The 471,094-nt window shown below is 38.4% G+C and overlaps 2 protein-coding genes across 2 annotated transcripts; both read right to left on the minus strand.

Annotated features, from left to right (window-relative positions):
* Window positions 1–75,492: 75,492 nt before the first annotated feature.
* LOC126863702 (UPF0602 protein C4orf47-like) lies at window positions 75,493–80,240 on the minus strand. The gene is made up of 4 exons (XM_050614115.1): window positions 80,171–80,240; window positions 79,911–80,101; window positions 79,060–79,333; window positions 75,493–78,033 (listed from the first exon to the last, which is right to left on the minus strand). The coding sequence occupies exons 1-4, from the start codon at window positions 80,238–80,240 to the stop codon at window positions 77,648–77,650; spliced, it is 921 nt and encodes a 306-aa protein (XP_050470072.1). The 3' UTR covers window positions 75,493–77,647.
* A 19,526-nt stretch (window positions 80,241–99,766) lies between these two features.
* LOC126864130 (peroxidasin-like) lies at window positions 99,767–452,496 on the minus strand. The gene is made up of 9 exons (XM_050615123.1): window positions 451,818–452,496; window positions 446,298–446,714; window positions 355,407–355,552; window positions 345,436–345,509; window positions 344,423–344,572; window positions 324,368–324,581; window positions 228,601–228,778; window positions 131,811–131,950; window positions 99,767–109,212 (listed from the first exon to the last, which is right to left on the minus strand). Exons 3-9 carry the CDS (start codon window positions 355,483–355,485, stop codon window positions 109,109–109,111), a joined length of 939 nt encoding a protein of 312 aa, XP_050471080.1. The 5' UTR covers window positions 355,486–355,552; window positions 446,298–446,714; window positions 451,818–452,496; the 3' UTR covers window positions 99,767–109,108.
* Between the last annotated feature and the right edge of the window lie 18,598 nt (window positions 452,497–471,094).

The following is a 471,094-nucleotide window of genomic DNA, read 5'->3' on the forward strand; positions in this document are numbered from 1 at the left end:
TCCACTTACTTTGTGAAAATGTACAAACGATCAACAGATATTAAGTAAACTCTTGCAATTATTTTTCCTACAACCACGATGTTCTATAACGTAGATTCGCTGAAAGATAATCGTACATAAAATATCAAGTTGACGAGTCTAAAGATAATTATTTAGTACTGTAGTAACGTAAACTGTTACGATTAATTTACAATGAATGGATTGTACAGACGTTGATTAAACAGGAAACGATGGTTGTTTAACGTGAACTAAATACAATAACGTACTATAATTTAGACAGCTCAACAGTTAATTTGCAACTCTCGTCACCACGGATCCAACCCTCTCTCTCTCTCACGCGGACCACACTTTCTCGACAACGCTAACAACACTATCTCGACAACGTAACTCGCATTTTCTGACTTCTCGATTCACACTCCGCGACTTCTCAACTTACACTGCGTCCTCTCAACTAACATTTTGGCCGTTCTAGCATCCCCTTTGTCTTTTCCTAGGCCCACCACACGCGTGTTCCGCAGACGCTCGTGGCCAGGGTCACGTAGACCTTTTCTACGAAACTATACACTTGAAAAGACCGACGACACATCGATGGACGCGACGGCGTCTCGGCTCTCGCGACATTGTTCATGGTTAACTCGATGTTTCTTAGACCCTTTTACACCTGTTTGGACCTGAAGTGTAATAGTAGTCGTCGCGATAGTGCTGCTTGCTGATGTAGACGTCGCTATAAAAGCTACTGCTGCTTTCTTCTCATTTACGTGCCATGGAAGAAAAATCGGACTACGGGCGCCGGGATTCGAACCCGAGTCTCGAAACGTTCGTAACCTAAAACGCTAACCACTGCGCTACCGTCGTCCGGTAGAAGTTAGTGTCGAGTGGCGGTATTTGTTGTCGAGTGCCGCCACAAATATCACGGGCAACAACTACACTTACGCCTCGGATTCAGCTAGAATCAAACATACTATAAACTCTTTATAATTCAAGTTACAGTATCACGCCAAAATAATTTACTTATAATTCTCAATGAGAATTGATTGTGAAAAGTCTACGAAATAACAAAAAATGTTCTAATTCTAAGAATTTCGTTCGAATACTGCTTTCCATTTGGTTTCTGGTATCTCTAATCTACATAATGCATAAAGATATCGCAACGTTATAACTAAACGCATCCGACCCTCGAACGACGAACTTTCGTCTCGAATCGTCTTTATACTGTTTGCAGACACGTTACGTTCGCGTATCTCGCGCATACGTTCGCGTTCCTGCCTCTATCAATGCTATATTCTCGTTGATTTTCGGAAAGGCATCGCGATGCAGTATTCCGCTTGAATCGTTCTACCACTGCAACGTTATCGCGCTGATATTATATCGTTGCTGCGATAAAACGATGTTGCTACGGCCGTTATTGCACTGTATACGGGATACGTTTATGTAAAATCCTCGTTACGCAAATATTACAGACTTTCGTTCGAGTGGATTATTTGCAGTTATCTTTGACGAATGCTTTATAAGGAGTGGTTAACGGAAAGATAAAATTCTTTATCACAGGCGAACTTAGGCGGAGACTTAAAAATCTTGTGAGGAATATTTTATAAGCTGCCCTTCTGGATTATGTCAACAGAACATACCTAGTATCTCTCGCGTTTACATACTTTTGCTGCGACTCGAGAAGCTGAGAGTAAACGAGGGAAATGTCTTGACTTTTACCTCGATATCTAAACGTTTCCTTTATTTTCATTAACCCGTAAGCAATGAAACGAAATAATTCGCAAACTCGTATAAACGTGGCATCGTTGCAAAATATAACTTTTCGTTACAACGAAGATTAAACAGCGGCGACATTAACATCGAAATGGTTTCTCGATAATAACGTAGCATTTGTCGCCAGTGGAAAATTATTTCTTAGTATTAACCTGCACTGTAATCGTAATTAAATATAATTTATATTAAATGTTTCTAACATTAAAAACATAACGTTATAATTTTAGAAAATTTCAATGTCTTAACCCTTTGCACTGCGAATTTTATTTCAATTTCGTTACCAGTAGCTGCCAACGCTTTTAAGCGTTTTATTTGAAATTTACTTCAACTAAAAAACAGGACAATTTAAATGAATAAAGGAAGAAAGAAATTCACTTAAATATCAGTTTTATTCACACTATTGTTGTATTTTGTAATTTTTAAGCGTATGATATATCTTGAAACAACTTCCAGGATGCAATCCTGCTTTTATTTTGCACGTTCCAAAAAAAAAAAAAAAAAAAAAAGGCGAGACTGAAAGAATGTCGAGTGAGACTCGACAAAGGAAGGAGATCCTCAGATAAAAACTAATGTCGAGTCACACTCGACATAGGAGTGCAAAGGGTTAATAATCGAACTATTTTTTCCTGCCATAGCCTGGTCTTGTCTAATTTTGCAACGACATACGCGATAATATCACGTTCGAAAGCTGTTATTTCAGGAGAAAAACGATTGAGACTTATTTCGGTGGAGCCAGTTGTATGTCCTCAGGCAGCGAAGAATTTGCGGTGTTTTTAACAAAATCAATGGGTCTGAGAATCTCGGAAGGCTGGACAACAGCCAGGTTCGGGTGTCGTCTGAGAGAGGACACTGAACTGTCGTTTCGATCTCTCACTCTGCAAATTTACCAGGCCTTTTACACGCCCGTGGATAAAAAGCGCTGGGACTCGAGCCAAACAGATCGGTAACGATTCGGGAATAGAGAAACAATGGTACAAAGGGAAGGCACACGACACGACCAAACCCGTACTTTGAATTTTTATCGACGCATTGGTTGGCAAGCGGCTTGGTTTTTACACCTCGTCGAACGTGACTACACCTTGCACCGTGATTACACCGTGATTACACCCTCCTACTCAAATGAATCTAGCTGTTGGAGGTTTGATTTCAAAGTACCTCTGTTCTGTCAAGTTTTTTTTTCTAATCTGTGATAGCTTTGGATATTTTCTATGCTCGAAGCTATTTACACATATAAGGTTCAATTCTAGGATAATTCAGGGATCGATTCTGAAAATCGAGTTTATTGTGAAATTACTTAAATGAAATACAGGAGTAAACGACAATTAATAATTAACAACAATTAATGACAGTAATAATTAAATAAACAACAACCAATTAATAACAGTAAACGATAAATAGCAAGTTCTGTGCAATGTCTACCTGAAAATCGAGAATCGATTTTCAACGTCCTGAGCTACCTATCTTTCTCCGTCGATCTTCAATGTTTTAAATAATTGCTCTTTCTTCCGTGATTTTGTCTATCTCCGATGTTGATCTCTGTCCGTCCGTTTGGGAAATGCGTGTCTCTCAAAATGGCTCTGTTGGAATGCAACGATATCAGTCGCATGCGGATAGAGTGTTTGATCGTACAGATTCTTCCATTCGTTGCCCAGCGCCATCCCCACCAGCGTGCGTTCGTGAGATGCACCACGGCAGTTAGCACGTGCATGCTTTTTCAAAAGACGCCGGAAGAAGCGTGAGGATATGGATGGATTCTAGATGGGCACGTCGAGAAGCTACTAGAAGGTTCTGTGCCACATGTGACGCCACACAGACACCCACACAGGTCACACTCATTACCGCATAGAGAGTGGGGCTCTAAACCTTTTCAAGGGCCATGGGTCACTAAGCAAGTCTGTGAATAACTAGCCAACTGTCTACATTCCAGAACGCACATTTATAACTCTCGAAATAATTGTTTAATAAATATCACATTGTATTATTTCAACATAAACATTGTGTCTTCCACAGAATATTAATTCTAATTCCAAGATTAAATTCTAACAGGCTCAAATGGCAAAATGGCTGTCTGAAACAAAAGAAGTCGTGCTGTCCGTAAAACAGAGAAAGTCCCCTTGTTTATCCGCATTTGAACTCTTAAAGAGTTTACACACATATTCTATGCTATAGTTTCTATAAGAAATACGGGCTGATTGTCATTGTTCGGGATTTGGAGTGGCCGTCCGTTTATGATTTGGACGATACGCGTGCCTTTTTTGGGGCAAATCCGAATTGTCTACCTGCCCAAGCTGTAAACCTTGCGACGCGGGTATCGTTAACCCCTTGACGAACAAATAAAATGAAATCTATTTAATTTGGCTCAACCGTTATGTGCAAGTTTAGAAACAGAACGTTTTATTTCGAAATTTACATTGTTGTATAATATTTAATCAGGTTGATATACAGGGTGGTTGGTAACTGGTGGTACAAGCGGAAAGGGGGCGATTCTACGCGAAAAAAGAAGTCGAAAATATAGAATGAAAATTTTTCGTTCGAGGCTTTGTTTTCGAGAAAATCGACTTTGAATTTTCGCTCGGTACGCGTTGCACTTTATCGCGTCTCGTTATAACGGATCTCACTGTAGATCGTTGTCTCGATGGATATTATCGCAGTTTAATGGACGGTAATTAAGTCACATTATAAAATAATAAATTAATAATTGCATAACGTATGATACATTTAAAAACATTTTGAAATATACAGAGGGACGAGATTTTTTTACACTGTCAAGTTGTTTGTTGCAAGGATATCGATTCACGTGACGATCGATGTTACTATTTAGAAGATCTTTAGAGGATCTACGATCCTTCTAAGAATTCTTATAAAAATCATCTCGTCGCCAAGTTGTAACGCTATGAATGGAAATGAAGAAAGAAAGGAAGTGGCGAGGAAAATCAAACCTCGGAGGCGAGATATTCTCAGGCTTAAAATACCAACTGCTATTGGACGGCCGCTGTTTGAATCGACGATGAAATGTAACGCCCGTTATAAGACGCCTGGTTAAAGGGGGGCAAGAAATTGCAGAAGATGGAAGATCTGCTTGCACGTGAAAACGGCCTCGATATAATAAGAAACCCGGGGCTGAATAATAGCGGGTTATATTTCCGGAGGCTGCGGCACTCTCTAAATTCATTCGTAGGTCTGCATAGCGTCTCTCGCGTCGAATTTTCTCGGTCTCTTACGAACAAGAATCGCGATTGTTCGAGTAAATCGTCACTGTTTCGTTTTAACGTGCTGCAATCGAATGTCTTCGTTCGATCGGGCGAGTCTTCTCACCCTGGCACACTGTCCACGTTGTTGTTTCGATAGCCTGCGGGATGTTCGTTAGGTCTCCCTGGTTTTTTTATTGCTAATTTATAGCTTTGTGACAACCGCGTGAATCGTTGCTTGGTTCTGGAAAACTAATTAGCAAACGAAGTAAAAAAGTAAAAAACGTTCGTAAAATGTATATTTGCATTGGGTATTTAATCGCAGAATTATAAATTTTCAACAGGTTTATTAAAATTCCGAAGAAGAAAGTTTGAAGTTTGAAGAAAGCTTCGTTATTTTTACAACTAACTCCGTCGAAACTGACATGCGATAGATACGGATGCGTACAGACGTATGAACAATAAAATGATAATATATATTTGATCGAAATGTACGATGATTGCATACCACCAGAACAAATAGAACTTTTACATTGCACTGAAAGCGAATAGTCAGTCATCGAGCGGAAATTTACCTCTGCCCCGATTGGATTTGGTGTCAAACGTTTGACCGATCGAAATTTCGTATTATTCATAGTTCAGCACAGTTGAGTCCCTCGTGTTAACGTCAATAGAAAACAACGGTCGAATACGGCTGTCTAATCATCGAAACGTTTAGATTCGACACAGGCGACGTGCAAATAAACAATTACTAACGCTGTTCGTACTCTTCTTATCTGTACGTTGCGCTTTTCCATATTTGCTATCGAAACAATGGTCTGTAGATCTGAGCGAGTTACGACACGTTGCAAACCATTGCAGAAATATCGAATTGATCTCAGCTGCCGTTAGGACAGAATTTTATTTTATAATTCAAAGTGCCTTATTATCGATCATCGATCAAGTACACATATACTCGACGAGTTTCGCAGCTTGATCTTTTCGAAGATACAGCTTTCAAAGCAAGTTCGTTAATCTCCACTTATTTTCCACTTATCTTTTTTATTCTCGTCTTATTTGGGTCACAGAATCTGTCTGTGGCGGCACTCGGTAACAATGTATATCGCCACCTAATGAGTCATCGATATCCCAATGGTTCCTCCGCCGAATGTTCGAGAAGAAGACGTGCGTGCAACGGTCGCGGACGCCTAACAAACGCGTGGATAGCGGGGATATTAAGGGGCGACAAAAAGAAAAGAATCGAATCCGATCGACAGTTAAGTTTGAACCAGGAAGCGATAAAGTCGAGTTGTAACCGCGCAGCGAGATTGACTGGCGAAATCGAGAGCGATACGCGAAGCGATCAAAAGAAGACACTTGTTTATAAATATATCGTTGGCCTAAACACCGAGTGATTATTTAACGCACTACACCCAGTACCATCTCGTGTCTGACCAATTTCCTTTGTATCGCGAATTTAGGCCCTCGCTCTATATTTTCGTATATTACACGTATTCCGTGCATTTCTGCATCTTTAAACATCGCTTAAACGTAGCAGAATCCGTAGTCTGCCGATGATAATGAAGTCGTTATCGCGTTACAAGACTTTCTATCAACCACACAATCACTTTAGCTGCAAAACAGAATACAGGGGAGGCGGTCGTTATCGGTCAGCGACATATCGAGAACCGGATGACCACAGAAATCTAATCATCTCGTTCGATCCCATTTTCCAATCGAGGACAAAGAGCATATATATATATATATATATAACGATATCGAGGAACGCTCGTTCTCTTTTCCTAGCGACAATCGTGTTGGTAGCTGGAATCGTGATCCGTGGGTCCCACGACGATTCGGCGACGAAGAAACAAAGAAGAAAGCACGGGCGAAACGAGAACACGGGAAAAAAAGAATTGATAGAACGATAGCAGATACGGAACGATACGTGGAGAAAGAAAGGAAGAGACAAACAAAGAGAGGCTGTATTACTATTAGAGCATGATATCGGCTGCGAGATATCTACGGGTTGTTGCTCGTAGACCTTTTGAACCTCGGACCGATGTACAGCGATATCGACGCAACCTCGGTGGTTCTCGGAGGAGGCCAGCGTGGCTAATGGGTATGTCATTTGGTGAATCTACGAGCACGTAAAACCGAGAACTCTTTCGGTTGTATTCCAATTCCCGCTATGTGCCATTTGATCCGGCAGCCTTGTAAAACGAGCTGCTTTAGACCTATCTTAGAAATCCGAGTTTTCGTAATCGGACGAAGTTTCTTCGGTATTGCGACTCCACGTAGTTTGCACAGCTTTGAGATTGTGTTTCGCAGTTTCCCTCCATGGCGTTATTTTCTGTTATACTCATAGCTCGAAGGAAGCTCTGCGAGTTTGCTCGCGGGGAAAAATCGAAGCCGGCGTATTGGAAACAGTTTAAGACATAGAAATAGCAATCGAAGTTGATTAGAATTCTTAATGCTCGTACTGATCGACTGAGACACGGTCGATCTTTCGTACCAATTGTAATCAAATTTTAAGATACGTCACCGAATAATTACTTCGAGAGAAACTCTACATCTTTACTTTTGTATATCCGTGACCTGGAGACCGCTGTTACCAAGAGAATAGAATTTAGTGGAACAAAAAATTCGAAATAAACAGAGGTCCGTATTATCGTGGCCTTGAATGTAAATTATGTTTTGGGTTACAATGACTAGGAACAAAAGAGCTATAAGTAGATTTCCATTGCTGTTTCTTGTAGCTTTCAGCCAGAGTTACGAGGTTAACTTTTTGGTAATGTCCTTTGCTGTAAATATACGAACCCGTGTTCCCCATTGCTTCTTCTATTGTATTGCAACACTATAAGACTGAGGATTTGGATCAGCATACACTATACCTATACTTATATTTATACTTGTCGGAGATGAAAGAACATCGGCATTTCCCGTCCGGAATGTTGGGAAAAACTCCAATACCCTGGTTCAGACTTTTACTATGGCTACACTTAAGTAATAAAAATAAAAAATAGTTCTAATGTTCCAATCCGGCTTTATGACGATAGGTTCGGGTTCAAGGTGACATAGCGGGTCACTAGACGTAGCCACGGTCACGCGAGCGACGTGTACCTGACAGAGGTATGGAATGATTATATGGCTCTCCTTAAAAATAAAAATTGACCCGAGAAGTGGGGACAGGAATATATAAGGGCAGTTTCATTCGGATTACGAGTTAGTTAGTTAATTAGTCGTTGGACGAATTGCTGATTGAGTTATCGAGAGAGTTACCCGAATCGTGTATTACGTTTGTACTCGTCATCCCGTGGACCGTGGATTCGTTATCGAACCTGAATTCGTTGTCACCATCATCTTGACCATCCTATCGCCTCTATTACTCATAGCCTCTTGCAGTATCCACATTTGTACCGATAAACATTAGCTACATCCGCGACGGTAAAGTAAGTAAAGGTTCATCGAACGTCCCAAAATTCCAATCTGACTCCGACATACTTATACCTTTATTTGTTTCAATATATTTTTCTACTACAAATTCATCCACTCGTTATTCCATCAGTCAGCCTCAACACTTTCGAACAGTTTGGTCGGACAATATTGTAGTATCGTAAATATAATAATTAGTTTATTAATAATAAATGGATTAAACAGAAAACAATGGTTAAACAAATTAATTAACAACTCTCGTCGACACAGATTCAACTCTCTCTCAACAACGCTAACAATACTGTTTCGACAACGCGATCCGCACTCTCTGGCTTTTCAACTGATACTGCCCTTAATTCGTTCATGTCCCTTAGCAACGCTTTGTCCTTTGTCTTATATCTTTTGTTTAAGCCCCATCATGCACATGCTCAGCAACCGCTTGTTTATAATTCGCACGACACCCCCTTCCCCAGGCCCCTCGACCACGATACTACAATATCGTACGATGATGAGTTAAGAACAACGACGTACAAAATTGTCCAAAACTATGTTTGGACGTGGTGAAGCGATGAAAGACGCTCGATCAGGTACGACCACCAAAGATCGTTATTCCAGGTGTAAAATGGAAGCATCCAGCGTTGACCTTCTTCCTGTGGCTAAACACAGTATCGTCGGACGTGGGTCATTAAGGTCTCACGGGACGCAGTTTCTCAAGCGAGAAGCAGCTTCGACGATTACAGCATGGAACGCGAAACCATCGAACATTCTTTTAAGTTTAAAGGACACGTCCCTTGACTCTTGTCGCGCTACGTCGCTCGAATCTCAGGCCCTTCTAACCCTTTCGTTTCCGTCATTTCTTCGGAATTGAAACACTCTTCGTGTTTCCGAGGTTTCCGGCGTAGACCGCGGAACGGAGGGTCGAGCTGTAATTCAACCAAAGTTCCCTAATTAATCAGACTCCCAATTAGTTGAAGTAACGAAGGTCCGATGGTTATAACATGGAGGCAAGAGAAAGAGAAAGACCGATAGGGAGAAAAAGGATGAAAGGGAAGGAATAGTTGGAAAGGAGAAGAAAAGGAGCGAAGGGTGAAAGAGGAAGGTAGGAAATTGGAGAGTGGCACGTCGGTGAGTCACGTCGGAGTCGATCGACGAACGGGTTGCCCGATTTCCTTTAAAATTACGTTTTTCGTTCTAATTCGACGCGCAGTGGAGCGAAAGAGGCCAAACTGCGAGAAAAAGCCGCGGATACGAACGATCCGCGTTAATACCTTCCCTTTAAACCGCCAAAAACGTGGAAAATGTAGCGCGGTTCGTCAGTCTTCTCGGATAGATTTCCCGTATTTATTTATATCTGCGTGTTTCCTGATCGGATAGACTTTTGACAACTTCAGAAAATATAGATAAATCTGTTGAGAATTGTGGATCTTAGTCTCTGAAATAAACGTACAGAAACATTCACATTACATGTAGAAATGATATTAAAATAGTTTCATATTTATTTAATATGTGATTTACAAGATATTCGTAGATACACGTTGCACGCGTCTCGGCACTCTTTTCGACTCACCATCTTCTTTATCACCATGCGTACGGAACAGTTGTATTCTTTTGTTTTGGCACATACTGCCCCACACAATCATACTCGTATTATATGTGTATCACTACTACACGGCTAATCCAATGTAGCACACAAAATTACATATATGTCAATAAAATCATTGGAAAATCAAATCTCTTTTCCATGCATGTTATCGCGTAACGATGGTGTTTCACGTATTAATAACTTTCTCGGTAAAAGTTGGATATTTGTCGTTTTTGTGGAAAAATCAAGCGATACTGATATTTCTGCTATCATTTTTACCGTTTCTTTGATCGTGGTGCTTTCATTCTACTTGTCACGCGTTATATGGATCTCTCGCTGCTACCATGGAATATTCAATAATAATGCGGATGTGATTTACAGACGTTGGAAGAGACAAAAAATGCTTATCGTTCCTATGGAGATTGTGGGATTTATGACGTCCCTTAACGAACAATGCGAAGATTTATTAAGTGGTATTTAGATCTCTGATCGTGAATGGCGACTTTGAACCGTTGCCGTTACAAAGAATCGTGACGCTGTAAAGGGGAAAAGATTCAACAATACCTTGAAAACATAAAAATGTGAATTCTGTATAGAGCACAATAAAATTTATGCTTGATTAACGTTCAATTTTTATTTTCCACGTAACGCCAGCGAATAATTGTTTCCTGTACGAAAAAGGAACCAATTCCCAATTGTACGTACGCGACAGAATTTTTGCAATATTTTTATTTGTTTTTCAGTTAATGTACGAGGGGGAAAAAATGTTCGTAAAATTCGCGAGTAATTTAGTTTTTCGCGTTTGTTGTCTCACCTTCGAAATTGCTATATCAAATACGAAAGAAGGAAAACGTACGTTTACGCGCCTGTTCTTGTCTCGAGAAATAAAACGATAAAAAAGAAGGTAAAATTAATTTAAAACACGTAGCGCCTATAAGAAATATACGTTCTCTTACGTTGTTTCCAAAGTTAAAGAATCTGGTGGGAAAATCACGAAGTTTGTTCTTTGTCTCATTTTCGTTAAATTTTTCTTCGTTTCTTTACGGCTGCATTATATTTGCTTCGAATTCTATGTGGACAATTCCATGACAAATAGAAATAGCAATAGTAATAGACGTCGCCCCTGTTTGTCTACGATGTTTAAACGACCGGTTTAACTCAGGCAACTTTAGAATACTAGCGTCTTGGAAAATGCTCGCGTGGATTGTCCTGTTTCCTCCGACGATTCGAATAAACATGCTGCGCATATGTACCAGTCCGATACGATTGCGTCTCATAATCGAATCTATTCTATTGCTTATAAAATGTCTCGTATATTCGCTTGAAATTTCAGTCGCCTCTAATAAGTTGCCGCTAAAAAGGAAAACGATGTACGAAAATAAGCGCTAACAGATATCAAAGTTGAATTAATATTTTTAGGTATTGTGTTGGCAACTAAGTGATTGCGGATTTTATCATTAGGTGGTATTGACAAAATCCGCAATCACTTAGTTGCCAACCCAATAGAACACTTTATCCGGTGCGTATCCGATAGACGAGAGTAAATAAACGAAATTAGTATTTTTATTGCACCTAAAATCTGTTACATAAAATTTATTATATAAAATATATTATATCTAAATTAGTATTTTTATTTAAAACATCTATCGATTCTAACGAACAAATGCGTAAATCGATAGTAATCTGCATTTACGGCAGTCAAGTCCAATTGTCCTATACAGTATGTATAATAAATGTGTATCGTAACTAGCCGTATTGAATGTTTCACCCTCGGTTCAAGAACCGTATTAGCATTTTCCTCTTTTCTCTTCCTCTTCCGATAAATCCAAATACGAAATAATTTTTTCGACCAAATTTCCTGGTACAGCAGGGTGAAATTATTTTCCGTTTTGCGGCTCGGTGAATGGACGACGGCAAACGAGCTATCGCTGCAGCTTCCTGTTTCTCAATGCTTATCGACGTTCATCTTTATTACGTTGCGGATTATCTGTTTCTTCGCGAGCTGCCGTGAGCCACATACGAAATTATTTCTCGTTCCGCGACGTCGGGAGAAAAATATTCGTCAGAGTCCCGAAAGACCGAACACTGCTTTTCCATCGTTTCAGCAAATTTTTTCGGATACTGCAAGTCGAGGATCGATGATCTTACGAGGCTCGACCGAAGATAAAACGCCTCAGACTTTCTTACGTGTAACTTCGTAAATCCGCAGACTTACCAAGTATGTGAATTTTTGGCGATGAGTGTGAAACGTTAAAGGGATGCAATTTGCACGGCGAGATGTTAGGAACTTTAGTTGTAGAACTTGCAAAGTTAATCGTAGATGTGCAATGGAATTAAAACTCGTCGAAATTTCTTTGCTAGTCTGATCTATGCGAGCCAATTTCCCTTAGGATTGCAAAGTGCTCTCTTCGGTGTTTAATAAAGAAACTGCAAGGTTTCTAAGGTCTGTTCAGTGCACAGTATCACATTACAAGTGTTTAGATTTTGAAATGTTTCCCAGAATTCGAACTATATAATCGCAGCGACGTTATACCAAGCTAAATTCTTCATCGGAATTCATCGTACGAAAATTGTCTGGTTCAATTAACGTAGTTACAAAGTTTCGTCTATTTAATTTCTATAGAAGCGTATAACATTCGTATTCGCATTCTATCGCGTACGCTAATTCGAGTATACTAAGTGTTTTAAAAGTAATACCTTGTAATTAATTAAATCGCTAATCCGGTTATTAATTTTGTTTTAACAAAGTCTCGCGCGTCTTGAACCAATTTCTCGTTTAATCTCTTTATCGTCGCGTTTATTCGTAGGCGAATAATCTTTGCGACAAAGCGGCTTCTTTTAAAATGGAAATTCACAGCCTTCAATTATGTTAATAGCATTTACGGAGAGTGACATTTTTTAAACCAAACTATCCCCAAGTATAACCGTAACGATTCATTATCGTGGCGCTTTGAAGGTTCTATTTCTTGTAGATAGACGGAACAACTTTCTACGGAGCTAAAGCTTTTCTTTAAGAATCTATTACCGAGCTATCAAAAGTTTTTCACCCGTTTAAGCTGTTCGGAGCACAAAACGTCGATTCCCGCCGTTGGTATAGCAAGAACGTAACAAGTCGATAATTGGAGAAGCTTACCGAATGTCGAGATTTTTGTTAAGACGAATTCTTTCCCGATCCCGCCGGTTCTATCGACCAACTTTTCCGGCCACGCTGATTATTTCAGTTTCCCGTGTTATTCTAAAAGCAATTGCGCAAACGACCGCCAACAATTATCCCGGGGTTTCTGGCTGAAATTAAAGCGAGGCTTACGCTTTTGTTAAATGCCGGTGCATTAAACATTTTTAAATGTACAAAATTCCGAAAAATCTCTTCGTTATGAGTTTATTCGTTCGTGCTGTAAAAAATTGTTGGGCATTTTTCTCATTTCTGTAATCACCGTGTATTACCTTGTTACGTTTATTTCGTACTTTTCTAACGTTTCCGTTTCGTTTAATTTTTTAGAGAATTGATAAATACCGTAGTTTTGCGTCGATAAGTCTTTCAAACGATTGTATTAATCTCGTTTTATTTTGAATGCAATTTAATCAGATAATTTAAGAACTATATTACGTTTAACTTACTTTTTCCGATTACAATTGCCATATCGAATTGTATTCGTCAATATTTTTACGAACAATCAACGAACTTGCAATTGTATCACTTCAAATTTACCATTCTATCTTTTATAAGCAAAAATACGTAATTATTAAATAGATACAGTAGTTTAGAAACACCGATGATCGCGTTATACACAAATAAAAGTACTAAGAATATAATTTGAAAAAGAACGTGAGAATTTGTGACGAGACTTATTTAAATTCAAATTAGATTCAGGCGATTAATTTCTCAAATTTTCCACTTTACCTTCAACGGCATTATAAGCCAGGTGACAGCTTATCGCTAGGCGCGCGTGGTCCTCTTAATTACCGTCAATTTTAATCGAATTTTAGGACCTCGAATCGAAAACTGATAATGAACTTTTTGCCTCGACGATAATAACTCCGGTCCTGTTCATCGTATTCGATGAAAGCGCGAGCTATAGAATTTTCTCGTTCCCATAACGAAATTTTCAATGTAATTATACCTTCATGAACGTATGAAAATGGCTGGAGAGAGCGTCCGCATATCGTTTATTTTTTAATCATTCGTCAAGCAATTGTTGCTTTCAGTCGCTATTATAGTTAATATTCCCAGTGCAACAAATCCATTGTTCCGTTTCAATCCATTGACTTTTTATTAAACCGTCGTCTGGGTTTCATTGAAGAATAATCACACAGATGCAATTTTAAAAATATCGATGTGGCTACTTTTTGTAAAGGTGATGTTTCTTTTTAATTCTTTTTACGATAAATGTAGCGTTTCCTATTTGGTTTACAGATACTTTTAAATTCCAGATGGAAGGCAGGTAGAATTTTAAGATTCTGGTTCTAATAGATTTCGAATAAAAAGAGAGGTTCGTCTTTAATATCTTTCCTCACAGGGAAAGGAACTGCTTTCAATTTATTAAAGCAGAACTCGTTTGAATTTATTTAAATTTATTTGATTAATTTATTTAAAATCCCTATTCTCGAATATTTAACATTTAAAAGTTACATACAAGTAGAATCTACGATAATTCTCGCAACTTTTACTTTTAAACGATTCCACGTTCTTCGAGTCTTACATATCCAAACGATTTAATAAACACCTACGATATACAGGGTGGTTGGTAACTGGTGGTACAAGCGGAAAGGGGTGATTCTACGCGAAAAAAGAAGTCGAAAATATAGAATAAAAATTTTTTTTTTTAATTTTTCCATCGAGACAACGATCTACAGTGAGATCCGTTATAACGAGACGCGATAAAGCGCACGCGTGCCGAGCGACAATTCAAAGTCGATTTTCTCGAAAACAAAGCCTCGAACGAAAAATTGTTATTCTATATTTTCGACTTCTTTTTTCGCGTAGAATCACCCCTTTCCGCTTGCACCACCAGTTACCAACCACTCTGTATATTAAGTTGTCGGAAAAGTGTCTTTCTTTTGCAGACACGTCTTTTACAACGACGCATCTTTATACAAACGTGAAACCTAATCAGTCGAACGTTGTGATCTTTATTTTGATAGAACAAAATGGATCATACGTAATTCGATAAAATAATATTATTGAGATATGTATAATTTTATGTGCTAGACTAGGTGCGTAGTAGAAGTACTTGTATGTGAAAACAAATGAATTTAAACTATTCAGTTGGTTATAATCGGGTATGGAAGAAAATGCTGAGACGCGTGCAAGTGTGTATCGATAAATATCTTAGAAATCGCTCGTCAAATAAATATATAATTATTCTAATATTAATTCCAAGTGTAAATTTAGTGTTCCTATACCATTATTTATTTCGGCTATTAAGATCCAAAATTCTCAACAAATATAAAATGCAAAATATTGTGCGTCCATTATTTCCTTATAAAACGAAAGAAACTTTTATAACCTGATATAAAGCCTAAAATGTCCAAAAAATGACATTTAAACGCTTCCTGCTTGCAAAACTCTTACGAATCCTATCTGCTTTAATGCTCCGTTACTTGAAGCACAGAATCTTCGGAGATGCTTATTGTTAGAGGGAACCTTTGTTAAAAATTTCACGGTAATCCTGCGACGCCTGGCTCTTCCTATTTCCTTTTAAATCCCGCAATACCCGACGAAGAAGATCGTGTTAAAGCGACAACTGGTCGATTCGGTAGCGACGGTGTTTCAGTAATGCGCGATTTAAAAATCAGGCTCGGCTACGATGCAAATTCGTATAGGTGTAGCTTGTCGGTAAACCAGCGATCCTCTTTTGTAGTAACAATCCCAAGGCGTCTCCTCATCCCTTATTCACCTGCGGTCGAGCCATAGCTTTCCAGAGTCACGAGGGTTGGTCTTTCGAAAATCCCAGCCGCTGGTCCGCCAGCAGAAACGCGCGCTTATTACGTGCGCTGCAAATAAACAAACCAGCGTTATTTCAAACTTCCGCCTCACGATTTCAGCCGGAACAATACCGGGAAAATCTGATGCAGCCACGAATTCAAAGAGCTTCGATACACTGTCTCAGAATTGTTTTACTTTTCGATTCGAAACGCGGACGCGAGAAATTTGCTTTTGCAGATTTGCATTTCGGGCTGAAAGCTTCTTGAAAGAATTTACATATTTTCTGGTTTGTAGGATATTAAGGGTTTACGTAGAAATTTTTATCTAATTTTTTATTCAGGCGGAAAGGAAAAAGAAACGAGATGGAGGTTCAGAAGTTGAAACGTTCGAACGCCAATTGATTTTCAGTTCGATTTCCAAATGATTTGCAATATCTGCGCGACTTTTACGAATCGTTAGCTAGAAAATAGAGCAGAGAATAGTTTCATTTGTAGATTTTGCTTTGCCAGTTAAATAGACTCGTATCATCTCGTCGCAATGTCAAATTACGAAATTTTCGAAAGTTTCGTATTATACGCAAAATATACACAAAAGATTCCGTGGTAAAAGTTCGAATATTCTCGTGGATAAAAAAATCATATTCTGCGTCTCTAATTTATCTTTGTAGACGGAATTACATTCTGCCTGCTTCGGTCGTACCCTGTGAAAGATAGACGGCTTAGATAAAGTTTTCATTTTTATATTTCCCCTTCTATCTTGCTTGCAAGCTTCGGTCCGCGTAAGAATGCAAAGTATTTGGTTCGCTCGTAAAGAACGCGGATCTTCGTTTTTACGTTGGTAATTCGCGAACAGAATAAAACATAGATAACACGAAACTGAAGGATTACAGGGGCAAAGAAATAAAATTATCGCACCCATGGTCAGAAACAGCGATGACAGATTAAACAAAGCGACATGCACACACGTATTTATACGTCCAGGAATTTAATAACACGAAATTTGCGTCAACGTTCGATAATTTAAATTCGGTAGGACGCCTCAATGGATCCGTCCTATTATTATCTTCTTTTGAAATTTCAATTAATACGGTGAATCTCCTATAATTTGATTTGAAAATCAATTGTAAACTTGTGTGTGAACTTTGGATAAAATAAATGTAAATAATACGCGACAATTAACAGATAATAATAATAATAATATACGTAAGTTTCGATAGACAAACGTTGGTTACGAAAATTCCAACGATTTATTCTCCATCGCAGCACGTAACCTTTTTCCCATATCGATGTTTATCTTCCGAGGATGATTGAGAAATTATTTTCAACATCATTTATCAGAATGTTTTGTGGATGATTTCTATTTGCATCTATTTGCATCTATCAATGTATCTATTTGCAATGTAACTCTTCCTGTGCACAGGTCTACGCAGTGAAAGCATATGTTGAATATATTTTAATTCTTCAGCCACTCGAACAATATATCATGAACCTCTCGTCACAATGTGTCATCGAATCGTGCATTTTCGTTTGAAATTACGAATTGCAACACAAACGATATAATACTGTTGTTACGTCGCGTAACACTCTACCTAGACCAGGCCACGCACCGCGGGTAAGATGGCAACCAGATATCTTCGGATACTTACTGCGTACCCTCCATAAATCTCAGGAATTTCCTAGTCGAGGTCCTTCAAACCGAACAAACATCTGTTTTCCGACTCATTTTTAAAGACCATTGTCTACTACGGCTTGACAAGGGAAAGTTAGTTTTTCTAACGTACGATGCAACTTTCCTCCTACTAACCACTTTCTATCGAGGGCGGCTAAGACCCTTCCTAGTCCACCAACCTTCGTTTAACCAATTAACAACGGAGCCTATTTCCCTCACTCTCTTAGTCAAAATCGTCAGCAACAAATCCGATGGTTCCGTGCGCTAGACACACCCATCCTTAGCTTTCCTCCGCCACAGCATCGTCTCCGAACATCACTGATTTTCTATCCTTCGAACAGTCAACATCCTTCGACCGGGTTTACACCCGAAGATCAGTCACTCGCTTATCTTATACACACGCATCAGCGTAACTATCTTCTTTACAAGTTGTTAGAATAAACGGTGATTTATACTTACTATACAGTGTTACATTCATTTTGTGTTACACCGAAGTTGTTGGATTGTGAAAACATATAATAACCTGTTAGTAGCAGCGTTATCTTCAATTTAACTACCCTTATTATCCCAAAAGAAATAAGGGATCGAACGATTCGCGGCGTCGATTAGCAAATCGTAACGGGAATTCACGACTCCTGTTGGCGCGCTTCTTCGAGATCGTGTCTCCCCGCGAACATGCGAAAACAACTGTAGAAATTCAGCAATATCGCGTTAAAAAATGTATCAACTCGTATATCTTGTATAAGTACCCTTCGTCGTATAATAACATGCAATTGTGCCACCCTTCTGTTGTTAATAAAATAACGTAATGGAATATGAATTACTTAGGAAACCGAGTAATTCATTTCGTGTTTAATAAATAAAATATTCAAGGTGAGTCTAAAGAGTGGTAAAGCTCCATAAATATTCTACTGAGAGTCTTTTTCGACGTTTTATTGGGAACAAATTTCACCTTCGAATAATACATTAAAAATATTCTATAAATAACATTTACATTCAATCGATCGTACCGTTTCGTGTGTTTGACGAGAAGTACGAGCATATTCTAATTATACGTCCTTAAAGATTCTAGAATTAGGAAACGGATTTGACAGAATGGAAAACGCCGAATTCGAAATCGGATCACGTCCGTAACGAGGACAGTCCACGCAAATCCGCCGTATCTCTACTTCAATTTCAACAAAAACTATTCTTATTACACTCTGTCATCCTGATTATTCTCTTCCCTCTTCTCATTTTAAATATCGTAGCTTATAGCAATTTGTGCTACGGCAAATGCCACTAATTTCACTTTTTATTTTTCTCGCTGAGAGAAGAACTTGCTTCGAGGATAGTGTCGCCTAACTAATGTGGAAAAAACTTCTTTCGGGTAAGATCGTTAATCGTATGTGCAAGAAGTGCAATCTAGTTTGCTCCATTTTAACGTGCAACCATTACGACCAACTGTTTAAAACACGAATTTTAACGCCGTTTGCACCGTAAACGAGAGCTAAGGAGTCGAACACTGTGCGTTTAATTATGCAAAGGCATTAACGTTTTCAACTTTTGCTCTCCTTTTTGGTTAAGAATCGCCGAACTTGTACGTTGTATCGTGCGAGGTTTTAATTCTACTCGCGTCACCATGTTAAAGATTCTTTGCGTATGCTGGTTATGATATGTCAAATAAATTGTAGATACAATTTCTCACACGCGAGACTTAATCGAACTTAATATCGCGCTAATTGCCACTCGCATCAAGTCACGTTGAAAATATTGACGTTTTCCCCGATAGCGATCGCTGGACCACGGATTTTTCTGTAATTTCATATTTTGATCGAGACGGGACGTATTAGGTTGTCCGAAAAGTTTCTTTCGTTTCATAAGGCGATAACAGACGAACAACAATTTCTGTTTTATATTATTTTATCGAATTAGGTGTGTTCCACTTCGTTCTATTTCCATTATTACGTTTGTGCATAATTCAATAAACTAATATAAAACAAAAAGCATCGTGCGTCTATTATTTCCTTATAAAACGAAAGAAACTTTTCGGACAACCTAATACATTAAATGTTATAACAAGTACGACGCTTCGAATATTTCTATATTTTCGAATCTCTTAATTTTTCTGTACAAAAGTCCGCGATCTATCGTTTACTGAACGTTGAATGCACATGGTCGAAGCATGATCCAAAGCGTATGTTTCGCGTTACCAACCAACAATATCAATTATCCAGTATAAAACGAGTACATGCCCATGAAACGAACGGATCCAGCCCCGACAAGATTTATAGCATCGATATCATCCATAATACGTTAACTGTCCTTAGTCTTATCGAAGGTATCGACACGACAGGTTCACCATTGGGTGGCCTACGTACGGAGTTTATACATTTGGCTGTTAGCGAGAAGAAGAAGAAGAAGAAGAGGATATGATAGAAGGAGAAACAGAGAGTCAGAGGGGAACAGGTGAAACAAGGAAAAAGAAAGAGCGAAAGAGAATGAGAGAGTGGCACGTTATCCAGCTGCAGCCTGAGAAAAATGGCCCGTCTCGTAGTTTCTCCCTCTCGTACCGAAAAATCCGTGCCGACCGATAAATCAGATCGCGTCGCGTCTAGAACCGATGGTGCAACTTTTGTCCAATAACGTGATACGTAAACGTCCGTATACACGAGCCGGTTAAACCCGCTACGACTCGATATATTTGCTCGATATTTGGAAATCTGTATTCCGTTTCTCTTCCGTGTTTTACGCATTACAGCGTTCGTTTCCGGCTTGTTACTTCGTAGCCTGCTTTCAGCACGTAATAGTCGTCTTTTGTGCAGTGATCCTTCGAACAAAGTTCGAAACATGCAATCAATGCTTAACACTTTGTTTGTTCGCTGTTCCATGCAGAAAGTAAGGCGTGTCGTCGAGTGAAGAATTTATCGTCAAAGAATACGAGAATTTTGGTTGTAGGTTTGTAGATCACGGTGGAAATCATCGACTGTCTACATCTTTCACAAAATGTATTTACAGTCACGCATTCTCATTTCCTCTGTTTTATAATCTTTACCACTCACATTGGACGAACTGCTTTCGACAAACGACCTTCAAGACATATTCGATCACGTTTACTCGGCTGGACGTATCACTTTCTTCTTTCGCATGCCAATTTCAAGTCGTTGATCCTCTATCACTCCTCTGCTATTGGAAACTCACTATAAACGTTACTTATATCGTCTTCTTGCGATAAATAAATTTATGAAAGTATCGGATTGGTCGATAAGTTCGTGCACGTAGCCGAATCTTTCGCTAGATATAAAGAAAAACCAAGATATAGAATACAGAAATGGAACGAATGTGACGATACTCGATTAGGTAGATTTTATATGAAACAGCCGATGTACTCTTTTACACTAAAAACGAATAATTATTTAATCTCGTAAATAAGTGAAATTGGAATATATTTAGAAAAAGCAGAATTGATGAGACTTAGACTTCCGAGAGACTTACGTATATGCAACTAGAGCACAAAGTTGATAATCCCAATGCGGTGGGCTCGGTACAGAATCAGCTCTGAAACGTTGTCCGCCAAATTCCTAACGCTAGTGAGGTGGAAGTCGCCTAGAGCATCTCCAATGTCGTGGTAAATCGAACTTCACGACACAGAAATCGTTGGAATAGTCACAGATAACTCTATGGTCTTAGAACTTTGATCTTAGGCTAGCCAGTGTTGCTGAGAATCACTACCAAGGTCATTGAACTACATAACTTTGCGTTCGTAGGATTCGAGGAGATCACTTTCGCGTCATGGAGATCCAGGTCTCGCCAATTTCCACTGTATTCGGATTAGGTCACGATATTAGTTCAACCAGGAACGAAAACGTTCCCTGCGCAACAATTTAGGACGAGCGTTTTGCAAATTTATACTTATTTTCACATTGACTGTTGCTGAATCCATATATATATACGTCGGGTTAGCGTTAGGTTTATGGGCGTGTAACGAATCTTCATTCGGACTAGCCATCGTTGTTGTACAATAGAGGTTATATTTACTGGTATAAATATTGATTTGTACAAAGTTTGTGTTAGAATTTAATCTCGGAATTAAGATTAATAATCTGTGGAAGACACAATGTTTGTGTTGAAATAATATTATGTGATATTTATTAAACAATTATTACAATGAATATAAGCGAGTGTCGTGGAATGTAGACAGTTGGCTAGTTATTCTCAGACTGACTGACTTAGAGACCCATGGCCCTTGGAAAGGTTTTGAACCCCACTCTCTATGCAGTAATGAGTGTGACCTGTGTAGATATCTGTGTGGCGTCACATATGCCACAGAACCTTCTAGTAGCTTCTCGACGTGCCCAATGTTCCATCCATATCCTTATGCTTCTTCCGCCGAATTCTCGAAAGAGCATGCTAGCCGCCATGGTACATCTCACAAACACACGCTAGTGTGGATAACGCTGGGCAACGAAGAGAAGAATCCGTTCTATCAATCACCTCATCTGTATGCGATTAATATCGTTGTAGTCCAACAGTTTGACAAATTACCGTGGTGATTAAACACTCGAGACGTTAGTGATAATGTTCTTAGGTTCAATAACGAATCCACGGTCAACGGAGTAACTCTTTGTTAAACGTAGAATATATTTTGAAGCACAAAGTAACGTTTGCTTTGACGCTCGGTATAATACTACGCGTAAAGACGATGCGCAAACTCTCCAAGGTGATCGCAAGAATAAAAGACTGATGGAAATTTTCCTCTCCTTACGATCGCGTTTGTTCGCATATTGGCTGGGAATACCAACAAAATTCCAGCCGCCGTTGCTGGGCAGACCCGCGTAGAGCTGACATTGCTCCTGCCCGGGGTTTGATTGTTAATACAACGTGTGTCCCACGATATTGGCACTTCTCTGTTAGGTAAAAACGTTCATCCCGTGACCGTGGCTACGTTCGGCGACCAGTCGTGTCACCTCGAGCCCAAGCCCAGTGTCACGAATCTCGGGCAAACATAATAGGATTGAATCATAACAACTATCTCTAAGTTTTATTATTTAAGTACAGCTGTAATAAATACTCTAGACTAAAGTATTGGGTATCTTCCCAAAAATTGCAAAAGAAAGGCCCCGATGTCTCCTCATCTCCGACATATATATATATATATATATACATAATACATAATACAAAAGATTTGTTCAGTAAAACTCAGTTTATATAAACCAATTAGAAGATAATCAGTTTATATAGTACAAGTTCATCGGTTCATTCCACTACATACGATTTTTCCTTATACGACAGGAATTTTCGTTTAAATAAATGGATATGATGGGTAAAAGTTGATTCGATCAATAAACAATGATTACATCTAAAAATCATAGCTCTCGCTAGATCAGAATCCTACTGCGGTCTTCGAGTTTCTTTCGAACTATTTCCTTATCGTTACGAAGTATAAGAATTATCTTTTATGTGCAAAATTTCACATTTGTATTCTATGTATGAAGATCTGTTTTATAACATCAAAAATCTTCTAATTGGTCGAAACGAAAATAAAGTTGAGAAATAAAATTTCTAAAGGCACAGGGAAGTTAAAGAATATTGCGTTCAGGTTACAGGACTTTTTGATACTAAAAAGTGCTTTAAATCTCCTAGATAACGAATTATAACGATCTCAAGATAGTCGACGTCGAACTACTGGATCGATATCATACGCGTCAGCAAGATAGGCTTGTTCCAAAATCGTATCCAATGACACCGATATAATATGCGGTTTTCCTCGATCTTGGAATAGCGTTGGATCAGTACTATGAAACCATGGACGTGGAATTCGTTATACGGCGACTGTGAGGTTACCAAGATCGCTCCCCTTATTCTCATGGTTGGAGTGCTCAGCCCTTACGCTTTTGTGGTTCTGTGACACTGATTTCACGTTCGTGGCAAGTATTCTATCCTTAGTGGATTATCCGTTGACGCTCGATAAATATACTAAAACGTATCTTATTTCTTTTTGTTGGCAACTGGAGTTGTCATTACGTTTCAACCATCCTCTTTGTTATATTTATTATTTCACGTTTTCTTCTGAAATTCAACAGGCCCGAGATCATAAGATGGTTAGCATAATTTTTTAACATTTGTAAGAATATTTGGACTAAACAGAGTGCAACGATTGTTCGTGTTACCAATCCTTGATTTTGTATATGAGATCTGATAAAACAAAATTGCGATAATTGACTGTCTTATTGATCGATGAAGCGAATGCATTCGTGTTAGTCAATTATGTTTGATGTTTTTTATACTGCGGATCTTACGTATGTTTTCTTATCTGTATATATGCACGTGTTTCTCATGTTTCGGTAGAAAATTTAGGTCTGTCGTTACATAGTTTTCACGGATCTCATTTCTAATTTATTTCTTGTTTATGTAACTATCGCGAATGTTTTATCGTCTCTCATAAGATATTCCGTGTCGTAATGTGAAGTTATCGCAGGTATGTAAGAGAAGAGAGGAAGAAGTTGATAATAAAGGTTAAGAGTAAAAAATTGTGCTGGTTGGATCCCAGTGAGACCGACTGCAATGAGGGAATACGTATAATGCGAGACGAGGTGGAATTTTTTCTTCCACGTGCTAGGTCATATGACGTTTTGGACGGGAAAATGATATAGGTTAAAAATACGTGAGCAAAATCCTTCAAGAGGCCAAGGGACAACCGGAAATACGGAGTCGACCCGCGTCCCCGAACGATTTCGTGTGATTTCACCTGCCAGATGAAAGGACCAATTCACCAGACGTATTCGAGAAAGTATTATTCTCTGAAGAAATACGATTACAAATATCGAACGGGTATCCGTCAAATATGAAAAGAGCGCTTTTCCTTCTTTGCTGAAACGAAATATCATTCCAAATTTTCATTTTCATACAAACGAATCTTCGTCGAATCGTTTAAACGATACTTGAATATCGAATGTCGCGTTAACTTTTCGTGACGTCAGAATTTTGCGTTGTGCAAGATTTTCGAGGTGAGTGCGTCTTTTGCGAACGAAATCGTGTTACATTAACTTCAATGCGAATAAAATGATCGAAGTTGACAGGCATTTATCGATATCGATTAATATCTTTTTCGCAAGAACAGGATTCAAATGCGCAATTTCTGATAGGAAAGAGGAATTTAGGAAATAATTTTGGATAGAACTATAATGACTTTGAAGTAGCTCAAATTTCTGTCTGATTTTGACGTTAACCTAACAGTAATTAACAAAACACAAATAGTCCTGTTGTAGCAAAAAGATTTCTTTGAGAAATTAAAAAATACACAGTTTACGCGGATACTTATCGAATCAAAGATGTTCCACGCTCGCTTAAAAAATCCTCGAACTTTCTTTGTCCCATTCTCTTGACGATTTCCATGCAAACCATGTCCATTTTCATCCAACTGCCCACGGATCTTCTGGCAATCTGCAAGCATACGATAAAAACAAAGCTGTTACCGTTTTACTGGTTGGAATTACACGCCACGCTGGTTATACTCCGGCAGCGCGTTATCTACTTCGCGAGACGTTTAATATTTCGTTGTGAAACGAACGGAAGAGGCTGAAATTACATAAAAACCAACAAACTTGATCAACATATCAAAAAAAAAAAAAAATACGGAACCGTGTACGTAGACTTTCGTTTCTCGCAATCAGATTTCTCTTTCGTCGATTCGCTTCGATGCAAGAACGAAGGGGAAAAGGCGAAATCGTAACAGAACCGGAAAGAAAACGGAAGAAAGTATAAAAACGTGTGCCGTACTTTTACGAGTCTTCTCTACTTTCGCGAGTAATGTCCCAGGCATATGGTGACGGCTGTTACTCCTTTACGACGCCAGGCCACCCTTTCCTGACTCTCCACCCTCCGGTATTCCCGCCACGCGTTCCAAAATCACCAGCTGCTAAAAACGTGCATACGAGACGAGAACGTCCCCCCCCCCCCCCCAACCCAAACCGATTTATCGACGATTTCAGCTCTATCCTCCGTCTTTTCAGCCGGTTGGATTAAACACGTGTTCGATCGCTATCGGCGATTTCCTCGTGCGATATCGCTCGCTTTGCGTATCGAACAATAAACACGAACACGTTCGATGATATTGTAACGCGACGAGGACCAATTAGCATAGCTCGATACGAAAATCACGTGATATGAGTTTCGGCGAATATCACTGGTGCACGGTGATTCATTTTAATGCGTGGCAAGCTGCTCGTTTCTGGAAGTGCTATTAGCTTTAATGGAACGAGCCACGGATAAATAGGAGGAGCTGATCGAAAATTCTTGCGTGTTGCTCTGATACGTGCGTCGGACACTTGGAAACTTGAAAACCAAGTTTCTTCGCTGCTCCTTCTGTTTCCGCTGCTCGCGTTTCGATTACGAATGAGCAAGCTCCGTGAAAATCAAGAACTCGTTTCCTCGGTTGGTTGTGTCAGGTTCTCGTACGTTAAAAGCAGAGGCAAACTGAAACGTTCTTTAATTCCATTGCATAAATGTCATTTACATTAATTTTTCTTTTATACGTACGAACGTCACATCTAAAAACCGTAATAACTCTTTTATAGAAGAACAGTTTTTTAATTCAATAGTTATAATTTCAATCGTTAAATAGGAAGATCAGAAAAAATTAAATAATTCGATGGAAATTCTGTATTATTCTATGATCAATTCAGAAGCATCCGTTGTCTTCTATTTAGCGAGCACAAACCAACATTTCTTCTTTTTTCAACTCGTTGCTGTTACTTTTTTCGCGCTGGGACAATCGTATTCGGTTAATTTCCAGCAGAAGTTGTTTATACCGCAGTTCCGCGCAATTTTACTCCGGTTACTGAACTTTCGTAAGGGTAATCTCGGCTCGACAATCTTTCGACTAAATTTATTTAATAGCGAGGAACATTCTGTTGGAAGCAGCGTCGATCAAGAAATTTTTAACATTTAACATTCGCTGATTTCGTCGAAAGATCCGCCAACCGATATATTTAAGGCATTATCTATACAATTTATCACCCAAAGGAAACACGTGCCAGTAATATTCTGGAAATATGGTAGAATGAATTTTTCCTTCATGCAACGTTTGTACCATTCGAGTTCTTCCTTCTCCAGAGCTTTGTGTCCGAGTAATTCGTCGAATATCATCGATTTTCGTCGGGTCTCTGCTTTTTCTATCCTCCATTGCCTTTGCAGGCCGATCTTGTACGTTTCCACGTCGATCGTTTTTTTGATACCCAACGATAGAACGTGCAGGCTGTCTTCCAAATAATCGTACACTGTGTCCAACTTTTTTTGCACGAGGTTCTTCTCTTGATCCATCGAGGAACGTGGTTGGAAAATGCCACGAACCAACTGGGTACACGATTTTGAAAAATTACGGTTAGAGAAAGGTAAATGATTTCTAGATTTAATATACTACATTGTATTATGTGTTTATGGAATATGCATACAGCATGTAGTATAGAGTGATTTTGATAAATTCAAACTTCAGACTATCGTCCTCTGGAATACGAACAATCGCATTTACTAAAATTCGATTATTCCAAATGTAAGTTTTCAAGCTTCCTTAAAATTATCATTCGTATCTTTCGCTCACCGATTATCGCATCCACTGTTATAATTTGTTTCGTTGTTCTATTAGTACGTACACAGAGAGCAGAGGAAGAAAGAAGATTAGAAGTATATTTCTGTCGATTTCTCGATTTCAGAAACTTACTCGAGACAAATCATTTAGTCTATTTATCTGTATTTACATTAACAATTAATTTTGTGAAATTTGGATCAATTAAATTTACTCGAAAGCCAAGCATTTTGGTGGTGGAATGCGGCTGGCTGGTCGATCGAGTAAATTTAATTGGAACATCTGGCAATAGGTTGATAAAAAGGACATTAATTCACTAACGGACATCCAATAGCGCCCGAGTGCTCTTTGGAGATCGATCACTGCATTTCCACCTGGTTCCTTGAATCCACGCAGAATACGAATACTCAATAATTCGGGCAAAGCTTCGACGTCGCCCATTAATGGCAGGTCATGGGTATTTTTCCAAATACCATTAGCGTTCCTTCCAAATGGGAATAGCCAATCGTACGGAATCGAATAAGTACTGCGCAATATGTCCCTCCTATCGAAATTCGTTGGCTTCACCTGATAATCCTGGTGGCGGTGAAATAAAAATACGAACAAGCTATTTCCTTTAGAAAATAGATTTACACAATTTCACGATCAAAGCGAATATAAAAATTGTAGTTGCGTGTGTTCCTTTTTCGTGATTTCAATTCTGAAGCTTTCAATTGCCCGTTCAACAAAGTTGCAAGATTCTGTCGTTACTCTTTTGGAAACATTTTTAAGAAAATAAAAGTTCTCGCGTTTGAAAACAAACTTTTACTTGTCTCGGTAAAGCTTGTTAAAGGCACTTGAAAGTTCTTTACCGTTTTCTCTTATCTATTATACAGTTACTCATAACAGCATGGAAAATTAACCTTTCCTCCCACAAACATTTAAACTAAACGGTAAAGACTATTTGATACGATTTAATCGAATGCCGAAACTAATATAATTCAAAGCGCGGAATACAAAAGAAAATTCAGCTTTTAGGAGATGAAAACAAACAGTGAAAGCATCCAAACGATCCTTAATTATTTCCTATTGCTATGATAAATTAAAATCGCCTCAATGAGGCGAGAACTAGAGAACGTAACGATTCAAAGATCTTGTTGTATTCTATGAATTGCTCTCTCGTTTTGTCTCGTTGCTCAAATTAAGCGAAGTACAGACTCTACGACTCTACGCAATTATCTCTCTTGTACATTTCCTCTTATTTCTTCTACGAATAAAAGTATGAAAATTAATCAATCTAACCGGGAACGATAGTGCGTTTTTCAGTCGAGATTCAGTTGCCACAGGTTCACACGCGATGAGGCGATGAAGTGTCGGTCGATTGGGGCTCGGATATAAAATGATGCTCGTTTCCTTATCGAAGATCGCTGTCAGCTCCGTTTGATTCCTGGTAAATCTATGAACGTACTCGTAAGCCGTGAGATCTCGATTTATAGCAAATATTCTACAATTAGTTCTGTTGCTCTTGAAACAGAGCGTTTCATGACTGCAGGAAGGTTCAAGGTCTTCTTCGAACTTTTCGTCGTGATATTCTTTTTCCTTCGAGTCGACGGTGTTGGCGTCCGCTTTCTCACGTTTTAGCGTTTCGGCGTTCGGTTTGTAACGCGTTTTGCCATCGCTTGTTACTTCGAATACGTTGCCAAAGACGTCAGTGGTGGTGAATATGACGGCTGATGACTCGGAAGGGAAGAAATTGTACGTGGAAGTAGATTGGTTGCCGCAATTGGTGCACGTATTGCCTTTGAACGACAGATCGTCTTCGTTGATCTAGTAAAAATGTATTTTCTTGTAAAATAATACAAGTAGCGGCGTGTGAATTTTAGCACATTCGTCTGAAGTTTGAAGGTGTCAAAATACACGAGAATAATAATTTATAGCAACGTATTAACATAGGGAAATATATTAAACGTTGAAAATATAATCACTAAAATAATTTCCTGCCTAGATTCTATCTTTCCAATTATCTTCGTAAAAGTGCCTGCAGGCGAGTAAATTTTCTATCGCTGGTTAAAGAGATCGAAGTATAGACACTTTCGTTTTGTAGGAATTATCGGGAAAATGTTATCATCGGCAGCCTGCTAGTCGGCAAATTAAAAAATTACGAAAACCAAACTATTTATTCAGTTGATATGGAATCTTAGAATTACCAGATAGTAAAATTGTAGAATTGTAAAATCGTGAAACTTTCCTTACCGAATATACCCATGAAAAGTTGGATCAGAAAAAACTACACGAGACTCGCCATTCTAAGGAACCTTTTATCGACTCTAAAATACGATTTTAATCGCAATTTCTCGCAAAGACCGGAGAGTACCGGAAGTGCTATTAGAGTCACACGGTTGGTAGATATCCGTTTTCCAACGAATCTCATCTAGCAGGTTTTGATTACCTTTAGATTAACTCCGTCCGCCATCGAAACTTCGTAATGACCTCTTCTCGATATGCTGACTCGAAGATCGTCCGGCATCGATAAAGTGCAGTTAACTGCTGACTGATCGTAGAACACGGTGGCATAGTTCTTGTGTTCCATGCGACACGTCAACAGGACGGAGACGAAACTGTCCCTGATCAATAGCTCGTTTATTTTCTCCTCGTAATCCGCGTTCACTTTCGGCGAAGAAGCTTCATCGACGTATTTCAGATTCGATAACGACGGATCGATGCAGTGCTGCTGCTCGTCTTCTTTTATTCCATCAGAAACGAAGTATAGTAGAATTTCTTCCTCGGTCCAGTCACACATCACTGGCTCCTTTTCTATAGTGTAGCCAATCGTGATACGCGTACCGTCTAGAACCGAGCTTTGAATTATACCGGACCTTTACGCCATAGGAATCTTTCTATAAAACTTTCAAAACCGTTCCACCATGCGATAATCGTTTTTGTTATTTCCTTTCTCGACGTAATATTATCGGTTTTGTACGCGATAAAATTGTCAATTGAAAGCAGAAAAATACCTCGCCTTCGCGCTGATAATCAGGCGATATGTTCCCAAAGCTTTCTTAACGAAATATAGTAAAGGTAAAAAATGCATTAGTATCATGAGAGAGAGAGGGAGATTTTTTGTTTCGATAATAAAATGGATCGTTAGAAAAATTACTGCAGGCTAGTAAACAAAATTGGCAATTCATTAAATTGCATAAAAGTCATTTTCTCTGGGAAAAATTATGCGAATGGCAATAAAAGAACGTGGATCTACCAAGTCAGAGTTGGTGCTTCAAGAATTTCAATTTCGTAATTATTTGTTCTAATAAGAGTACGTGTGTGGAACTTTGAACGTGTCTTACATATTAGTTCAATTCGGATTCGATGTTACAATTTTAAAATATTCTGACTCTCTTCGGTGTATCAGCTGATCTAATGACACTTTCTGATCACTTCGGTTTCTGTTTTATTAGAAACAGCTGAGAATGTGATCTTATTAGTTGAAATTCGCATTTGCTAGACACACGTTATGTGTGTCAAGAGCCAAGGACCAGAAAGAAAACGTTCGTTTTAATTCTATCCACGCAGAAATGAAGTAACATTCCTTTCGACATTGCGTGTTTCGTTTTTCACTCTACCCAGAACAAATATATATACGTTACAAGTACCTAAATAACAAATTCGCGAGCAATCGCAGCCAATTTAAGAAATAATGAATTTCAAAGTACTTGAGGCTATCACGGTTATGTTAAGATCGATGTTGTTGCGGAGCGAACTTTCTGGAAACTCGTTCCACGAAAGAATTTGCTTTATCTAACTGACAACGCAGCCGAAAAACTTTCATAATCAGATTACAATCTTTATGATACGATATTAATTTGTTAATAATGTTATTGATCATTAATCGAGAAAAAAATTCAATCACTGATGAAATAAATATAAAAATGAGAAAAGAGTACAGTATAATGTGTGTGTGTGTGTGTGTAGAAGAGTAACGATCACGTTATAAAGATATAGTTGAAAAATTCGAGCGTTTCTATTCATAAAGCTATGAAAGTCAAGGAACGTTCGATACAGGAGTCGATACGTTCGAGTCACGTTCGCTTGGAACCAGTTTCCCAGCGGTGAAATTTTTTATTTCATTCTATGGCTTCCCACGAGCCATTTATAAATAAAACAAAATGAGTCACCTGGCTCTCGAACGTACATACTAATACTTTCGATACAGAAAAGTGTGTGTATCGAGTTTAGACGGATTAAAAAAGAACGATCGATAACGAGGTTCGTTACGAGTTTCTTTGCCTCTGATGAAAAAAGAATTAAAGGGTAGTAGAATCATTACGTTAAAGTGCTATCGACGCGCTTTACTTTTCATAGTAGTTGGTCAAACGTTTGTAGGAACTGCATTCAACCGAGCAAATAAAATACAGGCGGAGATGAGGAAAGTTTGGACGAAAGTTTATGAACTTGACTTTCGCATAGGTTACGAAAATGTTTTGTACAACACAGCCGTGAATCGTAGCATGATTTTCCAGCGTTGCACAAGATAAATATTTGTCGTTTGATAACGTTAAATCATAAGGCAGAGTGTTTAACAAAATTATAAAGTACACAGCAACGCGGATCGGTATCGGACTGTTGAAATCATTCTGTTTGTCATCGAAGATAAAAGAGCAATCAAATGCTTAACAACGCTGAGTTTTTGGATTACAGAGAGCTAGTTTGCCATTTACTTTTTGCTCGAAATTCATCGATTCTGTGGTGTCATTCTCAGTTTATTTTTCAACTCGCTGAAAGTTTAGATAGGTATTTTACAAACATGGATTCTTTTGACTTTAGACGTTTGTTAACACGATAGAAATATACTATAGAACGAGATGTCGTATACAAGTGACACTTTATCGCGAGGATGTTTTTTACTGTGAATTTTGATGGAACCGTATCTTTTGGATTAATTGAGATATTAATGTGAACATTTCAGAATATAATTTAAAGAGATTTTGATTATTGTATCTACGTTATTCAAATTAGATATCGTCGCTCTAGTTCTTAACTGTTCTACCTCCGCTAGTTTGTAAACTGAGAAAACTGAGTTCAAAGTTTATGAAGTGTGTCATTGTGTGTGTGAACTTAGGATTGAATATTTAATTAATAAAATTAATTTATAAAAGAACCGAATATTTATACCAAGTAGAATGTTCATAATATCAGCATGAATTTGTATTCTTTATATCTATCAGATATACGTGGATCGGTTGATTACATTCTTTTATTTTAAATAGAGTTCGAACGGTTAAGAACTAGGGCGACGATATGTAGGTCACAGGTAAAAATCACGATAAGTCATATTTTCTATCTTTTATCGATGTTCTATATTCCATAGAATTCTATAGAAGAGGAATTTTTAAACGCGATATATCGTCAACCATTTCCACATCAAAACTATCTTTTAATTAATCAGTTTCTCTTAATTAAGCCAAGCTTTCCTGCAAAACATTTCGAACTGATCGTTTTTGTTCAAAAAGTTTGTATCTTCGACTGTATCAGATTCTTCCTTTCTTCGATTATTTTACGTCGAAAGCAATGCAAAAGTAAAAAGGTCGGTTAAAATAGACTCGTCATACTTTTCCCGTGTCACCTTTATATTACTCGCAATACTTGCGATGTAATTATTTCACGATAGACCAATTAGCGTGTCTCGTCGTTGAAGAGTTAATATTCGACGACAGAACAAATTGATAAATTCGTAGTAAGAAGAGGAAAGTTGCAGAATGAAAGATGACGACAGGTATAGACTTAACTGTTACGTTTATTATGAAGCGCTTACGTAACTTCTCGAATATTTTATCCGATTTAGATGTATCGATCTCATTGAACGAAATATAATGGCGAGCAGAAATCAGAATCCGCCCTACAAAGTGGCAGGTACGCTGAAAGTCGCAGGTACCTGGGTATCTGACGATCAATTCTCCATCGGAATTCAGCAACATGTTGGTACCGTCGGCGCGACGGGTGAATTTCTCGTCGACCTCGTAGTCTGACGCCATTCTCACGAGTAATCGATGCTGTTCACTTACGATCAAGTCGTCTAGCACCTCGTACAGCCCACCGTCGTCATTCAACACTATGTACCGTGACACTTTGACCGTGTTGTCCATCGTTGACAGAACGTCGTCACGATCCTGAAGGCAAGTCATGTTCCGATCAACGAAGACCAAGACATGTTTGAATGCTAGCAATCGCGTTACGATTTCACGTGTAATACGGGAAATTGTTGTTGTTGTCTAGCAAATAATTCAAGCTTGGGAAACGAAGTACAATTCGATGAATAGGAAAGGAACTATCGAAAGAGGAACATTTTATTTGTTATCGTTTAATTACGTTTCCTTGCATTTGTTTGTGATTTTTGCTTTCTAGGAGCACATCATGGAATAGCTTTAATTATCAGGGATTTTATTTGAAAAGGAAGACGAAGAATATTGGTTTTCCTTGTTTTTCATAATCTTTGAAAGAAATTTTTATTGATCGTAGATTCATCCTTGCGAATGTCCAACTATTAAAATATCTTTGTCCATTGAGTAGGTATTGATGGATTTTAAAGTAATCGACTAACTTTTTTAAACATTACGTTTATATATTTCGTATTAAATAATAGGAGAAATTGTGTATTTTATTTTCTCACTGATTGTGCAATTAGTTTATGCATTCCAACATAAACGACCAAGCGTCGATGCTTTAAACGTTTCCCTCGAGTTGAATTCTTGTCGTATTAGATCAGATCGGACTCGTTCGTGGGTTAAAACGAAATTTAACGGGTACTTGACTCACCATCGTTAAATTCTGCTGTGCAGACACAGAATCTACCTCGTCCGCTTCGAGCAACGCAGACTTGAAGCCAGTCATTGGCTTTCTCTTGATTTTAGATAGAACCTTCGGCTCTTTCGGTCTGTCGCCTTTAAAAGTGGAATACGGATACATTTTCAAGGCTCGTCTCAATTCACAAAGCTTAAAACAATATTCAGAATACGCGTTAAAACAGATAACAGTCAACGGTAATCCTGAAATAGAATGCATAAATTTGTAAATTACAGTAGAACGCCGATTATCCGAACTAATTGGCAGACAAATCCGTCCGCATAAGAGGTTTTTCGGATGATCGGTTCGAAAGAACCGTGGACGTGTCATAATTCAACTAGAAAATAAACTTTGGGAGATAAATTTTCCAAATATGAATGTTTATTACGCGAAAGAATACACACTCGGTAAGAGAAATGCGATACAAAGAGTAAGTTAAACGCTTTTAAATCCCGCCAAGTTGCGGAATCCCTCTGACACGAACATTTGTACAGTATCCGTTTCTTTTCGACGTTTTGCCCATTACAATGCGATATTCAACGCGTTTTCAGCTCCGCTGTGTGTTAGAATACTGCGCCGGTTAATACCACATTCCGTCATACCTTCTTTTGTATAAACATTACTGGATAAAATAATATCGTCGTGAGTCGTACTTTTATATCCTGGATTATTTTTAATTATATTTAACCACTTCTGTATATCGTCGTTATTACAATCTTTGAATCCGTATCTATATATTGCGTGCCAAACTTTTCAATTCACCATTGGTTCCAATTTGTCTAACATTAGCATATGCAGCATTGCACGATCTGTTCCATGCTCGTTTAAGCGTAGCCGCGTGTGTTATTATGTTACGCGTTAACTTTTCCCATGCTTTGTTCAACACATAAATGCGATCTTTTAAATCAAGCTTCTTACAAAATTGTAACACAACTCGCGTTGTTGTCGTCAACGATTAACAAACATCGCAATAAATTCTTTTGGCAATATCTCTCGAAAGATGCAATAATTAATTGATCCATAGGACGAAGCCCTGATGTTACGATACATCGGGAGATAACGAAAGATGTTTACCATTTCGCTTTCAAATTGTAGAAGTTGCGCGGAAAATTGCCGGTCTCGTCACAGTTATAAATACGATCTTAATCTTAATCCTTTTCTTGCGCGAGAATTATTAAAAACTTGAAGAAATTCTTTAGCCGTGGAACTGTCAGCGGATAATTTTCCTTCCGCAAGGTCGAGTTTACGTGTTCCATATCTTAATTCAAATCGTTTTAGCCAACCAGTAGGTGCTTTAAAACTTCTATTATTGCCTAACTTCGTATTCAATTCAAAAGCTTCCTCTTGAATTAATGGACCCGAAGATGCTGTACCAGTGCTTCGTTTTTGTAAAATCCGTTTGTATACAACCCGATCTAATTTATCATCCTTTGATATTTTCAAATTTCTACGGAGACGCAAGTTACTTTCATATAAGTTCTTCCGAAGTTGAAATAATTTTGATTCGTTATCTTTGATGTCGCTAGTTACAGATTTTCCAGCATCGTATTCTGTGATTAAATTACACGCACTTCCATCCTTTTTTAAACGTTAAATAATATTTGATTTATCTTGTACTGACAACACCATTCTTTTTTTCTTTTTATACTCATGGTACGTGTAAAATTTGTACGTACGCGTTACATTCAGACGATACATTAAGACATTACAACGAGAGATTTGAAGCAGCAAGAACGCGTGTAAAACTGCAAGCATTGTTTAAACATCGTCAGATATTTAGTTTAAACGTGTACTTTGTACATATGTAGGTGCGCAAATGATTCATCCTGTATTCGGATAATCGGCGTTCTACTATATCATAAACGACACATTTTATTTTTGCTTTGATATTTTTCAAAAAGCATTGCAAATACCTGAACCATTTTTTGGCACGTTAACCTGCTCATCGTGATTTTCGTGTCGTTCGACTCGAAGCTCCTCGAAGGCTATACAATTGACGATTACTCCGTTAGGCCGAAGAACTGTTACTCTGCCATCGTCCAGATATTTTAGAACGGTGCCATTTCTCAGAAACCTTCTGCAAATTTCACGATCACCTTGGGGGTTAGTGTATCCCTTTGGTATGTAGGACTGTTTAATGTAATATGGATTATCCGGACCGTCACCGATGATTGGTTCTATCAGTAATCCCGTCGGCCACGAGATTCTTTGCTCGACGTTCGTGTCTTGCCAGGTATGAAAACGATTCTTTGACGCATCTAAAGCAAATTTACCAAATAATTAATTACGGGAGATGACGACAAAAATATCGCTAAAAATATCGCAAAAGTATTGGGTTGGCAACTAAATCAGGTTACGAAGCGCAAAAAAAGGACGTTTTCGATATCATAATATTTCTATTGTATATGAAAATTGCAATATTTATTTTTAAACGAAATAATAAAATACAGCAAAGAAATATTTAATTTTGGAAAATTTGATCGTTTAGTGAAACTATTCTTAAAGTTAATAAATAGAAGTTGCACGTGAATCATTCTTTTGTAAATTAACTGTACTAGAAATTGTTATAGAATATGAGATGGAACAATTCGTGTAAGCGCACGATGAAATCTGGTACGCTTACATGGTTGCAAAGTTTGTTGCGTAGCAGCATACAAGCTGCATGTTAATCAAAACTTGATTCAAACGTCACTTCCATAGTGTCTTTTGCAGCTACTCCTACGATATTAATTTATCTCGCAAAAGGTACGTACGTCACGGTGCATAGGATGAAATTTAACAAGGAATATATTCACCGAGTCAGTGTGATCGACATTGTCTCTCGTCGGTAACTTTTTAAGATTTTCATTTTAATTAATTGAATTAATTCGTTTCGATTGATTCGTCACATACAAGCGTTGAATCTTTTGATCCTATTATGCGCTTGATGCTCGTTATCGGACTGTGGATATTTATGCGAATTCACATTTTTATGAAGATAATTCAAAAACCGGAGTCTAGCAACAAGTTTGTTTCATTTTCTAAATATTGTAACTAGTACTGTATATTTGATATATTTGATAATTTTGTGCTTTTAAATTTAAACAAATGCATGAAACTTCACATTCCGTATACTTTTAAAATAACCAAATAATATCGTCGATTCATCGGTTTAAAAAGGAAGAGGAAATTTCTAAAATATCTGACTCTTACGTGACGACGCCAGTTTCTTCTGGAAAGCAAGAATAATGCCGATTCTACTCGTTACGTGCAATATCTCGTTCGTTTCAGGACCATCGATTCTATGAAACAATCGTAAACTGTATCCATGCAGAGTAACCGTGATTCGTAAGTTCTTGGTTTTGTAAAGCCAATCGTCTATTTCCACTTGTACCAAAGTGTCATCGGCCGAGTAAAACGTTTTCTTGCGATTTGTCACTTGTACACGTATTCTCTCAAGATCATAACCTACGAAATCATAAACTGGTTCCCTCTCGGTATCGGGTGGAGCCAGTGACACTTTTCCAGTAATCAATGGAGAGATTTCATCGGCGATTGACTTCTTCGAACTGATCCTTCGACTGGACGATTTGTCGTTCCTCTTTTTCCCTTCCTTAGGGCTCTTCTTTCTCTTTTTTCCGGCGTTCGTCATTTCTTCTATGGGAGTAAGGGGCGATACATCTACGAAAGAAGATTCTATTGGCGTCACAGATTTCATTACTATCGTATTTCTCATACTGGAACCGTAAGACCGTCGAAAATAAATATCTTTAGAAATTATTATATCCAATACCGAGATAGTTTGATCAAGCGAATATTGAATTTGAAACGAAAGAATACTAAACAGCTGCTAATATCAGAATTCTTAAAATCACGCAGTTTCCTTAATCGAAAGAACAGGATCGCGTCATTGGCACACATACTACATATACGTCCTTGTATATGATATAAAATATGCAAAGTGTATGGTCGATGGACAGTTTAAAGAAGACCTGGAGATCGAGTCGAAAGGATAGAACGTCTTCTTACCGACATCCAAACTACTTTTTTGCCTATCAAGATCCCTGCTGGCTTGCGAATCTTTTGCTTTTAGTGTCCCAGGGAGAATGAAGTCCTCGTCACGGAACAGCATCGTCTCCTCGTATATCTCGGCGCTCTTTCTCATCAATCTTTCCATGGACTTGGCCGTCTGCAATCTGTACAGCTCCTCCTCCCGGCGTAGCCAATCCTTCTCCTCGGGCACTACGTATTTGCAGAAATCACGAAGTCGGACCGGCGTCCGAATACTAGACATTCTTTCTTCGGTGCTTACTCCATTGATTTTCCACTTGTTACAGAAACACAGCAACAGAGAGTCGGTAGGTTCGAAGTATCGCAGACCGACGTGATCGAACGCAAGGAGACACTCGTAAAGAAACTGTAGAAAAATTGCCTCCGATAATAGTTCGACGTCGCTGAAATCTTCGAGACGAGCTCTATCCAATACTCTTGTCTTGAACACGTTCTCTTCCAAATAACCCGGGACTAATAATTCACGAGGGTCTATCAGGTCGAACAGCGGCGAACACTCGACGATATCTGGAACGATTTTCCCGTAATCGATGTTACCATCGCTGAGAAAATGGAGTTCCGGCGTCAATTTCGAGGTTAGGCTCGGCAAAGACTTGCTACGTTTCGGTGAAAGCGCGAACGCTTCGTTTCGCATCGTCTCGTTCGAATCTTCTTTCGTTTTTATACCTTTTATACTCTCTAGCGTTTCGGAATCTTTGGTTTTACGCTCCAACGATCGAAATATCATTCTGTCGAACATTAAAACGTGCAAATAATGTCGAACCTCTTCGTCGCTTATCTCCACGTCGAAATAACGTCGAATGTTATCGATGTGACGGGCGTATTCGTTCAATTTTTTCTCTGAGATTTCGTCCTTTCGACGAAAACTCGCGACCATTGGATGCCGGAAAATGGGCAAAATGTTGTCGATCAAATCTGTCAGGTTTCGGATCACTGGAATCGCGCAGTCATCGAGAAGACGAATGGCTTCCAGCAGACTATCTCCGTGAAGGATTAGTTCAATGTCAGCCGGGGTTTGTCCACCATCGATGTTGTATTCCACGTCATCGAGGTCGTATTTAATATTCAGAATCTTCACTTTTTCTTCGACGAACGAGACGAGAGACTGACTTGTCATTTCCGCTTTCGTTTTCGTCTCTACGTTGTGCTACGCGTAATTATAAAACGTTACTTTTTCACTATCAATTTGGTAAAACTTTCTTCTTCGCTCAGATCAAATCATTTATCTCGTAATCTGCATATTCCGCGATACAAAATATTCCATAATACAACATTCGTACGATGGAATTTACAGAAAATTAAATTTTTTCTATCGTTTAATTTCGGAATTAATATATTTCAGTTAACTGTGGTCCGCGAATGCAGTTTGCATATTTAATCTTTTACGCGAGCCGTACAAATAATTAGAAAAAAAGGTATGAAACTTATCAGCTTACTTGTTGACCTATCTTCGCATCCCCTTTCTCGTCGATGCAATTTTCCATCGTAATTCTTTCCTCATTCGCTTCAACTTGCGTCAATATTGCAAACAATATCAGCGGAACTGAAACGCACTCTGGAGGAAACGCATCCAGCAAGGTCTCATAAACTTCCGCATTCGCTTTCTTCGTACTTTCACCGGCGATACCCTTCTCCACTTTCATGCTTTTCAAATAGTTACCATGCTGTCTATAAAGATCGTAAAAATCGTATACGATATACGACACTCTGTCGTACATGTCCTTCTTCAGAGCTTCATACTGCTCCTTATTTGAAGTTTCTGGCAGCAGCGGTGGACAAAATATGAGAAAACCGATATCACAATATTCTTGGTACGCTACAGGATCCATCAATCGTTTCTTCACTTTCGTCCAAAAGTTAAACAATCTAATCTTACTGACACTATACTCTTCTAGAAAATATAGTTTTCTACTTTCTGTGGATTCCTCTTCGATATCTTCGTACTGCACGTGATCCAATTGTTCGTTCGGTCGTTTGATCTGCATCATGCAACTTAATGGCACGCCAACGTTTATCAAATGTTGTGGTAGATCCGGATCGTGGAAGCCCGTGAGAATTATGTAAAGATTTGGTCCATTCACGGGGGCATCGTCAACGTAAACAGCGTCTCGCCATTCTTCGCCGCGCTTTCGCAGTTTCGTGTTCGCCTTTCCGTCGAATATTTCCGGATCCAATTTCTTCGTGGCTGGCTGCGCTCCTGTCGAGACGATCGTTTCAATTTCGACAATTTACAGAAGTCGATCGATCCCATTCCCCTTGCCATCGAAGACCACACGAAGAACAACACGACAAGTTCATTTTTCTTAATTTCTTGACTTCGATGGCACTCGTTACGCTCGCGAATATGACTTTCCTGAAAACAGGTGACGAATCCAATGAAATTTTATAAACGATCAAGCGAAGAATTTGAAGAAACTGATTGCTGCATTTTGAAAATCGCTTATCATGTTTTTCGCCCTGTGATCTTCGATTGCTTTCGTTCCATCCACGTCGTTTTAGAAAAATTGTAAGAGAATTTAACCCATTTGCATCCAAACGCGGATTAATCAGCTGCGACTGCTTTTTATTTCAGTCGCCAAGTATTCTTGAGATGTGAGAGTTCACGTTTGACCCGTTTGTCAGCATCTCGCCTATATCAGTTTATTGTATCGACCATTTCAAAGAATTCCACGAGAAATAATATGATTTAATTTTTTATTTCTTATTTTTTTAAAATAAATAATTTTTTCTTTTTTCCTCTGTTATAAAGAACGTAAGATGCGATGTTTGCGAAGTAACATTGTCTGCCAATCGTTTCGAACAGTAAATTTCGGATAAACCCCATGAAGAATGTCATTTACTGCGTCTACGACCGACCGCGTGCGGTGATAGGGGCCAGTCCTCTTAAGTAGAGCTATGATGCAAATGGATAAAATTGTAGCGGCACATGAGTTAGAGGACAATTCAACTCATGTTGTTATTTTGCCTCGGGACATTCACACCGCCTTCACGCACGCAACGTAACGATAAATAAACTCCGGGCAAAACAATGTAGCCGCTACGTGCAACCGTCGATCAAAGACGAATTTGAATTTTCCGACTCTCCCCCGACCAGTATAAATAAACGCACGCGATCGCGAGCGAATCAGTTGTTAACGGAGTTACAGTCAGTTGTCGATCAGTTATCAACCAGTTATCAACGAATTATCGATCTAATTAACGAGTCATTAGCGATCCTATTTTACGACTTATACACTGTACGAGCATCTCAGCGAATATAGTTTGTATACTAATTTATTATTTTAAATATATTCGACGGTTTCAACAACGAGCAATCTCGTCCAATAAATCTCACGGTCAAACCTTCCTTAAATGTTACAACAAGTACTTCACTTTGAATATTATTTATATTTCGGCATCTTACGCGCAATTTTTACATCGCCGCATCTTTAAATTTTCCATAAATAATCAATTTTACTCTATTAAGAAAACACGAATGATCCTATTACCGAATCTAACCCTTAATTCTACTCAAATTACTTTATACCAGAATTTTATCGTCATAATTAGAATGACAACGCACCTATCGTCTGGTCAGTTGCTAATAACGTTCCCCATAGACGTTAGGGGCGTGATTTTGCACGCGAGCTACTAAAGCCGAATCGCCTACCCCAGTCTGCGACTGTCTGTATAATCCAATACTCCTCGTCTATCTCTCGCTCCAGGTCAGCTAGCCTTTCCACTATACCGATGCTCTCCTCCCTGGCACGATATATTAAGTACTTGATGATCCGTGCCATCAGCCAGCTTGGTAGCGCGTCGTTCTCCTCGTTCAAAACCTTGTTCGCGTAATGACAAACGCCCTGAATCGTTGGACATTTATCTAGGCTCTGCTTCGACAACGTTCTCACGCTGGCCAGCGTTTTCTGACAGCACAGAGAGTAAATGGCTTTCCGCCTACCCTCTTCAGCGGCCACGTTGAAAAGCGACACGCACCTCGAGTGCTCGGTAATCGTCTCAACCATCATGGTCACGATGCACCACCACTTCTCGTCGTTGATCGAAATCGCTTCCAAAGGCTTCCGCCACGCGTCCTCGTCGATCTGCTTCCTTCCTTTGCTCGAAGCTTCGGAATTTGGCGATTTCTTGCTCCTTCGCATCCTTCGTCAATTTTTATACGTTAACCTAGATTTTATTTTCTGTCAACTTTTCACACGGTTACATATATTTCATCGGTTATCGAACAATCGATACTTTATTCATAGGAAGAGCGAAACAAGGAGCATGAAGTTCGTTGATATAATACAATACGTGTATTTTTACGCAAAGAAAATATAGGTAAATTTAATAAATAAATCGTAGGTGAAATAATTTTCTTGCACATAGAGTCGCGGACGAGATTCAACGAAGAGATAGGGCGAATAAGCAGCGGTGAGGTTTCGTTATTTATGGCCTATTTACGTGAAAATGAAAATATTAATTTCAACTAATTATTAAATAATCCATATACTATAAGAATATTTCACGAATGACACTTAACCCTTTGCACTCCTGTGTCAACCGTGTCTCGATGTCAATTTTTATCTCGGTCCCTTTGTCCAGTCTCACTTGACATTCTTTCATGTCCATTTTTTTTTCTGAAACGTGCGAAAGAAAAGCAGGATTGCATCCTGGAAATCGTTTCAAGATATATCACACACTTAAAAATTACAAAATGCAACAATAGTGTGAATAAAACTGGTATTTAAGTGAATTTCCTTCTTCCTTTATTCATTTAAATTCTCTTATTTTTTAGTTAAAGTAAATTTCAAATAAAACACTTGAAAGCGTTGGCAGCTGCTGGTAACGAAATTGAAATAAAATTCGCAGTGCAAAGGGTTGAGCTAGTTCTACTTAACTTTATCGATATCTACTTGTATTTGTTTTTGTGTCCAAGCGATATGTGTCTATTAACGACAACGACGAAGATGAAAAGTATCGTAAGAATAAAAAATTGTATGTTTCATGAGATAAACTATAAGAAAAATACGGGATTGTATACTTTTAGAATGATACATGCGTTAGTGGCAGGTGGTCCGATGCTGAGCAGTGTGAACATGACGGCTTCTGGTTTCGGACAGTTCGGGTTTCATTTTCGGTCTCTTCTCGTCCACGTCAGGTTGATTTAAAGCTGATTTACACAGCACGTCAACCTGTAAACGGCGCGATGCAAGAGTGACAAAACGTTGTCTAAACTGCGCTAAAATCGACTACAGTCGTACCGTCGACAAATCTGCACCGTTTGGAATCGATACGAGGAATTTACGTAGCGATATTTTTTTAAACTGTGAAACGCTCCAATGATTTATTTCCGCTAGAAAATGGAAAATTCTTACGAATAATTTCTTATAAATTAGAACACGTTCGTGGTATTTCACGTGTAAGTCAAACATTTTGCTATTAAGAAACGATACATATTGCTATAAAATGTAGAAATTATATTATATTACATTTTATCGATTTATTTTGATATTCAGTGGTGTGCGCTATGAACGCGAATCACAATGAACATCACGAACAGTAACGTGATAAACAATTTAAAAATTCGATAATCGATTCCATGTTATCAAGGTTGTTGTTTTAATTCGTTATGGAATTCAGTACGCATTTTTGCATCTTGTTCCGCGTTTCAAAAGTGATTGTTCGTTCGATCGTTTACAAAGTTTCATGGATTTATCGACTGTTGCCTATTTTCAGAAAATTTATGTTTAGGAATCGCCATGTCCTTTTTGCATACTCTTCGATTAACAATCGCGGATCTGTGGAAAATACGATAATACAAATGTTGGTTTATTTCAATTTGCAATAACAAGCATTTAGTCGTCGTACCTGTCCGTATGCTAATTGGATTGCGTTACACAAACTATGCGAGGGCCGATAAAAAACTTTATGACAGAATAAGGAATAAAATAAAGTAGGAACGATATAGTGCGGCAAATAAAAATGTAAAATAATATTTTATATTTCACCGTGTGAAAGCTACCGGTGTACGAGCATATTAATCCACACGTCCAGCTACAGATTAAACACGTGCAAGCTACTTATACTACAGCTCGTGGATGTATGGATACTTACTTAGATTTGTGGTAGTACGTAGTATGTAAATTTTGCCAAAATATGAATTTTACGAATTAGTGAGTACGATTCGATAAAAAAATGTCACAACTCGGTGTAATTGAGTCTTACGTTAAAAGAACATCGAAACGATGAAGCACAGATTTCAAAGACTAAAAGTGACAAATTGCAAAAATAATATTCGATCTTTTAAAAAATAACTCTTTCGAGAACTACAAAATAGCTTTCCGCTTTTCCTAAAAACTTGTTTCGATCTTCGGTTCTAGATGTGCACGATTGTCGATGAAAGATGTGCGCTGAATATTTATGAATCTGCTTTACGAAAAGTAACATGGAGATGCTTGTCAGTCGTTTGATACCAAATATCAGACACCATCTTGAATCGTAATTGATATCCTTCGCTCGACGGGCAGCGTTCGTTAATTAACAAAGTTAATGTCACGGAATGGCGTACACGTAACGAGGACTTAACGAGGTAAATCCGAAATTGGTAGAACAAAGAGAAAGGGTGCGCGAGCCATCGTTCGGTTGTTAATATTCGGAGAGATGGCAGAGCGACAGGACACGTACTGCTCGTGATTCTAACGATTTTTCACTTGAAACGGTGATTTCGTGACGCGGACTCGCGCGTAACTCGTTACGTTTGATATCTATCTACACGAGCCGTGTAGCTGACAGGAAAATTACACTAACTCACCAAAGTATTTCAACGTTTATTACGTTTTACGAAAGTGTTTCCTAGGGCCCACACAATCCATTTGTAACACCTTCCCACGTACAATTTGTATAACTAGTATAATATACATGTTGTACACGTAAATATATCGTAATGAATATGCAAAATTGTCCTACGGAATATTTAGGCTCTGAATATTTTCTACCTTTCGCGTACATTTTCAGATTTCTTGCAAAATCCGTCAAAATGATCGTGATAGGTGTCGTAATAACGTTAATGAAATTTGAAAATGTTTCCTAGAATGCACATCATATATTCACATGTATCGATCATACGCATCGTAAAATCTATGTACAAGCGTTCCAATACTTGGGTGAGCTGACGCGCCAGTTGCGACTGGGTCAAGACTCCGCGGGCCCGCCATAAAATACTGCGTTCATTAATTAATTCGTCGGTGAAATATCGCGGCGATACGTCACGCGACAAGTTGGCCCGAATCTCGCGACAGTTTTGTTAATGGACAACGTTCTCTGCCGTAGCTGTCGTGTTCGCAGATCCATTAAACAGGTCGCGAGAGCGCGCGGGAATTCAATGAAAAGAACGCCGGATCGTTGTCTTTTCCCTGTGGACCGAACGACACGCGGAAACAGCAAAAACGAAGAGAGACAGAGAGCCGATGCGCTCGTAACGATTATGAAAACGACCGGCAGTCGCGGAATCAACTGCGAATCTCGTCCCAGAGGAAGAAAAAAAGGAATGGATCCGCTGTGAAAACTGCCGCTGATGATGATGACTACGGTGACGATGATGATGATCCCAGTGATTAGGAAATTGAAGATGAGGAACTTTGTACGACCGTGTGTTTCACTTGTCGGGTTTTTCAATTTTCGTGGAACGGTCGCGTGCAGAAATTTCGCGCTGGATCTACCCGCTGAATGGCGACCTGTTTCGCCAACATGTCGTGTTTTCTACGTTCATCTTTTGCTAGACACTAAACGTGGATCCGTGGAATGAGAAAAATTACGCGTTAAAACCGAGACTGATAAAACAAAATAAAATTGGATATCGAATTGGATTTAAAGAAAACCCAGGCGATGAACTCGATTATTCTTGTTACTCGGTGTAATAATACATGTGCGTAATTCGTGTTCTTGAATGTAAATTAACATAGATCAATCTCCCGCCAGGTAAATTCACACGAATCAAGTTTGCCTAAGTAGAGACCGAATGGAACCATTTCGAGCAAGTACCTTTCGCATGTTTTAAATTCTTTGAACGAAAAACTAATAATTTACGACTTATGCGAATGACGATGCTTAAATATCGAGATACCTTTCGCCGTAGTACGAGAACGATATTAACAACGGAAGATATTTCTGAAGATTCTGTTCGGGATTTGGAGTGGCCGCTTGGTAATTACCGCGACGCTTTATGTGAACCAGATGCGATCTTCGGGCACGACGACTGTCAAGGATCTACGCTACCCTAGTACGGACCCATCAGAAACAATGGGCCTATTGTACAGTCAAGGTACTTTAGGACCCCACGGAGAAACCTCTTTATTTTATGCTACATCTCAGGAAGACCGGACACGCGGGTTGCCCCAAGTGTAAGGTCACCCGCGCGCGAACCTTCACGAAGGCAGTCAGCCCATCCTCGAACATACGTCTTTACCCAATGATCAGTTAGGAACAGACTTGAGACACACCCACCACGAACCTTCCTCTACGACAGCAACATCACCAAGAGACACTCTTGCACCAGTATTCTAAGAGTCAACATATAATAGTATTCAGTCAGTGACCATTATATTTAACAGGATAGTCAGTGAACTAAAGACAGTTGTATTCAGAGTATTAAGTGGAACCCAGTGAACTTAAAGACAGTTGTATTCGGAGTATCGAGTGGAATAAATAAGGTGAACTGAACCTCGCTCTGGGCATTTATTATAATCCTCCACCTCGGACGCTAATAACGTTCAAGGCTCGCGATACCAACCGATCAGTTGTGCTTGACTGGTCGCTAGTTAGTTGAGTGTCGCAACAGATTCTTTAGACGAAACGACGTATCAAATGATTTTTTGATATTCGGGTACGAAGAGAATCACCGAAAGAATACCGTTGTTTAAGGAATTTCGAAAACTTTTATCTCTGTCTGGAATTTAAGAGCGCAAGCATAAAGTAATATTAATTCTGGAAACTTTATTCCACGTGAGTTTCGGTCGTGCCTAATCCGCAAAAACTCTCGTTTGCGCAAACTTGTTGAAACCAGCTTCGTAAAATGCGAGGCACGAGGACGATTTTAGGTGTGTGCAGAATCTGCCAGCTCTCCGGGCGCGTTAAGGAAAACTTACAAAAGATACGTAACACGGAGCACGTGAAACAGGCTGCATAAAGTGGGATAAAAAGTATAGGAAGACGAGCCAGCAGCGAAGAAAGGGTGTTCGGAATATTTTCGTTGCCTGTGAATCGCATCAAGGATAAGATTATACACGTCGAATAGGATCAATTATTAAACAAAGGTTAGACAGAGGAATATTCATGCGAAGAATTTTCATGTAAATTGCCAAATGAAAATTATCACGTTGAATCTAAAGATGATTCGAACTTTCGCGTATTTTCCAAGCATATTCTTGTTTCCTTTGCTAAGTTCACTTCTCTGTTCTTCCGGAACATTTCATAATCTTCTCTCTTTTTGAGAGAAAATTAAATTCGATGTTTAATGGTTTTTAATAGCCTAATCACCGCGAAGAACTTCCAATTTCTTATAGTTTTCTTTTTAAATATTTATGACGATAATCGCGATTGCTTTAACGGGTTGTCTTACCTTTTGTTTTTAAAAATAGTTTTGTTAGTAAATGCCATTTGCATTCTATTTCTGTAGTTTCAAATTTCTTTGAATTTTCGAGTTGCAAAACTTCCCTTTTGATTAAAATGATTCTCCTCTCACGGTACAAAAATGATAAAGAAGTTGCCGGGTGTACTTTCCAACGAACTGCAGATAAAATCTCATTTTATAGGAGCCGAGGTCAAAATCATAACGCAGTTTACTCGTTATCGCGTTAAGGAGAAATGTCACGTAAACGTGACTTGACAAATTAATTTCCAGATTCAGCTTTCCGTAGGAAGTTACGGCGTTTCAAAGTTTCGCGTTAGAGAAAATGTTGAAAGGCGCTTTCCCGAACACGAAGAAGAAGCTTTGTGCATCTCCTTTGTACAGCATACTTATTCTCTTAATGGTTCGAATACCTCGCACAGCTTGGTCGAGAACTCTGGCATTCTGGCTTTTCCCGAGTAGCTAACTTTCATGGAAAATAAACCGGCTGTTTAGAAGATAAACTCGGTACATCATCGATCAAGACGCACTGCTGGCGTGCGTATCGGTATTCGCGTTGAAATATTTAAGCGGATGCATCGATGGCGAGCCAAACGGTTTCGTAAATCTCAAAATATCCGGCCCGACTGTTCTAACATTTGCTCGTGTATCTTTAAACTGCGATCTCGTGCAGGGATTTCTTCGGAGCTCGCCAAACATTCGCGACTCCCTATTGAAATTCACCGTTTATCCCGACTCGATTTACCTTGGCGGGGATCGTCAAACGCGTCGCGTCAACACGCCAAAGAGAACGGAGGAAAGAAACTTTGCCATTTATTCCGCCCATCGAAATATCTCGTCGAAACGTCTGAGAAAGTTCCATCGAGCGCCCGACACGCTCCGAGTAGCGTCGCGCGCCTAACATCCGAGAGGCGAAGCGACGCTCCGTGGAATCGCGCGGTCGACTCTCATTTCGAGTCGAACGATGCTACGAGTGAAGGGGAAAGAGAAACAGGGCAAAGTTTGGAGAACGATAGCCGGCCGTTTCAGGGAAAAAAGATACAACGAGGCTGGCATTTATCCTACGGAGAGTGCGAAACTCTCAGCCAGAGTAAACAGACCGGGTCACGGTCGAGCCCGTGGGTGGAGGTTGGTTTTGTCTGGCCTTTTCTGTTTGCCTCTGCCGGTACGCATCCCTACACACGGGATATTTCTGTATAACTGGCCACCTCGTCAAGCACTCTTGTTCCGACATTGCCTCCAAGTAATTTTCGTTGGTCCGTTTTCTTGCTCTATCGAAACGGTTCGTAAAAAAGTTCGACGCGTCGTTCGAATTGAATGCGAGTGGCAGAGGGGAAAGGAAAGATTACTAGTACAACGTAAGATTAAACTTGAATATCACAGACGGACAAGTATGTTTTGAATCGACCGAGAGATGCAAATATTTCTGCCACTCTTTCGTTAAGAGTGTTCTTTGTTGTAATGATTTTGTGAAGCAGACAGAAACAGATAGAAACAGTATTAAAAAGATGGATAGAGGGAATAAAAGAGGAGATGTCGGTTCGCTGTCAAGAGAAACGGTGAACGTCTTGACGTATACGATGAATCGGACGTAAGATGTATCGTAGTGGTAAAACGGCGTTTGTTCCCCTCGTTTCCTCGTGTCACTAATGCTTCTTTAACGTGTCAAGCTTTCTTGTACAGATCAAGCGGTAATCGAATCGGATTTAATCAGATCACACGTTATTTCAAATAACTCGTATCTTGTTCTCTTTAAAAACTGCAAGTTTCTTTCAATTTTACGTTTTCCGGTATTCTATTAGGTTGCCCGGAAAGTGTCTTTCTTTCGCAAAAGTGTTTTTTACAACAATGCAGCTTCGTACAAACGTGAAACCAAGTCTGTAAAATGTCACGGTGTTTATCTCACAGAATAAAATTGATCGTACGTAATTCGACGAAATAATATAAAACAAAAGACGTTGTATTATTTCCTCGTAAAACGAAAGAAACTTTTCGGACAACCTAATATTTGATTCCATATTTCTCATTCCTTAGAAAAAAAATAAAAATGAAAAGGAATATTCAGCTAGAATATTCGATGAAAAAGTCGGCTTATTTTATTCATAAATAAGAAAATTTAGTTGAGGGTAGAAGGCAGCTGCGTATTAATTTTTTTTTTTTTTTTTTGGAACAAAGTAGTTTCGAAAGTTTTTATTACAAAAGCAAAGTTTCATAAAGAACAAGGAACAAAAATAGAATAACAGCGAGTTTCGTTAATCGAAGCCTAAAGAACGTGTCATTTTCAATTAATTAGCTTCTATCAAAATCTGAAATTTCAACAGAACAAGTAACGCCATTCATCGGTGGAACATGTCATTTTCAATTAATTAGCTTCTATCAAAATCTGAAATTTCAACGGAACAAGTAACGCCATTCATCGGTGGCACTTAAATCACTCTGTCTGCGTAACGAACAAAAGAACGGAATCTCGCATTCGAAGAGAGCTTAAGTATGCATCTGAGAAAGAGCGGAGCGGTAAATTATTTAAAATGGATTAGGAAGTTTCGTGGAGCGAAGAGAGCGAAGGCGAGAACGTATGCAAGACGATACAGTGTAACGAAGAAGAAGAAGCAAGCCGCGTAAGAGTGATAAATTATTAAATCGGACCGCTTTAATTCCCGGGCGATGTTGAACGATGAGAGGCTGTAGAGCAAATTAAATCAAACAGAAGTAGAGGAGAGGCAGAGTAAAGGGTGGAATAAAGGAAAGATCTCGGTGTTTAGAGGCGGACACCGTAAGAGATGCTAGAAGCATATTATTTCGGGCCAGACGTCACACCGTTTGATGCATTACGGTAATATAAATTACACAGTTGCACGGGTTTGAATTAAAGAGAGATACTTGCGCGCGTAGTTAGAATTTTATTCCACAGAATGGAACGAAAACAGGGAGAAACTCGAGAAAAAAAAAAAAAAAGACTAAACGCTCTGCTTTGGACCGTAGTTCGATTCAGTCGATCAATATCCATTTACTTCGAACTACTTCAAATATTTTTAATGTCTCGTCTGCTCGAAAGAGCCAGATCTTCGTCGGATCGGTAACTGCATAATTTTACATGGTTATTTAACGCGATGGGAAAACGCGATATAGGTAAAACTTCGTACGAGCCACGATACAACTCACTGAGAAATAATTTCTCTGTAAATATCCATATCCCCTCGTTTATTGCAACGATACAGCTTGTTTTTCTCTAATTACTCGTAACGCGTTACCTCTATATTCATTTTATGCACGATATTACTGGTTTCGCGTAAAACTTCACTTGCGTGTGTGTACCGGTATGAGGTATACGCTTGGGTTTGAAATTTGTTTGACAACTTGTTTCATATTAATTGATTACTTTATTACGACTGTAGGGTACATTTAAAGTAAACGCGTTGCGAAGCTATCAGACGGCGAATTGATAGAAACATTAACCCGTTAACCGAACACAACGAATTAACTCGTTGATCAAATTCACCTACTCTGCACGTTGCGTTATTATCATATTCTGGCGGAAGTAAATTACGTCGTATTTATTTCACTCGATCGGCAGACAATATCGATGCACGAGGATAGCTTCTATTTTCGTAAAATCCAGGCAAATCGAATACGTGGCGTCGATGTGTCTTGCTAGATCTTTGATCCGGGGCTTTGGACGTACGCAATTCCTCTTCCGTGAAGATTACAGTCGTGGGACGTGAACGCGCACGTGGCAAAGAGGCTGAAAGTGTGCAAGTACGTGCGACTTCCGGCTGAGAGCGTCGTAGCTTCCGGAAGTTTTGCCACTTTGCAGATCTTCTGGAAATTAAGCACTCTGAACGAGCTTGTAACGGCAAATACACGCGTCACAGTTGGCTTCATCCTCTCGATTCGCTCTCCGTACTCGCTTCTGGTCTTCGATTTAACTAGGAATTTCCACGCGGCATGTCAATTCGCTTGTTTACAAATTTACTTCGGCATGCGATGGTTTTCAAAAGCGTAGATAACTGCGGTGCGTGTCGCGTCACGCGAATTAAAAGGATTCCGGGAATTTAGTGAGTCGTTATTTCTGTGGCGATTAAAGGATCACGCAACGCAACTTAAGAGATAGAATTTGTCCAATCTGGTTCTCGCAGTAGAATAGGCCGTTCAGCCACGTAAAACCAAACACGCAGTAGAATCGAACACACGATAATATACGACACGCAATAGAATCAGACATAGTAGTAGAAGACACGAGAAGCTGATTTTCAGAAACAGTAGACGTAGAGGGAAAGAAGATATATTTCTCACCATGACAGGTAATTCTTTACATGAAATAAATATAGATAAAAATAAATCAAACATGTTGGATAAGACTTTGTATACGTTTCACGATTATTTTTTACTGTACTCTAAATAATTAAATATTAAATTATTTTCTATTCGATCATAGTCTATTGGACACGTAACAAAAATAAAGTAAAGAAAGGTTCGATGTTGTATTTGGAAGTAATATTTTATTTACGTTATAGGGAAACTAAAAGCGTAGGTATTTTTGTCTCAAGCATTTCGTTTACTATGTTCCACTTAAGTAGAAATTTATTTAATCCGTTAAATATTATAACAAATACTGAATATTTCACATATTTTTTCACATTATGTGCATTCTGTGCATTCTTAAAATTTTATATTTCCTCGAAATATTACGTTCCAAGTAATATTTAAAGGTGTATGATTAAATTATTAGGTTAAAGACATTCGTGTCCCATCTATCTAATTATTTCAATTGCAAAGATAAATTATCAAAGAAAGTACACTTTATACAAATTAAATTGTCAAACCCGAGGCAATTCTGCGAAATGTACACGGTGTATCTTTACGTGTACTTTGGAAAAGCTGGTTTCCAGAAACTTGCGATGTAGGACGAACGTTGAAACTAACCTGTTGAAAACGACAAGAGTTAGAATGAGCGAGAAGGGGTGAAATGTCCTACTGACGCGTGTTTCGACGTCCTATTTGTTTAACTTATCGGTACCTGGTATTTTACGTAGAGTGTGAGGCATTTGCAGGACGGAACGAGTCCTTTCCAACGTCTTTTCCCGAGGTTTCAACAACGCGACTGCTTTTTCCTCGCCTTCGACGAAAATTACTGTTTTCAGGTTTCCTGAGTTTCGTCGTTAAGTACAGCCTGCACATCCGTGTTATAATGTCGGCCGTCTGTGTCCCTGCTGACAGAACTTACAGCTGCAGTAATACGTTTTCCATTACTACTGGTCGAGACTCGTGAAATGCTCGATTTAACTTCAGCCCAGTGCAACTGGAACGGCAACAAACAAAAAACAATCAAAAGTACAAGCCAACGAATGTTTGCCGCACCTTCCTCGAAAGAGAGGCCATGTGATTTTTTAATTACCTGCGATGCAATTGCACGTTTAAGTGCCTCGGTAACCACCCTTTTATTTGTTCTTTATGGCCTGGTTTCGAGGTTGCTTTTATGTTCCAGAGAAAGACATTGAGAAAGTGGAGTATCGAAATTGAACGATTTATCGAACAAAGATGTTTTTAATGTTTGTAATATTTGGAAATTTTGGTAGAAATTGACGTTTTTCCTAGTCGACTCGTGGTTACGCAAACTCTCGCGCTTTCTCTTTGCCACGCCCGAAATGTATCGTTTGTTTTTCCAAGTTCCGTTAGTTTTTCGTCGCTCAGTCGTTGGTATAGTCGTGCCGCTATGCTCTGGCGACGAAACTGGCGCAACATCGAGTCAACAAATTTAATTAATTCTGATAATTGAGAAGTTTATCAAGTCGGGATCGGTCGGGTGGATCGCGGTCTATGGTTTGGCCTCGAGAGACAGAGATTCGCTAATTTGTCGACAGTTTTGCGAACGTTTCGGCCAGCTATAGAAACGAAAACGAAGCTGACGTTCCAACGTTCGTGCACACCGACCCCCGTCAAGGGGCTTTGCTTTTAATTAAATCATAATGTAGTTTGCAGCTCGTGTATCTGTGCACACACTTCGAAACGCCGCAAGCTTCCACACGCCTAGCTGTCTCTTTCTTTTGCTTGTAGGTTTTCCTGTATGGCGTTCTCTCTGTTCGAATATCTCGTGTGTTGCTTTTGCCAATTTCGTCTAAAGGGGATCGCGAACAAGAGGAGAGAGCACGTCGTTATTCGACTTTAGTTCGAATCTACTGTTCCCGCGGAGACGTCGGTTGTCGTCACGACAATCCCTCGGCATTTCGCTATTGGCATTCTTCCTGACTTTCCTCGTGTTAATAATTAAATCGTCACTCTACTGCGTCGTTTTAATAAATCAAACTGAGCTATGTATTTCCGAGCTGTGAGGTGGTTATTACTTCAAAGTAGTTTCTTTTCCTCCGTCCGTAACCGCTTCATCTCTCGAGTGGTTTAGCGACGAGTTCATTCTCAAAAGAGCACACAAATGTCGTTTCTACTTTCGTATAAAATCTTTCTGTGCATGATCAATCGGTAGTTTCAATTCTCCAGAAATATATGAGGTGTATAGGTGTGATAGGTGCGGAAGCCTAGTGCTGGTGTGTGGAGGCCGAGACAGAAGTTCTGCTGCGGGTGTAGAAGATGTCGCTGATGGGATACTGCTGTTTTTCCTACATTTTTGATGCCTGGAAGAAAAATCGGACTCCGGTCGCCGGGATTCGAACCCGGGTCCCGAACGTTCGTAACCTAAGGCGCTAACCACTGCGCTGCCGCCGTTTTTTAAATAATGTTTATTACACCAAGATACAATTTTAAATACATTTTGGTATTCACAATAAACTATGAATTTTGGTAATGGTGTGTTAGGCAAAGGTACCGATACGCGACGGTACGACGTAGCCATACTATATTATGTGTCGGCGCTTTACATTTTTTGTGTTTAATACAATCTTTGTGTTTAAGCCGCTGGGGAGCGGAGCTTTTATATGATTTTGTTTTACTTTGATTTTTTCTGTCCTGAAAACTTGGTCGCAAAACAGGACTGCGCTGCCGCCGTCCGACAGTAGTTAGTGTCGAGTGGTGGTATTCGCTGTTGAGTGCCGCCACATATATATCCTTCGTTAAAAAATTTAGAAACACGTACACCATGTGTACACATACGTATAGGTTCTATAGAACACATACATATATGCAACAATGAAAGGCGAACAAACTTTATTACAGAAAGCCAATAATTGAGATTCGAAAACATTGAACTTTTGTGCTTGGAACAATCGTGGAACACGTATACCTGATATCAGCTATCGACGTTGTATGACCGTACAATGTAACCATAGAGTAGCAACGAACCAATTTAAAGCAAGAGATCAGCAAGCGAACTGACCTTTTCGAAATAATTCCGACGAGAAACAATGACGCTGAACGCTTAACCATCGTAACACGTTGAAAAGAGGCGGTCGGTTTGCCGAAAAGTCACTTACCGACGATGGGGCACTCGATTCGAGTTAAACGGTCGTTCATGGCCGACGAGACAGCGGATTAGCGGCTAGGTAATTGCGAAGCGACACGAATGGACGTACGGACGGAAGCGAGCCAGTTTTCGAGCGGTATCTGGGACCTGGATATCGCAGGTAGAAACGATGATAGGTAAGCCAGCGTAATGCGTCGGCCCATTTAGACCAGCAAGTATAATGACAACGTGATGCAGGAGGAGGAAGGAACTAGCTAAGAGGGAGATAGCTTCAACGATGTTCGAAAGCAGGAAAGACGAAGAGAACTGAGAAAAGAGTAAGACAGAAGTGGCAAGGTATCGAGGGAGAATGAGGCATTAGACGGAGAAAGTAAATGAAATGAAACGAAGCGAAACGAAATTGTGTGTGTAGTGTTGTTACATGAATGGGGTTGCATCGTAATTGCGTGAAACGAGGAAGAAAAGCAAAATCGTGGAGAAAGGTCAATGGGAAACTAAAGAACTGGCGAAAGAAGAGAGTCCATCGAGTTTATCGAGAAAGCGATTACCAGGTAGAAGATACGTAGAAAGCGAGAGAAGAATTAGAAGATAGAAACGGACAACGGAAAGGTGAATAAAATAGAACGAAAAGAGGATGAAAGAGGAAATTGACAGAAGTACGGTGTTGAGCGCGCGATCGATTTAGATGGACGATAGTTTGTTTGAGTAAGGCGATGATCCTGTCACGCGATCCTGTAATGTTTCAGCATGTGAATCCGACAAGGATCATTTATTTTCCAGGACGAACCCTGGCCGAGTTCCGTTTCGTATTCAGAGAGTGGCGTTCCATAACTACGAGTTACAGTTACGAGTTCAAAGCGCGACCACCTACTTTGTATCAAATCTAAAAAGCGTACATTTTCACCAGCTATTATTCCTACGATATACGACGCTCAACAGATCTGGATACAAAACTGGATAGCTTTTTTGAGAATTAAAAATCGCGTAATTGTTTTGTACGTGTTGAGGTTTCATCTTGGAATAGAGAACGGAAATACGTGGATCAATGTATAATAGAAATATATTTAACACTAGAACTAGCCCACCAGTTAAATAGACTGGTTTTACAATTTTATTTTTAAATTCCTACTTCGTGTTATATTTTTTTCAGCAATGATATGATATGAGTTGGTGTTGAGGTTATTTGATGTATAAACAGAGAAACTCGTGGATAAATTGTAGCAAATATATTTTAATACAGAAGTGTAATTATAAGTAAGAATACAATTTAAGCTGATCCAGATCCGCACGCTAGCAGTGTTACCCTATAACTGAAAACCCCGAAGCCAACGTCGCCTGTCTACTGTCTGTACGCTGTCGATGGCTTCAGTGGTTGAGAAAATTAAAAAGACCAGATGTAGAGTATTCTTAGAAGTGGTGACCACTTCAACAGTTGGTATAAAATACTTATTACATACATGGTATACTTAATTTAGTACCACGTGTGAGAAACTCTTTTATCTTGTTCTGTGTATTCAGAATATGTATTCAAAATTACTCGGTTTAATTATATGGTCACTTATTTTATTTAGTACTTTATTGGTATTAGTGAATATTTCATTCATTTGGGAACGTAAATATTATTTTCATTAAAAGATCCGACTTTCTGCAAATGATATATTATGCGACTAATATGGAGTATGCACTGCATAACTAAGATATATTAATGCGGAGTTTGTAATTCACGTTGCTGACTTTCTACGAAAATCTTCGTTCGACTATGTTTTTGCTCGTCACTCAAATTAGTTATTCAGCTTAACAAGTGATCCAGTTTTTCCGCCAATTATTTAATTCCGGGTCAGAAATATATTAGACCATATTTCGAAACAATAGCCACGAATTTAACACGAGGATTCCGCTTCGTGGCTAATTGACATATAGGTCGTACTTGACTGGGAGAATCGATATTTCGACGCGTATGGTAAAATGATCGCGTAATATCATCGTTCCCTTCTGTGTACAGAAACCGCTAGTAACCGAATAGAAATGCCGAGAAATCAAAATTCAGATTCAAATTTCAGAAAAATCATGAAGGATATAACCTAACAAACACGAAGATGGTACCCCGCTGGGGGTAGCCACCCACATGACAATCAAACAGCTAAAAACTTCTACCAAATGTCCAAATTGGACAAATTGTGAATGTGAAATATTAAATAAAAAAAAAATTTCAGAAAAATATTTGCACACATTTTTATTATAGAACCAGTTGTATTCTCAGTAATTCTGGTTACGAAAAGTATGTGTTAGGTGTAAAAGTAGGCATTTAAAGCTGCTCGAAGACGATAGACTTTTGGAAACAAATTTTTATCCGGGAAAGATAAGACATTTGCACTTAAATCCCAAATGAGTCTGTCGAATTGTCATTTTTATCTTCTACAATCGGAAAATTTTAGTTTTCGTATCATACGTATAACCTGACATTAGAAGTAGATGGCGGATATTTTTGCGCTTCTGGGAAATTTAAAAATGTAAAAATATACATGACATGGTAGGATATGTAAAGTGTCAAAGTGGGACGCTCGTGATAATGTTTAGTAGTGGGAACGAATATGCATATAAATTTCATTTCTTAGTTATATCCATAAAAAAGATATGAAATTGCATAAATCACGCGCGATCTAAACACGAATCACGATAGTACGAAATAATCGTGTATTTTTAGCCATCTTCCATTTTTATCAAAAAGTTCTCTTTCGCAATTCCAATCGAATCATCAATAAGCAAATCCTTTTTTAACCGTATCGATGTATTAAAAGAATTATTTTTAAAAAACTATCTATAAACGATCCTTCTTTCTCTTTATAGTTGAACCGCTCTTGAAAATGTTGAACAGGATTGCGGGAATCAATCAGAATCGCGTGAATGACATCGACTCGTGTAATATTTCTATCTTTATCCGTAATAGATGGAAATATCGGTCTGAATATCGTTACGCTCGAGCAGATCCGTTATAAAGGTAGGAACATGTATTCGCGCTCCCATTGAAACATTCTGCGTAGTCCGAGCATGGTAAACACCGAATGACTGCGTTTTAATTAAATCTCTATCGATCGTGTTTGCCGGGTCGATTCACGCATTGATGAGTTTTAATTTTAGCATTTGATCTTTGCCGTTGAAACGCAAATACCTTTCTTCAATTCACCATGATCCCTCGAAAGAATTTCGCATCTCTGAATATTCTCATCCTTTTTTACAATTTCCAATTCATTCTAGCTGAGCAATCGTTGCTTGTATAGTCGAGTGAAAAAAAGATTAAACAGCTGTTTCTTTGATAAAAGACTACATTTAATTTTCCTTCCTGATATCTAACGACTACATAGATCGAGGAGTCGATGGTCGGACGAATTCTGTTAACGAGTTTGGAAGGTAATAGACATTTTTATTTAGATAATCAATTCTTAATTTTGCGACTCAAGAGAACAGAAAGACGAAAGAGGAAAGATAAAGCGGAAAATCGTAGAAGATTGGAATATTTTCCCTTTCGTTTGATTATTTACGATCAACCGCTAAACCGTCTTAATAGTTGTGACTCGGTTGAAACGACAGATAGAATTTTATCATCTTTACGCAAGCTTGCTCTGTTTTAAAAATGTTTGCCAATCGTAATATTAGATGAACATTTTCTCAAGCATCTGTTAACATTAAATCTATTATTTCTCGATACTTCCAACAAAATAGTGAATATTTGTACAGTGATCACAAAAACGATACCTTCTTTTTCACAAACGAAACAGATACCGAGAGAAGGAGGAAATAGAAACGTAGAGATAGAGGAAGGATAGAAGCTATAGGAGCATCACGGGAGAATGATATAGCAGACAGGAAACATCCGTGCCAGATAGAGTGAATCGGTCCGTTTCAAGGGATTAGTATGTGTAGCAGAACGGTGGCATATTGCGTTATGTACCTCTGGAGTATCAGAATGCTCGATCGGCAGTAGGCTTACCCTACATCGCTTAATTCATGATCAGGTATGTCGGCCAATCCCCGGATGTTCTAACGGTTGTTCTACCAAAAATCACGCACACAGAACTGTCCCGGCAATTCGTTTTGAGCTATCGCTCGTATCTACGTGATCTAGTACTCTTACATACAGATAAACGTAGCCCGAAACATCCTCGTCGATACCATTTTGTGTGTGCTATATCTGTTCGGTGAGTCACTAGATGAACGACGCTGTAAATATTTAGTTAACCCTTTAACAGTATGAAAAAATGTAGAAGAATTTGGAGTGATCGGATACAGAAAGATCTATTTACAATTATATTACGTTCGAGGATATTTAACACTTTGCACTTTTATGTCGAGTGTGACTCGACGTCAGCTTTTATCTGAGGAGCTCCTTTGTCGAGTCCCACTCGACATTCTTTCAGTCCCACCTTTTTTTTATGAAACGTGTTATCGTTAACGTGAGTCGGTTATCGAACAATCGATACTTTATTCATAGGAAGAGCGGAACAAGGAGCATGAAGTTCATTGATATAATACAATACGTGTATTTTTACGCAAAGAAAATATAGGTAAATTTAATAAATAAATCGTAGGTGAAATAATTTTCTTGCACATAGAGTCGCGGACGAGATTCAACGAAGAGATAGGGCGAATAAGCAGCGGTGAGGTTTCGTTATTTATGGCCTATTTACGTGAAAATGAAAATATTAATTTCAACTAATTATTAAATAATCCATATACTATAAGAATATTTCACGAATGACACTTAACCATTTGCACTCCTGTGTCAACCGTGTCTCGATATCAATTTTTATCTCAGTCCCTTTGTCGAGTCTCACTCGACATTCTTTCATGTCCACCTTTTTTTCTGAAACGTGCGAAAGAAAAGCAGGATTGCATTCTGGAAATCGTTTCAAGATATATCACACACTTAAAAATTACAAAATGCAACAATAGTGTGAATAAAACTGGTATTTAAGTGAATTTCCTTTTTCCTTTATTCATTTAAATTCTCTTATTTTTTAGTTAGAGTAAATTTCAAATAAAACACTTGAAAGCGTTGGCAGCTGCTGCCAACGAAATTGAAATAAAATTCGCAGTGCAAAGGGTTAAGATGTGTCGTTTGAAATTTTTCAGTCGAGTAGACTGCGGTTATTCATGCAATTTCATATTTTTATAAATACAACTAAAAGAGTAGAATCTAGTCAAGGAATTGTTTCACCTATCTAATGTTATAACAAGTACTACGATTGAAATATTAATCAGTGTGGTTTCTGAAAGACTTATATATTTATTGGACATTTAAACGCGCAGAGGTGCAGAACTTTGTGACATCAGATTTAATACGAAAATGTAATATGAACGAAGTATAGGCGATCGGATATATTAATGAAAATTTCATCTGATCGAGCGACTGGGACTATTACATACATTATGAGAGGAAATGATAATATTGAACGAATTAAAGCGGGTAATAATCGATCGGTGTTACTTGTATGATATAACTTTCGATAGCGCAATTAATATAATTACTGTCTGAGTTATCCGATCTATATAATGCGAAGCAGGTTGCTACTCGTCGTACTTCTGACTTTGATAATGGCTTTATCTATGTAAAAGCTTCCGAGCTTATTTCACGAGAGTTATGCTTTGGCTCACGCGAGAAATAAATTTAATAGGAGAAGCGTATAATGAGAAACGATTGTGCGATTAAAAACGAAAGTCCATCCGAAAATAATAAGTGGCGTCGTTTCTAATTATTCTGAGAGCTTCGCTTTTTCATGATGCAGTCAAATGTGCAGGATTCTATCAATTCTAAGTGAATTCCATCATGAGATAATTTTGTCTAAAAAAGTAAGAGCAAATTTGGAAAGAATTAACCAAATGCAAGGATTCTATCAAAGTAGATAATTGTTCTAAATTTTAATGAAATAGTATTTTTATATACTTTCAAATGTGCAGAATTCTATCAACTCTCAGCAAATTCCATTGAGATAATTTTGTCTAAAAAAAGTAAGAGCAAATTTGGAAAGAATTAACCAAATGCAAGGATTCTATCAAAGTAGATAATTGTTCTAAATTTTAATGAAATAGTACTTTCATATACTTTCAAATGTGCAGAATTCTATCAATTCTGAGCGAATTCCATTGAGATAATTTTGTCTAAAAAAAGTAAGAGCAAATTTGGAAAGAATTAGCCAAATGCAAGGATTCTATCAAAGTAGATAATTGTTCTAAATTTTAATGAAACAGTACTTTCATGTTTTTTCTTTTCTAAATCTTCTGTCGCAATTGCATAATTTTAAAATATGAAAAGCACTGTGATTAAAGTTCTTTGGTGTGCAGCTTGATCAATCTAAGAGAATTTAATAACTCGTAGTCTACATATTCAATGAACTTTTGATAAGATGTAGTCAAGCACGTTTCAAGAAAGTATTACAAAGTGTTAAGAGGAAATCTATTAAGGGTATGTTCTTTCGCTATAGCAGTTCATAACTCTTGATAAATGGAACTACTAATCTTCCCCTGCTTAACTTTCATATTTACCTTTTAATTCAAAGTTCCAATTTTTTATTTTCTAAATGACCATGTATTTTCCGTGTTTAGTGTAACAACTTCGACCCTTAAGTTTGCCAATAATTCGTTTTTACATAGTAACATAAAAGCCGCATAATATGCAGATTCCACTAATTAGCGAATCGTTAGGATAAAAGCATCGTTAAGATGTTTCTTGCCTATAAAATTTAGTTGCCACTCGTACCAACCCTCGCTCTTTAAATTCCCCTTTTCTCGCTACATTGCTCGTTCGACTGTTCTTCTTTTCGACCGATAACGCGTAAATCAGCGAGTCGATGAAACAGAAACCAGTAAAAAAGTTGTCTTATACAGACCGTCTTTCCTTCCATCTATGTACGTGGCTTGATCGTAAGATTATCGCAGGAATTCAATTCGCTAGCTGGTTCGGTGGCCATCAGCTTGAAATCTCTCTTCATAGAGTAACCGTTGCTGTCATTTTTCTTCCATCGATGCTCGCTACATTTATTGACATTTAATGGCTTTAGCTATTTATTCCTATCGTGAAAAATAATGCATCGTCATCGGGTTTTCGCGAAACGAATCTGCGTGCTTGAAATTTGAAAGGTGCTCTCGTTTTAGAGGTTTCAGGACAACATTCGTATCTTCTTTTTGCGATGATCAATCGTAAAATGGGTTATAGAATAATTTTAAAATAAAAAATACCGGCGAAAAGAATTAAAGCGCCGTGGATTTTACGCTCGATGTTTGGTATTTGAAACGTCTCGATTCCACCTTCGAAGTTTCCAAGATAAAATTCATCTTTCCTTTCTCCAACAGCCTGTTATTGATGAATTGCCGTGGAGCGACCATAAAATAAATAATACCAGCGAGAGTTGCAAAGTTAAGGTATCTGAAGCGAAGAATACGAAAAGAATTACAGCAGTGCGAGCTGTATACGTGACACCTAAAATTTCCAACGTTTCTCGCATCAAACTTGCCAAGAATTTCCTTCGCTCTTTCATTTCCTTTCTTCGATAACAATAAATTCCTCGTAAATGATGTAAAACGTACCGTTATACAAAATTTATCTCCAAGCAAAGAAACCAGACACCCACAATGGTTTAACTTGCCACACAACTGCAGATCCTTGGATGCATGAACTGCGATTTAAAGTAGAATCAACGCGCGCAATAACGAGCAGTGAAAACGTACGATCAAGGTGGACATTTTATTGGACGAGTCCGTTGGGGTGGTTCATGTTCGACGCTCGATGCAGGAAACTCGAAATGGCTAGAAACGAAAATCGAAACGGATTTGGCGGTTGAAATGCGAGAGCCATGGTAGCGACGTCGTAAAATCGAGAGTTAGCGACCGTACACCCTGTGTAGGAGGTTCCGCAGGGTGAAGTTGTGCGGTGGAAAGGGGAGGGAAAAAATAGGAGCCGCAGCCACGCAAAGATGGCAGATTGCCCCGCAGGGATAGAAGTCGGAGTAACAGTGGCTGGTGATTCAATAAACCAGATAACATGTAGAGAACAAGGTTGTGGAAACCGGTTTGCCCAGCTGACTGTTGGAACTTTTCCAGGAAATCTCCAGGAAACAGGCTGCCTTAAGTCATTTTCTGGTACGCAGTGCAAGTAACTTGCTGTAGATAATGTTGCTAGACAGTCGCAACACTGAAATAAGATTCGAAACTGGGAAAACTTTTGGCAGGGAGTATTTTGTCAACGCGACGTATCAAATTGACGATGCAGATATTCACAGGCGAATAACTTGCCTATTTTAAGTTTAATCGAGTCCCTGAAATCTTGAGACGCGTCGTAGAGAATCTCGATCGATTACGATACGTCGAATAAAACAGATCTTTTGTCGTTAAAACGAGTACATCTTGAATTGAATTGAAGGATCGCCAAATTTTGATTTTTTCTGAAGCATCGCACAACAGTCCACCTGGGCTTATTTTAAAGAGTGAAATCTCTGTTTTCATACCTTCCAACTCCATTTTTTAAGAGATAAAAGAAAAGTTGCAAAACGGAATAGGAAGCTGAGGCTGCTTCCTTCTTTTCAAGTTTTACAAATTCAAACGACTCTACGGGGTTTATACATTTTTTAACAATGTAATAAAAATTTCAGAAATATGAAAAGTAATCGTAAATGAGATGCATTTCTTTCAATCACTGTTTTCTTCACCTTTCTCTCTCTCTTTCTCTTTGGTTCTTCTTTATGCGTACTATACCGATAAAGAGGAATAAAATGAAATTGTTAACGTAAATACAAGCCCACTTTTATCGTCTCGAAGTGCTAAGGATGTTAAAATGTAAACGCAATGAATGCCAAATTGCTGCAATAGTTGCAATCTTTGAGAGATAATAGAAAACTCTTAGAACGCAACTCGTCACTGCTAAATTCTCAGCATTGTGTCGTTGGCTCTGGAGGAAGTGGTCTTCTCGGAAATAAACTCTCGACGTATTATCGTAAAATACTGCAACGAAAGTTTACATCTATGATGCAACGAATAGCACTTGTTTGTTGTCGCAAAACAAAACGAAACGAGAACGAGGAATTAATTATTATTTCGTATAAACTCGCGTATCTTGATATCATTTTTTCAGAGTTTGAAATGGATAAAATATTAACTCGATGCCAGAGATATCGATTCCTCTGCCAGCAATTTATAAAATATTTAATACTTCTAACGCGAAACACGACTGCCTGCCAGTTTGTAAGCGACTAAACGAAAAATGAAATAAGAGAACGAAAAAGAGCGAAATGTAAGTACAGAGCTATGGAGAACCAAAACTCGCTAAGTAATTACTGTTGGATGACTTCCCGCGAGAATTCTTGACCTAGACGAAGAATGGTGCACGAAACCTTTTATCTATATAACTTTCCGATTATTAATTTTCTCTAACAGTTCGATTTGGGAAAGATATGCAAATTTGAACGAATAATGATCATACCGTTTTTGAAATGGTTCAATTTATACAACATTTTAATACGGTTCGATATTGTTATTTCTCTTCACCAATACTCAGAGTATCAGATTTTATTTCAATTATTTGTATTTATTAATTAAATGTATCTTTATCAATGTTGAGGATATTAGACTCCTCTTCAATTATTTGTATTTCTTAATTAAATGATCAAACTATTGAGTGTCAATATTATTCGACAAAGAACTTTTACTGAATTTCCAGTTTTCACATCTTTATTACATTTGTATATTTTTCACACGTTTAACTGAAACTTCTTTCTATACGCAGATTACCTTACGCTAACAAAGTTTTCCCTTAACGAATATAAATTTCTCAACTAATTCATAAATTTTTAACTCTTGATTATTTTTTAATTGCTGTTCAATGAACTATAAACGACGTTTGCGACGAAAAACATTTGGCAGAAAGTTAGTTTGCAATTGTAGAAGAAAAGCACAAACGTATAAATGTTCACGAAAATGTAATTGTACCGATCTATATGGATTTCCTTTGATCCTCATTAAGTGGACAAACCGATATTACGATTATCGAAATTATTGTCGCAGCAGTCTACACCTCTGATAGAAAGTGAACATATTTGCGTACGTATTTGCAAGCTATTGGAACAGACCACAGCCTGGGTTTGCCATTGCATCCGCAAGGCAAACGGAACAAGCTGCCGAAGGAAACTTGAAAGAGTAAACCAAACAAACCGCGTAGAATCACGTTGCTTTTAAATTGCAAATAGAATTCGTATCGTAAAGAAAATTTACTCACATATATAAATAATAGTCTTTACTTCATCAATAACGTTTTATATCATCATATCATAATGAAAATACGTGGTTTGTTGCACGATAGGTGAGAGGAATTTTCGCGTTAAAAATAACAATATTAGTAATATTGGTTAAGGTATTATATTCGAGTGTATAAATTCTATTATGTAAATTGAATTTCTCTAACGAATGTGAATTGAGAGTGAAATAAAAGCAAGGCTGTTGGACGATCTATAAGCCAACTTATGGAAAATCTGATATCGACAAGCGGCTCTTTCTGTTTAAAATATCGACTTTTATGAATCCATTTAGATTTAATGTTTTTCGTTCAGACGAAGCTGATAAAGAAAGTAATATTTTGCATTTCTTTTCGCAAATATTTTTTTTTTTTTTTAGAAAATGAGAAAGAAGGCGAGATATATATTTGCTTATGATGGTATTACATGCAACAAATTTTATAGCCATTCTATTTATAAATTTAATAGTAACGGTTAATTGAAAATTTCATTCAGTGTCCGCTTTCAATATATCTGCCGTGTAAAACATTAAATCATTTACAGAAAGAGGTATAAATTGATATCTTACATAACGTCTTTGAGGTGTTAACTGCTAATGTAAAAGCAAGTGACATTTTTCTTGAATTGAAAACGTTCTTTAAGACGATTAAATATCAAGGAACTCTGATGAAAAAACGAATGCAAATGCAAACCCTGGAGCACGCACTGATTCCTTTCGAACGAAAAATTGAAAATTGCATCGAATAAACGAGAAATTATACTGAATAGAAGAATGAACACGAAATACCATCTTGAACATCGAAGTTCGTAGTTTTACCACTATTCCAACTGTAAACTCTGTCAGATTAAATGAAAATAATATTTGTTAAGTTACTGCACCGTAAAAAGAAATCCAATGCAGCTTCTCGTTTAATGACATATATCTTTTTAGATTTTTTACGATCGGTGCCCTTACTCAAATGTTGCAGCTGCTGAAACTTTCTATTAAACTGTATTAATGAAGCAAAACTCGAAACTTCTCTCAAAGATCAGTAGTATTTTGTAATAAGAAGTAAAACTGATTTAAATATTAATTTAAGACACTTTTTTTCTTTTAAATAAAGTTATTGAACGAGGAAACGTAGATAGTGTCTTGGTATTTACCTAAGCAATATTGAGAGAAGCGAGACACCCGGTTTATCACTGTCAGCTTGAAGGTACAGCAGACGGAAGAAGAAGAGAGGAGAAGCGAGTGGGCGGACAAGTGGAGTAAATCTACGGCTCGTTTAAGACGGAAACATTCTCAAGACAATTGAATTCATTGTCTCCTGAAGAACATTCCGGCAACAGAAGGGCGTAAGCATTTCTTCCAGATACTCGTAATTATCACCTTGTAATTGATTCGACAAATATCGACATTTATCTTTTGTACAGACAGACGCAACAAATAAAAAAACCTTCAAAAATATTTTAAGAAATCCTCCAGTTTCGCTTAGCACAGTTTAAGCAAAATTCTTTTACGAACCAGACCGTTGGATAAACGCAATTCCCACAGCTATAAACACATTCTTTTCACGGGAGAAACCCGCATAACGAGAAAATAACGTGGCAAAAAACAAGTAAAATCGTCGGTATAAATGTTTCCTTTTATCCAATCGGTGTACACAATTGTTTGCTGCTGTGTAAAACGAATGCAGAACTGAAAATCGTATAACGCATTGATTGCGTTCTTTTGAGTCTCTGTACGCTGCGCTAGTCTGATTACACCGATTAAAACTCGTCGATGCTCCTGATTCTTCCATTTACCATCCTGTTTTCATTGCTGACGAAATATTATCTAGAACAACCAGAGAATTATTTGTATTCATTATGCTGATCATTATACACAACGTTTCAGCGCCTCTGTAAGCCTGAAAATGTATCGTATCAAATGGACAACGATTGAACACAATACCTTGGACTACCTTGGGCCACATTAGGCAAACTTTAGTAACCGTTTCCATTATTTCCTTTAATCTTTCGTTATTTCCACTATTGGTAATTCTTACAGGTACTCGTTCTACTATTCGCTTTTGCATATACAGGGTGGTTGGTAACTGGTGGTACAAGCGGAAAGGGGGTGATTTTACGCGAAAAAAGAAGTCGAAAATATGGAATAAAAATTTTTCGTTCGAGGCTTTGTTTTCGAGAAAATCGACTTTGAATTTTGGCTCGGTACGCGTGCACTTTATCGCTTCTCGTTATAACGTTGTCTCGATGGAAAAATTAAAAAAAAAATTATTATTCTATATTTTCGACTTCTTTTTTCGCGTAGAACCACCCCCTTTCCGCTTGTACCACCAGTTACCAACCACCCTGTATAATTTTCGACCTGGTCTTCAGTACCTAAATTGACAGGCCGCTATCCTAATAGAAGAATCTACTAATTCGATAGACCTGATTAACTGTAGAGTGCTTTATTCCATTAGCAGACCCCAAACGAAACATTTTCTTCAATTCGTTCCCCTTTTTTTTTTCATTCTTTGCAACGTATCGCCAATCAGCATGATCGAAGAGTTACGAGTATCCCCATGCACCTTGACGCTTCGACTGGACTTTCATGATTTCAGGAATACACGTGTCAAAGAGCTAATACTCTGGGGTGCTTTAGTACTATGTCCTGCAGCTTCCGTGGCAGTGCAAGGCATCTCGCATGACCCTCTGGTTTCTGATGCATATTTCACGCTTCTGGATATGTCTGAAGCTTCTTCTGCGGGTTCTAGGTGGTTGAAGTCGTATCTTGCGGTTTTCGGTTGGTCTTGGCTGACCCGCAGTCCCTGCGGTAGGTTGAGCATTGTTTCACGTTTCCGGTGCCCTACTGTTTGTCGTTGCATATGCATGTTCTGTATGTTTTACATATGCATTGTGAATGTCTGCTTGTCTCTTATTGTTCTTATGCTATGAAAAATGTATGAGGAATCTTTTAGCTCTCCGTAATGCTAGTCATCGTGGTATTCGTCTGTTGGTGTACTTCATATCTATTTCAAAGTTGCTGATTCAACGATATTATATTATATTATAATTTATATGTTATAATGATATTTTAATTTATGGTTTTACCGATGGACTGAGTCTCCAGATTGACACATATTGTCTATAATTATTGGAAATTTCGGATTTGATCGACACGATGGTCGTAAAGGGCATAATTTAACAGGACGCAGGAAAATTACACGGTTTACGGCATGGCATGCGATATTAGAATTATTCAAATCGCAAGAGAATTAAAAGTTGCGTATTAATAAAATTCTATGTTAATATTGCCTGCTGTTTCTATTTCCATCGAGTCTTCGATATTTTCAAGAATCTCCTCAGATATAGCAAGCTTTTTTCTCCGGCTCTTTAAAGTTCCGGATAATCGAACGTAATATTTCCCAGAAAACGACAGTTTGATATGACAGCAGTTGTCTCGGAAACATTGTCTCCTCTAAGCCGTAACGATAAATTGATTTGAAAGGAATAAGAGAAAAAATACACGATACCATCAATTTGTTCCTTTGGTATTGCACAAAGTATACCTATCATTCTTTATTTGCCTTGCACAGTATTCTCTTCGCAGTGACGTATTTTACTAAATAAATGTACCGACCATTATAAAACTTTTATTGAAGATATTTCAATTTTTACATTCAGCTGAATTGGTTACGCTTTTTCAACACATTTTCACGCGAATTTTTATACGCTTATAACGAATCTAAATGAATAAATAAATACAGAGTATTCTGCTTCTAATATTTAAGTAACGAAACAAATTAATTTCCATTTAGAGTCCGAGCTTCGTAGTTGTATTTATAGAAAAATTCGTTTACCCGTAGTTCACTGACCATAAATTATTCGAAGTTCATAACGCATCGTTCGAGAATAATTTCTCTTCTCTTCTCCGCTTCGTTTAATCGCAACGGACAAGATTTTTAATAATTCTCAGTAGTCGTGATGGTAAAAATTGTTCGGTATCGCTTGACTCCTCGTTAGAATTCATAATTTCAGTTTATCCTCTCGACTACGGCAAACTCTTTTACCGTACCGCAGTTTCTTAGTACCAATTTTTCCTCGGAAATTCTCCATTAAATTTCTCTATACCATCCGTAAAAACTCCGTACCGATCTCCTCGTTTATCTCCATTTCTCTCTCTCCACAATTTGCGTAAAAGAACGGCTGGAATGCAATTTATAGCGCATGGAGCAGCTTCGACGAATGGGGAAAAAATGTTTCGAACGGTTTTTCAATGGACTCACGTTCAGTGGCCAGTCATTTGGAGCGGTTTTCTCGGACATTATTTTATATAAACCATTCTAGCATAGTCCGATAAAATGATCGGATAACTGTCGAGGGGACAATAACTACGCACGGTGTGCTGTACGATATGCATCCGGAAATTGTATCCCGCAACTCCTGGCTCTCTTTCGTGTAGTTATATCCGCGAATGTAAATTTGTTTTAAGCTGCTATTTCCGTTTCGCAGAGGGCGCAATTATGCTCTTAACACACGAGTTATCAACGTCGATCAACGAACAATTTTTCTATAATGTACGTATTTTCAATAACACATAACGTTACTTTTCTTTGGACATCAAATGGTAAATTTTACATTCATTCCAGATATCATTGCAGTCGCCTTCGAGCTAAATTTTGAACTAAAAAAATGTTGAAATAAATCGAAGAATAATAATTTGCGTGAACTCGATTTATAGAAATTTCACCGAGAAGCTAATAAAATTAAAAATATCGAAGCATCGATGAAAAATTGACGAAGGCTTTGCCGAAAATTAGTTTTTCATATTAAAACGAGGCATCCTTTATTGAACTAAAGCGATTGAAATTGTTAAAAGCGGATATCACTTCCGGTTGATTGAATTTGCTGGTAAATAATTAACGAGAGGAAAAGAAGCATCGACAATATTCCTATATTACTACGAGGAACTTGATATTTTTTTGTGAAAGAAATATACTCCGTCAGAACCCTTTTAAAAATGATAGTTGCTTAAAATAACACGTTCCAGCCGATATGTGGATCAACGGCCCTATTTTTCAGAACGATGTTGTTACACAATTATCCATATGAGAATGAATAAAATTGAAATATACCGCGTTGCCACACTTTTAACGAGATTAGTATCAGACATTAATACCATAAATATATATATAAAGAGAGACATTCGATTTTTCCACCTATAGTTACTTTCAAAATTAATCTCGTTATACGCTACGTAAGGTAAATTGTTTTAATTTAGCTTAAAAAATTATTTTATCGTACGCTTCTCTCGTAATTCATTCATTGGTGATTATTATGCGTTGCAAAATGAAGTTTGTAAATCTTGCCTTATGGGAGGTTTCCAGATACACTCATGCCCTTTTTCGAGTAATTTTTACCTTCCTACCATCGTTATTTTATGATTATTATAGTCCAGGCTGTCTTGATCGTCTTTTCGGTAAAATCGCCGAATGGAAAGAGACGTTTAACATTTATGAAGGAATTACTTCACGGCAAGTGCTTTTTGAGCTAATCGACAGGCGAGCCGCGCCACATGAATCGATGAATCGCGTCTCGTTTTCATTTTACCTGATAATAAGCAGGATCTTTCGCGGATATTCGATACTCTTGCAAGCTCCAGCTGATCCTCATTCAACCCATTCTTACGATATGTATGTTGGTTTTAGCCCGTGGAGATTGATATTCCTAACATTCGTTGAAACGGCTGGCTTTACGGCAGCTTTCCTGTTGAAACGTGCCCTCTTCTTTCGTTTCAAACTCTCCGAACCCCCCATCTCCATTCTCTCTTTCGATCCCTTTCTACGTTTCTTCGACCTCATTTTTTTCTCTCTTCAACTCTCTTTTATCACTCGCGCGTAACTCCGTGTGCGATTATTTTCTTCAAAGATTATTTACAACGCTTTAAAAGAATTCATTAGATCGCGATGTTAAATCGTGAAATTAAATCTTTTCGTTATATTTCGATAAAGATCTTTCTTGTCTTACGTCACATTTTGTTTGTACCGCGCTTTCTTTCTTCTTTAATGGCTTTCTTTCCATTAAATTACGAATATTCTCGATTGTCCCCCCCGCTCGTTATCTTCCACCTTTTATTTGCTGGACCTTCGCGGTTCTTTGTCCATTGTCTTATCCTCGTACGGATACCACGCGTTGATTATCTTCCTCATTTCTTAGTCTAATTATTTCCTCAACTTTGTCGCTCCTTTGCAACTCTTCTCCATCTCTATCGTTTACTTTTCAATTACGTACAGTACGTATTATTTTTCTTACCTTATTTACTGAAATGTCACCCACCATTCGCTTTTTATACGAATACATTTGATACTTTTAATTATCCAGCTCCATAATTTTATTTATTGAAAGAAAATAACAAGCGTAAACATGTCAACGCGTTTTTACGTTGTTCCACGTATACGATATACGTATCGCCAATTTATTTTTACAACAACAAAACTACGCATTGCCCAAAGATCTTAATTAATTTGTTAATTATACTAGAATCTCGTTTGTTTCGTTTGCAAACAATTAGCCAAAACTATTACTTGGTCACGTAAGATAATTCGTTCGTATCGTGGCACGTACCGTTACGACTTGCAAATTTCCTTGTTATTCGTTACATTAGTCGAAGATATCGCGAAAGTAGCAAGGATGCCAGAAATGATCTGCCTAGCATTGCACTCTGGAAATGCCGTGTTTCCAATAAACCATGTCGGAACACGATCGATCACGTGAAATTCAAGCATGCCCGCCATTTTCTAAGAGCTTCCGAGCGTTTCCACGAACGAACAATGCGACCGCGGAACTGAAAGTAAATCCCTGCTCAAAGAGGGGTCACGAGCGTTCGATTTCCAAAAAGAAAAGAGAAAAAAGAGAAACAAAAATAACTGGTCGATGAAGAGAAACACGTTCTAAGACGGGCAGGGTTATTCCTGGCCTCGTTCCATATTCGCTTTCGTGCGTTTCCTTATTTTTCATCGTTCGGCCGGAACATGGAAGCGAGACAATTTAGCAGAGAGGAGAATGTCACTTTAATCTCGTTGGCCTTAATTATAAGACCGACGGTACGCGCTTCGAAGCGATGAATAATATCGTTAGTCGATAATAACCGGTAGACGGGCCCCGTGAGGGGAAAACGAGCAGGAGGATGTTTAATAATTTGCAGTTCGGCCTCGCTGAGCTGGAAAAATGGCCGTGCGTGGAATTATTATATCCCTGGCGGTCTTCTACGTTTGCTCGCTGCGGCGAGCTGCCTTTACAATTTACGGGAAATGGAATTTTCTGCTGAACGATCCCGCGGGATTCCTGATCGGGAAGCCTTGCTAAAAAGGATATCGTTTATCACGATGATCCCCTTAGCGTTGTTTTGCGATCGTATGCCCCGCGAAAAATTTACTTCGCCTCGTTCTTCTGACGAATGAACCTGTCTCGATGGCAACTCTCTGCCTTCGCTCAGGTTTTATTCAGTTTTATTAACACGACGCTGATCCGCTACCTTCACAACGCTACAGAACGTTTTCTTGATTTAAATAAATTCGATAACTTTCATTCGCGTGTAATTTAGTTACAGAAACTTAAATAAAGAAATTTCTTATACTTCTCACGCATATATGTAATATCAAAGAAAAGGGGTATACGCTTGGACTGTCATATAATTAAATTCGAGTTTTCTCGGGATAGTACAAGTTGTAAATTTAAGGTATAAACTAAGAATCGTCAGAGTGCTGGGGAAGAGAGAAAGAGAGAGAGAGAGAGAGAGAGAGTGTAGGGAAGAGTGTATGCCTTGGTGATGTCAAAGTTAAATGAGTAAATGAGTGTGAGAAGGGTGCGAGGCTTGAGGGTCAGCATTTTCTGACTTGGGAAGACAGAAGTTGTGTGCCTAGTGTGAAAATAACACGTACGAATATATTGTAGTCAGTCTTTACATTGAGTATTGCTCGTTAAAATAAAAGTAAACTTCATTTCAAATAGAACATCCTTTCTTGTCCTTACTCTAGACTATTTAAGATACTACATATATGTATCAATAGGTAACTTATATCAAGTATCGTAGTATTTTGTTTAACGTTATGTGTATCTGTATTTCAATGTCAGTCATTTCCTGCGTATTTATTTCATCGTCGATCAACCTACGCTTTGAAATCTTCGTCTCATTTTTTACAATTCCGGACCATAGGAAATAGAATAAAAGAATAAAGCAAGCAAAACATGTAGCAAACATTAACAGTCTCGGGGTAAAACCCGAAATATCGTCGTAAAGATGTCGACGTTTAGAGAGCGGCATATGTGCTTCCGCAAAGCATCTCCTCGGTTTACTGGGATAGAGCTTTGCCGGCTGAGCAAGACTACTGCGAGAGATTTCACTGGATTCGTCGAACTCGCATATTTTTCGATCTTCTTTGCTTTTGCCTCGCGATGCTCCTATTCTTGGCGAGTTCCTCTTACTAACCCGAGAAGAAACTCAGGCGCATCCACAGTCGTTGCGTTTGTACTTCCATATATAGGGTGTATAAAAATAAGTGATCGATATTTATGCACCTCGTTCGTATCAGGCCATTTTTTATCGTAAGACGCGATAATTCGTTTGGATGGTTAGACGCGCGAGATAACTAGGAGAAACTTTGTATAAAATGTATTCGTACGAGTCAGGAGAGTCATTTTACCGCTTGATCTGATTGGCAAAACGTCGTACGAATTGGAGATATTTTCGTAAAGTCTCGATTGAAATTTGGAATTACAAGGGAAAATTGAATAACGCGCGTGGCAGGATTGATTAAAAAGTAACGATCGCGAGCCGTGGTAGATGTAAAAATTAAAGGAGCAATTCAACGTTATTACAATACGCGAGTACGAGATTTTTATCGTAACGTTGATACATATTCGTATGAATTCTTCATTCGTTTTATATTCTCTGACCTTTGTTTAAATTAAAATTTAAACCAAACAATAATCGTTATAGGCTTTAACGATTTCCGCTTGTGACGTTAAGCTCGCTTTTCGTCAGTGTCCTAATCATTAGAGTTATGAGAGGCACGAGGTGTGAGTAAAATAGAAAGAAACGTCTGTCGGCTGATTCATCGACTCGTACTACTTCCATTGTAATTCTATCGTAATATTAGGTCGTCCGAGAAGTTTCTTTCGTTTTATAAGGAAGCAATGGATGCACAACATTTTCCGTTTTATATTATTTTATCGAATTACCTATTATCCATTTTGTTCTATCAAAATAAAGATCACAACGTTCGACAGATTAGGTTTCGTGTTTGTACAAAGATGCGTCGCTGTAAAAGACGTGTCCGTAAAAGAAAGACACATTTCCGACAACCTAGTACGATTGACTTGTTCACAACTTGAAAAATCAGCTTCTCAATCATTTTTATACCTCGATTTTTCTCGTTGTCTCGGTGTCTAGAATCGCGTGTTATAAATACCACCCTCCATTTTTAACGCCCTATACGCGCGTATAAATACGTGTAAGTACATAGATGATCGCGTGGATGTGCGTGGTGTTGGTCGAACGTTATATACGCATCGTGTAGGGTGTGTATCGAGGTTGAGAAGACGGAGGATAGTAGTAGTGGTGGAAGGTATCGCAATGCTTGGAATGTTTAATACCGGCGCAACGACACGGCACGGAGAAATGGCCGACTTCAGCCACGGAATAAATCTCGTGGAATCATACCTACCTGACGCCATTTTTTGCCTGCCAGCAAACGCCCACTTGAAAATTTTTCAGGCTGCCGCCCGAGCGAAAACGCTTATTGCAGCCCGATGCAAGAATATTCTCTACCCTCTGTTCTCTCGCTCTTCGTCCTCCTTTCGCGCGTTTTAAGAGTCTGTGATTGCTCGATTGCTTCGGCTCTGTCGGATTCCATTATATTGCACGTCAACCTAAAGTGTGTACTGAATTAATCGCGGAGAGAAATAATTCGTTTAACTATAGATCACTGACTAGGGTCGATTTATTTCGTTATACTCAACCGAAAGATATTCATTTGCGAAGGAAAGAAAAACATTTATATCGAAGATTTCCGATTGAATATCGTAGCGTTTTACTATTATTTATTTAAAATGCATTAATCAGGAAACGATGGTTATTTAACGCAAACTAAATACAGTAATGTGCTATAACTAAGATAATTAAATAGTTAATTCAACAGTTTCAATAGTTAATTAAATAGTTAATACAACTCTCGTCACCACGATTCCAACGCTTTCTTTCCACACTCTCACAACGCTGACCACATTCTCTGACTTCTCAACTCACGACTGACTGTTAATTCGTCTTTCTCCCTTAACGCGTTGACTGCCTCGCGTGTTTTCACTGAAATCTTCGTCAGGCCACACGTGCCGCAGTACCAAGCGTTCTCTGCTGGGTACTCCCATCGATATTTTAGTAATACGAGTAAATAATTTTTTAATAAACCATTTTCGTATTACTTTTATAACAATTCAATAGTTTTATTATTTCCTCTGGAATATCTTTTCAAATACCTACGACGATTCTTCGCAAGTACACACCTGTCACCAGGATACGGGTGTCGTGGCAGTCAACGTGTTAAGCATTCCTTTGTCTTTTCTCATAATTCCACCACGTACGTGTTGCGCAACCGCCCGTAGCCATGGTCAGGTAGACCTTTTTTCCGCGTAATTATTTGACCGAAGAACCAACGACACATTGACGAGCCTGTCAGCACTTAGGTCATCTCGCGACATTGTTTATGGTTCACCCGATATTTCTTAGGCCATTTGTCCGCGATACTACAATATGTATAGTTGTGTTAACTTTTATTACTTATAATACGCCGCATTGCATGTTCTTCCATAACATCACGTCGAATGCTGTACACTTATTGGGACTTATTTATTAGCAGCTGTTCCCGTCATTACAATTTCCTCACACGTAGTTCAAAATTTGCTAATGAAAGTTTCAGATTACGTTGCTCGTATCTTCTCGTACCTGTAGCGGAATTAATCTCCCGATACAACGAAGGCGAAATGTTTTATGTATCTCTTTCTATCTTCTCGTCGAAATAAAGATAAAAATAGAGAAGAACCAAGAGGAACAAAAGTTGGAAAACACGGGTCCATCGGTATTCATAATGCGATTTCGCGTACGTGGCTGGAAGGATCAACGGAAATTTGTTTCGCTCTTGTTTCGCTAGCGTCGTGGACTCGTCGTCTCGTCGTATCATCGATGCTTCGCGAGATTTCGTCGTTCGTCGCTTAATTTTCCGTCAATTATCCGCTATGCCTATTTCTCGTACTTTCCTGAGAGACAACATTATAACAAATTCGACTGTCATTTGAAAATAAAATTAACTAAGCTTCGATATCGCAAAAGAATAACGTTACAATATAAAATATTTATTTACCTGAAAAAGCCAGTATTCCCTCCGAAATTGTAATATGCTGGACACTTAGAAGCAAAAGTGTAATTCGTTACGAATATTTTAGCTTTCGGGTCGTTTTATTCGCGGGAATAACAACAGTTGATGAAAGCGTTAGTTTAGCCACAGACAATCACAGACAGTGAAACACATGATCTTAGCAACGTGTTAGCGAGCGTTTAAGTGACGCAACGAGGCTGTCGTGCTGGTACGCGATGTTTGCCAAGAACGTTTAATTGAGACTGCCGCAAGTGGACTCCGCGGCATGGCAAGTTCGTTAGAATTTCATTAGTAAGTTCAGACGTGGTGGAGTGATTCGCTTTGGAAGGGCCGTCTCCTGTACGTAGACACGTAGCCCAGTCTTCGTATTTACCACGTGTCCACCGTTTTCAACTGTCCCGCCATTTGCATGCGTGTAAGCTGTTAAACGCGTATACTAACGAAGACAGGGAGCGAAAGAGAGAGAGAGAGAGAGAGAGAGAGAGAAAGAAAAGAAAGGACAGAACCGGGAGTAACCGTGTTACACGTGTTCTTAGTGGTCTCGCGGTAATTGTTCCCTTTGCACTGCTGCTTCAGCTGAAAAGCACGCGAGTGTTGCGAGCAGTCGAGTGAAGTGGCGAGCAATATAATTGCTCTCGTTGGTCTATTAAGGATGTAAATGTGTGTATTAGAGGAAGAACGTAGGGTAGGTAATAATCGTTCGTCTTAAGAACTTTTTCGTTAGCGTTTCAATGGTTTAAAAGGAGAGGGTGGAGCAAGTAAGCGGTGAATGAAAGTACAGTTGAATGAATCGAAGAGGACAAAATATGACAAGTCGTAGCTTTCGTCTTTCGCAGAAAAGCGATGTTTTAAATTCGATACACCGCCTACTGGATAATTCATACCACTGTTTTATTAAAAAGTGTACAAATTATAGAAAAGTATACGCGCGTTATAAAATATTGTTTCCCAATGAAATCCCTTGAAAATAATAAATGACGAAGTGAGAATTCTTATTTGTTCAAGGGATAAACTTGTGGCTTATAATCCATATAATTCGTCGCGTTACAAGACGTTCTGGTAACTTGATCAATTATGCTAGCAGTATACTTGGTTCGCCGCGATGGCCCGCCACTGACAAACATACTAACAGGCTTACGCGTTTCCTTGATAGCTTTGTCGTATGGCTCGCTAGAATACGATGGGAATTTGTGGAAGCAACCAGAGTGATTTCCACCGGGTTTCTTTGGGAATGGAACGTAAAGAATACCAGGGCCTATTATTTTAGGCGCGTGATCAACCGGTCGTACGTAAGTAGATCCAAACTCCTTGTCCTGGTAAGGATTCGGCGGAAAATGATCCAGTGGCGCGCTGGCGTTCAGAAATCGTCCCGGTTGCACTGTTGCGTTTGAGAGTAATTAGTGTAGGAAGGAAAATTAATCAATATAAAGTAATAAATCATTTTTTTTTCTTTTTGAACGCGCGTGGAACACGATGTAGTATTTTTAGAAAGCATCTTTACTCAGCGTGACTCACCACAGAGCGACCGGTACATAATTAATCTACCAGGCTAATAATAATTAAGCGAGCGAAAATCACCGGTTTAGTTAACTCTGCGTGTTTGAAGACCTCTTTCTTTTCCTTTTAAATTAGTCTCGACAGAAGTTTGGAAGCTCGCATAGAGCACGGTAAAAGAGCGAGGAGAAAGAAAGCAGCCGTCTAAGCGTAGCTAGGTTTCATTTTCTTTCCTCTCTTACGACAAAAATGTAATTAGTTGCACCAGCTTGGGAAACAAAATGTTACCAAAAAGAGAAAAAAAAAAGCGAAAACGAGGGTGAACGCCGGTCTCCAATCTTCTTCCGCGTTAGAAGCCTTCTGTATATTACCTCGATAATATTGTCTGTCTTGTCTACCGCTGCCAGGGACGAGTAACGAACAAAAAATAAGAAATAAGAAGCTAGACCGACGTAGCAAATACAAAAATTAGAAGATATTTGACGCTGTAGCATATGCTCGTTCACCAACGTATTTGAACGCTTGCTCGAAAGTATCTGTTGTACGAAATTTTGAAATTTCATTTGCACCGTAATAAGCAGAGTGTGGATATTTATGCAAATTCGTAATTTTATGAATGCAATTTAAATAATGAAACCTAGATGGAAGTTTGTTTTACCCACTGAACGTCATAACCCGTGTTACACTTTGGATATTTCATACGTTTCTGCGAATCGAGTTCGTTTTATGCATTTTGCAACTTCCAAGTGTCTTATAAAACATCCATAAAATTCGCAATGTGGTAATAAAATACAACCATATTTTTTTTTCACATTTGTGTCAAACTGTACCAGTGCAATCATGGCGCAGATGTTTCGTTACAGTGTTCATGAATTTTCAAAATAGTCCATTACAAAATAAAATCCATTACCTACGCGTTCTTGCGGCGGGTCATAAGGATCGTAGGAATACGATGGAAAGGGATTCAAACAAATGTTGGCGTATCCTGGACCACCGAGAGGATTGGGTTTAATCTTCACGTTCGGCAGTTCGGGTCTCCGTCCTCCCTTTTTACGTTCTTCTGGCACAGTTCTGAAGTAAGTTACTTTCTCGAAACATCCATGATAATCGCCAGGCGTGGAATGTTTCTTGGCAGGAGAGGGTGGCAATAGAATTCCCCCGATTTTTGCCTTATCACGTTCCAACTGCGAAACGGTGTATGTATCAAGTTGGCTTCTTTAGCATTGTCGCTAGAACTGCAAAAGTAAGACTCCTCAAACTTCTATATTTGACGCGTGTCTTAATAGCTCTTAAGTTTTAGTACAACTTTAAATTCCAACCGATAGAAAATTAACTTTGTGATTTTAGATTCTTCAATTTCGAATTTAAACGATATCTCGTTGCACTTTGTAATATTCCTCAATAATTTTAATATATTAGATCGTCCGGAAAGTTTCTTTCGTTTTATAAGAAAATAACGAATGCACAACATTTTCCGTTTTGTATTATTTTATCGAATTACCTACGATTCATTTTGTTCTATCAAAATAAAGATCACAATGTTCGACAGATTAGGTTTCGTACTCGTATAAAGATGAGTCGTTGTAAAGAAAGACACTTCCGACAACCTAATAGTTTCAAATCTCGATTTACGACTCGGAGAATTGCGTAAGAAATTTTCGATTTTTCAATTTCGAAATGTGACTACAGATGCCAAACACACGGAGAAAGACAACGCTGCCAGCGATGAATGAATTCGACCCAATTACATCGTGCGATTACCTGTTCTTTCGCTTCGATGCGCCACGGCTCGTGCAATGCCTCTCCATCAAAAATTCGCACGAATTTCTCCTCAAATAGATCAATCGGTGGCCCCGCCAGCATTTGAGGTCCTTTTTCAATACCTTCGCGAAATTTCACAGGAATTCCCTGATGCTTGTCGAAGGGTGCCGGGGATGGATCGTGGAAATACCCTTCGGAAAATAAAACAGAAGTATCAGCGAGTAAAGGAAGTTCTCATCCATCGACGAAGTATACTTTACCTATTCTATCGAGATCCGTTTTTCCAAATCGTTTGCCCAAAGGTTCCAATATGTATCTCCTTTTCCCCATTGTTGTATCCGACTTGATACTTTAACTTATTTTATTTCGTATCTGAAATACGAATAACCTGAAATTTTATCTGATCTTCGTATGATCCTGAGCGTCAATTGTCCGAACAAACAACAAATTCGTTGATAATTCAATTTTCAACATCGGAAGATCTTTCTATGGGAGAGTTTTTCAAGAAAATGTCTTTTTTACCAGCATCGTTTTTAAATCATATTTCGCTTAGGCACTTACGAAGTTGTTCTTCAAATATTTTGAAAAAGAAATCTTTCAACGTGATCTTAAAATCTTTAGGGTCCTTCGGACGTTGTTTCGTCGATTTTTCGGAAAATTGAAGCAAAACACGTTTTTCGGTATCTATGTTTGGTATATTCGGCACTTTTTCTCGCAGTCAATATTTTATTCATCGCGAAATACTAGATTTATGGAGCTATTGGCCCTAGAAGGATTCAAAGTTCAGCTTGTTTAAAACTGTTATCCTCTTTACCGACATATCGATCAATACAAAAAAGAAACGAAACCAGAGATCGTTCTATAAAACGTGACTATACCTTTGAATCAAACAAACAGAACTACTGACGATATACATAGCAAGTACATAAAATTGAAAGGTAAAATCTAAGACGAGTAGCAATGTGTTGCAAGTGAAATAAGTACAAATATAATTGAATTTTTTTAATTCGTTTCCTACGTACAAAGAACGCAAACACGGTCAGAGACGCGATCAAAGATATTATCGACACTTGTTTGTCTACTTTGTAGTATCAATAATCAAAGTATAACAAATTTGTCACGATAACGAAAAAATATTGAATCCAATATACAGGGTGGTTGGTAACTGGTGGTACAAGTGGAAAGGGGGTGATTCTACGCGAAAAAAGAAGTCGAAAATATAGAATACAAATTTTTCGTTCGAGGCTTTGTTTTGGAGAAAATCGACTTTGAATTTTGGCTCGGTACGCGTGCACTTTATCGCGTCTCGTTATAACGGATCTCACTGTAGATTTCTAAAAAAATTTAAACAAAAAAATTTTTATTCTATATTTTCGACTTCTTTTTTCGCGTATCTTCACCCCCTTTCCGCTTGTACCACCAGTTACCAACCACCCTGTACATCGTGTACAATGGCTCGACAAATTATTCTAACGCGCGCTACTAACACCCTAAGCGATAAAAATCGCAAACAAATTTTTCCAAGCCATCTTCCATCGATAAAGTATGATTTATTAAGTCTGTGAAACCGAAAAACTTTCGAATCTAGGATAAAACTTGGCTCGTATCGACTCGATTCTCGCTTGCTGACGTTCGACACATTTCGCGTGAATGAAAATCCTTTCGACGAACACCGATGTAATTGCAAATCCTCGCAATCCTTGGAAAATCTTCGCTCTGGTTTACAAGCAGTCACGGAATCGATGCTACTTCGTGACAGACATTCGTCGTTCTTGAGATTCCTCGGCTTCGGATAACTGAATAGGCAAGAAAACGTTTTCGCCACTGATGAAACGTTCCTAACCGGTCTCTTCACGGTAATGAGTTGTTCTTAATGAGTTGATGTTGCCAGACGAGATGTTACTATTCGCAATGGTAATGGTGGAAACATTTCATTACCGCGTTGTTTGTGAACACCGTTTATCTGCTTGCGCATGATTTATATACATAGACCAGACAGAGTGTACTTTCCAACCTACGATTCGCATAATTATTCGGGACAAGAGTTTTCGTTCATGGAAATGGAATAATACTTCCACCAAGAACAAGCTGAATCGGTGGAATAAGTTTTGTTACCGTAAATCTTCTACCATTATCGACAACGTTAACTTTCAACTTCAAAATCGAAGTTTACGTTCGCGGATATTCACTTTTAGAAAAATCCCCATTAAATTGAAATTGGACATCGTGAAACGGAAACATTACATTCTTTCGACCTACAAATAACGACGACAATTTCCATTCGGTTGTTTAATCTTAAAATTAGCTCTTCTATAAAACTTTCTATTAGGTTGCCCGCGAAGTGTCTTTCTTTCGCAAACGTGTTTTTTACAACAGTGCGAACGTAAAACCAAGTCTGTGAAATGTCGCGGTGCTTATCTCGACAGAACGAAATGGATCGTACGTAATTCGGCAAAATACTATAAAACCAAAAACGTGCGTCTATTGTTTTCTCATAAAACGAAAGAAACTTCTCGGTCAACCTAATATATTCAAAGGCTAAACATTGTCTGCAAAATTCGGATTGATTATATTTAGCATATTTTTCTCCTGTGACCTAAATAGCAATTTAAATGTAGCTTTACTTCGTGTTTGACTATCGCGCTATTGCAAATTCGCTGGCGGTAGTCGGTAGCAGACTGTACACAGACATTCGGCAAAAAGACGCTGTCTCGTCCCATGTTCCCCGACGATTTACAGTCCACTCGGTCTGGCCGCGTTCTCGCGCACGTGTACACGCTCTCAGACGTAACTAAGGTTACTGCGCTAAGTTGCAGGCAAACAGATGTAATGGCGAAGCTATGCCGGATAAAGCGGACGTGTGTTTACACGCGAGCCTGAAACATACGGACGTGCATTCGGATGTAGCGAAAATTAGCGCATTAAGCGCGAAATGGAGCACACCGAGTAAAATTCCGCGCACGGAATTTACAACCGAGCCAAAACACGCGCACGGTTGTTGCTTTAAGTTTCGCGGACGAATTATCCGTTAACGAATATTCTAAAAAGCAGTGCCAGCCGAGGTTGCGTTATGAATCCGTAGAAACGTAAACTTTCCGCGTATAACGTCTCGCTTAAGTTCTTCTCAATCCACTTTCAAATTGTTGAAGCGGAGTCGAAGCGTTCATTCGTAAATTGCTGTTACGTAGAGCGAATGGTCCAATTTTATTGCCACGTTTCGTTGATCGTACAGCGACACGTGTGTTGCGTACACGCAGTTTTCCGATTTAGGATGTTTGCGTAGTGTTGCAGACAAAAAGAAAGTAGTTTTTCAAATTAGGATATTTCCAAAGAAATACCTTACATATTTCCCTAACCTTCTCCGAAACGACAATTTCATCGATCGCGCAAACGTTCGCAACGTTCGAGATTTCGTCGAATCGTTAATCAAATATTCAATAGAAAATCTCACTGCAATTAGCTGCGATCATGAAAATATAAATTTACGCAAACACTCGCAGTCTACTGATCTCTAGTCTTATAATACAAACTTCGTCGTATTTGTTAGAAGTGTTGGTTTATTACAGAGACGGATGATAAAATTGTAATAGTCAGTGCATATTAAAATCGCTTTAAATACAAGTACAGAGATAGTATACGCCGGTCGTTATCATCGCTCGCTCAATGCTAATGTTCGACTTTGCGCTCGCTATTCCACTGTATGACTCGCTATCATGATTATTCTAGAGAGCACGTTCGTCTATTTGTATCGACCGGTGGTATTACAAAGCAAATGTCAAACTGTGACGAAATATTCTTAAAAATTGGAACATGGCGAAACCGCAGAACCCAGCCGAATCCAACCGAAACGAAACGAAATCCCTTGAAACGTCGTTAACTGTAAAGCGCATCACGATGCCGTGGCCGTAGGTTCGTGATAAAGTTCGCGGAAGCGGGGAACTCCATTATCCAGAGAGGCGACAATACAACTTTCCTTTTCAACGTAGCTGCAGATCGTTCCCGGAGCGAATCTCTCGGAGGATCGGTCGCTCCACCGCGGAATCGGGTACGCGTCGTACCGGCAATTTCCTGCACCCTATCTGCCGCCATATTTTCATGGGATCCGGCTGCAGTCGGCTCGCGGAACCGGAGCGACAACGGCTGCGATAATAACTAAACTTTCGATTGCCGGGGCGAACCATTAAGATAAGACGAGGCAAAAGGGAACGACGCCCAGCTTTAAGGAGACCAACGGAAGATGAACAGAGTGTGGGAGAGAAAGCGAGATAGAGAGAAAAAGAGAGAGAGAGAGAGAGAGAGCTCGACTCTCGAGTTGGAAATCGGTGGATGGCGGAAGATGAGAGGAGAGTCGGGTGAGATCGGAAAAGAAGGTGTCGGAAAAAGGAAGCGGAATGGAGACGGTCTCTCCTGAAAGGAAGCCGAGTTACCGGAGAAGGAGGAAAAGGAGAAAAGGACACGGATATATATCTGCCTTTCGAGAGATCGATTAAGATTAAACGCCTAGTTGCCGGGCTTAAGTCCCGGATACAATAGGGAAGCTGAGATTGGGTTTCACGGATTGAAATCAAGGACGTGGTCGTTTAATTTGCAAATGGAAAGGATCGCGGCCACTCTGTCGTTTCTTTTAAGGTGGTTCTCAGAGGGATAAGGTCTGACAGGTGACGCTCCGGTCAAGGAATATTCCCGCGTTGCTGCGGTCCAACTTGCTCCACCTTGGAAGACGGAAAGAGTTCCAGGCAACTATAGTACTTCGTACGAACTCGAAAGAGTCGGTTTCCGATTGATGTCGAGATGTCCGAAGCGGACGAGTGTGTTTTGTATATTGATTCGAAGGTTCAAAGACGGTAATTAGAAGTTTGAGAAAATATATTCGGCAGAAAATGTAAAGTATGTGTCCATAAGTAGAGGAAAGAAACATTACAAACGTTATTTTTTAAATTGACTTTGTTATTTATTGTTATACGTGTCACTTGCTCAGCATAAATGGATATACATCGTCTGCTTGTTATTATTAGTTAGAAAGTAATAATAAAGAATTAATAGCCTTGGCATTAGAAAATAAAACGATTATTTGAGTAATCCCGATCATACAGCATCCGAGCAACGATCGGCATCCCAGCTGCGAGGATTACGGCGAAAATCGCGAGATAAATGCGTCAAATGTAGGTTACACCTTGACTGCGGATTTTTCTGCATTTATAGAAAGTTGGAAGATGTAAAGATACGTAGAATGCCTCAAGTACAGTGCTTGTTATAATATTTGGTAAATAATATGATTTTCTACCCGGGTTCCATATTTTTAAATATACCTGGTATCTTGTCGACTTTTTCGTAAAAGCGCCGTAAAATCATTTGGGCGACTTTGTGAAAAAAGAATTATTAGGTGTCTGGACTTGCACGAACGCGATTAGGAGGCAATTAGTTTGCTCGGGTGCAGTGGAATCGTCAAGCGGAGGCGGGGGCTGAAAATCATTTTCTGTGCCGTGAATCCGTGTGAGTCGTGCAAAAAATGACTAGAAACGCGAGGATCCAGAAAAGATTAATGCGTTAACGAGAGTTTCGGGTCATCCTCTTTATCTGGAGGCCGGCTACACCGGAAGATAGGTAATTTAAAAGTCCCAAATGCGTAGATACTGTTTGCCCTTCCCCATTCTCGATATTCAGCCCATTTTTTATTCGTTTCTTTCTCGCTGCCCCTCCTACTCTCTTCTTCTTTTTTATTTTTTTTTTTTTTTTTTGTACTTATTACAATGTCAGACGAATAATCTCTTCCGTGACCCGATTCTTGCCACGAGCGTGATCGAAGAAATCAAGCTTCGAATTAAGAAATTTTTACATTTCATTAACGATAACGACAAGCACCTAAGCCGTTATTGTAATTATTTCACCATATTTGTAATTATTTTAGAATGAAGAGTAACGGGGAGACAAATATCGCGAAACTTGTAATAATTAACACTTTCGCGCCTTAAAAGAAAACCAGAGATCGTTCGTTGTGGCTAGATAATATTCATCTTGACAAACGTAAAAATAACTATAAAAAGGCTAAGGATGATTAGAATGAAAAATGACTTGAACGTATTAGTACGATAATAAGAATTACACACTTGCGAAGAGGTAGAATTCTTTATTCGGATTTTTCCTCCAATGGCAAATTATTTCGAAAACGATCGATGACGCACCGTGTGCGTCATTAGACGCAAAAGTATCAATATCGATGTGATCTGTTAACGATGATCCGACAATGTGCTCGAAGTTAGAGGAAACGAGTCTTTGTCGGCATTTACAATTCTAATTACAATATTTCTCTGATTTCATTTCGCGTCTATGATGGAACTCGAGCAGAACCGTGCAGCCAATACGAAAAACGATCGATGCGATTAGATTTGTGTCGCGTATCGAGCTTTCCAAATGGTCGTTAATTCCGCGTTAGTTCCCTGTTTTTCGCGACCGTGTGCCATTCGTTTCACCCCATGGCGAGTGCACCCGTGGATAATCAGGAAGTTTATCACGAACGCGACCTCTTTGATATATGCGTTCATCGCAGGATAACGAAATTAAGGAAGCGCAGTTCGATCCTTGCTATCGGTCTCTGGGAACATACCTTGGCCTGATTCGATCTCATTAGTCCGAAAGGAAGAACGTCGCGGAGAAGGAGGAGGATTCCCTGGAGAATACCGAAACGCTGCTTCCAACACGACCTGACAAAAAATGAACGGAGGTTGTCTCTGTTTTTCGAGTCGGAAGAGATTTCTCGACGCCGATCCGATTTTCCTTCGTGTTCGTTTGACAACTCATTTCTTTTGTATCTAATTTCGTTGTACTTCGATGTGACGCAGAAATTTAGCGACTGTTTATGGAACCGAGGATTTTTAACGAATACTGTTATTTATTATTCGGTTCCGGATTTTCATACATATACATATTTCTATAAATACAAGCAAAGAAATATACCAAATATCGCTGAAATATTTCGAATTTGAAATATACCGAAATTTCTTTCGCTCGTTAGAAATTACAGGGAATATTCTACGTTAAATATCTTTGCGCATTGTAAGCATTCTGTGCATTTTTGTACTTTTATGGTTCGCATAAAACTATCAGGTATACGTATTTGTCGATGGAGAGAAAGAAATCGAAGGAAAGCAAAATGTTAAAGACAATTAGAGTTAGATTATTGTTAAGTCATTTAAAATTATTTACAATGAAATAATCGTCACATAACGTCGAATTTTTAATCGTGATTTCCAGAAACAATGTGCAAGGTATTCCAAGATATAAGATTTTAGCTAATTGATCTGAATCTTCGTATACGTATAATTCTATTTATTTTAAAAGAATCCTGCTGAAGACTGGTATTTGGAATTAACTCGGTGGCAAATTCTGTCTGCATTAGAAGGCTGAGTATACCAGCAAAGAATTTTCTTTAGTTACTTAAGCAACTTTGCCGGGTTTCTCGTGTAACGGTTTTCCCTAAGAACAGTTTCCCAAGGAAGCTTAAAGTTTCGTTGAGCATCGTGAGTTTAACCGGAACAAAAACATTTCTGTTCGTTGGTAAAACCACCCGGACCACCCTTAAACGGTCGAAACGACTTCAATCATAATACGGTATCGCGACCCGCAATAAAAAATTTCATTAGCAAAGTAATTAATTAAACGAATGTCAAACGCGGCGATACTACCGATCATAACTTGCTCCTTTACCGGATTTTGCGGGACAACGCCGAATGTTATATCCCCGACCATGAAAATTTAATTCACAAATACGCCATTATCTGCAGTTTTCTTTCGCGTCGATCCTGTACGATCATTTACGATATAATCAATATATTATTGAAAAGATGCGAGCGTGTATGAATAGAACAAGATGGGATATAATATAGAATAATATACAGGGTGGTAGGTAACTGGTGGTACAAGCGGAAAGGGGGTGATTCTCCTCAAAAAAAAAGTCGAAAATATAGAATAACAATTTTTCGTTCGAGTCTTCGTTTTCGAGAAAATCGACTTTGAATTTTCGCTCGGTACGCGTGCACTTTATCGCGTCTCGTTATAACGGATCTCACTGTAGATCGTTGTCTCGATGGATATTATCGCAGTTTAAGTTTGTTTTTGCCGTAACGGAAAATTAGGAATACATAATGAAATAATATGAAGTAATCATAAAGTTTATTATTACAGAAATTGCTGAAAATGTTGCCCATTCTGCCGAACACACACTTCTGCTCTTCTAATTAAATTTCTATGAACACTTTCTAACGTATTCGATTGTTTTAAAGTATGAAAGGCTACAATAATCATTTCTTTCAATTGCTCGCAACTTGCGATTTCTTCAGAATAGACAATTGATTTAATATGGCTCCATAAATAAAAGTCAAGCGGAGTTAAGTCAGGAGAGCGTGGTGGCCAAGCTATTGTTCCACCACGACCAATCCAGCCTTGGTAATGTTGGTTTAAAAAATCTCTCACATGACGACTAAAATGTGGCGGTGCACCGTCTTGTTGAAAAATTAAACTTCCTCTAGTTCTCAGCGGTACATCTTCTAGTAATTCCGGTAGTTTGTTTTGTAAGAAATCGAAATATGCTGCTGACGTTACATTCAATCGAGACAACGATCTACGGTGAGATCCGTTATAACGAGACGCGATAAAGTGCACGCGTACCGAGCCAAAATTCAAAGTCGATTTTCTCGAAAACAAAGCCTCGAACGAAAAATTTTTATTCTATATTTTCTACTTCTTTTTTCGCGTAGAATCACCTCCTTTCCGCTTGTACCACCAGTTACCAACCACCCTGTATAAATAAATATAAACTAATAGATAAAGATGAACAATAAGAACTATAGTATATATTCCCTGTGAAAAATATATTTTTTTTTATTTGGTAGACTCTTTACAATCAATTCTCATTGAGAATTATAAGTAAATTATTTTGGCGTGGTACTGTAACTTGGATTAGAAGAGTTTATAGTGTGTTTGATTCTAATTGAATCTAATGCTTAAATCTAAAGGGTCATTTTAGTCTACGGATCTGATCCGTCGTGTCAAGTAATATGAAAAATAATAATTCCTGAAAAAATTGTGGTCATATTTTTGAATTTAAACATGGAATTTTAGCGCATCGAACGGTCAGTGTTGATTCGATTAAGCTTTTCATTGGCGAAAGTTCTCGCTGTAATTACTTCGAAAGGAATTTAATAACTGTAGTTCATTGTGATGTTAATGTTCAATGAGTATCGGTGTAGTTGCCGGAAAACAATTCCTGCAAGTTTGGTCGAATTTCAGATTATAATTATATTTGTTCGTTATAACGCTTGTTCGAGAAAATCCGATGGTATCGAACAGGGTCCGAAATCGATAAATAGGTACGTAATTAATTTGTTTCTGAAAAATGCGAGCTAACTGGACGACGTAAGGAAACTATTTATGTTGTTTCGTTACTGGAAACTATTTTCCTGGTGTATCGGAGTTATACTTATGTAATCAGAGTTTTATTTATTTAACGTTAATCCAAATTTTATCAGTTTCATTTGCGTCGTTCAAACGAGCCTCTTAGAAGCCAAACTGATCCTTTTATCAATTTCTTAATTTCATTATTTGACTATACGATTAAAAAGTTTAAAAAAACAGATGATTTATTTCCTCAAGTTCATTCATCGCAAGAACACAGCGTAAATAATTGTAAATTCTGACGTGAATTTAAAAAGACAATATTTGTAATATCATCGTTGTTCCTTATTTTTCGATTCATAAAGTTGATCAATGTGGCTGGCTGTAACTCACTTTGATATTCCTTTCGTGTTTTACCCGACAGAATATAATTTGAAATATCAGTGTTATTTACTTTGAAAAATTATGGAGAAGTTTTAATCTGAGACGAAATTAATGCTCTATTCCTATTTCATTTGTTCCGTTTGCACAGAATGCGCAGCAGCTAGTAATCGTTTGCGTTAAAATCATCGTCCACTCTACATTGAGAATTTCATTACAGAAGAGATATATACGTCATTGTGCTTCATGAGTGGTTGGAATAATTTACATTTCGGTACCTTCATAAATTATTCTAGCACAAATATCGCATGACTTGATGCGTTCTACATAATTTGTACATTTAGTAGTTAGAATATAAATATTTTGAATAAATCTACTTATAGCTTGTGTTAATACGCATAATCGATATTATATCTATGAATTACGCGTAGCGGTGCATTTGCTAAAAAAGAAATTCAATGGTAAAATAATCGAATTGAAAGTTTCACGCTATTTTTTCAAATTCTACGACCAGACCGTCGCCTATGCATCGAATGTTTACGATCCACTTGGTGCATTGAACATCGCCTGCTCGTTTATTTTCCTTTCAAAGAAAAATGCTCGAGTGCGGTCCCTCTTTTGTTCCGACGATAAAGATCGTTTGTTCGTGCACTCATAAACCAAGAGAACAATAATTTTATCAAGGCGCACAGTTATGTTTCTTACCGTGAAGGGTTTGATCCGTAAAATTGTCGCGTTATTGCTCGTAAACGCTACGAACTGACCGTGAAATAAAATATTCTCGCGTGCTCTGTAATCAAAAGTTTCATGCGTCGGCTTCGTTATAAAAATTTGACGACCTGTCCACTCCGAAAGCCGCGTAACAATTGGATAAAAGGTAACGTCCATTAGATTTTCACTGTTTAATTCCAGGATAAAAATCATCGATTCAAGTTCCTTGAAACTTTTTAATCTTCGAAATGTTCCATTTCTGATTCACGGCAGAAGTGTAATTTTTTATTCTCCAAGTTCTGAAAGCTTTGGAGAAGTTTTAATTAGATAAATTATATATTTTTAACTCAAACAACACTTTTAGAGGGAACAACTCAATTAGTACACTATCCGGGAATAATTAATTCCCCCCAGGTTATTCTTTTGTACACTACGCGATGATAATGAATTTTGTTCCTTCGTTCTTTTCCTACGCTGTACTAGATTAATAAACCTCGTGGAGGAAAGTAATTGAAAAATTATTAATTGCGGTAAACTCTAGGGGGGGGGGCGAAGACAGTGTTTCCAACAAATTAACCTGTAACGTCTAAATTTCAAAATGTTTTACATAACGTGCATAATACGCTGTTACGTATCAAAGTTTTCTATGTTGAATGTCCAAATATTTCCACTGTACTCGTTCAAACAACGCGAATAGTTTTATGACAAAGAACATTGACACGATGGCAATGAACGGGTTGAACGACCAGGGCAAGACATTTCTGCTTCGTTAATTCGAAACTGGCAGAAGTCAGCTCGACGACGACGTAAAGCCGATCGATCTTTGCCAGCAGCTTCCTTGAAGAGGATGTTGTTCGATGGTCGAAGCAACCGCACAAACAGATCGCCAGAAAGGCGATGGTTAAGCATCAGACGAGATACGTAGCCCGGTTGCCCATGTCGTAGGAGCGGCACGCGTCCCAGGACCAATGGGAGAAGCCACAGAACTGCAGAATTATCGATGCCGCGGTGGCATTGCGGCGCCGTGTCCATTAATTCGACGTTAGCCTAAGGGGCTTTAAATAATTAATCCCGCGGCCCACCTGCCGCGATTAAACGATGCAATTAAACCGACCCGTGGGTTTACTTAACCGAAGATTGCCGACCTTCCGGCCGCTGACTTCCTACGCCCTAAAACATCTGGTCGGTGGTATGAAAATGGGAAAAGACCATTAAAAGAACTGCGAACACCGCGTCGAAGCGAAGACGATGGACGAAGGAAGATATATTGGTAAGAGAAAATTTACTTTGAGATTATTTCGCGAACGAGTGAGTTTTAGCAAGACGATAAGAAGAAGGTTGGATTATACGCGAATGACGAGGCTGCATTTAGTCGTGGAATAGTTTTAGAACGTAGGCATGATCATGAAGTTTCATAGAATTAACGAAAGCTGAAAATACTCGTCCGTATTCATTTTTACATTTTTACAAACGTAACTAAAGGAATTTGTTTCGTTCGTTAAATATCTCCACTGTTGTTTTACATGCTCTTCTATAATATATTGTACGAACTCTGTAAATTTGTACAGGTTTAAATTTCCTAAAAATGTATAAACGTTCGCGTTCTACGCACGCGGAATCGTGATTCGTCTGATAAATCAATTCTATCAAGTTTAACATAGTATTAGGAAAGTGTTTTTCTTTCGCAAGCGTGTTTTTACAACAGTGCACGTTCATACAAACGTGAAACCAAGTCTGTGAAATATCGCTGTGTTTATTTCAACAGAAGAAAATGGATCGTACGTAATGCGACAAAATAACATAAAACAAAACATGCGTTGTGCGTCTATTATTTCCTCGTAAAATACTAATACTAACGTTCGTCCTCTGTTGTCTAGACAAAGTTATCGCACACCTACAATTTTATCGAACCTATAATCTGTCAAACATTCCGAGTACGCTTCATCAAAAGTCGAATTATCCAAGTATTTCGCAATAAATCAGACCACTTTGACAAGCAAATGACTAGAAAATCGCTCGAAATTGCTCCATAAATACAAATCTCTATCAGAAGCTAATAAGAGTGGCGTAATCATCGATAATGACGTAAGTAGTTAAGGAGAGGAGAAGTCAGCCATAAGGAGAGCAGAATGTACAACTGGCTGAGGCAATATAGTCGGTGGAAGGTGTCCCATTTGGGATGGTCCAAGTGTCAAGCCGTTTATATACACGGTCCAGTGTAGCTATTGTTGGCAAATTGGCGGTGGACGGATCCGTCGACGATGACCGGGGTTTGATGAAGTAATGGACGTTCTCTGTCGACGTGTTGACCCGTACCGATTATATACACTGTAATAGTACATACACAGCAGACTACAGGCAACATAGTGACTACCGATACGTGTACACACGGCTTTGTACGTGCATCCTTTACGTGCACGCTGTTACCTGTATATGCATGTAGACGAGCAAACGCGAGATCGTCTACTCTTGCTTCAGTCCTGTTTCGAATTCCGATGAAACCCTATCAAGTGCATTCCTTGGTCTCTTATCGAGCCGAGACTGGCGTTCGATAAATGATCCGACCATCCTGCAATTTTAAGCCTATTACATCTTCTACGTTTCATCCTGGTTTATGCCGCGTGTTCCACTAATTCTCTGATAGATTTTATTTTGAAACGCTCCTTTGAATAATATTCGTAGTTCTTGTCAATCGAACCGTTCAGCCTGTAATTTCGATGTGTCCGAGCGATAGGTACAGTTAATAGATGTTCGTGGATTATATCGTTGTCAGTATTTGACGGTCGAGTGTATATCGTCAAATCGAAAAGGGAAATCAAGGAAACGATCGGTGCTCGATCGATGTCTGGGTTATCGATTAAATACAAAACGGTCGAGACACGTGTATTCTGAATCGCGTCTCGCTATTCTGTAGATTGTAAAAAGTAAACTGCGATTATTATAAGTAAACAGTAATTGTCATTGGAGGAAGGTCATCAGCGATCGTGCAATAATATTAATATTTTTCAATTTCTTATGTTTACAATTAGCAATTGTTTCGTAAGATTTATCGTTATCTATTAAGTAATCGATCTGATTTTATACGTATTATGGATCAAAACATTGTCAATATTTCTTTGCTGTATGGTTGTCTTCCAATTTTGACTAAATTTTGCCAGCTCAAAAGTCTCGGGACAGATATTAGATGCGTTCGCTTTGAAATTGGGAAAAATTCTAGATAAATGATGTTTTCATATGAAATTTAACGCGATATTTTATACGATAACGAAAGCATATGCCACTAGTAGATTAACGATTTTATTAAAAGATGCGCACAATTTAAAATTCGTAATCCACGTGGAAGGTAAAAATTTTTATCAAATATAGAAGGTGTGGTAAAACTTTCGAGCAGGAGATGAATTTCTCTGATTTTTGATTCATGGGCTTTCTATTCGACGTTATTATTACGGTTACTATGGCAAACAAATATTACGTAATGCTCGTAACCGTGTATTGATTACAGTATACAGCTAATGTACGGAGAGATATTAATGAAGGATTCAGTTTGACAGAGGTATTAATTTATCCGGAGTATGTAGTAGCTTTGATTATTACATTCTCTATTTCCATTTTAATTAAATAGCTACAGAATATTGTTTCATCCCTGGAATAGTAGAAGTTATTTTTCATCGTCCCTTCCATTAACGTCGCCATCTGTCAAATCAATATTTAGAAAACGATATTCTCTGGAGTGTGTTCGCGTAACATATGAATATCAAATTGTTAATTGTCAGAGCAATGTGTTATGCAATGGCGTCGACACAATGTATTACATGGCATTCATTACCACCACACACTGTCACGCATTGTTGTGTTATACAATATCGATTACTGCCATGCGAGTTATACCATCTATTACGCGATATTATGCGCCATTAATAATTGTCATTCCACTTAAAATAAGCCAAACAGCGAACAATAAACTTTATTTGTAAATTAAAGTTCCCTTCAGTTTGTCAACATCTTTTAAAAGTTTATCGATGTATGGAATAAAACTGGAATATACCTGCAGACCCGAATAGAATAGTAGAATGGTAGAATAGTGGAATAAAAGTACAGTAAACAATAGAACAGTAGAATAAAAAATGATTCATAATTTAGAATGCTTAAAATCGCGAAATACGCTAGAAGATAACGCATTGATTGAATATTCACGCAGATTGAATATTCGGTATTTTACAAATATCTTCTAAATTCTTAATTCATCAGAGCTTTTCAGGCAGTTAAATGTGTTTGGTTGCACAAACGTAGAGTTTTTCCAATGTTCTATATGGAGATGGAGCGCAGAGGCACGTTTTTGATTTACACCGCGTCAGATTTTCGATTATTTCCTTCGTAAGATTCACCAGCATTCGCTCTTTGTTAATGGCAGTCGGTTTTGATGAAAGTCTTTCACTACCTTCGTTGCGTTATCAGCGAACCTGAATATGTTTGAACACGATTATAAAAATCCTGATCTTATTCATCGATCTTAACAATGGGGTCGAAATTGGTCGGATTTTTTGAACGGGATGAATTTCTACGATAGTTAATCGCGACGAGAGTACTATATTTAGTAATCTGAATATTTTCTCAATATATAAATAACCACCACCTCGAATTATATACGTCTTGATATATTTCTGATTTTCGAATGTTAAAATCACGTTCGTTTATTTTACGATCGCCTGGTAAAGTTCGAAAAGTTTCTCCTGTTACGCTATTATTACTGAGAAAATGAAAAAAGGTACTCGCTATTTAGTTCACAACCTTTATGGTTCGCAATCATTAACGGCACAGAGGAGAGAAACTACACCGAGAGAATAAATGGTCGACCTATACTACTTACAACTGTGAAATTTAACGTTACATCGAGAAAACTTCATTTGAAATTTCACCGTCGATATTTTTCTAAAATCGGAGACAATTTTAGCTTCGTCGAACATAATTTGTAGAAAAATGAACTTAAATTATAATTAATTTATTCTTCGCTTGTTTATTTTACTCGTACTCAGGATACTGACAAGTCGGATTATAAAAGAGAAAATTTCATTTTAAAATAATTCGCGAAGCTGCAACTAAATTTCAGTCCCGTAACCAACAGTAAATACTCTCATTTTGCAAATAAATTAACGCATCTTGAATATCATCATAAATAAGAAGACACGAAAAATATGAAAATACCGAAAATACTGGGTGTTTCACTTTTCAATCACGAACCTGAAAAGTATAGAAATCTTCGTCTTGGAACATAGTAATTTTCCTTGGACGTAAATACGCGGATGATCAAACAGAAGTCACTCTTCATTGTAGCGAATACTATGGTCGCGTAATCACGTGGCAGTCTGGCCAAAACGCATTTATTTTCGTCTGGTCGGCTAGTTTCTGCGATTACGCTCTCGCGCAATAACTTCTCGTCGTCCTACGGTCAGTGCCACGGATTCGCTGAATTTAATTAAATCTTCGTGAGATGTAATTTTCTAATTTAGTGAAAAACTAGCCGAATCTGTTCCGCGTTAAACGTTCCCTCGTAATAAATGACTCTGAAATTTATCCTAATAGGAATAACAGATTTACCAATTTGGATTTTTATGTACGTGCTTTACGAGGAGCAGAAATATGAAGTGATTCGTTTAATATGCAAAAATATCTGCGCCTCGCACGCGTATGAATATAAACTAACCAACGTGAATTAGCATCGGAATACGGGAAAATTAATCTTAGAAAAGGCGAAACGTTGGAACGCAATCCAGTGTAATTTTATTGTCAATTAAAAGGGAAAGGGTGAAATTTAATTCCTATGGAGGAGATTTTTGTCCGTGTTTGGAAGAATTTATTCGAATAATGCATTTGTAGAGATGGTATTTTCGTATTTTTATAATGAATTTTATTGTTATGGGTAAAATCGTAATTTCAATAGAACGTGGACAAGTCGTTACATTTTTTAAGGAAATAGGGCGGCTGAAGAATTAGATGTCTGTGGGAACGCACCCTAGTCATCCAACCCCTGTCTTTTTTCCCTTTTTTTTTTTGTAAATTCAGGCAGCGAAGTTGTGTCACGATGATACATGGCCGACCACCGGCATGCGTCCAGAGATTCCAGCCACGACATAGTAGCATCGTGCCATCATGATGCGAAATTATGACGGAAGGCTATTCCCTTTTTGCTTCTGTTCCACCGCAAAGAGCAGAGAAATGGCACGAATCTGACTGAAATAAAAATTATACGGCTAGAAATTGTACAAATGCAGATTTTCCATTTATCGCATCTGTGATAGTTAAAATCGTAATTGAATATTTAGAGAAATTGTTTATTGAAACAGTATATATTTTGCAAGATTATCGTATATGTAATATAATATCACTTTATCGTTGTTTGAGTTGAATGTAAAGTGAGTGGAATTAATTCGAAGAAGTTGAATTATGCAAGTATGAATTATTGATTGAGTGGAATTATTGAATTATTATGAAAGATTGCGATGTCGTGATGTTACCGATACACAAAGAGCTACGCATTCATAGCGGTTAATTAGGCAACATAGAGACGTGTTTGTTCGTCAATATCGAATGCAATTTATGCAATATTCATGAAAGATAATTTCCACTTTGTTAGCATACCTTTAATTATATTTGCACAAACTGTAAACTCAATTGCTTAATTAATGCTAATTATATTAAATATGACTATATATTATACACTAATATTAATACACTAAAATTAAAAAATCCTACATCGTATTATTTATCAATCATTTGTGTTTCAGCCTTAAGCAGAAACGTATTAAACACACTCACGTTTTTCAAATAGAACATCTTAAACGATACCAAAGCGTTTCAAGAATTTATTGATCGAATTCAAATTTTAACAGCTTAACGCTTTGACTGCCACGCCGAAATCACACGTTTCGCTCAGCACGCTACGGGAGTATTTTTATTATTCGAAGCATAATAATATAATGGCAAAATAATAATAAATCGACGATGTAAGACAACGTTCTTCCCCAATGGACCGTTTATCTTACTGGTGGTCACGGGTGACCACCGTGGCGCCTTGGTAACAGATGATAGCGACATATTATAACGAGGCTTCGTTTATTTCGACAAACCATTCGCATTCGTTATTTCGTCGTAAGCAAATCGTGCAGAATATACAGTCGAAACGCGTAGAAGATATTAGTAAACAGTATTAGGATTATTTTTATGATTTCGACGAAACATTCGGCTGAAATGGCAGGGGTAAAAAAAAATTATGTTTGCAATGTACCAAAGGTAATGGTAGATCACAACAGAGGAACACGTGTTGTAGATTTATCAGATCAAACGATAGCGTATTCTACACCACATAGAAGAACCCTCGAGTGGTACATAAAAATAGCTTTAGAGTTATCGTTAAATACATCAATTCCAAACGCGACGATACTCCATAAACAAGCAACAAAAACAAAAATCAAGGTATCGGATTTTAGAATGGTAATCGCAATGCACCTTACACAATGTCATTCACCAGAGCCGTGAAATATACTTATTCGACACAGATAGCGACACGAAACGCGGAAGAAAGAAGGGCAAGCGTATCTGGCAGGAAAATTTTGCAGAGAGTGGTATAAAAAAAAATGTTAAACAGTTAGGATCACAAATTGCTAAGAATCGGACCAAAAAGGTGACCACCTATCGTCCAGATTGTATCGACGAGCCACATTTACGTTTAAAGTGTTTTAATACAGTGCACCGTTAGATGCAACATTTGTTCTCATTTTTTTTTATTGATGTTCTAATAAAAATGTTTAATCGTTCAAAGGGACGCTTTTTATTTCATAGTATCTTCTATTTATCGGTTATATTCAAACTACCCTAACTGTCAATTTTCATACAATTTTTACAATTGTAAGAAGTTCATGCTCTCGAATGTGGCAGTCAAAGTATTAAATAACATTATAGAAAACAATTTTCGTTCACGTATTGGAAGTGACGAACAGCGGAAACTTCTGCCCCTATATTTTGTTCCATCCGAATGTACGTTCACTTGTTACGCTTTTATTTCTGCATCGTGCGTTGTCTCGGTGGATGGCCAGAGATGCCATTTTCGGGACAGCGAGTTTAATTAAGACGCATTCCGTGCTTTTTGATCGTGTAATTTCCTTAGCCGGGACGATGACTCTGAAAAATTAACTGCGTTTCCACCGGTCGAATATGAATGCGACAGCGGCGAGGCCTGAAAGGCGTCCTTGAGGTCTCGGCTACATAACCGCGCCGCATGCTAAGTTATGGAAATGAGAAAACTCTGACGACCGCGCGTGCGTATGCCGATTTATTGCAGTGCTGACCTGATTCCTTTCTTCTTCTTCTTGAGACCGTGGATGCTGCTGTGACGAAGACCTGCTTCAGAATAAATTCACCGTTAAGCGTGTAGTATCGTAAAATTTCGTGTCAAGTGGACCAGGACATAGGCTTACGGGGAAGAGGATCTCGCGAACGTGCGAGCCTATCGAGTTTTCCGGCTCTTCGATCGAACAAATTACGCCGGCACGATGGCAGAGAAAGAAAATGGGTTTAAAGCGTACGTGAGGTGATAGAAATATTAGGAATGAAGCATCGGGTCACGCGTTAAATTAATATCTCGCGATTGCTTCAATGGCACACCGTGATGAGCACGTTCGATCATAATTATTTGGAGAACGAACCTCTTCGGAATGAATAAAATTTCCTATGTTTGATAATTGCACTTTCGAACACGAAATATAAATATCGCACGAAACCTTGATTGCGTGTGATATTTGGAAACGGGTATTTTAATTGTCAAAAGTTTGTAGGTAATTTGCCAGAATAATTCTCTGTATAAGGAATTTGGAAACGAACTCTTAATATACATCGTTCCTTTTGAAGATTATCTGGTCTGTTTAAATTTTACAGCAATCAGAAGAGGTTTTTATTGGACGATGTCATAAATAACGCGACTGTTTTTTAAATAATTTTCCAAAGTAATTCTTTATGCGAAAAGTTTGACAGAGCTCTTGATAAATATCGCTTCACTTGTAGATTATATCGTTGCGTAATTATTCAACAGTTCAAATAGGTTTTTATCGGCCAATCTCATAAGCAATATGAATGTTTTCAATATGTATGTCAACCGAAGATAAAAATCTATTTGTCAGCGATTAATTAACAACGTATTTTCTCTCATCTTCTATAATCGTTTCCCATCTCCCTGCTACATTTCCTGTGTCCCATTTATCGTGTCTCTGTCATGACAAATTATTATTAATTATCAATTATTAAATAATTATTAAATCCAAGTTTCGCGTTACTTACGGTCGATCTGACAGATTAGGGTGAATTCAAATAAAGTACAGGATCGATTAGGTACTATGAATTTTATTGTATTTACCTTGTCGAATCTTACAAATAGTGAACAGCGAATATCGACGTTAAATTAATTTTCTATCGTTTCCTTTTCCGCTTTCGTCCTTTCTCCCGTCCCACGAAAATGGAATTTCCCTACAGCGTGTCTGCGCCACCCTAACCGCGTTAACGACCATTAATAGTACCAATAGCTTACAGATGCTTATAGACATGTCTTCTTATTTACTTTATCGTTACCGTATCGTGGATATATTACTATGAATGATGAGACGTGATTAGCGATGAGCAAGTATATCGAGCCGAAGACTTTACACGAATCTTCTTCGATTTTTACACACATGCACTCTGACAAACGGAATCCGGATCGAAGATCGAAATAGACACTTTGTGTAATTATATCGGGAGAAATCGTCGTTTTATTTTACACACAAAAAGAATAGATTCTGTAGCTTTTGCCTTATTCTTTATACCGCGTACGTCTGAAACGCACGTACAAAAATTGCATCAATCGAGTATCGCTGGTTTCCTTTATACCTTATTTATCTCCGATGCAATTATTAAAATTATTAATGCAATAAATGGCTCGAAGCTTTGATAGTTAACAAATAGCTTCGAATGGGACGAAAATAAAAATTTGTACGATACAAATGCAAGCAGATGAATCTTTTACAATCGATTATAATTACATATAATCGATAGCACTAAGAGCTCTGCGTCGATTAAATATCGTCTTATTGGGTCGCATGGATCTCTTCGCAGATTTAAGTTCAATTTACAAGTACTCGCTAGTAGCTAAAGTACATAGAACCAATATTCGGTAAAAATTCTAAATTATAAAAATTCACAAGCATCTATCAACTTATCAAATGTCAAACGTATCTAATGGTATAACGGCGACTTTTCCCCTTCTGCGCATGATTTTTCAATCTCCGATCGGGATAAGTCCCGTGTGACTTACTTTCTCTAACTTCGTAATACTTTGTTTTTTTCTCTTACGTTACTTTATCTTACTTAGGATCTGTTTTTTTTTCTCCTTTTTCGTTTCTTATCAAATGCGTTCCGAATAGCTCGTGTACTCGTACTCGAAGATACATACGCGGGGACGCACACATACAAAGACCGTACATACGCATGCACACGAAAATGTTCTTACTCACTCGCGAATGGCGTTGCCGTTATTTGCATATCGCGCAGCACGCGGCCGTGAAAATTTCATCGTTAATACTCATTCGATCGAACGAAGATTAAAGATCCATTAGGAATGTTTCCATGATTTTGAAAGCAGGATTTATTCATCCTCCCTTCGTACAAATTTGTAACGTACGATTCGATGCAAGAATTGAATTTTTCATCCAGTCTCAAACGATATTTTGACGTATCAACAATGGCAAACCGAATATTGCGGAGAACAAATTTTAACAATTAATAACGTAACGTTTTCTATTGAAGGGAAGAATCAACGTAATTGAAAATTTTACTAATTTCCTAATTAACGACATTATCATCGAAAGATTCCATTCTGTTATTTCTTGTGATTTTCAAGTGTTTTATTTTTAATTGCAACTCTGTGAGTTTGCTTGAGAGCCGGTGAAACATTCGATTCTTCCATCGATAATGTACTTGAAAAATCGATTGTATTTATCGTATGTTACGCGATGATCGTGTTACATTGTACGTCGTCGAGTGGAATCAATTTAATGCTCGATCGATTGTTCGTTCGTATCTTGCGATATTTCGATCGCTACGAAACTCCTGGTCGTACGAGCGTGTTTGTCAAGTTCGTGAAATTTCTATGAAAATCGGTGCAGATTTAATCTGTCTCTAACAAAAAAAAACTAATTTTCAATATCACAAGATTTAAAAAATGCTTGTTTCGCGTAAAAGAAAATCGCGATTCACTTATTAACAAATCTCACTTTGTTTCATATCGATGTAATAATTCAGACAACTCGCAATTTTTCGACATTGAATTTTCAACGGTGCTGAATTGTTTGGTGGAACAGAAATATTTAGTTTTAAATGTATACACCTTCGACGATCCATCGATCGTTTAATTAATGTTTTTCGCATATTCAATGCGGTACACAAAATCGAAGGAGGTCCCTGCTGTCGGAAATCTATTTTTCCATAACGCGTGTCTATTTATCCAGAGATCATCGGCAAGGAAATAGGAAATCGTCTTCCGCGTTCAATGCGTTAAACAATCCCTGTTTTTCACCGATCTACCGAATAGACGTATAAGAGAAAATACAGCTTACGCTGTGGAAGATAATAAATGAACAAAATTCCAGTTAAAATCAAAATTCGATTAAGTAGGTTTCGCTGTTGAAATTTTACGTAATTAATATTTAAAGCTCCGAGAGAGCCGAATTTCACGCATAAACATATGAAATGCGAATTTTAACAAATTTTTAATTAAAACGAAAATCATCTTTTTAATTAATCGCGAATCATCTTTAAAAAAAAAAAAAAAGACGAGCGGTATTCATCTGCATTATATTTTCATTCGATATTATTATTTAACAACGCCTATATTGTTCGTTTTTAAAGATTTCCGCTCGGTTATAATGTCAATCGTAACTTTTGCAGAAATATTTCTTCGATTCTATGTGTTTGCCATGTTCAATAAGAAGACAGGAAATTGTGTCCAAACCAATGAAAATTCCATCAAACAAATTCTATTACATTCATGACTGGCGTTCATTTCGATTACTGAAATTCCTTCTATACGTAGTTTCGTTATAGAGTTTAGCAGTTGTCGAGTGAAACGATGCGAAAAATTTCTACCCATCGTTCCAACGATCAACGAATATTATACCCAACAAATATTGTACTAAATGTCCCAACAAACATGAAATAGTAACAGCGATATATTTAGCGCTCGACAGTTTCTAATAGAACTGAAAAAGTAATATAGTTGTTAAACTTGTACGACATGTTTTAAAAATTAATCGGTGTAAAAATGGCATAAAAAGTAACGCGTAACAGATTATACGGTGAGAGGAAGTTTAATTCAGAATAATAAGAAGTTAAATCATTTACTGAAACAATAATGAGAAAATATACGCGGTTAAATGAAAACGTAATTCCCGATATGCTTCTCATTTTCAATTTAAAATAGATCCGTTCGACTTTGATGAATTGTAGAGACCGTAGAAACGACAGTGCGCACAATGAAAGCTTTATGCCCCTTTAAAGCAAGCCTCGGCTTCCGTGGAACGCTTTCAGTTCCAATTTAGACCCAATTATAGTGGCATTATATTTAAAAAAAATTGCGAAGAATCGTATGTGTTTAGTCTTCCAATATAAAAGCCACTAAATAATTTCACATTTTCCTTTTCTCGACGTTTTACCATTAAATAGAAAGGCTCAATTATTTCGAATTGAATATTTGAAATTTTACAATACCTAACAAACTATTACATTTTATCGTAACAGTGAGATAGAATTTCAGAAAAATCTAAAAGGAACGTCTTACACGTTTTAAATTTTGAACTCCATCTTATGAAGATTCCAATGAATAAAACTCTGCTCGAAAATGTAAAACATTTTACATTATAAATGAGATACAGATACTTCGCAGAAGTTCAAAACAACGTCTTACAAGCTCTACATTTTTCAACAATCAATTCCATCTCCTAAAAATTCCATAAGTGAATGAAATTATTTTAAATACATGAAACGTACAAAACATGACAACGCTAGCAATATGAATATACAAATGACGAGAACAAGGAAAGAATAAAGAATAAGTAAATAGGATTCGACAAGAGGAAGAATCCAGTTCTTCGGAATTCTTCTTTTTTCGAAATACTAAAAATCTACGACATTGAACGAACGATCAAAATAATTGCATTAAAACGAACGTATTGTTTATTATAGTAGCCCTCCAAATCTTCTCAGTTAACTGCGAGTAGCTGGAAAATTCGACGCTCTAATTGATCTAAGGTGGAGAAATCGAGAGAAAAGGCTGCGGACGATCGCCTTTCGAAGCTGTTTCCCTAATCGAGTTTGCCGGGAAAACGTTTTCTCGCGATGGAAACCGAACCACCGAGTGTTTACCATTAATTCGCAAATGCTTCTTTTTACGAATTCCAACGGGCGACAGAGGTACGCTCTTCAAGAAATAGAAATGGATGACGATTCCGGTGGGAGACCATCGCCGAGAAAAAGCCTGCAGGATAGTGGAGAGGTAAACAAGATATCATATGGATACGAAACGATAAATGAGGGGGAGAACGACGGCAGAGCAGTGGAAGAACCAGGGAGCGAAAAAGTTCAAGCAGACAAACGGATTACCATTATTTTCCCTTTATAAGGAATTGGAATCGCTGCTTCGTAAGCGCGTAAAAGAATATTTGTGCATGCGAATAAGACATTTCATCGATAAAACGGTAATTTGATTTTCGAGAATGCCGTCTTCGACCTTTTACATCGCAATATGATTTTTCTTTCGAAGCTCGTCCAGTGTTTGGTAGAGTAGTATTGGATTTTTTCACCAAGATGTTTATCTTTTGAGCTAGCAATAAATATTTTGATTTAATTAATGATAAAAATGATACATGACATTAACGACAGAATTGACTTGTAGAGTGTAACGTGCAACATATGACGATGTTGGGTATTCCGTTGTTCAATTACAAATTCAACAAATTGTACGAAAATTATGAACACAACTTGGTACCTCAAATAACGTTCGTACGTTTAATCCCGCTCCATTCCCTTCTTTAGGAAATCCCGAATTACATGTCCTCCCCGAGGGAGAATCAGCAACGTAGAAGGACAGTTGATCATCAGACGTCGTATCGTGTGGCTGAAATACTTCACTCCCAACAAGATCCACCGCCGTGTTCATAACATCAAACGTTACTTTTATACAACGAGTGGAAATACAGTGCTAGATTACTCTAACACTCGATCTGTTAAACCTCCTCCACCTTGAGCGTTGATTCGTTCGAGGAACGCGATATCGACCGATCGGTTTGACCTGACCGGTTGCTCTTTAGTCGACAATTCGCAACGAATCCCGTTGTACTTAAAAAATGACATACATTGGCAAGGATTCCTTAAAAATTTCTTAACGATACAAAAAGACAAGATCGAGTGTAAAACGATTTTAAGAGCAAAGAAGAAGAAGTGGAAGGTAGAAAAGAGGCGGCACACGGACCAGATGATAATTCAATTTATCGCAGATATCGGTTACACGAATGTGACTTTTGTGCGGACTACCACGTACTTTTCACCTGGCCGTGTAACAATGCTCTCGATAAATTATTGTATTATTCAGGCAGAAGGTTGCAATATTCGGCGGCAGCAAGCGCTGATTTACACGGAAGTGACCCGACGTCATTGTCACGATCCGTTTAACCGCTTCGGGTCGAATCTCTCGGTGATTTCGATTTCGCGATCGACCTCTGGTCACGTTAACATCGATCCCGTTGGTTATGCGTCTCAAATCGCGCGGATTCAAGCGGGGATCGAACCTCAATGGCGCAAAATGAAATTACGCGGTCAACTTTCGCTTACAGGAATTCGACGAACAGAGGCAACAGAGACGCGCGGAAATGTAGACAGGATTTCCGTGCGTTCGAAATTGTTTTCCAAAAGGAACACGGTATTGCGTATTGTACACGGTGTCTTTTACGTACAAAATGATAAAAATAAGAAAAAGATGGTGCGCAAATGTGCCTTTGGTTAGAAAGTTTCGATCGATGTAACAACGTACTGGATTTTCGTTTAATTAGCGCCATGTGCTACTTATAGCATGTGAGGTTTTCATCGTTCGAGGAAGAAGGCAAAACGCGGTAGAAAAATCACGGAAGACTCTGCACGCGAAATGGTAAAAATAAGAAAAAGATGGCGCGTCAGATGTTTTATTAGAAAATTACGATAGACATAGGTAAAAATAAGAACGTATCGGAGTTTCGTTTGATTTCAACCTACGTATGTTTCTCATTTTTATTTCTAAAATATAATAGCACCATTTTGCGGAAGAAACATAGCGTTCTTGTACACATGTTGTAGCATTCGTAAGTATGTTCGTTTTTGATATATGAAATTATAAATAGAAAGATTTCTAATAATCGTATTCGTCGTGATTACTACAATCGTCCGATGAACAAAAAAATACTAGTATGCAATAAATTTGAAAATAAATAATTTTGATGTACAATCTGCTAATAACATATCGTTTAATATAAATTGACCGAAATGTTCGAGCTGTTAGATAGCGAAGGGTAGAGTACATAGAAACAAAGGATACGAATCGAAAACCAAAAAGCCGATATTACTATTTTTTAATACGACGTGACGCGCTCTTTATTTGCTTTTCAGCGGTGTCGGCGTTTTGTTTAGTTGATTGAAAGCCCGCACACTGGTTCTGCGCACAAAGGGATGCTGTATGTAATTGAAGGAATCGTAATTTTTCAACAGAGGAGGCTCATTGTTATTCCAACTTTATCGTTCTCGATTGGATCGTTTCCGAAAGAGGGACAGTCGATGTGTAGAACACAGCGCAGAATTAAAACTTCCTCTTTGCTTTTGTATGGGTATATCGGTTTAGCTTTGCGTGGAAAAATATTTGAGCCAGCGTGAAGCGTGTTGTATTGCTCAAAAAAAAAAAAAAAAAGACAAAAAAGATGGTAAAAAAACACCCTCCGATTCGATGTACAGTTTCGTGCGAGCTGCGCAATTTGTGGAAAAATAATTTTAAAAAACAAAAGACCGTGTTAGAAAGAATAAAAGACACGATAAGATCGAACTTGTCGCGTCGGAAACAAATCGAAAGTAATGGGAATCGATCGTTCTTCGCTATTCCCCACTAATCGATGTAAAAGTCCCATGATCGGCTTTCGTAATCGCCGACGGGTCGACGACTCGCGTCAACCATTTCCCCGCCAGATGCATCGAAGAAGCGTACATGAAACTAAAAGAGTAGGAAAGAAAACGATAAAAAAATAAAAGGTATCGGCGATGTGCGAGAAAAGCGATTAATACGCGCGGTTGTACGTCATAGAGTGGGCGGACGTGAATTGGACAGATCGATCGCGTATATCCGGCGTTTATACAAGCGCATTTAACCAGTCGGTGGTGGGGCCCAGTGACCGATGCAAAAATGATTGTCCTGGCAACGGTCTGGTAATCAAAGTGTTAAATTTGTAGCGGCGGAGCGAAGTGAAAGCAAATTTGCATAGTCGCGCGCAATAAACACAGAGGAGGCTAAGCGAGTGATTCGAAATTTTATGAACGGTCATTGTCTGGCCGGTTGAACAACGCTTCTGGCGCCGCGTAGAAACGAGTATTTTATATCGTGTAATAATTTCAAGAGCCCACGGCCCAACCATTATTTCACGCTTCAACTTGCGCGACACATCGCCGTAATGTTTGCGTCTGTCGTTCGCGTTTCTTTTTGTCAAATCCGCCGTTGTGCATTTCACTCGCGCGAAACCCCCGCAAAATGGAACAGGCGAGCTGCGTAAATTGTTCAATCGACCGACACTCTATTCCCTTTATTTTCACGCATGAACGTAGAACGCGTACGAGGAATATCGATGTGCTTTAGATGTGAAAATCATCTCAGAAGCATCACGTTTGATTTTCACTGTTTCAATGGATGAAATCCCCATGAAATGTTCGGATGAGATTCAGAATTATCGACTGGAGATTTTTGCAAATAATCAAGAAACGATGTTTCTCGCAACTCGGTGAATATCTTGGCAAGATGCGTTTCTAATTTAATCTCCAAGTTATTCGGCCAGCGTTGCTTCGTTTAACCTCTCTGCTTTACGATTTCCCTGGATATACGTTCGAACCTGATCAAGCTGGAAAAAATGCAATCGAAGAAAATATTCTCTTTGCGAAACTCTTCAACGCGTGAACCACAAAGGCTTCGAACATGGGTTCACTTGTCGAACTTAATCAAACTTTAATAGTTTAATATTACAATAGTTAAATTAATCGTTGGTAAAGTAAAAAAATTCATCAGCTTCTGGATAAAATCGAAGCGTATTTAAATATAAAATTCTTTGTAAAACACTTCGATTCCTGTAACCCCTTAATCGTTATCAGCGGATCGTATGCGATCGCGATAACTTACGTTAGAATATATTTTATTTTCATTTGACATTGTATATTTTACCCGGTAAAAGCTATCACCGTGTCGAAGAAGAAACATCAAACAAAACAAAACACTTGAAAAGTAAATATGCTAATGCAACGATGCCGTGTTGAGGATTAAAAAGACCGGAACATGCAATTACATTCGATGAAACTAGAATGACAACGATAAAAAGTATTACGCGTACTCGCCTGTTTTTGGCACGGTTCGTGTACCACGCGTGCTCCATTCGGATAAACAATTCTAGGTCGCTATTTATTCCCAAAACTTTTTCAGTTTCAAAGAAATAAACTCTGTTCGATTCCCGGCGTTTCAACTGCGACAAGTCAAATCACTTTCTTTTCTCTTTTTTTCTTTTCTTTAATAGAATTATTCGTCGGAAGGAACGGGAAGAGCCGCGATTTTCGTTCTGAGAAAAAGATTGATATGTTAATCTGCTTGAACGAATTTCAAATCACGATAATTCACGTTCGATTTATCTTTATTTCGTTTTGATAATGTTCGTGCGCAGTATGAACCCACAAGGATACGTTTCCAATCTTTACATGCGAACCAAGAGATCGACCGAGTAAAAGGCAATGGAGAATCCTCTCTTGGTATCGTGCAGCGTTCAAAGCGAACCGCTGGAACCGCCATACGCAAAAATATTCGTGGAAATTCACGTACGATATGGTAGACGAGATGGGCGAACCTTGAGCTCGGTAAACAGGATCGACGAATGTTCACGATAAAGGGGAAAACTTCGTTGTCTGTCACGGGGAAATTTCGCGTTTCCATTTATGCAGTTCGATGTATTGAAAAAGAAACGAAACGAAAGGGGGAGGAAAGTCCTTTGTCGAACAATCGGATCCTTTGACGACATCTCGTGTAAAACAGTGGTTTCAGCACAAACGTTTCTCCCTCTCTCTCTCCCTCTCTTTCCCTCTCTGTCTTATAATAATCTGCGTATACCATGGAGAAAGTTTTTGCTGATTTCTTACTGTCTTCTTTCTTCGTATCACGAGTCGGAATTGATTCGGCTGGTTGCTGCTTATCGGCTTTCGGTGTAAAAATCGATTTCGAATGCGAAAGTGCGTCCGTTCCTTGCGAAGCTCGACATATGGGCCGGGAAAGACAATTACTTTGGATTCTTCGGAATTTTCTCGCGTTCCATTTGCCGCGAGAATGAAGGGAGTTAGCACCATTCGAACTGCAGGCCCAGAGAGTGATTAGGACATCACGGTCACCTGAAAAGCGACGGGAATAGCATCGTGATGACGATGAGAACGAACGACGTCGCCTGAAGATTCGCGCAACCACCGTGCTGCATGGCTGCTGGATTCTCGCCTGAAACATATGCGATATTTCGATTACTTCGATCGTCGTAGAATCATCTGTGTATAGTAGGTGTCAAATAAAACGAATTAAATTAATTCTAGGAATTTTCTGTCGAAAAATTTGATACGACTTCGATCATCAAACTATCGATTTAATTATCCACTATAAAAAATACGTGAAACATGTTATACGTGCGCTAACCGTTGCGTTATATACGTTACTCGACATTGTAGGTAGATGTAGAAAGCTGCAAATAGATAAAAACGCCGCTACGTCCTGAAATGCAAAAGGAACGAACAGAGTGTGGAATACGGTATAAGCTGAGGGATAAAGAAGCGACTCCCTCGTGGTACGAAGCACCGAGAACACAACATTTGCCAAGCACGAAAGGCACCGGCAACACGCAGGATCACCGGAAATCGATTTAATCTCTGTGAAACAAGAATACTACACTCACGAAGCAGCAGAAAAGCAGAGCAGATCGTACAACGGCAATATCAGAAAGCAACGTGACACAGATAGACAAATGGAAGAAAAAGAGAGATACCAAAGTCGTACAAATATCATAAGAATACATCAGACACATGTTACCTCTAGATCGGTAAATGTTAAATATTAAATTCGATAACAATAATATACGCTGTATAAAACACGAGTCTCGCGTTATATAGATAGATCGTACGATTTGGACAAACAGGGTATCGAAGGTAGCCGCTAGCCTGGGGTGAAGAGAATCCAACTGGTATATTCTCGGAATCTACCCAGTATATTCACGGAATCCATCTGACATATTCCCGGAATACACGAATCCGAACTGAATTTGGAGTTCAACGATCTCAATCTCGATCACCGATTTGGATCAATTTAAACGGTGTATCGCAACATCAATGGCTCTCAGGATCATGGAAGGATCAGGATCATGGAGTTGCAACGTATCACGATTTAGAAATCTCGAAGTATATGGTTGTGAGTTTGTGGATCAGGAAACATATATTATATCGCAGTGGAGCAACGATGTTCAACAGATACGCCTTAAGAATTTTTAAAACACGCGATATTTGATTTATAGTTGGGAGCAGTTGATCTCTTTTCCCTCGTATTCAATCAAATATAATACAATTTTGGTGTGTCAGAGAATTTTAATAATTAGTTTATTTATTATCAGTGTAGTATCGTGGACAGATTGATTAAGAAATATCGGGTGAACCATAAACAGTGTTGCGAGAAAATTGCCGACAGACCAAAAGGGTCTGGGAACTTCAATAGACCGAGCGGCCCGTCAATGCGTCGTCGATTCTTCAGCCAAATAGTTACGCGGAAGAAAGGCCTACGCGACTGTCACGTAAACTTGAGGGTTGGATGACAAAATAAAATAGCCGAGTCGTAACGCAACTATCAATTTTGCTTTTATTAAACTTTATTATGAATTCAGCAATCGCAATGGAATAGACGCTGAACGAACACACATAAATCACAATTCACTCCAACAACTTTATATGAAACCTAGTTACACTGATACGTTTCATAGGCGAAAGACTGACCCCCTCGGCGATTTTAGAAGCGACGTTGAGAGGGCCACGGGAATACGAGGTCGTCCGCCTCTTCTGCGAGCGACTTATGCTCGCGAAGGAGCGAGCAGTAAGGGAGAGAAAGAAAAACTCTCACCCTTGTAGGATAAGACGATGGAGGAGGATGGCAGTCAGGCGGCCCAGAGCCGCTTCATCGCCGTCCCAACGGACCACGACTAGAAGGGGCGATAGCGCTAAGAGCACCCCCTAAACTAAACAGACGGAGAATTTTAGGACTGGCTCGAACAAGAGGACGCGGGAAGGGGGTGCAACGGAAGATAATTCATAAAAGGTTCCCGGAGCACTCCTGTCATACGCGCAGGATGGTCATCGTGAAGTTTTAGTCGCTAGGAGTCCGACACTACTCCGCTGTTACTCGATTATTAGCAACAGCGGAGTGTCCATGAGGATTTCTCCACGTACAAAAAAAAAAAAAAAAAAAAAAATGTTACACTGATACGTTCAGTACGCGACTGGTCCAAGGGTAGAAACCGGTAAAGACTTGTGTGCTAGACTAGATTAGCCGCGTAGTAGTGACACACGTATGTGAATGCGAGTGTGTGGAAGTATGTGTGTGCGCGACGTCTCGAAAAACGAGATCCTGCAAATCGTTTATTAAATAAATCTAAAACTATTTTAATATGAATTCTAAGTGTAACCTTAGTGTTGCTTTACTTTCATTTCGGCAATTAAGATCCACAATTCTCAACAGTTACTGGTTTTCAAATCATAGAAAGAGTTTGTTCGAGACCAGCGGCTTCGACATTACGAAGATGCTTACGAAAACGTTTTCACTCAAAGAAAGTTTTTATATTCCAATATAAATTCGCAAAGATTTGAAACGGTATATTTAGTTTGCGATTCGACTGACTTTCTCTTTCGCTTGTATGATTGTAGATATACAGGGTGGTTGGTAACCGGTGGTACAAGCGGAAAGGGGGTGATTCTACGCGAAAAAGGAAGTCGAAAATATAGAATAAAAATCTTGTTTTTTAATTTTTTTTTTAATTCAAAGTCGATTTTCTCGAAAACAAAGCCTCGAACGAAAAATTGTTATTCTATATTTTCGACTTCTTTTTTCGCGTAGAATCACCCCCTTTCCGCTTGTACCACCAGTTACCAACCACCCTGTATATACATTTAAATGACCGTTTTAAAAGTTTAGAAAATGTGCGATTCTTTGAAACAGCTTTTCGCCAGCTATGATTTCGCTTTTGAATTGCTGTAACGTGCCTGAAATAGAAGATCGAACAGGTTCTGAAATGTTTCGCTTTACGAAGCCGTATCAATTGCGATCGCATTGTTAAAAATCCTCGCAGAAAATAAATCTATGTATCGATTAAAATTCAACTGCATACTGCTGATAGTATAGAGAAGTGACATTGAAAAAGCTGGCAGAATAAACGACGTTACAAATATAAAAAGGCTAGCATTTAATCACATATCGACTAACACTTCGAACAGATATACGTTGTTCAATAAATTGAACTATTCTTCATAGAACATGGGATTTATCGAGCAAAAATATCATCGACCTTCAATAATAGAATGATTTGTTCCGATTGTGATCGTAGTTTACGAGACAAATTTCTAACACACGTGTGAATAATACACCGTATTGTTGCGAATATTGTTTCAAGTTTCAACGAAAATCGTATCTATTGAAATTAACAAAGAGCTCTCATAATCGATAAAATTATAAACGTATCACAGATGAACAACTTTTGGAAAAAAAATACCATTGACGTTAAACATAAACGAGAGATATATAACTAGGCCGCGAACGTTTATACAGATTCATATTTTCATCGACACCTTCATCGAAACGGTTGGAATCTCCATATAGAGATTATTTTGCAATACATGGCGCAAACTTTTTTAATGATTTCAGTTCCGTGAAAGCCGTGAAATCGATATTATATAGTCTCAAGAGGATTCGGTATCTGGGTTTATCACGGTTCAGGGAAAAAGAATGCGGAATTCCGGTCAAAAAAGTCGTGCAGGGATCAGCAATTAAGGAAATGAGAAAAGAGAAGTGGGACAGGGAATGTAGCGCGAAGGGATAGAAAAATATGAGGTGAGAAATGATGGACGACGATGAGGGACAGAGGGATGGAAATATATCGCGAGGCCTCGACTTAGACCGGATTAATGTACGGTTCTTGATTTTTCGCTAATCTCTGATCTCCCCTCCGCCAGCTTAAGAACTCTTAATTCGATTTCCTCGTTTAATTATATGTAAGGCGACGCGATTGAAATTAACGTGGAACATCGGGAGCAAATTCGCGGAGAAATCTCATTTAAAAGCCAGCAGGGAATCGCTCGATAAACGTGTCATCGCCGGATTTTACCGGAAATCAGGACATTGGAATTAGCGTGTGCTAGATTCTTGCAGAGGACGATGGAAACGGAAGAATTTCTCTTATTAGCGGAATTCAGTCCGAGAAAGTATAACTTCCATCCCATATACATTAGAAAGATAAAATGAAACGTATCAGTGGTATTTTCTCTGTCAACGGGACAAGTTATTAATATTTTTTTTTATTTATTAAAATTTACAATCAATTCTCGCATTGAGAATTTTCAGTAATAAATTATTAATGTAATCGAATTTCTCAAAATTTAATTTTTATTGAAAAATTAGCTCGTTCGTGTTTCCATGTGTATTAGTTTCATGAAATTCTACTTAATGTTAGACGCGATGTTACGTAGCGATGAACGTAGCGTTATCCTCTATGGATATCGACGAAACAATCTTCAAGTGAAATTCACAGCCACGAAATTGCAATCAGATCGCCGTAAAGCAGAACAGTGTTCCTATATTGTACCGCTGCAACGTTTGCAGGAGGCTTAACGATCGGCTCAATGAAGCATAAATGGATCATAGCCTAGAATTAATTTCGATAGTCTAAATTATACTTGGATACACAGCAAAATACGAGCACACGCTTTCTTTTCGCTTTTATCCGCTACTCTACCGATTACAGCCTGCCACGTCAACATTCATTTAATTCGTCTCCTAAGATTTAAGTATCCAGTTTTTCATCGATATATTTTTCATGATTCGAGCGGATATTATTTGCGAACATCGTACAATTTCCTCCTCCATTCATCGTAAATTACCATAAATTAAGATTCGCCATACCGATAAAGTACGCGTTAAATTTTTGATAATAATCGCGTAAATTTTCACGAACAATATTTATTTTTTCTACCGAGAACCCAAGTTTCAAACGTCTAGAAGCTGATTCAGCGCGACAGCCTCTTCATATCCAAACTGGTTTCAGAGCAGAAAACTCCTGCAATCGTTTTCGATATTCAATTAAACGGTGACGCAGTTGAAAAAATTTACTACCCTGTTTACGTTCGACTCTAGTAAGCCGAGTCTCGCGATTAGCTCCGGATCTTCGTTTCGTTAATTGGCTCTTTCTGATTTTCAGGGTACAGCGTATCTTGGAAGGAACCGTTCATTCGCGACCAAGGAAACGAACCTATTTTCCTAACTGCTATAAAGGGATCGATCCCTCTCGCGTGGCAGACTTTCTTACGGAACTGGATCCACTGATTAAAATGGAAGAACCTAAATGGCACGGCGAAAGAAGCCTAATATACAAGTTGATCGAAAGTGAAGATTCATGATGATTCACGAAGCGAAAATTATTGGTTTTCGTTATCTTTGTCCGTGCAAATCACTGATGAGAGGGATTTCTGTGTTCGAGATGAAGGTAAATTTGTTTTCAATGATAAGGTACCTCCTTCACCTTGTTGGAGTCATCTTCGATTTATATAACAAAAGCTTGTAAGTTTACAAAAAGCATACGAATATTTGTTATCTTTGAGAGTAGAAGACTTTGACATAGAAGAAGCATAATTTCTTATTGGCATATGCAGTCGCTTACAAAATTGTTCGTACACTGTATAAAAGGCCAATTTTATTGAAATAAAATGCTACGACATTCTACTGCAAAATTAACGTGTTGCAATGTGCCAAATGAATTGAGGGCTTGGTTATCGTCATACGCGTTGAAATATAAAATAAGTATCGTTATAGAAATTTACTTTGTTTTTTGCTTTGTCAAAAAAGAGATCGTTTCTTTATAAAATGTAGGCGCAAATTTTTATGAGCGATTGGAAATGTTTATTTAATTTATTTAATTGATTATATAATCGTCTCGAGCATCATCGTCCGAATACAAGTCTATTTCACTGGTTCAACAACGATCGAGCACGTTTCCGAGAAAACCGATTTGAGTCTTTTCCCGAGGATGGTACTCTTGTCGAATATTCTGGTAAAAGAATACGAGCACTTCTAGAGTACTGTTGAGAAGTTGAGCTGGAAAGGTGGAGCCTCGTTTGTCTACAGATCCCAGGATCCTATCGCAGTCGTGGATGGCACAGAGATTGGGTAATCGATGCATAAACGAACTCTAGAAATTCGATTCCTCTCTCTCTCTCTCTCTTGTTATACACTTCGTAAATTCTATTTTAACCGATTTTTCGACGAGAGCTGTCTTGCTAAAAGAGAAGCCGAATAATTTCAAACGGAATTGAAAAGAAAGATAAAAAATTAGGCTGAAATATTTAATAACGAAATATCTATCGTACGGCTAATATATCCTTCGTAGAGTTAGATACAAATTACAACGAAGCATAAATTAGATATACGAGGAATTAGCGTCGAGTTACGTGGTACAATTTTCGATCACGTTATTTTATGTCCATTATGAAGGCGTCTACACTTTTTATTACACAATTTGTTTCATAAATGCAAACGTATAAATACAGCTTTCTTTCTACGAGTAGGCCGGTTTATCGCGATAAGTTTCCGGAATGGATTGTTCAATTTTGTTAGAAACGGAACGTAAGAATTTACGCCGCACCTTCTCCGTGTAACAGAATAACAAACATCTTTTTAATTAATTAAAAGAACGCAAGAAATATTTACAAGCGCGTTTCCGTATTTCCCAGGAATGTAGACGAAAATTGGCGAGGGAAACATTTGAGGAAAAAAGAAAAAAAAGAAAGGAAACACAGTGGAAATATTAACGTGTCTCGTTAAGCCTCCGCAGTGGGGCGGCGAAGTTTCGCGGCCATTTATAATAAACGCAGGTTTAAAACGCTCTGCCGACACTAAAACACGAAGGTCGTGGCGTTGTGAAAAATCTTGTATATTTCATGAAGTGCAGCCGGGGCACTCGTGGCGGGTTCCGGAAGTGGCACTTGAACTTGTTGAGCACGGCGGAGAACCTCGTCACGGCCGGGGAAATAATTTGCACAGTCAATATTACAAATTGCCGCGAATTAAATTCAACCCGGCGTGACGCGCCACGGCGACGAGCATCGTTAATAAAGACGATGAACGTCCTAAATCGCGGTTGCAAATTCTCGTGAAACTATCGTTCGTTCTTTCCCGTCACTGGCTAGTCACAGATTTTATTTGCAACGTCAATAAGAAAACACCCGGGCTGCAATTAGAATTCAAGCCTCGCCTTCGTTCCTCGGTTTCCCTTTTGTTTCGTTTCTTCTTGTTAGAAAAAAAAAAAAAAAAAAAAATCGAGACTTGAATTTAACGTAGAAATAATGATCTTGAATGGGGGCTGTTTTCTCACCGTATTTCTTTTCTTCTTCTTTTCCCTTTACCTAGACGCAAGTACGAACGTGTTAAACTTTATACTACTAATTATTATTTTATACTTTGTTATATATTATATGGTAAGGAGTGTTTGTAACCTCGATAAGATTCTGGTCTTTCTGAAAAAAATTGTGAACGACTGTGTTTCATTTGTCTCGATTATTTTTTCCAGCGTCGATGTTTATGGTTTAACAAGAAGATTACAAGAGACGAACATGTAAAACCACTTTTTCTATATTTTATATATAAACTACATCGTTGGTAAATGTAATAAAATTTTATGCGACATAATAGTATTCATCATTTCGCTGGTAAATGTAATAAAATTTTATGCGACATAATAGTATTCATCATCTCGTTAAGTATCATTGTACGCTACATAAAAATAAGCTGTGACGTTTGTAAATGGAATAAATTATACGATTCTATGTAACGTACTAATATATCATTAAATCGATGAATAAACATATACGTGTTCCTTGTATACCGAAACAATTAGAGATTGGTCGAAATGCGACAAATTACGATACCGAAACATTCCATCATCGGCTAATTACCAATTAATTATGTCAGAATACAAATCGTCCTTCACATCTGTTTACCATACTTTATTGCAATATTCGCGGGGCATTCGTAATTTTCAGTTAATTCTTCGCTCTAATTTAACATTGCTATAAGTAGGTAAACTGACATAACAAGGTAACTATCAATTGACGACACGAATTATTAACTTTTGCCTGTTTAATATGAAACCATTGCTAAACGGAAGATTAACTGGCAAATTTACCGTTAAACCGTGCTACATCTGCTTGCTGCGTTAATTCTTGTATAGTACGTTGAATCAACAAATAGTTTTCCTCGGATTTTCAATAAAAATATAAAAATATACGAAATCAAACGAATGCGAAGCGGACTTGTGCTTTGAAAGATATTTAATTCAAAGAAATGGAATTTTTATCTCTAATGTCTTTTTAGTCTGAAAGTTACTTTCTTAAGTATTTTCCTATCAAAGTGTTTGGTATTATCATCGATTGTTTGATATTTGACAACTTTGTAGAAGAAAAAGTATTTACTGCTGCACGGAGAATAAACATTAAGGAAATAATAAAATGTCGAAACTGCCACGATTTTTCTGGATAAAGAATCAACGAGAGTAGCAAGGCACGTGAAGTGCGTGATACGTCTGCAATATTTTATTGAAACACATTACAACGTACCGACTCGACGTACGGTACTTTATCACGATACAGCTTGTAGCATTGCTATTTTCATAACTGCGTTTCAATATTTACTATTGTTCGATCTTCCAATAAATACGATAAAGTATATTCTAAACAATATAATACGCAAATTTTGACAGATCGTCGAAGATAGTACAAGTTCCATAATACGCGAAAGGAAGTTCCAATTCCATCGTTCGATTTCTATTTTGATTTCAGTGAAAATTGCATACACGTTATACGTACGTGAACAATTTTCCATATAACTGGTCTCTCTTTGTCCAAACGAAATCTTCCGATCAAAATTCTCCAATCATCGTCCCATTAAAGAATTCCCATTCCATTTCAACTTATCAGCATGGCTAGCATCGTGTTCTCCTAGCTCGTCAGGTTAATTCTCCGGGGGACGAACGAGAAAAGCGCTGTTTGTTGCTCGCGAGACTCTCGACTCTCGACGTCGAAGGTTTCTCAGTCACAGCCAAAAGTATGAGAGAGAGAGAGAGAGAGAGAGAGAGAGAGAAAGAGGAGAGGAACGTGGGACGAGATCACTAAAAAAGGCGTATGCGAAATGAGCTGCCAAGCACCCTCTGGAGATACCTTCTGTCTATTATACATGACCGCGTACACCGCTTCCGTTAACTACGTCTCGCGGAGAGAGCTTTGCAAACTCCTCACGCTCGTTGTCCCCGTCGACGTCGTCGTCGTCAACGACGACGTGGTTCGCCCAGTAGAGAGAGCGACCATGAGAGGACCAAGAGGCTGGCTACGAAGGGTGAGTTCTACCGGCGAGAGAAACCATGACTCCGTAGGAGAAACCAGCAAGAAGAGATAGAGAGGGGACACATCCTAGTCCTCGAGAGCTTGTGGTTAGGGTTATTAATGGGCAGGGCGTGACATCCCGCGAAATAACCTCCCTAACCCCGTCTCCATGCCAGAACCAAGCACTCCATAGCCAGTCGGTTGTCTGCTCATAGGCGTTAACTGGGCCAAGAACTGCTCATTTTCGAGAACGAGACCTTTCCTATCTTCCTCACGCCCTAACGTCGTCTTCAACTTCTTTCTTTCTCTCTCTCTCTCTCTCTCTTTCTCTCTCTCTCTCTCTCTCTCTCTCTCTCTCTCTGCTTCTTTCTTCTCTTAGCCTTTTATTTGCCCCTTTTTGCTTTCGCTTCAACCGCTTACACCCGACTCTCGTTCTCCCCACTCGGCTTTCATTACGTTTTTGCTTCCATTTTTACGGCGACTTGCGAACCTTCCACCCACTTCCACTCGACTCTTCTCGAGCGTGTACCTCCATTCGGGCATCGTGGTGTGCAGCCGACAATTATCTTTACGAATCCGGCGTTCGGGAAACGGGTACCCGTGTTTCAGCAGTAGGACCAACGCCACGAAATGCAACGTGATAGACGTTTCTCGAGCTTTTCATGTTGTTCAGCTTCTTTTGTTGCGCTTCTTTTCAATGCTCCGCACGCTTCGCGGATCCGCTATTCGAACCTTTCTTTTTAAGCGAGGTTTCGTAGCGGGAATATCGTCATCGAGAATTAAAATCGCAGAAAGCGTCGTCGTAAATTATTGTAAAATAGGATTTTATTTGTTCTCGTTAAGAATTGTATTGTTATCGCTTGTGCGTTTAGAATAAAAATTGCTAGAGATGCAACATTCGACGCAATGTTATTCGAAATTTAATTGCGAAGTTGAGAATGCTGGATAAAAGTTTGGTGCTTGAAATTTCCTTATACGCGTGTTAATTGATACGAACGTAACGCGTGAATTAAAAATAGTCGCGCGATTAACAACGAGCAACTGTACCAAGTACGATAATAAGTTGCTTTATATCGAAGTTATTTCGAAATTTCGTTCGCAAAACGTTAGAACGATTCGTATCGAATTTATATAATCTCTAAAACTATTTATTTATATTATTTATTTGTGACGTATATTATATATTATAGTTTATATTTTAATGTAAAACGAACGAAAAAAAGAACTTATTGGAACGAAGTTTTGAAACGTGTTAATTTGGATACTTTGATAAAAGGAGTTCGACATATCTGTAATTGCAGTAATAAAACTGGAAACTCATCAAAACTGGTATCGAAATCATTAACAAGTTGAATATAGGTCCGTAAACCGTTGGAAAACAGTATAGTTGAATAGAGTTAGCAAGCGTTTCCATTTAAATCCGTAAATCGTCAACGAATGGCATTTACCCTCCTGGAATCACACGGGGAGAAACCGCGGGACGATTAAAACGATAATAATAATAATCGCAAAACGATTCATTACGAGCTCGAATGACGGTCGAATTCATTCGTTAAACGTGGCCCGCGGGGCACCCCTATTCTCCCCTCTGCCCTCGAATTAGCCCGTTTCAACCCTTCAAATGTTCCACCGGCAAATTAGTTTTCGAAACGACTCGAGGGCATTGACAACTACCGTGGAAAGTCACGAAATATCTGAAGGATACTTACAAAGTATGATTCCGGATGCGTCGAGATAACGAGGGATATTCATGTACAAAAATCTCGTTTGAAGTCAATTGTTGGGGCCGTAAACGATTTAGGTTTACGTTAGAAATTACGTTAGTAGACGAACGGACGAGCTGACTAATCTTTAGCTCTATCTTACACTTTGTGTTTCTCAAGATTCACGAACCGAAACAAACGACGTCTTTTTCACGAGAAGTATATTTAAGTATATTTGAACAGACGTATATTTGAAGAAGTATATTTGAACAGACGCGTCTTTCCAACGCACTATCCAACCGCTTTGTTCGTATTTCTACGAAATTCTGTCAAGATACACATCTAATCTAAAACGAAACAATTGCACGAAAAGTATTATTGAAGTAATCGAAGCGTCGAAAATGTCGGTAGAATGCGTCCGAAGAACGGACACGAAACCTACGCTATTCCACGTCAAACAGATTACGTACGATGTTCTATGTATAAATAATATACGCAGATAAAAATTTATATAACACTAACAATGAATTTTTCACTAGGTGAAATTTATATAAAATAGGGTGATTCGAGTCATATTCTCGTTTTCGATATTTTTTCTTGCCGGACTTAAAGCACACGATTTTTCTCATTTCTTCGCTGCTGTATCAAAGATCGCTGCTGTTTCGTAATACGCAACGAGTTTGATTATTCCGTGGAAAGTTGGAGATTAAATTTCGAGACGTTGAAGGTTAAACGACTTAACTAAAAGCCACGCCCGTTTCGCGACACCCTGTATATACCGGTCACGATAGTTTCACGGAAGGTTTCCAGCAATCGAGACAATAGAATAAGATAAGAATCGAGGTTGAGAGAAGGGGCGAAATAGAAAGGAAGGTAAGGACAAGGGAGATTCGTCGAAACCCTCGGGCAGATAACGTCGACTAATGTGTTTCATCTGCAGCGTGGTTCACGTTTAATTAATAACCGCCACGTACCCCAAGGGTAATGTATATTAATTGTAAAGAAAAGAAAGAGAAGAAGGAAACAGTGGCGGGATGGCGCTGCATCGAAATTAAAACCATTCCTGACCGTTCTTTCCACCTTAGGATGATGCTCGCGGGCGCACCTGTACACGATACTCGACAAACAACGTATAATTATGCGCTGTAAATTATCACCGTTGTCTAGCGCGTAAAGATAATACTCGAGCGACGTGTATTATCGCGTAATTAATTTCGTTTCGCGGTTCATAGACGTGCTATTTACGGCCGGAAGCTTTTGTCGAGAAAACGATATTTCAATCGGTAAATTTGTTACAGATTTTATCGCGGATTAGTTCGGAGGTGATGCAGTTTCCTGCATGAAGATTTGCAGGTACTTCAACGTCGAATAATTAAAAGATTTACTGAGATTTTTGTGTACGAAGATTTGGAGATACTCGCATGCTAAATAGTTGGAGGATTTAGCGAGATCGGAGCAATCTAAATGGAGATGCAGAGATGAATATTAAATATATTTGTGTATTCTAAATTAAAAGTGGGAGTTTAGAGGGCTTTACAAATTCAGTTACGAAACAACAGTCTAAAGCTTCGATATCTAATTCTCGGTTAGTTCGAGAAGCTCAGATACGAGAACATGGCAAAAACGATTTGCCAGAATGTAGCAAATTTTGAATTACAAGAGAGTATTACTAGCAATATATCTTATTTCCTATAATAACAAAAATAAACTTTATCGAATAATTTTGCTAACTATGACGAAACGACTCTTCCAACTTAATTCTTCCTTTTTTCTTCCTTTTTTTTTTTCTTTTTGGCTGATCTACGACGTAAAACAACGGTCCTAATACATATATACCTGCATAAGCGGTGTATCTTCGTTTTGTCGTGTTCTCGCTCGATCACCAAAAGCGTTGGACGCGTTAGATCGAGAAGACGCGCGAGAGCGATGTGTATGCAAGACGCGGATAGCGCAGAGTTATTGCCTGAGGTGTTGTATGCAGGTAACTACAAGGACGGCCAGAATAATGCTGGAAGTAATGCGAATTTGCTTGACAAGTAGTCGAGCAGTCGCGAGTCGCATTCGAAATCAGTGTAGACTCGAAGCCCTGAAACAGTCTTTCGAGAATTCCGCACGTAGACTGACTGGTCTACGAGCGTTCCGTCAAACGTCCACGCGTTCTACGTGTGTCCATCTACGATGACCAAGTCGCGTTTCTCGTGAAAACGACAGTTGGAGAACATGCGAATTACGATCGACCCTTCTGGCCGTGGCAAACGTAATCGTCCGAGCATTTTCGCGCCGGAAATCGAGGCACGGAATTTCCACGTCGTACCACTCTCTCGCGTTTTCGGCAAGATTCGTCGTTTTGTCGAAAGCAAGGTGCACGCGAGTAGACTGCGAATTCGCCGCCGTTGGCTGCTAGCGAATACGTTAGTACGAAATTGGAACAATATAATTCTTTAAACTGCGATGGAATATCATTAAAGATAAGTTATGCTTTAGTTCCTTCGTAAAACAGGACCAGGTTACAATCCCAAGAAACGAGATTAATCACAGAATTCCGCGATTATCGAAAAACAGAGCGACGAGAAAGCGATACGGGTAATAGAAAAATTATCGCGGACTATTCTATTCTGTAAGAAATATTCTGTCGCTAAATTATACCTCGATATTTATTCCTCACCCGAAACAATAAAATAAGCGACAGTAGCTTTCAAGCGATTTGAAACGTATTAGGTCGTCCGAAAAGTTTCTTTCGTTTTGTAAGGAAGTAATGGATGCACAACATTTTCCGCTTTATATTATTTTAGCGCATTACGTATGATCCATTTTGTTCTATCAAAATAAAGATCACAATGTTCGACAGATTAGGTTTCATGTCTGTATAAAGATACGCCGTTGCGAAAGACGTGTCTGTAAAAGAAAGACACTTTTCCGACAACCTAATATTATTAACCAGCATCATATGAATAAGAATGGAAAATATCTGGGTGATTTTATAATTGAGATACAAAATTCGTCTGTCAATCATCCGTATCTCACATCTTTATACCTCCCTCTCTCCGCTTTATCCAATTTCGACTCGACGCTCTTAAATCACGGTGTTCCCCGTGACGCGGAAAAACTGTGGCGGAACAAATAGTCTCGTTTTCCAGGTCTTCGTTATTCGCCTCGTCTCTTTGAAAAAACGGAAGCTTCGCCGCGAATATGATCAGGTCGGCTCGCTGACTCGACTCATGGTAATCCATGGTAAATAATGCACGATACTTCCGCGGCTGGTGTTCTGATACTTCCGGGCTGTCCGAGCCGCGAAAAGCCCCGCGAGAAGCAGTTTCCACCCTTCTTCGTTGGAAACTTCAAAAGCCACTTCTATCTTCCGATCTAAAGCCCGCGTTTAGCGGCGTATGTATCGTGTGAGACGGTGAGCCTCATCGATTCGACTTACACTCGATTTTCCTCCGGATACAAAAGTTACCGGGGGCTTACGTTGTTCCAAAAGCGGAGGAGGAAGAGAGGTTGAGAAATCTGGGGCAACGTCGTTCGATGCTGGCAGGAAGTCACTCGGATACACAGAGCCGCTCAGCTTTTTAGCTCCGAGAAATGCAACGCGCTCCGAAATGAAATGGAGTGGATGCGAGCATTCCGTGTTTTATTTTTATTTAACTACGAGATGCAGATTATTCGAATCGGTAATTTTGATAATGGATTAGAAAATTTCTCAACCCGAAAATGTTGAATATTATAGGAAATACGGAACGAAATTTTGCATCTTCTTCACGTCAAATATATTTCTGTGATACATTCAGTCTCGTACATAAGACCCGTACGTTACATAAATTCAAATATTCGCTGACGGGTATGTCGTAACGGTTTAATTGTCTAATTAGCACTGATGACGCGACTGTTGCCTTTTAAATCTCAAGAACCGACGTAAATTTGCGTATGCCGTTTATAAGTGGAATATTGTATACCTACTTAACGAGGAACATGAAGCTTAGTGTCTGTTCGTCTACTACAATCTACTGACGCACGTGGTGCGTCGATCCAGTCGGGTAACATCGTAGTACTACTGTTGCAATTTTGATCTCAGAAATCGTATATATTATCTACGCGTTTCGTTTCACGTAACGCGTGTTCCGACGAAACGATCTGGAAAGACAAAGCGTGGCGAATAACTCACGAGCAAGGAAAAGAGACGCGAGGAAACAAAGTGGTCGAAAAGGAGCAACTTACGTGCTGCGTCGCACAAATAACAGAGCGCATCGATCACCGGTTCGAGTACCCGAGGTTGTAGAAACGCTTCGCTAGAGATACAAGATAAAGGCACTCTTTCTCCACTGCATCGATATCATCCGTCGTAAACGGAGAGACAAGCAACTTACGGAAAAATGGATCGAAGTCGAGAGACAAGGGCTCCGCGTATACGCGATGATACAAAGCTTTGCGGATCGTGCGTGAAGCGAAGGATTCAAAGGTCGATCTGGTAAAAAGGGAAATCTAGAGAATCTCGAGTAAAATCGCGACGAAACTGGAAGAGCAAGAGGGCGAAAAGGAAGGGAGCGAAGAAAAAGCGCGGCACAGTCGAAAGGAGAAGACTCGGCGAGGGAAATGAGTCGGCCTGAATATCTCCGAAGAACTTTTCCATGAATACGCCATGCATGAGCACCGGTGACAGAGGAGGAAGGGGCCAGCCGCATACGAAACACCGTGGCTTCCTCGAGGATCGGAAACCGGAAGAGGAACGAGAAAGGACGGTTGACGAGGGCGAAGCGAACGAACGGCAGAATAAATTTGAAACTTAGCGATACAAAGAGCTCGGGGCCTCGCACTTCACGAATCACAAGTTCTCGGATCTGTCGTCAGAATCGTCCTGTGCTATTTTTCCCCTCAAGCGGTGGTCAGAAAGTATCTGCTTGTTATCGTCGTTCCGTTCTTTTGTGGTGAGATAATATCGTACGATGATACCGATATATGTTAACGACAGAATTTTTTTTCTTTTTTTTTTATTATTTAATTTATACTTTACAATTTGTCCAGCTGGACAGTTGGTAAATTTTTCTAGCTTAATTGGTAAGTAACATGTGGATGGCTACCCCCAGTGAGATACCATTTTCGAACGACAGAAATTAACGGTAAATTGTAAGAAAAGTGAAAAGAATAATAGAGAGCTTCTCCTAACGTAAATCCTGAAGATGAAGTACCATTGCTAATTCCGAATGTACAAGGATATATGCTCTAAAAAAGACTCGTTGATTCGTGCAGGCTTAAGTAGAGAGGATGTTTAGACGTGTTCAAATCACGTACTTCTATTTCGTGTGTCTGAGAACAACCATTTGAAGGTGGCTCAACTACATTTTCTTGAGTTATCACTATGTCCTCTTGGGACTCTGATCAAAGTATATCTACATCTTGCTTTTCAGTTACATGTTGTTCAGGCCAAGGAACTGTCAAATTCGCCAACTGCATTGTATTCGACATTGTAGTCATAACGTACAATATGTGTGTCATAACATAATATACACATTCTACTCGCGTTGATGTAATTACAAAAGAAGAAGCAAAGAATCATGATAATTTTAACACACGACGATCATAGATATAGAAACAATATCGAAGTTGCTGGTCCATCGAATCAAGAAAATTCTCATAATGCAACGAGTTGACGTATTGCTTGCAGTTTAAGAAATATCTTTATACGCATGTATACCCTGCTGCAACTTTTATCAGCTAATTACAAAGTGAGTTCAATTTATATCGTTGAGGTTGACTGATAGAAGAACGGATGGATGAATTTGTAATAGAAAAATATATTGAAATAAATAAAAGTATAAATATAATGTATAACTTTATGCTGATCCAAATCCTTACTTTCTTAGTGTCATAATACAATGGAAAAATAGGGTGTGCGTTCATATATTTATAGCAAAAGAACATTAGCAAAAATGTTAACCTTACAGCTTTAGCTAAAGGCCACAAAGAACATAAACAGAAATCTATTTATTAGTTCTTTTGTTCCTAGACCTTGTAACCCAAAACGTAATTTATATTCAAGGGCACAATAATACGGACCTCTCCTTATTTAGAATATTTTTGTTTCACTAAATTCTATTCTCTTCGTAACAGCGGTCTCCAGGTCACGAATATACATAAACAAAGATGTAGAGTTTTTCTGCAGGTAATTACTTCAGCATAAATGGTGGTAAAAAGGTTAATACTTTATTCACAGTTCATAAACGCGAATGTTTACGAAATCCAGAAAGAAATACCTAATTTTTCCCACTGTTTCTACCACTTTTTTCATTGTTACTTTCCTTGTAAATTAAAAATTTCCACGAAATCCTCGACGATCGTATCTCGAATCAGCATAGAGATATTCTCGCGAGGATACACATGGCGATCTTCGTCCTATTCCTCGATCGTGAAACTCCGTTTCGCAAAACAATTACTCGCCGAAGCAGCTTCGCAAGAAGAAGCAGGGACTTCTTGAAAAGTCCAAGTCGGCGGTATAAACGATGAACAAGGAGTGGAACGGAAATTGCGCGACAGAGCTCGATCGGAAGTTGTTCGGTTGCATCGGCGAGTGGCTTTCCGGTCCGGCGTGCTTAACAGCAGACGGTAGACTATTTTCTTGCAGCGGCAGTTCCCCGTTGGATGACATGGTCGGTTATGTAAATGTCTCGAGGGAAATGAAAATCGAGATGAAACGGGTATCCGCGAACAGCAATCGAGCGAGCCGTCATTGGCAGACTCTTCATGAGCCCCCGTGTCGTGTTTCTCAACTTCTTCGATTACTCATCCGTATTCCACGGGCTTGGATTTCATAAACGGCACGAAAACGACGTGGGGTAAGAGAGAATGGAACGAAAAGGAAAAGGAAAGAAGAATAATAGACAGCGACGTCGTTGAGAAGCCATAGAGAATGAATTATCGACCGTGCACAAGCTTGGAAAATTCTATCGGTAGCGCGCGAGAGGTGGCTATAATCTTTCGTTCCCCTTCGAGCCTCCCAAACACCGTTATCAGTGAGAAACAGAGGCCCCGGCGTTCGCTCTAACCGAGACACACACCCGATAGATCACCTGCTCGATAAACTGCTAAACAAACGTGCTGTATATTATAGTTGTGCTTCTAACCTTCCATTTACTATCTTCGATGGATGCGTCGCTTCCACGGGATGTCGCAGTAATCATAGTGCAATTGACAAGGACACGATTCCTAGGTGAAAAAATAAATCGAGAATACAGGATATAATTTCTTTCGTACGATACTTCGTTGTCGACGTATGTGCTTTCCCGTATCATTTTCTTCGATATTGCTGAAATGTTTGAAATATCGTTTCATAGCTTCTTCGCAATTATGCGTAATATTTACGATAAATGATTGGCTTCGGACGTGTGTTGGTTGAATCGAAGATCGTTCCGGACAAAAGTGTCGTACGAAATCGATGAAAATATCGGAAGAATTATAGAATTTGCTCACGATCGCAAAATAAAAACTTTAGGTTGAAACATCGTTTTAAAATTTTTATGATCCACGAGCCATTAACTCAAAACTCTTAAGTAAGAGCTTTGATTAGTAACGCCATAAATACGCCGTCAGTTACGAAATTACAAAGTTTCTTAAAACCAAAGTCCCCGTTGCAGGTGGAGACACGCCTACCCTCCACGTACAGTTTCCAGGATACTGAAGTTTAATATGAGTAAGAGGAAAAAGAAGATGGGATAGGAAAAAGGACAGATGGTCCCTCTAGAAAATTGGACGCAGTCTAGAGGAAACGCTGAACAAGAGGAAAATGTAACGCAATATACAATGTAATGAATGGTACACCCAGTGTGTCGTTAAAATAATGTACACCCTTAACCCGTATCTCTTTTATAAATACAGTAACGCAACCTAGGTATCTCGATTAGCAACTTTCTCACATTTTTCTTATATATGTATGTCGGAGATGAAAGGACATCGGGGCCTTTCTTTTGCAATTTTTGGGAAGATTCCCAATACTTTAGTCCAGAGTATTTATTATAGCTGCACTTAAATAATAAAACTTAGAGGTAGTTGTTATGATTCAATCCGATTATGTTTGCCCGAGATTCGTGACAGTGGACTTGGGCTCGAGGTGACACGACTGGTCGCCGAACGTAGCCACGGTCACGGGATGAACGTTTTTACCTAACAGAGAAGTGCCAATATCGTGGGACACACGTTGTATTAACAATCAAACCCCGGGCAGGAGCAATGTCAGCTCTACGCGGGTCTGCCCAGCAACGGCGGCTGGAATTTTGTTGGTATCCCCGGCCAATATGCAACGAACGAACGCGATCGTAAGGAGAGGAAAATTTCCATCAGTCTTTTATTCTTGCGATCACCTTGCAGAGTTTTCGCATCGTCTTTACGCGCAGTATTATACCGAGCATCACAGCAAACGTTACTTTGTGCTTCGAAATATATTCTACGTTTAACAAAGAGTTACCCCGTTGACCGTGGATTCGTTATTGAACCTAAGAACATTGTCTTTAATATCTCGAATGTCCATTCATCACGGTTATTTGTCAAACTTTGTAAAAATCAATATTTATACCAGTAAAAATAATCTCTATTGTACAACAACGATGGCTAGTCCGAACGAGGATTCGTTACACGCCCCTAAACCTAACGTTAACCCGACATATATACGAAAACAATTTTCCACATTGCTGTAAATATGGTGTGAATATGTTGATTATCAACTTCGTCACATTTTTACAATTAATATGTGTAAACAATTTTCAGTGATTTCTTGTCTTTCTGCGATTAAAATTCAAAGGCAGCATTATTCGTTCGAAAAACGGAATTCAGAACTTTAAACAGAACGTTGTCAACGATTTCAAAATGTCTGTTCTGCGAACTATGAGAATTTAATTATATAAAAAGGCTGTTTCAATGTACGGTCGAAAAGCACAAAGAATTCGTAAGCAACAATAGCGAAACGAAACATTGTTATCGAACAGTGGCTTGTCTCGCGTTAGATTAAGCTCTCCAGTCTTTTCCAAGGCTGACCGTTGTAATCTCCGCAAATCGAGTTGCGGTAAACAAGTATCTGCCTGAAAACCTTCAATTACTACGTTCCAACCAATTAAACCATTTTCCAATTGAAACATTTACAGCGATTGTAGAAGTATGATACTACATGCTTATTAAATGGCTTGTATGCTTTGGAAAGTCGAATAATTTGTTAATTAATATCTAAAGTTTTATCATTCGAGTCCTTGTTGCGTTGATTTGATCTGTTCCTTTGTGCGAAAAGAACCACATTTATGAATTAATAAATAAAATGAAATAATAAATGAAATAATAAAATTTTTCTACTTCAGACAAATGGAACGCTTTTAATTATAACAGAATCCTCTGACAACTTGTGCAAGATAAAAATCATCTATCTGCTGGATATCTGCTATTTAAAATCGATATCAAGATTCTAATTCCAAATATTTAATTTCAATTTAATTTCAAAATCTGTGTCATTTTCGTTTAAAATTTACACACCACGATCCGTGCTCCTCAGCTTTTCTAAATTATCCACAAAGAACGAACAAGTAAAAGAATTATGTGTAATTCTGTTTTGTATAAATTCACACGGCTGTAAACGAATTTACAAATCCACGTGGAAATACCGCATAATTTCTGGTTCGCGTGTTTTTGTTCTGTTTACTTATGCGACATAATATTAAACGCGGAATATGCGTGGTCGTTGCGCATAATTTTCGGCTATGCCGCGTAATTCACTTTGACGTGTATTCAAAGTTGTCCGCAAAAGACACACAGAACCGTTCGACGCGTCTAATGCACAAGGCCAGTTTATTTCAAACAACCGCCAGTTCATTTCCAACACTCCGTCCTAATATTCGTTTTTGAAATTTCGCGAACGAAGGCAAATAGTTTGACGTTGAAACGTCGACAATAACAGCTCCACAAACCTTTTTTTTTTTTTTTTTTTTTAGATACAAAATTTAATTCCTCCTATTGCAAAAATTATTATAATTATTCGAATTTAAAAGTTCTCATTATTCTCTTGTATCGTATAACTGGAATTTTTGACACTTTCATCGCCGATGTTAAACTATGTGCAAGACAATTTGCTTTTGTAAATGTTCTTCAAAAGTAGAAATCTTAAAAAATGTAAAAACATAGATATACGAATAAAATAGTTATATTGAATTTGAAAAGATTATTTCAAAGTAAAAATTAAATTATTTAATCCATTGTAATGATGAAATTAGAAGCTTAATTATAAAATAGAACAGTATATTGACGTTTATTAGCGATCGTAATCGTGCAATCGTCGTTAAAACGAATGTATCCTTCCCATATTTATATTTTACGATTAAACTTCGAAATTTTAATCACTTTATAATGACTTCGTGTCATGCACTGGTTGATTGTGTCGTTAATCACTTTGCTTCACTACTGTCATTCGGAATAGCGACATTTCACTAATACATCATGGTTAAATCTTCATTTCTGTCGACATTATGATTGATTGTGAAAAACTGCCTTAATGCTTCTGAATTCTGTACCTGTGTAATCGTATAAAATGAAGTATATCAATGTTATTTAATGGTAATAAGCTTGTACAATGTACAATTAGAAAGCGATCGAAATATCGTTAGTCGTTCTTATCTTTTACTTAATTCAGCAATTAAATAATTCGAAGATCGACAATTTTTTGAACGATCGAGTGATTTTATAAATTTTTGACACCTATAGCTATCGATTTAATTATTAGATATTCTTCTATAAAAATAATGAAATTTACGGTACATGACCAAAACAGTGAAGGAATTATAAAATAATGAAATTGCATTCCGCGAGAAATAACTAAGTATCTAAGTATTCACAGGTATATTTTACAAATTTTAAATTATCTTTCTGCGCAGGAAATATTCGAATTTCAATAATATTAACATATTCGGGTGTTCGAAGGATATCTACAAATTTACCCAACAGTTTACAAACTTTCACTTTCAACGAACCAAATTATCATAATGGCTGCCATTCTTATACACATCTGCTACTGAAATATTGACTATACAAACACGTATTTACATTTTCGACAGTTCATGCATGACGCACACACGCTTGCGAGAATGCTTAAACATCTATAGAAACATTTCACGAATATACAGGGTGGTTGGTAACTGGTGGTACAAGAGGAAAAGGGGTGATTCTACGCGAAAAAAGAAGTCGAAAATATAGAATAACAATTTTTTTTTCAATTTTTCTATCGAGACAACGATCTACAGTGAGATCCGTTATAACGTACCGCACGCGTACCGAGCGAAAATTCAAAGCCGATTTTCTCGGAAACAAAGGCTCAAACGAAAAATTTTTATTCTATACTTTCGACTTCTTTTTTCGCGTAGAATCACCTCCTTTCCGCTTGTACCACCAGTTACCAACCACCCTGTATATTGTAATTTCATAAATAAGTGTAAATTATTTTATCACATTTTTTAATAAGACAATGTATACATTTCATAATGTTCGGAAAACAGAAAGTAGAGAAAATTAATGAAATTATTATGCATAACGTCGGGGTGAATCAAGAGCTTCGACGCTAAAGTATGAAAAGCTGGAGTTAACCAATTTGAGAAAGGATCAAGAGAATTTGTATTAAGACTAAAAAAAAGAAGATGATAGAAAGTGGTACGCAACAGCGAATACAATGGTTCGAAAGTAATCGAATGTTGGCCAGAAACAAACGTACCGTTTAACACGTGGACGGAGACCGTGGTAGCTGCCGCGACATCCGCCAAAGCGCAACTGTAATTCCCGCTGTCTTTTTTATTCGCGTTGGCAATGTAGAGCCTGGATATCGCGCCGCTGGCGCCCATGTCAGTCTTCACGCTGAAACAGAAAGCAGAAACGATCTCACATAGCAACGAAAACCACAAAGTCGATGTGGTTTCATCGTTTAACGAAAAGCAGACGCGAATGGCTTCTTGCAGCTTGGTTGCTCTTTGCTGGCTTTTCAGGCAAACACGGAAAATGACCAGAGGTAAAGGAGTTTGCTTTGAGCGGAGAATAAGAAGGTAAGGACGAGCGAAGAGGAAACGGAAAGGTCGAGGAAGAAACGGAAAGACGGCGGGGCTCGAGGGCGGATAAAACCTGTGAAGAATGGCGGCTGGATGGATTGTTATTCTACTCCTGGGTCGTTGACCCGTTCCAGAGAATCGTCGTGGAATACATTCAATCTCCGCTCGTGGCTTTGAAGCCTGAGAACTTTGACTAGATTTCGTCGTTGATATCCTGTGCTTATGATGGAAAAAGAGATGATAATGGGAAGAAGGTTAGTTGTTCATTGGTCGCGATATTCGTATTTTAATGGACAAATATTCCTGGCAGATCGTACATCATTTTATTTATAGTAATTGGAAAAAGTACATGCGCGCTGTTGTATTTATTATGGTATTTGCAGAGTAATTAATCAGAACCAAGTGAAAAACTTCATTGAAACACGATTCATGCGGAAAATCAACCTCGCAACGATAATACGTAGCTGTAATAATATTTACTAAGAGAATAAAATCATTTCCAGGTTTTTTGTTCGTAATTTTATAATCAAAGCCCTGGGAAAAACTGTACTACAAAATACGTGTTACAAAATGAATGTATTGTTATATATTATTCCAAAGCTGATGGGTACATACGATACGTCAATAAAGTTGATCGATATAGTTATAACACAAGGAAATTCAACAGCCCCAAACCCACTGGAAGAAACCCAACGGAACGATACCAACCAGAAATGTTTCCGCAATTTCGTTACACAATGAAGCCAATATAATCATGGTCAGAGTTATCGAGAGTTTTCGAAGAGCTGAATTTACCACGTTCTGTCTTTCCTTAAAATCTCCAAGTAGTCCTCTTGTTCGTTGGAAAAATCGTTGGTTTTTCTTTGGCGCGCAGAGAAAAGAGAGAAGGGCAAGAAGAGAGTGTAAATCAAGTTGCACCCTTGGTGAAGCGTCTGCTCGTGACAGATCGACCGTTCTTCCAGAGTTCCGTTACCCTCGCCGAAGATGTGGAATGGAACAGTCGCGGACCATATTACGCGCCCTTAAAATACCGTAGCCTATCCAACAGGAAACACTTTCGTTCGATTTACGGGACGCACCGACTGGTAATGACGTAAACGAATTTACGAGTATATTTGAAACAGCGACGAGAAAACACTCGAGGAATGTTCTGTTATCGCGCGTTCTCTTAAGCGGCGACAATGTTCAATCACAGTATGGAAAAACGATCTATCCGCAGGGCGAATCAATTTTATTCTTAGCGATAAATAATGAAGATTTTTACAAAAAATTTCTTCCAAATTCTTTTCCTCGATTAGCATTCGAACGCTCTTATAGAGAGTGGCATAGAAAAATTGTCGACTATGTAGAATTTCCATATTATCATAAATTCGAGAAATGATTATTATCGTTGAGATTATCAGATGTATGAACAGAGAAACGCGTGGATAAATTGTAAGGTAGAAAATATATTTTCATACAGAAGTGTAAGTACAAGTAGGAATACAACTCGAGCTGGTCCAGATCCGCACGCTAGCAGTGTTACCCTATAACTGAAAACCCCGAAGCCAACGCCTATCTACTGTTTATGGTCTGCCTTTGTCCCAGTCTTTCGTCTATACGCTGTCGATGGCTTCGGTGCTTGAAAAAACTAAAAAGACCAGATGTAGAGTTTTCTTAGAAGTGGTGACCACTTCAACAATTATTATTATTATTATTATTATTATTATTTAGCGGCACATGCGTCATAGGACGTTGTTTTGCGTCATGCCGTTGTTTTGCCACAGGGGATTAACACAGTTACGACGCACAAAATGTAATAAACAAATTCTGGACAAAGCAATGTCGCTGCTACGTGCAAGAGTCAACCGGAGACAAGTTCAAACCTTCCGGGAACCCCCTCTCCCTCGAAGAGTATAAATAGACGACCATGTTCTCCAGACATCAGTCGTCGAGATCACCAGTCGAGGGAATAAGTATAACAAGTCTAGCGAATCAGCATAACAATTAGTTTCAGTATCGAGTATCCTTGTAACGAATAGCATCGAGCGAGCAACGCTTATGATTAACTCTGTATTTTACATTTGAAAAATATCTGTAAATATATTTGACGAAATCAACTGGTCTCGTTATTAATTTGACATTAGAACTACCGATAGTTAACAGGAAGCTATTCCTACCAAAATCAGTAAAAATGACCGGACTTTACAAAATACGTAATAATAGAATATTTTTATATTTATCGATTTATTACTTTCTTACAAAAGGAATTCCATGTTATGTAGTATATTTTTGGTATTATTAATCCATCTGGGTCCATGGTCGATCTAAACGAGGGTTGACACATTTATAAAATTGTAGAACCAGTGATTTTCACTGGAGTGGTATTTCTGGCGTTAACATGTAGCGATCTAGCGATCGATCCGGAATTTTCCCGATATCTGATAAAAATTTGAAAAACGCGTGGCAAGTTGTAGAAAACGAGGAAACTGGTTAATCGGGGTTCGATAAACGGATCGCAGCACCCTTTTACGCTTTGACAAGTACCAGTCATTTTGACTGCTATTGGTACAAATAGCCTTGATACAAAATTATTTTCAGTTTGAATACATAAAAAACGAAATAAAATTCATTATATCATTCTTTTAGTTATCGTTGCGAAAGTCGTAACATCATTGTGGAAGAAAATATAACAAGAATTAGGAATCTTAAAATAAAATTATAAGGCCAGTCAATTTGACTGATGTGGTAGTTCTAGTGTTAACCAACACGTCTCATCGTTCATCGCAATTATTATTATATTACAATACTTATAAATTATATCATCGTTACGTCATACAAGTATCTAATTACCGTTATGCCGTATCATTATGTTATTATTCTTACGTTATAGTTAGCGAATGTAAATATTTCTATGAAGGCCTAGATACATAGAGTCAGCGTTTGATACGTGGCGTTGACCTACGTAGATGTGGAAGATCTAGATATTGCCTCCCTCGGGCAATTAATTCTAGATCCAGAGATTCAATATCTAAATGGTCTAGATCTTGCATTAAGCAGGTAACAAGATAATCTAAACGAGATCTAGAAACGTTACATGTCCAGCATCGAAATTTTCAACAAAAAAAAAAATGCTTGAAAACTAAATTTTTCATACGGCAGAGAGCAACAATCGATGGGTCGAAAACAAATCATGTTATTTGGAGCTGCCAATTCTACGTATGCAAACCTAGTGTCTTTATCGCGTACAATTTCACTTTATTTTATCAATTTATTTGAAAAACAAACATTCAATTACGGCTGTCTATGAAATTGATGAAATGGATTTTTGCCGAAAAACTTTTTCACAACTCGGCGAGGACAGTAACCATATTTTCGAAATAAAATCAATCGAATGCCGGGAAAATATTTTTTCTGTTACGCGGGCGAATTTATAAATGTCGAATGAAAAGTTACAGAGAGCTCAATTAGCGTATTGTTCGATGCGTTTTGTCTCAATAGAGTCGTTTCATCGTAGTCGATTTATAGAACAAGAAACGAAATTAACGATGTACGCGTCGATACAGTAGAATGCAAAACTATTACGTCTATGCGTAGATTCATAAATTCTTTTATTTCTGAATTTCTGTGCGTGTAACATAGTTTTTAATTTACTTGCTCCCTGTAACTAAAATATTTTATACACGCTATTTTACACAGATTATGTATCTACATAGATTACATGCCTCAAGAAAGTTCGAAATATCGTTATCGAAATATTTAATAACACGAACTTTGTGAAAATTTCATGAATTATCTATATAACATATTTTACTTCGGACATACATATATACACGTATTTCCTATATTTCGAAATGAGAGTAAAATTATTTTCATAGTGAAAGTTGCAAACGGGATATTTTCTTTCCACCGTGAAAATTCTAAATGAAAGATATTCCCTTTCGCAGACTATTCTTTTCACAGGTTTAGGAAGCTTTAGTTAGCCGAGCAATCCAAATTTAATATTGCACGTCGTTTTTCTTCGTGCCTGTTCCTTGACAGAGGTTATAACCGTGATACGCAATATACCAACGTTTGAGAAACACTTGGGCACTTAGATTTAGGGTTATATACCTCTGAAGATGGCTAGGGCAAGTGTTGTTACTCTCTTTCGATTATTTGCTCGAGAACTTCTCCGAGAGCTACCTTAAGTACGCCGAAATATTGCTTCCTCCGGCTAACTCGTATTTTCGAAAACGTCCGCGACGATGAATCAGCGTTTATTTTGCATTCGGTTATCTCGAATGACCAATATCATTTATCATTGCTATATCGTTCCATTGCATAAAAGAAATACTTGCTTCTTAGCTGCTTGGATTCGTTTAGTTATCTCTTAGCTGATGTGCAACAAAATTACAAGATTATACGTAAAACGATCAAAGTTGAGCTGAAAAGCTTACTTAAAATTAACAAAGACATGACAAGGCTCTTGTAGATGCCAATTTCACTGCAGGTCCACCAGTCCGTTTAATTTCATTTCCACTTACGATTATGTAATCGCAACTTACCAGAAATAAGGATGTATCCAGATACTGCAGATTTTGTTATTAATGACGCAATCACTTAATTGCCAGCCCAATATTTTAATCAAACACGCGACGCGACTGGAATCAGATCGGGATTTTCTCCCCCATTGCACGGCTGTAATGATCGAACAGGAAGATCGCAAAGGCTGGATTTCAGGAAGACGGAAGGGAAAGCAACGAGCAAGAGTAACGATAACGGGGTGGCAACAAGTGCTCTTAACGCCCTAACGGTTTCCCTCGCGGTGGTTCTTGAGGGACGTTGCCGATACGCCTCAAAGGTCTCGTGATACTCCTTAGGCGAGCAGGTTTCAACCGAGGAAACGGTTATGGGGCTAAAAGGAAGTTGCAGGATGGCGTCCGAATGAATTTTTAAACCGGCCCGATGCGCTGGAATGCGCGGTAACAGTCTCGTTTCCCGAGTTTCGCTCTCCACCCTTTCTTGCACCCGAACCACCATTCTTTCCCTTTTGCGGTAACTGTCATCCTCCCTTTTCTCCGATCTCTTTAACCTGCCTTCTTTAAATTCCGTTCCCCTGTGTCCGATGTCGCGAAAAAATTCGCTGTAATTCCTGCTTGGTCGCTCACCCTTCTCCCATTTTTCATCCCTTCCGCTTTCTCACACTTTATTAAACGATCGGATGATGTAATTAGTTGGAATACGATGTTATATGTATTAGTGTAGTATCGGGTGAAAACCCTGAGTAATTAACACCTTACCGACCGCCAGCTCAGCTCTGTTTCGGTTTAGACTCTCCAATACCATTCTTTCGTTCATCGCGAACGGTAAGTTTTTCAAATTGGTATTCAACTATGGGAGCTTACAAAGCAGCGCAACTGACGCAACCGAGCAAGGTACCTTAGTACTAAATAACAAATTACTGCTCAAATAATGAGAAAGATTGTCGGCGACAAGAAGCCGATTAATAGGCTTAACTAGGTCGGCAAAGTGTTAAGAAGGTCTATATGACCATAGGATATGTGCGTGCCAGGTATACAGTGTAGTATTGGAAAAAATCCTGGGTAATTGAGGTCTACTTGACCATGGGACATGTGCGGGCCAGGTATGCCGAAGCCAAAGTATAAAAGGTAGCCGTGAGTGAGTTCGAGAGCTCTTTAGCGTTGCCAGCGTGGTCAGAGAGTGTTGACCGCGTTGGGGGTGGTGTTGTCAGCGTTGTCAAGTAGTGTGGTCTAGTCACGTTGTGACGAGAGGAGTTAGTGACGAATGACGACTGCGTGCACATAGACTGACGAAGCATCATACTTGACTTTGTGTTGGCATGAACGATATTGAAATAAATCACACCGTTACCAAACAAACTAGCACGCTATTCTTATTTCCTATATTAGTATCATATATATCGTAAAATATCTTTCGTACAATAGACGAAATACACTGAGAGAATGTTTCTTATAAGAATGGTTCGTGTATACAGTGGCTGACATAATCCCATGGAAAATATTCCAACAATTACCATTTTTATGAATATGTTACGTGCATCGTGCGAAATCTTTCGAAATTTCTTCGCATTGCAACGACATCGACGACGAGATTGCGATAGCTTGAAGTGAAACTCGTTTACGACAGCCTCTACATTTGTAAAGATACGTCTGTCTCGCTAATTTGTCACAGTCATAAAAACGATCAGAAACACATTATCGAGCCACGATACGAAAGTCCGGAATATTTCAAGTAACTACAAAGAGAGGAACATCTATCAACTCGGAAACGTTTTGAAAGGGGAAAAAGAAAGGGTCGAAATGAAGTGGTCAAAACGGTTTCTAATTCAGGTCGGGCGTTGTCGTTGGCCTTTGCTCGCGCGTCACAAGAGAACACGTGTGACGATAATTGTCCATCGGACTTCGTGTAACAAAGCTCGTGACATCGATCCATGCGATCCGACTCGACCTGGAATTCTCTCGATTGGCACCCTGGGACAGATATTCACGCCATTTACCATTCCACGATTGTTCTCCCCACTACGAGCGTAACGCGTACACGCTCGTGTTTTGCGCATTTTCGACCAGCCCATTTTTTCCTCGCGATGCCTTTTAATCCTATAAACGGCACAATGAAGCTGTCAACTTTCCACAAACTGCAAAACAAACATAAACGAAAGGGGAAAATCAAAACCACGAGAAACCCGTGTTCGACGTTTGCGTATTAGATGTTCGAAGCTTCGTGTAAATTGGTATCGATAAAAAGTTTAGGTATACGCGTTAACTTTCTGATGAAAAATGAGTAACAAGATTACGTGGTCTGATTATATCGTCCGAATTCGGTGATTTGATAAATTAGGAGTCCTGATATAAGATCCTTGTACACTGCTGGTTATTTTAGACTTTCTATCGCTTTAATATATAGTAACAATAAGGCTTTAATAAGTTCAGGTCGACCGTACACTTATAAACTTATAACACAGCGATTAATTCATAAACGAGAAGTAACAAGATTGAACGAATGCTTTGAGTAATTGTACTTTAAAAAACCAGATAAATCTTTTGCATTTAATAACTCTTCTGCTATAAAGAACATTTACAAACTTTAAAACCGTGGTAACACAGGTAGAAACTTTTTTACAAATAAATCAACTTTTCTACGTCTATAAATGTCTCGGTAAATCTACCCTTAAACATTCGTCATTGTTAGACGAGCGTTACGGTATCATGGCGAATAAAAAGCGATGAAAAACGTAACTAAATAGCTTTTCTTCTGTCCCTCTCATTACGCAAGCACGAAAAATAATCACCAGCTTTCACGTTGCTTGTCAAGAATCTTTTCTCCTTGCTTTTTCCCCTTTTTTCGCCTTTCCATCACTTGGTAAAAATAATTGGCAAATTCAGTGAGCAAGAATAGCCCAGTCGCAAGGTGAAAACTCGAAGCAATAGGACAATGCATTTTTAATAACATTCCCGTGTCAATCTTTCTCATCCCGTTTCCTGTCTTTAGTCCCGAATCCCAATCCACCAGATCCACGAAATGGAGAACCGAAGGCACCATCCTTCTGTGTATTCACCCTCGCTTCCACTTCCGCGTCATCGCTTCATATTCGCAAGAATTTAATTTCGTGCGTTTTTCCTTCACCGGTGTGAATCATGTCAGGGAAAATCAACGAATCGCCCGATTCAATTTTCTACGATCCCTTGTCCGTTCCTGGACACCCGACTACGCTTTATGGGAAAGTCGGTCGATCGAATTGGAACTGTGGCAAGACGTTTGATAGAATAGAATAGGCAAAATATTTGTCCGGCGAAAAATCGTAGGGTAAGTTAGGGTTACGTTCTTAACTTAAGCTAAGGAATTTCCCTTGTATTTCAATGTTTTCGAAATTCGATTACGAGCAATTTTTTTTTTCATAATCTTCGCGATCGATGGTATTTGTATCATGGATAAGGTACAATGAACGTTTACGAATATTAATTAATTTCAAAGTCACGGTAAAACACTTGGATAAATTTCTTCTTCGAATTTACGGTATAGAGACTGCAAGATAGCTTTGTTCGAATTGAGCTAACAAGTAAATTCTTGGATCGTAATTGTACACTGATTTGAGCGGACGAAGTAATCAGAGATGCCAAACGCATAACATACATTCCTTAGTCTGCAAGCTATGTGCTTGAATGGTAGTGATTAGAATTTTCTTTAGGAGAAGTCAGAAAATCAAAATTAATCTGTTTACGAGACTCGAGAAATTTTTCACACGATTCTTTTGTTACTTATTATAGCGAGAAAGCATAATCCATTGAATAAGAATTGATACAATATAAATAAAAATGCCTAGTATTTGACTAATGTAGATTATCATAAATATTATTAAGGAAACTTTCCGATAATATCTGTCTGGCAATCGATAATAATTTCGTAAATAAATAACAACGAAGAAAAAAGAAAGAAAAGAAATCGAGAAAGAGTAGCTAACACGAAATTAAACGATGGATTTATTGGGTTGGCAACTAAGTGATTGCGGATTTTACCATTAGGTGGTATTGACAAAATCCGCAATCACTTAGTTGCCAACCCATAGAACGAAAGGGCAGAGAAACGCGAGGAAATCGATAACTTAGCCTTTTTTTTATAGCAGGGCGTGATATTCTCCGTCATATTTTTCCTTTTCACGTGCTTATTTCCGGGTTAATCGCGAATTACGAGGAAGTTCCAAACGATCCTGGCGGAAGCGACTTTTCCACAATCATAAAGCTGCGCGGAAGTTCGGGTTCGGCTCAGTTATGAAAGTTTCAGCAAAGAATTCGGTGATTAAGTAAATTGTCGAGAACCGATCGTGCGGATTTCTATAGAGCTCCGATAGTATCGAATTCCTTTTAGCGAGTAAAACTATTCTTGTTTAGTTCGCCAAGAGGGGACCTGGATTGGCACGATTTTTTAACGAAATTAAATTGAATAACGCTATTAAATTGGAAATGTCACGTGTGTTGTATGTATTTGGATTAAAATTAAAATTCTCCTCTATATAACGCGTTTTTTATTTTGTTAACATTTAAAATAAAATGTCACGCGCATTACGCATGTATTTGAAACGAAGTAAAATTTATGTGTATTATAAAATTCTACAGTCACGTGCAATGTATAATAATTAAATTTTGTCGCAAATACGAGAAAATGAAAGTTAATACGTTGTAACTTTGTTTTTAAGTAATTTTCATAGTAGAAATCAATTAACTTGTCAACATTGCTAAGAGATATGTTCAACGGCATAATTAAAATTCGTTACAGTTTAATTTTGGAAATGTTAAATCTTCGTTTATCAGAGTCACTGCTCTTCATCCCCTTAGGAAATATCCGATGCGAATAAATTGACATTTTCATTTCAGTTTATTCGCTTCTAATATTTTAAATCGATTAGATCCTCTCATACTATAGACTATCTGCTTCGACGTCTCGACGAAAATCTCTCAAGTTTAATCGAAAGTTTAATTCAAAGAGTAGGCTACTATCGGGCTTTGAAAGCAGTTCCTTCTTTTCCTTGGTCACGTATCTAAAATATCATCCCTACAATTTCACCCCTGTGAGTACCTCGATTACCCACCCATAACATTCTTTCGATTCCAATTTCACTGGTTTCGTTTTGCTGGTTCGGGGCTCGTACACCATCTGAAATTCACTGTCATGCGAACACCGTCCACCGTTTCTCTATTTCGATAGAGACATTCTTTTAATATTCCTCGATTAAATAAACTGTGCTGTTCAAAAAAATTTGTTATTTCCTTTTTACTTACAAAGTCTTCATCTAATCCAAACTACGAAGTTCTCGATCGCAACGTGTAATTAAAAATCTAATATTCTCCGTGCATTTTCTCAAAGAAGAAACATCAAAGCGCGAAGATCGAACATATTTCGAAATCTCGATGAAATCCAAACTACAAAGTTTCAGTTTCATCATTTTCGAAACTCAGTGCGCGATTAAAACTCCAATCTTTCTAGTTCACGATATATCTCTTAACGTCGAAAGAACATCAAAGCTTGTGCAGTAAACGGTAGCTCTGGCTACAAACAAATGCACAAAAGGGAAAGGGAAAACACTAGAACTTCCAAAAAAGAAAAGAATACGAAGAAACGTATACACATAGACGGTCGGGAACAAAACGCAGCTTGCACCTTTAAATCTCCAGGTTGGGCCGCCGCTAGCGAAATTCATTGTGGCTGCGTAAACGACACGATGCGAAAAAAAATTCCTGGGTCGAACGCGAAGGAGGTGGAGCCGTGCAAGGGTTGAAGTCCACAGCTACGGGCTGCGCCAGGCTGCTGGAAGGGGCGAAAGAGCAACCGAGAGGGGGAGAAATTGCGGGTAAATTTCGTGGCAGCGCGTTGGAATTAAATTCCAAAAGAGCGAAAAGCGCGATGCTCGGTTTTGGGGATCGTTAGACAGCGGAATGTATCGTTCGGTATGCGATAAACTGACAATTCGGTTTGCAAGCGAGCTCTTCCCATTCTGGCATCGTGATCCTATTGATTAAAAGCATCGAATATCATGGTACATTTATCCACTCCACTGTTTCTCTTTGTAACATTTTTCAACGATATAATTTACGTTTTAAACAGTTTTCAAGTAAATGCAATGAAAAGGATTTTTGGAATTTTGGAAAACGAGAGTAGGAATCGTGGAAATCCATCTGCATCGAACGTGTTAAGGAACTGGAATTCGATATCTAACCTTTAGCTGACGACGCTAATTTAGTTACATTTTTTAACTGTCAGATGTAAATGGGGTATATTAATTTTAGAAGCGAAGATAGATTTGTATTAGGTTATCCGAATTTCGTTTTATAAGGAAATAATAGATGCGCAATGTTTTTTGTTTTATATTAGTTTATTAAATTATGCATGAACGTAATAGTAGAAATATACCGAAATGGATCATACCTAATTCGATAAAATAATATAAAACAGAAATTGCTGTTTATCTACTATCATCTTATGAAACGAAAGGAACTTTTCGGACAACCTAATAGGAAGAGTCGAATATCTGGAAACAATGTGCAGTGTTTAAGTATTCCATTTATCTATTATATATATTGACTATTGTGAACATTTCGATATGTATACCTCTGCTTTATTAGTATTTTGCAAGAATTTTGCTTTTGACATTGCCATTGATTAATATTAGTTCGCACGAGTCGCGTTTACATGTTTCTACCAACTCCGGTGCAGGTAAATTAATCCAACGATGCGGGTATAACAGAGAATCCGAAGGCCAGTACATTCGCTTCAATCATTTAACTAGGCGAAAAGGTTAAAAAGCGTGCAAGTAAAATGTTTTCAGGTATGCAAATGCATCGTGCGAATGCATAAATATGTGAAAATAATTTGCAGTTTAAGCAAGCGAAAATTTATGAAATAGTTGAATTATAGTTCTATTACACAGTTTTTTTTTATTAATTGCTACATTTATTGTTTGGTTTTTGTTATGTGCCTGTTTACAAATATTTCAATTGAACAGAGCTCATAGTCAACAAGTTCGACGCGAATATGCGAGATAATAAAATCGCCGGAAGAGTTTGCTAGAGGGAAAACGAACGAGATTATTAATTCAGAAACGAAGTACCATAATAACGAAAAACATGTTTCAAACGAAAGTTTTATTCGTATAACAGAAATTCTGCCCTCATTCGTGTTTCATTGGATTAGCTTCTTAAAAGCTACAGGACTTTCTATTTACTCTGTCTTCGCAATTTTTTCTTTTATAATCCACGTATCTGTATTTTAGAAATGTTGTTGTGCAAAACTTACGAAGAGTAGCTTTCAAATTTCCAAACGAAAATTATTATATTTCCAGTTTTTCCATTAATCACGATTAGACGATAAATTTCCAGTGTCTAAAAATCAAAATTACATATCAACGAACGAGATCATCCCCTTGAGACTCTATAGGAGGTCTCAGACAAACCAAAGAAACTCGACCAAGCGACAACTTTACGGAACTCGTAAAGACGAATCCGTAAGTACGATCGAGCCAAATATCGACGAATGAAAGCCTCGATAAAACCATCGAACCCTATGATACCTTCCTGACACGTTTGCGAAGTTACGTTATAAGATGGTTTGTTGTTCATAGAACATTCCTTCTTTCTTCTTACAAAAGCGAAAAGAAAAACAAATGGTAATTTCTCGTTTCCGGATCAAGGTGGTTACTCAGCTACTTGTCTTGCTCGTTTCACGAGGATTAAAAATAGCTTCTCATGTTCTTTTAATTATAGAGCAACCCAGCCCTTCTTTGCAATCGCAATACCATCTGAAGTGTGTACGCATAGAGAACGTGAAACGGAATTCGTTCTACCGTCTCTGTTTTTCCCTTTTTACTGCCGATTCGAGGCAATAGCGTAATTTTTCATTTCTTTCGCAGATCTTCTTTCCTATGCGAGCAAATATTCCGCCGCGGTGCCTCTTATGGTAATCTTCCGGCTCGAACAAAGATTTCTACGCTTGAGAACGAGATTCATTCGAATTTAGAACTCTGTATTTATGTTAGCGGAACAACGAGATATCTTTTCTAGTTTCTCTTATAGGATAACGAAAGTAGCTGAAAGTAGAAATAGACTCATCATTGAAGACAGTCACTTGGGTCTTGTCAGCTGTGAATCAAACTCTGGATAATACTGAACAAGCTTTTACGTATGTGTCGTCCGTGATACTTGTAGCGCTGGCTGTAGATATCACTGCTGGGGTACTGCTATTTTTTCCGAACGTCCCTATTGGTCCTGAACCTAACCACTATCACTATATTATTATTATATACTAAACCTATTTGTAACCCAAGGCGCTAACCACTGCGCTGCCGTCGTCCGACACTAGTTAGTGTCGAGTGGTGGTATTTGCCGCCACAGATGTATATCATTCGAACTAACGTTTGAGTATTAGTCGTGTAAAGTGAATTCTCATCTGTATATTCTTTCGTTGTAATCGTTAGATCGTAACGTGCAAAGTTACTTGTAACAATACGCGTTTTACCGATCTCAGAAGAAGATTCGTTTGTAATAGGTGGAAGTAAAAAAATTTCGAGAAGAGTAAAAAGTTCCTAATTCTTAATCTTAGAACAGTAACATATGAAGCGACGTACAAAGATAAAAATATTTGTTATTATTGAGATATGTATAATTACAATTGCTATATTAGATTAGTAGTAGCGACACACGTACGTGAGTATGAGTGTATGGAAGTATGCGTGTGCACAGCGTCTGGAAAAACAGATGAATGCAACTGTTCCGCTAGCGGTGTGGTATAGAAGATGCTGAGACGCGTGCAAATGTATATCGACGAAGATCCTGCAAATCGTTTATTAAATAAATCTAAAACTTAATATAAATTCTAAGTGTAATCTTAGTGTTCCTTTACTTTTATTTCGGCGATTAAGATCCACAATTCTCAACAGTTATGAAGCAATTGTAATACATATGTTACAACTAACAATTGCTCAACGTTTGCACGTTGATGGTAAACTCGAAAGTATCCAACTCATAGACATTTGTATCCCACAATCACGTGGTAAAATTAACGAACAGCTACAACGTAATAGTTCGATTACTCTCACTATGCTTTAATCCTCGATCCGTAGGAATAAAGCAACGGGATACAAATCTGTTCGCAGTTTCCCGAGTTGACTCCGGGTAAAGCAGATTGCGCGCGATGTAGACCAAGGGGCAGAGGCGAAAAAGATGCGCATTACTCGAAACGCTACATGGAATTCGCGAAGGTCCCTCATCCCCTTATTTCCCCATGGAATTCCGCGGATTATCTTGGATTTTGTTGGCGCAATATCCCATCGCGTGTTCCTTTTTCATCGATCGGGCCGCGAGATGGCTAAGAGCAGAGTTGCTGTTGGAAATTCATTCCTCGAACGAAGCCCATACACAGCTCAAGAATTACATAGCATTCGAGTTTGCAATTTTTTAATTAAAACTTTAATCAAATATCTTTATTACCTAATGGTAATTTAGCACATTGTTGATCGGTCATTTTTTCTCTTTTATGCAAAATCGACCATTAACTTTATACACGAAAACACGAGTTCACCCGCGATTGATCAAAACTGTGTTAAAATATGTAACTATTCTGAGAAAGTATGTTGAACGATGGGAATATCATAATCTATAGAAAATGTGGAGCTCATAACAGAAACAAACTTCTTTTTTTTATTATTTAATTTGTATTTTACAATTTATCCAGCTGGACATTTGGTAAATTTGTTTAACTTAATTGCCAAATAACACGTGGATGGCTACATCCAGAGGGATACCATCTTTGAGTGAAACAAGCTTTCACCATTTTTGTCTTTCTTCCACAAATATTTCTAATTCCTATTCGATATATTTCAATGGAAAATGTTCATTGCATTAGACAATTCTTACGAGTTAATTCTTATTAGATAATTTAAGAAAAAATATCCATTCTTCCAAAAGAGCGTATACCACTGTATAAATGTAAACGTAGAAATATCAAAATAAAATCGAGTACCTCGCAGTGCATTATTTGAGTTATCGCGTGAAAACATACGTCTGGAAGAAAGTTGAAACTGTGAAAACAAGGTGTTCCGTAGAAAGAGTCACGGAATCTCTGAACGCACAAAATTTTTGGATGATACCCCGTACGTGATTTATATGGGATCCATAAGATTTTATATCTCGAACGCAGCTGGAACGCGTTAAATCCTTCGAAACGGAGCTCAGTATGATTTTCATGGCTCTCCCTGTTTTTCTGTCGCGCAGCCTCGTTCCTTCTCGCTCGGCACGATCTCCCGTTATTTACAAACGAACGCGATACGCAATTTAGTTACAAATTGAAAGTTTGATGGAACCACGAGTTTGGGAAACGGTGGTACGGCGTGGAATCATCGGAAAAACTGAGAGCGATCGTTGATGCGTGGAACAATTTCGAAAGTCTATCAGCTTAGGCCGCGAAATAGGATCTGTTTCGCTGGAATTTGAAAAGTCGATGAATGGATCCTATGTAAAAAGAGAATATGGGAAATACGAGATATAAAAATCGGCCGGTTTTTGCATCGGGAACAAAGTAGAAAAATGTGAAACCGGATGAAAAGAATCGAACGATTTACTTGGAAAAAAAATACAGGACATAGGAAAAAGGATGATCGCTGAGTAATGAAAAACGACGATCAAAGAACCAAATAAAAATCTATTTTCGTAGGAAATAGAAAGGAAAGTATGAAACTCGAGAAACACACAGCGAACGTTTAATGGTTGATAAAACGAAAATTCCAGATGGAAAAATCGAATTCGAAAGCTTAATAATCAAAGTAAAGGTCGGGTTACAAGGAAATAATAGCAAAGGGGAATATTAAAAAGGGATTTCTACGTTATTCTCTCTCTTGACATTCGCGAGAGCGATATCGATATATCATATCTATCGGTGTTTAGAAGTTATTGTTATTATTATTATTATCAGATATTATTATTATTAGTCCCACTTCGTACGTATCTTAATTTCTTTTAAAAGTTATTCGAACTCGTGATAATAAATTACAGAAGCAACACTTTATACAACTTTTCCAAGTTTATAAATGAAAAAGTGGAAGAAAGTTTGATACTGCAAATATTGTTTCTGAAGATTCATCCTGAAACGTATCGTTTTCCACGGATAAATAAACGTGTAGCAGTATGTTTTATTCTCTGGGAAGTTTAAAAGTCATTACGCATCCAGGTAAACGAATAGAAACGCAAAGTCGAACGATCAGATCTCTGACATTAAAAGTTACACGAAAACGCAAAGAAAGATTACAATACAACAAGAAGTTCCTCTAAACCAATTTCACATTTACTTTTATCCTGATTTTATCCTGTACTCTTTGGAAAGATTAACCTCGCTAAAAGCATAGCCGAAGAAAAAGAAAACAAAAAGCTCAGAGATGATAAGAAGAAATATAGGATAAAATTTTCCTCTCCCTTCCGTTTCTCTTCATTTATGGGAATCTGAGTAATGAGGTGGATACGAACAGTTACGTAATTACATTTATACGCGGCAGGTAATTAACTCTGCGAAGAAAAGGCAACTGTGAATGTGCTGTAACGGGGCTCGGGGGATGGTGCATTAAATTTAAAGGTTAGAAAGAGTGGCAAAGCGCGATCCTATCGTCGGTGTTGAATTTCGAAATAATTGCCCAACGCTGGAAAGTTAAATTTTCGCGTGGATAAACGATGATAATGCAGCCGTGGTGGCCGAGTACATATATTCTCACGTTACACGATTAAGCGAACGTTCCTCGAATTTATTGGCGAGAACACGTTGCAAGTGTGATGTAATTGCCATCGAAGTCGCTGTAAATTACCGGGATAATTACAAAACCGAAATGCTAGTGGTTGATAAACTCGTTTCTGGTAACTTACAGGTATCTTCATCCTTGTTGTCATCGTAAGTGTTGCTTGATGGTAACGTGATTATACGTTTCTTGCGATTATACTAGGTGATTTGATATGTTTACCTAATTATTTGTTTTGGGAATTTGTAAAGGGCTAATTAAAAATTAATTTGTCAAGTTTTTCCACTTATCTGTTTATATTTTGATATCGAGCTTCGATCGCAGGAGCAATTAATTTGTAGCGTTGTAAATCTTGTCTAATTCTGAATTTGAATTAATATTATCTTTTTCATAAAAGTGGCTATGCAGTATGAGAGTACGTATGTAGTTAAATTGTAATCCAATTATCTAATTATTTTGTTTAATCTAATTATTAATTTTAGAATATCGAGTGGTTCTATATAGAGACAACTTTCAATGACGAGCAACGTATTTCGATAGTAGAACGTTCTATCAATCGTGCGATATTTCTGATATATATTTCACATCGATTCAATCTAATTGCCACTTGTAACAAACACACAAGAACAACAAGCGAGTTTCCTCGTGCAGATAAAAGAATCTTAACTTTACTCCACAACTTTTACTCCACAAGGAAATATATACGAAATATTTAACTTCGCTGTAAGTAAACATTCGTAGATTACATCTAAACGTATCTGGAGATTCCTTAAATTTCAAATAAAACTAAAGTCTCCCTCGATCTCGGTTACCTCCGTAATCTTCCTTTTACCTTCCCCCACGTTCCATTTCATTTCTCCTTCTTTACTACCTCTCTTCCACCTCTCTCTATATCTGTTTCCTCGATTCTATCGCTCACGAATTTTCTTCCTCGTTTTATCGTCCCTTCGACAATTGGTCTCTCCCTCCATGGACTCTCTTTGCAAACATATGCAAAGGGTGCGCGTGATTGCCGCAACCATCCACTCGAAAACTTCCACGGTCGGTTTCCTCATCGCGTATTTGTACGCTTTGCCGTTTAGATAGCACGTCACTCGCATCCTCAGCTATATGTATACGATAGTGTTAAAAGAAACGAGACGATACAATGGCTGTTGTTGGAAGCGTGAAATTTAAAACCGTTTACTAGAAAACGATTTTCGGGGCTGACGCAGCTGCTTCGAACAAGAAACGTGCTTTCCAGAGTTTGCCGACAACATTTTCGTCTTTTCGTTCGGTTATTGGCTGGAATTATTGCGAATGATCGAAACATAGCATGAGACATAGTTCTATGTAATCGAATTCTGCTTTGTAAGATTCTTAGAGAGAAGGAGCGAACAATGAAGCGAAGCGTACAGGCAGCTTTACGGATATTTTTCAGTTAAAAACATTTGAAAGAGACGTAGAATCTTTCGAGTTTTGTGCAATCAAATTTTGTTTGCTAAGAGCATTATCGATGGGAATTATCGAAGGCTTGTACCTTGAAGTTTAACTTCATCGAAACGAGTAGTTAGTTTCGTGAAAATCCCTCTGTGAAAAATATTTGTTACAAACTCTTAGATTATTATCGCAACGAAGAAATAAAGAATATTAAATAGCACGAAAGAGTTTCAGATTCTGTTTCCTCGTTCCTTTAATTTTTCCTTCCATTTTATCCCTTACCTATCTCGATCGTGTAAATAAATATGAAAAGACAATATTATTTTACAAAATAATATTTACATTTTGATAGAACTCCAAAGTTATCGGAGAAGTAGCTTAAACATTTCATTTATCCAGGTTACAGTAATTTTGTGAACTATTGGATTGGCAACTAAGTGATTGCGGATTTTGTCATTGCCACCTAATGATAAAATCCGCAATCACTTAGTTGCCAAGCCAATATTAAACCTTTCGAAATTAAATTAAGCCCATAGCATAGTTCTTCGATCAGAAATAAGTAGACTGGTACTTGTAAGAAGGATTTTTGCGCTTCTTAATTAACCATGCTTTCAAGATATAAGTTAGGAAGCTCACTGTGCAATTTACGGGAACAACTTAGAGAAAAATGCAAAGAATGTCACGAAATAGGAATTATATAACTGCATTGTATAAATTATTAAAAATTATCAAGTCGGGTGAAAGCAACGTCTCAGCAACTGATTTTATTATCTACCTAACATATTAAACGATTGATTCACTGGAACGAATGCATACAAGGGAAGAAATCCGATACACGAGTAAGAGGTTTACGATCCTTCCTCGCTTTTATGAAACGGAATTAAAGCGCTGATTTATCGCGCAATTTTATAGTACCCGGAAATACTGAAAAAAGAACAGATAGGTAGAAGTGTGTCGTCGATTACATGCAGTGTTTCACCGATACACTCAATTTGTTACCGTTCATTTTTCTTCAAAGTTCGTTGCTTTATGAAGAGAATTCCTAGAACAGGTTAATTTTCGTATTTTACATCGACGTTAGAACGTAAAGAAACGTAGTGATTTAGAACGTACGAAAACTGATCTCGATTCTACATTGTGATAAATATTATTACTTCCAAAAAACGGGACGTGGTAGAATTGTAGTAGACTCATTAATTGTTATTAATAGCATCGCTTCTACCAAGGAAATTCTATTCAAACGTTTCAGTAGAATGGGTCAGTCAGTGTCAGACATTCTTCATTAATTGTAGTGGATTTGCATTGAGGTCATCGTTTCAGTTAGGAAAATTCTATTTAAGCGTATCAGTAGATCCAGACAATGGATCATTAGTTATCTTATCTACCTCGAGCTAGTCGCTTTTTCCAGATTAAAATAGCGAATTATTTTTTACCAAACAAACAGAGTTGTAGCCAAAAGCGAAATTGTATATTTTTAAATATCGAACTTCTAATATATAGAACTCGAATTCCAAATAAAGAGAAGACTACAGTGTCCTATTTGCCGATTTATCATCTTCACATCTCCGAACTAGCTGTCACAAGTTCGCCGATTACGATGTTAGTGTCTTAAATTTTTAAGGACTTGGGCTTTTCTCAAAAACTTCTAAACCACAAACTTAAATTGTTCATCGTGGTCTAAATTCTAAACAAGCGATCAAACGAAGCAACATAAAGCGCAACAGAAACGAATCACGTAAAAAGGCGACAGACTGGGAAACGATACCCAGTTCGACAAGAAGCGAAGTTAGGTTTGAACGCAAGCGAAGAGAGAAAAGTTGGATAAAAAGCAGTCTGGGTTTTTTTTTTGGGAAAGGTGTGTCTGATCGAAGAAGTATGGTTTTTGATGGTGCGGGTCAGGTGCGAGCCAATATGCGGCATCTGGCGTTACATGCTTCAAGCTTGGCATAACAAGCTCGAAGCTTGCCGCACGTTGATGGGAAAAGTTGCAGGCTGCAAGCTCAGATGTGTCGTGGACTACACGTATCTTTCCCTCTTTCCTTCCTTCCTACCTTCTTTACATGCTTTCTCCGGCTACTTATATTCTGCTTTCCTCCGTTGCCGCATCCACGGCTGCAAAACGCGCTTATGCCGCGTTCTACGACAACGATGAAACGTGCCGACCGAACTCTTCACCTTTCCCTGCGCTACACCGCCTTCCTTTTTCTCTTCCATTCTTTTGGCGTGCGAAACAGGACTCACTTTGTACCTCAATTTTTCTCGAAGAAAAAATTTTGTGAAATTTATCGCGCCTGAGAAGAGAATATATAAAGTTTGTTGTGTTTGGGTTAAGTCTAAGAGAGAGATTGGTCGGAGTTGAAAATGTTAAGCGATTCCATGCGTAGTGTGGTCCCTTATTTCGTACTTTGAACTTAAACCTGAAATTGTGCGTCTTGAAAATCAACTAAAACTGATCAAATAATAACGAAAACTATTGTATACTTTTTCTTGGTGATAATGAGCGGCCAGAGTAAGCGGTAGTGGAATGTCTATCGTGGTTTATAAGACTGTATTCTCCTTTTTATAATTCATTAAGCGAAACGCGTTACTTCAGCAATGACCAACATTAAAATTTGCCGTGAATACCGAATAAGGTTGCCTTATCGCGGACTATTTATTTTGTCTGATAAAGGATAATTTATGGAGCTAGCTCGTTGTATTTCAAATCTGGTTGAAGCTGCATGTAGTGTGTATCGTTGATGCGTTAACATCGAATAGAAACAAATGACGTATATTTATAAATTAAAATGTTTCCTTAGTTTCATCCGATTAAGACAAATTGCAATAACGACTAATTAATTCAAATAGAATTATAATTGCGTAAGAGGCGGACGTTTCTTCGTAGATATTCTTGGCAGTAAAAAGATAAGACAATCAAAGGGATCGTGGCGCGATTCCTAGAAATAATTACGAAAAATGGGAGGGGACAATGAGGAAACTTTATAACGGATGACTAAACTTAGTCTTACAGGGAGTTATCTAGTAGCCAGGATGTGACATTAAGTAGACTTTAATTTTTGAAAAAGGACACGCGGGAAACATGATAATACAAGTTGGCTCGGTAACTACCTTAAGCATCTCCAGAACAGTGGTAAACCGCGAAAAACTTTTCGACCATGCTTAAAACGAGTTAACGCGTCAAATTTATTTATGCATATTAGAACAATTTTTCTTCGCTAGAAAACGTTTAGTACAACTTTAATTTATATAACTTCAAACTGACACTTCCATGATATATTTTAGAAGGTTCATAGTGAGCATTACTGTAGGATTTTTTTATTTATTTAGAATGGATTAAATGGTTATTTAACGTGAACTAAATACAGTAATGTGCTATAACTAAGACAACTAAATAGTTAATTTACAACTCTCGTCACCACGATTCCAACTCTTACAACGCTGATCACATTCTCTGACTTCTCAACTCACGACTGACTGTTAATTCGTCTTTCTTCCTTAATACGTTGATTGCCACGCGTGTTTCACTAAAATTTTCGTCAGGCCACGCCTGCCGCAGTACCAAGCGTTCTCTGCTAGATACTCCCATCGATATTTTAGTAATACGAGTAAATAATTTTTTTAATAAACCATTTTCGTATTACTTTTATAATAATTCAATACCTATGACGGTCCTTCGCAAGTAGTCAAATAAGCGCCACCCGAATACGGGTGATTTCCGGAAACTTTGCTGTCACCAGAATACGGGTGTCGTAGCAGTCAACGTGTTAAGCATCCCTTTGTCTTTTCTCATAGCCCCACCACGTACGTGTTGCGCAACCGTCTGTGGCCATGGTCAGGTAGACCTTTTTTCCGCGTAATTATTTGACCGAAGAACCTACGACACATTGATGAGCCTGCCAGCACTTAGGCTTTCTCACGACATTGTTCATGGTCAACCCGATATTTCTTAGACAATCTGTCCACGATACTACATGGTCAATCCGATATTTCTTAGACAATCTGTCCACGAAACGACGATCAGTCGTTTGTGTGAAACAATAATTGATTTCAAACGATAAATCCTAGCTTTTCGTGGCGTAAATGAAAAAAAAAAAAACATTCGGTCAGAAATCGACATTCCATACAAACAAGGATAAAGTAAAATAGATAAATCCAATAAAAAGATGGATGTGTCAACACAGAGCATTTTCTGAAAGTATATCCTTGTTCTTAATTAAGGATTGACCAATTAATCGGACGCTTCCTTATCGAATCCAGATCCGTGAAACGCGACTATCCATCGCTAGCTACCTAAACGAAAGCTAAGCGTTTCTTACACTCGTTCGTGTAGTTTATCTGCTTTCCATCATCCGGTAGCATCTTGCTTGCTCAGGTTGGTGCGTTATTAAAGAGTTTGCCGCCTACCGATACGTCATGTCAGCTGTCACGTCGCGAACCGGACCGCGTCTGCTGGGCAACGAACAATCCCTTATCAGTTCCTCGACGTCCACGTCGCGTAGAAAACGTCAACAGACTTTATCGAGCTTGCGCATTCTTCTGCTTTCACGGCACTTGATACGCTCGTGAGAACCCACCTTACTTTTCAACGTAGGAACTCGTACGTTTGCTTCCTGGTTTTTCTTGTTTTCGCGGAGGAAATATCGAAGGAATATCGAGAAAGAAAGCATAAGAACACGTAAGAAAGAACGTATTTGATAGAAAAGGAAATTTAAGGTTTACGAGGGCCGATATCGTAGAATCGATCGTCAGGCTTGACTCGAAGACGAAGAATAATTTGTTTTACGGTATCGTTCGCTTGTTAGAAAATCAAGAAATTTATTTTTGTGAATATAACAATTTTTAATCTCCTCGCTCCTATCTGTCTCTCTTTGTTTTATCTGCAAATAATATCGATCCTTTGCATTCTGAAAATTACTTAGTACCATTTGTGAACAATTTTATTAAGAGCGAAGCTTATCGACGCTAAGGATCATTTATCAAAAAGAGAAATGTTATAAATATTCGTAAATTTAAACTACAATAAAATTAACGATACGAATGTTTCATAATCCTCTTTGTTGATATAAAGAAAGGTATTATATGTTGCATGCAATTGTATAAGGAACATTTTTACACAAGCTACCATAATAAATTTATATGCATGTTTCGATATCAAAGCTTTTATGGACTGCTTTTATTCTCTATTTATATAACACGTGTTTTCAGCGAATTTAATTTCAGTACATTTCAAACAGCGAAATCTCTTCGGATAAATAAATTATATTCGTTAAACGTTCCAAGCTTTACGTTACAACCGAAGTAATAGTATGAAATCATCGTAAAAATATTCCTCTCTCGATTTCATATTATCCTCTGACCTTCTAAATGGACAAAAGTCTCCGTTTGAAAATAAACTTTGTTTCAAGTCGATATCACAACTGGTTGCCGAGATATAACATCTAAAAGATAGCGTTGAGCGCGCACGAAAATAGTGAATGGCGGCTGCCATTCCTAAAAACGTCGCGACCTACTTTTTTTCCTGGAAATGCGTACGTCGCGTCTAGCAGGAGTAAAAAGCTGTTGACTCGGCGTTCGTCACTGACCACCGCACACGTGTCAAGCTTGCGGCAGTCGTGACGAGGTGCGAGCGAGAGATCCGAGTGCGCCAGTCAGAAAATCGACGCGACTGCGCGAGTGAAAGGTCCAACCATGCGCGAGTGGAACAACAATAGCAGAGTCCTGGAAATACTTTTTACATCGGATACGTTCGTAACTGAATGTTGTATCAGTATGAAGAAAAAGCATACGTTTAAAAAGGAGATTTTTAAGAACAAATTAGTAATAAAATATTATATAACCTAATAAAATACAATATTATTAACAATGAATTCGCACGATGTTCGCGACTATACTTGGTACTCGGACTATGTATTAGTCCGAGAAGTGTCTTTCTTTTACAGACGCGTCTTTTACAACGACGCATCTTTAACATTTTTAACAAGACATGAAACCTAATATGTCGAACGTTGTGATCTTTATTTTGATAGGACAAAATGGATAAATAATATAATAATATAAAACGAAAAATGTGTACATCCGTTATTTCCTTATAAGACGAAAGAAACTTTTCGGACGACCTAATACCTCTGCAACGAAAGGCAGTATCAATATTGAACAAAAAATATAGTAAAGCAAAAGGTACTAGTAATTCATTGTAATTAATAATAATGGGTTGTCGTAATGCATCATGGTGTTATATCGAAGTAAAATTAGAGCTTTCAATAGGATATAAATCACTCCATTTTGAAATAGAATTACGAGTCATATCGATATCGATTCAGAGAAGAAGCGGTGTTCGTAATTATGTATATCGTATCAGATATTATAAATCAAGAATTTTTCACGAATAAAATTTACCTTCGATTACGTTCGAAATATGTAGACATTTAGAAACTGAAAGATACTGATTGCTCGCGTTTAACAGCGATCATTTACCTTGTTCAACGCGCTATTTTAAATGTATAAAGTTCGAACCAATGAAAATTCTATCACGGGCCATCAATCAAATCCGCATTGAAATTTCAATGAATACGTTGCTGATTGTCCATAGAAAAAGATTGCTGGCTTTTTGAGGATTTATGAGCGCGCGAACGTTATACGCTCGTTTATTCGCGTACGTGATTGACTCTGATCAGTATGAAGAAAACGTAAAGGCAGCATAGTTGAGCGATAGTCTATACACAGGCGCTCGAATTCTCGCAGGTCAGGTTAGATGGCTCGTACGTGTTTATCGGGTACAGTCGATCACGAACGATAAGAGAATCGACGTTTCCAGGCCATACAGAGTGTGTAATTTGTATCCCAACTGCTCGTCGACTATTGACAACCAGTATTTAAAGCTCAGATGTAGCTTCCGAGCTTAAGCAACGCGCATCTCTTTTTTTTTCATAAAGTAATCCTATATTTCAGGATAAATTCCATAAAATAATATTTGAAAGCTACAGACGAGAAACACGATAAATCACATTTTTCTGTTACTTTCTTTTATGCATAACAATATACATACATATATATCAATATGTTCATTCGTAATACTGCTGGCAGGATCTCTGCCAGGCTTTATTCGTTCTTTCATTTCTTTCAGCTGTTCGTCGCAGAAAAAGCATAATTTGCGCAGTCTCATTAAGCTTACTATCGCGCTGTTAAGAAATAAATAGATATAAATTACGTTGTGAGTCTCGATTACGATATATAAAGTCTACGTATAATACTAAAATATCTGTATAATACGTATATATAGCGTATAGTAAAATTTTGTTAACATTGAAATTGCTAAGCAGTAAAATTTGATACGTAAGTGTCCTTTCAGAAATTCTTAAAATAATAGAATTCTAATAAGCAGGTACCTCACGCATTCTAAAATATAATATCCCTTTACAAATATGACAATATACGATCATAATTCAACGCAACTATTTCATTCTGCATAACTTCCACTTGCAAGAAGGTCTCGCCTTAAGCCAAACCCAGCACCTACTACTCCCACAGTACCTATACCCGACAGAAGCAATTACAAACAATTAACCATAGCTCGAAACGATCCCTAGGATTCTCACGCCGTGAGTCGTTAACAAAAACGCGAATACCATCCGAAATGGTAGCTCGTTGCACGCGACAGAGGTTTCAGACACGCCATTTCCACGCGAGCCTTTCCTTCCAGCCGTTTTATTTCCCCGCGGTGTAATATTTCCGATTTCGATGTCGCGCAAGTAAAACAAACGCATCGTTCCTGCAAAACTCGTACCCCTTCGTTCTCTTCTCTTTACAATTCTCGTCGTTTTTCTCCCATCTTCTCTTTTGCGACGCTGATTCAGTGGAAGTTTCGATAATCCCGCGACGTTTGCTTTTTTCGCGATGGTCCAACCTCGAATTCCTTCGTTTCTTTCTTTCTTTCTTTTTCGTGCAAGAAAAAGGAAGAAACGGCGTCTCCTGGGTGTGATTCGTAGCAACTACCGCGCCGTAATCGCGTATTCGGCACGTTCGTCCTCATTTCGAAGTTTCGTTCGCTAAATCGCAGAGCCGCGTTGAAAGTTCTGGCCGACACCCGCCGGTAATGGAGGCCGACGCATAATTCTTGCAATGTTTCACGCGATGCGGCTGCCTGCATACGCTCGCTGACGTTCTCTGTCCGACCCATAACCCGATTTAATCGCTCATACTTGCCAAATATTATGTTTACACAGTCTTTTATTTTCGTTTTTCGTATACCTACGATAGCTCCCGTAAGTGTCCCAAACAATAGACAATTTTGATGAACGTTCTACTACACTGCTGTTACACGAAACTGCTTGGAATTTCGATAAAATAAATTACTAAATTCGATAAAGAAATTGGACAAAAATACCGACGAGCTATAGACTAGAGCTATAGGTTACATCAGAACGTCCAAGTGTGTTTATTTTATTGCCATAAGAATCGCGGAGTGTTTGAAACATACAAAACACCCTTTTAGAGGGAGGAGGGTAATGAACAGCATACTCTGTAGGATCGTAGTTTATTTGGCGCTCAATAGCCAGAGTTTACGATTGCTTAAGAAGGTATGATTTTTTTTTCTTTGGATGTATTTTACAATCAATTTTCATTGAGAATTATAAGTAAATTATTCTGGCGTGGTACTATAACGCGAATAATAAGTGATCATCGTATGTTTGATTCTAGCTTTTTAGCTTGCGGATCTGATCCGTCGTGCCAAGTAATTAAGTAACTAATGGGTTTTGGTGGTCGTTAACTCTTATGTTATATCTATGTGGGATAGTGTGACGTCAGGAAAGGACATGGCGCGAGGGGTAATTTTTTATTAGCATTGTCAAGATACGTTGACGTTGTCAAAGAGTGTCGTGAGCGCTACCAAGGTACATTTGGGGAAAAAGCGAGCATGGAAAACACTGTAACGAGAGTCGAGAGAGTCAGAGTTGAATTTATCGTTGTCGTGTAAAGATCGTTGCGTTGTTGTGTCGTAGAAGCAGTGAGTAACGAATACGTGAAACGGGGTATTATATTCGATTTCTTACGAGTGCAAACGATATCGTATAAATCATACTGTTACCTACAAACTAATAATATAACATTCCTACATCTATTACTGAATTTGCATATTTCTTCTTTAACTGTACGTATCTTAAGGTCGCCATGTATTGTTTCGTTGGTGACATACCAAGGTGCATCTATTAAGGATCTTAGAGTTTTTCATTGAAGAACTTCTATGTTGCAATTACTCGGTGTTCCCTATAGTTGGATCCCATAGATCCAAACAGGTTTTAATATGGCTTTATATAAGAAGAAGATATTTTATTAATTTTACGTAAAAGTCAATTATTAATTAAGGTTAACATAATCATCATCTAGAAATAGAGTGACGATCAATCTCTGTATGTATAATCGCAACTAATTATGGGGATATAAGAAACGGCGAAGAAGCGTGGGGATAAAAGTAATTTCCGACGAGGCGATGTCTCACGCTGTTGCAACGAGAAGCCGTACAGTGTCAATAAGAAAGTAATATTCCTTTCCCGGAAGTTCGAAAAGCAAGAAACTTTGAAACGTTGATTAACGAAAGAACTCTTTAGTTTCCATCATGTTCTTCCCTATGTCCTTCTCTGTACCTTTCCACCCTGGTCCGTTTCCTTTTCCTCTCGTTTCCTCTGTATACCGGCACACAAAAAAGTAATTACGTTTGCCGTCCAGCATTCGTTATAACTTCATATCTTAGTTTCTCCAGGCAAGATCTTTTTCATCGTGGCCAGATCCGAAATTTCGTTTTTCATTCCCTTGCTTCGCGTTGGAAATTTCCCCGCTGCACGGAAATCATACTTTTCACGCTGTCGTAGCGTCCTAACATGGAAAGAGGATCGAAGACTTCGTGAACTTACAATCCTCCAGCAGAACGAAAAATATTTAATCAACATAGACGCGATTTATCAAATGTTTAGCTGGATAAATTGTAAAGTACAAATTAAACAATTAAATAAAAATAGACACTACGATTAATTATTTCGATATTAGTAGGCTAACGTATGTAAAATTTCGCATCTTCAAATAAAATTTTAACCACGCATAGTTTCTCAAAAACATATTAATTTATCGATGTAACTCACACGATTCGATGCACCACCTTCTTAGTTAATAATTAGTTTTATTAACTCAGACCTGTAAGAATTATCAATTTTGAAATCGAAAATGTTTCACAGTGCAGCCATCAGAATTTCTTTTGCAACAATTCACACACTGAGAAAGTACCTAGAAAAGGAAAAGATTGATTTTAAGATTTCTATCGAGTGAGACTATATACTCGTAAAATTTTGGATCCATCTTTCGCAGCAATCAAAGTTTCAAATGGATCTAGTTTTTTGAAAATGGGATTTTCTATAAGACAAGGAACGAACCGAAAGAAAAATCGTTAATACAGTCGCGGTGAAAACAGATTACTTGGGTAACTAGAGATCGCTTCAGGTAAATTTAACAAATTCAGTCTCCCTCGGAAATTTCATCGGAAATTTAAAGCGGAACTGCTGCGCGATGAAAATTGGGATCAGATTAGACCGACGTGTAAGTAATTTTGCATGAACTATAGAATCTCTAATGCGAAATACAACACTAACTTCTGATGGAATCAAACTCGAGTAATTTAAATTACCAAACAATTTGGATAAAATTAAGGCAGTAACAACGAGGCAGTGTAATTAACGAGTTGCAGTTGAACAACAACCAAAAATCCCTGAATTCTGATAACTTAGAATTCGATTCGACGTTCGGTTCTAAGAAATGGAATAAATCGAGAAGTAAATTTATAAAAAATGAAATGCACGCGAGGTTTAAAAAACTGCGAATATGAGATAAAAACATATTTTTACAAGATTTATTAAATTCTGACATTTATATCTGATATATAATATCCTCGAGTCCCATAATTAAATCAATCGATTGCATATTCGTTATTCGTGTCAATATTAACAAATTTCTAAATTAAACATTTCTTTTTATTTTATCTCTACCTTATTTGGCACACAAAAATGGAGCGTTCACTCGACTTATCAGTAATTATCGGAAGCTCTGATCATTAACGAAATTCCGATACTAAAATTAGTCGGTTACTAATAAATTACGATTAATACATCGCGAAAAGCAAGTTCCTTATCTCGTCTGTACAGCGTAAACCTCTCCACAGAATCGATCCTTTTTTTTATCAGAGATTATACGGTATTCTTTCCGTAGCTTTCTAAAGGCGAATCGTTGGTTAATGTTCAGTGGAAGTCGTGCTTCGTGAGTGCATTCGAGTAACGACTCTTGTCATTATCGTCGACGTGATGATTATCGTAGATAAGAATTATCGAGGAGAAGACAGTCAGCTTACTCTCTAAGACGAAGAAACTATTCAGATACAAAGTGCATCGAGACGTTACTCTATGCAAGAATATGCGATACATGTCTTTGTTTTAAAGGTTTTCTACTTTTCCTGTTGAATACGGGAGTAGTGTTATATAAATACAAGAAAGACGTGTTTCTTGGAATATTAATTTACATCTTGTTGAAACTAATTTTATTGAAATTTATTACGTTCTTATTATCACGTAACTCTGAATATTTTTTAATTAGAACTATAGGTAACTTGTATAACATTTAAGTAATATCAATTTAATTAAACATCGAGATAACCGAATTAATTTTATTTTATGCTTTTTATATTTCATTGCTCGATTCTTGGAATATTTTGATTTTTCAATTTATTAACGTTAATTGCTCACGGAAATCTGATCGACTAAAATACTATTTTTAACTAAAATGTGTTTACGTATCGTATTTGAGCTTATTAACGATACACGTAAAACGCTTGTTCTAGCAACAAGCAGCATCAAGAAACGTCAGTTGGTTGGAATAACGAAGTCGAGCAGTCATTCGTTTTACTCTTGCGAAATATTTCAGATGACAGACAATTTCTCGAGACGTAGAAGTGTCAGACGATTTCATGCCCCAAAGGAAGAATACAGCAGTCGATTTTTCAACGTGATGTTCTCCGTAACACCGTCGTTTACTATCCGCCAACGTATCGTAATAAACGAACCAAGAAAGACGAGACACCGCGTTCTTGCGTTTCTTTTTTAAAGCTTCGCGTAAACAACACCACGAATGATCAAGTAATTCGCCCTCGATTCTTACCGTTCTGTCTTCACGGTTACGTAAAACTGCCGTTGCCAACGATAACGCGATATCGCGAACGGTAAAATAAAAATTCTGCGGATTTTGTTCATGACAATATCAATGGTTCTTCAATGCTGTTCCAAATGCTTGAAATTCGATGGAAATAAAATATTAAACGTGCAAATAGCTCAATTTACAAGACACCGTTTTCCACGAATTCTTCGCTTAAATATCTCAATATATTCAGAGTTTCGGAATTATCGAAAGCTGGTTTTTCGGAATTATCGGGAACTCCAATTTGGAAACTTTAATTTACTTTTAATTAAAAAGCCAATGGGGAGGAAGATAAACAAAGATACGTGGTATCTCGCAGTTTCTTCAGTTTAAAATCCCCAGTGTCTTTAGTTTAAATGTAAACATCGACTTAGAAAGCGGTAATACAGTTTGGAAAAAATCGTAGCGGAATGAAGGATACGAAGGAAGCTCAAAGTTCTCGTGCGTTACCTTTCTGAAATGCAATGCCGGCTGATTTTCTTTTTCCTACGGTAGAACCGAACGATATCGCGAAATATGACGAGCCATTGTTTCGGACGAAATAAAACACGTCGTTTATTGCTAGTACGACATAAATATAAATCCTGCATGGTTATTTCGGGAAAAGGAAGGTAGAAGAATCGAACGAGATCCCTGACTTCCCGACCGTGCAATTTCTATGGCATGTGAAATAACACAGGTGTTCAGCTTCCCATCGTTCCGCTTTAATGGCAGAGGTATTAAAGCTATTAATAACATGGCTAAGTGGTGCGTTTCTCTTCCAGCCATGGACGATCTATGTGCCACTAAAGGTTAACAGGCAAGCAACTATTTCACCCTGCCAGTTACCTTTTTTTCCTCCTGAGACCTGCACACGCGACGATTGGCTATCTGATGCTACGATGTTAACCTCCCCAAGCTACCTTTTAACACAGAGTTTCCACGATAGTGGGCTGTTCTTTGAAACGTTACGCTCGAGACAGAGAGAGTTTCCACGATTGAAATTTATAATTTAAGAACGCAAAAAAAGCAGAATATTACGAATTATTCTACAATAGAGAAAACTATTCTACATCTAGAATGATTACCTTGCAAGTACTTTTATTATTTTTATATAAGTATTAGGTTGTCCGGAAAGTGTCTTTCTTTCGCAAACGTGTTTTTTACAACAGTGCAGCTTCGTATAAACGTGAAACCAACTCTATTGCGGTGTTTATCTCAACGGAACAAAATGGATCGTACGTGATTCGACAAAATAATATAAAACAAAATACATTGTGCGTCTATTAATTTCTCATAAAGCGAAAGAAACTTTACGGACGAGCTAATATATAGCCGCGCGTAAAAACTTTCTATGTATAGAGTATACAAAACATTTTGAAAATTCATTAGCACCGCAACGAGACACGACCGTCGTAATTATATAGACGTTACAGGACATTTATTGGAGTTACATTAGGTTGTCCGAATAGTTTCTTTCGTCTTACGAGGAAATAATACACAACGTATTTGTTTTATATTATTTTGTCGAATTCCGCACGACCCATTTTGTTCTCTTGAAATAAACACCGTGACATTTCACAGACTCGATTTCACGTTTGTACGAAGACACTTTTCGGACAATCTAATAGATACACTTCGCAAAGATCACCAGAGCATTCGAAGAGTCAATTATTCGCAATACTAATAAGCCGCAATATACGGTAACGTCATCTATATATTTTTTACTCGTAGGCGTATCATTGCAGTGAATGTCTTGTAACTTCTATATGTATTTTCGGATTCAAATTTTTACTATTATAACCACGATAGTCGTGTCTCGTTACAGTGCTAACGAAATTTCAAAGTGTTTCGTACACTGCGCGTAATATATTCATAAAAAAGTTCCATGGCAAGTGTTCGAATGCTCTCGTGCGCCGCGGTAAAATTTTCAAACATTGGTAGACCAGCATAGAACGAAGGGAAAATCGACGAAGAATACTTAGTCCTCAAACCCTTAGAGTGCTGAATACTCGCGGCCTATGCGGTCCGTACGGACGGCTCGCGACCAGCGCTGATGATCGCTGTGGACGGAGTACTTTTTCGCTAGACTGGACTCTGTCGATTGACTATTCAAAGCGTAAATCGTAATAAGTTATAGTAATTCTTTTGCACGAGATTAAATGATTCAAGAGCGTTATTTTTTAGTATTAATTATTTATTATAAACATTGAAATTTACGATAAACTAGAATTTGGGTAATAAACTAGAAAACAATAAACTAGAAAACTAAATTTACTAAGTATAACACAAGTTAGTAATTCAGTTGTGTGTGAGAAATTTCAAAACAATTATCGATACATAATCCGACATCGCATTTTCTGCATTCGTGTCGCTCCATCTCTTATTTTTCACACAAAGAACGCATTTTTTCTTGATAATCGTGTTGTGCCGGCACGATTAGGGCATTTTGATGGAAAATGCCTATCGATTAAACGAAATGGTAAATCCTCGGACTTTCCCTTTTCTCCTCCTACCATGCTTCTGCGGTGGAAATATTTTCGTAAAATGTCTCTTATCAACTGTTGGAATACAACGATATCAGTCGCATGCGGATAGAGTGTTTGATCGTACAGATTCTTCCATTCGTTGCCCAGCGCCATCCCCACCAGCGTGCGTTCGTGAGATGCACCACGGCAGTTAGCACGTGCATGCTTTTTCAAAAGGACGCCGGAAGAAGCGTGAGGATATGGATGGAACATTCTAGACGGGCACGTCGAGAAGCTACTAGAAGGTTCTGTGCCACATGTGACGCCACACAGACACCCACACAGGTCACACTCATTACTGCATAGAGAGTGGGGCTCTAAACCTTTTCAAGGACCATGGGTCACTAAGCCAGTCTGTGAATAACTAGCCAACTGTCTACATTCCAGAACGCACATTTATAACTCTCGAAATAATTGTTTAATAAATATCACATTGTATTATTTCAACATAAACATTGTGTCTCCCACAGAATATTAATCCTAATTCCAAGATTAAATTCTAACATCAACGCTAAATAAAATTCACTAAATTTTTGTTTCGAAGCAGTAGATTTTTGATATAAAATATATGCATTACATATAATGCATTTATATTTATCTCGCACAAACGTAATAGTATTACTTCTGCGTAGGTGTTGGGAAAAATTGACAAACGCATATATGCGTCCTCAGTTCATGCCGGATACTTACAGAAAACGCATATATGTGTCCTTAGTCCACACCGATAGCTTTCGCCAGACGTATATATACGCGTCCATAGCACTCTAAGGGTTAAATTTCTCGAATTCCTGTCACGACTAAAAAAATAGATTCCCTTGACGAAACATCTTCTTTTAAGTAAGAAAAGTAGATAACGAAAGCAAGTTTCGTTACGTTATTTGAAAATTCGAAATCGATTTTCATAAAACAGAAATATCCAACGCGGTTGTTTCTCTGGCTTCCCATTCAAATTTCTCCATCATCGAACGTTAGTTGGAGAGTGGAGCCGAACAGACGCCTGCGGGAACGCGTTGTTCTCCGTGACCAGTGAGAATATATTAATGAGATTGCGTGATGCAATAAGCGGTAATAGCTAGCGGCTGAAAGGAGGAAAGTAGGAAGAAGCTAAAAAGGGCTAGCCATTATTCGTTTAGCCGGTAATCCCTCGGGGGACGTGACGACGTTTGCAAAGGGAGAAATGGTTCCGAAACATCCGTCACGCTGTCAGCGCGTGTCGCGGTGACAGACAAGCGGCCGACTGCTTTGTTACTTTATTAAGAATTGTCGTTTCCTCGAGAATACGCGATGACTCCTTTATGAAATTTCAACACGTTTCGTTCGTCCGCAGATATTCTCTGTATTTGTTTGTTCGGTGTTTTACGAACGCCAGGCAGCAAGTATAATGAAGGGAAATGTAATCGAATTAACTTGCGTGAGTTTGGCTAGTTGACTTGTTTCGTATAACAGTTGCGGAATTGGGAGAAGCACGGAATTATGGAGCGGGTTAACCGGATGATAAAATAGTTCTATCGTCGATTGACAAATTTAACTTGAGCATTCAGAGCAAGGTATAACGTACTTTTATAAAACATAAAAGGAAGAATAGCTATTTCGGCAAATAAAAATAGATTTTCCTATATTTCTGCGTCGTTTCTTTCCGTTATAATCCGATTTGTGACAGCTACAAAGAAACCTACTGTTGTTGCAAATACCTTGATATAACAGTTTCTTTTATCTAAAAACGTAGAAAATTCCACCAATTTGCTCGGCATCGAATCGACGACGCAAACGCAAGATTTACATCTATGAAATTAAGTGGAACAACGTGTAGAGAAATATTACTCCTGGAAACGTTCTTTCTCATCGCACCGAACGTTCCGTAAGAAAGTTACTTCAAATATATTTCATTTAACGTTCCTCAAAACACCGTGCCCCCAAGGACTCGGTCAGAAAACAAAGCCGAAGCTCGACTCGGCGATCGAGTCAAGGGACCGAGAACGCCGACGAAGATCCTCCGCGAGTCCATATGTGAGAATCGAAAGAAACTACGTGGCTCGTTCGTAATTCACGGAGCATAGAGGAAAGAATTTTCACGAGAGACCGAACGTACCTTCGTTGCAACGATGTTTGTGCACCGGTGGAACGAATCGCCACGGATAGGTCCAATGAAATTATACGGCTCGCCTCGGGACCGCTTTGTACACGTATCCGATAAGGAACTACGTATTCCGTCTTTTCCTTGGATCGTAAGATAAATACACGAAGTAAAGGAATGGCAAACGAGCCTTAATGGTCTGGAGCGTGGATCTTTGTTACACGTTCTAGATATCTTGGTCGCGCTCCTCCTGGAGTTTCCTCCTGGAGTGCATCGTCTCGAAAGATGCATTGTCGAGGTTGTAGCCCCGACGGGCCATTAGTGCGACGCGTACAACTGCCAGTCTCTGCATTATTAGCGACTAAATAGCGGGCGTAGTCCATGCGAATACGTAATTTCGAAACGGCATTGTTTTGCCCCTACCGAAAACGAAACTCGTTATCCGCGGACGAGCGAGCCATCCTCTGTCACTCGTGTCTCCTGTGGCTTTTTGTCCGGGTTCTTCTCCTGAAAAGCGCTCAACGTTTGCCATTTGTTAACGTTAATCGACGCTCCTCTATCGTTACACGTAAGTCGCATGTATCGTTGTATTAACACGTTCGCTACGGATTCGATTTTCATCTCCTGCGATGCTGCGCTAACAAATAATTTTCATACGACACCTGTCTTTATATTACGAAATATACGTATGCGTTTATTATGAATCTGTCGAGTGCGATTAAACGTGTTGGTGTATATAGTGACGAGACGAGTTGATACTCGGTGCAGTCAAATGTATTTAACCCCTTAACCTACAACGACGGGGGTAGCCCGTAGTACGATGATTGGGCCAAATATAATATACAGGGTGGTTGGTAACTGGTGGTACAAGCGGAAAGGGAGTGATTACTTTAACCAACAACACGCCTCACCGTCCACTACAATCTAAATAATCCAGTTTGCGTACCGCTGGCGCGTTATTTAAATAATAATAATTGAAATAATTCGTCGGTGACGTCTGTTCAACATCGTTCACTTTACATAGCAAGAAATCAGGTTCGCATAGGTATGTTGAATATCATGACCGCTAATCATTTGTGATAGATAGCTTTTACCCAACAATGAGGCAGAACACACGTGTTTGTTCGGTTATCGGTAAATACCTGTATATCTGTTTAGAGGAGGAGCATTAGAAATAGGAATAGAAAATCAGAAGTAGATTTCAATGAGAAATTGAAGACGCGATCGGTGAGAAAAAAATCTGGGATTGTGGGAAAATCTAAAAAATTTGTGTAAACTCATGTCTCGTAATTTATACTATTCGTATATAATCCGGTTTGCATCCCAATGAATGTTTTAAACAATTCCACACATTGCTCAATTATAATTAATATAAATATTGTAATCAAAATTATATTACTTCTGAGATGAATAAAGATTGTTTTCAATGACTTTAATATTATTATTTACGCGTCGTTGTAGCATTTAAAATCTGACACTTAAAAGCTTGCAAATCGAAGTATGACGAATATAAGTTGGAGTTGCCGGTTAATATCAATTTTCTTAAACAAGAAACGTAGCAAAAAATCAATTTTAAAAATAGAACGACACACCTATTAAAAGTTATTAATAGGAAGAAGCATGATCTATTTATATTTGACTTCTGCAATAATAAATACTAAGAAATATATTTTATTTTCTATTTTGTCGCTATATATTTTCTATCTAAGAAGGTAAGATAGTTTTCACAAGGTTTCACTTCTTTCACATTTTGTACGCTAGACTCTTTTCACGATGCTGATTAAATCCGCCGTCTTCGTTAAGGCAGCCAATTTAGAACCATATAATCAATACACAAAGAAGGATAAAGAATTTGCATGATAACGCCACTTAACTATGCTACGTGTAATCATAAAAGTCAGTCCACCCAGAAATAATGATACACCACATCGACCTTCTTCATCTTCTACGGAATAAAATAACTATAGCGCACGTACCTAAGGAATTCTCTTTTCCTAAGCCTTGCTCTTTGCTTTCTCTTCGTTTTCTTAAATAAACCAAGCTTCTTAATCTTAAATTTCAAGTGTGAAAATTAATTTTCATATATACTTTTTACTTATCAAATATACAAGCTATGTTACGTTTTAGAAAAACTTTTGTTTAAAGTTCAAATCGAAATCGTTGATACACGAACAGAACAGAAATTTGTTAAAGCGATATTCTCGTGTATTAAAGTCGCGCGAGAAATTTCATTCGATCGATATGGAAGATAAAATGATGTTTCAATAAATGATTTTCTTTAATAAAATAGAATATTTCAGGGATGAAATGTTTGTTTAAGCGTGCATATTTTAGCGACTACATCGAATATTTATATCTCAATTTATAATAAAAAATGACAATCAATACCATTGTTTCTAGGTGAAGCAACCGAACGATGAAAATTATTACTTTGATATTAATATCAATATGGACGTTCAGAAGTATAATACATAAAAAAACTTCGTTCGAAGCTAAAATAATAAAATTGTTAGATTTTAATAACCTTTACTCGTGAAACAGAACTTTCTACGAAATGTTGTGTTAAAATTTATCGAATTTTGAAAATGTATTTGAATAAATCATTTTACCATACAGCATAGAATATTAAAACCAATTTTCCTCTACGATGTTTTTACCATTTATAAATTCACATCGAGAGGTACCGTCATGGAGCGACAACTGAATAATATAACTTGTTATTTTTTCATTCCAAAACGAAACAAAAGGATAGTTTTGATAGCAAGAGATTTCTTGATAACGTATCGAAGTTCGAAATTTCTATCTTACAAAAATAAAAAACCAAAAACATATATAATCCCATCCTTCGCAGCTATATTCCTAATAATATAAATTCGCTGTAATTGATACGATATATAAATGCACTAAAAATAACAGAAACAACAATCCTATTTCTCTCTCTCTCTCTCTCTCTCTCTCTCTCTGTGAAAGTCTTTTAAGCAAATGGTCCCTAATGGTTCGCAAAGCAGACTGAAGCGTTTACAATGGCCGGTTGAGTGACAAGCGGTGGTTTCCGATTGGCGACCGCTCTCCGGCTGTTTATGCCGGTATTTCAAACAAACGTTATTACAAGCGTGAAACAGGTTCACGGCCGGACATGGATTACGATGGTATCAGAATTTTCGCGGCGCGTTCAACCGGCAGACGTACGCGAATTTAGGGAGTTGTCGTTGCACGCGAAATATGTCCCCGGTCCTTTGTGAGTCGAGATAGGGTGAAAATGGCATTTAATGGATGACCGCCTGTCGAACTATTTGCATAAAGTGTAACACGTAGAATGCTTCGTGGCAACACCCTCTTTCGAAGTCGGCTCTTTCCAACGCTAATTTAACGCCCCTTCCCACGAGAACATACCAGGTTTTTGTTCGATATTGCACTTGTGTCGCGCGGTATGCGGTTCCCCACCCCTTTAACACGCGCCATTCTGTTCTTCTTCCCTCCCTTTTGTCGTTGAAAGGTGGCAGAACTGTTGCTGACAATGTTCCATGCTGCACGTGTAAATCCTCATGACACACGAGCGAATCACCTGCTGTTTTCCGGATCGAACATTTCCGGCTCAGCGTCGCTGCTTTCGGACGAAACACGCATGTTGTGACTCTGTTTCTTTTTCTTCTTTTGTACTAAATTCGTGCGGATGGAACAATGGCTTTTGTAAATACGTGAAATTATTCGGAATTCAGTGTTCAGTCCAGTTTAAACAACTGGAAACAAAGCTCTGAATAAATTCCAAGATATCGTACCTTTATCAAACTTTCCCTATTCGTCGGGTACTTTTATAATCAACGAAACAGAGTTTCATTAATCTTGAATTTACTTTAGTATGTACAGTTTTGCCTGGAAATAAGCTTGCGCTATCCCCTCTTCTTTCGTTCAACTTGCCGATAGAGCGAGAGATCCGAGAACGAGCAAGAATCCGTGAAAACGAAAAGCCAGACTTTTGTCATTGAACAACGATACGGTTTAGTCGGAGAGAGAATAGAATACGTTAAACACGTATAATACTTTGTCATTCTAATGTTGCTCGACTGATCACTTTTTGATTTTCTCGCTATTTTCAGCTTCTCGATCTTCTTCCGTGTTCTTCCTTGTCCTGTTCGAGGACCAAATCAAGTCAAAAAACAGCATATCTGACTCGTAACAAACGATATATAGCGTCCTCGGTGTGTTGCTTATTTCCAGACGAAACTGTATATTGTATACGTATAATTACATCTTATATTGTTGAAAATGACAACGTGAGTTCGTGCTCGCTATTCATACGCAGATGCGTTAGTTATAAGAAATAGTAAATAGAGGATGATCCTAATTACAATCGATAGATTTAATCGATAGGCTTAAGATGCCTTTTTGTTTTTATCCCCAGTTTTTGTAAGCGCGTGCAATAAAGGTTTTTTGGCTCATAACGGCGTGATAGATTTATCCATTCAATAAAATAATAATTATTCTGACCTTCTTACCTCTGAGTACAGAAATAACAACATATATGCTACAAATACTTTGAGTATACGTTTAAATTGTATATTGGAGTAGCTGAGAAAATTAACATATCTCTATTTACCGAAGATTACTGATATTCATGGCGAAAATATTCCAGAATTCTTTGAATTCTTGGGATACATCGAGAAACCTTCGAGAGAGCTACGAGTGACGAATAAGTCTCGTACATTATTCCGAACTTTTAGGCGTTTGGAATATTCGGAATTCTTTGGAAACAAATATTTCGTGAACCTACCTTCTACATAGTCTCGGCAAGATTATTAGAGAAACAACGAAACTTAACTTCTTTCTCTGATTAATGAAAATAACATGATATATATTGCGCTATAATATAATACACTACGATTAAAGCGATAATTAAACCTTAATGATTTCTACTAAAAGTTGTAAATAATAAGCATTCTTGATAATAATCGTTAGAGCACAGTAAGCATCAAACGAAAGGGAAATTACGATCTCGCACGAAGTTACGATGACGATAATTGAGTTGATGAATCGAACGATCGCTTGTCAGTTGCCAATTGCTAATCGTCAATGATATGACAAGCGCATCAGCTACAATCACGAAGCCAGCATTAATTCTAATCAGTTAGCCTTGGAAACAATCAGATATTCGATAATCAATCGATGATTGAGTCACTTATGCGTCAGTCCGTTGACACATTGAGAAATCAGATTGAACATTTAAAAAGTCAATCGATTGTTATACATATAATAATTCTATGAATAATATTTACCAACAATAATTCTATCTAAAATATCTTAGAACGAACGTACTACATGTTAACGCACTACATGTAAATAATATCCTTCGTATAAAATATTCATAATGACAATCGACAAAATTGTAAATATAATCAAAGTTTAAAGCGATTTTCGATATCGAAAAATGTCTTTCTTTTACAGACACGTCTTTTACAACGACGCATCTTTATACAAACGTGAAACCTAATCTGTCGAACGTTGTGATCTTTATTTTGATAGAACAAAATGGATCATAGGTGATTCGATAAAAAAATATAAAACGGAAAATGTTGTGCATCTGTAGAGGATGGTTGGTCGTGTGGTTTAAATGACGAGATAACTCGATGTCGAAACCGTCAAATATATTTAAAATAATTAATAAATACAGAGAATGTTCGCTAAGACGCTCGGTACTGACTGATTCGCTAAAGACTGTGTATTAATCGCTAATAAAATCGCTCGAGACGCAAACTGAAAAAATGATCACCTTACGATCGCGTTCGTTTATTTATACTGGCCCGGAGTTTATTTATTATTACATTATGTATGTCCTAACGATGTTGATACTCCGAGACAAAACAAGAAGACGATTCGAATTGTCCTCTAGCTCATGCGCCGCTACAAATCGATAAATCATTATAATTTTCCAAATTATATATTATGTATTCATACGTTGCTCGAACTCGCTCAAATGCTCAAGAAGGCAAGCTAAATCTTACATCGAATCTACCAAGCAGAATAATATAATATTTCGTAAAATTTGACGGAATTCACGACTCGTGAAACACTCTGTGAACCGCAGCACGTCGTGACACGAAAACTACGTAGATAATTCAGAGTTCGACGTGCGGTGATATATCCGAGATTTTTGCCCTACTTTCCTATACTTGTATCCACTAGATCCAAGGTGACACGTGGAGAACCGATATGGCAAGTAAATGGCTGTTCGCGCGAGCGTTGCATCGAATTCCAAAAAGTTTACGCTACTCGAATATGCGCGCGTATACGTATGTACAGTGCACACACGTGCAGACGTCGCAATGGCCGAAGATTACGTTAGGGTGCCTTTTGTATGCAGTCCCACACGTACACCGTACGAGCCTGTACCGCGATATTTGACTTTCCTTTTTCGATTTCTCAGCGACCAGTCTCGGGGCTGGCCGACACCATCGACTTTAAATCGTTCTCTATGCCTGCATTCCTTTTTTCTGTATTTCCAGTTTCTATCCATTTATGCTAAGTAGACCAAACATTACGTTTAACGTATTTCCCATTTTTTTTTTTAAAAACCTACCTTAGCTGATTTTTCGGTTTCTCTTATCCTGGTATCGCTTATTTTACAATGCAAATAATTTTAGTCGACGTATGGAAAATTCGAATCAATTTCCCTTTTCAGAATTTTCAAATCATAGCAATGTTACACACGCTGCGTTAATGTATCTATGGTGCGATCTACGGTGTCTAAATGTTAATAATATTATCGATAATAGAGGTTCATCGATTCTTTAAAAACAACCTGCGAACATTTTAAAACGTTTAGCGTAATGGAACGTGGAAATTATCATCGCTATTAATAATTCTCCGGCATTAAAACCTATTTGGGATAAGAGAGAAGCGGCAAGCAACGGTACAATTTTTCTGATCACACCTGCGACGAATTATTTTTGTCGTTTCCTTTTCCCGGTTCCCTTGTCACTTCAGTGGAAGAGAATAACGTCAGCTTGGCCGACCAGACAAATTAGAATATTACGTACGGGCCGTCGGTATGAGCGAGAATAATAATTAGAGACCGACAGACTGTACGCGCGAGAATAATTTTATCGCGAAGGAGTATAACGCGAGGATAGAAAATTCGTTAAAATTACGTTCTGGATCGCTGTATCGAAAATTTGTAATTCGTTCTCTCTATGCTTATTGCTCGCTGACGATGCATATTCATTTAGATTACAAGTATTAGAATAAATTTGATTATCCTACTCGCAAGTAATTATATAATACGATCCTTTTATCTTTTTATTCAGCTCGCGATGTAGACATTTCGTTCTGTTCACGTCTTGAAATTATTTTCTCATCTAGTCTTTTAATTATTATATTTTTAATAAAATATCTAAATGTATTTTCAATCATCGTTCGGAAATCTCAAGGAGATTGAAAATACAGCAAAGTAACGTGCAATTTTCGGTAACAATTTGTTTCATTTATGTGAATTATAGTTTTGGACACAAAATAAGCAATAGATATTGTACAATGGCCTGGTTCCGTAAAATTACATTCTTTGAAATAGCAATTGTACAAGACTTAATCGATCGAGCAAGAACGAGGGAAATATACTAAACGAAAATTTAACCTACAAATTCAAACTCTGATCAAACTTTGATTGAAAATGTACCAACTTAGCGTAACAAATTGCCACCCACCGAAACGAAATTAGCGAATAATTGCAGGACTAGCTTGGCGACGTGAATTACATCGGCCATTTGAGTAGTCTGGAATTGTTCAAGCCGAAAAAAAAGATAGCTACGAGCATTACGTAGAATCGTCGAATACCGGTGGTCCGTGTGCGATAATTAACCCCAAATTTCGCACGACGATATAAAAGTTTCGCGACAGCGTGTTTGTGTCGTCGGTCGTATAATTTCCTGGCAATGGTGCACTGGCTCGGAAAACACAGCCAAAGCTATTCGTTATACGAAGAAAAAGACAAAACAGGAGAAAAATAGGTGGAGTCGATACGAAACGCAAAAGTTTCCGTCGTGTCGCTACATTTTTCCGCCTCGCTCCTTCTAATTTAAATCTAATCCACCTACGATTTTGCTTTTAAAAGATAACTTTCGCGTAACTTGATGGTAGAAACGTAGATTTAACGCGTGTAAATGCTTCGTTTTAAGAGAAGTAGAATAAATCGAGTAAAGTTTTACCGCTATAAATCGTAAGATTTCGATGAATAGACGTTAGGATAACGACGTTAGATAAATTTTCAATAAATAACAGAAGAAAGCTTCGGTGCTGATTTACGCTGTAAGATAGTTAATCCGCGTAGCTATTCTTGTTCATTAAATTTATTTTGCAACGTAAATCTACAAAGTCTCGGTTATATTCTACACAAAGGATGTGGTTTACTATTCGAGCAACGGAAACACACCTCGATCTTGTGCCTCGTAATAACGAGACGAACTTGCAGCATAAATTATACTTCTGATTCTCTAAAGATGGGTTGTACTTTTACGACGTATTACAATAGTTCTTCCATTAGTAGTTTCATGAATTGGATCAATAATTCTATAGAAATCATAAATAACACGAAGCTATAAACATCGCTAAATACAAGTTATGATCAACTCAAAATTTTATATTTGACATATTGTTGCAACAACGAATAGTCGGTTTACCGCTATTAAGAGATCATGAGACAGGAGGTTCAGGTAGATTGAAGATCTTTTTATCTTGGCGAAGGACGTCTTCAAACTTCAGCAAACATAAAATAAACGGAGAATCTACACAAAAGGTGTGGTCTACTGTTCAAGCAACGGAAACACACCTCGATCTTGTGAAACATTTAGAAAGTCCTCGATCTTGTGCTTCGTAATAACGAGACGAACTTGCAGCATAAATTATACTTCTGATTCTCTAAAGATGGGTTGTACTTTTACGACGTATTACAATAGTTCTTCCATTAGTAGTTTCATGAATTGGATCAATAATTCCATAGAAATCATAAATAACACGAAGCTATAAACATCGCTAAATACAATTTATGATCAACTCAAAATTTTATATTTGACATATTGTTGCAACAACGAATAGTCGATTTACCGCTATTAAGAGATCATGAGACAGGAGGTTCAGGTAGATTGAAGATCTTTTTATCTTGGCGAAGGACGTCTTCAAATTTCAGCAAACATAAAATAAACCGAGAATTTTATAAAACACAGAAGAATCGAAAGACGCGGTTACCGTCTAATAGAAACGTTTTATTTTATTATTTCCTAGTCTCGCCCTTTGCATTCGTAGAACAGGAAGCACGGTGGAACGTTTGCAATAATGGAACGAAGGAAAGGCGATCCATGTGACAGAATTCGCGACTTCAGTTTCAAAGCGATAAACCGCTGGTTGTTTCGTGGCCTTTGACACCGTTAACATGCATGCAGATTCGCGCGCCACGATGGATGTTCGATTGCTTGGAGAAGACGTTCTCGAAGCCACAGGCGGCTTCTCGAGTGCGAGTCTAGAAGAAGCCAACCCCTAGAGGAGGGATGCTTTGTCGCGTTGAAAGCGAAGAAGGAAACACTCGAGGGCCTTTCGAGCGAGGATCCGCCGCTATTGGAAAGCAACGCAGCTGGGGACCGGATCACCTCATTAAAACTGCATAAAAAGAGCCGAGGAGCGCGGCTTTGTCGAACGTCCACTCCGTGTAGTAGGTGAAACCAAGACGTGGATAAGATAGTAGCGTGGTAGAACGTACAGTTGCTCGCGAAAGTATTCCAACACTTGCGTTTTGAAATTTCATTAAAATCGTAATTTATTCTTTTAAACCATTCTACTAATAAGTCTCGATATTCAGTGAGATTATCTTTTACGCTTATTATTAGAACGCGGATATTTCGATAGAAATATTTTTATCTGCTAAATATCGTAAGAAATACTACGCTCTGGATATTTCACACATTTTTGCGTATTTCGTGGATTTTTGCTCGACTCGTAAATTTCCTACCAGCGCATAAAAATACGTGGTTCGTTTATCTGTTATATGACTAAGGTGATTGTCCATCTAATTCTTTACTAAACACATGTGCTTATGATATATATCTCGTAAGTTCTTCGTATATTTTCAGATTGAACTCAAAGACCAATATAATCGCGATAGTCGAGTCTCATTAGAGAATTAGCGAAATGTCTAAATGTTTCGTATAAAACACACGACAGATACGTACGATATTCCTACGGTGAGTGCCACGATAGTTTCGCAAGCCACTGTATACAACCTGACATTTTGTCTCGAAGCTACAGATATCGTTCGATTTGAGATCGAGTTTATAGGAAGACGAAGCTCTCACCACTGGGAGAAATCGTGTTATTGGTTGCCTGGTGACTAAAATACGCTAAACAACTTCTTGAATTTCAGACTCTCTTAGGCTGCTCTCGGATTACCTATATACATTGTCAATATTTCAAGGTCCTCAAATAAGAGGATCGATATGTATTGTCAATACAATATTGTCAATATTTATCGATAAACTATTATACATTTTCGTTGAGAATCTTCAACTATCGACGGTATTATTGATCGCCCAAAGGCAACTTTAGAAGCTGCTGATTTCCATGCTTTTGAGTTTCCTGCACTACGCTAACTTTGTTTCTTCTCGTTGTTAGAGGCATGTTTATTATTATTGTGTTAATATTTGGAAAGGCAGGCTAAGCGAATTTCTGATACGTTTGATTGCGTTTGCGAATCGTAGACATGAGTTTGCACCGCTTGGGAAGGTAAAGTATGCAGGAGAGGGATGATAGGAAATTTCAACGAGAGTTAATTTCCCTCGGAATTGCTTTTTATGTTATTTCTGATTCGCGATTCCAGTCACACAAAGATTTTCTGGAATCAAAATCCTTAGATATACGTGTGAGAAACGAGTTACATTTATATCTCTTGTGATCAAAGAAATCACGTCGTGCGAACAGGATATCGTAGTGGTGTGAAAATTTTGTTACGATTTTGAGAATTTTAATTTACACAGTCGCGTACTTTTGAACGTACTTCTTTTTAGTTTTATAATTAATCACGTTGTAACTTTGCTCTATGCCACGACACGTTTTCATAATTTGAACAAATATAATCAACCTTTTGTAACAATAAACAAAGTAGACTATTTGAGAAAAATTACCAGCGAGGAACTGTCTCACACCGCTATTGGTTCTCATCGTGTCTTTGTTGAGAAAGCATTAATCTTCCGAAAGAAGGAAACCATTAATTAATAAGTATGTTCAGCGGTGACATCGCGAGATTAATCTCCACGAAATCGTGTCCAGGTTAGTTTAAAACTTGGGTAATTGATCCCGAAGAATGAAATTCCTGCTCTCGTATAAATAATTCAACAGCCCTATTGAATTCCTTGAGACCAGGATTATTGACATCACATTCTACGGATTACGAATCGTCTGAATTGGTTTCCACGAGACCAAAGTCATCTTTATTGGATCGGTCCTCTCGATAAGATCTTGGATTACTAATTCCACATGCGTGTTCTACTGTATCACAAATCGAATAGTGCAATTGCGGTTCTAATTAGAACTTAGATTACCTACGGTTCTATATAATACACGTGTTTATCTGTAAACTTTATTACGAAAGACCAAACGCTTTCGATGTTTACAACATCGGATTCTTATTTAACAGTATATACATACAAATCGTAATTTTAGGTGTTATTAACCGTAATAAGTTCATTAACAATTTTTAACTGCCACGTTGGTCATATATGACCGGCCACGGTTTCTCCTGCGACGCCACGGTGGGTCATTGATGACCGGAGCGCACGAACTTCTTACAATCGTCAAAATAGTATGAAAATTTACAGTTAGGGCAGTTTGAATATAATCGATAAATAAAAGATACTTTGAAATAAAAAGTGACCCATCGAACGATTAAACATTTTTATTACAACATCGATAAAAAAAATGAGAACAAATCTTGCATATAACGGTGCACTGTATTAAAACACTTTAAACGTAAATGTGGCTCGTCGATACAACCTGGACGATAGGTGGTCACCTTTTTGGTCCGATTCTTAGCAATTTTTCATCCTAAGTGTTTAACATTTTTTTTATACCACTCTCTGCAAAATTTTCCTGCCAGATACGCTTGCCCTTCTTTCTTCCGCGTTTCGCGTCGCGATCTTTGTCGAATAAGTATATTTCACGGCTCTGGTGAATGACACTGTGTAAGGTGCATTGCGATTGCCATTCTAAAATCCGATACCTTGATTTTTGTTTTTGTTGCTTGTTTATAGAGTATCGTCGCGTTTGGAATTGATGTATTTAACGATAACTCTAAAGCTATTTTATGTACCACCGAGGGTTCTTCTATGTGGTGTAGAATACGCTATCGTTCGATCTGATAAATCTACAACACATGTTCCTCTGTTGTGATCTACCACTACCTTTGGTACATCGCAAACATAATTTTTGTTTATCCCTACCATTTCAGTCGAATGTTTTGTCGAAATCATAAAAATAATCCTAATACTGTTTACTAATATCTTCTACACGTTTCAACGATATATTCTGCACGTTTTGCTTGCGACGAAATAACAAAAGCGAATGGTTTGTCGAAATAAACGAAGCCTCGTTATAATATGTCGCTATCATCTGTTACCAAGGCGCCACGGTGGTCACTCGTGACCACCATTAAGATAAACGGTCCATTGGGGAAGAACGTTGTCTTACATCGTCGATTTATTATTATTTTGTCATTATATGCTTCGAATAATAAAAATACCCCGTGGCGTTCTGAGCGAAACGTGTGATTTCGGCAGTCAAAGTGTTAAACCATCGAACAACCCCTAAAATTAAAAAATCAGCAAACATCAACTTACTATGCTTCTGCCTATAGTTTCGTATTTGCTGATTGATCAAAATGGTCGAGCAATAAATTATGTTCATCGAAAGAATTTACACCTGTGCCATTCTGGACGCAGATTTATTCTTATCCATAGTAGAATCGAACAGTTTATCGTGTCAGTAGAAATTCGAGCGTAACGCGTTAAATGAGCCTGGACACAGCAAACAGCGAAGGATTAAGGATATTCGTCGTTCTCCGTGATCAGTATTCCGAAAGTCAGTTTAACTCGGCCGCGTTTACGTCCATCGAATAGACTGATTCGTTCTTGAGCAGTAAGCCGGCTGAGCTTGAATTTTATTGCCGTCTTTAGGGTGTTTGCAGTGTGACGATACGAGAGCCATGGCGCCACCATGTCCTCAGGTTCTAAGCTATGATAATTTTTAACGTAAATAGCGTTATTTATCTGCTCCACGACCTATACGATCCGTGATAGATACTTGTTCCGCTTCTAGATGTATTTCAACGTTAAGGAAGTTACACTTATTTAGCAGAAAATGGCGATTTTTGGGATTTGTTTTTTCTTTCGTGATCTTCCTTAAAAACCTCACACGCACAGACTTATCGTATCGTTGACATTTGTTCCTTTGACAAAGATTTATAATCCTTTTAAATTCCACCGTGTACTGTGCAAAATCCTTATCGTTAATTTTTCATTTACATCCCGAATTTGTTACGAATATTTCTCTCCTCTCTAGAAACTTTCCATCAAATAAGCAAGTTTGAACGAACAAGTAGTAAAATCAATATATATTTACCAGAGTTATTCCGCACTCGTAACTCGTCGAAGAAGATATCGCGATTTATCACGGCACATAATTCAAAGCGTCACGGCTATTTATAATTGTAGCGGGTAATTTAATTTTCCTAAAATTTTCGTTGCTACGTTAGTCGGGCAATAAATTACGCAAGTGGAAGGAATTCCTCGTTCGGGAATGGCCAAACTTTCTGCGTGAACGTAAAAACAGTTTTAGATAGGTAACTCTTATTTCAGCGGAATTAATTTTACAACTTTCCAATGGATGAATTCTACTCATTGTCGCCTTTTTTTGCGTAGAAACTGTTTGAAAATAGTTTCAATTAGTTATAGAATTGCAGAATAAAACCTTCAACGGTGGAATGTTTAGTCTATAATTTAACTCGTCGCAGATTCCTTTTTTTATCTAATTATTAAGGAAAAAAGTACGAATATTTATTAAAAACTTCATTTACCCTTTATCCATGTCGTATCTGTTAAAATCTTCATTTTAGAGGGAAGATATTTGCGGGTAAACGTTTACGAGCAATAATTTCGTACTCGCAGCAAGAATGAAAAATGAAGCATCGTACATTTGAAGCACGTACATTGTAAAGTCGTACATTTTCATCGCGAAGAGGGGGCAATTATTCTCCACGCGAATGCTCGACGCAATTGAAGAAATAGCGGTAAATATATTCTCTTCGGTTTGTCTCTTCAAACCCTTCTCTTTATAGCGTCGCTGTACTTTTAACGTTCCTGGCCCTTAAGAAGCTTTCTCCTTTATAACGTGTGCAACAGTCTGATTCGCGTTTCGAAAATCGCGTAGAGAGAAAAAGTTAACCACTTTTTAAGAACGGTAGAAGGAAGAATAGACAAAGAACAAAGTTGAAATTACTCTTTTCTTTAACCCGTCAGCCACGGGCGATTTTCATATTTTCCTGCGAGAGATCCTGACCGAAATTTTTATCTTGTACAACGATACAAGAAACACGATGTGATGATAAATAGCGTAGCCGGCCGAAATTAACGCAATAAATAGATACGAAATAAATAGACGCGATTTCAGCGGTTGAAGAGTGAAGCGATCGATATTAAATTGCGTCATACCACGCTAACCAAACTGAAAACTCAGTCTAACCATTATCGGACTACAGACTATGGATAACAGTTTTTTAGTTGAACCGTCGATTATAACTGATGGTGCACGGAAGTAGAACAACGTTGCATAAGTTTGCTGCCTGTAGATGCAAATCCCAAGAGAGCTGAGATACCGCACGTACATACCGCGCGATATGCTCGAGTTAGCCATCTTCCCCTCTTCCCAGCTTCTGCTCCGTCGCGGAAAATTGGTCCGCGGCCACGTGTAATATCACCATAAATTTATCGCGACTAGCGTTAATGCACCGAAAGTGTTTGGCTAGTACGTTGTGTTTGCTTTGCGCACCCGTATTGCAAATTCATTCGACTTGTCGTTTTGCAGAGGCCACGTTTTCTCGCGATTGCCGCATTAACCCGCTTTGCGAAATGGATTTAAGGGAATCGTAGCCGGTTCTCTCCCCTCGTTACTCGTCTCCCGGATTACGCCCGAATCGGAACGGATTTGTCACGATCGCGCTGATCGATTTCTTTTCTCCGAACTAGAAGTGGAAATGAATTCTTCGAGTATCGTCGTATAACCCGTGCTTCTTCCAAATATTCTCCTCCAGAACTCCGTTGTACTCTTTCCATAGCATTTACAGTTCTGTCTTCGTTTACGAAATCACCAAGTTCGTAAAATTATCGCGTACGATTGAAACGGAAGAATTTGAAACGGAATTTGAAAATCTAACGCGGTCTGTGATTACAAATATCTTTTGCGTGTCCGCTGAAAAAAGCAAATCGAAGTTTCTATGAAAGAGTCCGAAGAACTCGATCGCAAAATGCATAACGTTGTTTCCATAAGAATTCACCGGCTTGTCGACTATTTTCCAAAGACTTACAGGAATTTTAAACGACATCTCTGAACCGATGGACTGTTTTTTTTTATTTTATATCATATTACGATGCTTTTATTCGATCGCAATGTAACGTTGAAATAAAAAAATCAATGAAAATGTAGTCATATTTTTCCCGCGATTTGCATACGTAAATACGAAATTGCTTCTGGAATGATTCGATTGAAAGAAATAATTTTAATAAAAATATTTGACGGTCGAACGACGAGCAAATACATATATAGTTTGTAAAAGTTGTTCAACGCAGACGGCAGAAATATTCCAATTCAGAGATATCGTAGCTTATTCGTATTCCCGTGTAAAAACTGTATCGAGTTAGCTCGTTCTAGCGAGGGAGCGTAGGATTTTCCGAATCACCGATTCGTTTCTAAAATATTCAAGACACTTTCGTGCAACGTTATTTCCTCAGTGCTGCGTTCGCCCACTTTTCAACTAAAACTGCTATTGTTCTCGATTGCGATCCGTCGAATTGCAACGACGACGCGACCGAGAGTTTTACGCGGAATTCAAGCCGATTACGGGCCGTTGATTGCTTCGTCGCGATTCATTCGCATGGAAAACGCAGCACGGCACTCGTTTCCCTCTCCAATGACGAATTCATGGAACCCATGACAGCGGGACAATTATTCCGTGTACTCGATACGTATATCGTGGAAATCTTTGATTGTTTTCGATGCGATTCCTATGCGCGCGTATAATTGCCATTCTTCTGCATGCTCGTTGATTCTTTCGAAATCGGTAGCATTGTAAACTATTCGAAAAACTGTTGGGTGAAAAAAATTAGAACAACCATCGAATGGCATATAAAGTACGTTAGCAGGTTTTTTAGTTTGCCATACAAATTGGGTAATTTGTGTACGGCGATGACTCGATCGCGAATGTTTATGCAATTTCATGTTTTTATTAATTTTATCGAGGGTGACGTTGCGTTAACGCGATCTTCTTTCAAATTAATTGTCGAATTTCTTTCCGCAATATTTTGTCCTTCGATATCTTTCGCGTTACGATTTCTTCCGCCTAGATTTTACAATTTTATGAAATTTAAAGGAACTCGAGTATCTGTAACGTTATGATAAGTCATTGTTTCCAACAGATGATCTTTTGTGATGCACTTACAGACACTCCATTTCTTAGATCCAGTTACACTCGAAGATATTTCATTCGTAGCTTTGTTATTCTAGAAACGAAACATTAACGAATACACGGACTTCCTGGTGGCAGTAAGCCGTAAAAATTTGTAGCTACGAACCACACACTGGATACTCTTTGACCAGGTTATTTCACCTTCGTACCTTCTTCACGTTGGAATAAAGGAGAGACTTCCGGGATACCGGAGCCGTTCTTATCCCTTAAAGAATACACTGCGAAAGTTTGAATTATGGTCCATAAAAACTTTGCGAGCCCGGACGATTAAGTCGCGGATAATATAGTGGACTAGCGTAGTCTTCGCTTATACGTGTAGGCTAGCGTGCATCTGCTTGAGTGTATGTAACGAGAGTTGCATGGATAGATACGGGTTACGGGTTCGCAAAGTGCTCTAGTACGTCAGACTGTGCAACCAGCGTACATGGCGACTCATCTATAATTCTACGGAGAGATCTCATCGAGTTCGTCGTTTGTAGTCAAGTCAATGGTCAGAAGAATCTCCAAAAAGGATGAATCTTCAGTTCCAACACTTGTATCGATGCTCGCCAAAATTTGTACGGTAGCTGCAAAAATATATTTCCATTTGTCTTCTAGCGAAGCGTTCTGATATCAGGTTCTACGATTCGTTTTCATACTATCAAGTTTTTGTAACCGTACTATCAAATGGTACAAAATTTAATATGAATGAAAAAAAAAGTTTGATATCAATTTGCAGATACAAAATAGAATATTCCCAGATAGATCTTTCAAAAGCACGCAATAAATCGTCAAAGATTTGTTGGGAAAAGATCAAAGGCTTAACCAATGTGGCGACTGGATTGCGTATATTTATGCATTTACAGGAATTTTGAAAATGCAGCGTTACAAGAATGCACGTATGAGATGTAAAAGAGATATTCAAAGTATAACGCTTTGTATAATACTTGGTAAGTAAAGCAGTACAATTACTGTTCTTTCTTTAAAAAGATGGTAGCACTTGGTATTTTGCCATCGTTTGTAGTCAAGTCAATTATTAGAAGAATCCCAAAAGGGATGAATTATCAGTCCTAGCACTTGTATCGATGCTCGCCAAAAATTGTACAGTAGCTACAAAAATATATTTCCATTTGTCTTCTAGCGAGGCGTTCTGGTATCAGATTCTACGATTCGTTTTCATAGTATCAAGTTTTTGTAACCGTACTATCAAATGGTACAAAATTTAATATGAATGAAAAAAAAAGTTTGATATCAATTCGTAGATACAAAATAGAATATTCCCAGATAGATCTTTCAAAAGCACGCAATAAATCGTCAAAGTTTTGTTGCGAAAAGATCAAAGGCTTAACCAATGTGGCGACTGGATTGCGGATATTTATGCATTTACAGGAATTTTGAAAATGCAGCGTTACAAGAATGCACGTATGAGATGTAAAAGAGATACTGAAAGTGTTATGCTGTACAATTAAAATTATAAAGTGCAATTACTGTTCTTTCTTTAAAAAATGGTAGCACTTGATATTTTGCTTGTTTACGTCTTTCACACGCAAGTGGGGTATTATCAGCACGTGATAAAAGGTTCTCATTTTCCAGAGAATAAACTCTTTGGTAATCCGAAGGATAACGTGTACTGTGCATAGTGTGCCAAGCAGTGCCGGCTCGAGGGTTAAGGGATATTGTAATTAAACGTCGATCGGGCCGCGTAAATACCAGATAAATGCTCGGAATTTATCTGGAATTGTAATTACACGAGCCGGGGTATAGTTGGCCATTAGCGTGATTAGTTTCACCGATGCGATCATGCGAATTTCGTACAACGAGGCTTTCCAACGACACGAGAAACCAGATTATAGTTTCATCCTTCTTTCATCTTATTCGCCGTTCGTATTTCTCTGCAAACTGCGATCTTCGCTTCGTATGTTGCCTTTTAATTCCAGTGTGTCGTGGTTTTTACCACGACGAAGCGTACAAACGTTACGTTTCGTCGTTTCGATACTCGTTGACAGCGCAAATTACGCTCCCTATTTGACAGGAATGGCCAATTTCCCGGAGAATTTAACCGAACGACGGTTTATTCATTTGGTGTAACAAAACACGCGTAAACAGCGAATAATACATAATTGACAGCGGTTGTAGAAAGAACGAACTACAATTAGGTAATTAAACCGAGTTCTCAAGTACAAATATTGTCGCAGCATATATTAATTATCATATTGGACCTCCTGTTCCAGCGTGACGATCTCTCCTCGAAACTTTGTTTGCTATTCGTAAATGAAAATGTTGATGGAACAAAACTGTTCCTTTGCACGTTAAGAATATTAAACGATAATCGTAGCAACACGATTATTATTTTTCGAGTCATAAACGCTTTGCGCGTATCGAGTGTGTTCTTCGAAGCGATTAAATCACAAATTTTTACGATGTACAGAGAAAAAGAATATTTTATTAAAAAACATCAAACGTATCTTCGAATTTTTGAACAATGTTTATGACATTTTTCGGGATGCATAAGCCAGTAAAAAGCGAAGAATATTTTATCAAAAGACATCAAATGTATCTTCGTATTTTTAAACAATGTTCATAACATTCTTCGAGATATATAAACCAGTAAAAAGCGAACAAACTTGTTACTCTTTCCAATATTAAATGCATCACACAGAATTATGCTAATAAATCGCTGCATCCTTCGAATGCTCTACATTCTATAACGCATTTAGCACATAAACTTTGACATCTGCAAGGAACAGCGACCAACAGCGGAAAGAAGAAAGTGGACGATTTAATAAAAACAAGTGGTGAAACTCGACTTTCATCTCGGCCTGAATAATTTGTTACGTCAGCGTGATATCCATTATCAGTTATCCATGTTTTCCATCTGGTTGTACGAGTAATCTCCACAAGGATGGCCTGTAACGCGCGAAATCTGACTGGCGCTGAAGAAGAAATATCAAGAAGAAACTCAAGGTAGAAAAGGGTGAAGTTTCCAAGAAGCTACGAAACGTTCGCAATGCATAAAACGGCAGGTCTGACTGTGCCGGCATAACACTGCAAGCAATGCATTGTTTACGAACGGCATTAACGTCAGCCACAGCGACTACTTGCTACGAACAATTAAGATACAAGTGCACCGACTTCTCCCTTGTCACGAGAATAGCTTCTGCGAGCTGCCTTCATTTTCACTCCTGGCTCGCTATCGTTTCTACTTCGCATAGTTCATATTACCAAGAGATATTCTCTGGTTTGTGATTTCGATATTCCGTGGTTTTCCTACGATGTAGATAAAGTTTCCAATTTCATTGGATCGTTAAAACGCGTAATTTATGGTCAAATTGTATAATAATTCTTGACTCGACGATAGAGTCCAAGTGTGTTACTTTGGAAATTTATGAATTACATTTTTAAACTGCGAATTGCATTCTGCTAGGTAAAGTTAGAGCAGACAGAATATTTCTACGCTATATTTATACCTGTTGCTGTTTCGTGAAAATATAAAATAGAAGAGATTTGAAAAGAGAGGTTCCGCTTACGAGAGGCAATGAGCAGAAGGAAACAGGTTAGTCGAGGGACTGGAACGGAAAATCACGTTTTACATACAAATCGAAGTTGCAGAGTATTGCCAAATACGATTATTTTTTTCAACTACAAATTGCACGATAGGATCGGCTCAACGAATTCGTCTTAAAATTGGTTCCAAATTTTGTATTTACTGTTGAGGTTATTCGATGTGTAAACAGAGAAAACTCGTGGATAAATTGTAAGGCAGAAAATATATTTAAATAGAAGTGTAATTATAAGTAAGAATACAATTTGAGCTAGTCCAGATTCGCACGCTAGCTGTGTTACCCTATAACTGAAAACCCCGAAGCCAACGTCGCCTGTCTACCGTTTATGGTCTGTCTTCGTCGCAGTATTTTGTCTACACGCTGTCGATGGCTTCGGTGCTTGAGAAAATTAAAAAGACCAGATGTAGAGTTTTCATAGAAGTGGTGACCACTTCAACGTTTACTATAGTCATTGCGGTATAAATTACAAGCGATTGTGGTAAAATTATAACCATTTGCGAAGTTGGAGAGAACAATCGACGAAACAAACTTCCGTATCATATATTTTTGAACGACAGAAATTTCATTTTCAAGAATATTATCGTATCTCCGGTAACATCTCTTCGATAATATTTTACCAACGAAACATGAAAGTCAATATTCCCTGCATAAAGATGTACAATCTATCCTGCTCGTCCGGTATGGAAACTTTCCTAATAGCAAGAAGAAAAAACAAAAAAGAAACGAACAAGGGAAGGACGGAAGGATGGGAGGGAAGCTTCGTAAAAACAACGATCACGAATTGATACAAGGATAGTCAATCAAGCATTTCATTTTTCACAGAAACGTAAATACTCCGTTCATTCGTCGTAGTTTCTCTTCATTCTGAAAACCACGAACTTCGCAAAACGAGCATAAGAAAGTCTTCGTTGGTTTCATATCAGGTTTCACTCAGAAACTTCAGTCCCCTGTTGGTTAAGGAAGAACAAGATTAAGGATAACGGTTATTATAACGCTTTCTAACGATCCATCGTCTCGTCAAGTTTTATTAAAAGACGTATAAGAACATACTCTTCGAGTCCCTTGTCACGAATATAATGAAATGGATTCCTTTCATAATCCTGGCGCGCGTACTCCAGATGGGTACACCGAATCCAGAATATCTTAACGTTGAAAATCCTATATAATAGTTGCGAGACGGATAAGGAAACGTGGCTTTTGTGATAAAATAAGCTGCATCCACGAGGCAAATCTTTCAAGAAAGATCTTTCCAAAACATACTGACAACTGCTCTTTGAAACTTGAGAATTTTTTAAGTATCGATCGGACCAGCTTTTAGAAATTTTATCAGAGTTTTTCAACTTTAAGTCTGCGAATTATTTCCTATTACTAGCGGATTTAGACTGCGGATCGTTATACATTTACGAGAGATATTTGATATTAAATATGAAAAATTCAATAACACAGTCAAAGTAAAGTGCCTTATGTGATATTTGTGAAAATACAAAATTTCATAAATATCCTGTAATATTTCCTTCAAAACTGTATTTTATTCGTATAAAAATCTTGCCATAGCTTATTCTAAAAAAAAAAAAAAAAAAAAAATGAACTTGAATCAATCATCGGATCTCGCATAAAGCCACAAGGTGTCCTAATATTTATGAACGGAGTTCTTTATTTTTCGTCGAAAATTGAGAGGAATCATCGACGCAGTAATTATCGAGTAGAAATCAAAGTAAAAGACGATCACATCGACGAGAAGAAAAATGATTCTTGAATCTTGAAACGACGGCTAATTTCTAATTTATTAGCCGCACCATTTTGTGGCGCGATCGCTCGGTCAATGAGTGCGACTATTAACGGAAATTACATAAAATCCGATAGAAGAGAGCATAGTGTGACCGGTGTGGCGTGGCGTCAGCATTTTGATTAATCGTGAAGCGCTGCGTGTATAAAGCGCGCACGCGGAATAATACGAACCAACGGTTGGTATTAATCACGTTCAAAGCGGATACGCGCGTGTAGCCGCGTGTGTAACGCACGGAAGACCGGTGGCGTTGCGGTCCTTTTCAAATTCATCGTTCATCATGGCGACTGACAATCTCGGCCCATGCTACACTTTTATATTTATTACAGTACAAAGGAACAATTTAATTGCAAACACAATGCTCGCAGATAATCGATAATAGACTACTACGATCGCATCATTTCAGCTGCGATATATTTTTAATAATTTTGTAATACTTTTGATTCTCCTCGCTGTATACTACAATTTTCGCAATCTGTTTTCTTTACTTTTGGACTCTGAGAGCTCTACGGTTCTAGATAAGCGACAATCTGAGAGTTCGGGTCTGCGATTCCGGATATTCCGATTGATCCGTCGCAGCTGAATCCAAAGCTTCGCTTCTTTAAAAATTTCGTTCCAAGGATCGGCACTTTTTTGGTCCGATCACAGTGAAACGCTACATCGAATTCAAGGAAAATTCTCGCGCTTAGGCTCGAAAAAATTATTTCAGAGAAAGTTCATTGTCCTTAGAAAAACAGTCACTGAACGTGACTCGATCGGAAAGTGTCGTTTTGAATTTCAGGATCGTATCTATATCCTAGTTTAACCAAAGTGTCTTAGAATATAAAATTCTTTCTAAAAGTTCTTTCTAAATTCTTTAAAAAGTAACACGTCGTAACACGATCATAGATCGCTCACTCCGTGATTCTTGACAGACTTAGACAAAGTCGAAATACGTAGGCCAAAAGGTGAACGAATTAAGAATAATCTCCTGGCTTGATCCACTGTCTGAGGGATCAGAGACAACGGACGCATCGATAAGATTAATTTCGATATTCAGAAGCGCCCTTTTTTCCCTCCGGTTTCTTGTTGCATCCTCCGACAGAAGGTGCGAACAAAAACGCGACAGAGCAAATGAAGTTGCTGGCTTTGAAGTCTCGTTAAAGCGATTCAGGTTGTGGCACGGCGCCAGGTTTATCGCTCGTGATGGATGGTTTTTATACTCTCCCTTCTGTTCATTTTTCTTTTTTTCATAACGGCCAGACAGAAAAGAAGAACAGGAGAGAGCAAAACGCGCGTTGCTAAATTACATATATTAAAACCTGGCGTGGAAATAATTTCCTAACCAGCCCGGCTCGTCGTTCGCCTTTGTCATAACGTGGTCTGTGTGGCTCTTTTAGCAAGTTATTTCCACGACGTATGGATTTTACATGTCCAGCCAATGGCTCGAATTACACAGAATTAATTTGCCACTTTGGTCAGTGGATTTTTGAACTCTCTCGTAAAGAAGCTTTCTGCGATAAACATCGCCCTTTTACGAACGACGTTAGGTCGAACTTTTACCGAGACAGTTTCTCACGCGATGCTCAATCCTCAGCCGCGATTCATAATTTATCGCGGTCGCGATTGTGTCACAAAAGTTTTCCATGGCACAATGAAGAAGAAAGAAAATTTAAGCAGTGTGAAAGACATCAAAATTTGTAAATAAAGAATTACGATTAACAGGAACAAGAATTTAGTACAACAAAATCATCATTAACGTGGCATAGTTATCATACACAAGCATGAATTTTAAGCTTTCTTTTGGCCGCTACTGTCAGTATCCGAATATTTTCATAAGCCGGTGTACATAAATCTATTAGAATGAAAGATGGTAACAGGGAATTTGAAAGCTACTATTCGATGCTCGCTAACGATGGCAGAGAGTCTGAACTGAAATGGCGATCGCGGTAGAAACGTTCAGAGGACAGAGGAAGGAAAAGAAAGGAAAACGGTATAAAATCGAGAAGAGAAGGGGATAAATTGAGATGGCGGGTAGCGACGCCAGGGGCCGAGTACCGCTTTAAGAGCTTTTAAGCTCGGCGTTAAGCCGGGATTTATTTCTGACCTGTTTACAACCGAGAAACAATTGACCCGGTGAACATCTTTGGTCACGGTGTACACAAGCGTCTATTTCAAACAGTCGAAAATGCTGGCTCGCGTTTTATCTGACTAATGCCAAGCCTCCGCCGTACGACGCCACTGGCGAAAGAAACAGTTTATTCGAGTTAAATGGACCCTTAGGGTGTCGTCCTTATCTCGCAACCTGGTGTCTCGGCTAACGACAAAATTATGCCCACGTGTTTCGACACGCAGTGTACCCTCACCGAAGCTGGACAAACCAAGTAAAGGGCTGCAGCGTTGAGTAAATTCCGTTTAAACTCTTTGTCGACCCCTCCGGGCTATGCTGATGACTTTTTTTCATTGAAACGCCACGTTTTGCCACTAAAACGAAGCGTTCATTAAGAAAGAAAGAGTACTTTTAGTTACCTTCTCGCGAGAAGTTGGTGTGAACGTAGTTCCTTTGTTTCTTTTGAAAACGAGTTTACTAAGTTGAGCACTTTGAGTGAAATATTTATGAAATGTTACGTATTCCAAGTTTTCGCTATTAAAATTCTTTTATTAGGAGTTAAATGTGCTTACGTTATGATTTTAAATTACAATCGGTTCGTGTATAATTTTTTAGTATACGTCGTCTCTTCTGTCGATATTCGTTAACTACAGTATAATTATTTTCTCACGCTTTACGTTTTATATTATTCACTGTCACTTTTGTTCTGCTTTAGTTTATTTAAATAACAAACGATATTCGATTATTCGCGATTATCAATTACTTACAGAAACACGAAACTGTTCTTTATCTTTAAATTATATTTCTCTTGAGAAGAGTACATTTTTTCTTATGAGAGAAGACGATTTATCGTATTTATTCTGTTGGTCTGTTACCACATAACTCTATCAGGACAGAAACGTACGTCAAAACCAGTGAATTGGAGAAGCAAACTCCAAAAGCTACGAAACTCTGAAAATCTATCAAACGTTCGAAAGAGAAGAATAGTGGTCGCTATTCTGGAAGCTTTATGTAACGCCCCGTTACTTGTTTGAGAAACTGAAAGTAATTTTGCGCTGTCGCATTCAGGGATCAGCAGATACTCGAAGACGTAACAGAGTTTCCGGTTAGCGTGCTTACGAGAAACGTTGCCACGAGGATAAATCGAGAACTTAGTGTGTAAATGTAAACCTATTCACGACATAAATGCACCATAATCTCGTGGGTCGAGATGTGGCAATGGTTGAATGTTAACTGCGACACCTAATCTCGAAGCTCATACTTCCTTAATCTCGTGGCTCATCGTTGCTCCGTCGTGTAAATCCTAACTACTATAAAACTTGCATCCAAACCATCTCGGTAATCGCCGTTCTCCACTAACTTCGTCGATATGATAAAGCATCCATATTTTATTTCCCACTTGCTTTGTTAGTCGACGTTAACATAGGGTTGAAACGGACCTATATACGAAATTCTGAATAAACTAGAACGCTTTTCATCGTATTAAATTGAAATACGTACAACGAGACGAGATACGATCGTTATGCTTAGATCCTACGTACTTTAGTAAATTTATATTTTTTTTTAATACAATTAGAAAAATAGATATTGAGACACGTATCATTTTATGTGCTAGATAGGTTAGCTGCGTGGTAGTGATACTTGTATGTGAATATCAGTGTGTGGAAGTATGTGTGTGCACGACGTCCCGAAAACAAAGAAACGTAAACTGTTCAGTTAACAGTCTGGTATGGAAGAAGGTGAGACGCGCGCAAGTGTGTATCGATGAATATCTTCGAAATCGTTTAGCAAATAAATATACAGGGTGGTTGGTAACTGGTGGTACAAGCGAAAAGGGGGTGATTCTACGTGAAAAAAGTCGAAAATATAAAATAAAATTTTTTTTTTAATTTTTCCATCGAGACAACGATCTACAGTGAGATCCGTTATAACGGGACGCGATAAAGTGCACGCGTACCGAGCGAAAATTCAAAGTCGATTTTCTCGAAAACAAAGCCTCGAACGAAAAATTTGTATTCTATATTTTCGACTTCTTTTTTCACGTAGAATCACCCCCTTTCCGCTTGTACCACCAGTTACCAACCACCCTGTATAACTATTCTAATATAAATCCTAAGAGTAAATTTAGTGTTCCTATACTATTATTTCGGAAATTAAGATCCAAAATTCTCAACAATAGAATCTTCGAATATCTCGTATCGTGCTTTGACATTTTCAAAATTTCCCATAAATGTACAGAAATCTGCGGTTCGAATAGAACCAACAAATTTCTCGAAATACAGTAACGCTTTGATTTGTAAGAAATTTCAAGTGAATCCGAGTCTAAATTCCGATGATGTATACGCAGTGACAACGAAGCGTAGGCGAAGAGGAAAAATGTTGGACTGCTTTATGACTTTGTGCTTATCCAACACATATTTTTAGGTTTGTCGAGCTCCACCATCTGTACCGGTGTAGCCAGCCTCTAACCAAAAACTGTAACGCCAACATTCGGGTTTCACAACAATAGTCAAATACAGAAATATTGCTTGTTGTGAATTACGATATCCTAACGTCAAAAATTCCTTCCGCTGTAACAGTAAAGACTACTTATCGTTTGTTCGTGTTACCATTACTGTTCTCTGCCACTAAGTTCTCCAACAAATTGTACAAGCAATGGACATTATGTCACGAAACACGGTCGATGGAATGATCTCTGACGATGATTCAGTAACGCGATAATCCGTTGTGTGATCTGTAGAGGATCCATGACTCCAGCTATAGTGGGAATTTATGGTTCCGTTCGAACGAACGACTACTAGGTGGGAACAGGTGCGCTATAAATTGAAGCGTCGCCACTCGATCCACGTAGGTGGGTGAAAAAACTTTCGTAAATTGTAACTGATATTTCCAACTAAACTCGTTAAATCGCAAATATAGTTGGCAACGTTGGCCATTACTTAACCGAATGAATATAACTCGCTGCACCTTCCGCAGGATACCGAGACACACTCCGGAGATTTATCGTATCGTGATGCGTTTCGAAGACAAACAAGCGACCAGCGTGTATGACGAAGATGGTCGTAAAAAAAAAATTGACATCTCTGATGGATCGAGGAACGAAAGATTTACGTTCATCGTTCCCATCGACAGTTCGCATCGCTCGACGTTAAGGAAGAAACACGCACAGATGACATTTTTTCCCCTTTAGATTCATCGCCTGGTATTAGACTTTGGTGTTGTCTCAACGTTATTAACGTTAATTATTTGACTCGTCGAATTTTCACGTGACTTTCCGTTTATGCTGTTTGGGCCGTCGATGACTCATGGCATTGCAACCTTATCGTACGTAATAATTATTTACGTTACAGTATAATTCACCGATTATATTGCGAAGCATTTCACGATCGAGTTTTGTTCTATAAATTTTCATACAATTTTTTCATACAACTTTTCATATAACTACAATTGCTTACGGGGAATCTAACGTGGGATGTCGATAACCCACGCAGCATTCAATCTGTTGAGCAAACCACTATCGTCGTTTAAAAAGCAGGCAATTATAGAATTAGATTTTTGCTTCTATTTGAGACAGTTTCTATACTTGGTACTGTACATTGTTAAAGGATCCCACGTTGTTAAGTGAATCGTACACCGGCATAGAAATGTATATTACAATACACTTTGATGGTATATCGTAACAAAATATATCGTTTACCTTCAAAACCAACACTCACGCTTAATAGCCTCTTCAACATCTTAACGCAATCTGTACGCCCCATTAATGTAAAATTAAAGGGCTCCGATAGCTGGGCGAGATTAACCCGCTTATTGGCAACACGCTGGAGGTTCTCACAAAAGGGGTGCAACCCTCTCGAAACTCGTTCGGCGAACGAGGTTCGTGTCAAGCGCGTCACGATCCGAGGTTCGCGGTCACGTAAATAATTCCACACGGTCGACTAAACACACTTTGACCGGACGTAAAACGAATTCTTCGGCGAGCTGGGTTCTCACGCGGTGAGAAACGACGGAAAAAGAGGCTGGGAGGAGGATTCGAAAACGAAGGTAACAAGGTCCGGATTGACCGAGACACGGACAAGGAGTGTACGATGCCAGAGATCGGGTGTCTTTTCCGTGGACTTTCAAGCCTGGAGCGCTCGAAAGAAAAGCCGAAGAAACGCTGGGAATGCAGCACGAAGAGGCAGAACTGAAAACTAATTAGCGCTCAGGCGCGACACTTCACGGCGGTAGGGCGACGCGGCGGCGGGAAAAAAAGGCAGGCAGTCGCGTTCAGACGACAAGCTACAAGCTGGCTGCCGTGGAAACCTGAATGCCGACGGAGGGAGATGTTTTTGCGTATAAAGAGTCTTTAAACGAAGCCATGGATTCACCTGCGTACTCCTTCCTTCCTTTTCCCTTTCGTTTCGGTCGTGATTGCTCTTTGCCAGCGCGAATGCACGATTGCCAGGAGAAAAAAGGAGGAAACGTAGCCACCGGGTAGCAGAGGAAGTAAGAAGGAATTCGTCTCTTTTCGCACGGTGACCTGGAACGGAAAGAAAGTCAGACGGGCGCGAAGAGGATTCGCGAAGCAGCGGGACGAAATAAAGGCGGCACTTCGTAGAGGGTAAAGAAGGAGAAGGCCGCGACAAGGAGTAAAAGAGGGAAGAAGTCCAGAGGTACTCGAGGACCCGAGCAGCCGAGTTTGCGTAAGGGGGTTTAGGTAAATTGAAAATGGAATTAAATTCCCTGGGCGCTGCTCGAGAGGATACACACGGTACACCCCAAGAAGTTGAGAGGAAAAATGTACTCCTTGTTTTTTTCTTTTCTCCTCTCTCTTTTTCGCCGACTACTCGCCGCTTTGCTTTACCTTCTTCTCCAATCTCTCTTCCCCTTTTTTTCTTCTCCGTCTTCTTTTTCTTTTCTCCGCGAGACTCGTCCTTACTTCGTCACCCCCTTTAGCTTTTGGAACTCGTCTGTTACTCGAGTGGCTACGCGACGACAACAACGACGAGCACGACGTCGACGACGACGTTTCTCATTCCCCGATCTCTTCCCCCAACCGCCGAGTCTGTACGGTGTAAATGGCCGTGCGACGCCGATTCGTGTTCTTTTTCTCCAGCAAATATGCCGGGGCAAATATGTACGTGCACGCGTATGCTGCACGCTTTCATTCGGCTGCGATAGAAAATACGAAGAGAATCGACATAACGCTATCGCAGCTGTACACTCGAACGGCTTTAAAACGAGACACGGATGCGACAGTGGTGAATGTGGAAATTGACGGCTACGTGTCCTCTTTTCTTTCTTTCATTTTTTTTTCTCTCTTTCGCGCGGAAGTATCTCTTTTTTCGATGATAGTAAGAAGGAGAAAAAAAAAAAAACGCCGTGAAAAGAACGCTTTGATCGCGACGGGACAGGAAAATACGATCAGAACTGATGACATCCTTTTAAATTTCATTTCCCTTCGATCGTCCGACGATACTTTATCACTCTCGTCTTTTGCTGCTTTTCTTTTTTTTCTTCCCTATAGTATCTTCTCTCCTGTTGCGTCCGCTGGAAATGAGACTTAACGGGGTCGTTATACGGGATATTTCTTCATCAGGTGAATTTATTTTCAAGGAAAACTCGGTCGAGAGGTGGTTGAAATTATTCGAAAAAATACTTATATAGCTCGGTCAAGCCACTTTGTTATTGCTTTTTTTCCGAGTTTCAACGTTTTTCCAATTCAATTTTCTTTCGTCTTCACCCTCTATTATATATTATTTTCTAAAGTTTATTTTATTTGTTTGCTGATATACGTTTTGTCACGTACCATTCTACTATTTAGGTTCGAACGATCTTTCTACATTTATTATCTTTTTAATTTCACATTAAATTAAATAACTTCGTTCGAATTAATATTCTTCTCCAACAAGCGAGCAAATTTCGTGGTACAAAAGATTAATTTACGAAATTTCTCGCATCGTAAATTTTCCATATTTCGTAATTACATTGTCTCATAATCGATGCATTGTCACATCGATTCTTATAGAATCTAACTTGACATTAAAATAATAGCACGAACGTATCAGTGTATAATAATAATGGAATAAAATAAGCGCGATAGTACCGATACGTGTACCAATGCTAAAAAAAACATAATAAAGAAAACAATTCCCGTAAAACGATTTGAAATTCTACAATAAATTCTACGCGATAGGATGATGCGATGATTACAGGCTAAATCAGAGTAACTTCGAATTACACGTACGGAAATCTACAATGGCGGAGTTGGAAGTTCTTTTGCAAGTTCATGCGTTCTGAATTCGAAAGTGCAAGTGCGGAAGTTAAATGAGTCGAAGAGTATGAAATTCTAGTTCAAAAGTTTTAGTATTAAATGCTAAAGCTGATCTTATCTTGAAAATACGAGATCCTTTAGTGTTAAAGTTATAAGACGAGATATCAAGAAAAGATATTACTTTTCATCGACTTACTTTAAGCTTCTCGACGAACGTACCAAAAAATAAAGCAAATCTTAATTGATTCGTTAAATATTAAATGTTAATCTCGCACCTTCAAGCTTGCTGATGCTTGTTTTAAGAAACGAAACGGCTAATTAATTCCACGCGTCTTATATGCAGATCGAGCATCTTAAAGAAGATCTTCAATTTTAAATACAAAATATTTAATTCTCAAACGTTTCCGATAATTTGCTCGAGGTCGTTTCGAGAAGATCGATGATTATATTTATCGTTAACTTTCAGTTGTGAAACTGAACTAGGAGCACAGTGCAAACGTGTAACTACGTATGCACAATTTCTGCATATTTTAAGCCACTGCTGTACGTTTTCCTTATTTCGCATCGAGCGACTCGCTCCCTAAAACTCAATTCTGCGAACTCTCTTTTGAAACTCATAGCGAGGAAACTTGCTTAAAAGAAGTTTAACTTAGAAAAATTCACTTTTAAACTGATACACACGCGTGTGTGTACTTCCAACTTCCGCTCTCCAAACATCATGCTCGTTTTACTCTTTCGTTCGTTTCGTACCGTCGACAAAGAGGAAACATCTTAGAAAAGTACAGTAAATTTTAATACGCATATCGGCGACCTTTTATCTCAAATTGATATTTTTATCCGTAGGTTCGCGGAAATGAGAAATTAATTTTAAAAAAGGCAAGTCGCGCTTGTGTTTTGAAAGATTTCAAACGACCATGTTGAGTTTATAGAGTTTGAGAACAATTCGTCTAATCATTGAAAAAGTACTCGCCACACTCACCGACATTCGCTGACCACATATTCGACAATTCGAATATCGAGTTGACTCGTTTCCCTTTAGTAATAGATCGATGGTTTAATTGTCTCAAATTGGCAAAACTGAATCAGTTCTGAACGAATGAACGTATTAGTATTCTATTAAATTATAACTGTTAGCGATATTAGTTTTTAAATAATTTTAATCACGTTGCCATAGAAAGATTTTTAATCACGTTGCCGTAGAAAAATTATTCGATCGATCCTTCGTTTTATCGGAGTTTCATAGAAATTTCAATAAAAATTCCAATAAAAAGAAAAAAGAAAATACTGCGAATTAACCTAATAATAACCACCCGCAAGCTTATTCCCAAATTTTTCAATCAATCTGAAACCTATACTCTCGCAAAATTTTCAATAAAATTCGTAGCACCTGGTCACACGTATGAACGACGATACTGTCTTTAACGGTTGAAATTGCCGCACGTTTTTCGTCTGAAAAAGGGGGAGGGAAAATAATAAAGCAGAATCGTGGCAATAGACACGCGAACGTTAAAAATGAAGATCCTCTCTCCAGATAGATCGGCCGTAAAAATTTTTTACGCGGTCACGAATTACGGCGTTTCGTGGCTGAGAAGGAGATTCAAAGGTGGTTTTCGCGGTTTGCCGGAAGTTGCACGACCCTGGTGTTACTTGAAACTCCTGGGATGCATTCGTAAGATCGGCGTCTCGTTGAAAAGTTACGGGGGTTAGTCGTAAAATTCTGATCTCAGAGCCGAGGGAGTAAATCACGCGCATCCACGCAACGAGCCATCGTAATGCTTCGAACTTTGACGTCGCGCATTGAATATTTATCGGCCACACGGCAACAGATAAATCACACTTGTTGTCCATATAAACGTAACTTTGTTTCCGATACAGCGTCCTATATTTTTAGTTTTCAATAGGATCGCGTGAAAATGTATGGTCGTAAGACGCAGGTTATGCGCGGTAAGATGATATCTTTTTTAAACATTTCAATTGTAATTAAATGTTGAGTATGACAAATTTCTATATATAATATGAAAGAGCATTTTAACACGTTGACTGCCACGCGTGTTTTCAAAGAAATCTCCGTCAGGCCACGCGTACAGCAGTACCAAGCGTTCTCTGCTAGGTGCTCCCATCGATATTTTAGTAATGCGAATCGCTCAGGCGGTGGTCTCAAGAATCATCTTTCGTTTCGTTTGTTTGCAACGTTAAAACCACCAGCTGTTGTTGAATATAACGAAAGAAAGTGTGGTATAGATTATTCCGACCAAATGGTTTCTTATGCCACCACAATTAGAAAAGGAATCAAATGGTACAGAAAACTTGGCATTCGATTCTTTCTGGGAATTTCTGTTGTAAACGCTTTGACGGTTTACAAAATTGCAACAAGGAAGGATATAAATATTAGAATATTTAGAGAATTATTAATTGCAAAATTATTAGGGTTGTCTGAAAATACAAAAAATCCTTGTCTTCGACGGAATCAGCATAATATCGCCGTTCGGAAAAACGATTCCGGAAGGAGCATTAGTCGCGCGTGCAAACTACGTTATGCGAATAAAAGACGTCGAATGGACCGAACAAAGGCACAAAAGAATTTGAAGAAAACAAAAACTTATTGCCCAAATTGTCCCGACCAACCTCAACTATGTATAGAATGCTTTAAAGTTTTACATTCTAAATAATTTTTTTAATAAACCATTTTCGTATTTTTGTTTTATAACAATTCAACTATTATTACAATTAATTATTAATTAACAGTTTATTATTATGGAATATCTTTTCAAATACCTTCGACGATCCTTCGCAAGTAGTCGAATGAGCGACACCTGAATATGGGTTACGCGGTCTGACCAGAAACTTTGCTGACACCCGAATACGGGTGTCGTGGCGGTCAACGTGTTAATTTAGTAACAAAAGTTTGTGAAATGAACAATGTACCTGCATCGATGGTTTTCCTGAAGTAGGTTCGAGTAAATTGGTGGATGTTGTCAAATGCATAAGCGTATTAATGAATTTAAAGACAAATGCTTTAAACTTATCTATTTGCAACTTTACTTTGTTTAGTTATGATCTGAGAGAACAAGTGAACATTCGAGAAACCCGTTTTCCCAAATTAATGCAAACAGATTGATAAAAATAGTCGATAAACATAAGAAAGGAATCGACGCACGAAGGCTACGAAGGTTGAAGTGACAGTAGAATGATTCAAACTTAGTCAGACGAGCTTCCATTCTGTTAACACTGAAATTGAATATTTCAGTGTACATATCGTTGAATAGACAATACATTTATTTTGTCTTTTGTCTAACGGTATGCTGCAGTATATCAATTATAGTTAACCATTATCGTTCATTATCAACTATAATCAAACGGTGAACAATTTTACCAAACTCTTTAATATTCTGTCACACATTTTACTGGAATTACATATGTACATTTTTTCGATCGTTCGAAACATATAACTAACTATGTGTTTTATAGTCGTGAAACAAGTACAAGCTACAAGAGATTCGTGTGGAAATCAGTGGAAAATTAGATTTTCTATGTACACGAATTCTCTTCAAAAAAAACCTGGACGAATGTTTTTAATAAGAACGCGACCGATCGCGTAATTTCCGATGTGTTTATAGTGAATTCGATATAAGACGAGGGTAAATCATTTCTGGAAGTTGGCATCATGAATATGGAAATGGCGAAACCATTCGTGGAAGTTGAGAGAGCGCCGTCAGTCTTCGACTTTGGCTTCGCTTGCAGCATCGTGTGCGTCGCAATACCTTTATAAGTTTATGTTCTTGTAAGCCCTCTCAGCGCGGCAAAAGAACGCGAAGACTTTTAGTTCGAAATGTAGGAAGTCGAGAAGAGAAGAAGAAGAATAAGAAGGGGAGGAAAGGGAAAAAGGAGGGACAGGAATAAAGGGAGAAAATTGTACGGAAGAAAAGCAAGTGAAATAAAAAGACTTAAAAGAAAGGGTAGGAATAGCGAGGTTTAGAAGGAGAAGGGGATAAAAATTGGACGAGGATAAAGATAAAAATAAACAGAAATCGAGTATAAATTTAAATCAAAGAGCTTTTTTAGCTGGGAATTAAACACGGTTGCCGGTGATATGGCAAGGTGATCGTGAGTAAATGTTGACGATCCAATCTAATCTAAAGGCGAGTCAATGTTTGTCAACGTAGACGGGAAAATTTTGCAGAGAAAAGCATCTGCGTCGGAATTCACGGACAAACGAGAAAACACAAATACGATTACGCGTTGACATACAGGCTGTGTTCAAAGCAGATCAAAGAGACACGTTTGTTTTTTCCCGCAAAAAGGAACGAATGAATGAATGAACTGGTAAACCTAGAAAATCACACGGTCAACCGATATTTAACTGCAAACCAAAATTTCCAAACAATGATTATTCCTTGTTTTCTTAATCCCGTCAGTCGCATTCTCTTGAAGAAACACAGAATTCTCTCTCTCTCCCTCTCTCACTTTCTATAAATTTCCATTAGCCGCTGAATTCAGAGAATGGTGGATAAGTTACAAGGTCGATGGTATTCGGGAAAACAGCCACCTTCGCATGATTCCTGACAGGCCGGAATCTTTCACTTTTCATCGCTGGTAAATGAAAAGTTGACGCGTGGAATTCTAAGCAGAATAGGAAGGTGGCAGATATTAATTCACGATTTTATCGATTTTATCCCGAAACGTAGGAGCAGTGGCAGCGTGATCGTCTACACGTACAGTCTCTAGGAAGGATGACAGATATTAAGCGATCGACTCGCTGCGGGCTCACAAAAGGCAGCCTCACAAGCCTCTGCCACGTAGATCGAGTGCAGCTAGTCGCTTAATCAAATACGTGGAATCCAATCGAGCCGATCTACGCCACGGCTGCTAAATTCTCCTACGCGAGCCACGTCTACGACTTTATCGCGTTAACGAGCTTCCGATCGCACGCCAATTGCACTTGCCCTTGTTTCCTTGCGGATTCTCCTTTTTTCGCTGCCGGCTGATTTCCTTGCGCCTGAAAGGAGAGTGGCCTCACAATCTCCCATTCCTTTTCCTTCTTTTTCAAATCTTATTTCAATTCCAATCGCTATCGAGTTTCTCTTCTGAACGACGGAGGACATGGAAAGTCGCGGATTAATCGTCTAATGTCGGCTAACGTTCCTTTCTCCAATTTTTATTTTCACTTTAGTTATCATCGAGTTACTGTTTTTAAGCAGCAAGGGCGAACAGTAAAACGTGAATCGAACGAAATCAACGCGTCGCCGATTCTGGACCACGAATCTTTATTTGCATATATTTTTGCCTGCAACACTAAAATTTTCCTACTTTGCTTTCGTAATATTGGCTTGGCAGCTAAGTGATTGTGAATTTTGTCAATATATTTGTCAATAGGTGGTGTCAATACCACCAAATACGATACAATAAAATTTTATTTTATTGGCAAAACCTGCAATCACTTAGTTGCCAACCAAATATTACATTTTTTTTCCTTTTATTTCCATCGCAGTCCGTAGCATCTCTGTGTCACAGAATACTTTTATATTATGATTTATTTTTTTATTGTATATTAAATGATTGAAAATCGCTAAGATACGTGTGTGGATAGCATTTTACGAGTTTCTATTTCATTGAAACCATAGAGACTTGAGTAGCATATAAACATTCGTGAGTAACGTTTAATAACAAATACCTAATTACGGTGCCACGAATCCCAGAAAGCTTGTACGTACACGTACTTTAAGCACTCTATTGGATGTAATTTATTTCGTAAACGGATCTTTTAATGCAGCAACTCGAGCGAATCTCGCGTTTTAAATGGCCGCGTGTTTTCTCAACTTCCACAAAGTAGATCAGTATCTTTATGCGTATAAACGTCTGCGAAATCCGAAGTTATTTGTTTAAGCCCATAGGATTTAACTCGTCCACGAGAAGAATCTCGCTGACGACATTCTCTAGTAGCTGACAAGGAATATCTCCTTTAACGCGGATTTATTCTTCTCGGTTATTCTGAAAATTTTTATAACGATACATCGATCTCAAGTGCACTGTATTACCACGGCTGTACCGAAGTGGAATAAATTCAAAATTAGTTTAGAATTATTACGATTTAAACCATCTGTTCAAATTAAGAAATTCAAATATAACAAATGGCCTCGGAATCATTTCATCCAATAATTAATTGAAAATTATTAGGATTCAAACTATCTACTGAAATCAATAAACTCAAATATCATAGTAAAAGACTATAATTGTAAACTTTTACGGTACGATTAACCAAGCTATGTAGGTATTAACAAAATTACAGAAGATCGAAGACAATAATCCTACGAAGCACTGAATTCGATCGTCGATCGTCTTTCATTTCCAATTGCTTCCTATTAAAACAGAAACAAAGAATGCCGAAACAACGTCGAAAAGAGTTAAAGTACGCGAAGTTTCGCATGAGATTCAAAATTTTCAGTAGGAAATTCACAGTCAGTCGCCCAGGGAAGAGGACATCGAATCCCAAAGTGATGTTGAATTCGATTTTCCAAGTTTGTTATTCCATTCGCCAGCTACCTCTCAACTCTACAAATAAAGAAGCAGTGCAGGCTCTTTGTACTATTTCTAACGTCGTTTCCGGAAGTCCCGATGAAAAGACAAATCCATCACGAATAAATGCATTTCATCTGATCGCCTCTCGCGATAATACTTCATTGGAAAAGTAGCTACGTTGATTTAATGACTGCCCTCCTCCCTCGATCGCGATAAAGTTCTCCAACGGGAGAATAATCCCGTGTCGCAGCCAGTGCTGACGTATACATCACGCAAAGCTTTCCAACAGGGTACGATAATAACTGAACGTTGCTTCGAATTTATCAAATGCACGGTCTTTGTAAATTCCTTCGAATATCGATAATACCGTAGAGATGTAAAAACAAGTCTTTGGAAGAAGTAAAAAGTAAAAATTAAAATATCGGTAACTCGATGTGTGTCTGTCTGTTTTTTCTAACGAGAAACATACGAACCTGAATATTGGAATTTTTTAAAGCATCTATTATTGTAATCCTAAAGACTATCATACGTGAAATTTTACCCTATTTTGTGTTCAATGATAATAAATATTTAATTCCACGTGCTTGATTTTATCAATATTTTGATTGCGACAATTTTAATAAAAAGTTGGATTCATAGATATATGAAGTAATTTTGTAGATGAACATTTCTTTTCATGCAAATATATTTAATACAACATAATATTAACGCAGTATTTGCTTATTGATTCATCGCATCGGTATTTCTTTTGCAAAATAATACTTTGCATGAAAAAGTGTATACAAAATGTGGAATAGCAGCGTAATATAAATGCTATTACGAGTTCATTATTCTAGATAAACACTGTAAAAAATGTTCAGTTATTTATACGTATATTTATATGTAAAACACTATTTACGAAAGTAGGCGTTGCGCTTCAATAAAGTTTCTAGAAAAATGTAAATAATCATTAGAATCTGGAAACTGCAACCTTGCCAGGAAACTGTATGTATTAATCCTTCCAAAGTTTGCATGTCGCAATATCCATTTCACAATGCTGACTTCTGCCACGATACCAAAGTTCCCAAGTTCTAATTAGAATTTCGACTTTTTCTGTCTGTAAACGATTTAAATGAAACTCCGAGACTACTCGACCGTAGAAATTCTCAATATCAAAATGGCGAAGAAGACACACTCTTCCTATCTTTTACAATTGTATTACGAACTAAGTAACAGCACGAGGTACTTTTTATGTTATATTTAATCCCATTGTTACGCCTAATTTAAAAAATTCGATCTCAGAATCTTTGCCTCGTCTCGTAAAATTCTTCGGAGATTTCATTTTTAAGCGATCGACTTTTGGAGTTTAGCTTAACATGAACATATAAGGATAAATTGAACGAATTTTCCAAAACGAACGAAATTCTCCAAAAATGTTCCAGCAACAAAATTGGATCGCTTCGTTGAAAATGATCTTTCGATCAAAGAATATGTTATGTAAATAATAAAATCTTGTGGTTGAACCACGTCGATCTACCTCTTTGCTATCAGGCCATTCGACTCCATTCGAACAATCGTCAGTCGACAAGACGTTACGAGGAGCCCTGTCACAGTTTACCGAAGAGTGGTAAATTACGAGCGAATTTTCAATACGGGCGATGCCACGCCGCCAGACACGTACAACGATTCAAAAATATTTTCTACGAGCGAACGTTTTGGCGATGATCCAACGTAATTAGCAGTATTTTCGCGCGAAGTGGCTTTCGACGGTATCGCAAATATTCGCCCAGTTTTCTCTGATTTTGGCACGGGGGTGGATCGAACTATTTTTTCATTTCATCCTTTCCTCTTTGTCGTAGGTTATCAAGAATCGAACAACGTTTATCACTATTCCTTAGAAATCTTTTTTCACTAATAGCGATTTTACTGCAAGCTACGAGTCACTTGGATTTTCCTCGATTACCGTTTTCCATAAAATTCGTAACGTTTGGAAGTAATCCAATTGAAACGGTTACTCGAATTTCGAGGATAACCTGCGTTTCTGTTAAATTGTATAAAGACCGCATGAGATACAGTTCATATCCGATGGAACCCATTATTCGTCCATTTGGGGAACAACCCCCTGCTGTGTTGGAACGCGGTGTGTTAGGAATTGTCACGTCTCTGCGTTACGAACGCACGTTTTCCTTTGGGTAACTTGTAACGGAAATTATACGATTACATTTATGGAAATCATTCGGAGAATCGTAGTCTGTGCAATTTCAATCTATTTGCGTAGCCTGAAGACCACCGAGGAAGGCCACGGTGTCATGAATTTTTCACAACGTGAATCAAAAATAATACACGAAATTAGAAACGTTATAAGTCGATTTATCAAACTACCAGCCGTCTGATTATTCTGTGCGATGATAATCTGTGCAAAATTGCAAAAGAGAAGCGTATAACGTACAAATTATAACTCGTCGATATACCGATATTATTCCAAGGATCCGGATAATCAATAAGTGAATAGGGACGAAATGAATCGAAACGACTCATCGTGTGTCGGTAGCAACGAAAATGATAATCAACTGGAAGAAAAAAAAAAAAGAGTGATCACGCAGGGACATAATTCCTGTACTACGTTGACGCGTGAAACGCGGGCAAGGCATCGAAATCGAACAATCGGTGGGCGTCGACGGTTGTTCGATATCCAGTTTGCGCGAAACAATCTATGCCATCGATTTTGGCTGACCGTGTTTTCTCACGCCGAGACAGAGGAGCACGGTGGCTCACGAAAATATTTAAACATTTACTGTGGAAAATATTTATGTACATGTCTCGTACGTTGTATAAAACGCTTTGAAATTTCAATAGCATTGTAACCACTGTCGTTATTATACCCAGCAAATTTGAAAGAAATTTTAGAAATTTATACAGAAACAGAGGGCCACAGCTTCTTCTTTTTTAATTTTTATCATGAATGTTAAAGTAACTACTTCAAGAAAAATTTTATTTATGTATGTCATCTTTATTTATGTACGTCCGTGACCTGGAGACTGCTATTACGCAGAAATATTCTAAATAATGAGCGGTGCACACATTATGTTTTGGGTTGCAAGGTCTAGGAACAAAGAAACTAATAAACAGATTTCTATTTATGTTTCTTGTAGCCTCTAGCCCAAGCTATGAGCTTAACTTTTTTGGTAATGTCCTTTTGCTATAAATATATGAACGTGCACCCTATTTTTCCACTGTACTGTAACACACAGAGAGTAAGGATTTGGATCAGCATAAACTTATACATTATACTTATAGTTATACGTATACCTTCGTTTATTTCAATATATTTTTCTATTACAAATTCATCCACTCGTCCTTCAATCAGTCAACCTCAACCTCAACAATAAATATACTCTTCACAAAGATCACAAAATTACTTTGTACATATTTACCACGTAATGTAGATATTTACACGATATTTAGGTTACGCACCTGTCTACCATCAGCATGTTGGCTGCGGATGTTTATGCCAGTTCATATGTTTGCAAATACAATTCACGAAATGAGACCTAAGGAGATACGTTTCACCCAGAAAATATTATAACAAGTACTTTACACTTTTTTCGTTTTTTTAACAGGTATTTTCGATATTTCATATATTCTTGCAGATTACTTACAGATATTGTATATGTACGTTGTGTGCACGCTTGCATCTTCAAGTTTTCCATAAATGCATAAATATTCACGATCTAACTCTTAATTTGTCACATTTTAAAGAGAAACTCTTATCTCAATCGTTTCTTCGAGGTACGCGTACCGGTAAACGTTCAGGACCGCGAAGATATCAACATACAAAATCGAATATTATGGATTTTAATGGTTTTCGGACATGTGCTCTCCGTGTGTGTGCGCGCGTGTGTGTATACCTCCGTCACAAATTAAAACGACGTCCAGACACTTTCGCGCGCTCTTTCTCGCACTGTTCGTGCACGTGACAATTTAAATCAAGCTGAAATTCGCCGGATTATAGGTCTGCGACTGGACCGATACAAGCGATAAATGCTGTTTTTGTGCTTCACAGAACTCGAATGTTTAGGGCGTGGCGCGATATTAACGAATCAGTAGCAAGATAAATCGTATAAACTCGTTTGTTTGTGCCTTGCGAGCTCGGTTATATTTTCTTTTATTTTCTGAATTATATTATACGACTCTTCGTCGCGTTAAATCGAATGCTCGACGTTTCTTTGAATAACTGTGAAACTTGAGAATGGAAAATTAAATTTGCCTTACTTTTTTGTATCGATTTCTAATCCATATATTAGGTCGTCCGGAAAGTTTCGTTTTATGAGGAAATAATAGACGCACAAAATTTTCTGTTTTATATTATTTTATCGAATTACTTATGATCCATTTTGTTCTATCAAAATAAAGATCACGACAGATTAGGTTTCGTGTTTGTAAAAGACGTATCTGTAAAAGAAAGACACTTTTCGGACAACCTAATACTAATGCAATCTTCAAAAATGAGTTGCACAATGGAAATTACTTGTTGTTATCACAGGATCTCTTAAAATCTCATAAAAGTCATACTTGCGCGGATTGCAAATCAAGAGATTCGTGTCATTCTAAAATCCAAAAGCAAAATATAGGGCAAATATCGATAAAAAAAAATATGATTTTTGAGGAAAAAATAAAAAGGCCGATATTCGAAAGAACTCGAGACCAGAATTCTTGAACGAACTTTTCCGATAACAGGAAACTGATCTACTAATTGATGATAATCAGTTTATATCGTGAGCGCAAGGTACATACATCGTGGAGCAACACACGAGAGGATGTAATTTAGTAACAGTGGCTCATCAGATCTGACGAGGCCAGCTGCAGTGCTGATGAAACGTTGGAATCAATTTCCACATAGTCCATGGTTATCCTGCGAACCTCTAATGACGAAGTTGATATTCGCGAAGCTTTTTAAACCGAATCGATCGATTCGAATACATCATACCATCATCGAACTGTCGATATCCATTTCATTAATTATGTTTCTATAATAATAAACAGACACGAGAATGACGTTTAAAAGAAAAATTCTCGCACTGACATTTTTACTTTAGCGTTAACTGGAATTTAAAAATACGACGATATGCCACTGTCAGATTGTACAAATATTTACGTTTGAATATTAATTTAAACATTATTCATTTGGTTATCGAGATTTCTTTTATACAGGGTGTAGCAAACATACAATAACCTTTGGCACTGATCTGGTAAATGTTTCAACTTTCTTCCTGTCATTGCCACCGCGAAATCTGGTTTCGTTCGCGAAACTTGGTCGCTCGAGCGGAAGACGCGTTCTTATTATAGTTACGTATTATATTTTCGAGTGCAACGATTGCTTCGCGTTCTCATTAACGAGTTTGCTACGTTATCGTTGACCTGCTAAAAAGGAACAAACCTACGCTAACAAGGAATGTAAAGCGGAACGCATAAAATTTCAATAAACACCAAGTTTAATGAGAAACCACCTCAACACCGCAGTGCGTCTCTCTTATGAACTGCTGCTAAAAAAGTTTTCGAGAACCTGGCAAGAAACTGGCGTCGAAACACGTGGAGCGGAAAGGAGCACGTAAATACGACAATTAAAAATTGTTTGAAAATATAAAGAAAATGTAAAACGTTTCTTCTTGTGAAACGTTGCCGAATAAGTTTTCATTGTGCGCATAAGAAATTATATAGCGTCAAATTACACTTCAATGTTACTTCTATAAACGGTATTTTAATTTCTGCTACTTACAATCAGTGTACTGTTAGAACTGACAAAATCTAGGTCCGTAGATCCACGAAAATAATGTAAAATAATGAAAATAATAAAAGGTGAAGCCAGTTTATTTCGGTTTTGCGCACGGTATATGTATTAAACTGTTGAAGTAACTTCAAGGAAAACTCTGCATCTTTATTTATGTATATCCGTGACTTGGAGACTGCTACTACGCAGAAATATTCTAAACAAGCAGAGGTCCATATTATTGTACCTTTGAATGTACATTATATTTTGGGTTACAAGGTCTAGGAACAAAGAAACTAATAAATAGATTTCTAATGGGAAAGATTAGGTATTTCTTTCTAGATTTCGTAAACATTCGCGTTTATGAACTGTGAATAAAATATTAACCTTTTTACCACCATTTATGCTGAAGTAATTACTTGAAGACATACTCTACATCTTTATTTATGTATATTCGCGACCTGCACTGGTCGTTACGAAGAGAATAGAATTTAGTGAAACAAAAATATTTTAAATAAGGAGAGGTCCGTATTATTGTGCCCTTTAAATTACGTTTTGGGTTACAAAGTCTAGAAACAAAGGAACTAATAAATAGCTTTCTGTTTATGTTTCTTGTAGCCTTTAGCTAAAGCTATAAGCTTAACTTTTTTGGTAATATCCTTTTGCTATAAATATATGAACGTTCACCCTATTTTTCTATCCTATTATGACACTAAGAGAGTAAGGATTTGGATCAGCATAAACTTATACATTATACTTATATTTATACCTTTATTTATTTCAATATATTTATCTATTAGAAATTCATCCACTCGTTCTTCTGTCAGTCAGCCCCAACATAAACTATGAATAAATTTTCCTAAATAAGAGATACAAAATAATGTTAGACTGCGTAAAAGAGACAATGACTGCTGAAAGTATTCCAGATTACTCTCCGAATATTCGTCATCAATTTTTTTTTTTTTTTTATAGTTATATTTTATTAATTCTTGACGCGAAAGCTATGCTCGGAACTTGCTCCCTTGCTGTCTTTATTTAATTATATCGATTATATTTTGAACGAATAAATAACAACTACATACGAGTGACTTTCTCGTTGCCTATAAATTAGTAATTAATTGAATGTTCGCGAGTGATTAATGCACGGTAGAAGGAGCGATTCATAGTTTCTCAAACTTTCTCACAGCTTGTAGAACCATCGACGCTATCGATCTTCGATCTTTCACTCTCCACTCGACTGTTCTTTGCTAGAAGCGACGAAGCTGGTTCCCGTAAAAATTTATGGTTTCATTTTTTCCTGTAACTTCACAGTTTTATGCTTGACCAGCACGCACCAATATGAACTCGCAGTTCTACGACGCACTGGAGGAACTTTTCATGCAAGCTCCACTTTTGCGTGACAAATTTCCGCGGCTATCTCTGTTTCGCAACGGAATCTCCGGGTATAGACGAATAACCTACTGCAGGAAGTCGTAAAAAAGTCACCGTCTAAGTATCGTAAAAGTTTACCTCAAAGATGGAAACTTTGCAGCACAGGGTTGCAGCTTCTATGTTTCTGATTTACCGTCGTCTCTCGCTCAATTTCTCGTCTGTGTTTCTACCGAGATAGCAAATCGTGTTATTCATTGTTACAAATTCATTCGACATGGCATTACTTAACGTTAATAGCGAATTTCAAAGATCCACCGAAGTTTTGTTAAATCTAAACGGAAAGTTTCACCGATAGTGTCGTATCTTTTATTGTATTTCGATTAATTGAGAGCCAAATGGGCAATCGTCCTATAAAATCAATAATCTGGACGAAATTAATAGCCTAGTTGAAAGGACGAAGTTTCGATGAAATGGCGAGATTAATATGAAGTTTAAAAAATAAAGGAGGAACGAAGTTCGAACGTAATAAATCACATTTAATCGCGGAATTTCATTAGCACGAGGAGAAATAAAAATGAACTATTTTGTTGGACAGTATACAGAAAAATTCAATCCAGTATTCCAATAAACATCGTTTCCAACGTAGAAAAATTGAAATTGATGAGCTTAACTTTTTTTCAAGCTATCGCGCGATACAGGATACAGTTGAGCATAAATTCGGCATAGAACGATCTTTGAATTACAAGGCCTAAACGATCTCGGAGATTCGCAAAATTTCAGATCTTAGAGATGTTTCAGGAGTATTGAAAGTTTCAGGAATTTGAAGAGTGATAGAAATTTCAGGAATTCTCACGGTTTCAAAAATTCCAGTCTCGAAGTATCTCAAAACTTTAAGATGTTCCACAGACCTCGAAAAACTTGGTGGAATTTGAAGTTTCAAGGAATTCCAATTATCCCAGAAGGTTAAAGAAATCCTGAAGCTTTTAGATATTTCCAAGCATTTTGCAGATTGGAACGATAATCAGCGGTCTCAGGAATTTCAAACATTTGAAAGAATCTTTAAAGTCTCACCGAGAACTGACGATACACAAATCCGGCTACTTATTCACGTCCAGTTCATTTTATTTTAATACCCAGGTATTTTGTGTTTTCTCGGTGCACCTGGCACTCTTTCTACACGATGGATCCGTACCGTGTAAAAATACCGCGTAAAAAATATCGTGAAACAATTGATTTGTAAAAAGGTATTAAACTTGCGTTAAACTATAGAAAATAATATTGGGCTGGCAACTAAGCGATTGCGGATTTTGTTATTAGATGGTATTGACAAAATCCGCGATCGCTTAGTTGCCAACCCAACAGAACTGTGTTCGATAACAACATCTTATTCGATAGACACGCGAAAGAAAAAGTAATATGTCGAGGAAAATTAAAAAAATATTGCTTTCAAAGTCGAGTAAATTTTATTCGTCGCTGTTATTACTAGAAAAAAATTATTTTCGTCGCTCGAAATATCCTTCATTTTGTATCAGTTCTAATGACATATATTTTGTGTTTTTTTTTTCAAATACTTTTTAATAACGAGCCATACGAGTTCTTTAAAATTACGTAGAACGTTCTAGTAGCTAGTTGTGTACCTTCGATTAGTTTTTCTTTTTATAATTAATTTCTACATGACCAGAGATAAGATCTAAGGCTATTTTAACACGTGATTAAAAAACCAGGTAAAAGCGAATCGGGCATAAAAAGTACCGTGTAAAAAGAGTCCCAGCTGTGCTTCTAGTTGGATAAAATTGTTGGAATCTGTTGGAAAATCATGGCAGCATCGTTCACCTCTTCTTGTAATAATGTGATTAGTTCGCATGATCGCGCTGCCGCTGAAATTAGGATATAAAATGTTTGTTTAAAGTTGAGGAGACGCGCAGATGTCGCGAATGGTTGAAACTTTTAAATTATGCACGTCCCGTGGTTCCATATTAGCGAAATTTCGTTACAAAACAACGTTTTGATGAAAATTTCGTAGCTCTTTATGTAGATTTGATACGGATAGGAGGAAGGATATTGAATATCTCGTATTAACTTTCCATGTTTGGAATTTTTATTAAATTTTACCATTCGGAACCAATGAATGGAAAAACACGATAAACAACTTATGGTTAAATTTAAATATTAAATACATATATCGAAGCTTGCAACTTCGTTTTATAATGCTGATAATACAATCGGCTGTTTTCCAACTCGTACAATCTTTTAGTTTCGTTATACGAATATTTTAACTGATCAAACAACAGCTTCGATTTAAGCGAAATATATATCAGCTGAAAATTATTTGTTACCATTGTACCGAATTAAACGAGCGAAGAAAAATGTTGCCAAGCAGAAATATACAGAATTTTTTACATTGCCGTGGTTAAATTTTCATCTCCGTGTGGCGATTGAATCAATTAATTGATCTTGGTTTGCCGTTAATTTTCACGAAGATATTCAAATTAGAACAAATCGATCGCAAACTATTTGTGGTTTCGCGTTAAATTCTACCATGTGCTGAAGAGGCTATGGCTACCTAAATTGTACGTAACATTACCACCTCATAGTTATACAAGCGGTGCAATTTCTAGTTACAACCTAATTACATTAGTTTCCAGTTCCTGAGTTTTCGCTGATTTTTACCCGATCCTCGCGATAATTTCGCTGTTCGTCATTCTGGATTAATTGCAGAATTCCGAACGTATTTCACATCGAATCGACCGCCATGTAAACTTGATATTTGCCCTGGAAGTTGCAATATCGCGATATATATCTACGTCGTAACATCTATGCATATTTCTTGTACATTTCCAATTTCCTGACAATGTCGTCTAAATCGTTAAAAAATATGCTAATCCATAAAATTGATCTTATCTCTGTTTATCTAATCGTCCTAAAAAGTTCAATAAAACCATCTAGTGTGTTACCAATGTTCACCGTATCAGTGAACGTGTCGATGAAAGTGGTACTTTAAAGTGCCCCGATGAATTTAAACCTTTTAATTGTCCCCGAATCGTGTTAATTCATTCAGCGACAACGACGGAACCAATAGATTCTCTCATTGCAAAATTTGCTACTCGATTAATTCAATCTTGGCAGCTCTTTCAACGGTTGAACGTGGCTTAAAAGACACCTCTGTCGGTGGGCGACCGCGACAAACGAAATTTCGTGGGGTGGTACGTGCGTCGGTGTACAGCGTTTGCCACTTGGTTCGGTTGCGCGTAAATGGCAGGAATTTTTGCGTGACAAACGGCGCGACCACAATTGGGCCGACGCCGCGTGCAGGGCTGACGTTTGTCAAGCTTTCGTCCATCGAGTTATTTAGGCTGGCCTATAGCAGCCTCGGCGTTTTGTTCCGCAAACCGTTCAACAATTGCGGCCTCCGACTATGAAATTTATATCCGTATTCCGCAAGCGTATCCGCGGCACAGCCGAACAACCGTGACGAGTAAGCCCAATCATTTCTTCGGTTATCGACACGTGAAATTGTTCGATCGGTCGCGTATTGCATCACGACGACACGCAACTCTCGGTCGTATTATTGGTCGATGATAGTTTTCGACCGGACAACGCCAGGACACAGCCCTGGTGACAGTGCGGCCACTGGCTCTGATCCATTACTCGGCAAATCAATTAGGGCGCAGGCACGATCTGCGTGAGCTACGTGGTGAAAAAAAAAGTGTCTAAAACAAAGCGTTTAATCGGATTTTGTTTTATCGGCCGCACACACCGAGACCACGCTGGCAAATATTTCACGGAAACAACAGGAAACCCTGCTCTGTCCTCTCCACCTCTTTTTTTATACCTACCTATATATGTATGTACCGATATACAGGGTGTTCCAGGGATTAACCATCAAATTCTATGATTATGTAGCGGCACTCGACAACGAAACTTTCTAACGGTTTCGTCGATACAAAGGATATCACCGAAGCGTAAAGCCGACACGCCTAACAAGCCATCGATATCCCTACGGTCCTTCCGCCGAATATTTGCAAGAAGGCGTACGTGGCAACGTAGTGGGGATATCGAGGGGCGACAAAAAGAAAAAATCGGATCGACGTAACAGTGGAGCCGTAACCGAGAAACGAGAATCGTCAGTTGGAATCGAGAATTGTACGAAAAGAGTCGTTAAGCGAGGATCGTTAATAAATATACCATTGAACATCGCCGAGTATTTCTTCGGCACCCTACACCACAATTACCTCAGTTACGATTAGACTACGGATTTTTATACGATTACGAGAGTTTTGGAAACACAAAAATGTATAGGACGTGTACGATATGCAAGACGATAGAAGATATTCGTTCAAGTATTCAAGTTAAATATCCAAGTAAAACAAAGCTTTGTTTCGGCAAAAATTTGAAATATTGCTCGTCTTGAGGAGCAACTTGGTTCAGAAAATTTGGTCAGCTTATCAGCTGTTTTCAAAAGGTTTACGTCTCGAACTTAACAGGTTGTCTTCATTTTTCCATTACCTGTACCTGATTATCGAATCAGGCAACAGAAAAATTAGAAAATTAACAAAAGCGTACTTAGGCAGCTGTAGCACAGAATATATCGACGAAGTTTGGCTGTTTAATCGTTGGACACCCTGTGTATATAAATGTACGATATATACGGACCAGAGACACGTATATATTGGTGCCGATGTAGGGTGGAATGGGGCCTGTATTTCAAAAATTCTATACTAAACCGGTATCGAGCGTGATTTTTTCCCCGAGCTTGTAGTTCTTTGAAAAATATCGTGGTGAAAATAGCCGCGTTATTAGCGGCATGTCGGTTGCCACGTTCCCTGTTCAGTGATGTAATTTTTTAATTGAACCAACTATATCGCTCTGGTTGCTGCGGTTGCCAGTTTTTCCGTGTTACAGAGGATCGCCAGGGATGAAACGTTGCCATAGGATTTCAAGAAAAATCCCTTGCTTCACCGATAATAGCTTGACCAATCGAATGGTTCTGATCGTCCGTGGATTTCGCTTGTTAAAAGTACGATGTCTAGGACAATAAATACGTGGTAATAAATGAACAGGTACAGAGAAGGTTCATGGCAAGCGGACAATCGCGAAATGCTTCCGATGACTTACCGATACCCAACGACCGGCACCCTTCAAAATCGATGGGCTGATGACGGTCACCCACCAGACGGCAAGGGAGTGCACGCGGCAGCAGGAGGTCCAGGGCCCAGACCCAACATCCGGAGGTCCTCCCTACTTCATGAGATAACCACTCGTGTAGGGATGCGACCGAGTTGTAAGAGCTTCAGTTTTGGAAAGTCACGGCTGGAGTTCGAAAGTAAACTGTCATCAGTGTAATCAAGGTATTAGCAAATAAATTCTCTCTTTTTTTTATTTTCATCTTCGATTTTTTTCTTTTATTTTACGTGACAGTTCCATGGGACAAAACGTTGGCGATTTTGCAACCGTGAGAAACGCTGCAAATGTCCATGGATTTTCATACAAATGTGAGGACGTGAAATAGATATGGATGACAATGAACTCGCGAGATTAAGCATCGTCGAAATTGCAACTCAACATATTTGCTGTTGACAATTTGGTGTTGGGCCATGTACAGAGGTAAGGTCAAAGTCTAAAGGTTCATTGTCAGCTAGTGTGGAATGACGCGGATTTGGGTATAGTCGCTGTCACAAAAGCACCAGGCGAGTTGGTGTCCAGTCATCAGCGCTTCATTGCCGCACAGTTCTAACCTAAATAACCCTCGTGCCGAATGTTTGATCGAATGTCGGAATCACGTTAGCAATAATCGAATATATCGCGGAACTAATATTGTGGTAGCGACGCGATCTTGATTACGTTACTCCGGCAAGGTGACACACGCTGCGGGCGTGCACTCACGGACTTGACCAACTTGCTAAGGGCCCAAGGTGAAGAGTAATAGACAGAAAGGTGGCGAACCGTGTACTACATGCACGCTGGGAGATGCTCCGGACTAATGCAGCGCACGATCGAGTACGTAATATCGTTATGCTGTATCCTAACTTTATCGATGGAGTTTCAGCCAACTCCTCTCTCCAATCTTTGTCCATTTTGTTAACTGCATAATTAATTCAACTCTATGCATTCTCAACTTTTTCGTTCCATCAATGGAAATTCGAGAAACTTTCGGCGCGCACCGTTTTTCACGATGAAAGTTTTATTGCTTTTTGACGACGTGGATTTTGATCGAATTTTACGAGGAATATAAAAAAATATAGATTGATATTGGTTCACGTCGCTTCTGCGCATCGCACATACTACGCGAAATGGTAATTTCGCAAATTTAGTAATCCGTCTGTAAGCAGCGAAAACGCAGGAAACGTTTCCTTGGAAAAGGTGCATTTACAGCGATGCACAGTTTATCGGTTTCAACAAAGTTATATTATAGCGTAAGGTCTCCGTTGATTTATGTCGCATATTCGACGACCATCTGTTTGAATTTAACTGGTAAAATTCAAATGTCGCATTTAAGATTCATTCACGTCACGTCGTGCATTTTAGCTTTTTAATAACGTTGATTTCGACGAGATTTTTAATGGAATGTACGAGATATTAAACGATAGAATTTATAAATTACCGAGTTATTTAAAAAAAAGTGCTACGATGTTATGAAAAGTATAAATCGGTACGCGCGTTGAAAGGATTGTTATAAATTTTAACTTTTATCGGATAAACGATCGAACTTGCTTGAATACGTACGAAATTATTCACGAGGTATCGCGTCAGAAACAAAGAAGGTAAAAGCACGAAGAAACATATGTCCATGAAATTTCATTTCAAAATATATTACCAATAGAGTAACGACGAAACCGTGTAATGTTATTAATTATATAGAACAGCGAAAATTCAATTCCACCGATTACTACGTTTCTTTGTGAATGAATGAAGTTCTCGATCGCTGCGTTGAAAGCACGAGAATCGAAAATGTTATTACATCGTGCAGCTCTTATTGAAAAGAGAAACGATCGATTTTCAATAAATTCTCTAATAAAGCATTAAATATAAAAAACACGGAAAAAGAATAGTATAACGAAATAATGGATACGACACAACCACGAAGCAGAGATTTGCAGAGATGGGTATAAATAATTTAAACGATAATAATACTGTTTATTGTCTTTTTAATCGGCAACGTACGAATTATTTACATTTCCAAAATAATTTTGTCATTGCGTAAACTTTTTCCTATTGGTAAAGCAATAAATTCTCATCTTTAAATCCGTACAGACAGATATAAAAATAATACGGCTTATTTAGCACAGGATTTAACGTTCCAGTATATACAACGCAATTTTTATTGGGAAATTTAATTTTTCGAAAATTCACCGTCCAACGAAACATTTAAAATTTAATGCCATTTTATTTATCCATGAATAATATGCAAATCCTCGCTGTTTTAACTCTCCCTCAAATTAAATTAATAAGGTTAATACGTGGAACTACAGCTCGTAAACCTATTAAAACGTTTTATAGCTTTTTCTTTATAGAAACAACAAAAATTTAAATAAAATTCCAAAGCATGTATATTTACAAGCATCGTCTATTATTTTATGCGATTAACACGAAGAAGAACTACGCTCTAGTTGCAGCAAATAGACGACAAAGAATCGAAGCAAGTAAAATAGGAAAATTCCATTTCGCAAATAGATTCCTCGTTTCGTATAATCGTTTACTGTGAGCCGTTGATCATGCAACGGCATTTTAATTAAGTCAGCCGTAACTTGGTGAGATGAACGCATCAAGCGAAGCAACAGCGCGGAGGCAATCTTGTTTAAAGTCGCGCTTAGTCTATCTGAATAATTAAGCGGAGAGTAACGTTTTGGATGACGATAGAAACCAACGAAGGAAACACCTGAAATCGATTCGATTAAGTTTCTAATGTCCGCAACTGGATTAAAATGTTGCACAGTTTCGTATCTTATTTATATTCATTACTTGCATCGACCAGTTGCAATCGACTCTCTTATACATAAATATCAGCTCATTTAGTTTCATATACTGTATAATAAAATGTGAAAATCAACGTTGATCAATCGATTCTGTGTTGGTTTTATCTATCTTCGGACGATTCCGAGAAAAATTACAACAATTTCTTGCTATCAATAAGGGTGCTGGTAGGTGATGGAGAGACATCTAGAATCGCGTTGATAAGAGTGGTGAACGAACGATTGGGACGCAGGGTGGGTCGATCGAACGTCGTTTATTTACAGCGCTGTGTTTGACGCCCTCGGTTAAACGATCTCGGTAAAATGGCTCTCGGAGCCAATCAAAGCGTAATAGAATGTTCTGAATAAATTGTACTTGCGATGGAACCTCTATAACAGCGCATCGTTTGAAAAGCATCGCGGATTAGCGAAAAAACTATAGCCCTTTGCGGCTGCACGATGGCCTGTTCGTTTATCCTGCCTTTTTCATAGCTATCTCGCTTAAAACAGTTTGTTTTCCTACAATTCGTTATAGGATTGATGGTGAAAATTAGTGTTTCTGGATTCGACAGTGACTTTTTAAACCTGACGTTTACGAATTTGTTCATGCTTAAAGCGTTTCGAATTTTTAACTTAAAACGTTAAAACTTTGAATCGAACTTTCGTGGTAATCCGTCTTCGAATGTTAAAAACTAAGATCAGTGATTTTTAAGCATCGTAATCGTCAGATGTTTATTCTTCAAATAACGAACTGGCTATTTTGTTAGTCAGAAGTTATCACACTGTAGACACTGTTTAATATTTAATTAACGTCGGTAACACCAAATTTCTCGCTTTGTACGTCGTTACACAGTCGCGATACACATGGCTACCGGCCCTTTTTCATTTATAGTCGTTCTACTTTTTCCTCCAATACAATTCCCTCGTATTTCGAATGAAATGCAGAACAAAATCCACGTGTCATATATCACGAGAGAATCGCAATGGCTCTAAATCGTCGGCAGCGAGTCCCAAAAATTGTTCTCATGGCAAAAGCATTCTGTCGAACGACATCCAAGATGTCGAACTGTCGCTGCCGATCTATAGAATCTGTTCATCGCCATAAGCATTACCATCCTACCTACCTACAGCTGCCGATATGTGTCGGATAGTCAAAATCTAGCGTTTAATCGCGTCCCTTTTCCACGAATTTATTGGAAACGCCGTATGTTTTATTCAAAATCTCTTGCTTCTCTCCCTTTAACTGAATTCCCTCCCTCCTCTCCCCCATTTCTCTCTCTCTCTCTCTCTCTCTCTCTTTCTCTTTTTCAACAACCGTGAATACAGAACAAGCTCGCGCGCGTCACGTGTCGCGGCACAATCATCGCGCGCTTTCGGGGATGATTAAATTTTCAACAGCTCGCTTGACAGAATTCCCCTCCTCGCAAGAGAAAAGCTGCGAGAGCAGAGAGAGACAGACAGAGAGGGAAGGGAAAATATACAGAGAAAAGAGAAGCGTCGCATTCATTATCGCGGTTACCACTGATTTTTCCCTGTCCCGACCGAATTTCGCGTTTCACGACACTGCGGGATGCGTCAAACCTGATTTCCATCGGTTTTCCTCGTTGTTCGCCGGAATAGGTTGCCCGTGAAACAGTTTTAACCTCATTGATACGGATAACAGTTGGGAAAATCTATATTCGAGTAGTCACTTATTTACTTTATCCTTTGATGCAATATATATATATTTTTAAAAATACGTTATATTAGACGTAGAGTTACTATAGTAGAATTAACATAGAAAAATGTGACAGAATTAAGATTAATTTTGAAAAAATGTTTCATTTAGAAACGATCGTTCTAACGAGCTAAATTAATTAAATAGATAAATAGCTAAATAGACGAACATTATGAGTAATAATTGAAATTTCATCGAATTGACCTTCGCTACGATAAATTAATCATTTTCAACGATTTAATTTCTCAAATCGTCTAATTAGAGAAACAAAATTCTATGATTGCTTAATAATACGATGTATCGAGCATTTGCGTAAATTCTCTGATGCGATGTACATCTAGGTGTGCCAGCAGTATAGTGCTACTGCACTATAAGCTAAGTATAAGCTGAATTAGTTAAATAGACAAATAGCTAAATAGACGAACATTATGAGTAATAATTGAAATTTCATCGAATTGACCTTCGCTACGATAAATTAATCATTTTCAACGATTTAATTTCTCAGATCGTCTAATTAGAGAAACGACATTCTATGATTGCTTAATAATACGACGTATCGAGCATTTGCGTAAATTCTCTGATGCGATGTGCAGGTAGATGTGCCAGCAGTATAGCACAATAGTCAGCGACCAATCAGTATTACAAATCTCTTAACACAAAGCAGATATTTGGTATGTACAACGTATATGTTACGTGAGACGTAAAGAGGTTCTGTTGTAGCAACCGAACAAAGCTAGATTTGTCACACTCTATTAGAGCTGTATTGCTATTGCTATGCGTACCTAAGTCACTATGAAAGTACGTCATTGGTGCCATTATGCCATTGTGGGTAATTGATTTACATTTTACAATGCAGTTTCATCGTGGATCTTTTAATATAAACAATATTTTATAGACAATAGGAAATATTAATACAAATATAATGATTAATTTCAAATAAATCTTCGATTATAAAACAAAGAAATGAATGTTTATGCATTTAAGTATAGAAAATTTAATGGCTCAAAAGTACACAGACTGCCTATACGTTGTAATTCAGCGATCGAATAGCCCGTGGCCTTTTACACGCATAATTTCCGCCAAATGTTCGTTAAAACCTGCTTTTCCGCTAGGAGTAACAATCAGCATTTCTAGTTTCATTACCGAAATAAGCTTCTAAAACTCTAGTCTGTAATATTTGTTTGACAACTAGAATTATGTTCACCCGGAATTACATGTTAATTTTGTTATTAACAACTCGTAGCCCGACCGAAAGCTGTTGAATCGAGTTTGCTCGTTGAATGATGGTTGAATAATATACTTGTACTCTATCTACGAACTGTTAACACATACAATTAACTATCGAGGGGAACAAAGTTAGAAATGAACGTTGTGAAACCATTTCGGAGAATATTTAATTGGCAGCGAAATTACAAGTATATTGCAATGATTTACATTTTTCATTGAATTTCCCGTGTTTTATCCGGAGATGCGGCACATTATTTGAAATAAAGCAAAAATTCCGTCGAAAGAATAAATTTCAAGAGGAGAGAGTAATACATTTTTCCACTGAATTCTCGATATCAGATGCATAGAATTTTTCAATCCAAAACTGTATTTCGAATAACAACGATTCGCTAATATTTCTAGAACTGCGATCAACAGAATTATTCCCAGAGATATTGAAGCGATATTAAGCGGAATAAAAGTTAAATTACAACCATCGAGCAACCATATCGTGAATAAGTATTCGCTGAGTGTTTAAAGAAACAGAGAAACGATATTACATTCGTTGCGACAATATCGATTTGATCGTAATACTTGCAATAAAGACCCGTTGAAAACAAAGCTCCGCGACTGTTAAAACCTTCGTTAGCACATCACAATGTACATTGAATATCAAGATTTAATTAAACCTTGAATCCCTCCGTTAATTCGAATTTTCATTAGCGTCAAGTTCGAAAACTAAAGACGCGATTGACGTCAGGCCGCTAAGACACGGCTAACTTTATCTTCTAATCGTCCGCATAGTGAATTAAGGGAAGACTAGCTGAGTAAATTAGGGTTATATTAAGGAGGTAGAGTTCTCTTGTTGCCCGTAGCAAGCAGAAAGCTGTGACAAGGAGACCGAGACCCCGTATAGAATTATACAAGTCCAGAGCTTCTTCGGGATATGCGAAGCACCTAGACGCTGCAACTCTCTGGGAAGCCTTTAAAGGTCCTCCCAACTCGCTACACGGAGCCACAGGCTCAGGTGGCATATTAAGCGAATAACACGACCAACCAATGTCAATCACGATGCAAAGGACCCACGAGGAAGCGGAGAATATTAGCGAGGTCAGTTTTTTAATCCTGAAATTTTGGTTGCCTTCCAACGAAAGCTTTAAATATTTAATGTATTAAATTTCGTTTTCATCATAGCTTCGTAACTAGTCGTTATAGAGTAGTTAGAATTTACTTTGAAGCTGCTGTATATTTCTAAAACATTTTCTCTAATGATAAAATCTACTGAATAAGCTTTAAGTTACTAAATTTCGTCCTTGTTATAATTTTCTAGCTAATCGTTGTTTTATTAGAATCTTAAACAGCGTAGTTTTACAGTACTATGTATAATTAGAAAGAAAGCGTTTTCCGGAGAAACCAAATACGAGATCGAAGTTTTATCAGCTCAAGAATCGTCGATAGATTTTTTCAAAAATCGAAAGAGCTAACAGCTTTCCCTTCTTTCCTCTTTCTCTTTCAGTGGTCGTTCTTTCACCGCCAAGACAGAATTTGCAACACGTTGACGCAAACTGTTGTCCTGCAAACTAATTGCAATATAATGTTCCAAAGGTATGGATGAAATACGTATACATTCTTGGTGGGAGGGGGGAAAAAACGAGCGTTTCGTACCGTGAAATCATTTTTGCTCCAGTCACAAGTTCACGTTAAAAAACAGCCCTTTTTGGGTGTCCTTTTTTCATACCATACAGAGTGACAGAAATGTTCTAGCTAGGACAATTTTTTCTACAGTCCCGTCGCTTGGCTAAATCTACTTTCCCAGCCCTTTGACCGAGCCATATTCAAGCATGATATCCGAAAAGAAAGTTTGCAGATCGTTCAGCTTTCCAATCTCTATTTACACGTAGCGAACATTTCTAATTAGTTAGTTGCGAACGTAAAATTCATAACGTCATGAGCGTTTCCTTTCTCGAAGCAAAAACTCTGTGTTTCCTGGGAGCTTGGCTCGTTAAAATGAGTCGACTTTATCGACTGTTTACACCTCTCTTATAACAAATTCTAATTCGTCGTGAATTCGTCGCTCTGTTTTTGACAATCTGAATCAAATGTTTGAAATTGCACTGCAAAAACACGTTGGAAGGTTAAACTGTACAATTTAGTACAATTCTTCGAAACCATACGAATTTACCCTAAGATAACATTAAACGCAAGAATTTCTGTGTTTCGTTAGACGATAATTTCGCAGGGATATAAAAGCCAAGTTAAAATATGTATTCCCTGCTCAAAGGTAGCAGAGAGCAGCGATATTTCAGAAACGGTTTAAAATCGTTGCTTTTAATATTTCGCAGAATTATTTTATTCCATCGCGCAATATTATTTATTTCCATAATATTTTATTTCCATCAGCTTAACTGCTCATTAAAAACGGAAAAAGAGAAGAACGGACGAAAGATGGTATTATCGAAAACGAACAGAATGAAAACTCTGGTCTTTCTTGATTCGTATTATTTGCGATTATTGCCAATTGCAAGCGACAGAGGTCGCGCGCCGTTCAGGAAATTAAAAGATCGAAGAATCCACGCCACACCAGTAGGTCGTGCGTCCCTAATGAAGCTTGAAATGAATGCGCATGGCATTGATCATAGGCGGATTAAAAGCGAATAGAGGTCGGCGAATAGATTGCAAATCTGGATCCGAACCACCTCCACTGACTACGTTAAATGGAGTTATGGTCGTACGACACGTTCAACCAAACAAAATAGTTGATAAGTTGATGTTTGCATCGATGATTAAATGAATTTATCTGTCTCTATGGAGCTAAATGCACAGCGAAAAGTGTTTCCCAACGAATAGAAATTTTGGAAATCACAATGCGCTTAATAAAAATACAGACGATTAAGCGGAAAATATGCATATTTCGCACTAGCGGATGTGATTAAACATAATTGGAGATAAAGTTATTATTGGGCGTTTTTCGATCGTTCCCTATTCAATTAATTTTTTGATACCGCGCGTCCGACGATTTGGTTGACAATTCAACGTTAATACGACATCGATTAACTTAGGCGTTGATTTGGTAATTTTTATTTTTTTCAAATTTTATCATAGATTTCTGTTGTTGGGACGCTCGGTCACCTATATCGGCATTTCAATTTTATGTATTTTAGAAATTCGTACAATGTATTTACAATATATTTTCATATTTACTCCAAATGAGTTATTCTGAACACGATCCTCGATTATAATTACTAAACAAGATAATAAATAAATAAATAAATAATAGACAAGTTTGTTCAGAAAAAATAATCTTATCATTGTACAATGATACATTACAAGATTATTTGTACAGAAAAGATGATGTAAAAATATATTGATTATGAAGAAATCCGTGCTCCGAACGAATTTTCAAGAAAATAGTTGGTCGCCCTTTTTTTACAACATCTATGTATATAGCAGCGATTACGACTATGTTTCAGCATTCTACGACCCTCATAATAGTACGTATTAACGTCGCATTTTCGTAATCGTTTTGAATCTTTATGGCCAACAATCGGAATTTATAGTCTTTTGCAAGATTACCTTATTTTACTGTTCACAGTTACAACTACGTTTCCATATCGTGTGCGTGTAACGTAATGGCACGAAATCAGGAATAATGTCATTTTAAAACGTTCGCCATTTTATGGCACAGTATCGTAATCAGTTACGTTCATATTTTCAATTTCAAATTACTTTTTCATATTACAGATGCTTATCTTATCACGAAATTTCACTTCATAAAATTGCTAATTTTTACTTTATATTTCTTGCAAAACATACCTTCGAAAGTGCTACAATCGCAGATTACCTTTACTCTGATTATACGTAATTATCGATGTTTATACGTGCATAAAGTTTAAGCGTGATATTACACAAGCGCATAGATTTTAATGAACGAATGCTGTTTGGACAATATTCGATGTATAAGCTGGTCGAAAATTCGCGCGTTTACAATGTCAAACAGTTCACAACATGCATTTTCATTAATAGCAAATTTTATCTTTTACCGAACTCGCCGTTTTATTTATCGATCAACAATTTCGCAGGTTTTCATTCGATTCTAAGCTAACAGAATATCCCGGTTAAACAACGCGATTGAGCGTAAAATTAGCGAGCATATTTATCGAAACGTTTATCCGGTGTACCGATAGGAATCTCATAATAACAATAATGGCAATAAATCACGATCGAGTTTAGCGAACAGAGGAAGATCAAACAAAATCTGACATTTCCACGTGCACATAATTATAAATAAAATTATATTAAAAAAGGTATAAATTAAATTAAAAAAGGTCCTTTGATAGCGATCTTCTGAATATTCGCATAAACATTTTATATCTCATATATGATAATAATTTTGTTTGATATATGTACGATAGTTAACAGATCGAATCGAAATAAATTTAGGAAGGGTTTGTACAACTGATTAATATGCGGCTAAATGTAATCCAGCGTTTAATGTTATGCAGAACATTTATTTTATCGATACGGCGATGGGTATTGTATATAAGTCGAGTAACAGACCCATTTATTAAGTTCGTTAAGTGTTATACTTTCAGACAAAATCGATCTAATCAAAAAGTTATTTATTTATCTTGCGTCTCCATAAATACGTATCTTCTGTCGAAACATTCAAATATACACGTACTTTTATATTCTACAAATAATTGTTATAATATACTTTGAAATTTATATTACTCGCGACAGATAAATAAATTTATTTTCTAATCTAATAGAAGGTTCCATTGGGTCATCGTCTCGTGACCTCTTGGAAACTATACAGAAGATGTATGACAAGATAATTTGCTGCCGTGTCGTGGAAAAAATGAAATTGCATAAATTAAAAATTGCAAATACATAGTTATTTTAAGCTACGTCTTTCTCAGAAACTTTGACATCTTTGGCCAATCAATGTTAGATAAGCGCATTTTTATTTCTCTTCCACGGTGATTCTTTCTTTTTAATTAAAAGCTGCAGGGAGGTCAGGGTGTAACATCTGACCGCACGAACCGTATTCAGATATGGTTTGCGGCCACTCGAGTAATTTCGTTGAGCGGCCAGCCGATAGTTTATGCAGGCTGCATGGGGATTCTAATTGCTCCGATAAAGAATGGAACGTTCGGTGAATTTTGAAAGACTTTCATTAAAGTTCGCTGAACTGCCAACGCCGGTTGCCACGGCGTGTGTGACCTAATTGGTTATAGATATGACAGAATCCATGAATTTTAAATAGCCCATGGTTCGGAAACTCGCACCCCAACCACCGGATCTTGCTCGCCTTTCGATCAAGTTCCGCCGGATCAAGTCGATAAATCGATTCGAGCAAGCGTGCCCTCGTTAATGCGTTCACTGTCATACAGAAGCGACTTCCTTCTCGTCAATTTCGTGTGTCAACGGAAACAGTTTGACACGGTCGCGATAAAACGATGACGTACTCGGTTTTCTCACCTATCGATGTTCGTTTTAAAAGCCGAAATTTTTATTCCGCTACATCATCGTGCTGCCACTTGATTTACAGTGGCTCGAAAAAGTATTCAGACATTCCTACAAACTTTTCGCGCATATATTATACAGAACATTTGGAAATTTCATTACCACTGTAACGTGTATCGCGATTGTATCGGTAACGTTTGAAACGGATCTGAAGATATATACAAAAGTTACAAGACTCTTGAAACAAGTCTTGAAATATTTGTCTCAGCCACTGTATTCTTGCATCCAAGCTGAGAAATGTTATCCAATGTTTAACTGCTTTACAATATTTTTTTCTAATGTATTATAAATTATAATATATTCCTGTCATCAATTTGTCAGTTTTTATTCTTTAACGCGATCTTCAACGCGAAGGACGAAGTGGATTAATTATTTTCCTATTGCGTATTTTGCTTTTTTCCGTACAGAATAATTTACGCTCCTAGTGTTTACTATCCATGAATAGCACACGATGCAAGTTTTTAATATTTAATACCGTCGATATTTATTTTTGATCTAGATCGTTGTTGATCTAGAGAAGAATAATTTATAAGGGATGGAACGGAGAACAGAGGGAAGCGTTGTGCTGCTTGTGCAAACATTTTCTTCTACGTAGTTGAGCATTATTCCTTCCCATCTTAAATAATAATGAGCAGCGACGTTCCTAGTTCATTACAGAATTATAGGAACGGCATAAAGTTTCCTCCCGAGATTCGGCCACTTTTCACGGCGTTTTGATCTTTGTAAACGTGAATTTCCTGACGTAAACTTCCGACGACGTTGTTAGGTTGCGAACGCGATTGTTAAGGTTTGTTAAGGGAGCGTGCAAGTGAGCTTTTGTCTCGTGCAACTTAAATTACAATCGCAATAACAAATGCATCGAAGTTTTCGAAAGATAATTTCATCAACCTTCGCAAATGCAACGTCGATACATTGTTTGAAATTTCATTTAATTAATACGTTCACTGTCATTCGAATTTTACATGTTTCGCCTTGAGAGTCGCGATATAAATAACAATGCTATTTTAATCGTTGTACAAAATTTCGCAACATGGGTCACCAATAACCACCGTGGCAGCAAATATGTAAATAGAATAAAAATTCGTAAATCCACGTGTTTCTTTCCTATTTCACGAATAAATTAAGAAAAAAGGAAACATTCTCTTACTTAAATGATTCTATCTATAACGCTGTTATAATTCTGTCAGTTTACTTTTTTTTAAATAACTATTACTTTTTCCTCTGTCGTTTAACATACTTCGCTATCCGTCAAAACAGAAAGCACGTACTCTCGGGACAGAATTAAAGAATTCAATCGTATCCTCGTTCCCATAAACTCTCAGCTACCATAAATCCAACCTTACGGATTTTCATGAATCCGGTGAAGCTAAATTACAACGCAAGGATAATTTCGATGCCGATGCCAGATAATATCCAGGAATTTCGAACGAAATTATATCTAGAGCCGGCGGTGAAATCAATTTCTGTGCCATTAAATCGTATGTTCGAGGCTCACCTGATTCCTCCACGGGTAGTGTCGTAATTCAGCGTGCGGGATCCGTGCCGCCACGTAACATATCCGGTAGGCTGCGGTATATTGCTGACCACACACTTCAATTCTATCGTGCTGCCCGCTTTGTAGAATTTGTCACCAGCCGTGGCACCGTGCTCGTCCACGATCTCAACCTTCGGCACTGAAACAGACATCGGTCCATTTTTGCCATTAGCATTTTTACCCCGCTTCACACGCCATTACATCGAACAACATCGGCTATCATCGCGTTCTATCTATTTACCTTAGAAAAGTTACTGCGATTTTCTATTTCGATGAGAAAAGTGGATCGCGTTGAATATTTTTAATTGACATTTATACAAATGGAACCGATTCGTCCGAAAAGTTTCTTTCGTTTTATAAGGAAATAACGGGTGCACAACGTTTTCCGTTTTATGTTATTTTATCGAATTACGTATGATTCATTTTGTTCTATCAAAATAAAGATCACAACGTTTGACAGATTAGGTTTATTAGGTTATTAGGTTAGGTGTCTGTAAAAGTAAGACATTACACGTGTGAGTCAAAATAAATGTAAATTTATTATCGGTAATATTGACTATTTGCCCATGCAAAGTACACTTGTGACGATCCACGAACAGGATGATGGTGTTTAATCCGCGCACAGTGGACAATTAAACGTTATTGACAGCCTTTCCATATGGTTTTCATTATAATTTTGATAGAAAATCTTGATACAACTCATAGATGAAACTTATTATGCGACGATACGACGAACACCTGAAAACAATTTCTTCCCAAATACTCTAAATTTAAAACGTTCGAGTATCCCGTAAGATCCTAAAAACTTTTTCGAAATTTCCTAACGAGATCCTCGCGAAACTAGGAGAAAAAGCTTGCTCACGTCGCGGGCGGCAAGTTGGCGGAAAAATAACTTGTTTCTTCAGTCATCGGTTCGTTTCAGATCCAGCTCCGCGTAAGAAACGTGCCGGGAACTGCTAACTGCGAACAGGAGGAATTGCTGAAATTTCTCACGGCCTGCAAGCGTTACCCCCCTTGTTGGAAACAAGCCACGAAAAAATCCTCCTACCCCATCGACGTCGCGTGCAACAGTCGTGGAACAATAAGTTTCCAGCCGAGGTCCGCGAAGATGGATGCAAACGACGGAAAGACTGATCTCGTTCCCGTGAACCCTTTTAACTCGTCGCGGTGTGGCGTTTCGGGCTGTAACCTTCCTTGCAGGACGCGAGACTTCGAAATCGCGATCGTTCGAGCATCTGTTGCGGTTCCCAGAACCTCTTCTACCTTAATTACCCTCGTATAGCGGCGTCAAAATATTACGGTTCGTTTAAAGCTTCTTTTCGTTAAGTTTCGTACGGTTCGTTAAAGAAGATCTGAATGCTAGTTTTAAACTCGAACGATTAGTTGCAAATTTTTAAGCGCATCTTTCTTGTTTTTCTTTCCTGTTTCTTTGTCAATTGTATAGAATATGTATTATGTGTGTTGAAATTAAGGGGTTGTTAGTGAATGTTCAAAGGCTAGTTTAATATCAAAGTGGAGAAACTTATCGAACCTGGAACTTGGTTATAATAATATTGAAATAAACACGCAAAGGGAGAGTTTGCCTTGGTAAATATGTGAATTTCGAAGTGAATTAGATTGGAATCGACATATGGAGAATCAAAGGCGACCAGGTTTCGATATCAGGCAAAATAATATCCGAATCGATGTTTCGAATTTCAGCGAATAGTTTTACATTTCGGTTGGTGTGTAAACAAAATTCATCGTTGGAGCAACTACAGGCAAAATGTGTATCTTAAAATTAAACGGACGAAGCCATTAAGATAAATCATACGAACGTGTAGTTGTTTGCTAACGATACATATGTATTACAAACTTATCACCGTAATTCTACGTATAGATTCGCGCTTATTAGTCTGGTTGCGAATGAACGTAATTTAAAGCGAAGAGCTGTGTCTTCTTCTCGAACGGTGAAGTTGTAAATTCTCGAAGTTGAAGAAGTAAATACGTACCTCCTGTTAGCAGTTAGTAGTTCATATCGACAGTGTTCGACGTTACAACGGTATATGGAAGTAAATTTAACCCACTTACGTCTAACAGGACAGGCTTCGAATAAAATTCTCACAATTCCGTTTATGCGTCGAACCAGTGACATTTCGATGCAATTTCGTATTCGACAACCTTTCAGTTCCATTTACAATGCACATATTCAAGCGCAACTCATGCGCAAGAAAAAATATCCTATTGATACTTGTATCGTGAACAATTAATATTGTTATGCCTTTTCAGAATATAGAAAAGTTGGCGGAATTATCTTAGCTTATAAAGCGATCAGAACAAATTCCTCCGCGTTTTCTTCTTTCTCCAATTGCTGCAGATCCAACCGTAGTCATCAACTTCGGATGATAGATGATCTAATCTTCTCAACGATTCTTTCTCATTTCAATCCTATCCGTTTTATTCGCTCGATCTCGTGTACCGATTTACTACCGGCAATATCTTTTATTTGAAATACTCGAATATACATTCCACATGGTATAACTGCGGCGGAAGAGTATGTAAAACTTTGCTTTCGCAGCGAAAGAATCTCTACACTTTCAAGCTCTCGAGCTTCGCGTTTAGTGACAGATTAATGCTGTATATTATTTGATTCTTTTTCTATTTTTCGACGCGGGTACATTTGAATTTACGGCTCTATGTAGAGAATATATACCAGCGTCCCAATATGGTTTGTGTCTTATTTCAAACTACCTTCGTTGTGTTCGCAAGCTGTTTCACTCGCACGATTTAAATCGCTTTCAAACGAATATTTCTTTTTCGATTAAAACAGGATATTATGCATTACAATTAGTTTCGTGGAACAGTATGTTCATAAGGTAATTTCGTGCGATATAATGTATAGGTAATATGTGTTTGGTCTTATAAAAGCGTAGATAAATTATTGGAGAAGGAAGGAAGAAAAATTAATTTATCAAACTTGTTTCTCTTGCACTGTGTATAGCTCGTAAATCAGTTTCATTATGACACTCGCAGCTTCGATATATAATTCTTTGACAAGGTCGTTTCTCTTCCTACTAAATTGCAGATAGTATCGCTAAAATCATACTTACACTTCCTAACCATGTTTCAACTTTTAAAAAGCAAAATTTATCTTCTGCTCTCTCAAATATGTGATGCAATAATTTATTGTATCATTTTTCTCTACGATTACGCTATCCAACGAATAAAAATCTTTCCTAAAATTTGCAATTTCTAAAAAACACAAATTTTCTCTAAAAAATCATATATTAACGTAAAAGTGACTTTGCGTGAAAATGAAAAATGCTAGGAAATTCTCTTCTTCGAATACATTGCTACGAAAAGTTATGTAGACGATTTATAGCTAATCAGCGAATCTTTGAGTTAGAGAGAAGTTCAAGTTCAACAAACGCAAGCTCTCTGGTTCAAGCTATGCGCAGAATTGAAACGAATTTACTCGATGACAAGACGATAAAATTGGATTGCAGACCGCCTCTTCCCAAATCCATTTCGATCTCAACGAACCTCGTTCGTGAGATTCACGATCACGAGAATAAGAATCCGTGGTCGTTTCGGACATTCTCTAGTGGGAAGAAAAAAAGTTCTTTCAGACGATTTTTCATGGCGACCAACGTATTTCCGGCAAACAGATAAATACAGGTACTTTACGGTATTGGGTTTCTTCAATAGGGACGGAATGTCCACAAGGATCTTCGATCGAAATCGAAGACAGCTACCCTAGCTGATTGCTAATCGACTTCGATCAACTGGTTCGCGAACATATTATATCGAACGTTGTGACCACGACAGCCTGAATAAATACACGCCATTTACTTTCGTAGCTTTCGGTTTGCTAAGGTCAAACTTTATTTCTGCCTTCTGAGGGATCGTTTCGATGTTTGTGTTGATAAAAGAGCAGCTCTAAGAAATAGTTTTTAATCGAAAATTTATCGTGTAACTTCCGCTCGAAAATTTTCGAATATCTTCTATTCTTAATAAAACATTGTATTTGAACTGTGAACTTCAAATTGCACGCATTTTTTAAATAGGATTGTTAGTGTATTAAAAAGTAGCATGTATAACAAATTAAATGAATTATCGTGACTTAACTTATCTGTTATTTTTGAAATTATGCGAATTTATATTTTTATCGACGTTACTGAAGACATGGTATCCCGTTGCGGGTAGCCATCCATGTGTTATTTAGCAATTAAGCTAGAAAAATTTACCGAATGTCCAGCTGGACAAATTGTAAAGTACAAAATTTAATCGAGAATTTATCGTGTAATTTCCACTCGAAAATTTTCGAATATCTTCTATTCTTAATAAAACATTGTATTTGAACTGTGAACTTCAAATTGCACGCATTTTTTAAATAGGATTGTTAGTGTATTAAAAAGTAGCATGTATAACAAATTAAATGAATTATCGTGACTTAACTTATCTGTTATTTTTGAAATTATGCGAATTTATATTTTTATCGACGTTACTGAAGACATGGTATCTCGTTGCGGGTAGCCATCCACGTGTTATTTAGCAATTAAGCTAGAAAAATTTGCCGAATGTCCAGCTGGACAAATTGTAAAGTACAAAATTTAATCGAGAATTTATCGTGTAACTTCCACTCGAAAATTTTCGAATATCTTCTATTCTTAATAAAACATTGTATTTGAACTATGAACTTTAAATTGCACGCATTTTTTAAATAGGATTGTTAGTGTATTAAAAAGTAGCATGTATAACAAATTAAATGAATTATCGTGACTTAACTTATCTGTTATTTTTGAAATTATGCGAATTTATATTTTTATCGACGTTACTGAAGACATGGTATCCCGTTGCGGGTAGCCATCCATGTATTATTTAGCAATTAAGCTAGAAAAATTTACCGAATGTCCAGCTGGACAAATTGTAAAGTACAAAATTTAATCGAGAATTTATCGTGTAACTTCCACTCGAAAATTTTCGAATATCTTCTATTCTTAATAAAACATTGTATTTGAACTGTGAACTTCAAATTGCACGCTTTTTTTAAATAGGATTGTTAGTGTATTAAAAAGTAGCATGTATAACAAATTAAATGAATTATCGTGACTTAACTTATCTGTTATTTTTGAAATTATGCGAATTTATATTTTTATCGACGTTACTGAAGACATGGTATCCCGTTGCGGGTAGCCATCCACGTGTTATTTAGCAATTAAGCTAGAAAAATTTACCGGATGTCCAGCTAGACAAATTGTACAGTACAAATTAAATAATTAAAAAAAGCTACTGAAGACAGAACTTAAATAGAGATTCGTTTTACTTATTGAAAATTATAACGAGTACACATACAATCTCTTTCTTCTACTGTCATTTGTCGGATATTTTATATATATCTTGGTATATGCATCTTGGCCATTTCTACATCCTTTAAATTTTATACAAATGCATACAGCTGCGCAGTCTGATAACAACTATCCTAAGACTTTCGAGCGCAGATATGTCTAATCTTGTTTGCTTTTGAACGAATATTATTCTCATAGTATAATAAGTTGCATAAGTTTACATAACATTGGATTTGATATTGAAGGGAGATTACGTAATATAGAATATCGTAATATTGTTATACACGAAAGAAAAAGCAACTGATATGGTTCATGTTACTTATATCGAAATGTCATTTCAATTTCTATAAATTCCTTTCTTCCTCGTCTTCGATCTCCATCTTTCGTTATCACAATCAATAAAATTCAATCTTTTATCGTCGCAAACAAACGGTTAGATTGCAACGAAGACGTCGATTCGGTTCGCATTTCAAAGTGATCAAGGAACGTGCCAACCTTAGACTTAGCTATTGTTACGTCGCGTAATCTGCTATATAAAGCAAGATAGCTGCCAAATATCTAAACATCTTTATTTCATATACTCAATAAGCTTAAGGACCCACCATGAATCTTAACATTTTTTTAGTTAAGGCTAAGACTAGACTAAGGAACCAATTTACGAACCAATATTGCACTTTCATCGATCGGAGTTGCCGAAATTTAGCATAAACAGGGACTGTCGCCTCTGGCTCGCCACTGGAGTTGCACCACGGAACGCCGTGGTGACTGAGAGTCGCCTCTCGAGTGCAAAGGGTTAAAGATGTTCCTGACAAAAAGCATATATCCTCGACTCTTTTATTCCCGATAAGGGACGCGGGTTCGTTTCCAAGCTATTTTTTACGGAAATTGCACGATGGACTTTCGCGATTACGCAGAGACGGAAATTTTAACGGAAGTCGGTAAAAATGGTCGATCGAGGATAATGTCTTTAAATAAATTAGAATAGAGAAAATATTGCGTAAGTTTTATCATCAGTTAAGAATGAGAGACTTTTTTAGAAGTTTTATAGAATTTATTACTTCTTTAGTATTATTGGTAATCTTTTCCGTGTATCCTTTCTTTGCCTCCTTTTAACGATATTTTCTAAATTTTCTAATTTCTCAATTGCCCAATTTTCTAAAACAGAAGTAAAAGTATGTATAAGAGCTATGAGAAATTATTTGTCTTTAAATTTTATTTTAAGTAGAAATTTTCTCTCGTGTCTTTGATTTGTGTAAGTCGATTCTATAAAGTGTCTCCGCTATTTTCACATTATATCTTTCATTCCAATTACTTTCTTTCGTGTTTGAAAAACGAAACTACCACTTGTTTCCCAATTAATCGCACAGTAATCATCTCTAGCTTTTTTTATGTTAAGGTTGACTGACTGAAGAACGAGTGGATTAAAGGTATAAGTATAAGTTTATGCTGATTCAGATTCTTACTCTCTTAGTGTTACTAAACAATAGACAATGGAATGATAGGGAACACATTCATGTATCCATAGCAAAAGGACATTACCAAAAAAGTTAAGCTCATAGCTTGGGTTAGAGACTACAGGGAACACAAATAGAACTCTGTTTATTATTTTCTTTGTTCTTAGACCTTGCAACCCAAAACATAATGTATACTGAAGGGTACAATAATATGCACCTCTCCTTATTTAGAATATTTCTGAGTAATAGCAGTCTCCAGATCGCGGATATACATAAATAAAGATGTAGAGTTTTTCTTGAAGTAGTTACTTCAACACTTTATACCGACAAATTTTCGACTTCGAAATTTCTCCATTCTCTATACATGTACTATTAAATTACGAGTTATAATTCATGGTGAAATTCGAAAATTGAAGGCGACAATGTAGCGATCATTTAACTGTGAATTCACTCGCATCGCACGATGAATTCCAGAGACGCTGGTTTAATACAATTACAACGATACGTAAGAACCACGACGACATACATATAAATGTAAGTTATATCGGCGTTATAAATTCTACTGACAGGTATTTATCTTAGCAAGTTTAATTCGACGCTGTTAAATGACAATTATCAGTAAATGGTCGCCTATACCGAACGCAGCTACGTTCAAAGAGTTAAATGAAAATTGCTTTCAATTATTCTACGCCTGCATGTGAAGCTGACTGAACGTACAAATTGAAACGCGTTTTCATTTGCGCCGAAAACACGGGTGAAAATAGGGGAACAAAAACGACGCGATATTAGCCTCTTTCCTGCGCTGTAGCAATTTCATACAGCGGCACCCTGTGTCAAAGAGACTTGATCATGGGATATTTTTGTCGAGTTTTAATTTTTTCGATGACACGTGCACGATTATTTAAAGAATACGTGGCAAGGAAACGTTTAAATTAGACCCGAGATCATTTTACTCGAGAAACTTTCTTATTTAGAAGCGACATAAAGGCAATATCTTCATTTTTGGTATTTACGATTAAATAGTTTTCATTTTTAGTTAAATAATTTTCTCTTATTCGATAACAATATTCATTTGAATTATAAATATCGTATTTTTCACCATTTGCTCTCAAAGTTAGTTTGATTTCGATTATCTTCGAGCATTTCTCATGCGGTTGAAAATGTTATCACAAAGAAATCATTTTGTTCGTGAAATCAGTTGATGATTAAATAACGAAATAATGCGGAGAAAAACATTTTGCTCTTCTATTTTAGTTGTTTCATGTATAATCTTCGTATAACGTAATTCTTATTATTCTAACGTAATAGTTATTTCAAAATATCAACTATTTCTAAGTTGAAATATTTTATTAAAACCATTCCCGAGTCTTCGGATCTAGGTGAATGAAACGATGAGAATTAGGGACAGAAGGAGACGATAAAAGAGAAACATAACGACCGGATCGGTGGACGCATAGGAAACGAGTCTCCTTTATTTTCGTTTAGTTACATCGAATACAGAAGCAGCTCCGCGAAATTGAAAATATAAGTGGTAGAATAACACGGAGGAAACGGTTTCTCGTTCGACGTGAGTAAGGTAAAACGAAAAAAGGGATCAATGAGGAAATTACGCGAGAGAAAGAAGAAGCTACGTACGAAAACTATCCAGATCTTCGATATTTTCGTCCTAAAACATATAATAAGGTCTCTCGATGTAAATTACAACATCTAGATTAATTTCAATGTAAATTTTAGTTAGAATTTTAGAATTTTGCACTTCGGGAATTTCGGAACTGCAGAATTTTTATTTCTATATATATATCATCGTAATCTTTTTTATTCCTTAATATAGAAGAGTATAAGAAAAATTTGGAATAGAAAGAGAAAAGTTTTTTTCCATATCTTTTCTTTCTTTTCTATAAAGATTTTTCTATATTCGTATCTACATTAATCGACGCAGAAAATTTAACAAAATACAGTATGGGATGAAATCGCAGAAGATAAAAAGACACTAAACTGGCGAAATTACTCGCGTGCTGAGAACTAATCGGCATCTCTGGTGAGACGTTAAATAGATTTCAGTTGACGGGGCAAAGGCGAGCAGAGGTTACAAATAGAGTGGATGCGTACGAAAAGTAGTTTGGCTTGGCTTCTAGAGTAAACTTAATTGAAGTATCTCGTCAGACGAGCGAATAGACAAAGGAGGAAATGGATGAGAAAGGGAAAAGAGAGAATAGACACGGCGCGGCATAGCAATGGAACAGAAGAAGCAGTTCGGTGGCTGTTGCACTGAAAAAAGAGAAGAAAGGTACGAAGAACAAAAACGACAACCACCGCGCGAAGAAGAACGTATACACGTAGAACAGACTCGGTAGAAAGAGAGAAAATGAAGGAGAAATAGAAGAGAAAATGGTGGCAAACAATCGCGCAAGGGGCTTTGCCTAGTGGCGCCAGTTAATCAAAGCCTCGGCCAACTCTCGTCTTCGTCCGTGTTGGTCAAACAATGCCTTCCAGGGATGAACTTTTAAAACGTCTATTCGGAAAAAGTCCCCATTTGCACTCAAATGAAGATTACTTGACCGAGGATTTCGTTTCTTTCGCTCGTTTCTGATTTGAGAACACTGTGACGAGCGTGGCCGCTTTGTTAACTGTTTGCCCAATGTATTATTCGATAGTGTCTACGCTCCTGTTTCGGAGATCACCTTTGTCGCGACATCAATTGACACCGGAGCTGTAAAAGGTTGAGAACTGGCAGCAAGAATCGCTAACGTTTCAAGCGAAAGGTAACGCTTGGCAGACAGAAAGAATATTCTGTTTTTTTTTCTTTTTTTCTTTTATGATATGAATATTCTTGTACACCGTATCCATACAATACGCTGTATCAAGTCAATATATTTTATGCTTTGTACGCTATTCAGAACAAACACTTTCAAGGAACGCTGAATCGCAACAGGTGGAGGTTTCAATATATCCATTTCACTCGTCGTCAAAGCAAGAGTGTTTAATAAATCTTTATCAACAAGCATGGTCTTTTATATAATCTTCTATCTTTTATATAATTCAGATGTGTCGAATTTATAGGAAATTTAGAGGAATACTCGTCTCACAGGCGATTTCTAGGTCTCTCTGCCACGTACAAAAGAGAATAGTTCTACTGACTTCTCGGCTCCCGACTTTCGTGGCTTGCTTTCATCGGACAGCAACTTCCGTCGACTTCTCGGCCTGAATTCATCGGACGAAAAGATTCGCGTAACTGCTTCTAAGTTCGATGCGGAAACGCTGTTTTCCAACAAAGTGTTTCTTTCGGCTATCGCGCGGTCCACGAGCAACCACTGAATTGGCCGAATATAGAGCAACGAGTGGGCGGGCACAAAGGACGACTAGAAAAACTACCGTTGCAGCTACTACTATTTACGGAATAGCCGCGGAATCGTCAAGAAAAAGGGAAATGAAACAACGAAATGGAAGAAACCCTGGGAAGTGGAAGAACAGCGAAGAGAGAAACGTGGATATAGTCGCGCGTGTACCTCGGATAATCGTTTATTGGAAACGAGAAAAGAAAATTGCATCTCCATCCTCGTGAATTTTATTAGCTTTTATGCGTGTTTTATTATCTGTTTATCTGTACGTTGGAGAACGTTAATAGATTAATTTGTACATCGTGCAAAAGAACTACGTGTTATACAGATGAAAGCAATTATCAAATGTTTTAATATAAATAGGATTAACCTGTTGATAGGATCGATTTTTTAATAGAGAATTGATCATATTGTGTATTCGTGTAAGGAATCATCGGTAGAAATATGCATAATCGTACGTATAAATCGACATGTATCAATTTGTAAGAATTTCACATTGGCAGTAGATCCTAAAGTCTGACAGTGTGTACAATTTCCTTTCGATATTCCAGTATCGAGTAACAAATAGCATAAAATACAAAGAATTTAAACGAAAGTGATTATACGATGTAAAGTATTTAAAGAAAAATTACATACATTTCGAAAATGTGATCAATCTTTCGCGTAAATGAATCTTTTACTTCCCATCTACGTTACCGTGGAAGATCTGAAAGAAAACGCTCGCACTCGAGTAATTTTTCAACGCCCATCTAGCGTAAAATGAGAAAAACTTGCCGGCGCATAATTCATCTTTTAATAATTGCAGGTAAATTTACATGAAAGTAAGGTTCGTGAAATTACGATATTCGAGCGCGTTATAACGAATTCATAAGGATCACACGTTCTTCTCCGCTTTCGTTACTTTCAATCTCCCATCTCTTTTCCATTTCCCTATTCTTTACATTTCCGCCGGATCTGCTTTACTTCCTCTTTATCCGCGTTTTTTCCTCCTTTCCAACTTTTTACTTCGTCTCTCTTTACTCTGCCCCTCCCCGTTATCTCGCTTTTGCGTATTAACCTTCTCGCTTGTAATTTCGTCTCTGTTTCCGTTTCTCATTTACTTGATGTGTCTATGCAAGCGGTGTTCGCATTGTACGCTGTTCGAAAATTCACTGGAAAACTCGATTTTAGTTTGATTTTACTCACATTTTCTAATCTTTGTCGCAATGATGTCTAATTATAGATAATCTCGGGAAAAAACGACGATAGAATTCTTCTTGTTGTTCGTCTTCATTTACCGAGGAATAAATGGGAAAGCGACATTTATCGTTCGGTTAGGGAATTAATTCAACGTGGAAAGTTCGATAGTGATAAGAAAGTAACGGAAGAAAGTATACAACGGAATGTAAAGGCGAAAGGCACGGGGGGAACAATGGAATTGCTTATACGAGGGAACGACAAGCAGGAGGAAAGAGCGGAACGCACGAACAAAAGACGGAACACACGAGAAGTCTAGAAGTTCGACGGGAAGCAAGAACATATCAGGAATTCCTATCGAGCATCCACAAACCGCAGCCAGCAACCAATTTCAAGTTTACGCGTTCAACTTTTCCGTATCTCTTCCACGTATCTGCCTCTGACGTTCTACCTGTTTCGACTCCGTTTCTACGTGTATTTCTGTCTGCATAGAAACGCTCTACACCTATACGTGTGTTTGCGCCTGTGTATGTATGTGTACTCGTCAAATGTGCACTGCGCTTTAGACTTTAGCAGAAAATACCCTCCAGCGATATTTCCTACTTGGCAATAATCCTGCAAACAGTTAATTGAACGACTACACGATTGATCTTCGTTCGATGAGACAGATATTGAACTATTCCGTATCTGTGATTACAGGAGAGATCGCGATAGCTTTCTTCGCAGTCGGTTTGCATCTCCAACGAAAGTAATAAATTCGATTTTATAATTGAGATTATTGAGATACGTATAATTTTATGTGCCAGATTGGATTAGCTGTAAGTGAATATCAGTGTGTGGAAGTATGCGTGTGCGCGGCGTCTCGAAATCAAAGGAATGTAAACTGTTCGGTAAGTTAACAGTCCGGTATGGAAGAGGGTGAGACGGGTGCGGGTGTGTATCGATGAATATCTTTGAAATCGTTCATCAAATAAATATATAACTATTCTAATACAAATTCTAAGTGTAAATTTAGTGTTCCTATATCATTATTTCGACGATTAAGATGCAAAATTCTGAACAGTGATACATGCATTTTTACCGTGACGAGATAGAGTTCCATGATTCTTCGTGATACGATGTCGAGTTTATCGGTATCGTAGAACCACCAGGACAATTTATAGCATTTTCTTATTGCAAAAATCGTAGTATAAAATATTCGTACTTGTTTCATCTTATCAACAGATTGTAATCCGGAATCTACTAACACACATCGGATATATTTTATATTACGCTCTCGTTGTCATACTTGTGTTACGTCTCTTGAATTACCCAGTTGTAAATAACGTTGAGGGAATATAGCGATATTCTTTCAAACGCGCTGCCTATTGTCTTTTATATTTTATATCGAATAGCACGGTACAAAGAGAAAAAAGACGATGGAAACGCGGCCAATTTAATATTCCAGTAGCAACGAATCAATACGAAGAAACGGATATAAAGTGGTCATGTGAAAATGTAAATTTAATAACGATTTATTATCTGGAGCGAGCAAACGACGGCGATTGGCGTCGAGTGGTTGGGCACAGCCAGAAAAATGACGACGTTGTGCAGTATTTCGTCGTTCAACCGAGTTCAACCGAGAGTATTTGACGATGGAGAGGAGGCTTACCACCGGATCCACGTCTTCCACGTCGATATGCCACGTTCGCTCGCTTAGACGTCGCGTTTCATTACCATTTCCTCGCGTTTACCTCGATCGTGTATTCATTTTCGTTCCACCAAGAGCGAATTCCCGTTGTCCCTTCATGCTTGGCACGCTGGATAAATGTAATTAAGTAAAATATCTTTTCTAGAAGAATTAGCGAGTCTTCGCGACTTTCGTCCCTACAGAACGCTAAATGAAACTGAAAGTTTAGTTTCTCGATGATAAATCGTTGGAAATTTTGCAACAAGATTATTCCTAAGCGTTTGCATCTGTGGATTACGTGGTAATTTCATTTGATTTTTTAACGCATCGAATTGACAGTACGCGCATCAATTCCTTGGCATGTGTTTTCCTCCTAACCTTAACACTTAGCCAACCGAATAGGGAGATCTCCCATTTTGACTTTTGCGACGCGTTTTTTTTTTATTATCAGTTATTGTTTATCTGGAATTATTCCCAATTAATTGCGCCACTTTTTCTGCTTTTATAAAGTACAGTATATAGTAAAATACACTAATTTAGTGGTGTCAAAATTAATGAAAAAGTTACACTATCAGTTACGACTAAATAAAGTTATAATCGAACGATACATTGTAAAACAATATTAAAATACATTATGAATTTTTAATTTCACGTTCAAGACGTTTTATTTATCTTTAGTCATCTTTAATGTGTTTAATTTTACTTATATTCTTTATACTTTTAATTTGATGTTTTGTATAAACCGTTAAATAAAATCATTACCGCAAAATATAATTGACCACTTAAATAATATCTACATTTCTTTGCTTTTTAGGTAGTGAATATTAGTCTTCGATACTTGGAAAAATGGCACGATGGACAACGTATAACTCGTGATGGAAAACGTGTAACTCGCTGTAGCGCGCGCGGTTGGTTAAATGTTAAGATACTTGAAGCAACACGTATGAATATCGAATGTAACATCTTGGCCCACCGCTGATGGAACTGCTTTATTATCAGCGTTCGTAATAGCGATAATAATTAAAGCAACACGCCGGAAAACGTCAGCGATTATTGTTGCCAACAGGAAACGTAACTCGTGGCATAACCAGATGAACGTACGCCGTAGAAAGCGGCGATACAACGTGGTGCAACGAAACACGCGTAATTGCTAATTATGGTAACCTAGTTATTTTAACCCTTTGCGGTGCCGCGTAAAAGCGATTGGGGGTGTCCCGCGTCGCCGCGTACACGGTTTATTTTGAGGCTAACGCTAAATGTCGCGTTCAGGCTTGCAACAGTTACAGCAGGTTAGCGGCCAGCGAAATTAGCGTGACAGAATCCTGGAAACACAGCCTTCTGCCATTCAACGTTTCCTCGCAAAGATACGAGGATGGATCTAGTTCGCACATGCTTTGGGCGGTTAGTTTTCTGGCTTGTAACTGCGGTCATGCAACTTCGACAACTGCTCTTGTTCGGTTTAGTTCCTAAGTAGTTTATAACCCTCGCTCTGAATAGTAGAATCACTGGTGTGGTATAGCTTGAAACTGTAAGCGGATTGTTGTTTTGCCAAGCTACAACATTATTCTAAAATTGGAAAATGGTTTAATATATTTACTATGTATGCAAATCCGGGCCGACGATTCAGGTTATGTACGTGGTACAGTATAGAATACAAGACGAATTGAAAATCACGAAATTGTGGAAGAAATGTTCGTAAAACTTGAAGGATTTGAGAAAGTACAGGATCTGCCTACGTCTAAATTTACGTTTCATTATTTTAACTACGATGAAATGACATCTCGTGGCAAAATATATTTCACTTTTTCACGGTCAACACAGCCGTAAAAGTGAAAAATACCGTACACACAACTATCACAGCGGTATCGTTCCGGAAGAATTTCTATGGGTTGGTTTGAGATATAGAAATATAATGGGCGAGAAATTTTTTATAATACTCTAAAAAGCCGTTATTCGTCACGCTTAAAGTAGAATATCAGAAGAAATGGATAATAATCGTCTTATATACGTATAATAGTTTGGAAGCTTTTACGCGCTTCGGTATTTTCATTTCTTTAAGAAAAGATTTTCTGATATAGTTTCAAAGTAGTAATACGGATAATAAGACTTATAGAAGGATACGGCGCCTCTTATATCTGCCGTGTCTGACTACAAACGATCCGTTACCATTTATGTTCTCCATTTATTACGTTTCTACATCCTTTCGCTCTTTCCTTTTAAAAAATATTTTACTAGCTTACTAGCTGATTTTAATACATCGACCATTGGATTCTAGTAACTAAATATCCGTTTACTTAATATTCCGGAAAAATAAATCGCTGTGCCAAAATTTGAACTGTATTTCCTCGTCCTCTCTCTCTCTCTCTCTCTCTTGCCACTTAAATTACCAAAATTCCCATAAATTAATAAATCTCATCTTTGAGACAATTAATAAATCAATATCTTTGCAAGTTTTGAAGCACATTCTTTAAAATACCACATAAACCCCTAAATTTTATTTGTTCCTATATCACCACGCGCGAAACTTACATTTAAAAACCTCAATCATCGGATTAAACAGCCTCGATATAACCCTTTTCTTCCATATGAATCGCGCAGCTCGGGATGCGAACCGTGAATTTCGTCTGCAACCCTTGGAAGTTGTATAAACGCGCACGTGTGGCTCACGTGTGTGCCTCGAAACGGACGAAGAAGGCACACGTGCACCCGTGACACTCAGTTGGCCCGAGATGGAGGATGTGTGCGCGAGTGACACGCACATACACGGCCGTATGCATGGGGATCACGTTGGCGCCGTACGAGGCATATGCCGGTGTGTTTCATCCCCTGGTTTCAGCCTGGCCACACCCTCGACAGCCGCTTCATCCAGCCGTGATGGTCTTACGAGCCACTATTTTCTCACAGAGGGAACATTCCAGCCGCGTTTTACAACGGGAATAAAGCAGCGACGTCCTTAGTTCTGGATCGTAGCTTACGAAACTGTCAGCCCTTTTCTCGTTCGGCTTTACGCTCTACGGCTGATTTTTAGTTGCAATTCAATTCTGATTCACCGTGCAAGTGCGAACGAAGAAAAGAAAGAAGCAAAGTGTAGATGGAAACGTGCGATCGAATCAGACTGCTCGCTTTTAGGCGTTTTTTGTATTTTTACGAGCGTAACTAAAGAAGTGGAACATGAATAGAGATTCGTGTTAGATGGAGCAGCAAGTACATTCGCGTTTTTTTAAAAGTCCACGTCAAATTATAAGAAATTCGCGCGATACGCAAATATACAGAAAATTAGAAAATTTCTAAAATGTAGTATTCGTCGTAACGTTTAGTGCGTAAAACGATTAGCTACCGTGGTTTCTTTTTCTTAATGCAGTTCAGAAAAATATAAATTTTACTTCAGCGTAGAATCTCACGTTCTTTAGACAATTTTTATTCTTCGAAACGTATACATTAGTGAGAGGTGAACAAACCTACTACTCAACCGTATCTCGACGATTATAACAAATTTTACGTGCAATACGCTCCTTGTGCATTATTGCACGTTTGTTTCATTTACCAAACGATGTAATGACTAGTTTACTACGAATATCTCGTACATTTTTGCATTCTATGTGGAAACGGCAAATATAACGTTAAATTTTCATGCTGTGTTATTCGTTCGTCTTTCGCTCTGGTTCTTCTGCTTTCTCTGGTTCTTGCTCGCGATGAAACGTTTTATATTCAATGCAATCGGCCCAAACGATCCATTAGCAGATTCTTTCTAGATGCACCACGCGACTATATGAGCTCCGGAAAGTGGGATAACTGCGGATTGAATGTGTGTCGATAACCGCAAATCGTTCGAGTAAGCGTTCTTCCGGATATATATGGCCACGCTGCAAGTTGCGAGCCAACGGCAATTGGAAGATTAAGTTTTTTATTCCGCAAGAGGCGCAGAGTCGCCATCGTGCGATTTCGGGACAAGGTTTCTTTGCTCGTCTCACATAGGCTGTCTTTCGTTATCAGAAATCTGCCCAGAGATCGCGAGAAATTGTCGTTCCACCAATCCTTCTCTGTTATAATATTGTACTACATCAGCTTGCTGGGTATAAAAAAATATCGTTTGTTTAAATAAAGTTCGAGCTGCATGTGGTTTCTTCAAAATATCGCACGTATCAAAGCGATTGTATAATGCGAATATTCGTAAGATTGTATTAGAACAAGCGTTATCGACGTAAATTTCAACTCGCCGCGTTAACAGCAAACTCGAAGCATCCAACTCTCACTTCCTGTCAGATGTAATCCTGCTGATTCGAAATTTTCAACAAATCATGTTAGAAGGTCATTTTATATTCTCAAGATTCTTAATAATATTATTAATCGCGGTAATTCCTTCCACTTAATTACTTAACTACTTCATCTAATTATATAAAAATATGTGGCGGGTCGGTACCAACAGGACGCCGACAGGTCGAGGCATCAACGCGGTCGTAACACCTCCCGGGCGATCCGCGGGTACCAACCGCCAACGCCAGAGGGCTACTACGACGACAACGAGTCTGTCTGTCTCGATAGCGGTCGAATATACGGGCGCATGATATAAATACCGCACCTAGCGAGACTCCCTCTACGTCTAAGGCAGGGACTACCGGGTATAGCCTTACTGACGAATCCACCGGTAGTCCCGGGACGAAACGCGCATTCTCTTTTCACCTGGCTGGGACAACAACACCCCAAAAATATACAACAAACACAGAACGCTATTTTATGGAAAATAACATCGAACTGACTTGCACGACTATGATTCTCGTAGTCTTCGTTTCCATCGATACTGTCCGGTTTTTCCAAAACCTTTCTGTTACGCGTGATTCTATTACGTTAATGATCCAACAAATCGAAAGCTACTAGAAAACAAATCGTCGTCCCACGTCTATTTAAATAGCGAACGAAGCCAAATTTCGCGTTGTTTCGGTGTTGCTCGCGGAACAATGAAAACCCGAACGACACGTACAACAGGAAAAATCCATCGATACGGAACACAGTGCACGGTCGTTTTATTAGATTCTCGTTTAACTATTCGTCGACACATTGCCTGTTGGTCGATTCGTTTTTAATCACGTGGCCATAGCCGAAGGATAAAAATTCCGCCGGTGTAAGCGAAGATTATTATTCCTCGCAAAGGGAAATGGCGAGTAATCTCTATCCAGGAAGGGGATATGGACTCTCGTCACTTTTCCGGAAGTACACGGAAAGGTTCGAGACGTGATTGTTCGCCGCTGCGGTGGTCGGATTTGAATTCATTGTTTGAAAGAGCCAGTTACACCGACCTTCCACGGACGATATATTATCTGTTATTATTGCAGCTCGACTCGAAGCCACAATGGCTGGGTGGCTGGCTTTGCCAAGCCGATCTCCATATTTTAATTAAAAGCTTCTGCGTCTAGTCGTTTCGTAAGTCGCGGACGAGCCGCAATGTGTGCCTCGAAACGAAAACGCGAATGAATATCCCATATGGAATTGTGATTTGCATTCGGTTCTTCCGCTTCAATTTCGTTTCATACAAGGTCGGTTCAAATAGCGATTGGTTCAAGTGGAACAAGTAATTCGACGTAACATCGACATCGATTCTATTCTTCTTGCAGGAAAAGAAATCTTTTTAAGTCTCGTAAGATACGCTTTATCAGTTGTAGAATATTCCATACAAGTCAGTTTATTTAAAAGATTTTTATCGAGGTAATGTATTTTCGCGACAAGATTCTTTGCTTATATATTTTTTATGCAACTGTTACGTATATTATTCGAGCATTGAAAACAAAGTACACGGAGTTAAGATAAGATGCAGTGCATATTTCAAGCGTCGAGGAATATTCCTTGGAATATCTTTTCCTTAAAATATCCCTTGAAATAGTTCAAGAGGAAATCTAACAAGTATTTTACAAATCTACGCGAAAATTCGTGTAGCTGAAATTTGAGAGGATTGTACTATAGAGTGCTAATGCGTTTCATTGGGTGGATGAAATCAAAGAAAAGAAAGACAAAGGTCTTGATGGAACACACGACACGCTCTTTGTTTCTCTATATTTCGCTATATACGACTAACCGCACATACCATAGGGTGCATCCTCATTAGTCTACTCTGACTCGGTCTGGTTAACTGATTGGCCCGCTGGTCATTATCTCCATTTCACGCTTCGCGAAATCCAGTGTCTGGTATCCCCACGTTCAACGTTAATAGCAACGGTACATCACAGATCGATGTAGTTCGGCATAGGTGACAATGAATAGGCTTAGCAGTTTTACCACCAAACGCCAATCTGCATGCTGTGGCTGCGATTCAATTACGCGCACGGAGAACCTTCCCTTCTCGTTTCCTACTTTCGCTAAGGATTCTTGAAATTCACGCTAGAACGAAATTTTACGAGCCATCGTTCTTGTTCTACATCCGTGTCAAATAATTTTTATTCGCTACGAATATCGATATTGTAGAATATTTTTATTTATTTAGAATGGATTAAACAGGAGACGATGGTTATTTAAAGTGAACTAAATATAACTAAAAACGTGTTGTAACTAAGGCAACTAAATAGTTAAGTTACAACTAGGCCACGTAGGCCTTTATTTTCGCTTAACTATTCGACTGAAGGACCGACGACACGTTGATGGACCTGTCGGTACTTGGGCATTGTTTATGGTTCACCCGATATTTCTTAGACGATTTGTTCACGATACTACAATATTTATACGCAACGTGTATGTATATCGGTAAAAACACGATAGCGAGGATTCTTGAAATTTCGTATATCGAATAAGAAAACGAAGGAGATAGAATATAGCAACATCGTTATAAAATTATCGAAGCGATTAAGACCTCACAGTTATTGGATTTGTTTCAGCTCTCACGATCGGAAGAAACTAGGTACGGAATCTTAAGACTTACATTAGTATCAATATTCTGTAGGACTCGGTGCAACGTGCAACACTTAAAAGTAACCAGATCATTGCCTTTCGTTTGCATTCCATATTTTATCGTCAAGACACTCTGGCGAGTCTTTGCCTTCCGACGTTTCGTTTCGTCTTAAGAATTTTATTACTAGCAGAAGACAAAGGCGGATCTTCGTCGTCCACTTTCTTAGAAAGAATCACTCTGCTCGGATAATTGGCTTATCCTCGCGACTGTGACGTTTTGTTAAAAAAAGAAGAAAAGAAAAAAGAAAAAAAGAAGGAAAGAAAGAAAGAAATCACAAACCATTCGTCTTAATTACGCTCCTTTCGTTAAACGAATTTTCTCGTTTGCTTCGTTCGTTTCGCCAAGACGAAATACAAAAGCGATGGAAGAACGAGAATCGTGGAACGATATATAACATCGCAGGTGACGCTGTATCGACCGAGAATAAAATGAAACGTAAAAAATTCGCGATCGTTTGTCACTGTTCTCTTTGTCTTCGCAAAGTTTTAATTCCTGCATAGGGGCCCCGATGAATATAGCCGCTACTGCCGCGGTTTTTCGTTACTTATCGACCGATGAAAAATTATCCTCTAAATCTTAGCAACTATCTCGCTTTACTTTCAGCTTACTGTGAGCATCGCGTTTGCAAAACGATGTGAATTTTTGTACGATACTGTTTCCCAAAGTATCTTTCTTCATTAAGAGATCGAATAATCGATAGTTTCCTGCTTTAAAGCTTCCATTTCGAATCAATTTTCTGGAAAATTTGCTTCAGTCGCGTCGATTCTTTAACAATCCCCACGTTCAATTTCGAATATTACAAGGTTTCCAAATTTTTTCAACAGGACACTGTTTACTTATTCGACATTTCCAATCTCATTTTTATCGTCGAATCAGAACTCGGCTACTCCGCGAAATCCATTCGCCATTTCTAACAGTACGAGCCACTGCTGTTACTAGAAGCTTCTAAAATTTCGAAGCTTAGAAGCAGAAAATCCGCTGCAACTTGAAACATCAGAAATTTTACATTCGCCAGCGAGGGTGGGAAGCTTTATTTGGAAAAGTGGGAATCTGCGCGAGCTTCCAGATTCCAAAATCCAGCTTGCTTGAGCAGGCCGACGAACAAAAGAGGGTTGCGGCGGAAATCGAATTTCCGTAAATGATATTCACGCTGGGATGAAGGGACGCGTGTTTATCGATGAACGAAAGATAGGCAGCCACGAATAAAACTACAGCAAGGTGGGGTTATTTGCGTCAGCTAAGTCTCGGCATCTTAAAATCCAACCTAAATTCAATCAAAATACAGCTATCGAGTTTTGCGTATCTGCATTGCCCAAGAAACCAGAAATCTACTTTGTCGCACAATGATTTATACTTATGTGTGTATATATATGATATATGTCGGGTTAATGTTGGAATTTTGGACGTTTGGCGAACCTTCGCTCGAATTTTCCATCGTGGTTATAGCTGATATTTATTAGTAATAATACAAGTAATAGCGGCGATCGGATGGTCGAGATGTCGATGACAATGAACTCAGGTTCGATAACGAATCCACGGCCAACGGGACGACGAATGCGATGTGATACACGATCCCGATGTCACTCAACTTGCAAGTAGTACTCCTCTGAATAGACTCTATAGACTCAATCACGGTCCAAGTGGAACTGCCCTCATATAGTCCTCTCCCCACCTCTCGGGTCGATCTTTGTTTTTAAGGAGAGCTATATAATTATTCCATACCTCTGTTAGGTACACGTCCCTTCCGTGACCGTGGCTACGTTCAGTGACCCGTTATGTCACTTCGAGCCCAAGCCCATCGTCGTAAAATCGGATTAGAACATTACAACTATTTCTTAGTTTTGTTACTTAAGTGTAGTTATAGTAAAAGTGTGGACTAGGGTATTGGGGGTTTCCCCAACATTCCAAAAGGGAAGCTCCGATGTCCTTTCATCTCCGACATATATAAATTATTTTTTATTTACAACATTTAACTCGCAAAAGTGTTGGGATAAAATTACATCGAAAACTACAAAAGCTGTAATTTTTTTCAGCGCCAAGGAGGTAGCAGAACATTTGATGCTTACGTAGGAGTAGCCGGAGATCTGTATGACATTAATGCAGGTAATATTAAGTGTACTATTTTTATGATTTCCTATAGATATACCAGGTGTATGTAATTTTTGTAACTATATATTATATCTATATTTATCCACGTACATATAACTATGTATATGTAACTATTTATTACATCTATATTTTTGTAATTATATTTTATATCTTTTTCATTTTTCTCTTTTTCTAACCAAACCGAAAATTAATAAATTTTGTCAGGTATATTTCAACGATACAAGTCGAAACGTGTGAAACGTAGAGCTAACGTATTTACTATAACGTTTTACCCACATTTAGGCAATGTAGGCAAACTCTTGTGATTGACTATATATGTAGTTTAGTCTGTTGTTCTTCAATTGAATATTCGAATGTTTTTGATAAAATGATACTTGACGTTTCGTTACTGATTTCAATATTTAAAAAATACGATCAATCGCGCGAGTGGTCGTAAATCGCGCGAGAGATTAGCTAACTGGTTATACACGCGAAAAGAGAAGAGATAAGAGAGAGAGAGAGAGAGAGGCTGAGAAAGGGGTGGAAATGGGAGAAAGAAAATATAAGAGGGAACGGCGCCAAGTAAATGAAGGTGAAGGAAGAAAGCGCTTTATGGCGGCCCGTATAAACTTCTTTTTCGAGAGGAGTAGACGGGCCAGAATTTATCGGGCGTTTTCTGCGAGAACAACGGTGAACCGGACTCTCTGTAGATATACTGCCTGTAAAAAAGTCGAGCCACGTTTAAAGTTTAACGTTGTCGCGGCGAAGTAGCTCGTTATCGATTGCCATTACGACTTCCGCGGTCGGATGCTGGATAGAAGCTTTAAATTACCAGCTTCTGATTGAAACATTCACTGCGAGTCAAGCGAACCGAACTAATCGATCAACACGACAATACTGTGTGTGTATGTTATTTTCCCTGAATTTAATTCTAGTTTCAAATTTTCTGGAATATACCGTGTACTCTATAACAACCGTAATGATATCTTTTTATCGGTGCAATTAAATAGACTAACCTTGAATGCGGTGATATTACAAAATGATGAAAAATAGTTTCACGATACGAAAACAGGTACGTAGAATTTGTATAGGATGTACGTATTCATCTTAATTACTGAAATTCTATACGTCAGAAGATACGTCGCATCGCGTGATTAATTACACAAGATTGTTTACGTTTAGTTTAAATTAAAAAGAACATTTAGATAAGATTGAACTTGTATGAACCGAAATAAATCTTGCTGGATCAACGTACCCTTTTTTCAAGCTTTTTTTAGTTTTTAGTTCAAAGATTTACCGGCGAGCTATAAACAGAGTACGTAAACTTTTGCAGGAAAAACTTTTACAATCGATATAGAACAACGTTTGAAATAAGCACAGTGACTATTTTTAAATTGGATGAGATTAGGAAAGTTGGTTATCGATCACACTGAAATTAAATATCAGTGTTAATTCGCGATATTTCATGTAAATGTGAATTTTATTATTTCATTTTGATCGTAATATCTCCAATAACAATACCATCCGACGAAGTATTTCATCCAAACTTGAAATGACTATTTTCCAACCTGTTAGATGGAAATTCAATCGGCTCGGACGATGTTAACGTCAATCATTTCCGAACCATTGGCATTCGCTATAATTCGCTAAAATTTCATATATCCGTGACTTAAAACAACGTTCTTAATGCTGTCTCGATTGACTTTTAGCTCGTGAACGCGAAACATGCACGCGACGTAATCCAGCGTGTCTGTTTGTATAACGCGAACGCAATACAAGGTAGCATTATAGTTGGTCCGTCGAATGGCAGTTATGGCTGCATTGTTTTCAGCCACGCTCATTCAACGTTCAGAGCTCGCTATTACTATCGAATCGATCATACATTGACTACCACGGTACGCCGAATCGCGTCCATTATGCATCCGTTAACACGGAAAATAATTGTGCCACTTTTTCAAATTTACTGTTTCACACCATTTGATTACTGAAGCGAAGATTTTAAGCAATTATTGAGAACGATAGCGCGAATAATTTTTAAGAAACGTTTCAAACGAACGATAAAATAAAAAAACGAAAAATACTAAAACGAAGTATTTGAAATTAATTACGATTACACGATGTTAAAAATTAATACGACGATCCAACCAAATTGCAATATACAAATTGTATGAACAATTTTGTGGAGTGAAAAACGTGGCAAATATTTTGTATGAATAATTCGGTGATTCAGTTTAGTACTAGTATTCGTTTGATAAATTCCGATCTTTAATATTCCAGTGACAAAATGTAACAACTACTTGGACATACTTTGATACTTTAATGGTTTAAAAAATTGCTTCACGTAAAACGAACACAGGAGAACGACGCGATAAACCAAGTTTTTGCTTTTAATACGAGAGCAATTTACAAATCCAGTAGCTTTTAACAATTGATCGCGTATTACTGAAACTATCTTCTTATTAAATTTGTGTTACGAGGATCAACGGGAAAATATTTACATCAAAGATATTGATTTTTCAAGAGTTTTGGTTATTATACTTTAAATATCGACATACCACTAGATTCTCCACAAAACGTAGATGCGTTGTTCGTTGCCAAGAGCCTTGCGCATTCCAACCGAGCTGAATGTTGCTCCTTTAATCAGGTTATGTTAAAACGCACTCCTTCATTCGTTAAATAACAGGAAAATCGCAAAATCAACAAAACTGTACTTATCACATTTTCTCCTGCAATCTTAGCACATAAATTAAAGACCGATAGCAAAAAGCAGTTGAAGAGACGCTTCGTAACAGTCTGACGCTTACAAGCTTATTCTACTCAATGGTTCGTTGGCTGATCTCGTCCGATCGGAGAAATCCCATATCGCTTGAAAGAGATATCGAAGAACAATGAAGGAAAGAACGACGTAACTTGGTTGCGCATGAGGGATGATTATTGTCATTGGCGATGATCGTGTCCAGTGAACAAAAGGGTACACGCGCGTACAGAATCGTGACGTAACTGATATCAGTCGGTACGTTCGAATCGACAACAATACCTCGAGTGTCTCTCTTAGCTGAATCGTACGCGATAACCATCCATTGTTTATCGACCCATTGTGAAAGACTGACAATGTGGAACATCCAACACGAGCCAAACGTTACTGCGAGCCCCATGCTCCACCAACCAACCAGATCATCCGACCAAACGTTAAGTGGCTGCTGGTGCTCGACGAATTTCAAATACAGGCTAATTAGACGTGGCCAAAGGAGATATAAGATGAATGGAAGATATATTCGACATTCAAACCTATGCATTCGCTATCGTAGTCCGTTACCTAACTCTAACTGATATATCTACCGCAATATTACGGTAATTACGCTTCAGCCAGACTCGTTGATTTACGCCTTCATTTCGATCAATTACAAGCCAAGTCTGCTATTGACATTTTGCAAAATCGCGTAGACGTGCATTCGAAGATTTTTCATTTGGAGAATTTTTGTTTAGATAGAAAACTATATCAAATCTTAGTTCTTTTCTTTATTTATAAAATTCCTTTGTTTCAAGAATTATTGCTAGAATGGGAAGATTCTATCAAGTCTCGGTTCTCTTCTGTTCAAAGTGAGAGACTGCGGCAGAGTATTAAAACTAAGAAATGCTGGCATTTCTGTTGCAAGAAAAATTAAAAAGAAACAATTATCTACGCGTTTTCAAGCTACGACAGATGGTTCATATTTTCCTAGAATAGTTTTTACGATATGAAAATTATTTCCTGTTGTAAAGAGCCGCGAACACACGGACAATGTTGCGTTGAAATATTAATACGAGCAACCGTGAGCACGCGCTTCGTTATCCCTGCACTCCGTCACGTAATAATTTATACCGATTAATAATATTTCTGCATTGACAGGTCGCAACACGTTCCCAGACGAAACAACAAGCGCGAAACCACGACGCTGATGGAAACGTTGTAAATCCGTGATTCGCGCATAGGACGACAGACGCGAAATTCGATGCGCGGAAAGTTCATAATAAACCCGTAGTCCGAGTTAAATACATCCGTTAATATCGGGCAAATAGGGATTAACCGGGAAGAACTCGTTGCATGACTAATAATTCACGGTTGGTTCGCGGACAATCCTCAATTATAGAGGGGCCGCATAATGCTGGCGGCAGAACCGAAATTCGCGTTAACTACCAGAGCCCGCGTAACTTCATTTCCGCATGAAGTAGTCGTTTGCCGCGATAGAACGGAACTTTGATCTGTCCCGAAACTGAATTCGGCTCGTTCTCCCGCGTATGCTTCTTCGATCATCGCGCGCCGATAACGATGGACTCGGGTCGAATTCGAACGCGCACGCAAACTCGAATAATCGATAGCCGATCGGTTTGTGTCTCGTGAACGCCAACACCGCGGGATACAAATATCGGCACGAGTTTGCGTAGCGCGAACAATCGATCGGGATTGATACGTCGCTACAGGTTCGTCTTCTATCGATCATTCGAAATACGTATTAGCTCGATCGGAAAATTCGGTCGCCAGGTTTTACTTGCATATTTTCAACCGTGTTTCCACGTTTCGACAAGTTATAGGTAAACAGTTGAAACGCACACTTGCGCTCGTATTAGGACACTCGTTGGTTTTCTACGAAAATTAATTTAAAATATGGAGAAGAATGTGGAAAGAATGGAACTGGAATTTTATACTCGTGCAAGCTTGCCATCCAATATGCACTGCCGGTAATAGGTTTTAGAATACCCGCTGACATCTGTTACAAGTTGCATTCTTCTCACTGCTTTTACCTTTCAAGCATTTTATTATGAATCTGCCATCTCATTCGCATTGTACGTGTTTTATAATGTAAAATGCCGAGTAATGTAAAACTTGTTAAAGTATTTCGATAAATTGCGACAAGTAACTGTTTTATAATAGTATTTATGGCCGATGATGTATATTAAAAGCGAAATTTTGTCGAAATTAATATGAAAGTATTAGAAGAATATGGCAAATTGTAAATCGTTATCCGCTGGATTCCAAACAAATGTCATAAAAAATTGTAGATCTTCTAGGATTTAATTAGGATCTTGAAACGCGAGCGAAGATTAAAGTATGTACTAACTAAAATCTTGTTATACCGTAGATATGCTTGGTATATTCGTGAATATAACGGTGCACTTTATCGTCATTACTCCGAGAAAGTTTGCTCTTAATTTTTGTTTATCCGCCGCTTCATATTCGTCGACTTGGACAAAGACTATAATAAAAATACTTTGTTCTAGTCTAGGATAACGGGAAGTACGCTTGGATCGTCATAATTTTAATACGACAGATATGAATTTCATTTCCCCGTAAGGGACGGCAAGAATCCCGCGAACGTTTAAACTCCATGTATACTTTCTCCATTTGTTTGCATACAACTTTCGCAACTTCAAAGCGTTAATGCACCTCGTTGCCCGAGAGACACGGTAATTTCTCGAGCGACGGCGAGAGATTTTCAAAAAGTTACGAAACATCGTTCCTTTAAAATCATCTCTGCTCGAATATATTAACAATCACGGATCGCATAAAATATCGACAAAATTAGAGAAATATAGCGAATCAGCAGCAGCGATATATTTATTAAACGATTAACTACGAGATTGTATAATATATCTGTATAGGAAATTTAGAGACAAATATTTTCTGCTTACGTTCGTAAAAATACAAGTTTGTAGAAACGATCACGGTCTATTAAATTTCATTTACTCGTTGAAACGTATTGTACTTCTTCGAAACACAATTCAGAAACTAATGACCTGTATAACGAAAGTGAATCAAGATGACTTATAATTACGCCTTTATCTGCAACACCGTCGACCTAGCAAACTTCTAAACTTTCATTCGTTACGAACGGTCTAGATTCGCACGTGTTTAGAACGCTCTATCTCGCGTGCATCTTTTGTCAAAGTAGCGACCACTTACGCTCGAATAATTGCTCGCTAGTTACAGTGTTAAATTATTATTAAAGGTAATAAACTTCGTAAGATTCTTTGCCTTTTGTAAAGAAGATTTAGGCTAACTGTAACATAATCATCACTGTGATAAGATATTTTCTTTTCTCAGCGCGAAGACGCACGACAATGAATATCTACCAACCAGGAAGATGCGCCAATTCACGCGAACAAGACGAGATCGATAAGATGCGCAACAACGATCTTACACATTCGCACGACTCTCTGCAATTCCTTTCAATTCTTGAAATCTTCCCAATTCCTTACGATCGATACTGTTAAACATACTTAACCACTTGCGCTACCAATAAACTCACGGTTGCGCGTGCCGTGCGCTACGATATAACACGCCTCACCGCGTCTGCGATTGCAATCTTTTAAGCAGCGCCTCGGTGCGTTGATAGGGTCTTACATAAAAAGTTTTACACGGATATGAATAAATATTCTCGGCAACAATAGCATATTATTTATTAATAATCTATTCTGAAATATTTCCAAGATATCGATGACTCTACGTTGAGGTTAGGCTTTGAAACTGTAGCTCGACGAACGAACGATCTCACTGTTAGCCGACGTGCAGTGCACGTCTTTTTTATTTCTGCGACAAATGCCTATCGACGTGGTAAATTCTTAACACTAGAACTAGGGGTAGTTAACCTCTTAACCTACAACTACGGGCATAGCCCGTAGTAGATAATCGGACTAAACGTAAATATTACGGGCATAGTACGATGATCGGGCCAAATATAATATATAATATAATATATAATAGCTTGTTTACATTTTCGACGCAAAATTCTCGAACGTAAATCGTAGGTTAAGGGGTTAACAAGAAGCTACTTGTACCAAAACCAATCAAAATGACTGGTCTTTAAAAAATATACAATAATAGAATATTTTTATAGTTATTGTTTTATTACTTCTTACAGAAGGAATTCCATGTTTTGTAGTACATTTTTGGTATTATTAATCGATCTGGGACCATGATCGGCCTAAATGAGGGTTGGCACGTTTATAAAATTGTAAAACCAGTCATTTTTACTGGTGTGGTATTTCTAGCGTTAGCATCTAGCGATCTAGCGATCGATCCGGAATTTTCTAGATAACTGATATCGTCGTATCGAAGGATACGCGGTAAAAATTTCAAAAACGTGTGGCAGGTTGTAGAAAACGGGGAAACTGAATTGGGGTTCGATAAATTGATCGCAGGACCCTTTTACACTTTGACAAGTGCCAATCATTTTGACTGGTATTGGTATAAGTAGCCTTGATGCAAAATTATTTTCAGTTCGAATACATAAAAAACAAAATAAAATTCATTATATTATTCTTTTAGTTATCGTTGCGAAAGTCATTGCATCATTGCGGGAAAAAAATATAACACGAAGTAGGAATTTTGAAATAAAATTGTAAAACCAGTCAATTGGACTGGTGTGGTAGTTCTAGTGTTAACAAACTCGAAGTTATGTTAACCTTCTCGTTTCGAGCGCCGCTTGTAGGCGGCATCCGCAAGATAACATCTGTGTGCCGCAGATAGCAAGTGCTATCTATAGTGAATAATATATTTTTCGTTATCGCCAGAACATTTTCTGTTGACTTTATTGGCATATTTGAATAATCACTTTTTAATTGTCGTTTGTAGTAAAAATGATAAAAGATCCGAATCACGACATGAGTGTAAAGATGCGATGTTGGCTTACATATAGATCCTTGTTTCAAAATATATCACATAGAATTACATTACTAACCTTTGCATATTAATATATTAACAAATTTGCGTTTATGATTAATTATATTAAACATTTTATCGTAAAGTCTTGTAAATATATAAATGCCCATATTACCTGTAATTTTGCAAACCTTCTCATACCAAAGATGTAAATTATACTTATCGTATTGGAGCAAAGATTGTTTTATTCGACACAGTTGTTATCTAAGACTTAGAAAAACGTATATACAGCAACCACGCACATGTCACGACCGGCACACTTCAAACCCGATGGAATGATGATGGCGATAAAGATGTGGCGGCACTCGGCGACAATGTATATCCCCGAAGTGCCTAATAAGCCATCGATATCCCAACGGTCCTTCCACCGAATGTTCTAGAGGAAGGCGTGCGTGGCAACGGTCGCGGACGCCTAACAAACTCAAGGACAGTGGGGATATCGAGGGGTGACAAAAGAAAAATAACCGAATCCGATCGGAAGTCGAGTTGTAAGAGTCAGTCTTGAAAAGTCACGCTTAGAGCTCGAAGGCATATCGTAAATCAGGTGTTAGAAAGAAAATAATGTTCTCTCTTTTTATTTTTCATCTTAAATTTGTCTTTTTATTTTCTTGTGTTATTTTACGTAACACACACTATGCGTATTTCTGGCACGCGTTTCAATTCAGTGACAATACTTCGGCGGACTGAACTGCCGAAGCGAAAATTTGGTTGATAAAGCCAAATTTTAATTCTTCGTCCAAATGATCGATAAATCTAAAATCAATATCTTGGAAACGTACATAGTGGAAAAAGCTGCGAGAACTTGTTCTCCTGCGTCGTAAGAACAGCTACGAAAAAAGATAGAGCCAAAGCTCACGGCAACGTTTCAAAGCTTCCGAGATGACGATACAATTCTATGGGCAATCAGTGGAGTAAGCTGTAGCGCGCGACGAATCGAGGTGGAACTCGATTGTATCGCACCAACGACAGGATTAAATGAAAACGCAATTAGCGTGCTAGTTTAATTACGCATCGGCGATAGCTCACGGCCGGCTCGCAAATGGTTAACGAGCCTGTGATAAATATATCTGGCTAATCGCCGATTGATAGAACGCGTTAACCCTTTAAATTTGCTGATTAACTGCTGTGTATCGTTGTTACCGCGTTCGTGCGCAAGGAATTCTATTAAGTTCGTGCGGTTTGCGTGAATGTACAAGTCAAAGGACACTGACTTTTCACGCTTATAGACTTTAAACTTGTTAAACCTATTAAACCACTAGGTGAATTTTAATATTTTCCACTGGCAGCCGAAATCGATTAAGATATACTACATCGTGGCGTTCAATTTTTCCAACATATTAAATTGTATTTACGTACGTTTTCTCTATCAATGTTATCTTAGTCATTCGCATCGTTGAACATTTTTTAGTCCACGAACCTTATCTCGCTTTAATCTTACTAAAAAATTTAGCAAAATTATGTGGCTCACCGATGACTACCATCCCAGTCAACTCGTTCAAATTGCAGCGTAATTTTTGGCAAAGTGCACATTTTATACACTAGAATTTTAGATTTTAACTAATATTACAAAAAATTATACAGTGTAATATATTTATCTTTGCTTAATAAGATACCAATCGAACAGTGTCTATTTGCATATATCAGCGTGGTGGTGAGATATATAACAGAGGAAATAGTGTAGAAAAATTCTTTCGCGTATAATAGGCGTAGAGAATCGTACCATGCAGCGAGAGAAGGAGGTAGGGAGCGACAGCAACAAAATGACAGGAGGAAAAATTGTCGTCGAATGCTGGAAGGATCGAGCATCGAACGTGGACTGACGACGAAATTTATCCTGGCGTGGCAACTTCCTTGATGGTATTAAGAATATCAAGCAAAAGCCAGAAAAGTTTTCGCCGCCATTAATCATTTGCCGACGCTTTGCTAGCGAAACAACGGGGTCCACTTCGTCGAGGATACGTACAATTTCACGCGAGTCACAGTGTCAAAGTAAATCTCGAGCGAGGTGGATTCAAGAAAAATTATTGTTTCGTTCTCGACCTACTTCCACGAACAGAAACTAATATCCAACCACGTCCACGTCACTTCTGAAAAGTTCGAAATATAATGTGGACGAAGAGGAGCCAACGTGTCAACGACCTTCTTTGCTTCCGTTTTCGGTAGCTTCTCTTCGTACTTATCACGGACACGTTGGTTAGAACTGTCAGCAGAACAACCTCCGAAAGCAACAGTTGTTAAACTATTCATCCATGCGAAGCTTGATTAAACAGTAACTCGACTAAAATATGAATTAGTCTGCAGTCGATAAATGTTGGACACAAGGGAAATTAGAACGAACGACATGAAAATTGGAGGAAGATGCCTAAAACGAGATAAGAAAAGAACAGGAAGATATAAGTATAAATTTGTAAATTACATGTTTTAAAGTTTGGCAGAGAGGACGTTGGATTTTAAATGCAGATTCCAGTATTTTTGATTCTGAACTTTCAGGATTAAGAAAATGTTCGCGACAAATAGATTTAAAAAGATTAATATCGAAACAGATCTCTGTATCGATTCCATTTCTTTAATGATTAAGAAGCAGTGTATATATCAATAACTTTCTAAAACTAAACATTTTCTACTTCAAATCTATTTTCTACAAAATTTACTTTTTCTATATTCGCGTTAATTTTCTAGCAAACCAACCTGTTCGTAAGTAAAATTTCAACGTATCACTAATAAAGAATATTCTATTTTTTTTTTTTTTTTTTTTTTAGGAGAATGTACAATGTGCAAATAAGTACGGGACTGCGACGCAAATCGATATAGCATTTCAGTAATCTGGTAGAACAGGCGGCAAGTATACTGCCTTATATCAGAGCTTTCAGTGAGCTGTAAACCGTAAGCCCCAGCGTTAGAGTGTAACAATAGAGAACGTCAGTTGTGAGCGACGATTGGACGACGGGTCATTAAACCTCAGTTGACCACGAATCTTCTATAGATCTTGGGGTAATGGAACGAAAGAGGTCGTTAAGCAACAAACGCGATTGATTCCGGTGAAATTAAAATCCAAGAAGAAGCAGAAAGTTGTTTCTTTTCCAACGCGCGTATAACTCACGCGCGAATTCAACGTATAATTAGGTAAATGTAAAATGTAAAAATTGTAGCGAATTTATCATTTTTTAGATCTGACATTGCGCATACGTACGCATACATTTGGAAAGCTTTAATAATCCAACATTTTTTTATCGCTCAAACCTGTCTGCAGTATGGAACAATTAATTACCTTACGACGAATATTATTTCTATCGGTGAGTTTGTATCATTTCTCCTGGAGAAGAAAATAACGCGTTTTCTATTTTTTCTCATTTCTTCCTATTCTTTCTTTTTCTTTCTAATCTTTATATATTATCATCCACGCAATCTTCATTTTCTCAAATCATTAATAACCCTAGATACAGCTACCATCTCGCATCTTTCCCTTAAGAAGTCACAAACCAGAAACTGGAACCCCTAGCGCAGTAAACGTTCGTTACGCTATATCCAAGAGGATCTACTAACCCTTAACTGCAAAAGATTAATCCCATAATACCATCCCACCGTGAAACGCTTTGACCTACTCATTTTTTCGCTAGCTGAACTTTCAGTTAACACTCCGAAGGAGGCAACATTAAATCACCTGTGTATACTTTTTGGTCGAGTAAAAAATCGTATGAGAACAAAGAAAACAAAGAAGCTCGAGAAAAATTGACGTCTCTTCAAACTTTGAATAAACTATAGAACGAATGGTACGTGTAATAAATTCTACGGTAGCTGGAAAATCCACATTCGAGAAAGCTTCGAAAGACCTGTTATTAATTTTTTCTAGTCTATTTATCAGAAACTTTTCCTTAATCCTCCAGGTCCATTTATCCCCCTCGAAATCTCCGAAATCAAATCAAAGTTCTTCGAAGCTTCTCGATCGAAATTATTCAAACTTCCCCAAATACAAATTGTCGCAAATAATTGAATGAGATTTAACGATTAAATCATTGATATTTTAACAGTCGGCTCATTAGCTTCAGTATACTGGCGTATCCTCTTAGAACGACCATAATGTTTCATTGACACTCTCAATGATCTATCCAAGAGATTTTTCGAGCAAAGATCAATCAGCCTTCGGCCCGTTACACGTCTGGATATTAAAGAATTCTCAAGAAATTTTTCTCCAACGAAAAGTCAAGATTTCTCTGGCAGAGTATCGGAAATCCTTGGAAAATGGTGGCTAATGTTATAGGATACTCGTTGTATAGCATGCACTTGGTAATTTCATTTAAGCGACCGAAGAAACTTCGCTCGCCCGACGTAGTGCAAATCGAATTACAAGTTAGCCCCGACTCGCGTGTCTACATTTTTAGCTCGGCGTAAAGCCTTTCCCTCGGCGAATTTTCCGGCGAAACAACGTCGAGAAGACGTCGGCAGAATTACGCGTTACATCGGTACACGTGCCGACAAGTTACGAGGCTCGTCAAGCCGGCGGTAATAGTTTTGCTCGCGCCGCTAGCCGACGTAAGCCGTTCCAATATAGAACCATTTTATCGCCGAAAGTCCATTATCGTCGGCCCCCGTGTGCCTTTTCCTTCCATCGGCCGTTCTTCCGCGACGCTTGCTACGTACGAGCCGGAAAGTCTGCATTACCGGCTTAATTTTAAATTTACAAGGCACGATGTTCGCTGCTAGAAGTGCAAGACGTTGGCGGACACCTAAGAAACACTTGCTTCTTCTCGAAACTAGATTCTAACCTGCGTACCAGTAACCTTCGAGAGTGGAACTATGGTCGTGGACAGAGTATCGTTGTTGGTGAGTTTTTCATGCGATCGCTTGTCTCATGATGTTCTCGGTCGATGTATTTACGATGCGACGTGTAAAAACCATGAAAGTGTTTGTGTGCGCGCTTGTGTGTGTGTGTGGGTGTGTGATAAGGAGCGAAATGAAAACGATACTTTGCTGGGCGATAAAAAACAAACGGGCAAACGCGATGGGCGAAAAAGGTTAATCAGCCCTCGAACTGCTTCTGGGTATAGAGGAGCAAAAAATATAGGTCATTTAAAGCTTTATCAAAAAGCTGCGATACAGAAGCTCATTGAAATTTCTAGGAAATAATGGAATACACGTTGGAAAGCTTTGTTGCAGGATATTCCAATGAGAATAGCGAGTGAACGTAATGATGATGAGGTGGAACGAAATGTACGCGCAATTAAGGTGTTAGTGGATGAGGAACCTGGCTTGCAGAGAGTTCCAGACGCGATAAAATACGTAGTGACGTGCAGAACTATTCGATGCGTGTCTTCTTCTAAAAAGCAAGAAATAGAGGAATATTAAAATAGTATAACGATCAAATGACATTGGTTGTTTCATGACGTCTGAATTTCAAATATTTTCTGAAACGAAAAAACGCTGGCGCTTTGGCAGCTCGAATATTTGAAAACTAACATCTGGAACGATTGCAAAGAGTAAATATAGTAGCCATAAGCGAACATATGAAAGAGCGTGCTGGTCTGTGACCATTAAGAACTAATATGAGTGCAGGCGAGTGACTAACAATAAAGATGAAAATATGCAACAAGCCGGAATGGAATTTTAAAAAGAGCACAGACCTTCGGTGTTGTACTAGCGCCATTACGACGGCTAGAAGTGCACACTCGTGCAAACTTGAAACGAAATATCCTACACGGAAGACAAACAGCTATGCGCTTTTGTCTAGAACGAAGCAAATGCGACTGGCGTGACGCAGCGTCACGTAAAATGCACTTCGACACAGCGAATTTTTCGCCAGACGGGGACAAACTTTTTGTCGATCGAATATTTAAAAATAAAAAAATACACGCTGCCTGCTAATCGCGTGACTAATCACCTCTGAATCCGACGCCCCTTTCGCTCGCTATTTTATCAACATATTCATTTTTTTGTAAAAAAAATAGTTATTTACAGAGATCAAATGTTCGAAGAATGTTTGTACTTAAGTCGAATATCGTTTTAAGAATTGTTAAAAACGAGAGACTATTGATTTCTTAATCGTGAATATTTGTTTAATATCTTTGATGTTTTACGGACAAACTGAAGATTTTTTTTTCATTTATGCTATTTCGAATTAAATAGAGTAGACTTTAAGAATCAACCCTTAACAATGGAACTCTAGTTTCTAATCATTCTTGTCTGGTAGTTAATTATCGGAGCAAGAAAAAAGAATTTCTGTAGAGAACATGTAAAAGAGGTTTAGTTAACCTAACCTTACCGTATCATCGGAATTTTCATATATGTAGTTTCCTTATAAGACGTTTTTGAATTATGTTTGAAGAGAATATTGTGCGGCGGTAAGAAATAAAATGGCGTATAAAAATATCGCCCAAGAAATTTGATCTACGATAATGTTCCTTTTCTGGTGCAACAATATCATGAACAATATTTTCACTTAGATTTATGGCTGGCGGCTGTAGACTTAATTCATAACTATTTTATCTTTTCTGAGAGATTATCAGTGCTTTGGAAAATGAACGTTTAAAAGAGGAAACGGAAAATAAGCTTAAAAAGACTACAATATTAATTTTGATCGAAACTAGAAATGAAATTAGCGAGGAATTCAAAATGCGTCAAGTATTGTAATTTTCTCGGTCATTAACATAATACATTCTCGTTATTACTAAAATAGCTTCATCGTAATTAGGTCGCGAATATTTTATTAAATTATCCAAAATATCTTTTTTCCCATACAGTATTTACAATGGTAATTTATAGTAATAATGGAGAATGTTTTTTCATAACAAAATGACAGATAATTCTCCGCCTAGCTTCCCGTTTTTAGATTATATTCGCAAAAAGAAGAAAATGCGTAAAATAACAACAATCTTAATTTCTTAATTTGTCAATAACGCAGAGCAGATTTAACTTGTTAGTACAAATATACCGAGAATTCAATTATGATAAAATACACATTCAAAACAAGATAATACCAAGTTTTCAAACAACTACAGGACAAAGAAAGCCGAGCACAGTGCAAAGAGTTTACCTTCGCTCTTAAGTCCACAAACACCGTTCCAATTTTATCTGACCTAGCGCCATCTATTTAATACCCTGATCGGGTCGCCCAATCCTTAAACCTTCGTCCTTAAACAACGGAGAAGGTAAATAAGGAAAAGCTGGAAAGCCAGTCAATCTTCAAGGATCGGAAGTCAGGGACCACGACTAATTTCAACCTTTGCTGCCGAGTGTTTGGCACGTAAACTCGAAAAAGGGGCGGGAACAAATTCATCTTTCAATCAGACGAGCTTCGTGAAACCATTGATTCCGAAACGAAAGTGTTTACGATTAATGGTACTTTCGTCGACAACGTAGATTTTATACTGATTTCATTTAACGTAAAGACCATCGATTTAGTTTATTGCTAATCACGCGTTCACTTCTTTCGCTAACTGTACAGTTTAATGATTTTCGCCGTGTTGACTATTCGATCTCAGACTTTTTTCAAAAAATGATTAAAAATTGGGAACTAGGCAGAAATTTGTTTCAACTGTTAAACACTGTACTTTGGGTACTTTTTATACTTTTCCGTACTACGTCCGTTTTCTACGCTCTTTAATTTCCCATAAACGTCTAAAAACTCGAGATCTAATAATAAGTGCAAATATTTGCGTGTAATTTTCTTGCGACCTGTGAACGTTTGCTTTCCATTCTGTGCTTTCTTAAACGGAAAGCGTGGATATTACTCGAAAAGCGAGGAAAGTCTCAATCTTTGTTTCGATCTGTGGAAAAAGGAGCGCGAATATTAGCAATTAGGCTGGAAGCGAGTCGGAAGTGCAACGTTTCAATAGCAAATGCCACGATTTGACTAACAAATATGAGAACGATTACGCGACGGCTGCTTCCGTATCGTGAAAATAATTAAGGAGCCGTGTTTCGCGCGACCATTTGCATCAGCAATATCGTTGCTCTCATAAGATGTCAGCCTGTCCCGATCCTTTGCTACTTATCATAATTTATGTGGATAGATACCGAAGGACATTTCGTTCTAATATTCAGATCAAAGGTTTAATTGCATATTTTCAAATGTATTATTTTAGCCATTTTGTTTAATAAATATTTGCGTCATTGGTGGATTTATTCTATGACAAATAAATTGCGGATTTTTATACACAACGGGAAGAATAAAAAAAGCCTAGATGAGGATTTTTTCATCCTGTGGGTACTACGATACTTCAATTTGGATAGCTTGTACATTTTCGCGTTCTACATATTTTTGCACATTTAAATTTGCCACAAAAACTCAAACATTCGCAACCTAGTAAAACAGTAAATAAACGACTAGGAACGTTTTCGTACAAATAACACGCGTGTACACGTACAATAGTTGCTTGTTCAATTGCACTTATTCGTCGTACTCTCTGATCACGTTGCTTTTGCTTTTCAACAAACTGGAGCTTCGTCTACTCTTCGTAATTAACTCCATTTATTAATTACAAATTAAGCATACGAATAGGCTAATCACCATGAGCATTTGTTACGACGAGTACCCTGTATTATTCTGCTCTCTGTAATCAATCGAATAGCGTTTAATTTAGCATCGTTTCAGGCTTTCGGATTGAAACCGTGGCCACGTGCGAGTAAACTGAACGAAGATTACCGCGTTGAATAAATTACGTTATACATATGTACATTGATTTTGATTTTTAGATCGATTTTCACTGTCCTGTCTGGATTCTCGAATTCTTACGATAACGTTGAAACTTTCACCGGTAAAATTTTCCTGTAAAATCATCGCTAATATCTAAAAGATCTTGATGATAGTTAAATCAACACCCAGTATGCGAAGCATCGAGGATATTACGGTTTCCAGCGAAAGCAGGTTTTTGCACAGCAGCCAACGTCGGTGATAGATATTTATAATGCGGCAAGATTATGCGGCGAGAGCACGGCGTGGAAAGACGCTAGCAAGACCACGGAACAGAGGATGGAAAACAGAGTAAACAATAGCTCGGGAAACAGATGCATCTGTTGCAAGTATGTCGCTGTAAACACGGTAACTCGGAGCATCGTGTTGTTCTTCAAGACCAATTAATCACTAATGAGACTACGAGCTGCGAGCGCTGATGAACGGTGTAAGCTTTACACGAGTGGTTTTCAAAGATCGACCAATCTTTACAATGATTACGCAGTTTTGTTGCGGAATTTTGGAACAGCGCTGAAAGCCAACTTCTTCTTCTTGTCGTACTTTCGCTAATGAGATTCTACGAGTAGGTTTATCTTTCTGCCTCTAATGAGCACATCTTCGTGGAAATTGAATATTTATGTTCAATGGCTTGTGTGTTTACGACCTTAATACAAATTTCGTATAATTTTACGTTTAATAAATTTGGTCGCCTGATAACACTCAAATATTTGCAAATGAAGAATTCTGGTTTCATGGAAGTTGTCTTGAAATTGCGAAATTATATTAGAAAAACAGAAAATTGTACCAGCGTTGTAAAAGTACTCGAACGAGAACAGTTTACGCTATACGATCGACGATATTTCCTCGAACAGACTTACTTTTACTTTTAATCGAGAGTTAAAAGTGACAGCGAAAAGTTTCCATGCGAACGCAAAAAGTTACGCAAAACAATCTCATTACAGAAGTTATCGGACCAGTATAATTAGTAAGCCGGATATCATTAAGCGAAAAATATTCCTATTGGCGAAATTAACTTTAAAAATTTATCTAAAGTAACTAGAAAAGTATTTAACCGGACGGAGAATATTTTTCATTTTCCATTTCAGCTTCTGTATCGTCGAGGTAACAGGTGAAAGATAATATTTCTCATGATAACGTACACTTTTATTGTTAATAATCTCGATATCGACATCGTTGAATATTGAAATAAGGCTTTGAAACGATTAATACCGAATTTTAGTAAGAATATTCGTTTATCCCGAATATTATTCAGGGTCACGTTAATCCATTAATATCGCAATGACACGTTTCAATACGATTAAACATCGAACGAAATTGACATTACGTATTTAACATTAAATTAGTATTAACAGGTGCACACGCGAAATATCTTCTTAAGTTATTCGCCCATGCTGCTCAGAAAGTAGGAATATTTTATCTACGATCGCGATAGTTGCAGAATCATCTGCATATAAAACTAATTTCCAGGTGATTTCTCGGTTTCTCGGCCCATTTTTCATTACAACAAATCACATAAATTATATCAGTGATTGAAATATAACACCCGTCCTACGAAACAATATTCCAACGTGTACATTTGCAGTTTGTTTCAAACTTTACCAACACACTCATGATAGCCGATTATTAGTTATAACGCCAATGGAATTTGAGAATATTCAAAATATCTGCGCGAGGCACACAGCACACGCTGACACAACACATGATATTCGTAAAAGGCTTCTCCAAAGCGCTCAAATACTCTCACGAGCTGCCATACCTAACTAATCCTTTTCTCACCTTCTTTCGCGCAAAGTAGCACGACAAATTCGAAAAAATTCACTGCGAGATGTGGATACGGTCTCTGAGGACACGTTGGAAAATGAATGAAAAAAAGAAGAGATCTTTGCACGTTGAAAGGTTCCGAGTGTGCTCGATAACGACGTTTGGAAACTGATTTAAGAAGCAACCCTTGTCGAGAGAAAAGTTATCAAGCTTTTCCGTGTTATGATACTTCTTCTAAACTTGCCGCACCGTTGTCTTCTCCGTGCGTAACGTAATAGGTGACCTCGTTCGCGGAACGTGCTCCTAAATAACAAAGTTTTTCCAAGAGAATTGTATTTTTGGTTTGAAACTACGTTCCTGTTAATCAAGTTACGTTGTGGTTTCTTTGGACATTTATGTTTCATGGATGATTCGACATAAAGGAAAGTTGATTCTCCGTGGTTCTAAACAACAAGGAGTAAAAAAGATCTACGCGTTTAAACATTTGTCCCCTTCCGAACGAGACAGAAAAAGTGATTTATCAAATAGAAAAATCACGAAGAAAAATACAACTATGAATAAAGACGAACTAAAGGAACTTCTTTTTCTGTAATTTCGTGCCGATTCTCCTGGGATTTAAATCGACTCGGAGACGTTGAATAGCAACGCGTTGTACGTTAGCCAATGTATCGCGACAGATCTAGTGCACGTTTCGTATGAACCGTCCCGTTTCTCTCCATTTTCCCTCCGCTCTCGTCATTTCCATTCCCCATTTTACGAGCACAGCACGCTCTTTCGAAGAGCGAAAATCAGTACGAAGCTACACGCCACCACTACGCAACCTTGCAACGTCTCCTTCTCACCCTGTGTGTGACAGTTCGCACGATGTTACCCTCCGAATCTGCCATCTTTCGAGGGACAATTCGAAGCGAAGAGAGTCGGTTCGCGAGGAGAGCAAGGTAATGGAAAACATACCGGCATCGTGACTGTCGATGCTGCCCTGTGGAATTGCAAATGACCTACCCTGCCCCGTTTTATGAATTCATTTGTTGCCTTTGTACGCGACACCGCGCAGTTTTCAACCGGTGGCTACGAAGAAAAAAGCGAGGCAAAAGTAATAAAAGAAAGGAGCCGGAGAAATTGCAACTATCCTCCTCGATATTAAAAAATATAGGATTTTTATTTACTCAGGAATATTAGAAATTAGGATTATTCCTATCCTAAATGATAAGTTTATCGATAGATGGATCTATTTACAATGGGTTAAACAGGAAACGATGGTTATTTAACGTGAACTTGTTGAGATTTTCTGTGCTGGACTGGGTTAAATGCGTAGTAGAGATACTTGTATGTGGGTATCAGTGTGCGGAGGTATGTGTGTGCGCGGCGTCTCGAAAACAGATGAATGTAAACTATTCAGTCGGTTAACAGTCGGGTATAGAAGAAAGTGCTGAGACGCGTGTGAGTGTGTATGGATGAATATATAAGAAATCGTCCATAAAATAAATATATTACTATTCTAATATTAATGCCAAGTATAAATTTAGCGTTCCTATAACATTGTTTCGGCTTCAAAGATCCACAATTCTCAACAGAACTAAATACAGTAATGTGCTATAACTGAGACGACTAAATGGATGATACACAACTCACAACTAATAGCTTACAACTCACAACAACTAGGCAACTCAACTCTCGACTCCTCGTAACTCGACTCTCAACCAACGACTTTCGGTTAACGACTGACGATTAATTCGTCTTTCTCCTTTAAACATCCCTTTGCCTTTTCTCATACCCCACCACATATACGTTCATGACCTTCACGTAGACCTTCTTCCGCGTAACTATTCGACTGAAAGACCATTGATGAGCCGATGGGCCCCATTGAAGTTTCCAGATCCTTTCGGCCTGTTGACACTTAGAATTTCTCGCAACATTGTTTATATTGGGTTGGCAACTAAGTGATTGCGGATTTTGTCAATATCACCTAATGACAAAATCACTTAGTTGTCAACCCAATAGTTCACTCGATGTTCCTTAGGCAATCTGACCACGATACTACAAAACCGTGTGAAATTTTGTGACGCATACGCTATCGTTCAAGTATCTTGAGACACACCGCGAGTAACAAATTCATCTCTTAATACAAATATTTCTGTTAGGTAGATGATACATTTACACTGTACATGGGAGTGTGTGTGTAAGCGTCAGAGGACGTCCAGGTCTTAGTTGAGACAAAAGACTGTTGGTAGCTGTTAGAAGCATCTAGAATAGTCTGTTTGACAATAATCGTGCGTGTAAGAAAGTTATCGAGGTCTTCAGAGTGTAATATATATGTATCGATGTTGTGTGCTAATAAAGCAATTAATTTATTATACCTCAACAATTTCATTTGTAATCTCTTTCCAATCTAATATTAATAAGTTTCTAATATTTTCAGTGCAGTGTACAATTTTTTGCTGATATATTTAACATATAGATTGTGTTTAGATGCTAAGCAATATAGGTAATGTTTTATGATTTAACGTAAACTATGAACATCGGAAAGAAATATGCGCACTTTAGAGCATAAATTTTGATACACTTGCTGCGTATACGGTACACGGTGTTTTCAGTGCTAAAAACGATAGTTGTTCTTATTTTCGGATGAAGCGGGATGAAATGGTGCAACGAATTCTGGTGAAACTTTGACGACGACTCTTCTGGAGAGTTTCGTCCTTCCACGAGCATCAGGTAAGTCGAGTTGCCTTTTCGAAAAGGATATTTCGAATCGACGTAAGTAACGCGTACGCATTCGATGGAAGTTAACGTCGCTAAGTTTCCCATCTCGTACGATGGATTCGAAAGTTTAACGGAGAAGTTGAATTTTCTAATGGATCGAATTGAAGAACTTGTCACTCGTCTTGTAGTCGTCTAATTTGCATATTTTTGGAGTCTAATGCGACGAACGAAAGACGTTGGGTGTTGACTTTAAGACGATTAATAGCATTTCCTTATTTACATATTTGTATAATGGCGCTTGACGGTAAATAATAAAATTATGTACAAAAGAATTTCGTTGAAACTCAACTCTAAAAGAGCTTAAACAAGAAATTAAACGAATTAAACAAGAAAGATAACGAATACGCTAAATCGTCAGATTAGGCAGTGAAATTCTGTACAAAACAATTTCATGTAAATTTCCACTTGATCGATAAAGTCGAGTAAAATGTAAATAAAAATGAAATAGCGAATTTGGATACTGAAGAGATCAATTTACGTTGGAAAGTTTTATTAGCAAAAACAAACGAGGAAGAGATTAAAATTAAATATCGAATTTTAAAGCGATCGGAAAAAGCGAAAATCTCAAATCCATCCAAATAAGATTTTTCAAGTCCTACTTTTCCGAATCTTTATTGTGAAAATACAATTAATATCGTCGATTCTCAAACGGGGACAAACATTTGAAAGACATTCAGAGATATTTACACCCCTCGTTTCTTTCTATTTTATAACAAACATTCTATAAATCGTATTCGAGCGCACTAAACAAAATAATAAACAACGTGCACGGAATATCTGTGCGAGTTATCGCTACAATACGATCCCTTATTAAAATCTATAGACGAACAATTTCAAAGCTGTATTCGACAGAAAGCGTAGAACCGGGCACAATAAAGGGCAAATTAATCATGCATAAAACATAATATGTCTAAATTGTTAGAAACGCTCGAAACGATCTCCTTTTTTCCGTGAATTTCACGATAAATATCCAGAACATTGCAACCGAGTGCATGCTTTGAAACGGAAGAAAAAAAGACCGATAAGAGAAAAAGCTGAATGCAGAGAAAAACGAGAGGGACAGGGGGGAGGGGAGGAAATATAAAACGGAAAGGTACAACGGCATCGCCGACAATTTTGAAGTCACGCACGTTCGTTAATCTAAATTCCAGTCGTCGTTCTCCACATTCGAGAGGAACATACCAACGTCGGTACGATGAAAATGCATTCGACTTTGCGGTAGAGCCGTATGCATCGACTCAACGAACTTCTGGAATGAACTCGATGCGGTTCACCGAGCCAGGGGCCTTCCCAGCCACCTTTTGCCGATAGCCTGTCCGTGTAAACTAACCGTGTGCACCGTACTAATCCTTATTCGATTTATATTTTACTCGCTGTTCGTTCCACGATTATCGACTGCTCCATCTAGCACAGAAGCCGAGCATATCTTAATTACTATCAGCCTGATTATTCCATATGATTTTAGGATATTTATAGTAAATGTCGGTAAAGGAAATTTTCCTTCCTTTTGAACTGATGAAACAGTGGACAATTTTATTATCGCGATTTCACTCTCTTGGAACGCACAAAATTATGCCGTGACTCTCTTATTACTGATTTAACATATTTTTTAATTAAACGATCAGAAATAAGTTTTTAGATAAACGTTGTAAGGATAAAGTTCGTGGTTTAGTACAAAAAAAAAAAAAAAAAAATTGTAGCTGAAACATGTTTAGAATTTTAAAATTCAGCGATGTTACGTCCAGATAATTTATATTTTGAAAGATATACGGATAATGAAAAGCAACGATAACACGAAAAAAAGTTCGTGTATGTGTTAAAAATAATTAATCCACATTCTGCAATTTCCCTCAAGTTCAAAACTACGCGTACAGTCATACTTCGAGTGTCTCGTATACCTACTTATACTACTTATCGTTATAAACTGATATTAGCTAATGTCCTGAAGTGTCTGACCATATACCTACCTTATAAGTACTTAACTTATCGTCATCAGCTAATGCTGCTATGCGCAGGTCTACAATACCGAACATTAAAGTACAGTACCTCATAACGTGTCTGATACCACCTACTTGCACTACTTATCTTCGTAGGCTGATATTAGTGGCAGTCGTCTAACTATACGCAGGTTTGTACTACTGAATGTACGCTTATGCCGATTAATAAAGTATCTGACCATACTCATACCGCTTTTGTCACGATGAACTGAAAGTACTCGTAAATTCCCAACTACGTGCAGGTCTATACTACTGAATATATATGCGTACACTGACAATTTAAGTTCCAGATTATACATCCTCCTGCACTACTTTACGTCGTGTACTGTATAATATTGCTCGCAGATGTCTGCCTACTTGCAGGCTTATACTACTGATTGTATCCAAGTTTCTATAGGTTTATACGTAAGTAGCGACGTTTATCGATCTAAAAGATAAGACCTTTGGATAGTATATAAAGTATTTCAACTAAAGCCAGCGATTCGATTCGATGTAAATACAACGATACATACGATAAGTAATTCTTTAAATAAAAAAATATTTAAAAGAGATTGAACGGAGACAAAATTCGTGAATCAGAGGACAAGCGAGTTTAACGATTTGAAAGCACACGTTCACATTTGACCATGGTGCCAAGCCGAAGATCGAATATTAGGAGTTTTGAACGTAAGATGAAAAGGCTCCTCTTTGGTCCTGTAGACGTATTCCAGCAACTTATTAGCGATTCCGACTGTGTCAAGAGGAATTGCAGCAAATACGCCTTTGGAGGCTACGTGACGGACAAGATGAAATTTCGCGATACACACTGGATTACCCTAGAAATCGGTAAGTACCGTAGATAAATAATTCGCCTGGCAACTTTGACGTGTGCAGCTAGCAATGCGGTAATTTAGCGAGGGCATTTCGCTGTCTGCTCGAAAGTAAACTCGTTTGCATTGCCAGCTCGGGTATGTTTCCAAGTTAACGCGTGTGAAATGTATGTATATCTAAATGTTATTACGATCTCACCTATAAAGTAGAATTAAGCTGTTGGTTCGATTGAAAATTCATATACACGTTATTATGATTATTACCATTTGATTTATCTTGATATAATTGCATAATACATAATTTTTCTAAATACAAAAGTATTTGTAAGACGAGAAAGTTTTATCGAAGGAAAGCAACTTGATCTGTCGACATCGAAATATCAACGTTTAAAGATATTTTTAAATTGCAGTCGACGGCCAAGTTTCTTTAACGTTTTAGAATTTGTTCGCAACTTAAGTTCAATTCTTTATTACTGTAAATTCAGAGTACAATCCTATATTGCAGAAACGTATAGCACGAGAGTACAATTCTATGCATTTTGTAGAAACATATAGTGCAAAACTATTATACAAACTATTTTTACTCCCTGCATTTGATACGAAAAATTGATATTCTATTATGCATTGTTTACTCTAGAAAATGTGTGAGAATTTGTTTTACCCAACGCAGAGGCACTTTAAATAACCATTTGTACTACCACGGTGCAAATTGGCAATAAATCTTGCAGATGTAAAGCAGCGAACAATAAAAGTTCGAATGCACGAATCCAATGATATTTATCTTCATTATTTTTATTTTTTCATTATTTATCACTACTTATCGTCGTAGACTAATCTATGTTACTTGCAAATGTACGATTGTATGCTACTGAACGCCTGAGCACAATAATATTTAAGGTGTCTGATCGTATATTTACCCACACTACTTATCATTCTGTACTACAATATATAATATTACCGATAAATGTCTGACTGTGTATAAGATTACACTACCGATTACGTGAAATATTACGCAGGTTTATACAGATTTGTAGCGATTTAAAATGTATTCCGTCGATATATCGAACTGGAACAGTGTTAAAAAACAATTCATCGTTCTATGATGTAATAAGAAACGAATTGATATTTCCTTGGTAGTTCGTAAATCAAATTATTCTGTAACAGCTAACAATGTGAAAATGTAATGTATTGGTGAGAAATGCATTGTTATAGAAGAATTTATGCAACGACGGATAAAAAAAAGAACAAATGTGGAAAGTTAATATCTGACAGGATAACGATTAAAACGTTATCGTTCCGTTATGGAACGGGAAACCTGTGAAAGCTTTCGATAAATTCTCTTCTATCGTATGTGAAAGCTAATTTATTTACTGAAATAAAACGGGTTCTCCTGTCGTTAGTAGCACTATAGTGTAACTGTAATTCATTGCTACATTGAAAATAATTAAAATTCAATATTTCAGTTAATGGCTCGTAACTACAGGCTACACGTTTTCGTTACTTCTCAAAGTTCCATCAAATACCAAATTACCGAACGTTCGTTATTTCTTGCTTTACGCTATCGCTAAAAAGGACGATTTATCGAAACAATAGCTTTACAACGGATTAATGACATTTCGTGTTATAAATATAACGAAATCGCAGAATCAGTTAATGCATAAATTGTTATCGAGGAGGATTTTAAATAAAAGTCTATGGTTGGAGAAAAATCTACCTAAAATGAATTATTATTACAGACAGTATCGTCAAATATTGCAGATCAAATATATCAAAAATATTATCAATCATCGGACAATTCTCCTTAATGTTTTACCTAAATAATTATAATCTTTCTACTTTAAAAAAAGTTTATTTAAAAAAAGAAATTTTTTTATTCAATCTCGAATCAAATCTTGAGTGCACCATCTATTTCGTAAGAGACGCGCCGATTCGATAAACAACCGTGAAATTTTCATCAAGAAAAATAAACATGCCGAAGCATGGCGGATAACGTTTCATCGTTTCTAGTAAAACAATCGAATCGGGTCAGCATTGACCGAGTGGTGAGCTGCGAACGCGATTCACGCCAAAGGCTTGTTTGTAACTCGATCGAGTCGTGCGGTGGTCGCCTCGTCAAACTCGCAATGCTCATCCGTTTCGGAAAAATCGTATTTCCCATTGACCATGGTCTGGACCGCAATGCGCGCAATAATTCAATAAGCCGATACTACGCCGGGGCTGAAGGGTTTTAAATTTTCCGCAACACAAATCTTTTCACCGAGTCAAATGTAGCACGAAGTAATACCGTGTCGCGTGAACACGAGGCCGGATAATTGCGTCCATCCTCCTCGTATGGCGGACGTGTGTGCCGACAAAATGCGCTATGCGTCATGGAGATTGTGTCCAACGCATTGATCAGGCTACCAATGAAATTGCCTGCTAGAAATTGAATGATGCGCGCTCCGCGATTTATACCCACGCAGTATTATTCGCCGGCGTTGGATCATCTACAGAAACTGACGTATGACAAAGTTATTCACCTGACTCAAACTTTCGCATCTTCAGATTCGAGTTTCAACTTTGCATGGAATAATCAAACTTGCGGAGGAATGAGAAAGCATCGCGTGCTTCGGGCTCGGTATGTGAAAATATCAAAAACGAGAAAATGATTCGAATGGCGGTGTTGCGAATTGTCGACTAAAGAGCAACCGGTCAGGTCGAACCGATCGGTCGATATCGCGTACCTCGAATGAATCAACGCTCAAGATGGAGGAGGTTTGATAGATCGAGTGTTAGAGTAATCTGGCACTGTATTTGCACTTATTGTATAAAAGTAACGTTGATGTTATGAACATGGCGGTGGTAAGATGTTGTTGGGAGTGAAGCGTTTCACCCGCACGGTCTGACGATGAACCGTCCTCCTACGTTGCTGATTCTCCCTACCAGCCGTTGGGTTTCGTTCGTCCATCGTGCCTTCCCGGCTGGGCTTTTCCTGGAGTTTTTTATCTGACCTCGGATTCATTAGGTTTACAGCTCGTGGAGGAATTTCCTAAAAAAGGGAATGAGCCTGTCCGTGCCATAGACGGACTGCCACTCACAATTCCGAACAGGCGCTATACAAATGGCGTAACTGAATTATGATAATTACGACAGAAAATGTTATCTTCCAACAAACTTCTTTCCTGTTAATGCGTAGAAGCTGTTTATCGCGCCACTAACAACGGGTCAAATAGCCTATTTTCAGAGATTGTACGCAATTGTACATTTCAAAGTCGTAAACGAAGAAGATGGAGAATCGCATGATCGTCTCATTGATGGACCTCGATATTAATCATTTTGCTGGAGGAAGCCAACAAGGAGGATTTCGAACTAAACCTTCGTCTACGCGGAAGCTTATATGGAGTATCTTGGACCCGTGTAACTCGATATTAGCATAGGTGTGCCCATGGGATGCGATACACATACGATATGCGGGATTGTGTAATAGTCAGGATCCTCGAGATCCCTCGGTACCTCAACCTCACTAGACTTGTGGAATCTCTGGGGCCGTAGGGATTCGACAAACCCCAAAGATGTTCAAACTTCTGAGATGACTGAAGCCCTCGAATTCTCTCGACCATCGAGTTTATCAAGATTTTGTATACCTTCGAACTTAAACTCTTACAGAGTAAAGATTAGAAACTCGCGTGAATTCTAACGAATTCTAAGAGCTAAGCGTCTTCTTAGTGACAAATATGGTTGAACCACAAGTTACGGACAGCAGAGTGAGAGGTATTTTCATTTTAAATTGCAAGTAAATTTTATTAGAATGCGAATTTTTCTGCGATCGCGTGATATCTATTCGAAAGTGCAACAAGACACCAAATTATTCTTTAGGTTCGATTTTTCGCTTGCGATGGCAAAAATTTGGATTTGCTATTAGTCGCGCCGGTGATCGTGGAAAAAGCGACTCTTTCGTTTCATCGAAATCGAGAAATAAATCATGCGCGTTGTTCCTTTTGTCTTAATCGAACGAACGTAGGTTTGAATCGAGCGATAGTCCAAGAAATTCGAAACGAAACAAACATTGTCTTCTACTTTTCGCTATGCCAACATCGTAAATCGTATTAGACATCGGACGTTGAATAATGGTTGGCGGTTCAGTTGCAGGGAAAGAAATTTGATTTCTGTTGTTAATTCGAAGATGCTCCTTGATAAACGACCGGCAAATTGGAGATTGGGTGGGCAAACGACCCGAAGAATGGAAATGCTCGTTTCATCCCCGCACGTTCGATTCGAAGCACTCTAATGGCTCGGTAAATAAACTCCAGCTTCCTCGTCAAACCACGTTTCCACTCCTAAAACTCGAGTATATCGTAGTAATTTAATTCGCCTTTTACATTCTTCTTCGAGTAATTCTCTCTTCGTAACATTTGACAAGTCGTTTCGTAAAAAGCTAATTGTCTAATATAACACTGCACGTGCATCCCACGATAAAATAAAACAATCGATTCTTAAATCCCGATATCCTTGTACGCCAACTTGCCTGTCTCTCAGTTCAGAATTTTCTTCCTTCCAAAGCTTCTACGCTAAAGCCTTTGCCTCTTACTTCCCGAAATCCAGCACCATATTTTCCTCAACGTCCCAAGTATCGCGTTTATCCCTTTCTCATTCGGCCCGAGGAAATATCGGTCATTCGATAAATCTGCGAGTACGTGGGTATAAAAATTAGGTTACAACCTCGCATATATCCTCCGCTACACGCGTTTTTCCATTGAAAAGGAAAAGAACGTTCTTTCCAACCGTGTCGCGCGATAGATCACGTTGCTTGTCAGAATGCAGGTAGCTGTGAAGGGACTCGCGTACAGCTTTCAAACAGAGCACTGACGATGGAAACGATCATCCCCAATAGGAACATAAATTTCAGGGGCAATTTCACTCATACAGGTTACTGGAAGGGCGTTGCGGGCCTGCGGGCCACTACACGTTCACTAACACCACGTATCCGTCGTCTGAGCATTGTGCGCAGACGGATGGAATTATCAACCCCCAAAGGCTCGTAACTCGTGCGGATACCGTGTGTGGACTGTATCATCCTGCAAGGTGCTGCTATATCAACCTGTGCTACTTCCATTCAGGATACTGTCGCGAATCACGTGTTTTCGACTTGAACGCGTTAACACCACTGTTTCGTAGGAAAATGTCCGCTCGTGATTTTCCCACTCCGTGAAATTACTATCGCTTAATTATTTATGATTTTAGGAAAATTACCGTTGCTCGCATTTCTATGATTCATTACTAGCTCGTAATATTCGAGACAACGTTATTTCGAGTGCGTTAACCGCTACGTGAAATTCATATGTCTTACTTGTGCAGCAAAATAATTCACGTTTATGGCAATATGTTGAAAATATAGAAAACGTGATTGAAACGCATCTGTTTCATACGCGATTAAGCTGTGACGCGTTGATCTAAAAGGAAATTCCGGGAGATACGAAAAAGTCGATAAGAAGCGTTAACGACGATTTATGTTCGATAGAAAACGGGCTTATTACCGGAAAATTGACATGTTAAAGTCGAATTAAAATCTGAATTGAATTTACACTGCTTTTATATCGATAGAATATACCTAGTGAAGGTTCTTGAATAGTGTTCTCTACGGTAACATCTATTTGTTCGTGCAAGGATAATGATATATAAACGTCCGTTATACAAAGCAAATATATCGTACGCACTGAATGAAATTATACGTATTAAATTTAGTTTGAAATCAGAGCGAATGTAGAATTATAGAATATATCAAGAATTAAGCTCGAATAGATTCCAACATATTGTTTAGAAAGGATAATTACACAGAAAATGCTTTACCAAACTACCAAATTAGAATCGATAATATGATCCTATTTAAAATTACAACAAAAGCAACGATATAATTATATTTTAGTGAAATATCTCCTGAAACTTCTAAACAGAAAACTGCGTTCTACCATCGATCGAGAGTGGAAAGTTAATGGAAATGGTTGCGAACGATTATCGAAATAAATTTTCCTCGGCCCACTTCAATCGAGTGCGATTATCGCGCTGAATGGGAATAAAATTGCCACGAGTAATACTTCGATCTTCCGTAACTTGAAATATTCGCGTTATCATTGAAAAATATTTCGAATAGAGAAAGATTGGGCCAATCATGTTCTCAAGAATATCTAAACATTTTCACTCGAAACGTTATATTTCCCCTTCCGAAGGAAATTCAAATGTTACATAAAACGTTACACAGCTGCCGTAAACTCGGAAATTCAAAGGAAACTGCCACTATTATCGTTTGATAAAGCTTATCTTTTGACATTTCCAGGAATTTTTGCATCCACCTAACATCTCTAGAAAACCATAAACAACAATTTATATCCGACATAAAACAAACGCAACCTCGTAATTACACCACAGTGGCTCATTCATAACGCGAAACGATTAAACAGAAAACAAAATTTCGCTGCTGTTTTCCGTTTTAAAGTCGCAGCGTGTCACGCCGGCTGAAGAAAAATGCTTTGGGATAAAATAAAGGCGGTGGGATAGGGTGGGTTGACAGGAGCCGCGAGGGACGCTCGATTTAACCCGGCTACGTTAAGGAAAAAGGAATCGATGGCTCGCGCGCATCCGCCAGATAAATCCTCGATAACCAAGGGGACAAGGTTGCTCCGGCCAATAAGCAGCTGTGGAAAATACGCCACCCACTTCACCGAGTTAACGTGCGCCACCCTTTTTTTTTTTTTTTTTTCTTTTCTTTCCAACCTCCAACGTCCCCAAATCAAGATTTCATCTAATACGGATCGAGTCCCGATCGGATACGCCGAGGCTCCTTAACCGCTTTGCCGAAACAAAAGCGCCCATTCTCGAGAATTTTTCAGGCAAAAAAGGAGGCACCCTCTTCTTCTCGATGTCTTTAACATGCGAGAGGATGTTTTTCTTTCGCCCTATTTCTTGATGGACCGGGATTACCAGGAATCCTCAGAAGGTGAATACAATAAAAATGTAAAGCGAGAAAGAAGAGGGAAAGTGTATTTTTGGATATTGAATAGGAATCCTGATGCTTTTTCATATGTCTTTCGGCAATGTCGCCTGCCAAATTTGTATCACCTTTTTTATTCGGTCCTTTAATCAATGACCAGAAATAAGACCACAGGAATAAATCACGCGATAAATAGATTTATCGTTGATCCTTTTATCCCAATATTCGAATATATTTGGAAAGGAATATTTTCGTATAAGATAACGAAAAATGGAAGGACTAGCTAAACGTGCAACAGTCGAGGCAAACGATATTACGATATCACGAGAAACGATATTTGTAAAATTATAAAGAGGATGGAGAAACGTACATACGTTTGGCTTGAAGATCGAATAATTTGGAAATGTAACTGTCTCTTTGTAAAGATAGGAATTACGTAAAATTACCAAGTGGGTTCTTCGATGGCCTACGATTACAGAAATAAATTTGTAAATGAAAGGCGATCGTTAAAATTCCTGAAGGAAAGGATTTTTTAAAAAACGAACGATACGATCGATCGATCGCCTTCTTCGTGCATCCTGATACCTTCTTTCGATCACTCTCTCCACGAATAATTTCTCAAGTTCGAAGAAAACACGAATCTTGCAAAGTGTAAAGTAAATAACTCGAGTAAATTCGACGTAATAACGAGGAATATAAGAAAATGTAGGAAGAAAATCCACCGGTTTAACTCGCAACGAGCTATTCCGTCGTTAAATCTCCGCAACGTACAGGCATTAAAGTCGATTAGTTAATTTGAAAATGAACGTTGCTTTCCACTATTAAGTGACATTCTTATCCGCTCTTTACAACGTAATAACCTACTTTACTCTCGTTTTATTATCCTTTTAAACTTACTGTTCACGAACGTACAAATTTACCGGCTATACGAATTTCATCAAGTAGATCCACACACAACGTTATTCTTCAACACGCCCACTCTTAATTGCTTTCCGACGGCTTAAACTGTGCCGCCTGACGACGAAAGGGAGAAGCGGCAGAAAGGGCGAAGGAAAAAGAGGGAATATATTTTTTCTGATTCGGCACGGATAATGGAGTTTCACGTAAGAACCTTTGTGAGCAGCAACGCTGATAAGGTGGCCGCTTTTAAACGTTTCGGACAATAGCCTCGCGTGAGGCAGCGGACATTTCAACATGGCAGGCCCCGTACTTTGGCTGAAACGCTCTCTACGTAATTAAACCGTGATCTTTTGTCTCGATAGAACGATTAATTTAACATGTCTGCCGCATTAAGCGAACACGGCGCTAGATAACGCGATAAGACACCGAGAATTACGGCTGCTTCGCTGTCCGTTTTTATTCGCACGCCGATAAATACACGCTCTGTTTAAAGTCAACCACCATTTCCAATCGTCTGCCGATTTATCGCTACCTGACAATTAATTATACAATTTTTTCTCCAATCACAGTGATTCCTATTAACATTTCGACACTACGATCATTGCTTTATATATTTGGTTGTAACAACGCTATCCAATTAATTGCTTTTTATCGTAAGTTACTAAAAACACAAGTTTTAAACAATATTTCAAACATTTACGTATACAATGTACCATTTGTAAACGATAATAAGCGTTTCAAACGATATTGTATGAAATTCGTGCAACTCATTCACTGTTGAAATATTTTCGCGACTTTAAAGTTCGTTGTTATTCGGTTTGTCGCTTAAGACGAAAAAAGCTACGTGCGTTACGTCAAGAAATTATTATTTAAAATAAATCTATTTTCGATGAAACACACAGACATATTATAATAATATTCGATGTATTTAATCGACACATATAGACACACGATAAAGCAGTAAACGATTATTAAATAAACTCGAACCGTGTCGAAGAATTTATTAAACACGATCGTACCATATGTTTATTATGGAAGACGCATAAACGAACGGCGAGGGTGTTGAAAATGTTCAAAGGCAATCCTTAATCCATTTAAAGAACCGAATAGAGCTCTTGCCGTGTCAATCAGTTTCAAAGACCTGGAAATTCATATCGGTGAATATCCGAACCGAACTGTCGTTCCACGAACTACCGGAAATCTCTGTTCAAAATACAGCCGTGCAGGGGTACGCGAATAAACTTGGCGCAACCCACAAAGCTGTGTGTAATCCAAAAGTTCGGGCTCTTCAACGCCGCAGTAAATCCATCACGATTCGAGTTATCTCTCGATCGACTTCGAGTGGCCGAAATTCAGCTAGGTGCTCCATATAAATCCCAGCCAGGCCAAGTACATGTCGACCAGCCCCGAAATATCGATTAACGATTCTTTTATTGTCGCGATTCGCCCACAGCCTGTGCCTGTCACCTGTCTCAATCTCAACGTTAATTCTGCTTGCTGGAAAACTTTCAAACACCTTCCACGAATTCCAATAATTTTACATTCGATAATAAGGGCTCGGTTTTATAATCGGCCGTTTGGTTAAAAATGCTACATACAATCACGTATTATCTCGCGAAAGCACATAAAACACTTTGGAAATTCGTTACCATTGTAAGGAAACACGAGCGTCGTGATTAACGTTGGTGATATTTGAAACCAATGTGAAAATGCATGTAAAAGTTTTACCGCAAATAGTAAACAATTAGCGAGTGAGATGAAATTTCAAAATGCTGCGTATAATACATCGACGAGAGGTTTCGAATATTTTCGCGAATCACTGCAGATCTTATTTCTCTCGCAATCGGAAAATACATTTGCAAGAACGAGACAAAAATGAACGGTAGATAATACGGCCAGTTTCGCGAAAGAAAAATATGCTAATTGAAAAAAGGAAGATGGATGTTCCGATTGATTAATCCTTTTGTTACGAGGCTCTTCGAAGAAACAATGGCTTCCGTGGTGAATATGAGGAACAATATTCACGAATCATCTCCGTCAAGGTGCATTAAGAGCGTTAAATTTTCTATCGGATCTATGTACTTGGCAGGAAAGGCACGTTTTTGTGTAAATCTAGTCTCCTAAATTATTAAGTACAGAATTTATTAAACGCATCCTGAATCGAAGCGTTAAATAAGGAACGATATTGACCTTTTAAAGGGCGATATGTCGTTCGCGGAGCTGATCTGAAAAACCTGATGGTCCAACGAAGTCTCGAATATTAAATTGTGACCAGAAATAAGTAGATCTAGTTAGGTTTTGATTATCTCGTGTAATTCCTCGCATCGCCATTTGTAAGAAAACTACAGGTCCGAATTGTGCAGCTCGTTTATCGTTTGAACTTCCTACGATCGGTGACCGGAGTGCTCGAACTTCTTACAATTGTAAAAATTGTATGAAAATTGACAGTCAGGGCATTTTGAATATAATCGATAAATAGAAGATACTTTGAGATAAAAAGTACCCTATTGAACGATTGAACATTTTTATTAGAACATCAATAAAGAAAAATGAGAACAAATCTTGCATCTAACGGTGCACTGTGTTTGCATACATATCTTTGAGGGGTAATCTAAGAATATTATTATAAACACAGCTTAGAAAATAATCGTAAATGCTGCTTCATAATCGTATAATTGAAGTTAGAAGTGTGCACATACCTTACTGTTATATATATGTCGGGTTTACATTAGAATTAGGGTTAGGGGCGTGAAACGAATCTTCGTTTGGGTTACACGTTGTCGTTATGCAATAGAGAAGACATTGACTAGTGCAAATACGATTATTATAGAACCGGACAAGTAACCGTGGTAGTTAGGTACTCGAGAAACTAATGACAATGATCCTAAGTTCAATAACGAATCCGCGGTCGACGGGATGATAGATGAACGTACTCACAAAATCTAAGTAATATTCACTGGTCGTAAAGGGTTACTCTTTTTCATCGATGAGATCGCGAGCGGGAATGACTTTCCCGTCCCGATGATGCCACAGAGGAAAACTATATTGGGGTGTGTCTAAGGACACGAGATCATCGGATTCGTCGAGAAAAGCCTTCGTTCAGAAAGTAAGGGAAATTGGCGTTGCTGCTAATTGGTCAATCTCCATACCGGTGGTTAGAAAAAGATGCTAGCCGCCCTCGAGGGAAAGTTGCTAGTGGGAGACGCCGCTCGTTGAAAAATGGGTCTCCCCTATTTTCCCGTAGTTGGAACAAAGACTGTTTGTCCGTTTGAAGGACTTTAGTTGACTAAATCTTAAGATTTATAACGGGCCCTCAGGCTAGCTGAACATGTACTGCGGAGACGCATCGACATCTGGCAATCATCTTACTCGAAGAATAGGGTCTGCGTGTGGCGAGCTACGGGACAGAGACCGTTGGAATGTTTATTGTCGAGTGTTACAACTATTTCCTTTTTAAGGAGAGCTATAGAATTATTCCATGCCTTTGTTAGACAAAGCGTTCATCCCGTGACCGCGGCTACGTTCGGCGACTGACTGTCGCCTCGAACCCAAGCTCATTATCACAACTCTCGAACAATTACAATCGGATTGAATAACTACAATTGTTCAATTACAGCTATAGTAGACTCTAGGTTACAATGTTGCGGGATTATCCAAAATTCCAAAGGCTCCGGTGTTCTTTCGTCTCCGACATATAGAATGAGGAAATACCGTTTACCAATATTTTGTCGAATATTGTCGATAATATTTGTCGAAATAAACGAAGCCTCGTTATAACATGTCGCTATCAACTGTTACCAAGGCGTCACGGTGGTCACCCGTGACCACCAATAAGATAAACGGTACATTGGGGAAGAACGTTGTCTTACATCGTCGATTTATTATTATTTTGCAATTATATGCTTCGAATAATAAAAATACTCTCGTGGCGTCCTGAGCGGAACGTGTGATTTCGGCGTGGCAGTCAAAGTGTTAATCTCTTTAATTTTAAGAACTTTAAATGTTCAATTAATAATTGTAGTGTTATTTATCCAATATAAAATCATTTAGCTTCGAATTCATTTCCAACAGTTCTTCCGAAACATTCGAACATTGCGGTGTATCATGATCGAAATCGAACACAAACTATACTCGTGGCCTGAATAAGCGAAACAGTCAGTTGGAACTTTAAAAGCAGATATCTAGGCGTATAATCCAGAGCTAACGATATTTCGGGCTAGCAACTTTACGGACCACTCAGTTTCACCTGCAAGCAACCATAGCTCGAAAATCGTCTAATCGTTATAATTTTCCCTGCCTGTGTTGACTGCGTACTAACTCCTTGTTCCTTGGTCGTCAATACTGATTAACAGATCGTAAACCTATGATATAATACCTACAGTCGGTAATCCTAATAAACGTCCCTGTCTCCCGTGAGCCCAATTTCCTTATATAAACCTGTTCCAAAGGTATATCGTATGATACATTATACAGCAAAGATAGTTCTTAATTTAGAAAATTATCTGAGTGTGCTTTCAGTGTACTAAATTATTCATTTTATCGTCTTTCCACTAAATACGAATTCTCAATTTGTATTTTCTTAATCGACTAACGTCTATATATTCTATGGCTATATCTCAAATTTATATAATTTTGTATACAACGAATATACATATACCAAAGCAAATGCTTCGACGTGTAAAATTTTGCTTCTCACGCCGCAACTAGGAACGCTATTAGCTACAGGAATGGCCATTATATGAAAATACCGAGCCACGTTTAATTAATGGTAAAAGATAAAAGAACTTAGTTGCCCATTTAGAAATGGCAGAGCGAAATTTCTATAAATTTCCCACTATCGACCACAAACACCAAAAGGAAATGAAAAATAGAGGATTTCAATATTCAGAACTATTCATACGCGCTTAATATTGCGCAGAATGACATTACGCTTCTATCGATAATCAAATCTGCATTGGAATAACGACAGGCCGCAGAATTTTATAATGTTTTAACCCCCTACGATTTCGCTTTACTATTATATCAAGTAGAAGATTATATCCTGTCGCTTCTACGATACTAACTTTACAAAGCACAACGAAATCTCGGAAAAAGTTGGAGACAAGTGGTAAAAATTTTACGCAGTACCGTGTTCTGTACTCTTAAATAAAACTCTGCAAAAATTCTATCATCCCTATCGCAAAACACGATCAAATATCCTACGAACCCCACAGCGAGCGAAACATCCGAAGCAACCGTGTATTATACGTATGATAATACAATCTACGGATTCTTTGGACCATGAAAATCAGCCTGTCGAGCGTTGCCAATAAACTCGCCACGTATATTCGCGAAATCCGGAAGCGGAGGTCGAAAAAGGGAAAAGAAAGGGAGAGGCGAGACGATGGCCCGATCTTCTATCGCGACGCATTTAAGGAAGAAGCTTTCTCGCGTTGTCCGCGGCACCACGTTTGCCAGGAGTTTTTTCAAAGCAGCAGCAGCTCCTCTTCGTCGTATACAGAAGTGCATGTACATGTCAGGCCGCAGAACGGACAGCGAGCAAATACCTTAGGCGGATATACGTGCTCGACGTCAGCACGGAATCTTGATCCTCCTCGCCTCCGTTTTCGTCTGTCCGTATGCACACGCGCTCACGCATACATACGATATACGTACGCTATGCATTCTCGTGGGGTAAAACCTCGTCGACGGCTGCACCTCTAAAGCGATAACTCACTGCCACTTCGCCAACACTCTTTACACCAGCCTCGTGTCCTGCCCCCGTCAGTGAAACGGCCCTAAATTCTACGATTGAGTTGGAACGTGCCTGTTGAAAATTGCTGGTTTCGCGCTCCATTGTTTTCGGAGGTTTTAATTGCGCCAAGTTTCTTCTATTTCGGACCCTTCTTCCGTTTATTTGCCGTTCTTCTATTTGTTTTTAACAGTTGCCTTTATTTACGATTATCGAATAGCGACAACATTTTTTGGAATGATCGTTGAACAGAGCTTTTCGGGAAAAACGTTTCGTTTGAAGATACTTCTGAAAAATAGAATTGTTTTCGGAGGCTTCAATTTCGAGAGTTTTTCGCATTTAACATTCTCCCGCATCTCTTTCAGCTAGTTTTTCGTATCGACCAGTTTCGTCCAGAATTATCGAATCGCATTAGCAAGGTACAACGACGTGCAACGTATCTGTAGTTACTTTATCATATGTCCTCGCGTCTGGGAGGAACGGTTTATAAGAGTGTTTAAGGGGTTAAGGACAGACATAAGCGCATAAAGCGACAGAAAGAAGTTGAAGAAAGTTAAAGAAACGTTTAGAAGGGGAGGATACGCGAAACTTCCTGCCGTAAGAATTGATCGAGCAGGGACGAACTGGCGGTAAGGAGGCAATTCTTAAGATTCATGCCCGCGGGCTCCACGATTTGGCAGTCTGGAAACGTTTTCGACTCGAGACTCGAGGCTCGAAGTAAAAGGATGACCCGGTGAAACGATTCGCAGGCAGGTTGCAAGTTCGAAATCCGAGCAACGCCAAAGGATAGCGCGATATAGAGGCGAAAGGGATGAGATACAAAGAGGACGAAGGAAAAGGAGAAAGACGGAGAACTGGACGGGTTGCACGAAGAACCGAGATCGTGAAAGGATGACTTCTCGTATTACCGAACTTTTAAAGTATCTGCGAGCAATATTGTCTGCGCGATGTAAGATGGAACGTCGCCATTTCGCTTTCTTTCTAGGGATGCACGACTGCACGACCGTGTTCTCGACCGACGGCATTTTATCCGCCTACAGTGCTTGATCCTCTTTCTCCTGGGAATGTTTCACACCTCTTTTGTCTTTCCCAACGCCGCTTTTCCACGGCTATTCCACTTCCATTCCGAGCGTACCGAATTATTTGAGAGTCGTGGCGAGGTTCGAGCGTTTGAAATCCTACCAAAGGTAGGATAACAAGATAATAAGAGCGTATACGATACGTGAAAATTACATTAATATAGTAGCAGCAAGGTACGAAGAGAAAGCCCTAGAATCAAAAAAGGAATTAGTGAAGGAGCGTATAAAGGAAAGAGAGAGAGAGAATGGGGGAATTGTCAGGAAGGAAAAAGAGCAAGAAAGAGAAAGAAGGGACTAGAAGAGGTGAGAAAAGGAGGGACATAGACAGAAACAGGAGAGGAGCAAGAAAGGATGACAGCAGACCAAATTATAGAAAAAAGAGAGAAACAGAAGAGAGGGGTAAAGGATAAGGGAATCCAAGTATAATACACACTACAGAAACATAGCCAAAGAAAAATTACCAAAGTATTTAGAAGGGAGGATGAAGTGGAAGAACAGAAGAATACTGGCAAGATTCAGATGCGGAAACGAGACCAAGGCAAGGGAATACTGGAAAGAAGAGGGGGAGCAAAGATGCAAACTATGCAGAAGGAAAGAAGAAGACCTAAGACGTGTAATAGAAGAATGCGAAATAACGGGAGGACCAAAGGACATAGGAAAAACGCTGAACGAGACTGGAGAAGGTTTGGCAGAACTGAAAGCAATAATAGAAAAGAGAAGGGCAAACGACAAGAAGTAGGCACAGCAAGGAGGCTAAAGACCAAAGTTGCAATAGTTTTTTAGTCGTTAGTTGCTAATTTATAGTTCCTAATTTTTAGTTTTTAGAGGTAGAATAAGCAAGGTAGTGCGATAGAATAGAGTGGAAAAGAGGGGAGGTAGACATATAAAAAGAGAAATAGACATAAGAGATGTAAAACTGGAAGTTCGTCCAAAGTCGAAAGTCACGGACTAAGTAATAATATAATAATAATAATAGTACATTAATGTAGTATAGTGGACAGATTGTCTAAGAAATATCGAGTGAACCATAAACGATGTTGCGAGAAAGCCTAAGTGCCGACAGGCCGAAAGGGTCTGGAAGCTTCAATGGACCGAGCTGCCCATCAATGTGTGGTCGGTCCTTCGGTCGAATTACGCGGAAAAAAACCTACGTGACCATGGCCGCGGTCAGTTGCGGAACACGTACGTGATGGGGCTATGAGAAAAGAAAAAAGGATGCTTAAGGGAGAAAGGCGAATTAACAGGCGGTCGTGAGTTGAGAAGTCAGAATGTTGTCAGCGTTGTCGAGGAGAATGGTCCGCGTGAAAGAGAGCGTTGGAACCATGGTGACGAGAGTCGTGAATTGACTATTTAGTTGTCTTAGTTACAGCATATTATTGTATTTAGTTCACGTTAAATAACCACCGTTTCCTGTTTAATCCATTGTTAATAATAGATCTATCGATAAATAAAAAAATCCTACATTAACGAAGAAAAAGGAAGGAATATGGCGCAAAATTACGTTGCTTCCTCTCATACCTTAAAGACAGCAAAATAAGCTTTTCTCTGACTTCTTTCGATATCTTTTTACCGTTTTACGTATCTATTTTTCCCCTTAGTACGTAATGCGTAATCTTCTTTTTGTCGTTCCGTCGTTGAAAATACGCTTAAGATCTTGTTACTTTGGCCATTTTCTCTCTCCTCTTTCCTACGTATCTCCTTTATTTACGTTTATTACCTTTATTATCTCGCATACAGCACACTCTTACGATTTAGATTTCTCTTTGCTAACCTCCGTTTTCTCACTTCGTTTCCGCACTCTTCGCAACTTCTATCTTGCTACTCCCTCGTTCTGCCATCTCTCCTTTCACTTCTCTTTTGTAGTCTCGCTATACTTCGTTTATACGTCTTTGTGCGCTGCTTCCTCGGCGTAGAGTAACATTCATTCGTTGCTTGACTCGAACGGGCAACCACGATTTTCAGCCGATGATCGACGAGCCTTTTCACGCACCATTTGCAACACGCGCGTTGTGACGCGATCCATAATCAAGCACGCACGTGAAAAAGAGAGTTTTCTACGAAGATGTAATATCCTATCGGCGCGCTAATACGTTCGCGTTAAAATGTTGGAAATATTCGACGTTTATATCGAAATTTCAACCGAAACTAAGGATCGCGTTGTCGAATAACCTAGCGGACTACTGTACAGCGTAATAATAATGCAGAGTTTCTCTAATATAGAACCACGAGCCTGGTGTTTTGCGCGATTCATATTAAAATCCACTTTATATTACGACGATGAGCAATATCGCTGCTTTATTTTGGAAATTTTTTAATAAGGGCCCGCTTCATATCCTGAAATATGCTGATTATATGCAACCAGACGTAGTTTTCATTTAAACTACAACTTTTCCGCGAAAAATTTCCCAGCCAGATGAATCTATCTACATATCTACCTATCTACCTACCTTCGCCTCTTCGTAACGACACAAAAGCGTATTTACTATGTACAGCTAACAGTTTCAAATCTAAATGAATAACTTCGTTTAGTGGATAGTTTCGTCGAATGCCGAGCGAGGTTTTTGACGTTTTTTCATACGCGACGTATCCAGAAAATTACAGGCGTACGAACCAACGGATATTTATGAACGGCACGTATGAAAAGAAAAATTGATACCCGGAAAATTCGATATCTCGGCGATTGGCGAGCCATCGATCAAACCGGCCACGCTTTATCGGTAGTTACTAATCACCTTTCCAGGTCCAGACAGGCGGGCGAGTTTTATTTTAGCATAATTCCAATTTTATCCCCGGACGAGCAAGCCTCTGTTGCTCGAAGATGAATAGCCAGAGGCAGCCGATCAGATAAAACGATTCTGAAAGATGGAACGTACCGGAGAACAAAAAGAGAGATAAAAAGGATAAAAGAACGAAATAAGAAGGAGCGAGGGTGAAGAATTCCGAGAGTCGAGTAGTAGATAGAGCCGTAATTCGGTCCAGTCAGCTTAAAATGCAAGCTACCTTCGGTCCGACCGCCCGATTTGAATATCCAACTGAATTAAGACAGGCTCACGGGCCATTAAGTCAAACGAAAAGAGAGGTGGAAACTTTCTCGTGTTCCCCACGACGAAAAGAGAATCGCGATCGAATTTATATCGCAACACTTGTATATATAGGATGCTTTAAAAGGTCGCTCGAATCGTTCTCAATTATTTAGAAGCTTCTTCTGTTGTTTCAAAGTCTTAAATGTTAGTGGACAATCGATTTTGCAATATTCCGGACTTTAGACGTCTCCTGGTTTTGTCAGATGTATCAGGAATTTTGTGTACGTCTGTCCGATGACGACCAAGACGACACTCGTTTTCGAGAGTGATTCGAAATGATATTTTTTAAACGGCGATACAGGCTTCGAGGTTGATACATTTGCGACGTTTCGCTTCTTTTATTTCTGCAATTCATTGTGGACAGAATGGACAACTGTCCCTGTCCGACCTGCGACCTAGTAACGACGATGGTCAAAGTACTTAATTTTATAACTTTTGTTTCATTCTTAACGCATTAAGATTCACTGATTTTATAACTCTGCAACTGATCATATTTGAAGCCACATCTATCAAAACTTTCTTATTTCCTTCGCTTATAAAGTATGCCAACTTTTCAACCATCTTGTATCCAGGTGAATCACGTATTTTGTTTATTCGATCGTTTATCTCCTATCTCTCGCTTTCTTCGTGCGTATACACGGGCGTATGAAATTTCTTCCGATTGAAAAGCAATTTACGAATACGCGACTCGATCGATCGATCGATATAGAGGTATTTACGAGCAAAAATGCACAGTAAGGAATTTAAATTGAGCGCTAGATATAGATACGTATACGGTACCTTGCTCGTTATTTGATACGTATGTCAAGGTATATAGAATTAATCTTTTACATTTAGTTTCGCGAAAGAACTTGACGACAGGTGATCAATTTTTCGAAAAATTTCACAAATTTCCATGAGAATAGCGTCATACAAATACAGAAAATTATGACTGAAACTTTTTTTTCGAAATTGACATGTAAAATGCATGGACCCGCATCGATCGTTGCCCGCACTTTTACGTTTGTAGTTTTCGGTATTCTACAGCATCGCACATTCGTGACCCTGTAACTTCTAACCCAAAAATTTAAATAACGCTCTTTACACAATTTACAGGTGAAACTGCAAGTTTCTAGTGTTGTTCAGAGAGAAAGTTTTACGTTTCGTAAAAGAACCGAAACTATAGGTCGACATATCGCTTATCGTTAATGAACTATGAATTTGCTATTCATCAAAATTCGCAATTGTTATTACACGTACGATATGTACATCGTCAGTTTTCAATGACTTTATTACTACTATTAATATTCCTCCGATTAAAACGACGATAACCTTTAATTAAAATATAAAACAAGAGAACCATCTAAAAGAAATTAGTTCAAGCTACGAAATAATTACCACCTGTCCTTCGATATTCTGAAATGTTCTAACAGGTATTTTTTTTTTTTTTTTTAAGAGAATATATTTTTTTTTTAAGTATGGTAAGCAATTATAAATTTCCAACTGCCATAGGCAAACAAACTTCATGGATTAAACTGTACGATACGACAGTTTAGCCGTAGCAGAAAATCGTACAAATGGGAAAAAACGCAAATAAAACATTAAAATTCAGAATAAAACGTTTCCGGACGTTTAGCTGGAAAATTCAAGAGGGAAACCGGTGATTGAAAATTCGAGTGCGTTGCCCATATATTTGAAGCACGAAACAATGCAACGACTAAATAATCGGGCTTGGAATATCATCGTATTTTTCCTTCTCTCTCTCTCTCTCTCTCTCTCTCTCTCTCTGTCACACACACTTCTTTACAGGCTATTTTACAGTTGTCAACTGAATTTTTAATTGACCATTTCGAAATAAACACGAAGCCCACGGTCAATTTACGCTGTTGAACCGATTTGTATTTTGGTAGTGACGCTAGGGTATTCGAGAATCGTCTCTAACAACGTGAAATTTGCTGTTTACCATTCCTCACCAATCTGTGAACGCGCACGCATTAACACAGCTTTATTTCATTTTCCACAATTTCGAAACGTTTCTCGATTTTCCACTATGCAAAATAGTCCGAGAACGATCCCAGCAATAGCATCTAATATAAAACTTCTTTACGTTTTCGTAGAAAGATACGCATTTTATGTCTGTCGGAAAGTTCTATCCATTTTCTGTCGCAGGATGTTTACAAACGTAAAACTATTACAAACTACGAGGGCCGATCGGAAACTTCTCGCAATCGCTGCTACGAGTTGCTTTATTTGTTATCGTCATTGTCATTTCGAAAACTTCGATATCTGTCTTCGTACAGTCATATGTTGGTACTATGGAAAATGGCGATCCTACGAATCGTACGACTCGTCTATTAGCGGTGGAAATATGCGTTTTGCATGTTTTATCAGTTTCAACAAAGCGATAGCATGATGTACAGAATTTACCGCAGAGTTAATCCATTCGTTAAATGGAACAGAATATGTACAACTTATTATATGCAAATTATTTAAGTCGGTTCGAGAAGACTTTTCCCGTTGAGTTCTCCATTATCTAGGAACAAAGACTTTTATGTAAAGTAAAGGAAGATAAATCGATTTGGAATCGATGGTACGAGTTAACTTTTCCTCAGAACGTAAACAGTTTTTCTAAAATTGCGTCACAAAATCGCCAATAGAGTGACCGCAAAATAACAGTGAGAACTCGGCATTGTTTTTGTTCAATTTTAGCTTTAGCCGGCGAGGAAAAATCGTTAGCGGCGGGAATCGAGAAACGAGAGCGACGAACAGAAAAGAAATACTTCCCTTTCGGGAAGAGAACAAAGGTAGCCTATTCGAACGACGTTCAGAAAACTCAACTATCGACATATTTGGAACCGTTCGTGACGAACACATTCTACAACGTATTTTCATATTTCCATATCCATAACGCATAATACGTCACGGTAAAAACACAGCCGTGAAAACCACGCCATGCCGACGTATGTAGCCATATAGTTTTCCGCTTTTCATTCTTTTTGACGGCGTAAAGTGATCTAGCTGATGGAACAGCCATAGAGATAGCGTCTCGAAATTGAAACCACCAGTTCTTTTTAAAGCAAACACGCCAACATGCTTTAGACACCTATGAATTTTTTTTAAAAAGTATAAGAAAATCTCGAAGATTTAACTTACAACGATCAAATCTTTGTTTATCGCGCTTACGGATCTTCTTCTCTCTTATCATCTGAATTAAATTAGCTGAAAATTTCAGCAGCAAATAATAAAATCACCAACTTAAGAATCGACATCTTAGGCGATCTATTTTACTGAAATATATGCAGGACGAAGATCGATCATTCTTAAACGCGATATCGGAAAACGCGAAAAAGTCTACAGTTTGTAGAAAAAAATATTTGAAAAACGAGGCAAGAGAACGATAGCCATTCGTTAAACTGGCTGCGGTGTTTATTAGAACAAACCGCTAGAGAAGGAAACAAGATTGGAAACTAACGCGTCCGACGAACCGCGATTCGCAGAGATCACACGACGGCGCAAACGAATTCGGCCATTTCGTAAATCAGTAGGGTGAGCTAAAAGCTTGAAATCGGTACACCGTGAAAAAGCGCACTTTCGCCGCGGTACAATGCACCTCGGGGCGCCAGGACCGGATAAACAACGCTTCCGTGAAGCGCGTCCATCGATTACCTTGCTTCGCGTTAGTTCCACCGAGAAAAAGGAACTATCCTGCGATTCAAAATCCTGTTTATTCGTCCAACTAAGGATCTTCTCGATATTGGCTCATTAACGGCGAGAGCATATTCATTCGTAGTTTGTAGACTGCGGATTTTTATGCAAATTTAGAATCAAGGATTATCAGACAGCTAAAGAAATGGAACTAAAATAGAAATTCGTTTTGTCTATTGAAAATTACAACAAGTAGCTACTCTGCTTTGGATGTTTCATACGTTTCTCTGTATTTGATACGTATTCCGTGTTCGCAACTTCTAAATATACCACAATCTCGCAGAAATGCGTAGAAATCAGTGGTCTGGTCGTTTCTTTTTAGTCGATTTACATCGTCGAATAAAAATATATATTTTTCTCGTTCTATTCATGAAGTCGAACGAACTTTGCTGTGTTTTACGCAACAATATAGTAACTTTAAAAAATTCAAAACAGACGCAGGTACCATAGAAAATCCAATTTTCCTCTCGGAACTTTTACGCGTTCAACTTTTAAATATTTTCTTCGCTTTATTTACATACAAGTTATAGAAACGAAAAATCGCAGTAAAAGAGCGAAATGTTAAAAAGCGTTGAAACAGAACGAAACGTCGGCCGACAACAATTACAAAACCAAGAGGGCCCAGAAACGCAAAATAACAGAGGGAAAAAAGGGAAACACGAATGCATGGCGCGACAAATCCAAGAGAAAAGTTCGTAGGCGAGCGGGGGAAAAAGAAAATGGCTAGCATCTTGCGGAACATGCATGGACCAAAAAACTACCGCAAGAAGTTCATGGCATCGAGCGTCTGTATTTCCAAGCGGACGTAACATATACATGAAACTACGAGATCTATCTCCGAAATCACCAGCCGTCAAACTGTTTTTACGATTCTTACTTTAGAAACGGAATAAGCGTTTTACGTGGAACGAATCAAACGTAAACATTTATTCGACGTTACGTTAAATAAACCGTCGTTAAAATAATCAAGCTACGTTGTACACGTGTGTACTATGCCTACGATTGGTGCGTAATTTCTTGTAACAGTGTTATCCCTGTTATCCGACGTAACGTACAAAACTAAAACTAAAAGTAGAATTGTAGATTACAAAAAATAAAGTAGCAGAGAAAATGAAATCTGCAGGAAATAATAAATACCGTGCAAAAAGCAATTGCAACGAGAATACGAAGTTTCATTCGGTCCTCCTCCTCCTCAAAAAAAAAAAAAAAAAAGAAGAAAAAAAGAGATAAAGCAACCCATCTAAGAAATTTCGCCGACGAACAATAGATCGAAAACATATACATTTGAAACACCAGCTTACCAGTTCAGCAACGATACTTTCCTGTAACATTCCGAGGTTTCGCTATGTCATTGCTAGATCCACGTTGCGCCGATTTTCTTTCAGAAACGATATTAACGGCCGCGAGTCGGACCTACGCGATCCATCTCGCGGCCATTGATCGCGGTTTCATCGCTTAGCCCATACGTATGTATATATCCACGTACAGGTGTATCTGCAATGCGCGTACCGATTGTTTGTACCGTGCACGTACGGATACAACTGACGGCGTGCACAACAATCACCATACGAACCGTTACGTACGCAACATACGTCGAATACGTTTGTAGGGCTGGTGTACGCGCTCATGCATTTATTTATGGAAGATACCGAGAGTCAGAGGGCCAGATGCAGCAATACGGCGGAATCGTGCCAGTTTACAACGACAACGTGTATCGCGCGACCGGGGGAGTCGTATTTACATTCGCAACTTTCGCAGTTTAACGACAAATACGCCGCGCTTACCTCGCGCTTTCTCTCTACGTTTCGCGTGTACGCGCTCTGTTTTGGGGTTCAAACGATTCTCGTAGCTCTCCGATGTCTGACTTAAAAAAAAAAATAGAAGCGGTGCATTTATCGGGTGCAAGTTATTTGCGCAAGTAATTTCGTCTACCCTTTTGCGTTTTGAGTTTCGAAGATAAAGTCAATCCACGTGAATCTATTTGCTATTGTTGGCTTGAAAGAAATTGCTTTTGCGATTATCGATACGAATACGAACTAAATACCGCGTTTTACTGCAATTTGCATAAATCACGAGTTCGATGGACCGTTTGAATTATTTAACTTCGATAAATGTAATTTATAAATGCATCGTGTAAAATTTCATAACGCACACAGACATATTGATATAAAGCGGAATGCACGACGAATAAGAAATACGTTATGGTTGTGTCTTATTCGTAGTTGGGGTACTGGAATTTTTCGTGCGCGAACTAGTATTTTCACGACCTTGCATTTCTAGTACCTTGCAGGGATTACAGCTTACTACATTTCGTATCGCAGGTACAGGTGTTGCGAGTTCGATATGCTATAAATTAATAAAGCGCGAACGGATTTGCAACAGATTCTGTAGACGACCGACTTACGAAATCTGCATAGCGCGTAAAACATACAGCTTGTAATCGATATCGAAACACCCGTTTCCAACTCACAATTTTCTACCGAAGTTTCTCCATTTCAAAATTTAAGAGACCTATTGTCGTTTCGGAATTAACCAATTTACTTTTATTTCCGAAACGGAAAAGAATTGGGACATTTTTCGCAAACTAATTTCAGAAATGACTTCGTATCGCATTTACGAAACTATATCAAACAGGAACGATGCTTATTTCAAGAAAGAAACATGCAATTTCATAATGTAGAAATGCACGTGATTGAAATCTCTTTTACCACGACCACCTGTAACGTGAAAGACGAGTAAAAGCCAAATGTAGAAAACACGGACGCTAACTTAAAATTTCCATCGAATCGTTCGCTTCGTTTCGTTAGGTCGTCCGAAAAGTTTCTTTCGTTGTATAAGACACAACATTTTCCGTTTTATATTATTTCATCGAATTACGTACGATCCATTTTGTTCTATCAAACTAAAGATCACAACGTTCGACGGATTAGATTTCATGTTGGTATAAAGATGCGTCGCTGTAAAAGACGTGTCTGTGAAAGAAGGACACGTTTCCGGCAATCAACCTAAGCCAATCGTCCGCTTCTCAAAATGACCTCTTTTACACGGTCCGTGACATTAAAACGCGTCAAATCAAATACGACGAGCATCGAGCCAAGAGAATTCGTTATCGCGTGATGGCCACAACTGTATCAAACAGGAACTATGCTTATTTCAGGAAAGAAACATGCAATTTCATAATGTAGAAATGCACGTGATTGAAATCTCTTTTACCATGACCACCTGTAACGTGAAAGACGAGTAAAAGCCAAATGTAGAAAACACGGACGCTAACTTAAAATTTCCATCGAATCGTTCGCTTCGTTTTACATCGTCGAGCCAATCGCCCGCTTCTTAAAATGACCTCTTTTACACGGTCCGTGACATTAAAACGCGTCAAATCAAATACGACGAGCATCGAGCCAAGATGAATTCGTTATCACGAGATGGCCAGAACGTGGCAAATGGACAAAATATAATTCAGGAACGAGGAACATGTTGAACGTAATTGGCCCGTCTTGTTATTGTTAATTAACGCTGGTCGGCAGTGTCGGTTGATTGATAATTCGATTGATCATCGTGGAATGGCAAAGGACTACGATGGTTTCGGGAGACCTTGCGTCGCCATTTTCAAATTGCGACAAACAGCTCGCGAATCGACATCGGTCTAATGGATCGTTAGCGTTTACCACGCATAGTCGAGTGTGCTTCCGTGCATCGTACCGCTAACGAGATTATACGAATATGTCGCGACCCTCGATGATACACAGTCGTAATTACGCGGTCGCGTATCAAGAAATTGGGCGACGAGGCATGGGTGCCTGAGCTTTTCCAACCCTCCAGTTTGACCAGTACCGAGCCAATGAATTTGTCAGTCAGAGGATAGTAAATTAGTCAACGAGGAACCGAACCATAAAGCATCCTAGGTTTTCGTAATTTTTAATTCGATAACAGCTTTATAACGTTAGAACTACCGAACCAGCCAAAGCGATTGCTACGAGATTTTGTATTTTTTAAGCAACTTTTTACCGCCAACTTTTGAAAACGATTCTTCTAACGAAAATCGTCCAACAAACGGCCTATCAGTTTCATAAATTTGATAACGCGATTAAAAATTATAATAAAGTTTTCTACGGGCAACTTCAGTTTCCATCGATCTATTTCGCGTCCTATTGATAATAGCAGATTGAATAATCGAGATAACGAGAGAAAAAGTTATATCGATAACGTGACAACGAACACGAACGATCTCGATAAATGGCAAATATTCTCGCCTGTACCATAAACTTCAGAAATTGCAAGGGAGGCTCAAAGAATTTCTGATACGCAATCAACGATCACCCTACATGTAAGCACCCTAAACACCTTCCAACGACGTTAAACATCCCCTATCATCCTCGCCAATACCATCAACCAGCTTAAACGAAAAGCTGTCTCATCTGAGAGCGAGCAGGAAACGCTCTCGAAATACCCTCCATATCTTTCTGTATCTTTTGATAATCGAAAGCCCGCAGAACACTCGAAAATGTTCAAAAGCCGATGAAAGTTTCGTTCCAGAACGTAGACGAAGATAACGTAGATAAGAGTCGTTCCGATATTAGCTCGTAAGCGAATCGAGATCCTCGGTGCGTGAATTAGGAAACATCTGATCGATCGTAGATTAAATGCGCGTAGCTCGATAGGAAACGCGTAATAATTCCACGACTATATCCACAGAATACGATTAACTCTTGGTATTTCGACTGCTTCATAATCCATTTCGGATTACACGAATACGAAGCTAACCTGAGATTCTGAACCGATCGCTTGGTCCGACGCGATTGAATCGCGAGATCGCGGCAAATTGAAAAGACGCGAGGACGCGACTCTCTGTACTTCTTTTCCTCTAATTTCCTGAAACCACTGATGGAGCTTGCACGAGTACGATCGTTATCGCGCGCGAATATGCGAAAAAAGAACAAATTACCGATATGCTTTTTTATTTATGAAATGTTTTATATAAATAAATATGTACTTAATTTGCAGTCTTTTAGGAAAGAGAAGACACGATGTTTGGCTTTGCGACTATTAATTATTTCTATGTCAAGAGGTAACTGTAACTTTATCCCTAGCAAAGCGATCAATTTGGATCTTCGAGAACTTACATCGCCTAATCGTATTTTGTCTCTTAAAATTGCAGATACACGTCGAGCAACGTAACTCTGATTCTCTGGTTCTCTGGTTTTTCGGTGCGTATATCACAGTGTTCGATTATTATTGTAGTAGCAATTTTCGTGAGGTGTAAACATGTTTTCATCGTCGATACGAACCGATTATTCGCGTTCGAAACGATATCGAACGCGAATAATATTATTTCTACGACGAGAACCGAAACGAGCCGTGTAATATATCCGACAGAAACAGTCGTGCGCAGGACGTTACAAATGTAACAAATATAAGTTCTACAATACTGTTATGTACTTGAGTACAATCGAATTGACACGTATCGTCCTAACATTTCGCGGCATTACATTAATATTCCCATAAGAGCGTAATTATCGCGGGTCTGCAAATAACAGCATCAAAGTACCTCAGCAACGTGGGAAACGTTTATAATTCACATACAAAATTATTGCGCCATGTCCTTCCGTATTTTTTGTTAATAATAGAAATTAATAGTTCTCTAATTGTTACGTGTGTTCAATCGGAGACAATTAGCACGAATACGTGGCGCGTAGTGATTACGAAAGACGAGATTGATTTGGCGCCTATTACAATTATCAATGAAAATACAACGTCTCTCTGTGTCTCGGTGAAAATAATGGAGAAGATAAATATAATGATCTGTAGCTTTGTTTAATTCATAATAGGGTCAGGGGATCATGATTGGTAATTGGTTCGCTCATTAAATATGTTGTATCCTCATTACCATGGAAATAATTATCGAACTTCTTTTTACAATATAAAATTGTAATGAGAAGATTCAATGAAAAATAAAGCTGTTATAAAAAGTTACGATGGAAACAGATTTTTACGACGAGTTTAACGAAGAGTACCAACTATACTAATTTCATTTCTCATGGTATTAAAGGAAGAAATACCGTTCCTTAGGTGTGCTATCGCTTAAAAGTATAAGAACACTTGCTTTCTTTTAACATCGTATAATTTAATTACAAGAACACAGACAGAAAAACCTTAATGAATTAGTTTACATCAAAAATGCAACGTGTTTTTAAAAAAACGCTAACTCAAGTTCCTTTCGAGTCCGCCCTTTTAAGATACTTTTTATTCGACTAACGTTGCAACGTAACATATTCGGAGAACGCTATTTCTTTCCGTGTAATATTGTCAGACACGAAAGTTAAAATATAAAAGGTATATTTGTCCGTTGATCGTTGACCTAGTTTTCAAATTTCTTTCGCAAATCCTTCGAAAATTGCACGTTCGACAGGACGAATCAAACGTATTTTCATGCGTTTGTTCAACAGTTAACGACTGGCGTAAATCCTCGTTTCGTCGGAAAGCTTAGTACGAAAGCGATGACTGGTGAATGAAAGGGAATACGATGATCGTTCGACGTCGGCGTCGATGAAACTTGTAACAGGCACTGGCGAAAGAATTAAGAGTAACAATGCAACGAGACTCTATATCGATGTCGGAAGTCCACGTCGACCGAACCGGAATACGATTCGAAACGCGTAATTTACCTGTTCGTTCATTTGCATCGTATGATGTATGAGAACGTTTGCGGCTGTTCCATCGTTAGTAGCAGCATGTATGCGATTTGTTTGGATACACGTAACCATATTTTGCGCCTACCGTGATCGATGATCCCCACGGAGTGCTTGCAACGCTATAATTTTTTCGTCCTTTCAAACTATAGCTTCCAAGTACCAAATTTCCATGTTCGACGAAACAAATGCAACTTTTCGAATCTATTCCTTGTCACAAAGGATTTCGGTAATCTGCTTTTTTGTATATCGCATTTGGACTTTGATATTGGTAGATAAAACGAAGTCTTTTTACAAATATTTATAAACAAACACATTGCCAATGCAGAGGTCGCATACGATTACATCTATGGAATACAAACTTAATCGTTGATCGCGCTTCGTCACAAATATTCCAATCCCAATTTCTAAGCATTGATTTTTTATCAGACATTGTCTATGACTCGTCGAAATCACAACAAGTTAGGAAAACAATTTAAAAATTCTATCGCTTCGCTATTATTTTTATTAATTCGGAAATTTTCTAATAGGCCTAATACATTCTCTCGGCCGCAAAGTAACGCAAACGTATATCAACAAACATAAACAAGACGCGTTTTGTCGATATAGCGATGCAATTTGAATCGGTTGCAGCATAAAGTATCGACGCAAATTATACGAATATGATAATTAATATAGATTCAAGCTTCAATTATGAAAAGGGAAATTTAGATTAGCTCGCTTTATTTTGTGTTTGACACGCGATATATCACGATGATAATGTTGCTTTATAAAAAGATCATTTGATCGAGTAATAATCACAATTACAAGAGGAGCATAGTTAACAACGACAACGTAATTAGGTGGTCGCCATTATTACCCTGTATGCATTCCGTAATAGAGTTCTGATAAGCGCAGCACATTCATTAGATCATGCGACGCTACGAATTCTGATACTGAAAGATTAATCTGCCCTATCGTTTCGCCAGGCTTAGTGCGGCATCTAATTAGAACTGGTTACTGTCCATAAATAATCAGCCGTGTTAATATTTCTGATAACGATCGCGCGGAAATAATAGTCTCGCAGACGTGATCGATGCACCTGCTCGCTACCTCGTGAAACCAAAGAGAATAATCTGATAAAATAAACTACGTTTCCAACGTTGATACTCGTCGAGAGATTTCAAATACCAACGAATTAGATAAAAACGATATGTCGAAACGAACATCCAAGCAAATATATCGAATTTGCCGCGTTTACAATTTTGATTAATTTTCTTTACGGCTACAAAATGAAATTTTAACGCCCATTAATCGCGTTAATTTTTTCAAACCCACGTACATTTACTTTCCCTCGACGAAAAGATCAAAACGAAACGCTAAAACTTCACACTCTTATCACTTTTTTCGCTCGTTCAACAAAGTTCGTACCGTAAAGCGTTGATCGGTGAATTCCAGGAAGCAGACAAAAGAGTAGCGAAGAAAAACGCGCGAATAAGCATTCTCGTAGTTGTGCACGTACACGAGCCAACGTCGCTGTAAAAAAAAAAGAACCTCGGCAAATTAGAAGACGCATAAACTGTAACGAGAGGAGGCTCGCAATTAAAACGATCGCTCGTACCGCGTTTCACACGTCCCAGCCACATTCTGGCAGGCGAACGATCCCGGTGATCTACTTTTAGCGACGTTGTGAACTTGGAAAGCGCTTGTAGCAGCGTCATTATTAACGCGTGCTCCCATTAGGACCAGCTAACCCCTTGCTAACCAGCGTAGTTTGCTCGCGATTTTAGCCCGGAATTCCCCACGAATTTTCGTGCGCGAGTAAGTGTGACCACGCGCGTTTCTTCGAACCATGGAACAGTCAAGAACGCCGAAAACACCGACAACTTCCGGCCGTGCTTACGCTTCCGACGAACTTTGCCGCTACTTTCGCGCACCGCGCCTCAAATTAAGTACATCGCCAAGTTTATTGCCTTGGGTAGTTCCAACGACGTATTTCTGCACGGTTTGTCGGGGATAATTTGTGGACGATGATACAGGAGTTTGGAGGAAAGTTGTATCGTGATAAGATGATAATAGATGGGAGGAAATAGTTTTCCTGTTAATGGATTTGGTCGAAGTTAATCGTAGATTTTAGAAATTTAAGAATAATTATTAGTAAGTTTCAAGTATCGTAGTAAAGATACTTCATTTTCTTCTTAATATATTTATCGTTTGTCGTTATCTCCTGATTATTAAATTTAGCATAATGATTTCGAAGACAGATTGACGGTTAATATTGTACGATATTCTTCTTTTTTCAAATATACATACATACATACATACACTACGAAAGTAAAGTGATTGTTTAGGCGTTTGATTCGATTTCCGATTGTGCGAGTTTAGATGAACTTTTTGGTCGTTTAAATTGCAAGAAACGATCGTGATAAATTCTAGCAGCAGTCTACAGCTTAAAAATATAATAAGGCGAATACAACAGAAAAATTTCGGACACTTACTGGTAGTAACGGAGGAAGTTCCGAGAGAAAATTTGAAACTAAATCTTCTCGCTAGTTTAAAAGTAATTTTCAACGGAGATTCTTTGCAGTTATGAACTTTGCGTGAAATACGATTTAGCGAAATTTAGACGTAAAGTTCATAAAATACGAATGTAACTCGTATCCATTCGAGTTTTCATTTTACTTTTACATCTATTTTACAATTTTCTATTTTATCCGGTTGTTAGCGATATTTCCGAGATATCAAATGTTCCTGGCACGACATTTTATCTATTTTCATATAGATAAGAATTTATCTGTCGCTTCGCTCATCTTTTCCTCGTGTTCTAAAATTGATACAAAAAACGGTTTTTGCAAAATATCGCGGTGTTCAGTTTTAATATCAGCCATCCTTTGAAATTGAAAGCAAGGACTTTGATGTTAAAGCTGCAACTTAAAAGTTCTTTCAGCTACGAAGAAATTGCTTGCCAAAGTAATTAAATCCTGTGTGAGTTTGTAATGTCGCAGCAAAATATGGCTGCTGCAAATTATTCCACTGGATTGCGACAAGTTGAAAAATATTGAATCATCCTTTATGGATTTTTACAACCAGAAATTTTGAACGCTCGTGCACATACGTTGAACTTTGCTATTGATTGGCCGTCATCCTCTTCAAAAGTCTTTCATTAATACCTAAAAGTGCCGCTTCGTTCAATCGTTTTTTAATTCCGTGTACATAACCACAAACACCGGTGAATCATAAAATAGCAAATATTCAAAAAAAAGAGAAAAAGAACGAAGTATCCTTTCCACGAATCGAACGGATCAAAGAACATAATTGAGGAAGATTTCCATTCCTGAATACGTTGTCAACCGTGTTCGTCGTTCGCAGCTACAAGTAGCGAGATTAGTTAGCCTGTCTCGTCAGATTTAAATATCCAAATACCGACAGAATTGGTCAAACTATTTCTTCCATAGTAATACGCAATTCTCAAACTTCATGCAAAATGATGACTTTGCAAGGATGAATTTTAAGATGACGAAACTTGCCTGATTCGAACGACTATACGTGAAAACCTATGTGTCCAATTTTATGAGAGTTCGGAAAAACGAAAGGATTCTGGAAGTTCTAAGCGGACTCATTCGCTCCAAACAGCAAAAAGTACCATCCTGTGTACTCGATCCTCTGCTTCATCCCGCGAGTATTTTCACCGATGCGTTTTAACATAAACTAGACTCACAAGAAAGCTGGCCAAGTAGCACGCATCTGGATCGTACCGAGGAAAAGCATGCTGTACAACAACAGAACCGATGAATTTACGCGTCGCATGGTAAAAGGGTCGTTTTGAGCAGTCAACCGATTTTCGTCCACTTTCTTTGTGAACCGTTCGGCCTTTACGCCGATGGACCACGCTAGAAATGGCGCTGGCTACGCGTAGATCGTGCACGGGCTTCGGCACACGAGCAGAAAGGAAATACGTCGCGCTTTTTTTTCGTAGGAAACGAGCCGGTACACACGAACGAACGCAGCTTGCTCGATTACCAACTCGCGAAATAATTTCTACGCTGCGTCGGGGATATACCACTCGGAGGATCTCTATTTCTGGCACCGGTTCAAATAGTCGGGGGAACTTAAATTTCGCGGCAGACCGAGCTTTTTCGCCAGCGTCAACCGATACTCTTTGCTTCCCTTTTCTTCTCGTCGTTCATGCTTCCTTGCTTTTATACTTCCTTCTCATCCTTCGTTTCCTTCGTTTCGCCGCTTCTCGCGTCTTCCCTGTTTCTTTGATTTCCTGATCCTCCAGTTAGTCTTTCTTTCTTCTATTTTCAAGAAGCTTCTATTTTACACAGACACAGCGATGATAAAAAGAAGAGAGAAAGAAGAAGCGTACTTGCTACACGATTATGGTATGTCGTCGAACGTGTTTAACTCGTTTCTGTGTTACGCTTGATCGCGTTGCGTTAATTGGTAGTGCGAGCAGCTATCGAAAATGTTTGATATTATTAATTTACAGTAGGTAGTTTGCGAATGCGTGGATTTATGAAAATTTGTCTTGCGAATTTACGTTCGCAGCAGTGAGAAAATTTATATTGCGGAGAATGTGTATATTGTTACGTAGACTCTTAGAGGCGAAGAATTAACTACAATTAGGTAGTACGAGAACACTGCGCATTAATTCGAAAACTGGGTACGAAGCCAAGGGAAAACTCAACTAGTTTCCAAGTCAAACCACACTGCTGCTTTTCGACAAATTTGAATCCGTAATTGATTCTTCCTAATAATTCGATGTTCGAATTACCAATTGCAGAGCAATCGAGCCAACGAAAGACGTTAACGAAAGTTCTAAAACAGGTTCTTCGTGATTATTAAAAAATGTAAACGTGACAATTCCTTTGGAAAGGAGATTATTATAAAAACGAATAACTTGTTAGACATAAAAGTAGGACCGAGTCAATAAGACGATTGAAAACGAAATTTCGTATAAAAATTCGAGATCTCTACGAGAGTGGAATTAAACGTTGAAATAAAATTGAAGAGAAAACTCGCGATAAAAATTCGCGTTACAAGTTTTCAACGATACAATAATTTTCTTTGTGGCGAATTAAATACGAGCTGCGTCGATATTTCAAGCGTTTTTGTTTCAGAAACAAAAAGGTCCCCTGAAGTTAAGACTAAAAAATTGTTTCTCCGTATCGAAGAGACTTTATTAAACGTCTCCTTGATAAATACGAACGAATGCTTTGAAGATAACGCCGATTATTATACCAATCCCACTCTCATTGTACGGAATCACGGGGCAAAGAGAAAGCGAGTAAAAAGGGAGAAAGATACCATCTAAACGCGACCTGCGTTCCGTTGTCAAAGTGGAAAATGAGAAAGAGCAAAAAGCTTTCGTCGCTAACGAACGTACGCGTGGCCCCTCAAAGTAAATCATTAACTGTGTCGAAAGAGGCTAAGACTATGCATTTTTATGGAAAACCGAGTTACATGCACCTCTGACAGATATTTATGGTCCTGTGTGCTCAGCTTTACGTCTAAAATACAAAAATATTGCAAGTAAATGATATTAAATTTAGCATAATAATTTCGAAGATAGATCGAAGGTTAATATTTTACGATATTCATTTTTTTTTCAAATACAAACACTATGAAAGTGACTCTCTGCATCTTATCATACGATAGATTTCTCATGTTGCAACTCGGTAATATAATTCGATGATAAAAATGTGTAATATCGAAACGTTTCTCCGGCTTCCTTTAAGCCATTTGACCGTACGTCATGTATCACTTGTAGAGAAATTTCAGAGAGAATCGCGGGTTTTTTATCGGCGCAATCGAAGAAATTACCCAGATTGACCATTTATCCGTAAAGAAGTTCTCGAGTGTGCTGCTCTCGTATCTGATCCTATTCGACGAACATGTAACTGTGGATAGCTTTACATCTTACGTAAGACGTACCAATCCGTTGGAAACGTTTCCATCCTTCGCGTTGCTTTATGTAATCATCGTTTTATTTTATTTCGCGATATAAAGACAGCGGGTCGAAGGAAGAGGAGCGAGAGATTATCCGACTATAATATAAAGCATTTTTAGAAATAAATTTTAGAAGCACATTTTATCAAAGCAATTATCAACTCCGACAAAATTTCGAAACTTTTTCGTGGATGAGTAAAAAAACGAATTAAAATTCGACGATATAAACGAAAATTTCTATAATACAGATAATATTTCTACGATATAAATTTCTACGATAGAGGACGTGACCTAAAATATTTTATAATCAGGTAAAAAAGGATTTCTAACTTAGAAACACATCAAAGGATAAAGTAACATCTTTTTGTCCGGAGTTTCTGTGAAAATACATTTTGACAAATTTCATTCCACCCTATTAACGATCGTCCAATTGACTAGACGAATTATTATGGATGCCACTTTTTTACAAATATGAGCGTCCCATTCGCAACATTCCAAATAAGAAAGAAAAAAAAATGTCTTCCATATAAACAGCGACCCGATGGAAAAATAGCGCAACCAATAAAAAATTAAACCAGTGACAGAAACGTACGATCATGGGCATCGAGGACGGCAATCCTGCTATCCGCGTGATCCTGCTGGCTCTTGAAAGCTCCTCTTTTGATTTACACGTTTCTGTGACGTTTTCCTTGCAAAAATAACGACGAGAAAGGAGCGTACGTCAAAAGTCGAATTCGCAAAACCTCCCTTTCGATACCGACCTCTAGTTCGTCTAAAGATTAGACCATTCAACCCCCATCTCACGACCATTCCCACGCGGTTTCTCAACTCGAAGAAATATGTATAGTAGCTCCGGAAAGTACCCAAACATTTATAGTAATCTATTATGAACATAGTATGCGTATTATACGAAATATTTCGAGATTTTACGAGAACACCATAACGTGACCCGACCATGGCGATTATATTGATAAAATTTGAAACGAATCCGAAGATATGTATAAAACTTGTTGGAATACAACGATATTAATCGCATACTGATGAGGTGATTGATCGAACGGATTCTTCCCTTCGTTACCCAACGATATCTCCACTAGCGTGCGTTCGTGAGATGTACCGCGGTGGAAGAAGCGTAAGGATATGGATGGAACATTGGGCACATCGGTGTGGCGCCTTCACGGCGTAGCACTTTGTATCGCGAAGCTGCTAGAAGGTTCCGCGGCATGTGACACCACACAGACTCACACAGACACCACTCAGACTCAGGTCACACTCTTTACTGCATAGAGAGTGGGGGTTCAAAAACCTTTTCAAGGGCCATGGGTCACTAAGTCAGTCAGTCTGAGAATAACTAGCCAACTGTCCACATTCCACAACACTCGCTTATATTTCCTGTAATTTTGTTTAATAAATATCACATAATATTATTTCAACACAAACATTGTGTCTTTCACAGATTATTAATCTTAATTTCGAGATTAAATTCTAGCAAAACTGACAAGATATTTAGCGCAAGTATACATTTGGCAGAGATCCGAAATGTATTTAAGCGAATTACCCGTTACATTCATAAGCCTCGATATTCGATGGGACCATCTTCGACACTCATACGTTAAAGACGACTATTCGCGTCGTGTGTTACTTTTTTGAATATATTTTCTTAAAAATATATAAAATGTTAAAAATGTCGTTTCATTCGCTAACTTCGCTATTGCTTGCAGTAAATGTCTGATAACTGGTACGTATATTCTCAAATTGGTTTCACATTTGGCCAATATAATCGTAACAGTCGTGTCTCGTAGAAATAATAATGAAATTTTTTAATGTTGTATGCAACACACGCAGTATATGCATAGAAGTTTTCTATATAAAACGTTAAATAGCTTCGCGAACCACTGTACGCTTGATGAAACTCAGATTATCGTAAAATCGATCGACTAGCTACACCGTTAATGTTGTAATACGCGCATCATCGATACCGTGTATCGACATTACGATTTTTACGACGCTCGGATCGTGAGAAGCTTCGTAGTATTTCCAATGTGTAATTGGTTACCGCGTGGATCGAGACGCGTGTAACGATAATTGTGGCGGTTATCGGAACGATTTTACGACGAGTCGACGGAAAATTTCGAAAAATCGAAGAACTAGCCTGTTTCGTTGTTGTTTCACTAATGAGATGATACTTTAAGAGACAAATTTTTTAGACGATTTGAAATCTTTACCTTGCTAGTGCAGTATATTGTTTTTCACTCGTTAGCTTTATTTATCTTTTACTGTCTTTTAATAAAACTTTCGCCTTAGATATTAACAAGAAAATCCTCGTTCGATGTGTCGATATTTTAAGAAGAAAAATTTGTAAATACGTATAAATATACATACGCTCGTACTGAATTTGTTTTATACAGGGTGGTTGACAACTGGTGGTACAAGCGGAAAGGGGGTGATTCTACGCGAAAAAAGAAGTCGAAAATATAGAATAAAAATTTTAAAATTTTAAAATTTTAAAAATTAAAAAGATAACGTCAATCGAGACAACGATCTACAGTGAGATCCGTTATAACGAGACGCGATAAAGTGCACGCGTACCGAACGAAAATTCAAAGTCGATTTTCTCGAAAACAAAGCCTCGAACGAAAAATTTGTATTCTATATTTCCGACTTCTTTTTTCGCGTACAATCACCCCTTTCCGCTTGTACCACCAGTTACCAACCACCCTGTATACGTAGATACTGAAATATCGTCTCACAACACTTAACTAGTGATAGTTACTGTTAGTTTACATGAGAGATCCGATAAGTCAATTTAACTCGAATTCGATTCCACTAAGAACTACCGCAAGGGACAGTTCTTGAAATTTAATTTATCGTTACAACGCAATTTGCAGTCTATTTGTTTCGCATCTACGCTTTCTCGTGGTTCGTTATAATTCTCATTCGCGCATAATATTTTTCAAACGTACTAAAGAAAAACAGCGTGATTAAAAATGTTCATTTCATACGTTTCTGTAAAAGCATTCTTTTCAAGTTGAATTAGAATCTCTATTTTAAAATGTAATTTTCTTAATTAAATATCTTTATACAATGCTCTCCGTAGCAGATCTCTGTGATTATTTATGCTTGTTATCTATTATTCTCGTATCTATTCGCGGAAATGCGTAGAAAATTTTAATGAAACGAAGCTTTCTCCTAGATGACGCAATAATATAATTAACGATATATAATAATTATCTTAATCGTATTAATGCATCAACTACGAACACATCTGGTTCCATTTAATGTTCTCTCGTTTCATTAACATAATCATCCACCGATAACAATTTTCGTATACAGTACGAAAAATTTGAAATCGCTCGTTGCAAGAATGTTCCATAGAATCGAATAATTTAAAAGGAAAAGCTAAATCGCGATCAAAATTCCATTAACCTAAAAAGATATATAGACAAAGATCTATCGAGGTGGCATTCATTTTCAACGAATAACAAACTTAATCGACGAATTAGTAAGGATACGAGCAAGAAAATTATTCCAATCTTTCAGCCAGTAATGCACACGTAAGAAAGTCTCGCAACATTAACCCGACACAGTTAACCCAAAAAGTAACCACTGACCTTCCCAATAGCAGCTATCAGGTCCAACTTATCGAAACTCTTAAATCGAGCATAACCAGTAAATGACTGGTACGATAACGAGCAGCCTCGATCGATAGTGACCAATAATTCCCACGCGATTCTCTCCACCGTCTAACACAGCGAAAGTTTCGATCTGAACACAACGGCAAAGTGCATTATGGCAGAAAACGCTATTGCAATATCTGGCTTGCGAATATTTGTTGTAAATCAACCAATTCATCTCTACGAATTTGATGAGGAAAAAATGGAACTTAGGTAAAAAATTATTTTATCTACCAAATACTACGACGAAAATCGGATGTCTTATATATTTTTGCGCGTTATTGCGTATTACGCAGTCTTTTGTCCTTCAATTTTTCATAAACGCATAAAAATTGGCAGCCTAGCGGTAACTACATCCATGCGGAATTCGATGGTTTAAGAATGCAATATATGTAATATGCAAAATTATGTTGATCATTTGCCGTGAAAACGATGAGACTTTTTGCATGTAAATTTCAATCATGCAAGTTTAAATAGCTGCGGTTTAACCCTTTGCACTCCTACGTCGAGTGTGACTCGACGTCAGTTTTCATCTGAGAAGCTCCTTTGTCGAGTCCCACTCGACATTCTTTCAGTCCCTGCTTTTTTGTGAAACGTGCGAAAGAAAAGCAGGATTGTATCGTGGAAATTGTTTCAAGATACGTCATGCGCTTAAAAGTTACAAAATACAACAATAGTGCGAATAAAACTGGTATTCAAGTGAATTTGTTTCCACCTTTATTTATTTAAATTGTCTTATCTTTTGGTTAAAGTAAATTTCAAATAAGACGCTTAAAAGCGTCGAGAGCTGCTGGTAACGAAATTGAAATAAAATTCGCAGTGCAAAGGGTTAATGACAACGATAAATTCCACGAGAGCAAAGAACGAAGAACCCGAAGGAACAAGAACGATCGACGAGAAACGCTGTGTGAAAGCAATAAGAAAAATATTTCCACGACAGACTCGTGCTATATTTATAAAATATCTGACCGAAATACCAGGTGCGTGATAGGCATAAATTCCGGTGTTCCTTAGCGATATAAGCGAACACGTCTGGCGTGTTCGAACGGCGAAACGACAGATCGTGTCCCGGTTTTCTCTATCCACGTACGCTCGATTCCATACTCATCGCTCGAACTCGTACATATCGCGTATCATTTCCGTGTGATTTTTATCGTCGATGTTTCAATGACTCGCGAAGATTTCGTTTAAGAGGCGAGTCTCCTGTATTCGATCGCGTCTGCAGCGGTCCACCAAAGTACTCGAAAACTTATCACAGATTATTATGTCATCCGTACCACGTAATAATTGTGCCAAGTTCCTAACTTCGTTTATTTGAAGTTTCAAGACGCATTGGAGCGTAAAATTTGTACAATATACAAAAATATATAAAATATTCAAAAATAATATATTGGGTTGGCAACTAAGTGATTGCGGATCCATGCATTACCACCTAATGACAAAATCCTAACTCCAATACTCGTTTTAACTTTTAATACAATTTACTTATAGTTCTCAATGGGAATTGATTGTAAATTGTCTATCAAATAAAAATAAAAAAAAACGTTTAGTAGGTAAGGCAAGCCCGTATTTAAATTCTGTTTCTTTAATCGAGTCCGTAAAGATGTAAATCTGCGTAAAAACCCGCAATTTACTCGTAACGACGTTAATAAAATTTCAACGTTCCGTATAACGAAAGATATATTTTTTCAAGAAGATTTCAATAAGCCTTCGAACGAATACTTTTCCGAGCGACTGTTTACGAGCGGCTCGAACGATCTGGTTAATCGATCTTAGACAACCCTTTTGGAAAACGGGATGTGTATGGAAACCGATAAATACGCGCCGAGTACAATGGAACAGGCGGCGTCACCAGGCGAATTCCCGAGACGCGAGAACCGACCGCTTCGTCGTTCGATTTATCGTCTTTGTGCCTGCGGATTTGAAAAACGCCACTGCGCCAATAACGCCGCCACCGTAAAAATGCCATGAACAATACTGGGACGCGATCTAGTTGACACGTTTCCGCCGGAAACGCACGGATGTAACGGTTCCGTCGTTGCGTGACTACTTTCACCCCTGCGTTCACTACGAAGCTCATTTTCTATCTTCGTTTCGATACGTAACAAGCTTTTCTACTTTACTACAGCGTATATAGATTAATCAAACACGAAAGAAAGAGTAGCGTATAATCAAATACACTTGAATTTTGTACGAGTTCCATTTATTTCAACGAAATTTCAACTAGTGCTTGACGACATGGATCTCTGTTCGTTGAATTTATTTGTCCGATTTATTTATCTATTCGATCGAATATAAACTATATGTCCCCGGAAGCCCGTGTAAACGAAGTTCTATTTGAATTTATGACAGTAAAAGCTAACGTATTTGTCAGATGTTTCTGATTTAGAAACGAGTCCAAAAGCGATACATGTCATTTGAATTATTCTTACTTATTGATGTTTATTATAACATATTTAGTTATTATTTATAAGGTAAGCAAATACGCTCCGAAAAATGAACCAACAAAGTTATAAACGCGTCAGATGGTTGAAGAAAATTGGCACGTTAAAGATACTTGAATCTGTTAGTCAGCTAACGATGCAAGATGTTCGCGTTATTATTTCTCAGCGATCTTTTCGTAAATGATCGTTCACTACGGATATCTTTATTTTTCAGCAGTACAAATTGAACAGACAAAATAAAGTAGAAATTCAAAAACTAATTTTTGAGCGACGCTGTATATCAGAATAATCGATACAGAATATGTATTTCCGTATAGATATCGTTCTACCTACAAACAATACAATTTCCATTCCTGTCTTCGGGAAGTTCCACTCCACTACGATACTCTCGTTCGATCAGCATCTTCCATAACTGCTCGAACTGTTCTTCATACATCGACGAAACAACTTCTCTCAGTTCGCATGACATCTGTGTCACAGACTTAAGTCGGCGAGACTATCAGCGCATAGTAAGAACGTTGGTAATGTCCTCCTTGCAACGCATAATTGCGCCTTAATAGAATGAACGGCCTACTAGAGACCCAATGAGTCGACTGGTGGAACCTGAGAGTGGCGATAAAACGACGTTGAACGAGGTACGGTTCGTCGCAATGATCGACTTTTCGATTTACGACGACAAACCCAACGAATCATGAGATACTTGCTCGTAATGTCGAGCGATCGTTATAAGGAACGTCGTTTTGTCTAACGTCACGTACTAATGAAAACACGATGGAAATGCCAAGGGTCGCAAATACGACAGCTAATATTCGTGAACGTTTGAAACTTAACATTTTCAAGCATTTACGATAAACTGTTATTGCAAGCATCGATTTCAAATAAGAGAATATTATACAGGGTGGTTGGTAACTGGTGGTACAAGCGGAAAGGGGGTGATTCTACGCGAAAAAAGAAGTCGAAAATATAGAATAAACATTTTTCGTTCGAGGCTTTGTTTTCGAGAAAATCGACTTTGAATCTTCGCTCGGTACGCGTGCACTTTATCGCGTCTCGTTATAACGGATCTCACCGTAGATCGTTGTCTCGATTGAATGTAACGTCAGCAGCATATTTCGATTTCTTACAAAACAAACTACCGGAATTATTAGAAGATGTACCGCTGACAGCTAGAGGAAGTTTAATTTTTCAACAAGACGGTGCACCGCCACATTTTAGTCGTCATGTGAGAGATTTTTTAAACCAACATTACCAAGGCTGGATTGGTCGTGCTGGAACAATAGCTTGGCTCTCCTGACTTAACACCGCTTGACTTTTATTTATGGAGCCATATTACATCAATTGTCTATTCTGAAGAAATCGCAAGTTGCGAGCAATTGAAAGAAAGGATTATTGTAGCCTTTCATACTTTAAAACAATCGAATACGTTAGAAAGTGTTCATAGAAATTTAATTAGAAGAGCAGAAGTATGTGTTCGGCAGAATGGGCAACATTTTCAGCAATTTCTGTAATAATAAACTTTATGATTACTTCATATTATTTCATTATGTATTCCTAATTTTCCGTTACGGCAAAAACAAACTTAAACTGCGATAATATCCATCGAGACAACGATCTACAGTGAGATCCGTTATAACGAGACGCGATAAAGTGCACGCGTACCGAGCGAAAATTCAAAGTCGATTTTCTCGAAAACAAAGCCTCGAACGAAAAATTTTTAATCTATATTTCCGACTTCTTTTTTCGCGTACAATCACCCCTTTCCGCTTGTACCACCAGTTACCAACCATCTTGTATATCAGATATCTGATTTAAGAAAGAAAGATCACAGGTCATACGAAGGAAGATTTAAACAACAGTCTCGTCGGGAAAAATATGAACGTCGAAAATATCTACGAAATAGCACTCTTAACACTAGAACTACCGATAGTTAACCCCTTAACCTGCAACTACGGGCATAGCCCGTAGTACGATGATCGGGCCAAACCTAAATATTACAGGCATAGTCCGTAGTATATGATCGGACCAAACGTAAATCGTAAATTAAGAGGTTAACACGAAAGATCTAGCAAGATCAGTCAAGATGACTGGTCTATAAAAAATACGTAATAATAGAATATTTTTATATTTATTGATTTATTACTTTCTTACAGAAGGAATACCACGTTGTGTAGTACATTTTTGGTATTGTTAATCCATCTGGGACCATGATCCTTAACGAGGGTTGACACGTTTATAAAATTGTAGAACCAGTCATTTTCACTGGTGTGGTATATCTAGCGTTAGCATCTAGAGATCTAGAGATCGATCCGGAATTTTCCAGATAACTGATATCGTCGTATCGAATGATACGCGGTAAAAATTTGAAAAACACGTGGCAAGTTGTAGAAAACGAGGAAACTGGTTAATCGGGGTTCGATAAACGGATCGCAGGACCTTTTACACTTTGACAAGTACCAGTCATTTCGACTCGTATTAGTATAAGTAGCCTTGATACAAAATTATTTTGAGATCGAATACATAAAAAACAAAATAAAATTCATTATATTATTCTTTGAGTTATCGTTGCGAAAGTCATTACGTCATTACGGAACAAAAATATAACACGAAGTAGGAATCTTAAAATAAAATTGTAAAACCAGCCAATTTGACTGGCGTGGTAGTTTTAGCGTTAAATGTACCGAAAAATCTATCAGGCAGAATATAAATAAAATAAAATATACGAAAGAAGTTGATTAAATTGGACGTAAAGACGGAAGAAGAGACGAAATCTGGAAATAACGTAACGACGTCTAATATTCAAATTGCACGTACGTCAGATGTTTACGTTAAATCAGTGTGCAGTTTGTCTGGAACATTGAAGCAAATTTCTCGAGTATGTTTCACCGGGCTGTCCGAATGAAACAAATATCGCATGAATGTACGTATATCTACGAACGCTTCCCTTTCGAAGTTATGGCTGTTCAAAGTTGCACATCACGGGAAATGTTCTTGCACGCTCTTTGACTTTCAATAGCAGATACCTCAAAGTCCTTGTTCATGGAAGACCGGACGCCAATCTGCTAGGTATTGGTGACCGCGTTGCGGATGCTTGCATCTGATTCCGAATCTCGTCGCTGGCTATTTTCAAACATGCTCGATCATTCATGAAACGACGTTACATTACGCGAGTAGATCGACGCTAACTTCCTTCGAAGTGATGCGGATTATTCTTTTACAAAAGACCTTTTCAATCCTTTTACATTGCCGCGTGCCTTCAAAGCCCTGGCTCTGGTTCGTTTCTTATTCAGTCGTACCTTTCTATCGTTAAAATAGTCCTTAGCTTTAAAAATAAAATAGAGAGACAGTTACCAATATGCGTACTTGCGGATAAACATCTTTTTAAAAGTCGTTCGTTCGTTCGATTGACAGTGGAATCGAAAAATTCGGAAGAAGGCACAGTATCTTCGTCGTTAAGATCTCTCGCGTTCCGAATTTCAAGATATTTTCAGAGAGATCTGGAAGATATCTATTTTCAATTCTGCACAGGAAATGAATTAATATTTAAGGATTTGGCCGAGATACTCTGGCGTTACGCTGTGACACGATAATTAATATCGATTCGATTGATATTTCTAAGATATTATAGACATTATTTTCCCTTCGTTAACGGAATCATCTCTGGCAAAAGCACGAAGGATATTTCGCAAAACCAGCCGTCAATTTATCACGTTATCCGACTGCGTGAATCATTCTTTTCCCGAAACAAACATAAATCGAATAAAAACGAAATAGCTTGGAGGCTATCTAGATTCATGTATGGGAAAAGATATACCAGCAACGACGTATCTGTACATGTTCGGTTGGAAACTAACGCAGAAATAAAGGAGGAAAAAAAAACGCGTTGATCAAAGATAGGAAAATCTTTGACGAAATAAAAGCAGCAAGATAGGAACGCGGGCACGTTACCTTTATCTGACTTGTCACTTCTTAATCCGACTACGTATTACGTAGTCGCGAACGTCAATCAAATCGCCTTTTGAAGTGCAACGCTGCGGAAACTCGTCCGCAGGTAAATCTTATCGGTTCAAATTAGAAGGCAAAATCGTTGCGCAATTGCACGCGACGGTTAACTAATGCTAACTCAGCTATTAAGAAAATTGAGTAATCTAAGGGCCAAGAGAATAATCGAACGTTATTTCTACCTGCGAAATTGTTCTGCGAAAGGGGGACGATGAGAACTGTGTTTTATGGTATTTTTGCAACTTCTAATTGCAACTTCTAGTCGCTGACACCAGTAATCAAGATAAAACAGTCTATTCTAAGAAGATATCTCTCAGCCATAATCCGTTTAACTTCTTACGCTTCGTTCCTAAAGCTAGGCGCATAATTCTTGCAGATTAAAATTACAGAAAGACGTTTAAAATTGTAAAATTAATATGTTTCTATCGTTCGCAATTAGACTGTAGATATTTATGCATTCATGAAAGATTGAAAGGCGCAAAGCACAGACTAAACAAAATTAACCGCCGAAAGAGTTAATCTGAAAAAAGAGATGAAACAATTTTGTTCTCAAATAATTTCGTCTTTACAGAGATCATTTTTTTCACGCGTTATCTACTATAGCCATCGAGTAAATTAAATTTACAGAGTTTCCATTCGCCACGCGTATTGAAATATAGACGATCCTCTAAGGAACATCGCGTACGACGAAAGACACGTAGAAAGGAGACTCTTTTATGAATGGTTATCCAGGAAAAGGTAAAATAAAAGGAGGTAGATTTTCCTGTTGCCTGTGAACTACTTGAAACGAACCTTACGGCCCTCTTTGCGCATTTGTTTGAAAAGCCAGCCGACAAAGGGTGCGCTTTCACGCGCGGACCGTGCCGCTCGTTGAAAATTGCACGTACGTGCCCAAAAGGTGTCGTATTGCTTTTCCATGAACAACCACGTGTATTCCAATGCGGCAAAGTAAATAGCTGTTTTTATGAAAACACGCAGCTACGGTTAAACCCGTGCCAGCTCGAGTTACGTCGATTCGTCGTACTCTTTCACCTCCTTTTTTTCAAATACACCTGCCACTTTCGCAGCACGTGCCATGAAAAAGTTCGAGGAGATTTCTCGATGGTAACATTTTGTTTAAGAGACCTCGAATCGTTTCACGACAGAGATTCGACTCGATATCTACGATCAGCCGCGAGAACCTACGAACGCCTATCGAATTTTGTACATCCGACTTATCAAAGAAAGTAGAATCGCGGTTTGTCACTGTGTTATTTATGTAATATCGTGATTGAATATATTTACAATGAACGGATGCTACAGGTGTTAATCAGACAGAAAAACGATAGTTGGTCAACATGAACTAATCGCATCAAACGTACAATAAACAGCACAACTAAATAATTAATCAACGACTCGACTTTCATAAACGCAATCGACACTCTCTCAGCAACGCAACTCGCAATCACTGTTGACTCGTTTCTCGTCCCCTAGCAACCGCTCGTGGCCAAGATGCTCCTTTTTCCAAAACTACGTTATCGAAACGAACGCCTCGGCTCTCGCGACGTTCCACGCGGTTCACCCGCCAACTCCCAGGCCCCTCGCTCGCGATACTACATTTATATTTACACGCCGATACAATTATCATCGATGTATTTCGAAAATGAATCAGACCAATTCGAACACTCGACTCACAAAAATTGTGGGATAAATCCGCATCAGGATCTTTACGAAACTTTAAATTTTGTCAAATTCAAATTGATAAAAAGACATTATTTATGCTTACACGAGGAGATGTCAATACAATATCGATCCTACCATTTTTGTTTCACGTAGATATAACACAGCTGTAATTCATACTTGTAACGTTGTATTCTATAATCTTTTCTTTTGTCTTAGTACGCGGGTCAGAACGAATAAATTGTATTACATTTTAACAGTATGTATCTTAACGCGCTAAAAAGATTCGCGGAGCTGACGTTTTCGTCGAGAATTGCGAGTCTTAATCGCCGAAATAAATGTATAGGAACGCTTAGAATACACTTAGAATTGACATCAAAATAGTTTCAGATTTATTTAATATGTGATTCACAAGATCTTCGTCGATACACATTTGCACGCGTCTCGGCGCTCTCTTTGTCTCTCCATCTTCTATACCACACTACCCGCGGAACAGTTGCATTCATCTGCTTTACGAGATGTTGTGCACGCACATATTTCCACACACTCATACTCATATATGTGTATCACTACTACGCGGCTAATCTAGTGTAGCGCACAAAATTCATATATTCAAGAGATGGACTTAATTTTAAGAGTTTTGTGGCTGACCGTAGTTCTATGTACACGTACTCCCGTTCAAACTAAAACGATTTTTAATTTCATAGAAGATGTGATCATTCGTATCTCAACCTAGTAACTACCTAGGTAATTTAAATCATCGAGCAAATGATCAACCGGTCGCGAAGTTGCATTCGTACAACGACCAATATCGTCGATTAAAACGTCGATTAATATTCTTACTTTCTTCGAACGAATTTGAAGAAAAAATCGCGTGGAAAGAAACTTCGCACTTTGGTCATTTCTCTAGCTGCATAGGAAATCCAAGAAAAGGGGAAGGGAACTGGTTCAAGGAATAATAAGCCCGGCAAGGAATAATAAGCACGAAGACGTGAAGTTTAACGGACGATTCGTAGCGAGACCTTCCGTAGCACCGTCGAACCGAACGCTTTTCAGTTGTTGGCATCGTAAACCGACATTTTATGACACGCGCCGCTGGATTCACCACCAACTATCTACTTTCCCGACAGCTAAGCGCGTTTGTATTCGTTTGCTGTCCAACTTGCTTCGGTTTTGTCACAGCTTCATACATATTTAAATTCCGTACGACGGATCACACCCCAGGCGTCAATTTTTATCTAACGGCGGTCGTGCATCTCGTGGTTGCAACAGATTGAATTAAACCGTAGAAGTTTCTGGAAACGCAACGACAGAGATCATTTTTCTAATGAAATGCAACGAAACGAACGTCAACGAGAAACGCAGATTTATTTATGTGGGATGGTGTGACGTAAGGGAAAAACGTGGCTGATTGTTTATAAACGTTGTCAAGATATGTTAGTGTTGTCAAGGAGTGTTGTGAGCGTTACCAAGGTTTGTTAAGGGAAAAATGAGCGTGGTAATTGCTTTCAGAGTTGAATTAATCGTGGTCGAGGGAAGTTCATCGTGTTGCTGTGACGTAGAAATAATGAAAAGCGAATTCGTGAAACGCGATATTATATTCGATTTTGTGAGAGTGTAACGATATTGCGTTTATCATACTGTCTTTTCTGTTAATTTATAATATAACATTCCTACATTTATGCGAAAGAATGATTAAAGCGATTGACTCAATGCCAACGGGACAAACGTTTATCTCGTGCTATCACGTAATTTAATTTAATTTAATTTGCGAGAATTTAATATAAAAGAATTACCAAAATATTGTAAAGAATAAAGGTCTTTTTTTTACAAGGATATTCTCGATGAATCGTATTTAAAAATTGACAAAGAAGATAAACGCGGAGGATGAGCAAAGGGGATACAGGCGCAAAGATGAGACAGAGGTCCAATTAAGGGGTGTATGCACGGTGAGTCGTGAGTGGCACGAGGACATCGTTACAGCTGCAAGATCGCCATTATGCCACGACAAGGACCACCCTAACGACGCGAACCTTCGTGATTTATGGTGTAGCGAAAATGTTCCGCAGAACGCCGCGGATTATGTATCTACCAGGCTAACTTTCCCGAGATACTTTGCAAGGCTAGATTAAGAGAATAATGGGCTTGCTTTTTGTCCTGCTCTCTTCAACGAGATTAACTCTAGAGACACCGTAATATGCAACTGTTCGCGGTCCCAACGAGCTCCTCATTAACCGTCCAAAATACAGGATCGTCCGCTATCGATGAATATTCTCTGCCGGTGGTAGAACTTTCTATTTAGTCGAATAAAAGGTTGCTTAAATTTTTGTGCAACGTTCTTTGAAAATTTTCTTTAAGTTGGAAGACGTTGCTTAAAGAGGATCGGTTCGACGTTAATTACGATATCGATTTCGTTATTACGAACTTATGGCAGTTTTAGATAGCAGTCGCTTAGAACGAATCTGACTGAATCTGACCGAAGAAAGAAAAGACGTAACGATCGCCGACTATTGGTCGATTTTCCAAAACTACTCGACGTATATATCGCTGAAGTTGGAAGAAAATCGAAAAACTGTTTTCACGGTTCAATTGGCAACACGTTGCAGTCGAAAATTCGCAATTCTCCCGGCAACCGTAATACCTAGGAACGAGCTGTACGAGTTTAAAGTGACTCCGTTGGTATTTCAGGTTGCTGCGTTTAACTGCACTTGAGAGAATTATAATTTGCCCGATACGGTTTGAAATTACAGCGATTCCGCAGAACCGCCACGTGTAATAACCGAACCCGTGGTCACTTCAAACGTTGTAGTTTAATATTTAACCGTTTCCATCCCTTTATCGCTTACTCCGTTCATCAAGAAACACCCTTTCTAACTTCTGACCACCGTCGTACCTTCGAAGATACACACGTTTAACAGCAATTTCATATGTGTTATAGTTACGAGTGTGTGCGTTCAATTTTTGACGGTTTTGAACGTTAGTTTATTTTTTAACTTGATTGGGAAATTGGATTTTTCGTCGTACAGTATCGTCTAGTCTCATCTTATAAAGTCATTTTAATTGACTTCAAAATTCCCAAATCCGAAATTAAGATTCAACCCCCGTTGGAATTTAAATTTTAAATCCAACCTAAAATCAAAATTTAAATTTCAAATTTCGTTCTTAATTCGATAAACTACCGCCACCGATATCATCCTCGAACCAATATTCTGTTTAAAACCTCCCTTCGTCTTTTATTCCCTCGTTCCACAATTTACTTGTACCTTAATAAACAACAGAATAGAATCGAAATCTGCACGTGAAATTTTATTTTTAATTTCGACACGCTAATACATCAGAAAATTCTAGTTCTATAAGAACACGGTGTTTCTTGAAATTTTCCTTTTCCGTTCCAAGCTTTTCGTACAACTCGATAACACGTTCGACTTTTGCGACGACGAAGATCCAGCTTTCACCAAACGAGGATTAATTCCAAACACAGGATTCGAACTACCAAACGAAAATCAGCTTAAATAGCAGCGAACTAACTCAAAGTCCGTCTACGTAATCCCAAATTCACGCTGATAAATGATTCGAAATAAAAGAATAGAAGGTAGATCTGAATTGCAATTTTCACTTTTAACTTGAATATCTACCATCCACCAAAATAATATTCTATACAGAAACAAACGACCAATCTTTCCGAACAAACTTTCAGAACTCTCTATTATAATCTCGCGCGATTTCAAACACAAATCACAGCCAACTATTTCGAAGTAAAAGTCTGCATAAACTAAAATTCTCGTTAACGAACGACCAGAATAGAAGCTGGTTCTGCAGAGAAAGCTATTTTAAGTCGTAGAAATTCAGGTTTTGGCGAAGGTGTTAGAGTCACGCAAACAGGGTGCCAAGCGTCCATTATCTCAAATCACCGACGAAAAACGTTGAACCGATAATCGTCGGCATTGCCGTCAAATTCTCGTTACGGTTGATTAGCGAGAGAACCATCGCATGGCTGTCTCTCTATAAGCAGTGGCGTGCCGTGGCTGATTTATTGGTGACACCGAAGTCGTCGGATCAAAGGGCACATATATTCGAGAGAGCAGAGGCCTCGTCGGATAGAAATTGCAGGCCGCGATTGCTGTTCGACTCTGACAACTAACGGGCCAGCGATAGAGATACGTACACGCACGTACAAAGACACATTTACTCACCTGACACGGTGAGATGGACAGTTCTGATTAATGGCGGATGAGCACTGACTTGACACTCGTACACGCCGCCATCTCGTTCGGTAGCCGAACGCAAAAGCAACCGCCAATCATTCGGCTTCTCCAGGGCCAGCGAGAACCTAGAGTCGCTCGCGTACGTGTCCAAACCGATCGTGAGCAAGTGCAGCTCGTCGCCTCGTCTGCGAACCCACGACACCTGAAATCCAAACAGATGGAATTTTCAAAGGACGATCGAGGAGAACGAGAGGAGAGTCTAGGCTTTTAATTCGGTTTGTCGGACTTGTCGATATTGCGGTGCGGAGATCGAAGAACGCATCGATACTCTCGGTATTAGCATTGAACGTAGCGAGCATGTGTCACAGCGACCATACCCAAATCCACGTCATTTCACACTACCTGACGACGAACCTTTAGACTTTGACCTTAACTTGCACATGTCTTCTCCTTGTCCCTCAACTCCTACAAACTCAACGTATAAAAACTGCGAGCATTCGATCACGAGACCAGTCTTGGGTACCTAATTCCAGTCTTGGCCGCGATTTGAACAACTATTTTAATACTTTGTAGCTTCGCTACTTCGTTGTAATATCGTACTTTACCACTTTGGTGAATAAAAACGTATAGAAATATTAAAGGACAGTCGAATTAAGCTATTGCTCGGTTCTTCCTTTTTTATCACGAATTTTACCTGACGCATGCAACACAGCGTTAAACGTGACAGCGTTAGGTGCCATTACTACGATCGGTACTACGAATGACGTTGATAATGCGAAGAAAGCACGAAGCAATAGACAGGCGATAAGATATCGCGCGAAGGAATAAATGGCGAATCGAGATTGCATATTGCAAGAGCCTAACACGAATCTTCCACTTTGCGCTTCTTACGTAAAACAATTATCTCTGTCTGTCGCAAAGAAAGATTACGTCGCAGAATAAAATCTGCATAATTAGAAGTTGCATAATCGCGCAACCGAACGAAAGAATGAAAGAATTAATTAACGCTCAACGGGCAGAAAATCGTGTAAAGATCTTGCTCGTTCGTCGCGACACCATCGAAATCCAGTCTCTCGGAATCTGAATAAACAGAGAACGAAAGAAAGAAAAGAAGAAGCTTCGCGCCAGTCTTGTAATAAAAACGACGAGTTTGCCAACTTCGTTTTCGACGTGTATCGACGTTTTCTTCCAACCTACCTACATCGCATGAATGTATATTCCTGTGAGATTCTACACCGAAGAGACGCAGAAAGATTTCGCCTGGCGTATCAATCTCAAACACGAAAGCAAGTTATAGCAATGTAAATTTAATGTAAATCGGACGTCCTTTCCACGTAGCAACACACCGCGTGTATTCGAATTCAAATATCACGTTGCTCGGTAGGCGGCTGGCTACTCCGATCTTTCTTTCCCTTGATGCATGCCATCCGAAATAATCACCTTGCCGGGTTTCAACGCGGCTCAAAGAGAGCAAGGTGTCGCAAACAGGGCAGCAAGTACGCAGTAAAACCCCGGAGAAATGAAAACTTCGTTGACGAAACCCCGGGTGTCACGATATCAAAGCGTCCTAGATTTTATCTAAAAGCCAGGCGCAGATAAGGCCGATCTTCTTCTAGATACCGCGAACCGAGCAACGCGTAAAGAGCTCGAGGCTCTCCTTATGAAATGGATCCGAGCCTCGACCGATTGAAATTACCTCGGAAAGCGCTGTTTGGGGCCTAAGATTACTTTCAGGTACAAGGTATACAGTATTAGGTTGACCAAATAGTTTCTTTTGTTTTATAAGGAAACAATATTAGTTTTAGATTAGATTATCGAATTATGCGCGAACATAATAATAGAAATAGAACGAAATGGATGAAACAGAAATTGTTGCTCGTCTGTTATCGCCTTATGAAACGAAAGAAACTTTTCGGACAACCTGGTACATCAACCCAACCAATAGACGTTAGTTCCTTTAGAATTTTAAATTGTAAAATTTATCTTTTCGATAGAACACCTAAAATATCGCAGGCAACAAACGTTAGTTTCTTTGGAACTCGTAATATTCGGTACACAGGCTACCATCGCGGTGACACGCTCGTAAAATATGAGTTTGTTAAAATATGAAGCCAAGCGTATGATATTTAGCGTAAAATCTTCGTATTTCTATGATCCATTATAAATCGTTCAAGAATTAATCCATTATAGTTGCGGGCCAGCTGGGAGGATTCGAGAGCTCCGAGCGAAACGTCTGGCGGAAATTCCGTCGGTACAATTTAATACAGTGCTCGCAGTCGGTGTTCCGCAGTTTGATACGAAGGAGTTAAAGAATCGTTAGGCGCGGCGTGGTAGCCAGGAAAGGGATTTCGAGGCGCTGCACCGGCCTCGCCTGCTCGAGACGCAAAGGACAGACTGAACGGACGCCTATGGTCATTTGTCATTATTATAAAAGGCTGAGCAGTGAATAATTACATCTTAGGAAACTCGCTGTCCAACTACGCGCGTTTATTCCCATTTCTATTCACACGCTCTGTCCCTCCGGCGATTAATACTCGCGAGGAATTGTTAAATTGAAATCCGATGTTCTGTTTTGCGATTCTTTAGCCCGCTAAGTGAAAAGTTCGCTTGATAAAGCGGCAAGACTTTGATCGTAAACAGGGAAACATGGAGAGACAGGAGGATTCGCGGCAAGTTTCACGGGCGAATCGAAAGCTTCGATAACGGGACACAACCTGTTAACCTTTCTATCGTTGCAATTCGATCGAGAAACGTTGCAATCGATTCGGAAGCTTCGCGAAACTACATCTATGAGATTTTAATTCAACGATCGACAGAGAAATCGATACTAAAACAGCTTTGGAAATGAAACAAATTATTTAAAAGCAATACAGAAATTATAACCGAAAGGAAAATGTCGATTCCTTGTAACGATTATTCGAAATAAAAGTCCTACTCGTGTCTTTTTATAAATTCGTAAAGCGATGGAACGATACGAGATCGAACGAGTAGAATAAGACCAGATCACGATCACACGACATAGACTACTTGGTATTCTTTCGTAGTAACGCTTCTTCGTGCCTTTGATAGTGAAAGCTCGATATTTTGTTCGTTTCAATTTATATTGGATTGATTAAAAGAAAAAATAGAGCAAGCATCGGAGATCGATAATGCATCTACGAATATCAATATTTATCTTCCGTATTGCAACATTGAAAACGAAGCAATGAAACTAGTCAAAAAAATTCATCGCGTCGGATGTCACGCGTCGCTCAATTATTTTCACTTTGTCGATTGATTGGAAATTATTATTTCAAAACTGGAAGAAACGTGGCCTGTTTTCTCGGTAACGAAATAAAAGTACCGCTCAACCATTCGAAACACGAGGATCGTAATTTTTATTTGGAGAGATAATTTTAAAACAAGCGAATAAATGTAAATTTTATCGTCTTTGCGAGACATTTCTTAATGAAGACATACTTTCTTTAGAAGATTCGTTAATTCCTTCGTATTAATTAGATATGCACCTTTTTCGATCGATGATATTTTATAACTGTTCTACAAGGAGAAAATGGTCTCTTTTAATTAAGACAGTAACGAGTGAATACAGATACTTCTCATGCTCATTAAATTTTTCTGTCTTTGAACGAGGCCAAGACCGAATGTACGAAGAAATTAACTTTTGTTAATTGCAAAGAAAAAAGAGAGTTAAAACGGCTGGCATTGATTTGCCGCTTCATTTTAATAAATATTTCGTGTAAAGAGTATTGTACATATGAATAATTGCTTTCGCGATTAATAACGAATTCGCATGTTACGATCTCGTTGCGAGCAGCAAGGAAAGAGAAAACTTGATCGATCAAAATTAATCAGGTTAAAAACTTTGAAACTACTCTGTGATTTCTTACTGTTGAAAAGCCTCGTAACACCTGTTCTCAGGGAAATTTGGACGCTCTGTAATTATAGTCATTCTTACATTCAAACTAGAGGCAGAACTTCAACTTTGTTCGTCGATGAAGAATCTTTATTGTTATTGCGCTAATTAGACCGAATTTTTTGAAATAATAAACGGAAGAAGAAGTTTTAGTTTCGCAAAGTAGTCTGTGTCGTCTGATCCTAATTCTCTATATTCTATTTATCTATTGACTATTTCACTGATTCAATAAAATATTAAAATATTAACCGTCTACTTGAAGTCGTCGTTATGTGAATACGTGTGCATATTATCGGGTTGTCGTTTCGTTGCTCGATAAATAAATAATCGGCGTATTTTACGCAAAACAAATTTACTTTAGAATAATATCCAGAGGGAAACTACAAATTTTATTGTTTCTCGAACATCAGCTACGTTTGGAAGAATATCTTTCTTGCATCGTCTCGAATTATTCTTCAAAGATAAAGAACTATTTACGTAAAAATGTATCTTTCATATTTGTTCCTCTCTTTTATTATTTCATATACAGGGTGGTTGGTAACTGGTGGTACAAGCGGAAAGGTGGTGATTCTACGCGAGAAAAGTCGAAAATTTGAATAAAAATTTAAAAATTTTAAAATTTTAAAAATTTAAAAATTTTAAAAATTTAAAAATTTTAAAAATTTAAAAATTTTTTAAATTTAAAAATCTTTTAAATTAAAAAAATAACGTCAATCGAGACAACGATCTACAGTGAGATCCGTTATAACGAGACGCGATAAAGTGCACGCGTACCGAGCGACAATTCAAAGTCGATTTTCTCGAAAACAAAGCCTCGAACGAAAAATTTTTATTCTATATTTTCGACTTCTTTTTTCGCGTAGAATCACCCCCTTTCCGCTTGTACCACCAGTTACCAACCACCCTGTATATAAATACCACGTGTTAAAGATGGATTATTTCGAATATTATGCTTAGCGCATTTCTAACGATACAAAATATATAGCAATGAAAGGCATCGTATCTCACACAAACTAAATTGTGCAGCACAAGGTTTCTTCGAAAGAATAACTCGACGATTCCTTGAAAAACTGTTGAAGTGGATCCCACTTCAAGGAAAACTCCACATCTTCTCTAAAGTTTAATTTTCTTAGTTCTCGAAGCTATCGAGTATCGTTTAGCGCTAAATCGATTTGAAGGGTCTCTCAGCCTCATAGTTTCCTAGGAACAAATAATGCAACGTGGTACAGACAGGCCAGTTTTCCGTAATTTTTAGGCCCATGACTTGGAAGTTCTTTGGTAAAGTAACGCTGTCAGCGTGAGGATCTGGACTAGCATACACATCCTACTTATACTTAAACTTGCCTAAATATATTTTTCTATTCTACATTCATCCACGCATTTCCTCCCTCTCTCTCTCTCTCTCTCTCTCTCTCTCTATTACGAGATAAAACCTTAACAAAAACAAAGATAAAAACACGAGATAAATCAACGACGGCAATGAGACAAAGACTGTCTCGTTTTCACTCTCGTTGAACAAAGACTCGCTAAGCAAAGAAGAGGGTCGTTGATATTAGACGCGAAAGAAACAACAGAGAAGAAAAGAGTGTGGAACGATAGGACGGCGACACGTAGTGCGCTGCAGCTCCCGATAACAAGGCGTAATAATGTTTGCCTGTCGCTGCAGTGTCCGAGATAAATCGTCGTTCGTCGAATCAGCAGTTTAAAATACGAGATAGACGGGAAAGGTGAACGTACCTCGCGTACTCGACAGACCAGCCAACGATCAGCTAAGGAGGATACAGAGATCCGATAAAACTCGATACTCTAGCTGAAATTGGAGCGAATCGATCGTATCGATCATCGACGCGCTTATAAGCGGGACGAGGCCTGTCTCTGGAAATGAGTAGTAGCCTCACGTGTGCCGATCGAACCAGAAAAAAAGAGAAAAGAATTGTATGGAATTTCCACGCGTGCCACTGCACCACTTTTCTGAATACGTTATGCGTGTCGTACGAGACATTCCGTAATTTTTCACAAAAAGAAACCGCTATTTCTATCGTGAAACTCGCAAGTAAAATAACGCAACCCTGAAGTAACGCAGCTTTCGGAATCATTGAAAGACGAGATGGCTGAGGAGATTCAATTCCGTATTTTTCCACAATAGGAAAATTTCCGGAGAACACGAGGAACGAGAGAAACCGGAATCACGGCCATTTCTCTTCAAGCTTGCGGGATTCGGTTCGAGTCACTCGAAGGTCCTGGGACGCAATCTGGACAATTCAGATGTCAAAGGACCGTAGACGGAGCAAATCAGGGTTAAGAGACCAGACACGGACAACGGTTAGAGGCACTCCACTCGGACTAGCCTGCGATCCGCGAAATTTCATAGTCATGACCTCGCAGCCAACCGATATAAGCTTAGCCATTTTAAGGATCATAAGTCAGACGAACTGAGACCACTTTCGGGTACAATAAATTACAACTTCTCCATCGAACATATTTTACTTTAGCACCGTTGTTTGATCGTTTACGCTATTAACGTATCGCGTTGACACAATTTTTTAACACGTTGGCTACCGCGCGAGTTTGATATATTTTACGCCGAACAGATTGAAAAATTCATTTCTGCAAAATAATATATTATATTTGCGCGCTTTTTTTCGACGATGTTAGCTGAATCGTTCGCATTGTTGAGAATTGTTTACTCCGTGAAATTTATCTCACGTTAGTCGTTCTAAACAATTCTTTAATCTATTTTTAATTTTTATCCTGTTAATACAAGGTGCGTCTTACAGCTTGGATTTTGAGAGGCTCGTCTGAAAATCGTTATATTCGATCTACGTATATTTCCAACCATGAATTTCATAATAGAATCTTAGCTATTCGATCTGTGTGGAAATTTCAACGGGGCTCGAACTCTCAACCGACCTTCTCCATCTACTCTTTTTTTATTTTTAGCAGATTGCGAAAATAATTAATAGGTCAGCGATGCCGTGCATGTACGAGCAATTACGAAAGTGTAAGGTCAAGACGCGTGTGGTAGTCCGCTCGCATATATGCATATCGGAGCGTGCAGCTGCAGCCTGCTGCCATAAGCTGGAACCCAGCATCCGACCGTGAATATAATAGCTGAGTAACGTTATCTCTCGCTTCATAATTTAACCTGCCCCTCCCTCAGGAAGGAGAAACCGTTCGAAACGAATTACGCGTTCCGATCGTTGCACGCTCGCGCAAAAATTCGAACGATCTTATCGATCAGACGTGCGACGACTATTCACCGTAAAGTTGCGTACGATTATCGAGACACGTGTAGAAAAATTAAGTTTCAAAAATTGGATATCGGATTGTTCGAGAAATTCGTATCGCTTTTAATATGAACTGTCATCTGTAATAAGAATACCGGATAACATTTTTTTCGTTAAGATATTAGCGCAAGTATTTTTAATAAAACAATATTAAACCTTATATGTTTGAGATATATAGTCTCATTATTATTATTTATTACGGTTTTCACGAAACTGATAAACACGTGAAATGAATTACTTTAGATGCTTGTAAGGTCTATTTAAAGATATTCATTATCGAGGAAAGCGAATTATTTTTGAAACAAAAGACTCGTGACGTTATAGATGGAATAATATTATAATCGTGGTTAAATATTTCTGAACTTTTGCTAGGAATTTTTCCAACAGCCGTAGACGGAGAAGGATCGTTAAACGCGTACGTGTTGAGATTTCTTGGTTTCTTGAAATTTCCGAAATCTAAGGAAGTGGTGAAATCTTAGAACGCAGCGGTGTAAAAATATTTTTATCTAACGATACTCGTAATCGCGAACGATCCGAGCCAATTTCGAATTTTCCGAAACTTTCCAATTAAATTTAACGCCAGTTTAACGCCATTTATGTACCAGCATCGTAGATAATATCAAAATCGTTTTACAAAGTCCCATATACATTAAATGGAATATGAATATTTCATAAAACCGCCGAGTTTGAAAAATTTCAGGCCAGAAATAAAAACTTTCACAAAATAATTCACTGTACTTTTCGAAACTACACCGTTACTAATTAACATTTTAGCGGTAGAATAAAATTTCATACCTCTAATTAGATAAACATTTCCAAAGCTACTTTGCTTTTTTATCAACAACGAAATAAAATTTCAAGAATAGGAAAGAATAACGTAATTTGTGTAAATTATTCGTCATCGATGATATATTTATCTTATCGTTATTGACAATTTTCTATTTACATGCTAGCAGAAAATTTACCAGCATAATTTCGAAATTCGTAACGAACGATTACTACCGTGCGGATCATTTCGAGGGTTGATGGCCCATTGTGTCGAGGTAAGGATTAATACTTTAACATCGTAATAAAGCTCATCTGATATTAAGTTTATAACAGCGAATATTACTCGTTGATCTTAACTATAAGAGCAAACACTGGTCCCATTAGAGGGGAACCTTCGCCGTATACTTTTCTTTCTGTCAAAAAGAAAGATGTTCTTCCTATGTTACTGTTCAACTTTTTCCAGATAAATAGAAATTACGAGAAAAGTCAAAAGTCCAGCAATAACTACGATATTTCCTTCTTTTCCTTTTTTTCTTTTTTTCTTTTTTCTTTTTTTTGCAATCCAGTGCAGTTCGCTGTTGACGAAGTTGACCATATTTCAAATACACCGCCTCCACTCTCTTTATTACTGAGTTGCAACCCAGGATTTACCGTCCCGATATGTCTGTGTCTTTCCTAAACGATCAAAATCGATTTTTATAAAGTCGATACTTCTTCTGGTGACTCGGACACCAAGCAATTTCAATCTCTGACGAAGTTGATAAAAAACAAATGATTAATTCACCTATCGATGAAAAATGAAAGAAACGCGTAGCATGAATCGATATCGTTAAAGGATCAAATACAGTGGTCCACGAAGGTATTTCGACACCAATCACGGCAAATTTATATATTTTGATCGAGTGTCGATATATTCGATGATCGAACTACTTAGATACTTTCGTGATCTCCATTGCAAAATATACGTACACTCGCGCTAATTGTAATTTCTATACGCATTTTCAAATTCCTCTCAAACTTTACCAACGTAATCGCGATAATCGGCTCTCGTTGCAGCGCTAATGAAATTTCACAACGTGAAAGTATAACACGGATAACGTAAGTGTTCGAACACAATCTGCTAGAGTGAAATCTTTTCCTCCTTCGATACGGCTACTGTGCGCGAGGAAGTCGAAAAATGTTAATACACTTCGAACTCCGTGTGATTTATACGAAGGAGGATTGGCGTGAGAAAAGTTGTATCCTGGTGTACGTTTATCGAGACTGTCGATCAGGACGACGGTATAATTTTACCATAAGCTAAGCGAGTCCGCGTCGAGCCGAGTTCCGTAAATTGTTTAACTTTACACGTTCTCCCAGGGCGAGTGCTTGCACTCCGCCGTCTTATATTCCAGGCCAGGCGATATGGAGCTCGTATGATCAAATTTTTCCAACACCAACACCAACACGACCCTACAACGTTAACAGGCAGAAGAAGAAAAAATTCACTCGCACGCCCCTGGTAATAACGACCACGATTTCATTAGACCAGAGTGCTCTAGACATCCGACAACGTTCAGATTTCCGACTCAGATCGAAAGGATGATAGCCACGTGTTTTTGCCATTGGGGCTGCTCGCGTTGATCGAAGTTACGTTGCGAGTGCGAACTTTCGAAATATGTAAATGAAGCTTTCAAAGAATTCTTTTCGTTTGAATTTAAAGTTGGTGGTTTTTAATTACTTTGCTTCGGAGAGTTTACGCGATCATTTTTACGATTAAAATTTTCGAGAGGTTTTTTCGTAGATTGGAGATATTCCTGTGAAATAATTACTCGTGAAATATTCAGCGATATCTTTATACGTTTGATCAAAGATTCGATATTAATCGCTACTACTGCGCACGGATTTATGAAAATCCATACATTTATGAATGCAATTAAATGGAACTAAATGCAATTAAATAGAGATTCGTTTCGCATACTAAATGTTAGAACGAATACTTCAATTTGCATATTTCCATCTTCTCTACGTTTTACCACTTTTAAATTCTCCATAAACGTGGAAAATTGTACGATCTTCTAATCACCGTCGAATTATTTCAATTGTTTATCGAATATTACGTTTATAACGATATTCATTTGTATAGATTAAGTGGATCGAGATGTATTTTATCGTTTCGAACATTTGATTGATAGTTTTTATGATAGAAAGATGGAGATAAGTTTCGTACAACGAACCTATGAAGTTGTAACGAAGCCGCGGGATCGAGTAACAGTTCGGATACAGACCGCCTTAAGGCACTGCCACCTCACTGCAAACTCTCGAGAAGATTAGGTAAGGCAGTTAGGACTTACGATAATCACAACGTGGTAACCTAAAATATACTTTCGTTTGACTTTGAGATATTCGGAACCGTGAAGATTTATTTACAGCGAGATATAATCAGCCAGATTACATCGAATCATAGTGATCCTGTGTTCATTCTCAAATACCTAATTAACAAAGAAACGACGTAAAATACTTTTTGTCGAAGTAACTACTTCAAGAAAAACTCTACATCTTTATTTATGTATATCCGTGACCTGGAGACTGCTATTACCCGGAAATATCCTCGATAATTATTGTACCCTTGAATATACATTATGTTTTGGGTTGCAAGGTCTAAGAACAAAGGAACTAATAAACAGATTTCTATTTATGTTCTTTGTAGCCTTTAGCTAAAGCTATAAGCTTAACTTTTTTGATAATGTCCTTTTGCTGTAAATATACGAACGTGCTTCCTATCATTCCATTGTCTGTTGTCTACTAACACTAAGAGAGTAAGGATCTGAAGCAGCATAAACTTACACTTAAACCTTTAATTATTTCAATATACTTTTCTCTTACAAATTCATCCACTCGTTCTTCGATCAGTCAATCTCAATCTTAACACTTTTAAACAGATGCAAGTCTACTTCAGTGTTATATTTAGATGCCGCAACTTATACAAACAATTACACGCAAAATTAATAAAAAGTAAGTTGAAGATCTTCCAAATGTTAGTCCCAGTAGAATTCAGCGATTTTTGGTTGGTAGATGATTTCGAATTAGATTCGATGAGAGTTTCAGGTGTATTGTGATGTTTCAAAGCACTCGGTGGTTGCAGAAGCCTTCGAAGGTATCGATGGTTGCAAGGGTATCCGATGATTCAGAGGAAATCGGAGTTTTCCAAGCTATCCGGAAATTCCGATGGTATCGAGAAGCTTAGAACGAGCCATAGGTTGATGTCGGATATTCTCGAAACTTCCTCAAGTTCGGATGATATTGCTGACCTCTGAGCTAGCTGGACATCGTGTAGGTCTTTGACCTCCGTCATTCCACAGACACTGGAATTCTGTCACCTTTTGCGAGACCTCTAACCACTGATATCTGCCAAACGTTTGGATAGTCTTTAAACCTTCCACAAACACGAAACTTTTCGATGGCTGTGGAATTTCTAGCAACCCCGCGACTCTGAAATAATCTTTGGTCCTTTTAAAGTTTGATGGTAAGTCTTCCTCGAACCTCGGAACGATCGTCGAACTTCACGATGATCTTCGAATCCCGGAACGATCTTTGAACCTCAGAATGATCTTCGAATCTCAGAACGTTCTTTGAACTTTCATTCGCTACGTCGAACTTACAACGTTATAAACGATCAAGATTTTTTTGCTCACTGGTGAAAATTATTTTCAGTTGGGAACAGCCTCTTTCGGTGACCGATAAGCCTGATATTGTGCCAAAAAATTGCCTTTAGCTATCGAAAATCGTTCAAGATTCAACGATCACTGTCTTCTACTCGAACAAAAATTACCTTTTTCCTCGATGACGATCGATTTCAATCTGTGTCGTTTTTCGTGTAATGTTAAATCGTTAGATCATACGATACATAAATTAAGGGAAGATCGTAGAATATTAGAATAAACGAGCGTACTAGGATATTCATTATAAAAATGCGCGTTTGCATACTAAGTGAAATTACATTTGATCGTAATTCAAATGACAGATAATTGGCAACTACTCGACGCTAACTAGGTCGTATGAAGTAAATTTTACGACGTTTCGTTTTCATTGCTCTGTTGATGGCACGAACGTCACACGAGTAGTTCTGCGAGGGTATAAATATTGCGTTGCCTGTCGAACGGCAAGGGTGTGTTCTTTTCTCCACCCTCTTCTTCTTCCTTTTCTTGCGGTCGAACCGCGCGGGTGCAAGCGTCACGTCGGTTCAGAAAGCAAAAGCGGTTCGCTCGAGGGTTCTCGAAAGAAAAGATATGAGACTGAGGCACCATAGAAGAGAAACGTCGATAGAGAAAAGGAGAGAGAGAGGGGGGGGGGGGTTGGAAGTTGAAGAGGAGGCGCGTCGTCGCGTCCCGGTTAAAGAGGATTCGGTATCTTTGTTTGCTGGCGAATTAATCCGAGCTCAAGGCCACTTTTACGCGCAGCCGTCTCTGATCCTGTCTCATCCGCACGAGGACTATAGCCTCCTTTGGATTTTTTCATATCTGCCAAGCGTTAGCCACGGTGAGCCAAGTCCCCAAGGATTTTCCACGACTTTGTACGCTTATCCGGCTAAATTCCACCAACATTCTGCCACGATATACCATACGGGATTACTCGTTTTTAACGTAACTTCCTATTTTTCTTCAAGATCATATCGTTTTAGTCGAATTCCAACGAAAGTCCATCCAAAGTTAATCTTTTCAAAAATTCCTCCACGTTCCTTCGTACCGTATCGAAGGAATAAATCTGACGTATTCGACGTAACGTTAAAAGTTCCAATTAAAAAACAAAAACTACGAACCATTGTCAAGCACAATGAACCACAAACCACGTCACCATCGCTCAAAATCGCAATTCATTTCGAACTAGCCTATTAATTTGCCCTTTGAAATTTCGTTTCACGATCGTTGACGAAGGATTCTATGATTCGCGTTCGGAAAATATTTTTCCAAGGGTTGGTCGGTGGAATTAATGAGGGAAAAGTAAACGAGAGCGAAACGGAATTCCCTTTAACGTCCCGAGCTGTTAGCGTGACACGTAACAATCTCACCCCTTTCTATCTCTCTCTCTCTCTCTCTCTCTCTCTCTCTCTCTCTCTCTCTCTCGACTCATCCCTCGTATCGTCGCGATTCGCTCGCGAGCAATTAGCGCCAGGACCCGCTTACTCGTTAAGCTAATTACACGTGTACAAACTTGCAGTGGCTGTTAGACGAAAGGAGGACCGTCAAAAGTTCCCTTCCCCTGGTCGTTATAAGTGGAAAAGTAGGTGGCAGCGGTGCTCCGGTGACTGGAGGGTCACGCCGATGGTTCGCTGGAAACGCGAGCATCACCGCGTTACTGATTCTTCGCTTCTCATCTCTCTGTGACCGACTTAAGAAACTCCTCGAATACGTAAACGTACTGGGATTGTCGAACCAAGTTGAACGAGGCGCGACGATTATCAGCGCGATGGCGAGCTGCAGAGTAACGCGATCACAGAATGCAGGTGGCTCGAGAATACAAAGTTGCAACTTTGCTTCGATCGAATATTTAGCTCTTTCGCGTTCTTTCGGCCTTCAAAATTCTTTCTCTCCTTCGAAAGTGATTCTTCTCTCGTCTCCCACCGACACAGCAAGCTTTCTACGTACTTACGGGAAATTTCAAGATACCAAAATAAAAGGAATACTCGTAACGTACGAAATATACGAAATACTCAAAGTAGACAGTCCTGATCATAATTTTTTAACAAATAGGAAAGAGTCTCTATCAGGTTCTATTTCCTTAGTCACGTTTATGAAGACATAATTTTACATAAAAAGTCGGCGATCTTTCGTAGTCGATCCTTTCGTATTTCATATTTTGCACCTTATTATACTTTATATTTCGTCCTTTTTAATTTGCGACTTTTAGGAATATTTTGAGAAATTTCAGATTCCGTGGTCAGACGACTCGCCTCGTTTCGGAGGTAACGCAATAGGTTCTTCTCTAGCTTATGTATAAAATTTGTTTGTTTAATGCAAATCTTCTTCGACTAATTGCAGGTGAACCGAGAGCGTTTGGTCTACCGACGGACGAACGCAGCGTGCTTATCTTAGACCGTTCAACGAGAATGTTTGACTCGAGTGCCTTAGATTATAATGCGAAAGAACGGTTCGCTATTACTTAAGGATGATCATACTACTCGTACATCTTCTGAAACTCAGAATGCATAGGAAAGGAGCGTAAAATTCACTTTATATCGACTGGCAACGATGGAGACACAGGGAAAGAAAGTCAACCGAAACAAATTCCTCCTAACTTTTCGAAAAGAATCGCACAAATTGGATCCGATCCACCATTTGATACAGTTGCGATAAAAAAATCAAAGAAGAAACGCGTCGTTCTACGCTGATCCGAATATCGATCGACTGCTGTAATAGCGATCGATCGGAAGGAAACAAAATTTCACGTAAGAAGAAACGAGGTTGTCCGAAGTATAGCGTCGTTAAAGTTATCAATCGACGTTGTAGAGAAACGGCTCTTTTGTTGGTGTTAATGAAGTTTCAGATCGAGTCGGGCTACCAACCTCTTAAGACAACTGACAGCCTTCCAGAAGCAAGTTTCAGCGTTGGATGGTGTATCTCCGCGAAACACCGACTTTGGGCGCGATCTTAGACGCACGAGAACTTCTCATGCGGTGAATAATTAAAAGTTTTAGGAGCTTTCACAGTCGTTGAGATTTAGAGCGGGCGTACTAAACGTCAGATTCTTCGCCAACTAGTAAATTACATCAAATCGTTGTTTCCGGTGTTGGGAAATGAAAGAAACTTTGCATTTTTTTTTTTTTCAAATATTATCGGCTCAGTTTATCGACCCCTAATGAAAAGAGCTCGTAATCGATTGTCTTTGATTCCTCGAATTACCGATAAAGATTTTACGTTGCGTACGAGATTTATAAAAGTCTCTCGATCTTAATAACAATTATAACGAAGTAAAATCTGAATAAATCGTTGCATATTGATATTAATATAACCCGGACGAACTGAATGAATCTTGTATATTAAAAGCAATTATTTATTTCCAACAACTTGAATCCCCCCCCTGCCAGAAACGTGGAATTTATTTGTCAGATGCATTAAACGCTAGTTAATTTATCGATTAAAATGATTAAGAGAATACAACGGTTTGGAATCTTCGAATAGTGCAGCGCTTTAATTAAGTGCAACAAGCTTTGAGATTTCATTCAGCTGTCGCGAAGAGCACGAATAATTTGGAATAATTCAGGATAGTGCTGCGCTTTGAGCAAGTGCAACAAGCTTTTATGATTCATTCCATTCAGTCGTGAGCCTCAACTCGAATAGTAAACAAAACAAATCTAATTAAAATAGTCCTTAGACTGTCTCTGGTGGCAGCAACTACCGTATCGATCGGAATTTCGAATTTAGATTTCAAATCGTATCATCGTGTTCAAGCAAACGCGGTAATTCATCGAGAACGTGACATAATAAAATTTTTGGTTTGGTAAAATTCATTATAATCGTTATTAAGATCGTCTGATCTATGTATGCGTGTAATACAGTTAATGAAATAGAAAGAATAAATATTGTCAGAAGAATTATTATGTTTGTACAACAGCGAGATAAAAATTACATTTTTCTAACGATATCTCAATGATATCAACTACGATCATTTCAATCGAATTATCCGCACGAGCTTCTGTAATGCGATGTAGCGATATCAAGAATATTTTCAAATTTTCATCGCACCTACCGTTTATTAGTTAAACAAGCAAAATGTAATCTCGAGTATATTAATATTTTAAGTAAAAGTGTTCTCTATGTATATAGTATCTATGCATGACACGAGATAAAGTAAAGTAAAAGGAAGATTTAATCATTGCAAGCTTAAATTTTCCAAGCTTTTTAACTGAAAACACCTTCCACGGCGTGATAAAGGTGTTTACTTGGGTTCTTGGCTTCGGTACGCGAAGAAGGTACAGTTAATAAGCCAGGATCTTGGATTTATTAACTTTTTAACTGGTCCGCGCGCTTCTGCAACATTCGCGGTCGCCCTGTATAATCTGTACACCGTGGAGAATCACGTTAATTTGATTTTTCCGTAGTCATTTTGAAAACTTGCCACTTATTAACTGCCTCAAAGTAAAAACGACCAAACTTCTGGCAGTAATTTCAAGTTTACGCGAAAGTGAATCCGCGTTTCACGTTGCAGGAACGTTGCTACGAGATCAATGGCGCTATCAATTATATCGCCGATATTAATAAACAAGCTATTGCCAAACATACGATACTTTCGTATCAGATATTAGAAGAATTTGCAAATATCATTTCTCCAACTCGTTCCTTCTGCATTCAAAATGAAAAGGTATTTTTCTGATTTTTGTTTCCTTTTTGTCAGTCTTTTAGAAATTTTTTTAGTTGCTTTCAAACATCAGATACAAAGTTCCTGCCGCAATTTTCTCTCTTTTTAGATAAATCGATACATTTGTAGAATCGATATAATTTTATAGAACGTGTTTCGGAATTCAATATTTTCAATTTCGTTTATGCATCTCGTCGCTCGAAACTTTACCGAACCATCACACGAATAACTATCGCGTGATTGCCAGCGGACAAACGTTCGCGTAAAAATGCTTTCAGCAGAAAATTTTTATTTTATTTTAGTATCCGTATTATTGTACCAATTTTATTACTTTAGAGCAAATAAATCCTTTCCATGTTCGTCGATAATTTACTCGTCAAGAATCACAATCGCAAATTATTAACTTCAAACGATGCTTAAAACCTCATTTTGCTACATCGTATCAGAGATCAACAAATAAATTCCTACGATCCACCAACGATAAAACCGCAGAGGCGCGTGAAAATCTCTCAAAAGCGTATTACGATATGTACCTAGGTTATCGAGAATCCGATAATGTTTATTTAACAAAAGCCCTCGTATTCGTATGAAAATCGTTACTCTTGAAATATTTTCCAAAAAAAAAAAAACTTTAATTTATTGAACCCCGGAATACTTCATATTGCCTTACCATGGCTTCGTTGTAATTTCGTAACGAATACTTCACATTCTCCTTAAAAAGATTGGCGAATGCATAGACTGTGGATTATATTGGGTCGTCCGAAAAGTTTCTTTCGTTTTAGAAGGAAATAATGGATGCACGACATTTTCTGTTTTATATTATTTTATCGAATTATCTGTGATTCATTTTGTTCTATCGAAATAAAGATCACAACGTTCGATAGATTAGGTTTCGTATTTGTACAAAGATGCGTCGTTGTAAAAGACGTGTCTGTAAAAGAAAGATATTTTTCCGACAACCTAACACATACACATAGTGCAATTTTGACAAAATCGAGAAGAATAAAAATTTGTAGAATATACGAAGCGAGACATACGCTTACGATATTCGCTATTTAGATAAAACGAACGACAATCGATTTAACTTTTTTAATTATAACCACATTTCGTTCATCGCCAGACATCGCCAAACGATTCAAAACGCGTGCACGCAATCGCCTTATCAGGTCTCGAGACAACAACTTGCCTTCGCTTAAGGAGATTGAATCACAAGAAACGCAAGCAGAATATGCTCGTAGCTTGGTCGTTCGAAAACACGGGGTTTGCGCGCGATATTGCCAGGTTCGACAGCGATTTATCAACGAGGTACCGCGAGGTACACAATAAGCGGAACGGAAACATTTGCCGCTATTTCCTAACGCGCGACGTTCTTTTTATCGCCGATGCTCGAGCGGAACTCGTCGTTGCGACGTCGAATAACGTCGCTGAAGGAAAGGAAACTCGTTGTCCCGCGGAGACAGCGAGGCGCGGCGCAAATTTATCGCCATCTCTTCAACGGATTTATATACCAGCGCGGGATGATTTTTACGCGAACGAGGCAACAGCTTCTTCTTCTTCTTCTTCTTCTTCTTCTTCTTCTTCTTCGGGAAATGGAAGGTTGTATTATAGCGAAATGGTACTAGCTTCGTACCATTGCGAGAAGACGGCATGGTTCGCTTAAAGTGGCCACCGAGGAACAAAGTTGTAACGTTCGTTGCAAAGTTTCCAGCCGAGTTGGTTTGCATCGATGGTGAAAGAGATTAAATCGATGGAAACTGTTTTGGTATTGCAACGTTCAATGGAATTCGATAGGTTTAAGAGATTAAAGGATTAGGTCTGAACGCGTTGTAATTGAGTTTCGTGGGTTATGTGTTTTATAGATTACGTGTTTTGTAAGTAATACGTATTTTAGACCATACTGTAGTCAGCAGGAAATTTCAATATTCTACCATTCTGCGTTCGGATGTCCTTACGCACACTTGCTTTCTGAATTTCTTCTTCCTTCCTCTTTGCCCGAGGCGAGCTAATTTAAATTCGGAAATTGAAGCAAGACACTGATATATTAATGAAATTAACGTAAAACAAAGCGAATATCGTATATGGAAATACACGTATCTCGTAAATCGGATACAGGTATTTTCTTTCGCAGTTCGATCTTGCAAAGCGCAATTAAAATACAATTATTGCCATGTTTTACCGCGATATTCGTGAAATTATCGAAAATTAAATGATATCGAGGAGAACAAAGACGCGATAAAACGCAAACTTTCTACGGCGAGGAAAATAATCTTACGGGAACGTTCCATTAGCTACCACGCGAATGGATCATTAGAGGTACAAAATACAATATTTTTCCAACCGCTACGATCGAACTCTGCGTCGGCCAATTGAATTAAACCAAGGAAAAACATTTTACTAATGTCATAAATACATAAAACTCTATTAAACGGACCACGTTCGGAAATTTTATCCATATTAAAATTTATTATTTCAAATATTAAAAAAATATTCCTACAATCAACGACGAATATTGTATCAAATGCAGTACACATATGTATAATTTATCGTGTATTTTCAAAAGTAAATTACAATTCTCAATGATATTTATTTACTTAACAGCTATTTATCGATACTTGTTAATATTTATTATTATTTATTTACTGACACCTATTTAATAATTCTTATTTATTTGGATAAGAATTCTTCGCTGCTAATTATGAAATAATAAAAATTCTCAGTAAGAATCATATCATCGATCAAAAAGATACCGAGCTATTTTTCTTATAGAAAAGGACGTCCTCGACGAAAACGATGTAAATTTTTCGAGGAAATCTGACGCGAAACCGATTGTCGTCACAAACGATTTCACTCGATCGTCGAAACGACCACGAAACGAAGTTAACTGTAAAATGAAACTTTAGTGGCTTACATCAGACTGACAAAGGACACGGGCGCGTGTCACGCCGATAAAATCTCTTCTAGTCGAACGGCGACGAAATTAAGAGGAAAATATTTGACCGTCGTTCGACAGAATTTTCTTCCTATGAAAGTTAGAGTAAATGCGAAGAGGAGAAACGATAACGGATAAAACAAACGCAACCAGATATTCCTCGTGAACGGAGAGTTAACAACGCAAAGCTTTTAGGAACGAGAAAGCACGAGAAGCAGAAAGAAAGAAAGACAATGTCGAACTGGCAATTGGGACGGAATCGATATCCGCTGGTTTATTTTTCTAAGAGATTTACCGATTTACCGAATCCATTTTTTCGCGTGTATAACTCCGTCTTGATTGCGATACAGTTTTGCGGAAACTTTTTATCACAGCTGTGCTAGAAATTAGAGACAGAGCACGTTAACTGCTTCCTTGCGATATATTATCATACGATATAGTAGAGGAAAATTTGTTCTTCGATAGTTTGTCGCTTCGTTAAATTCTAATACAAACGAAAAATCGTACGTCGCGCTCTAAAAACTTTGTAGAATTTATGGCGCAACAGCGACGTAATAAAACGAATTATTCCGTGAAGCAAGATTTTGCCAAAGGAAAATCCTCCGAAAGGATAGGAAAAACACAAGAGTTTCGTGAAAAGGGAAGCACGATCGCGTGAGAAAACTGTGGATAACGTCATTTCTGAAATTCTTTAAGAAACGTCCTGGTCGCTGAATTCACTGCGAGATTATACAACTGATGCTCCGCCGAGGATCGAAATATGTACGAGCACTGGCTGCAATGTCGAGGAAAGAAGAGAAATGAGGATTTACCTTAAGCGTATCCTGCAGGTTTTGTACTCTACAGTGCATATATACTTGAGCACCGAGTTGCACGGTAATGTTGCTCTCTGGATCTTCGAAAAAGGGCCTCGGCTCCGGAGTGCCGCCCGTCTCTGTTGCGAAACTTTCCACCTCGTATACCTGTAAATCACAAGGAAAACATTTCACAAATTCCCCTGACATTTTTGTCTCGCGTTTTTTATGCAAATCTCCTATCCCAATCCTATTCAACATTTTTATTACGTCGGTGAATTGCGTCTTACTATTATCCGTAGCGTATTATTATCCTCGTTGCTGTAACGAAATCGTTTTAGCAAAATTATCGTCCGCTTATCGGATTTTTCCATTTCTATCGCAACGTATTAGGTCGTCCGAAAAGTTTCTTTCGTTTTATAAGGCGCGACATTTTCCGTTTTATGTTATTTTATCGAATTACCTACGATCCATTTTGCTCTATCAAAATAAAGATCGCAACAGATTCGACAACAGATTAGGTTTGTTAGACACGTTCGTATAAAGATGCGTCATTAAAAAAGACGTGTCCGTAAAAGAAAGACACTTTTCCGACAACCTAATACAAACACCGTTTCGATAACATAAAAAGATGGATAAATTGCATAAAGAGGATCTCGGTGAAGAGAAAAAGAAGAATTTTGTTTCTCAATAATTTTCATCTACTTCCGTCCAATTTGCCATCTGACGTATTAACGTACAAATAATATAATAACACGATACTTGGGTTTCGTCGAAAGGCTATAAATTACAGAAGAAGAATCTCGATAAGAAGCAAGGGAAGAATTTAGGTCGAAGAGAAAACAGATTGGCCGCTTTGTTAAAAGTAACGTAAATATTTGAAAGGACTTTTGTCGTGTTCAGCTTCGCGTCGTCATAAAGAGATTACCGCTTTGTCCAACAAGCAGCTGGAGAAACGCGACAAAAAGTGGGCTTCGTAGCTTTTCGAAAAGACATTTTAACTGCTCATTCCAATTATACAGCCGACTTACCTCGGTAAAAGGCGAACTGAGCTCATGCCAGAACGACCTCGGCAGGTTTTCCAGTCCAGGAAACGGCTTAGCACCTGAAACAATTTAGAACCAGATTATACGTTTCGCAGTCTAAGCTTTATTACACGGATACAACGATATAATTAAACTTTCCCGCAGATTTACTGCCCTCTCTTATATCCACACTTCTCGTTACAATAAACCAACGACACCCTTGATTATTCGAACGAATACGAGCGTGGTTAGCCTGATTAATCGATTCGACGTACATTATTCCATGATAACGAAAATTTCATTAAACGCCATAGAAACGTTCGACCGATTAAACAGGTATTATAGGTAACCGAATTGGCCTCGTTACGCGGTCCTCCAACGTATGATATTCCTCATAATCGTTCGAAGGATACAATTTTCACGCTTTGATTCGATTTCACGACGAAAGTTAATTTCAAATCTTTATCTCGTTTTATCGATTTTTAAATCTTACATCGTGTTTAAATCGACGTAATCTTACGTCGACGGATAAAAGCATACTTAACGTTGTACGATAAAGTTTAGCTTTGTCATCGAATTAAACTCGAGGGGAACTTGAAAAAGATCGACGATAGAAAAGCGCAAAAAAATGATTCAAAGTATACGATAGAGCGAAATACAGTTAAAATTCTGTTGCGCTTAATAAAATTTAGCGGCTTCATGGATATCTATTTACTACGAAACCACGTACGTGTGTTCGCTCTGGTATTTTCGCGTCTGACACGTTTCCGTTGGGAAAACATTTATACTTTTTTATTATTCCGAAATATAACTAAAGCCAAACGAGTAAAACTTTTATCTAAAAAATGTTTTTGATGGATGCATGAAAAAATGGTATGCATGACGTGGTTATAAAACAAAATCAATCGATGCATTTTTTCATTGCGGCAATGCGTGGTATTTCTATTGTTCGTGTGTGTATTTCATACTGTACTGGGTTAAGCTTCGAAGCTAAGCTCGTAGGATTAACAATTATATATCGACGATCCCGTGATCTCGTTATTTAAATCTTATGGGGAATGTTCTAAACGTATTAGATAGGAAATTCATAGAAATATGCCAAAAATTTCGATCTTTAAAACGACCAGAGAAAATACAAATAAGAAAAGTCGTTATTCACGATCGATAAGATTTTTACCGCAACATGGAACGAACAGATTCTTTATATTTCGAGTAAACGGATTAACTGGTGTTGCCTCTTAACGAACAAATCTTCGTTTCTCCGACGAGACGAAAGAAACGAAAGAGACTCGGTTGGCAAGAAAGAAACGAAAGTTTTCTCGGCGATCGTTCGAAATCACCATAGTAAACCGAGATCAACGTCAGAACGTAGATCCCGTGCCTGGATTCTGTTTTGCAAAGAAAAACAAAACGTTGTCAGTTGTCGGGTCGGAGAAAAGCAATGACGCCGCGTGCAAACAGCAACGACCACGTCGTTAGTGTAATAGACGCAGAAAATCGAATTACTACGGAAACAATGGCCAAGTTGGAGAACGAGTGCAGCGCAGTGGAAAAGTTTTTCACTTTGCAAGGGGGAGTAGAAGGAAACTCGTTCGACTGTCGACGAATAGAATGGCCTTATCAGCAGCCAGCACACGCGGCCGTACGCGACTTTCCAAGACGATACACATAAATGTATTCCCCTCGCAAGGCTACACGCCGCGTCGGATACCAGAGAACAAGGGAAAACTTTGAAATAAGAGATCGGCCGTAAAAAGCACGAATAGAGAAGGTTGACAGTGTTCTCCTATTGAGTTATGCTCGTAACAATGATTATATCTCGCTGAAACTTAATAAAGCAAGGCCGTATCTGTAACGAAGTTTACTTCAAACTCCAATTTTAGTTTTGATTTTTCATATTACTCGATGCAAATTATTAAATAGAAATTGTTAGATGCGAGAGAAACTGTATGGAAACTTCGAATAAGGGTCTGTAGCACATTTTCGTCAAAGTTCAACTTTTTAATTAATTACCCCGCTAGACGAGTTTGACAACTTTCGTCGGTCGTTCGTTTAAGAACATCGCTTTGCAATTTTCCAGTTGTAAAATACTCTGAGAAACGAAAACAGACGAACAAACGTAAAGAACCATGTACTATAGCAGCCATGTATTACAACGTGTTGGCAAGTTTAGGCACGTGAAGCTCGATGGTCACAAATATAGGAAGCTTGAATCCGCGATTGGTAAGAGGCCACAAAAGTTCCAATAACGAACATAGTTTAACACTTTGGTCATTGGTGACCGGAGCACCTGAACTTCTTACAATTGTAAAAATTGTATGAAAATTGACAATTGGAACATTTTAAATATCGATAAATAGAGGATACTTTGAAATAAAAAGTATCCCATTGAGCGATTAAACATTTTTATTAGAACATCGATAAAAAAAATGAGAACAAATCTTGCATCTAACGGTGCACTGTGTTAAAACACTTTAAACGTAAATGTGGCTCGTCGATACAATCTGGACGATAGGTGGTCACCTTTTTGGTCCGATTCTTAGCAATTTTTCGTCCCAACTGTTTAACATTTTTTTTATACCACTCTCTGCAAAATTTTCCTGCCAGATAAGCTTGCCCTTCTTTCTTCCGCGTTTCGTATCGCAATCTTTGTCGAATAAGTATATTTCACGGCTCTGATGAACGACATTGTGTAAGGTGCATTGCGATTGCCATTCTAAAATCCGATACCTTGACTTTTGTTTTTGTCACTCGTTTATGGAGTATCATCGCGTTTGAAATTGATGTATTTAACGATAACTCTAAAGTTAATTTTATGTACCACTCGAGGGTTCTTCTATGTGGTGTAGAATACGCTATCGTTTGATTTGATAAATCTACGGCACATGTTTCTCTGTTGTGATCTACCACTATCATTGGTTTATCGCAAACATAATTTTTTTTACCTCTACCATTTCAGCCGAATGTTTCGTCGAAATCATAAAAATAATCGTAATACTGTTTACTAATATCTTCTACGCGTTTCAACGATATATTCTGCACGTTTTGCTTACGACGAAATAACGAGTGCGAATGATTTGTCGAAATAAACGAAGCCTCGTTATAATATGTCGCTATCGACTGTTACCAAGGCGCCACGGTGGTCACCCGTGACCACCAATAAGATAAACGGTCCATTGGGGAAGAACGTTGTCTTACATCGTCGATTTATTATTATTTTGCCATTATATGCTTCGAATAATAAAAATACTCCCGTGGCGTCCTGAGCGAAACGTGTGATTTTGACGTGGCAGTCAAAGTGTTAACCACAAGACCATGGAAATTTGTATCAAGTATCCTGTGGTCGTAGGGTATACCTCTAACATCAGAACAGTGAAACTCATAGCGTCAGCGACTTGACGTCAACTCGAATAACGTTAACTTGAAATAATCTTGAAATCATCAGACGTAGCACTAAACTACGCGCCAGAATCGTAAAATTCGGGAAATTTGAATGCTTATGAAATTTTTAAATCACTGACTATAATTCTTTAGTAGGTGTCAAAGTCATAGAATTCGACAAGGATGCGTATTTTCAACTTTACCAAAGTCTACATTTAGTTCAGTAAAATTTCACATCGTCTAACTAACAGATATGTAGCAGTGTTATATAAAAATTGAACGAAGTGGTAGGCTAAATCAGAGCACATTATAGAAATACGAATCATTTATTCGTTTCGATTAATTTAAGGTATTGATCACATTATTTAGAGAATATTAGAGTCGACATCATCGTAGGATGCAGAATTCAGGGCTCTGGCACCTTCGCTTGATTCGACTGTCTCGAAATCATCCACGCTGCAACCCTCATGACCGACCTCCTTAGTATCCAGTTCCATGATCGTTTGTGTCGCATGTTACAACCACAGGTTACCGATATCGAAGTTCATTAAACAAGGGTCATCTGTGTCGCGTTTCACCAGCTGGGAATCTCGATATCGAATTTCCTGACTATCAAAGTTACTATAACCGAAAACTGATACGAAACAATCGAATGTAACTTCCCTTTACGCGAACAATTAATTTTTTTTTTTATCGCGAGATATTCGATTTCAAACGATAAGCTTCGAAATGATCGAAAGAATACAGTTTTTGAAATGTACTATTTTCTTTTTAGTAGAGGATGTTATTTTTTAATACTGAAACTGCCAAGCTGGTCAAAACGACAGACTTTCGTTTTCGCAAAAAACATAAACGCGCACATATCATTAGCGAAGCTAATGTTTAATTTTACCGAGATAGAAATATAGTTACGCGCACTCGTATCGAACGATACGCGGTAAAAATTTGAAAAACGCGTGGCAAGTAGTAGAAAACGAGGAAACTGGTTAATCGAGGTTCGATAAACGGATCGCAGCACCCTTTTACACTTTGACAAGTACCAGCCATTTTGACTGCTATTCGTACAAATAACCTTGATACAAAATTATTTTCAGTTTGAATACATAAAAAACGAAATAAAATTCATTATATCATTCTTTTAGTTATCGTTGCGAAAGTCATTACATCATTGCGGAACAAAAATATAACACGAAGTAGGAATTTTAAAATAAAATTGTAAGGCCAGCCAATTTGACTGGTGTGCTGGTTCTAATGTTAACGACATATCTACGAAAGCAGATTTCAATCGATCGATGCAATGCGTCCGAGCAGAGACGCGATCGACTACTGCAATAATAACTCTGTTTAATCGCTCTTTCTTCGGTTTGTAATTTCGCCGAGGCTGGAATGAAGTGCCGCTCGTTAATTTAATCGCCTTCGGCTCGCAGCTGCGTGCTTCTCGCATCGTTTCACTCTGCGATCCCCAGATATGCACGCGTATGCCTGCGCATATATCGAAACAATTCTTGCATAATTCCCGCGGTGATCGCGCAGCTATTCGTCGCGAATAAAATCGAAACACGCGCGGGCTCTTCCATTTGTATTCGTATGGCACTCGTTCGGCTTGTTAATTTACTGTCCCTTTTTAACGCATTCACCCGAACACGATGTTTCCGACGTTCGAATCTTGATCAAATAAAAGAATAACAGAGGATGGTAAACGTACAGTGTGTTCGTTGAATGTTTAAGGAGCGAAAATATTGAGATATCGCGCTACAGTATCTCGATCATAGCACGCAATTCGCACATTCGTGGTCGGCCGGATATTTAAACGAATATATAGGTAAATTTTTACATTTCTGTCAAGACAAACGGAGAAAATTTAATTACATTAATTAAACACATAAATATATTATTTGTTTATCGGATTTGCTTTCGGTTGAAAAGCGAAAATCGCGTCATCTTGTCTATCGATGTGTTTCGAGATTACGTTCGAAACACACATAGAGCGTTTAGAAAACTTGAAATAAATACAATCGTCGAGAGAACGTCGTACTTACAAGTTAAAACGATCTTTACCAAATATATAAACGTAATTAATGCGTACCAACTAGTTCGATAAGAAATAGTACGGTAAGATGTTAAACCCGAACGTCTAAGCATAGGAACCGCTAACTTTCATAACGTAAAAGTAATTTGAAGTTGTAAAACCTTCTCCCAGGAGCATACTGAGATTGAGGCTACGGTAGCTTCTAAACTCCATACAAAACACTTTGTACCGTAAACTTTACGCGAAAATCGTTACCTGTTACGGAAAAAACGCTCCTCTAAAAATCGAAAAACTTGGAACAACATTAAAAACTTCCAAGGCTCCAGCCACCTATGCTATACTTTACCAAGCGCTAAACCGTTAAAACTTCCGATCACTTCGACATTTTAGCATATTTATTCCATTCTGTGCTTTTTAATGTCTTAATATACTCCGTTCTATGATTTTCCACATCTTCGAACGTTACGTCTCTCTTGCGATATTTAATTAACGAGTGCAACAATTCGTACACGTTGTATATATAGCACGTAGATCGTTAATAAAAAAAAAATATCACGAGCTCGATTAAAATAAAGGAAGAATTCTTAGCGTTCGTGACCTTTTCGCTCCAACGTGAAACGTTTCATTCGAGCGCGAAAGCTGATCGCCTTCAAAAGAAAGTACGAGACGAAAGGTTGTTCGTTCGTTAAGACAAGAACGAGAATTAACGTAAAAAAAACGGAACATAATCTAATACGGTGAGATTAGATGAAAGCAGCAGAATTAAAGTTACATAATCGAAAAATAAGGTTAGAATCGATCGTTGAAAGAGTAGCTGCAGAATTTAGAATCCTATGAAAATCTCTGCTTTGCGGAGAACGGGGCATTAAAATTAAGGGAAACGTGAAATGTAACAAAGTAAGCGACTTTTTGCGGCATTATTGTCGCGTTACCCGCGATTGAAAAGCTGGAAAAAGTAATAAAGTTCCTTTGAGTCGAAACCGGAGAAACTGAGCAATCTCCGTCGGTTATAAAGGCCGTGGCGGCTGAAAGAGACACAGCCAGCCGAGGGAAATAAAGTAAGGAAAGTAGAATTCGAGAGACCGCAAGGGGAAGCAATATCTTTCCATCAAATTCGGCGGTTGAAACGGCGTTGGGCCGTTCTTCCGGAAAGACTTACAACATGGAAACCAGCCGTTTTTATTTCCACCGGTGAAAAAGATACTAGCCGGTTCCGAGTTATTTGCCGAAAAACCGTTTTAACGTATCTAACCGCGAAACTATCTCGGTTTCTCCTTGAATTTTCGACCGCTGCTACACAAGGGATCCATCCCTTCCAGCGATCGTAGTACGAGGAAGCGATTGCTTCGTTTTTTTTTTTTTTTTTTTTTTTTGAGAAAATGCAATTTGAAAATTTACTTTTTACGTGTGAAACTGGCTAATTGTCGATTGAATAGAACGAATATTTAAGGTCTCGTTTCCAAGGGAATAAAGTTTGAACATAGGTATTTAATTAAGAATCCGCCTTGTCCTCGTTCTCGATCAATTTTCAAATTTCCAAACTAGAAATTCTACGTTTTCGATTTGTTTTCATAACCGTGGAAAATTCCTCCTCTTTATTATTCGCTGCTGTACACTCCGAAATTATCCGAGTTCAAGCACACCCGATAAACTTTCAAGCTCGATTTTCTTCGAAACAAACGATCGTACGAACAAACTTTATCCTACGTTTTCGACTTATTTTTTCACCTAGGATCTTCCTTGTACCGATCGTATTGTGATTACTGCGTTACACTTTTCTAAGCTCGTCGATGCGTTTGGTTTCCCCAAACCGATTTCTCTGCTCCGGTTTCAAACGATTTTAGATAGGACAACGGGATAATCCTGGGAAAATTTATCAGCTCGAAGCAAGATAGAGAAAGAGCCTGGAGAAGGGAGAAGCAGAGAGAGAAATGGTCCTTTCTGGTAGGACCAATCTCGGAAGCTGAATTCAACGACTATACGGCTATACAGAGTGGCGAAAGAGAGAAGAAACGAAAGGACTTCTAATATCTGCTAGAAAGACGGATGCACATAATCTTGCAAGAAGGATAAACGCGGTTACCGGTCAGGATTTCGAAATACGTCTCGGGAATGTCGTCCGTAGTATTACTCGACCGGTTCGTATCAAGCTCCGTGGTACAAAGGAAATTGTTTGCGAAGGCAACCGCGTTTTAAACTGCTTCGATGATACGACTCCTCCTTTCTTCCAATTTTTGTTGCGAGGAAAATAATAAAATAAGAAACTGTAATAAATAATGTAGGTATATTTATCAATGATAGGATATAAATGGAAATATTATCAAGTTACTTAAATTTAGTTATCTAAATTAAGTAATATTTACTTATTTATAATACTTACTTATAAATTATACGTATCTATAATAAGTATTAACTTATTATAAATAATCAGTCATGTCACTGCGCCACGCCAGAAAAATTACTGAAAATTCTCAACGCGAGAATTGATTGTAATTTTAATAAATAAATAATACAAAAAAAAGTTACTTAAATTTGTTAAAATGTCCAGATATTTATATGTCGGGTTAATGTTGGAATTTTGGGCGTTTGACGAATCTTCATTCGAATTTGCCATCGTGGTTACAGCTGATATTTATTGGTACAAATGTGATTATTACAAGAAGCTACAAGTAATAGCGGCGATCGGATGGTCGAAATGTCGATGACAATGAACTCAGGTTCGATAACGAATCCACGGCCAACGGGACGACGAATGCGATGTGATACACGATCCTGATGTCACTCAACGTGCAAGTAGTACTCCTCTGAATAGACTCTATAGAATCAATCGCGGTCCAAGTGGAACTGCCCTCATATAGTCCTCTCCCCACCTCGCGGGTCGATCTTTGTTTTTAAGGAGAGCTATATAATTATTCCATACCTCTGTTAGGTACACGTCCCTCCAGTGACCGTGGCTACGTTCAGTGACCCGTTATATCACCTGGAGCCCAAGCCCATAGTCATAAAATTGGATTAGAACATTACAACTATTTCTTAGTTTTGTTACTTAAGTGTAGCTATAGTAAAAGCGTGGACTAAGGTATTAGGGTTTCCTCCAACATTCCAAAAGGGAGGCCCCGATGTCCTTTCATCACCGACATATATTTGTAATTAACATAAGATGAAACAAACTAAACCGATCATATTTTCTTACAGCATTTTCCAATTTCAAATTGAACAACGTAAGTGGCGGTTTTCGAATCGAAAACCACATCGAACGGTACGTGACTTGTCGCTCGGTACAGCGTCGAATTTATGGATCCTATCCGTGGCCATGGGATTTATGGGAATCCAATGCCTTAATTGGAAAATTATAGGACAATGTCTGGAAGCGGACCGTTCGTCCCACAGCCCGTTACTCAACGCGTATAATCGACCCCTCACTGATAGCTGACTTTCACAATCGCGCCTCGATATTTTCTGTCTCCATGAGACAAGGAATCAGATATCCTGAATTCCAGCTAACGCGAACACAACTGCAGAAACCAACTGCGACCTGACCGAATTTCTGTCAGCAGTCGTTAAAACGCGACTGGTCTTTTAAATTCCGATTTAAAAATGACAAATATTTGGTTAGCAACTAAGCGGATCTTGTCATTTGATGATAATGAGAAAATCCGCGATCGCTTACTTTCCGACCCAATATATATGTTTTCCCTCTTTACTATCCACTGCGAAAAAGTAAAGAAATGTTTACGAGTTATTCGGATTTCTCTATCGAATATTTGGAAAGAAAAATATTTTATCGGTGTTTAACATTTTTTCTTTCTTTTTTTTTAATTTATTCGTTTAATCCACCTCTGAGGATTATTAGCGACTACAGTTGTATACAATTGTATTTCACAGACATGTACGATATTCCACTAAACTCACACGTTGTCCTTTGGTCATAAATACGTAAAATAATTTTTCACTTTTATTTTACCGTTTATAAGCGTTTATTTGTTAACACCTGTTATTTGGTAAAGTTCATTGTTGTTTTCAGTTTCATTTACCGAAGAATCGTTGATTCGATCGGTCCAACAATAAATAATATATTGCCAATTTGTAAAACAGCCGGTGTAAGTATCGCAGAGTAGAGTGTGAAATATCTGTCGAACAGCGTAAAAAAGGAAGAACGTTTCGAAACTATGTATTTGTTTCGATAGAACGAGGAATATTTGTTTATCCGCAAACCTTGATTCCAATTTGGTAAAAATCTGCATCGCGCTAATATTTGAACAATGCAAAATTGATATTGACAGCTGCCCTATATTCGTTCGAATCAAATTATCCCGCGTATCTAGCAAATTCAAGTAAATCGAATTAAACGCGAATGTTTCGAATAAAAGCGAAATAGGACAGAATATAGGTAAGAGCAAAAAATACAAAGTTCCACGATATCGTTCGCATAAAAGATATGTAAGTTACTTTTACGTACGGACTTCGGACGGACAATGAAAGAGTACGATTGTAGAGCGGAGAGAGTCGAATAAAAGACATTTAACCATGTGAAACAATTAACCGTTGGAAATTTACATACGCTTACCTAATGAGGTGGCGGCACACAAAACGTGTAGCTGGTGAACCAAAATGGAGGCCACCACGGCCGAAAGACGACTCAACATCGTAGTCGATTCTCAACTCATCTCTGTTTCGAAAGTTGAGACGCGGTGCCTCTCGTCTCCTTCCGATCTGAAATTTTAATACAACAATATTTAGTATCGATTCTTAATATTTCAAGATCGCATCAGCAAAACACGATAAATACATTTTTATTCATTTTCCTTTCTATTCTTATCTTCTCTTTACGTTTAACTTTATGCTTATTAATCTTCGCGTTTCGCGTTTCGAATTTCGTAACATTTCACTCGTAAAAACCAATTTTCAAATAGACATCTTTATATAAATCTTATCTTTCAGATATAAAGCTCGAAGCGTGCGGTGATAGATTATGTCGACAAATTGACACGGACGATTGAACCTTATCGTTGGATAATTAAAGATAAAGCGTGGAACAAGACGAATGCGGTCGTTAATTATACTCAGCCACCCCAGTGCACGATGTCAAACGATCCCGGCAAGCCTACCGAAATCCCCCTGGACTTGGAAATAACACCTCCGGTTGCCTGGGGCTGACCCAATCGGGTTCACGAGACACAAAGCCAGCCCAGAGATCAATGCGTTACTCCACCGATCTATGTATGTGTCCCAGAAAAAGGATCGACCCTTTCGCCAGTCGGATTAACAGTTTTACACGCTGAAAAGCCCGGTATACTCTCCAGTGTCTCGCTTCTTTGCAAATATCGTCTTAATGAATTTCTAACGGGTCCATTCCCCTTTTCGAAATTCATATTTCATTTGAATTATTTATAGGGGAAAAAAATTCCTGTCGAAGGATGGACGTTCGCGATCAATGCAAATTTGAAATTCAGGCGAAACCGATGCAAATACGGTAGAACATTTAATAGAATATCTTTCTGCTTTGCAATTTTTTTTTTTTTTTACTAATATTAAAATAATTCACTTTACGCGTGTATTGCTGTATTTAAATTTATCGTTCGTATCTAACGCGCCCTTATTTTTCGTACGTGTAATCGTTACGTGTTTAAAAATTCGTACCTCGCGTAGAACAAGTTCATTTTCCATTGATTTTAGCGAGATGATTATGAAATAACGAGAAAGAAAGGAAGTAGAAAATAATGGAAATGTAAGCACGTAATCTCTCGGTGGTCGTAACGTTTTATTCGATAATCATCGGATGAAAATCAGTGAACTAGTCCTTTAAACGTAGCTGCGTTCTGTCTCGAAATTTTGTCAATTTTCCATTACGCTATCGAAAGGTGTTTCCTACTTTCTACCTAAGAAATAAATTACATAGCATTACGCAACACGAGCGTAGAATAATATTGTTGAAACGCCATACGAGATTGCAAAAAAAAAAAAACACCAAATAAACTAACACGGATACGAAGATTTTAATGAACGCACGAGTTCGAAAACAATTTAACGCAACAAAATCCACAGGGAACAAATGCGGACTAAACAATTGCAACTTTGGCGGAGCGTATCGAGAAACGTTTAAAAAACGAGCAACCGAACAATAAAGGAAGACCAATTTGCCCGGTCGTTTCAAAAGAATCCGTAGGAAGAACGAAACTCGTCAGGCAGACAAAGCGAGTTCCCGTTCGAGTCAATCGCTTTGAACGACGTATGTAGACTCAAAGGCCGCAGTAAATCAGACGGTCGGTCCAAGTCAAATAGAAGATTGTTACCACGAAATTCCATGTGATTCAATTTGACCGGAAGTTCGACCGAAAACACGCTTCTCCCTCAAGTTTCCTGATGCCACCGTCCTAATGAATCTATCGGCAACTCTTGAACTCCGCACCGTCATGCCGCACCCTCGCAACCCTTTCACAGGGTCGTCACAATTCGTTCCATGTAACGTACGATTTAGACCCGTAGGCGAAAGCCTTCGCGGTTGCTCGCGAACCTATACGAACGATTATAACAGTCTTTTACGAGAGTGCGTTACGTGTGTTGTACGAAACACTTGGAAATTTCACTATCACCTATAGAAACATTTTACGAATATACAGAGTCGAGCGGTAGTCGTAGCGCAACCGGACAGGGAATGATCGATTCTAAATGAAAAAATAAGTGGAAGATATAGGATAAACATTTTTCATACGACGCTTTGTTTCTGAGAAAATCGAGTTTCCAAGTTGGTCAACTGCGTGCACTATCGTTTGGCTGAATATCGGCTAGGTGTATGAATAAACAATTCACAGGAGATTATTACACGCGTGAAAATAAGTAAGAAATGTGGAATAAGATTTTTCCAAACTGATACATTTCCAAATTTATGTTTCTCGAAGATGAAGCGTCTTACGAAAAAATATTATTCCACGCTTTTGACTTACTTTCAAACGTAGCTGAACCCTCTGTCGAATAATTACGCTCGTTTACGCAATTGGCAAAAATTGAAATATATTGGGCAAATCTTCAAACTTGACTTTCTCGACTACGAAGTTTCAAACGAAAAAATGTTATAGCAAATTTCTTTCTTATCCTTTCAGGTGGAATCATCCCTTGCTAGGTTGTACCGCGATTATCGCCCCACCCTGTGTCATTACGCGTTACACGAGACTCGTTGAAAACAATTTCAAGAACTTTGAACTTTGTAAAACATTAGAATTATTAGAGCCTTTGCACAATTATCACGGAGTACAGAAACTACAAAGTACTAATGAAATTTCACACGATTCGCGTAACGAGTTTATCAAAATTTTCTATGGTAAATGAGGAAATATATTCGTGAGCCGCTGTATACCTGTTAGACTAGACAGCCACCATAATACAAACAATTTCTTCTCGTCCTTGTCTCGGCAAACTGTTCTAACAGCTGTCGTTTCTACCCAGAAACTTCCAAATTATTTCGATGTCTCACGCAGGTGGTACTCGCGCGACAAGTGGCAGTTGTGCGAATGAAAAAGTTTTGCCTCGCTGTCTAACGAAATCCAGGTGATAGTGCAGGGAACAAGGGGGAGAAGAGCGAAGAAACGTAAATGTTTCGCTTTTCGTTTTTCATATTTTGTAGCAGCATTTGTATTTTTCTTCGTTGCTACTGTATATACTAAAAATGTTTCCTTAATAAAACGTTTCAGAGTATCGCCATGTTTTACTACGTTAAACTCGTAAGTGTTCTCGGTTTCTCGGATTAACGAGAAAATACCCAGAAGCGGTTGGTAATGTACGTGATATCGTGATGCTTACACGACATTAGCGCACTCGATTATTTCTGGTACAATGTAACAGAATGTTTACAAAAGTGGCCTGCTCCTGGATGTTAATTATTATAGGAAGCATCCTACTCTCAAACGCTTATCCGACGTAAGTCTCCTAAACGTTGTAAAACGCGATATTAACTGACCTATATACGAACGATGATAAAAGAAATCCTGTAAAAAGGACTACAGAAAACACTAAAAAATTAACACAATTGAAACGTATAGCGTAGAATGTACTCTAGTTCAGTGGAGAAATTATTTCCTATCTTCTGCATCGTACAACGCAACCATCGAACAACGAATCTCGAGAACGAAATAAATGTTCCATGAGATATCCTCTTTTCTTCGCGTCGTTCTTGTTTCGCATTAATTTGTCGAGAAAGCTGACCAAGGATAGAAATTACGCAAGTGCGTTATCGCATGGTCGCGCGTAGCTAACGGCAAATACAAAATGAAAAAGGGTTACGAATAAACGGACAGAGCAGTATTTATTCTCGTACTGTCTTCTCGCGATTGGATTACAACCTACTGTTGCTTCGTACGGTGAACGAAAAACAAATTCACGCGAAACTAACACGCCAGCGTATCGCGTAATCTGTTCATGAGCGAAGAACATGCATTCGCTTTCGTTACGAACACACGAAACTTTTTTTAAAATCCCGCGCGGATTGATCGTTCGACAGGATCGTGGCGAAAAGGGCTTAATGTTATCACGTCCAAGAACTACGTGTATCCTACGCGATTCGTTTATTTTCTTGTGAAATAGCGTTTGTACGCGAGCGATTAATTTTCATTCGTTTTAGAAGATAGAACGCTAATAATTCGATTTTAGAAAGTAGACTGTGAGATGCTTTCTATCGAGCGTACGAAACATCGATGGAGGTTCGTTTCAACTTCTAATTATATTAACAAAAAAAGATTGAAGATCTCCTTCCAACGTTAAAGAACGAGCCATCCACATTTTATTTAGCAATAAAGCTAGAAAAATTGACCGATTGCCCAGCTGGACAAATTGTAAAGTACAAATTACGTGATAATAAAAGAAAACATTAAGGGACGTACACATCCGAATATACGCGTAACATAGGATTAATTTAAATAAAATGACATTAAACTGATTTAGAAAAACAAAAACGTAATGTGAAATAAACGTTGAAAGTTTCTTATACGATTTATGAAAGTTTCTCATTTCAAAAGTATCGGCTTACAATTCTGAAAAATAAACGAAAAGATACAATATGCAAACTAAAAAGCTCAAATTTCAATAAATAGAAATAGCAGGCCAACGAACGAAATTTATTTTATTTATTTATTTTATTTTAAGCCATTGTAAGAATAAGTTACCAACTTATGAATAGAGTTATTAATAGACAGTTAGGTTGCACGCGTTCCGGCTTGCATATTTCATCACTGTCAGAAACGTTATTTCCGCTGAAAATTTCTACCAGACGCGCTACAAAGCTTACAAGCTGCACGCTGCGCTACCGATAGTCCATCGTTCGCGGTACTGCAAGCTTACAACATACGCATGATTACCGCAATGCACAGCTTACACGTTACAACATTGTGCAATCAACACGCCATGCCTTCTATCGCAACTTGCGGACAACAATTTATTCGCAGCGCGATAATTCAACAATTAGCCGGGAAAAAATTTCATTATGTCATTATATTAATTGCGTCATTATTCAGCTCGTTGGAAAATCGTACGGGTGTTAAAATGCGGCACACTTCGTGCGCGCTAAATCTTTCCAATTTAATAGCAATTACATTAACATACCGGCTCACGAAAGTATTTTAATGCTTAGCGTAGGACAATTTTACGGCCGTATTGTACTTGTTGCATAAAACATTTCGAAATTTATTTCGAACGTTTTCGCGAGTCCGTGTATGTGAATTTTTTAAATTCGAGTTTCGAGGCTCGCGACGGAAACTAATATAACACCGCGAAAGAAATTCGAGCATGGTTGTGAATTCAGGAAGGAAAAAATGACAAAGAAATGTATACACGAAACACTTGCGTATCAAATTTTCGTAAAATATGATATTCGATAAAAATATTCCGTGCGTGGACTATAAATCCAGCGGATATGTTGTTTTTTTAATGAAATTTCCTCTTAATATTTTACATCAAGCATGAACGGATATTATATTGTTTAATTAATATAATAATCTTGTTTCAACTTATTTACACACGTGAATGCTTAACAAAACTCTCGCAAATGAATTTCATAAAATCAACACACTCGCGTGCTTGTTTCATTTAAATTAAGCCGAACTATTTGGCCATACGATTTTTGCATAACCTTCCAGATAATATTTCTGTTACTATCGCAAATAAAAAGAAACGTTAATAACAACGTACATTTCAATATGGATCTGGATAAATCTTTTTTCCAAAGCCGTTGCTTCTTTTCATCTCAATATGTTCTATCCCAATTCCTTAAATAAGGAAACCAAATAAATCATAGAAATCAAATAAAGCAATAAGTTTATATCAGTAAAATGTTTCGAATTATTCAAAGTCGAGCGACTTTGTTGATGTAACTATCTCAAGAAAATCTCTATATCTTTATTTATGCATACCCGTGACCTGAAGACTGCTATTACCCAGAAATATTCTAAATAAGCAAAGGTACATATTATTGTACCCTTGAGTATACATTATGTTTTGGGTTGCAAGATCAAGGAACAAAGATACTAATAAACAGATTTCTATTGATGTTCCCTGTAGCCTCTAGCCCAAGCTATGAGCTTAACTTTTTTGGTGATGTTCTTTTGCTATAAATACACGAACGTGCTCCCTATCATTCCATTGTCTATTTTCTAGTAACACTAAGAGAGTAAGGATCCGAATCAGCATAAACTTACACTTATACCTTTAATTATTTCAATATACTTTTCTCTTACAAATTCATCCACTCGTTCTTCGATCAGTCAACCTGAACCTCAACAGACTTGATCCAGCAGGATAGCAGCAATTTGAAGGAATATTTCAAACTAAGTAAATAAAAAAGAATTAAAAAGAGATTCGAGTGACTGGAACGAAGGCGAACTAAATAATTTACAACGCCGTGATTTCTAACTAACGTTTCATCCCTTAGGCAAGTACTGATCCTTCGCCAAGCATTCTCCATTGTCGATGGAGACAGCAGCGACCGAAGGGACGATAATTAATAATAATTTCACAGACGCGTGATCTCTATCGATAGATCTACCATCGATTAGACGGGTAGACGACGGGCGCCGTATGTGAAATTTAATAATCGGAAGCGAACGGACGGGCAATACGTCGTCAAAGTGCAGCTCGTGCAAGTGGCGCGATTCAGTTATTCAGCGTTTCACGAGGAACACCCTAATTTCTCGTGTGCCCAATGGTTTACACGGGGGTCCGTGCCACCAATGCAATTAATAACTTCCAGCTCGAGAGCCCGCGGCTAATAGCGGTTAGTTTGTCGGGTCCACAGAGGTTTATTGAGCAAACATTGCTCGAAACTACAATTGCCGAGGTCCTAGTGCCAAAATCGATCGATCTACCGCTTACCGTCAGGCTACTGCTAGAAGACGCAGTACTCTAGCGGAAACTGCCACGTTCCGTCAACTGTCTTCGATGAAACTTCGATCGTTCCTTTCGTACGAAGTTGTGATTTATTCGGATTCATAACGAGTAGCTGAATCATGTGAGACCGGTAAATATATTTCGGTAATGGCGTTATGGAACTGGTGCCTAAGGAAAGATATGTCTCCTCGCGTATTGAATATTTTAACGAGTATCATATACATTCGGACACACGTTTATTTCATCGGACATACAATTTATTATAGGTTACGTTAGACTTTGGATACTTGAGGTATTCTCGTGTGCAACGCGCGTTCTCAGCATTTTTGTACTTTCAAATTTCTGGTATTGAGAAATGAACCGATATTCTCTTTTAAAGTCGATTTATTATTCGTCGCGTGTTTGCGAAAATTTGTTTGTAAAATAGTTCGCCGAAGGATAATTTTTATCAACATCGCTGGCCACGATTTAAAGTTGACGTAAATAGCCCACGGGAAACTTAGGAAAATTACAATTCTCACGAATCTCTAAATACCAGCTCGATCGATACAAGTATTTTTCGAGACTTTTATGCAATTCATCCGCGATCGAACACTCTCGTCGAGTGACCGCGGCTAATTCGGAGAAAGGCTAAAGGACGGAGAATTCGCAAGTTTAGCGTAACAGAAGCATCGAGCGAAATTCAGTCGAGTGGTTTTCCTTTATTTCGATGTCGGCTTGGCTATACGAAAACTGGGGCCTGTATTTTAGGTAACCGACACCGCAATCGATGCACCGGCTACGCGAATCACGTTTCTTCCTCCCATTTTCTTTCTGTCTTTATTTCTAACGAACAAATTCAGTGAATAGGAAAGGCAGTCTTTACAAAAGTAATCCGGACAGAACCTCGAACAGCTTTTCTGTTCCGTTTTTGATCAAGAGGCAAAGAATTATCTGTAATGACCGATACACGAATACAGACCATCCTTTCACCGAATCTTCTATTCGTTCAAAGGTTAAAGCTTAAGTAGCACTATTCGACCACAATGCCGTCGATATGCTCGAGAACATCGTATTTGTTCACCCAGGCTCGATATCGAGATTCTTTCAGCTTTAATCCCGTTAGCGATAAACGTCTAATCGTTATATTTTAAAGAAGCACAATCCGTTGTTATCATTTTATCGTATTATTATTTTTTAACCAATCGTTCGTTATTCTGTTTATAAACATACAACAGCTTCTTCTTATTTTTACTCGTAGAATATTCCAGCGTCGTTTCGTATACTAATACTGATGCTATTAACACGTTTTGCTACTAGCGCACCTTGCACGTTTCATTCAAAATCTGTCACGACTGAATACGTACAGAAATATCACCGCGCGATACGCTCTCGCTTCTAGATGCGATGCACAATTTATTCTCACAAACATTTTCATATCGGACAAATATCGATGTTCGAGCGAGCACCGTGATATCTTCTTGAAACCGAGAGAACCGTGCAGTTCTCTTTTTCCTTCTACGCTGAGATCGAATCACTGTACGTCGACGCAAGAAAGGAAAAAAAAACGCTAATAACTCGAACAGCGACATGACGTTGGCGAGAGAACAAAAGACTTTTCTTAATACGACAGCGAACCTGAATAAACACGATGCATTTGTTATCAGTTTTCACGATCTTCCGACGTCCCTATTCATTCGTAGCTTTTTTCAAGCTACGTGTATGTGTCAACTGGCTCTTTTTCTTTCAACTATGTCGCATTAGTCGGGCGTGATTGGAAAAAATAGATGTATATAGGTGCAACAACTGCGGAAATTGCAGCGAACACGCGTACGCTGCTCGTTGCATTTCATGTTTCTACGTTTGACGCGAGTCCGAAGAAGCGGTTCGTCTAACTTTTGCGCGCTACGTTGCGAAATAACCTGTCACATTGTGGTTACTCCGAAAGCAAATTTAATAAATTAATCCACGATAACATGGTTCTACGAGTGTTTCGAGCTTCTTCATTTTTTACCCTAACGTTTTACCCTGACGTTTCTCACGTCACTCGTTACCCTTCCGATATTCGTGTTAATTAGGTTCGATCGATACAACTTTATCGACTGGTTCGTTGTTTTTAAGATATATGTAGTATCGGGGGAAAGGGCCTAAGAAACATCCAGTTAACCATGAACGATGTCGGGAGAGCCGAGGCGCCGTCGGTCTTTTCAATTGTATAGTTTTCTGGAAAAGGCCTACGTGACCCTGGCAACGGGCGTCTGCAAAACACGTGTGTGGTGGGCCTAAGAAAAGGCACAGGGATGCTAAAACGGCCAGAATGTGAGTTGAGAAGTCGCGCAGTGTGAGTCGAGAAGTCAGAGAGTGTAAGTGGAGGAGCCGGAGAGTATGAATCGGGAAATTGAGAGCCGAGTATCGCTTATTAAACTAAACTTAACTCTAAATATAACATCATTACTTGTCCTTACTCTAAGACCCATATAAGTTACCACATATATTTATCAATGGACCAATTCGTACGATCGATTGCGACGACTGACGAACACGACCCGTTTCGTTATTTTGACGATGGATCATCGTTCCACCCTATTCACTGCCGACTACGAGATATCTCGTAGTTTGTGGCGTCGGGACAGGAAGTTTATTCAGCGACGTCAGCTACGAGTAATCTCGTAATGTTCATTTTCATTTTCAAGTTACTGTAAGTGCCACTTTCGTACTGTCTTTGCGACAAATAAAATTTGCCTGCCAGTGAACGAGCTGCTCTGTATTTGCGCGAACCAGTTTATTTGACTGCGCCGAAACTTCGAATACCGCGAACGATTTATAAGAAAGTCAAGTTACGATCCTTGTAACGAGTACTTTACTTCGAACGCTCTGTACATGCTCGTAAATTATATGCGTTTTACAGCCTGTACGCTCTTATATTTCCTATAAACGTCCAAACATCCGCCATCTATACATCGATATTTCAAATTCAAAAGTTGTTTCAACACGCAACTCGCGTCGCATCTAAATCTCCAAGTTATCGAAATATTTCAACGTCGACCAGTTTCCCGCGTCTAAACCCATCAAAATCGGCCAAGTCTCCAAGTAGATAACCAAACGCAACGAATTTCAGCTTGGACCCCATCGAAAACGCCGGAACAGCGATCGATCCTGCGAAAAAATGACACAGATACAACTCGATGGTGAACTAGGCGTACCGAGGTTACAGTTTCTCTTGAAATTCCTACTCGTACAGATGCATCGCGGAATAGCGGCACTTGTTGACCCTGTTTCTATGCCGCTGGCGTCCGCGCCTTTCTTTTTGCCCACGAATAACGCCAGAGAAAAAGCACACGCGCTCTGCGGTCTATTCGACAAACGATCTCGCGGCGCTGTTCGGCGATCGATCGCCGATAGACGAATCGAAAAACCGTTTCGAAAGAAAAAATAAATACCAGCGGGCTCCTATGACGCTGGACATTCGTTTCTGTTCAGGAAAAAACGAACAACTTCTCGCCAACCGCGATACACCATGCGCCTTTCCCTTCCGGGGGACATTCTACGCGTTGTAATTTACTCGACCCCTCTGCTAGCTTTTATTTCCCTGCCTGTTCTTCTCCGCGGCATCCTTTTTATTCGGCTACGCTCTTCCTTTTTCCCCCATCTACCTCGTATTGTACTATTTTCTTCATTCGTTATGTTGCTCGCGTTTAAGTCGTGCACACTTTGAAAATGTGCTCCGAGATTTTTCTCCCCCGTATTTTACTTCTTCCTCTCGGTTGTTTTTGTCTTGTTGCGCCGGGTTATTTATTCGAACGCTCGCGCGTGAAATATTCCTGTTGATTAAAATGGATTTATCGTTCCGTCTCGGGCATGTTTTACTCGTTTTCGTTAACTATTCGGTTAAACATCGAGGAACGTGTTTATCGTTACATTGTTATGAAAGTTACTCGGTACGTCTTCGTAGATCTCGCAGCATCGAAGAAAGAAAATCGTACGTACGGTATTTCGTTTAATATTTTCTCGAGTAAAAATTCGCGCGGATGTACGTCGACGTAAATTGTTCAGGGCGAGGATCAAGAAATTAAGAGGACAAGTAGACGCGATTTCGGCGTCACTCGCGCCTCCAGAGTTGAAATCCATTAGTAAATTGATGTTCCACGTTTGGAACACTTTGTACGTTAGGCTGTAAGCGTCGCTAAATATACAATTCTGAAATATGTTCTCTACTTGAAACACTTTGTATAACAAGCGACAAATTAGCGTGCGCTGTCGGTAAAACTAGTAAACAAGCGGAAACAGCGACTTGGAAATCGTCATGGTCTTTCCGTTCCGCTATCCCCTATGTTCACAACGTCCAATTTGTCCGGTACTTTTTATCATTTCCCCGTTACCACTCTACTAATCCCCCACTTGTATCGTTTTTCAGTGGATCCCTTGATCGGTGGATCGCGGTATCGAATGGGCGGGAAATACATTAGTTAGCGGTAACAAGCGCGGCAAACAACTGCGTTACAACCTGGCCAGGCCATGTTCTACACAACCATAAAATACGTGTCACACCATGCCACCGTGTAAGCCTCTGTTTCTACGTGCACGCGCGGCCGCCAACAAATCGCACGAGAACTCGTTTATTATACCTGGACAACCAACTCCAAGAACGATCAACCGCAACTACTTCCTTTTATTTTCGTTTCCATACAAAGCCATATCCCATTTGACCAACGTTTTATTTATTATCGTTCGTTTCTTCTATTTTTAATTTCGATTTTTTTCCTATCGTTAGCTTTCGATTTCTTTCTTCGTTCTCTTTATTTTCTTTTTTTTTTTTTTTTTTTTTTGCGAACAAGGGAGAATATTATTTTACGCTAATATTACGTTACGAGGTTTGGAAAATGAAATTAAAGTGTTTAAGGGAGAAAAGGACGTAATCCGCTACAATAATATTGTATTAATGTACTTCCATGTTGGAGAATTAATATTTTAATTGAAACAAGAAGCGGAGAAACAAAATGAAGACATTCGGTTGCGCAAGGGTACTAATGCAATTAAGTTCTAGTCTCGCGAGATTTTATCACAGTTGGAACGTAGAATTAGGACGGAATGAATTAGATTAAGTTAGAGGTAAATAGTTGCAGGGATATTGTACCGCGTACGTCAGACACAAAGAGTATTACCGCTGTTACTATCGTCGCTACATTCAAGAAAAATATAATTCTTCGGAAACGAATTCCTATAAGCGTCGTTTTCTTAATTCTTTCGTCGCCTTCTAATTTTCATTGCACCGCAATTCGATACGTAAGAAATGGCAATGATGTTTCACGTTTTTCGAAAGAACATCGGACATCGATCGAATAACACAAAAATAACAGAAATTTTATACGATTCAATTGAATACGATTTACAAGATTTTCTTTTTTATCTTATTTTATTTTAATCGCAGGATACACCGTTTAATTACAAGAGCAATTTGAGAAACTCTAACGGAACTCTATCTGCGTATCATAAAACAAATCTGCAGTTCGGTAGTTTCGAATATGTGTATCGTTAAAAACGTTTATTCACGAATCGTTGGTTGCTTTGCATTTCCTATGAGCTACGTTAATCACGATTACCATTATGAGGCAACAGAGCGTTAGTACTAACGTAATCGTGTGTACAGCTAATTCAGAAACTACGAATTTGTTCCAACAAAATGATAACGCAACTGAGAATTTGCTCAAGCATAAAAGCCACTGCAGTTTCGTACAGATACGAGCGTCTTTCGTATTTCATTTTCGTTTCCTCCATTACGCTTTGATCTATTAGGTTGTCCGAATAGTTTTTTTCGTTTTATAAGGAAATAATAGACGCACGATGTTTTTCGTTTTGTATTAGTTTATTGTTTTATGCACGAATATACTTAATTCGATAAAATAATATAAAACAGAAATTGTTGTTCATCTATTATCAGTTTACGAAACGAAAGAAACTTTTCGGACAACCTAATACAACAAACGAAAGTACTAGAACGATACGATAGATCAGATTTTATAACACACGCGATATCGTCCTTTTCTATTGAATCTCATTCTATCGAATTCCGCTGAAGAAATAGACAAAAATCTACGATACTTGTTCGATTTTCTCCAACAATTATCAAACAATATCGATGTAATTTTGAAACGAATGTACGCTGCCTCGCAAAAGTACTTAAACGCCTACTACAGAAAATATTGTATATATTAAGTCTGACATGTAATATCAAAAAAGGGGGGTAATACGCTTGGTCTATCATATATTTAAGTTCCAGTTTTCTCGGGATAGTATAAGTTGTAAATTTAAGGTATAAACTAAGAATCGTAAGAGTGCTGGAGAAGAGAGAAAGAGAGAGAGAGAGAGAGTGTGTGTAGGTAAGAGTTTTTTTTTTATTTATTAAAATTTACAATCAATTCTCGCATTGAGAATTTTTCGTAATTTTTTCTGGCGTGGCGCAGTGACATGGCTAATTATTTATAATAAGTTAATACTTGTTATAGATAAGTATAATTTATAAGTAAGTATCATAAATAAGTAAATATTACTTAATATAAATATCTAATTGAATCTAGCGTTTAGGTCTAGCGGGTAGTGTCTCTTCAGCCTGCGGATCTGATCCGACGTATCAAGTAATCCAGTAATTAGGGGGTTGCGATGTTTGTTGACTCTTTTGCTATATCTGTCGCTATATTTTGCTATTTCCTCTTTGACTGTTGGTATCTTGAGGTCGCGATGATTAGTTCGTTGGTGACATACCAGGGTGCATTTATAATGGATCTTAGCGTTTTCGATTGGAAGCGTTGAAGTATTTCAATGTTGGAATTGCTTGCTGTTCCCCATAGTTGGATTCCGTAGGTCCAAACAGGTAAGTAACAGTGTGTATGCCTTGGTCACGTCAAAGGTAAATGAATAAAGGGGTGGGAGAAGGGTGCGAGGGTTGAGGGTCAGCATCTTTTGACCTGGGAGGACAGAAGTTGTGAGCCGAGTGTTAGAATAAGACGTACGAAGATATTGTAGTCAGTTTTTGCATTGGGTATTGCTCGTTAAAATAAAACTAAACTTCACTTCAAATAGAACATCCTTTCTTGTCCTTGCTCTGGACTATTTAGATACTACAGACATATTAATCAAGTGAAATTTCCAAACGTTTCCTATAACACACGCGACGTATTCATAAAATGTTTCTACGAATGTCCAAATTCTTTCGCGAGTTTGTGTACATTTAATGGAGAAGTCTCTGATTGAATTCTGTTCGCTGGATTTACAGGCAACACGATTCGACCACCAACTACAACGCGTTTGAAGTTTAAAGCTTCCTTAAAACCTTTACAACGCAGCTGCGAGAGAAACACGATATTCCGTGGAGCTTCTTGTTGGATGCAGTTAATCCGCACGCTTGTGCAATAAATTAAGTTACTTCATGAGTCGATATTTGAATGAAAATATGTAAAATTTATCGAAACCCACCAACCTTTGCCTCAACGTTCTCGTTCGAAATTTATGTAAGCCGTACATTTCGCGTAGGTGCCTTTAATTGAAAGATTAAAACGTAAAATACAAAGCCTCTTTTAAGCTTCCAAACTTATCTTTTTTCGGTCTTTCTCGCGAAAACGCAGGAATTTATTCCGACAAAATTGATTTAAGCGAAAATATTACTCTACTTTTATTAAACACTCCCGTTAGCATTATCGATTGTCTTTATAAACTCCGTGCTTCGTTACTTTTAATTCAGCTTCCAGACGGACTTTAATTAGTTCCCTCCTTCGTTCTGCTGTCTACGTTATTTTTAATTATATCGTTTTCCATAGACGAGTTAAAGATCGAACGTCGATCGAAGCGAACGATCGCAGATCGTACACTATTCCACTTTTAGAACGTAGTTTCAACATATATATTTAAATCCATATATTCTGTTCTATTTTTGTCTCTGTTCGGCCGTTTGAACGCGATGCAATTAATTTCACTGGTCACGTAACCTCGTTGATGATGTCCCCACGCGCTCGTCGAATTTTCAACTCCATAGCGAGACATTTTTTTCGCCGATCGAAGCTTGCGCGTGGTCGTATCGAAATTTCCCGAAACGCGTGTAAAAATGAAGTATTGTCTGGAAAAAGTTTACGTCGATTTGGCTGATAAATACGTTCGGTTGACAAACGTTCGTTAATGATAGCAGGGGACAGCGAAATTTCAGGAAATGTTTTAATCTACCGACTAGCTGTTTACTCTCCAGCGAATTGAAAATCAAGTAAAAATAGAATTCGCCTTCGCTATGAGTAAAATCGTGTCTATTTTCTCAAACACTTTGCTACACTTATCCTGGTTCGTTTTAAATCGAACGTACGCGCGTGTGTATCGTAAAACTCGACGTATCCTATTGAAAGTATGAAAGTGCGACTGAGATAGGCGCATTCGTTCAAACGAGCATTCTATTTATTCCTTCGTCGATATTCTACGATCCTATCCAATCATATAACCTTCACGCTGCGAAAAAAACCTGCCCACAGGTGACCATAAACAATATTCCAATTCCAAACAAAGAGTCAGTCAGGTATCTGGGCATGATTCTGGACAGAAGAATGACATGGAAACAACATATCGTAGATAGATCCAAACAACTTCGATCAAAATGAAAAAAATTCTACCGGCTCATTTGCAAACGTTCCAACTTAAGCGCGCAGAGTAAAATAACGCTATATAAGGCTATATTAAAACCTGTTTGGACCTATAGAATCCAACTATGGGGAACGGCGAGTAATTCCAACATAGAAATTCCTCAACGATTCCAATCGAAAACTCTGCACCTTGGTAAGTCACCAATGAAGCGATACATCGCGACCTCAAGATATCCACGGTCAAAGAGGAAATATCCAAATTCAGTAATAGATATAACGTAATAGTTAATAACCACCAAAACCCACTAATTACTCAATTACTTGACACGTCGGATCAGATCCGCAGGCTAAGAAGACATTACCCTTTAGATTAAAGCGCTAGATTCAATTAGAATCAAACACACGATAAACACTTATTAAACACGACATAGTACCACGCCAGAAAAATTTGATTATAATTCTCGATGAGAATCGATTATAAAATTCATCCAAATAAAAAAAAATTACACGATTCCAACTTAAATCGAAATATATTGATACATATGCGATAATCTCGTTATCTCGAAGACTAAATTTCTATTATTCTCGATTAGAAGATACAAAAGGCGAAAAAAGATAGCGGAGGAAAGAAAGCAACGGTACTTCCAAATGGAAAAGATAAAAAAGACGCGAAAGGAACGCAACGCTATCTAAAAATAAAAAACACAAGGAAAGACACGAGAAAAACACATTCTTCGGAGAAGATTTTCACAAAAACAAACTAAAATCCGTGGTTCTGCCAAGAGCTTGCCAGTTGAGAAGAGTTTGCAGAACAGAATTTTCCAGACAAGAATCCCGCTACGGTCTGCTTTCTCTGGCGGCCTTAATGGTGGATAATAAGCGGAGAAAACGGATTAGCGGATGGCCATGTTCGCGAACGACGCGTGATAAATTCTGATTTTCGTCCCAGTCGGCCGACACACGAGAGGTTAGCGCTACGCCACGAGAGACTAAGTCTATTCCACCGGTGAACACATTTTCATCAAATGCAAAACATACGTTACGCCCTGTTACGCGTTAACGAATCCCAGTTAACAGACCGACGACTCTACTTTCCAACATTTTCATCTACGACCAATCTACCTCGAGTACGATTCCATTGAAATAGACTGGAAGCCTACCAAGTGATTTAGAATTACGAATCGATCTCGTAGAACGTAGCATACAGAGCCACTCAAAATTACGAATCCAACGTATCAATTTTGTACGCTGAATAATTCAGAATTAATCGTATAATCGATAGTGAGAGAACCGATCCAAATATCTCTTATGGTAATTTTGTACGCAATCGGAATTATTGGCGAAGGCTAATTTGACTGGAATCTTAAACGCATAATAAATATTAAATATGGCACGGTATCTCGCGATCCTTTATAGATTTGTTTAAAGTTTCACCGATATAATTACAACGGTCGAGTCTCGTAACAGCGTCAATGAAATTTCAAAATATCCTGTAACACGCACGATGTATTAGGTTGTCCGAAAAGTTTCTTTCGTTTTATAAGGAAATAACAGACTCACAATGTTTTTTGTTTTATATTTGTCACGACCGTTCACGAAGAGACGCGACCGCGAGGAAACGCGTCAGCGAGAGGTGTAAATTCTCGTTACGATTTTGATAGTGGACGCCGCGAATCAGTCGTTCCTCTGTTTTGATTAGGATAACAGAGGTAGTTCGAACGACTGTAGCACTGAATTAACACGGTTAATATAAGCTTCTTTTTAACAATATTTAAAATTACAGTTAACACGTTACAAATGATTTAACGATGATACAACTAGTTTATTATTATAATTCGACTTCACTTTATAGCATTTCTCGACGTATTCGTTTGACTAAGCGACCTTGATTTTATTTCTCGGAACCTACCGACGCATTCGGTTTGACTCCTCGTATGACACTGATTGCCCTTTGATTTTTTCCTTTGTCTTCTCTTGGAGACGACTCCCACCACGCTCGGATCCCGCAACCGTTCGCACCTATGGTCACGTATGCCAGCTTTTTCGCGTAGGCAAAATAACGGACGGAAGGCGAGTCGATGCTTTTTAGAACTCGCTGCTTGACGACAACTATGCGCTTGTCACGTAAACTTAAGGGTTGGTTGATGAAATAAAATAGCTGAGTCGTAACACAACTATTAACTTTGTTTTAATTAAACTTCATTACGAATTCAGCAATCACAATGTAACACACACTGAATTAACTAAATCACAATTCACTCCAACCACGTTATGTAAGACTTAGTTACAACGATACGTTAAGTACGCGACTGTTATAAAGGTAGAGACAGGTAAAGATGTGTTGACTATTCTAAGGACATAGAATAAGTGAAGTCTTACCGACGATACCGTGTCTGAGGAAAGCTAGGGGTGGGTGTGTCTAAGGACACGGGACTATCGGATTTGTTGATGACGATTTTGGTTAAGGAAGCAAGGGCAGTAGACACCGTCTCCGATTGGATAATAAGACGGTTGGTGAACCAGGAAAGGTTTCAGCCGCCCTCGCGAGAAAGTTGCCAATGGAACATATCAGATGTGAAGAAAACCAACTTTCTAAGCTAACACGTGGTAGACAATAAACGTAAAGGGAAATCTAAGACAGGAAATACTCGCTTGGTCCGAAGGACCTTAACTATGAAAATGCCAAGACCCCTGGTGGGTACTTAAGACTATCGAGGGTGTTAGAATTTAATCTTGGAATTAGGATTAATATTCTGTGGAAGACACAATGTTTATGTTGAAATAATACAATGTGATATTTATTAAACAATTATTTCGAGAGTTATAAATGTGCGTTCTGGAATGTAGACAGTTGGCTAGTTATTCGCAGACTGGCTTAGTGACCCATGGCCCTTGAAAAGGTTTAGAGCCCCACTCTCTATGCAGTAATGAGTGTGACCTGTGTGGGTGTCTGTGTGGCGTCACATGTGGCACAGAACCTTCTAGTAGCTTCTCGACGTGCCCGTCCAGAATGTTCCATTCATATCCTCACGCTTCTTCCGGCGTCTTTTTGAAAAAGCATGCACGTGCTAACTGCCGTGGTGCATCTCACGAACGCACGCTGGTGGGGATGGCGCTGGCAACGAATGGAAGAATCTGTACGATCAAACACTCTATCCGCATGCGACTGACATCGTTGTATTCCAACAGAGGGTGCGCACCAAGAATCTGCAGACATCTGGGCGCCATCCTGTCCGCGGTGTGTGGCCTGGTCTCTGATGTGAATTGACGTTACACGCTTATCGCTATATCGTGTATATCTCGCTGGTCATGTAAGACGATCTGTCTGCGACACTGTCATACCAAGAAAGGCGGTTAGGAACACGGCCTATAGTAAGCCTCGAGACGTAACAATATTACTTTATTGTATTATGCACGAACATAATAACAGAAATAGAACGAAATGGATCACACCTAATTCGATAAAATAATATAAAACAGAAATTGTCGTTCATCCATTATCACCTTATGAAACGAAAGAAACAACCTAATATCTACAAGCGTTCGACGACTTTCGCGAGACTGCGTGTACTCGGAGACTTAGAAATAGATTTACAAGTTGAACTTTCAAATTTAGAAGTCGCGACGCAACGCACACGAGATAAAACGTAGAACTAGAGCGAATGAACTGAAGCGCGTGCATTCTGGCTCTGAATGCGTATAGAAGGATCCGCGTATATCTTGGCTAGCTTTGGCTGAGCTTGGCGCGTCGTGCAGATGGAGGTGGGTACGAAGATAGCTTAAATTCATTAACCACCCCATTGAATCGGCAGCAGCCGAGGTAACTGGAAGGGTTGCGCGTCGCTCTTAACGCCAATGGAATTGTTAATCCTCCGGCAGACCATCGCGATTAACCGAACACATTCAGCCTCGCTATTTTCGTTCGCGCATGCGTTCGACCCATTTTCAACGTCGATGTGTTAACGATCGCTATAACAATTACCGTTTCAGTTATGTCGTCCATATTGCTGCCGCGCGATGATTACCGAGTGCTTCTGCGGCGAAAATATCGAAATCCTACGATTATCTCGGCTTTCTTGTTCTACCACGGTTTCTCTCAATGCGTATAGTATATAGAGCCGATATAGGTGAACGCGTGAAACGCCGATCTATCGTGCAATCCGCGTGGACGACAACTCGATCAGGAACGTGATATTTTACACTTTGTACATTGTTATTGGTTTCGTGTTGATTATAAGGGTTAATTCGGGAAAATTGAATTATTGAACGATAGGAACGACGAATTGGATAATAATTTATCGACTAATAACATTAACGCGTCGACTAGTCGCAAATTGTAGGTTATTAATGTCAAATGATTTGTAATTTGTAAAATTTCGCCTGCTTTGTTATCGCTGTGCTCGGAGACAAGTCATTGATACCGATAATTAAGCGCGATGAATCCGTATCGCAAACTAGAGCAATCGAAGCTAACTGCGGATACATAGTGATTCGCGTTACGTTTCTGTCTCTATACAAATGCATCGGTATTGACAAAATAAGTTTGATCGATCCGTAAACAACGGATACGAAGCTCGCAATCTGCCGATGTTCGCCAGTCCTATCCTTTGTCCCACGGTTCGTGCAATGCAGCGGCGGTAAATTATATTACAACACGGCAAGTTACATGGAATTAATTCCAGTGGAACGGCTTCATCCTGTGCGCAAACTTGAGCTTCCGTTGCGTATTGGAAGTTACCGGTCTCTAGACTAATTAGTTAACGAGCATTGCTATTACAAATACCGACTCATTCTTATAAAACGAAGACTGAATGTCTCTCTCTTTCTCTCTCACACACTGTCTAATTCCAATACGTCCAGATATTATTCTCGAACAATAGTTAGGCATCGGGTGTACACCGCGATGCACCGTTCCGTCGTTGTAAATGTTTATCGGCGTGTTAGCTCAGCCTATGTTCGCAGTTTTGACTGGCAAACTTGCAAGCTTCGACGAGCAAATCGTGTTGCTCGACGATCCGGATTTCTCCCGATCCGACTATTATATCCTGGTTTTATGAGTCACTTGCCGTGCCAGCCGTAATGCCAACTGCGCCAGGTTCCTCGGTGTAAATAATGATTTGAATAATAAGACGGCACGGTTTCCGCGATTTACGGGCTTACCGGAAAGCCGATTTGAATTTTCAGTGAACGCTGGCGATAAACTGCCTTCGTTGACGAGCGTTCCCAGTATCTGCTAGAACAGTTTCGCGATTCCAATTATCGTAAAGAATCGCACAGCTGAACGTTCCACCAATGATCGTGGTATATGTCTCTCTAACGAGGATTTTGTCGCAATTTTCCTGTTTTCACATGCAAATGGCCATGGTTGACGCTTCTTCGCAACTTTATCGCAAGACGCGTTAAAACGATGCAAGGAATTGCGAAGCAACGAAAAGATTCACCGGTTATAGTGTGATATACAGGGTGGTTGGTAATTGGCGGTACAAGCGGAAAGGGGGTGATTCTACGCGAAAAAAGAAGTCGAAGATATGGAATAAAAATTTTTATTTTTTTAATTTTTCCATCGAGACAACGATCTACAGTGAGATCCGTTACAACGAGACGCGATAAAGTGCACGCGTACCGGGCGAAAATTCAAAGTCGATTTTCTCGAAAACAAAGCCTCGAACGAAAAATTGTTATTCTATATTTTCGACTTCTTTTCTCGCGTAGAATCGCCCCCTTTCCGCTTGTACCACCAGTTACCAACCACCTGTATATTTAATTCGAAAGACGGAGCGAAACGTAAATGCTGAAAGCGAATATGTAACTGCAGCTTATGAAGGGCGGAATGTAACTATCGTTGATGAGGTCGAGGAGTACCTATTGCTAAAGAGCACGGAACGTTCCATCTTACCAACGTTGAAACGTAACTGTATCTCATGAAGATTTCAACCTGACTTCCCCGTCTTCTATCTTATACATGTTTGAAGCAGTAAGTCAATAGCAATTTGAGAAGTTAGTTCGTACTATTTTTATCTTATTTTCGTTTCGTAATAAACTACAAAGATCCATCGAGATATCTTTTTCATTGCACTTCTTTAACTTTGATATATTACCGAGACGCGAATTCATATTATATTCATAAGAATACGTTGTTTCAAAAGATTCAAGCGTCTAACGTGCTTCTTGCGTCGAACGTTATATCGCCTTCCTTTGAAATATCTGCAACCTGTGTGTACTATAAAACGATCGACAACGACCGTAGAATCGTACTTTATTTTAACCAAAATATGCTACATCATCTTATTCGACAATTCGTGAAATATTAACGCGTTCCGTGATAATAGACGCTTTAAGGTAGCATGGTCGAGGTTTCTATCGGATCAACGACGTAGATAGGTTACCTTGGGACCTACGTATTCGCGTAACGACAGCGTCGCGTTTCGCTTCATCCTCTAGCGAATAACAACTACGTACGATCTCGCTTCTGTCGACTTCATTGTACGTCGTTATTGCGCTGCCGCTCGGTTGATCGGAAAATACGCGCAACGAGATAAGTATCGACACACGCTACGATCCTTCGATCGTGAAACGAATATACCTTGAAACGATATTCGATCGAACGCGGAGAGAAAGAGTTACTTGGAAAGAAAATTGGGGCAAATGGTCGAGACACGCCTCGTCTCGTCGACCCGATATCGTAAAACCGAATATTTGCAAAAATCATTATCGATACGAGGACGTAATTACCGAACCACGACTCAACGTGGAGAGTAATGCGATGGAGTAGAATTTTTGTCCGAACGTTCGAAATGCACGATTTTACGTCTTGTATTTTCAGCTGGCGGTAGATCAACGTCGAGCGTTGAATCAATGTTGGCTGTATAGCAGCGAATGACCTATAACAATTGCAACGAGCGCAACGTGATAAATATCTTGTTAAGAAATACGCAGATCTACGAAACGTCGTACCATCGGAGGAAAGAAACGATAAACCAAAGGAAGAGAGTTTATTCTGTCTTCGAATGTAAATTCTTTTTCGGTTATTTGTGTATTCGCGTGATGTAGCGTTCGAAGAATTTGAAATTGACACCTCGTAATGTAACGTACCTATCGGATAGTCGACGTAAAAGAACTCTGAACAGAACGGTATGGAAGATGAATATAACATTTAGACCGGAACGTATAGTTGAGATCAAACGTTCTAGACGCGGCAAGGTGTTCCGAACGGGACTATTTGTGATTATATCGTAAAAACGAATTTTTCCTTCGAGAAAGTAGACAACTCGAAAAATAGCTCCGGTTTTCTTGGAATTTGTCTTTTAAGTTCTTCCAGCATCGAGGAATAACAAACAGAAAGACAAGGTACGCGATATTAAACCCAAAAGAAGAAATTAAAAACGGGGGAATTAATGTAAAATAAATTTTAAATTACTTTTGTAAAGCATGCTAGTAGTACAGGCAGTCCCATAGTCAGACAACCTAGATGCATTGGATTGGCAACTAAGTGATCGCGGATTTTTCCATTACCACCTAATGACAAAATCCGCAATCATTTAGTTGCCAACCTAATAGTACAACAAACCATGTCGACGAACGATATCGCGTATATTTGATACAGAAAATAAGAAACGATAGTTGCTATAAATAGGGCGTAGTAATGGTACAACGGTATATGCGAAGAAGGACGAAAAATTTGAAAGATTCAAAGATAGAGAGAGAGTTGGCTCGATGACACGCATGATCGTAGAGTCCCTTTGGTACTCGAGCAGGTTTACGCGCGGATGCACTAACGTCGGAGCAAGTAAATCGCGCTTGTATATCCACAATGAAGCCAGAGTGGCCAGGTATCCAGAGTTTGCTCATATACCTATCTGTCTCTTGATCCAGAGAGCATTCCAATGGCTGGTCGGTTGCAAATCGTGGAATTCGTGTCTGCGGCTTCCATTACTGGAGTTCGAGCTGCAGTTCTGTGTTCGTAGCTACATCTATCCTCTCTTTCACGGCATGTTGAGCGATCAGTTCTCGCCCTTTCCTTGCTATCCTTGTCGTTACCGGTTACCATTGATTCTTGCGATGTTGCTCATCCGTCACCGGTGTTTACCGATCGACGTATCAGTCTTTCGTCGAAATTTCAATCAGCCGTAACTACGTATTCAACAAGTTTTGTTTTATTTAGCCTTCGAATCGTCTCGTTGTGTCGTTTCCGTCTATTCGTATTACAGTGATCGATACTTTTTTTCACTTGGTATACTGGCTACCTACGGGCATAGCTGTACTACCAGCGATACAAGTGCCAAACACGATCTCTCTAGTAATTACGAACCGAACGTTGAAATATTTGCGTTGGAATATAACCAGAACAATGCATTTCTTTCTTTCGATATTTATAACCAATAAACGAAACTTAATCGTTTCACGTTCGATGTCGCGCCTACATTGACGAAAGAAATTTATACTTTTGCGAATACAACTAGGAAATGGAAGAATTTGTTTGCTTCTATTAAATATATAAATTTCAAATCGTCTAGAAATGTATAGGAATCCGCAGTCTATTAATAGATTATTAATTTATCGAATAAATATATTTGTTCCCGGCGAAATTGGTTTGGGAATCTTCCGACGTTCGTAATTAACGAGAAACGATATCTTTCACAAGCTGGAGAAGGATTCCAATCGGAAAACTTTCATTTTTCAATTTTTATCCATCAAATAGGTACAGATGTATCAATTACCAGCAACGATAATGCGAGCGTACGGGAACAAACAGTGTTTGCCCTTCGCCGAATTTCCAGCTTCCCTTTGTGTAGAAAGACAAACACGGTCGTCTAGGAGTCGTCCACGGATATGTAACCACGTACTTCCTGTCTAAACAAGCAGAGCCAATAAACGTGTGTACGCCCTGCACATGTGCACTTGTGCAGCCGTACACCGGCCACGTTGTTCAATGCGTTCGTGTCGTTGTTTCTCGTTGAACGTAGACGACGACGTATCGCCATTAAAACTATCGTTCCACAGTATGCGTCCTCCGACGAATATATCGGTACAATCGAACACACAGATTCTTACGAGAGTAGCTACGTCGTTCTTCGAATATTTCGTTCGTCGTGTCGAGCTGCATCTACTTTAAAATACGTTTAGATCAAACGAGCAGCAACGTAGAACGAGCATTCGCTCGTGCTCGTTCAGTGTAAACGGTCATCGAGCAATCTGTAAAGACATTCACACCAAAAGAGCTCCTTCGTGACAAGAGCGAGCGAACGTTCGTAGAGATTAGACCGAGCATCGAGAATACTCGATAGTTATCCCAATTGAATCTTCGCTTGGACTCGTGACAAGGGTCTCTGACGAAGAAATTATAATAACGCTCATTTATACTATTAGGTTGTCCAAAAAGTTCCTTTCGTTTCATAGGGCGATAATAGATGAACAACAATTTCTGTTTTTATTTTATCGAATTAGGTATGATCCATTTCGTTCTATTTCTATTATTATGTTCGTGCACAATTCGATAATGTGATACAAAACGAAAAACATCGTGCGTGTATTATTTCCTTACAAAACGAAAGAAACTTTTCGGACAACCTAATACAATTTTCCTGATGCGAGGAGAGAACGAGATTCTGATACTTCGCGATTCTGAACTGAAAAATAGTCGAAAGCGCGTACGAAGATTTGTAGACTCAAATATGCATAGGTAGCAAGACGCAAATATGTAGAGTTAATTAATACACGCGTTAATTCAAGCCGAATACGATACCCATCGTCAAGTTTCCGGTTTCTGGAAAGCTCTACCTATAGGCTCGATACCAAGAATTTCGCGTAGCTGTCTCGGCCGCATTTCCTTCGAGGTAATACGATTTGACGCGCGCGGTTCGCGCCACTTCTTGCGCGCGGTTCGCCGCATCTGTAATGGAAGAACCGATTAAGCAGAGCCGTGCACCGCATTTTCAGCACCAGCTGCTGCGAATACTTTCGCAAGCACCCCTTTTACCAACGTCGACTGACAACCGCACGACTGCGACAATACCTACGAAAATACATTCATGACGTCAACAGCATCGAGAAACGCACGATGCCAGATAGATGCCACGGATTCATTCGACGTTATTACATAAATATCGAGTGTTCAACCCTGCAGCAATTTTATTCTTCATTTAACACGTAATTTTGTTATCGAGTTTGTTTCGTCGAAATTCGCGGCGATATCGTTACACACGTGAAATTTTCAGAATCCGAACCGATCGACTTTCGAGATATACAATATACGGTATATATTGGCTTGGCAACTAAGTGATTGCGAATTTTGTCATTAGGTGGTATTGACAAAATCCGCAATCATTTAGTTGCCAACTCGATAGATTCTTTTACGTGCCGCGATACCAAAGAAAGAACACTCTGAGAAGAAATTGAAATACTTTAGAGACATACGTACTATATCGATATCGAATCTCGCTCTAAAGATACGATAAATGGTAAGACTCGTATTTCCTAATCACGATCTTACGACAGAGAAACATTATAACAGAAAATAAGAAATTGAATCGAGTAACGTTGTAAAATATCCACGATTGATATAAATTCGATCGATATAAAAAATCGCTACAGTAAATTAGTAATAACATAATAGTGGTTCTCAAGGTAGAAATAAATGTATGCACCGACAACAGAAAATAAATTTCGTCTGGCAAGCGCTTCGAATATCCTTTAAATCTCGTACGAATCCATTTCGCAGAATTCTTCTGCTTAGCTGCCAGATTGGCTACGATCTCAGTTACGGCAGAAGAAATTTTCAAACTATATTCCACTGTTGGCGAAAACGTGGCCATAACTATCCCATACCCATATCGTATCGAAAAACGCTAAAGTAGCTCATCCAAAAGTTACGATCTTTGTTTGATTTATGAATCGCACTGGCGATCGCCATCATAATTTCAGGATGGAATACGAGTACATTAACCCCTCGATATCGCTTCTGGAAAGATGTTCCTTTATACTTCCCTCTCCTTTATGCATAGTATACGTACGTACTTCGATTCTCCACTTTCACCCCTTACATCCGATTTTGCTATTTTATTAGTTATACGTGTAGGATCTTATACTACAATTAGTTTATTTACAATAAATGGATTAAACAGAAAACGATGGTCGTTTAACGTGAACTTAATCACAATAACGTATTATAATTAAGAGAACTAGATAATTAATTTGCAACTCTCGTCACCACGGATTCAACTCTGTCTTGACAACGCTAGCAACACTCAACGCAACTCGCACTCTCTGACTTTTTTTTTTTTTTTTTTTTTACAAAGGAGTTTATTGAGTCCAGAAAATACAGATTTTAAGTACATTATTCACAATAAACATGAATTTTTGTAATGGTATGTTAGGCAAAGGTACCGATACGCGGCGGTACGACGTAGCCATGCTGTATTATGTGTCGGCGCTTTACATTTTTTGTTGTATGATGCAGTACGCACTCTCTGACTTCTCAACTCACAGTGACTGTTAATTCGTTTATCGTTTCTTAGCAACCTCTTGTATTTTGTCTTAGCCTCGTGTCTTTCGTCTTAGTCCCACCACGCACATGTTCCGCGACCGCTTCTTTGTAATTCGCCCGACACCCCATCGGCCCCCCGACCACGATACTACATATACGTATGTTTATCTCGCGCAAGAAACCCTTTTGATACGTAAAAGATAGCGCGCACGCGTTCCAATTTTGCATGAAATACTATATCGGCAACTAAGTGATTGCGGATTTTATCATTAGGCGGTATAGACAAAATCCGCAATCACTTAGTTGCCAACCCAATATCTTAGAAATCTTCGTTGACTGCTAAAATTCCAGCAACATTGAAATGTAAAAATTCGATTTACGGTTTGTACGGCTAGAATATACGCGTACATCGTACGATACTACGATATTTTGGCGAAACAAAGTAGATCCGAACGAGGGGTCACGAGAACGACGAACCCTACGAGATTGACCTTAAGCCTCGCATAAAGCCACGAATATGACGATACCACTGTTTGTTTTATCGTCGCGTCGTTTATACGTTTCGACCGCATCTATGGTCAAGATTTTTTCCTTATTTCCGCGAAATTAAGAGGGTGGTAACAAGGAAGATTTCGTTCGCGCGATTCGTCGGAAAGAACAACACATCGTTTACAGAGTAGGCTATAAAGGCAATTTCTCCGGATCGTTTAACCCGGAAATTGGCCAACCTTGGATACGAATAATCAAATCAAACGATTTCTCCTGGCCCCTTTCGCCTCGTGCTGTGCCAAACCTCAGGAAATTGCCTTTTATCGCGGATAAACAGATGGAAACGTAGATTTGCTACGAGGTGTAGAACCCTTCCGAGCGTCGTTCCTTCCCTGTTTTCAGCTTTCGAAGAAATCCGAAGAAACCCTGGATTGCTTCAATATTTTTATCACGTTACACGCTGCGTTGTATTTCCTCCGAATTCTTATTTTTTCCGTCTCAACGATACTCGATAGTTGATGAAAATCGATCGTTTCTTTGAAAATTTCCTCCAGAATTTTATCACGACGTACGAAGCACAATTTCTAGCTTGAAGATAAAAAGATCTCGACGATCCTATCGTTGATGATCGCGCGTTAAAGAATACTACGACACGATGCGGGTAATTAATTTTTAATCGTTCCTTTGTTTAATCGGTAAGTCGATCGAGATTTCTTGCTTTCTTATGTCAGAGAGAAAGAAGGACAGTGATAGCGTATACACGAAAGTGGACCTAAGAAATCTAATGGATGGTGTTTCTGCAAGCTCGCAGCAATCTACTGGCGTAGCACCCTGTTGTTCCTCGATTACCCAAGACAAATCTAAAACCGACTGCTCCTGAATCGACTACACTGTATTCACAGGCGTAGATCAGGAACGAGTCCCGTGATAGAAAGGAACGATTAGTCATCGTGGCGTCTCGGCTGAACGACGATTTGTAATTTTCTACTTGCCGGAGACAGTAACTAACGAGCGTCTCGTGCAATCGGTCTTTTTCAACGAGAGCCAAGTCGATACGGTCCGGCACGAATTCAGCATCCGATATATCGTCCAACAAACGAACGAATCAACAAGAAACTGCAGCAACGCTTCGTCTTTAGCGCGTTTACTTTACCGTGTTGTCCCAGTAACGTGGTTCACGACGTGGCGCAACCTTTCAGACATCTTTTAAGCTCGACGTCATCGAATCAAGATTATTTACCAGCCGTGAAAAGACGCTTTTACAAAGGGTGTTCCGATAATCACGGTACAATCAGCGAGACGGTGATTCTACGTGAAAATATGGAAATCTAAAATACGAAATAGAATCTGTTGAGATATGTATAATTTTCTGTGCTGGACTGGGTTAAATGAGTAGTAGAGATACTTGTATGTGGGTATCAGTGTGTGGATGTATGCGGCGTCTCGAAAACAGACGAATGTAAACTATTCAGTTGGTTAACAGTCGGGTTTAGAAGAAAGTGCTGAGACGCGTGCGAGTGTGTATGGATGAATATATAAGAAATCGTCCATAAAATAAATATATTAGTATTCTAATATTAATCCCAAGTATAAATTTAGCGTTTCTATAACATTATTTCGACTTTAAAGATCCACAATTCTCAACAGAATCTCTTCACGCGGCGTCTCGCCTTCGGTCTTGAAAATCGAACTTGAAAACTTGTTTGGTGCAAGGGAACTTGGCTAATCGCTGGTCAGGTATAAGTAAACGACGAGTAAAAACGAGCAAAATTCAGGAAGATAGAGTTTGCTCGTGTTTAATTAAAAACTGGCAGGATCATTGGTCGATTTTCAAGCCGAATTTTTCCAGAAACGAAGAAATCGTATTCTACGTTTCCGATTTCTCTCCGCGCATACGATAAACTTTCTTTCGGTTATTCGCCCCTGTCCAATCCGGAATTATACTACCAGTTCGAGTATACTCGACGTATATGAAAATCTATTTCCTCGAAAATAAAACGTCGCGTAAACAAGTCTCGTTCTATTTCTTCCATCTATTCTTTCAGGTAGAATCACCGGTACAAAGATCGTGTCGTGATTGCTGGGACACCCTGTGTAATATCGTCCGCCACTATCCGCGCGTGCAAGCGCACACCGTTGTTTGTTTGTCGGTATTAAAACCTCGAAAGGAAAACATCGGAGACCGGCGCCGCGGAAACTTAACTGTTTACCGAGCGAAAATATAAATTGGCTATCGTCCGCCGACTGATGCGACCGCGTGTCCCACATAGTGTAAACTCGCGCTGTGATTGCTATTTGCGAAAAAAAGCGAATCGATCCACCGCCCTATGGAGATCTCGCGCAGTTGTACACGCTTGTACATTTGTTTCCAAGCTCTGGCATGCTGCGTGCAGTTAATTTAAGTACAGTTCGGTTAAATGAAATGGGAGTCTATCGTGCTAGAAACAGTTACAAGCAGCCGAGTGATTAAATTCAACGTTAATCGGAAAATGTCCACAGATAATAAGACAATTACCCAAAACATTTTGATCTTAAACACTCGATCGTACAAAATGTCCCAGAGTTCCTATTGAAAGGCAAGAAGCTATCGCTTCGGCAAAATAAACAAAATCGTGCTCGAACGTAAAAGGCAAAAGCATAGGATTTCCACGGCTGATAAGTTAGTTACCGACCCTAAATGTTTGATGTTACAAAATTCCTATTGATGCTGCAAAATTCCTATTGAAAAATAGAAAATTACCTTGTTGAAGTCACCACTTCTAAGAAAACTCTACATCTGGTCTTTTTAGTTTTCTCAAGCACCGAAGCCATCGACAGCGCGTAGACAAAAGACAGCGACGAAGGCAGACCATAAACGGTAGACAGGCGACGTTGGCTTCGGGGTTTTCAGTTATTGGGTAACACAGCTAGCGTGCGGATCTGGACCAGCTCAAATTGTATTCTTACTTATAATTACACTTCTATTTAAATATATTTTCTGCCTTACAATTTATCCACGAGTTTTCTCTGTTTACACATCGAATAACCTCAACATACCTTATAGAAAAAATAAATGACCGTGCTTAAAGAAAAGACGAACGCGATATCGGACGAAATAGACGGCATGAAGCTTAGTCAATCTCTTTGGCGATAGACATTTTTCACGCAAATCCAAGTAGCGGAATGATGCATAAGGTCCTTTAGAGACGTCGTTGAAACACAGGACTGTAGCACTCTCGTAAGACTTTGAATATCATTTGCTCTTCATGGTTGGAGAGGGAGAAGGAATGGAAAGAGGCGGGAAAAACGAACGAAACCATCGGCTTAAACGCATCCACCCGGAAAAGGAAACTCTCTCGCTTGATCCTGATATATGTATACCAACGCGTACGGTTCGCGTGTCGTAAAACTCCAATGTATATCATCCCGTCGCGACTCGATCAACCGGTCCGTTTTCTGCGTAAGTCCTCTGCGTAACTCTTCTGCGTATCGTCCATTGAATTAACCTACATATCCCAATATATACCGAGTTATCCTCCCTTATCGATAGTACGGTTATCTTTTCGTTCTCTTCGACGACTCGAGCTTTCCCCGATTATCGCAAACGTCGAACGTCAATCGCCTGTTCGAAGTAGCGATACTTTACGAGGCTTTCGGCATTCAAATATTACGCCGATACGATAGACGCCAGGTGGAGAAGGTTCGTCTTTCGCGATAAGTAAGCAAAAGCAAAATCGAAGAAATTCGTTGAAAAAATCGTTAGTTCGTGTAATGAATTTCGTCGGAAAAAGTTCAAGTATATTCGAGTTTGAATATCGAAGCGAATATTTAACACGTTATTCTATTTAAATGGAAATACGAAACAAAGATCATAATCATAAATCATAATTATTCTGGCGAATTTGCGTATGTGTTCGACACAGAATCGATATTTCGGAATAGACCTTGCTTTTCAAATTAATATCATGTAAATTAATCTATTATTATATCATTAACAAGTTCAACGTAACGATAATTATCCAGAATAACAGTATATTTATTAAGATAAATTTGGTGTATAGGAACAGCTGCTTCATTATAATAATGTAATTGGATATTGAATAACTGCGAAACTGTGTATACATTTTTTTAATTTCTGCTATATTCGTCGTAATGTGATTTTTCTATATTCATTAAAATATTGATTAATACATGATATAATTTACAGAACTTTAAAGCGCAATTGATACGACATCTATTTAAACATTAAATCACAACGAAATTTCTTGATGTCTGAACGTCGATACCCGTTCTACTTGACGTTCTACTGACGCACGCTATGGCTCCATTACCTTTCGCTTTGTCCGAAGATGAACAGCTATTCCACTGACGCACGTGTTGCGTCCATTCGTTTATTTAAACAACGCTTGCGTGTTTCGATAAACATGCCAATTTCTAAATACCATCGTTCTTGTCTCGTTCGTATATTAAATTTGCACGTGCGTATTAAATTCTACGCTGTTCGTTTACACGAGAATCTAAATCTGTCCGCAATCTTCCGTCTCGTGTAAAGAAATCGTAGGAAACTTAATTCCATGAGAATTTTCGCACACACTTTGACAAAGCGTGGTATAATAATATCACCGTTCACCGCAAATGTAACCTTCAGACGGATGGAGACAACGCGGTTTTCACAGGGCCTCGTAACTAGCCCGGAACATTCTCAGAGATTTCCGCGCGTGCACTCCAGTTATTCTTACGAGGAAATTAATCCTCGGTGCACTGAAGCAGTTTCTATCTAGCTAAACCGAACGAGAATCTACCCGTGAGCACAGCCTTGATACACGAACGGTAATTGTCGCGTAATTACGAAACTTGAATTTCGCAACGAAATCTCGTTTATTAACATTACGACCCGAAACCCTGACCCGGCCTTCGTCCTTGCAATCCTCCTCTCACTCATCGATTATTTCTTCGTCGGTAGCCATCTTGGACGTCTTTAGGACGTCGTTCGTCGTCACCACGTTAGATTCCGAGTAATTGAATCGAGCGAATCGCTTTTCAATTTTCGATGCTTTTTATTATTTACATTTAAAGGGTTGGCAACTGAGTAATTGCGGATTTTGTCATTAGGTGGTAATGTAAAAATCCGCAATCGCTCAGTTGCCAATCCAATATTCAGATTCGCGCGTTGTCTTCTTAAGTAGAATAGGCGTAAACAAGCAGACGGAACAAATCGGAAGAATATGCTAAATTAAATCGTGCGAACTCATGCCATCAGGCAGTGGATAGCGATGTGTGAATGTCGGTGTTTAAGAATACGGTGGCGGATCGGTACCAACAGGACGCCGACAGGTCGAGGCATCAACGTGGTCGTAACACCTCTCGGGCGATCCACGAGTACCGACCGCCAACACCAGAGGGCTACTACGACGACAGCGAGTCTGTCTGTCTCGCTAGCGGTCGAATATACGGGCGCATGATATAAATACCGCACCTAGCGAGACTCCCTCTACGTCTAAGGTAGGGACTACCGGGCATAGCCTTACTGATGAGTCCACCGGTAGTCCCGGGACGAAACGCGCATTCTCTTTTCACCTGGCAGCAACTACACTTCCTACAATTATATCCTTGGCCGAGTCAGGTAGAAATAAACCGAAACAAATGCCTTACGTTCGCCGGTTCTCCAGAACGCAGCCGGTTTTCCACGAATTCGCACCTAACCGAATCTCAGAGGCTAGGACCTTGCAGGCCGAAAATCGGAAAAGTAACGACACACAGAGTGGACCTTGGTTGTCCTCAACACCTACAAAGTCAAACAGATGCGCGAATGTGAAATCTCTCGGGTGTCGATAGTTGACTTGGACTGGGCCAAATCTTATCACACGCGTGTCTTAATCGTGAGAAACGAGTCCCAGACAGTTCTGCAAATTTATTTGCCAATTATGAGTTTCATCGCGACTTACCAAGTAACGCAACGTAACCAAGAAACTCGGAAAATCGGATTAAGTCTATTTGGCGCAGGTGAGCTTGACCGATTCTTGGGAAGAAACGGAACACTCTGTAACTTAAGTAGAACAGCATTCTCAAACCGTGAACATACATCGAGTCTCAGTGAATATACGCTGCCACGAGAAACCAACTATTCACCGACGTCATAATTTCTCCAAGGCGACGTCTCAATCTCGTCAATGCCCCTCTGCAGGACACATTTCTCCAACGATCGAAAAAACCAATTTCGGATTGTCCCAATTCACCGTTCACCGATTCGTAATTTAGTGTTTCTTTTTTTTTTTTTTTCATCTAAACGGATGAGAAATGGAGAACGGAAGAAAAGCGGTGTGGACTCGAGTGGGACGAAGATAAACTTCCCGTTTTCCTGCAGACAGAGCGAGCTAACCGAAGAAAGAGAGTCGGAAGGATGCACCGGCTCTGCTACAGATTAGAGATATTTATGGTGCGGTAAATCAAATACTGTCTCCCCTTTTCCGTACCTTCCCGCGCGACGTTGATTCATCAATATAAGCTTTTGCCAGGGCCACTGTCCGCGATATATGACCACTCATAAGCGAGAGCAGCAAGCAAGGGAGAAAAAAGGAAAGAAGAAGGAAGAAGGAACAACGAAAGAGTAGCAAAGGTCGATGGTAAAGAATTTAGACTTCGGTGAACGTGTAAATTCGCCTTAGAACGATAGTTGCCGAATGGGAACTGTGTTCGACGTACCGTTGGATTTCGACGTTACACAGACCCGATAAAACGACCATCTTGTCCGTGCTAAGTACTGCTCCGTGTCTCTCTTAAATTTCACGATGCTTAAACGCTTCTGTCGCATCCTAAACCAACTCGTGTTGCGCGTAAAAAAAGAACGATCCACCTTCTTTTATCATCGAAAGTCCTTTTAATCAGTCTACTCGGATGCACGCGAAGAAAGCTTAATCGCTCGATTCGTAAAAGGCAAACGATTCGGACGGTTGATTCGATGTTTTCTTTTTTTTTTTTTTTTACGAAAATTACATGTGTTTCTAGTGGTAACTTTCTTAGGACGTAGGTATTTTTTCTCTTCTTTACTTTCTACGGAGATTAATCGTGTTTGTAATGCTAGGTTTTTCATTTTTCTTTCTGATTTCTGTCGAAAATTAATTGTCTTCGTTATATGAGAATCCTTCGCAATGTCTTTCTTTACGAAATTACGAAATAAAGAGAAATTGTACAAATTTAATATCTTTTCGGTTTAATCTACTTGATCAAAAGTGGCGAAAAGCGAAGTAACTGCGACAATTTTGATAAATCTCTATGAAAAGGATGAACATAAAGTGTTATCTCCTCGACTTCAAACGAAGACATCTAAAATTTTATTTCCCAATAATTCAACGAAGACTGTATTTTCGTTCAAGCGAAAAGAAAAAGACGTAGCTTTAAAGCTCTTGTAAAATCTAATGAACATAATGGACAACGTTGTAACGTTTCCATGAGAATCACGAGTGTAAAGAGGCAATTATTTCGTGCTATCATTTTTATTGCTTCATTGTAGCCGGCGATCGAAGAACCAGTGTTAGGTGCAAAAGGGAGACCGTGAAATTAAAATTGATGAAGCGAGACTGTTAACTTAGTTTTATACTCTGTCGCTTGGAAGTAAAGGTAAATGCAGTAAATCATGAAACTAGATTTAAAGTTGGATTCTGTATAACCTGGCGGAACTTTCAAGCAACGTTGCACATGCTTTGCTTTGTGCTCTCTGCGGTTCTATCCTTTTTTTAAGTGTTCATCGAGCTCAGAAATATTACACCCTATTATATCTTATTACGTATATTTATTACGTTTCACTGTCTAAATTAAATTCATAACGCATCGAAGAAAAAGAGAACGAAACATGTATCGTATGGCTGTCGATAAATTTTTTTTTTATTTAATATTTCACATTCACAATTTGTCCAATTTGGTCATTTGGTAGAATTTTTTAGCCGTTTGATTATCATGCGGGTAGCTACCCCCAGTGGGATATCATCTTCGTGTTTGTCAGGTTATATCCTTTATGAGATCTGCTGAGTGTTTTCGTTTTAGTCTTCTTTCTATGCTTGATGTGTCGATCGTTTCCGCTACCAGCCGGTTCGGGTGCGTTGCTATTTTTTCTCTGTACCTTCTTGCGCATCTGCTAATCTCCTTCTTGACCGTTGGTATTCCCAGGTCCTTTCGAATGTCCTCGTTTTTAACGTACCATGGAGCGTTTACTATTGTTCTAAGAATTTTAGCCTGCATTGTCTCTATTTTGCTTATATGGCTCATTGTTACTGTTTCCCATAGTGGTGTTCCGTTCGTCCAAATTGGTTTTGTGATCGTTTTGTATATTTTTAATTTATTTTCTATGCTTAATTTGGATTTTCCACTTGTTAGCCAGTGCATTTGTCTGCTTGCTGTCTGTATTTTGTCTATTATCGATTTGATATGCTGTTTCCATGTGAGTCGTGTATCTATGTGGAGTCCTAGGTATTTGACTTGCCTTGTTTGTATTATGTGCGTGCCGTTCAGTAAGATGTTTGGTGGTATCTGTTTTCGCGGTGTGAATGTAATATGGTTGCATTTATCGGGGTTTGCTTTAATTTGTTTAACTTGCAACCACTTTTCTATTTTTGTCATATGTTCCTGTAGTAATGTGACTGCTGTTATCGATAAATTGGCTTTCTTATACAGGGTGGTTGGCAACTGGTGGTACAAGCGGAAAGGGGGTGATTGTACACGAAAAAAGAAGTCGAAAATATAAAATAAAATTTAAAAAAATTTTTTTTTTAATTTTTCGCACGCGTACCGAGCTAAAATTCAAAGTCGATTTTCTCGAAAACAAAGCCTCGAACGAAAAATTGTTATTCTATATTTTCGACTTCTTTTTTTCTCCTGTATTTTCTCCTGTATAGCCAATATTTATCGCGTATAGATACTTCAGTAATAACGATATTATTCATATAATATTATAATATTATATAAGCGTAAATAATGACAGCATTAATAATATAGTCTTGCGACTATACTTACATTTGAAAATCTATAAAAGGAAGGAATCTACGACATTTGATTTCACTTGGATATTACAGGTTCGTGTTCGATTAAACCCTACTCGTTCAACGGGCAATATTGAAATTAAATCGATAACTTATATCGATATTGCAATGGCGCGTTAATTTAAAACTCACAGATCCAATAACGATGATTTATTTAAATGACAATTATTCCCGTAAGCGGAATTGCGTTCATTAGCCGGAATATTGGCGTAAAATCGCGAAGAAGAAATAAGTATCGAAATTCCATTCGAAAGCATCGAAAACAATTCTGGATCGAAGCTGCGTTCGCGATGATGAATCACGGTAATACTCGTTTACACGTGAAACATGAGAGGGAAATTCCGACCTCTAGCAACGGAACGTTAATTAGTGCTTTGATCGAAAACCAATCGACTACTTTATTGAATACGAGATAATGCAACGCTACGCATCGTCCTAATAAATCAATATATCGAATTAATTAACTGAAATCAGGATGTCATTGAATTTTAGATCCAACCTGTTCTCCATCGTTCAAAATTCTCAATTACATCCTCCGATCTATGTTTCGTAATTTACATAAGATGACATTTTTCTTAGACAACGTACTTGTATTATTATTACGATGGTTCTGTCTGCCGACGGTTCTTTCTGTATTCTCTCGATATATTTTCTCTTTTTCTCGTTGCAAAAACACCACATTCCTCGCGTCATCGTTCGATTGAAATAGTAGGGCGAATATTCATGCAACATAGTTTAACGAACTGCGTTTCATGTAACGCACGATACGCGTACGATCTTCCTATTTGCATGACAATGACTTACATACCCATGCGAAGAAATCACTGGAAAACCTGACCTAATAGAAACGGAGCAAAGTTTTTCTTCCATCAGAAAAGAAATTTCTTCCACAAAGAGACAAATAGAAAACGATAAAAAACGATTAAAAAAGAACGAAATTAAAATGAGAAAGCAAATGCCGATAATCAAAGCGTAACGTTGTGTACCTTTTTTCTGTGAGTCGACATTTTTGCCGATCCCTTTCTATCCCTCCCCGCCTACTTTTCCCTCGTAAATTCCTATTTTACAGATAAATTCCATAACGTCACGCTGCTATCAGCTTTTCCCTCTTCCCTTCAACCAGTGAGCAATACGACGAGGAGAAGAGAAGGAAAGAGAGAAAAAGTTGGAAAAGAGGGTGGTAGAACGAATCTAGGATGACGGGGAACTCGAAAGCTTGGAATAAGGGAAACAAAACGATGCATTTATTATGTAAAAAGAACGAGTCTTTTCCGTGGTTTTCCCCCGTTTGCTTTGTTTTCCATTGAAAATCCCTCAGGATTAATATCGCACTACAAACAACCTGGAAACCACGAGATGGCCAAGAATGAAGAGGTTCTTCTTGAAACGAGGGTAAATAAAAAAAGGCAGCTCCTTGAGTAATTATCATCGTTATTTCTATGGAGATTAAAGTAGAATATCGTTTGTTGCCGCTTGAAATTTGTTTGAAAATCCGTTCTTTGACTTTTTAGAGGCTGATTATCAAACGACGAAGATAGTCGCTTTGCCGGGAAGTTTTCTTCGTGAAAATTTTTCCAAAGAAAAAAAGAAGTCTCGATAAGAGAGAAAAAATCATTGTCGCGTTTGTATAAAGGCAGTCTCGGTTTAATTTTAATCTTTGTTTCTTGGGATAAAGAGCGTGTAATAAACACGATATTGCGTGAAATATTTGTAGTATTATCTTGCGAAGAAATACGATAGAAAGTAGTAAACACTGAATTAACAATACAGATACAATTATAAGAATATAATAAGAATATTTTACATCGCGATATTTCTTAAATCGCGAGTTTGATTAAAAACATAATTACATAGCGGTACCTTTTGAAATTGAACGTTTACAGCCGCAACGACCACTATAGAATAAGTTAGCGACGATTCAATTGAAATTATTTATTCAATCTTCATAATCTCTTAGAAAAAGACGGTTTTGTCTTAAAAATTTAGCGGTTCTAACGTTTGATCGACATCTTCTTTTTTAATTGTCTTTTATAGGAAAAAAAAATTATTAGTATCGATATCTGCTTCGTATTATTATCGTTTCCTTTAATGTTATCACATAGTAATAGATTATTGATTACGCGGCGTTAACGCGGACAAACGGGTTTCCCGAATTTATTTCTCTCAATTTCAAAAATAAATTAATTACGCGCATACCCGTTATAAATGCACTAATAAATGTCGTATAATCCTATTAATCATCGTCGGAATGGGCGAATAACGAGACTACGAATAATAATTAATGCCTAATTAAATCGAGTTCTCGATATCGGCCGAAAATATCGATATTTATTAAAATCTTAATTATTTGATTATCATACGACTTAATTTTGGAAAACGAAATCGTATTACAATTTCCAAACCATGGCCTGTACTCAGGAGCGAACTATACCTACTTAAACGAAATAAATAGAATTATACCGTTACGTACAATAGATATCCAAGATATTGTAGAAAATTTACGACTCCTATTAAGATTATCGCAGGCAAGTCTCAGGGGAAACCTTCTCACGATTAATTAATATCTTCAGCCAGCTCGAATAAACGTCTTCGCAACGATATATTTGTATATTTTTATAGATTTAGTGTTCTCGTCGAATTATATGTTCGCTGTTCTATTAGATCGCTTTCCACCATTTATATTTATTTGATATTATGCGAGTAATTTATTATGTATCATTATCAATATTTCCAAAGTATAGAGATAATTTCTATATTCCTGTTTGGGAAACGAGGAATACAGAAAAAGGGAATAATTTATACATTCAAAGTACGTCTTGCGGATTAATTATTCGAGTAGCAGAGATAATTCACCGTTAATAGAATCGATAACGCAAACTGCATATTGCTAATAGCCCGTCTTTAGCACACGTCAATACGTCAATCTTTTCGCTCAACAGGAAGCTTGAAATAGTTAAAGCTAATGAATACGTGCGATTAAGCTATATCCTAATCTGGCGTCATATTCTATTACATTCGGATTTTAACTAAAATTTCATTTTAAGCGATCAAATACAATGACGAAAATTAAACGAATTGCGTAGATGATTAACGTCGTGCTCGTATTATACAATCTCTGAAATAACATCGAAAACGATTTTCCATTCTGTACGTTCTAAAGTATATTTTAAGGGTACGTTTTTGGATTTCTTCAATAACGGTACAATTCACTACAGATAGAATTTAAATAACTGCAGGTTTTTTTCATTTGTTTGGAGAGATTTTAATTTCGATAAAAATATTAATCAAACGTATCTCTGGGAATTTTTGTTCAAAATCCATCGCGATGCCGTTCTGATCGATATAATAAAATTTAAATAACCGAATGCTATTCTTACGTGCATACATGTACACTCTTTTGAAATCTTTAACTTTCACTGAATTTCAATTACCGATCACGAACATCATATTAAATGCAATTTGGCATTGCGTACATTAACTGCGGTAATACAATGTCTGACTGACACGTCCGCTACTACTGACGCACACGTTGCGTCCATCGAATTACCTCTGAATTACATATATTACGTGCACATCTATCAGACCAACCACGATTAGAGCGATTCTTCGAGGCTAACGACGGGTCTACGTTCGTTTTCTTTTCGTTTCTCCTAGACAGATCGTGCTTGTTCCTTTAGCAAGTTCATTCAGCGTCGCTAATGGCCGGATGTGTCTGTAAATATAAATTTTTGATCGGAGAACGACAAAGAGGATATCGTGTTAATGCGAGGCGGTGCGGCGCGACGCGACGATAAGAGAGACGAAAATTGGGTAATGCGGAAGAGCTCTCGGCGATAACGACATCGAACGCCAGGCTCGTTTGATCCTCGGCTTAGACATCGATCCCTTCCAGCGCGTCCCACGCAATCGCGTTAGTTTCACACCACGTGCTTTACAAGGTCTGTCGATCGTCGGCAAAATGAAGTAGGTTCGATGTTCGATGAGAGGCGACAGAACGTCTCTGTGACTATCGATTTTCGCAACGTACCTTCCGTCCTGATATTTGAGCCTCTCAGAAACCAAACTGATATCAGCTCCGCGTTTCCTCGTCAATTTCATTATCTGGACATACGATTGGTATCCAAGTTTCCAAAAACTACATCCTTTAATCTCATAAGCTTGCTTATTACAAGAAGATGATACAAATAATATTAGATTTCTAGGAAATTCGTACAAAATTCTATTCAACAAATTCCACCCTTATTCGCTTTCTAAGCTATGGGCGGTTGATCAGTGTGGCTTTTGAAACGCACTTTCCAATCTCTGTTTCAGTATTTCTTTTCTCAGTCGTCGCTGCTTTAAATGAACCGCAACTTTGTCCACCTTCCCTTTGTTTAAATCGCTCGATAATCTCTGGCAAATCTAATGCAGATAAGATATAGTAGAAGATCGTATCTAAAAAGGATTATTTCAACATGAAATAGTTAAAAGAAGGAACGAGCTCCTGGCTTCGAAATTGCGTCCTCTAAAAATCCGATATTTTTAAAGTGCTCGAAGGAGTTTAATTTAAAAATGAAATAGAATCAAACTAAAAATTAAATAAATTCTCAAATTGCTCTGTTATAAGAGGCAGAAAATATACTCTTCGTAAGACAATGTAATCTATGCAATGCGATCATCGCACAGCGTTGCGAACCCAGCATCCATTCGATCGTCGCATTCTCTTCGTTTCTAGTTACGCGCAACGTATCGTGGTCAATTGGTACGTTTCAAAGTGGCCGCTGAAGTGGGTATATTTATTCAAACCACAATGCAATATCGTTTTTATCGACGATCGTTCTCATCGTGGGGCTTTGGTGCTCTCGGTTTAAAGGATGCAGATTAAATTTCTATCGCGCATGTGAAACATTAAAGTTCAGTGGATCCCGTGGCAGGATCGCAACTAGGTAACACGCGTGCTTAGTTATCGCTTGCCGTGTCTACGCTTACGTGTCTATAAATTTATTCGAATGGCTATCGAACGTAAAGCGAAATTATCCTCCGAATAACGCTACGGACGCACACGGTGCGTCTTCTCTTTCTCCGTATTCCATACGGACAAGCAACTCGAAAAGCAACGTGTTAAAATGGAAACTATCGCTGAAATTCTTCGATTAATTCCTAATAAAGAGAATATGTAATTTGTGAAAAAAAAAATAGAAGAAGAAGATCAAAGCGAATACGTTGAATCTTAATGTGTTTGATTCGTTTCATTTTGTTATTATCGGTGTTCAGAATTTTCGTCAGTTTTATCTCTACTCTTCCTGCCCGTTTCAAACATTTTTCCGATCATTGCGTATTCCATCCATGCATTGCCATCCAACTATTCTCGATGATTATAAAAATCGCACGGTATGCCGTTGTCGGTCAAAGAATTTAATAAAAAAATTCTCGACTTCCCAATCAGCGATATGGTGCTCGGTTATTTGTTAATTTGCCTATCCACTATACGTGAACTTCGATATATTTCAAACATTCTACGGTTGCCAGACGCAACTTGCGAAACGAAATATTCTCGTTGTTCGTTGCAAATATACAAACGATGGTTCCTTTCGTTCGTCAAATATAAAGAGCGGACTATTTTTAAGGCATTGAACGTTAATCGTAAATGAACGTTAGGAAGTTACGAAACGAAGAAACTGTTCAGAAGCTCGGCTATGTTTCGCGATTCTCAAATAAAAATTGAAGACACTGGGTATCAAACGGTTAATAGGAACTAACTGGTAGCGTATTTGGCGGGTAAATTTTCGTAAACACGTGGGTGTGGGAAGTCGATACCGCGTTGCCATACGTAAGGACACGTAGTGCAATTACACTTGCCCCTCAGAAAATCGTGTCACGTCACGAGAGGATGCTAGATGCAGCAACGTTATACCTACGTGATTCGCAAGCTGCAATTTCACACGCGTTTACAGTCGGTAACGTATCCGAGCCTGCGATAATACAACAGAATTCCATATAAATTCATGAAGTCGAATATACCTCTATATGGATCGCTGTTTCCCGGTCATGATCTATCAATTACGATACGAATTCTCACAGCTAAATTTCTAGTAATATTACTATAACTTTGTAATGTCGTAACATCGCTGTAGCTACGATCATTTTTAACGAACTTGAAAATTTCGTAAATTGTTATTTTCCAAGTATCCAACGTGCTCCAACGTTATACGAAGACACGAATTTAGAGAAAAAAGTACATTTGAATATTATCGTAATTTCGCGACGTAATAACGTTACTACGGCTCGAATAACGTTTGGCAAGCATCAAAATTTCATAAGCTGCTGTCCCAAAATGAAACGGCGTAGTTTCGAGTTACGCGAGTATCGAGGTTCCCCGAAATATTACAACAATACGGAAAATTCTTCGGAAAAAAAGAGACTTCCAAACACGTTGCAAACGAACGTCAACTTATGTCGAAGGCCACGGAAATTTATCTACAGGTATCGTATCTCGCAATGAAAATATTCGCGTTTCCACAGAAAGTAGCACAGTTTCTGGTTTCGAATCGCGAAAAAGTTAACAGTCGTTTAACGTAGGTTCAGCTTCGGATTAAAGATAATCCAACATCAGTGGTAATACGACGGTACAAGAGCAGGGCGGTAGGATAAACTCGGTTTCCCGTGATCTTTTTGTCCCTGGTCGTCGCCTAGATCTCGCGCGACGTCGAATTTTTATGTAAATTTAATGGGCTCGCCCCAACGTTATGGACTCACACTTTATAAGACTCAAAGAAGGCCGTAATACGATCGAGGCGCGTGAAAATCTGGGTGAAGTTTATTATGCAAAGGAGGGTTTATTATTCAACGAGATGTAACAACTAACAGGCTTACTCGTGCTTAAGCTTCCCTCGATCGAGCGTGAACTCGTGTTCTCCCTCGTTTCGAGAACGCAATTGTCCAATTTTCGAAGGATAATTTTCTTTTTTTACCGCAAACATAATACATTAACGACAAACGAGTTGCGACGATATTCCCTTGTTGCATAATAAATTTCGTTTAGCGATAACATAATTTAAAAATAATTCCAGAATTTGTCGAGACAAAGCATGGATTGCGTTTCCACTACAAAAGTTTAATTACAAATCATCGTTTCTGTACTTAGCGAATTCTTTGTATTTCTACATTTCCCGTTTTAATTTATCGTACCCTTGATCGATCGCATCGTCGACGATGTAACTTAAAATTTCAAAACCCAAAAATCCATCGGAAATCGTACCGACCGTCTATGCTTAATCTGCAAATGTAGAGGCGAATTCGTTTTCGCTGTTACGAGGTATTTGCATAATTTCAAGTGTTACTTTCCAATCTAGCGTCCGCTAAATGAGCGTCTAACGTGCTATAACACGTGATTCTTCTCTCCGAGAAAAGTCGACATAGTCAACCGTCCGACTATCTTCGTTTACGTCGATAATGACCGTTTTTACGTTTCCACGATTGTCTTCTTTTCCGTTGACACGTTATTAGCTCGTACGTAACGCGATTTCGTTCGCGCAAAGAGGCTGCCAACCGAGATATAACAGCGGCTAGCTTGGCAATTGTTGCTGTTTCCTCGGAAACGTATGGTCGACGATTAAATTTGACGGCCGGACTTTATTGCTCCTCTCGGCCGAACAATTGGCACGGATCGTTGCTACAACACGAACGCCATATCGGTATAATGGTAACAGTTCTTTTATGTAATTAAATTTACGAGCAAAGTCGATCTCAGCGACGTATTAAGTGATTCTTGCGCATTGTTAAAGCGATTCCTTGAGCATTAGCACGCTACAAGCATATTTTATACAGCAATGTTTCCTCTTTACGTAATATTAGGTCGTCCGAAAAGTTTCTTTCGTTTTATAAGGAAATAACGGATGCATAACATTTTTCGTTTTACATTATTTTGTCGAATTACGTATGATTGTAATTTTGTTCTATCAAGATAGAGATTACAACGTTCGACAGAATAGGTTTCATGTTTGTATAAAGAGACGTCGTTGTAAAAGACGTGTCTGTAAAAGAAAGACACTTTTCGGACAACCGAATACGTGAATATGTTGTTGCAATTTAGAAGAAGAAGAAAATGTTTGAATTATGACTAATGATATAATTTGGGGCGTGTCGATTACTTGTTTTGCACAATTAAATTTAGGTTATTAGGGACATTTTATAACCATCTTGCGTGACTATCTTAGTGAATTTTTACGAATTTTACAAGTTCCACAAGTTGCAAATAAAATAATTATCCTGAAGATTCTAACATTCTAAAATTCCGATATTCTTTGCGATATCATAAAATCCCCAGATTGTCAAATCGTAGAAATATAATTGACGATTTGTGAATCGACCGATACCATGAATCGACAAATTAATATAATGTAGGAAAGTTTTCGAAATTATAAATAAACAGCCGTGCTTTTGTTACGAACACAAATATTGATGTAATCTACGAATGAACCGATACGAAAACAAATTTCTTTGTGCAGGAATGAAAATCAATTTGAATTCAAAGTGTTATTCTAACAAATTTAAGCAGCTCATCTCTCGTACAAACGAAACGAACAATACAACATGGAAGTCATGAAATTATAATGAACTACGCTTGCAGAGAACACTTGAAAAATTAATATTCGACAGCTGCATATTTCCGTTTCGGACTGATTTTAGCTTGAAATTTGACTGTATAACGCGAAGACAATCATTTTGCAAATAACCAATTAACAGCCACAGGAACAAGTGGTGACGTTTGAAAATCATTAGGAAATAAAAAATAACATGGAAACTTAAAACACAAGTAACCAAGATAGGAAACAACACGGGAAGTAAATATCAAGCTGAAGTTGAAACTGAGAAACAACGAAATCCTTTCGAAATATACAGGGTGCTTGGTAACTGGTGGTACAAGCGGAAAGGGGGTGATTCTACGCGAAAAAAGAAGTCGAAAATATAGAATAACAATTTTTCGTTCGAGGCTTTGTTTTCGAGAAAATCGACTTTGAATTGTCGCTCGGTACGCGTGCACTTTATCGCGTCTCGTTATAACGGATGTCACCGTAGATCGTTGTCTCGATGGAAAAATTAAAAAAAATTAAAAAAAAAATTTTTATTCTATATTTTCGACTTCTTTTTTCGCATAGAATAACCCCCTTTCCGCTTGTACCACCAGTTACCAATCACCCTGTATATTGTATTGGTATACTCATCGTAGGTATAAGATTCGATTGAAATCAATCGTTTGAACTTATTTAGTATCGAGTCTTACTAAATTGTAACTATTGGATTGTCAAATAAGTGATCGCGGATTTTGTCATTAGGTGGTATTGAGAAAATCCGCAATCACTTAGTTGCCAACCCAATAATTGTACAAATTTCTAAGCAATTTCTAGGATCCTCGTCTAGAGCGAATAATTACAATTTGATTTATCACTAAGTAGATTTCACAATTAGCGTTTCTAAACGCGTGTTTCGTAACTGGCTGTTAGTACACATGGTGCTCAATCAACTCGAGATATCAAATACCAAATTCCTCCTCATTATGCCGAATATTGGTTGTGATGGCTCAAGGGTCTTAAGGTATATTAGGTCCTACTAGCGTATAGTTTCAAGGTGTCAAATATCGATTTCCACTCTCCTTACCGTGTCAAATATCTGATTTCGTGACCTTAGGAACTCCGATACCAGTTGCCATGATTTCAATGCTTTTGAATTCGAAACCTACGTTCAGGACTTAGAACGTACTCGATATTGGATCGTGCTACCTTTGTATTTCCTATGTATACAGACGTAATTATTTATCAAGCTGACTCAACGAGCAACTAACCTACTGCCTTTCTTTCGAGGCTTCATCCTCGCATACGGCACGTAACTTCTTGTGTGTTTGCGATGCGTTCTTGCCTTTTCGCAAATGATACTGTCACGACCGGCACACTTCAAAACCGATGGGCGGATGACGGACACCCACCAGACGGCAAGGGAGTGCACGCGGCAGCAGGAGGTCCAGGGCCCAGACCCAACACCCGGTGCTCCTCCCTACTTCATGAGATAACCACTCGTGTAGGGATGCGACCGAGTTGTAAGAGCTTCGGTCTTGAAAAATCACGGCTGGAGTTCGGAAGTGAACTGTCATTAGTGTAAACAAAGTGTTAGGAGATAAATTCTCTCTTTTCTTATTTTCATCTTCGATTTCTTTTCTTTTATTTTACGTGACAATACAAAAATATGTCTGAAATGCGCGCCTTGTTCTCCCATTTTTACATTGCGATAAAAACGAAACTAAATAACTAATCGATACAATATTTTTACTAAATTAAAGGTAGAAGTCCAAACACGAAAACAATATAGGTTAGGTGCTTTGAGAAACTAACTGAGCAGGGCCGATGTCCGAGAGCCAGACATATAAACATTTAAAAGAGTCCTAGCTAACGATAAATCTAAGAAAAGGAGAAAGAAAGATTTTAAAGACATTCACGAGCCCACGAGAAGCCATCGAGAAGAGCGTCTGAATCTTTGAACTTCAACTACCTTTTACATTTTGCATTGCGTTATATGTAATTATATTTAAATAATAATTCTCACATATATTGTCTTTACCGATTCCAATCTCGTCGGTGTTACTCCATGCATTTTTAGTTTTTTAGCAATTTTTAATAGTTTATAGCGATTTATTTTTCACTTACGAGTTACATCGACAGCGGTAAAAGCTTGCATTGAAAGCACCTTACATTTGCTACCTTTATGTGCTACCTTTATGTGCTACCTTTATGTTTCCTATATATGCAAGCATAATCATTTATCAAGCTGGCTCGACGATACTAACAGCGACTGAGCAGGGCCGATGACCGGGAGCCAGACATATAAACATTTAAAAGAGTCCTAGCTAACGATAGATCTAAGAAAAGGAGAAAGAAAGGTTTTAAAGACATTCGCGAGCCTACGAGAAGCCATCGAGAAGAGCGGCTGAATCTTTGAACTTCAACTACCTTTTACATTTTGCATTGCGTTGTATGTAATTGTATCTAAATTGTTGAAGTGGTCACCACTTCTAAGAAAACTGTACATCTGGTCTTTTTCACGAAGATGGTACCCCGCTGGGGGTAGCCACCCACATGATAATCAAACAGCCAAAAAATTCTACCAAATGTCCAAATCGGAAAAATTGTGAATGTAAACAACTAAATAAAAAAAAAATCTGGTTTTTTTAGTTTTCTCAAGCACCGAAGCCATCGACAGCGTATAGACAAAAGACTGCGACGAAGACAGACTATAAACAGCAGACAGAATGTTGGCTTCGGGGTTTTCAGTTACTGGGTAACACAGCTAGCGTGCGAATCTGGACCAGTTCAAATTGTATTCTTACTTATAATTACACTTCTATTTAAATATATTTTCTACCTTACAATTTATCCACGAGTTTCTCTGTTTATACATCAAATAACATCAACGTAAATAATAATTCTCACATATATTGTCTTTACTGATTTTAATGTCGTGTTTTTTTAGCAATTTTTAATAGTCTATAGCGATTTATTTTTCACTTACGAGTTACATCGACAGCGGTAAAAGGTTGAATTGGAAGCACCTTACATTTCGCTTTTCGATATTTCCTTCCGTGCAAAGATCCCACTGATTAAGATTGAAATAATTGAATCACGATGCAACGAAGAAGAACGTACGATAATTCCATAACTCTTTCGTTTCAATTACATCGATGAAATTACGCTAATGTTTCGTTACAATTAAATTTCACGCATTGCTGGCTTCAGGAACCATAGTTTCAACTTTATTTTCGTCGCGTAGCATTTACAAAGCAATATCGTTGCATTTATATTCCACCGTGCCCAATCGATTTCAAAGTATCGTATTCTATTACCGAACATGATACGGTTTATCAAGCTCGGAGGATTCGAACGACTCTTTTAACTAAAATACAATTCGTTCTACATTCTCGCGGAGTGGATTTGTCGTCTATTTGAACGATAGCTACCAGACGAAAGGGAAATTGGAAATTTGGCGGTACACGCGAAAATCGTTTGACTGCGGACAACTAGTACCAGCTGATACGTTGCGAAGCTACGTTAGCGTCGAAAGTGGCTCTGAGAGGATCAGAGGCTTTCCCTCGCTACTACTCGCTTATTCGTTAATCTTTGATCGATTATTCGATTTGGTGAAAAGCGGGGGAAGAGAAAAGCTGAAAAGGGAATTTAACTATAGATCGATAGATCTGTAGTAAACTTGAGATCGCTATAGTGTTACGATTCTTACTTTTTGTATTAAATACAGCGACGTTTGTCCGAGATAATGGATTTTGTAACAAGCGAATAGAATTTATTAATCTTTGGTTTTACAGAAAAATTGTAGGTATTATAAAGTTTAATTAAACTTACAATGCTCGGTAGCGTAAAATTGAATACTATTCGAATTTTTGTCAATGATATATCGTCGAAACGAAACTGATTGCAGGCACGTAACTGCAAATATTTCATGTGGATTTGGTAAGTCTACTGTTATTAACTTGGCGCGTACGTACTCGCGTAAATTACAGTAAATACGTGTACAGCTCAATTTTCGAAAACTCTCTTTATGAATTTCCAACCGAATGCATCGATTGTTTTATCAAAAAATAAAATAAAAATAAATAAAGCGATACAAGTGTTATTAAATTTTCCGATTAGTCACTAAGACAAAAGTATCGTCGATATCTTTGACAAACTCTCTTTCTCCGTCTTCCTCGTTCTTTCAGTTTTGAGAGAATTTGGTAGACTTTGGTTCCAAGTAATGTTCGGTATAAACTTCATCTTTGGAATGTTCCATTCTCTTTCGGAAACTTTCAACGTTCATTAGCTTCGCTTCAAGAATTTTTTCATCCATTTACGGAGATAAGGACCGCCGGTAATCTTTCCTTCTTGTGATCCTCGGCCTTGGAACTTCGTTATCACTTCGTTTCTTTCTTCTTTTAAATAAAACCTAAAATACTTCGTTCCCTTCCTTATCCACAAGGCTAACATCGATTTGTTACGCTTCGTTATGCAAACACCATTTTCCTATCTTTTGTCTTACATTTTCTATACGTATTTCCAACCACTTTACATGCACACTACCGCTCAAAAATATCTCTACGCTTACCGATCCCTCACCGAATATAAATTAGTCACAAAATTACGATAACAACTTTTTTATCCTTCGTTAAACTTATCGTGAAATATCACGACACGGCGAGACACTAATTGCAAGTATCGCTTTTAATCGTTGGTCTGTCATTGATTCGTATGTTATTGATAATAGTCAGGTGCTGTTAATAATAGAAATCGGCCAAAACGTGCACGTAATTACGTGCGTTTCGTGCATAGATCTTCAAAGTGGCGCACGTATTACGAGTCTAAAGGGTCTTTCAAATATGCAGAGAAAAGAAATAGAAATAGAAATAGAAAGAAAGAAAGCGATAGATAGAATTTTTATAACGACTAGTAGTCGAAGGAGAAGAAGAAACGATACTGGGATAGAGAGAAGAAAGAGAAAGGTATCGGAGTATCGCAAAAGTGGCGATTACCTTCGCCGAAATGCCTTGCCAGGGCAATTTCCACGAACCACAATCCGCGATCTAAAAGCAAGGGAGTTTCAACGGTTGAAGCGGTGATGCGGCGCAAGTTTCTCATTGACCTAAATTCTTTTTCCGCCAGCATCCTCCACTTTGTTCCCTGTTGCTCGAGCCCTCTGATACGCCACGACCCTTCCACGTCACGCGGCTATACCTACGCATTCCAATACGTACACGCAGAAACGTTCTCCATCCTTGGCTTTTCTCTCGCGAGAATGTCGATGAAAATGTCGGAAATTTCTTAGATATTACCTTTGGCCGTGGCGTGAACCGACGCTAAGCGAATTCCAAATTCCGCGGTGAAAAATACATCGACGAGGAAAATCGATGGCACCTCGTCTAACTCGGCGTTTAATACGTTCTAGACGCTAGACGGGAATCTTGTAGTTCGAAGCTGTCGCTGTTCCATATTGAACTACGGAAAAATTGCTGCTGTTCGCCAAAGGGAACGAACGACGGGCGAGGAACCTCGGAACGTGACGATGTTTTCAGCTTGCTCTTTGGTAGATTGTAAATTTGTTGCAAAACCTTGCCGTAAAGAATCGCTTCGAAGGTCTGGCCATAGGTAAATGTTACTACTTACATTTATTGGAAAACCTTGACAGATTTGTTACTATCAGGTTGTCCCAAAAGTTCCTTTCGTTTTACAAGGAAATAATAGATGTGCAACGTTTCTTCTCTTCTATTATTTTATTCAATTACGTATGATCCATTTTGTCCTATCAAGACAAAGACCACGACATTTGACAGATTAGTTTTCGCGCTCGTATAAAGACGCATCGTTGTAAAAGACACGTTTGTAAAAGAGAGACACTTTTCGGACGACCTGACACTTACATTTATTGGAAACCTTGACAGATTTTTTCTTTCTTCGGTAGTTTGCATCGTAAGTCGCGTATTTAAGACATTCGATTCGTACCAGATATTAGCAAGCTTCTCGATATTTATGACAGTGTAGGTACGAGTCGACGAGTTCTTGTAGCCCTTTGCAAACAGTTGGCGCGATTTTGCCTGGTTACGTTGCTCGAATGCGATCGAAAGCTCGATCGTTTAAAGGAATTATCGCGTCTTATAAAGAATTAAAAAAATACGTTCTAATACAGCAAGTGTCAACGTTACTTCAGGAGATTACCACTGCGTACATAACCATACCAGAGCTGTGATTAAACTTTTTAATTAACGGACAATAATAACTAATCGGATAATACGCGAGAAAGAGTGCGCTGCTGAAAAAGCTCCAGCGACCAACGTAAAAGACGCTCGCTCTGAGACTTATTTAATTACCCGTAATTAGCAGGTACACGGGTTCGCGAAGGCATCGATTGAATTAAACTGCGGAGCAATTGCTGAAACGACCTGGAAGCCTCGTCAAGGAACAAGCGCGGTACTCGGAAAATGAATTCAGAATTTCCCTTTGCGCCAATCAGACGCGAGCTTTTGATATTAGCGACCTTTTCTTTCGTCGTTTCTTCCTTTCTTTTCAGGTTTCACCAGTTAAAACGATGTCGAGCCTTTCTGCCTGCGCGTTTCGCACGAGAGATAAGAGAAAAGGAAGAAACGAACATTCGTACGCGAAAATCGAAGCTCTTGACAATTTCGAATGAAATTTTTTTTTTTTTTTTTTTTGTAGAACACGGGAAAATTGCAACCGTTCAAAAATCGTAAAAGGAGGATACGTAGGTCGAAATAGACCAGACGTTTGTAACTTTGTGCTCTATAAGTAAAACTTGATCGTTTATCGAAACCGATCGTGCAAAAGGTAAAAATCCGAGACTGCTGAATCGTATGATAAATTTTTCAACGTCGGCCGAAATGAAAAGCGAGCCTCGATTTACACTTGCCTCGGAAAACACGTAGAATTGTTTCTTCTTCGTCGTGGCCACGAATAAATCTGGCTAAATCTGACTCGTTCCTTTTCTAGCCTTCGCATTTCCATATTATTTTTTGCACCAGTTTCTACTTTGCCTCGTTCCTCTATCTCATCGATAATATACAGCGGCGTACATACAAATAGGAAGATATTCAGAAATCCAACAAATCGTACTATAGACAGTTTCATTTCTATCTCTTTCCCGTAAAACGGGGTTTCCTGTTATTAAATTTTTATTAAAACACAGAAACTTGAATCACAAATATTACGATCTTTGGTTCATCACTGTTGACAATTGTTTGGTTTACTCCTGATGTTTCCAAGTTTTTCGCATCAGTCATACTTTAAACGTGTTTTTATCAAACATAGATCACAAACTTTACAACCCCTGTCGCGGGAGAACAAAGTCGTACAGACTTTTATTATGGAGCAAATGAACGAATTGCTTCGTTTACTCCATAATAATGAAATAATGTCAAAGTTGCCATATTTGCTCCATTTGGAACACTGGAACGAACGAAAGAGCTACGCGAGGTGTTCCTTGGTAAAGTTTGCAACACGAGCGTAAAGAAATTTATTTTTGAGTTGGAATCTTAATCTTTTAACACGTTGACTGTCACGCGTGTTTTCAAAGAAATCTCCGTCAGGCCACGCGTACAGCAGTACCAAGCGTTCTCTGCTAGGTGCTCCCATCGATATTTTAGTAATGCGAATCGCTCAAGCGGTGGTCTCAAGAATCATCTTTCGTTTCGTTTGTTCGCAACGTTAAAACCACTAGCTGTTGTTGAATATAACGAAAGAAAGCGTGGTATAGATTATTCCGACCAAATGCTTTCTTATGCCATCACAATTAGAAAAGGAATCAAATGGTACAGAGAACTTGGCATTCGATTCTTTCTGGGAATTTCTGTTGTAAACGCTTTGACGGTTTACAAAATTGCAACAAGAAAAAATATAAATATTAGAATATTTAGACGATTATTAGTTGGAAAATTATTAGGGTTGTCTGAAAATACAAAAAATCCTTGTCTTCGACGGAGTCAGCAGAATATCGCCGTTCGGAAAAACGATTCCGGAAGAAGCATTAGACGCGCGTGCAAACTACGTTATGCGAATAAAAGACGTCGAATGGACCGAACAAAGGCACAAAGGAATTTGAAGAAAACAACAACTTATTGCCCAAATTGTCCCGACCAACCTCAGCTATGTACAGAATGCTTTAAAGTTTTACATTCTAAATAATTTTTTTAATAAACCATTTTCGTATTTTTGTTTTATAACAATTCAACTATTATTACGATTAATTATTAATTAACAGTTTATTATTATGGAATATCTTTTCAACGACGATATCTTATCTACCTACGACGATCCTTCGAAAGTAGTCGAATAAGCGACACCCGAATATGGGTTACGCGGCCTGACCAGAAACTTTGCTGACACCGGAATACGGGTGTCGTGGCAGTCAACGTGTTAAACGGACAGGAGGCAGCACACTCTTTGGAGTTCTAATTTATTTCGCACTCGATAGCCTGGAAGTGCCGTAAACTCGGAATTCCCGAAGGGAAATTGGAAAACGCAGGTAGCGGTACAAGTTGTCGAATTCTACGACCTGGAGGAATACCGCAACCTTTCCATAAAGACATCACAGGCGCACGGATGGTTGGGAGCCACGAAAAAATCACATTCTCGTCAGTCGTCGATCAATAATCATCGACACATTCAATTGCAACCATCCAGAACTTTGTAAAATCGTTGTTACCTGTGTCGTGTATATGTTAAATTATTTTTGCTATCAACTGACGAGTGCATTCGGCGTCCGATAAAAACAATTAAATATTCACTCGACGTTAATTACGCGTGTGAAGCGAGTCATCCATGAAATTAAAGACGTTTTTAATTACGACAGAATGGATAGACTAGAAAACAAAAAGATATGGAATAACCGTAATATTTCATGAAAGAATTAAAGCTGATCGAGTCTTTCGATGGAAAATGTAGAACAATGGAGTCGGTGCTCTGTATTGTTGACAGTGACTTTGCAACTGACAGTTTCTTGGAAGAAGAAAAGCACAGGTGCGTGATGGAAATTCATTGTAACAGCGACGTACGCGTATTATTACTATTTGGCTCGTTTCCCTTTGCGCGTGTTTCGCATCCTCGACCGTTCCTTCCTTCTTCCTATGCAAATACGGCGTGATTGGCAATTAGCTGTAACAAGCTGACATCCTTCCTCGTACGTGTTTCGCGCTACGCCTACATGCTTATCCGTGCTATCACAAATTTTAAATCGTAAATCACATCGCGAATGTAACTGCAAACCGAATAACCAAATTGTAGACGTGCGAGGAAGAAACAGGAAATACAAAATACTCGAGTAGATCTGTATGGGAAATTTTAGTTCTAGTTGTTGAATATTAACTACGTTTCAGTTGCTCTCGAAGAACTTTGTTCCTTTTGAGATAGAAGTTTCGCGATGATTCAGTTATTTTGCTGGATTATATCTGACTAGAAAATAATATCGTAAGATCTTGCTACAATTAGTTCATTTAATTTAGATTAAACAGGTGTTGGTTAAACAGGAAACCATGCTTGTTTAACGTGAACTAAATACAATAATGTACTATAATTAAGGCAACTAAATAGTTAATTCGCAACTCTCATCGCCACGGTTCTGTAACGTCAATTGACATCAGAGACCAGGTCACACACCGCGGGCAGGATGGCGCCCAGATGTCTGCACATCCTTGGCGCGTACCCTCGATAGTCTTAAGTACCCACCAGGGGTCTTGGAATTTTCATAGTTAAGGTTCTTCGGATCAAGCGAGTATCTCTTGTCTTGGGTTTCCTTTTACGTTTATCGTTTACTACGAGTTAACGCGGAAAGTTAATTTTCCTCGCGTTTGGTATGTTCCGTTAGCAACTTTCTCACGAGGGCGGCTAAAACCCTTCCTGGTCCACCAACCTTCTTATTATCCAATCGGAAACGGTGTCTACTGCCCCCGCTTCCCTAACCAAAATTGTCATCAACAAATCCGATAGTCCCGTGTCCTTAGATACACCCACCCCTAGCTTTCCTCAGACACGGTATCGTCGGTAAGAATTCATTTATTCTGTATCCTTAGAATAGTCAACATATCATTATAACAGTCGCGTACTTAACGTATCAGTGTAACTAGGTTTTACATAACGTGGTTGGAGTGAATTGTGCTTTATGTGTGTTAATTCAGTGTGCATTCCATTATGATTGCTGAATTCATAATAAAGTTTACTTAAAACAAAATTAATAGTTGCGTTACGACTCAGCTATTTTATTTTATCATCCAACCCTCAAGTTTACGTGACAGTCTCATGGTTAAGTGGTATCCCGCGGACGTCGTCTATAAGCGACATACGTAGCGAAAGGGTTAATTCGTCTTTCTCCCTTAGCATCCCTTTGTCTTTTGTCTTAGCTCCACTACGTACGTGTTCCGCAACCTTTCGTGGTCATGGTCAGGTAGGTCTTTTTTCAGCGTAACTATTCGACCGAAGGACCGACGACACGTTGACGAACCTGTCAGCACTTAGGTTCTCTCGCGACATTGTTTATGGTTCGCCCGATATCTCTTAGGCCTCTCGTTCGCGATACTACAATATTTCAGAGAGTATAAGCCATAAGAAGAGCGAAACGTTTATAACTTGCAAGACTCGACAAATGTGGAACGATTTTTGCTAAAATAACGAAATAAACAAGGAATTAGGTCGGATGATGATTCTTATTGACTCGCTCGGAAAAGATAATCTTATGGAAGTTCATAAACGTATCTCTGAAAATTATCCGCCTCGAGCTGAACGAAGCCCTGAGATAAAAAATATTGTAAGAGGATACTTTATCGCGGTACTCTACAGTACCTTGTTTTATCTTGCTTTCAAAACGGTTTACCCGTTATTCTACCGTATATTCAACGAAATTTTTCAACGAAAGGCTGTCGAGTGTCCTCCGAGTAACAGAAGAATTTACGAGAGAAAAAATGGTGAAGTAACTAAACAAAAAAAAAAAAAGAAAAAAGAAAGGCTACGATTAGCAACATTATTTCGTAATTAAGAGCTACAAGGTCCGTTTCGCTTTATATTTCGTGTAGAAAAAAGTTTTTCCCTCGAATACGTAGCTGTTATTTGTACGAAGCGTAGCTGAAATTGAAGAATAATTTGGTTACGACCGCGGCACGATAATTGAAAGCGGAACGATGAGAGAACAACGCTCCGACGTTGACTCCGCGTGTGCTGTCTAAAAAACAAGAGAAAAGCGGACAAATAGATGGCCAACGAGACAGTGCAGCGCTCTTTTGTTGCACGTACGAGAGAGTAAAATAGCCGAACAGTGGCTGTTAACCTACTCGACGACCCGTCTAACATTTGCGATTGAAAACTTCTAATTAGAATTCATTAACTCGTGAAAATTGCCGCTATGCTACGATCCTTCGCGTTATTCGCCTCGAGTCCAACTAGAAAAAAAATCGTCATTTCGATCATTTCCTATCGCCTATTTGATTCTTGTTTCCTTCGAGTCGCTATACTCTCGACGATCTTTAGTGCTATAATAATATAACGATAATTCAATCAGACTTCTATTCCTTCGAATTTCCATATCATTAAAAATCTTCAACTACGATTTATATTTTATCCTCGATTATATTTTACACGGAATCATACTTCCGGTAGATGAGAGTGTATACATTCAGATGCGTTTGAAGCTCGACCGATACGATCGCGCCAGCGAGTCTCGTAATAGCGTTAATATAATTTCGAAATATCTCGTATAAGACACGCGGTATATTTTCAAAGGATGTCCACAGGTGTTCGGATACTTTTGTACGGCTATGTATGTTTCATTGATCTCTTTGTGCAGCGTTTTGTCCCGTCCTCTTTTGGTCGTTGCTGATCGGCCCATTCGTTAACGACGTAATTAGCCGGTTGCCCTAATTGCTGTTAGTCCAGGCGGAAGCAAGTTTTCCTGCTAAGCGACGCTCGATTCGGCTGCTTGTCGTAGTTAACGAACTCGAATGAATACGGTGCCAACGGGAGTAGAAGAAGAAACCGAATTGCGCCACTCTGGCCGCGTCCTTCTTCTCCTTATTTCTCCCTTTTTCCTGCGTCTTTGCTCCTCCGATTCCCTTGCCTGATATTTCATTATCAGGGAAGCTCTCCCCGTTGACAATTTGCTCCTTCGCCCTCGATATTTCATTATTGGGAAACGTACTTCTCTGTGATTAAGGTCGCTCCTTGCTTGCCAGTTCCGCGATCGAAAACCTAAAAGCTTTGCGGATGCATCGTTTCGTGCACCCGGTTTAACCGCTTACAATCAGACTCTTCGATAGTCAGGAGAAAAACGCAATATCAAGCGCGAGCATGGTTTCTCGATGGAGCAGAAGCGTAAGAATTGATCGTGTCGTGAGTAGATTAGTGGACTGCGAACGTTTGTGAAAATTTCTATCTTTATGATTTGATTTCAAAGAATGAAACCTGAGGTGTATAACTTTAACATAAAACTTCAACGATGTTCATTTCGATGTCGAATGCGCGTTGTTTTAGATCGTAACGGATTGAGCTCGAACGACGACGATACACAAGCGATACAAACCTGATACGAACTCGGTACGAACGAACTATGACTATCTGTCTGACTGACTAACCGTGCGACTACCAACTGCTACCGTGAACTGCTATCGAATATCAATTATGACGGACTATGGTCGACTGTGGAACAACTATGACGGACTATGCCGAGGCTTTCCCTCGTTTCCCTTTTTATAGGGTGCCGAGGTCCTCGGAAGAGAAAGTTTTCTCCGTGGGGATGGAAAAATTCGTAGGTCGACGGTCCATGGTTTTTTAGTAAGTCCCAGGATTTATTCTTTTACGACGTCCTGTTCTCGGCCGTCGTTTCGACGTCCATTTGACTAACACACGTGCTTCAACCCTGGAACTTTCTCTACGGCCATGGATCGCTACAAACCTATGCAGGGATTTGTTTCACTCGTCGAAGGTTTCCATAAAAGGAAGGCATAGGATTCTTCGAGAAATTCACAACGCACGCCTTTGCAACTGAGGTGTAGTTGTCGTCCATGATACTCGTAGATGCTGGCTGTAGATATGTCACTGTTGGGATACTGCTATTTTTCTTCTAATTTAGATGCGTGGAAGAAAAACAGGACTACGGGCGCCGGGATTCGAACCCGGGTCCCGAACGTTCGTAACCTAAGGCGCTAACACCACTGCGCTACCGTGGGCGGTATTTGTTGTCGAGTGTCGCCACACAACTAATTACAGAACGATGGCTATTTGTAGTAGTCGTATTACCTATTTTCTTCAAAGTTTATCAGAATAATAAAGATCTTTGGTATCAGGACGCAGGCAAAGAAGAGGGAACAATCTATAGTCTTGTTGAAGCAGATAGTCTTTAGTTGAAAGTGAGAACAACGTATGACATCGAAGTGAACAGAACGCCCTGGTGCAAGCAGATCGTTGCCTTAGAATCAGATAAACCTAAACTAAAATCTCTGGTTTAAATAGGTACACATTGTCATTTTAGAGTCAAACGAACCTTGTTTCTGCTGTTTCCCGACGACGATTCTATTCCAAACAAACTGTTTCAAACTTCGAACAAAGCGCGGCGTAAGGTTGGAAAACATAGTTTTCAAAAATTGCATTTTAAAAGTTCGCTGGATGCGGAAGATTTCTATCGAACAGAAAAGATCAACGACGAAGCGGTCTTTAATAGGAAAAAGTTGCAAAAGTTAATAAATTAGACGCGAATTGTCTGGATGACGATGTTAAATCAAAAAAGTTCTCAACTTTTTTCTCAGAATCGTGAAAGTTTGAAAATAATCATATAGTAAAGCGCGCAAGCCGTGACCCAATTATGGCGTACGAAAAGTTAATACCGATATTCTAATGACGCACCGTACACTCCAAATTTCCTTACGACTCTAATCCAATTACAGATAAAAATCCCATTAGTATTATTAAACGACAAGCTATATCTAGCTATTTTCATCGGTGCGCGTCCGTTGTACTTTTATCTGCGCGAAAAATCTCCCGTCAGGAAACTAACTACGTCATTTAACGTTATTTGTTCCAGATGATTTATCTTTGCACGCGAGTAACGTTGGAACTGTTCGTTTCTTGGAGAAATAAAATTAAGCAAATTTTGTTCCCAGTAAATAAAATATCATGCACTGCAGCATGAATTTTCATATAAAGATATACAGGGTGGTTGGTAACTGGTGGTACAAGCGGAAAGGGGGTGATTCTACGTGAAAAAAGAAGTCGAAAATATACAATAAAAATTTTTTTTACTTTTTTTTAATTTTTCCATCGAGACAACGATTTACAGTGAGACCCGTTATAACGAGACGCGATAAAGCGCACGCGTACCGAGCGAAAATTCAAAGTCGATTTTCTCGAAAACAAAGCCTCGAACGAAAAATTGTTATTCTATATTTTCGACTTCTTTTTTCGCGTAGAATCATCCCCTTTCCGCTTGTACCACCAGTTACCACCCTGTATATCAAGGAATGAAATCGTAAAAATGTCTCAACGTTATTAATTTCTCGATATTATTACATTTCTCGATAATATAGAACATTAATGTACTTAAGAAGCAAAGAACCAACTAACGTCGTTGAACATGCGCAGACACTGAATTTCTTTCTTCCGTTATCGTCTTATATTTCACTCTGAAAGCTTAAAACAGCGATCTGTAACTTCGTTTGTTCGTCTCCAAAAACCTAGTCCAACGGTTAAAAGGAAAAATGCAGAAAATCTTCGAGAAGACTGAAATTAGCTTGATAAAGGAAGTTTTTAGCTTCCTCGACGTAGAATGTATTAATAAATTCCTAACGTCTATTTCCTTCCTTGATAATACACGGAGATCAGTCACACACACACACACACACAGGATCAGTCCTTTACCGATATTTCGATGTACCAAGATACTTCGATAAAACTAACGACTTCGCTGAACAAAGAAGGCTACAGAAATTTCTCTTTTTGTATCCATCGCCAAATTACCTAACATCGGATAAAAAGACCTGACTCTTGTGTACTGCACCCCGTTAACCCACTTCAAACCTCGATTACGAAACTGCACTAACAAAAACGTTAATCCCATTAATGCTGCTAAACAACGAGCTTGCTATCTCTGGCCGATCGTCTGGCATTTGTCCGTTGGAACCAGAAATTTCAAGGAGAGGCTATTGTCCAGCTTTCGTTTCGAGAACGCAAGGAAACAAAGCCGGTTGGCCAGCGTCGCGTTTTCTTAAAGCCAGTTTCGTTTCGCGGACAAACGAAACGAAAGACGGGCAGAAAAAGAAGACGGAGACGAAGATGTAGGAAGAAGAAGAAGAAGAAGAAGAGAAATAAAATGGAACACCGCCGAATCTCGGGACCCAAAGACCCATTAACGCTGCACAGTGAAACTTTCCACGCGAATAATGCAAATTATCTTTGAAACGCCCCGAGCTACTCGCTCGATTCTCGCACTTTTGTCACTCGACCTCGTTCCTCCGCCTTCTTCTGCTTCTTCTCCGCATTTCCACGCGTTACATCGCAACAGAAGAATTTCCAAATTATCAGCTACATTTCTATTCGTAAGAATTACAAGACTCGTTGATTTTCATGCAACGCGATAGTCGAACACAGATTATCAAGCGAACTATGAATCGAATTAGAATGCTGTATTTGTACGATATAACGATCTGTGTGTATTAGGTTGTCGAAAAAGTGTCTTTCTTTTACAGACGCATCTTTATACAAACGTGAAACCCAATCCATTATTTTCTCATGAAACGAAAGAAACTTTTCGGACGACCTAGATGGGATTCGTAGAAATCCCATAACGAATTTACGATTATTCGACGACTATCGCGATTCCCTGATCGAAGCTCTATCGAGAAAATTTCGGATAAACTCATCGTGCGATCGATCGACGATATACAAAATATAATTTATTACAACGTGAAGGAGATAAAACGCATTTCAGATGTTGCATCAACGACTCGCGTAGCTATCGAAAGTTTCATTGTATAAAATGAGACAGTTTAGGTACGACAGGCAGTGGATGGCTGGAAATGGACAAAGTAATAGCGTCCTTTAATATGATAACGAGGAATAGCGGTTGAACGATGGGTGAAGCGATATTTTTTTGTATCTTGTTACCAAGAATTCCTAACATGCGCATATCTACCGTGTTCTTGATACGAATGATCTTTCAACTTGGTCGCTTTTACCCTAAGGGATCCTTTAATCGTCCTCTGAAAAGCGACGACGACCTCACGACAGAAACGAGTTAATCCATTTACATTAACGCAACCAAGGGACGCGTGAAATCCGGTTAACGTTGGGTCGCCAAAAGCTTCGAGCACGGAAAAGCTAAAATCGAGAAACTGGAGTGCGTGCTATTCAGCCTCCGGATCAATTTTTCAACGGGTCAATAGCCCCTCTGGCTTCGAAAAAGGAAATAGTCGATGATAGTAAGGGGATAAAAACGGCAGTCGTTGACCATCGGAAACTGAAAAATATTGAAATGATTTTACAAAAGATTCGTTCGCATCTTTTTATACAAACGTCAAATTAATCTCGTGCAAAAGTTAAGATCCGTTTACCCAGTGACGTAGAAGAATAGTAATGGGAGAATGATTTTACAGAATTTTTAAGCTATTGCATTTCTCCATGAAATATGATAATTCGTGTTTTTAAAGCGGTCGAATCGAAGAGCGACTTGTACGATGAAATATGCACGAGATATTACCGTAAAATAATTTCTACAAGATATTGCTTCTATGCAAAATTTTCCAAACAGTTTATCACATTTCAAGAGATATTCGTTCAAGTGGATGGTTGTTTTAAAGTCGGACAAAATGTAATAAACTCGGTCTCGGATAAATCTACAGCTTATCGTTCCTTAACGACGATTTTATTCTAAACAATCTGTTTTAAACTTCCAATGATATCCGCTTACCGAATATTAGCTTTATCGTTGTGTCGCTCGATTGTATTCGGTTTGCAACTAAGCGATTGCGGATCTTGTCATTAGGTGGTATTAAGAAAATCCGCAATCACTTAATTGCCAAGCCAATAGTATCACAACCTATGACGAACCTTAATCCCGACAGGGAAAAATATTACTTTCGCTACCGTCGGAGTACAGGGATTTAACGAAAACAATGCAATGTAATTAATGGCGTTTTCAAGTGTGTCGTGTGAGTGCGCCAACATCGACCAGGTTAATTCCGCCATATGCCTGTACCTCTCGTTAAATATACGCGACACGATCGCTAGAACATTCATAATATTCTATTATGAAATGCCGGTATCGCGGAAATTCCCGATTAGAGGGTTTTGCGTTAATATCCAGCGTGAACGTTCTAATTCCCCGAGCAGCAACCAGTTACCGGTTTATTAAAACTGTGCTCGTTCTCGGGTAAACATCATGCGCGAACAAGAACGCGAAATTCAAGCATATTTCTCCTTCGTCATATTTTATTCAACGTTGCAGGAACTTTCTTCTGTTCGTGTTACATACCCGGTGGTAATCTTACTTGGAGACTACATAAAGGGTGAGTCAATAAGAATTATCTAAAATAGTCTTTAAAATATCGAGTTGGCAACTACATTGTCGAGGTTATTTGACGTATAAACAGAGAAACTCGTGGATAAATTGTAAGGTAGCAAATATACAGGGTGGTCGGTAACTGGTGGTACAAACGGAAAGGGGGTGATTCTAGAAAAAAGAAAGTCGAAAATATAGAATACAAATTTTTCGTTCGAGGCTTTGTTTTCGAGAAAATCGACTTTGAATTTTCGCTCGGTACGCGTGCACTTTATCGCGTCTCGTTATAACGGGTCTCACTGTAAATCGTTGTCTCGATGGAAAAATTAAAAAAAAGTAAAAAAAATTTTTATTCTATATTTTCGACTTCTCTTTTCACGTAGAATCACCCCCTTTCCATTTGTACCACCAGTTACCAACCATCCTGTGTTTTAATACAGAAGTGTAATTATAAATAAGAATACAATTTGAGCTGGTCCAGATCCGCACGCTAGCTGTGTTACCCTATAACTGAAAACCCCGAAGCCAACGTCACCTGTCTACCGTTTATGGTCCGTCTTCGTCGTAGTCTTTTGTCTATACGCTGTCGATGGTTTCGGCGCTTGTGAAAACTAAAAAGACCAGATGTAGAGTTTTCTTAGAGGTGGTGACCACTTCAACATAAATGATTGCGGATTTTGTCATTAGGCGGTAATGACAAATTTCCCAATCAGTTAGTTGCCAATACGATAACTCGTCGCTTATTGGTTTTATCGAAAAAATGTCTTAAATGAAACCGTGTTGCGTTTCAAAGAATTCATCGGATGGATTCAATTTTATTCTCTGATATCGTATATTAACAAGAAACTGATTTCTCGATAAAAACAATAGAAACTGAGTTTACACTCGATCTATCATTCGTAGATTATTTCTCACGACTGACACCTGTTCACGAAATTGGAGAAACTTGCGCCAGGGGAACATTCGAAAGATTTAAACGCTGTAAAAAGGACTGTAAATCTAGTCGCGACATAGTAACGCCTTCGAAGTTTCATCGGAACAAGTAAAAAAAGACTTGCAGTTTCCTCGATGAAATATGCGCGTCGACCTAAATGTCTAATAAATAACAAAAGAAAGGTTTTCTTCGATCTCCAGGTGTTTTCTACGCAATACGAGAACGTTCAATGTAAAGATAATATTTGCCATCTTTCCAATGTACTTACGTTTATCGATCTTTTATCACAGAAGTAGTAAATATTTTTATCGCAAACTGTTCTATGCATATATTATTTCGTAAAAAATTTGTTCAGCTCAAGGACTAATATCAGCTAAATCCCTACACTCGCGGAGAAAGCTCGTACCTTCTTCCATCTAAGATACGTGACATTTCGTACAAGGAAAAAGTTGGAACAAGAACAAAGACGCAAAACCGTATCCTTCAACGTGCAAGAAATTGCCTGAAATTCCAATCGATTGTTATTTAAAGCACTTTCCAAAGAACGACGCCTGTAAGCGGAAGTTTCGCAATATCCAACACCGATAACTCGACCCATTATAACCGGACTGCCGAGCAATCTCTTGAAAAAGCACCGATCATTTCGATTCCACCCTCGCCGCCCGAAAAACAAAGATCTTATCGAGTGCCGCATTTGCCAGAGCAAATGATATTCATCTCCCTGCGTTCCCTGCTTTTTTTTTCCACCGGGGATTTCATAAATTATTTGCACGAACCCGGAAATTGAGCGGCCGATTCCGATCGTCCATAATCTCGCATTATACTAATTCCGACGAACGTTCGATAGTTCGGCAAACAAATGGGATTAGATCGAGCTCGCAAGTTTCTCCATTCGATCGGAACAACAAAAACAAGAACGGACTGTGGAGTGCCGGTTCTTTGCCGGCCCTTTTGTCTCCGAACAGTCCATCATCCCTCCAACGTGTCACCCTTTCTCCCTTTTGTGTTTTTATCCCTGAAAGATTAATCCTTTCGTTCTTCGTTTCGTCCTTGGACAAGTAACAGCGGCCAAGTCACTTTCTACCGCCGACCTCGTGGAAATTTGCCCGTTCGAACCGCTACCATTAACGTTTAAACAGAGATCATATCGTTTGATCGTTTTTAATTCGCATTCGAGGCGATCTCATGAAAAATTCATCGCCGAGCGTTCCATTATTCGTGCGAATTCGATGTTTCATGTCGTATCGCCACGGTCGCTGATGAATTAGCTGGAAAAAAACAGGTTTCTGTTGCTCGAAAGCGATGCCTAACGGACGAAAATGTCACATCCACGAACAAAACTCGCAAATACTCTTCGACATCGAGATATTGCCGAGCAGGGCAGCGATCATTTTTCGAAAGCCATCGAATAATCGCTTAATTATGAACCGTGTTACGCGTAGCAATAAACGTTATCTTCCGAAGATCTTTCTCCGTATTGGGGCAAAGTATCAAAATAAAAATGTTATTAATCCGGATTAATCTGGAACATTGTTAGATCGTGTACAAGATGATTTAGAATTGTTTAGATAGCTATAATAAATCAATTAAATCGATGAAAGTATTTAATATTCTTTTAATTAATAAACCTACGAACCACCCCTCCCACCTCTGTATGAGTTTAATTTTTAGATTTTAAAAGAAAGGTTGGACAAACAAAGCAAGTTTTAGGAATCCGTCGTCGAGCCAACCAAAGTTCTCGACAAACAATTGTATATTTCTCGATATGGAGATCGTACTACGATATTTCGTTCCCGCATTTAAATTCGCGCAGTTTCTTGCTAAAAACTTTATTGAAATCGGGTGAAAACAATCTGTTCGTATACATAGTTGGTTTTTCGTTGGCAGCCGCCCAAAATGTGTATTTTTACGGCTATAAAACGGTAGTTCGCCTAGACACACAGATGTTTATTAAAGTGGAAATAATCGCCTTCTAATTTTGAAACACGCTACAGACTCGAATACAATTTCCATTGCGATTCCTTGCTTCGTCCGAAATATCGAAAAAGCACGTAACTTCCGATGTTGTAATACTTTAGCGGTAAGAAAAATAATAAAAACATTCGTTCTGTAACATCGCGTAATTTGAAATATATTAAACATTTCATTGGAAACGTCTCGTTACGTTTATAAACTTTTTTTAAAAATTCGCCGGTTATTGGCGAAAGATTTAGTTTGACGTAATATTATAATTAATTTACTTTATTTAATTTCATGTAAAACGCTTAATAAATTTCAGCTAGTACTAAATTTTCTCGTGATTCTATTACCTCGTGCGACCCATTTTAAACAGAATTTGTAATGATTCAAATGTGATTTATATAAATTCCATCCACTTGATATTTATAATAAAATCGCGAGTTATCGAATACGGGACATACACAAAGTTCGAAAATCTCCTTCCAATCTTCTGACTTTTAGGGGGGTTTTGTAATATAAAAAAAAAATTACGCGTTTCAGACGAAACACGAAGAATCGGAAAAACTGTGGCAGAGCGACAGTTATGCTGAAGAAATTGAAATATAATTCAATGGTTTTTAGCTATTCAGTATCGGTCAGTTATCACGGAATAAAAAGATCCGATAACGTCCGGTCCATTTCTACTTTTTGTGCATTCTCTCTGTCCACTGTAACTCGTTTCTCCGTTTTAACATTCAAATTGAGCGTGTAATTTGAATAATCGATTTCCACCTGCGATTCACGTCTGCCCGATTAAAATCAAGTAGTAATAGTGGCAAAAAGTTCTGCAAGTGCTATTTCAAAGAAAACGTATCCTTCTAACCTGAGCAAGATTCAGAAGAGATTTTAATATTCATCGTGTGAAAGATAACACTCGAGAGAGAAGAGATTAATAAGTTTTATTTCGATGGAAACCGAGGCTACGAGGCTGAGATCTGAGCGAACATGAACGAGATATCTCAGTGCTATAAAGATGCTGTATCAACCTTCGAGTAGAGTTCACGTATGAGAATACGTATGTTACACAAAATTTCTACGTTCCTAAGGAACATGATGCATTGATCGAAAACGAAGTTAACGACGAACGTATGGAAAAATCTTCAGAAATTGTCCAACGCAGATTCCTCTGAAGATTCAGAAAAGATTTTAATATTCGTCGTGTGAAAGATGACAATCGAGAGAGAAGAGATTAATAAGTTTTATTTCGATGGAAACCGAGGCTACGAGGCTGAGATCTGAGCGAACATGAACGAGATATCTCAGTGCTATAAAGATGCTGTATCAACCTTCGAGTAGAGTTCACGTATGAGAATACGTATGTTACACAAAATTTCTACGTTTCTAAGGAACATGATCCTTTGATCGAAAACGAAGTTAACGACGAACGTATGGAAAAATCTTCAGAAATTGTCCAACGCAGATTCCTCTGAAAACAGAATGTACTCGTGACGACGCAAACGTGGCCAATTATTCCAGAGTCTTGAGACCCATATCAAGCTACATAGGCTGAGAAGCGCTAGAACCACCAACAATTTGTATCTAGAGACTAGGAACCACGTAGGAATACTCTGAAATAGCAAACCATTCTCACGGTCTTAGCTCATTGCGTGGCTTGTCCCACGACGCTGCGATATTTCCAGCAACGTATATTGTGTGCGAATGTATATATACACACACATATATGTATATACATTCTGCGACTCCAAAATTATCAAATTCGTTGATCGATGTTTTGTCAGTACGATTCTATGTTAATATCGTGTTACTTTAAACTTTTAAGTTTGTATTTCGGATATTCCATACCGCTATCGATGATGGATAATTTTTGATTTGATGGATCATGAATAATTGATTAATGAATAGTTCGTATTTTAAGCTGAATTTATTTATAGAGTTAAGTTTAGATTTATTTATATCGCGTGCAATTAATTGTCAGATAAATTATTGAGCCAACCGTTGCCGGATTTTAAATATCTACGATGGTAAAACGTTCGTTGTTGATCATTCGTTTCGCATATGAACGATAAAAATGCAATTTGTCGATTGCGAATGAACGTTATAAAAGTACATAAAAACGAATTACAGTAACAAATGAATACTCGTAGTGAGAAGAATTCCTATTCCACGAGATCGCCGTGGCAGAATCTCGCGATATAAGAAATTTACTTTGACGGTATCGTGCAAAACCTCAAATTGACCGAGCAAATCCAAAATATTTGTTTTCCTGACTACCCGAGTCAAATAAACGTCGCGTTCCAGCCACAAGAAACAATAGCTACTTTCACGGAAGGATTATTTACTCGGTCGAATGGGAAGGCTGAAGATCCGGTTCGTAAGCCATTAATCTTCGATCCTCGAAAGCGCTACATTTGAATCACGGCGTTATAAACGAGAAACAGCTACGATAAGGAAAACGAACGCTTCCGGGAAAACCTATAAAATTGCGAAAAGGGGAAACATCGTAATAAGGAAAAGGGAAACGGTAATGCATAACTGTTAGAATAAACGAAATTAAAAAATATGTTTTATAATGCCTTTCGTTATTATTAATACCTAATATCGGCTATCGTCATTAATAATTCAGAATTATCATATTTTTGGAATTCGACAATGCTTTAAAATTGACGATATCTATCTGTATACCAGTGTATAAATCGAATGAGAACGACGTAATTGAAGGAGAATTATTTATTAAAATTACGAAATTCTGCTAGACAATAAAACACCGAATTTAGCTAAATGTTATTCATGATTAATAAATAAAGAAAAGAAGTCTAAAGATGCTTCTTTTCGACGATATTCGATAAATCACGCTCTTAATTGGAATTTTTCGACTGTCGTTCGTGGCAAAAGACTATGAAAGAAGAAAAACGGTGTATATACCATTTGATACGATGAAAATATACTTCCTTCTTATTTTCTTTAAATCTCGTTATTAACATTTTTCAAACGATCCAACCTTTTTGCATTGTCAAAACAAAAACGATAATAGAAACGAAAAAAAAAAAGAAAAAGCGGATAAAATACGAACGAGACCTGCGTGTGCAGGCGTTTCACCTTATCCAGTTGAAAAATATATAGGTCTCGTGAAAGATTTAAGAGACATTAAACGTTAACCCGTGTTGTGACGAGGTTCGATACGCGAATTCGTATGTTTCCACGTGTATTCGCCGCGATAGTCCACGAACAATCGTATATTTTAATCTTTGTCACGAAGTTTAATGGAATATGGACCATGATTTTCTGTTATACGTGGTTCGTTTCACCGAGAAAAGCCGGTTGTACGTGCACGAGGCGCGCCGAGTCGATCGTTGGAAAATTCACCAGGGCCACGCGGCAAAGAAGTTTGTGGCAACAGATAGAGAGAAAGAAAGAAAGAAAGAGAGAGAGAGAGAATAAAGCGTACTTGAAAAAAGGATTACGTTCCAATTTGTTTCATGTTCCCGCTCGTTACATTAAACGTTCCACGGGCAAGACCTGGTAAAGTAGGCAAGTGTTAAACGATCCATTAACTAGTCGAGGTAATTGTGTTTTAAGTACAGGCTGGCCTAGCCTTTTATTTGGAGCATCGTGTTCCCGTAAGTCCGGTCATTTTATGACTAGTCGAGAAACTGATCGAGGCTATATTTCAAACTTTATATAACTGGCTTCTTTTTCGAGGAAATTCCTAAGTATCGGGTCGTTCCAGTTCATGCACAGTGACTCGTGAAACTACTGCAACGTTTACAGAAATCTTGCCGGTATATTGTGCGTGTGTTATACTATATTTTGCGATTTTATTAACGCTATAACGATCGTGAAATGAATACACGAAAATGTATAAATAAACGCGTATACCGCACCTACGAAATATTTATTGCAGATAGCAATTAGAAATTCCAACTGCATAATCGACATTGTTAATGACTTAGTATTATATGTACATTGTACATATACTACTATAAGATACATAGTATATACTTAGTAACCTGAGTAAATTCAAGATCATTTTATGTATATCGTTCTGTGTTGATAAATATAAATATGTCGGAGATGTAGGGACAACGGGCCTTTCTTTTGGAATTTTGGGAAGATTCCCAATACTTTGGTCTAAACTGTTCGTTATAGCTGTTCATTGTAGTATTATAACAGTGGGCTTGGGGTCGAGGTGACACAACTGGTCACCGAACGTAGCCACGGTCACGGGACGAACGTTTTACTTAACAGTAGAAGCACCAATATCGAGGGACACACGCTGTATTAACAAACAAGGTCTGCCTAGTAACGGCGCCTGGAATTTTCTTGATAACCCCGGTCAATACGCAATTGACAAGTGCGATCGTGTCAGTCTTTTATTCTTATAATCACCTTGGAGAGTTTACACACAACGTCTAGTCAGTCAGTCTGAAAGATACCGTGCGTGACAGCTAAAGTCACTTTGAGTTTCAAAACATATTCAATTGTACTAAGAGTTAACCCGTTGACCGTGGATTCGTTCGAACCTAAGAACATTGTCTTTACTTTAAGAGTGTCTAATAATCACGTTAAATTGTTAAACTCTGTTAAATCAACACTTGTACATAATTGTAAATATAAACCTCATTGAACAACTACGATGGCTTGTCCTAATGAAGATACACAACGCGCCCCTAAAACTAGCGCTAACCCAACAAACCCGACAAATATATGTCGGGCTAATGTTGGAATTTTGGGCGTTTGACGAACCTTCGCTCGAATTTGCCATCGTGGTTACAGCTGATATTTATTGGCACAAATGTGATTATTACAAGAGGCTACAAGTAATAGCGGCGATCGGATGATCGAGATGTCGATGACAATGAACTCAGGTTCGATAACGAATCCACGGCCAACGGGACGACGAATGCGATGTGATACGCGATCCCGATATCACTCAACGTGCAAGTAGTACTCCTCTGAATAGACTCTATAGACTCAATCGCGGTCCAAGTGGAACTGCCCTCATATAGTCCTCTCCCCACCTCGCGGGTCGATCTTTGTTTTTAAGGAGAGCTATATAATTATTCCATACCTCTGTTAGGTACACGTCCCTCCCGTGACCGTGGCTACGTTCCGTGACCCGTTATGTCACCTGGAGCCCAAGCCCATTGTCATAAAATTGGATTAGAACATTACAACTATTTCTTAGTTTTGTTACTTAAGTGTAGCTATAGTAAAAGTCTGGACTAGGGTATTGGAGTTCTCCGCAACATTCCAAAAGGGAAGCCCCGATGTCCTTTCATCACGGACATATAAATATAAATGGACACAAGTCGGATACACAAAATTTATTTAGACGATTGTGACAGTCAGTCAGTCGAATGATCGAGCTCGTGTTAGTTCTGATACCATCTACGGTATTTTAATGAGAAAATGTTTTTAACCGTGACGTCTCTGTCAGTATCCTGTTCTACGCTACTCAAAATTACTATAAAGCGTGATTTACTGAACGCTTTGTAACTAAAAGCTGAGATCTTCTTCGATTCACCAAATACCTCTTAACAGAGTTTCGCCTTGGTAGCGCTTAGTTCGACCCGCAGATTCGTCAAGTCGATTTGCTCTGCAAACTTCGTCCTGTCCGATACCGCAACGCGCAACTATTATCGAAATACATTTATCATTTCGATAAATGGAGTTGGCCGGTTGGTTGCCGAAATTTACCAGCTTTCGATAAAATTCTTAATCAACGTTTTCCTCTATGGGTTATACATATACTATTGGGTTGGCAACTAAGCGATTGCGGATTTTTTCAATACAATCTAATGACAATATCCGCAATCACTTAGTCGCCAAGCCAATATATCGCACGACGTAGCAATGAAAATAGACAACGGTTCGGTTTTGTATTTATTTGGTCAGTTTGAACGACGTTAAATGGTTTCACGTCACATTTGTTACTTTATTTATGGTCGGCCGTAAATATTTCACGATCGCGTAACGTAGCCAGACTTTTACAATTTCCTCGTTAGTATACCACAGCTGGTGCGTGCCGAATCAATTTATTCCACGTCGCGATCTCGCTCAAGCAAACACAAACGAGAAATCAGTTCGACGTAGCTCGCGAATCCTCGACAATGCGCGAAAGTTACGTTAGCACCGAGGGAGCATGATCTTTGCAGCTTAAACTCGCGCTTTAAACTTTCGTCACGATGCTATCTCGTCTACCTCCTCGTCTTTATTTCTATCGTCTTTCTATCTCCGTTGCGCGTCGAGTCAGCGGTCCTAATTGTACTATGTCGGGATCGTATGGCTTTGACGACGAGCTCGCGTGTGCTCATCGAAAAGCTTTCCGAAACTGTTACCGAACAACGATCTACGTTGGAGGCGTGCTCCACGCAAGCATTATGTTAACCGAGTATTGCCGGATCTACCGGATTTCCAGATTGCTACGAGCTTACGAGTCTTTCGTAGAGGAAAGTAGTACGAAATCGATACGTGTCGCTGGAAAGAAGAAGTATAGTAGAGATCGGGTTGAACGACGATTCTTTCTATTTAAATCGTCATAAGATAAAAAAGTCGGAATATTAATAAAAAATAAACATAGAAAAGGTAAAAATAATAATAATATCTTGATACTCGATAAGCGCTTGATACTTTCTCTGTGTTCGGAATTTTGAGCGACCGTCCGTTTATAACTCGGATGGGCCCTATCCCTTCTTTAGGAAATTCCGAATTACATGTCCTCCCCGAGCTGTAAACCTAATGAATCCGAAGTCAGATAAAAAAAACTCCAGGAGAAGCCCAGCCGGGAAGGCACGATGGACGGACGAAACCCAACGGCTGGTAGGGAGAATCAGCAACGTAGGAGGACGGTTCATCGTCAGACCGTGCGGGTGAAACGCTTCACTCCCAACAACATCTTACCACCGCCGTGTTCATAACATCAACGTTACTTTTATACAACAAGTGCAAATACAGTGCCAGATTACTCTAACACTCGATCTATCAAATCTCCTCCATCTTGAGCGTTGATTCATTCGAGGTACGCGATATCGACCGATCGGTTCCACCTGATCGGTTGCTCTTTAGTCGACAATTCGCAACACCGCCATTCGAATCATTTTCTCGTTTTTGATATTTTCACATACCGAGCCCGAAGCACGCGATGCTTTCTCATTCTTTCGCAAGTTTGATTATTCCACGCAAAGTTGAAACTCGAATCTGAAGATGCGAAAGTTTAAGTCACGTGAATAACTTTGTCATACGTCAGTTTCTGTAGATGATCCAACGTCGGCGAATAATACTGCGTGGGTATAAATCGCGGAGCGCGCGTCATTCAATTTCTAGCAGGCAATTTCATTGGTAGCCTGATCAATGCGTTGGACACGATCTCTGATACTTAAAATGTTTGGGCTAGGGAGAAAATTGCCACGCAAGCTTCGTCAGCTCCGATTGCGATTCTTTCCTCCCTATGCGATCGTAACAGAGACGCTTAATTTACAGCAACACGTATCCACGTATACGGACGCAATTTCCACCTACATTCGAGAGGTTTACAAATTGTATGAAAAAACAAAGTGAGGAGACATCGCGCGGAGAGAAAAATTCCGGGCGGACGATGTCGTGGACGAAAAAGCACGCTAGGAGAGGCGAAGATTATAAGACGAGTCCGAGAGAACCACTATACGGAACCGTACACGAGTCTCTCATTTATCCCAGTGGCTGGGTAATACCGAACTGTGAAGTTTTTCTCTTCAAAGGAGAGCCGAAAAGGGCTGCTCGTTGCCAAGCTGAAATTTTTATTCCGCAAAGTCACAAGAGCCCGGAACAAGACGCGTATAAAACGCGGATAAAACGCTACACGCCGATTCTATTCTTTCCACGAGACTCCAACGACACGAAACATTTCCTCTTCGAGGGAGAAAAGAGTGCCGGCGGATCTTTTCTTCCTTTGACTTTCTCGTCAGAACCTCCTCTCCCGCTCGACGATTACGCGTTACTGTTATGTCAAGTTTGAACGTTTATTGCGTACAGCATAATTGAAATTGTTTACAATGCTAAAGAATGGGAATGGACCGTTTACGATTCCTTTGCATCGCCGTTACGTAACTTTTCAACGATTCAAACGACTATGAAATATCGTCAATTTGCAACGTAACGAGTAAATATTGATTTTCGAAAACATTACAGTTTGACGAACCCTTGTTTCTAATAGCAGCGACGCGTTTCCACAACAACGCTACGATGACTGTCGGTGTGCTACACCAGCGTCGTACGAGCGCTAACAAAAGTCTGCTTGATCGAAAATAAAACTAAAATCACGTTCGCTCAGCTATCGTTGAATCTTGGCCACGGTCCAATTGTATAATACCAAGTATAATATTCGTAGCATTTTTTAACGCTTTTTTCATCCAATTTCCATCACTGCAAAGAAATGGCATACAATTATTGGCATGGCGGAGAAACGTCTAAGGAAAAAGGAATGAAAAGTAAATTGCGACGCGTTAAAGGATGCTTCCTGAAAGGGCAGCGAGGAAAAAGCGAACGTTTCAAGGAGAGGAACGTCAGAGCCTTAATGAAAGAAAATAATTGGAAAGACGGAATGGAAATGAGAAATGCTAGTGTATCAGTTCGATCTATCGATCGAGCTTGTTACGATCGAAAAACGAGCAAACCCAAAACGGAGAAATTTAAAATACGATCTGGCGAAAGCTATCTTCGCCGAGGTTGAAAACGAATAGGATCTTACGATTAACTGGCCAGGCGATAACCGCTAGAATCCTCGTGATTTCTTCCTTCTGATAACCTGTTATATAGCGTGTGTGATAATTTATCGTTCAACTCTGAACAAAGATGTTAAGGTATAGAGAGGATTCGGAAATACAAATAGTTTATTTTATTTCACACACAACAGCTATACATGTCTATTACACTCTGAAGACCTCGATAACCTTCTCGCACGTACGCTCGTTGTCGACCGACTCCTCTAGATTCTTAAAACGGCTTCCAACCGCCTTTTGTCTCGAGTCAGACCTTACACACACATTCGCATGTACAGTGTAAATGTATCATCTACCTAACAAAAGACTTTCAGAACGACGAATTAAATGTTTTAATAATACAGTCGATATCACGCTCCTATTAGATTGTCCGGAAAGTTTCTTTCGTTTCATGATAGACAAACAACAATTTCTGTTTTATATCATTTTATCGAATCAGGTATGATCCATTTCCTTCTATTTCTATTATTACGTTCGTGCATGATTCGATAAACTAATATAAAACAAAAAACATTGTGCGTGTATTATTTCCTTATAAAACGAGAGAAACTTTTCGGACAACCTATACAAAACGATTAATTCGTTGCACGTTGTATCGAAAACGCGTTGAGGCAATTTTCCCGAGACGAGTTTCTTGGCAGTTTCTATGAATTTTAGCTACCTATTAAGAAAGATACAATGTACGTCTAGTTGAAATTTAAGGAAGCCTAGCGGTACCGACGTCGAGATATTGATCTACGAACTTTCCATATTTAACGCGTAATTCCTGCATGAAGCTGTCGTTAAGATGACAAAATGGTACTTTCTAACGCTTTACGTTTAGATATCTAAATAGAGAAAATATAAGTCAACCGTATTTAAGAATGGAATTAGCATTTTACAGCGGTTTAATTAAAATCGAAATTTTAGCTACTCTCTTAATTTCGATAATTATGGGTGTTACTTTGCACTATCGCTCGAGAATGTATTGCCATCCAATAAATTAGCGTCTATGGTAACGCGAGCACTAATTACCTGAAGCGCAATTCAGTCGTTTCAAACGCGATTCCAAGTAGATGCGTTCAGAATAAAGCTAATCTACACTTTCAACAGCGTCAAAGACTTCACTGAAACAGCGTAAACGCCTAGTTTAACATCGATATCATTAGGTGCGACTCAATTTCCATGACGTGACGAGCTTTGAGACGTAGCCCCCTAGTCGCGTAGTCGCATATTCGTCAAAGTAGATATTATCCGCTAACGAGGAAAACTTTTGCCGGAACAAGGAGATTTTCCCTTCGTCAAACTGTCCAGCCAATTCCAAAATCAAAATAGAAAAAACAAATCGATGTTAAACTTTCGGAATTCAACGTTTCTTCGATCGTGAGAAATAACTTCTTATTTGCCAATTATTGCTAACAGAGATGTATTAATGTATAAATGCAGATCCATCCATATGCGGATGAGCTAATTACAGTAAATAGTAACTAGAAGATATTCTTTTGTTTGTATCCCTAGTCCATGTAAGAAAGTGCAATAAAGGTTTTTCGGCTTAGAACGGTGTGACAGATTTATCCAAAGAATAAAACAATAGCTATTGTAATCCTACCTCTGAATACAGAAATAACAACATGTTTCTACACGATCGCGAGATTAAGTATGATCGATTCTTCCCAATGTTTCATGAAATCGTCACCTACTCTTCCACTTTCCAACTGCACGCACGTACAAACCAAGTGACATGGAAATCATAAAGTCTACAAGAGTGAAATTTTCGTGTTTTTTTTTTTTTTTTTTTTCGTGCTGTTCAAATACATTTGTCGCTAATTACTTAACAACGTTGCAAAATACGATGTTGCTTTTATGCGTAAAATCAAGTACGAGAGAGATAAGAAGTGGTGAAAAATGCGTTGAGAACCAAAATTAACAAGCCAAAATTAACAAAAAGGAAAACAGTTGGCCAACGAGGAGAGGAAAAAAATGTAACGATGAAACTTTATACGGAGAAGAGGAAAGCGAGAAAGGGCATCGGAGGAAAATAAAAATCGGGCATTAGTGGAAAAAATTGGAAAGGAAAAAGTAAAGAAGATCGATCGAGAAGGGAGAAAAACGAACAAGTGAAAGAAATAAGAAAAAGCGCGGGTCAGGGAGAATCTGTGAGGCAAGGGATAGGTTAAATACATATACGTACGCGTATACACATGTAACACATACCTACGGCGTATATCCTGGCTATTGTATCACTCCATTAAACATTCGCTGCAGTGCACTATAAACCATGATATAATCTCCCAATGCGGTAAACACTGGCGAGTTAAACGAACACGGACTATCTGCGTACCGTGACACACAAAAAGGATACCAAAATCGTGGTGGAAAACTGGCAAAACCGACTGCGAAAAGTAATTCAACGAACCTACTCTCCGTTGTTTATTATCCCTCGGCCTGCACGCAATTAGCTCGCTACAATTCCGCACCCATTTTCTACCTCTTTCTAATAGCGTTTTTACCGGTTGCTTCGGATTAATCAATCAATTCAATCGAGATTCAATCGAGAACAGCAGGAAATATCGCGTTTACCCATTAGGACCTACATAGTTAAATAATTCGTAAGAGTTACATTTCCGTTGTTCAAGAATATGTACCACAAGTCGCTTTTCTGTTTGTTTCTATTGGTCGAGATTTAAGCAATTTATCGGAATAATAGAAATTTTATACAGGTCCATTGTACGGAAGAAGAGATTTCTACGATCTAAAAAGAGAGCAAAATATTAGGTTGTCAGGAAAGTGTCCTTCTTTGGCCAACGTGTCTTTTACAACAGTGTTGTAAGTCAAGTCTGTGTTTATCTCAAGAGAACAAAATCGATCGTACGTAATTCGACAAAATAATATAAAACAGAAAACGTTGTGCGTCTATTATTTCCTCATAAAACGAAAGAAACTTTCCGGGCAATCTAATATTTTTTCGGATCTCGTACAATTTTAAATTCAGAGAGAAAAAAGAATGTTAACGCGTATTCGCTGTCGAAAGAAGAAGAGTACACATTTTTTCCGCCAGAAATATCTTTATATCTATCTCTGTCGCGATAGTAGCGTTAATAGAGTTTAGTTGAAATTAAAAACTATTAAATAATTGTTAGCGACGCGGCATATGCGCCAGTAGCGGTGAATATGTAAATAGATGGACCTGGATTATTTAAAATAAAATCAACAACGAGAATATAATATCTCTAACGAGGAGAATCGATCGAACGTTAAAAACGATAAAATACAGCATGTATCTCGAACAATAGGGTAATTGATTAGAGATAAATGGCTGAAACACGTGTTCGTGTCAATTTTACCGAAAGTGGAAAAGGTTCCGACACGCTACTTTATCCAACTACATGGCGAGATCTTGAATAGTTTGAAATTTATGGTTCCGTCTCGTAACATGCATTTCCTCGCGAGCCAGAGAACTCCCCGTTCTACAAAATTTACAAGGCAAGTTGCTACTTTCGCTGTAAAATATTTAATTAGTTATCTTAATGACTTTCCTCTTATATCTCGGCTTGCCAAACTTTAATAGGACCATACCGGGAAATTTCTATATGTATGCAAAATTTTGCAGCTTTAGGCGTTTCATCGGAGAACCGTGATTAATATTTCAGATATGCAAATACCGGGGAGAAAGAAGTTCTCTCATTGGAAAGAGCATACCGATAGGCGCATCGCATTGTATCTGATTTCTCGCGAACAACATAATTGCCCAAGGGACTAAACGATTTCACGAAAGTACGTACATACGACGCGCGACAATATTTCAATATATTAGGTTGTTCGAAAAGTGTCTTTTTCTTTTACGGACACGTCTTTTACAACGACGACGCATCTTCGTAGAAACATTTTTTTTTTATTTATTTATTAAAATTACAATCAATTCTCGCGTTGAGAATTTTCAGTAATTTTTCTGGCGTGGCGCAGTGACATGGCTGATTATTTATAATAAGTTAATACTTATTATAGATAAGTATAATTTATAATTCGTAGAAACATGAAACCTAATCTATCGAACGGTGTGATTTCTATTTTGATAGAACAAAATGGATTATAGGTAATTCGATAAAATAATATAAAACGGAAAATATTGTGCGTTCATTATTTCCTTATAAAACGAAAGAAACTTTTCGGACGACCTAATAGATATACAGCTATACTATAGCCTTACACGTACACTATAACCTACACCAGCGCGTTCCAGCACGTTCGCCGGGAAATTACCTAATTAAAAAACACCGATTTTGATTAACTTTTTACAGAATGATGATACGATTAATAAATGCAAGACATTTTTTTTTAGTAGCGATGATTCAATTTAAAGGAGTAAGAAGAATCATGAAAATTCAATGTAACTCCGTAAAATCCTCATATCCTGGAAACTACTTTAGATTAAAAAAAAAAAATCCAGGCGCTTTCAGAGAAATGTATTTTTAAAGAGAAATTAAACTACATCAATAATTTACACGATTACAGATTTTCTACTTTCATTAAATTTTTTGCCCCTTGAAAGCGAATTACGCGTGCGAAAAAATATTACTTGGATTTGTTTAAAAAACTGTTCATAAAGGATATATAATATGTAACAGCATTTGTAAATAAATAATTCCTCGTTGTAAAATTTAAGTGCAGGATTTCAATGTATATTCAGGACCTTCGAAATTTTTGAACCGGCCCTGTCCTACACACGTAGGAAACTATTAGAAATTTCGTTCAATGGTTGATAATAAATTACGTATTACCGTATTGATATATCTTTTATAAACAACCGTTTATAAACGCGTTTTTCCATCAAATCTTCCGTTCTTTCCAATAAAAAATTCCTCCGGCTCATAATTTTCACCGATCGAACAACTCCGTATTGAAAGTTATTATTTAATTGCGTGACAAACATCGATCCATCGAATATCTATAAATATCAATCATGCGAAAAGTAACTTTGTTTATAGTACACGCAACGCATTCGTTAAACTCTTCTATGGCATTTTCCTATTCGGATACTTTGACCAATCAATGTACATAAAATTTGAACGCGAACCTATATAAAAATATTTTTTTAATAACTAAATGTCACGAAAACGACAGATATAGTGCTGCAAGCACGAGCGCAACAGCTTTTCGAATATTCATAGTCGATTAACTTTGATATTAACATACGCAGCGATTTGCAATGTGCAAACGAGTAGAAAAATGTCATTCGCTTCTTTAGGAAGCGAATTTAACCCCCTGCCACTGCCGGAAACCATATAATAATTTATCAATTATTCAAACGTTTGCCCGTGACATTTGATATTTCAAAGCGCACAATTTGCCTACTGACGCGTCGACAGTTCAACGTGAAATTCGTATTGCAGACCTTGGTAATTATACTTTCGTGTCCTCGTATCAAAGCAATCGTTCAACCCGCTTGTATCGTGTGATTAAAACGAATCGTCACTGGATCGCGTATACCAAATTCGACGAAACTTTTTGGACGATGGGAAAAAAAGCTACGCGAATGAGAAAATCAAAGGAGTGAGAATCATTCGTACCGATTAAACTGCATTCACCGTAATACGATTTCAGAGCGATTAAAACGATCGTAAACGCTTCGTTATGTGTATATGGATGCATCTACGATCGTTTAAACCATTTTCGTAAAACAATAAACCGCTTTGGCTGCTTAAAAGAGACGCGTACAGGATGATCTGACGATGATTTAAGGGCGTTTAATACAGTTTCGATACATCGCTACTTTCTATCGAATTATAGAACATCTTTTTGCGTCTCTGATTCGCGATAGGTTTCTGCAACGTATTTGTCATTTTAATACATTTGTCTGCCTTGAGAAAATAACAATTTACTTCGTTCACGTTTGATCAACAAAGTTGCAGTCGAGCAAGTTTTACGCGTTATCCCTTTGTTCGATCGTTAACACCTTAACTACTACGCTAATTTTACGTATTTTGCCTTGGAAATCGATCGAAACGTACTACGCCACGACATTTCATTTTTCCAAACTATTACACTTACTTACGTTTAATCGTTCGCATCGTTGGAAATTTTTTAGTTGATGAAACTTATCTTACTTGAATCGTTGTAAAACGTTTAATTACGTGGATCACCGACGACCACCTGTATCAGCGTGTTAACGGGCCGAAGACCTATTTCAACTTTCTTCCTGCTTTTCCATCGCTTCGCAGACATAAAAACGTACGAGTAAATAAGCGTATAAATAGCAACATCGCAAGGCTATATATCGTCGATTATATCGGAGGAAAAGTTGATTGAATTTTCTGACACTAATGAGCGTAAGTAGGTGCGATCTGCGGGACGCGATCGACCCACAAGGGAGACAGCCAAGATACCAACGACCCGATAAAAATAACGTGCCGGCTTTCCTAAAGTATGGTGGCTAATAAAAAATGGATTATGCGGAAGGACGTGAGAAGAACCGTGGATACGGTAAACCGAGAGGAGAGACGAAAAGGAGAACGAACGATGCGTCGTTTGAATTAATGAAGATCGCTTGAATTAAAGTGGCGCGTCTTGTTCAAGAGATTCACAGACGGAAACCTACTTTGAATCTATGACGAGAAGATAGAAATGGAAGCCTTTCCCCGGCTCTCCTCTTCGTTAATGTCACGTAAAAAAACAAAGCTCGGCAACCAAACAAGATTCGATACACGTGATATATAATAAATGTGTATGCGTGCGCGCGTAAGATCCTTAGACGTTCCAAGGTAAGAAATAACTATTATACGAAAGCAAAATGCTTTAGGGTCGAGCGACGTAAACGTTTGCTAGATTCTAAAGACTACTACACGATCGTTTGCAGCGATATCTCGTCAAAGTAAAAGAATTAACGTTAAGATACGGATAGAAGAAACATCAAAGTGCAACGTATTTAAATCTTCCACGTGTTTCCTATTATTATCCGTGTAATTTCTACCGTTACAGTTAAAATTCATTTGACGAAAATACCATATTTTTGGAAAGTCTGAGCGTTAATTTCCTGTTTATCGGTTCCATCGTTTGCTCGATTCTTTTCGCGAGAAGTCGTGTAAGTGATAATGGCGCGCGATCGGCCGCGAATTTATGACAACGAAAGTTTCACGTTCGAACTTTCCGACTTGTTATCTCAGTCGTGGAGGATCTTCTCCTGGGTTAACAATTTTCTCGAGAACGAATTCACGGTGGCCGTGTTCCTTCCGCGAGCGAGAATCCTGCCGACAGGCCACGGAATTTCCCTTAGTCTGATTTACATTCGGCCAGCTTAATTGGAGAAACGGCAACGTTACCAGGCCCTCTGCTAGTCTACACTAAATTCCAATCAGTGTAACGCCGGCGTTCTTGCGCACAATCGCGTGTCGTTCCGATCTTGCTCTCGCAAATCTTAATTAATCACTCGTCTTGCCCATTCCGAAATATATCGTGCGAGCATTTCGTCTTCCTATCTTCCCATAACAGCTCTGTTCCGCAATTCGTGGAATAACGATAACGTTGGCCGTGCGACAACGATCAACTTCGTAAATTGAGAAGTAGAGAAAAATGACGTAACAAACGTCATTTTCGTTTTACCTTGAAATTTACTGTTACCTATTTCTGGCGTTATATTTATATACGGGGTGGTTGGTAACTGGTGGTACAAGCGGAAAGGGGGTGATTCTAGGCGAAAAAAGAAGTCGAAGATATAGAATACAAATCTTTCGTTCGAGGCTTTGTTTTCGAGAAAATCGACTTTGAATTGTCGCTCGGTACGCGTGCACTTTATCGCGTCTCGTTATAACGGATCTCACTGTAGATCGTTGTCTCGATGGAAAAATGAAAAAAAAAATTTTATTCTACATTTTCAACTTCTTTTTTCGCGTAGAATCACCCCCTTTCCGATTGTACCACCAGTTAACAACCACCCTGTATAGTATATAGTAGCCATGTACATAGGAAATGGAATTACTACAGAAACATAGCCAAAGAGAAATTACCAAAGTACTTAGATGGGAGGATGAAGTGGAAGGGCGGAAGAATACTGGCAAGATTCAGATGCGGAAACGAGACCAAAGCAAGGGAATACTGGAAAGAAGAGGGGGAAAAAAGACGCAGACTGTGCAGAAGGAAAGAAGAAGACCTAAGACACGTAATAGAAGAATGTGTAATAACGGGAGGACCAAAAGACATAGGAAAAACGCTGAACGAGACTGGAGAAGGTTTGGCAGAACTGAAAGCAATAATAGAGAAGAGAAGGGCAAACGACAAGGAGGAGGCACAACAAGGAGGCTGAGGACCAAAGTGGCAGGAGTGTTTAGTCATTAATCGATAATTTATAGTTCCTAATGCTTAGTTTTTAGAGGTAGAATAAGCAAGGTAGTGCGATAGAATAGAGTGGAAAAGAGGGGAGGTAGACATGTAAAAAGGGAATTGGATGTAAGAGATGTAAAACCAAAAGACCGTCCAAAGCCGAAAGGCACGCACCAAACAATAATAGATAATAAATAGTAAATCGAATTACAACTTCAGTTGTAACAAATGAAGAATGAGAAAAGGGCGCGTGTTTGCACGAATCCGCTCGCCAAGATGAAACGTTCGAATTTTTCGTTTTCACAGATAGGATCGAAGTTAGTCAAAATCGAATAAAAGTAAATTTCAAACGAATTTTCATATTATACGAGGTGAAATGCGACGCTGAGGAAACGATTCTTCGGCTGTCTGGCCAAATATTAAAATGCTGTAGCAGAGGATAGAAGTCGTAGCTTAGGTCGACGCTTATGATACGTATACGTATAACGTGATACGGTAGCGTAGGACCGCGAAGCGCGATGATTTAAAGGAATACTCGATCGCGTTAAGCGCATGGAACGTCCAATAGTCATAAATTGATGGTCTCTTAACAAGATACGACGAACCGAAAACTCCTCTTATAAATGTTTTATCTTGTTAGTTGTCCCGAGCTCGGTGACAGTCGTATCTTCAAAGCGATGAATCGCATCTCGCCACTTTACGTAAGTTCTTTTCTTTCATTCTTTCCGTCGTAAACCTATAAACGTTCCAAAGGCGTTTAATTAGACAGCCTCTTACCGAACGTCATGAGAAAATTACGTCTGGACGCGAGTAGCCGTGAAGTATCGAGCAACTTCAAGATCTCGCTGTGATATCAACCTTCGAATAATTCAGTTGATTTAATAAATCAAAATAATTCGATTAATTAATTTTCATTTTCTCGCACCAAGAATGATATAATAAGATTACCACGATATGTTAATTTTGACTTATGCAGATATTTCACGTTTATTGCGTTCTAAGCTTTTCATTTATCTTCTATCGTCGTATACGGCAAACGATTTTATTTTTTAAGTAAATTTAGTCGTCGTATGAACTTCGCGTAACCGATGATTCGGAATGAAAAGCACGGAAACTCCATAGATATTCATAGGACCTTTACTTGTTGCTGAATGGCATAAGAAAGTCAAGAAGTTAGATCGCATAACAGAGGCTGTGTTGGAAGATTGCGTCCAAGATAAGAATCTCGTGGATTTTTCTCTCGGATTGAAAGCATTTTCTCAGCCGTTTCTCTTTTCTCGTTGCCGTTCCTTGATTCTTCCTTTTCTTTTCTTTTTTTTTTTCTCCCCTTCGATTTCACTTTTTGGTCCAACTTTTAAGCAACACCGAATTTCTTACTTGTTTCGTAACGTACGTTTCAGTTTCTGACGAGTAGAACACGAAAATTTCAAGGCGAATTTTAAGGCGCGGGTGCTATTATACAAAATTTATACAAATTGTACAGCTTACTCGTATGATAAATTTTTAAAGTAATGCTTTCTGCATCGTAAAACTAACACTTTTAACACTAGAACCACCACACCAGTCGAACCGACTGGTTTTACAATTTTATTTTAAAATTCCTACTTCGTGTTATATTTTTTTCCGCAATGATATAATGACTTTCGCAACGATGGCTAAAAGAATAATATAATGCATTTTATTTTGTTTTTTATGTATTCGATCTCAAAATAATTTTGTATCAAGGCTACTTATACCAATACCAGTCGAAATGACTGGTAATTGTCAAAATGTAAAAGGGTGCTGCGATCCGTTTATCGAACCCCGATTAACCAGTTTTCTCGTTTTCTACAACTTGCCACGCGTTTTTCAAATTTTTACCGCGTATCATTCGATACGACGATATCAATTATCTGGAAAATTCCGGATCGATCGCTAGATCTCCAGATGCTAACGCTAGAAATACCACAGCAGTGAAAATGACTGGTTCTACAATTTTATAAATGAGTCGACCCTCGTTTAGGGATCATGGTCTCAGATGGATTAATAATACCAACAATGTACTACACAACATGGAATTCCTTCTGTAAGAAAGTAATAAATCGATAAATACAAAAATATTCTATTATTACGTATTTTTTAAAGACCAGTCGTTTTCACTGGTCTCGATAGAAATAGCTTCGTGTTAACTATCGGTAGTTCCAGTGTTAAATGCTATTCCTTAAAGCTTACCGTACGTTATAGAATATATCAGAAATTTGGCGCGTCCCAAAAGAAAGTTCGGTCCTTTTCTCTCCTTTCCCCCTGTTCTTCCGCGAGGGAAGTCAAACGAAGGAATAAAAACAGAGGAATCTGAGATTCGTCGAGTTACGAGTTAGGTGTCGAGTAGGTGTAGAAGGATCGTTGTGTAAGACGAAGGAAGTTCTCGTGTCTTTTTGTCGGTGTTGGTGTAATGGGATAGAAGGAACCTAGTCAAATGTTCAAAGAGTTTGCGGACGGTATTGCGTTTTCTTGTTTGTAGATTCATCGCTTTGTTATGGCACTCTTAAATCTTCTGGAATGTTGCTCGCGAACATCGTACAACAGTTACAGTTTTACTGAAGACAAATGTTTGGCGTGTCAGAAAGTCAGACAATAGACGAATGTAAATAACACATTCCATATTAATAGAAATCGTTGCTTTTTTATCCGTCTGTTTCTGGTCACTTAAAATATGAATTCGCAGAATGTATAAATTGCTATGTGTAGCGACAGGCACCTATTATAACAATTCATAAAAATATGAATTTATAAATATGTATGCTTTGTGGTAATTTGTCAAATTTACTTGTAAATTTGCGCTTTATTTGTCAGCAAGCGTGTCGCGTTATTTTGTGAGAGAATTTTTTAATACTAACAATTTTCAACTCGTAAAATTCCACTAACGACATTAGTTCGATCGTACAAACTATTTGGACTTACTTTTGCCAAGAAAGAGTATTAGTAGGGCTATCAGTATGAAATCATAATCGTGCAATGAATTTTTATGAAACGTCAAGTAAATCTATTATTCGTACGATAGTTGATACGTTAAACGCAAGATAAAGCTATAAAATCCATTGATCGACTGAATATAATTTCAATATAAGTATCAATTTTACGTTCTATAGAATATCTTATTAAACAACGCTCGAAATAATAATTTCCGCATTCGCGTAACGATTCGATCGTTGAACGTTCCACGTTCCATGAATTTAGCGCTTATCGAGTACAAATGAGAAAACGTACGAAGTTTTTTACTTCAAGTCGTTCTGGTCGTAAAAACGTAGAATGTTCTTTATTTATCACGATTTGAAATTCGAAGCAGCGATGCAATATTCAGGAATGCGTCGTCCATGAAAGCCTTTAGAAACCGTGCGCAGCAACAGGATAACGTCGGAAACAATAGCGATACTAGACCTAATGCCTCAAAACGCTTACCGTCGAAATGCTCTAACATTCTAGCCGTATTAGACAAAGTTTCTGGAGAAAATCAATGACTATAGAGCTCTCAAAGTAACCTTATCGCGAATTGTTCGAAACGACAGCGGTGGCATTAAGTATTCGGTCCCTTTCCTGCGCACCTTGCAACTGCTTTCGCTTATACACAAACCTACTACTTCTACCAAAGTGCATCTATCGTGTTGTAGCGCTATACATATAATTCTAGTCTACTTGGTCTACTTAGAGAATACACAATTGCTATGCGTTATCTACGATGGCAGCGATATCCTCGAGACGCAAAACACAGCCGTCAGCCAAGTAAACTGCTCCGAAAATTACGTAGCGTTGCAAACTTATCGCCAATCACTTATGTGCGATCACAGATGACAAATAAAACGCTGCATTCACTTTGTTCCGTCACTATAAAAATTGTGTATAATTATATATGACGGGTTAAGGTTGGAATTTTGGGCGTTTGACGAACCTTCGCGCGAATTTACCATCGTGAATTATAGCTGATATTTATTGGCACAAATGTGGTTATTGCAAGAGGCTACAAATAATAACGGCAATCGTGTAATTAACATCAGAGACCAGGTCACACACCGCGGGCAGGATGGCGCTCAGATGTCTTGGAATTTTCATAGTTAAGGTCCTTCGGACCAAGCGAGTATCTCTTGTCTTAGGTTTCCTTTTACGTTTATCGTTTACTACGAGTTAACGCAGAAAGTTAGTTTTCCGCGCGTTTGGTATGTTCCGTTAGCAACTTTCTCACGAGGGCGGCTAAAACCCTTCCTGATCCACCAACCTTCTTATTATCCAATCGGAAACGGCCCTCACTTTCTTAACCAAAATTGTCATCAACAAATCCGATAGTCCCGTGTCCTTAGACACACCCACCCCTAGCTTTCTTCAGACACGGTATCGTCGGTAAAACTTCACTTATTCTGTATCCTTAGAATAGTCAACATATCATTATAACAGTCGCGTACTTAACGTATCATTGTAACTAAGTTTTACATAACGTGGTTGGAGTGAATTGTGATTTATGTTAATTCAGTGTGTATTCCGTTGTGATTGCTGAATTCGTAATAAAGTTCAACTAAATCAAAATCAATAGTTGTGTTACGACTCAGCTATTCTATTTCATTATCCAACCCTCAAGTTCACGTGACAATCGGATGGTCGAGATGTCGACGACAATGAATTCAGGTTCGATAACGAATCCACGGTCAACGGGATGACGAATGCGATGTGATACACGTATGACTGAACGTACAAGTAAAACTTATCTGAGTGAACTAACTTACAGTCCAAGTGGAACTGCCCTTATATAGTCCTCTCCCCACCTCTCGGGTCGATCTTTGTTTTTAAGGAGAGCTATATAATTATTCCATACCTCTGTTAGGTACACGTCCCTCCTTTATTAGGACTAGCTCGAACAAGAGGTCGCGAGAAGGGGGTGCAACAGAAGTTAATTCATAAGAGGTTCCTGGCGCACTCCTGTCGATGGTAGGTCGATGGCGTAGGATGGTCATCGTGGAGTTTTAGTCGCTAGGAGTCCGACACTACTCTGCTGTTACGCGATTATTCGAACAGCGGAGTGTCCATGAGGATCTCTCCACGTACAAAAAAAAAAGGTACACGTCCCTCCCGTGACCGTGGCTACGTTCAGTGACCCGTTATGTCACTTCGAGCCCAGGCCCATCGTCGTAAAATCGAATTAGAACATCACAACTATTTCTTAGTTTTGTTACTTAAGCGTAGCTATAGTAAAAGTCTGGACTAGGGTATTGGGGGTTTTCCCAACATTCCAAAAGGGAAGCCCCGATGTCCTTTCATCTCCGACATATATAATTCTTACAATTCAAAATTAATGGAAGAATAGATTGATCGTATTCGGGCATACTATGGTGGAAAAAATATAGTGCTAGTAGGTTTGGTAACGGTATGATCTGTCTCAATATCGTTCGCGTCAACACAAAATCAAGTATGATGCTCCGTCAGTCTATATACACGCAGTCATCATTCGTCACTCACTATTCTCGTTACAACCGCTCCAACGCTCTCTTTCACGCGGACCATCAACGCTGACAACACTCTGACTTCTCAACTAACGACTACCTGTTAATTCGTCTTTCTCCCTTAAGGATTATTCGTCTTAATCCCTTTGTCTTTTCTCATAGACCCACCACGTTGGCGGTTCCGCAACCGTCCGCGATTATGATCGCGTAGGGCCATTTTTCCGCGTAACTATTCGACCGAAAGACCGACCATACATTGATGGGATCGTTGAAGTTTCCAGACCCTTTTGGTCTGTCGGCACTTAGGCTTTCTCGCGACATTGTTTACGCTTCACCCGATATTTCTTAGGCAATCTGTCCGCGATACTGCACTATACAACGTCTAAATAATTATATCATAAATGTGGGATAGTGTGACATCAGGGAAGGACGTGGCGCGAGAGGTAATTGTTTATTAGCGTTGTCAAGATACGTTGACGTTGTCAAAGAGTGTCGCGAGCGTTACCAAGGTATGTTTAGGAAAAAAGCGAGCATGGAAGACGTCGTAACGAGAGTCGAGAGAGTCAGAGTTGAATTTATCGTTGTCGTGTGAAGATCGTTGCGTTGTTGTGTCGTAGAAGTAGCGAGTAACGAATACGTGAAACGGGGTATTATATTCGATTTCGTGTGAGTGCAAGCGATATCGTATAAATCATACTGCTACCTACAAACTAATAATATAATATTCCTACATAAGTTAGAAATATTTAACGTTTACTTTGCTTTTCCTCCATCAATTACCCGAGATTCGTGCCAATAATAGCAATTATCAGCTAGTAAATTTCCGACTGCGTAAAGTAAATGCCGCCACATCGAGTACTAAGGAAACAGATCGTTCCCCATCACGGTCTATCGCACTCCACGTTATAGTGATTTGTCTAGAGCTAAGAAACGCCTACGATCGTGTACCAGCACACCGTCAGATTGTGTACAGCCCCGTTGACCGAAATGCTGGCAGCGATATTCGGTAAATCAATTGCGAGCCAGTGTACGTTTTCGCATTAGGGGAACAATACGTGACTCGCGAGCCATAAATCTCCATCGAACGAACCTCCATCGTGCGTGTTTTTGTTTGCGATCGGGCCCAAAATAAATGAGCGTAGTCGTAAATGGGACCCATTTATGTTAATCGCGCTACTTCATCGACAACATGAATTACACGTCGCACCTGTGCACTGTAAACTGTACGTAATCGGTAAACTAGTTTGGAAAAAATAAAAATTAGCCGATCGAAGAACGTCAAAGAATAAATTTACAGTCAAGGATAATTTATCATTGAAAAGTGGGATGTTTTTACGAGGCGTGCTCGGCGACAGCCGTGGAATTAGCTTTCTTATGCAGAAACTCCTTGACCCATTTTCACCTTACCAGCTATGGCATTTCTTAGAAGAGGCTAAGCCGCTTTCCTAACCGTTCGCGTGTACACATCGACACACGTACTCGTTTTCTCGCGCTAATGCATTCAGAAGGCTATACCAAGCTACGTGTTCACCCTTGAACGCGTCCTTTTCCTCGATCTGATCAAAATATTTTTAAATTATCCACCTACGTGTCACGAAATCATAAAGAACTCAACAGGGTACAGTTAATTCTCGAACACATGATTTTCGTATAAACTGTACTTTCGAATACAGCCGCGTTATTAAAATATAGTGAAGCGCGGTATATTTATCTGGATATAGCGATAGAGAGAAAATAAAACGACGATATCCTCCACGATAGACTTCATTAATCTCGAAGAGAAATAAAGGCGCGTGCAATATGTTACGAGGAAAGCAATTATCCGAAATATCGTAGGAGCCGTTCGAAATAAACAGTTTCAATTGTATTCATCCGAACGTTGTGTATTTCTGGTCACAAAGACCTCGAATTGTAGCGAGAAAAACAATTGGTTGTACACAGCCAATTGTACGGCCACAGAGTACACAATCTGTCCATTTGCTATATTGCTAATATCATTAGTATTTCCTAGGTATCGATACACAGCACGCTATTAGCTATTTCTAAATAAAATCGAATATCCATTAATTAATTTGTTCTACAGCAATGTGCAAATGGATTTTTATTCCAAATTTCAAGCTTCGGGCGAACAGATTTTACTTCCTATATTTGTCTACACCTACCGATGTGTATACGATTCTAATAAAATTATACGGTTACTCTAAATTTAATTCCTCGTTGAAAGTGTCTCACGCTTTACAAACAAAATTGACGGAAATATCTGTAATACGGTATTTTCACGTTACAATTATTTTCATCGAGAAAATTAGAAAACGCGTTCGTAGAGAAAAGAACGAAGTCCATTAAACTTGCATATAAAGTTCTATTAATCCGACAAGGATAATTCATCGCCGCTTAATAATAGCGAATCGCGCCGATAATGTACACAATGTTCAAAACTGAAGGCACATTTTAGGCTTCGACAAAGCCGGCCTGTTATCCCGAGAAAAGCAAACTAACGGACGCGTTATCTGAAACATCGATGCCGGTCTGTGTGGCGCGATGATGCTCGCTACATTCAAGATTTAATTACAAGAGATTTAAGACGGATTTCCGGTAATACCTTACCATTATAAGCGTCGCTGGCTGCACGTACGGACAAGAATTACACGCGTGATTACACCTCTAACGCGGTACGTCGAAATACGCGGCATTATCGGCAAATATGTAAATCAGTATTATCGAATCGCGGAGTAACCGCTAACAAATGTACCCAAGGCATAGATCTACGTTCCTTTATCCTAGCGGGTAATTATTCCGAACAGAGGTATAGTTTTTCACCGATTTATACCTTTCAACGTATAAACCAATTTATCTTCAATACCATCACGTATAGCACGTAACATCGAACGTGAATCGCTGTGTATCTTGAAAACTAAAACCGAACGACGGTTATATTCATAGGAAAACGTTACTCAGAATCACGAGCTTCGTAATATATTCCTCGTCGTATTCTCATCGTATCCTGTTCTGAATAATTACCTTCTACTCTGTTATTGTCGTCGATGCACTCACCCTTCTCTGCTCGATTTCTTCTTCCCTCCTTTCTACTTGTCCCTTTTTCGTTAGCTTGGTTCGCTATTCTCGCGGCTACCAGCCACGTAAGGACGCTCCGATCGTCTCCTCGAGCAATCACGCCAGATTCTTTCATTAACGGCGCATATCCGCGCGTAAGGTTCACTTTAAGGAAGCACGTTCGCGTACTCACGATCGTTTACGTGCCTCCCTTCTTCGAGATGCGAGGACGAATTATCGAGAGGAGGTGGACACGAACGACGAACCACTGTTCTCACTATACACCAAGGGTGCTAGGAATCGCGGCGATAATTTCGAGGATTTGGAAGCACCAGTCCACTCGCGTTCCACGCTCCCTAACGATGCCGACGCTAACTGCGCCTCGTTAAGGCCAGCACGATGACGCGATGACGACACCTGGAAACATCACGTTCTGTAGCACTTGGTTACGCTTAACTCGATCGCGAATTATCGCGCCGGCTGCGATTGCATTTGTTAGCACACCCGTCGCCGGCGACTTGTAACTTACAATCTCGCATATGTAATACACGGTTAAGAAATTTCATAACTATCGCGTACTATCGCTGATGTTATTATCAACGATAAGAAACATTAACGAATAGTATTCATCTTGTAAATTAGTAAAAAAACAAAAAAAAAGAAAGGAAGAAGGAAATGAGAAAGGTAGAAACTGTACAACAGGATTTATCGCGTTTTCAATGGGAAGAAATAGAAAATTTGAAAATAGTCGATATATTCGGGAGACGTGCGAATAAAATCAAAGACCACGGAGAAAAATACGATACGTTACATTTTTCATGTTTCGGTAATTAAAGTATAAATTTTTTTTATTTAATATTTCACATTCACAGTTTGTCCAATTTGGACATTTGGTAGAATTTTTTAGCTGTTTGATTATCATGTGGGTGGCTACCCCAGCGGGGTACCATCTTCGTGTATGTTAGTTTATATCCTTTATGAAAGTATGAATTAACATCAATTTTCGTACGTATGTCGTGTGTATGTAATGTATTGAGTTGGCAATTAAGTGGTTGCGGATTTTGTCATTAGGTGGTATTGACAAAATCCGCAACCACTTAGTTGCCAACCCAATATATCGATTCTCTGAGCAGGACTATAATTATAGGGTAGGAAAATAAGTTTTGCGGTGGGAATAACGTACAAGATGAATGAAATAAAATAAAATTAATTCTTTGAAATTTTCATAGGCTGATATCGAGGGAGAAAGAAAAGCTATCTAGGAGGTAGGCGAGGTAGTGGAATATCGAAGGAAAATATGAATAAGAATAATGCAAAACAGAAAAATGATTACACGTCTGTTGTATGAATAAATCGAGTCCAATGTGACGAGAATGGAAAGAACAATCGTGGAACCAGAAATGCTTGAAACATAGATATGCATATCCTATGTACATATACGCGCGTATATGCAGGATAGGAAGCGACTGATCGCGCTTCATCGTATTTCCCCGAGTCCCATTAAATCTTTACGCAATTCTTGGAATATACGAATAAGCCATATATTGTATATATAACAAGCAAGTCTATCTTAGATGATAATTCGATAGGATTAGTATGGATTATACTAAACAATTGTCGCACATATGTATACACAATTGCATACAATTATTGAGATACAATTACCAGTAATCCGATCTGCTCGAAGAATATTTCTAAGAACGTGATTAAAGTTTTGTCAAATTTCTTGGAATTTAGGAATATTAGTAAGACAGCAAGACTTATATAATTTAGATTATAACTGAGAAAATTTTGGAGAATTTAATGGAACTAAATGGAACTAAAAGTTTTTAAAGGAAAATTAATAATTGAATAAATTATAAATCTAAATCATATAGAAAATGCTATTTAGAAGTAATATTAAATATACAATAGGATCGATAAATGGAGAAAAAAATAAATTTACGTATCTTTATATTTTCAATTATTAAATTATTTGATCGAGACCATAGAGAAACCGTAAACCATCGTGTCAACTATATCGGACAGAACACGACTGAAAAATTCAGCGAAACGATTCAAAGATGTTTCTTTGCGTTCCAATCGATTTCTCGACTTCTCAACCGTTACAGTAAAGTTTAACCCAATATTTCACCTAATTTACAACCGTCATCTTTATCTTTATTTTCGTCAAATTTACATAATAAATCGAACTGTGAAAACACGGCATTGCAGGCTATCTATTCCATGCAACAAATGGAGAAATGAAATAAATATCTTTCTATGCTTGCACTTTCAATTATTGAGCCATCGAAGCTGTTCAAGCAGGAAGCATCGATTCATTTGGCCCTCCATGCTACGCCACATACTGTACATTATACACGCGACGAAAATAGCGTGTATATCGAAACAAGCCCGAAACACCGAGAGATTAGGAGAAATCTTCCGCGGATCATATAAATTTCGCGAAACGCCAGTTTCGTTGTCGGATTACAAGTACGGCTAAACGTGCGCGGCACACGTGTCGACACGATCTCCGTAACGCTGGAAACGATATCGCGTTGCGAATGGATCGAATACACTGGGATTAAACCGATTGCCACCGATATCGACCAGAAATCATTGATATTCCTTATCATTCCTACGTACAGTTAAAATTGACCAAAATTAATGCAAATGAATAGAACAAAGGAGTAACAGATAGAAGGTATTCCAATACAATTCCGAAAAATAATTTTTTATTAAAAAATTGTATCTCGACGTACGGATTTAACGTAAAATAGGATGTTGAAAGAACGAAAACATGAAATCAAATATCGTTGAAATATAGTTGAATTAAAATTGACGGTCGACGGTTGTATAGTAGAAAAGAATCACATTTCCATCGAAGTATTCCGATAAAAACGATACCTCGTGTTTGGAAGTAAGAACCAATGGAAAAAAAATTAGTATGCGTTGCAATCACAGGTGTTCGAAATGCTGCTATCGACAGAAATGGAAAATAGGAAAATACGAAGGAAAGTAAATACGAAATCCGATTTTTCTCGCTTTCGCTTAGCCAGAGCTTTCCATAATGGAAAGTGATCTCCGGTAAAGAAACTTCGATTTATTTATATTTCGAATTTTTATATTTCGATCGTGCTCTTATTTTAGCAAGTGAAAAGGGTGTATACGATGTCTAACGTAACATTGCGAGAGAAATCGTGCACGCTAGTAAGAATTTTTTCACATTTTGTTGAAACATTGGATACTCTGTAATCGTTAAAAAAATACGCAAACAACACGGCAGAATTAAACGAGAATATTCCGGAAGTAACAAAGTCCCGGCATTTTATTTCGAAAGCGAAGACATTCTTCCGATGCAAGACAGCTGCGACATTTCAAGCGAATCTCTCGTAACGGAGCCCGTTAAAATATAACCGTGTAATGCTCGACTGTTTCAGTACGAAGCGCAAAGTTCGTTCTCACAATTAGTAGAAAGTGATACCCGATCGAATCTCTAAATCCTCGGATTAACAGTTTGATGAAAATTTTAATGATATTCGTTGTCAAACAGAAAGCAATATTTTGTCGCACTGTATTGAACATCGTATGCGATATGTGTATGAAAGCGGGACATCGTAATCCTGTGAAGGAAATAACGATAAAGATATAACAGAAAGCAATATTCGATGGATATTACCATATGGACAAGCGAGACGTTAATTTTAAGCAAAACTTTCTTCTTCTCGATTCTTCTCAACGAATCAAAGACACGTGGATCGTCTAGATACAAAAATGTGCTGTAGTCAAAGCACACCATTCGAATCACGTATCTCAACTTCGTTTGATTCCGTACCAATCTAATTTGCTTCGGCCATCAAAACGGCGAAGCCAATATATAAAGTGTAAACCACGCGTTAATTAAACCTCCATACGAAAAATCCAATAATGTTTAGTCGGCTGGCGCAGTTTCTCTTTCATTGAACGGAAATCAAAAATCACAAACGGAGAAACAGGTAACAAAGAAACATAAAAGAAAAGGGAAAAAGTACGGGGAAACATAGCGGAAAAGGAAATACAATGATCGGTACCTACGCTAAACAGTGCGTTAATTGAATTTCTATAGAAGAATCTCGATAACTTTTAGTCGAATGACAATTTACCCTTTGTTGCATAGATCGAAAGTGGAACAAGTCAAACAACCACGAAAGAAAGAAAATGAAAACAACGGAAAACGCGATAAAAGAAGAGAAGTAAAAGCAAAAAGGGAAACGAACGAGCTTTGAAAAAACCCACTGATTAAATTTTCATAGGGAAACCTCAATAACTTTCGGTGGAGCGGCAATTTCCCCTTCGTTCGATTGATCAAAAATGACGGACGAAGAAAACAAGAACGGGGAAACAAAGAAAATGAAAAAGATAGAAAGTAAAATAGAAGAAAAGAAGAAAGAGAAAGAAAATGGGGTGAATCACGGTTCGTAGTATTCGATGCCACGTCGTTCTGTGTTCCCTTTTAATCGCGGGCCGGCGTTACCGGATAAAGCAACGTGTAATTTGTCGCAATTGGTATTGTTCGGTGTTTCCCGGTTTTCCGGGTTCGCTCTCTTTCTCCGTACAACCTCCTCCCACCCTTCGCTCCTTTATTTTCCCTCGGTTACCCCATTCTTCCCGACGCGCTTTTTTTCATCCACTATATTGCCTTCCTATTTTGCTCGTGCACGATCCACGAATCACGAGATAACGGAAAGCTGGACTGGATGTGGCCCAGTTTTCCACGGTCCAAAGTTTATAATCGACGTCCATTATCGAGCTCGTCATCTTCGAATCGTCTCGCTAAACCATCCACGATGATTCATACAACGGTGTGGGTGCAGATTTCGAGAATTTTGGTTTACACGTACAACGACTCACGAAAGTATTCGAACTCTTAACGTAGCAAATTTTAATGAACGTGTTACGCGTACGAATACGAAACTTTGTAAAATTTTATTCAAATAAATTTTTATTTAAAGCAATATTTTGATATATCTTTTGTTACAAACTTTGTACTGAAAATTGTCATTTTTGAATGCATAACGAGAGCAAACACTTACTTAATTTCTATGCAAATAGAAAATGCAATTCCTTGTCAAATGTAATTGTTGTAATGCTACAGCGTTAATGGGATTTCAAAACTGTCTCGCGTAATACACACAATGTATTCATAAAAAGTTTTCTATGATTATTCAAATACTTTAATCAGCCACTGTATTTCTACCCTTAAAAGTATCACTCTCATTCAAGTATCGCGAGTGTTTTAATTGTGGACAATTAAAATCCAACAGTAGATCACACGAATGACCGCGAAGAAAAGCAAATCGACTGGGAATTTCTTAATTTTTTGACTTAACGAAAGTCCTGGGCAAATGAAACGAGTTTGAAATATCTCAGAAACAATTTGTGAGAACGTTTGACGTTCTTGCGAAAGAATCATTCGATGACATAATTAAATACAATTACGTTCTTTCTTTTTACTTCTTACAGAATTTTAATTACGTTTCGAACTTCGACTCAACTTACACGCATACGAGATCCTTTCGAGGAGTTTGATTCGATCACTAGTCTCGAGAATCACGAATCGTGAATTTTGTACACTCTTCGAAATCACAACACCTATCGTTCCTCACTGATACATTCCACCAAGGTACATCCGTCTTACGACTTGTCAGTCGAAAATCGGGTCATTTACTTTTTGTCGCACGATCGACAGAATCTCGTCACATATCATCAAAATTTTCCATATTCGTCAATACAAACACTGTTCGCACTTCGTGAATACCTTCCTCGACCCATAAATCGATCGTACGTATTTCGTAAAATAAAAAGTTAATCTCACTATCGATCAACTTGTTCGATCTCTTACTTCGAACTTATCCAAACTTATCGAGGTTTCAAACAGTTCGAACGAAACAGCCTACGGCGAGTTTACGAGGGAAGCATAAAACGAACGGCGAAAACGCGACGAGTAAAGAAACCACGCGGGTCGAGGAGCCGAAAATTCGAAAGATGGACACGGAAATCTCAGCGCAATGTAATTGAGGGGAAGTTTTTTGGAGAAACGGCTCGCTCGCCGGCTACTCGTTAGGACTTCGCCTACGGACTGCCGGGCGCCGCGGCAAAAGCTACGGCGCAACACGCCGACGCATCAACCCCCTTAGAACCCTTGGCCCCTGTGTCGCACCGATACCAACCAATACCAACGTACGCCAGCGAGCGTCTCCTCGTCGCGATGATCCCTGAGTGCTATACGTATACCTGTAGACAGTGGTACCCGATGCAGTTTGATGTTCAACCCAACAACGATTCGTCGATCACGCGTCCCGTTGCTCATCGATCTTTCCATTGATGTTACGTGTCCTGTTCATCGACGCAGAATTATCGTAAGGGGGTTGTATGATTGGCTGTAGTATTGTATTAGCATACATCGACTCACGAACGTACATGAAAATGTATCGTAAATGTATTGTTTTACAAATTTTAGCAATTTTACTTTAATTTATTTTTATGCTTCTATCTCTATATATATGTTAATATTAATCTTCCCTCTACTTTCGTTATTCTGTATATCAAAGGGTACTCTATTAAGGCTCGTTCAAATATAAAATAAATTTAAAAAAAATTGTTAATAACGAAAATTCTGTAAATTATCCTTTAGTAGAAGATGAAGACGAAATAATTAACATATATTGAATCACGAAAGTACGTGGAAATGCACAATTCTTTTAACGAAGTAATAATATGTCAACCTACGATCCGATAACAGAAAATTTGCTACACAGTAATTTTTGTGTGTCTATTCGCGAAAGTATTTGAACAGGTACCATAAAAAACTTTTATATTCATACCGTATTGAAATGTTTCCCAATTTCGTTAACGCTGTAACGAGACACGTCATCGTTATGATTATATCGAGTAACGTGAAAATCTAAATACAAGTGACATTTGCTGAAAATATATATTTTTTCAAGTTTAGTTCGACATAGGGTTAGAAAATTAACATCTATAAGCATACTGATTTCTATTAAAATGTAACTTACCAATAAAACTTACAAATAATAACTGTCCTTCGAGCTTCTCAATTTGTAACACGAAACAATATGCCTGTAACAATTATTAACCTCTAATTACAAATTTCAGATTAAATTAAAGAAACTATGATCACAATTAAAATAAATTCTCTCTCGTAAACGAACATTTTAATGATTGAGGTTAACTTACTTTAAAAATCGTATATACGAATATATAAACGTATACACGGAGTAGTGATAACACGTACTGAAAAATGAACATGCGTTTGTATTACTATAGAAAATATTTCAAAACTTTTATATACATTTGCCATTTGACAAATTAACAAACACGTTGATGTAGCTTATTACCTCATTATTATTAACAAACTGACAGACACTTATGAATCTTTGACGTAACTGTCAGTTGTAATTTATTACCGTTGCAATTACAGCACACCATTTTTCAAATTGTAAGAGCTACGAAACTTTATTGCGTCTGATATCCAAACTGACATGGGACACTAAATTAAAAGATAAATAAATAATTTACCGATGATATCGTGATACGTGTTGAAGATGGATCCTCTTATAAACCACCGAAGACACAATGAACGCGCGAAAAGAATACTTTACACTAAAAAACCGCAAAAATATGACAGCATCACAACGCGCGCGAAATGTGACGCTTCTCTCCGGTGAGCAGACTGACTTCAGCGCCGCGCTTGGTATAGGATGGAACTAACGATTGGCGCCAATCACTTTCCTCGCAATTTTGAATACGAATTCCCGCAAGATTTAAATTCCACGATTGATAAGAAAGAAGTAAGAGCATGTAATTTCTGTTCTAAATTACTAATTAATTGTCCATTCATAATGTAAGAGCAATCCGTAGAAATAAAGTAATCTCGTAAAGCAAAGCACAGAGATAAATAATATATATACACGTTATGAAAGTATAGAAATTTATACTTCTTTTACCATTATAGGATACTATTCTATATTTTATTTACTATCGCTATTAACGTTGTAATTAATACGAAAATCACTCGGTATAAAGATAAATAAGTAAAGATATAAAACTGTATCGTTTCGTTTATAACTATATATCTGATTTTAGTTTTAATTGCAAACAATACCGATACTTTATAATCTTGTGTCTAATTCTAATTTTAATTCCGAATATTGGTAATGCTTTATAATTTTGTATCTAATTCAAGTTTTGATTCTAAACGCTACTAATGATGATATTCGAAATAAACTTGTTTATGAAATTTATTATTTTTATCGCAGAAAGACGATATTGTCTAAAAGACAATGAAATGTTTATCCATTTTTATTTCAAATCCACTAAAATGATAATAGAGATTTTATCTTCGTCAAACTCAGAAGTTTCTGGTTCTCGAGAAACTCGGTATTCATTGGAGTTACAATGTTTGCTTGCTCTTTCCGCAAACCGAGATGAATTACGTCGATCCTATTATAATATGTAACAATGAATGTTATGTGAAGTGAAAATTATTAATCGTCAGTTGTTCGCAGAGAATTATACGTCTTGCAGTGTTGCAAATTAAGCCGATATAATTAAAATACTGCGATGCATGTATAACACAAAAGCAACTGCTTCGACTAACAAATATATCGGCATACCAGCCTCAAAAAAGTATTTTGAACGAAACTTCTTAAAAATGTATAAATGACGTAATAATTATGTAAAATATACATACATTGCATTATAAAGAAATTGAAGTGCAAAATACTTGCGCTCGAAAGAATTTATATAAACGAAAATTACAATTTCCATAAACAACGAGACTGCAAAATAATCTATTGAAGCTCAAAGCACGATATGTTAATCGCTTTTCCACGTTCTTTGTCTATTTATACTATATTTCTCTATTTACCATTACTATAATCGATATTCGTTCAATCGGACAGTGCATTTATTTTTTATAATTAATATCGGTCTAAAAATAAGCGATAGATCGTAAATACGCGTTTTCCTCGTATAATCGATTAAACACCATTGATCAAATTTCGACGATTCTTGACAATAATTCGTAACATACGTTTCCGTTTTCGGATAAAATTATTTCGCATCGTAAGATGAACCATTACGATAGAAATCGAGTAACAATTAACAGAAGACTAGTACTCTCAGTTTCTAAATTTAAAGGTAATAATGAGTAAACGGTGATTCTGCAAAGAGAAGAAATGACGTGGCGATATCGAGCGATCGTTGGAAGTAAGCGAAAAACTTTCAATATCTCAAATATCTGCCAAGTGTACAAATAAGAGATAATAATGGTAGAAAGGATGATATCGTTCTATCGATTTTACGTAGGAAACGATACGTTTGTTCAGCAAGAAGTTAATTCGAAATTACGCGATTTAATAAAGGAAAGAAAATATCAATTTGTTTAATATCGTGTTTTATGAGGAAGAAATTAAATATTCTACTCCGTTCCAATAATAATTTTTTTCTTCCACGTCCACGTTTATCACGAACTATTCCTTTGTACCTATAATTGTTTATAATCTCTTGCACGGTGAAACAAGTTCCGTCAACAATTCCGTCCACTTTGGAAACAAATTTTTTCTTCAGAATACAATTTCATAATTAACTTTTGCATTGAAACGACTGTCTCCAAGCACAACTATGTTCTTTGACGAATCATTTCTCGCACGAAGAGTACAAGTACGTTCAATTCTCTCCATTATGAACGAAAAATTTCAACAGTTCTTGCGAAACGATCATTAACGATAAATAAAATAAAATATAGAGTAACAAAGGATCAGACAAGGAGCGCGAACGAAATTTTTCATGCAATTCCCTTTTAGGTAAGCTACCTGGAGGTTTAAAGTAAACAGAAACCGACGAACTGAATATAAAATTCTTGAATTACTCCGTGAAGCATTTCGTGAAAGATGGTGGATTTTCAAAAATCGAGGTAAAAGGAGTGCTTGACGAATCGAAGAGCTTCGATAAGAAGTCGAAAATCCCCTAAAGGAAAAAAGAATATATATATATATATTACTCGCTTTCCATAATAAAATAAATAAACTTTGATAATAATTGAGTTATTTGAAATTAGTAAGAGTTCGGAGAGCTATTTACACGTGACATGAAACCACGTAACTGGTTGATAAGATTTATGCAAATTGTAGTCGTTATTTGTAGCGTAACAAACGTTCGAAACTAGAATTTCAAATGTGTTTCGACTAAAATTAATAACAAAGTGATTGATCGCGTAGAATAAATAAATTACGTGTACAAACCGGCTAACGAGTTACAAATGAAGTAGATACGCGGTCTTTTTATCGGTATCCCTTTCATTCGATAGAAATCGTCGATAGAAATCGGCAGCGTTTAAAGAACCTGAGTTTTCACCAGCGAAAAATCAATTCGCCGATATTTTCTCTAACCGATGAACATTTCCTACATGTCGCCACATCTCCGAGTTAGAACTCGAACCTGTGTTTCATCGATAAGCGATTGGGATGAACCCCCGAGTTCACTTGAAACTCCAATCCGAACTTCAAACGTTCGTCCGCAAAGTTTTTGGAAGCTGCGCGCAAGAGCTTTCCAAGTAATATGGGACGTGCAATCGCAGATTACTTCGATAGTACTTTGATCATACTTTCTTCCAAACTTGCCATCGTACACGCAACACACTGGATAACAAACAGCTTTGCTTTAAATGAATCTATTCTTTGGCTCCGCCGTTATCTAGCAAAACTAATCATTTATAAACACTATAATTCGAAAACAAAAAAGTAATTGATATTTTTATGTTCGTTGACTTTTCTCCGATTTTTCTATCTCGTTTTATATGCTCGTCGAGCATCGTACGAACAGTAAATGTACGATTAACGTGCGCGTTCGTACGTACGCGGTGGATTAAAATTGATGGAAAAGAATCAAAAGTGACCGGCTCAAAATATATTATACCGAATGGAGCGCTCCATTTTTCATAACGGCTTCCGAGTAGCTATCCAACTTTTCTAAAGGATTCGACTTTTTTCGAATGATCCGACGTATCTTCACGACCAATCCGTTCGATCTTACTGGGATTTTCGGATCGCTGATGTAATTGTAGAATTTTATTAAAAGCTTTATATAAATGTACATTTAAAATCACGCGATACTTCGTTTCACGAACGAGTTTCTAGTTCCTTAATTAATTCGACAGAACTTAGAACAATATACGCAGTACGATAGAGAAACTAACAATTTTACCTGAAAGTTCCAAGTAACGAGAAACCGTCGAGTTAGAGATATTTCAATAATTTACTGAGAGAGAGCAAAGTACACGTTTAAAAAACGCCGCGGTAAAGCAACGACGTAATATTTAGGATGGAAATACGAAACGGATACTTATCAGAATAGCAGCGAACCAGGAGGACCAGGATAATAGATAGTGTACCTGCGGAGTGGCCATGAACTCCCATAGGAAATTAAACTTCAGCGTGAAAGCGAACCATCAAAGAGAAAGACAAGCTAAATGAAACGGTTTCCTCCGCGTCTATTTTTATTTGACCGTGTAATGCATGATTTACGACTTACGACGGAATTGGAAAATTATTCCCGATTCTATTTAGACGTAATTCTATCGATCAAATTCGTATCGTAATTAATGGACATCGTCGCGGAAACGTGTTACGTATAGAAAAAACATCCGGAGAACACAATTGTAGGATTCTATTTATTTATTTAAAATGGATTAAACAGGAAACGATGGTTATTTAACGTGAACTAAATACAATAATATGCTATAATTAAGACAACTAAATAATCAATTCACAACTCTCGTCACCACGGTTCCAACGCTCTCTTTCACGCGGACCATCCTCCTCGACAACGCTTGATGTCACGTAAACTTGTGACTTAGATTATAAAAATAGTTTTTCCAAATCGTCCGCTACGCGATTACTACCGATCGAATTTACGAAAATAATTCTCTTCTTGAGAGATCTGCAGTCAGGAAAATTTCCTATTTCTAGCATTTAAACAACTACGGAAGTTGATTCGTGAGCAATCTTGTAAATAATATCTGGTGGAAAGACGTATTTCATGGAAATTCAAATCGTTTCTCCAAATACGCGATTTTGTGATTTTTAAACGATAAGTTGCCTAAGTTACGCTTTGTTTACGGTTTGCTTAAATTGCACTTTCCTCGAGATGTACGTTCTCTCCTTAAAGAACATCGTTTTTAGCAATTTTTAACCTTGTAACACGGATGTACGTATTTTTCAATTCTCAGGACCTTTACTGTAGGATTTTTTATTGATCGATGGATCTATTCATCTGGTTATTTAACGCGAACTAAATACAGCAATGTGCTATAACTCGGACGACTAAGTAGTTAATTCGCAACACTCGTCACCACGGTTCCAACGCTCTCTTTCACGCGGACCATCCTCCTCGACAACGCTGATGTCACGTAAACTTGTGACTTAGATTATAAAAAAAAGAAGGTTGAGCCGTAGCACAACTCTTAACTTTCTTTCGTCAAACTTTATTATAAATTTAACGATCACAATAATCTTACAGAGGTAGCATAACATACCGAATCAGAGAAAGCCCGAACAAGAACTGCCTGAGCTTGCTCGAGTCTCGGCCTATATATGTTTCGCTTTGGGGATGTTGATGGGCTCGGTGTAGGTTATGACGATAAGGTGGTGACGCGTGCAAAAGATTCCGAAGATCGGGAGCAAGTCTTATCTCTGATGTAGATCAAGATCTGGTCGATGTCACACTGACGATACTCAAACTTTTCAACTAACTATTGCCTGTTAATTCGTCTTTCTCCCTTGAGTATCCCTTTGTCTTTTCTCATGGCTCCACCACGTACGTGTTCCGCAACTGGTCAGATAGGCCTTTCTCCCGCGCAACTATTCGACCGAAGGACCGACGACAACTTTTGACTGACTATGGGGAACAGCAAGTAATTCCAACCTTGAAATACTTCAACGCTTCCAATCGAAAACGCTAAGATCCATTATAAATGCACCCTGGTATGTCACCAACGAACTAATACATCGCGACCTCAAGATACCCACAGTCAAAGAGGAAATAGCAAAATGTGTCGACAGATACAGCAAAAGAGTCAACGAACATCGAAACCCCGTAATTACTGGACTACTCGATACGTCGGACCAGATCCGCAGACTGAAGAGACACTACCCGCTAGACCTAAACGCTAGATTCAATTAGTTATCTAAATTAAGTAATATTTACTTATTCACGATACTTACTCATAAATTATACTTATCTATAATAAGTATTAACTTATTATAAATAATTAGCCATGTCACTGCTCCACGCCAGAAAAAATTACTGAAAATTCTCAATTCGAAAATCGATTGTAAATTTTAATAAATAAAAAAAAAAACTTTTGACCGAATGACCGACCATACATCGATGGACTCGGGCTCGTCGGCACTTAGGCTTCCTCGCGACATTCTTTATGCTTCACCCGATATTTCTTAGACAATCTGTCCACGATACTACATTACCAATGCCTGCCGCTAATTATTTGCAGGGCGATTTCCCTCCTATAGCGAGGGAACTTTAGTTCGCCATTTTAAGCATTGATCTTGATGAAATATTCGATCGCCCATTCCATCGGTGGAGAGAACGTAACCTTCGAGGAGCAAATGATGAAGCGCGAAGATTAAAATGATGGTCGATAAGCACGCAGCGTCGAATCTCGAAGCGACAGAGTGATGCATCCGCGTGTTGAACCGCGACCGCAACGAGTGGTCGTGTGTTCATCGTTCGTAAGCGCGTAACCCGTGCACGAGTGGATGGAAGGTTTGGTAGGTCGTTGGAAACGGCGAACGACGAAGGTTGAAGAGAAACGGAGAAAAGCAGAGAAACGAGACAGCCGCGTTTGCTGCCTTGCAAGGCGCGCGCGTATCCTGTTTAATTAGCGAACAAATTAAACGTCGGGGCAGCCGCATCCGACATGGCCACGTAATTAGAGGTATTATAAATTAATTATAACGCCGTGGTGCAGCCAGTTTTGCGGGATTCAATCTTGGAACGAGGTCGGCATTGCACGCCAAACGAATGCCAAACAACTTATGCCGGTGCCAACCTCTTTCTACGCGCCATTCGTCCTTTTCTACTTTCCCTCCTTTCTTTCCCTTTGCTTCGCTCCCTATTTATACCTTAATAACGTAACTCTGTCATAGCTGACCAACTGTCATTTCTATCTTCGATTCATCCTTCGGCATCCTTCGGAACGGGCCGTCCTTCGCTTCTCAAACTTTCGTCGTATACATATGTATTAGGTTGTCCGAAAAGTTTCTTTCGTCTCATAAGGCGATGATAGATGAACAACAATTTCTGTTTTATATTATTTTATCGAATTAGGTGTGATCCATTCCGTTCTATTTCTATTATTATGTTCGTGCATAGTTCGATAAACCAATGTAAAACCAAAAACATTGTGCGTCTATTATTTCCTTAGAAAACGAAAGAAACCTTTCGGACAACCTAATACATTTCCAAACTCGATTTATATTTTCGAAATCGAAGCGTTGTATTTTATATTTTCGACTTATTTCGCCACGTACAATAGTCTTGTAGCGGCCCATGGCCGTAAAAAAAGTTTCAAGTTGAAATGGAAAAATTCAAAACTGGGAGAGATCCATACTATCGTGCCCTTGAATACTAACATTGTTTTAGGTTACAAGGACTGGATCGTTATTGCTGTTTCTTGTCATTTTCAGCTAGAGTTACGCAAGAAGCTTGACTTTTTCTGCTAACATACCTATGATATCAGCTCCCTATGATATTCTTTTGGTAATGTAGCATTGAGTGAGCGACGATCAAATTGGCATACGCTATCTCTGTACTTGTACTTATTTCAATATATTTTGCTATTACCAATTCATCCATTCGTTTCTTTATCAAACAAGCGTACACGTTAACTACCTCAATCCCCTTGCTCTTGTGTCATGATTGTACAGTTTTTCGTACACACACTGACCGCATAACGCTTCTCTGTCTGTGCGTGCTGATAATGATTGACGGTCGACTGGATTACAGCGCCGAACGCAGGAAGGAAAGCAAAACGGAAGGATCAGATGGACAATACGATAGACCGACTTGTCCAACGCTTCCGAAATACGTCTGCGATACGATATGCGCGATGTCACGTGTCGATCTCGCGTCGCGCGTTTGTAAGAATTATACGAAAATCGATAGGCTGAGCGATGGGTTGAGACGCGAAATTGGGTGTTCGTAAATTTAAATATTCGTCGATGTAATTCTTTTGCGAATTAGGATGACCGGACGAGACGTAAAATGACGTATAATCGTGTAGTATCATGGACAAATGGTGTAAGAAATATCGGGTGAAGCATAAAGAATGTCGCGAGAAAGCCTAAGTGCCGACGAGCCCGAGTCCATCGATGTATGGTCGGTCTTTCGGTCGAAAGTTTTTCTTTTTTATTTATTAAAATTTACAATCGATTCTCGAATTGAGAATTTTCAGTAATTTTTTCTGGCGTGGAGCAGTGACATGGCTAATTATTTATAATAAGTTAATACTTATTATAGATAAGTATAATTTATGAGTAAGTATCGTGAATAAGTAAATATTACTTAATTTAGATAACTAATTGAATCTAGCGTTTAGGTCTAGCGGGTAGTGTCTCTTCAGTCTGCGGATCTGGTCCGACGTATCGAGTAGTCCAGTAATTACGGGGTTTCGATGTTCGTTGACTCTTTTGCTGTATCTGTCGCTATATTTTGCTATTTCCTCTTTGACTGTGGGTATCTTGAGGTCGCGATGTATTAGTTCGTTGGTGACATACCAGGGTGCATTTATAATGGATCTTAGCGTTTTCGATTGGAAGCGTTGAAGTATTTCAAGGTTGGAATTACTTGCTGTTCCCCATAGTCAGTCAAAAGTTGTCGTCGGTCCTTCGGTCGAATAGTTGCGCGGGAGAAAGGCCTATCTGACCAGTTGCGGAACACGTACGTGGTGGAGCCATGAGAAAAGACAAAGGGATACTCAAGGGAGAAAGACGAATTAACAGGCAATAGTTAGTTGAAAAGTTTGAGTATCGTCAGTGTGACATCGACCAGATCTTGATCTACATCAGAGATAAGACTTGCTCCCGATCTTCGGAATCTTTTGCACGCGTCACCACCTTATCGTCATAACCTACACCGAGCCCATCAACATCCCCAAAGCGAAACATATATAGGCCGAGACTCGAGCAAGCTCAGGCAGTTCTTGTTCGGGCTTTCTCTGATTCGGTATGTTATGCTACCTCTGTAAGATTATTGTGATCGTTAAATTTATAATAAAGTTTGACGAAAGAAAGTTAAGAGTTGTGCTACGGCTCAACCTTCTTTTTTTTATAATCTAAGTCACAAGTTTACGTGACATCAGCGTTGTCGAGGAGGATGGTCCGCGTGAAAGAGAGCGTTGGAACCGTGGTGACGAGTGTTGCGAATTAACTACTTAGTCGTCCGAGTTATAGCACATTGCTGTATTTAGTTCGCGTTAAATAACCAGATGAATAGATCCATCGATCAATAAAAAATCCTACAGTAAAGGTCCTGAGAATTGAAAAATACGTACATCCGTGTTACAAGGTTAAAAATTGCTAAAAACGATGTTCTTTAAGGAGAGAACGTACATCTCGAGGAAAGTGCAATTTAAGCAAACCGTAAACAAAGCGTAACTTAGGCAACTTATCGTTTAAAAATCACAAAATCGCGTATTTGGAGAAACGATTTGAATTTCCATGAAATACGTCTTTCCACCAGATATTATTTACAAGATTGCTCACGAATCAACTTCCGTAGTTGTTTAAATGCTAGAAATAGGAAATTTTCCTGACTGCAGATCTCTCAAGAAGAGAATTATTTTCGTAAATTCAATCGGTAGTAATCGCGTAGCAGACGATTTGGAAAAACGATCGGATAATTCCATCCGCCTTAAGACAATGGAATCGCATCGACTCGATTCCCTGGAGACTCGCGTATTACCGAAAGGGTGGAGCTTAGAAGTCTCCGTCACAGAATAGAAACCGATTAAACGAAACAACCAACTGACTGCACCTGTTGATATTTCCCTAGCCACTGCACACCCGTATCCACCTACGTGTACGGTATACAACCGTACACACGTGTACATTAACGTTTCTCAAGCCTCGTTCCGCGAAACGAGCAACACTTGAAAGAGTAGTGCACGATTAGCCGCGAATCGACTCTCGTTCCATTCGAATTCAGCAATTATTCGCCGTATCGACGCTGTTGTAACGTCAATTCACATCAGAGACCAGGCCACACAACATGGACAGGATGGCACCCAGATGTCTGCATATCCTTGGTGCGCACCCTCGATAGTCTTAAGTGCCCACCAGGGACCTTGGCATTTTCATAGTTAAGGTTCTTCGGATCAAGCGAGTATCTCTTGTCTTGGGTTTCCTTTTACGTTTATCGTTTACTACGAGTTAACGCGGAAAGTTAATTTTCCTTGCGTTTGGTATGTTCCGTTAGCAACTTTCTCACGAGGGCGGCTAAAACCCTTCCTGGTTCACCAACCGTCTTATTATCCAATCGGAGACGGTGTCTACTGCCCTCGCTTCCTTAACCAAAATTGTCATCAACAAATCCGATAGTCCCGTGTCCTTAGACACACCCACCCCTAGCTTTCCTCAGACACGGTATCGTCGGTAAGACTTCATTTATTCTGTATCCTTAGAATAGTCAACATATCATTATAACAGTCGCGTACTTAACGTATCAGTGTAACTAGGTTTTACATAACGTGGTTGGAGTGAATTGTGATTTATGTTAATTCAGTGCGTGTTACATTATGATTGGTGAATTCACAATAAAGGTTGATTAAAACAAAGTTAATTGTTGTGTTACGACTCAACTATATTTTATTTTCACCAACCAACCCTAAAAATTACGTGACACTGTCTTGCGCAATCGAACCAACTGTTATTACCGATATCGTTTTGGAAATCACTGGTTACACGTTACCAGTATCGGCAGTCCAATGTCTAGGAATCCGATGACGTTAACTCTAACACCGATCGATACGTCTCTGTTGTATGGATTTTTTAATGTTGCAATTTTATAATAAAGCAAAACCGTACGCACAGACAGGTATTATCAATTTTGTCCTATAACATCGACTCGTACAAACTAATCGATATTCTATTCGTTTGGAAACATTTTTGGAAAAATACTGCGAAGCTGTCACCCGACAGATTTATATAAAAGCAAGTATAGAACGTAGAACCAACCGGTGTGCGCGTTTCGCTATAGTTTAACGCAACACACCGTAAAGCCAAAATTGATCGAAACGAATTCTCTTAATTCTCATTGGCGATGCAGTGCCAACAAACTTTATTCGTAAACTATTGTTGCGTGGGAACGCCGTGCATCGATGCCTCGGCAATATTCGTGTACCTATAGTATCATATATATAGTAATACGAAATGCATCGACAAGGATACAGCGTATATAAGGTAAAATTACATCGGTATATTGGATTATTGAAAATCTTTCGTCGACCCAGTTAATCCGTAATACGGCGATAGTAGTGGCGACCAAATGAACGAAACCGAGTGAATAACGGTGAAAAGATCGTTTACGCGACGAGCTAACAAACGTCCGATAGATAGGTCTTACCAATCATACGTTCGAGGAAATATTTTCGAGGAAATCGAAAGAGACGAGTATTTTAAATTAATGATAAATCAATCAAATTTGAAGATGGTATCCCACTGGGGGTAGCCATCCACATGCTATATTGCTATATCACTAAGCTATAATATTTTGCCAAATGTCCTACTGGATAAATTGTAAAATGTAAATAAATTGTGGCGGATCGGTATCAACAGGAAGCCGACAGGTCGAGGCATCAACGCGGCGCAACACCTCCCGGGCGATCCGCTGGTACCAACCGCCAACACTAGAGGGCTACGACGACAACGAGTCTGTCTAACTCGCTAGCGGTCGAATATACGAGCGATTGATACAAATACCGCACCTAGCGAGACTCCCTCTACGTCTAAGGCAGGGACTACCGGGCATAGCCTTACTGACGAGTCCACCGGTAGTCCCGGGACGAAACGCACGACTCTCTTTTCATCCGCCACAAAATAAATAATAAAAAAAAAAAATTAATAATTGTCGGGTTTGTCGGCTTGGCGCTAGTTTTAGGGGCGCGTTGCGTATCTTCGTTAGAACAAGCCATCGTAGTTGTTCAATGAGGTTTATATTTACAATTATGTGTTCGAGCGTTGATTTAACAAGGTTTAACAATTTAACGTGTTTATCAGTCACTCTTAAAGTAAAGACAATGTTCTTAGGTTCAAACGAATCCACGGTCAACGGATTAACTCTTAGTACAATTGAATATGTTTTGAAACTCAAAATGACGTATTATTTCGTAATGACGCAAGTACTTCATATAACTTTTTATCTTCTTCTCCGTATTAAACTTACGAAATTTCTTAACTGTAAAAAAATAAGTCCCTTTGGAAAATTAACCCATAACACGGAAATCGTATAAAAGTAGGATTACGTGGAAAATAGACGTGACAGAGCTAATGGTAAAGACAAGGATCGCGCGTGTGTATCTTTGCACGGAAAGCTGCACGTTCGATACAACCGGACCGACTGATTGCGTCGAAACACGTCCCTAACAGTGGCCGATAGCCGTTGTTACAAATTCATTCGCCACGTAGCCGACAAGTCTGACAATTTACCGAGTTACTCGCCACCGGATTTGACCATCGCTGCGGAAGCAATAAGGGGCAAGTTTGGCCTGACTTTCGTGCGACGAGACTGCAACGCCGAACCGTTAAACGTCGAATCGATTCACCGGAAAACTTGACGATGTCGATGTCACACGCGCAAGAAGAAAGCTACGCGACGCGATTGTCTTGTCCACTCTTGTCACGACAAAATCAACCATCACCGATTGTTTAGCGAGAAACGGCGAATGGCGAAGTTAATTTCAAAGCTGCTCATTTTGTTGCGACACTCTACTAACTAGCGACCAGTGTGGCGTCCAAGGTGGAGGATTATAAGAAATGTAAAGAGCAAGGTTTAGTTCACCTTGTTTATGCCACTCAATACTCTGAATACAACTGTCTTTTAGTTCACTGGCTATTCTAATATTGACTATCTAACACTGGCTATTTAAATATGTCGGATTAGGGTTGGAATTTTGGGCGTTCGATGAACCTTTACTCAAATTTACCATCGTGGATATAGCCGATGTTTACCGGTACAAATGTGGGTACTACAAGAGGCTACAAATAACAACGGCGATAGGATGGTCGCGATGCCGATGACAACGAATTCAGGTTCGACAACGAATCCACGGTCCACGGGATAACGAGTGCCAACGTAATACACGATTCGGATAACTCTCTCGATAACTCGATCAGCAATTCGCACAACGACTAACTGACTAACTAACTCGCAATCCAAATGAAACTGCCCTTATATAGTCCTTTTCCCACTCCTTGGGTCGATCTCTGTTTCTGAGGAGAGCTGCGCAACTATTTTCTAATTCCGTTATTACACGTCTCTCCCGTGACCGTGGGTACGTTCGGTGACTCATTATGTCACCTAGAGCCCAAACCCATCGTCATAAACCTTAAGTGGCCGCATAACTATTTCTTCGTTTATTGCTTAAACATCCTTGTCGTAAACATCTGGATTGGGGTATTGGGTTTTTTCGAACATTCTAAAGAAAGGTCCCGATGTCCTTCCATCTCCGACAAATACAATCGTCACTGACTGAATACCGTTACATGTTGACTCTTAGAATACTGGTGCGAGAGTGAGTCTTGGCGATGTTGCTGTCGTAGAGAAAGGTTCGTGGTGGGTGTGTCTCAAGTCTGTTCCAACTGACGTATGGGTAAAGACGTATGTTTAAGGATGGGCTGGCCGGCCTAATGAAGGTTCGCGCGAGGGTGACCTTGAACTTGGGCAAGACCCGCGTTTCCGGTCTTCCTGAGATGTACCATAAAATAAAGAAATTACGTGCCTTATGGGTTTTTCCCGTGGGGTCCTAGAGTACCTTGACTGTACAATAGGCCCACTGTTTATGATGGGGTCCGCGTAGACCCTTGACGATCGTCCTGCCCGAGGATCGCACCTGGTTGATACAAGGCGTCGAGGTAATTACCAGGCGGCACTCCAAATCCCCAACACTTTTATCATTTATGCGAGGATTGATTGTAAATTTTAATAAATTAAAAAAAAAAACTTTTACCATTTTTAATACGACAACAATTGGACGCTAGAAGAATCCTCACAGATCGCGGGTAATTTGTCTTTTCTCGATACAACGAAATTGGAGGATCAAAGAATCAAAGGTGATTTGTCGATAATTTTCAGTAAACTGTAAAATTCGTAATTGATGTTTAATTAGAAGAGCAGTATTTCATTTTTTTGATAGTTGGGACATAGTACAGACAAAGTTTGTACGTAGGTCGGACGTACTAAGCATCGACGTATACATCATTCGTCAGGCTGTACTGGCTAACAAGTGGAAAATCCAAACTAAGCATAGAAAACAAACTAAAAATATATAAAATGGTCATAAAACCAATCTGGACATACGGAATAGCACTATGGGGAACAGCAGCAATGAGCCATATAACCAAAATAGAGGCAATGCAATCTAAAATACTCACAACAATAGCAAACGCGCCATGGTACGTTAAAAACGAGGACATTCGGAAAGACCTGGCAATACCAACGGTCAAGGAGGAGAGATTAACAGAAGCGCAAGAAGGTACAGAGAAAGAATAGCAACGCACCCGAACCGGTAACAAACATAAAAAGGAGACTAAAAAGGAAACACCCAACAGATCTCACAAAGGACATAACTTAACATACAAGCACTCGCCACGCTAAAGAAATAAATCAATCAAACTCGAAGATGGTATCCCACTGGGGGTATAGCCATCCACATGCTATATCACTATATCACTAAGCTATAATATTTTACCAAATGTCCTACTGGACAAATTGTAAACTGTAAATAAATAAATAAAAAAAAACATTCGTCAGGTTTGAAAAGTTACACGGAAGCATCGCATAAAATCAATAATAAACAGAATACGTGAAGAAAGGAAGCAAATGTACCGGTTAACCAATAGAGAATCTAAATTAAGCATAATGAATAAACTAAATATATACAAAACAATAATGAAACCAAGCTGGACATACGGAGTCCCACTATGGGGGAGGCAGCAATGAGTCACGTAAATGAAATAGAAACAGGGCAAGCAAAAATTTTAAGGACGATAGTTAACGCTCCATGGTACGTCGGAAATGAAGACTTACGAAAAGATTTAAAAATTCCAACAGTCAAAGAGGAAATCGCTAGATATGCAAAAATGTATAAAGAAAGACTTGTAACACACCCAAACCAGCTGGTTGCTGAAACGAATAAAACCATAATGGAAAGAAGACTGAAGAAGAAGCATCCCGCGGACCTCACGATAGAAATAAAATAAACAACTTGGAAGATGGAACCCCGCTGAGGGTAACCATCCACATGTTATATTATCATACCACTAAGCTATAATATTTTACCAAATGTCCTACTGGACAAATTGTAAAATTTAAATAAATAAATAAAGAAAAGAAAGTTTAAAAAGTTCTCAATCTAATGATAGCACGCGCGTGTTTATCCACGAATGAACAAAATAAAACTCGCAGTTGGAAACACTGGCAAGTATATTTTAACAAGACGAGATATTTTTAAACACCGAGTCGCTATGAAAATATTTTTATCAACGAGCGGACCCTCTATCGCGAGTTAGTAATATAATCGATGCTCGGATAAAAGATACGCGAGTGTAGCTATGTTTATGCATAAATATGAGACGGCTGAATCTCTTCGGACCCTTTGAAACCCTTTTCCTAGACCTAGTCATTACGAAGCATAGCATAAAAAATATCTACGACTCGTACCACGGTAGACGTCATTTTTCTCCAAGTTACGAAGAAAAGCGGTTCGTTTCCCCAGACGACTTTTTATGCAGGATATATACGCTGAGTAATCAGAGAAAATAGATTTCCTTCTGCGTCCAGCTTCTCTTCCCAAATCCTTCTACGAGTACAGAAAAGAAAACGCAGACTAATCGTAACGTAACGTTTTAATCAAATTTCCCACGTTTTCTACGTTCGGAATAAAAGTATTCGCTTGGCAACTAAGCGATCGCGCATTTTCTCAGTACCACCTAATGACAAAATCCGCTATCACTCAGTCGCCAACCCGATACATTTCTAACACCCAACCAATTTTTGCTGTATACCGTTCTATTTAATCGGTACGAGGTAACGAATAATTAATGGATTTGATAAAACAATAATAGCGGTCGAAGGTCGTTGGATTTAAGGAGCCGTTCGAGGTAAGACAAATGCTGCATCTCATTAGCAATACCGGAGAGAAGATTTTCGCGCGTGGACGCCACTCGCGGTAACAACCTCCTAACGCGATACGATCATTATACGACTTCTCTACTGGCCGACTTTTTCCTCTCTTTACTACTTCGTGTCCGGCCAACGATTCGCTGGTTTTTTCGTTCGTGTGCACCGCGCGTCCTTTCGCACAAAACCAATGTTTTTCTCGTGTCGACGAAACAAAAAATCCTCAACGAGATTCCCTGTAACGGTTAATTAAATCGCAACGATAATTGCTTCCACTTGAATTTCATTTTTCAATCTCTAATGATTTGAATCATTTGATCGATCAACGATAAGGCAACGCGCAAGAGTAAACGCGAAATTGTCGAAAAGAGCAAGTCAAGTACGTCATACGTTTCATAAAAGTGTCTGGAAATAAGACAATTATCAAAGGCTTCGTCGAGATAGCGAAACAAAGTGTATTGGAGTAATAGATACTTTATAGAAGACCGCTATAACAATTAGGGACGCAAAATAGATTTTTATGAATCGAAAGTTCGTTTCTATGGTAAAATTATAGAATCTGTTTATTCGACCAATCGCGGGTAGACGTAATCGCGAGGAGAGACGTCAACGGGAGTCGTAAATTCCCGTTACGATTATAACAATCGACACCACGAATTGATCGATCCCCTGATCTCCGTTGAGATAATAGGGGTGATTGAGTTTGTATAACACTGTGATTCACAGAATTATAAATTATATATTTCCAACACTTAGATTACACCGATGAGCATAGATAAATAGATAATCACTTATCGCACGAAGATAAGATAGATATGTACGTTAGAGCAGGGCTCTTATAATTGGATTTAGCGTATTAGTGGACGTAGCACTATAATATATTTAGTAGAGGAGATGTATGCTCGACAATACCGAGAACCGACTCTCGCGTTATGCTTGGAGTGCCCCGATAGGCATTAGCTTTAGACTTGGTAGTTGACTTTTCCAACGATGTAGAAGAAGCGAAGTTGAGTGAGGATGCTGTGTCGGAGGAAAACTAGCGATGGGTGTGTCTAGCGCACGGGACCATCGGATTTGTTCGTGCCATTTTAGGTCAGGAAGTGAGGGCAGTATACATTGCCTCGGATTGGATAAACGAAGGTTGATGGACTAGGAAGGATCTTAACCGCCCTCGATAGAAAGTTGCTAGTGGGTAGCATCGTACGTGAGAAAAACTAACTTTCCCGTGTCAAGCCGAGTAAACAATAGTCTTTAGAAACTGATTTAGAAAAAGACATTTGTTGGGTCTGAAGGACCTTAGCAGGCAAGTTACTCGGGTTTATGACGGGTGCCTAAGGTTATCG

Source organism: Bombus huntii, chromosome 3, assembly GCF_024542735.1.
Source record: "Bombus huntii isolate Logan2020A chromosome 3, iyBomHunt1.1, whole genome shotgun sequence".
In the NCBI taxonomy this organism is placed as follows: domain Eukaryota; kingdom Metazoa; phylum Arthropoda; class Insecta; order Hymenoptera; family Apidae; genus Bombus; species Bombus huntii.

Bases quoted from the DNA above. Each gene is read 5' to 3' on its own strand.
- LOC126863702 (XM_050614115.1), bottom strand. From the start codon at position 80,240: ATGGGGAAAAGGAGATACATATTGGAACCTTTGGGCAAACGATTTGGA. The intron at 79,334-79,910 runs GTAATCGCACGA...ACCGTTTCGCAG, and splicing joins GCATCGAAGCGAAAGAACAG to TTGGAACGTGATAAGGCAAA. The intron at 78,034-79,059 runs GTAATGGATTTT...CAAACGCAACAG, and splicing joins CCCGCCGCAAGAACGCGTAG to TGCAACCGGGACGATTTCTG.
- LOC126864130 (XM_050615123.1), bottom strand. From the start codon at position 355,485: ATGTTGAGTCGTCTTTCGGCCGTGGTGGCCTCCATTTTGGTTCACCAG. The intron at 228,779-324,367 runs GTGAGTAAATGT...TGTCTGTTTCAG, and splicing joins TGTCCATCTCACCGTGTCAG to TGCCGAAGGTTGAGATCGTG. The intron at 131,951-228,600 runs GTGAGCCTCGAA...TTTCTGTTTCAG, and splicing joins ACTACCCGTGGAGGAATCAG to CGTGAAGACTGACATGGGCG.